At 41.6% G+C, this 410,393-nt stretch overlaps 1 protein-coding gene across 5 annotated transcripts; it reads right to left on the bottom strand.

Moving 5' to 3' along the window:
• Positions 1 to 32,831: 32,831 nt before the first annotated feature.
• RAPGEF4 (Rap guanine nucleotide exchange factor 4) lies at positions 32,832 to 353,367 on the bottom strand. 5 transcript variants are annotated; one of them, XM_004267312.4, is made up of 31 exons: positions 353,177 to 353,367; positions 295,845 to 295,987; positions 293,108 to 293,196; positions 277,121 to 277,267; positions 170,939 to 171,011; positions 166,955 to 166,974; positions 120,017 to 120,070; positions 119,599 to 119,705; positions 115,441 to 115,562; positions 113,687 to 113,870; positions 98,586 to 98,670; positions 96,168 to 96,228; positions 93,897 to 93,973; positions 93,338 to 93,484; positions 91,342 to 91,457; positions 85,523 to 85,611; positions 81,200 to 81,278; positions 68,372 to 68,522; positions 66,542 to 66,630; positions 65,761 to 65,791; positions 65,469 to 65,547; positions 64,161 to 64,307; positions 62,137 to 62,234; positions 57,068 to 57,193; positions 56,474 to 56,652; positions 53,523 to 53,613; positions 49,667 to 49,717; positions 48,800 to 48,887; positions 48,320 to 48,384; positions 36,565 to 36,619; positions 32,832 to 33,679 (listed from the first exon to the last, which is right to left on the bottom strand). In XM_004267312.4, the coding sequence occupies exons 1-31, from the start codon at positions 353,239 to 353,241 to the stop codon at positions 33,552 to 33,554; spliced, it is 3,036 nt and encodes a 1,011-aa protein (XP_004267360.1). In that variant the 5' UTR covers positions 353,242 to 353,367; the 3' UTR covers positions 32,832 to 33,551. The 5 variants fall into 5 exon arrangements, with proteins under 5 accessions (XP_004267360.1, XP_049568209.1, XP_004267361.1 ...); XM_049712252.1 differs by having other exon boundaries at positions 170,939 to 171,008; positions 353,177 to 353,360; XM_004267313.4 differs by lacking the exon at positions 120,017 to 120,070.
• Between the last annotated feature and the right edge of the window lie 57,026 nt (positions 353,368 to 410,393).

The raw sequence follows: 410,393 nt of genomic DNA, 5'->3' as shown, positions 1-410,393 counted from the left end.
CCCTCATCCCTTTTTCCTGCTGAGGAGACCAAACCATCAATGCACCTCCATTCCTTCTAGGTCCCTGTTGTTATCACACTAGAGACTCTTGCCACCTGCCTATGGCTAAAGTAGTGGATGGGGGACCTCATGAGGGTCTTCTTGCAGCACCTGAGAATAGAAGAGGACTACAGCCTCTTCTGAAAAATTTTATGCCAACTTTTGTTCCAGTTATTTTCTTGTGTTGGTCCTCATGTTGCAGAATTCCACTCTCCTCAACTCTCCCTGCCTAGGAAGAGTCTGAACCCTCCCCTGCTGAGTGGAGGAGACTATTGCAGAATTGGGCTGTGCTCATGTGCCCTGACCCCAACCTCTCTAGACTCTTCCCTAAGTCTGGAGGTTCTCCCATGCCAATCAATACCCACAAATTCACAATACCTTGTGCTCACTTCCCTTTAGAGCAGGGCTTTGGTCTTAATTTTTCCAAATTTTAATTGCCTCAGGAACAACAATCCTAGCTTCCTGTAATCTTGACCTACCCTAGCTGCTGGGTAAGCACATGCAAAGAGCTGAAGCAAGGCAGGCACTTTTCCTATTCCCAAGCTGTTCCTATTCCCAAGCTGTTGTTCTCTTGGGATTAGTAACATTTCCTCTAGTTCTCCCATCCTTTAGTGTCAAGCAGCAGGCAATGGTAGTCTAATAAATTAGCCAACAGAGCAGCAAGGACAGACCAAGGTTCTGGAGCTGTGACTGCCTTTAGACCATCATGGCTTAAAGGAGGGCACAGTAACAAATGGAGGCTTCCTTCTCCATGCTTGGACACCCACATACTGAGCCCGGGGTCCTCGAGCCATTGCTTTTCCTAGCAGCCATGCCATACATTGTCAGCTTCCATCTCCAAGATGATGTAGAAAATCATGGACTGTGTCAAATGTAGCCCGTAAAATGGTGCAGCAACTGTGGAAGACAGTATGACAGTTCCTCAAAAAATTAAACATAGAATTACCATACAGTTCAGCAATTCCACTTCTAGGTATGTATCAAAAAAATTGAAAGCTGGGACTTGATATTTGAATACCCATGTACACAGCAGCATTATTCACAATGCCAAAAGATGGAAACAAACGAAATGTCCGTTGATGAATGAATGGATAAACAAAATGTGGTATATACATGAAATGCAATATTTTTCAGCCTTAAAAAGGAAGGAAATTCTGATACATGCTACAACGTGCCTAAACCTTGATAACATAATGCTAAGTGAAACAAGCCAGACGCAATGTGTGTGTGTGTGTGTGTGTGTGTGTATGTGTGTGTATATGTATTCTTTTTCAAATTCTTCCAGATCATATTTTATTACAAAATACTGAATAAAGTTGCCTGTGCTATGTAATGGGACCTTGTTGTTTATTTCATATATAGTCGTTTGTATCTGCTAATCCCAACTCATTTATCCACCCCCCCTTTTCCCTTTGGTAACTATAAGTTTGTTGTCTATCTGTGAGTCTGTTTCTGTTTTGTAAATAAGTTCATTTGTATCATCTTTTTAGATTCCACATGTAAGTGATATGATATTTGTCTTTCTCTGTATGACTTACTTCACTTAGTATGATAATCTCTAGGCCCATCCATGTTGCTGCAAATGGCATTTTTTCATTCTTTTTTATGGCTGAGTAATATTCCATTGTATGTATATGTGTGTGTATGTATGTAGGTGTGTGTATATGGATGTGTGTGTATATGGATGTTTGTATATTTATCACATCTTTTTTATTCATTCATCTGTTGATGGACATTTAAGTTGATTACATGTCTTGTTTATTGTAAATAGTGCTGCTGTAAACACTGGGGTGCATGTCAGAATGGGGTTTTTATCTCCTTCCTCCCCTTGCTGAAGCCTTTTGCCAGCTCTTTCAGAGACTAGCTTTGTACCTGTTTGCTCCCTGGAAAAAAAAACACATAACAGGTCTTCTGCCCATTTTTTGATTGGGTTGTTTGTTTTTTTGATATTGAGCTGTGTGAACTGTTAGTGTATTTTAGAAATTAACCCCTTGTTGGTCACATGGTTTACAAATATTTTCTGCTAGTCCATAGGTTGTCTTTTTTTTTGTTTATGGTTTCCTTTGGTGTGTAAAAGCATTTTAAGTTTAATTAGGTCCCATTTGTTTACTATTGCTTTTGTTTCCATTACTCTAGGAGATGGATCCAAAAAAATATTGCTGTGACTTATGTCAAAGTGTGATCTGCCTATGTTTTCCTCTAGGAGTTTTATAGCATCCAGTCTTAAGTCTTTGATCCATTTTCTTTTTTGTGGTATGTGGGCCTCTCACTGTTGTGGCCTCTCCTGTTGTGGAGCACAGGCTCCAGACACGCAGGCTCAACGGCCATGGCTCACGGGCCTAGTTGCTCCACGGCATGTGGGATCTTCCCGGACGGGGGCACGAACCTGTGTCCCCTGCATCGGCAGGCGGACTCTCAACCACTGCGCCACCAGGGAAGCCCTTTGATCCATTTTGAGTTTATTTTTGTGTATGGTAATAGAGAATGTTCTAATTTCACTCCTTTACATGTAGCTGTCCACGTTTCCCAGCACCACTTATTGAAGAGACTGTCTTTTCTCCATTTTGTAGTCTTGCCTCCCTTTTTGTAGGTTAATTGACTGTAAGTACGTGGGCTTATTTCTGGTTTTCTATCCTGTTTCACTGATCAATGTGTTTTCTTTTGTGCTGGTACCCTGCTTTTGATTACTGTAGCTTTGCAGTATAGTCTGAAGTCAGGGAACATGATTCCTCCAGCTCTTCCTTTCTCAAGATTGTCTTGGGTATTCAGGGTTTTTTGTGTTTCCATACAAATTAAAAAATTTTTTGTTCTAGTTCTGTGAAAAATGCTATTGTTGATTCAATAGGGATTGCATTGAATCTGTAGATTACCTTGGGTAGTATGGTCATTTTAACAATAAGGATCCTTCTAATCCAACAACACAGTATATCTTTCCATCTGTTTGTGTCATCTTCAATTTCTTTCATGAGTCATAGTTTTTGGAGTACAGGTCTTTTGCCTCCTTAGGTAAGTTTATTCCTAGGTATTTCATTTTTTTTTAATTAAAAAAATTTTTTAAATTTATTTTTGGCTGCGTTGGGTCTTCATTGCTGTGTGTGGGCTTTTCTCTAGTTGCAGCAAGTGGGGGATACTCTTAATTGTGGTGTGCGGGCTTCTTGTGGTGGCTTCTCTTGTGGAGCACAGGCTCTAGGTGTGCGGGCTTCAGTAGTTGTGGCACGTGGGCTCAGTAGTTGTGGCTCGTGGGCTCTAGAGCGCAGGCTCAGTAGTTGTGGTGTACGGGCTTACTTTCTCCATGACATGTAGAATCTTCCCAGGCCAGGGCTTGAACCTGTGTCCCCTGCATTGGCAGGCAGATTCTTAACCACTGTGCCACCAAAGAAGTCCCTAGTTCATTCTTTTGAATGTAATGGTAAATGGGATTGCTTCCTTAATTTCTCTCTGATACTCCATTGTTAGTGTATAAAAATGCAACAGATTTCTGTATATTAGTTTTGTATCCCAAAACTTACTGAATTCATTGATGAGCTCTAGTAGTTTTCTGGTGGCATCTTTAGGATTTTTTACATACAGTATCATGTCATGTGTGAACAGTGACAGGTTTACTTCTTCTTTTCCAATTTGGATTCCTTTTATTTCTTTTTCTTCTCTGATTGCCGTGGCTAAGACTTCCAAAATTATGCTGAACAAAAGTGGTGAGACTGGGCATCCTTCTCTTGTTTCTTGTCTTAGAGGGAATGCTTTCAGGTTTTCATCATTGAGTACAATGTTAGCTCTGGGTTTGTCATATATGGCCTTTATTATGTTGAGGTATGTTCCCTCTATGCCCACTTTCTGGAGAGTTTTTTTTTAAATCATAAATCGTTGTTGAATTCTGTCAGAAGCTTTTTCTGCATCTATTGAGAGGATCGTATGGTTTTTATTCTTCAATTTGTTAATGTGATGCATTACATTGATTGAATTGCAGATACTGAAAAAATCATTGCATCCTTGCAATAAATCCCACTTGATCGTGGTGTATGATCCTGTTAATGTATTGTTGGATTCAGTTTACTAGTATTTTGTTGAGGATTTTTGCATGTATGTTGATCAGTGATATTGGCCTGTAATTTTTATTGTTGAAATCTTTGTCTGGTTTTGGTATCAGGTTGACGGTTGCCTCATAGAATGAGTTTGGGAGTGTTCCTTCCTCTGCAATTTTTTGGAATAGTTTCAGAAGGATAGGTGTTAACTTTTCTCTAAATGTTTGATAAAATTCACCTGTGAAGCCATCTGGTCCTGGACTTTTGTTTGTTGGGAGTTTAAAAATAACTGATTCAGGGCTTCCCTGGTGGCGCAGTGGTTGAGAGTCTGACTGCCGATGCAGGAAACATGGGTTCGTGCCCCGGTCCGGGAGGATCCCACGTGCCGCAGAGCGGCTAGGCTCGTGAGCCATGGCCGCTGAGCCTGTGCATCCGGAACCTATGCTCCGCAACGGGAGAGGCCACAACAGTGAGAGGCCCGCGTACCACAAAAAAAAAAATAAAAAAAATAAAATAACTGATTCAATTTCAGTACTGGTAATTGGTCTGTTCATATTTTCTATTTCTTCCTGGTTCAGTCTGGGGAGATTGTACCTTTCTAAGAATTTGTCCACTTCCTCTCGTTGTCCATTTTATTGGTGTAGAGTTGCTCATAGCAGTTTCTTATCCTTTGTATATTTGTGGTGTCCGTTGTAACTTCTCCTTTTGCATTTCTCCCTTTTTTTCTTGATGAGTCTAGCTAAAAGTTTATCAATTTTGTTTATCTTTTCAGAGAACCAGCTTTCAGTTTTATTGATCTTTTCTATTGTTTTCTTTGTTTCTATTTCATTTATTTCTGCTCTGATCTTTATGATTTCTTTCCTTCTACTAACTTTGGGTTTTGTTTGTCCTTTTTCTAGTTGCTTTAGGTATAAAGTTATGTGTTTCTTTTTTAAGATTAGGTTGTTTATTTCAGATTTTTCTTGTTTCCTTAGGTAAGCTTGTATTGCTAAAAACTTCCCTTTCAGAACTGCTATTCCTTATTTCAGTGCTTCTGAGATAAAAGAATGGGCTAGATGGCAGGGGAAGGCATCAATGGACACTCTAAAGGGAAAAAATATTTTTATTCAGACATAAATAAAACTTATATTTCAAAAAACCCCCTGCTTTTCTTGAGACCATAGGTTGTGTATCATCGTGTTTTTATTTTCATTTGTCTCTAGGTATTTTTTGATTTCCTCTTTGATTTCTTCAGTGATCCATTGGTTGGTTAGTAGCATATTGTTTAGCCTCCACATGTTTGTGTTTTTTGCAGTTTTTTCCTTGCAGTTTATTTCTAGTCCCATAGCATTGTTGTTGGACAAGATGCTTGATATGATTTCAATTTTCTTAAATTTACTGAGTCCTGTTTTGTGGCCTAGCACGTGATCTATCCTGGAGAATGTTCCATGTGTACTTGAAAAGAATGTATATTCTGCTGCTTTCAGATGGAATACTCTTTAAATATCAATGGTCCATTTGGTCCAATGTGTTATTTAAGACCTGTGTTTCCTATTTGATTTTCTGTCTGGTTGGTCTGTCCATTGATAAAAGCGGGGTGTTAAAGTCCCTACTGTTTATTGTGTTATTGTTGATATCTCCTTTTACATCTGTTAATATTGCCTTATATTTTGAGGTACTCCTATGTTGGGTGCATATATATTTACAATTGTTACATCTTCTTCTTGGTTTAATCCCTTGGTCATTATGTAGTGTCCTTCATTGTCTCTAATAACAGTCTTTTTTTTTTCTGTGGGGCAGTGGGGAACAGTCTTTATTTTAAAATCTAAGTATTGCTACTCCAGCTTTCTTTTGATTTTCATTTGCATGGAATACCTTTTTCCATCCCATCACTTATTCTGATTTTGGGCTGTGCCATGCTGCTTGCTGGATCTTAGTTCCCTGACCAGAGATTGAACCTGGGCCCCAGCAGTGAAAGTGCTGAGTCCTAACCACTGGACCTCCAGGGAATTCCCCCCCTTTTTTTCATGACTAGCTTCTAGTGTCTTTAAATTTTTATTTATTTATTTATTGGCCACACCCTGTGGCTTGTGGGATCTTACTTCCCTGACCATTTATTGAACCCGTGCCCTAGCAATGAAAGGGCCAAGTCCTAACCACTGGACTGCCAGGAAATTCCATCCTCCCCTCACTTTCAGTCTGCATGTGTCTCTAGATCTGAAGTGCATCTCTTGTAGGCAGGATATATTTGGGTCTTGTTTTTGTATCCATTCAGCCAACCTATGACTTTTGGTTGGAGCATTTAGTCCCTTTAAATTTAAGGTAATTATTAATATGTATGTTCTTATTGCCATTTTGTTAAGTGCTTTGGATTTGTTTTCATAGGTCTTTTCCCCCCATCTTATTTTGTTCTCCTCTTGTGTGATTTGATGACTGTCATTAGTGTTATGTTTGGATTCCTTTTTCTTTTCTGTGTATGTCTATTACAGATTTTAGGTTTGTGGTTACCATGAGCTTTTTGTGTAGCAGTCTGTATATAAACATGATTTTTTAAATGTGTTGATCTCTTGATTTCAAATGCACTTTATTTTTATTTTTTTTAACATTTTTATTGGAGTATAATTGCTTTACAGTGGTGTGTTAGTTTCTGCTTTATAACAAAGTAAATCAGTTATTCATATACATATATCCCCATATCTCTTACCTCTTGTGTCTCCTTCCCTCCCACCCTCCCTTTCCCACCCTTCTAGCTACTCACAAAGCACTGAGCTGATCTCCCTGTGCTACGCGACTGCTTCCCACTAGCTATCTATTTTACGTTTGGTAGTGTATATATGTCCATGCCACTCTCTCACTTCATCCCAGCTTACCCTTCCCCCTCCCCATGTCCTCAAGTCCATTCTCTAGTAGGTCTGTGTCTTTATTCCCATCTAGCCCCTAGGTTCTTCATGACTTTTTTTTTTTAGATTCCATATATATGTGTTAGCACACAGTATTTTTTTTTTCTCTTTCTGACTTACTTCACTCTGTATGAAAGACTCTAGGTCCATCCACCTCACTACAAATAACTCAATTTCGTTTCTTTTTATGGCTGAGTAATATTCCATTGTATATATGTGCCACATCTTCTTTATCCATTCCTCTGATGATGGACACTTAGGTTGTTTCCATCTCTGGGCTATTGTAAATAGAGCTGCAATGAACATTTTGGTACATGACTCTTTTTGAATTATGGTTTTCTCAGGGTATATGCCCAGTAGTGGGATTGCTGGGTCATATGGTAGTTCTATTTGCAGTTTGTTAAGGAACCTCCATACTGTTCTCCACAGTGGCTGTATCAATTTACATTCCCACCAACAGTGCAAGAGGGTTCCCTTTTCTCCACTCCCTCTCCAGCATTTATTGTTTCCAGATTTTTTGATGATGGCCATTCTGACTGGTGTGAGATGATATCTCATTGTAGTTTTGATTTGCAATTCTCTAATGATTAATGATGTTGAGCAATCTTTCATGTGTTTATTGGCAGACTGTATATCTTCTTTGGAGAAACGTCTGTTTAGCTCTTCTGCCCATTTTTGGATTGGGTTGTTTGTTGTTTTGTTAGTAAGCTGCCTGAGCTGCCTATAAATTTTGGAGATTAATCCTTTGTCAGTTGCTTCATTGGCAAATATTTTCTCCCATTCTGAGGGTTGTCTTTTCGTCTTGTTTGTGGTTTCCTTTGCTGTGCAAAAGCTTTGAAGTTTCATTAGGTCCCATTTGTTTATTTTTGTTTTTTATTTCCATTTCTCTAGGAGCTGGGTCCAAAAGGATCTTGCTGTGATTTATGTTATATAGTGTCCTGCCTATATTTTCCTCTAAGAGTTTGATAGTGTCTGGCATTACATTTACGTCTTTAATCCGTTTTGAGTTTATTTTTGTGTATGGTGTTAGGGAGTGATCTAATCTCATACTTTTACATGTACCTGTCCAGTTTTCCCAGCACCACTTATTGAAGAGGCTGTCCTTTCTCCACTGTACATTGCTGCCTCCTTTATCAAAGATAAGGTGACCATATGTGCGTGGGTTTATCTCTGGGCTTTCTATCCTGTTCCATTGATCTATCTTTCTGTTTTTGTGCCAGTACCATACTGTCTTGATTACTGTAGCTTTGTAGTATAGTCTGAAGTCAGGGATCCTGATTCCTCCAGCTCCGTTTTTTGTTCTCAAGATTGCTTTGGCTATTCGGAGGTCTTTTGTGTTTCCATACAAATTGTTAAATTTTTTGTTCTAGTTCTGTTAAAAATGCCAGTGGTAGTTTGATAGGGATTGCATTGAATCTGTAGATTGCTTTGGGTAGTAGAGTCATTTTCACAATGTTGATTCTTCCAATCCAAGAACATGGTATACCTCTCCATCTATTTGTATCATCTTTAATTTCTTTCATCAGTGTCTTATAATTTTCTGTATACAGGTCTTTTGTCTCCTTAGGTAGGTTTATTCCTAGTTATTTTATTCTTTTTGTTGCAGTGGTAAATGGGAGTGTTTTCTTGATTTCATTTTCAGATTTTTTATCATTAGTGTATAGGAATGCCGGAGATTTCTGTGCATTAATTTTGTATCCTGCTACTTTACCAAATTCATTGATTAACTCTAGTAGTTTTCTGGTAGCATATTTAGGATCCTCTATGTATAGTATCATGTCATCTGCAAACAGTGACAGCTTTACTTCTTCTTTTCCAATCTGAATTCCTTTTATTTCCTTTTCTCCTCTGATTGCTGTGGCTAAAACTTCCAAAACTATGTTGAATAAGAGTGGTGAGAGTGGGCAACCTTGTCTTGTTCCTGATCTTAGTGGAAATGCTTTCAGTTTTTCACCATTGAGGACGATGTTGGCTGTGTGTTTGTTATATATGGCCTTTATTATGTTGAGGAAAGTTCCCTCTATGCCTACTTTCAGCAGGGTTTTTATCAGAAATGGGTGTTGAATTTTGTTTAAAGCTTTCTTTGCATCTATTGAGATGATCATATGGTTTTTCTCCTTCAATTTGTTAATATGGTGTATCACGTTGATTGATTTGCGTGTATTGAAGAATCCTTGCATTCCTGGGGTAAACCCCACTTTATCATGGTGTATGATCCTTTTAATGTGCTGTTGGATTCTGTTTGCTAGTATGTTGTTGAGGATTTTTGCATCTATGTTCATCAGTGATATTGGCCTGTAGTTTTCTTTCTTTGTGACATCCTTGTCTGGTTTTGGTATCAGGTTGATGGCCTCGTAGAATGAGTTTGGGAGTGTTCCTCCCTCTGCTATGTTTTTGAAGAGTTTGAGAAGGGTAGGTGTTAGCTCTTTCCTAAATGTTTGATAGAATTCGCCTGTGAAGCCATCTGGTCCTGGGCTTTTGTTTGTTGGAAGATTTTTAATCACAGTTTCAATTTCAGTGCTTGTGATTGGTCTGTTCATATTTTCTATTTCTTCCTGATTCAGTCTTGGCAGGTTGTGCATTTCTGAGAATTTGTCCATTTCTTCCAGATTGTCCATTTTATTGGCATAGGGTTGCTTGTAGTAATCTCTCATGATCTTTTGTATTTCTGCAGTGTCACTTCTCCTTTTTCATTTCTAATTCTATTGATTTGAGTCTTCTCCCTTTTTTGTCGATGAGTCTGGCTAATGGTTTATCAATTTTGTTTATTTTCTCAAAGAAGCAGCTTTTAGTTTTATTGATCTTTGCTATCGTTTCCTTCATTTCTTTTTCATTTATTTCTGATCTGATGTTTTGATTTCTTTCCTTCTGCGAAGTTTGGGGTTTTTTTTGTTCTTTCTCTAATTGCTTTAGGTACAAGTTTAGGTTGTTTATTCGAGATGTTTGCTGTTTCTTAAGGTAGTGTTGTATTGCTATAAACTTCCCTCTTAGAACTGCTTTTGTTGCATCCCATAGATTTTGGGTCGTTGTATCTCCATTGTCATTTGTTTCTAGGTATTTTTTGATTTCCTCTTTGATTTCTTCAGTGATCACTTCGTTATTAAGTAGTGTATTGTTTAGCCTCCATGTGTTTGTATTTTTTACAGATCTTTTCCTGTAATTAATATCTAGTCTCATAGTGTTGTGGTCGGAGAAGATACTTGATACAATTTCAATTTTCTTAAATTTACCAAGGCTTGATTTGTGACCCAAGATATGATCTATCCTGGAGAATGTTCCATGAGCACTTGAGAAAAATGTGTATTCTGTTGTTTTTGGATGGAATGTCCTATAAATATCAATTAAGTCCATTTTGTTTAATGTATCTTTTAAAACTTGTGTTTCCTTATTTATTTTCATTTTGGATGATCTGTCCATTGGTGAATGTGGGGTGTTAAAGTCCCCTACTATGAATGTGTTACTCTCGATTTCCCCTTTTATGGCTGTTTGTATTTGCCTTATGTATTGAGGTGCTCCTGTGTTGGGTGCATAAATATTTACAATTGTTACATCTTCTTCTTGTATCGATCCCTTGATCATTATGTAGTGTCATTCTTTGTCTCTTCTAATAGTCTTTATTTTTAAGTTTATTTTGTGTGATATGAGAATTGCTACTCCAGCTTTGTTTTGGTTTCCATTTGCATGAAATATCTTTTTCCGTCCGCTTACTTTCAGTCTGTATGTGTCTCTAGGTCTGAAGTGGGTCTCTTGTAGACAGCAAATATATGGCTCTTGTTTTTGTATCCATTCAGCCAATCTGTGTCTTTTGGTGGGAGCATTTAGTCCATTTACATTTAAGGTAATTATTGATATGTATGATCCTATTCCCATTTTCTTAATTGTTTTGGGTTCGTTATTTTAGGTCTTTTCCTTCTCTTGTGTTTCTTGCCTAGAGAAGTTCCTTTAGCAGTTGTTGTAGAGCTGGTTTGGTGGTGCTGAACTCTCTCCACTTTTGCTTGTCTGTAAAGGTTACAATTTCTCCATCAAATCTGAATGAGATCCTTGCTGGGTAGAGTACTCTTGGTTGCAGGTTTTTCTCCTTCATCACTTTAAATATGTCCTGCCACTCTCTTCTGGTTTGCAGAGTTTCTGCTGAAAGATCAGCTGTTAACCTTATGGGGATTCCCTTGTGTGTTATTTGTTGTTTTTCCCTTGCTGCTTTTAATATGTTTTCTTTGTATTTAATTTTTGGCAGTTTGATTAGTATGTGTCTTGGCATATTTCTCCTTGGATTTATCCTGTATGGGACTGTCTGTGCTTCCTGGACTTGACTAACTATTTCCTTTCCCATATTAGGGAAGTTTTCAACTGTAATCTCTTCAAATATTTTCTCAGTCCCTTTCTTTTTCTCTTCTTCTGGAACCCCTATAATTCGAATGTTGGTGTGTTTAATGTTGTCCCAGAGGTCTCTGAGACTGTCCTCAGTTCTTTTCATTCTTTTTTCTTTATTCTGCTCTGCAGTAGTTATTTCCACTATTTTATCTTCCAGGTCACTTATCCGTTCTTCTGCCTCAGTTATTCTGCTATTGATCCCATCTAGAGTATTTTTCATTTCATTTATTGTGTTCTTCATGGTTGTTTGTTTTATCTTCAGTTCTTCTAGGTCCTTTTTAAATGTTTCTTGCATTTTGTCTATTCTGTTTCCAAGATTTTGGATCATCTTTACTATCATTATTCTGAATTCTTTTTCAGGTAGACTGCCTATTTCCTCTTCATTTGTTAGGTCTGGTGGGTTTTTATCTTGCTCCTTCATCTGCTGTGTGTTTTTCTGTCTTCTCATTTTGCTTATCTTAATGTGTTTGGGGTCTCCTTTTTGCAGGCTGCAGGTTCGTATTTCCCATTGTTTTTGGTGTCTGTCCCCAGTGGCTAAGGTTGGTTCGGTGGGTTGTGTAGGCTTCCTGGTGGAGGGGACTAGTGCCTGTGTTTGGTGGATGAGGCTGGATCTTGTCTTACTGGTGGGCAGGTCCACGTCTGGTGGTGTGTTTTGGGGTGTCTGTGGACTTATTATGATTTTAGGCAGCCTCTCTGCTAATGGGTGGGGTTGTGTTCCTGTCTTGCTAGTTGTTTGATGTAGGGTGTCCAGCACTGTAGCTTGCTGGTCGTTGAGTGAAGCTGGCTGCTGGTGTTGAGATGGAGATGTCTGGGAGATTTTCGCCATTTGATATTATGTGGAGCTGGGAGGTCTCTTGTGGCCCAGTGTCCTGAAGTTGGCTCTCCCACCTCAGAGGCACAGCACTGACTCCTGGCTGCAGCACCAAGAGCCTTTCATCCACACGGCTCATAGAGCTGTCTGGTGGATGGATCTTCCGAGGTAATACACATCAAGCACTTGGCATAGTACCTTTGTTTCCTCTGTGCTTAGTCTAGTTTCACCTGGTCATAGAGGGCCGCGTGCAGAGGACTTGCACTCCACACTTCAGACCAGAGTTCCTGGTGCAAAATGGCTGTGCTGGCACCTCAGCTGGGCGGGCCGTGTGCAGAAGCCATGCTCCACACCTGAGTTCAAGATGGCAGCGGCCTATTTTACAGATTTTTTCCTGTAATTGATATCTAGTCTCATAGCATTGTGGTCAGAAAAGATACTTGATACGATTTCAATTTTCTTAAATTTACCAAGGCTTGATATGTGACCCATGATATGATCTATCCTGGAGAACGTTCCATGAGCACTTAAGAAAGTGTATTCTGTTGTTTTTGGATGGAATGTCCTATAAATATCAGTTAAGTCCATCTTGTTTAATGTATCATTTAAAGCTGTGTTTCCTTATTTATTTTCATTTTGGATCATCTGTCCATTGGTGAAAGTGGGGTGTTAAAGTTCACTACTATGATTGTGTTACTGTCGATTTCCTGTTTTATGGCTGTTAGTAATTGCCTTATGTATTGAGGTGCTCCTATGTTGGGTGCATAAATATTTATAATTGTTATATCTTCTTCTTGGGTTGATCCCTTTATCATTATGTAGCGTCCTTCCTTGTCTCTTGTAGGATTCTTTATTTTAAAGTCTATTTTATCTGAGTATTGCTATTCCAGCTTTCTTTTGATTTCCATTTGCATGGAATATGTTTTTCCATCCCCTCACTTTCTGTCTGTATGTGTCCCTAGATCTAAAGCGGGTCTCTTGTAGACAATGTATGTACGCGTCTTGTTTTTGTATGCATTCAGTGAGCCTGTGTCTTTTGGTTGGAGCTTTTAATCCATTCACATTTAAGGTAAGTATTGATATGTATGTTCCTATTACCATTTTCTTAATTGTTTTGGGTTTGTCTTTGTAGGTCCTTTTCTTCTCTTATGTTTCCCACTTAGAGAAGTTCCTTTAGCATTTGTTGTAGAGCTGGTTTGGTGGTGCTGAATTCTCTTAGTTTTTGCTTGTCTGTAAAGGTTTTAATTTCTCCAACAAATCTGAAAGAGATCCTTGATGGTAGAGTAATCTTGGTTGTAGGTTTTTCCCTTTCATCACTTTAAATATGTCCTGCCACTCCCTCTGGCTTGCAGAGTTTCTGCTGAAACATCAGCTGTTAACCTTATGGGGTTTCCCTTGTATTTATTTGTTGTTTTTCCCTTGCTGCTTTTCATATATATTTTTTGTATTTAATTTTTGATAGTGTGATTAATATGTGTCTTGGCATGTTTCTCTTTGGATTTATCCTGTATGGGACTCTCTGTGCTTCGTGGACTTGATTAACTATTTCCTTTCCCATATTAGGGACGTTTTCAACTATAATCTCTTCAAATATTTTCTCAGTTCCTTTCTTTTCCTTTTCTTCTTCCATAATTCGAATGTTGGTGTGTTTAATATTGTCCCAGAGGTCTCTGAGGATGTCCTCCATTCTTTTCATTCTTTTTTCTTTACTCTGCTTTGCAGTAGTTATTTCCACTATGTTATCTTCCAGGTCACTTATCCATTCTTCTGCCTCAGTTATTCTGCTATTGATCCCATCTAGAGTATTTTTCATTTCATTTATTGTGTTGTTCATGATTGTTTGTTTGCTCTCTAGTTCTTCTAAGTCCTTGTTAAATGTTTCTTGTACTTTCTCCATTCTATATCCAAGATTTTGGATCATCTTTCCTATCATTATTCTGAATTCTTTTTCAGGTAGACTGCCTATTTCCTCTTCATTTGTTAGGTCTGGTGGGTTTTTACCTTGCTCCTTCATCTGCTATGTGTTTCTTTGTCTTCTTATTTTGCTTAACTTACTGTGTTTGGGGTCTCCTTTATGCAGGCTGCAGGTTCGTATTTCCCATTGTTTTTGGTGTCTGCCCCCAGTGGCTAAGGTTGGTTCAGTGGGTTGTGTAGGCCTCCTGGTGGAGGGGACTAGTGCCTATTTTCTGGTGGATGAGGCTGGATCTTGTGTTTCTGGTCAGCAGGTCCACATCTGGTTGTTTGTTTTGGGGTGTCTGTGACCTTATTATGATTTTAGGCAGCCTCTCTGCTAATGGGTGGGGTTGTGATCCTGTCTTGCTAGTTGTTTGGCGTAGGGTATCCAGCACTGTAACTTGCTGGTCGGTGAGTGGAGCTGGGTCTTGGCATTGAGATGGAGATCTCTGGGCAAATTTTCGCCCTTTGATATTACGTGGAGCTGGGAGGTCTCTGTTAGACCAATGTCCTGAACTTGCCTCTCCCACCTCAGAGGCACAGCGCTGACGCCTGGTTGGAGCACCAAGAGCCTGTCCTCCACATGGCTCAGAATAAAAGGGAGAAAAAAAAAAGATAGGAAAAAAAAGATAAAATGTTTTAAAAATAAAAACCAAAAAATAATTTTTAAAGTTTTTTTTAAGTAATTAAAAGAAAAAGTAAGAAAGATGAGAAGAATGAGACCAAAAAACTAATCCACCAATGATAACAAGTGCTGAAAAGTATACTAAAAAAAAGCAAAAAAACAAAAATACGGACAGACAGAACCCTAGGACAAATGGTAAAAGCAAACAAAGCTATACAGACAAAATCACACACAGAAGCATATGCATACACACTCACAAAAAGAGAAAAAGGGGAAAAAAATATATCATTGCTCCCCAAAATCCACCTCCTCAATTTGGGATGATTTGTTGTCTCTTCAGGTATTCCAGAGATGCAGGGTACCTCACGTTGATTGTGGAGCTTTAATCCGCTGCTTCTGAGGCTGCTGGGAGAGATTTCCCTTTCTCTTCTTTGTTTGCACAGCTCCTGGGATTCAGCTTTGGATTTGGCCCTGCCTCTGCATGTAGGTCGCTTGAGGTTGTCTGTTCTTCGCTCACACAGGACTGGGTTAAAGGAGCAGCTGATTTGGGGGCTCTGGCTCACTCAGGCCCAGGGGAGGGAGGGGTACGGAATGCGGGGCGAGCCTGTGGCGGCAGAGGCCGGTGTAATGTTGCAACAGCCTGAGGCATGCCATGTGTTCTCCTGGGAAAGTTGTCCATGGATCACGGGACCCTGACAGTGGTGGGCTGCACAGGCTCTCCGGAAGGGAGGTGTGGATAGTGACCTGTGCTTGCACAGAGGCTTCTTGGTGGCTGTAGCAGCAGCCTTAGCGTCTCATGCCCGTCTCTGGGGTCTGCACTGGTAGCCGCGGCTTGCGCCCGTCTCTGGAGCTCCTTTAAGCAGCGCTCTTAATCCCGTCTCCTCACGCACCCCGAAACAAAGAGGCAAGGAAAAGTCTCTTGCCTCTTCGGCAGTTCCAGACTTTTTCCCGGACTCCCTCCCGCCTAGCTGTGACGCACTAGCCCCCTTCAGGCTGTGTTCACACAGCCAACCCCAGTCCTCTCCCTGGGATCAGACCTCCGAAGCCCGAGCCTCAGCTCCCAGCCCCCTCATGGGCTGGTGAGTGCTGGTCGGCACCGATCATCTGTGCGGGAATCTCTCCGCTTTGCCCTCCGCACCCCTGTTGCTGTGCTCTCCTCCATGGCTCTGAAGCTTCCCCCCTCCGCCACCCGCAGTCTCCGCCCGCGAAGGGGCTTCCTAGTGTATGGAAACCTTTCCTCCTTCACAGCTCCCTCCCACTGGTGCAGGTCCTGTCCCTATTCTTTTATCTCTTTTTTTCCCCTCTCTCCAGGTACACGGGGAGTTTCTTGCCTTTTGGGAAGTCTGAGGTCTTCCGCCAGCGTTCAGTAGGTGTTCTGTAGGAGTTGTTCCACATGTAGATATATTTCTGATGTATTTGTGGGGAGGAAGGTGATCTCCACGTGTTACTCTTCTGCCATCTTGAAGCTCCCTCAAATGCACTTTAAATAACCTGCATTTTTACTCTGCTCCACTCATGATTACTGTTTTTGATATCATATTTTACATCTCATTGTTTTGTGTATCCCTTAACTTCTTATTGTGGATACAGGTAATTTTACTACTTTTGTCTTTAAACCTCCCTGCTAGTTTTGCATATGGATGATTTCCTATATTTACTGTGTGTTGCCTTTACTGGTGAGATTTTCATTTTGTAATTTTCTTGTTTCTGGTTGTGGCCTTTTGTTTTTTGCCTAGAGAAATTCCTTTAACATTCGTTGTAAAGCTGGTTTGGTGGTGCTGAATTCTTTTAGCTTTTGCTTGTCTGTAAAGCTTTTGATTTCTCAATCAAATCTTTTTTTTTTTTTGCTGTACGCGGGCCTCTCACTGTTGTGGCCTCTCCTGTTGCGGAGCACAGGCTCCGGACGCGCAGGCTTAGCAGCCATGGCTCACGGACCCAGCCGCTCCGCGGCATGTGGGATCTTCCCGGACCAGGGCACGAACCCGTGTCCCCTGCATTGGCAGGCGGACTCTCAACCACTGTGCCACCAGGGAAGCCCTCTCAATCAAATCTTAATGAGAGCCTTGCTGGGTAGAGTATTCTTGGTTGTAGGGTTTTTCCCTTTCATCAGTTTAAATATATCATGCCACTCCCTTTTGGCCTGCAGAGTTTCTCCTGAAATGTCAGCTGATTTAGATTTTTGGAGTTCCCTTGTATGTTATATGTTGCTTTTCCCTTACTGCTTTTGATATTTTCTCTTTATCTTTAATTTTTGTCATTTTGATTACACACACAGTTTTTGTCTTGGTGTGTTCCTCTTTGAGTTAATTTTATATGGGACTCTCTGCACTTCCTGGACTTGGGTGCCTATTTTCTTTCCCAGATTAAGGATGTTTTCAGCTATTATCTCCAAGTACATTCTCAGCCCTGGTCTCTCTCTCTTTTCCTTCTGGAACCCCTATAATGCAAATATCAGTGTGCTTCTTGTTGTCCCAGAGGTGTCTCAGACTGTCCTCATTTCTTTTCATTTTTCTATTCAGTGTCAGATATTTCCACTACTCTGTGTTCCAGCTCATTCATCTGTTCTTCTGTATCATCCAGTGCACTATTGATTCCTTCTACTGTATTTTTTTATTTCAGTTATTGTATTCTTCACATCTGTCTGGTTCTTTATATTTTCTAACTTTTGGTTTAAAACTTCTGACTTCTCACACTGTGCATCCATTCTCCTCCCGAGTTCTTCGATCATCTTTACGATCATTACTCTGAACCCTTTCTCAGGTAGATTGCCTATCTCCACTTCACTTAGTTCTTTTTCTAGGGTTTTATCTTGTTCCTTCGTCTGGAACATATTCCTCTGCTACCTCATTTTGTCTAAGTTGCTATTTGTATTTTTACATCTGTGGTAGGTTAGTTAAGTTTCTTGACCTTGGAGAAGTGGCCCTCTGTAGATGTCCTGTGTGTCCCAGCAGTGCACTCCCCTCTCATCACTCAAGCTGTATTCTTTAGGGATTCCCCCTAAGATGACTGTGTGGGTCCTTCTGTTGTGGTGGGCTGATGATGTGTGCAGTCTGGTAGGCTTGGTTGGCTCCTAGTCTGGTTGGTATCCAGCCCTGTCTTGAGTGGATCCTGCTGTTGCTGTTTAGTGGGGCCTTGTCATGAGGTGGCTGGATGCCGAACCCTAGGGGGCCCTGGGCCTAGTGCTCATTCACCAGTGGCTGGAGTCAGGGTCCCAAAGACACCGAGGCTGTTGCCCACCCACAAGCAGGTGAAGCCACATCCTGGGGTTGGTGCCAGACTGCTGGCAGGCAGAGCTGGTACCTGGAGTTTGGCTGCAGGGCCCAGGGATCCCAATGTTTGTTTCAGATCATTGGTGGTGGTGGGGCGTCCAGTTCCTGACACAGTTGGGTATGATGTCTGGGGTGTTCTGAAGGTTGTGTTGGCCTGCTAGTGGTCAGGGCCAGGGCCCACCTGGTCCCAGGGTAAGGTCTGACATGCATTGCAGGACCATAGTTTTCTTGCTTTTGGTGTCTGCCCCCTGGTGTAGAGGCTTGTGCAGAATTCCTGGCTGCTGGGGGTGGGAGGCGGTGCATGCCCACTGGTGGGTGGAGCCGGGACTTAGCCCTTAGGTGGGCAGGACCATGTTTAGGGACATGCTGAGAGGTGGCTGTGGGCTCAGCAACTCTTTAGGCAGCCTGTCTGCTGACAGGTGAGGCGTCCTAGCACTGGAGCCTACAGGCTGTTGGGTGGAGCCAGCTCCTGGTGCCAGTGATCCAATGTGTCAGCCACGAGGAGTGTTCAAGAGGCCAAATGCTCCTCACTGTGTCTGCCACCAGTGTCCATGTCCCCTGGGTAAGCCACATCTGCCCACCCCCACTGCCTCCACAGGAGAGTCCCCAAGACCAGCAGATAGGTCTGGCCCAGGCTTCTATCAAATTACTGCTTTTCCCTGGCTCCCAATGAACATGAGTCTTTGTGTGTGCACTTTTAGAGTGAACTCTATTTCCTCCAGTCCCATGGGGCTCCTGCAATAAAGCCCCGCTGGCCTTCAAAGCCAAATACTCTGGGGGTGTGTCTTCCTGGTGCTGGACTCCTGGGCTGGGGAGCCTGACGTGGGGCTCAGAACTCTCACTCCTGTGGGAGAACATCTGCAATATAATTATTCTCCAGTTTGTGGGTCCCCTGCCTGGGGGTGTATGGGATTTAATTATATCACAAGTTCACCCCTCCTACCCATCTCATTGTGGTTCCTTCTTTATGTCTTTAGTTGTAGAAAATCTTTTATGGTAGGTTCCAGGCTTTTTCATCAATGGTTGTTCTGAAGATACTTATGACTTTGGTGTCCTCCTGGGAGGAGCTGAGCTCAGGGTCTTTCTACTCTACCATCTTGGCTGCTCTTCCCCTGGTTTTCTTTTATATTATGCTTGAATTCTCTTCTCTTTGGTTTTGTGAATGAATTGCATATTTTTGATTTGTTGTTACCGTGGTTTTCAAGTATGTTAACCCCTTACTATATCTACTTCTTCAGCCTGGTAATCATGTATGCTCAAACACATTCTAAAAAAAATCTACATTTTCTTACTCACTTCCCCTCCCACACATTTTAGGATTTTGATGTCCTCTTTTATATTTTTTACATATACGTGAACCTATATGTATAGTTCATATATGTATAATAATATATATTATTCTTTTCCCATTTATATTATTACAGAGTATTGAGCAGAGTTCCCTGTGCTATATAGTAGGTCCTTGTTGGTTATCTATTTTAAATATAGTAGTGTGTACATGTCAATCTCAAACTTCCAGTCTGTCCCCCCACCCTTCCCCTTGGTAACCATAAGTTTGTTCTCTGAGTCTGTTTCTGTTTTGTGAATAAGTTCATTTGTATCATTTTTTTTAGATTCCATGTATAACAATATCATATGATATTTGTCTTTCTTTGTCTGACTGACTTCATTTAGTAGGATAATCTCCAGGTCCATCCATGTTGCTTCAAATGGTGTTATTTCATTCTTTTTAATGGCTGAGTAATATTTCATTGTAAAAATGTACCACATCTTCTTTATCCATTCACCTGTTGATGGACATTATGTTGCTCCCATGTCTTGGATATTGTAAACAGCACTGCAATGAACACTGGGGTGCATGTATCCCTTTGAACCATGGTTTACTCCAGATATATGCCCAGGAGTGAGATTGCTGCATCATATAGTAGCTCTATTTTTAGTTTTTTAAGGAACCTCAGTACTGTTCTCCATAGTGGCTGTACCAATTTACATTCCCACCAGCAGTGCAAGAGGGTTCCCTTTTATCCACACCATCTCCAGCATCTGTTGTTTGTAGATTTTTGGATTATGGCCATTCTGACTGGTGTGAGGTAATATCTCATTGTAGTTTCGATTTGCATTTCTCTAATGCTTAGCAATGTTGACCATCTTTTCATGTGCTTCTTGGACATCTGTATGTCTTCTTTGGAGAAATGTCTATTTAGGTCTTCTGCCCATTTTTTTTTTTTTTGATTTTTGATATTGAGCTGCATGAGCTGTTTGTATATTTTGGAAATTAAGCCCTTGTCATTTGCATTGTTTGCACATATTTTCTCCCATTCTGTGGGTTGTCTTTTCGTTTTGTTTATGGTTTCCTTTGCTGTGCAAAAGCTTTTGACTTTAATTAGGTCCCATTTGTTTATTTTTGTTTTTATTTTCATTACTGTAGGAGATGGATCAAAAAAAAATATTGCTGTGATTTATGTCAAAGAGTGTGCTGCTTATGTTTTCCTCTGAGAGTTTTATAGTATCCAGTCCTACACTTAGATCTTTAATCCATTTTGAGTTTATTTTTGTGTATGGTGTTAAAGAATGTTCTAATTTCATTTTTTTACATGTAGCTGTCCAGTTTTCCCAGCACCATTTATTGAAGAGACTGTCTCTTCTCCATTGTATAGTCTTGCCTCCTTTGTTGTAGATTAATTGACCATAGGTGTGTGGGTTTATTTCTGGGCTTTCTATCCTGTTGCATTGACCTATATGTCTGTTTTTGTGTCAGTACCATGCTGTTTTGAAGACTGTAACTTTGTAGTATTGTCTTCAGGGAGCCTGATTCCTCCAGCTCCATTTTTCTTTCTTAAGAATGCTTTGGCTATTTGGGGTCTTTTGTGTCTCCATACAAATTTTAAGATATTTTTGTCCAGTTCTGTGAAAAATGCATTGGTGATTTGATAGGGTTTGCATGAAATCTGTAGATTGCCTTGGGTAGTATAGTCATTTTGACAATATTGATCCATGTAATCTAAGAACATGGTATATCTTTCCATGTGTTTGTATCATCTTCAATTTCTTTCATCAGCATCTTATAGTTTTTGGAGTTACAGGTCTTTTGCCTCCTTAGGTAGATTCATTCCTAGGTATTCTTTTTTAAAATACTTATTTATTTATTTATTCATTTATTTATTTAGATGTGCTGGGTCTTAGTTGTGGCACACGGGATCTTCGCTGCTGCATCTGGGATCTTTTAGTTGCAGCATGTGGAATCTTTAGTTGTGGCATGTGAACTCTTAGTTGCAGCATGTGGGATCTATTTCCCTGACCAGGGATCAAACCTGGGCCCCCTGCATTGGGAGTGTGGAGTCTTAGCCACTGGACCACGAGGGAAGTCCCCCTCAGTATTCTTTTTGATGCTATGGTAAATGGGATTGTAATATCTCTTTCTGATCTTTTGTTGTTTGTGTATAGAAATGCAGCAGATTTCTGGGTATGAATTTTGTATCCTGCAACTTTACCAAATTCATTGATGAGCTCTATTAGTTTTCTGGTAGTATATTTAGGATCTTCTACGTATAGTATCATGTCATCTGCAAACAGTAACAGTTTTACTTCTTTTCTAATTTGGATTCCTTTTATTTGTTTTTCTTCTCTGCCATGGCTAGGACTTCCAAAACTATGTTGAATAAAGGTGGCGAGGGTGGGGCTTCCCTGGTGGAGCAGTGGTTAAGAATCCGCCTGCTGATGCAGCGGACACAGGTTCGAGCCCTAGTCTGGGAAGATCCCACATGCTGTAGAGCAACTAAGCCCATGCACCACAACTACTGAGCCTGAGCCCTAGAACCCACGAGTCACAACTACTGAGCCCATGTGCCACAACTCCTGAAGCCCGCGTGCCTAGAGACCGTGCTCCCCAACGAGAGAAGCCACTGCAATGACAAGCCTGTGCACTGAAACAAAGAGTAGTTCCCGCTCACCGCAACTAGAGAAAGCCTGCAACAAAGACCCAACGCAGCCAAAAATAAAAAAAAATAATAATAAATAAAAGTGGTGAGGGGGGACAGCCTTGTCTTGTTCCTGATCTTAGAGGGAATGCTTTCAGGTTTTCATCATTGAGTATGATGTTAGCTCTGGGTTTGTCATATATGGCCTTTATTATGTTAAGGTATGTTCTCTCTATGCCTACTTTCTGGAGAGTTTGTATCATAAATTGATGTTGAATTCTGTCGAAAGCTTTTTCTGCATCTATTGAGATAGATCATGTAGTTTTTATTCTCCAATTTGTTGATGTGGTGTATCACACAGGTTGAACCATGGATATTGAAAAATCCTTCCATCCCTGGGGTAAATCCCACTTGATCTCGGTGTATGATCCTTTTAATGTGTTGTTGGATTTGGTTTGCTGGTATTTTGTTGAAGATTTTTGCACCTATGTTCATCAGTGGTGTTGGCCTATGATTTTCTTTTTTTGTGATATCTTTGTCTGGTTTTGGTATCAGGTTGATGGTGGCCTCATAGAATGAGCTTGGGAGTGTTCCTTCCTTTGCAGTTTTTTGGAATACTTTCAGACAGATAGCTGTTAACTTTTCTCTAAATGTTTGATAGAATTAGCTTGTGAAGCCACCTGGTCCTGGACTTTTGTTTGTTGGGAGTTTTTAAATCTCAGTTTAAATTTCATTACTTGTGATTGGTCTGTTCACATTTTCTATTTCTTCCTGGCTCCGTCTTGGGATATTGTACCTTTCTAAGAATTTGCCCATTTCTTCCAGGATGTCCATTTTATTGGCATATAGTTGCTTGCGGTAGTTTCTTATGATCCTTTGTATTTCTGTGGAGTCCAGTGTAACTTCCTTTTCATTTCTGATTTTATTGATTTGAGCCCTCTGTCTTCTTTTCTTGATGAGTCTGTCGATTTTGTTTGTCTTTTCAGAGAACCAGTTTACAGTTTCATTGATCTTTTCTGTTAAGTCTCTGTTTCATTTATTTCTGCTCTGATCTTTACGATTTCTTTCTTCTGTTAACTTTCAGTTTTGTTTGTTCTTATTTCTCTAGTTGCTGTAGGTGTAAGGTTAGGTTGTTTCTTTGAGATTTTTCTTGTTTCCTGAGGTAAGATTGTATTGCTATAATCTTCCCTCTTAGAACTGCTTTTGCTGGGTCCCATAGGTTTTGGATTGTCGTGCTTTCATTTGTCTCTGGGTAATTTTTGATTTTGTCTTTGATTTCTTCAGTGATCCATTGGTTGTTTAGTCACATATTGTTTAGCCTCCACGTGTTTGTGTTTTGTTTTTTTTTTTTTACATTTTTTTCTTGTAGTTGATTTCTAATCTCATAGCGTTGTGGTCAGAAAAGATGATTGATATGATTTCAATTTTCTTAAATTTACTGAGGCTTGTTTTGTAGCCCAGTATGTGATCAATCCTGGAGAATGTTCCATGTGCACTTGAGAAGAATGTGTATTCTGCTGCTTTCAAGTGGAATGTTCTATAAATATCAATTAACTTCGTCTCGTCTAATGTGTCATTTAAGGCCTGTGTTTCCTTATTTGCTTTCTGCCTGGCTATCTGTCCATTGATGAAAGTGAGGTTTTAAAGTCCCCCACTATTATTGTGTTACTGTCAATTTCTCCTTTTATGGCTGTTAGCATTTTCCTTATAATTTAGGTGCTCCTATGTTGGGTGCATACATATTTACAATTGTTATATCTTCTTGAATTGGTCCCTTGATCATTATGTTGTGTCCTTCTTTGTCTCTTGTACCAGTCTTTATTTTAAAGTCTATTTTGTCTGATGCGAGTATTGCTACTCCAGCTTTCTTTTGATTTCCAGTTGCATGGAATACCTTTTTCCATTCTCTCACTTTCAGTTTGTATGTGTCCCTATATCTGAAGTGGGTCCCTTGTAGACAACATATAACAACATATAAAGACAAGACAAAGGGTTTTGTTTTTGTATCCATTCAGCCAGTCAGTGTCTTTTTTTTTTTTTTTTTGCGGTACGTGGGCCTCTCACCGCTGTGGGCTCTCCTGCTGCGGAGCACAGGCTGTGGACGCGCAGGCTCAGTGGCCATGGTTCACGGGCCCAGCCGCTCCGTGGCATGTGGGATCTCCCCGGACCGGGGCATGAACCCATGTCCCCTGCATCGGCAGGCGGACTCTCAACCACTGCGCCACCAGGGAAGCCCCAGTCAGTGTCTTTTCGTTAGAGCATTTAATCTGTTTATGTTTAAAGTCATTATTGATATGTATGTTCTAATTATTGCCCTTTTGTTAATTGTTTTGGATTTGTTTTTGTAGGTGTTTTTTTCTTCCTTTCCTTTTTTCTTTTGTGATTTGTTGGCTAACTTTAATGTTGTGTTTGGATTCTTTTTTTGTGTGTATCTGTTGTATTTTTTTGGTTTGTGGTTACCATCAGGTTTTGATATAGCAGTCTATATGTAAACAAGATTGTTTTAAGTTTCTGGTCTGTTAATTTCCAATATCCTGCACTTGTGCTCTCCTCTTCTCACAATTGCTGGTTTTGATATCACATTTGTGTGCAGATGATTTCCTACATTTACTATATGTTTGCCTTTACTGGTGAGCTTTTCCATTCATAATTTTCTTGTTTCTAGTTGTGGCCTTTTCTTTTCTGCCCAGAGAATTTCCTTTAGCATTTGTTGCAAACTGGCCTGGTGGTGCTTGTCTAGCTTTTGCTTATCTGTAAAGCATTTGATTTCTCCATTAAATCTGAACAAGAGCCTTGCTGGGTAGAGTGTTCTTGGTGGTAGGTTCCCTTTCATCACTTTAAATATGTCCTGCCACTGCCATCTGGCCTGCAGAGTTTCTGCCTAGAAATCAGCTGATAACCTTATGGGAATTCCCTTGTATGTTATTTGTTGCTTTTCCTTTGTTGCTTTTTTTTGCGGTACACGGGCCTCTCACTTTTGTGGCCTCTCCCGTTGTGGAGCACAGGCTCTAGACACACAGGCTCAGCGGCCATGGCTCATGGGCCCAGCCGCTCCGCGGCATGTGGGATCCTCCCGGACCGGGGCATGAATCCGTGTCCCCTGCATCGGCAGGCGGACTCTCAACCACTGTGCCGCCACGGAAGCCCGTCCTTTGTTGCTTTTAATATTTTTTCTTTGTCTTTAATTTTTGTCAGTTTGATTAGTATGTGTCTCCACGTGTTCCTCTTTGGGTATATCCTGCCTCGGACTCTCTGCACTTCCTGGGCTTGGGTGACTGTTTCCTTTCCCATATTAAGGAAGTTTTCAGCTACTTTCCCTTCAAATATTTTCTCAGGTCCTCTCTTTCTCTCTTCTCCTTCTTGGACCCCTATAATGCAAATGTTGGTGCATTTAGTGTTGTCCCAGAAGTCTCTTAGACTTTCCTCATTTCTTTCCATTCTTTTTTCTTTATTCTGTTCCATGGAAGTGATTGCTACCATCTGTCTTCCAGTTTACTAATCCATTCTTCTGCCTCAGTTATTCTGCTATTGATTCCTTCTAGTGTATTTTTCATTTCAGTTATTGTATTGTTCATCTCTGTTTGTTCTTTAGTTCTTCTAGGTCTTTGTCAAACATTTCTTGTATCTCAGTCTGTGCCTCCATCCTTTTTCCAAGGTCTTGGATCATCTTTACTATCATTACTCTGAATTCTTTTTCAGGCAGATTGCCTATCTCTGTCTGCACTTCACTTAGTTGTTCTTTTGGGGTTCTATCTTGTTCCTTCATCTGGGACATATTCCTCTGGTGCCTCATTTCGTCTAACTTTCTGAGTGTTCTGCAGGCTGCAGGTTGTAATTCTTCTTGCTTCTGCCGTCTGCCCCCTGGTGGATGAGACTAAGAGGCTTGTGCAGGCTCTCTGGTGGGAGGGACCAGTTCCTGCCCACTGGTGGCCAGGAGCTGGGTCTTGTCCCTCTGAGCAGGGCCGTGTCAAGGGGTATGTTTAGCAGGCTGCTGTGTCCTCAGGAAGACTTTTAAGCAGCCTATCTGCTGATGGGTGGGGCTGTGTTCCTGCCCTGTTGGTTGTTTGACCTGAGGTGTCTCACCACTGGAGCCTATAGGCTGTGGGGGTGGGGCCAGGTCTTGGTGGCCTCCAGGAGGGCTCACACCAGTGAGTACTCCCCAGAGCTACTGCCGCCAGTGTCTTTGTCCCTGCAGTGAGCCACAGCTGCCCCCCCACCTCTGCAGGTAGACCTGGCCCAATCTCTCATGAGGTCACTGCTTTTTTCCCTGGGTCCTGATGTGCACGAGACCTGTGTGCGCCCTCCAAGAGTGGAGTTTCTCTTTCCCACAGTCCTGTGGAATTCCTGCGATCAAACCCTGCTGGCCTCCAAAGGCAGATTCTCTAGGGGGGCTTCTCCTCCCATTGACAGACCCCCAGGCTGGGGAGCCTGACGTTGGGCCCAGAACTTTCACTCCTGTGGGAGATCCTCTGTGGTATAATTATTTTCCAGTTTGTGGGTCGCCCACCTGGCAGGTGTGCGATTTGATTTTATCGTGGGTGCTCCTCTCTTACCATCTTGTTGTGGCTTCTTTGTCTTTGGATGTAGGTTTTCTTTCTTGGTAGGTTCCAGCATTTTTTGTTCGTTGGTTGTTCAGCAGTTGTGATTTTGGTGTTTTCATAAGAAGAGGTGAGCTCATGTCCTTCTACTATGCCATCTTGTCTCCATCTTTTGATGTCCTCTTTTACATCATCATGTTCATCCTTTTGCTGTTCATTGTAGTTATAATTGCTTTCACAATTAAATTTTTTTTGTTTTTCTTAGAAATCTACTGACTTATTTAAGTGATATACTTTCCTATTTAAGTGTTCTTGCTCTAAATTATCCCATAGGTCTTGCATATTGCTTTTTTTTTTCCCACTTGCTTTTCTGTCTGTTGTTTTGATTGGGTAATTTCCATTAATCTATTTTCCAGATCATCTGTTCTTCCTCCTGTGTTATTTAGTTTGCTATTTATTGCCTTCAGTTTTTGTTTTGGCAAATGAATTTTCATTGGCTCCTCTTTATAGTCTCTAGTTCCCTGTCACAGTGATTTGCATTTCTTTTTCCTTTGCTTTTTTTTTTGGGCCACAACATGCATCTTGTGGGATCTCAGTTCCCTGACCAGGGATTGAACCCAGGCCACAGCAGTGAAAGTGCCGAATCATAATCACTAGACCACCAGGGAACTCCCTGAATTTCTATTGATAGCCTTTTAAATTCCTTTAGTATTTTTATTACTTCCTTTTTAAACCTGGGGTCTCGTAGACTGGAGAGGTCTGTTTCATTGTTTGTTCTTTCAGGGGAATTCTTTTGTTCTTTAATAAGAGTAATTGGGAGTAATTCCTCTGCTCTTTCATTTTACTTGGCTTTCTCTGAACTTAGGAGAAACAGTTATCTGCTGTGGTCTTGAAGTACCGTTTTTATGTGGGAGTGCCCATGTGTAGCCTATGTCAGTCTAATATTGTTGGTGTGAGGATTGTTTTTGGTATGGATGTCTGCCATGTCTTTCCTCAGTGTGTGCTGGCTGTTATCCCCTCGTTAGGGTGTGTGATTGCTGTTGTGGTGACCAGAGCCTGCTCTGGCTGTTGAATGGGGCCTGCTCTTTGCTCTGGGGTTGTCACATCCCTGTGGGCGTCAGAGTCTGCTCCCCAGTTGTTGGAGTAGAAGCCCTGAGATCCGTTTCAGAGCTGTGGTGTGAGGTAGGCATTACTGGAGAACTCCTGCTGGGAGAGGAGGCCCTGAGTATTCCTCCACAGGAGCTGTCCACGTGGAAGTGCACTCTGTGGTGTCATTTGTCATGTGTTGTGTGGGCTCACGAAGTACACTATTGTTGGCACTGCCCTCAGCATTGCCTCAACCCTGGGAATGCAGGAAATAAGTCTGGGTATCCCTCAGGCACTGTGCTCACAAAGCCTCCGGCCCAGATCCACTGAAGTCTGGTACCCAGACCTGCTGTAGTCATGCACCTGGACACACAGTGGGAGCTACAGTAATCAGCTCACATGCCAGCCCTGTCTCCTCGTGAGTGAACCCACAAAGCCCGCTGCTGTTAATGCTGGACCCACCACCACCATGGGAGCACCAGCAATCTGCTTGGATATCCTGCAAGCGCTGAGCCTACAGAGCTACTGGAGGCGTAAATCCCAGGAATTCGCACAGTTGTGGGGAATTGGCTCAGATTTCAGACCCACCTCCGTGTGTGCGCAATCCACAGGTGCTTGCATGCTCCCAGGGCTCAGAGGCAGAGCCGCGCCAGCTGTGAGCATGCTGAGAATGGGGCTGCTGTGGTGGGACCCCACCCCTCCTTTCATATGCAGCTTAACAATGGGGTTTTTATGGCAGACCTGGGCTCCATCCTGTGCAAACCCCTCGTTGTGGCCTGGACCACACTCCAGTCCCTTTGGGCTGTCTCTGTGCAGCCAACCCTAGTCCTCTCCCCGGGTCTGCACAAGGACAACATTGTATGGTTCCACTTAGATGACGTAACTTCCAAATCCATAAGAGTGAAGCAGTAGTTTGCAGGGGCTGGGGGGAGGGGGAAGTCGAGAGTTATTATGTAATAGGTAGCTTCAGTTTAGGTTGATGAAAAGTTTTGGAGATGGATAGCAGTGATGGTTGCACAACAGTGTGAATGTACTTCATGCCACTGAACTGTGTACTCAGAAATGCTTAGAATGGTATATTTTATGTTATGTGTATTTTACCACAACAAAAAATTAAAAAGTGGCCCAGTGTAGACCAAGTAAGGAGGAAGAAGGATGTTTGACTCTGTGTGGGTTCTGGGTCTGCCACTGCTCTTTAATATTTGCCATTATGCACAATTCCCTCTGCCCTACGTTTTAAGCCTGCATCATAAGTAGTTAAGGAATTAGATTTGACACATGTGGCATCCACAGTGAGGTATCATAAAGCAATGGCCCTGCCCCGTAAGGGCTGCCATTAGAAATGCAACCCCTGCCTTTAGCACTTCGGGCTTCCTACTGCTCTGGGGTAAAAGATGAAGCTCCTTAGAAAGGCCTTGCAAGGCTGTGCACACGCTGAGCCCAACTTAGGTCTCCAGCACACCTTGAAGCCTGCTCACCCTTGCTCTCTCTGCTCTTCCACGGTGAGCTTTCCACCATCAGTTCTTCGTGCTGCCAAGGTTGTTTCCTCCTTAGAACGTATTCTCTCCTCTCTCTGCTTAGTTAGCATTTTCCTCCTTCAGTGTTCAGGTCAACTGTTCCTGCACAGAAAACATTTCCTCACCTCAGATCAGGTTAAATCCTCTTACTACATGTTCTGGCAACCCCACATCCTTTCTTGGAAGTGATTTTATATTTGTTTGTTTCTTTATTTGATTACTCTTCTGTCTTTCCCAATAGGTGATAAGCTCTAGGAGAACAGGGATCCTCTAGCTTTTCTCACATTGAATCCTGAGCTCCTAGAGGGCCTGGCACTCACTCATAAGCCCCTCAATCATTATTGGCTAGTGAATGAATGAATAGAAAGATAACTAACAATATCAAACTAAGTCAAAGATTCTTCTCCAGTTTATAAGTCATTGATGCTGTGACCTGCCCATCGAATACATTCTTCTCCATGTAAGACACATAGAGAAAGTTAAGATTATTTCACAGCAAGAGATGTAATAAATTTTATTTTTATTTATTTATTTATTTATTTTGCGGTACATGGGCCTCTCACTGTTGTGGCCTCTCCCGTCGCGGAGCACAGGCTCCGGACGTGCAGGCTCAGCGGCCATGGCTCACGGGCCCAGCCGCTCCGCGGCACATGGGATCCTCCCGGACTGGGGCACGACCCTGTGTCCCCTGCATCGGCAGGCGGACTCTCAACCACTGCGCCACCAGGGAAGCCCAAGAGATGTAATACATTTTAGATTGACAGCAAAAAGAAAGCTATTCAAGGTAGGGGTTCATTTTTACAACACTGCATATTCTATGTTGATTTTTCAAAAAAAAATTATAAGTACAACTTGAAACCAGAATGACACTTAAGTTTCTCCCACTGGTAGTTATTGAACCTCATTCATATTTCAGAGGAAATACCATTGAATTCAGGAGAAATCTATTTAACCTGCATGACATTCAAAAATTGCTGGAAAAGCTTAGCTCCTGTACACTGTGCCAGTGACCTTGCTAAGCAGGTATGTGAAACACTTAAATGTATAATTTTGTACAGGTGCTTTTGGTAAAAACATTCTTTCTTCTTTCTTATATCTTCCAGCTAACCTCATTATCCTCCTTGCGACCCTGTAGGCATCTCATTTTCTCTTGGCTTGTTTGCAAATTTTAAAATATCAACTGCATCTCCTGCTTCAGGAAGAGTTGTTTGGCTCCTACTCTCCATTTTTACTGTGTGAATTCTTTTACTTCGCCATCAGTACCTTGAATAATGGAGTTTAATGCATTTTCAAAGAAGCCAGACATAATTAAAAATCTCTTATCTTTATTAAGTAAAGCAATACTTATTCTCATTTGGAAGACCAAGGGGAATATACATGGGAGAATATGTATTAATTTTGAATAATGTGGAAACTATATTAAAATAAGGTCATAAGGGGTCAGTCACCATGGAGTTGGGGAAAAGAAGCTGTCATGTAGGATACCAGCTTTTAAGTAAGATAGGAGTAAGGAAGAGTAAACAAGAGCAAGGATGCCCAAGGGATAGGCTGTCAGCTTAATTTGTCAGCTTTTAAAATTTTCTAAGGAAAGGAAAACTACATAATGGTGGAAAATCATTATATATTATATAAGGGAAACTTCGCAGCTGATACTGAAGTCTATGAGATAGTAAAATGCTGAAAAATAATGACTTCAATAAAATTTATTCAGTGACTTTTTTTTATTCTCTAGTAAATCCTAGGCTTTGTGTCTGACTCTGGATAGGAGGCGTAACATTGCATAAAACACCACCCTGTACCTGGGGACCTTGAATGATTACATAAATGAACACAGAAAGGCATTTGGCTGCCTTAGTGTTTCTCAAAGAGGCCTTTAACTGTGGATGTTAAAAGGGACTACAGGAACTTCTCTGGTTGCGCAGTGGTTAAGAATCCACCTGCCAATGCAGGGGACACGGGTTTGAGCCCTGGTCCGGGAAGATCCCACATGCCGCGGAGCAACTAAGGCCAAGTGCCGCAACTACTGAGCCCGCACGCCTAGAGCCTGCGCTCCGCGGCAGGAGAAGCCACCGCAATGAGAAGCCCATGCACTGCAACGAAGAGTAGCCCCCGCTCACCGCAACTAGAGAAAGCCCGTGCAGAGCAACAAAGACCCAACACAGCCAAAAATAAATAAATTTATAAAAGGGATTACAGCAGGACTTCTCAGAGCCTTGAATATGTTAATGAACATTGGGAATCATTTCTAAGGGGGTATATTATATTATCGTTCCCAAATTTTTGAAGATGTCATCTTGGTTTTGTGTTTTGCTCTGCAATTGTGCGTGTTTTGGGAGGAACAGCTTATGAACTTGTGAGGTTTTTTTTTAACATCTTTATTGGAGTATAATTGCTTTACAATGTTGTGTTAGTTTCTGCTGTACAACAAAGTGAATCAGCTATATTATAGTATACGTATATCCCCATATCTCCTCCCTCCCACCCTCCCTATGCCACCCCTCTTGGTTGTCACAAAGCACCAAGCTGTTCTCCTTGGGCTATGCGGCTGCTTCCCACTCGCTATCTATTTTACATTTGGTAGTGTATATATGTCCATGCCACTCTCTTGCTTCGTCCCAGCTTACCCTTCCCCCTCCCCGTGTCCTCAAGTCCATTCTCTACTGAACTTGTGAGATTATAGCCTGGAATACACTCTGGAAAATGCTGACGTTAAAAAACAGACATGGGTCCGGAAATTAAATAATTTTGGAAAATTTTTCATCAAATAGTATACCAATTGCTTAAATCACTGAGAAATTGTGTAGGACCCATAACAGGCAGCTCTAAAATCTCGTGCCTCTTCATAGCAGCAGTATTCCTAATAGCTGAAAAGTGGCAACCACCCAAATGTCCATGAATTGATAAATGGGCAAACAACATGTTGTATATCCATATCATGGAATATTATTCAGCTGTAAAAAGGAATGGAGTACTGATACCTGCTACAATGTGGATGGACCTTGAAAACATTACGCTAAGTGAAATAAACCAGACACAAAAGTCTCCATATTATATGATTCCATTTAAACAAAATGTCCGGAATAGGTAAATCCACAGAGACAGAAAGCAGATTAATGGTTTCCAAGGACTGGTGGGAGATGAAAATGAGGAGTGGCTGCTAATGGGTATGGGGTTTATTTAAGGGATAAGGAGAACATTCTGGAATTATATAGTGATGATGGTTGAACAATCTTATGAATATATTAAAAACCACCAAATTGTACACTTTAAAAAGGTGACTTTTAGAGTATGTGAATTTTATTTCAATGAAAAGAAATCCAGGATCCCATCATACCAGATGGTTATCTCTCCCATATTATAGGAATTGAGAACAACACACCTTTTCTTGTCACAATTATATTTAATGAAGATAGTAGCTGTTATTTACAGAAGATATACATACATACAATTCCTACACATTAAATGTAGCCTAATTGTGAAAACAGGAAAAAATGTACTCCAAAATTACATACTAAATAAATAAAAAGTAATTATTTGGCACAATATCTATCATGTAGCAAATAAATAACTCTATACCATTGATTGAATGAACTATTTACAATATTTGAAAGTGCAAAACAATTGCTGAAAATTAAGATATCTGTGATAACATTTAAGTCCAGAAAATATGTGGGTTTTTTAATCAGTAACAATAATTAGCCAATAGTAAAGGTTTTTTTTAATGCCCAGGAAAATAATTTTGAAAAATGTTTTCTGAATATTGTGCTCTTTTGAAGTGTCTTTTTTTTTTTTAATCTTAACGCTAGCAATTTTAAGAACCTTGGAGTTTCTCAGTGGAATTCTTATATATGTACTCCTGATTTGTAAGTTTAAAAAAGTTACATTGTAAACATAAATATTATTCTATATGTCATTCAGAAATTACAGACCAGTCCTCCCTAAATTACATAAGCAGCCAGAATGTTTTGTAGTAACGTGGTCGGGTACAGTTCCTTCAGAGGTAAAACTATGAAGATGGAAGAATACAGTCTCTAATTTGGAGTTACACGGATTCCTCAACCCCTTCCAAAACCTCCATGCTCAAATCAAAATGTTGAGTTAGAAATTATGAAACTATACCACCAACGATGCAGGCAAATAAATACCATTTGTAGCACATCTCATCCTGTAAACACTCCTAGAAAAAAATATCAGCTTGATACTTCTCTTGACAATGATATTTCTACCATACTCTTCATGTGGGTCTTATTTTATGTTTCAGCAAAGAAGATGGCACAACTGGAAATAAAATACGGTGACTACAAACGGGGGATTCCTAAGCTAGTGTGTGCAAGCTGTGTGCAAGTCAAAGAATTTCTTCTTTTGTCATGACGCTGGTAAGCTGAATGCAGCACTGAGATGTCTCAGGATGGGTTTTTGCTTGTTTTATAGAGTTCTCTAGTGACAATACAGTGAGTACTAGCATAAATGGCATTTTTGAAAGATTGTGGACTGGACGCAAACCGTTGTTCTGAGCACTTCAAATGTCTATGGTCGACGAGGCTCTAATCTGTGTGACATCTGTGATAAAGTTCTCTGGTTGTCAATCACATTTAATTGTCGTACATAACTCCGGACATCCTGATGGTTTTTATTAGCCTGAGCTGCATCAGGATCTGTTGAAGGAGAAAAGAGCAGGATTAGCGTTGCATAATATATGGATATAAGATACAGCCTAATTTACTCCAGCTTTTACATTTATCATAAATTCCTGGGTCCCATCAAGACCTTTCAACATGTTATATTCATTGAAATGTTTCTACTTGGATGTTCCATCTCCTCCCTCCCACCCTATTCTTCCCCGGAATCACATATTTTGATCATTTTCCTTTGCATTACATATTGTAAAAAAAAAAAAAAAAAAAAGGCACCAAATAAAAGTGAAAGCATCGCCTGACAGCCCTGGTTATACATTAAAATTGTTTGCCCTTGCCATCCCACCTGTGTCTCACACTCCCTTTGATCCAGATGAGGACTAATGGCATAGTTTTCATTAGCTCCTAACAAAAGCACTTAACACCTGGGCTGAACTGAAGCAAGCAAGTGTGAGACTAGTAAGTCCGACTCCCCTCATTACTTGCATACAATATACAGCATTATTGCATAGATTGTGTGTTCTTAGAGACTGTCCATACTCAGAAAAAAAAAAGAAAAATCAACTCGGGCTGAAGGCATGACTTGTGCCCGGCCTTCAATTCTCCGATGCTATTTGTTCTGAAATCCCAATTACCATTCTAGTCTCATCCACTCCCCAAAGCACTCGAGCAGCAGAGCTATCTGAAGTTAACCAATTTCCCTAAAACTAGGCTGAAAGAAGAATCAAAGGCTCAGATCCCTACACAGCGAACAGACATGAATGAGGAAGGCCATTTGACAGTGGTGAACTGGAAACACAGTTCCCTTCAGAAGTGACTACGCTGCTCTTGCATGCTGATGCCACGTGGGGATCTGCACCCTGAGTTGCCGGATCTTCCTTTTTTTCTAGAGAAATGAGAAATCTGGATTTCTTCTCTGGGAATTCTTCCATTTTTGAATGGTGACATTATTTCACAATAAAAGGGAAAAAAAGCTCTGTTTAGATCCAACACCTTGGCCATGGTCCCTGGGTGGCCTCTGCCCTGCGGATCCCTGGTGTGGGACACTGGGAGTGGCCAAGCCAGCCTGGACTCTGGACCAGTGTTCTTTCCGCCATAGCACACTGCCTTCTGCAGTCCATCTGTTCTCTTTAGATCCACACACCACTCCCAAAGACAATTAGAATGCCATCTGCATGAGGGGCGAAGGGGAGTGCTGCAGGTCTGAACGCAGAAAAGCAGAGAAAAGATACAAAGGCCCCCACTTGCTCTAAGAAGAAACTCATCAGTGTAATTATCACATATAAATAATGCCACAGTGTTTAATTTCCTCGCTTGTCACTGGCAGTGTACTCTACATTTACAATATAGTGTAATTACATTGTACATATTCCCACAATGTTTATGAATCTATTCTTATAGCTTTATCTATAGATTTTTGACTTCGGGGCTAAGCAGCTGTTGTTTACCAGCAGTTACTGATAACTTCAACAAATGCAGTGGAGATTTGTATATATAAAATTTCCCCCCATGTCTCTAGGAGATATAGGAGAACGTAGGAGTTACTTCCAAAGAAGTTTATAGAACAAAATATATTCTATCTTGGTTCTTCTCTGGTTCTTGGACCTCATGGAGAACCTTCTCAAGGCTTTGAACCCTCTTAGGCACACAGCATTTGTGTTTAATTTCAGGAATTTCCTAGAACCCCCTGAAGGGCCATGGATTCTAGGTTATAAACCTTTGTTGTGTAGACTGGCGTCACTTATATATTCTCATACTCACTTGTATAACTGCCTTATGATCGTGTCTTTATACATATAGTAAATCACTAGATGAAGAGATATGAGAGACTGTAATTCTGGCAGAATCCACATAAGATCAGTTGATGAGGTGCAAGCCTGCACCTTTTGGAAGGAAGAGGAGGCATAATCATTTGAATCAAGTTTTTAAAGACCTTGCTCCCCAAGTCAAGACTATTTTTCCTAGATTTCCCCCCCGGGCATTAAAAAATGAATGTTTAGCAGTTCTGGTATCCTGTGTTAGCAGACCCTCGCTTTGGGCCAGTCCTGTGCTAGGAAGAGCAAAGATAGCTCTGATGAATAAAACAAGAAGCTTTTAGTCTCTGAGCACTAGGTTTATTGGAGGGGATGGTACTGGTAGCCTCGAAGTCATGTCAAATTATCATGTTAAGTTAATGAGCCCAATGACTTCAATGACTCATACAATGAAGTTATTAGCACAAAACTTTCTAGGGGCTACCTTCTCACTCCCAGACCGGCTGCAGGGAGCCAAAGCTCCAGCCCCTACCCAAAGTCCTAGTCCAGAGGAGACAGTAGCACTGGCCTGGCAGGGTGATCTGCTGCGATGATGCAACTTAACTCCCAACAGTTTAAACTTGCTATTTATTATTAGTGACGCTTTTCTATTAAAGCATTGTATTATACCAGTTTCTGTACAGATTTAAGAAAAACACCTTAATTCACCTAGACATTCTAGAAATATAATATGAATTCCTGCTGTGGGACCTTTTACACATGTACTTACAGACATTGATGCCTTCTCGCAACACCCCAAGAGACAATATTGTCTTTCCCAGTTTATAAACGACAGAATGAGTCATTACGAGTTGATGTGAGTTTCTCAACGTGAAGCAGTGAGTCATAAAGAGAGTTGGTTAGAGTCAGGATTTGTTGGCAATCATGCCTTAGTTGTCTATCCACTCTGTTAAGAGCAGATGAATTCTCTAAGTTCATTCATAAAATAATATTCTTATGGTTATTTTAAATGCAAGGCCCCTATCCCATGGGATTCGTGGTCCAAAGGGTCTCTGACACCATCAAATATTGTCCAGACTTCTAGAATGTCTCAGTAGCCTCACTGAAAAGGACTTAGCCACCAAGATCCATATTGCAGCGGCATTAACTTACTGAAGGGTTGGCTCCTGCAGTATCTCACCGTTCTGGCAGTATTTGCAATCATGCGCTAAAAAGAATAAAAAGAAGAACTGAAATGCAGGTAAACTTAGTGTAGAATCCAAAAAAGAAAACAAACCGTTATTTATTTCAGCAATACCTGGGAGCACAAGAAACAGCAGGTTCTGAGATGTGGATTATCTGGAGGCAACTGGTTGACGTCTAACCTGTTTAATCACTTGAAAGAGGCACCCACCCCCGCATGCCCCCCTCCCACGCATACAAGGTATTTGTCAGGTGAGGAATACTAGTGGCATAACTCTCCTCTAATTGCTTGTTCCTCAAGATGTAAAAAGCAGGCTGTCGTTCCTGAGAAATGGACCTTACTCCTCAGGACTCGTTTTTACCATCCTTTCTTGAGGTCACTGTGAATTTGCAAGAGAACCTGTAACTATTCTAGATCTGGAGAATGGTTAGCTTGTCAAGTTCCTCACAGTAAACAGGACTCAATAATGAGGTGTTTGATGATATTCATGGAACAATCATAGACATTCTATGGCCACATTTTTCCTATACACTATGCATTATTAACCTTTCTCATCTTCCAGCAAAAGTGTGTGTTTTAATGTTCACCTTAATTATGTGATTCCCTCCCTCCTTCCTTCTTCATCCTTCCTGATTATAACACTAACATGCATATTTTAGAATATCGTTTCAGACAGTAACTTCAGTTATATTTTGGTACATTTCCTTCTAATACTTTAAAAAATACATAAGCATGTTTTTCAAAAAACGGAAGTCATAACGTACATGTTTGTTTTGATCTGAATCTTTTCATATGGCATTATGACTTTTCCATGCCATTTGCATTTTAAAATCCTTTTTAAATAAGCAGGTATTCAGTCATGTGGATGGATCATAATTTATTTAACCTTTTAATTTTGTCATTAAGCGATCTCAATTTCTAAGTTTTGGTTGCCATAAAAACTTATAAGGAAACCTTTTGAACTGTGCTCAACTTAGTTAAAAACAAGAAAAGAAAGAAAGAAAGAAATGAAGGACAAGAAACGTAAGGAAAAATATCAGTGAGACTGAAGGGCTGTTTCTGAGTCACCATGTACATTTCTTTTTTTTTTTTTTTTTTTTTTTGGCGGTGCGTGGGCCTCTCACTGCTGTGGCCTCTCCCGTTGCGGAGCACAGGCTCTGGACGCGCAGGCTCAGCGGCCATGGCTCATGGGCCCAGCCGCTCCGCGGCATGTGGGATCTTCCCGGACCGGGGCACGAACCCGTGTCCCCTGCAACGGCAGGCGGACTCTCAACCACTGTGCCACCAGGGAAGCCCTACATTTCTTGCTCGTGGTATTTTAAGGGTAACTGTGTAACCTCTCGGGACACGGGGACCCCCAGTCTCTGTGTAACATCTCAGGACACCTTTGCTCTCAAGGCGGTCCGCAGAGATGGTGGATTAATTCTAACACTAGCAGAAAATCTGTTAAGGCTCCAGCCGGGAAAGGAGACTTTCTAATCTCTGAGTGGCTGTTTACTTCCAGTCCTTGCTTTTTTCTCTCCTGGAACCTTGGCTTTGCCAAAATATAGAAAATGGCTCTGAGAAAACTGATGTAGTGTTAAAAAAAAAAATCAACTTATTTGGCAGGGAAGTTTTTTCATAGAGAGTTGGAACTTTACAAATATGTACAGGTGAACATTCATAATACCTCACTAAATACTGCTCTGAGGCCTGTGGCATGCACCAAGTGACATCTGTCTGCACTGGGTAATTTCTCATACACAAAGAGGCACTTGGAAAAGTTAGAACTTCACGTTCGTAAAGGTTCCTGCAAACCAGGACGTCCGTTGATCAGCATGAGAAATATATTACAAATACCTCCAAGAAAATGTAACATACAATGTATAATTAGCCTCTGATATATGGAGCCCTGAAATAAACAGTAACTACGATAATTTTCCTGCTAATTTACTTTAAGTTGTTTTTTCGCTTCTCCAAGGGCTTTGCACTTGAAGGGCACAAGTATATTCCATGTAGAATTATTGTAATTCTTCAGATATTGAATGGAGTGTAATTACTGAAAACCCTGGGAAATGCTGCCAGTGTGCCCCTCCGAAGAATAATAAAACAATTAGCAGGGGTCAGAAACCTCTTCCTATACCATTTTGTAGGGAGTAATTGTTCTGCTTTTCAGTTTTGAAAGCTAAAACATTTCATTCTGACTTTGGTTTTGGACTGCTCTTTACAGCTATACTCAGAGGCTTCATAATTTTTAGCTCATTATGTAGTTTAAAACGTGAGAACAATTGTTTAAATCAGTAATTTCCAGCTCTGGAGTTCATTCTACCTTTCTAAATCTTTGATTAATTTTAATAATGGTTTTAATTTTGACGTATCCCTTTTAATTGTACTCAGAGATAACTTCAGTTTAACTTTGCAATCCACATCTGGCTTTGCAATGAGGCCCATTCTTTCCCTTTGAGGTGGCTGCACAATAATGTAATATGTAAACCCTTAGTAACAGCACCCGGACTCTACTAGCACTGCTGGTCAATGCAGTTACAGAATGCTTTCACAAGGCCAAAGAAGGGTTAACTTGTTATTTCTAACCCCACCCTCTTTTGCACCCACTGACACATGCAATATTTAATATGCTGCTAACAGCTACAAGGTGCTTTCCTGGGGCTGCAGAAGGAGACTTCAGAAGGCCCCTTCTTCGTTTGTCTCCAGGGGCCTAAGGCCATCAAAGCCTGCCTACAAATAATGGCTCCCCACTGTTTAAAGGCATCAGCAACGAGGAGCTCATCACCTCCAAGGACAGCCCCTTGCAGTTTTAGACATGTATGACTACTGGACATTTCTTTATCATTTTGAGTCCAAGTCCCTTTTTTTTTCCACATCATTATTGAAGTATAATTGCTTTACAATGTTGTGTTAGTTTCTGCTGTGTAACAAAGTGAATCAGCTATATGTATACATATATCCCCATATCTCCTCCCTCTTGCGCCTCCCTCCCACCCTCCCTATACCCCTTTGCTTTTCACCCCACTAATCCTAGTTCTGAGCTCTGGAGGCACAACACATGTGTTTAGTTCCGCTTTAAGGGGACAGTTCTTTAAATACTTGAAGGCAGCTATCACGGACATCTCTTCACCCCCAAGTCTTTTCTGGTTCAGCCTAAATTTTCCCACTTTCTTCACCAGTTTCTCAGAAGTTTCAGGTATCTTGTGGATAGTGTCTAGCGCGGTGCCCTACCCTAAGCAAATCACAGAGTGCAGAAGAAACACGATTTTCCTTCCTCGATCTGGATGATGCCACACATTGAAGTCCACGATTTAAAAAAAGCCACACTGCTGACATCTGAACTTATAGTGAATTAAACCTCTCAGCCCTCTTCACTGAGCTTCCTTCTCTATAGACGTGCAGATGGTTTCTTGGACCAAAGTGGAGGGTTTTGCATTTATCTCCACTAAAAGCCATCCAGTTAGTCTTTCTATTCTTCCGCAGGCTTAAGCCTCACATGTCATTTCTGACGGCAGATGACTGTTCATTCATTGCTGTTCCCAGTGAAGGTTGGCAGAAACTAAGGTTAAAAGACATAGGCTTTATTATCCAACTGCCACAGCAGGGATGAAGCCAAAAGTTATACCCTAGGCTTTGTGGCGCTGCCAGAGCACGCTGGCCTGCCTGGAGCAGTCCAGGCAACTTTCCTACCAAGCCAGGCCAGTGGGAAAATACCTGATCACTCCAAAGCAGAGCTTCTCATCTTTTTTCTTTTCCCATCCCAGCAAACCTGAGGTTATGGCACGCTCCTGTTAGTAACTGGCTTGTTAAAACAGTGATTTGTAATTCAGGGGCAAGGTGAGGGGAATGTGTTCCTTGAGAAGGCGCCTGAATCAGTGCAGGTGGGCAGTGTGAGCCCCTCTTGACACCTGACCTGACTCTGATACAGCCCCACCCCCTGCTGGGAAGCCCCACCTTAGGGTCTGCTCGTCAGCCTGGCCTGGAGGATGCTAGCCAAGAAAGTGGTCCACAGTCAGAATGCCAGGCTTCCCCTTGGGAATCCACATTCCAAATTTCCCACAGCCACCACTTGCCTTGGGACTAATGCAAAGTACAAGTTTTCAGAGCTTCTTTGCAAGAATTAATATGCTCATACAGTTTTTCGTCTACAGGGCTGAGAAGTGGACCCAACTGAAAGCTGATGAACCTCCCTCTGGACGTGAACTCACACAGGGAAGCTCAGAAGGGAAAAATAAGGTGGCAAGAGAAGGCTTCTGTAACTACCCTCAGGTATTATTTATTTCTTCTTTTTCTTCAGTGTTTATGTATTTATTTGGAAGTAATTTCAAACTTCCAGAAAATTTGCAAGAGGAGTCCAGAGAACTCGCATACAACCTGGTGAATGACTCTTAACAAGAACAACCATCTTAAGGGCACTTCCCAGGCGTCGGGCCTGTCCTGTTCGGCAGCTCACCGGGACAGCTGACCAATGGTGAGAGTCTGATCTGGACGAAGGCGTAGACAGCGCATGCCCAGTGACACTGTGTCAGGTATTTATTTCTTTATCAAGCTGAAAACAGAGCGACTCAGAAGCAGATGTCCTGCCTGGGGCCTGAGTTGCACAGTGACCGGCACAAAGATGCTGTCCAGAGAGGGAGTGGCCAGCTGTACGCACTTGAGCCCGGCCCAGGAGCGAGGCCCTGAGGCTGTGGTCCCAAACACAAATCTCTCTCAAGCTCAGATGCAAGTAATTCCTTCTCCTTGAATCCAGTGAGGGGTCAGAGGGGGCTCTTCTCAGATGGGGTCCTCGGGGCCCAGGCCTCCCCATTTACCTTCTGTGGCACCCTCCCCTCGGGGGCAGGCTGGCCACCTTACACCTTCACTCCTATCCAGATGGTCGATGACCCACCAGGCCTCCCCAGCCGTCTCTGGCTTTTCTGGCCAGCTCTGTATAGACTCTTGTGCCCCGTCTAAGCTCTCCTGTCCCTGAAGGGGAGTGGACTTTCACGTCTGTTTTTCAAGTTCAGGCCAGCAGGCCCTCCAGGCAACACCACCGTGCACTGTTCCTCTCCCAACCTCCTACGCACAGCCAGCTGCCAGACGAGCCTGCCTCTTCTTAGGCCACGCTCGCTCTCTGCTCCAAGTCCCTTGAGAAGGTGCTCCCAGATGTCAGGCGTCTTCTAAATGCCTGCCCTCAGACGTTTTTGTCTTTCCTTCTGTTGCCCCTTGAGATCTTTGCCCTCCTTGTTCTTAATGTTTGTAAATTGCTTTTTCTTTTCTTCTTTCTGCCCCTACTCATTGGACTCTGCCCCCGTCCATATGCCTGTCAAATCTAGGATCTCAGTCAACTACTCCTTGCTTACCACGTGTAAAACCACATTCACACCATTCTGTTTATTTCACTCAGACCCTCATATATTTGGGACAAGAATGTTTTTCCACATGTATATCCAGAAATATATTTGTCTCTCACCTGCAAAGACTGTGCCCATGACAGCAACCAAGTGGAATTAAAGGCAAGGTGAGGACCAGAGATAAAAGATAAAAGGGCCCAGGAGCTGAGCCAGTCTTCACCGTATCCCTGAGGAAGAACCCCGGCCCCTCTTCTGGCCTACGGATCTTTAATCCAGGAGGTGAGTGACACACAGATACAAGCATGTAACAGGCATGATGCTCATGGTATATTGTACATACAATGGCCATGGGGACATGGCAGCTCAGGTGTCTGCAGGTGCTTGCAGAATATTGTGCATCTCTCAACGCAGGGAAGGACACTGAAGGACTGACACAATTAGCACTACAGGGAGGAGGGTGGACAGAATAGTGTCGAGTGAGGAACAGAAAGCTAAGGGAGCCATTTTGCGTAAGGTATCGGTAACATAAAATGCTTGGGACATTCTGCTTAATCAGCTTTTCTGATAAAATAGAAAATGCTTTTGGATTAAATCTTTGTTACATAAATTCCTTTATAAATGCTTTAGTGTACTGTCCTATCTCACTAAGTCCAACCCTGGAATATAATTGGGTTATTCTTTTACTCAACAAACACTTTTACTCAAGTATTTCTTGCATACTTCTGATATGCCAGACACCTTTTTGGGTGCTAGAGAAACCAAACGGATAAGATACTTGGTCTAGGACATTTACATTCTAGTGGAGAAGACAGGCAATGAAGAGGCAATAAAGATCATCTTAGAATGTGAAACCAGCTGTCAAAGCAAGGTTATCTGTTGAGATCCAGCTGTCTGGCGAGGTGTGGATGGTAGAAGAATATTTGAAGGATGGTCAGGGAAGACCACTCGGAGGAGGGACACATGAGCTGAGACCTGAATGATGTGAAAGTGTCAGAGTGGTGAAGACTGAAGGAAGACAATTTTGGGCAAAGGTAACAGCTAGTGCAAAGGCCCTGAGGCAGAAAGGAAAAGAAAGAAGGTTGGTCTCACCAACTTGGACTGAATACAGTGTAGATGAAGTGTGAGATGAGGCTGGATGGGGACTCAGGGTAACAAGTCTGGATTTGATTATATTTAACATGGTTTTATTTTCCTCCGATACAGGAAGTTACCTCTCTTTGCGTTTTGCTTTTTCACATTTTTTTTTTAAATTGAAGTATAGTTGATTTACAATATTGCGTTTGTTTCAGGTGTACAGCAAAGTGATTCGGTTATGCATATATATGTAAATATATATTTTTTTCAACTATAGTTTATTACAAGATATTGAATATAGTTCCCTGTGCTATACAGTAAATCTTTGTTGTTTATCTTTTTTATATACAGTAGTGTGCATCTGTTAATCCCAAACTCCCAATTTATCCCTCCCTCAACCCTGCTTCCCCATTGGTAACCCTAAGTTTGTTTTCTACGTCTGTGAGTCTGTTTCTGTTTTGTAAATAAGTTCATTTGTATCATTTTTTTAGATTCCACATATAAGTGATATCATATGACATTTGTCTTTGTCTGGCTTACTTAGTATGATAATCTCTAGGTCCATCCATGTTGCTGCAAATGGCATTAATTTATTCTTTTTTATGGCTGAGTAATATTCTATTCTATATATATATATATATATATATATATATACACACACACACACACACACACATATATATAATATTTTACATATCTATATACACCACATCTGCTTTATCCATTTATCTGTCAGTGGACATTTAGGTTGCCTCCATGTTTTCGCTATTGTAAATAGTGCTGCTATGAACACTGGGGTGCGTGTATCTCTTCTAATTAGTGTTTATCTTTTCTGGATATATGCCCAGAAGTGGGATTGCTGGATCATATGGTAGCTCTATTAGTTTTTTAAGGAACCTCCATACTCTTCTCCATAGTGGTTGTACAAATTTACATTCCCACCAACAGTGTAGGAGGATTCCCTCTTCTCCACACCCTCTCCAGCATTTGTAGACTTTTTGATGATGGCCATTCTGACCAGTGTGAGGTGGTACCTCATTGTAGTTTTGATTTGCATTTCTCTAATAATTAGCAATGTTGAGCATCTTTTCATGTGTTTGTTAGCCATCTGTATGTCTTTCTTGGAGAAACATCTATTTAGGTCTTCTGCCCGTGTTTTGATCAGGTTGTTTTTCGGTTATTGAGTTGTATGAGTGGTTTATATATTTTGGAAATTAAGCCCTTGTCGTTTGCATTGTTTGCAAGTATTTTCTCCCATTCCATAAGTTGTCTTTTCATTTTGTTTATGGTTTCCTTTGCTGGGCAAAAGGTTATAAGTTTATGTCCCATTTGTTTATTTTTGCTTTTTCTATTGCCTTGGGAGACTGACCTAAGAAAATATTGCTACGATTTATGTCAGAGAATGTTTTGCCTATGCTCTCTTGTAGGAATTTTATGGTGTCATGCCTTATATTTAAGTCTTTAAGCCATTTTGAATTTACTTTTCTGTATGGTGTAAGGGAGTGTTCTAACCTCATTGATCTATATGTGGCTGTCCCACTTTCCTAACACAACTTGCTGTAGAGACTGTCTTTTCTCTATTTTGACATCTCTTTTATTACTGTTTTGAACTAGTTTATACCCTTTATTGATTTTTAATACTTCATGTGTTTATGTTTTATTTTCTTAACTGCATATAATCTCCTAAAAGCTAAGGACTACTTTTTGGATTTCTTTATATTTCCTAGCAAAATTCTTTGCCTAGACACTCTACACATATTTAATTGCTTTGAAAAAACATAGCCTTTGGAACATCTGCATTTAGCCCAGTTCATGTATTCTATATAAAGAAGTAAACTTTCAAAGTCCTTTGGTAGATTTCTATTGTGTTGGAAAGGTCTGGGAATTGGGTGGATTTGAACACTTAAAGATTTTTATTTGGAGATTCTTTTTTCCATAGCTTGATATAAGTCCAGTGCTCTAACCGTGAATCTTGTAATAATGTTATTGATGATAGAAGACAAATTGTTGCTAATAATGTAACGGCATGATTAGTGATACAGAAATATAAGGGTTCAAAACATTTCTCTTCCTTTATGAATTAATTAGCTTCTATTACTGTTTCCAGAAGTATAGAAGTTTGCCTTAGGCTTCTCTTTCCAAATAAAATGACTATCTTAAAATAATATTCATAAATAAATCCACCTAAATATGGGTGTGTCTGAAATAGAACCAACCTCCTAATACAGCAGCAACTGTGGCTATCAGCATGCTTCATGCAGCCTGGGGTAGTGGCAGCCAGCCAGCATATTATCCTCTGATCCATTGCTAGTCTACTTCCTAAATGTTATAAATATTCATGTATGCCATAGAAAGCTACAAAGGGCTTTATTCAAACATTTTTTTGAATATTCCTTTATGTTCCCCCCAAAGGAAAGAATGTCTGCTTTTTTTTTTTTTTTTTTTGGCATAAGGATCGGAGTGTGAATTCCCTTTTGTTCATACTCATAAATCCTGAAAACCAATATGCAACAAATTCTCTAATCCTCATTTCATACCTCAAGGGTGAAGAGGTTCAAAATAAAAATACTTCGGGTTGGCATGGTAGTTCACCGTGACTGTGCAATGTTGCCACCAAGAAAAGACATCTGTGCTCCCGACTACCCTGGTGACTTCTGCCCCTGGCAGGGGCTCCCTCAGGGGATACAGCCTATCAGCCCCACAAAGGCTGCCAGCTCTGCTTACCACCTTGGTGAGCACGATGAATGACTGGGAAGCTGCACGGACATGAACCTGAAAAGGGAGACAGACACATCCTTCCCCAGGAATGCAGTAATAACACCAGCCACTAGTGGGAGTTGTAAGTGGTGGTGGTATGGGGGCAGGGGTGGGCTAATTTATGGGGAGAAAAGGCTGGAAAGTTGGCAACAAGTGCCAGGTGGTCTAAGCCCGGTTTAAAGAACATAATCAAATCTTTTTGAAACTCCAGTTCGTTTTTCAGTAACACCTAACTCATGGAAGGGTAACTGTAAAATCCCACTTTCTCATGGTATGATTTATCAAATGAAGTAAAATTGATCACTGCTGGAACAGAGAACTTAACAGTATCCTTTCAGTATCCTTCCTCTCCTTTTCTTTCATAGTGATAGAACCCCTTAATTTTGAGTGGGGCGCATAGATACCCAAAATAAGGACTACATATTCTAACTTTTCATGGGACTGTTTCTTCTGGCCAATAAAATGTGAGGCAAGGGGTGAGTGCGATTCCAGGTCACATCCTTACACGGAAGAAGCAGGTCTTCACGTTTTTCCTTTTCCCTTCCCTCTAGCTGAAACGGGGGTGGTGGTGGTCCACCACCTTGGACCATGTGGATGGTGAAATGGCAAGACAGGAGAAGGCTGGACCCTGACTGCTTCGTGGAGCAGAGCTTCCATACTTGGACATTTAAGTGCGAAAGGAATAATGGCTAACTTAGGTTTCCATTACTGCAGCTGAACTGCTGTCTTAGCTCTGCAGTTGCTTTCAATCGAAAGTGGACTTTCTCAGAGCAGGATGTGAAGGACCTCTCTCCTCACTGACAGGTATGTCAGAATCTACTGCTGTGGGCACGAAGTACAGAAACAGGGAAGGGGAACTCCCTTAACATCCACTGAATACGATCCTGACTCTTCCTTCCCAGGTTATGGATGAGACACACCAAGATCTAAAAACCCAGATAAAACAGCTTTCGTCCTCCTTGACAGATATTTTTGCTGTTCTTGTTTGTTCTGTTAACTTTAACAATCAAAAGTTCTAAAGCCCAGTCAACTCTTTAGGAAACTCTGACTTCTATGCCTCTGTGCACACGTATATTTTACAGTCAGATGGGTTGGCTTAGCTACCCCTGAGTGACGCGGGAGGTTCTTTACCTATTTGCTAAATCTTTCATTTCTGGACAACAAGTTTTCTTTTGAGAAATCAGGGAAATATGTTTAAGTCTCCATACTAATAAGTGAGCAAAGAATGTTTTTACTTTGATCGCAGAATGATTAAACCAACACAGTAATAGAGATGTTCCTACCCTACCCTTGGTATGCGCGGTAGAGGAGAAGACTGCTGAGAAATATTTGCCCTCTAGTACAGGGTGTCTTTGAGGAGTGTGGACTCATGTGCTATTTCCTAAGAAGTTTAAGGCACGGGCCACAGTGCCCAGCACTTGCTGCAGTTCTTTACCAGGCTGGGCTTTGCAACGTGCTCATCCCCAAAGTTGAATGGTAGGATCCTTACGGGATGACTGCAGGATGTTGCGAATTCTGGAGTCACACACAGTGGCTGGATTTCGGGAAACAATTAGAACAGTTTGCTGAGAAGAATGCTTACAACGCTGTATGGCTTACCGGAAGCCTTACATACTCTGGACCCACCAGTAATCCCCAGGGGTAGATGGTGTGCCAAGAATCCCCATTTTCTGTTGGGGAAATTGACCCACGGGGAACTTAAGGGACACCTACAAAGTGATGAAGCTGAGAACGGACCCTCGTGTCTCCTGAACTCCGAGCTCTGAGCTTTTCCTGTAGCGCCACGTCCATCACTGCAAAGCGAACCACGGGCACGTTCTCACCCACACAGAGATAAAACCCTACCACCCCATCCATGCGGGCTGCAGCCAAAGGACTTAGAAGACAATGGAGCATTCCTGAACATGCACTATGTCGCTAAAGAAAGGCTTTGGCAAGACCTGCCTTATTGCTTCACAGAAGATAAGAAACGGCAAAGTAACTAATGCTTTTCTTGGGGGGTCGGGGGGAGGAGGCTGGAAAATAATGACTATGTGCCAGTTCCACACAACTGTTAACTTAAAAAAGTTTGTTTTTGGTTATGAAGATTTTCAAGTTCCCACTCTGAACTTGGGTGAACTTTACTGGCATAAGCAATACACGCTCAGATGACGACTGTATAATAAAGATCCTCTGTAGGTTGCCTTTACCTCCATGCACTAAAGTCAGCTTCAGCAGATAAGCATTTCAAAGGCATCCTGGGGCAGTCTAGCTCCACCAACCTTACGACAAAACAACAACATGGAAGTCACTCTGGAACATTCGTGCATTTTAGCAACAGGCAGCTAAGGACGAAGCACACAGCATAAAAGCTAGCCGCTGCTGTGAGCTGCGGCACAAATACTATTCAATTTCACAAAAGAGAACTGACAGACTAAAAGAGGTAGCCAATTTGAACTGAATATTTCACAGCTCCTTTATGTGTAACTAGCTTTTTAACATGGCAGCATCTATGGAAATTATTTCCTTTATTAGTACAAATGCAAATTTTATTTTTTAAAAACCATCATGGTTAAGGTTATAATACCATACGTACCATTTTTTCAAAGTTTACTAGATTGTCAATGAATGTCTTGTTCCCCTCGTGAGTAAATGTCATATCTGCAAAGAAATAAAAGTCACATTCGAATCACTAACAGAAATATGTCATACCAAGAAACCAGAATAGCACCATTAGATTATGCTGGAGGATTTGCATGACACTGCAATTGAAAAAAGCCGATAATAGTTCCTTTTATGTTAGGTGTTTACGTTTCTGAAGCACTTTCCCTGAGCTTAGTAAAATTTCCAAACTGACCCTCTGTTGCACTATCAAGTCTTTCAAACCATGCACAGATCCCTGCTCCTCCAATAATCTTTCCAACCCTTTCAGAAAAGTCAGGGCTGAGAGGAGATGATGAGGAAGGTGGAAAGATGGGATCATTCTTCCCAAGGAGGTCAATCTGATTAGGCTCCTGTTCATTTTCTTCCCCACACACTCACCACTGACTCGGCCTGTGCATTTCCTTGGAATTACCTTTAATGAGCAAAGGCATGAAGGGGATGAGAGGAGGGTCCAGCTTGGCTACCGTCAGCCTGTAGGCCCTGTGGTTTCTTGAAGGATCCTTTAGAGAAACAAAGAGATCCTGGTTAATGACTAGTGACACGTGCACCACCCCCTCTACCTCCCAACACACCCAGCCTTGTCATTTCCCAGTCGGGGAGTTTTGAATCGAGTGTAGCTACAAAAGAAAGGTGGCTTCAGTTAAACTGATTTTTGTTTTAAAACAACTTCCTGTATCACATGAAAATAATTTACTTTTTGTTTCCTTTTTTCGTTGAACGGGAGATATGCCTCTAGGGATCCAGGGGAGAGATTCCCGTTGAGAGCCCATTTGAAATGTAAAACAACCCCCCAGCTGCGAGATTCCCCTTCTCCTGAAGCACAGCCTCCTTCCTGGGAGCCCAGCTCACCCTCCTACCTGCCTTGCATAGCCAGTCCCGACTTGCCTTCTCTGAAACCCTCCATCACTCCTGCCAAGTCCCACTCACTCCATTTCTGTCCCTTAACACCTCCCAGCCAATGGGGAAAAATAATTTTGGCAAGCCGAGGAAAATGCAGCTTCCAATCCTTAGCCAGCCTGTGCTAGGTGGAAAGGATCCCATTACACTGCTTTTCTTAGTTACACAAATTGACCTTATGTGGGACATAAGTCCTGTTTCAGTTAGTACCTGAGGTGCCGTTCATTAGTCGGACATGCTTGTTTTAGCAGCACTAAAATGGGATCATAAACTTCTTAAAGTCAGACAAGGACAGATAAAATTTCTGAAATGAGAACTTCAGCTAATCGGAAATTGGATTAATGCAGACCGTGAACAGAATAAAGGAGCCACTGTCACTCACCATTAAACTTTCAAACTCCGCATAGAACTTCTTGAACTTGCTTGGCAGTTTCTGTCAAGGAAATGAAAATGCCACACTCATAAGTCACATTCAACATCTAGCTACGTATCGTGTTACCATTTCTAGGGGAAGTTATTACTTTTGGCTCTTAAACATCTCTAAGACAGGCCAGACTGTAATCTGTCTTGTCATTTGAGGATAATCTTAGAGAACTCGTCTTTCCAAAGTCTTAACCTAGTTGAACCAAAACTAACTATGGGTGCTTTGGTCTTAACTGCTTTTATAATGTTTTCTGAAATGGGTTATTCATAGAGAGGGCTGCATTCCCAGACTACAAGTGGTTTGGCATTAACCCTCCACTGTTTTAAACTCTCGCATTCCCACAATTAGGAATTTAGACCAGGGAATATTAGGATTAACAGTTTTGGAAACTACCTAGGTTCAACCCTCCTCCTCCTCTACGACGTAAAGCTACAAGAGAACAGGGATTTTTATCAGTTTTGTTTATTGCTGTATACTGAGGGCCTAAAAGAGTGTCAGGTACAGAGTAAGTGCTCAATACATGTTTAATTGACTAGATTAAACCTGTGTTTTATAGATGGAAGAAATTAAACCTCATAGATTAAATGACATGCCAAAGTCACACAGCTGATGATGGTCAGAGCCTCTGTAACTCACATCTCCTGCCTCCTTTCCTATCGCCTCTATCATATGTGCTATGCTTTCCTACACAAGCATTTCTCCCACAGGATTTCTCTGCCTTGCTATAATACAAAAATAGATAGTTCTATCAATTTAGTCATTTCTCATGGTTATATTTTGGCATATGATTCAATACCACACACTCACACCGTAGGTCAATGATGAATCATCTTTCAATCTGTTGCTTAGGTCCTGAGCTTACAGTAAAGCTGAACTTTTCTAACAGGGTCACACCAAGACATAGCAGCGTGATGTTCCCCATCCCGAGACCGTGGCAGTGCTGACCAAGTCCTGGGCCATGAATGCCCCGCTCAGCTCTGCTTCACACAGTGAAGTCTACCATCAACAACTGACTCACCCCATCAGGCCTCTGCAATCCACCCAAAAGCTCCTCTCTCTTCTTTTTCTCTCTTCTCTGAATGGGTTTGTCACATTCCCATTTAAACACTGTAAACCATCTTATTTTGTTTCTAGGAACTAGTCTCCTTATAATGTCTAAACTCATTGTCCTAGTGCCTCTTTTCAAGTTGGGTTTCAGGGAAACCTGATATCCTCGTTTAGGGGGAAAGGTTCAAAGTGATGAAGGCTGGGATGGGCATCAAGGGATACAAGGGTCTCATGCTCCACGGAGTGTCCAAATCATCATGCTAGGCGATAACTTTCCGTGAACACAGACAATTTACAAAATTAGGAGCGAATGACTTTTTTTTTTTTTTTTTTGCGGTACGTGGGCCTCTCACTGCTGTGGCCTCTCCCGTTGCGGAGCACAGGCTCCGGACGCGCAGGCTCAGCGGCCATGGCTCACGGGCCCAGCCGCTCCGCAGCATGTGGGATCTTCCCGGACCGGGGCACAAACCCGTGTCCCCTGCATCGGCAGGCAGACTCTCAACCACTGCGCCACCAGGGAAGCCCCGCGAACGACATTTTTGGTTAGATCTATCACTCTAGTTCTCTTTCTGTGCTTAGCTGACTTTTGGGTCAAAAGCCGGAGTGCATGTGGTAATAAAACATGTGGGTCTTAATACTATTACCTATCCACATCCCATGCTTTCGGAGCAGGGGTTCTCAACTGGGGGCAATTTTGTACCCACACCCAGGGATATTTGGTGATGTCTACAGACCTTTCCTGTTGTCACAGCTGGGGTGGATGGAGGGAGAGGCGCTACTGGTATACAGTAGATTGAGGCCAGGGGTGCTGCTAAGCCTCCTCCACGGCCAGGACATCACCCCCACCACCCCCCGCCCCATACAACAAAGAAGAATGATCCTGCCTGAAGTGTCAAGACCACTGAGGCCGAGAAACTCGGCTCTGGGTTCTTACTCCCACTGGCTTTATCTCAGAGGCGTCTTTCCCCTCTATGCTGGACCATTCCCTTTGCCGCGTGGCTTCACTCTGTTTTCTGTTTTGTTCATCGACTCTCTCACGCGTGTTTTCTAGTTCCCAGAGGGCAGGCACTATTTCCCACTTTGCTCCTGCTGCCATCGTGCTGTTGTCATGTGGGAAGCATGTGGGAGGGTCTTGGCAGGTCCAGGCAGATAAACCCAAATCAAAGACGCTCAAGAATGAAAGCTCTTCCTACAGAATGATCCAATTACATCTCAACTTAAGAGATAAAGGCTTACGAATGATGAAAGGTGACTCTCCTCTTTCCAGCAATACGCAAGGATGGAAACACAAGCTCACAGGCTGCTGTGCTCCTTCCTCTCCCCGTGGAATGAAGGACTGGCCAATAAACTCTCTCCCTTTGCTGTCTGTCCCCCCCGCCGCCCCCCAAGCAGCCTATTTGTCTCTTTAGACCAGGAAAGGGGATGCTGAGAGTGTTTCCCCCACGCTACGGCCTTAATGTCTAGCTGCTGTTATGTGCACCTATATCTGGCCTTCCCGGACCCCATGAGGCTTCTTTGATTTTTCCCAGCCAAATCATCTGGACTCTGTGAGTGTGAAAAGCTGGAAACAAGTGGGGGAAAGCAGACTCTCTGAGAGGGAACCCTAGATCTCCAAAGAGCTGTGGGCTACAAGAAGGGGAGGCGTGCACCCTGGCTTCATTGCTTACATTTATTGGCAGCACTAACTTTTTTTTACTAGCCGGAAGATGACCCAGCCAAATGGCGTGCAGGCCTTACCAATTCCCTCATTCCTATATTCAGGGGATGAGCTGCTGAGTGCAGCATCTGCTGGGAATTTTCAGAGAAACCCAAGACAGAAGGACCTGTGAGGACCTGTCCTATAAACAGTGGAAACATTGAGGAGGAACAGAGAAAGGAAACAGTTTCAAGAGGGAAGTAGGGAAGAAAATGTTTCAAGGAAAACATTTAGAGATGCAAACAGCTGCCTCTGGTGCCTTTTTACAGCAGCATTGCAAATTAAGATCTGTGTTACCTACTCCTTGCTCTCTTTTCGTGTCCCACTTACACATGCCTTTTTATTTTTAGAAAGAGTCTATTTTCGTGTGTATGTTCCATTAGAGATTAATATTTCTTTGACTACATACCACATGTAAGGGGTCAGGCATATTTTGAGTACTTAGCTAATGAAAAATGAAGCTGTTCTCTAGCACACATAACCAACTATCAACAAACCATTAATCGTATTTGCTACAGAAATTCACAACACACCTGCATAACTTTTGCACCAAACCGAATTCTAGCCAACTGTTGCTCCTCCGTACACAGAGAGGTCTGCTAGTAGTTAGGAGATGCTTGGTACTCAGCTGGGCCAAACAGTTGGCCTTCTGGTTAATTCTCCCAGGAGCAAAATGACTACTGGGATAAAAATGGATCTTCTGTCCTCTCTTAATTACAGATAAGGCTTATTTAAAAAGCAAGAAGCAGACATTTCAGAGAACAATAGGATCTATGAACAAGATGAAGTAATCCAAGCAATGCTATACCTAGGAACTAGACTTATTATTATTTACATTGTATAGTCCAGGAAGCCGAGACCCCCCTCACCCCCTCCCCCCTCTACAAAAGGACAATGCCTTTTAAAATTCACACTCTGAGGCAAAAGGAGACAGGTCACCTCCCTCAAAGTGCCCCACCCTTCCCACTGTTATACAAGCATGAGTGATATTTCTATAAAAAAAGACTCACTGGTGAGCCTGTGTTTTGACTCTTCAGGCAAATTCGCAGCTGGATCTCAGCTGAAGCTTACCTCCCATGTTAGTGCCAAGCGGCTCACAGCAACATTACTTAGTCCCATGACGATGGCAAAAAAGGAATTCAGATTCTTGTACTCCTTACAGCTGAAACACAAGAGGCACATACTGGAGTAAAATGCCACTTTTGAGTGAGATTAAAAAAAATTAGAGTTCTATTTTCTGATGGTCATTAATGTTCGGCAGGACTCCTTTATGAGAGCAGGCAATGACAGATTTAATGCTCTGTGTAAGTTCCACTTGGGTGACCGTGTTCTGCTGTTTGATTTCTCACTGTAATTTTAGGAAGGTGATGGTTTGGGCCATCTAGGTTCAGGTTTTGAGGAGGAAGTTCAAGACACCTGCCCTAGGGATTGCTATTGTAATCCCAGAGCTTGCTAAAAGCCTTGTTGGACCTGGAGCGAAACATCTCACGGGCTAGGAAGAGAGAAAGCAAAATGTCCTTGGAGACTTCCAGACTTTCAGGCTGAAGCCGGACACCTCAGGCTCTGGCAGCATGCGAGGGAACGAAGGAAAATCACACTGCTGCAGCCGCCAGGGCTTCTACCTGCCATGCAAATGCTTCCAATTTGTTGAAAAATGTCAGCTTACAAATCATGATCCCTATATAGCTAATAACCTAAACAACTGACCAAAAAATGACCTTACTTTGTTTTACCAATGTCGATGAAGCTGATCATTTTGAATCTGTACTTATGCCATTATTAGCTTTTATCAATATATATTTGGGAAGAAGAATATTGTGGAACAACACCAAAGGTTCTCATTAGAGTGCAATATTTAGCCCAGGTACTTGGTTTAACTTAAGAAAAAAAAAAAAAAAAAAGGAATCTTCGACTTCTTCATACCAGCTCCTTGCAAAGGGAAAGAAGGATTCATTTTGCAAGGAGCACAAATCCTTTACCACAAATCAATATGGTTATCTAAGTTGACTACATCATAATTAAATCTTCTTTGGATTAGCATTTTCGCAAAAGGCTAATTGTTGCATGTGCTGCCTGTGTACTCCTTGCAGAGTGATTCATAAGTGGTCTGTGTGGAAATGGGAAAACAGATGTAGAGAAGATATGGCGTGTCTCATGCACCGCTAAGGAAGCAGGCGGGGCCTTCGATGGGCCGGGGCGGTGACTCTCAGGTCAGGGGCTGAGAGCAACTTCAGAGTCCCTGGACTGCAGGCAGCGAGGCTGGTCATGGACATGTTTGCCTTTGTCCTATCTGTGTGATCATGAAAGCACACGCAGGACTGCAGGGCTGCCTTTCTGCTCACTGCTCTGGTTACCAACTAACTTTATCACCTTAGGTAAGTCACGAAATTTCTCTCTGCCTCAGTCTCCTCACCTGTAAAAGGCGAGGGTAACATTTGGACCCCCAACTTCACAAAGTTCTGGGCAGGTCAAAGAGCTTCAATAGCATATATTGACGTTCTCTAAAAATATCACGTAAAACATGCCAACTGCCACTAGGTTTAAGATCTCATTCGTGTAGATCTTGGTTTCTGAGTCTGCAATCTTCTCCAGCTGGGTTGTGTGAAGAGTTCTACTGTGTAGGACGGCGCAGGTTAAATGACATAAACCAATTTATTCCGAAGACCAAATCCACCCATAATCAGAAGGAAGAGAGATAAGAAAGGCAAAGACATTAAAAAAAAAAAAATTCCTGAGTTTCTGAAAGGCTCTCCTGTGTTGCCCTGTGAAATAGCAGGATAAGGCCCCCAAAGGGTTTCTGGTCTCCACGTCTGTGTGCAGACCTCCCCTCTCCTCCCTTGCTGCACTCAGCACTGCCAGGCTAAGGTGAGGAGAGAATGTGCTCCTGCTAGCAGGGAAGCACATGCTGTCACAGTTTCCAGTCATCTCCTTCCAAGTAAACGGAGGCATTTGTTCCCCGCGATAAGCCTGTTCAGGCTCCGGGGGAAAGTGGCTACACTCTGAACCAGAGATTCATAAGCAACATTCTACCAAATCTTTCTTTCAAAAGGCAGTTTTTCCAAATTAAGAGACACCAGCACTTGAATCCAAGAGATCTGGATATCCTGTTGAACTCCCAAAATTTGGCAAAATAATTCAAGGCATTTGGCAAGCTGACATGTGTAAAACGTCGAGCAGCGTTTGCTTCTTTGTTTAGCTCTGGAAATCAGACTCTGTATGGGATCTAAACTCTTTGGCTCAAGAAAACTGCCCAGCTGGGGTCACTTGTGCTCCCCACCTTCCCGTGCTAGAGCTCCCTGGGCTGAGAAAAGAAAGAAGTCTCCCAGCCACAGCCACAGCCGCATTTAGCATTTTATTTTTAGCACTGTGGTGATACCAAAAACAAGGAAGTAAACAGGAGGCTGTCAGGCATATCTAAATAGCAGGAGAAGATTAAATTCATTTCAGGGAGAAATCTAACTGGCCCCTGCAGTAAATAAATTGTTTCCCATGAAGTGCTGTTAAATAGAATATTTATAAGATGCTTGCTTTTTCTGATGTTTATGGAGATGATTTTCATGGACCAGGTTAGCTCGCCTTTATGCATTTTATGGATTTTATCCCGGCTGAGTCGGATGCACGGCTGTACGTGCATGTCCCCACTGCCCTCTACTGGCAAGAACGTGTCGAGTTAGACCTGGACTCGCCCAGCCTTTCCAACAGAATTTTGTGCAGAACTTTGCTGAAGGAGTCGTTTATGCGGAAGGAGGCACGAAGTCTGAGTAGTTCAGAGCAAAAAGAGGTCACGATTTTAACTCGAGCATCAGTGCTGCAGGATGTTAATTTATATATCGGTGTCGAGTATTACAAAAGCTAGACAAAACACATCTTTCGCAAGAGTTCAGTGATTCTTACGCCCCTCTGGTTGGTCCTGGTACATAAGGAGATTTCATATCTCACTTTTCTTTTTAAGGTGTAATCTAAGGGGACAAAATGAAAACACAGCGCAAACGTTTTTCTCTCTCCAAGTGGATGATACTTACTGGGCCGCGATCTTAATGAATTTTTTTAAGAGCTGAACACGCTTGCTAGGCTGGGAGCAAAGGCAAATCTCAGTGACAACCCAAAACTGAATTTCATTAAACCTCCTGAGGAACAAATCCAAGTTTGCTGTGGTCTTTTTAAAATGATGCCTTCCAAATGTGTGATAGATTAGCTCCAGCTAGAAGAAAGGAAAACAATGTCATGTCTTTGTTTTTAAATCAAAACACCAACTTGGCTCCTCCATTTGACGTGACAAACTGATACTGGTCAGCAAATGTGAATACAGTCACTGACCAGGATTCAACTTGAACTTCAACTTGAAGATCTTAATGGCTCAATGAGGCTTGTTCAATCTGTTAACTATAAACTAGGTGCCACTGGCTTAATATACACAGGAAGACAGAGCTCACTGTAAATCATAAAGATTTTTCTTTAACACTGAAAGGCTTTATAACAGCCTTTATTAATGTACTCAATGATTTTAAAAAACCCTCGCGTGGCTTCCACACATTGCAGCACGTATTAACGTTTACAGGCTGCATCCCGAATTGCCACGATACCTACGAATGAATGCTCTAAACGGAGCACCTTACCTCATGCACACAGCTGAAGAGGTCCCAATCGTAAACTGTCATCTGGTATGCCAAATCTTTGGAGCTCATCAATTCAAAGGTTCCCATTGTTCCAACAGTTGGGCCCTCCTGCTCTGGCAAGGGCGTCTATGAATAATAATGCAAAAATGTATCGGAATCTCACAACAGACACGCTGAGTGCTGTCAGGGCTTTGAGGGAAGAGGATTCTGGAGAGGCTTCAGGAATATCTTGAATCTGATTCTACCCCGAGGAGAAAAATGCCTTTGCTCTTAATGCTCACTTGCTTCTGTGCCATTTTTATAGTAATCATCATCACTCTCATCAATTCCACTGACTGAAAAATGTGGACCATGGCAAATAAGATTCAGTGAAGACTGACCCATGGAAGTTCTCTTCTGCATGGGCCTGGGAGCTCCCAGGGAATGATTCCTTTTCCCTGGCAAACATGTAAGCAGTTCTTAAGGACTTTCTTCTCCTATTTCCCACTGAAGCCATTCCAAAGCAGGTACTGGCATGGTGGTTTTGGATGTTTAGCTACAGTGCTCCTTACTATTGCAGGGGCTGGTAACAGTGGTAAAGTTGCTGCATCTCCGTTTCTCGTAACACACTGCCTGGGGTACTAGGTGACAGAGGGCTATGTGATTACATGTGATTATATATGATGTCCCATTGCTCCACTTTCTGAGAGATGCTGAGCTAGGAATGACAGTCACATGGTCATGGTGTTTTGGGCTAGGCATCAGAAAACTAAACTCTGCTACTTTCTGGAAGACCATTGGTCAAGACTTTCCATCCAACTTATCTCATTTTTATTTTACGGGAAATGAGTTATAGTGCTTTTCCTTAATAAGATGAATGGTTTGTATATATTAGAAACTTACGTATAATATATTAATACCTATTGATCTATAATAATATGTTTAAAGTTACAAAAGTCACACGAATTAAAAGATAATTTCCCCAATATGATGCTAAACATATTTGGATATGCAATATTTATGTTGGAAGTACTCATATCGTTCACATTCTATCATCATCATCATTATAATCATCACCTATAACCGTGACAGTCTGTGAATGGCCACTGCATTCCGGGCATTTGCAAGTTTGCAGTTTAAAAAAGGAGTCAGCCCTGACCAGCAAGCACAGCACTGCACGCCAGTAAAGAGTCAGCTGCTGGCATTCGTTTGCACGTATAAAGGGATGGACAGAAGCATCAAAAGACACCTGACTCCCAGATACACGGAGAAACAGGTGAGGAAACATGAATGGGCTTTTTGAGAGTTAGCAGGCGTTTGGAATGAATGTGTGGCCTGAAGAGATTCTTGGAGAAAGAGATGGGCTTCAAAAGATGAAACAGACAAAACTGGGTGGGTTTAGAATGGCAAAGTTTTCCCTGAGTATCCAGGATGGTCTGTCATAGGTTGAAGGATGGCGTGAGAGGCATGAAGGTGAGGAAGCCGTCATGAAACTTAGTTGGCAGGAACAGAGAGCTCAGGGGAACCAAAGGGACAGCTTGAACAGCTTTAGAAAGTCTTTGAGTACCAGATGGGAGTTAGGGTTTTGAAACAGACCAGGTTAGTGCCAGTTTTAGAGAGCAGCAGATTCTAAATGTAAACCCCACTCTAATTACATAGACTTGAATGATTCCCTATCTCTTGACTGTCTCTAGCTCTGATGAGTTGGGGCCCCAGTACCTAGTACCTAGGCTTGTTAAGGGAATTGGATGGGAATAATTTAAGTGTAGCACGTGAGCACAGTGCCTAGCACAGAGGAGGTCCCCACCGTCCCCTCCAAATTAGTTCCCTTCCCAGCTCTGCTGCACCAATGCAGAGGTACGGGGAAGTGTGATGAGTACAGGACCCGGATGTATGAGCCAAATACTGTTGTTCCTGATTCACTTTATGCAGGGCACAGACAGCATGGAAGAAAAACCATTATTCCAAAGTTTTAAAACTTAGGGAACCGACCTGAAGCTGATGGGCAAGTAGCTTATGGAAGCAAATAAGGAGAATGGTTTCAAGCGGGGTAGGTCTCAGGTAGAAATGTCGGGGAAGCTTTTAAATACTTGGTGCGAGAACTCTGTCTCAGGCTCAGACCGGCTCTCCACATTCTGCCCTCCCTCTCGCCCATGTGCTCTGCTGTGGACCTGCCCTCTATTCCTTAGGTTTGCTCTCTCCTCAGTCTAACTGACTCCTTATCTCTTTCCCTTGAGGTCTTATGGCTTTTCACAGAGGGGATAAGTTAACCCAACAAATACAGGGAAGATGCCATTAAATTCTTTTAGTCCTGGAGGCTGGTATATCATCCTGAATCCCTTTTGAGAGAAAAACAGAACCCCCTGTTGAATCTCTACTTTTTTTGAGTGAACAGGGCTCACCAAGCGAAGGGCAGGCCGATCCCTTCCCTCCGTGAACCACCAGAGAGGCAATCTGAGCAGCACAGAGGGCTCCTCTAACTGAAGTGGGGAATTAACATGCTGGCCCCATAGGAAGCAATTCCTTGGACCATTTTCTCATAGAGACCCCTGTGGAAATTTCCTTACAGATGAAGTGTAGCAGAGCCTATGTAAGGTCTGCATTACACAGACAGATCTGCAAAGTGCCCACACAGAGGCAAAGAACTCCTATAGACTGATTCTCTCTCTCTGCTCTTTTTGAGAGCTGATTTCTCTGTTAAGCCTGGATGGTGGTGATTGGGAGAATAGCACTGTTACCCTCCCATTGTCCAGATGAGGAAACTAAGACATTAAAAGGATGTGCTGATTGTCAGTGACAAAGAGATGGCTAAAGCCAGCTGCCATCTCAGCATCCTCTTTCCTCGTGCTCCCGCACCTCTGTGCCTAGCTCTGCAATGGCATTTGTCACATTGGATACTCATTACACTCTGGCGTCCCACGCTATACTGTGAGCTCCCTGAGGCACAAGGACCATGATGCATTCATCTTCAAGACCATCCTAGAGCCGAATCATCCTCCTGGAATGATAATAGTATAGGCCCTACATAAAAACCTAAGGAGCTAGTGAATGGATAGAAGTATTTAGAACGAAATTACAGTGCCATGGGGTTTTATTGTAAGTTGCTCTGTACTGACATTTATGTTTAAAATGTCAAGAAAGTAAAACTCTAGAATCCAAGCCCTTAGGCAGCTAGGATAAATTACTGGCACTCTACTAATTCTAGACAACACTTCAGCACTACAATTTGTTCTGTTCCAGGCTGTCTGTGCTAGTTTCATCTCCCAATCTGACCATAATTGTCTTAAGGGCAGAGGCTCTGGGACACTGGTTTAGTGTCACACAGAAGCTAGCACTTCATAAGTACGTGTTGATGGATCAAAGGTTTGGCCAACATTCTGTACTGCAGGGGCATCCTGTATACGACTCTTCCTAGATGGACTGTCCTCAAAGAAATCTTTAGAAAGCCAGAAAAGGAGCTCCGTGCCTACAGTTTTGTGAGGCAGGGACAGCTCGACCACTCCTTAGAAACAACAGCATAGCTGGCAGCCCAGTGAATGGCAGAGCACCGACAGGGAAGAAGTTAAGCAAGTTCACGTCTGGGTACTTGCTGCAAAGTAAACTCCCTGCAATTACTCCGGCCTTAAAATGGAAGACGAGCAAGGACTAAGAACTTGTAAGGCTGAAGGGCTGTGTGCAAATAAACAGGGGCTTAAAAACTTAGTATGTGCCCCACAGGGAGCTGGAGATGGTCCACACTCTCCGTCTCTACACCACATCATCGGACACCGCGGCCAAGAACCAGCCGGGAAGAGAGGCCCGAGCGCTGTGTGGCAAACACATCACGTGGCACCTTTGGCAGGGCTCTGGCTGAACTGGCTTCTGATGGCTTTCGCTTCCAGAAGAGAGCAGTGTAACTCATCCATGCCATTTTTTCCCCCAATCCCTCAATACTGGGAAATATTTATTTTTCAGGAAGCCACGAATGTAGATGATGAAAAATATACGAAAAGGACTGGGGGCAGACTCAGATCACACAACGCTGGTGGTTGGCTGAGTGAGGCGAGGGTGCTCACGGGCCAGACGGATGAGAGAGGGGCGGCAGAGCTAACGCCCCTTCCGTGAAGCTCCCCTCCAGGTACATTCAAGATGTTGCAAAATCTGCTCGGCGGTGAGACAGTGCACAAGACAGCTCTCCCCAGACTAGAAGGTCAGAATCATGATGAGGCTAAACAAGCTCTACAAAGTCCAAGGAGGGGAATCTTGATTTACCTACGATGTCTGATCTGATTAAACTGAACGTATTCACGCGTCACTTCTGTAGTTAAGTTTTCCCCCTAAAACGCAATGCAGTTTCCCTGTAGCGCCCGTGTTGCACTTCTCTTGGTAAAGAAGCCCGGTGTGTCTAAAGATGGAAAAAACTAGTCCTCTATCCCCTGAACTGGCCCCACAAGCTCTCTAAGATACCTAGTAGCTGCTCACTTCTACGCCTGTTACAGGAGAAACAGAACTGAACCCTACCCGCTGCAAAAAGAAGAGAGGGCCAGTCACTTATTAGCAAGGGCCGATTAAGCCTTTACTCACAGAGAGCTGGGTGGGGCCGCGAACACTGTTTTGGAGACTTAGGAAAGACGGCTGGCCTCTGAGATTTCCTACACAAGATGGAGAGAGCCCTTTCAGGGAACAGCATTTTCCCTGGACCGGAGAGTGGCTCTGCCGTAATGCATTTCTACATCCCCCCCCTAAGGGGCAGGATACATTGCTACGTCTTGTCTTAAAACATTATTTCTATCCTGGTGTCTAAGTATTCAGATTCTTAATAGTAATATTTAAACCGGGGGCATTTCAAGGACGTGAATTACTACAAAGAGTTCTGAAAGCTGAATTATGCGCCAGTAGCAGTGTTCCTTGGCGAATTTCCACAAAGGAAAATCTAAAGCTCAGAGCATCTCAAATGAACACCTGAGGCTTACCTGATAGACTGCAGAAAAGAAAAAGACAAGTAGCGTTCAAGATTTTTTAGCAACTAGGTTCAACGTGACTGCAAAATTAAGCTCCAGACAAGTTTTTCTGATTGCAGACGCTGCTCTGAGGTGGCCATCCACACCTACCAGTGAATCGAATTTCTCTCGCGGGCAAGCAAACAGGCGTCCATTAATAGTGAGCGTCGTAAATACTGAAACGTCATTAGGTTTGAGCACCACCTTTTCTGTGAACATAAAAAGCAAGAGATTGCCTATTAAATGCACCTGAGATTTGCTGCGCTGCCCTAATCACAGCAACAAATTACCAGCTTGGTGAATTACCGGAACACGCAGAGTGACTGCATAAAATACAGTACTGAAGGAACCCACCGAATAAAAAAGACAAGGCATTCGTGCAGGCGCACGACACTCAGGATGCCGTCAGAAATGACCGCAACACAGGAATGGAAATACCCGAGGGTCAAGTCACCTGGTTCTGCATACAGAAACCGCACCTGCTTTTTAAAAAACAAGTTACGCTTCCAGATGGTAATAACGCCCAGCACTCTGGAGATGCCAAGATAACTTTTAGAAAACTTAGGGGGTTTCTGAGATCCCACATGACTTTAGATGTAAAATTTATTACCGTGTTTTATCACTCATTCCCTGATTTGGAGGGCAACTGCATTATTAGCTTAAGTCTTCTATATTTAAAAGATAATTCAAAAAAAACAAAAACATAATTCATACAATAAATATTTAGCATTTACTGTATGCTGGACACTGCTCTAGGCACTGAGGATACAGAAGGGAACAATACAGGGGAAAAAACCCAAAACAGTCCAGAAAGAGCTTATATCATAGTGAGGGACGCAGATAGTACCAATGTACCAGAGAGTAAGCAGTGAGGAGGAGAAAACAGTATAGCAGGGAAGGAGGCTAGGAAGTATGTGTAAGGGGGAATTTTAGAAAGGGAACTGGAGAAAGGAAGGAGGGGGCCTCCATGAGACAATGACACTTGGGGGGAAACCTGAAGGAAGTGAAGGAGGCACCGGGGATAGCTATGGCGAGAGTGTGCCAGAGGGATCATCACGGCAGACAGACGTCCTGGGTCGTGTGTGCCAGGAACAGAAATGGAAGGGGATATCTTGGGAATCTGAGATGCATTTAAAAATCCTACATCAGTGGAATCATTTGTCTTCAAACACGGCAGGGATGGCTCACCCGATCCTGAAGGATCTTCCAGTAACTATCAAATCGTACTGGACCAGCTAGCCTGATGGCTCTCTCCTCCAGGCTCTCACTGCAATGCATGCAGACCCTTCCAAAACTCTTGCCGGCATGGACTATAATTATTTATTTATTGTCTCCCGCCTCACCAGCCTGTGAGCAACCTGGAGGCCCAGGCTGTGTCCAACACCTCCTCTCCTCTCACAGCCACACTAAGTGGCCAGAAACTATATGAAGAATGAATAAACGACATTTCAGGAAAGCAGAGAGCAGTCCAGTAATCCTGCCAGGGAAAAGACTTCTCGTTTTGTTTGATGAGCTGAGTTCCCGTCCTCTTTACTGGGGAAGGAGGAAAACCATCATCAACTGGAAAGAACCAGCCTATGGCCACCTCCGACTTCAGACTTGTGAAAACCTACAGCCTTTAGCTAGAAAAGCCAGGTGACCTCTTAGGGCCCACATTTCTCAGAGCTCCCAGGTCTTAAGCTTTTTTTTTTTTTTAATTGCAGTACGGTTGATTTACAGTGTTGCGTTATTTCAGGTATACAGCAAAGTGATTCAGTACTACATATATACGTATAGACACAGGTATTTACATGTATACATTGTTTTTCGATTCTTTTCCATTATATGTTATTACAGCCTTAAGCTTTTTTGTTTAGGGTTTATAGGGAAAGAACTCCAGGCTGACATCCACACCAAAGACCTCAGTTCCAACTGCCTTGGATAGATCATTTCACCCTTTTCTGCTTCAGGGTGGTTACCTACAGGATAGGGGATATTAGACACTAGCCCAGCCCGCCCCTGACCACTTGATTTCTGTTATTTTGGGGAGCATACACAGCACCTATTTGTCCCTTTGGATCAGCTTGGAAGGGCCTCGCTAACTTCTGGCAGGGTTCTGTTGGGATGGGATATTCTGCTTTGCAGAAGGCAGTTACCTCCTCCGGAACTCATCTTGATGATGATCAGGCCTTCCCCAGAGCCTAGTTTGTCGGCAACTGCGCTGAGGACTTCCTTCACCGAGGCAGCCACTGGCACCCGGATGGTCGTGTAGGTGTGGTCCATGCAATAGACTTTAAACAGAACTATTGGGAAGGCAACAACAGTAAGATAAGTTGGTCTTGTGAGTTCTTAAAAAAAACAAAAGCTATGCAAAATGTTTAGACACGCTCCGAAATTTGCATCATCTTGCCATTCTTAAGATTTGTATTTATTTGTACTCATTTATGCCTATGCCTGCCCCCTTCTAAAACTTCTTACCTTAGCATTGGTCTAAGAAAAGTCCACAACTGCCAGCTCCAGTCACAAAAACCACAACAGATATTTGTGAAAAACCCACACATAGGTCATGCGAAACAATGAGAAGTATGTTTAGGCCAATTTTCTGGGTCTGCCTTTGTCTGTGAGCCTTTCTTTTGCACAATACCGGGAGTGCTGTGTTGTAGGCAGGTTACTAGATTCCTGCAGCCCAGAGCAGTGGTGGGGAGCCAACATTAACGCCTCTGCAAACAGGAGCGCTTCCGCCTGGGGCCGTGAACATTCTCTGACATGGCTGCTCACTTGTTCCCTGGTTTGTGTACTCGGAGGCCAGGCCAGGTGGCACGGGTGGTACTCAGCTCAGCAGGCCCCTATGTGGCACCCAGACGCTCAGCTCTGAACACATAGATCTTGAAGGCAATTTCCAGCTCCTGTAATTCTGGAGTTTGGGGCACCGCTAAATTACAAGAGTCATCTGTGGCTTAAGATGAAGATTTTATCATGATCATTCATCTTATTTTGGTTGTGATTCTTTGGAGAAATCTTAACCAAGCAAACAATAACAGCCAGCATCTCTGCCTCCCTGATGGCTGCTAACGAGGTACTGCTCAGGGCCAGAGTGCTCTCCCTGGGTGGGAGCCCCGCTCTGCAGGTGCCCCTGGCGCTCCACCTCGGCGAGGCATCTGCAAAGCGCCAGCCACCCTCCTGCCACGTTGACAACGGGTGCCTGAGATAATCTTTCTCTCCTTCAAGGAGAGGTAGCAGTGGGGGAGAGGCAGAATCAGGGGAGTGTGAACAAGCACCTCAGCTCCAGGCACAGAGTTCAAGAACATAAATAATTGGAATGCAAACAGGCACCTCCAAGCAAACCATTTGGAGTACACAGGGACAGCCAAGAAAAGCTATTCTGTGGGCCCAAGGGGTGATTCCCAGGGGGCAGATTTTATTCTGACTTTAAATAATCTGCACAAGTTGGAAGACATTCTCACCTTCATCAGAGCCACGGATAGGCTGGCGCTTCTGGGCTCTGTCATCGCCTGTGTTGAACTGCTGCAAAAGAACTTTGTGCTGTAAAAAATAATAACAGCAGCAGCTGTCATAAGGAATGAATGACAAATGCACGTTTGCAACTCAGAGGACACACATCTGAGAAGCAGAGTCGAGAAATAAACGTATTTTGTCTTTACAAAGATAGCACTGTCATGTATTGCAATATTATGTTTCTGGAGAACTGTCATGCTACAGGGCACAGTTAGAGAATCCTAATCCGTTGCCACTTACCTTCTTTTGTGGAGCCTTTGCATCTTCTGAACTACGAGAAAGAGAGAAAGCACATTATTTAATACTGTTGGTACTATTATTTTAAATTGCTTCATTTGTATATAACTTTAATCTTACATTAGAAAATGAAACCACAGCATCCCTTCAGGAGGCAACACGAGCCTCCTTATTTTAATACTGAGAGGCCGAGGCCCAGAGGAGACAGCTAAGAGATCAGCTCTTGTCACAGACAGATCCCTTGTCGAACTGATGATAAAAGCCAGAATTTCTCGATCTCAAAGTCTATTTAGTAGCCAGTATTTAATCAACGGCTCAAAGAACAGCATGTGAAAACCTTCTGTGTTGCCACTGAGAGGACACAAATATTCACCACCGACCGCACTGGCAGCCCGAAGTGAATTTACCATGTAAGTAATTCTCCTCAAACTTTCTTTAGATTCCACTGACCACTTTATTACTGGATTCACTGCCTTGAACCAAAGGGACCCGAGTTTATTGAGTTAGACACTCAGAGAGGATCTCTGGCTCCCCAGGCTCTCTCCTGGCGGCCATCTGGCACAGAAGGCAGCTACGCGGAATCTCTGTCCTTTTGTTAATCTGGCCTGACTGCACCTCTTCACCCGACGCTCAGATTGCTCAAATCAGAATAGAGTGTGGTTGTTGACAAAGCATCTTTCACCTTTTGGGAGGTGGGCAAAGGACCTCCTGGAAGATGATGTGATTCAGAGGCAGCAGGCACTTACTTGATGAAAGCACACCCCAAAGCCAAGCCCTTCCTTACATTTGCTTGACAATCTTCTCCAACTCGGGCAGTTGCTCCTTGAGGGCAGCAATCATCCGGGCATCATCTGATACAGACACATAAAACTCCTGTAATTGGCAAAGGTCACAGGCTTTTAACAAGAACTGCAAAAGGTACGTAATTCTGTAAAGAGCAACAAAGACGTGTCCCTATGTCATCTGCCTCACTAGCTTCTCCAGACCATGGTTTCATGGACTGGGGACAAAAAAGTAAAAGAGAATGTTACGGCATGCCTAAATTCACAATGGCAAGTGAGAAAAAATTTTGGAAACGGATGGTGGTGATGTTTGCGTTACATTGCGAATGTAATGAATGCCACTGAATTGTATGCTTAAGAAAGATTAAAACAGCAAATTTTATGTTTGATATATTCTACCACAATAAAAAAATTACAAAAAAATTGAATTGCAAATGAATTGTTTATATGATATTTATACCAAAGGCAATGTAATGCAATGCAATGTTCTGGAATGGGTTATTTTATAGTCTATCCTTTAAGAGCACTGTTTTCACCTCAATGTTTTTTCAGGGAAATTTTAATATTTATTTTGAATATTATGTTAGTATTTGTTGTTTAATATTTACCACTGGTCGTGGTTAACTGTTGGTGGTAAAAGTACAGTCGTGGTTTTCAGCACTGAACTGAAATTCTGCTGAGTTTACGTCACCAGCTCAGGACTCTTCACTGACGTCCTGGGAATGGCCCCGCCCACTGTGCAGCAGCCGCCGTGCCCTGCTTTGTGCAGGAGCAGTGGCCTCCCCAGCAGGAGCTGAGAGCTGTGGCAGTGGCAGCGTCACACCACTTTGGCTCATCTGTAAAGTGGTCCTTTACTCGATGCAATGGGTAGGGGCCATGACCCAATGACCCAAGCTACTATTATTCCTCTACATTTTCAAAATCCTTTATCCCACAGCCGTGAGGGACTCTCATCGTCCACCTTTCCTCCCAGCCTCACTTCTCTGCCTGCCAAATGACATGAGTAAAAAGGAGAGACTGGGGACGTTTCTTCTGGATAATTCATTCTTGAACAGACAGACTGATAAGGTTTGAAACAGAAGCCACATTGCCTTTTGCCTGCACAGGAGTAAGGTCCCCATCTCAGATTCGGAGGACAGAATGAGTCATCAAGGATTAAATGCCCAGGTCAATGCTGTGACTTGGGCTGGAGCCATGGGAAGGAAAAGGGAAGCTCAGCTTAAAGCAGTGTTTACAAAGTAAATCGTTTCCCTTCAGAACTACCTCGTGGCCCCAGGAATTCCTCAGTAAAGTTATCTGCTTCACTCTACTCAAAAGTATCCACCATTTGATCTAGTAATCCCACTGCTAGGAATATAACCAAGGATAGACCTATTGGCACAAAAGTGTTCACTACGCTGTTATTCTAGGAAGGTAAAAATGGAAATGATGTAAATATACAATAATATGGGAACAAATAAATATATCTGTGGCAGGGCCGTTAGAAAGTTTTCTTAGAAAGACTCTACTGACATGGAAAACTCCTTACATCACGTGGAAAAAGCAGCCTGTAAAATGATGGGTACTATGTGATTACAACTACGGAAAATATAACAGAGAAAATAACCAAATGAAAATACATTAGAATGCTACTTCCAGTTATTGAATTAGAGGGGCAGGATAATGGATGATGCTTTTCTTTACTTTCCTTATAGTACCTTTCTGATGAACGAACATGTTAACAGAATCTAGAATCTGCAATTACAGTCCCTCCAGGGAAGCTGCCATGCCTATGGATAGTCCCTGCATTGTAGGACAAAGGTGCATTCTTGGCAGGGATGACCCCCACGTACCTCCAGGAAAGCCATTGCCACATCATCCTCTTGCAGGATGTCTCCATACATGGCGGCCCACTGCAAAACCAGGCGGATGACTCGCCTCTTATTGTTGAGGGCATAATCCATTTTCTCCTGTTCTGTACCTTGTGAAGGCTGTGCGTGGTAAGTGCCAAGGAGTCAAGGAAGACATTTAGCCATTCACTGGGCTACTTGCAAAGACAGGGTGACAGATCCCAGCTTCAGAAAGCCTGCCTCCTGGACTACTGGAAACCTTCCTCAGGCCCTCAAGAAAACCCTCACCTGCACACGGGTTCTGGACCAGATGCAGACAAACCCAGCTGGCTTTGCCTTGATCGCTGCCCAAAGAATTAGACTTGCATGGCTCCACTTGGACTTGTGTGTTGACAAGGATTCTTGTTGCGCCTGGCTCCGGCTCTCATCACATTCCCTGCCTGCCTGCTGCCCTCCTTCAACTCTAGGGTAATGCTTCCTGCTGTTGCGCCTTGCCACCTCTTGTTGGCTCCCACAATTCTGGACACATCTCTACAATCCTTCATTATGTGCGCTTCAGTTAAACACTTACGAGTGGGCATCTAGTCCTGCTGGAACCGTGACTGACACAAAAAGCACATGGGAAGGAAGTGAGGCTCAGGTAGATAAACTCACCCAGGGTTAGGACAAGGAAAGGTTCCTGCTGTATCCGTCTTCCGGTGAGGGACTCAGACACAGTTTTTTTTAGACACAGTTTTTATACCATCCTTTTTTCTCTTGCTCAGAACCATTATTTAACTCTTATTGGCTTTTTGTGCATCAGTGGTTAGTCATCTTAACTACAGATTCCTTGAGGCTTGGGGTAACACGTTATTTTTCTTGTATTCCATACCATGCCTAGCACAGTGACATTTACATAGAAATTTTATCCATTAATACAACAGATACCTGATTGAGTGTCTACTGTATGTGTCTGGTGAAGGTACCTGCTCTCAGTTTACATTCTTCTGTGGATTACAGTAGGGAAAATATAGTATGTGATCAAGAAAAATTTTAGATTAGACATACTGTTCCTTTTTCAGTGATTTATAGTACATATTATAGACGATTCGTTCATAAAACAATTTCCTTTTTATAACTTACACTGTAACTTGCACAGAGAGTACCTCAGTTAAGCCCTACTTTATAGTCTTGTGATGAAAACATCATTCTTTCTACAAGTGAGCAAGCTGACAGTAAAGGAGTGTGAATGGCCCAGATTACATAGTGAGATTGTAGAGCTGGTTTTAAATCCCAGACTCCTAATTCCAGCTGGTTTATTCTGCATTATACAATATCCCTGTGCCTCATACCTGGCTACAAGACTGGGCATGTCTTAGCTTACGACCATGATTTAAAAGGCACTGTAGAAAACTGTCTTGTGGCAGTGCTATGCTTGGGAGCTAAACCAGTCCAGGGCCTTTTCTAAAGGGACTATAAGTAATCATGATCAAGGTAAGTGACAGAACTTTAAAGCAAAGGTTTACTGCATGTAAATGGGTTGCAAAATGGCTTTCATCAACTGAGCACGGGATTCATAAAAAAGAAAATTGCTCAACCTGTATTGCTACAATTCTCTTTGAGCTTACAATAAAAAAGGGAAGAAAGATCACTTTCTGTGAAAATTATTTTTTTTCTGATTAACCCTTTGGTCTCTTGCTGGGATGCACACATAACTCAGTTTTTCTTTCCAAAGAATTGTAATGCTGGGCACTACATTTTAAGACTATCTTTTAGGGTACCTAGGAGCACGGTCAGGCACGTGGTGGGTACCAAGCGAGTAAGTCTTGACTGATTGAAAAATATGTACTTGTTCACTCATAAGTCAGTAAGAGAGTGAGAGAGAGAGAGAGAGGTTCTTTCCTACTTGTATGAGGCTGAAATGGTTTGAAATATCTAGTTGATAGTAAGTGGATATGATTCTAACTTTCCAGGTTATCCCAACTTGGACTCAAGGAAGCAATACAAATGCTTGTATGTTGCATCCAGAGGCACCAGCTGCACACCTGTGGCTAATCTATAGGGCCCTAGTGTAGGATGACTAAATTGTCATTGTCTCTGTGGGTCAGGACACAGATTCTTCTTGTCTTCTCTTCTGCTGGGGAAATCTGTCTTTTGTGTACAATAAAAACACATGACTGCAAGGATTAACGTGATTAACGCTTCAAATATGGGTCGGGCTCTACAGTTTATAATAAATATACTCGAGTGCTCACATGATCGTCTAATGCTCTCCACAAACCTGAAGGGTAAATATTTACAGATGAGGAGACCGAGGGTCAGAGAGGAGATCTGCCCAAGGTTGTTCAGTGAGTAAATGGCAGGGCTTACAAATCCAGGCAGGGCTCTTATGGCCACCCCTATGGCCCAAGCAGTGGCTATAGTGACTACACACTGGTGCTTGGGTTCATGAAGTTATTACCAGTAATTGCATCTGGGAAGCAGAGATCCTAATGGGAAAGAGTTCTCCTCCTCTCTCTCTCTCCCCCTCTCTCTCTCATCTGTCCTTCCTCCCTCCCTCCCTCCCTCCTTCCCTCCTTCTCTTCGTTCCTTCCTTTTTGCTGAAGTTCCTAGTTTCCTAGAGCTGACTCAGCCTGTCCAGTCCCGAAACCAAGGGCTGAGTGCCCCCCACTCTTCATGTATAGCTCCACAGCCTCCTGGGAGCTAGAACTGACTGAATCCAGAGGGAGTAGGAAGAGGCTTTCTCTTTTTTCTCATGAAAGTTACGAATCTTTACCTCTGGAAAAAACAAAAGGAAGCACTGATTTGTTTCACAAAGTCTTGCCTTTCCCCTTACAGGTGTTTATTCACTAAGGTGGAGTTGGGAGTCATAGTATTTTCATAGCTGAATCTAGGCACGTGCTCAAGGATTCGGCCCTTCCACAGGCGTCACACCATTCCAGTCCTCAACAGGCTGCTGAATCAGATTCTCAGGGGACACAGAGAAGACTCTACATGTAATTGATCTGCCTGAAATGGTCACAGGGGAGGTGCTGGGGCTTCTATTTATTCCCATAACAATCTCCCCAGGTTTTTAGAATATTTATGTGATTTTTAGATTTTATTTTAACTCCTACAAAAAAGAAAGGGAAAGAGAAGAAACCTATATTCCCTTCAGAAAGCAGCCAAAGAATAAAGAGCATCCCACCAGGTCCCTTGTCTCAATATGATGTCAAAAATGCAAGCTAACAAGAGTAACATTTCAAATATAGTATTTGTAAATTCACACACATCAGAAAGGTTGCAGAAACCATTACTTTCCGTGGCTAAAGCTGGGATAATAATGCATGAACCATTTGATGGAGAAAGTCCTATGTGGAATAAAAATCTAACTCTTCTCCAGCACAAATAACAGTTTAGAAAGGATCATTAATGCATACCACACACATTTTTAACATACAAAGAACACCATCTGAAATACATACTTAGCTAATGGCTGTTTCAAGAATAGGTTAGTAGAGAATATCAAACACATAATCTAATGAGTTTGTCATATGATCAGGAAATACTTGTATAGAATAAGGTCATGACTCGTGATATCATGACAGCTGGGTTCTGGTAAGAAGCAATATGGCTGCTTGAATTCATGGGAAAAAGTCACAGAAAGATAACATGGTTCTGGTATTTGATTCTGGTAGCTCATAAAGTGCTAGTTTAAAGTCTGGAAGAGAATCTGGAATTATTCCCTTAATTGTTACTTTTAACACAATTAAGAAAAGGCCATAGTAGTCCAAGTGGCCAAACTCATCAGTCATATACTGAGTTGATTTCAGCTGATTCACAGAATCATAGAATCTGAGCTTTATCTCCTTCAACTCCACCATTTTTAGAGGTAAGGGAACAGGTAGAATGAGGTGAAGTGATTTTTCTGAATTTATCAATGGAATTCTTCCAACTAGAACTCAGCTCTCTTACCTCCCGCCCCCGTACTCTGTTGACTTGTTTACGTTATTGTGTTTGTCTAATATTATTATTTCTATATCCAAACATATGCAGCAGAATTAGGTAACCTAGAAGTTTGTTGGATAACAGGGAAATCCATGTGAGATGTAGAACTGATCCTCAAAAGCCCTCAAAGAAGACAAAGCACATACAGAAAACCAAGAGTTAATTGTTGCAGCCTTGACCATCTGAGAGTCAGCGAAGCAGGATCCCTCATGTCTGAACTAGACCCTCTCTGCTATATATATTCAACCAGTTCTCTTGTCCAACGTCTGTTGATTTAGAAAGCAGTGGCTCTCCACTCCTAATCAGACCAGACATTCTTAAACTACTGATGATTCAAATCCTAATTTGAGGTTTCTCATTATGGTAATACGACTTTTCACCATCCAAGAGCATTAAATAAGAATCCTTCAGCAACATAGATGGACCTAGAGATTATCGTATTAAAATGAAGTCAGACAGAGAAAGACAAATATCATGTGATATCACTTGTATGTGTAATCTAATAAAAAGATACAAATGTACTTCTATACAAAACAGAAATATACCCACAGACATAGAAAACAAACATGGCTACCACAGGGGATGGTGGGGGGCAGGGGGAGAGATAAATTAGGAGTTTGGGATTAACATATACACACTACAATGTATAAAACAGATAATCAACAAGGACCTACTGTATAGCACAGGGAACTATACTCAGTATCTTGTAATAACCTATAATGGAAAAGGATCTGAAAAAGAACATATATATTTATAACTGAATCACTTTGCTGTACACTTGAAACTAACACAACATTGTAAATTAACTATACTTCAATAAAAAAAGAAAACAAATTCAAAAAAAGAATCCTTAACTGCAGGAACCATGTCATAAATTCAATGTGAATCTCTACATTTCCTAATCAAGGACTGGGCACGTAAACATAAAAAGCCTCAAATGTTCACCTTAAACTATTCAGTGACACTGTTTGGAGTGCTACATATAATAGAATATTCTTTAAACTGTATTTCCCCCAAAATATCACAGCTCTTTAAAACTCTTTATCTAAATTACCTGAAATTCCATTTTGTCGAGATCTCAAATGCAGATCATAGATACATTCTAAATAAGTTCATATTCAATGTTACCAGGTTGACTAAGTCTACAGTAAATACCAAAATCTGGTACATCTTTTAAACAGAACCTTTTAGTTATTGGGTATTTAGTCTATAGGACCACAGGCTTTCAGAATGACTAAATCTTTATTGAACTGGACCAGCCCCTTTGACATCATATAAACATGGATGAAGACAAATTGGATCTGTTTTCAGTGAGGTATTAGGGCTGAGAATCAGAAGAGGTGAAGGCCACAGAGTCCTTCTACCCTGCCAACAGCAGGTTTAATATTCCATTGAGGCATTTTCCTCATGCCGGCTCTGCCGTTCAAACACTGTAATTATTTCATATATTTTTACCTAGTTATTATCTTACTCACCACAGGCACCCGTAATTTTTCTGTATTTTTTTTTACTGCTCATTTACTTATTCTTAATTCAGCTAATAATGGTTCCATGTATTAAAATTATCATGGGGAAAGTAAGTGAAAACCTCCTAGGATGTAGAGGCAGCAGATTCATTACAGCCTACAACAGGGAATAAAATATTATGTATACTTTTTGCAGTAAGTACATGCTAATTATGCAGCTATTTATAAAACACTTATCAACATTCAAACTGATACTCTTCAATGTTGTTGTTTTTTAAAACCCTGCTTTGCATACAAGATCTCTGCTTGAAGCTGAAAACAAACTTTGGGGGTCATCTGCCCACTGACGAGACAAAGCTTTTGCACATTATCTTATGCCATATTCCTCTCATGATGGTACAATCATTTATTTATAGGGGGCAATATTTACACAGGGCTTTAAGGTTTATAATGTATTTCCCACACATAGCCTTATTTGATCTTCGCAAAAACCTGGTGAGGTGGGTAGGGCAGGTATAATTACCCCTATTATAGAGGTTAAGGATAATTGCCAAGTAATATAGGTTTCAAGACGCAGGTCTTAAACAAGGGTCTTTTGACTTCAGAGCTCTTGCTTTTCCTACTGTAGTATGGGCCTCTTTACTACCCTGCTTGACTTTGTGGAGCCTCCCCACATCCTGAGCACCAAGTCTACTCCTTCCTTGTTGCAGCATGTGCTTGGGAATGCAAGTTCTGGAACTAGACCATCTGGGTTCATCTCTTGGCTTCCCCACTTATCAACTGTGAGACCCCTGGTCAGTTAACTGACCATTTAGAGCCTCAGTCTCTCCATCATCAGAAAACTTCATAGGATTGCTGTTAAGAAGGAGATGAGGCAATACTGGTAAACCGTGTAGAATGGCATCGGAGACATATTAGGTACTCAGTTAAAGGTTATCGATCATCATTATCGCTGATCCACCTCTGGAAATAATACAAAACCTTTAAATGGATGGCTTTGGAATTTTTCATAAGACCAGGCATTTCTGAGTTTAACGCTGTGATGCTGTTCCTACCAACACAGCTGCTCCTGTGTTTGTGTGCACCTTCCTTATTGTCTATTGTGTGTAACCAATCCTTATTGCTTATCTATTAATTTGGAGCTCACATGAGCTCTTTCTGCCTCCCATTTTCTTGCTCAGAATATTTTTTTTCCTCACTGATTTTCAGACTTCTCTGCATTTTTAGAAGCCTTTAGTTCTTGGCTATTCTTTTTAGTTTTAGTCAGGGGTTTGTACTCATAGCAGAGCAGTTAGGACTTGGCCTAATGCAACAATTGCTTGGGTTCAAATATTGTTCCAACCCTTACTAGCTATGTAACTTGGGGCAAATTATTTATCTGCTTAGTCTCACTTCCTTAATGCAAAAAGAGGACACATCTCACAGTGTTGACATGAGGCTGAGAAAATGTATATAAAATACTTTGTAGAATATCTGATGATACAGCCATTTTCTTTGAAAGAGGATACCATGTTCCTATCATCATCAAACCAAGCCTTCCTTACTGGAAATAAACTGAACTTGCATATCTGCAGAGATAAATTGTTCTTATAGTGCCACATGGATCAAACACTTTTTGGAACCAAGTAAAGGACTAAAATGGTAAAATTTGGCTTCAACAAAATTTAAGCTGACAATCTTCCTTAGAAATGCCAAGAATATTCCTAAAAACATGGCTTTAAGAATCTGACACTCTTTTGTAAATCTTGATTTACAAATTTCGGTAATTGGTCCTCTTAGAGAACCCAAGTCAACTTATAAAGAGAATACCCCCAGGTCATTTTCACAGAGAAATAAAGGAGGGAGACTCTGCCTTTTCAGTAAGGAAAGCTATTGTGTTTACTTTGTTTCTGTATAAGAGACGTAATACATACAAAGGCAGTTTTAGCGAAAACTTAGTGGCAAATCTGTATTCCATATTTTCTTTTTAATTCAAGAAACTAAATTACTTTCATGCCAGAAGCATAAAATTCATGTTCAATACTAAGACAAAAGAAATTAGGATACTAAGAGAAAATATTTGACCAAAATTATTGCTGTATTTAAATTTTTATAAATTTAAATATAAACCATTTATCACTTAAGATTCTTTCAGCTGAAGTAACAATCTGTTCTAAACAACAGATTGTTGTTTAGAACAGATAGTATTGTTGTATTTGTTGACATAACAGAGACTCTATCGGTAGGGTAAGCTTCAGGATTGGTCCAAGTGTAATGATGTCATCATAGACTTCATTTTTTCCCTGACGCTCAACTCATCTCAGCTTTGTCATAGGGCTTTTTCCCCTAATGGTTGTAGGACGGCTGCCACAGGCAATTGGGGCAACAGGCTGCCTGTTCTTTCTTTTTTATTAAAGTATAGTCAATTTACTATATTGTGTTTGTTTCAGGTGTACAGCATAGTGATTCAGTTATTTTTTTCTGATTGTATTCCATTATATGTTATTACAAGATACTGACTATAATTCCCTGTGCCATATAGTAAATCCTTATTGCTTATCTATTTTATGTATAGTAGTTTATATCTGTTGATCCCACATTCCTAATTTGTCACCGCCCCCTTTGGTGACCATGAGTTTGTTCTCAAAGTCTGCGAGTCCGTTTCTGTTTTGTGCCTGTTCTCTTAACTGCTTTTTACTCAGAAGCCCCAGGAAGCCTCTCTTTGAATCTCACTGGCCCTGTCTACATTGGGCCTGCAATGTGAGAGCCAATCACGGTCAAAGGCAGCCAATTACCATGACCAGCTAGACTGACCACCTGACATGGCACTGATGGTGGGGACTCAAATACAATGTCCATTGCAACTGGAATTACATTAATGCTACACGGAGTTCCTCCAAACATCCGTTAGTATATGAGGAATCTTAGGTGGTTATTTGGCTTCCGAGTGCCTTGTAAAATGTAAATAAATATCATACCGGTGCCTTTTTTGCCTCACATGTGGGGGCTGGTGTTGGAAAGATAAAGTAAATGATGTGAAAATGCTCTGAATCAAAGATACGTTTATTAAAATTCAAAATAATATTAACTCAGCTGTGATCACTTAATTGAAGGCCTGCCTGCATTTGTACAGACACAAAGAAAGCAGAGTTTAACCATAAAACACAAAATTACAACAATAGGACAGCAATAAACATCAAAAGCGTTAAAATATTCCGTATTCTTTTCTTACATTTAGAAACTTAAAGTAAGGAATATATGTGGGCAAAGGTTTAGCTGGAAGGATGCTGATTCATCCCACTGTGTTTGTTATAGGAAAAAATGTGGAGATAATCTAAATATTCGATAGGAAGAGGCTAAGAAAATTAATTATGACATATCTACCATATAATATTGTGAATCAATAAAAATGATAACATGTTATTCTCATGCATCCTCGTCACCTCGTTGCCCAGCACAGTATAACATTGTAAGTGTTCAGTGTTTGTGGAATTATCTGGAAAAAATGATGTAGTTTTATTTGTATATACTGATTTGAAAAGATATCCACAACATACTAAGTGAAGAACACCATATTTTTAAAAACCATATACAACATGATCTCACTTATATAAAATTATACATGTATATAATTTCTGAAAGCTTTTTCATACTACAATGGTGAGATACCAGGTGAATTTTATTCTTTTTCTGTAAATTGAATTTTTTACAATGAGAATGTTCTATTTTTAAGGATGACAAAGCTATCTATATTTAGAAAAATGGTGTGAAAAAAATTAATGGGAGAGAAATGGCTCTGTTTGTTTAGTAGCAAACCATACACAGTTATTTAGCGTATGACCCCATTCTTATATTTCAAAGCATATATCTATATGTATAGAAAAAAGACTGGAAGGCTACGTACCAAAATGTTAACCATAGAAATACCTGGTAGGTTTATAGGGGGTTTTAATTTTCTTTTTAAAGACTAATGGAAAATTGAACTGAATTCTAAGTACAGATTTTAAAAAGATTAAAGAAACTAGAGATGAAAAGTACAGAAATTGAACAAACATAATTTTAAAAACTCATTATAAAGCACTTGTATTCATCAGGCCAAATCATGTTCCAAGCATATCTAATGAATAGAGAGTCTCTCTCATTAGCACATAAAAGGCCTGAAATATTAATGTTAAACAGAGTTTTACCATCTTCTTCTGTGCTAAAAGCAAAATTGGAGGAGACATACAATGTGGATTAAGGACAGAAATAGCCACCAGTGGCTCGGGGCTCAAATCTTTTCTGTACTAGTAATTACCTTTCTCTGAGCAAATCATAATTTTTCATTATCCTAGTTTATTGATTTGGAAAAAGAGCAGTGAAAACACTGACTTCTTCGTAGAGCTGCTATGAAAAGGCACACATATTAAGTGCTTAAAAACACTCGGCCAAATCAACTCACTCAGCATAAGTGCTTTAATGGAACGTGGTTAAGTATTATATTTTACTATCCCTAAATCCCGTAACAACATGAGTATTAGCCCACTTGCTCCGTTTTACATTCTATCTCCCTGTCACATGAGGATATGGTGCTAAGCAGTTTATATGTGTTTTTTTTTTTTTTTTTTTGACTGTTCATTGTCTATTTCTCCACTTTCTCTATTTTTCTTTACAGGTAGTCTCTATAAAACTGTCCAGTAAAGTGCTTTGCCTTTCTTTGACCAATATATCAGCAGTGCTCAAGCTACTCCCAGGGATGTGGGAATGAGGTGAGGGCCCAGGATGTTTGGAGTAGATTTACTCTAAAAGCTGTTCCTTAGTTGCTACCCCCGAGGTTCCCTTCTAAGGTCTGGACTCGTTAAGGATTCCTTCAGTTCTCTGAGTTACCCCATCCCTCTGCTGAATTCCTTTATTCCTTAAGTCACTCACAGTTGGTTTACGTTACTTATGACCAAAAAAAGGAGCTTATATAAGAAGCGTATATAACATCTCCCTGGAGGCAAAGGGACTAAAACTTGAGTCTTTAGCATGATATAAACACACTTACACATATGTGACTTTCAAGGATAGAGCCCTTTCCATTCGTTTGCCTGCAGCAGGATAAGTTTCTGGCCTCCCTGGCATGCTTTCTCGAGGCATTAGAGGACAGTAATTCTTGTTTTACTCCCAGTATCTAAGGACTGGACTTAAGCTGTCCAATATGGCAGCCACTAGCCACATCTGGCTATTTACATTTAAATTAATAGAAATTAAATAAAATTAACAATTCAGTTCCTCAGTCATACTGGCCAATTTCAAGGCTAGTGGCTACTGGACTAGCACAGATATAGAATATTTCCATCACTGCAAAAAGTTCTATTGGACACTATTTATTTGGTTTTAACAAATTAGGCCCACTTTGGTTTTTAGCCAACTGAAGCACAGATGAACATGTATCATGCATGCAATACATTACCAAGAAATGTTCTTAAACTCTACTTAAAAGATAAGCTTTTAAAGAAATAAGTTGTGAAGAAAAAAAAAGTGACACACCCCATGCTTGGAACCCTAAGACCTGGATAAATCCTAGTTCTGCCACTTGCCTTGGGTATGTTTGTTTTTGCCTCAGAATCCTCATTTGTAAAATAAAGCTGATACTAACCCACTAGAGTCCTGTAAGGATAAAGTAGTAGAATATGGGTCAGTGGTGCCTGACACATAGAGTTGATTCAAAATAGAACAATTAAGAGAATCTAAGTTCTCAAAGGGCGGGATGTGAAGGAGGTGGTCTGAGGGCACTAAGTAGTGTAGATGATACCCAACCATCCTGATTCCTTCCGTCTCTGAGAAAAGAGTTAGGATTGGATATCACAGGCCTCCGTTGATTCTACTGTCCACTCTCCTGCCTTCTCCTCCTCCCTGCAACATCATCCCCGCCACATCCCTACCGGGGCATGGCATAGACTTTCCCTCTAGGATCTTCTATTTTAAGAACAGAGGTCAGTGCTATGAATGTTCTCAATCAATTCTGAAGGAGAATAAGCTAATAAGAAATCAGAATTTGCCGGAAGAATAGAAGCTTAATGTTTGGGGCTTTGAGTTGTAAAGATATGACTTGGCCCACTACATTCTCTCACCCTTTTTTCGGTTTTGTTTGCCTTAAGCTTATCAACATGCTAACTGTTGGGGGGAAAAAAAAATCTAAACTCAATGGTGGTTTTTATTTTTCCTTCCAACAAATCTCAAAGGTCTAATAATGATTACTAAGTATGGAGTTAAAGAGCACAGAGAGATCCTGAATGTGTTAATTTTCCTTGAGAAAAACTATGTATGAGCCAGAAAGAATGTGTAATATATTTAAGTCTCATTAAGCTGTCATTACTTGGAAAGATATTTTCCAGGCAAATAAACACCCAAATCTCACTCTTGCAGCATCCTCAGAATAGCACATTCAACTCCAATCTCCTATCCTCACACATTCTGTTGACTTCAAAGAGAATTATGGGTGAACAAGAAAATGAGAATCAGGTAGGGCAATTATAATTCTGAAAAAGGAAAACAGGCCACATTGATTGGGTTGCTCAGAGAAAAGAGAGCCATTCTCCTTCACTATATTTCGCTGCTCAAGAAGGCCAAAGTATTTGGGGGCCTAATTTTTTGCTGCTTTAAAAATAAAGCAGAATTGGAAAGTATACTTTCACATCCTGCCAAAGGTGAGGGTGAATCTCATTCATAATATTCACTCCTCTTATTCAACTTCTATCTTCTGAATGTTTCCTCTGTGCCAGACACTGTGCACCCACTGGTCAACTCAATAGACTATTGAAAAGCTGCCCCCAAACAAGTTCAGTGTGAAGCTACCTAGAGGAACTGCCATTAGAATTTCAAGTTTTATATCTTTGACATAAGTCCATGGGATAATGATAAAAACAGCCACAAAGGAATACCTTTCGGTATCTAGAGAACAGGGTGAACTAGGACGAATGTGAAAGAAAAGTGACCCCCCAATGATAACTTGTATCTATCTCAGCAGGTTAGTGTTCTGATTAATACTACAGTTTAGAGGGACACAAACAGATCACCGTCCATCCTGCCAGGTATCCGGACAGAGGTACAAAGTCTGTCTCCAAGCTTAGGAAACTATCCCTAATAATATTCCCTAATAATATTGTTCACCATAGCCTTCTCTGGCCTACCTCCCAGGTATGTATATTTCTCATCAGCATTACCTTCCTTATAAGGGTAAACTGGAGGAAATCCTTAAACACGGCACAGCAAAACCATGCCAGGGAGAGCTGGAAACCTACGCGAGGGGAAAACTGCTGAGGTTTCAGAGTTCGACAAGGGCGGAAAGCACAGTTCTGCCCGAGCCATGACTTACCTTGAGAGCATGCAATGAGATAATGGCCATGTATGTGTGGGGTGTTGTCGAGGGGACAGACTTCTCACAACAAAAGGATATTGGGCCACCAGAGCTGGGCAAAGCTGGGTATTCGGCATAAAAACACAGTGCATCATGACAAAGTCATTTAAAACTGAATCTGCAGGGGGGGCAAAACAAAGCAGAAAAGGAAATTAGATTCCTGTAGAAAGGTTCAGGAAAGCAGGAGTATCTATTCATTTGTTCTTGGCCAGTGGTTCTTACACATCGGCTTGGGGTATTGTGGTTTTACTGTACAAAGAAGCACTGCGTATAAAAGTAATACGATTGACAGAGCTTGAGATCAAAACTCAATTTCTTAGGACAATGGACAAAACGTATGGTAGTTTTAAAAGAGACAGACTTGTAATAATGACACTGGTCACCTGAGCCACAATTAATTAAAAATATATATATATATAAAACTAAGGAGCCACACATGGGCAGTACCATGTGTGCAGGATTAGGACATGGTCATTTCTTTGTCTATTTCACACCACCTGTCTTTTGTCAATATCTCTTTTCCTTTATTTCTTTTTTACCTTCTATTTCCAGAAGGAGCAATAAAAGATGAAAGGGTGATAGAATCACAGAAAAAGGAGGTGGTAAGAGCAGAGAACTGGTGAGGGAAACAAAAGCAGAAAAAAAAAAAAGACAAGATAAAGGCTGTGAGCAGCAATTGAAGCAAAACAAAAGCTCTCCAGTAGATTAAAATGGTGTATGTCCTATATTTGAAGCTATTTTTAGATAGGTAAGTGGGGAAGATGGCAAAAGAAATAAGGCAAGTCCCCCCAGATAAGCTTCATCTTGAATCTGATGCTGGTTCTTCATTGCAAAGACTGTATTATCCAGGCAGCCTTAATGGGAAAGCACGTAAAGACAGACCTAAAAGCCTTAGGAGTACACAAGTTAAAGCTTTGGAATCCAGGATACTTATGGGGTTTTCAATTAAAAATGAACTACCATGGCTGAGATCCGTGAAACTCACATAACTTCTCAAATAGAAAAAGGTGAGAAATATGAAAATTGCCTAACTATAGGTATTGAATTTTCAATGTCTATGGTTTAAATTAACAAATACTATCAAAGTTGGAATCAGTGACTAAAGGTTTAACTGTTATACGTATTTTTAAAAAATTGGTATAATTGTCATAAATTATGTAAGTTTAAGATACACAAAGTGTTGATTTGATACATGTACCTACTGCAATATGATTACCACCTTAGCTTTAGTTAACATATCTATCACGTCACATAATACCATTTATGCTCATTTAAATATAGGTGATGAGTGTGATCCAAAGTTGTCATAACTAGGTGTTACTATTGATTTCAGTCCCATTATACTGAGCCAGAGACGATGCCGAGGTGTCAGACAGAAGCTGAATGGAACTTTTTTTCTTAGGTATGAAAGGACGGTCATTGGCATGTCTGAGTTGAACATCTAGTGTCATCTTTATATGTTTTAGATATAAAGGATTTTCTCTGAGGATAGGAGAGAAAGTGCTTGCTTATAAGGCTCCCCGAGGCCTGTGCTATAAAGTAATTTAAATTTTGCTAAAGCAGAGATTTGAGGAGCGTGCTCCAAGGCTGGCGAGACCGTCAATCAGCATGGTAATCACCCAGCACCCACATCTCAATGTGGCTTTCTCATTCTCTGCTCATAAGCAGTAACTCTTGAGAACTGATTAAAAAAATCATTTCCTACTAGAAAATGATTTTCCAAGTCGCTCAAGGACTAATTCTGGTCATAGAAGTAGAAAGTCTAGGAAACCAAAAGGTCTCAGGCAGAAAATACATGTTTTGGGGTAAACTAAGAGAATGTACTATCAAAGCCAGGGGTGTTCATTTCTACGATGTAAACCAGTTTCACTGGCAACTCTGACATCTCTTTCGTATTGTAAATCCAGAAATGCCAAGGGTCTCCCACCCCACTGCATCCATGAGTTTCATGGGGCTGAACTAAGATTATTTTTAGTGTCTAGGAGGACCATACAGTAATTCATATTTTTGATTATAAGAAAGACAGATTTATTCTTTCATCCAATCCATGAACATTACTTGCAAGAATAACAAAATCAGAAAAAAACTGCAGGGAATAAAGTTCAGTATTAAATTATGATGTGAACTTAGTTCTAATATAAAAAATAGAATGGTCAGGAGTCATATCCTAAGTGGCAGCCACGCTATATACACTGATTTCTGGCCTCCAAGTTTTTAAGAAGCAATAATCCAGTCCCCTCCTCTTTCGGAAGTGACTTTAAAAGGAAGAATATATTTGTTCTTCATGGGTAGTAAAGGTCTTACAGATCTTTTCTTAGATTCCATAGTCTCTAATGCACCAGAACGTTCCTCTTTGGACAATATTCACTTTAGAGAAGATGTTGTTTCTTGTATTATGCAATCACACATTCTGGGCAGCAGTTAATCGGAGGGGAAAAATCTGTATTTTTCCTGACCTCGGGTCCTAGAAATTTGGTTTGAGGTTATGTTTGCCTCTTGGAAGCAAGCAATCCTCTCATAACTGGTCCCTCAAGGATTTCCTTTTTCAAGAAGAGATCTTATCACATTCTCCTTGCTCAGACATCTTCAACCACTTCTCAAGGCTTAGCTTCACATTTAAGATGGCTCTGAGATCTGAACCCTAATTCTTAGACCCTACCTTCTTTCTGACACTTATGTATACAATAGTCTAGCAAAGCCAGACCACCTGGTCCTCCTTGTCTCTTTCTAGGTCAGCACTCATGTTGTCCCTCAGGATGGAAGACTTCATCCTTAGTCTCTAGTTACTGGTTACCTGCCTTCCTTCAGGGCCACTTCAAAGGCTGTATCCTCTGTGACACTCTGCCTGGTCCCCTCAGCCTTATGATCAAGTTGTCTGCACATTCCTTTAGGTCCTGTAGCAGGTTATAAGCTTCCTGAGGACAGGAGGGTGGTTTCTTGTTCACACTGCCTTGTCCTAAGCGTCCAGCTTAGCACCAGCCCAACAAGATCCTCAACAAATATTGAACTGAAAATAGCAGCCCTGGAGCCAGAGATCCTGGCTTCTATATCTACTACTCCCCAATTAATTCACTACATAAAAAACCTTAGATAATGTATATAAAAAAAGGAGAAACTGGAATGAGAAGATAAAATAAGAAGTAAATCAGTGGTAAAATACTTTTAGGAGGCATAATAATGTTAACTTTACCTTGAATATATTGCAAAGATGACAGAACTGGACGTTGAACTACTACTAAGTTTTTTAGATAAGTCTTTGAACTTCTTTCAGTGAGAAATCTTCTTCTATGGAGTTCAGTGTGCTTAAAAATATTAACCCATTATTCTGAGGGGCCAGTAGCAAATGAATGTGGGCTGTTCCAAAGTCACACATAAGATGGTAACCAAAGTGGAGAATGATACCAAACTCTGAACACTTAACTCATTGGTAAGATTCATCTCATTTACCCTCAAATCTCTGTGTCTTAGTTAACAAGACTGGTTCACTGGAAGGTGGTATTATGATTTTTTTCCCCCAAGAAAGATACGCTGAAGTCCAAATTCGCAGTACCTCAGAATGTGACCTTGTTTGAAATAAGGTCTTTACAGATATAGTCAAGTTAAGATAATTCATGTGGGACCTAATCCAATATGATCGATGTCCTTATAAAAAGGGGAAATTTGGACACAGAGACACATGCACAGAGGGAAAACGATGTGAAGGGACACAGGGAGAATACTGTGTAAAGATGAACATTGGAGTGACACACCTACAAGCCAAGGGATGCCAAAGATCGCCAGCAACCCCCCAGAAGCTAGGCAAGAGGCATGGAACGGATTCTCCCTCACAGCCCTCAGAAGGAACCGACCCTGCCGTCGCACGGATCTCAGACTTCTAGCCTCCTGATCTAAGAAGCAATACGTTCTGTTGCTCAAGCCACCCAGTTTGTGGCACTTCGTTCTAGCAGTCCTAGGAATCTAATACAGGTGGTGTTTCGTTACACCCTGCGGCAGCCCAAGCATCTCATCTCCAAGCATCCAGTTGGAGCACAGTTGTGCCTTTTACAGAGGTAGCTTCGAATCCTTTATGGGAATAGGTACTATTTAAATTATAGCCTAAGAGGTGCCTACGGAAGGTGGGATCTACATGAACTTAACAAACGCCTTTGGAAGGCTACTCTTAATATCTGTGAATGAGACTGAGCCATCTACGTAGCACAGCCAGGACGAGTAGGCAGAGGAGGGTCAAGACGATGCTCTTCTAGTGGTCATACACATGACCCATTTCTAAAACTGCTGTGGCTACACACACTGAGAATGAACTCAGAACTTTACAGTGCTCTGCGTGGATTTAATAGACACACAACTGTTCTAGGTGTTTACCTGTTGCTTCATTTAAAGCTGGCTCAAGGCGTATCGTTTCTAGAAAATGCTCTAAAATTTTTTCAGGTGTTCCTGACATCACAGTATACCTGGATAAGAAATAAAACCATCATTAGTTTTTCAAAAGTGGGCAAATCATTAATATATAACATTTTACATATCTGCGTTTTTGGGCTTTTTTTTTGAGATCCCAGGGAACCATATGGACTCAACTTGTGACCCATCTTCTCCGTAAGGTAAGAAGGATCATGTACCTCGTCAAAGTCACATAAGCAGACAACAGAAACATCTCAAATTGAAGTAGTTACTAAAACATTATTCTTTTTTCCCTACATGGGACTAAAGTAAACTTCTTAGAGAGTGGCTCTAGCAGGCTGGGAACTGAGGCATTTCAGCCTTGTTTCAAGGGGGAGTGAAAAGGAACATGTAAATCCTGGGGCAGCTCAGGGCAAGGGGAAGTGACAGTAAACTAGGTTATCCATATATGGGTTACTTGTTGCAAAATTTCAACCGCACACTGGATTCCCCTGCCTATTTCTGGAATGCTCTGTGTTTCCCAACTGTACACTGGTATGTGCTTTGGAAATGCAGCTAAGAATAAGAGAAAAGAAAACAAACCCCCAAAACACCAATGAGCAAACAAACCCCAGTAGCATCTGAAGAGGAAATAAATCAGTAGTGGAACATCCATGTAACTTATATCAAGGTCAAATATCAATTACTTGGCAGGGTGGGGGACGTTAGGCATCATATCAGAAGATCCAGCCATGAAGTTCTTCAATCAACATGGGAGGATGTAGTTTTTAAAATTGAAGGTGGGTTATTTCAAAGTCATATTCAAGACGGTCAAAAACAGTGGGTGAAAGCTATAGGCAAAATACATTAATGGGATCTGGGTAATCATATTCCAAAACGTAGACTTTGCTCTTCTGCTTGGCATTTCACTTAGGGCAAAATGACAGGGAATAAAAACAACAATGAAAATAAAATTCTCTTGTATTTAGAAAGCAGCGGTAGAATTCAGCTCCAGGAGAACTCAGGGCTTTTGTGCCTCCTCACCAATACTCTTTCCCTGCCTGTTTGAGACCTCAGAGGAAGTGTGTTGAGATCCCAAGAATATCTCTAATGTATTCAATCTCAGGGGCTTAACCTCCTGCCTGAGGGAGTGAAGAAGAGGCAATGCAACATACGACCCTGTGCCCGGGAACACGGAGTGAGTGAAGCAACCCGGTTTTGAAGGAGATAGCAAATGCAGTCTATTTGGAAGGTAACTGTTACTTAAACCTATTGTGTGTGTGCATGTGCGTGTGTGCCCTCAGGACCAAAAGGAAGCTGAAGAATCAATCTCTGAAAGAATCTGGCTTTGGAGCCTAGAGGAAGAGCCAGGGAATAAAAAAAAAACAAACAACTACTTTAATCCGAAAAGTATGACCCTTTTCTCAAAGTAAACAGCATAGAAGATGAGGGTTTTTCCTCATATAGGCAATGACTATTGGAGGGAAGGAGAGGGCGAATCTATAAATGACTTTCAATACTTAAATGGAGAAAATTGCTGAGTTCATTCAATAATTCCTAAAATGTATGATTCTTTGATGACCCTTCCAAGATGACCTGCAAGAGGAGCAGCATGTGGCCACACGAATAAGGAACTGGAGTTGGAGACGGCAGCCAGAAGGCTGGCTTCCCGTTCTGGTGTTCTTGGTTAGGACATTTCTTAGCTAGGGTTTTTGTCTGGCCAAAAAGAATAAGGGCTTGGGGCTTCCCTGGTGGCGCAGTGGTTGAGACTCCGCCTGCCGGTGCAGGGGACGTGGGTTCGTGACCCGGTCCGGGAAGATCCCACGTGCCGCGGAGTGGCTGGGCCCGTGAGCCATGGCTGCTGAGCCTGTGCGTCCGGAGCTGTGCTCCGCAACGGGAGAGGCCACAGCAGTGAGAGGCCCGCGTACCGTAAAAAAAAAAAAAAGAATAAAGGCTTACCTGGGTGGCAAGCCTTGCATGCTCTCGGCTCACTAGTAAGAGAAAATGGCGTCTCTACTCTCCGCCCACCTGGTCAATTGCAGACATCAGGGCACCTGTCTTTTGCTGCCAAAGTCTTCCTCTAGTGGTACAACTGCCTTACCCTACCCTATCTCTCTTCTCAGCTCCACAGAAGGCTATTCAGGGGTTGGTAATCTCTCAGGACCAGGAACTCTGAAGAGGGAGGGGCAGGGAGCTTCTGGCCTGTGATCTTGCAGCTCTGGGCTTGGCGGAAACATGTTATTACTTTCTTTCAGGCTGGACACTGCCAGGTGCCTACTGCTTGACTTCTGTTTAAATGGAGAAGACTTGAAGACCAGACAGTATGGCTCTCTTCAGTTTATCGCATGAAGAAGTTACTGTAGTCCAAGTTAAAGAGAACCCTGATTGGTTACATTATCTAAGCTGTGAGGTTCTAAACTTGAGAGAGAAAAATCTTTTTCTAACACCGAGTCCGGAAATGAGGACACGTCTATCTGTATCCAGAACAAAAAAAGAGGTGGGGAATGGTGCCTAAAAGAGACTATCTTTCTGCAAACAGGATGGAACGACTGAGTGGTTGATAGTCTAAGGAAAAAGCAACACAGTCACTAAAAACAGGAATAGTCATTTCAAATTCTCTCTTATTAAAACCACATAACCGGGGGCTTCCCTGGTGGCGCAGTGGTTGAGAGTCCGCCTGCCGATGCAGGGGACACGGGTTCGTGCCCCGGTCCGGGAGGATCCCACATGCTGTGGAGCGGCTGGGCCTGTGAGCAATGGCCGCTGAGCCTGCGTGTCCGGAGCCTGTGCTCCGCAACGGGAGAGGCCACAACAGTGAGAGGCCCGCGTAAAGCAAAAAAAAAAAAAAAAAAACCCACATAACCACAGAGCAGAAGATATCCAAAATGGTAGATATTTGAGGGCTTCATATAGTTTATCCGTCATGAGAAATACTGTCTTGCTGTTGACATTTTAATATCACACTCAGAGTTGAGTGGCTTGAGGAGAGCCAGGCAGTTTTGAACGGTTAAAATGTACAGTCATCCCTCGGTATCCGCGGGGGGTCGGTTCCAGGACCCCCGCAGATACCCAAATCCATGGATGCCCAAGTTCCTTGTATAAAATGGTGTAGTATTTGCATATAACCTACACACTTCTCATATACTTTATTTTTATTTTTTTCTTCTTATATACTTAAATCATCTCTATATTACTTATAATACCTAAGACAATGTAAATGCTATGTAAATAGTTGTAAATACAGTGTAAATGCTATTTAAACAGTTGCCAGTGTGCGGCAAATTCAAGTTTTGCTTTTGGGAACTTTCTGACAATTTTTTTTCCCCAGATATTTTCCATCTGTGGTTGGTTGAATCTGTGGGTGTGGACCCCCCAGATACGGAGGGCCAACTGTATGCATAAACTGTTCTGGATTTCTCAGGGTAAAGGTAAAGAAAAATAACGTTATCAGCACCAACATGGTGACCCTCTTTGAGCTGAAAAAAGATAATTTCTGAGGAGACAGGGGCCCTAAAGGATCCTAAATTTTAAGTCCCTCCAGAGACACGGTTGTTGCCACGTTCTTCGAGTTGTCCAGAACATCAGGTCAAAATTCACTTACACGGCGCCCCCCCGTTTCAACTCTGGTCTGGCTCGGGAAAACTCAACACGGAAAATGACCCTTTGAAAGAGTGGCTTCTTACTCTTCAGGGAATGGTTGGCACGGTGCACTTCTGTGTATGCCTGATATTTCCTAAATGGTGTGCTGTGAACACGCACGAGGCTTTGAATTATGTAAGAAATTTAGATTGGTCTACAGGACACAAATAAGGAGATATAACAGAAATCAGATCTAGGCCTAAAATAAATTGAATGCGTGTGGGCTCTCCTTTTCCCTTTAGTTTGATTTCATAAAAAAATCTATATTTGGAGAGCACTCTGAATGGAAGCTGTTGTAACATGCAAACGCTTTTGATCATCTTCCCCTGCCATAAAGAGGTGAAGGAAGGGGGCCTCCGGGGCCCTCTTGGTCAAATGTTTTAAGGTTGTGAAGAATTTAAGGCTTACTTTTTCCGGTAGCAAAATTTTCCTGAGACATCTGAGGCATTATTAAAGAATGTAGATGACCACTATAAAATGGCCTAGTTATATTTAAAAGCACTAAAGAAAATCACTGGGGGTAGTCCCAGACTTCACATAAAAAATATTTTCATTCTCATCCTCCTTTGTAGGCTGGAAGGACAACTGCTGAAAAACATGTGAACAGGAACATTTTTCAAGAATGCACAGTAGTGAAAAATAGAAATATAATAAAGAATTCTGGATGGTAATTTTATAGGTTTGTAAGTGAAGGGACAGTTTTTTAGATAGTCTATTTTATGTCAGCCCTTTTGAAATATATTGCTTTGCAACGTTTACTAGATAGTGTTGAGGAGAGAGTATCTATATACCATATTTTGCTAGAGTAAGTTGTGAGGCTAAGGGAGCATAGACTCAGAAGTCGGTCAAGCTGGACTTGAATGCAAGCTGTATTATTAAAAGTGCTGTCATCCTGGGCAAGGAACTCACTTCTCTGAGCCTAAATTTTTCCATCACCTGTTAAAAGGGGTGGTAATAAGGATGAGATAAAATATGCAAGAGGTACTATGGCTCTTCAATAACATTGTATTTCTTCCTGCCTTCTTTGCAGATATGTTGACTCATCCAGATGAAATGTCTGAGCCTTGGGCTTTCAGTCTAAACAATTAAAACTCATCATTTATGGTGAGTGTGTTGATTAATGGGAACATCCCGTTTACTTGGCAAAAAAAGAAAAATACTTGGAATGCACTCCATTTCAACATAGTCTGTGGCCGCATTTCTTTACCTACAGAATTGGTGTTTTTATTACTCTAAGATTAAAAATTAACGTTTATTTAAAAAATGAGATTCTGTCATTTTTTAATAATTTCTTAGAGCTACATTTCCTAGTTTCCCTAACTATTCAAATGTTCATACATTTGATTAAAAGAAGTCTCATGTAAGGAGTTGCAGCAAAAGATAGAACTGAACATAGACATACAGAAAGAGAGTCAAGTTAAATGGGTGACCTGAGGTTAAATGTGAAGCAAATACCCTTCAGACATTAGCAGGAATAAGTATGGATGAGGCCAAATGGATGTTCCCAGGCCACAGTCAATAGACTGTGTTGGGACTTGCCTGGTCGTCCAGTGGGTAAGACTCTGCGCTCCCAATGCAGGGGGCCTGGGTTCGATCCCTGGTCTGGGAACTAGATCCCACATGCCGCAACTAAGAAGCCTGCGTGCCACAACTAAGACCCGTTGCAGCCTAAATAAATAAATATTTTTTAAAAAATAGACTGTGTTATATTTGAAGTGTGGGTTTCCATCAAAGATGGAAACACTTTGACCGCACGATGAAAACACTTCTTGAGAAATCCTACATATGAAATTCAAATACCAAAGGTTCTCCACACCCAGGGGCCTACGTATCCCTTGAGCTGCCTGGCACTCCTATGCCCATTGTTCTCTCCAAAGCTATTGCCTTCTGCTCCAAGCAATTACAGTTGCACACAGACAGAGGGAGTGTTTTTACAGTGGGGGAATATTCTCCCCCGAATTACTCTAGGCAGCACCGAGCTCGACGCAGTGCCAGAAACGGACACATTATACTCTACACGATGTGTGATTAGTCAATAGAGAGAAAAAAAGTCACACACACTGCCGTCTTCCACAAAAGAGGAGAACGTGCTATTGTAGAGATGATGATACCATGTGAAAAGGTTAATCATAGTCTGGCATTTGCAGTGTTGGATGCAAACCTACTTTTGCTGAGGCTGTGAGTTTCCTTGATTAGAAGCCCTGTTCCCTGCTGGGACCTTCTCCAGCACCAAGACATCTTGGTCATGTTCTTTAAGTCTGACTGTATTCGCCTCAACGTCCTGCAAATACAAATTACACCACATACAGATGCTGCCGTTTTTCTCAGACAATGAAAAAAATTTCAAATGCTTCAGAAACTCATTTGGTGCTTGTGATGCTAATTGTTGCATCTACAAATTAAGTCATTTTCAAAGTCAAGGGCTGGAACGGTCAGAGAAAGGACGAGATGAGGTTGGAGGCACGTGGTTTTAAAAGTCTGCTGTTACCCGAGATGCAGAAAATCAGCTGAGGAGAGAGGAGTGTGCTCAGAGAAACCTTTGGGAGAGGGTGGTACAGCGGAAAGAGAGAGGAGCCAGTGCACTTATTCTTGATAAATATATGTGGCAAATAGCACTCAGCTTCAGCAGAGTTCTTTCATTCTGATTATCTTCTGAGGGTACTTAGTTTGCTTAGGAGTGGCATGTTTTCCCTCTAATCAAAAGACTTGTAAAAACTATCAGTTTGAAATGTGTTAAAAACACTTTTCAGTTATTTGGAATAATTTTATAAATTACATCCATGATAATGGTCCTAATCTGATTCTTTCAAAGAATAATTGTGGCTGAGTGCAAACTTCATGTGTGTCAACTTCCAAAAGAGTAAAGTTCAAATTTCAATGTCATTAAAAAATGATTTATTAAAAATCGTAATGCACGTTTCCTCCTCATTTCGTTCCTATTTTAAGAGACTGGATAAAAACCACATCAAATTCCATGTGGCATTTTTTTCTATATTAGTCAATGCTTTAATCTTTAACTTAGCTTTTTTTGCATCAAGAGAACGCATTCCTAAGACAAACTTTGTTGTCAGAAATTTTGCTGCCAAAGGCAAAAGCTTAAGGTTGTGTAGGAATAGGTGTCCACACATAAGGGATGGGAAGGAGACTGTAAATCTTCATTAAATAATGCCAAATGTACCAGAAAGCACAGAAGGTGCATTTAGGATTTCAGGGTAGGAGAGAGAAAGATGCTCAGGCTGGGAAAGGCATAGAAGGGAGTCTGCTCTGTGAGCCAGCAGGGAAGGGAAAAGAGCAAAGTGATCCTGGAGGGAACAGTGTCTCTGGGTGAGGTGGGATAGACCATGGGCCACCTGAAAGGCCAGGGGTGCTGGGACAATATCACCATGCCCAGCGGTCCACAATCAGGCTTCCACCAGCTAAAGCTGGGTTGTCCCTCGCAAGAGACCAGGAGCTGGATGGTGGGGAGAACCTAGGGACCATCTATTCTAACCATCATCCACTCTCACAAATACTTTAACAAGCTTCCATTAGGCCCCTCTGCAGAGCCATCTCTAAGTGCAATCTCATGGCTCCTCCTACAACCCCAACTATTCTTCATGTACTTGCCAGAGTCTGAAATTCCTTTAGTGTGAATCAATTTGACAAAAAGCACTTGAAATGAAAATGCTTGGTTAGAGTAACCATGGTGGACATTAATTGCAACTAAAATGTAGTCACTTAATAAATCCGGAGGGAGTGTGAGGATATGAGAAAGATTCAGATTTGGGAAGAGACAGGAGGTTTAGGATAGAGAAAGACATGGAGAGGGAGGTGGGGAAGGACACAAAAGGGGAAACCTGGGATTGCAAAGAGAAATGTCTCAGGCTTTGGCATTTGGCCAAGGCATCCCTATTTGTCTTCAGTGCTCATGGACCCGTTCAGGTGTGTGCAGGGTTATTTGGTCCAGCACAGCGCGGCACATTTGCAGCCTTACTGGAATATCACCTCTGGACCCCAGAGCCCACCCCAGCACATTGAACATGCCAGGTTTGTAAGCAAGGCCCTCTGGCCCTAGAGCATTCATTAATCACAGTGCTGGCTCAATTAACACTATACTCATTCTTCTTATCTGGCAAAAGTGAAAATGCGACGCCCCTCAGCCACACTTCACCTTGGACTCACCCTCAGGATCCGGTTAAAATCCTCCTTGTCTACTCTTAAGAAATGGCAGTTATCTTCTCGCAAGACGATGGAGGCAGCTCTCGGGGCATCATTCACTAGCGCTAACTTGCCGAAGTCATCGCCTTCGTGCAGCGTGCAGACCACACCCTGGAGAGAGCAACACATCCAGATGAAGGTGATCCCTGAAAGGGAGCAAACACCCACCTGCACCCCCCCCCCCCCCGCAAAACACTGTATATATCAATAGGCTGTACCCAGGGATGTCAAGTGTGGGGGGAATCAGATAATTATGTTATAATGTTTCATTTCTCTTTCATTGAGTAATCTGGGCTAGGGCCTAACTTAAATGTATACATTATAATCCAGGAGCCCCAGAAAATTCAGTACTACTCTGAGTATAATAACTTAGATAACTTATGATTAGAGATGCTATAATGTCTTTTCTGCATAGAGTAACAACGTTGTAGCAAGTTTAATTGTAGCATTAAGTTGTTAATACTTAGAACCACTAGTATATGGAGCATAATAAAGTTTCAGAAAGAAAAAAAGATATATATACCTTGCCATAAATGACTACATTCACTGATCCTTTTAGAATAATGTACCAGGAGGTGCCTTCTTCCCCCTGGTTAAACACTAGATACAAAAAAATGAAAAGACTTATGACAAGAGTAGAAGCACATCAGTATAAATTACAGCTTATCAAATCATCATTTTTAAGTCCCCAGAATTATGCATTTAATTCCAGAAGGGAAAAAAAAATCACTGGCAAATACGAACTTATTCATGTGGAATATTACTTCCTTTTCTTTAGAATGTGAAAGGAACAGAAATACTGCACTCCTTGCTGTGCCCTAAAGATACGTATTCACTAGATACAAATTCACCAGCTATCCATTCCTTAAAGCAATACATTTCCCCCACAATTCATCAAAACTTACTAAGCTATAGAACACAGTTTTTAAAAGTATTCTGAATGCTAAAGTGAAGTTTGAAAACATGCAAATCAGCACTACATAGTGTCGATGGATGCATACCTACATATTTTTTAAAAAATGGGTTGGAATGATAACCGCATCATATAGGGTAGGAGTTACCTTGGGGAGGGGAAGAGAAGAATGAGATAAAGGAGGGAACAAGGAGCCTTCAAATGTAGAATTTCATTTTTTAGAAAATATAAAAAATGAAAAAATATGGCATACGGTTACTATTTGATAAAAAATGTTTTTTAAAAAGGTGTTTGTGGGCTTCCCTGGTGGCGCAGTGGTTGAGAGTCCGCCTGCCAATGCAGGGGACACGGGTTCGTGCCCCGGTCCGGGAAGATCCCACATGCTGTGGAGCGGCTGGGCCCGTGAGCCATGGCCGCTGAGCCTGCGCGTCCAGAGCCTGTGCTCCGCGGCGGGAGAGGCCACAGCAGTGAGGGGCCCATATACCGCAAAAAAAAAAAAAAAAAAGGTGTTTGTAACAACCTCTAGTTTTTCGTTTGAAATATTTAAGTATTTCATGATAAAATGAAAACCATCAGTGAGTGAAAAGAATAAGAAAAGTTGCAAGTCATCAGTGATCATAAAAATTTAAAAAATATTAAAAGTGAACCTTTAAAATGTGAAGGAAAGACATTCTTACTAAAGTAAATATCAATGTTAGAAATACCACTTTTGATGACTAAAAGTAAAATATTTGAAACTCATTTTTAATTCTTTTTGCTTTTACAATTCATGGTCTCTGCTTATTTGACTAACACAACTCAGTCTGAAGAAAGAGCAAGATTTTCCAAAGAATGTCTCTTGAAAAGTTAACACGTGTCCATTATAAATGTTTTCTATGTTTCACTGGGTTTAGGAAGTGTCAGTTTACATGGTGTGAAATTTATCTTTACTGTGGAACTCCTGAGAAAGGTAGCATGCTAGTGTGTGTTACTATTCTCCAAGAGAGATCAGAGAAAGAGGCATTTCCTGATCTGAATACGCCGCTAACCATGTTTTTCAAGAAGCGTTTTGTACGACGAGTGGGAAATGCCAGCCGAAATAATTTTGCTCACTTTTTTTTTTTTTTGCGGTACGCCGGCCTCTCACTGTTGTGCCCTCTCCCGTTGCGGAGCACAGGCTCCGGACGCGCAGGCTCAGCGGCCATGGCTCACGGACCCAGCCGCTCCGCAGCATGTGGGATCTTCCCGGACCGGGGCACGAACCCGTGTCCCCTGCATCGGCAGGCGGACTCTCAACCACTGTGCCACCAGGGAAGCCCTTGCTCACTTTTATTAATATGAAATTTCAATTTCTTGCTCCCAAATATGATCACAGAACTAAACTACAATGTGCATGCTGGAGAGATACTACATATTAGTATTGCATAAATATTTGGGGCAAAGAAATTCTCTCAGGCTTGGAGCTGATAGTGAAAATGAGAGAAGAACAAGAAGGCAGGAGAGTATGCCAGTCTAACTAGCCCCTCAAGAGATAGATTAGTTTCTCTCAAGCCACAAACTGAAGTGAGGTCACTGTGAAAAGGTTTTGCCTGGGGTCCCCCCTGAAGAGCACTGACTTCATCTCACCCTCTTTAAACACTGCCTTGAGCCAGCAGGGGAGGGAGCAAGTGGAGACACAGGCTGGCAACTGCTCCCAGGCTGGCACCCAAAACCCAGCGGGCTGCAGAGTAAGGGATACGTGCTGGGAATAATCACAGGTCCAGAAAAACAAATGGTGCCACGTGACATCCTGGCAAGTCAGACCCAGGCCCAAGAAAGGGGAGCATTTGCAGTCAGGCTCCCATGGCGCATGCTCGGGAGGGGGCCAGCCAGGCACCATGCACGATTACAGTCTTCACTTACACACGGTTCCTCCTTTGGCGTGGGACTCGAAAATGAGAACACCTGCTAACTCCCGTTTCACCTAGAAGGAAAAGAGAAGGAATGTGGGGGAAAGGCCAGATTGCGGGGGGCTGGGGAGGGACTTGTTCTCTTTCTGAACAGTGCTGACTTCCACGCGGACACCTCCCACTCTGCTTTGCTGCTCCTCCTGTCTAGAACCACTTCCACTAGATGTGTCACTAGATTTTTTTTTAATTTTTTAAAAAATTGAAGTATAGTTGATTTACAATGTATAGCAAAGTGATTCAGTTATGCATATATATATTTTTTTTCAGATTCTTTTCCATTTTAGTTTATTACAAGATATTGAATATAGTTCCCTGTGCTATACATTAGGATCTTGTTGTTTATCTGTTTTATACATAGTAATGTATATCTGTTATTATCAAATTTCTAATATATCCCTCCCCTCCTTCTCCTTTGGTAGCCCTAAGTTTGTTTTCTATATCTGTGAGTCTATTTCTGTCTTGTAAATAAGTTCCTTTGTATAATTTTTTTAGGTTCCACATATAGGAGATATCATATGATATTTGTCTTTGACTGACTTACTTCACTTAGTACGATAATCTCTAGGTCCATCCATGTTGCTACAAATGGCATTATTTCATTCTTTTTATGGCTGAGTAGTATTCCATTGTATATATGTACCACATCTTCTTTATCCTTTTATCTGTTGATGGACATTTACGTTGCATCCATGTCTTGTGCCATCAGACTCTTAAAGCTTTTTACAAAAGCTGTTTTATAAGCTAAGTCGTACAAGACAACCTCCCTAGAGACTGTTTAAACTTGGCTTCACATGTATGAACTAGGCAATTTCTCTGCCTGTCTTGCATCTTGGTGAGAGGGTGAGAGCAGCCACAATATCATGACTCTTGCTCCTGGAGGCTCTTCTTTGCATCACACATCATGCATCACCGCAAACATGTTAGAAAACTCAATGTCTTGAAGTTGAATAATAAAGCTTAAATGTGTGAGCTATGTTTTTTTAATTCCAAACTATGGTCCCAAATTATGTTCTCTCTCCCTAAGAACCAAATAACCTGAGATCTTCCACAGTGCCTGGGTATCTGGGATTTGAGGTAGAAGACTCCTCCTTTCCACTACCCACAATCCTCCCAATTCCACCAAGGCTGGGGAAGTCAGAACATGCGCATGCTGGGGAACCGGACAACAGGTAGGGAAAAGGGGTCTTCCCTCACTTCCCTCTCCGGCATGAGCTCGTGGAGCCTCGGCTGCTGCCCCTACGAATGCAGGAGCTCCCCGGGTGAGGCCCCCGGGCACTAGACCTATCCCACCATGGAGAGAGTGAAGATGACAGCAGGGTGGTGGGAGGGAGGGGAGCCTGGGCTGGACCAGACCCCTGGATACTCCATGTAGGTGAGCAAGCTCCCGGATCCCCAGTGGTGCAGGGAGTGGGAGGGATGTGAAGGCAGTCCTGTCTGGGTTGAAGGGGGAAGGGTCTGGAACCCTTCTGCTTGGGGTTGTGGTGAATGCCTCACTGCTCTCAGTGGAGACCTGAACTCTACCCCCGCCCAGAGCAGGGACTACAGGCACTGCCACCATGTGACAGTGACAGCATAATATCGCCTAGTGAGCTGGGGATGAAAGACAGATTAAGCAGATGGGCATTGCTGAGGGGTCCCGCATAAAACCTGTGATCCGTGGATGCTGGGACAGCTTCTTTTATTATCATTATCATTACTGAATTATTAGCACATAGGAGACTTGTGTTGCCTGGAAATTGTGTTTCTCTCTCCCTCCTATGGCAGGAGACATTTCTGTCCACTGTTCTTCTAAACACCCTAGTCACGTAAAAGTTCAGAGTCAGATACGGCCGTTGGGCCATTGTTCACTAGCGGGTACTGCTCTTGTGTCCTAAGATATCTGAACTAATGCTCTCTTGCACCTTCTGCTTCCTTTCTCAATCTGGCAGCAAACCTGGGTGGAGCTGGCCCCTTGGGCCAGGGCTGGTCGTCTTGATTTCTTCCCCTCCCCCCACCCCGAGCCCCGCTCCCGCACGCGGCTCTATATGTCATGGAAGGGACACTCCTCTTAAGGCCTGGCTCTCTTGTCTAGGTATGCGGGTTCCAAGACTCAGGAAGTTTGAAGCGTATGTTCCAGTTCTGCTCACATCAGGCTGCCTTGGTGTTTAGGGCAGCTACTAATAACGTAGTGATACTTGATCCGTTTTTGGTGATTGCACATGGGCGTAGCTTCCTTAGCATCTCGTGAGAAACAGGAGGGGCCGTTTGTGAGGGAGAATTCAGGCGTTCCTGCCCCTCGCCCACACTCTCCAATGCTCTCCTTCAGGCCTAACAGTGCATTTAACTCAAACTGTGCGCCCCTCCCCTCCGCCTCAGCTAAGAGACAACTTACCGTGGTAGAAAGATGGGATAAGGCTTTAATGTGAAGGAGTTCTTCATAGATAATTTCTAGGTCATCCACGGTCCTCTGGCCAGGTCTACAAAGAAAAAAAAGTAACAAGGAAATAATGAGATAAAAGTCATTGCTAAGGGCTTGAAATATAGAGGTGACTTCGGGGGTCAGTAACATGTTCAGGGAATTCTTAGGAGAAATCCCGATTAAAAAAACATCGGCAGAGGGAGAGAGTATGCTATGATCATTCCTAAAGGGATTTTTGACATGAACGTGTTCCTTGATGGAAGGACATGGAAGAAATCAGAAGGGCACATAATCCCTTTCCTTTCCATCTCAGAGGGAAGAACATCTCTGTTCACACTGTAGTTGGCTAACTGACCTCTTACTTTGTAGATGATCGTTCTACAAAATTGCCTTTCATCACTACCTTAATCAGTAACAACAAACTTATCGTTTGGCATCATTAGGAACTATTGGTTCAATCAACTTGATGATCAATCCAAATTCCTTGGGATCCTGATATCTTAGCTTAAAAGAATAATAATGCTGTTGTCACTATTGTTTTGGGTTATGTAATATGCTTCCACCACAGGACTCAGATAAAGGATGCATATAGACAACATTTTCTCACCTGTCCCTGAGGAAGTGAGGGCATGAGATGGGCAGAAGGCAAACAGTAGTGTGTGGGATTAGTAAAAGAGGGAAAGAAGGGAAGAATACACCTGCATTTCCCCAACTCTGTTCCATGGAGGACTACTGTTCCATGAGATGTTAATCAGTATACTATGTACAGTTTTTTCCCTATAATTTATTATAAAACTAGTATCTAATAGTCTGCCTTTCCCTATAATTTATTATAAAACTAGTATCAATAGTCTGGGGCTTGTGGGTATTATGGACATTTTGGCATGGGAGGACTGAGTGGATTGCTGACCATCTTTCACGTCTATAATAATTCTGGAATCACTAATAGAGTTTAATTATACATCAATGGTATAAGGCATGACTGGTCAGTAATTTGGATTTTCTATTGCTCTCTCCAGTATAAGAAACCCTGACTAATATGTTTTTGAAACTAAAAAACAAACAAATGTGTTATTAATTCTGAGAGTGCTAGGAAGTCAATCTCCACATTGATGGACAGGTGACATTCACTCTCAGCTAACTGCTATAGTCATGAGTGTTACCTATTAGATAATCATCATCTGTCTTATGCATTTTGTCCTAAAATTTCAATAACTTGTGGTATTATTTAACGTTTCTGTATATTAAACATTTAAACCTCAATGAGCTGCCGATGGTGTTCCATCATTACACTGTATTTTAAAGAGTGCTCCTTGATTAGATAAATTCAGGGAGTGTTGCTGTACTGAGCAGAGCACTGGGTTTAGCGTCTGAAGATCAGGTTTTAACCTTGGTGCAACCATTCACCAGCTGTGTGACATCAGAGGCTCAGTTTCATCTGTAAACTGGGGACAATATCTTTCTGAGAGTGATGTGAGAGCTAAAGGAAGTAGCGAATGGGAAGGTATCTGCATATTCATTTGAGTGAGCGGAAAAAAAAAACCCCAGCAAAGTGGTATTCAAAACTTAAACCCTTGCACGAGAAAAACAAACTTACAAATTAAGTATGACTCTTGGTTCAGCAAATTACATCTAGAACTTAGTCAATTATTAGATAAGTACTTGGAGCTATCGAAACTGAATTGTAAATATTCTAAAAGCGTTGAGTTAGATAATTTTGCAACTATATTCCAGATCAAATGGGAGCTAACTGGAGGAAGAAAACTCTTTGCATCCCTTGGGCATTACCTTCTCAAGGACAGCTTTAACACAAACAAAAGAATATGATATCCTTCTCTTATAGAAACAACAGAGGGTCTATTTCCTAATGCCTGCCTGTACTAAATCCATGACCCAGGGAGATGCCAGCCAGGTTCACCTCCTGCCAAGGATCACCACTTAAGGATACACGGTGCCCCAATCTAGTGGAATGCAGAAAGTAGGGGACCCACCGAAGGAAAAGCTATGGCCCCAGGGACTCTGAAGGAGCCAGGCCTTCTTAGCAAGGGGCCTAATCTACTACTTGACTTAGACATGGGGATTTTGAAACTAGGACCCTTGGAGATTTAAAAGTCAATTGAGTCACCTCAGTCCATCTACTACTATAGAGGCAGCTAAGGTGAAGTCTCAAGGTGGGCATAATAGGATTATGGCTCTTCAGCACAAGGGGCAGCCCTGCTGTTCCTGCTACTTGACATCAGCCGCAAATAGCACGGACCCTCCTAGAAGCTTGGCTAAAGGAGAAAAGGGTCGCCAAGTCTCATTCTCAACTCCATGGAGTGGGCTGTTATGGAGAGAGAAGAAAAACTCAGCTGGGAAAAGAAAGGGTTAGAATTTAGCTCTAAAATCTTGACAGATTCAGAGTTGGAATTTGGGGAGCAGATATCTATGAGTTTAGGAAGAGTTTTCACATAATATCAACACGAAATCCACACTGATCAAGGTTTACAGATTAAAAAAATAAATGCTGCCTTTAGGATCTATAAATCCCATTATATTAAAGATCACTGAATTTCATCCAAGAGTTAAAACAGATGATGACGAGATCTGTCAGACCCTCAATGCAGCATACTGGAAATTTGACAGTGTGTCAAGGCTGCCCTTTGAGCCACTTAGTTAGTCTTAGGACCTGCACCAAAGTGTGGGAGAAGACAGGTAAAGACGGCAACTTTCAGGCTATTTTCGAAACCCACTCAACTTCCCACTGCCCCACACTACTGAGCACGGCCTGAAGCTCTCCTCCCCCAGGCCACTGCCCTCCTCGATCTCTCCCTGGTCTTCCAGACATTTCTTCTCAGTGTCCTTTATGAGCTGTTGTTTTTTTGTTCACCTCTTGAATTGTGCTGTGCCCCCCACGCTCTGCCACCTTCAGCTCTGTTCTCACTTGGTTCCACCTTCTCTCCGTGGGAAAAGTCCCCAACTTTCATCTATACGATGCTGAGACCTCAATCTTTATCTCCAAACAGATTTCTCTCTTGAGCTCCAACAGCTTCCTGGCCATCAATTCCCAGACAACCCACAAGTGTCACAAGCTCAGTCTGTCCAGAAGTGCTCCCTCATCATCATACAAGGCTCTCTTAAAGCAGGTCTCAACTGACTTTCCTAGACTCATCTCTCTTTCCTCTCTTCACACCTTCCCTCATGGCTGTCTACGTTCTTTGCTCCAGGGATAACCAGACATCTCCCTGGTCCTCAGACACGTGAAGCTGTTTCTCGCCTCCAAGACTCTTCACGTGCTCCTCTCTTTGCCTGGGATTTTTAATTTTTTCCTGCTTCAAGCCCAGCTCAGATGTCCTCTCGCCTAGGTAAAACTGGTTCTCCAAAACTTATTCTTCCATGGCACACGATCCAACTGCCGTGGCAATTACAACATACTGTGAACGATGTTATTTGCTTAAAAATCCGTGATTTGACACTGCTCTTCTCAAGAGAAGCAGCATCTGGTAGTGCAAAGGGTGCTAAGCTAAAAACAGAAACGGGATTTGAGGTCTAAACCAGGAACTTCCTAGGTGCCCAACTGGTCTAATGCCTTGTCCCTACATCTGTAAAGATAGGGATAATAAACCGGATTGTTGTAAAGATTAAACGAGTTAATATACACGAAGCATTCATATATTGGAAATATGGTACACATGCAGGGTGGCGTTATTAAGGGGGAGGGTGTTCAATCCATCTCATCAGATGAATGCATGCACAAGTTCTCACGACTCATGCGGAAGTCAAGGTCTGCCCAGGGGAGATGGCAGCAGTGCCAAGGACCAGTTCCTGTTCTGTGGCCTGAAGGAAACAGGGGCTTACGCTCTGTTATCCTTCCCACTGAAGGTCCATTAGGACAAGGTGTCCATGACACAACTCACTTTAGGTACAGCACACATAAGTGTCATGGTAAGTAGTTAATTATTAATGGAGGGAGGAGACAGGATGAAAATGTTGGATCTCACCTGTTACTCCAAATCCCATTCAAAGATAGAAAAGACAGATTTTTCTGTAGGATTATAAATTTGTTCATCCAGTTTTAAGAAGTTACCATTTTAGACCAGCTGAACTTATTCAGTCTAACTAAGTCCAGATCAGTGGGGGCCTGGACAGAGATGACCATGAAAGGCCAAGCAGCACCTGTTGGGTAGGACCCTTTTTATGGTCAGAATTTTGTCTGCCATGCTAAAGGTCTGACAGGAAAGATATTTAAAAATCCAAAACAGCACTGAAAATCAGTAATGTCACCACGACAAACCATAACATAGCACTCTCCGTGGACATGAGAGTTTCAGGAATTCTTGGGTGACAGGAAGCAGATAGGGATAGAATGGCTGAGGTGTGTCTGGAGGCAGACACAACTCTGGACTCACGGAAGAGACCATCACAGGAGGGAGACAGCCCTGCTGGTAAGACAAGGGCAGGAGAGGGTCCCAGGGCTCATCAAAATACTGCTCCACTCAGGACAGGGGGCCGCTGGGCCCCTCTCCCACTCTACGCGCCGAGCAGCAGCCTGCCCCAGGGTTCACTGCCAGGCTACAGCTCGAGAGCTGCTCCAGAGGAGCCTGAGAAGGAAGCAGAGGCCTGGGCCCTCCTGCCGGACACAGAGGACGGAAAGCAGTGGCAGCTCTCCCAGGAGGGACTTCCCGGGAAGGGCTCTGTTCTGGGAGAGCCTCCTTCGTTTGGCAACTAGCAGGAAGACGGTAGTGGCCTCACCCTGCCTGCCCCCCTCACGCCTCTGATAAAGCAAGGCCTGTCCGGAAGCATGGCCCCCGCTGCCTTCACAGGGGTGGGAGTGTGGGTGGCCAACCTGCAGAGACCCACGTGGAACTTATTCTACCCCTGGACCTCCATTCCTCAATAACCAAAATGAAGAAATACAGACTTCCACGGGGCTTGCTGGATGCCCTGGAGAAGCCCGGGACAGCCATTTGAAACAGAACGGAACAAAGCCTAGAAACAGTTTAGTCTGCGAGTCCTAAATAACATCCCGAACAAAAGGGAAAAAAGGAAAAAAAACAAAACAAAAACGAGCCTGTGGTCTACAGTGGTCAGTGTCATCACAGGGCAGGCCACTGTCCCTGGGCGATCCACCCAGGTCGGAACCAACTTTTTGGTCCTGTTTACAGCACATGTTTTAACAAGGTGAGAGAAGTCAGGACTGCAGGGCGTGAAGAGACTCGCTTTAGAAAATGAGCATATTCACAGTTAACAAAGCGGCAAAAGCGTTCGGGAGAGGTGCGCCACGAGGTGTTTCCATGGACGTGCTGTTAGGCCAGATGGAGCGAAAGTCGGTGTGGCCAGCCTGCGTCCACCGAATCAAATGGGAGCCCCTCCCCCATCCCAGTGGACTCTGTGGCCGCAGTGACAGAACAAGCCCAGTCAAGCCGGAGCCGCCCGCTCAGAGCCGCTGTGCCATCTAGTGTCTCAGAAGAGACTCACCTCTCTGCTCTGGAAACAGACGAAAGCTCTCTCCTCTCCATGTACCCCACCCCCCGGAAGAGCGTCCGACACCACATCTAACATGGAGCCTTCCCTACCACGATCACTGAACAAAAGCGGGCTCGTCGTGGCAAACAGTGGCATTAAGTACCTCTCATGCTTTGGTCTTTGTGGGGCGGACAGAGAAAAAACTGGAGAAGAGATCCTGCAGATCAGCCCCCAGCCTGTTCCAACAGTAATGAAAGGGGCCCAAGGACTGAAGGCAATTTGGCTTTCAAGAGTCAAGGGAACACTGTGCCCCGCGCGGGAGGAGGGAACTCCCAACGCACCTTCACAGAGGACATGCGAGGCTGGGGAAGTGAATTGACTCTCCCGGCTGCTCTGAGTGGCAGCCGGTGAATGTACCTGGTCTTTACTCGTCCTTCTCCAGATGTCACAGGGAGAGGTATTAGGCATCCCTGCTTCTTTACAAATCTGCGTGGTGCCACATTGATGTGGATGTGTTGGATCCTGCTGTGGAAAGGCCTAGTTTCTGCAGGGGATGCATTCCGGCAGCAATGCCTTAGTTACAGACAAGATAATAAACGGGGATGGAGGGAGAGGCATTTTATACATTAAAGGATGGGAGGACTCAGGTGATATTGGAAGCTGCTGGTAAATACAGTTTTATCAAGGAATTTATCAAGGTCAGAGACAGAGCAACTCAGTTACTGGAACGTGGATAAAATGAGGGATTCGTCCAGGCACGAAGCATGCACACTGGCATGGCCAGTGGTAACCTAGGCAGGTGAAAAGACCCAGTTCTTCGAGAACTGTCGCCTAGTAGACGTATTCCCTGGTGCATGGGGAAAATACCCAGAAAAGTCAATGTTATAAATATCTAAGCAAGACCTGATCACGCGTCAAAATAAAGGAAACGCTTTATTCTTTTTTTCTTGGGGGTGGAATGCTTTATTTTGGTGGCAACACTTCACCTCAACCCACCTGACTCTCCTGCTTTCAAGTCATTTCTCAAGCGTGGATCATTTCCCAACACTCTTCAGATCTTGAGATCTCACCTCACCCCCCTTCCCTTAAAGGAAAATTTGGTGTGGTTTTCCACCCCCTTGTCTAAAAAACCAGCACAACATGTTTGTTTCTTTCTCTTTTCACCTCCCAGGACCCTTGCTTCCTAAGAGTTAGCAGTTAAGGGTTTGAGTCATTCCAGGAGCTTGGTGACTTGCCATTTAAGGTGTCCTGCCCAGCTCTGTCTGCTCGCTTCCCTGCCACACCACCACCCCTCACCTTACCTTTAACCCAGAAAAGGACATCTTAAGCTTATCAGATACAATTAGGCATTTTCTAGTTCTGATAGCAAAGCCTGTGCACACGGGGATTCTTCCCTTCTTCGTGAAGTTGGAAATGAATACAGTTTACAACTGCAGTTAAGGGTAAAAGCTTCATGAATATTTGAGAGAAATGAAGTCATCCCCAACAGGACATGGGGTAAGGGTTCTGTGATTCAGGGCCTCTGAGGGCTAAGTGTTTTGGGGACAGTGTGATTTGAGGTTTTTCATGTTTAGAAACCGAGTATGCCAGAAATTCTCCCAGCAGAAGTGTTTACTATAAGGGCACGATAGAAGTGTACCATTAAACCTTTTAAAAGGTACAACTATAAATATTTCCCTTTAAAACACTTAAGCAGCAACTTGAGAAAAACAAACAAATTTGGATAGAAGCAGATAGTATAGCAACCTGCCTTTGTGTATAAGACATACATGTCAGATAGAAAATGCAAATGTTTTTTGAGCAGACGCTATGTGGATATATTATTTTTCCTTATAAAAATTAATTCTTCATCAATCAGGGACAGATAGATTATCCATATTTCTTTGGACTCCACTGCTTGTTCAGTAAATCCACCAGAGAGGAAGAAGTTTAGGCAATCTATTAGAGAGGAAAGATTATTATCCATGAAAGAAGTGAATGAAACTGGATTTGGAGTAAGCAGACTTGGGCTCAGTTCCTGGTTCAGCCACATATACTACTGTGTGATGTTAAAGAAGACACTCGCCATCTACTAAGCTCAATTTCTCCATCTGTAAATTGTGGATAATAACATTAGTCCTACTCAGTTCATAGTTATTCTGAGGTTCAAAGAGGTGATATATGTGAGGTCACTATATAAAACGTATAGCGTGACTCATTTTTAGTTGTTAAGTTTTGTTTGTGATCCTGGCTAGTGTGTTGATATAATTTTTTTCTACAGTACATTTGTACCTCATCCAGGTCTATACAGTAATAACTTAATGAGATGAGACTACTCTGCAATAATTATTTTAGAATCAGATTTCCATGACATCTTCCCTCAGTAATGCTCAAAGAACAAAGCCAAGAGACCATTTTGAAGCCTTTTTGGCCTGGGATAGGTGGTAGACCATAGAACAGAACACAGGATCCAGAGTCAGAAAGACCTGGACCAAATCCTGAGTCCACGACTTTCAGGATGAACACAGGCAAGTGACTTAACCTAAGCCCCACTTTCCTAATCCGTAAAATACAGATAATATTAATAACTACCTCAAGGTTCTGTTGAAAGAATTGAATTAGACAGCTGTTGAACACAGTGCCTAGCACACGTGTGTTCAATAAATGTTGGCTGTGATTAAATACTATTGCATTTGTTTTTCCATTCACAGTCCCTTTGTGAAACTGGGAGAGAGTAAGCAGGTATTAAATTTATAGTTTAAGAGATCTGTAATCTGGAGATGTTGGGGGACTTACTGGTAACTTGGTAATACTAGAATCCGGGGCTCTTGTGCTTAATATTACTTTCCCTTTATTTAGCAGACTCTTAGGTCAAATGCATGTATCTCAAATGCTGTCATTAAATTCTTAAAATATAATTAGTTGTAATCTCATAAAACTCAATATCTGGCGTTCTATCTTTAGTCTCAGCCCCTCCAATCCATTCTCTACAGATAGCAGAGAAACCTACCTACTGCGAAGCTGGCCATGCCACATCTCCCTTTGAACCAGTCAACGGTGCCCCAAATGGCTGTAAAATAATATCCAAGGAACACAGAAGCAGACCTTCTTCAATCTGACCTCAGCCTAACTCTCCAGCCACATTTACCAGCACTCCTGGTCTGGGCACTCCTTCGCTTCCCTGCTGGAACTTTCTGGACACTTTTCTAGCCACAACCCCACTCCTGCATCCCTGCCAGGCTAGGAATTCTTTCTTTGTTCTGGGAAGAAGAGCACTAGAATATTATTTTCTGCTGCCCTTAAGAAGAAAGGGCTTGAGAATCAACCTAAACATCCAACCATGACAAACTGCACTGAGGAACATTCAGAGGATAGACTACTATGCACCTATTAAAAATACCACCTTTAAAAGATACTTAAGGTTAAAAGAGAATGCCATGACATATTATTAAGTGTAAAAAGTTAGGGATTGAAAAATAACCAGAGGGATAGGCACTGAAACGTTAATAATAATTATCTCTGGACGATGTGATTGGCAGGTGTTATTTATTCTTCTTTGACTCTTTTCAGTAGTTTCCAAATTTTCTAAACGAGGAACAGATTGACTTTAACAGTAAAAAGTCATACAAATCTTGAGGCGATCCAATAATGATCCCTAAACTGTAAACGGCAGCTACACCCATCTTTCTGTCTCCCAGATCTGAATCCTAATGGCAGCAATCCAATGGCTGGGTTCCCGGGCATGTAAACATGAGGCATAAGTGGTAAATTGCTTTCCTAGGGGAGAGGCAAATCTAAACGCAAGAAACGAACGGCCCACTTACTGCAATCATTTCTTCTGGTAAATTCCACAAGCTTACACTTAGGGCACAGAAATCTTTCCAGGAAAAACAAAGGCAAAGTTGGTCACGCAGTGAAGAAAAAGAATCACAATAAAATCTCTCTCTTTTTTTTTTTTTTTAAATTTCATAAAGATTAGGTCTTTCAGTCATGCTTCTCTTTTCATCTGATTTGCATCTGAGGATGGACTTCATAACTCTGAACATTCTCTTGGCATATCTCAACAGAAATCAAACCCCTAGGCACCACTCATTTTAGGCTTGCTAATCTGGGTTCCCCTGAGGAAACACATTTCCCCGTAACTATCAGGATTTCAAATTTCACACCCTCCAAAACAGCTTGGACAGGTAAAGACCCTACTAAAAAGCAGGCTCGGGCTTCCCTGGTGGTGCAGTGGTTGAGAGTCCGCCTGCCGATGCAGGGGACGTGCGTTCGTGCCCCTGTCCGGGAAGAGCCCACATGCCGTGGAGCGGCTGGGCCCGTGAGCCATGGCCACTGAGCCTGCGCGTCCGGAGCCTGTGCTCTGCAACAGGAGAGGCCACAACAGCGAGAGGCCCGCGTACCGCAAAAAAAAAAAAAAAAAAAAAAAAAAAAAAGAGCCGGTTCTGCTAACGAAAACACATAGCCTCTCAAGTGCCCTCTAGAGCAAGTGTGTGGAACAGAGGGTGGAGGCTGTCTTAATGTAGCCAATTGCCTGATAAACAACCCTCCTTCCCCCTTCTGGTATTTTCTCATATCACTTGATTATCTTAAATTGTTTCCTTTCAATCTTATGCCCCATAGGATATGTTAGAAAATATTACTTGATCACATGAAATAAATGAACTCAAGCTTATGAGTTTCTGACCCATTTGGAAGACTCCATAACCTACCAACAATTCTCTTATGTGTTTATATACATATATTTTTTTAATTTCATTTTTCCCCCCCTTCTGCTCAGGCCCAACTGTCTTAAGCTTCTAGGCTTTTAGGGAATTTCAAAATTGCAGACAGACCTAGAATTAGATTTGGGAAATGGCATCTCCTTCATTTCCCTCCCGCCTTTAGGCTGGTTTCTGATAGATCATTCTAAACAGTGCAGCACTAGGTCTCACTTTACTTGGAAGGAGAAGTTGGGAGGCTTGTATGGCAAGGGCCTTCTCTGTCCCCTTGAAGTCTCTTTTTATCCAGATGGCCTCAAGTTCATAACATCCTGCTTACCTGCTCATTCAACATCTCTTTGCCCATGGCCCCTCTCCAAAGTACCTGCTCAAAGGTAGCCAGAGTCCATGTTTCTGCTGGTAAGGGTCTCCACTGTATCTATTTGCTGTAGGGTAACCTCTTGTTTTTAGACTTTTAAACAAAGCAAAATCAAAACAATAAGCTCCAAGAGCTCATTTTAGGTTTGATGGCCCTGTCTGGAAGCTGCAGCAACAGCACCATCAAACTGCCACTGTTCTATAGCACTTGCCCCCAAATGCCATCCAGGTCTGCACCTGTAAAACCAGGATGGGCATTGTGAGCCACTCTGCCTGCCACCACATAAAAAGCTAATTTCGCATTCAGAATGTATGTTTTTTTTTCAATACCAATAGCAACAAGAGTGTGCCAAAAAATTTCCCCTGAAGCTCTATTCTGTTTTTTAAACTGCAGAACATTCTTTCATAGTCTGACAGTTAAAATGCTGCAGTTAATGTAATAAACAGAGAATTTTTCTAAGTAGCCTGTCAAAACAAGTGACACTTTTTTTTTGCTAGTGAGTCTCAGATTCAGAACAATAGGAAGTACCTTTCAAAGCAACATCTTCATTATACAATCAAATTCTCAAAGTAATCTTCTCATCAAAGAATATTGTGTTATTTCTTTCTCAGTAATTATCAGAGTTCTGCAACCTCTCTGGTAGTGGTGACTATTATAAAATGCAGCTGTGCTGAGTTTCTATACTGGGGGGTCTTGCCCCGGTCAATATGGAACCAATGCATCTCACGCCTCCATATTTCTTAATGACTTGGCAGTTTGGGCAGTAAAAAGTCAACATTTACAGAACCTGTGAACATGCCCTCACGTTCCCAGGAGCAAAGTGCTCGGCCGCTTTCTTCAAGGACAGCAGTGATACCATCAATTCTTGATAATCTCAGCTTATTTTCTTTCCACTTAAGTAAAGTAGAAGCTCCAAAGGTTATTATCAGATCAAAAAAATGGTGTTTTTGTGTGTGTGTGTGTGTGTGTGTGTGTGTGTGTGTGTGTGTATAGTTTGAAAGTCTGTCTCATAGAATTAGATTCCTTCTTTTTCACTTTTCCATTTCTTAGGGGCTGTCATTCCAATAGAAAGGAAATCTAAGAGTACCAAGTCAAAAGAACTACCAGCCCAGTTCCAACATTTGAGGTTTCTTAAAACCTGAAAAGATGGGAAGATCCCAAGGGCGCCCAAAATGATGTACCTTGGGATACGGGTGAAACCTGTACTTTAGCAGCCAGTGATAGGTTAAAAAAGTCCAAACTTTGGAATGTAATTTTCTCTGAAGAATCTTTGGGCTGCCAAGGATCATGCGATTCAATGGTGTATGGAAGAAAAGAGAAGCACAAGTACAGGCTCCTATTTCTAAGGGTAACTCATGAACCCAGCTCTTAGGCTCTTGTGAGGGTGAATCAAACAATTAGCACAAATATCCCTTGCGTGGTGCTTTGCACACAACCAGCACTCAATATATGTTTGTTGCATCTGAATCTAATTTGGGAGTGCCTATCCCATTGGATTAGCAACTCTCCAAAGGCATGAACCATTTTGCTACTTTTTAAAAACATCTTTGGTAGATGCTCAAAAATGTTTGTGAATTGAATGGCATTTCTGTCTCCCTTGAAGCAAGGGAGAGCTGAGGGAACATCAGAGCTGGGGCTAAATGTTCATTTATTCATTCATTCACTAAGCAAAGGTTTACTGACGGTCAGCTTGGTGTAATGCACAGAGCTAGGGATACGGCCTTTTCTAATTTCCACAACAAGTTCAATTTCCCTTTCCATATTACATTCTATCAACATCCACTACATTTTCCTTCGTAGCATGTAGTGCAGTGGTGATTAAATGATTACTTGCATAACTAGTTGTTTACGGTCTGTCTTCCGTCCCAGACAGAAAGCTCCAGGAAGGAGGTGCAACCCTCTAGTTCAATGCTGCAGCCTTTGCAACTAACATAGTATCTAGGACAAAATAGATGTTCAATAAATATTGGTTAAATGACTAAATGAATGAATGAATGAAGTAAAATGAGCTATGTCTTTGCCTTTAAGAAACTCGCAGTTTCCAATAATGTTTCTCAACAGGGGCATTCTTTTCAGGGCAGCTTGTTTTGGAGGGTTCTAGGTACTGGTGTGTGTTCAGCATCCCACATTTCCTGATGCCCCTAGGGGCTGTCCCCATCTGATTCAGAACCACTGTGTGATGTGGGCTTGAATGAAGATGGCAGCAAGAAGAGCAAGAAGGGATGAAGCCAGCAAATGATGAGGTAAACGAAGGACAATAAGACACGGGGGTGTGGGGAAGAGAGAGGGGAAGCAGTCTGACAGGAAGGAGGACACGGTTTAGAGTGGGGGGCCTTCATCGGAGTTCCCCAAGGCCTGGGGATTCTCCCGTCGCTCCCCAACCCCTGTGGTCCTTCAGGGCAGAGAAAACATAAATTCCTGGGCAGTTTTCTTGACTACGACGCATGAAGGTCAGTGAAGCTCTGGGTTTTCTGTTTGATAGTTTGGATTTTCCAGCAACAGTTTTGTTTGAAGAAAGCGTTTTGAGGTTAAAGGAGCTAAAAACCATGGCTCTTGAGTTAAGGATGACGACGCTAACTGGGTGGAGGGAAGGCCTCTGAAACACACGGCGCAGGACATTGAGACCCGAGAGGAAGTTGTGACAAAGGGGTCACGGTGTGACCAAAAAATGAGCTATGCTGAAGAGCCTTTTTGCAGCATGGAGTAAGGGCAAGGGAAAGGGGGGAATCCTGGGGAAAGGGAAGGAGGGTGCGGTGAGAGGCTGCTGTGAGTTGGTGTGCGGGGCCCACGCCGGGAAGCTGGTCTGAGGGACACCTCGCTCTTGGAAGCGCCCAGGGGACATGCGAGACAGGCAAAGTATAAGGCTCTTGTCGAGCCCCGCTGACGAATGGAGGTCGGCCAAGCCAGTGACTCGGGGTCGACACCCACAGCTGGCGCGCACCGGTTGCCGGGTGGAGAGGGATTTCGTTGCCAGCAGAAAAACATAAGTTCTGTGTGCAGTGGTTTCAGATCCAGGGGCCAAGTCACCCCTCATTGAAAAGGTCTCCCTGAGGTTGGGACTGAGGCATATACCCTTCTTCATATGCCCTGTGGCAATTAGCTGAGTGCTCTGAACAGATGAGGGGCTCAATATACTCTTTCTGGATTGATCAGATAAAACTCATCGGAGTCCTCAACTTTAGCTGGTGGTCAGGTGGGTTTCCACTGAGCTGGAAGGGAGGGAACACCTCACTGGCTGATTGGAGGCCTTGAAGAGTTTAATGGAGCAGTGGTGCTCTCTTAAGAATGCGCCCTTAAGATAAAAACTCTAATTCGAAAAGATACATCCAGCCCTGTGTTCATAGCAGCGCTATTCCCAATAGCCAAGACATGGAAACAACCTAAATGTCCATCAACAGATAAATGGATAAAGAAGATGTGGTATAAATATATATATACACACACACACACACAATGGAATATCACTTAGGTATAAAAAAGAATGAAATAATGCCATTTGCCGCAACATGGATGGACCTAGAGTATATCATACTAAGTGAAGTAACTCAGAGAAAGACAAATATTATATGGTATCATTTATATGTGGAATCTAAAAAGTAATACAAGTGAATCTATATATAAAACAGAAAGACTCACAGACATAGAAAACAAACTTATGGTTACCAAAGGGGAAAGGGAGGGGGGAGGATAAATTAGGACTATGGGATTAATAGATACAAACCACTATACATAAAACAGATAAACAACAAGGATTTACTGTATAGCATAGGGAACTATATTCAATATCTCACAATAACCTACAGTGGAAAATAATCTGAAAAAAATATAAAACTGAATCACTTCGTTGTACACCAGGAACTAACACAATATTGTAAATCAACTATACTTCAATTAAAAAAAAATAAAAAAAGAATGTGTCTTTAAGCTAAGGAGCAGAAGCCTCCGCATGGGGTGAAAGTATGTGCTGAATGAATGAAAGGAGGCATACAAGCACAGGTATGAGGTCTAATGGTTCTGACGACCTCTGTCCTATTGCATCAGGAAGAAAGGGGCTTCCACAGTCTGGCACAGAAGCAGAGCAGTTTGTTTGTCATGGACCAAAGGTCATTTAATACGTGTACCCAGTTTTGACACCCCGAGCCAACTGCGAAAAATCTCTCTAGCTTTAACTCATGCAACAGGGAAGTGGAACTATCTGGCTCAAACACAAGAGGCAGACATATCTGTCACTCCTTCAGCATCTCTCCTTTGGCCCTGGGGGAAGGAAGGCCACATCTTTTTTTTTGTGGTACGCGGGCCTCTCACTGCTGTGGCCTCTCCCGTTGCAGAGCACAGACTCCAGACATGCAGGCTCAGCGGCCATGGCTCACAGGCCCAGCCGCTCCGCGGCATGTGGGATCTTCCTGGACCGGGGCACGAACCCACGTCCCCTGCATCAGCAGGCGGACTCTCAACCACTGCGCCGCCAGGGAAGCCCGGCCACGTCTTTTGAAGTCAGCCTTGCTTTCCTCCGCCCAGGTGTGCACCTTTGCACGGGTGACCAGCAGGGGGAGCCGCACGGTCTCACTCACGGTTTGCGGAGGATCATCCTCATGTGGGCGTCCGGGCCCATCTGCGACAGCAGCAGCATGGTGTCTTGCAGCTCCTCGTCACACTCCTTTTTCTCCTCCTCTGTAGGCAGAGGGGCATCCTCATGCTCATCATCCAGAAATCGATAAAATAAATATTTATCTTGGAAATGATGCTCCTGGTCCACTAGGGGAAACACGGAGGCAAGCGTCAGCTGCTGCACCTCTGCCTCACGGGCCCGTTTACCAGAAACGGATGGACGGTGTCGGGCAAGAGAGCCAAGTAGCAGCAAAGTGGTGAGACTCCTCACCCATCTCCCTCAGCCTCACCCAGGCGGGTGCAGCTGTAGGATGCGACCTCCGGGCTGCAGTCATGCACCTCACAGCCCTCTCTGACCCGCCCATCTCCTGAGCTGCCCTGGAACTCTCGTATGAGAACCTGCCAGCTTTCCTGAGATGAGCACTCTGACCAGCAAGAATTGCCTTGGTGACATTTTCTAGCATGTGGGATATACGTCCTAAACAGGAAAATAACCAACTACCAGATCATGCTCTATGATGTTTGTTTGTTTGTTTCAAAGTACAGACTTAGCAAAAAACAGAAAACCCGACTTCGTCAGGATCAGAATTGATGTTTTTCTTTCTATGTGTACTGCTTATAAACACGTCTGTCTGCAGTTAAAAAATTAAATTGTCTGAACAAAGCTGACAAGACCAAGCATCTAGGTCATATACCCCTAGGATATTATGGTAATTTCCTTCCAGTTCAAGTTTTAAAGAGTTTTTTTTTTTCTCTTGTTCCCTTTAAACAAGAAGATTTAGATCTCAGTAGGACAAAGTCATAAACTTGGCTTAGAATCCCTCATCTCTGTGTCTTAAAGCTCTTAAGCCCCTTTTCAGGAGGGAGCATCAACCCTATCCAAAGATAAGGAGGAGTGGGAGAATCCTTGCTGCTCAAAATATGATCCCTGGAACTGCAGCATCAGCGTCATCTGGGAGCTTTGGGAAATGCAGACTCTCTGGACCCATCCCGGCCCTGCTGAATCAGAATCCGCATTTTAACAAGAGTTCCAGGTGATCTGTATACACAGTAAAGTCTGTGAAAACACTGGCAAGAGCATCATTAGATTCCCAGGTATTTAAAAATTAAAGGAATGATTTTAATAGTTTGTCAGTTTGGAGAAGTGATCTTTAAACAAATGGCATGAGGAGTTCAATCACAGTTCCACTCCAGTCCTGAATAGCTACTCTGCTCAGCGAGAGCCCCTGTGGCTATCAGGGGCTACGCCACAGAGCACACTCCTGATATTACGTGTGGGTACAAAAAAACTGGCTCTCCCAGAACACTCAGCTTCTGAATTCAGTACTCTCTTTCATGTTATCAGCCCAGCCACACACTCTGTTGCTCTTCCGTCGGCCCCTGCATCAGGACTGCTATGCAATGCTCAGAGTATAACCATGCTATTGATGAACGTGAATGCAAACTAATAAACATAATTGGAACTGATGCACTCGGCTTTCAATTTCATTTTCCCTTCATCCGCTCTCCCAAGTTAGGAAGGTACAATGGTGGAACACCGCAATCAACGGCATCCACTTGCTGCATCTGTACTGCTGAATGAAGATGCTAGCTCTGCGGGTCCCTAAAGGGATCGTAATTCTTTCTGGCCCATGTGGGAGTTCAGCCACAACCTACCTAGGGAAGCGCACTTCCTAGCATTTCTTGAGGGTTTTCCAGGGACCGTGGCTCATCTTACCGTGGTTGAGAACACCGTCTTCTACCAGGACTTGCCACATGCCAACAGCTTGCATTCGGGAGTGAACACATGGAGTCTGCTGCAGCATCCAGTCCACCAGCTCGGTCCCCACGCAGCATTGTCTGAGGAGCGGGAGGACACAAAGGAGGGGAAGTCACCCCCTTGCAGATGAAGGACGGGAGATGGCTTCTGAGAGGAGACCCTCCCACGGGGCTCCACGCTCTTCCACCCTAAGAGGTCTCATGGCAAACAAAGCACTGCGTGATGTGGCCTCAGGTTCTCAAACTTTTGTACAAACCAATAAAACCACTCAACTCACGAGAGAACCTTCTAGGCAAGGCTGGCTAAACCAAAGAGCATTACAGGCAGCAGCCCCAGGGGAGACTAAAGGGCAGCTAGACGGGGAGCGTGACCTGGCAAGAGAATCCCAGGGCCAGAAACTCTTGAGCCGGTCCCAGAAAAATCTCAGTGTCAAATGAAGGCAAAGCATAATTCTGACTTCCTTCACCGGAGCCTTTTTTTTTTTTTTTTTTTGCGGTATGCGGGCCTCTCACTGTTGTGGCCTCTCCCGTTGCGGAGCTCAGGCTCCGGATGCACAGGCTCAGCGGCCATGGCCCACGGGCCCAGCCGCTCCACGGCATGTGGGATCCTCCCGGACCGGGGCACGAACCCGCGTCCCCTGCATCAGCAGGCGGACTCTCAACCGCTGCGCCACCAGGGAAGCCCCACCAGAGCCTTTTGAGGAGTGAGTTAAGGTTTGTGAGGCCCTAGGAGGTGCTCCGTGAAAGGCTATGTGTAAATGCAAAATTATATAGCGCTTTCTGTTTTCAAGTAATACTACTGAGCTTCCTCAGAGGGGTGCTGGGAGAAACAAGCAATTAGCGATGCAAATCTCTGAAAAAAGTGTGATGCAATGAGCATCTGCACTTCGACAGAGCCTGTCACCCGAAGAGCTCCAGATCCTTTCTGTACAGGCACGCGTTCATCCCTATGATGACCCTCTGTGGTAAGCTGGTCAGGATGGGCAAACTACGTGTGTTAGTTCGGAAACACATAACTATACACACGTATTAGGAAACCTTCAGTGGGGAGAGGGGTGTTCGTGGCATGACTGTTCAACGGAGGAAATGGGATCTTGAAGTCCGGGGGAGGAATCCCAAGGGACGGGAATAAGCAGGGAGTTTCAGAGCAGCTGGCTGCCTGCAGCTGGGTCTGAGTCACTGGTGACCTCCCCCCCTGTGCTGAGGATGCCACCATCTCTGGGGCACTAAGGCTGGTTCCAGCCCAGGGAGCTCCTCTCTAGTGTGAACTGGAGGAGATTCCCAGTGCCGGTGCACTTTAGGAAGAGCCTAGCCTGGGAGAAGTCATGAGATCCAGCACCAGGTCTACTACTTATTAGCTGTGTGACTCTGGCCATATCGTTTCAAATCTCTGGTTCTCAGTTTTTTCATGCGTAAAAGAAAAGAGGAGGAAAAGATGGCTTCAAAGGCCACGTCCAGTTCTAAGACTCCAGGAACTCTGAAATCTATCAGAACTCCTGGGATGTCCTGATTCGGGTCTGACCCAAGAATACACCACAAGGAGGATGTCCTGAGAAAGCTGTTAGATTTCTAGGACTGCTCTGATTACAGTCCATACCTACACTTTAGAGCTTCAATAGGCAAAGAGGCACCTAGTTACTATTCATTGTGAACCAAACGTATGATGTGTCATGTTCCTCATCTAATTTGAGAATTTATTAATGGGAAAAGTCATGTAAAAGTATAAAAAAAATCAATTTCATGTGGCTTTTAATTCAATGATTACTTTTACTAAAAAGAGCATATGGTGTTGAGACGATCCCAGAGCCTCTCGGCCCTGGGACAGGGTGTGAGAGTCTTGCAGTCAGAACACAGAACAAAGACACACAGCTGTGCCACTTGTGGCTGGTGGAATCACCGGGTTTCCTCTCTATTAATGATCTTTAGCTATTTTTAAATCGACAGCTGATCTCTAGTGTGGTGATCACCGGGGGTGAGGCTGCGTCTGGGGAGACTTCAATCCCTTTGCACTGCAGTAACGGTAGAAGTGGCGGCAGGTGAAAACAGGAGGGAGGGAGAGGATGGGACTGGAAACAAGATCTGGGACCAGGCACTCAAAATGTCCTGCAGGAAAAAGAAATCATGCCCCTGGCTTCCGGTTGCGTCCATGGGTCACTATCAACAGATCATTAATTTGTGTCATAGGGTGCGGAATAGACGTAACAGCTATATTTCAGGGGGTTAAAATCTTAGGGCTATGGTGCAAGAAAGAGATTATGGTTTCTGACTTGTAGCTCCCGTTATTTGTCACCAAAGATGACATCTTTAATGGAATTTCCCTAATGCAAGTCAACACTTGGGAAAGCATAATCACATCTTAAACTAAGGGAATATAAATTTAAAAAGAAAAAGGTCCTTTAGCTGTATGAGATGTCTGAGATCTACTTAATGAGTTAAAGTGTTTGAACTCTCTCTGAGGACATGGACACATGAGTTTAACCTTTACTTCCCTCAAAACTGTAACAGTGTGTAGGAACTACAGATGCCAAAAAAAGAATGAACTTCCAGAGTTGAAGAAAAAGGCTTCCAAATGTAATCAACCAAAATGGTAGCTGGTAAATATCCCCATTAAAAGGGCAAGGGGAGCAATCGGTCTTAAGAGAGGGAACATGCCCTAAGAGGAGCACGCTACTGATTAAAGTGTTTCTCAAATCCCATCTCATTTCCAGAATTCTATCAAGAAGAGGCCAATCTAAATGTAACAAGCTGCCAGTTTTGGTCTTATAAGCATATTCATGACAAATGCAAGCAGAAGAGTGTTAGTTTGCAGGGAGTGCCGAAAAAGTGATCCAAAGAGAAAGCATTTGCAACGTGTTTCCATCTCTGTCCTTGGGAAAGAGACTGGATTTGAGGTACATGTACTGGAAGGTTTGCTCTAGGGTAAACCAGGTATAATTTTACAGGTACTATCATGGTTGACGGTCACTAGAAAGATATATATATGTATCCTTTGTGGTAACTTTAAAATTTGTATTCTAGCTTTTCACTGTGTCTTATGAATTTGGTTCATGTGAGTCAAATGGGTTTTGACTCATGCTAAGTCTGATGGGTTCTGAGGTCATGTCTAAACAAGGCTAAATGAGAGAGTCCGACTGACTGCTGAAAGAGGGCTGTGAGTCTGAACCGTGGGCGCAGGGAGAGGGAGTGAAGGCTTTTGTGCCATAGACGGGACGTTCTAGTTCCTAAACCGCTGCTGAGTTGATAAAATCAAAAGTTAAAGATTAGACATGAATCCTTCATTTACCCACCATGGTTCAGTCATTCCAGAAGGTCGACTAAATCATACAGCCCCTGTCTTTATCATTTCTTAACTCCAGTGGCAGCTAGAATGGGTCTTTATTCTATATGATTACAGAGGTGAAACAGAGTTGCATATCTTATTATATGCATACTAGAATGAAATCCTACATTAGAAAGTAAATTATGTAAAGGGCATTTTATATTTCTTTCACTCCTGTATCCTTAGGGTTTGGAACACAATAATGCCTGGTGCCCAGAAGGTGCTTAATAAATGTGTGGAATGAATGAATGACAGAATGAATGAATGAAACTTGCAAATAAACCAACCTTGGTTTAAATCCTGGCACTGCCATTCACTAGATTTGTGACTTGGTCAAGGAAAACTATTTAATCTCTTCTGAGCCTCAGTTTTATCATCTGAAAAATGGCCACACACCTACCTCGCAGGTTGTGATGAGGATGAAATGAGATAATATATATATATATAAAGTGGCCTGGTACAGGGCTTCAAGTACAAATGAACACTTAGTAAATGTTAGTTGAGTCTCATCTAAATCTAGTAGTTTTCCTAAAATACACTTCAGCAAACAGAATTACAAAAGTTTTCTATGTTCATCACAGTTAAAGCAATGTCTAAGCAAATTAGTTTAGGAGTAACTCCTGGGAATATGAGGGCTAATTAGAGTTAAGTGGGGATCCAAGACAAGCTTAACTTCCAGAACCTGGAGGATTATAAAACATGCTGCCCATGGATGGAAAACAGGGAAACACAAGTTTGTTCTAACTTCACTAATCACTAATCTGAGGGGGCCATAGCCTTTAGAATTATTGCACATACCTGTATGTCTTTAGGTGGTATTTTCTATCTCTTATCATGTGAGGTGCTCGAGAGAGAATGGCATTTCGCAATATTTTTCCAGCCCTGAGGATCTTCTCTGAAGGAACCTGAATTTTAATCAGATGGGAGGAGGGGAAGAGAAAGGAGAATTTATAGATGGAAAACAAACCAGATGCATCACTAAATCACTTTCCAATCTGACTTTTACTTGAAAAATACAATCCACTTGTACATTTGCATTGTTCACTCGTGTGACATGTCACTGCTTTACACTGAGAACTGCGACACACCGATATATACTGTTTCTAGAAACTGTATCCACAGTTTCTTGATGTGATGCTCTGACATATGGACCACTTCCAGTAGTTACTTAAGAAGCTAGCTCTGCTGGCTCATCAACCCACCTACATCCCATTACCTTGGTAATGGTGTTAGCAGGACGAAGAGGAACGTGAGGTTCAATGAGAGGTGTCTGAAAAATAAAATGTTAAAGCAAAAGAAAATTAAACAAAAAGCTCACTGAAGAAAATTATGGGTCAGGGAATAACAAGAAACATCCATTTTTATAAAACTCAAAATAGGATTAAAAAAGCAAGAGAGAAAATCTGCCTAAAGAACTTGAATGCACAGGCATTCAAAGGGCAAAATTAAGACCATTCGATTTGCCAAAATTTAAACGTAAATTATTAAAAATGAAAACAACCAAACAGATAGGAATGATTAGATGTTTGCAGGCTTAATGAGAAGGGAATCAATATCTACCCACAGCATAACAAACATCAGGGCAGAGGACAAAACAAAAGATAAACATGAATACAGATTAAAATGACCTATCTCAGGGGATAGGGATAAAGGACCGATTTAGAATGGAAATGAGCGACTTCATCCTCTCTCATGTAGTTAAGATTCTCTTCCTGCAATTTGTATTGTTAGAAAGTTTTAATTTTTTTTTTTTTTTTTTTGGCGGTACGCGGGCCTCTCACTGTTGTGGCCTCTCCCGCTGCGGAGCACAGGCTCTGGACGCGCAGGCTCAGCTGCCATGGCTCAGGGGCCCAGCCGCTCCGCGGCATGTGGGATCTTCACGGACCGGGGCACGAACCCATGTCCCCTGCATCGGCAGGCGGACTCTCAACCACTGCGCCACCAGGGAAGCCCAGAGTTTTAATTTTTAAATGATGCTTCTTTGTGGTTTTACATACTCAAGTTCCTGGAACGCACCGGGGCAGCTAGTGTACCATCTCTTTCATCTGCAAAGTGGTATATGAAGTTTTCAGGATTCTGCAACTATCAGAACAGCTCTAGGATCTAGATAAAGCCCCTAGCGCTATCCACATTCTTCAGATGAAGGTGCTGAATTGGAATCCCAGGGAAATGACTTGCTACACAGCTACACAGCTGAGTCCCCTAGTCCTACTGAAACCCCTTCACTCTATTTTTCTGAAATATCTGGTAATGGCAAAGATACATTCTGTCAAAGGTGGTGATAGAACCATCAACACAACGCTGTTTATGCCACTTCCAGAAGGTAAGTAGTACATTTACCTGTTAGATTGTGGTGGGCAGAATAATGGCCCTCAAAGATGTCCATGTCCTTATCCCCAGAACCCATGAATATGTTAGATTACATGGTAAAAGGGACTCTGCAGATGTGATTTAGTTAAGGATCAAAATAAGCAGATTATTCTGATGTTTCTAGGTGGCTCCAATGTAACTGTAATTGTACGGTCCTTAAAAGACGGAAGAGGGAGGCAGAAGAGTTGGAACCAGAGAGCTAACAGTGGGAGTAGGACTCAGCCCGATTTTGCTGGCTTTGATGGTGGAGGAAGCCAAGAGCTAAGGAGTGAGGGCAGCCTCTGGAAGATGGAAAAGGCGGAACAATACATGATTTCCCCCTGGAGCCTTCAGAAGGAACGGGCCTGCTGATACCTTGATTAGAGCCCAGTGAGACCAACTTCAGACTTCTAAACTACAGCACTGTAAGGTTATTCATTTGTGTTTCTTTAAGCTTGTGGCTTACACAATTGGTTACAGCAGTCACAGAAAACTAACACAGAGATTACTATACTTTATACTAAAAACCCATACTTTTTGCAAATAGAAGCTATTGCATTGAAAATAAATTGGTAGGTTTTTCCTTTGTCTTAATATATAATCAATAGGGAAAATGAAAAGTCAATATTAATTTTAAATACTTTAGGTACCTAAATATGAATATACATGTATAAACATATGCCTTCTTCTTTTTTTTTTTTTTTTTTTGCAGTATGTGGGCCTCTCACTGCTGTGGCCTCTCCCGCCGTGGAGCACAGGCTCCGGACGCGCAGGCTCAGCGGCCATGGCTCACGGGCCCAGCTGCTCCGCAGCATGTGGGATCTTCCCAGACCGGGGCACGAACCCGTGTCCCCTGCATCGGCAGGCGGACTCTCAACCACTGCGCCACCAGGGAAGCCCTATACCTTCCTTTTTATTAACAGTAAGTTTCAGATGGGTTGCTGCTTTTAATATTATAATAGAATTAAGGAAAAAAGGGAAAAGAATCCTAAGTTTTAAGAACAGCATAGATGAGACACAGATTAATTTAGAATGAAATCGCACTGAACTGAAACATTGTCATCACCTTGCTGGCATCTAGACCTTTTCTTCCTCTCGAAATCACTAGAGCACAAATGTCAAGCAATATTATAATATTTGAGCAGCATTCTGTTTACAACTAGCATAGACCAAGGAATGTCAATCTGGTCAAATTCAATGGCAGCTTTAAACAGAGACCGACTCTGTCCTGAAGTAGCCCACGCTCTCTTATGGCAGACCTTTCATGGGAAAGGGACCATGAGCTCACAGACTCCCTGTACCACCTCCTCAAAAAAGACAGAGAATTCCGTGATGCCAAATCACCTGGAATCATGTTCAAAAGGGGGGAGGCCAGCCTGCACCAGGGCGCTGGAAATGTGTGCAGTCAAAACAGTTGATTATTTCCAGGTTGTGAGTTCCCAGTACTCATGCACCTTGTCTCTTTACATCACGCAGGTTGGTTTATAAGTCTAGGACTGTGCCTGGTTATGCATCCAAATTGTAGAAGCCTCTGGCTATTCTTGAAAATAACAGCAGAAACCCATTTCTTCTTCCTGTCTTAGAAGAAGGAAGTGTAGGTATATGTGGTCTAGAGCAGATGAATGTAGGATAAGCTTCTGAGGTAACCTTTTCTTTCCTATGGAAAAAAACACATCTGTTTCCCTTTGCAGTAGTCTTTGAGAGGCTGGCTGAGCCAGAGGTCAAGAAGATGCCCGTGCTTGAGGATAACTGATGAATGTTTACTCTTTGGTAGGCGTGATGAAACATTATTTGAAGATTTGCATCTGTTTATTTGTTTCTACAAAAATGACTATATTTAAGCAAAATGCTAACAAGTGGTCCCTAGGTAGTCAATTTGGTTGGACAGTTCCCTTTTTGCTTCCTTGGAGCCCTGAAAGGAAACTACTACCAAAGCAGGGGAAGCATCAGACTTCAACCAGTTCCTTTGATTTGCAACTTCTAAAGGAGCAAAACGTACACAGGTTGCCTTTTAGCGAGATAATCCCAGGACCAAGAGGCTGTTTAATCTGTTGAAAGGCAGCATTCTCAGAACCTTCCCTGGCTCAGAGATTTTAGGTTTGGAGGCAATATAATGAATAGATGCTTTGAGACGGGGACAGTCCCTTTATTTAAATAAAACCTCCAAGGAACACACACAGGGTGAAAGCAGGGAAAGTTTTACTTGGGGGGGAGGGGAATTAACACTTGTCTTTGAAAGGGACTCCATCCCTATTCAGTTAGGCAAGCTTCTATGATGTAAGAGCTACGTTGGTGCCTAGAAGCCATGCGCTGTGAGGCAGAGGGCTGTGACAGGTAGGCCGGGTCCCTGGGACACAAAGTCACTGCCAATGCCTGTTCAGGGGCCCCTTCCATAGGGAGTATGACTTTATTGCTTTTGTATCTGCTTATTTATTTCCTTTTTGGTTTCCCTTGGCTTTCAAGTAAAGTTTTTATCTTTGAGAATTTCACTTTAGCTGAGCTTTAGTGAAATGAGGAGAGGAATTTCATTTTATAAATTTCATTCCCTCAATAGGAGAGGGAAAGAAGCAGGATGGGGTGATTAGTGAGAGTCCAAACAAGAAAATCAGCCCTAAAAGCAAGACCAAGGACTTCCTGTGTCAGGCCTTTTACATGTGTTACCTTATTTTATTATTACTCTCATATTTTATGGAGAAAACTAAGGCCAGCAACACACAGGGACTTGAGCTCACACAGCTAATGGCTGGAAGAGCTGGGAAGTGAATCCAGGTCAGTCTTATTCCAGTGTCTACGCTGCAGGAACAGTGACCCATCGCACCTGCTCTTTTCTCCTACAGATATCATGGCTCACACTGTGGAAGAGTTAACAATCCATTTAATTAAAGTTCATTGAGAAAAATGCATCTAAGCCCTTCTCAGTTACCAGGTACCAGAGTTGATCTTATGAGTTTCCAGCAATAAATGTTCATGACATCCTACGGAGATGACACGTTAGCACCATGCATCATGCTTGGTCTGACTTAACTTTTTAAAAAGCAACTTTCTGGGGCTTCCCTGGTGGCGCAGTGGTTGGGAGTCCACCTGCTGATGCAGGGGACGCGGGTTCGTGCCCCAGTCTGGGAGGATCCCACATGCCGCGGAGCGGCTGGGCCCGTGAGCCATGGCCGCTGAGCCTGTGCATCCAGAGCCTGTGCTCCGCAACGGGAGAGGCCACAACAGTGAGAGGCCCATGTACCGCAAAAAAAAAAAAAAAAAAAAAAAAAAGCAACTTTGTGACAATAAAACCTTTGGCATTGAGGGACTGTCCTTCCAGGGCTGGGACAAATATACCAGAAAGGTAGGCAGAAGTTGAAGTCCAAGCGGGAAAATGGAAAGCACTCAGTATTTCCCATGGAGGGAATTTAATGCTGGAAACTAGCTTTACAGGTGGTGCAAGAGCTGAGAAGCCAAAGAGGTGATGAGGAGGTAACCTGGATTCTAGCCAAGCAGGAAGCCCTCAGGTGGGGGGACAGAGGAAGGAGGAGGCATTGCCAGAGCCGGAGCCAGGTGTCCTGGTGGGAGCTGGAACCCCGGAGGGCCTCCTGGTCCTAGAGGTCCAGCCGCTGCTGGAGATGCTGCCACCCTCCCACTGCTGAGGGGAGCTGGAGACCCTTCCGCATCCCATCCCTCTCCAACCATAAACCAGAGAATAAGGAAAAGAATTGCATTTTATAAATGATTAAACAGAAGAGGGAAAGAAGGAGCTTGGTGACTGATATTGGTGAGAAGATGGATCAAAGCAAGAAAACCAACCCTAAAGGCAAAACCAAGGCCCTGCGGAGGTCGGCTTCCTTGTGATGCACAGCAGAGCACAGGGAGGGCAAAATACTGCTCAGAGGACAAACAGCCCAGGACTCTCCACAGAGGGTGGTTGCTGTGACCACAGAGTGGGCACAGGGCTGCTCCATGTTCAACCCCAGCCCTCTCAGCCTCTCCTATTCCGTATCTCCCCAGCCACACTTCCTGGTGGGCTACAGGTAAGGAAGTTGGACAGTGCGTAGCATAGAGTGGGCCTTCATTAATGCCTCCTGGGCTTGGTTCCTAGGGCTGCCCTATGTCTTGATCTATAGCCAGAAAACGCATATCACAAATGAGCCCTAGAAGAAACAGACCCCCTCTCTGATTACATGTCATACCTTTCAACACATCAACCATGCACTGAGGACACAAATTCTTCCTCCCTACCTGGGCATGAAAGAATCCGAATTGGGCTGTGAAGATGTGATCCTAAAAAGCTAGGCAGAGAGGACAGATAAAGGCAGAGGTATTCAGCTTTCTCTGCTTTTCTTGGCTTTCTCCCCTGAAGACTTCCCTCAGGAGTGACCGTAATTGGTTCTTGTTTGCTTCTGGAGACGGGACGCATTCTACTGCTTTTTATTATGCTTATATTACTACTGAAAAGGAGAAACAGTAAGGGAAAATATTCCTTTTGGCACCAGAGCCAATTCAGAAATACTAATCAGGTGATGAAAAATGAGTTTAGTCTCTATTACAACACGCACAATAACTCCCCAGTAGATCATTATGAGGTATAAGGCGCTGTAATAGGCCTCGTGGAAAACCATATTCAGGCCCTTTTGAAAGGGGGTAATTCTTTTTACTGAAGTATTTGCTCATAGAAGCCTTTTGCAAGGCACAGCATTTTAAGCCAAGAGACAAGAATAACAAGGTAGATTGGGACACAAAACTCATGGCAGAACTCTGGCAACCCAGCGTAATAAAACGTCATCTAAGCCCACATCCAATTCAAGTATATAATGAAGGTGTATTATGTGCAGAGCAATGTGCTAGGCTAAAGTACAGACTCTGATAAAGAACCTGTTCTGAATGAGCTCTTGATCTTTTGGGGAAAGTAGAACTTCCATGGATTAAACAATTAGTGAGAATCTGAGTCAATGAATAAGTGCAACAATATTCTGGATTTCAAATCCCCCTTTTCTCAGTTCAGGTGAGAAAATCTTTAGGAAGTGGGAAGAATATTTAATGTTTTTAGTGAAAACGATACACTTACATTCCCTTGTTTTGGCATTTTGGAATAATACAACTAAGGTCTTAGAAGTGTGTGTCTCATTCTTGTAATAATTATCATCAATATCATCATTCTTTGGTTGACCAAATGAAATTAAAAGACAGACCTAAATCAGACTCATACAGATTTCACCACTCTGAAATAACTATGTAAGTTTTCCCGTTTGTTAACTCATGAGAAAATTCATCTATAGACCTCTTTGGCTTCCATCGGTAGGCTTTTTAAAGTTTTTCCTAGTTTAAAATTGACGTGTAGATTTCCAGTTTCAGCTTCAACCTGTAAAAGTGGTCATTCCTGCTGTTACGAGAAAAAGCTGAACAGAGTGAAAAGAATGACTTCTCTCAGGTTCGTCAAAGAACTGAGTAAGTATGTCCAGAAAACTGCCACCCCGACATCTGGCGAAACGGGGGAATCCAGTCACAGCTGACATTTGCCTAACCTGGACTGGAAGCCACAAACGGGTAGGAACGCTTAAACGGTGCTTAATTAATTAAAACCAGGAGGCCGTGAGACTGAGGTGGCTCTAATGCCCGGTGGTCTGTGTAAGCAAACCCAAAGCTAAGCCTGCAACTGCCTCAAGGTTCCGACACTGAAACCCAAGGACAACCAGTCACAGCCGGCTAGGCTTTACGCTACTGCCAGTCAACAGTTTCCTAATTTTGCCTTCACCTTTTCTCTATAAAATTACCTCCCTGAGCTCCCATGGGTGGAGTGCTCCTAAGCACTTCCGGTGTCGTGCTGCCAGGTTCGAATCGACTTTTGCTCAAACAAACTCTTAATATTTTTAATAGGACTCAACAATGGTCATTTCGATGATGTGCTGGAGGCTGAATGTGGAGTAACCCGGGAGTGAGAAACTCCTGGGGGAGATAGTCTTAGGTGGGCACCCACACTTTTGTGGGCTTTACCCCTTGGAATTCCTCCAAATTCTCATGGTGAAGAGCCACAAATGATCTCCTTGTGGCTTTGGCAGGGGGAGGGGAAGAATGAGCATTATGATATAGACCCAGAGCATTCTCCGTAGCAAAGGCCTACTCTCCAGGGAAAAGACTTTACGAGAGTCTTATCCCACCTGGGGGAAGTGCATTTCTCTGACTCTAGTCTCCTCCGGCCTTCCTGCCTCACCTAAAGAAGGAAAAAGCAGCTAAGAAACAGCAGTGGAAGTCCCATGGCAGGGACACGGGCCCACTAAATGACTGAGATTTAATCACAAGACTATATTCACTTCCCTTCTGCCCTATGCCCCCCACAAATGCCAATATAAACATAGTGGATTACAGCTGAATGAGCTGTAGATTCAGACTCTATCAAAGGAGGAGTTCTTAGGGAAGCCCAAACACAGCAGAGGAGACGAAAGCAAGGACATTGGAGGAATTTGAAACCTCTGGAATCTATAGCTACAGCAAATATTAAACACAGCCCAACTCCTAGCCAGATTAACATAAAACCTCACACTAAAGGCTTATTTATCTCAGTTCCTATTACCCAATACATCATGTCTGCTTCTCAACCAAAAATCACAAGGCATTCTAGAAGGCAAGGAGAACAGAGTCTGAAGAGACAAAGTAAGCATCAGAGCCAGACTTAGACATAACAAATTTTGGAATTATCAAACAAGAAATTCAAATTAACTGTGATTAACACATTAACTATAGAGTAGCATTCCGTTAATAATACTAAGAAAAATGTAGACAATATGCAAAAATATATTGTGTAACAAAAGCAGAGAAACTAAGAAAGAAATGTCTTCCTTTCTTCTCCTTCCTCCATAGACCAGCAAGAGAGAAGGAAGAGCAGAGAGGGAATGGGAATGGGAGAAGGCACAACACAGCCCTCTAACAAGTGCTGGAACCACCAGCCTCAGTCTCTTCAGAGATTCAACTCCACCAAAAGCTAGACGTTTAAAAAATGGATCTAGCCAGTTATTTTGTGGATATTAACAAACTTATTCTAAAGTTTATATAGAGAGGCAGAAGACCCAGAAGAACCAACACAATTTTGAAGGAGAAGAATAAAGCTGGAGAGCTGATGCTACTCCACTTTATGACTTACTATCAATATAAAGCTTCTGTAACCAAGACAGTGTAGTATTGACAGAAGAAGAGACAAATAGATCAACAGAACAGAACAGAGAGCCCAGAAATACACCCACATAAATATAGTCAACTGATCTTTGACAAAGGAGCAAAGAAAAACAATGGAGCAAAGACAGTCTTTTCAACAATGGTACTGGGACAACTGATGTCCACATGCAAAAAAATGAATCTAGACACAGACATTATACTCTTCACAAAAATTCACTCAAAATGGATCACAGGCTTAAACATAAAATGCAAAGCTATAAAACTCCTAGAAGATAAGATAGGAGAATACCTACATGACCTTGGGTATGGCAATGACCTTTTTTTTTTTTTTGAGGTTGGGTCAGCCAATCTAGAGTGTTTGATCTACTGATTATTTTCTATATACCAGACAGATCATCCAAGGATCCTACAATGTAGGAAAGTGAGACTCAGAGTAAGTGAACGTCCAAAGCCTCAGTGCTGTGAAGAGGGGAGATAGGATTGAAGCCCAAGACTGCCTGGTCTCAGAGCTCATATCTTCCCACCGTGCCCTGGGGACTCTAGGTTACCACTTTATTATGCAAGGACATAACTCAGGAACAGCCAGATGGAAGAGATGCATAGGGCAAGCTATGTGGGAAGTGGTGAAGAGCTTCTATACCCTCTCCAGGTGTACCACTGTCCTGGAATCTCTGTGTGTTCACTAACTTGGAAGCTTGGTGATGACTTTTTAAGATACAACACCAAAGGCACACAATCCATGAAATAAATAACTGATAAACGGAACTTTCATTAAAAAAAAAATCTTCTGCACTGTGAAAGACAATGTCAAGAGAGTGAGAAAACAAGCCACGGACTGGGAGAAACAATTTGCAAAAGGCACAGCTAATAAAAGACTGTCATCCAAATTATATGAAGAACTCTCAAAACTGAACAAGAAAACAAAAACCCTGTTTAAAAAAGTGGGCCACAGACCTTAACACACACCTCACGAAAGAGGATACAGAGAGGGCAAATAAGCATATGAAAAGATGTTCCATACCCCCCACATCATATGTTACCCAGGGAAATGTAAATGAAAACAACGAGACACCACTACCCACAGATATGAATGGCCAAAATCCCTAATACTGACAACCCCAAATGCTGACAGGTACCTGGAGCAACAGGAACTCTCATTCACTGCTGGTGGGAAATCAAAATGGTGCAGCCTCTTAGGAAGACAGTTTGGCAGTTCCTTACAAAACTAGACATGCTCTTATCACATCTGATTTAGCTATCGTACTCTTTGGTATTCACCCAAATCAGCTGAAAGCTTATGTGTACACAAGACCCTGCACACGGATATTTATAGCATAACTGTCAAAACTTGGAAGCAACCGAGATGTCCTTCAATAGGTGAATGGATCAATAAACTGTGGTACGTCTTTATTCAGCACAAAAGGAAGTGGGTTATCAAGCCATGAAAAGACATGGAGGAACTTTAAATGCATGTTACTAAGTGAAAGAGGTCAATCTGCAAAGGCTACATACTGTATGATTCCAACTATATGACATTTTTGAAAAGGCAAAACTGTGGAAACAATAAAAAGATCAGTAGTCGGCAGGGGTTGGGGGGCAGGGATGAACAGGCAGAGCACAGAGGATTTTTAGAGCAGTGAAAATACTCTGTATGATACCATAATGATGAATATATGTCATTATACATTCATCCAAACCCATGGAATGTATAACACCAAGAGTGAACCATAATGTGAGCTATGGACTTTGGGTGATTATGACGTGTCAATGTAGGTTCATCAGTTGTAACAAATGTATCCTCTGGTGGGAAATGTTGAAAACGGGGGAGGATATGCATGTGTATGGGCAGAGTGTATATGGAAATCTCTGTGCCTTCCCCTCAATTTTGCTGTGAACCTTGAACTGCTCTAAAAAATAAAGTCTTCCTTAAAAAATGGACATGACTATCCTTAGTAACTGAAATAATATTTTTTAGGGCCCAAAGTGACAAAAAATTTATGGACTAAGACTGAGTGTTGTTACGGTTGCTAAGTACCAGTGGGAAAGAAAGTATTCAACTCAACACAGTTAAGAGTGGTTACCAGGGAGAGATTATTTCATGTGTATATTTCACTGAGTTGAGACTCCTTAATCCACCCAAATAAATATATATGTTCATTTTTTTTTTTTTTTTTTTTATGTTCATGTTTTTTTAAATTGTGGGAACCAAAGTCCATAGTTTAGTCTCGGGGGAGTCTGACTATCTAGCCAGGCTTATAGAGCAGAACAAACTTACGTGTACTAAAGGCTGCTTGGTGAGTCCATAAAACTGGAACAAAGAAGTCCCTACAAGAAAAGTGCTGCCCAGATGCTTCTGCTGACTGGTCTGGGAGTACTGTTCTCTAGCAGGTACTAGCAAATGGTTCAAGTCCTCCCAGCATCTCCTGACACAATGCTGCAAGATGGCATGTTTTTAGAATGGTTCAAGCCCTCATCAATAGAGATTGTTTCTGACTTCTTCTAGTGGTGGGAGAGAGCCTCAGTTCGATACTACTCTTTCTTGTAATATACAGGATATTCTGAGTGTTCACTTTCTAAGGGGTGTGTCTACATGTCTATTAGATATGCCTAAGCCAGGTATTTGCTGGCAAAAAGCAAAACGCTAACTTTCTGGAGAGGCACCCATTCTTAACAGCTGGAATATTCTCTTTGAGGTCTTACACAGAGTGGTTCACGGTTTCCTTATGGACTGGCCTGATCAGGTCCAGATTTTCTTTTAATGGTAATACCAACATATTATTATTAAATTTTCATTTCAGTAATAGGAGCTAAGAGATGCAAAACAAGTAAACCATAATATTCCACAAAGATCACTGTCCACTGTGGCATATCTACCCCCATGACTATAATTTTCATGGAAATATCAACTCTGTGATAAATTATTAAAGCTCCTTTCCCTCCTCTGTTTACAAATCTAAGCCTTCGTCTCATCACTCGCCTTTTCTTCCACTACAAGAAATTCTGTGAACAAAGTGCAGAATTATACAAACAGCTCATACAACACAACAACAACAACAAAAACCAAACAACCCAATCGAAAAATGTGAAGAAGACCTTAATAGACATTTCTCCAAAGAAGGCATTCAGATGGCCAGTGGGCGCATGAAAAGATGCTCAACATCCCTAATAATTAGAGAAATAATAATTCTCAAATTATTAATTCACAAATCAAAACTACAATGAGATACTACCTCACACAGGTCCGAACTGTCATCCTCAAAAAGTTTACAAATAACAAATGCTGAAGAGGGTGTGGAGAAAAGGGAGCCCACCTACACTGTTGGTGGGAATGTAAGTTGGTGCAGCCACTATGGAAAACAGTATGAAGGTTCCTCAGAAAACTAAAAATAGAATTACCATATGATCCAGCAATCCCACTCCTGGGCATATACCTGACAAAACTGTAATTCAAAAAGATACACATGCACCCCTATGTTCACAGAAGCACTATTCACAATAGCCAAAACATGGAAACAACCTAAATGCCCATCGGCAGATGAATGGATAAAGAAGATGTGGGGTGTGTGTGTGTGTGTGTGTGTGTGTGTGTGTGTGTGTGTGTGTGTGTGTGTGTGTGTGTGTGTGTGTGTGTGTATATATGTACATATATACATATATACATACATACACACATATACAATGGAATACTACTCAGCCATAAAAAGAACAAAATAATGTCATTTGCAGCAACATGCATTCAACTAGAGATTATCATACTAAGTCAGAAAGAGAAAGACAAATACCTTATAATTTATATTGGGAATCTAAAATATGGCACAAATGAACCTATCTACAAAACAGAAACAGATTCACAGACATAGAGCACAGACTTGTGGTTGCCAAGGGGGAAGGGGAGAGGGATGGACTGGGAATTTGGGGTTGGTTGACGCAAATTACTTCATTTAGAACGGATAAACAAGGTCCTACTGTATAGCACAGGGAAGTATATCCAATCTCCTGGGATAAACCATAATGGAAAAGAATATTAAAAAAAGAATGTGTATGTGTATAAAACAGAGTCACTTTGCTGTACAGCAGAGATTGGCACAGCATTGTAAATCAACTCTACTTCAATAATAAAAAAAAAAAAAGGCCAGAATTAAGCACTGCCTCTCTTCCTTTTCCAAATTTGGGAATAGTGTGTTGAGCACTTTTGGGAAACAAAGTGAATATAAGATTCAGAGGCATGGTTCAATTCTTGAAACTTTTGTGAATTGGTGCTTATTAACATACGAGCTAACAAAAGACCACCACATTTCCTTTTATAATCTCAAATTTAAATCTGGGCATGGTGGATTCTAGAAGTTAACATTTATTTATAACGTAATTCTTTAAAATAGAATGAATATAGAAAAGCTATGGTTGAAGCTCTACTTCCCTGGAAGCCAGGGAATAGGGCTCCTGCTGGGTTGATTCCAAAGGTAGATAAATGGTTTACATAACGTGTTTCAGGAAAAGCTCTTGTACGGAAGATGCTAAATTAATCGGCATATACAAGCCAGTATAAATACATATTCTTGTATATTGGCATTACAAGCTAATATAAATACATATTCTGTCCCCTACTCCTCTCCCACACAAATGGTATGTACACTGGCCTGACCTTGCTTTTCTCACTTAATGTCTCTTAGAGATCTTTTCATATCAGAACCTAAAAAGCTACTTCATCCTTTTTTTTTTTTTTTTTTTTTTTTTACTACTTCATCCTTTTTGTTGTTCCTACATGCACTTTTGGGTAGCTGCATGGTACGCTATTATGTGGATATGCTATACTTTGCTTAACAATCATTTATTGATAGATATGTAGTATTGTTAACCTGAGGCTACTGTATGCATACTGAAGGATAAAGCAAATGAGAAATTATGGGATATCCTATTTCTATCATCTCTGTGTCCTTGGAAACCCAGGATTCTCACTGTGGAAGAAGAAAGACATATATGTAAAGCTTTGAAATAATGACCAAACCAGTAGCAATGAACATCTTGAGTTTTGAAATCAAGTCTTCTTGGGAGAAATGGCTGATTCCAGGGACAAGAAATGTAGAAGATGACCCTGGAATATCTTGTTATGAAAGCCAGGAAGGAAGCTATCAAAAACTACAAGGGTCACATCAAAAAGGACTCAGAGCTACCTTGGGTGCATAGAATCATAGATATTTTAGGACTAAAAGGGGCCAGAGAAATAATCTCATCATTAACCCACCTATTAAGCACTGCCTATCTGCCCAACACTGCACTAATTTTGCAGAGGAAAGAAAAGACACGGTGATATTATCTACGATTTCTATAACTGTGCAGTCCAATAGGTTAGCCAGTAGCCACATGTAGCCATTTACATTTAAATTAATTAAAGTGTAAAAAATTTTGCTTCTCAGTCTCATTAGCTGTGCTTCAAGTGCTCAACAGCCATATGTGCCTTGTCCCAGCCATGGTCATCTCCTGTCGAGGATCATGATAGTGTCCTGAGAAGTCTACAGGCTTCCATCCCTACCATTCTCAACTCCATATCCAACATGACCCTACATCTGATGTGGGTCCGACGTTACTCTGCCTAAACCCCTCCAACAGCTTCTCCTCCCACTCAGAGTGAAAGCCAAACTCCATACAATATACAGTCTATCTATCTGGCTCCTTGTCACCTCTCTGATCTTACGCCACTCTCTCTTCCCCTGCTCAGTCGGCTCCCCACTCTTCTCCTGCACGCTCTTGCCAGCGCCCCCATGGCTCACACTCTCACCTCCTCCAGGTCTGTACTCCAACACACCTTCTTAGGGAGGCCTGCTCTGCCCATCCGAGAGTATACTGTATCCCTGACCCAAACCTGGCATTCTTTATCCCTCTTCCTCTAGCGCTTATCATACTTGACATTTTATATATTTGTTTCTTACCTGTTTTCTCCACTGAAATGTTAGCTCTCTGAAGGCAAGAGCTCGGTTTTGCTCTCTTTTCTACCCCTCAGCTCTTGACATGCAGCAGCTACTCAAGTATTTATTGAATGAATGGAGGAATTTCTTCATGGGTTCATTCGTTATAGCAGACTTCATCAGTGGGTGAGTGAAGGGAAAACTCTTTGTGAAGAGTTGGTGAGGGGTAACTTATACGAAGGGATGTTGAAAAGGAGATGACTGGTGGTTTCCACTGCCATGAAGAAATGGGTTCAATGGCTTGCAACCGAGAGGACCATTAAGTATTAATAATGCCTCTCTTCCCGCCTTTTTAAAAAAATGTGTTTGATAAACTGAGGAATGAGTACTTCTCAAATTTTAATAACTGTATGAATGACATGAGGATTTCATTAAAATGCAGATTTTTATTCCATTGGTCTGGGGTGTGACTTGAGATTCTCCATTCCTGCCTAGTAATGTTGATGCTGCTGGTCTGTGAACCACACTTTGAGCATCAAGGAATTAGATGACTACCAGTAGCACCCTTTGGGTCCATAACTTCATAAAGTGTGAGTGTTTCCTAAAAATTGAGTCCAGTTGATACAATCATAAGGTCATCACCCTAACAAGATTTATATTACACAAATAAACCCATACGTTTTCTGGTTAAAGGAATCATTTCCCAGCTACTTACATTTTTATTTTCTGAATACTCAATCAAGTACCTCCCAGGAAAATTAAATGTTTATGATTTATTAAAGAAAATGAATTTGGCCTCTAGGAGTATTTGAATAAGATACTTAATATTCACAAATAACATACTTCAAAATTTCTGAATTATAAATAACTCATCTCAACCAAATTCATTATATAAATATGTAATAAGGTTCCCACGCATAGGTATAACACAACATAATCCTTACGTTATCCTCTTCAGGGAATAAGGTGAAAAATAATCACATTCAATATTTATGAAATTAGTATTTGAAGGTGAAGGAGGGTTTACAATGAGAATCTAAATACCCGTAGCATAAAGTATTTTCAGAATTTGCTGGGTATCTCGATCTGCATCCTTATTCTAGCTAGTGGAGGCAGAATAGGAATTTCTTCACAGATAATAAAAAGCTCTCTGGAAGAGCCATAGAGACAGGGCGAGGGATGACTCAGCCATGGACAAGGCTCAAACCACACTGCAGGTTCCCTTGGCCAAGCCTCACGGCCTCTGCCGCGGCGCATCACTGATGATCACAAAGTACATGCGACGGATCCCAGAAACTCTGCCACTGCTCACCCCAAAACCCAGCCTCTCCCCTGCTACCCTCACCAAAAGAAATGGACTCTGCAAAGAGTGGCAGTTTGGGTCACATCCTTGAGCTTTAATTGTGGGATTGGACTTCGAAAAACCCCAAAGTTCGCATTCCTGCCCTACCAAGAAAAACCTGGGAGAAATGGCTCCCAACCTGGGTTGTTAAAATCTAAGTGTAGAGAACAGATTTATAAATATAGACATGCACGTTTATATCATATAATCAAGATTACAGCTATCTTACATATCCTGAAAGAAAGGCAAAGTTCCCAGCTCTCAAAATTTGGAAGTATTTTCAAAAATAACTCTTACAAAGGCATTTGGTAGAGATGAATCCTCAAAATTGTGTAACATAATAACACACAATAACACAGTAACCTATAATATAATGAACTATCATGTTACATAATTCTAGTTTGAATAAAAACGTGTAAATATCAACTTATTCCACGGACATTTGAGAATGTCCTCTGCACTGCGCTAAGCTGATTCCTTAGAATTCAGACTGGATTATTCTGGCAAATGATGTTAAGTATGGGTGACAGTGCTAGGCTTGGGCTACAAAATGTTTAAAAATGAGACTGGCCCAATCACCCTCTGATACAATCTGAGAAGTTACAGAAATTACTTAAATCAGTCCACTACAGGTGATTTTTCTCATCCTTGGTGCTTTGAAGATTCACAATCAATGCCTTAGATGAAACAATTTAAAGAACCATTTAGGGAGATTAGTGATCATGTAAGGGTATTCCTGAATTTCTTGATTTTGAGAGATCTATGGACCGTGTTCCCTACAGACATCAATTGTGTCCTGAGTTGACCTTCGGGCCCCTCTGCATCTCCTGAATTTCCATTACTGCAAATATTTCACTGTGCCACAGTTATTTACATATCTGTTTCTCTGAGCACAAGACAAGCTCCTTAAAATCAAAAATTGTGTTCTTGTTATCTCAGAATCCCCACAGTGCTTTGTTCGTAGAGATTTTTGCATTAAATATTTATTTAATATGTGGAGAAATCTCTGAGGAGTTTTTACTTGGCCATCGTATGAAAAGAATGGAAAGAATCTTCCTCTTTTCATTTCTGAAATTTCAGTTTTGGTCGTCATGGTTAGATACAGAAAGGCTAAGTTTATCGGATGTTGTCAGACAATTTGTGGACTATTTTGCTTCTGTTTCTGCCTTCCTAGGAATAACATTTCTTTTCAGTTCATATCTGTAATATGTATTTTAAGAGTGGAAGGGAGAAACATTAAAGTTGACACCTTTGTAGTTCCTTTAGATCAAGGAAGTTCTTGAAAGCAGATTGCCCTACAGACATGAAACCATCCTTCTCTGTCATCTTGACTTCCTCTTATTTTTCTCTTGATAGACACAAGATCAGTTTTGAGTTTTCCCTGTTTTGTTAAGTACTTCTGAATGTTTTTTAGGCACTTTTAGAAAATTTCATACAAGTGATGGAACCTTCAAATGCACACACATACATCCAAAACTCTGCATATAATTTCAGGGGTTAACAGACTTCCAGAAGTCCACACACGGATCCTAAATGTATGAATGTGTTCCTAACACCCCCAAAATCCATTGCTAGACAAAGGCCCAAAAGAAATGTGTGCATACATTCACCAAGAGTCATACAATAAATGTTCAGAGCATAGCCATTCACAATAGCTCACCAACCACAGAACAGACAATATTCTGTGGTATATTCCCATAATGCAACGAGAAAAAACAATTTACAACTGCACACAATGATGTGGATAAAACTCACAAACATAATATTAAATGAAGGAAGCTAGATACAGAAGGTATTACCAGGTGATTTCATCTATCTAAAGTATAAAAACAGATTCTCTTTAGTTAAAGGAGTGGCTAGAAGCAAACACGAGCTTCCTTCTGGGATGGTGGTGAGGTTCTGTTTCTTGACTTGAGGGGCGTTTACCTGGGTGTGTTTCTGAAAATGTATTGAACTAAATGACGTGCATTTTTAAACATGTATATGCTAACCTTCAATAAAAGGTTAGAAGAAAACACCTGTTTCAGAGTAAGAAATTAAAGGAAAAAAGAGAATGCATGTATGTTTGTATGCATGGAAAGCACCTGGCCAAAACGTTACCACCATCAACCTCCACAGAGGGTGGCCTTCAGGAGTAGGACACTTGGCTAGAGAGTGAGCCTCAACCACCTAGCATCTTTAGACATATTCATTCATTTAGTGATTCTGGAAAAGTTTGGGATACTGATTGCAAATGTCAAGTATCTACTAATTAAGACACCATTAACGCCCTCAAAGGTAGGCAAATACATGAAAAATCAAAACAAAAAGTATTATAGTAAGTCAGACTATAATTAATGTTTTACAGCTATTTGTTTTAAATACTAGCTATACCTGGCGAAGCACACCTTCTAGAAGATCACTGTAAGTATTAATAAAATATCAGTGTGCTTTATTTATTCATATATTCCATTGTAAACACAATATGATCTCCTTCTTCTCAGATATAACACTTAAGAAGCCCAAAAAGCTGACGGTTAAGAGAATGACAAGTGGTTATCTATAACCAAATATAGGGTTCTGAAGGTATAAGTTGATTCTGTCAAAAGTCTCAGAAATTTTCACAAACACAAATTCTTTTAGGTAATGCATAAAATTCAAAATAACAGACACACATTTAATGTTACATGTTGTGGAAACTCTACAATGGATTTTTTTCTGGTTAGTTTTTTTAATTGAAGTATAGTTGATGTACAATATTATATAAGTTACAGCTGTACAATATAGTGATTCACAATTTTTAAAGGTTATACTTCATTTATAGTTAAAAATATTCCCTGTGTTGTACAATATATCCTTGAAGCTTATTTTTTTTAAACATCTTTATTGGAGTATAATTGGTTACAATGGTGTGTTAGTTTCTGCTTTATAAGAAAGTGAATCACTTATACATATACATATGTTCCCATATCTCTTCCCTCTTGCATTTCCCTCCCTCCCACCCTCCCTATCCCACCCCTCCAGGTGGTCACAAAGCACCGAGCTGATCTCCCTGTGCTATGCAGCTGCTTCCCACTAGCTGTAGGTTTTATATTTGGTAGTGTATATATGTCCATGCCACTCTTAACTCCATCCCAGCCTACCTCTCCCCTTCCCCATGTCCTCAAGTCCATTCTCTAGTAGGTCTGTGTCTTTATTCCCGTCCTGAACATAGGGGTGCATGTATCTTTTCAAATTAGTGTTTTTGGTTTTTTGGATATATAGCCAGGAGTGGAATTGCCGGCTCATATGGTAATTCTTTTAGTTTTTTGAGAAACCTCCATAGTGTTTTCCACAGTTGTTGCACCAATTTACATTTCCGCCAAGAGTGTTCCCTTTTCTCCACATCCTTGCCAACATTTGTCATTTGTGTTCTTTCTGATAGCTTTTGACAGGTGTGAGGTGATACCTCATTGTGGTTTTGATGTGCATTTTCCTGATGATCAGTGATGCTGAGCATCTCTTCATGTGGCTGTTGGCCATCTGCATGTCTTCTTTGGAAAAATGCCTATTCAGGTCTTCTGCTCATTTTTCAGTCGGGTTGTTTGTTTCTGAGTTGTAAGAGCTGCTTATATATATTGGATATTAACCTCTTATCGGTCATATCATTTGTAAATATTTTCTCCCATTCGGTAGGTTGTCTTTTCATTTTGTCAGTGATTTCCTTTGCTGTGCAAAGCTTTTAAGTTTAACTAGGTCCCATTTGTACAAAGGACTTTTTAAAGTTAAGGTAACAAACAGTCAAGAAATGCATATACTTTTTCAGGTCCTCATTACCCATTTGTCAGTGTCAGCGCTGATAAATGAGCAGGTAGGTTTCACGAAGTCAGACAGATGCCTGGTGCATCCATCGTCAATGGGCACAAATGGATGAAAATCATATTTAGCTGAACCCCATATACACAGGTATTTTATAGAGACAGAGGGCAAAAGTTGCTCAAGGTGACTCAAGGAAGCCTCTCCAGAGGAGGTGGGATTTGAATAAAGTCTTTAGGAGGGTTTGATGGGTAAAGAGCAAGCAGAATGGCACTCTAGGCTGGAGCCAAAACCACAGACAAAGGAGTTCAAGGTATTCTGAGTGCCCTAGGATTTTGGCAAAAAGTTCCCCTCACTCACTCATATTTGGAGTTATTTTCTTAGAACCAATTCCCAGAGGTAGAATACCTAGATCATGGTTCTTGCCACAGGTTGACAAATTATTAAGCTTGTACTGAAGGTAACTTTTTCTTTTAATTTTTTAATTTAATTTTATTTATTTTTTTATACAGCAGGTTCTTATTAGTCATCAATTTTATACACATCAGTGTATACATGTCAATCCCAATCGTCCAATTCATCACACCACCCCCACCACCCCGCCACTTTCCCCCTTTGGTGTCCATACGTTTGTCCTCTACATCTGTGTCTCAATTTCTGCCCTGCAAACTGGTTCATCTGAACCATTTTTCTAGGTTCCACATATATGCGTTAATATACAATATTTGTTTTTCTCTTTCTGACTTACTTCACTCTGTAAGACAGTCTCTAGATCCATCCATGTCTCAGCAAATGACCCAATTTCGTTCCTTTTTATGGCTGAATAATATTCCATTGTATACATGTACCACATCTTCTTTAACCATTCGTCTGTCGATGGGCATTTCGGTTGCTTCCATGACCTGGCTATTGTAAAAATGTTGCAATGAACATTGGGGTGCATGTGTCTTTTTGAATTATGGTTTTCTCTGGGTATATGCCCAGGAGTGGGATTGCTGGATTCTATGGTAATTTTATTTTTAGTTTTTTTTTTCCCCCGGTACGCGGGCCTCTCACTGTTGTGGCCTCTCCCGTTGCGGAGCACAGGCTCCGGACGCGCAGGCTCAGCGGCCATGGCTCACGGGCCCAGCCGCTCCACATCATGTGGGATCCTCCCGGACTGGGGCATGAACTCACGTCCCCTGCATCGGCAGGCAGACTCTCAACCACTGCGCCACCAGGGAAGCCCTTATTTTTAGTTTTTTAAGGAACCTCCATACTGTTCTCCACAGTGGCTGTATCAACTTACATTCCCACCAACAGTGCAAGAGGGTTCCCTTTTCTCCACACCCTCTCCAGCATTTGTTGTTTGTGGATTTTCTGATGATGCCCATTCTAACTGGTGTGAGGTGGTACCTCATTGTAGTTTTGATTTGCATTTCTCTAATAATTAGTGATGTTGAGCAGCTTTTCATGTGCTTCTTGGCCATCTGTATGTCTTCTTTGGAGCAATGTCTACTTAGGTCTTCTGCCCATTTTTGGATTGGGTTTTTTTTTTTTAATATTGAGCTGCATGAGCTGTTTATATATTTTGGAGATTAATCCTTTGTCCATTGATTTGTTTGCAAACATTTTCTCCCATTCTGAGGGTTGTCTTTTCATCGTTTATGGTTTCCTTTGCTGTGCAAAAGCTTTTAAGTTTCATTAGGTCCCATTTGTTTATTTTTGTTTTTATTTCCATTACTCTAAGAGGTGGATCAAAAAAGATCTTGCTGTGATTTATGTCAGAGAGTGTTCTTCCTATGTTTTCCTCTAAGAGTTTTATACTGTCCGGTCTTACAATTAGGTCTCTAATCCATTTTGAGTTTATTTTTTTGTATGGTGTTAGGGAGTGTTCTAATTTCATTCTTTTACATGTAGCTGTCCAGTTTTCCCAGCATCACTTATTGAAGAGACTGTCTTTTCTCCATTGTATATCCTTACCTCCTTTGTCATAGATTAGTTGACCATAGGTGCGTGGGTTTACCTCCGGGCTTTCTATCTTGTTCCATTGATCTATGTTTCTGTTTTTGTGCCAGTACCATATTGTCATGATTACTGTAGCTTTGTAGTATAGTCTGAAGACATGGAGTCCGATTTCTCCAGCTCCATTTTTTTCCCTCAAGACTGCTTTGGCTATTCGGGGTCTTTTGTGTCTCCACACAAATTTTAAGATTTTTTGTTCGAGTTCCGTAAAAAATGCCACTGGTAATTTGATAGGGATTGCACTGAATCTGTAGATTGCTTTGGGTAGTATAGTCATTTTCACAATATTGATTCTTCCAATCCAAGAACATGGTATATCTCTCCATCTGTTGGTATCATCTTTAATTTCTTTCATTAGCATCTTATAGTTTTCTGCATACAGGTCTTTTGTCTCCCTAGGTAGGTTTATTCCTAGGTATTTTATTCTTCTTTGTTGTAATGGTAAATGGGAGTGTTTCCGTAATTTCTCTTTCAGATTTTTCATCATTAGTGTATAGGAATGCAAGAGATTTCTGTGCATTAATTTTGTATCCTACAACTTTACCGAATTCATTGATTAGTTCTAGTAGTTTTCTGGTGGCATCTTTAGGATTCTCTATGTATAGTATCATGTCATCTGCAAACAGTGACAGTTTTACTTCTTCTTTTCCAATTTGTATTCCTTTTTTCTTCTCTGATTGCCATGGCTAGGACTTCCAAAACTATGTTAAATAATAGTGGTGAGAGTTGACATCCTTGTCCTGTTCCTGATCTTAGAGGAAATGCTTTCAGTTTTTCACTGTTGAGGATGATGTCTGCTGTGGGTTTGTCGTATATTGCCTTTATTATGTTGAGGTAGGTTCCCTCTACGCCCACTTTCTGGAGAGTTTTTATCATAAATGGGTGTTGAATTTTGTCAAAAGCTTTATTGAGATGATCATATGGTTTTTATTCTTCAATTTGTTAATATGGTATATCACATTGATTGATTTGCATATATTGAAGAATCCTTGCATCCCTGGGATAAATCCCACTTGATCATGGTGTATGATCCTTTTAATGTGCTATTGGATTCTGTTTGCTAGTATTCCGTTGAGGATTTTTGCATCTATATTCATCAGTGATATTGGTCTGCAATTTTCTTTTTTTGTAGTATCTTTGTCTGGTTTTGGTATCAGGGTGAAAGTGACCTCATAGAATGAGTTTGGGAGTGTTCCTTCCTCTGCAATTTTTTGGAAGAGTTTGAGAAGGATGGGTGTTAGCTCTTCTCTAAATGTTTGACAGAATTCACCAGTGAAGCCATCTGGTCCTGGACTTCTGATTGTTGGATTTTTTTTTTTTTTTTTTTTTTTTTTTTTTTTTTGCGTTATGCGTACCTCTCACTGTTGTGGCCTCTCCCACTGTGGAGCACAGGCTCCGGACGTGCAGGGGCAGCGGCCATGGCTCACGGACCCAGCCGGTCTGCAGTATGTGGGATCCTCCCGGACCGGGGCATGAACCCATGTCCTCTGCATCGGCAGGCGGACTCTCAACCACTGTGCCACCAGGGAAGCCCTGTTTGTTGGAAGATTTTTAATCACAGTTTCAATTTCATTACTTGTGATTGGTCTGTTCATATTTTCTATTTCTTCCTGGTTCAGTCTTGGGAGGTTATACCTTTCTAAGAATTTGTCCATTTCCTCCAGGTTGTCCATTTTATTGGCATAGAGTTGCTTGCAGTAGTCTCTTAGGACGCTTTGTACTTCTGTGGTGTCTGTTGTAACTTCTCCTTTTTCATTCCTAATTTTATTGATTTGATTCCTCTCCCTCCTTTTCTTGATGAGTCTGGCTAATGGTTTAACAATTTTGTTTATCTTCTCAAAAACCAGCTTTTAGTTTCATTGATCTTTGCTATCGTTTCCTTCATTTCTTTTTCATTTATTTCTGCTCTGATCTTTATGATTTCTTTCCTTCTGCTAACTTTGGGTTTTGTTTGTTCTTCTTTCTCTAGTTCCTTCAGGTGTAAGGTTAGATTGTTTGAGATTTTTCTTGTTTCTTGAGGTAGGCTTGTATATAAACTTCCCTCTTAGAACTGCTTTTGCTGCATCCCATAGGTTTTGGATCGTCGTGTTTTCATTGTCATTTGTCTCTAGGTGGTTTTTGATTTCCTCTTTGATTTCTTGGTTATTTAGTATTGTTTAGCCTCCATGTGTTTGTGTTTTTTACGTTTTTTCCCCTGTAATTCATTTCTAATCTCATAGCATTGTGGTCAGAAAAGATGCTTGATATGATTTCAATTTTATGAAATTTACTGAGGCTTGATTTGTGACCCAAGATGTGATCTATCCTGGAGAATGTTCCATGCGCACTTGAGAAGAAAGTGTAATCTGCTGTTTTTGGATGGAATGTCCTATAAATATCAATTAAATCTATCTGGTCTACTGTGTCATTTAAAGCTTCTGTTTCCTTATTTATTTTCATTTTGGATGATCTGTCCATTGGCGTAAGTGAGGTGTTAAAGTCCCCCACTATTACTGTGTTACTGTCGATTTCCTCTTTTATAGCTGTTAGCAGTTGCCTTATGTATTGAGGTGCTCCTATGTTGGGTGCATATATATTTATAATTGTTATATCTCCTTCTTGGATTGATCCCTTGATCATTATGTAGTGTCCTTCCTTGTCTCTTGTAACATTCTTTATTTTAAAGTCTATTTTATCTGATATGAGTATTGCTACTCCAGCTTTCTTTTGATTTCCATTTTCATGGAATATCTTTTTCCATCCCCTCATTTTCAGTATGTGTCCCTAGGTCTGAAGTGGGTCTCTCGTAGACAACATATATATGGGTCTTGTTTTTGTATCCATTCAGCAAGCCTGTGTCTTTTGGTTGGAGCATTTAATCCATTCACATTTAAGGTAATTATCAATATGTATGTTCCTATGACCATTTTCTTAATTGTTTTGGGTTTGTTTTTGTAGGTCTGAAGGTAATTTTGGATAGGACATTTCTGGATAAACTTCTGGATAAACTCTTAGAAAAATGGTCTATCATTGGCCTCTTGAATATAGCCGTTGGCTTTTGTACTAAGAATAACAAATATTAATGTGGAACAAATTAATCAATTAAGACAAAAATTTCCAACAGGAAAACAAATACATTTTCCTAAGTTTAAGATGCATGCTTTGCAAAATGCCCTAAGCCATAATTTTAATAACACAGTACCTCCCAGTTGGGAAATGTAAGATAATTACCATGAGAAAAAGAGTTCTTTATCCTTCACTTTGAAATGGAAATCATGCACTCAGTTGACTTTTGTAGGTCTTCTGCATGTAGGTGTATTTGTCTGGAAATTTAAAAGATACTATTTTTCTGCCTCAAACAACCTAGTAGGCTAAAGCTACAATAAATACAATCTTAGTACCAATACAGGACAAGAGCATTCAAATGATTTTGATACTCTTTAGGGCCTCAGGAACCTGAGAACAGCCATATAGTGGGTCTATGATATGCAAAATTCCTATGATAGCAAAAACCTATTAATGTTCTCAAGAATTAAGCCTTTACAAAGCTCATCAAAACAAAAATGATCAAAGGCCTAAAAGGCATATCATATAAAATATGAAAACAAGGCAGAAAAGTAGCATACTACATTAGACATCAAACTCATTTCACATCTGGCTCGTAAACCAGGTTCCCCAAACCCAGCCATCTTTTTTTTTTTAAACCAAGTTGCTCTGATGCAGATGATGTTTTCAATTAGATATGAAAAGTGCATATCCTGAAAGGCCAAAGAAATAAGTAGTGTGATATATTAAACTTTTAAAATTTGATTGCACTTATATTTTTCTTTCTTCCCCTTTCTGTATTTTTCTAATTTCCTAGAGTGTGCCTAAGAAGGAAAAAACCCAAATTTTAAGGCCTTACTATTATAAGGTATAATAAGGTATTATAAGGTATAATAAGCTGATGGAGCCTTAAGCATACTTTAGAAACGTGGCATTTCTACCTCTGGGTCGTGGTTTTTTATTCAAAGTAATTTGAAAGGCTTTAGAAATACCTGAAACATCTGCAAGTACAATGAGAAGGAATCAAATGTTATTGTGTTCTTTTATTGACTAGAAACTTAAAACTGTGGACATAATTTTGGGGGAGAAATAAGATGACGATTCTAGCTCTCCCTCAGGACAGATTTTCACAGTATCCCTTCAAGAAAGGAGAAACGTCCGGCTGCATATCACAGAGCTCCAACAGCCCCTTGATTAAAGCGTTCAGCCAGACTGGGGTTAATCATTATAAGATTTGGTGTTTATAAGATCAGGCTGTTTTCAGAGAAAGTACCAAGTATCTTGCTCCCATCTGTTTCAATTACATGAGGCTCCAGATTCTGGAAGGGTTGGGTCTGCAGCCATGAAACGGAAACAGCCTAAGTGTAGGAAGGTAGTCACTATCTGAGGTAGTGGTGCTACACCCCTCTCTGGGCACCCACCCAAGATAATAACACTCCACTGCTTACCTATTTTCTTGTGTCTACCTCTATCTGGCACTGGAAACACTACAAATCTCTGTTTTGTGCAGCTTAAAAATTAAAAAAATGACAGGCTGCATTTTAAAGTAAACCTCCTTTCCAAATAAAGAGTAAACTTTTAATATGTTAGTGTCTTACTGCTTAAAACCTGAAAAATTTTGAGAACCAAAAATTTCATTCTTTTTACACAGTGGGGTTCTCTCCAGAATGCAGATGAGGGTGTAGTACCACGAATGGGGAGGAAGGTGAAGGAGACAGCTTCAGATGTTCATGTTTTGGCTAGAAGTGAGGGAAACACTTCTCCATGCGATTTAATCTTCGTAATAAAATATCTTATTTCAAAACTTTGCAAGTAAAATGCCCTGGATGATTCACTACACCTGAAAACACCATAAATAAATGGTCTGTTATCAGTTGGTAACATCATTGCTTTTTCTGACTTATTCTATCATTAGGAGTTTACACCTCAGTGATCTTACCGTATCTTTAAAGAAGGAACATGTGGGATTCTTTATGAAGATACAGAGCAGAGAAAACTCTAAGACTACATAGTTCTTATAAAAACTGTTCTCAGAATATAAAAGCACACACAAACTGGAGTGAAGGACAAGATAGTGAAAGTGGTTTTCCTGTCTGATTTGGGTTGTCGGGTAGGGGAAGTTGTTCCCTTCTTTCCTCATCTCATATGTTTAAGGTGCTTCAGAATAGGATTCCAGAAAAGAAGAGGAAGAAGGAAGGTTTGCAAATTCATCCTATAAGGGACGATTCTGGTCTCAGGAGAGGATAAGAACAAATATTTATTAAGTGCTATATGCTAACTGGTTCACATGGTTTATCTTACTGAACACTCAAAACAACCCTTTGATGAGGTACTTGTATTATTCCCATTTCACAGATGAGGAAACTGAGACTACAGAAGGTTAAGTCTCCTATCTTGGGTCACATGGCTGGCAGGTGGCAGCTTTGGTACCTGAATCCTCTAGTTAACCCCAACGCTATTCTGCCTTCTATGGATAATGTCCTTGTCCTTCTTTCCTCTGGAGTAAGGCTCATTTTTAAAAAGAGCCAATCTGATCATGCCGTTTTTCTATTTAAAACCCTTCAGTAGTTTCCCATTCTTCTAGGAACAAATCCAAACTTCTTAACACTATTCAAAAAGCTCTTCATAATTTCACCCCTGCCTACCTCTCCAGCCTCATTTTCCATTCTCCTTCTTTTTGCTCAGAATGTTTTCCAGTCCCTCAAATATGCCAAACTCTTTTGTTTTACAGATTTTGCCCAATCAGTTCCCTCTGCTTATAACGTGTATTCCTCTCCCTTCTCCTGATGTCCTCATCCTTCAAGTCTCAGCAAAATGTACCAGGCTCTAGCATCTGCTGCTAGAGCTGCAATGTCCAATATGGTAGCCACTAGCCAGATGTGACCATGGAGCACTTAAAATGTGGCTAGTCTGAATTGAGATGTGGGAAATACATGCTGGAGTCTGAAGTACAAGAATAAAAAAAGTAAAATATATTGGTATTAATGTATTATATTGGTAATATGTTGAAATGGGAATATTTTAGATTTATTGGGCTAAATAAATTATTAAAATTAATCTTACCTTTTTCTTTTTACTTTTTAAAATGTAGAAAATTTTAGAATTACATATGTGACTCATATGTCTATGCGCAAGTGCCGCTTTAGGGCATCCTGCACTTCCTTTAGTAGCACATGGTACAGTTGTAATTACTTGTTTACTATCTGACATTTTTACCAGGCTATAAGGTCTAACAGGGAGGGCCATGTTTGTGTTTTATTCCCCCTGGTGCCCCAGTGCCAACCACAGCAGCTGGCATAGCGTACTTAAATCGAACTGTTGAAATAACGAAGGCTAAAAAAAAGGAGGGACCAGTTGGAAAAAGGAAAGTAGCAAAAATACTATCTTCTTTAGCACAAAATGTGAATGTGGTCCTTAAATCTTGATGTTAGAAAGAGAGAAAGAAGATGGTGGTTATGAGTTTGGGCTAACAGAATTAAAAAATATATTGGAGATATAAATGAGGCAAATTAACTTGTTTATGATCAAAAGAATAAAACATTTGTTGAACGCACACTGTGTGCCACGTACCGTGCTGTGAAAACTTTATATGCGTGTTCTAATTTAAACCTCACAACAAACTTACGAGGTAGGTGCTATTGTTATCAACCCATTTTTCAGATGATGAACCTGAGTCTTAGAGAGGTTAAGTAAATTGCTCAAGGCCACATAACTAGGATGTGGCACAGCCAGCATCTGAACTCAAGTGGTCTGGTTCCAGCCTCCTTGTCTGTTTACTCCTCTGGTATATTTCCATAATACAGCTTCCACAGGCATATAAAGAGAACTCTCTGCCCGTAAACACAGTTTCTACCCTAGCTCTCCTAATCCTTTATTTTTCATAAGCCTCAATAATACTTAAAACCAAAAAAAGCATTTTGTCAAGTGCTTATTTTTGTCAGACAAGGCAATAAGAACTTTCCATGGATTATTTACTTTCCACAATAACTTCATGAGGTGGACACTTTTCTTCTTTATTTTAAAGAAAACTAAAAAATAGAGAAGTTAGAAACAACCAAAATATGCAACATTATACAAATGGTTAAAAATAAGTGATGATATATCAGAATTGGGGGATATTTTGTAGCCATTACAAATAATGTTTCATGGAGGAGTTAAAATACGTGGTAAAAATGATTATACTAAAAACCTAATAGCAAGGACATCCTTTCTCACTCCTACTCAACATCATAGTGGGAATCCTAGTTAGTGCAATAAGAAAAATAAATAAAAGGTACTCAGGTTGGACAGAAAGAAATAAAACAGTCTTTATTTGCAGACAGCATGACTGTTCTATGCAGAAAATCACAAAGAATCTACAAAAGAACTCCTAGTACTAATAAGTGAGTATAGCAAGATCATAGGATATAAGGTCATAAATACATAACAATTGCCTTTCTATATACCAGTAATAAACAATTGGAATTTGAAATGTAAAAAATTACCTCTTACAATAGCAACAAAAGAAAATTGAAATACTTAGGCATAAATCTAACACGATATGTACAGGATATGTATGCAGAAAACTACAAAACATGAGCGAAAGAAATCAAAGAAGATCTAAATAAGTGGAGAAATATTCCATGTTCATGGATTGGAAGAAGAAACAGATTCTTTGAACAGACCAATCGGTAGAAGCGAAATGGAATCTGTAAAAAAAAAAACAAAACCTCCCTGCACACAAAAGTCCAGAACCAGATGGTTTCACTGGGGAATGTTACCAAACATACAAAGAAGAACTTATACCAATCCTTCTCAAACTCTTCCAAAAGACTGAAGCAGAGGGAACACTCCCAAAGTCATTCTACAAAGCCACCATTACCCTGATACCAAAACCAGACAAAGACACTACCAAAAAAAGAAAAATCCTCAAAAAAATATTGGCAAACTGAATCCAACAACACACAGAGGGATCATACACAATGATCGGTTGGATTCATCACAGGGTCACAAGGATGGTTCAACATACATAAGTCAACAAAAGAAAAGACAAAAATGACACAATCATCTCAAGAGGTGCAGAAAAACCATTTGATAAAATTCAACATCCACTTATGATAAAAACTCTCACCAAAATAGGTATAGAGGGAACATATCTCAATATAATAAAAGTTATTTATGACAAACCCATAGCCAGCCAGCATAATACTCAGTGGTGAAAAGCTGTAAGCCTTCCCACTAAAATCTGGAACAAGACAAGGATGCCTACTCTCAACACGTCTATTCAACATAGTTTTGGAAGTCCTAGCCATAGCAATCAGACAAGAAAAAGAAAGAAAAAGCATACAAATTGGAAGGGAAGAGGTAAAATTGCCATTATATGCAGATGACATGATACTCTATATAGAAAACCCTAAAAACTCTACACAAAAACTATGAGAAGTGATAAATGAATTCAGCAAGGTAGCAGGATAGAAGATTAACATACAGAAATCAGTTGCATTTCTTTACACTAATAATGAAATATCAGAAAGAGAAAGTAAAAAAAAAAATCCCTTTTAAAATCATGTCAAACAGATGTAGAGAACAAACATCTGGACACCAAGGAGGGAAAGTGGCAGGGTGGTGGTGGTGGTGGTAGTGTGATGAATTGGGAGATTGGGATTGACATGTATACACTAATATATATAAAATGGATAACTAATAAGAACCTGCTGTATAAAAAAATAAATAAAATTCAAAAATTAAAAAAAAATCACAACAAAAAAATACCTAGGAATAAACCTGACCAAGGAGGTGAAAGAATTATATGCTGAAAACTATAAAACATTGATAAAGGAAATTGAAGATGATTCGAAGAAATGGAAAGATATTCCATGCTCTTGGGTGGAAGAATTAATACTGTTAAAATGGCCATACTACCCAGAGCAATCTACAGATTTAATGCAATCCTTATCAAATTACCCATGGAATTTTTCACAAAACTAGAACAAATAATCCTAAAATTTATATGAAACCACAAAAGACCCAGAACTGCCAAAGCAATCCTGAGGAAAAAGAACCAAGCTGGAGACATAACCCTCCCAGACTTCAGATAATACTACAAAACCACAGTAATGAAAACAGCATGGTATTGGCACAAAAACAGACATATGGATCAATGGAACAGAATACAGGGCGTAGAAATAAACCCACACACCCACGGTCAATTAATCTTTGACAAAGAAGGCAAGAATATACAATGGAGAAAAGACAGTCTCTTCAGCAAGTGGTGTTGGGAAAGCTGGACAGCCACATGTAAATCAATGAAGTTAGAACACTCCCTCATACCATACACAAAAATAACCTCAAAATGGCTTAAAAACTTAAAGACATGACACCAGAAAACTCCTAGAAGAAAACATAGGAAAAACATTCTCTGACATAAATTGCAGCAATATTTTCTTAGGTCAGTCTCCCAAAGCAAAAGAAATAAAAGCAAAAATAAACAAAGAGGACCTAAATCAAATTTATAAGCTTTTGCACAGCAAAGGAAATTGTAAACAAAACGAAGACAACCTATGGACTGGGAGAAAATATTTGCTAACAATGCAACCAAGAAGGGCTTAATTTCCAAAATACACAAACAGCTCAAACAACTCAATACCAAAAACCAAATAACCCAATCAAAAAATGGGCAGAAGACCTAAATAGACATTTCTCCAAACAAGGCATACAGGTGGACAAGAGGCACATGAAAAGATGCTCATCATCACTAATTATTAGAGAAATGTAAATCAAAAACTACAATAAGGTATCACCTCACACTGGTCAGAATGGCAACAATCAAAAAGTCTACAAATAATAAATGCTGAGAGGGTATGGAGAAAAGGGAACCCTCCTACACTGTTGGTGGGAATGTAAATTGCTGCTGCCACTATGGAGAACGGTATGGAGGTTCCTTAAAAAGCTAAAAATAGAGCTACCATCTGATCCAGCAATCCCACTCTCGGGCAGGTATCTGGAAAAGACGAAAACTCTAATTAGAAAAGATATATGCATCCCAATGTTCATCAAAGCACTATTTACAATAGCCAAGACACGGAAGCAACCTAAATGTCCATCAACAGATGAATGGATAAAGCAGATGTGGTACCTATATAAAATGGATATTACTCAGCCATAAAACTGAAAGAAATAATGTCATTTGCAACAACATGGATGGACCTAGAGATTATCATACTAAGTGAAGTAAGTCATACAAAGACAAATATCATATGATATCACTTATTTGTGGAATCTAAAAAAGGATACAAATGACCTTATCTACAAAACAGAAACCGACTCTCAGACATAGAAAACAATCCTATGATTACCAAAAGGGAAGGGGGATGGGATAAGTCAGGAGTTAGGGATTAACAGATACAAACTACTATATATTTAATATATAAACAACAAGGACCTATTGTATAGCACAGAGAACTATATTCAAGAACTTGTAATAACCTATAATGGAAAAGAATATATGTGTACATATGTACATATAGATACATACATATATATCTAACTGAAGTACTTTACTGTACACTTGAAACTAACACATTATAAGTTAACTATACTTCAATCTAAAAAGCTTGAAAAAATAAAATGGGCAAAAGATCTTAACAGATGTCTCAACAAAGAAGATATACAGATGGCAAAGAGCATATGAAGAGTTGCTCAACATCATTTGTCAGTAGGAAAATGAAAATCAAAACAAGAATGAGATACCACTACATTCCTATATTAGAATGGCTAAAATACAGAAAACAGACAACACCAATTGCTGGTGAAGATGCAGAGCAAAGTAACTATCATTCATTGTTAGTGGGGATGCAAAATGGTACAGCTACTTTGGAAGACAGTTTGGCAGTTTCTTACAAAGCTAAATATAGTCTGACAGTACAATCCAGCAATTGCACTCCTCAGTATTTACCCAACTGATTTGAAAATTTATGTTCACACAAAATCTGCTCACACATGTTTATGACAGTTTTATTTATAACTGCCAAGAAATGGAAGCAACGAAGATGTCCTTCAATAGGAGAATAAACAAACTGTGGTACGTCTATACAATGGAATGCTATTCAGTGATAAAACAAATGCTCAAGCCATGCAAAACACTGAATCTTAAATGTACATTTCTAAGTGAAAGAAGCCAGTCTACATACTATCTATTTGACTTTCTGAGAAAGGCAGAATTATAGAGAGAAAAAACCAGTGGTTGCCAGGGCTTCAGATAAGGATGGATAGGTGAAACACAGACAAATTTTTAGGACAGTGAAAGTGTTCTGTGATACTGTAAAGGTGGATACATGATATTATGCATTTGTCAAAATGCATAGAACTTAGCACCCGGAGTGAAAGTTAATATATGAAGATTAAAACTACGATTTAGGAGGTTAGGGATTCCAGGATGGAATGCATACTGTGACAAAAGAATTTGATTGTATTACAAATGTATGAAATAACCTCCATGAAGGGAGTAGGGTGAGGGAGGTAGGGAAGGTGCTGACTTAGATAGTTTTAGAAATGAGCAGTCTGTAAGACTAAAGGCAAAACACTATACATAAGCACTCCATTCTAACTGATAAAGTTTGTTTCTCATAGAGGTACAGGTAATCAAAACCACGACACATATATGCTGGAATTAGACAATTAAATAGATGACAGATGGTACAAGTCAAATTTCTCAATGTTAGAGTGAGCAGCTTCAAACAAGCAAGAAGAAAAGGCTAGAATGATCCATTTGGTAATGGATTACAGTTAGAGAAATCGGTATGAACTCATACTTGGCTAAATATAGATACAGATAGATGTGTGTATATATATGTATTTATAGATATGCATTATGCACAAGTTAGTATTCCCACATGTATTTCCTTGCTCTTTTAGCTGAGAGGGCTTAGAAGCAATAACATCTCAGTAGTAACAAGCACACATACCACCCAGATCTTGGTTTCTAACACCAAGATCTTCAATAAAAGGAACCAAGGATCCTTGACAAAACGGCTACTGCTAAGATGGGGACAGGGAATATACAAGCATCTAGTTGTGTCAAAAAATGTCCAAAAATATAAACCAAAACGAAACACGATTATGGAATATGTCAATGAAACACGGGAGCCAACTTAAAGAGCTACCGGTGGCCAATGCTGGAACAACTTGACTAAGAAAATGAATAAGTAACATTGGCTTATAACCCAAAATATAAAATAAATGCCTATGAGTCTATGCTGATATGAAAAACGGTTGAATAAATAAATAAATAAATAATAAATGTGGTAGAAGAGACAATCTCCCATGAGAAGAATTTCAAATGATTTATGTAGATATCTGCTATCAAGGAGGTAGAGCATAACTCCCTTCTCAAGCGTGGGCTGTGCATAGTGACTTCCTCTCAAAGTGTTCAGTCTGGAAAGGGGATGACTTTACAGTAGAGAAACTTGGAAAATACTACCTTAACCAAATAATCAAAGTCAATGTTAACAACGATAAATCACCTTGACAGTATATATTCTTGGTATGGTGTGATGAAAATGGGACATCTGTTGTCTTTCCCAGAAAACCTATAATCTGAGTCTGATCTTGAAAAAATATCAGACAAATCACAAGTGAGGAACATTCTCCTAAATACCTGACCAGTATCCCTCAAATTGGCCAGTTCGTCAACAACAAGGAAAGTCTGAGAAACTGGAACAACCAAAGGAGTCTAAGGAGACAGGACCACTAAATATGAAGTGATATCCTGGAAGGGGTGCAGGAACAGAAAAAGGATACTACGTAAAAACAAAGGAAGTCTGAATAAACAATAGACTTTCGTTACTAATAGTGCATCAATACTGACTCATAAAAATGCTAAAAGATAAAAATTGTCAATTCATAATTCTCTATCCTTTAAAATATCCTCCAGGAATGAAGGTAAAAGAAAGACCTTCTCAAACGAAGAAAAGCGTTGGTGAATTTGTAGCCAGCAGACCTGTTTTATGAGAATTTCTAGGGGAAGTTCTTCAGTCAGAGAGGAAATGATACCAGTCAGAAACTTAGAACATCAGAAATGAAGGAAGAACAACAGCAACGTAACCAAAAATAATTCCAAAAATGGGAAGGGGATGAAGTGAAAACTGACTTTAAAAGATATAGATGGCTGTTTGAAAAAAAAAATTATTGCAGAGGAAATTCATTCTCCAATATGGTTGGGACAATATTAAAGTCCTTTCAAAAACTTCACTGAAAAAGGTAGGATATGAAACTATATATACAGTGTAAACTAAAATTTGTTTCTATGTATTAAATATAGAAACACTCAGAGCTCTGGGTGGTGGCATTTTAGGAGATTTTAAAAAACAGTTTTATGTTTCCAAATGTTCAACAGAAGTACTATTACACTTATTATCAGGGAAAGATAACCATGATTTAAAAATCCACTGTCTTGCTGGACTTCGTCTTAGACTCTTGGCGTAAACATTTCCCTTTAGGCACACAATATAAGCTTCAATGACTCATCTGAATGTAAATCTGGCTCACAGACTTTAAACCAAATAGATAAAAAAGAAGAATTCCTGTAATATCCTAGGACACACAGGCTTGCTGCTATCATCTACTGGCTCAGAACCCACATCTAAGTATCTCAAAAGACTTATTAACAAGATCAAATCTTGTTAATTTCCACATCATACGTGTTAAGAAGACAGTGAAAAAGAAATTATGACTCTGATTGAAGGGAATGCATGTAGTTTTTAAAGCACAATGCTTAGTGCAATCAAACCTGTTGCAAAATGTGATGTCAACATTATTCTCCTAACTGCTTCTGTCCTATTTCTTCATAAACAAGGGATGAAGACTAACCCCCAAATGTGATATGGATTGCATTATGCTGTTATCTGAGTACACCAGAGGAAGGAGACTGATATTTCAGAAGTCAGCTGAATGTGCGTCACCGGGGAGGAATAGTGAACAGCTACTATTTCCTGTCCTGCCTTCTTCCAGGGCCAGACCTCCCCACTGTCAGAGCTGAGCCCACAGTGGTATCTCACCCACACTGACTCAGAATTGGGGTAGAGGGATCGCAGGACCTACACTAGATCAGTCCGTGTCCTTCCCCAAGGTTTTCTAACAGTAGCTGCTGGGAAAAAAACAGGAATAGCTGGTGACCATGTTTCCAGGCTTGGGGAGAGGTGGAAGTAGAGCCCTTGGCCTCTATTAGCCCAAGGCCAGCGCCACACCAGCTCTTCCTGTGGACTTTGCCTTTGAACTGGCTTAAAATGCGTTTCTGCCACCTGTATCCTCCATAGTTTGGAGTTATATAGTAACTTAGTAACTGCATTCTTTTGAATCAGGAAAACATCGGGGGTGGTGAATAATGAAACTTTCTTTTTTCAGAAATCCTTTGGGTTCAAGTGACGTGGCTCTTACAATGTGTGAGGTATCTTGGCACTTAACTCCAGTCTCTCTCAGTACCACATTCTGATACAATTATCCGTTTAACCAGTCTCTGTCCTAGGCTGTTTAAGCTGTTAGGCTGTTTGCTCTTTGAAGTCAAGAATTCGTTTTATTGGACTTTGTAGCTCCAGAACCAAAGTTTGTATCTGCGTGGCACACAGTGGGCACTTAATACATGTCAGTTGATTTTAAAAGAATTAAATATAATCATTTTTCCCCTATTACGGAATTACTTCACTCCTTCAAACTTAATTGGAAATTTGTGGCTTGGCTGGAAAAATTAATGTATTTAAGAAAAAGGGGGTTATTAACCCATTTAGTAGCATAAGAAACTACAAAGAGAATGATTAAACTAATTAAGAAAACAAATTGTTTCAAGCAGGTCATAGCCATTTAAATCATATAGAAATAATTTGTGGGCTGAGTTACAAATAATATGCCACTACCTATTCATCCTAGGTCCCTGAGGATGTCTATTAAGTCACACTTTGTTAGCCTGATTCATTTACTATTTCTACCTGAAATATTCTATAAATCAACTTTTCATTAACCTTTTATTTGAAAGGTGATACCTGGAGTTATACACAAAATTTGCTCACAAACATAAATTCTCTTAAAATCTACAAAATATAACAGAAGGGGGGAGCCAAACCTAATAAAATTCTTGCTTATTTTTGTCTTGTATTTAACTCTTTCGGAAACATTCTAATTTTATTCATGCCCCAGGCATATACTACTCAGTATAAATACCTAAAATCAAATCTCATTACCACTCTCTAATCTAATGTTTATTATCATTAACAATTGACTGGACAGGGGTACAGTACAAAAGCCTACTCATACCTCATTCCTGGATACTGTCTAGTATAACGACCTTCAAACTAGGTGTCCAAATTCACTTCACCCTCAGTCTTCCCTTTCTTAGCTGTTGGAGCTGCATCCTTCTGCGTGATTGGGCCAAGAACCCTGAAGTCGTCCTTGACTTCTCTCCTTCTCTCTCACCTCACATTTAATTCATCAGAAGATCCTAGGACTCCATTTTCAAAATCCACCCAGAATGTAACACTTTCCACGGCCTCCAATGTGACTACAATCTCTCTCTCTCCCCATGAGGCACCACATGAGCTGCTCAGGAGTCAGAGTTTAGTGACATTGCTATGTAAAACTATTTCCATTCTCACCTGCTGATTTACGTGAACAAGCTTTTCCAGTGCTTACATATCTAAAAACCAAGAAGTGGAGGACTGATGTTAACCCCCTGCTGCCTATAGATAACAAATTCATTTTTAAAAAGCACCCAAGTCATTCAATGATGCCTTTACAGTTATAATTTAATATTTAATAATTATTTCTAAATATATATAAAATATTTATTTTGTTTTGACAATTGTATACTACATGTATACTATCATTCAACTCAGAAGAAAAATTTTAAAGGAAACTTACGGTCATTAGAAATTTTAAAACATTAAGCTTTAAATATATACTTATTTTTGATACATGGAAGTATAAGAGTGTGATCAATAAGAGACTTTCAATCGTAAAAATACATTACAACTTGGAGGTGCCACGTTAACCCTGGGCAGCTCACATTTGGACACTTAACACGAAGGAAGATTATCTTCCGTTTTATTTAAGACACTTATGTTTGGGTCTTTGTTACTGTAGCTAAATCTGTATATTGACTAATACACTGTCGTAATTTAAAAGTAATCAGGTCTGGACAAAGATTCATTACAATAGGATAAAATTCTACGTGGCAAATAGAATGGGAATATAGTTTAAAGGAGAAAAAGAAGTAATATAACATTGCCAACTGTTACAGAAGAGCTTATTCATATATTTTTTAAATGATGAGTAACAAAATATTTCCCATAATGTCCAACTCTGGGCTAATACACAGTAAGCATTCTATAAAAACTTGCTAGTTAATAGAATCACTTCTTGGGGAAAGCTGTTTGACTTACAGGATTGGGACTTAATATCTTTCTATGGACTTGCAGATCAGATGCCCCTTCATTTAGTAAAGTGAAATTATCAACAACATATTAGATTGGAAGATATATGAATGGATGAATGAATGAATGAATAAATGAGTTGGATATTTTGGCTAATTCAGAGGTTCCCAAGTACCAGTTATCTTACAAAAGAAAATAAAATTTACTATTAATATTTCCACTTTCATCCAAACATTTTGCGCCATGTAACTAAAAACTTCAGCTGTAAGGTTAGACGTGTAGAAACACCGGAATGGCCACCAGAGGGAGCCCAAGTGTTTTTCTGAACACACCAGACACCAAAAAGAAAACATAAAGCTGGGGGAACAGGGGACGGGTGCGTGTAGGGGAAGGGACCATTACCGGTTTCAGTCAAAAGAATATCTTGTTGAATGACACAGCCATTTTTGCAATATGTTACAAATTCCTTTACTAGGTAGTTGTACATTGCAATGCTTTGAAAATTTAAATAGAAGAATTTGTTAATATAATATTAAAAAAGCTCACATACCCTAAAACTAGAAGGTGCAGGGTGGACTGCCATGATGACATCCATGATTCTCTGCTGGGCCCCCAAACGAGCCAGGTGCCTTCTCCAGCTTATCTTCTTTACTCTCTTACTGCTCTTACTCTCTACCCCATCCGTCTTTGTAGTCAACTTTGGGTGTGGTTTCCTCACTTTGTTTGGGATTGGGCTATCAAATTACAGCACCAAATCAGTGCTTGGTGTGACTTGGGAATTGTTCATTCTCTTAGCTAAGTTACAAGGACATTAAGATGAATGACTTTTCATTTGGCATCTTGCCGTCTTCCCAGAATTGAGCACTGGACCAAGTCCTAATAGGACGCAAGCTTTTATAAGGTTTCCCAGACCCAATCTCCTCCTAAACCAGAACCTACTGGACAGCCTCAGAGATCCCCAGTCTAGGATAATATCCCTGGACTGAGGTTACCAACAAGGGTGTGATTTCCTTTGGAATGAACCTCCAGGGAAGCTTAATGTAGTGTTTTATGTTTGGGAGCAGTGTAAAGTTTGGGAATTTCCCCCCTGCTTTACCTTATTTGATCTCCCAACAATCCTTTTGCTGTGGTTCACTGGGGAAATCACCATTTTATCGATGAGGAAACTGAGGGTCAGAGTGCTAAGACTTGTTCAGTGTTGCTGGCTATTAAGTGTCAGGGACAGAAGCTGAGGCACCTCTGGGGACACAGACTATAACAATGAATATGTATTGAATCCAGTCATGTTAGTATATTCTGAGACAGAAATAAAATTCTCATCTTCCTTTCTGTCAAATTACAAATAGGTAGAAAGTCGGATGGAAGTGCATTTAATGGCTTAGCACCTGTTTTACGGGGTATTTTCATAGTATGTTTTCCTAAGTTTCTTTTTCATGTCCGGATGGGATAATTTTATCATGTATGCAAATAAATTAGCAGAAACCAGATTAAATTCCACAAGGTTAGGTCCTCTGCTGAATGCTGCTAGATTTAACATGTTGATTAAAGCCTTGACTATGGAATCAAAAGCATTCTTATTAAATCTGACAATGATACCCAATTGGGTGGGGTGGCTGGCACTTAGGAAAACTGGAATGAAATTTAAAATAACCTTGACAAATGGAAAAGGAAAAAGAGGTCAAAATTCAACTGAAAGCTTTGTAGAGTGATTCATTCAAGAGAAGGGGGAAAAAAACAAAGGAGAACCACAGAAATCAGAGAGCACTGACTGGGCAATTATAGCAGAAAAGGAGCTGGAGATCAGAGTGAACAATAGGCTTCAAAGGCATCAGCTCCAGATCTGTCATTTTTAAAAGGAAGGCATGCTATTGGGATGTACAAATAGGGGGAAATTCAAGCTAATTCCCCATCTGCATTCAAAACAGATCAACCTTTAGTTAACGAAAAAAAAAAAGGTGTTTTGTTGGAACCCTGAAATGCCTGATGCTTAGAAGTCAGATTTTGACTTTGCAAGGGCTCCTAGCAAGTAGAGTCCAAAATAATGAAAAGTTTTTTATTTTGAAAGGTTTTGAAAAGCTCTGGTACTCTCTTCCTTTGTTCATGCATCGTTCTCCTTTCCCTTCCACCTGGGTAACATCTACGTTCCATCAAGAGCACACGGAGGCATTTCCTCCTCTTCCGGGAGGCCTGCTCTGAGCCCCTCCCCTTCTCCTGAGAACCACACAGCCCCATGTGCCTCCTGAGAGTATGTAGGGGTGCCAGCACTGGCGCTTGGCCTGCCTCATCTCTCTAATCCTCCTGGCAGGCCCCTCGGCTTCCACCGCTATGCCACTACTCCCACACTACTGTTACTCTTACCCTGTAGCTGGGGAAACAGAGGAGTAAGAGGTTAACTAACTTGTCCACCTTCACATGGTTAGTAAGAGGCAGAGCTGGACTTAACTCAAGCCCGCAGAGCCTCTAAGGCCACGCGGTCACGCCACGGCCTCCTGACCACACGTGCCACAGCGCTGCAGCGTGCTGGCTTGTGTTCACACGTCTGCTTCCGTCCCCGGCTGCAACTCCCTGAAGGTGCTACACTATTTTCATGGCTCCACGTGGCGCCTGGGATCCATCAATACATATGCATTCGATTAAAGGTCTTCAAGCAACTAGACAGCACATTCTACGGGTACTTCTGAATCATTCTCTGACTGAAGGAAAATTGAAAATAAAACAAAAGCTGGAGAGAACTTGAACATTTATAAAAACTGGCAATAAGAATTCTGAACAAAGCCTGATCATATTACGAAAAGTTGGTGTTACGATTTTCTTTTCTGGAAATTCTAAAGAATGAAAATGGTTAAACATAAATTTATATATATATATCTGCATGTGTCCATATATGTACATATGGGTGTGTATATGTGCATCTATCTATAATGTAATTTTTACCTGAAGGTAAAGAGAACAACTATAGAATATTTTAATATCTATGGACTCAGGGCAGTCTTGACACCGAATTATTAGAAAAGAATCCAAATCCCAAATGACATGTAATCACTAGATTAATTTATCCAATCTGAGAACACTACAATTTTCTCTCCTAAACCTAAGATGTATTTTGCAAATAATTTGGTTTCAATTTGTCAAAACAAGGACAATAAACATTCAAATACATCAAACATAAAAGATACTATATATTTTATTCCCACAGTCAATCAAGATAACATGCTAGCAGCGCCAAGTGACTGGTGATGGACATAATTGCCTGCAGCACAGAACAAAATATTTCTGAAGACAGCAGTGTACTCTCCCATAACTCTGGAATCAGCAGTGTAGTGTCTTACTATCAACATGACATTATGTTCCTGGCCCTGCTGAGAGTGGAACTAATTCTCAGCAGGAATGCCAATAGTGAACAGCCTCACCTCAAGGCCGTGGCATTTGTTAAAGTGAGAGCAGGGAGAGGCTGCTGGCTAGAGAGATTGGGGAATATCATTTCTTTTATGATTATTATTTTTAACCATTAAACACTACCCAGGTTCTCTGTGATATCTTGCCCAAGTCAAATTCTGACTACAGAAAACACTGAGAACATATTCAAAGCAAGGTTATGTGGTTAACTCAGCGGCAGCCCTAGATCAGCATGGCAGCAATACTCAAAGGCTCTCCTCCTAAAAACGTAGAGACACCGACATTGGAACACTGGCTCAGTCACCAAATATAATTTGTAATATTATAAAAATAACTCTAAAATATATTTGCGAACCACCACCCCAATACACCCCGATAGGTGCTCTTTCATCAAGCAAACTCACAGCTTGCAGGTCCTGTGAACACTGCCGAAGAACATTCAGAGGCAACAAACACATGGCATAATTGACAACAGAAGATCAGATGTTCAGAGAGTTCCCTGCACTTACTATGTAGATGAAGGTCAAGTACACATCATCTTAAAAATTCAATCAGAAACAGAAACAGACTTACAGATATAAAAAACAAACTTAAGGTTACCAGAGGAGGAACGTGGAGGGGAGGGATAAATCAGGGGGTTGGGATGAACGTACACACACTACTATATATAAGACAGATAACCAACAAGGACCTACTGTATCGCACAGGGAGCTCTACTCAATATTCAGTGATAACCGATAGAATCTAAACAAGAATGGATATATGTAGATTTATAACTGAGTCACTTTGCTGTACACCTGAAACTAACACAGCTTTGTAAATCAACTACCCGCCAATAAAATTTTAAAAAGAGAGAAAAAAAAATTCAATCAGTATGCCACTGCAGAAGCTAGAGAGAGAGGGCACAGGCCAGCTTTTATATGAGGAGAGGAAGGGATGGAATGAAAAGCAGAAAGAAATTCAGCAAGGGCCTCTTGCCCCATAAAATGCATAATTCACAAACACAAAAACAAACATTTCTTCAGAGACCAAGAGCTGAGTTGTCCTTGGCACCTTCGACATTAACAGGCTGTTTTTTCCCGGGAGGTGGGGCTTGCTGAGCTACGCGTTCTAATAGGCCAGCTAAGGAATGAGTATTTACGCACTACAAACACGTAATTTCGGGCCAGCAACACTGCTAAATCTAATCTTCTCTTGGGTGATAAGCAACTTGTCCTTCAAATGAAAACGAGCCGCTCAGGGTTTTCTGCCTTCAAGCGTTTGGTTGGTTTGCTCTCCTGTGTAGAGCTTCGTACCCTCAGCCAGTCACATGTGTGTTGCTTCAGTGTGGTGACGGTGCTGGTTAAAACATTCTCACCCTAGACCAGAGGGAAGTGGCTGCTGGGGTAAAGCTGTGAACTCTGGCCAGGATGTCCCAATCAGCTCTGGACGCCTACCAGTCACGTTTTAAAGTAGGATTTTAAAAACTGTGTTCCACCATAAACTGTTGGTTTGAATTCAATTTGAAAGCTGGAGTTGAAAGGTTTTACACAGTTTTATGGGGTTTTCTAAGTTTTTTTTTTAATATTTTAAGTCTCTATAAGGATACACAACTTCCTTCTTCTTCATCTGACCCAGAATCATAGCCAATCTACAATGGTAAAATAAGACACCATCATTTAATTGGTGGAAAATATTCTAATCTGTTTTCTCTAACCTTGAAAAAGAGCAATAGAGATAAATGTTACTACAGTCCCTAAAAATTCCTAAAATTGCTAACCTATTGACCCTAGTAATGACTTACTATTGCTCTCTCCTTAATGAGAATTTTCACAAAGCATGTAAACCATGTCCTTACCATTTGCCATTTAAAACCTTATGTCTTTATAATAATTGCCAAAAATTATTCTTCATATAAATAACCCATGATTTTTTAAAAGTTTGGGAAGATTTAAGTAATCTTCTTAAAAGGAGACCAACCAAATAGCTTTACAAAACCCCCAGTCTTGCTTGTTCTTAGCATCTAGCATCAGTTCTTCCAGTGCTTGGGGAGCCTCTGGGCTCTGAGTTGACAGTGCTTTATATTGGGAATGTATCCTTGCGTATTTCCCAAGAAGCTTGCTAATCACACTGTCAACGTTATCACTGCCTAAAAAATGAAGACCTCAAATGACCCTTTTGGAAACAAGATGTTCGTAAATCAGAGAATGGGATTCTTTCGATATCTTCCTGAGTCTATTTTCTGGCTCCTTCCACACTGAGGAAGAAACGTATAAACTTCTAAAACTACAAAACTCCTTAGCAGTTGCCTCTCAAAAGAATGGAGCACAGTAAGCAACAAAGCCTATCTACGCAGCAAAATATTATAGACAAGCTCATTCCGTCAAAGGGCAACCGTCACATTCAACTAGAAAGCGTTCTTTTCATGGCGATTTTTATGTTCTGTGTTAAACATGGTCAGTCAGGTATGCCACTTATAGGAGACAGAAAAATAAAATAAAATTTAAACGGATCAAAGAGAAGAATCTATAAAACCAACAAGCCCAAACAATTGCAACCCTGACAAAATGGTCTTCTTGCTTTATTGGTTCAATGTTAATTTTTCTAACATTTTTATCAATTATTTTACAGGTTCCAGTATCCTGTGTCATCTAAAGTTGAATGATGTCCCTATGAATTATAATAAGTAGTAGACAAAATAATCCAGCAAGTTAACTGCCGACCTATTTGTTTCTATGGAAGTGCAATTTATGAAAAGAAAGCTCTTTTTATGAAAGGTAAGGCTCGGTCTGGAAATAAAATATAGCTGGCAAGGCAGCTCAAAACACCATTTACTGACGCTTGCATATTTGATTGAAAGTTAAACATGGTGATTAACAAAATCAGGAGTAGAGCTAGAAAAAAGAATTTATTCTTTCCATAAAGAATCTGTTTGGACACTGAGACAATAGTCTAAGTGCTTTTGTTTCAGTCCACAGGCATATTATTGCTATTTAGAGAAACACAAAGGGAATATAATATTGCCCAGCATGTAGTTAAAGAGGGTAACAGATGAAAGAAATCATCCTAACACAACTTGTCTCTCTTTTTCTTTTTAAAGTAAGACATTTCTGTATTGCTTGTTTTTGCTTTTGTTTTTTTTTAAATATATTTATTTATTTTACTTATTTATTTTTGGCTGTGTTGGGTCTTCATTGCTGCACACAGGCTTTCTCTAGTTGCGGCAAGTGGGGGCTACTCTTTGTTGCAGTGCGTGGCTTCTCACTGTGGTAGCTCCTCTTGTTGTAGAGCACGGGCTGTAGGCGCATGGGCTTCAGTAGTTGTGACACGCGGGCTCAGTAGTTGTGGCTCGCGGGCTCTAGAGCGCAGGCTCAGTAATTGTGACGCATGGGCTCAGCTGCTCCGCGGCATGTGGGATCGTCCTGGACCAGGGATTGTCCTGGACCAGGGCTCGAACCCATGTCCCCTGCATTGGCAGGTGGATTCTTAACCACTGCGCCACTAGGGAAGTCCCCAACTTGTCTCTTATAAAGGAAAAAATTCAATTAACATTAACACCACTTTAAGGCTCTTAGGCTTCTTTTTATCTTTCTAGAGCTTCAACTCTACTCATGAATGTCTTTCATCTCATTTGCTTTATTTTGACTGATGGCATTGGAGAGCTTTCCTAATAGCATGCGGTGATGTTGTATCCACTCTACTTGCTGACAGAGAAAAAGTATGCTTCCTCTTGCTAGTGAGTTTGATATAGAATGACCCAAACAAATACAAATAAGTATATACTATGACTAGTTATTGGGGAGACAGGTTGGCCAGCCCCCTAAATCTCTGAGGGCAAGACGCTGTTAAATTCATTGTATCTAACTTTCTGCAAAACTTCAAACTCCTCTTTTCTCATGAAGTGAGCTACATGACAGCTGGCAGGCTTTCTGCTTAGAACGTTGTATCTGTCGTTCCACTGTGGGGAGGTCCAACCTAAAGGTCACCGGGTGCCTAAGAGAGACAGAGCATCCTTTGGAAGCTTAGAACATTTGAGACCTCCTGGGGCCCGGCCATTCTGTGTGTGCTCTCCACACCACTGACAGTCCCCTGCTGAGGAAGCACCAGGCCCTTTTATCATCTTTATTTGGCTAATGATCCATGTATTATTTGTTACAGCGTGCTTTGGGACATCCATGTCCAAAATGGTGCTAAGATCAGTTACTTTAGCATCTAAAGCCTATTGTTTTAGACTCTCCATGAACCTGATCATCTACAGCTTTACTCAACATACAAAGATACATTTTTTAAATAGCAAAATAGCATTACAAAGGTTCACTGAACACAGACATTTTACGGAGGTTTAGTAGACATTTGATCATGTCCAAAACGTCCATTGGACATTTGGTCCACATCAAAAGGTCCTTGAAATTTGGTTGTATCCAAAAAGTTCCTAAGCATATTTGGTCCATGACAAATGGTTTTGGGCAGGGCAAATATCAAGGACCTTTTGGCATGGACCAAATGTCTTTATAGATGCTTTTGGACCAGATCAAATGTCCTTCAAGGTTAAGGAGAGCCATAAAATGTAAAAGGACAGTCACTTTATAAGGGGTAGGGCATTTTTCAGAGGAGAAAAGACAGCTAGAAAATGATACAAGACTTGATAAAATAATAATTATTGCAACAGTCCTCACCTCTACTGAGCTCTATTATATGACTCTATGCTTTCCACAGATTATCTCACTCAGTATTCACGATGGCCTCTTAAGGTAGTCACAACCAACACCCACATTTTCAAGATGAGGCGAGGATGTTTAGAGAAGTCAAGTGGCTTGCACAGAGTCCCACAGCTAGGAACTGAAGTCCTCTGCTGAACCAAGTCAACGAGGATTTGGTGTGACATTTGAAGTGACGTTGCTAGGTCTTGAACCCAAATTTGTAGCGGTACAGCAGTGGACCAGAATTCCCAACCAGCCCTTTAAAACCAACATTCTGAAAACAGGAGGACCTAAAGAAAGCTAGAGTCAGACCTCTGAAAAGCAATACAGAAATAGTCTGAAATTACCACAGACACCAGCCCCGAGGCAGGGAAAGGACAGAAAAGGGAGACGGTTCTGTAACACTGTCACTTGGGTACAGCAACTGCGGAACACAATGACAAGTCAATACAATTGAGAGCCACCAGGCACCACTTCGGATTAATCCCTACACACTTCCGTTTTAACCCTTCCATGTTGTTGTCTAAATTTAGATTCCAGTTAATGTCGTTATTATTTGCATGCAAAGACAATGCCGCTACACCCCTACCAGCCTTAGAAGGAGTACTTGGCACTGGTTCTTGGTGACAGGTTTATCCTAAAGCACCTACTCTCTTACCTGTTTGCCCTGACCAATTCGAGCAATTCATTATTTTCAACTTCAAAGAGAAATATTGACTCTAGTGCACTTGGATACAATTATAAAATCAACTGGCCTGAAATCTCATATTTTGTATTCCTACTAAGGAAAAACAGCTCATTTTCTATGTGCTGTTAAACTAGTGGTTCTCTCTACTGCCATGTATGCATCATGGGAAAAGGAAAACACTCATCAATTATACTGTTTGTCCCTAGAATAACCTTTCTTCGGACTAGTTAACATCAAGGACATGTGATGGCCACGTCAGAGCAATCAAACTTCTCCCCTTCGTATTTCAAAGTGACTCACCAAAGACGCCAGAATAAGATTAGAAAAATATTTACTGCTCTGTTGAATGTGGATAAAGAGCTCTCTTTGATGGTAGCGTTACCACAATTATTTTTTTACCTTACGACAGTTTTTAGAAATTAGGCAGAGACAGAGTAGCTACTCACGTTCTCCTTGTCGGGAATCCCTAGAAGAGGAAAGAGAGAGAGAAAGAGCATGAGCTGTAAGATCAACTTGCAAAATGGCAATGAAATCCCCTGCTGAATCAAACCAAGTAACATTTTGGTGTTTTCAATCTGTCTTTCCATAAAAACGTACATAATGCTGCTTAGAAACGTAGCAGCACCTACCAAAACCTGTAACATAAATAAATCAATGAATCAGGAGCAGGGCTGGGTGCCAGACAAGAAAATCTCATACTTATTTTGCTTTTCTACCATACGCTTTACTCTCCTAGAGGTGAAAATCCAGCCCTGCTTATTTTACACCATGTGAGCAACTGTCTCAGAGCAATTACTCTGTCTTGGGCACCAGAACACTCAGAATTTTAGACGAACACATCAACTCTTAAGTTGCACGGATTGTATTTTTCCAAGGCAAACCCCCTGACACCGCTCCAGGGATTTGAACCTGGGGGCAGGTCGCACATAAAGACTACTACTAGCACACAACTTTTATTTTGGGCAAAGCAAACCACTGCTGCTTCCAAGTTAGGTCCCAGCAGGCAATGGCTGTTTCCAGGGGTGTCTCAATTTTCTTAGCAAATAAGTTAATCATTCGTCCATTCACTCATTTACACACATTTCATGAGCACTCGGTCCAGGCTGGCACTGGTCCTTTGCACTTCCTTTGGGTCTGCTACTCTGCCATGGTAAGGGTGGCCGCACTGGAAGGTCACCAGCCCCAGCAGAGCTTACTGGCCCCAGGACAGTGAGAACAAGTGGCCCTATACTGAAGCGACAGAAGTCCAGGTGGTTTTGATGTGTGGCTTGCACCTAGCTTAGAACTACTGGGGTGGTGTGAGGGGGTTTGCAATGCAAAAATGTAGTACATCCAAATTCTGAGTAAGCAGGACTTTATGTGTTTAATAAGGGGCCATACAGGACTTAAAATATTGGCATTAAAAGCACCGAGTGCCCATCCTAATAGGCAGCAGTAAGCAGGAGGGGTAAGAAAAGAATAGATTATTAGGAAACATACCCTAATTAAACTTTGACCCCCAACCTGGGATAGTATCGGGACATAACAGCTCAGGCAGGAAACAAGGGGACAGAGAGGGTTGTCCTCTCGAGCAGAGTATTAATGAACATGTTTGCCATCAGTTCTCGGATCTGCCAGAAAGAGTAAGCGTGGCCCAATGTCAGCACTCTGAAATTCGTCTTGAGCTCATCCATCCATTTATCCATCCATCCAACGACCATTTGAAAGGACTAGAGTTGACTAATGAGGAGATACAGGGTTGTAACAGAAGCTTACTTTCTAGGAGGTTTAATAAGATAAACACACAGTTGTACAAATCATCGTATCAGAGTGGATAGAAATTAGGGTATCTGTAGAGAAATAATACTGAAAACGTGCTCTCAGGCCATGCAGGAACTTGCAAGTCGGGCTAAGGCATTAGAAGTCTTGGAATTTCACCTTCTATGCCTGGCCGTGGACCAGCATTAAAGGTTCTGACCAACAGAGTGGTATGATCAAGAAAAAGGAGGGAAGAGACTTTTCAAAATTAAAAGACACCTAAGACATAAAAACCAGAGGCAATGGCACAGTCCTTCATGGAAGCGCAGTTTGAACGATTAACTAACTACAAAGACATTCAGTTGGGGAAATTCGGACTTGGATTGAGTGGCGGATATTATTAAGGAAAATCATACCAGTAATTAGGTATGATAATGGTGTGGTTTTTGCATGGAAAAGTCTGTATTTTCAAAAATGCCTGCTGAAGTATTTGGGGTGAAATGTATATATATGATTAGAAGAAGGAAATATGGCAAAATCATAATATGAAAATACCTATCAAATTATTACTAATCTTATTTAAGTATTAAAGTTTAATATTAATTAAAGTCATGACAATATAGGTATTAACTGTATCATTCTGTATGCTTGAAATTTTTCATAATAAAAAGTAAATTAAAAAAGTTCTGTGTAAGTCAGGTGTAGGGTACACCAAGAGTGAAATAATGAAGGTTCAAAGCCAGTTGAGCCATCTTTGCTCTCAGGTCAAGGGTGATGAGGCCCTCAGCCAGGGGGCTGCAGAGGGGAGGGAAAAGAAAGAATATGAACACTACAGAGGAAGGAACAAGGGATGGACAAGTGATTAACTTCAGGGGGGTGGAGGTGAGAGAAAAGAGGACCCCAAAACAGTGGAGGTTTAGTACCTGGTATGGGAGGACAGTGGAGTTATGAATGGAAATACACTTTCAGGAGGAAGGATGGTTTGTGGGAATCACGATGTATTCCGTTACTGATATTTTGAGTGCAAGAGACCAGGAGGACATCTGGGTGGAAAGAGAATGAGATCAGTAGTCACTTGGAAAGTTAGGCTGCCCTTTGTAAGACTCAAACAGATTTGTATCAGTTGCAAGAAAGGATGCAACGGTGGAGGGGTCGGTATAGAGGAAAAAAGAGAAAAATAGCCAAGGCTGTCTGAACTTCCAGCTGAGGGGAAGAATACCCATGAAAGAATACAAGGGGCCAGAGAGATACAAGAAAACCAGGATAATGCAGTGGAGGCTGGGACCCAAGGGAGGATGGAGTCCGAACATGGAAAATCTTACCCAGTCATAGAGAGTGTGTAATAGTAATGACTGAGGCTGGCTATCGGTTGGACACTGGAGAATTCAGATGGCTTGAGTCAAGAAGTATACGGCAGAAGGAAGACTTTGAGGGGTTAAAGAGTAACTGGTGGTGAGGAAATAATAGGTCACATCACCTGGGTGCTTATTATACGCCCGGCACATTTGCTTCTAAACATTTGACACGTTTTGCTTCATTTAATCCTCACAACAATCCTATGAGGAAACCAAGGCACAGAGACACTAAGTGCCTTAACGGAAGTCACACAGCTAGGAGACAGCACAGCTGGGATTTCCAGTTCAGTTACTGGTCATCCCTAGATCAGCCAGGGGAAGAAAATCAAGAACAGGGGAAGAAATGAAAGGAAAGAGAGATCTGCCCTCCAACACCCACCTCTCCAAGGACAGAAGAGAAACAGAGAAAGAGAGGGCACAGGCTGCCCAGAAACTGGGAAACAGAGGGGACGGAAGCTCACTTAAGATCCTGGTCAGGCGGGAAGGAGGGTCACCTGTAGAGAGTGACAAGTCTGAGCGTGAAAATGAGAGTGGGAATTCAAGGAGGTAGGAAGAGGATGGGAAGGGTGGCTCTGGCTCTGAAGATGCTTGGAGTGGAAGTACTGCTCGATCCATCAGTGTGTCAGTGTTGAAGTGCTACAGCTTCAGAAACCCCAGGGCTCGCTGCCTCGTAACACATATACGGACAAGAGCCAAGTAAGGGGACCCAGAGCCTCAACGAGCAACTCCCAGGGATGGTATCGAGTGCTAAAAAGATGCTTCTGACATGCATGAACAGATAAACAGACTCAGGACACAGGATTTCTTCGAGTCTCGTGGGCACCCATTAGAAAAGAGCATCACAGAGAAAAACTTCCTTTCTTTTATGATCAGCCAGAGACTCATCTGGCTGATTCCAGATCTCTTACAAAAGGCCTGGAATTGGAAGAGGCCACGATTTAAGAAGAAGAAAGAATGAATCCCGCTGCTTCTCTCCTTGATCAGTAGCATCAAAGGAAGCAAGAGGTGTGGCTCTCAGGTGTCTACGACAAACACAGTTCTTGAGCCCCATTTTTAAAGAGCCCAGAAACAACACTTTAAGATGAAGGTATTTTGGGAAAGCACGCTGAAGTTCCAACTAGTACCAGAGCATACCTCCCTCTATCAGCTCAGACCACGAAATGATACTATAGGAACAATTTTTTAAAATAACTCAAGTGTGGGCTGGTGGGTCTGTTTATCCACAAGAGAGTCTGGAGACTTACTGTCAAGCTGGTGTAGGAAGTATTTTTGTGTCACATGAAAACACATGCCGCACAACAGACTTTTATATACAAAATGTTCGTGTTTTTCACTTACTGTCATTGTTAGAGCCTGTTTCCATAACACCATAAGGAGGAGCCAGAAGTCCTGCCATGTACTGTCGATACTTCTGAAAGACAAGATTGTAAACTCAGGGTACGGATATTTACTCACTTTGAACATTCACGTATTTACATGTTAAGAAGCAGAAACGCTGGGTGTCAGGAAGCATCTGAGTCTTGTATTTATAGAGCCATGGAGCGTGCTGTCTGGGCTCTGGGGCCTAAAATAAAAATGCTGTGTTCTAAAGAGGTCTTCCCGGATGAGACTGAAAGAGCCCCTGTTGGGGAGGGAGTTCTATCACAGCCCGTTCCTCCATGTATTTGCGGCTGATTAACCAAACGGTGCGGGCTCTTACCCTCCCCTCCACCTCTTGCCAAGCCTCTCGTGCTCTCAAACACAGGCTCAGGATTTTGAGGAGGGAAAAGACATTTGGTTTTTGCAGATGCAGATACGAATAAAAGTGCCGCCTTCTTAACAGGTGAATAGCACTGAATCAACTGTCTTTCAAAGCCAAAAGAAATGCATCTCTAGAAAATGTCTGTTTTGAAAGAAGCTGATTCATCGCCATTTACCAGCTTCCTTTTACACTGTACACCTGCCCGTTACGTGACCTCCCAAGAACTTTCGATTTGTTGTCAAATACAATAGTTTGGCTTCATTTAGAACTACGTGGATTCCCCTGAATTGTCTCCCCCTAACTTTTGGTCCAGGCCTGCTTTAAAACCTGGGGCTCAGCGATACACATTAGCCTTGGGAGTCTGTGCTGTTTGGAAGGGATAAGGCTTGGTGAGCATAAAGCATGCAGGTAGAGCACCCAACAAGAGAGGAGTGACATCTATGAAGAATGGAAAGTGAGTGTAAGACATCGTCTCTTCTCAGGTAATGAGTACAGCCTCCTCCCCTTTCAGAGTGAAAAGCTGGGCAATTTTATTTATTGCGTGGTGTCATGTATATTTATGGTTTATAATTATGATGACACATAAATGTTAAACAGCACCAAAGGAATCAACACTCTATAACGTGCCTGTGGGTTACACAAACGTCAGCAGAAAAGACTTCATCTGTAGCAATGGGCAGCTGGCAGCATGCGGTATTTGAGCAGCCATCTGGCCCATTTGGTAGATTTGAATGGTGTTTGTAAAGTAACATTGACGAGTTCTCAAAAGAGCCTTCTTCTAGTCAAGATGTGACTAGCTTTTTTTTTTTTTTAATCCTTTTTTCTTCTCGTTCTGAGGCAACTATACTAACACCTGCAGGCAAACATTTAAAATCATGATTTTTCTCTGCCTCTGAGTAATCACTCCAACGTACACATGGGACCCATCCATCACCCTGCATTCCTGACATTTCCTTTGATAATTCCCCAATTCTGCTTTTCCACTTTCTTATGATACTATCTACTTTTCTTCCTCATGAGAAAGCACTGATCAAAGCACACTTCTGGGCATAATATTATGCTGGACTCTGAACAAAACAGGCTCAGAGAGAGCAGATGGGCTAGGTTATGTTCTAAGAAGGTTCTATGACCCCCTACAGCCTTTTGAGGTATTCCTGTCACTGTTAGAAACTACACTAACAGGCTCCTGAAAGAAATAATTCATGTTAAATTAAAGGAGCAATTTTGCTTTGCTTAGAGATGTTGTTTTGGATGCAATTTGTCTCAGGCACCTCAATGTCAATTTCCATGAACTCCAGGGAAGCACCTTGCTGACTCCTAAATGAACAGGACTCCGCCTTCCTTCAACTCCATAGCACTAGGTCTGAGGTTGGCTCAGACCTAGTTGGAGCATGTTACCAGGGCTGCCACTCCTGGGAACAGAAAACAGAGCAGCCGTTTGGGGCGCAGAGTGCGGGCTGGGCTTCAGCGTGTGTTTGTACTGAGCATCTACTATGTGCAGACTGTGTCCTAGACACTGGGCTTACTGCAGAGAACAAGCAGACAAGGCCCCTTGCACTTGTGAAACATCGATCTCCTGCAAAACAGGGTACCCTGTCTTGCACATAATAGGATATTAACACTTATCGTTGCCTTCGGGAATGTGAATGGACATTTTCAAACATATGTAAAAATAGAAAGAATACCACACCGCATACTTAACATCCATCCTCAATAATTATGAACTCATGACTAATGTTATTTCATCTACAATCCTATCCACTTGCCCCTCTCAGTTATTTTGAAGCAAATTCCACATATCATATCATTTAATCCATAAATATTTCAGTAGGAATCTCTAAAACGTAAGGATTCTTTTCTTCCTCCAAACAAAACCATAACACCACTATCACAACTAAGAAATGTAACAACGTCTCAATAATATCCAGTCAAGTGCAAATTTCTAACTGTTTCATAAATATCATTGCTGAATTGAATTTAAAAATAATGTATTAGACACATAGATGAATGGAACAGAATACAGAGCCCAGAAATAAACCCACACGTATATGGTCACTTAATTTACAACAAAGGAGGTGCTGGGAAAACTGGACAGCCACAAGCAAAAGGATGAAACTGGACCACAATCTTACACCATACACAAAAATTAACTCAAAATGGATGAAAGTCTCGAACGTAAGACCTGAAACCATTAAACTCCTAGAAGAAATCATAGGCTGTAGGCTCCTTGATGTTGGTCTTGGCATGACTTTTTTTGGATTTGACAGCAAAAGCAAAGGCAATCAAAGCAAAAATCAGTAAGTGGGACTACATTAAACTGAAAAGTATTTGCACAGCAGAAGAAACAATCAACAAAATGAAAAAATAACCTACTAAATGGGAGAAAATGTTTACAAATCATGTATCTGATAAGGGGTTAATATCCAAAATATACAAATATAACAGACTCAGAGATACAGAGAACAGATCGGTGGTTGCCAGAGCTGGAGGGTGGGGAGTGGGTGCAATGGGTTTTTAAAACCTATTTCTGCAGAACCCTGGGCTCCTTGGAGGACCCTCAGGCAAGGGTACCATGCAAGCAGAACCTTCAAGTAGAGCGCCTTCACTTTTAGCTGATATATAATTTAGAGTTCTAAGAGCAATTTCATTTGAAAGATGACTTTTGCTTCTAAAAAAGAAAAGTTTACAAACCACAAAATTAAATAATCTCTCAACTTCCAGCCAGACAGATGTCACTCAAAGATCTCCATGAAGAATCAACAAAGACCAAATTAGGATTTGCCTATGAAGTGTCAGGGATTCTATTCTCTGTTAGAAAGACGTCTATGGTTGTAGATTGGCCAAATGACAGGCTGCTCCATACCTGAAAGGGTTATCAACAAAACCGGTAGAGGGCTTCCCTGGCGGCGCAGTGGCTGAGAGTCCGCCTGCCGAGGCAGGGGACATGGGTTCGTGTCCCGGTCCGGGAAGATCCCACATGCCGCGGAGCGGCTGGGCCCGTGAGCCATGGCTGCTGAGCCTGTGCGTCCGGAGCCTGTGCTCCGCAACGGGAGAGGCCACAACAGAGAGGCCCGCATACCACAAAAAACAAACAAACAAACAAACAAAACCGGTAGAACTAAGAATTTAACTGAGATGCATCATGGTGCAATGCTGCCCTTCTCAAACTGAGGGCAGTTTGCCTTCAGTTAACCCTTGTCACAACAAGGGCAAGAGGGTATGTGACAAGGGTTAACAGGAGCTCTTCCTAGAGCTTACCATTTTATTCTATGTCAAAGAGTTTAAAGCATTACTTTTATATTATGGAGCAGAAAACTAAATCTGCATAAATTTTAAAGATTAAAGCACATGCGACTTCAAAGGAAGTTTGAGCTTGCTTCTGGCTACTTCTAGCTACAAAGGGTCTAGACCCAAGGCGTTATGTATTGATTTCCTCTACATTCAGAGAACTTCAGTGGAAAAACCCAAGCGCCTCTGATGTAACGGAAAGCGCAGATGCTGGAATCACACAAGAAAGGGGTCTTAATTCTGATTCTGCCACGTGCCACCTGTGTGAACCTGAGTGAGTTACTTACCTCAGTTTCCTGGGATAATATCACCCATCTTTCAGGGCCATTGGGAGGATGAGAAATAAACTCTAGAGAAGTGCCCAGCACATATTAGGCACTTAATAAATGATTACTGTAGTAGTAAGAAACGATCAAGAATTGCTCAAACGAATCCCAATATATCTGACGATATTTCCCAAGCAGAGTGTCCAGCTTTAGGGAAGAACACTCTCTAAGTGACTTCTCATTACTGAGGCTGTTGATACACACAATCTAAAGACCCACGATACATCCACTGACCTGTCTGCTAAAGGGAGCTATGGAGAAATAAGAATTTAAAGAATAGATGTTCTAAAGTAATTTTATAATATACTGCCTACTTTCATACCCACATGGCAAAATAGTCCAAGGAGAAGGGAAGAGCCCAGGAGAGAAAGCCCAGAAATAACTGAACGAAAGTAAGTAAAGCCTTTCAGCCATCAGAACTGACTTGGGTTAACAAAATCTTAAAAAAAAAAACCCTCTAAATTACAATTGGCCAGTTTTCAAAGCAAAGTCAGTGCAGGGAAGAAATCCTCAGGCTAGTGAGGCCAGAAGCCTGTTCTTAAATCAAGGTGGAGATATGCCACTGGCTATCCTAATGTTTTCTGAGAAAAGACAAAAGATGACAGTCTTAGGAAGGTTAAAACCCGGTCCATGTCTCAGCCCCTTCACTGTCCCCCCAAAGCCACCGAGGAAGGCTGGCTGGGAGGCTGGCAGAGCAGCCCCCAGGCCGAGGGAGGCTGTGGGCAAATCCAGCTCTGCTGCACAGCCTTGAGCCCCAGGCTGGGGCTGCTCCCACCCAGAGCCGGGGGTACCTTTCTCTACTCCGCGCAATGGCCCCACATGGCCCAGCTGTAGCCTAGGAGCCAGATATAAAAGTTGGGTGGTGTCTGCTGGAGGAGGGGGCATAGTAGACATATGTCATATTCTAAAGGCCAGTCTCAATTTGCCAAGCAGGACACACAGAGAATAAAGGCCGGCAGCCTGAACCCTAGCTAGATCCTCTGTGACAAGAGAAGAAGGGGTCCCAGTGGGGCGGAACTCCCCACCCTGGAAGTCAAGGCTTTCCTGACACACTGAGGGCTTTCCTGGGTGTCCTCTGAGCTGCTGCCCACTGCCAAGGCACCTAGGCTGCCAGCACGCAACTGTCACCACATGCCGCAGCAGCCAGGTGCGGACCTCAGCTTTGGGTACAAGCCTTCCCAGCAACTGTCCCCTGCCTTTTGCCACCAACCCCATCCACCTAGGAGATCTTCAGGTTTCAGGAAAAACGTAAATAACATCCTTAGGCTGGGATATCAACTCTAGAAAAACATTAAAGACAGGAAGCCATGAGGATGATCGACAGGCCTTGCTGTGAACACCTGAGGGTCGGGGCGATGCACATGTGCTCGGAACAGGGACATGCTAATGACAGCTCATGGTGGGCAGTGTCCAGGGTTGGGGAAGAATAGAGGGGACTCTACCAGGGGTGTGGGGATATGTCGTGTCATCATGTCCCATTCATTACATCTGTACTAGGGTCTCCCAAAGTATTAAAGCTGAGTTCATGAAATGTAATGACAAACAGGTTGCCTGTACTTTCTCTGAAAGTATCCTGATTATGCGGTAGAGTAACTTAGAATAGGGAGGTAAAGTATAGGGCCCCCCCTTTTCTGTTTCTTGGCAGGAGTTCTTTCACCACTTCTGTATGTGTAATGGATGGTGGGAAAACGGACATGGCACATTGCTCTAAAGTCCCAGAGATCTAGAAAATTCTTAAACATGTGAAGAGGAGAAGGGGAAAAAGTAAAGCAGTTGTAGAGGGAAAGCTTCATGCAGAATTTTTCTTTTTACCCTTTTAGAGCCATATGTACTGCTTCTCTCACAGCAGATCACTGGCTGGACCGAGTTTACTTCTTACTGCCGGCTTATTCTTTTTCCTTGTTTCTTGATTTCTCTAGCATCGACCTAACAGGCACAGAGAACTTCTATTGCCTCTTCTTCAGTGATGTTTAATTCATCCTTCGGCTCTAATATAGATATACCTAAATGGAGGCAAAATCTGTTTGCCAACTCCCGGCCATTTTTAATTCATGAGTAACCTGCAAGAGCTGTAGTTTGGAGGGCAATAATCACAACTATAGCTCTAATGGAGGAAGTTTCCCAAACCTGAATCGCTTAAGAATTCTAGAATGAAGCCCGAGTAAGATGATGCTGCAAGTAAGCAAATACAGTCTCCCACAGAAACTTCCTGTTTGAAATTCTCTCTCCTCCTGGCCTGTGAAGGTGCAGAGATCCCAACCCATAGGTGGAGGGTCCCTCAGATTCCCTCAAGTGAGAGCAGGGCGGTGAGGAATACAGCTTAGGCAGCCCTCACTCAGTCACAGAGATGAGTCAGATTAGCCCGGAGGGAAAGGGAGAGAAAAATGCATTCACTAAATCAGTCAAGGGGAAAAGAGAAGCACAGTGGGGTCCTCACAGTGGGATCCCCAGGGGCTTTGCTTCTAGGGATGGGGACAGCCATTCTCACGTGATCGTACAATCATCTGCTTCTAGGGATGGGGACAGCCATTCTCACGTGATCATACAATCATCTCAGTGCAGTGGTCCCAGGGGATAGAAGTAAAAAACGTACTGAAAACGTGGCTGGGTGGTAGAGCGTGGGGCAAATTCAGATCTGGGAGTCAGGGCAAGGACGTGAAATCTGAGGCTGAGAGGGCTTGGAGGTAAGGGCCAGAGGCCCTTCCAGGTAGAGGGGGAACAGGGGTGGTGTGCAGACAAAGACGCGTCTCTGGCAGGAGAGTCAGGATGAGGGTGTCGGGAGAGGGGAAGGCAGTGGGGACAGAGCGGTGCATGGGCCAAAGAGGCAAGGCCTTGGAGGCCATGAGAGGAATTTGGAACATCATCCTACTATAATTGGAAGCGGTTTAAGTGGAGGAGTGACAAGAACAGACATGTGTTTTTAAAAGATCTTTCTGGCTGCTGTGTGGAGAACGGTTTTGATGGGAAAATAAGGAAGGCATTAAGCCCTTAAAGGGAGGGCAGGCCTGGATGTGGCCCCTCAAAGGGGCCTGAGATTAGCGGAGAGGGAAGAGAGAGAGACGGGGAGCAGGGGTGGTAAAGACCCTTCGTTCCTCAAGGCCAAACAATCTCCAAGTACTTAGACTTGATGATAAAGCCTCGGATTTCTTGCCAAAGCACACTCAACACACGTGTGCTTTTAATATGACTAAAAGGTTCGGCGATTTCAGGAGGCTCATGAATGAGCTCATGAATGATTATAATTTTAGTGCACACTGCATCTTTGAGGGACTGAAATAGCCATGAGCTTCTCTTAGAAAAACTCAAATTGAGAGGAAGACATACACACACAGTAGGTCAATGCTACTTAATTGAGTCATAAAATAATTTGTTCCGGAGCTGCTATTGCACAGGAAATCCTCCTAAACTCTCTTTTTGCTAAGCCTGAACCTACTACAGTCCATCTAATGTATAAATGAGACTATGACCATTGTCTCTAAATAACTGCTACCTCCTTGTTTATATAAAAACCTGTTGATTGACATTTTATTTAAACATATTCGTCTTCAAAGTGATGACTATTAAGTATAGTTATCCTGAATTAAAATGATGAAGCCCAGCACTTATAAAACTAACAGGAATATCGTCCTACATACCATGGGAACATGCAAATTCCAAGAAAGTGCTTAAATATTGATAATACAAAATTAGGATGCATCAATCATTTAAAAACCTAAAATAAAGGATCGTTTCGCAGAAAGTAACAGCCCTGTCATCCCATTAGAACAAGCTACCAACATTTTGACTTTGCATTCTTGCTCTACAATGTACTTATAAAGGGCAGCAGGCAGCGTAGGAGGGGGATTGGTGAGTAGTGATTCAGGAGGTGCTATAGTCTGGCTGTGTCCCCGCCAAATTCATATGCTGAAATCCTAGCACCCAAGGTAACGGTATTAGGAGGCGGGGCCTTTGGGAGGTGCTAGTAGGAGGGGGAAGCCCCCATGAATGGGGTCAGTACTCTTCCATGCAGCCTGGGAGAGGGCCCTTACCCGACCATGCTGGCACCCTGATCTCAGACTTCCAGCCTTCAGAACTGGAAAGAATAATTTTCTGTTGTTTCAAAGTCCCCTAGTCTGTGGTATTCTGTTATAGCAGTCTGAACAGACTAAGACAGTGGGGTAGGGGGGTCTTTTCGTGGCCCAAACAGGTATCTGAACTTACACTTTAGAGGCATTTCTTTAGTTTCTGGCTTTGTCCCTCAAAACGCGAAACCACTGGGGCATAAGTACTATGCATTTCCGTGGCTATTTTCTGACCGAGTTTCTCTAGAAGCATCCACAGGCTTCTCTCACCTGACCTCCTTAACCCCAATCCTACCTGAAAGCCCACTGTGCATACAGGATCCCGGTTTTTGCCACATCCACGAATGGAAACTACACAAGGGCAGTGACTTTTGCCTGTTTCATACACTGACGGAACTTGACAGCCTGGAGTCGGCTGCTTCTTACCTTCAAACATTCTTGACCTTTGAAGCCTTTCTGCTTGAATTTATTGCAAACTCCCGCAGCTTTTCTGCTCACACATATGGTGCCTGCTTTCTTCATCTCCCTTCACTGGTAACATTTCTACCAGTTCTGCTCCAAGGTGCTGTAAACCACCTTGAAACATCCTTGTCAATCCAATCCCATACATACTGACTGCCTATACCTGGGGAATCCCAGTTAACAGCTCTGTGTGGTTCTGGAAGCTTCTGTTTCTTGTGGAATACCATACTCCTTGAATTCCTTGAGTGGTTCCTGGCTCCTGTCACCTCTCTGCTCTAGATCACCTGAACTGTTTTCCTTGCAGACTGTGCTCTTAGGCGTCTCGCCCAGGCCCATACTTTCTAATCCCCTCTGTATCATCAAGTAACAGACTAGGCCTCCACTTCTCTCCTCACTAGCACTAGGAGGTGTCAATAATGAAAGCGGTGCATTCGCCATTCTGGAAAACAGTGTGGAAGAAAACACTAGAGTGGCTTGTGTCCTAGGGGGTAGGGCATGAGAAAGAGCAAGGCTGAAAGAGTTGGGGGGATATAAGCTTTAGGATCTAGGCAAACATGAATTCCCAACCCGGTCCTGCAAACCGCCACTGGTGCTAACAAGATTTTTGAGCCTTCACTGGACCTGGCCCCCAGCTGCCCCTCCAGCCTCAGTTCCTACACTCTTCCCCTTTATTCGTCTCCAATCACATTGGCACTTTGAGATCCTCCAGCACATCGAGCTTTCCCCTCCAGGCCTCCTGCTGCCTGAAGCACACTTCCCACTGCTCATCCTTGCCAATTTCCACTCACTTGCACTTACGCATGGCCTTCTCTGAGCTCCCAGTTTACAGGAGTCTCTTGTTATTTTCTCTCCCAGTGTCATACCGTTGCTGTCAGTGTGCCCAGGTACTGTGTGGTTCTGTACTGTATCTGAGTGTGTGCTGGTCCAGTGGCTCTCTCCTCTTTTCTACTATAGGCTAACGGAGGGCAGGGACCACATCTATATTCCCCCACTGCGTACCTAAGACCCAGCACAGGGCCTGGAACATAGCAGACTTTCAATGAATATTTGTTGAGCAAATGAGTAAGTGAATGAATTACTGATAGTATTTTTCAAACATTCTGAGGTTCAGGTTCCCCAGTAATAAACCAGAAATATTACCATATACCCCTCATGGTTGATGGAAGGACTGAATGAGATAACCCAGGTAAAGCACCTCACAACCCAGGCACACAATAAATACTAGTCCCCATTCCCTCTACATCATGATTTCTTATACTGATTTGGCCAAGGGCTACGTTCCCAGTTAAAAAATTAATGCCTGAAAGAGAAATAAGCCTAATGGATGAAGATCTACAAAAATAAATCTGGGGCTTCCCTGGTGGCGCAGTGGTTGAGAGTCCGCCTGCCGATGCAGGGGACATGGGTTCGTGCCCCAGTCCGGGAAGGTCCCACATGCCGCGGAGCGGCTGGGCCCGTGAGCCATGGCTGCTGAGCCTGCGCGTCTGGAGCCTGTGCTCCGCAACGGGAGAGGCCACAACAGTGAGAGGCCAGCATACCACAAAAAAAAATAAATAAATAAATCTGATAATCTGAAGATACAATGAAAGAAACCATCTGAAACCACATGATGTCCACGGTCAAATATCTCTGTGATGTTTGTTTGCTCTTTACGAATAAGCTTCTTGCTTTTAGAGAAGGGACAGGAGAAGCATGAAGATCAGTTGATGCTGATAAAACAAGACCTAAACTTAACTCATCAAAAATCTCTAAGTACTAATCAATTTTGTAATTTAAAAGAAAGTACAGAGGGATAGAGCAGCCAGTCTTCTCTACCAGAATTAGCACCAAAATGCACTCGTTAGTGAAAATTTAGTTTTAAGAGACCCATGTATGAATCTAGCTGAAAAAAACTGGCAGCCATATATAAATAGATGATGGTAGAAAATGATTCATTTTATATATCCAACTTATTTTTTTCATAATTCTGCCTATTGCTGTCGCTTTCTAAGCCACATCATTTTTAAATAAGTTTGCCTTTTTATTTTGTTCTAACTACCACTGTCCCTTTTTCTTTCCCATTCTTCCTCTCTAGTATAAAAATTTTTATTGCTATAAAATAAATAAAAGCACATGGCAAAAAATTTAAACTACATGGTTTGTAAAATGAAAAAAAAAAATTCTCCCCTCTCACTCCCCTCCCACCTACTGACCTACCCAGGCTACTGCTGAGTTCACCACTGCTGACACTCATTTCTTCTGTAAGGTCCAGAGTTTTTCTATGCTCATGCCAACATATACCTCTCCATTGGCTTTAAACAAAAGGGATCATATGGTACATGATATTTTGTCCTTTTGTTCCTAATAATACATTTTGGATAGCTTTTGCTATAAGAACACATTTCACTATCGCTTTCTTGTTAGACACCTCATTTGAGGGCTACACCTCCATTTAACTCAACTGGGGGAGATCTGGAAAATATATTGAATTTGCATTGTCAATAGATCTTTCCTGAGTTTAAGACAAAAAGATAAAGATCATATATACAGCTCTTACCAAGTGGTGATTTCAGTTTTATTCTTGAAAATCAGACAGCACTGTAAAAATTTAATTCCAAGGCAAACAAATGTGCAAGCATATCACTTGGAAACGTCTCTGATCTCTCTGGTGGCTTATCTAATTGGTATCATTATGTTGTAGCGCCATCGGCTGCCAACTGTACTTTCTGTAAACTTGAGAAAGGCTTCCATGTCATCCATTTGAAGAAAAAATATTGTGTGTGCTCCCTCCCCCAACACTGTCAGAAGAAAAAAGAAATTTAATTAAATTTCAATCTCTGACAGTTTAAAATAATAGAAGAGAAATTATAAAACATTATGGATGAGAACTACCATACGACCCAGCAATCCCACTTCTGGGCGTATACCCTGAGGAAACCATAATTCAAAAAGAGTCATGTATCACAATGTTCACTGCAGCTCTATTTACAATAGCCAGGACATGGAAGCAACCTAAGTGTCCATCAACAGATGAATGGATAAAGAAGATGTGGTACATATATACAATGGAATATTACTCAGCCATATAAAGAAACGAAATTGAGTTACTTGTAGTGAGGTGGATGGACCTAGAGTCTGTTATATAGAGTGAAGTAAGTCAGAAAGAGAAAAACAAATACTGTATGCTAACACATATATATGGAATCTGAAGAAAAAAAATGGTTCTGAAGATACTAGGGGCAGGACAGGAATAAAGACGCAGACGTAGAGAATGGACTTGAGGACATGGGGAAGGGGAGGGGCAAGCTGGGACGGAGTTAAGAGTGGCATGGACATATATACACTACCAAATGTAAAACCGATAGCTAGTGGGAAGCAGCCGCATAGCACAGGGAGATCAGCTCGGTGCTGTGTGTCCACCTAGAGGGGTGGGATAGGGAGGGTGGGAGGGAGACGCAAGAGGAAGGAGATATGGGGATATATGTATATGCATAGCTGATTCACTTTGTTATAAAGCAGAAACTAACACACCATTGTAAAGCAATTACACTCCAATAAAGATGTTAAAAACAAAGCAAAACATTATGGATGGTGTCTGAGTATTATTTTCTGATTTTGGTAACTGTGTTGTGGTAATATAAGAAAATGTCCTTGTTCTATGGAAACATACCCTGAAATATTTAATATTTAGTAATAGAGGAATACAATGTCTCAAATTACAAATGATTCAGAAACAAATGAAAAAGACAAAGAATGACAAAGAAAACGAGGCAAAATGTAAATAATTGGCAGAATTGGAGTAAAAAGCTTAGGGGAGTTCTTTATGCTATTCTTGCATTTTTTCTGAGTATATTTAAAATTATATAAAAATTAAAAGTTTCCAAGAAATGACAAGGAGTCAGAGTTGAAACTTTAAGTGATTACTCTTAGTGCATCTATTCTGTCAACATCTGCCTTCCCCAACTCGGCTCAGTTACAGGCTCTGCCCCCATTTTGTAGGTCCAGCTGCCTCTGACTCTCCAGCAAGTCCTTATCCAAGTGGAAGCTCTGTCCCCACCAGCAGGGACAGTGGTCCCTGGGTGCCATGTGTCTAGGTATCTGGCATGTGGGGAGGAGGTGTGCAGGGGTGGAAAGGGTTACAGAGCGACAGCCTTCCCCAAATCCCACCTCATGTGCTTGGCCCCATGGCTGGACTTTGACCTTGACTCCTTATGTGTCCACTCCTCGCCTGGGACTCGAGTCCGGCCCTCAATGCAGTCCACAGCCTGCTTGCCCTTGCCTGCCTCCTTCCCTAGAGGATATTTCTTGTCCCTTGTACCTCTAGTTCTAGCCTGAAATACTGCCCAACCTTGACAGATGACACAAAACTGCAATGCAGTCACCTGGTCCGGTTTTTGTTTGTTCTTTCTCTGCTGGCAACCCTTTTATCCAGGCCTCGCCCATCAGACCAGAGGACCTTCCCGGTCTCAATGCCATCCTGGATCAAGGTGGACTTTGCTAGGCTCTCCGAGCACTGTCGTTTTGATTATTGGCCACTGCCCTCAGGGGTCAGCCTTCCAGCCTTTTTGTAATCAGGTTTTCTGGGAATTGCTTTCTGGCCTCTTTGCATTCTCCACACTGGGCTGTCTTGAGGCCCGGGGACACCAGATGTCTCATCTCCACTGTAAGCAGAGCTGAGGAGTTTAACAGTCCTACACAGAGTAACCTCTGATCACACACAAAAACAGACTGATTTCTGCTGCAATCTAGAAACTCAACTTCAAATGTCAATTCTCAGAAAATAGCTACATCGGGCTTTCCTATAAATTCTCTCTCTAGTGCTAGAAGGAAAGGAACAACCTTTCCACCAGTCAACACAAAATCTAAACAATATGATATGAGTGTGCCATGCTTATGGAAACCCAAAGTATAAGACACGAATTTGTGTTTCCCAATTATTTGTAATATATAGGTATTCTTGATTTTATTGTAGGTTTAAATAAAATTCCTGATGTTTTGAAAATATCATTGCATTTTGCCCTAATAAACATGGACATGGTTTTTTTAATAACATCCATCAAATACACTGAGGTACATTTAAATTTGGGGGGAAAATTAAAGCACACTGCATCAGAGAGTTAGAACAATCTGGAAAGAAAACTTTAGGGAGTGGAGGAGTACCTTATTAAAAATTCCTATAAGCCTCACTGGGAAAGGAGATATTGCCAACTGCTTTTCCACACAGCATACAGCTAATGTGGACAAAAAGGATGCCTCTTCCTCCAGTGAAAATGTCAAGCTGAAAATGACACCTTTAAGGAGAGATGTGGCAGCCAAGTGAGGGACTCTGAATCTGGACCCCAGGACCTATGGGAATCTTATCTGAACCTTCTCTGCCCACCCTCAACACCGCCCCCCCCCCAAAACGATGACATTCTGGTTCGTCCTCCAATTAGAGGTCCAGCCTGTCTATATCCCAACAGGCTGGGACATCTGCCCAAGTGCCTCTTCATCTCACGTATGGGTGTGTAAGGGAGCTGGCCAAAGGGGAGTATATGAGTCTGAACGAAAATGCTGACCAGAGGGGCCTGTCCAAATGGGTCTAGAGGGTGCAGGGGGCCTGAGGAAAGGTACGGAGTTGGGGAGGGGGGGACGGTGGAAAGTACAAAGCACGGATCAGAGTCACTCAGAGCAAAGAGGAGGTGGTTGGGCGATGCTGACTGAGTGCAAGGGGTACGCTGTGTGGCTGGTGGATGCATTCAGGGGGTGCAGGATTTGGCAGCCACGCTGGACTTCTCCCCGGCTTTCCTGTGCTCTCCACTCCAGCTTCTCCTCCCTCAAGGGTGGCCCTCTTCCCCATCTGGTTGTCTACCATGACAGGACCTCCACCTCCCTTTCAGATCTTTGTCTCCTGTTCTGACAACCCTCCATCTCGATGTTTGAACCTGCACAAGCCCCCAGCCTCCTGTATGGAAATCCTCTGGTACCTCCATCCCTCTTCTCAGCTTGGATCCACTTCTGGCCACTGGCTCTCCTGCTGTCCCCACCCTCGACCAGACCTCACACAGCTGGGCTCAGGTTGCTCAAATGCCCAGGTTCCAGCCTGCAGGTCTACTCCTCTGATGTTGCCAAATAACACGGTTCCTCTCCTCCAGGCCAGTCACCTGGGAACTTCCCAGCCCCAAGCTCGTCATGCTGCCATTTCTGCCTCTCAGCTGCAGTTTGACAGAAAGTGCTCTGCACATTGTAAAGTACCATGCAGATGCTGTGTACGAGTATTGAATACGGCTGTTATGCCATGAAACCAAGACACAGACTGGAGCAGGCAATTCCAAAGATGCGAACTTCCGTTTAAAAGCATCCTAGAGAATGTCCACCTTCCTTTCATTAATTTACCCAAAGCTGGGTCTGCAGAGAACACTAACTGGGGTCTAGTTTGCCTTTTTGGGGTGATAAAAATTGATCGTGGAAATGGTTGTACAAAATACTAAAAGCTATTGAATTGTATACTGTAAGTGGGCAGATTGTACGGTCTGTGCGTTGTGTCACAATAATAAAGCTGCTTGAAGAAAAGAGAAAACACTGAATGGCCTTGCAGGATGTGAACCTACCTTACCCACCATATCCACCTGGCTGTCAGAGGGAGGGATCAGAAAAAGATGTCATTTTCCAGGAATCCTGGGTGGGCTCTGCTGAAGTATATACCCTGATGTTACCTGCCTGAAGCCCCAGTCTGTCCATCCCTGCTGCAGGCAGCTCCTCACACGGGAACGCTGCACAACAAGAGAATTGGCATGTGTAGGTTTCTTGGTGCCTATAGCATGCAGAGCTATGCCCACTTTTTTCAGCATTTGATTTTTCCAAACAAAAGGAGAAACCAAGCACATAAAACCCAACAGTGAACTGATGAGCAACTTTGCATATATATAGAATTTCCAGGCAATAAAGCATGCTCTCCAACAAGCTTGTTTTTGTTTGGAGGAAAATTATGCTTTGCTTTCCCACAATGCCCTCAGCCAAGCCCAGTGTGCCCTCCTAATTTAAATTAGCCTTTCAATTGTATGATCGTTCCCAAAGAAATGAATTTTCACTACACTCATTCAGGGAACTTAACCAAAACTTGCATTTTTCTTGGGGGAGGTGGCAAACCCACACAGTGAGATTTTCTGCTTTGCCACAATCTTAAGATTAATCATTTTCTGAATATCTATAAATATTATTTTGATCATGTGAATGGCTTTAAATAGCTGTTTATGAAAAACTCACAGTACTGTACGTCTGCAAAGAAATAAGCCTAATATAAAATGTGAGCAAGAGAATTATACCCAAATTGCACAATTATATTCTAATTTGTAGATTATAATTCAGTGTGTCATAATGATTTATCCTGAAAATTATGTTATCTCAAAAAGAAAGTAAAAAACTGATGAGGATAACTTTTCTCATGAATCCTGAGACGCTTCCTTCACTGGGTAATTTTGGTCTGTCCTATCTCAATAAGGACATTTCAAATCAAAGACCTCAAACGGAAGGTTAATAAATCTTGACAGTTTCAACAGGCTGTTTTCTTACTGTATGTTAAATTCTGTGTAAAGTTCATATAATCTGGCATAAAATGGAGGATTTTAAAAAAATGTTTAAAACTTGGCTTTTCAGAAAACGTCTTAATGGTATCTCTTCCTCACTGCTGGGTTATTTCCCAGAAAGAGCTCCATTTCACTGTAATTTTTCTAGATAAGGCTCTGATAGGAGAGGATACCACGGCACTGGGGAGCATGAGAAATCTGATCAACAGTGGGTTAATTTTTTTAATTGTCATAAATATACAGCTCATTCTATAAATTCATGATCTGGACAAGCCAATCATTCTAAATGCCTTTGGGGCAAATTCTGCTTTTTTTTGTTTTTTTTTGGAGAAAGTGTTATTTTTATCCCTACCCTTCCTAACTCTCTCCCTCCCATATGCAAAATGAGATATTCATCTCTGAATGCCCTTGGTAACCTGAGCATACGTATTTTGGGGACAAATTATGTCAGCATAAAATTCAGAACTGGCAGTCTCAGAGAACAGAGGCAGAAGTAGGTTTGCTATATAGAAAATCAAACCATTTTAGTAATAACTAAAAATCACAGAAAATTATGAACAATAACTCAGGAAATACGCCTCTGTTGGCAAGTTCATGTAAGTTACAAATCAACACATACAGTTTATCTCAGCTAAAGCATGCATTGTGAACTTTCACCAAAAGCAGGGAGCTGGTAGAAAGCACTCAACCCTTGGATAGGGGAGGCTGCAAAAGTGGTAAAAAGGGTCTCAGATGGCTTAAAAATATTCACTGGCTCTGTTTTCTAGCAGTTCCCAATGACAAGTTCCAAAGAGCCAAACTTTTAATTAAATACTACGGAAAAGTAGGATGCCACAACCCTTAAAAAAAAAAAAATCAGAACGGCTCACAACAGGACAGGGACTCAAGAGTAAGTACTAAAAGTAGAACCCAGCTGTTGTCTCAAAAAAGATAAAAAACAAAGAAGAACTGAAAACATTAAAGCAAAATGGTTGCAGGGATGCTGCCAAGGGGGCATTTAAAACAGACCCAGAAAGTAACAACAAATCTCTCCCCTCTCCGCCACCTTCCCTCACATACCAGAAGCCATAGGGAGCACTCTAAAGAAAATTCAAAAACTGTTCTTCTGTTTGGTATACTTTGAAGATGTTCAGAGTACAAGGCATCAATCAGCCAAGGAACACATAGAAAGTTCAAGACAGTTCAAGTTCAATTTTGCGATAATTATTATGCAATGTTCATTGCCCACTTCAAAGGCCAAAATAGAGTGTGCACATGCCTATGTAAGTATGAGCATTTTCCAAAAGGTTGGCACACACTGGAATAAGAAAACAGATGGCAAGACATCTATGCCATTATTTTTGGCTTCTCTGAAATGCTCCCTCAGAGCAAAGATTTCAGCACCCACCTCTTCCAAAGTCACAGTTGAGTTTTCTCTTCTCATTAAATTTTTTAAAAATTAATTTATTTTAATTTATTTTTGGCTGTGTTGGATCTTCGTTGCTGCGTGCAGGCTTTCTCTAGTTAGGGCGAGCAGGGGCTACTCTTCATTCCAGTGTGCGGGCTTCTCATTGTGGTGGCTTCTCTTGTTGCAGAGCACGGGCTCTAGGCACGCCGGCTTCAGTAGCTGTGGCTCATGGGCTCTAGAGCACAGGCTCAGTAGTTGTGGCACACGGGCTTAGTTGCTCCATGGCGTGTGGGATCTTCCCAAACCAGGGTTCGAACCTGCGTCCCCTGCATTAGCAGGTGGATTCTTAACCACTGTGCCACCAGGGAAGTCCTAAATTTTAATTTTTGCAGTCAATCTCAAAGCTCATGGCTAAATTCCTATTCAGATTGAAATGAATGTATCGTTTTTTTCCTACTTCTCCAGATAGTCACTTATATGCACTTCTAAAATAAATCTTCGGTTTTTTACAAAATGACTCTTCTACTCTCTCCCACTAAATCCTTTTCCCTAAAAGGAAGGGAGGGAGGGAAGGGAGGAAAGGAAGCAAAGGAAGCAAAGGAAGGCAAGGAAGAAAAATGTAAGAACTAGGATGATAACTTTTATAAAGCTTAGCCCTGATTTTCTACTGTAAGCCTTGCAGTAAAAGGTAGTTTAAAATGTGGATTCAATACCAGCAAATTAATCAATATAATACAACACATTACAAAATGAAGGATAAAAATCATCTGATCATTTCAATAGATGCAGAAAGAGCATCTGACAAAACTCAATGTCCTTTTATGATAAAAGCTCTCAACAAAGTTGGTACAAAGGGAACACACCTCAACATAATAAAGGCCATACACACAACAAGCCCACAGCTAACATCATACTCAAAAAGCTAAAATCTTTTCCTCTAAGATCAGGATGCCCATTCTCGCCATTTTTATTTAACATAGTACTGGAAGTCCTAGCCAGAGCAATTACGCAAGAAAAAGAAATAAAAAGCATTTATACCATAAAAGAAGTAAAACTGTCACTATTTGCATGAAATATTATATATATAAAACCCTAAAGACTGCATCAAAAAACTGTTAGAATAAACAAATTCAGTAAAGTTGCAGGATACAAAATCAAGATACAGAAACGTGTGGCATTTCTATACACTAATAATGAACTATTGGAAAGAGAAATTAAGAAAACAATTGCATTTACAATTGCAATTAAAATACCTAGGAATAAATTTAACCAAAGAGGTGAAAGATCTGTATGCTGAAAACTACTAGATGTTAATCAAAGAAACTGAAGAAGACACAAATAAATGGAAAGATATTCCATGCTCATGGATTGGAAGAATCGATATTGTTAATAAGAATTGATATGTCCATACTACCCTAAACGATATACAGATTCAATGCAATCCCTAACAAAATTCCAATGGCATTTTTCACAGAAATAGAACAAAGAAACCTAAAATGTGTCTGAAACCACAAAAGACCCCAAATAGCCAAAGCAATCTTGTGAAAGAACAAAGCTGGAGGTATGGGAGGGTGGGAGGGAGACGCAGGAGGGAGGGCTTATGGGGATATATGTATGCATATAGCTGATTCACTTTGTTATACAGCAGAAACTAACACAGTAATGTAAAGCAATTATACTCCAATAAAGATGTTAAAAAAAAGAAAAAAAGAAGCCATTGCTAGGAGGGAATCTAATGGGGCCCCAAAGAAAGGAGAGATACATTTCTGAGCCCAAAGAAATATGAACACTATTTTAAACCACTTAAAAATAAACACAGCATGATAAATAAGATCATTAGACAATTGTGAAATTATGTTGATTCATATACTATATATAAAATAATAAAATATTTGTTGTTCTCCTAAAAAAAAAAAGCTGGAGGTATCATGCTTCCTGATTTCAAACCATATTACAAAGCTATGGTAATTTAAACAGTATGGTGTTGGCATAAAAACAGATACAAAGATCAATGGAACAAAATAGAGAACCCAGAAATAAATGCACACATATATGGTCAATTAATTGACAACACAGGAGCCAAGAATATACAATGGAGAAAGGACAGTCTTTTCAGAAAAATGGTGTTGGGGAAATTGGACAGCCTCATGCAAAAGAATGAAATTGTATCACTATCTTATACCATACACAAAAATTAACTCAAAATGGATTAAAGACTTGAATGTAAGACTCGAAACCGTAAAACTCCTAGAAGAAAATATAGGCAGTTAGCTCCTTGACATCAGTCATGGTGATAATTTTTGGATTTAATACCCAAAGCAAAACTCAACAAGTGGGACTACATCAAACTAAAAAGCTTCTGCACAGGAAAGGAAACCATCAACAAAATGAAAAGGCAACCTACCAACTGGGAGAAAATATTCACAAATCCTGTATCTGATAGGGGGTAATATCCAAAATATATAAAGAACTCATACAACTCAATAGCAAGAAACCAAACAACCTGATAAAACATGGGCAGAGGATTTGGACATTTTCCCAAAGAAGACATTTAGGTGCCAACAGATACATGAAAAGGTGCTTAACATCACCGAGGATGTGGAAAAACCCTGTGCACTCTTGGTGGGAATGTAAATTGGTGCAGTCACTATGGAAAACAGCACAGAGGTTCCTCAAAAAAATTAAAAGTAGATTTATGGTATGATCCAGCAATTCCACTCCTTTGTATTTATCCAAAAGAGATGAAAACACTAACTCAAAAAGATATCTGCACCTCTGAGGTTCATTGCAGCATTATTTACAATAGCCAAGACATGGAAACAATAAATGCCCATCAATGGATGAATGGATAAAGAAAACATGGGGTGTGTGTGTGCGTGCACGTGCGCACACACTGGAATATTATTCAGCCATAAAAAAGAAGGGAATCCTGCCATTTGTGACAACATGAATGGACCTTGAGTGCATTCTGCTAAGTGAGATAAGTCAAACAGAGAAAGACAAATACTGTATGACCTCCCTTATATGTGGAATCTTAAAGAAACCAAACTGATAGATACAGAGAACAGATTGATGGTTGCTGGGGGGGAGGGGTGGGGAAAGGGGGACAAAATGGGTAAAGGTGGTGAAAAGGTACAAACTTCCAGTTATATAATGTACATATAGGGATGTAATGAGCAGCGTGGTGACTAGAGTTAATAATACTGTGTTGTGTATCTGAAAGGTGCTGAGAGATTAAGTGGATCTTAAAAGTTCTCATCACGGGGCTTCCCTGGTGGCGCAGTGGTTGAGAGTCTGCCTGCCGATGCAGGGGACACGGGTTCGTGCCCCGGTCCGGGAAGATCCCACATGCCGCGGAGCGGCTGGGCCCGTGAGCCATGGCCGCTGAGCCTGAGCGTCCGGAGCCTGTGCTCCGCAACGGGAGAGGCCACAGCAGTGAGAGGCCCACGTACCCCAAAAAAAAAAAAAAAAAGTTCTCATCACAAGAAAAAAAATTTTGTAACTGTGTATGGTGATGGATATTAACTAGACTTACTGTGGTGATCATTTCACAATATATACATATACTGTATTGAGTCATTCTGCTGTAATCCTGAAACCAATATATTGTTATATGTCAAATATATCTCAAGTAAATAAAGACTCTTGAAGTCATTACAGGGAAGCAATATTGTGTAGTGCAAAGAGCCTAAAACCTCTGGTCAGAGGTGTACTACTGTGAAGTGCCTGTTTTTACACGAAAGCATCCATGATGAAGTTGTGAATGAACTTGAAAAGGCCTATGCACAGATCTGTATATGCAATTCATCAGACTCTAATGTTCTCCATAGACCACTCCACACCAAACGGGCAGGAAGCACGTGCCTTGGAACAGTGGAAGAAGAAGAAAGAAGGTAGCACAGTGGTTTATGGGGACAAGGCTATGGATCACCCTAGAAGTTATATGCAACTGACAATTGTGACAAGTTTTGCCCACGACGTGTCCTTTGGATGCACAGATAAGTAGCATCCTCACCAAGCATTTGAGCAGAATTCTCTGTTGCCTTGTACCTCAAGGATCAGACTGTAACACTGCGAACAGCAATATTCCAACGAGTGGGGCTAAGACTGGAGGTGCATTTGGAAGTGAAAAGCATACTGGTAGTGTCTGGGAACCTGGCCATGATGAAAGCAACCAAGTTTCAGTAAACTTATTTTAGAGTCACGTTTCTTCAAGTCTTTGAGGCATTCCTGGAACCCATTCTTCTGAAGAACACAAGAACGTTAAGATTTGCCCTGAACAAATGCATCATATTGACTAGCACAGTGGCCAACAGGCCCCTGAGAGCCTAACTAAATCAAGAAACTCATTTTTTAAGAATAGAAATAAAGTTGTTATAACAGTAAAAAGAAAAAAAAGATCCTAGAATCTTGAGTCAAAAGTCTTGTGCTCACCTCCCCACGGTGTGGGGCAGCAATCTGCGGATCTGCTTTGGGTGCAGAGGGCTGCAGGAGTGCAGGTGCTATTGTTACAAGGTTTCAGGAACGCTTTCTTTTTTTCCCTTTTCGCGGTACACGGGCCTCTCACTGTTGTGGCCTCTCCCGCTGTGGAGCACAGGCTCCGGATGCGCAGGCTCAGAGGCCATGGCTCACGGGCCCAGCCGCTCCGCGGCATGTGGGATCTTCCCGGACCGGGGCATGAACCCGTGTCCCCTGCATCGGCAGGCGGACTCTCAACCACTGCGCCACCAGGGAAGCCCCAGGAACGCTTTCTTAGTCCCCCACCAGCTTCCACTGTCTTTAATAGGGGACATCAGGCAGGTGCTTTCATCTTCTGATACTGTGCCCCAACTGCGTGTGGCTCTCCCCCAGGACGGAGCTGCCGGTGCCTTTGCTCAGGCTTCCTCCTGCCTGGCCATGCCCTTGCTTGGTCTGCCCCACTGAGTCTTACCCATTCATCCTTCACAGCTTCTAATCACAGACGTACAACTGACTGTTGCCATTGAGTCCTACTATACTCTGGGCAGATTTCTAGCATCATCTCTCTCTGATAGACCGTACATTCCCATTAGGCAGGAACCATGCCTTATTTCTCTTTCTGACACCACCCTGTAGCATGGTGCCTGACGAAAGCTGGGACCTCAGTAAAGTTGACTGCATAGATGAATATACAATAAGATGCCATCAATATATGGGAAGATGTGCAGCATGAGAATATTTTTAAAGTTCCAATTTTCTCTTTTAGTCATCAGTTCAAAGTTTGAAGAACTGTACTCCAAAGAATGCCACAGCTGAACCAAGCCATATGGAAGGCTGCCATATATGCATGCTAGCCTGGCCAACACCGCATCCTAGTCATTCATTCTATGCATCTCTTAATTTGCATTCCTCTGAAAGAAGAGCCTGAAACTAGGACCTGGATGCAGCTCATTTGGGAGGTGATCCCAGGAAGCAAGAGGGAAGGACAGGAAAACAGACAAGGAAGGAGGAAAAGACAGTAAAGCCTGTGTGAGCTGGTTATCCCACCGGGGACCCAGGTAGAATGCATCGCAGAATTCTGCCTCCTAGAGCACAGGAGTCTGGGGAATTTATTTGCAGACTCCCATCCGCATTAATTGAGGAGTGTCCCCAGAGGCATTAACTCCCCCCAGACTTCCTGACTATCCAGAGTTTAGGTTGTACAAGCTCTTGTGGTTTAGGAAGAAGCAGAGAGGCTGGGAATAGCGGAGGTGGGGCATGGATGTGCACAGGAACTGTCCATCACAGCTGCAGCTGACGTGGAAGGTAGGCCACAGCATACGGTTAACTATAGCTAAGAAAAGGGCAGCATAAGTAAATATTGATAAAGTCTTATATCATGTATTCCTGGATTATGCAGCTAAATTAAAAACCTGATTCCAACACACAGTCCATTAATCGATGAAAAGAAAATGCTTAATGGGGCTATGAAGATGTCCTAGCTGGGCCTTGGGGACAGAGTTCCCAGGAAACCAGGTGACTCTGCCGGCTGATAATATCAGTAATAGCCAAGATTTATATCTTCCCCCACCCCCAACCAGCCCTGACTCCAACCCTCTACCTTGCCTTCTATCCCGTTCGCAGGGCAAACAAAGGGCTGAGAATTGCCCTACAACTTTCTCACTCACTGTGACTTCTTTTCACCATATAAATTGGTCTTGATGACCATTTTATAAAAATGAGTGGAGGGAGAAGCAAAGAAGAAAGGAGGAGGGACTTGCTGACCTAAGTTCAATCATTTAAAGATAGCTTCCCCTCCCCTCTCTTGGGCTCTGATAATTGATTAGAAAGAATTCCCATCTACCTTACCTGCTGGGAGAACCCACTACAAATGTGAGTAAACTTATACTATTTAGCTTTCTGCAAGTATAGCTGATAAAGCTGTTTGTACTCACCGTCACCATAATTTTCGAAGCCAACTGGAAAAAGGACAGACCAACTGCAGTGCCTTTGTTATTTTTTTACCTGAATCTCTGAACACACAGTTTCTTTATTTGGTAAGGATGATGTCAGGCACCCGCCCATCCCTCCCGAGTGCATGTGCACCCTCCATTGATGCAGCCCATCTGCTTTTGCTCCCACCACGCGGAACAACTGTCAATGAATTTGGCCCTTTGTTCCTTGCAATCAGTCTCACTTTTCCTACATGAGCCTCTTAGCTTAATACTGGCCCAGAATTTTGAGATAAACAGATGCCATGGCAGCGAGATGAGGAAAAGGGACATAAAAGCAGAAATCAGAGCTGGCTTCTAAAACAAATGTCTTTTAAGAAGCAGCAGCAGGAGAACTGCTCAGGGCAGTGAAAATACACTGTTATGTATCATAATGGTGGATACACGTTGATACATTTGTCCAAGTTCGTGGAATGGACAACACCAAGAGTAAACCATAACGTAAGCCATGGACTTTGAGTGATTATGATGTGTCAGTGAAGGTTCATCAGTTGAAACAAATGTACCACTCTGGTGCAGGATGCTGATGATGGGGAGGCCGTGTGTGTGTGTGTGTGGGGGGGGGGGCAGGGTGGATATACAGGAAATCTCTGTACCTTCTGCTCAATTTTGCTGTAAAGCTACTAAAACTGTTCTAAAAAATAGTCTATTTTACAAAAATGGATAAATGGAAAAAAAGAGGAAGAGAAGGAATAGGGAAAAAAAAGGAGACATATATCGAAACAGAGAGAAATCAGAAAAGACCAGGGACACATGCCTGAAATTTAATATCTGTCAGATGTCACAGGGCAGTATTTGTTAAGGTCAGGGAAAACCTCAGGTAAAGAAGGGAAGGAAGGACAAAAAATCAGGGCTGGTTTCTTGGATGTGCTACCCATGTGGTCACATGGGGCCCCGTGTTAAGAAAGGCTCTGCCCTTGGTTTAATGTTCTGCTGCTGCCATCCCGAAATACTTAATAATTTTTAAACAAAGGCCCCGTGTTCTCATTTTGCATGGGATCCGCACAAATTATGTATCTAGTCCTGGGTAGGATAATAGGAATTGTGAGACAAGATTTTTCCTTTGCAGGCTAAAGCACAGCACGGATGTATTTGCAGGAACATTCTCAAAGCACTCCTCCCCTTCTTACTGATCCACGTTAAACTGTTTCTCTTGGTTTAAAGACTTGAGCAGTTTCAGACCTCCTTGTGCCTTGTCCCATGCATTCAGTGGACAGGTGGGGAGATGGGAGGAGTGAATCAGTACCCTGGTTGATGAGTGCTGAAAGCAAGAGGTCTTAATGGAGAAGTTCTAAATGGATGAGATCCTAACCCCCTTCCCTGGCTTCCTTATTTGCAGACGTGGGAAAGTAATACCTCAAAAAATAACCAACGATCACTCTTCAAAATGACATTCACTCGTACACTGCCTAACTTCACTGTGAGGAAAATGCCTTAAAAAAGTCATCTGTAGTTCTGCCGGATTAGAAATCTACTTTCCTAAAAAAGAGCAGAAGAGGCAACAAAAGGTCTCCCACTAGTCCCCAGGGACAAGTGTGGAAATGGCTGTCGCCAGTCTTCCAATTCCTGACTCTGAGCCTTAACTCTTATCAGCCATCAAACTTCCTCTCCTTAAATAGAGCCACTACAAATGTCACCACCAGCCTTCCTTGGATAAATTCAGGAGTCTGGCGTCAGAACTCCAGCTGCCAAAATAAAAACCCTCTAAATGACTGTCAGTTCACATTGGACCTTCCTTCCTCACATGTTCTCAATTTACTCTTTACCACTAGGAAGCTTGTTCAAGTCTTGCTTTCAGTCCTCAGGAGTTCACCCTAGTGGCTTTTTAGCCTGACAGCTATAAAATACTGAGACACAATCCCTTTTTTCTCCTAGGGCTACAGAAAAATACCCAGTGCACCATGGGGCATTCCTCCAAACTGGTGGATATAATCCCAGATGTACAGTCTAACTTAAATGGCTTTGCATGCTGTAGGAAGCTGTCCTTCTCAAAATGTGCTAAAAGAAGACACTTATTATCTAGAAGTTTAAATACTGGCTTGGATCTGAATCTTACAAAATGTCTATCCATATTTTAAAATTTTTCCTTGCTGACATTAAAAAGTAAGGCAGGGCTTCCCTGGTGGCACAGTGGTTGAGAGTCCACCTGCCGATGCAGAGGACACGGGTTCGTGCCCCGGTCCGGGAAGATCCCACATGCCGCGGAGCGGCGAGGCCCGTGAGCCATGGCCGCTGGGCCTGCACGTCCGGTGCCTGTGCTCCGCAACGGGAGAGGCCACAACAGTGAGAGGCCTGCGTGCCGCAAAAAACAAAAACAAACCAAAAAAAAAGTAAGGCAGACAATCAGAGATGCACTGGTTAGCCTGAATATATGCATACATACATTTGATTAAAGCTCATCCTTGTGTATAGACGTGTCCTCCTGTGAAACCTTGTTCTGTCAATGGAAATTCTAAGTTGAAATGACCTCTATGGGAGAAGAGGCACTTGTTACTTGGATGCGATCCTAATTACAAAGTAGCTGGATGAACAGAGACCAAATACTGCCCATGTTTCTAGCAACAGGACACAATTTGGTCTCTCAACAATTGAAATCTGTTTGTAAGCAAACAAGACCTCTTTACTGACATTATTACTATGCGTAAGTATTATTGCCAAAGCTCGAACAGTGGAAGTCCAGTACAAATGGACTTCTTTCACTATAAAACATGCCCCAAAGATGTTAAAAGCCCATTAACTTGAACGTAGACAGTGTCATAGGATCTCTTCCGGCTAAGTGGTAAGGGAAAAAAAAAAAAAAGTGCCACAACCCTTAAAACATAACTTTATAAATATCAAAGGAGAAGTTCTAGTTTGTGAGTTCTCATTCAAATAGACCTTTGACGTGATACATATGATTTTCCTGGTATTTAAAACTAGGTCCAAATTGCCCGTCAATCTGAGAAACTGCTCATCAGCGCTCACTCTTTCCTTTCCTCTTCTCGCCTTCCCCTCAGTGAGGAGGCATCTAGGAAGTCTATGAACACGCGTCCTTCTCACACCATAAGTGGTTACCAGCCCCAGGAAGATGGACAACTGGGCTCTTTGCCAGATTGAATTTTCCCTCTCGGGCAGCTGGAGACTGCGAAGCACCCAGCAGTTAGCTGGCTCTAGTAACGTGAAATCACCAGCACTCAGATAAACATGGGAAGCTCTTGAAAAATGCTGTTTTCCACTTTTAATTTGATCGTTCATAGAAAAGGGAAAAAATATTAAGTTGATCATAACAAGCCAGATCACTGAACTGCTACTGCAAAGGCCATTATGGAATTAGAACAGCTTTAACAACATGCACATTTTACAGGTAAGGTAGAGGCAATATCAGGGACTAAGAATTATCCTTGTTTTCCAAAAGGAAAAACGGAGAGACAGAATCAACTTATTCGTCTGCAAATGAAAGATGGAGGGAATAATAAAATTCTCTAATCTGCTCCCTGCTGCTGGATGCCAGTCCACCAACAAACACCCCGCTTCCTTCACCATGGTAATAAGTATTAATGACTTTTACTAAGCATTTAACTCTCCAGTTAACACACGGTGTCTCGTCAGCCTCCACTGGAGGGTTTCTGTAAGGTGGTGCTGCACAGTTGAAGAAGCAATGGATTGAGATGTGGGAGAGCTCAGTCAACTTGGGCAAGTCCCCTCTTTGAGCCTCAGCTTTTTTTTTTTTTTTTTTTTTAGTATGCGGGCCTCTCACTGCTGTGGCCTCTCCCATTGCAGAGCACAGGCTCCGGACGCGCAGGCTCAGCGGCCATGGCTCACGGGCCCAGCCGCTCCGCGGCATGTGGGATCTTCCCGGACCGGGGCACGAACCCGTGTCCCCTGCATCGGCAGGCGGACTCTCAACCACTGCGCCACCAGGGAAGCCCGAGCCTCAGCTTTTTGTTTTTGTTTTTGTTTTCTATTTGTAAGGGCATGACTGGGGAAAAGTGGGACAAAAATAATTCCTAAGTACTTTGCAGATAAAAATTCTATAATTCCTCCAACTGCTGAATGTGTCTCTGATTAACCCCACGCCTTTCCTGTGCAAAGGTTATAACATGCAACACTCCAATATTAATCAGTCACTTCTTGAGCATCTACTTAGTGCCAGGCACCTGGGTGAGGCACTGAATAAAGATACAGAAGCCCATCCTCTACAGCTCATATTCTAGTAGGAGGTAAACATAAAACTAGGAATTATGATACAGCTAGCAATGATAAATGCTTTAATACACATCTCTACAACGTGCTGTGGGAGCTCAGAAAAGGAAAAAAAAAAAAATGGGAAAATTCAGAAGCTTTACAAAGGAGACAAAAACCAAGCAGGGCCTTGATAGCTTGTGTGAGTTTTCTAAGCAGGAAAGAGGAGAGTGGTCTTCTAGGCAGAGGGAACGGTATGTGCAAAGGCTCAGAGGCATGAAAAAATCTGATTAGCAGAAGAAATGGTGAGAGCAGACAGTCATGGTAAATATAAGAGTTTCCAAGAACAAAGACCAACAAATTTTTTTTCCTGTAAGGGGACAGAGTGTAAATATCTTAGGCTCTGCAGGCCATACACTGTCCTTTGCAATTACCCCTCTACCACTGTAACACAAAGTGGACATACACAATATGTGAATCAATGAGTGTGGCTGTGTCCCAATAAAACTTTATTTACAAAAACAGGCAGCAGTATGGCTTTGGCCCACAGGCCGTACGTAGTTTTACAACCCCTATCCTAGGGCATGACAGGAGATACGAATACAAAGTTGGAAACCAGATTGGAGAAGTTCCAATGGGCACTACAGAGATGCTTGAGAAATATTAATTTATTTTTTTTTTAGTAAAAGAATAAGATGACAACATTGGTATGCTAAAAATGATAATAGCAGCATGGCATATGGATATTTTCACATCCTGTATCATTAAAAGAAAACCTATTAACTTTCTTTACTTCACTGTACTCTGATATCCTCAAATTCAATCTAGCTAGGGCATGCTTTCCCAAGAAAATATAGAAATGGGATTCTTTTCAACCAAGTAAGCATCTGGAAAACACTTTACATAGTACATCATGTCCCACTTGGTCTGAAACACCTGGCCAAAAAAACAGTAACAGCTTTACCTCTTTAGTAAAAGCGCTGTCTATAAAACTAATAAACCTTACAGTGGAAGTAGGAATCTGACTTCTATCTGATAAAGAGCTTTAAGAAAGTGGTACTGCATACTCACAGAGGAAATGTTTCACTTGGTATGCATAGTACTGCCCTCCCCCCCCCCACAAACACACACACGCACAGGCACACAATTCACAAGACAAAGGCAAATAATTAGGAAGGAAGAATGGCAACATTTGCAGAAACTTTGTTTCGATAGCAAAGATCAATAAAACTAAAAGCTGGTTCTTTGAGAAGACAAACAAAATTGATAAACCATTAGCCAGACTCATCAAGAAAAAATGGGAGAAGACTCAAATCAATAGAATTAGAAATGAAAAAGGAGAAGTAACAACTGACACTACAGAAATACAAAAGATCATGAGAGATTACTACAAGCAACTCTATGCCAATAAAATGGACAACCTGGAAGAAATGGACAAATTCTTAGAAATGCACAACCTGCCAAGACTGAATCAGGAAGAAATAGAAAATATGAACAGACCAATCACAAGCACTGAAATTGAGACTGTGATTAAAAATCTTCCAACAAACAAAAGCCCGGGACCAGATGGCTTCACAGGCGAATTCTATCAAACATTTAGAGAAGAGCTAACACCCATACTTCTCAAACTCTTCCAAAATATAGCAGAGGGAGGAACACTCCCAAACTCATTCTATGAGGCCACCATCACCCTGATACCAAAACCAGACAAGAATGTCACAAAGGAAGAAAACTACAGGCCAATATCACTGATGAAAATAGATGAAAAAATCCTCAACAAAATACTAGCAAACAGAATCCAACAGCACATTAAAAGGATCATACACCATGATCAAGTGGGGTTTATTCCAGGAATGCAAGGATTCTTCAGTATACCCAAATCAATCAATGTGATAAACAGTATTAACAAATTGAAGGAAAAAAACCATATGATCATCTCAATAGATGCAGAGAGAGCTTTCGAAAAAATTCAACACCCATTTATGATAAAAACCCTGCAGAAAGTAGACATAGAGGGAACTTTCCTCAACATAATAAAGGCCATATATGACAAACCCACAGCCAACATCATCCTCAATGGTGAAAAACTGAAAGCATTTCCACTAAGATCAGAAACAAGACAAGGTTGCCTACTCTCACCACTCTTATTCAACATAGTTTTGGAAGTTTTAGCCACAGCAATCAGAGAAGAAAAGGAAATAAAAGGAATCCAAATCGGAAAAGAAGAAGTAAAGCTGTCACTGTTTGCAGATGACATGATACTATACATAGAGAAGCCTAAAGATGCTACCAGAAAACTACTAGAGCTAATCAATGAATTTGGTAAAGTAGCAGGATACAAAATTAATGCACAGAAATCTCTGGCATTCCTATACACTAATGATGAAAAATCTGAAAGTGAAATCAAGAAAACACTCCCATTTACCATTGCAACAAAAAGAATAAAATATCTAGGAATAAACCTACCTACGGAGACAAAAGACCTGTATGCAGAAAATTATAAGACACTGATGAAAGAAATTAAGATGATACAAATAGATGGAGAGATATACCATGTTCTTGGATTGGAAGAATCAACATTGTGAAAATGCCTCTACTACCCAATCTACAGATTCAATGCAAACCCTATCAAACTACCACTGGCATTTTTCACACAACTAGAACAAAAAATTTCACAATTTGTATGGAAACACAAAAGACCCCAAATAGCCAAAGCAATCTTGAGAACGAAAAACGGAGCTGGAGGAATCAGGCTCCCTGACTTCAGACTATACTACAAAGCTACAGTAATCAAGACAGTATGGTACTGGCAAAAAAACAGAAAGATCAATGCAACAGGATAGAAAGCCCAGAGATAAACCCATGCACATATGGTCACCTTATCTTTGATAAAGGAGGCAGGAATGTACAGTGGAGAAAGGACAGCCTCTTCAATAAGTGGTGCTGGGAAAACTGGACAGGTACATGTAAAAGTATGAGATTAGATTACTCCCTAACACCATATACAAAAATAAGCTCAAAATGGATTAAAGACCTAAATGTAAGGCCAGAAACTATCAAACTCTTAGAGGAAAACATAGGCAGAACACTCTATGACATAAATCACAGCAAGATCCTTTTTGACCCACCTCCTACAGAAATGGAAATAAAAACAAAAATAAACAAATGGGACATAATGAAACTTAAAAGCTTTTGCACAGCAAAGGAAACCATAAACAAGACCAAAAAACCCTCAGAATGGGAGAAAATATTTGCAAATGAAGCAACTGACAAAGGATTCATCTCCAAAATTTATAAGCAGCTCATGCAGCTCAATAACAAAAAAAGGAAACAACCCAGTCCAAAAATGGGCAGAAGACCTAAATAGACATTTCTCCAAAGAAGATATACAGATTTCCAACAAACACATGAAAGAATGCTCAACATCATTAATCATTAGAGAAATGCAAATCAAAACTACAATGAGATATCATCTCACACCAGTCAGAATGGCCATCATCAAAAAATCTAGAAACAATAAATGCTGGAGAGGGTGTGGAGAAAAGGGAACACTCTTGCACTGCTGGTGGGAAAGTAAATAGATACAGCCACTGTGGAGAACAGTACGGAGGTTCCTTAAAAAACTACAAATAGAACTACCATATGACCCTGGCATATACCCTGAGAAAACCATAATTCAAAAAGAGTCATGTACTAAAATGTTCATTGCAGCTCTATTTACAATAGCCCAGAGATGGAAACAACCTAAGTGTCCATCATCAGATGAATGGATAAAGAAGATGTGGCACATATATACAATGGAGTATTACTCAGCCATAAAAAGAAACAAAATTGAGCTATTTGTAATGAGGTGGATAGACCTAGAGTCTGTCATACAGAGTGAAGCAAGTCAGAAAGAGAAAGACAAATACCGTATGCTAACACATATACATGGAATTTAAGGGAAAAAAATGTCACGAAGAACCTAGGGGTAAGACAGGAATAAAGACACAGACCTACTAGAGAATGGACTTGAGGATATGGGGAGGGGGAAGGGTGAGCTGTGACAAAGCGAGAGAGAGGCATGGACAAATATACACTACCAAACCTAAGGTAGATAGCTAGTGGGAAGCAGCCGCATAGCACAGGGAGATCAGCTCGGTGCTCTGTGCCCGCCTGGAGGGGTGGGATAGGGAGGGTGGGAGGGAGGGAGATGCAAGAGGGAAGAGATATGGGAACATATGTATAACTGATTCACTTTGTTATAAAGCAGAAACTAACACACCATTGTAAAGCAATTATACTCCAATAAAGATGTAAAAAAAAAAAAAGTAAGATGACAACATTTGTATGCTGAAAATGATAATAGCAGCATGGCATATGGATATTTTCACATCCTGTATCATTAAAAGAAAACCTATTAACTTTCTTTACTTCACTGTACTCTGATATCCTCAAATTCAATCTAGCTAGGGCATGCTTTCCCAAGAAAATATAGAAATGGGATTCTTTTCAACCAAGTAAGCATCTGGAAAACACTTTACATAGTACATCATATCCCACTTGGTCTGAAACACCTGGCCAAAAAAACAGTAACAGCTTTACCTCTTTAGTAAAAGCGCTGTCTATAAAACTAATAAACCTTACAGTGGAAGTAGGAATCTGACTTCTATCTGATAAAGAGCTTTAAGAAAGTGGTACTGCATACTCACAGAGGAAATGTTTTACTTGGTATGCATAGTACTACCCTCCCCCCCCCCCCACAAACACACACACAATTCACAAGACAAAGGCAAATAATTAGGAAGGAAGAATGGCAACATTTGCAGAAAGTTTGTTTCAAGTCATCCAGTAAAAAAAAAAAAAAAAAAAAAAACCAAATTATGGCTTTTTTCTGGTCAGAGACTGTGCCGGGTGCCAGGTCACAAAAGTGAGCCAGAGACTTTGCTGTCAAAGAGTTCATAGTCTACAGTAGGGGTTAGCAAACTTTTTGTAAAGGTCTAGATAGTAAATACTTTAGACTTCGTGAGCCTTGTGGTCTCTGGCAAACACTTAACTTCACCGATGTAGCACAAAAGGAGCCGTAGGTAATATGTAAACAAATGGGTGTGGCTGTGTTCTAATAAAACTGTGATGGTTTACAGATCCCTAGCTTAGAGAAAGAGAGGTGTCTTTGAAAATAGGTTACATTGTTGCAAATACGCAAAGAGCTACAAAGAAAAGCAAAGGGTTCTCTAGAAACACATGTTAGATGGAAAGGTCCAAGAAGGCTCCTGGAAGCTGCAGGGGAGGTGGAGTGGGTAAACAAGAGAGTGGGGAAGAACAACCCAGACAGAGCAACAGCAGTGCAGGGAGGCACGGACGAAGGGGGAATGAGGACTGGAGAGAAGCCCCAGGTGGAGCATCTGGAAAACACTTTACACAGTACATCTCAGATGCAGCTGAAGTGCAGAAGCGCCAGGCTGTCAGGGATCTTGGATTCTATTCTAAGGCAAGAGGAAACCACTGAAGGTTTGGAGCTCGGGCAGAACTTGATCAATTTGCATTTCTAACAGATTTAGAGGTGTCAGCGGCAAGAGGCCATGTAGGGAGACCAGCTGGGAGCCCAAACCAGGGGAAGATTCAATCTTAGTTTGGCTTCTACCAAAAACAGACCCTGAGAAAGGTCTTGGCTTCCAGGAATGTATCTGCAAGGTGATCTCAGGAAGCACATGTCAGAGAGTGGGAAAAGCGAGGCAGAGAAAAGAGAAAAGCCAATAGTGGGTATATTGATGAGTGAATTACTGCTATGGGCAACTGGGGCTCTGTCCTGTTGAGGACGCATTGAGGAAGTGAGTCGAACACACCTCAACGTAGTCCCATGAAGGGATGTGGAAGCTGGGGTATTTCTCACCAACGCTTGCCCCTCACCTGTTGAATGCTGCCCCTGGGAGCATCAAATCCCTGACACTTTTGAGCTGGCTCGTTGGCTGTGAAGATCCCTCAGTACAGCGGAAAATCCTCAGGCAGAGAGACACAGGTGCTGGAGGTGGAAAGAAGTCCGGGCACAGGGGGACAGGCCACTACAGCTGCAGATGAATTCAGAAATGGGCCAAGGGTATATGGAGTGGGTATCAATTACCTTTGCTACAAGTAACTTTTCCATATCACCAGAGAGTAGATAATTCAAGAAAAATACAAATGATTTTCAAATTCTGTCAACATTTCTTAAATAAATCTCTCCCTTTTTATCAAAGACTGAAGGATGCTAAACTGCAGTGTGTTTCATATGCATTTTACCAGACAAAATGAATGCCCTATCATCACAGGGGCCATGTTCAAAATATTTAACGGCTAAAGAGCAAAGGCAGCATGGACCTTGACCTTAGAAGCTCTTTCAAGGCATACAGGCGTGGGCCAGCTGAACGCCAGCCCCGCCGCTCTTTCTGAAGATGCTTCCAGGGACTTCCCTGGCGGTCCAGTGCTTAAGAATCCGCGCTTCCACTGCAGGGGGGCACAGGTTTGCTCCCTGGTCGGGGAATTAAGATCGCATATTCCGCACGGTGCGGCCAAAAATAAATAAATCAATAAAGATGCTTCTGTTGTATGGTAGGAACAGAAGGAGCACGGCTCAAGGACAAGCACAGAATTTCCACGTAAGGGGGAAAGTTTCTGGATCTCCAGCTAGATAAAGCATGAATAAGAAAGTAACGCCCACAAGGGTGGCGTGAGAAAGCCAGAGGCGATCTCAAGTAAATTCGTTCAAGAAAAAGCCTATCTTATGGGCAAACTGAGCACTGACATTGCAAATGTGAACCCAAGACAGGTACGTGGGTTCCAACATCTGAACATGATCTACTGACTGCAAACATAGGTTTTCTAACCAATCTACCTCCCTGCTGTAAATGGGGACTAAAAGTACTGGTTATCCAAATTACAGTCCAAGGTCAACCTGAGATGAAGGTCTTGTATCTGAAGGTAAAATATTTCAGACCGTTTTCATTGGCTTCCAACTTGGAGACACTGCTGGTGGGGTGTCATCCCAGCAAGGAACGGCCTCATACCTTTTAACAGCTCACTGCTGGCTCCCTGGTCCTGGGGTGGAGTGACACGGGTATAGTAGAATTTAAACACTGTGATCACAGGTCACTGTTGTAGCAAAATTGCTGTGGCGGCTGTTTAGTTACTGGAAGAAGCCTAATCGATGAGGACAAAAATTGGTCTGGTACCATAGCCGCTGTCCCGACTCCAGGAGTCCAATTATTTCATGGACTATATATATCATTCCCCTTCTCTACTCAGAAATGACTCATACACGGTTTGTTCTTTTTCACTAACCTAAGTACAAGTTAAGGAAGGGCTCGATACTCTCGCCTTCTTCCACATCATATTTTGCGTCTCATTTCACACCACCTGAAGTTAGATCTAGGTTGGGTTTTCCACGGTCCTGAGAACCAAGCTCAAATTGATTCAGACATTGCTAATGCAAGCAGGCTTCCCATCAACCCCACCTTTTCTGAAGGAGAGTTCAAACATCTGGGTTTCACCAGGTATTGACCTAGCAGACTTTTTCTTAATGTCTGGCCCTATCTTCCGTCTATTATATGTTTGACCAATGAGCTCAGCTTTCCTTTAAGGGTCTTCATCCATCTCTGATACGAATGTTTTGGGCCTTTTGGGAGAGGAGGTATATCTTCAGGGTTGGGTTGGCTTCTTTTTTATACATTCTTTTTTATAAAACATGCTATTTACACATATTAAACACCCTGCTTTAAAACTGGCCTTGTCCTAGGCTCACCATATGCTTGGTCACCTGCTACCCTGCCCCGACTCCATCCTTCCACATCAGCGGATAATCAGAAGTTAACCAATTCAAGATTTAACGATATAACATGAGTAAGTACAACAATTTGACACAGGGCAGCTAAAAGCAGGAAAACAGCCTGCTGCTCCAAGTAGGCAGTGCTTCAGAATTCTTGGATCTAGCATTCCTCCTTCCTATCAGGTTACCATGACGATGATGGTGCTGGAGATGCTGAAGGTCGTGATGATGATGATGTTAACGTTTGCTAGCACCTGACAATCTGTAAAGCACCTTCACGTGTCATCTCATTTAAACTTTACTCAACCTTACAATACAGCTAGAACAGATATCCTTAGTTTTGCCCATGAAGAAATGCGTCTCAGAGAGGAAGGGACCTGCACATTGCTAAGTGACTCATACAGTTATAAATCACAGGACCAAGATATAAGCACAGACCTTGAGAGTCTAGATTCTTCCCTCATATCATGTGGCCTTTTACTTTCTCCTCCTCTGGCGATTTCTCATAGTGCATTTTTGAATTTCCTTGTGGATGAAATTAAACCTCCTTGTCTTTCAGATACATGAATTTTAGCCTTAGACATCTCTCTAAAGTTCCTGCACTGCATTAAACAGTAGAGTTAAACAGTAAAACACTGCATTAAACAGTAGGCCCTGAGAGAGGCCCATTAACTATATAAAGAAGGCAAAACTGGGTCCCAACTCAAGGCATCCATGGGTTTAGCAAGCCCCAGAGGACACTGGACTGCAAAGAGGAATTCATTTCAGGTGGATACCATAGAGGTTTAAAGAGGTTAAGAAGTGGAGAGAGAGGGAGAGGGGAGAGGGAGGAGAGGGAGGAGAGGGAGGAGAGGGAGGAGAGGGAGGAGAGGGAGGAGAGGGAGGAGAGGGAGGAGAGGGAGGAGAGGGAGGAGAGGAGGGAGAGGGAGGAGAGGAGGGAGAGGGGGGAGAGGAGGGAGAGGGAGGAGAGGAGGGAGAGGAGGGAGAGGAGGGAGAGGAGGGAGAGGAGGGAGAGGAGGGAGAGAGAAAAAAGTGTCAGCTAAAACAAATTTGAAATCAAGGAAAAAGAACATTAGCTAAACATTCTCTAAGCATTTCACACTGTGCACACCAGGGCAGAAATCAATTTAATAAATTTAATATGAGAAATTTAATATACATTTAGAAGAAAAATACTAGATCTACTTAATTATCAACAGCCCCTTGTTAAAACCCATGAACACACCACATATGTATTTTTAACGCTTTCCCATCTGTATATACCAAAGAGCTTATCAACAAAATCTACTAGGAAAAAGGATTTCTCTCCCTGTTCTCAGCTCACTGAACACCACAGGGTGGCATTTTTCATTACCCATTCCTCCACCTTTCTCCATCATCCATTAGACAGCAGCTTCACAAAGTCTTATAAAATATTTTAAATGAAGGTACTTCATTTAAAAGCCGCTGATGAATTTCTCTCATAAGCCATGCATAGTATCCTCTCTCAATCCAGATCCACGGAAGTACAGTTTAAAAAAACACCTGCAAATGTGTTGGAGTAATAGTAATGCTAATAATAAAATGTCAGCACTTTATAATAACAAAGTCCTTTCACTTATATTAACATATACTATCTCATTTAAACCCTACTGACAATTGAGAGCTCCTTGTTAGAAAAGACGAAATTCAGTAGCTGATCCAGGACTTGAACCCAGGAGCACAGGCTGCTTCCTTCTGTTTGGAGGAAGTGCTAAAAGCTCTAGCCCAGTTCAAGGGCATTATGTTAAATTTCAGCTAAAACTGTAGAATAGAATATAGAATAAAACTTTTTTGTGCATGGTAAGGACTTCATCTGTCTTAAACCTACTGACTATTGATGCCAAATAGGAGATAACCAACATGGAAGTTGCAAACATCACTCAATTTAGTCATTAAAGAGCTCAAGAAGCCCCATCACGTCACTCTTATTCACACACAATTGAAACGTGCTTGGTTGTCTGATTCCCAAGAGCACACCATATTAGGAAAGAAAATGATAAAGGTGAGAGAAGGAACTAAAGGCAGGCCATTGAGATTAGTAAGAACTGACAGCTGACCATTTAGGAAGGTCAGACAGAAGAGCTCAAAGAGCAGAGCAGCTGGGAGGCAGGACAACTACGTACACCTCTACAAGCTCGGCCGGTACTTGTGTTACGCACAGGAGAATAATGCCTGCTGAGGATAATGTTCCCGAGTTAAACATCAAGGTGCTCATCACGTTGTTTCAGGAAATAGGATCCACTTTTAAAAGATATGCTTCAAAATTAGTTAAATAAGAAACACTTGGGTGTTTAGAGGGGTATTCAGAAAACTTAACCAACTAGGATGACTCAGGTCTTAAAGGTTCTGGACAATAACAATTGCTATGAATGAACAATGAATGAATTTGTCTGTGCGCCAGACCCTGCTGTTAAAGTTCTGCATTAATTATGTCACTGAATCCTACCAACCAGAGCACAAGGTAGATAATTTTGGTCTCTGGATTTTACAGACGAGAAAATTGAGGCACAGGGAGGTTAAGGAAATTGCCCGAGTCCCCAGCTAGTTAGTGGAGGTGCCAGGATTTGAACATAGGCTGTTCGCTCCAAAGGCAAAACACGGAGCCAGTGGGCCATCTGGCTAAGATTCCACTGTACCAGTTTTTAACTGTTGTGCTTCTGGGCCTGGTATATCCAACCACAGGCAAACCTCATTTTTCCAAAGTTCATTTATAAGTCAGTCATTTGGAATTCAGACTTCCCATCATTCATTCCACAATCATTTCTGGAGCACCAGCTGTGTGTGTCAGACACTGTACAAGGTTCTGGAGGCACAGAGATGAACGAAATACAACTCCTGCACTGAAGAAGCTAACGGGGCAGGAGGGAGATAGACATATAAACAGTGAATTACCGCACAATGTGCACTTATGGAAGGAAACCCTGGTTTCAAGGAAGATGCAATGTTATGCCTGGTGGTTAGCAGCCTAGAGCAGCGCTTTTTATGGAGTGTGAGCTCTAAGGAAACTAATAATAGCCCTGACCCCTGAGCCTCCCTAAGCTTCCCTGAGCCCTAAGTCCACCAAAGCTCAGGGGGCAACAGGGAGGGAGGTGGACAGTACATGAGTAACCCTTATGTTACCCATCTTTAATGATGGAGCCTCTGGTTCCAGTCAGCAAGGGGGTATGAGATTCGTCCGCTCTCTTTAATCTGCCAGTAAGTAGCTACCTTGACCAGCTGTGTATAATGCCCACCTCATCTGCAAGCTATGCAGGTACGTTTCCCAAAAAGTCCATGGAAAAAAACTCTCTCCTGCTTCATTATATAAATAGACCAGCAACTACCAAAATAAAAAAGGAAAAACTTCCATTACACCCACCTCTGGTTTCCTGAACCATCTCTTTGGGAAGCACTTCAGTGTGCTTTTCCCAGAAAACTTAGTTGCGACCTTCTTATTTTTATATTTGTTTGATAAATTATACAAATAATACATTCTCATTGTAAAAAAAAGTCAAATGACCAGAAGTATGCGGAGTAAAGAGTTAACAGTCCCATTTCACCTCTGCACCCCAACCCGTCTGCCAGCTCCACTGTTAATAGCTTAGTATACGTTATTCCACAACTTTGTGCATTTACTTACATATCTACCTATCTAGACAGATCTATGGCTTTAGGTTCATCTTTAAAGTAAATGGAATCACCTCAATATGTATTGTCCTGTAGCTCCCTGTTTTTGAGTTAACAATATGGCCTGGAGATCCTTCCATATCATTACACACAGATCTCCTTTAGCTTCTGAAACAGCACCGCAGTATTTCAAGTTATGGATGAATTCTAATTGATTTAACCAGTCCTCTACTGATGGACATTTAGGGCTTTCCCAATGATGTGCTATGACAATACTGAAAAGAAGACTCAAACAAGTATCTTTGTGAACATGTGCAAGTATTTAAAGTTTTTTTTCAGTTTTCTTTTTCTTCTTTTACTGAAGTATAGTTGACCTACAATATCAACTTAGTTTCATGTTTACAACATAGTGATTCAATATTTTTATAGGTTATACTCCATATAAAGTTACTGTAGAATATTGGCTATGTTCCCTGTGCTGTACATTACATCCTTGTATCTTACGTTATACCTAGTAGCTTGTATCTCTCGATCGCCTACCCCATCTCACCCCTGCCCCCAAACCCCTCACCTCACTGGTAACCACTGCTTTGTTCTCTGTATCTGTGGGTCTGATTCTGTTTTGTTATTTGTCTTTTATTTTTTAGATTCCACATATATGTGAAAACATACAGTATCTGTCCTTCTCTGCGTGACTTATTTCACTAAGCGTAACGCCCTCCAAGTCCATCCATGTTGCTGCAAATGGCAACATTTCATTCTTTTTCATGGCTGAGTATCTACCCATCATGTCCAAGTATTTTTGGAGGGAAAATATCTACACCTAGAAACGATTGTCCCAAATGGTGCTATTTTAAATTTTTATAGATACTGCCAGGTTGGCTACAAATTTTAATTCATATTTGCACTCCTGCCAACAGAGTAAGAGAATACCTGTTTCTCCACAACCTCTTCAACACTGGCTATTTATCAATTATTTCCATTTTTTCGCCAATCTGATGGGTAAAGAAAGCATATCTGATTGTTGTTTTATGTTTTTCTTACTACTAGTGGTATTTACATTTTTACTGTCCATTTATATTTCTTCTTTTTGCCTGTACATACTGTTTGCCCATTTTTCTAGCTAGTTAGTGCCTTTCCTAGTTGATTGATAAGATACTTGATCTCTCTTTTTTTTTTTTTAGAGGGTAAAGTAAGGTGTAAGCCTTCTCATCTAGGTGATGCAAACTTGAATGTCAACCACAGAAATAGTCACACTGCAATCTGGAAAGTCACCATGGGTCCCAGCTGTAATTTTAGTCCTTCCTAGAAATGAACAGACTGGAAATAGGTTTCCCACAAGTCAGCACACACAGAATCCTTCTGGATACAACCTCACGTGGACATCAGAATGCCGTGAGGTCAGGGAACAGGTGAGGATGTGAATTGGGTCTGTCAGCAACCGTTTATCATCACTTTGTGAGTGAGTGGGACCAGGGAAAAGAAAATGATTGGGGGAGGAAACCTTGTCGATAACCAAAGAGGTTGGGCAGAAAGGACCCAGACAAAAATGATGGAGGCAAAACCGCCCCACTGTCACTTCCCTGTCTCTAGCTGTGTCCCACCTCTCTAACCTTACGCTTTGTTTTTCACATGAGGTGGGTGCATAATTAATTCACTGGAAGTGCCGATTTTAACGCAAAGAGCACCAACTTCAGTAATTCTAACAGATTCAAAGCCTAACTCCCACAGCAAATTAGTAATGCTGGCTGAGTCACGGAGGGGGTCACAGACAGTTTCTTCAAGACTATTCGCCTCTACCCTTAGGAATCATCTCAGAGCGAGACAACAATACATAACAAGGATCTATTCATATTGCAGACTTTTAGTATGTCTTTTGGAATCACACAGCACCATCTCTGCAAAGGTCTGAAGCTTCACTGCTCTCCCAAGGCAGAAGGTCCCTCATAGCTAATGCTCTCCAGGGCTGAAAATCAGTAATGAAGACAAGGCTTCAGACCAGCGCTTGGCTGGGTGTTTCCCGGGGTGCAGGCAGCAAGGGCAGAGGGGAGGTCTTTTATCTGAGAGTCACTCCCAGGTGGGTGAGGGGTTGTGTCTGGTCGATGCCATAGCCCAGCAAGGTGAACAAAGAAGCCTGGAAGAGGGAGGCTTGGCTGGAGCCGGGAGCCGTTCATAGTCCGGGTCTTGGGCTGAACTTTCAACTCTTTTCTTTAAACTCAACGGTAATAATAAGGACATCGTTATCTAAACCATTGCATCTGTACATCTGTTGAGTCTGTGCTAAACGATTACATGTTATTGTTGGATTAGGAAAGAGAGGGTGGCAGCCGAAGGGCCAAGGAGGAAAGACTTGCGGCTGCTCTGATGGTGGCTACGAAGTACAGTCTAACGACTATGTCAAGGTTGTAACACACGGATGACAGCTGAGATGTCTTGGCTTCCAAAGTATTCTCTAATAAACTCTCTTACGTTTTACTTGTAATCTTAAATGTACTCGTATGCACATACATAGCAACATCCCTCCGAATCGAGGTTTTAGTAAGAAAACATGAGACGATTTCAAGACAAGATGAAAAATAGGATGACTCTTAGAAAGGGTTCTTAGGAATCTCCAGACGCCTGCTTGTGAATACCAGCCATCTCTGTCTTCGTCTGGCTGTACCAAGGATGCAATCATAGACACACTGTATTCTCGTATTCAATGGTTCACACGCTGTCCTCTAAAGCAGCATCTTCAATTAAAGAGCCTGATTACCTCGCCTGAGCTGGGGGTGTGTTAGAACAATCAATTACATTTGACTAATGCACCCAAGCAATGGGCATTGAATAAATGTGCTCCAGTCTGAACTGTTGATAGACAAAGAGAACCTGGGTGAGACGCGTTTGCAACACCACTGCGGCCTGTGAAGGTGGAAGGAAAAGCAGGAATGTGCTCTGCTTTTCATGCTCTCAGACAAGATTTCAAAAACATGGCATCTAACTCACGGCAAAGGGAGGGCATGTTTGGTGAAACAATAACTTCTACCTGCTTCTGTAGGACAGCATGATGGCAAGAGAACCCCCTTTAAGTATTAAATAATATATCGTAAGTATATACAATCAGGGCTTGGCAACTAGAAGGCCATCCATTTAGCTTGAAAAATTCCTTAACTTAAAAGTTGTAAATTATTAAAATCAGCAAAACGAAGCTGCTAAGATTACTCACAAGAAGTCAGGCAGTCATACATTTTAAAAAAGAATAATATTATTGTACATATAAGCCCCTGAAGAGTTTTGTTAATAGATGCTAAAAGTACCAGTAAAAACCGTTGACAATGAACAAACGCATCTGATAGAAACAAAAAGGTTGAAACAATACGGTAATCTATACTTTAAAGAATAGTTGACTTCAGTAGAGAATGAAGCAAATTTGGAAACATATAATTTAGAAACTAAAGTACAGGTACTTCAATTATTTAGTTTTCTCAGAAATGGGATTTATTTTAGATAGAGAAGTTCTATTATCTTTTAATACCACATCAAAGACAGGGGAGGTACATGAGAAGAATGCGGGACCCAACATCAGAAGACTTGAACTTGGGCTCTGCTACTTTCCTGCTGTGTGACTCAGAACAAGTTGATTAACTTCTCTAAGCCTCAGTTTCTTTATTCATAAAAATCTCAAACAGGACAGTAACCAACTGCCACCCAGCCCTATTGGGAGGATTAAATAACCATGTAAGAGTACATTAGAAAGCGTCTGGAATACAGAAGCTTCTCAATGCATGTGTTTTGGATCCGAAGGACTTACCTTAGTTTTAATACATATTTGCCTTGGATGGTCATTTTCTTATTTCAATAATATGGTCATTTCAAAATTATGTTGCAACTCCCCTTTCTAGAATTGCCTTCAGTGCCAAAAGCAATTAGTCTCCTTTTTTTTTTTTTTTTTTTTTTGCAGTATGTGGGCCTCTCACTGTTGTGGCCTCTCCCGTTGCGGAGCACAGGCTCCAGATGCGCAGGCTCAGCGGCCATGGCTCACGGGCCCAGCCGCTCCGCGGCATGTGGGATCTTCCCGGAGCGGGGCACGAACCCGTGTCCCCTGCATCGGCAGGCGGACTCTCAACCACTGCGCCACCAGGGAAGTCCAGTCTCCTCCTTTTGTCAAAATGTATCATATCCATTTTTGTGAGGCCTTTGAAATGGGGACCTTATTGCCATTTTACAACTGAAACTGGAAGCACAGAGGGATTCAATGACTGACTGAAGGGTATAAAACAGGTCAGAATCTGAGATAAATAACCTAGATTTTTTGCCCTGCCCTTCACTCCACTCCACCTAACCCTGGACTCTGTGAGGCATTTCTCCAAGTTCTTGAAAAGAAATTTCCTATGACTGCCACATTTCACTTGAGTCAGCTCTCTCACTGGCAGACGGCACGCCAATACCCATCAAAACACTCTGCTGACAGCCTTGACACCTCAAAAATCAGGGGAAATGGAAGGCAGGTGAATTCACAAGTTTCTCTCCTGAGCAACATTCTGAATCCATTCTGAAGTCACCCAAGTAAGAAAGTCTTATTCATGCCTCTCGTTCCTTCCTGATTAGCGGCGTTTCAGATCTGATACAGCCTAGTGTGATCATGATGGAGCCCTACAGAGAGAAGTAACTGCCTCTTTTTTCCCCTAGCAAATATATGATTCTCTGTGAATTACAAGAGGTGAGCCACTAGCAGAGTCACATTTAAGTAGGTTATCTGAATCTGAAGGCAGCAAGTGATGTGTACTTTTCTTAATTCTAATAGAATTTTTTCTTAATTTGAATAATATACAAGTCTTATACCAGATGTTAAAGTTGAGTCAAAGGTGCTATAGCTCTTTTCAAAACATTTCAGCAGTTTTGATCAAAACCTAAATATTCCCAAGCTGCTGATTCCACTAGCACAATCCCTAGGCTACATTCAGTTAGATGGCATTCCATAGGATTTTTAATAAACTTAAATCTCAACCTATAGGATAAAACCATAAAGTCATTTTAGGAATAAGAAACAGGCATAAAGAGAAATAACCGCACACGGTTATATCCATGCGTATGGCAGCAGATTGCTGGTGACATTCGTGGTTATCCTAAAACATTCCACAGCAACTGAAATGAGGCATTAACACCTAGAATTAAATATATGGGTTTCAGAGCGTCGTGACTGTAGCCGTAGCCCCATCTTGGGGGCTCATATGCAAGGTTGTGGCCTCTTCAAAACAGGCAAAAGAAAACAAATCCTGACATAAACCGATACAGACCACACGGCTGTGTAAGAGGGATAAAAAGCGTAAAGACTGAGCTGGCTTTTTTTTCCCCCTCTCCCATGAGGCGTAAAAGTCTCCACAAGTTTAACTGGACTCTCATTTCCAAAAAGACAAGACTGACAGCTTCTCAAAACTGGGAACTGGCCTGGCAATATGTGTATATGATATAGATATATCTGTATGGATAGATATGTAATATGTAATAGAGTATAGTGTACAGGGTCGTAATATGAAATGTATTCCTACGACGGGTTACCATATTACGGGATATGATTTTAAAAGGCTTGAAAAGCAGTGCAGTAGGATACCCTAAATCCCTCTGTTTGGGTAAGCTGCAGGCAGAAGCATCAGTAATTGCACAGTGGTGCCAACAGCAGAGGGAAGTGAGGCCACAGGGAAGGAAATGGGACTGAGGAATGAGGTGACCCGAGGGTAATGCAGCACACTCAGGGTACCGGAGTTGCCAGGACTGCCCCTAGTTTGAGCTAAACACTCCCCTGTAGCGAAGAGTTCACCCTTAGGGGCCCCCCAGCTGTTAAGCACCTATGATTTCCTCTGCACTGTCTCCATGAGAGGTGTCAGTGATAGCATCTGCAGCTCACATGGAAAGACGTTTTCCCTGTACATTTCACACTTTACACTGCCTGAGTTCAGACTTCCAGACTTCGCTTTAGGGATCAGATACAACCCCTGCCCTCCAGATGTCTATGTCAGACCGAGCGGATAAACAAGTGAACGCCCATTCAGTAACAGAAAGAAAATTACATTAGGCTGAACTTATGAAATGACCATGTTTGGAGGTCAGAAGGGGTTGAACCCCAGCCATTTTGCATGGTTTAACTTAATAAAAATCACCAAAACGCAGTAAGGGGCCCAATAGCTTAGGGATTAGAGCTTAGCTTAGAGATTGGGCTGACAACCTGAAGACTGGGGCAAATTGTTTTGAACACACTCCCTACCCCACATTCCACCCACCGCAATGCGGGGGAAGATACCCAAACATCAGCAACCAACTTGCCGTGATTTTCAACACAAAATCTAACATTAGGTCTCTTCAAGATTCTGGACTTCCTTTGCTTTCTACTATTTTCCTCAAAATATACAAGTATATTTCCTCAAATATACAAGTATAAAAATTACCCACAGGTAAGGAACTTTTAATGAAAAGATTTCCAATATTTTCATTTTGAGGGGTTCAAAATAGTACCTGTTAGTGTTTATTTATTTATTTTTAAACTCATTGCTTTTCAACAAGAACACAATACAGAACTTATCGAGGCCTCCAGCTTGCTTTCTTTTCCATCGTAAACTTTCTATGTGAATAGAACTCGACCGTTGATGAAGAACTTGCCCTCGTTATCTTACTTAGGCCGCTAAAAACATCACGAGGTAAGGATCGGCATTCATACTTTACCGAAAAGGAAATGAATCGTTCCAGAGGCTTGCTGAGAGGGGAGGAAAGCCAGTTTTGTTTTTGAACTTAACCTTTGGTTTTCTGATTAAAATTCTGGTTGGCTTCAGATTCTGAACCACAAACACTTAATCAAGCACCTACAAGATGCAGGACCCTGATTAGAGCTTTTTCTTGTGTTACTGTTCATCTTTTGGCAAACGCTTTAGCAGGAAGTCAAGCCTTTCTGAAGAGTGCAAAACCTTAGGAGTCACAATTCAAGGTGGGTCAAAAGTAGACAGCTCGGCTCTTTAGAAAACATTGCCTGGAGAGAAGTTCTTCTCCATGTAGGCTGTTCTATGCTCTTTCAATTGTTGTTCATATTAACTACTACAAGTGATCAATGAATTTGGTAAAGTAGCAGGATACAAAATTAATGCACAGAAATCTCTTGCATTCCTATACACTAATGATGAAGAATCTGAAAGAGAAATTAAGGAAACACTCCCATTCACCATTGGAACAAAAAGAATAAAATACCTAGGAATAAACCTACTTAAGGAGACAAAAGACCTGTATGCAGACAACTATAAGACACTGATGAAAGAAATTAAAGATGATACAGATGGAGAGATACACCATGTTCCTGGATTAGAAGAATCAACACTGTGAAAATGACTGTACTACCCAAAGCAATCTACAGATTCAATGCAAACCCTATCAAACTACCACTGGCATTTTTCACAGAACTAGAACAAAAAAATTGCACAATTTGTATGGAAACACAAAAGACCCCGAATAGCCAAAGCAATCTTGAGAAAGAAAAATGGAGCTGGAGGAATCAGGCTCCCTGACTTCAGACTATACTACAAAGTTACAGTAATCAAGACAGTATGGTACTGGCAAAAAAACAGAAATATAGATCAACAGAACAGGAGAGAAAGCCCAGAGATAAACCCATGCACATATGGTCACCTTATCTTTGATAAAGGAGGCAAGAGTGTACAATGGAGAAAAGAGAGCCTCTTCTATAAGTGGTGCTGGGGAAACTAGACAGCTACATGTAAAAGAATGAAATTAGAACACTCCCTAACACCATACACAAAAATGAACTCAAAATGGATTAAGACCTAAATATAAGGCCAGACACTATAAAACTCTCAGAGGAAAACACAGGCAGAACACTCTATGACATAAATCACAGCAAAATCCTTTCTGACCCACCTCCTAGAGAAATGGAAATAAAAACAAAAATAAACAAATGGGACCTAATGAAACTTAAAAGCTTTTTGCACAGCAAAGGAAACCATAAACAAGATGAAAAGACAACCCTCAGAATGGGAGAAAATATTTTCAAACGAAGCAACTGACAAAGGATTAATCTCCAAAATTTACAAGCAGCTCATGCAGCTCAATATCAAAAAAACAAACAACCCAATCCAAAAATGGGCAGGAGAGCTAAACAGACATTTCTCCAAAGAAGATATACAGATTGCCAACGAACACATGAGAGGATGCTCAACATCACTAGTCATTGGAGAAGTGTAGATCAGACTACAGTGAGGTATCACCTCACGCCAGTCAGAATGGCCATCATCAAAAAATTCTACAAACAATAAATGCTGGAGAGGGTGTGGAGAAAAGGGAACCCTCTTGCACTACTGGTGGGAATGTAAATTGATACAGCCACTATGGAGAACAGTATGGAGGTTCCTTAAAAAACTACAGATAGAACGACCATATGACCCAGCAATCCCACTACTGGGCACATACCCTGAGAAAACCGTAATTCAAAAAGAGTCATGTACCAAAATGTTCATTGCAGCTCTATTTACAATAGCCAGGACATGGAAGCAACCTAAGTGTCCATCGACAGATGAATGGATAAAGAAGATGTGGCACATGTATACAATGGAATATCACTCAGCCATAAAAGAAATGAAATTGAGTTATTTGTAGTGAGGTGGATGGACCTAGAATCTGTCATACAGAGTGAAGTAAGTCAGAAAGAGAAAAACAAATATCGTATGCTAACATATATATATATATGGAATCTTAAAAAAAAAAAAAGGTTCTGAAGAACCTAGGGGCATGACAGGAATAAAGATGCAGATGTAGAGGATGGACTTGAGGACATGGGGAGGGGGAAGGGTAAGCTGGGACGAAGTGAGAGAGTGGCATGGACATATATACACTACCAAATGTAAGATAAGATAGCTAGTGGGAAGCAGCCGCATAGCACAGGGAGATCAGCTCGGTGCTTTGTGTCCACCTAGAGGGGTGGGATAGGGAGGGTGAGAGGGAGACGCAAGAGGGAGGGGATATGGGGATATATGTATACGTATAGCTGATTCACTGTTATAAAGCAGAAACTGACACACCATTGTAAAGCAATTATACTCCAATAAAGATGTTAAAAAAATTGTTTTTCATATTAAAGATGGAGAAACAAGAATGAGACCTAGGTTGTGTCATGTAAATGTCCTTGTATAGTCTCAAGTTGAAGAAGCATTTCTGCGATTTTATAAACAAAGGATCCCAAACCTCCTGTTCCATCTACGGTACATGACTCGGATGAAGAAAAATTTCCTTGTCCACAAATCTATGGACAATATAAAGTGAAGATATTGAGCTCTTGTGTTAATAAAAGTGCCTTCTGAAGAGGCTTTTTTGGGTCAACACTTTACCATCATCATAAATCTGTCTTACTCACTGCTCTAAAGATGTGCCCGGAATAATGCCTGGCAAACAGTAGGAGTTAATGGATGAATGGAAAAAAGCAAATGAATAACTTACAGGAACACAGGGTAACTGAGGCCAGTCCCTCCAAGACTGAGGGCCATCTCAAAGAACAAAGGTTTTATCACCTCTCCTCACACCTGAAAGAAGTCAGTTGGCTAATACTAGTTAGCTGGGGAATGCTGTGCTTGTTATGCTAAAAAAATGACCAAATGAATTATAGATCTTAGTTTTATGCTATGACCTGTGGTTTACCAGGGGCAGGAAAATGTGGCCTTTCTCTTATTCGAACTTAGGACCAGCTCTCAACTGTTGCATGGACTTGGAAAAATGCTTCTCCAGCCAGCAACCCTCCAATCTCTGAACAAATATCAGAAACTGCTGTGGAGGATCACAGTTAGGTCTAAAGGCAAAATGACACGCGTGAATGATTAGGGCATTGCTCCGAGTCTCTGGAAGAACTGCCCTCCACAGGATGGTCTGAAGACCACAGGACTCACTTTGCAACCTCGGTAAATTCTGCTGGAAACAGTAAGTAGTGGAGATCAGCTGCCCGTCTTTGTAGCTCAACACAGCACTCGGCTGCAGAGAGGGTTGAGGCTGCTGACGTCTTTGCCCTGACACTGATATTTGGGGAAAACCTTTCCTTCTGCATGGCTCCAAACGTGGCTCAACAGACCCTCATATTTTTACCACCACCGATTTTTAGATAGTCTCTTTGTTCTTGTTTTTAAGAGTCCAAAGCACTTCCTATGTTCCCCTTTTAGAACAGGAAAACTATAGAACCCCTACTTAGTCAAGATGGTACTGGAATTATCAACTTTGTCCTCTGAAGTAACAGGGAGGGTCAAAGTCTAACAGCTGCCTCCACGGTTTGGATCTCTGTGCAAGAGGTACACCTTTCAAGAAAGCAGGAGCACAATTAACAGGAGACAGTTATGCACATGACTCCTCCCCTCCCCCCAGCCTGAAGGTTCCTACCCCTCTGCCTACACCCCCTAGGTTTTCTCTTATTAAAATTTAGAATGAAAAAGCAGAGACGGTCTGTGCTATCTAAAAGCAGGTTATTATTATGCAGTCTGCTCTAATTTCGCAAAATGAAATACAGGACTCGTATTTTCCAGAAGCACTGGGATGTTAAAAGAAATTTAGAGTCTTCTGTGGATTGCAAATGAACCTTGAAGCAAAGGTCTTTCTTTCAGTTAAGTATTATCATTTAAGGACATGAGTTGTGTGAATAATATTGACCAAAAAACATTTAATTCATGCATTTATTATTTCAGAGATTGATTACTGGGATGCTTGTTTTGTTAGGTGGTCCAATAATCTGTTCATTTGATTCCAATCTGTTCACAATGCAGTTGCAAGCCTGGAGGATAAGAGCCCAACAACTGAAGCACGTCAAACCCACTCCAGTTTCTCTGTCACTGATTAACAGTTAAAATTTGGATTCACTTAGGTATGACATATGAATTTATGAAACATATTCCACTTTCTTTTTCTCATGAAGTTCAAATATATTCTAGATTCTTCAACCAACATGGCTTTAAAGATGTTTAGTACAAATGTAAAAAATTTTCTGACCCAGACTACCAGACTTCTTCCATGTCACATGAAACCTTTCCAAAATATAGTTAGAGCTCAAAGGTTCAATACAATTTCTTAAATGTTACACCCTTTACCTTTATAGATTGGCCGGGATGGACAATAGTCTGTGCCTATTTAATCAAGATGAAGCTGGACAAGGCCAATAGATTTAGTTCTCTCTCTCACCACAATTTATTAGAAGATCCAACACACAGCCATATCCTCAGCCATAAATCCATTTTATTCACAAAGTGCTGAAAAATTAGAAGCTTCCAATCATTTCTGGTTTTAAAGTGATATACGTACATGTGGATGATGAATCTGTTTAGATAAAGCAAAGGGGTCTGTTCTCGGACCTTTGTGTTTAGGTTCAAGAGTCTTTTCTCTTGGATGATTCCACGGACCACAAGTAAAACTAACTCATTTCTCTTTTACTTTCCAGTGTAGGTTAAAACACTAAAGAGTTTGTATCTCATTGACCCTGTGACATTCTGCCCCCTTCCCTCCCTGCATTGCCTCAGAATCATTCAATATTCCCCCAAGGACACAAGAAGACCTGAGGGAAACAGAAAACCAACTGAGTGTCTAAATAAATTTTTTAAAAATCGAAAGCACAGAAAGTCAAAGCATCTTTTGTCTTACTAACCATTTGGGGGACAGAAAAGGCTTTTGAGTTCCAAAACTTTGGCTTAATTAGAAGGACAAATTCTATGTGGTTTATAATATAAACAATAGAGTAGGGAAGAATGTATGATGTCAGAGTTAGTGTTTCAGCCCCCAAGGAGATCAATACAACAGAATTGATGGGGGGGGGCATGTTTGAGGGAGGTGTTTTGGGAGAGAAGAGCAACTCAGCAAATTATTGGTGTGGGTCAGGGAAAGAGGCCCACCCCCTGACTGCTCCATTCTGGGGTCAAATCCCAGTTGAGTGAGGAGGGGATCTCTAAGCACAAATCTCTATCTTGCTTCCTGAGTTGAGGGCTAGTGTGACCCAAACGTGGAAGTCATTAGCATGCAAATACTAACAGAAGGCTCATGAATGGATGGAAACCACTCCCTATTCCTCCCAAAGTCAGAAAAGAACAGTGACCCCGAATATCACCTGTATTTTAATAGCACGTAAAGAAAGATAAGCCCGCAGAGATCAAGAAATAGAAGAGCACAAAGAAGTCAATGGAAAGCTCTATTTCAAGAAGAGGATGATCTCTGATGCCAAGTGCTGTAGAAAGATTAAAAAATGACAATCTCCTTCACATTCAGAACAAGTAGGTGGTAGATGACTTTAGCTAGAGGGGTTTCCATGAAGTGGTCAGGGTAGACTTTAAATCACAGTGGGTTGAGGAGTGTTTAGAAAGGGAAGACACGGACCCAACAAATGTAGACAAGCCTTTTACGAAGTTTGGCTATAAAGGGGGAGAAAATGCTAAGAATAGATAAAAAAGTATATGGGGAAGATGAAGGTTTTGTCCTATTTTTTTTTTTTAAAGATTGGAGTGGCTGGAGCCCCTGTACACTCTGATGAGAAGGATCCCCTAGTTATGAAAAGCTCAAAGTTACAGGAAATAGAGGAAACTGTACATAGGTGGAGGAATCAGAAGAGGAAAACCTCTTCTATTCTAACCTGAGGAAAGGTAGGATGGATGAATACAAATGGACAATTATTTTATTTTATTTTATTTTGTGGTACGCGGGCCTCTCACTGTTGTGGCCTCTCCCGCTGTGGAGCACAGGCTCCAGACGCGCAGGCTCAGTGGCCATGGCTCACGGGCCCAGCCGCTCCGCGGCATGTGGGATCTTCCCGGACCAGGGCACGAACCCATGTCCCCTGCATCGGCAGGCGGACTCTCAACCACTGCGCCACCAGGGAAGCCCAAATGGACAATTTTGATTAATATATGTTAGATCACTCATATTTGTAATGCCTTCTTCCTCTCACTCAGATAAAGGAGAATTTGTTTGCTGAACTCTTTACGACTTGTGCTGACTGAGGTGCGAGGTGGGAGGAAAATGGCCGACACCAAGAGAGACTGGTTGCTCTACCTATGAGGGGATGAGAGAAGACAGACAGGAGTATGATGAGGTGAATTAGCGTGGGGCAGAGGAGGAGGACAGAGGGAAAGAATAAATTGACAGCTGCCACGAGGGGCCAGACTTTGGGGGGGAAAAGGTGTACAAACAACTGTTAAAAAATCAGGCTATGTGTTCTGAGATTAGTTCTCCTCTTGGTCTTGGTTAACTCCTTAAGAACTTTTCAGTAAAGACTCTGTCTTCCAAGGCTTTCTGGGTCAGGTTTGACTTTCACCATGTTGAACTGTCCTCAAGGCAATTGGCTTTAGTTGGGTTATGCAGGTAACAGATGTGGTGGCAGGAAGTTGACATCTTGCATGGTTAAGAGGTGAGACTATCTGCTGAAAGTGCCGCGGAGAGGCGGTTTGGTCAAAGACTGGGAGAAAGTAGAAAAGTTTTCACTGAGCTGAGGGGTCCAGTTGAGACTGGAGGTCAAAAGTTTACCATGGCATCCATCTGGACAGTGGTATGATCTTCTCTGGCAGTGCTTAGCAGTCCGGTTGGAAGCAGGAGAAAGCACACAACTGGATTAAGGGTTGGTATCCAGCCTGGTAGGTGTCAAGATCCTAACTAACTATCCAATACTAGAAAAGTTCATTTCTACATATCCAATACTATAATGACTGACAAACAGGAGTCACTCAATAGATCTTTAGTGACTGGATGAACGGGAAAACTGAAAATATTGGTAACAAGGCGGTTGAAATATTATAGTAGGCCCTGGTATCCACACTGAATAGAGAAGGAAGTGGAGACAAGAGGGGGCTAAAAGGGTAAAACTCAAGGGGACCAAAGGTTCCTAGGAGATTTCTCAGGTCTACCAGTCACATGAGCAGCATCACCCACTCAAGAAACTTCTAAGTCTTAAAGCACCCCCTAGTGGCAGATCCAGGAAGCTATTAGGCCCGATATTTGCCTTTATGTTTTAGTCCTCGAAAGCAGCAAGTACATTCTTATATACAGTCATTCCCTCAGTATCCACGGGAGATTGGTTCCAGCACACCCCAACCTCCTGCGGATACCAAACTCTGCGGATGCTTGAATCCCTTATATAAAACGGCGTAGTAGAGTCGGCCCTGTGTATCTGCGGATACGGAACCTGTATCGGAGGGCTGGCCATACTCCTCTTTTCAATGTTCAAAACGCCCTTAATTTCCCTTCATGCAATAACTTTCTCATTTATTCTTTAAACCTGCTCTTCCTCCTCTGTTTCTGAACTTTTGCCCCAGCTACCATAAGTATCTTTCTTTCTCTCCCCCTTTTCTCTCATCCTCATTCCCTTTCCTTTTTCAATTTGTGAAAACAATCCTGGTCATAGCACATATCGTTAAAGATGAAATTCATGATATGCCTGAAACTGAGGACAAGGAAATCCTTACGTTTCAAAACCGAAGAAGTCAAAGTCTCTTACAGTCAGTGAAAACGGACACAGATTTAAAAATAGCCACAGCGCAGACCATCTTGTAACCAACCTGCGTTTCCCAAGTACTCGCATTCAAAACATTTTCCATTCTTACGGTATTGCTTATATTTTAATTAGTAAGTCTTTTTGCTATTAATTTTTTATCACAAATGTACATGCTTTCTACTGTAGGATGAGTTAGGCAGACTTTTGAAAAGCAGCCCAAAGATGTTTACAGCATTGTTCTGATAAAGGATTTGCAGATGAGCTCTTGGACAACCTACTTGCCAGTTGGGGGTTTGGCACGATTTTAATTCCTGCTTGAATTTCCTGAAAAATCACATTAAGTTATTTAAGAAAAGACAGCTGCCAAACTTTGACAAGTCATAATGAATGGGTAAGTCCCGAAAGGTCAACCAGCCATCTTTTGGCTCCCATCTCCTCCTTAAAACCAAGCTATTTTGAGAATTTCCATTCCTCATGCTTTTTCTTTCCCAACCCTGACACTATTCGTATCCCCTCAGTGGCACTTTTTTTTTTTTTTTTTGACTCAGGAAAACTTAAATGAGTTCCAAGATTGCAGAAAAGCCTTATTATTTGATGATTGTGGGTCTTGTCTGGGAAAAACTCCAAACATAGATTTGCCATTTTAAGCAATTCCTTTGAATTCTCACTCTATTGTCAGCAATAGTCCTGTTATTATTAGTTTATTATTGATTTTTTTTCTTTCCCTTTACATGAGTTAACTAGGCACTCTAATTTTCTCTTCTCTTCTTATGTTCTCTTAGTTCTTAAGTCCCTGAAGGACTGTATTGTTTTAGCTTTTTGAGTTTTGGAACACACACACACACATCGTCATACACACACACACATACACATCATACCTTGCCATTATCACAAACCCATGACCTTTTCCCTCAGCACCATGACTATTTCTTCTTTATAATCTTCCTTCTTCTTTACCCCACTTTAATATAATCGGCTGCCACATTCTGTCAATTTTCCCTTTAAAACATATTTCGGATTCATCCTTTCCTCTGAGTTCCCACTGGCACCATGCCGTCTCAGGTCATATTCTCACTGAAGATTCTGTTACCCTCTCCTAGTCAGCTCTCCTGCCCCTCTTCATCCTCTCCCCACACCCCCACCCATGCCCCACCACGACTCAGTCCATACGGTCAATTATCCGGCTTTTAATATTCTGTGAGGGCAGGAAAGCACCTCCTATGCATTTAGGCACACCTCTTAATTCTCACAATCCTGCGTGATAAATGTTACCTTCCTCATGTCACAAATGAGGAAGCTGACTCTCCCAAAGGTTAAGCATCTTGTCCCAAATCACCTAACTTGTAAGTGTTCCAGTCACTGGCCCTCAAATTTGAAGAGGGAAGAGGTGCCTGTGTCGTAACAGCAAAATAAAACATTTACATAACAAAGATTTTACACTTAATCTCTTTAAAGTCAAGGAATTAGACACAGGTGCAATTAGTACCATATCAAGGGCAATGGGTTTCAAGAGACAGAATTTATGCCAGAGAAGTAGAAATCCAAGGGTCTGCTCTCAAACAGTTTATAATCTAGTTGGTCAGAGTGTGTATCTAGTACATGCTAGATACATAGCATATGCTAAATAAATACCTGCTCAAGCCAGGACCAGGGAATGGAAGGAGAGTCCTTGTTATTCTCTCCTTAGGATGCTTCTTAATATAAAATGCTCTGACACTTCCTCCTGACCTAGTCCCAAAGAATACCACAATACACTGTTAGGAAACAAAGACGTGGAGATTACTGGGCTGCCTTCCAACCACAGGCCTATTTATTTTTTCCTAACTACAAGATAATTATTGCTGGATATTATTATGGGATTTTTCCATACGTCCTTTAGTTAGGGCAGTGATGACCCAAAGCAGCCTTTTAATGTACTCTGGTCTCCTGCCAGCTTACCTCATTCTACAACTTTGTCTTTGGTTTTTATTTTTAGGATTATTCAAAATTCCCATTGCCTAATCAACCCCTCATTTAACCACTGCTGCTGTTGACTACACACCTCGACAAAGACTCCTTGGAAAAGGTCTTTTTCACTTGTGGTGGGCTCCTTTGAAACAAGTTCTTGCTACCTTCAACATTTTGGCAAACAAGGACACGTTCAAGGAAATTGGAGGCCAAACTTGACAGAGCACTGGGTGCAGCTGCTGGCCCAGCTGTGCGATGATTCTCAACTGGTCCATCACCTCCAAAACTCAACTATTCAGCACAGCCTTCCTTAGTCCAGCACTCCTGTTGGTCTAATATATTTGGCAACAGCCATTATTTCAGAAATGAATGCTCGTGTGTATTTATAGCAAGTCACGTGCCTGCTCTATCAACAATTAAAGAGATTAGGATTCAGCAGACGAACTCCTCTAATTAGGACAAGATGGAAGACACGGTATATAGAATGCTGCAGTTTGGTCAAGGTTTATTCTTTCCTAACAAGGCTGCCATACCGCCTCTCATCACTCAAACAGCCCCTCCCTCCCTAGGGCCACCCTGCTCCCTGTATCACAGTCACTTCCTGTGTCTGTCCCGTGGGATTTTCGGTCAGGGGATTCTGTCTGCAATGGACATTTCCAGTTGCCCCTTCCTCCCTCCCTCAAACCACACCAGAGACTCAGTGGACTGCTTTAAGGCTTGTTTTGATATAACATGGACAGCACCATGTGGCCACTAATTTCATTCAGTTACGCCCTTCCCCTGGAGCCTTGGTGGATGTTACATGCTCACGCTTATGTAGTCTCTCCTCCGAACAAAAGCCTGAACACAGCGTCTGGGCCATAAATTCCATCTTGCCTTGCTCTTGCCCATGCATTATTTAAGCAATCTTCTCGGTGAAGCCGGCATGAGAAGATCCCTCTGAGTAACAATCAGCGGGAGCCTTATGCGCTGTTCTAACGGGAAATGTAGGCTATCTGAGAGAGTTCCACCCATTCACAGCCTTGATAATGAAATATGATAATCTAATTTGGTAAAAATAAACTGTGAAATCAGAGATTTGAGGCAAAAACTTTAAAGATGCAATTCAGACGAGCAATCAATGCTTATTCAGTTTCTGTACCATCTCAGCTTTCTCCCTGTGCAGATGCTTAAGTGATGCTAAATTAAATAATTGACAAATTTTTAAAACTGCTGGAAATTACCATCTGTACTTAATTTTGGAATATAAAAAGGTCCATAGAAAACACCCGTTATGATTATTTTGTCTAATAACAGATATGAAACAATACAAACATCCCAGTCATAAAAATATAATGCGTTTCGAGCAGTCTGGCTTACATATTCAAACAGTTTTTCAAAACAAAAGACCACAGGAGGAGTGAAAAGCTGGGTTACCAACACGTCTTTTCAGATGAGTGGCAAAAGAACTGAGTTTTTAAGTTTAAAATCTATCCCTCTAACCCTCACCTCCCCACAAAACAAAAACCAAAAAAACAAAACTCACCCACAGGCTTCCTATAGACAGTAATGATCACATCACTTTTTCACATTTCTCTCCTGGATAAACCCTGGGCTACACTGTTCTCTGTTCAGAACTTTATTAGGTTGGTATTCCATTTATACAAAATGAAGTCTAGGACTGTAAATAAACATGCTTGAGGCTTCCATGAAAACACAGAAAGAGAAACAAGCTCCCTGCGTGGGAACACACTGGCAAATACGTGGATACAACAAGCTGAAACTTACACCAGACACTTCTCCCAGGTCCAGCTCGGCCGTTGCCCCTAAAGGTACATTCTAGGTTTTTTTAATCCATGTTCTGCTCTTCTCACTGATGGGACTGCTCAGGCACATGGTCAAGTTGCAGTCAGCTTCTCGGTGATGTATGAGAGCTGGGTTGATTTATCTCGTCTTTCTGCAGCATATTAGCACTAATGTTCCTGCGTCTGCATCCTACCTTTCTTTAGCCGTAGCCCCGGCTTTATCATTGGTAATCTAAATTAAAGAGCCAGTGAACAGAGCAGGGTTGTTGTCCCCCACCCCTCCCTGTTTTCCATGAAACAATTGCCAGGCAGTCATTCCCGGACAAGGATTCCACTGTTTATTCTATGGAGCCTCGTCTCCAATATCCCATTGAGACTGGAAGTCAGTTGCAAAAGGAGAGGTCCGGCGAGACTGCCTTAGTTCAAATGTCTATGTATGATTTATTCTCTAAAACAGTAGAGATGGCCTCAGGAATTACTAGAGAAAGCTGTCATTTGCCAGTTTTTCAGCCCAGAATACAGGATTGACACTATTTACAAAAACAGAGTAACTTGGTCCTCAACCTACTGCCCAGGGTGCAGCACACCTTTCGGTGATTTTTTCTTTCCCTAAGAAATCTCTTCCTTTCCCCACCGATGTTTATTTTACACATGCACGCTTCAATGTTTATTTTAATGTGGAATATGAGTGCCACGGTTTTAGCAAGTTGCGCACAAGAAGCATAAAATCCTATAAAAAATGGAGGAAAAAAAATCAAACAAATCATTATTAACCTTGTTGTAACCGTCTATCAACAAACTAGCTGAAGCAGGAGCAAAAGGCTCTATTTAATTCAGGAGTTGTCAGTTCTTTCAAGATACATTTAAAATTTTCTTGAGCTCCACAAATCTTTGGGAAGAGGAGATATTAGCAGTACATTTTTCATATGAAAGTTTTTAATCTCTTGAAAACACTGCTGTCTTAGCAGCATCTCAATACTTTTAGCTCGGGTTTCCAATGATTACTGAAATAATACTAGGTTTGTTTTCACATTTTAAGCAACAAAACTTTTTAACAGCTGTTAAGCAGCAGCATTTGGTGGATAACCAAGTATAATAAGTTTCATCTCTATTTTTGTGTATTTTTGTTAAACATGATTGTTTTAATAATTTTAAACATGTATATTCCATTTTTAATTTTGCTTTTGAAAATTAACAAGTTATGACATATGTATTTCCACACAGACATAATATATAGACTTGTCACTTTTCGTAGATTTAGAATATTAAAGTCTCTAATTCCTTGATATTTGCATTGCTTCAATTTTTCATTACTAAAACAATGCCTCTTGTCAGAAATTCAAAATACTCACATTCCAGGCCCTTGCACCCCCCAACTCTGGACCCAAACTACTGTGTTCAACTCACAGCTCTGCCACTTACCAGCTGTATGACTTTAGGTAAGGTACTTAAACTTATTATAGCGTGGGTGTATTCTGAATTCATCTGTAAAGTGGGATATTGAGAGTTCTGCTTCTGGTTCAATCTGGAACTTTCTGCTTCCTAGCTTTTTTCAGGATTGTAGTCAGGAGAGATAATACTCAGGAGGGCTGCTTGAAGACTAGCCAGGGTATTCTTCTAGATTGTATCCCTGGGTTAAATTTTACACATTTAGGGCTTCCCTGGTGGCGCAGTGGTTAAGAATCTGCCTGCCGATGCAGGGGACACGGGTTCGAGCCCTGGTCTGGGAAGATCCCACATGCTGTGGAGCAACTAAGCCCATGAGCCACAACCACTGAGCCTGTGAACCACAACTACCGAGCCCGTGAACCACAACTACCGAAACCCGTGTGCCTAGAGCCCGTGCTGCACAACAAGAGAAGCCACCGCAATGAGAAGCCCGTGCAGCACAACGAAGAGTAGCCCCTGCTCGCCGCAACTAGAGAAAGCCTGCGCGCAGCAACAAACACCCAACGTAGCCAAAACTAAATTAAATAAAATTAAAAACAATTTACACGTTTATATGCATTTCTACACTCTAGAACTTGTTTATATGAACTGCTCCACAAACATCCAGAGTAACGATTTAAAAGATTTAAATCTGGGCTTGTCACTCGGCTCCTTAAAACTCTGCATAGCTTCCCGTTATTCTTAGGAGGAAAGCCAAAATCTTTATCACGGCCTTCAAGGACTTAGTTTTATTTCACTCGGAAGATAAGCCCACCTTCCCAGAACTGACTGGCTGGGATTCAGAATCATCAATCAATGTAGTCTTGAACCCCTGCTCTTTACTGGCCAGTCAACTTGAGCATGGTATCCGAGCACTGGTGTGGGATGCCGAGAGAATTCCAGAAGCAAACACATAGGCCTTTTCTTTTAGTTTGAAAGTAACATACGTGAATAAGATCTCACTATTTCACAAATCAGCTTACAAACTATGACAAAATCAGTATGAAGCAAGTCAGACTCAAAATGCAAAGTGAAGATAAAATCAAGAGGTAAGAAGAATAAGATGAAATTAAATATTTGATGAATGTTAACTGAAACTGACTTAGGCTAGAGGAGAAAAAAGGAGACAAATAAGAAGAAGCAGACACTCCAAAACAAGTATTGCTCGAGCTTGGTATTCTTACGCTTCCAAGGTCTATGGCTCACATCAGCTAAATAGTCTCACACTTTTTCAAGTCAACAATCCCATGATTGCTATTGTGAGATTCTTCAATAAACAATTCCTATACTTTCATTACATTACTGTTGACATTACTCTCCTTCAAAAGTTCTCTTTATTTTAATCACTAAAACAACCATATGATAAACTTCACCAGTTTCCAAGTAAGATGACCAAGGAGCCCAACACCACAGGACCCTGAAAATATGGGATTTTTCATAACCTAAAGATCTTAAAATAATGTAAAACCCCAAAGACATATGAAGCATCCACTGAGTAATGAAATCTTGAGAGAGTCCAGTGCATAAGGAATTGACACCACAAGGCCTCATGAGTCCCAGAGTATGTCCTATGCTTCTTGCCATTGTCCTAATAATTTATGCCATTAAAACCTCCCCTTGTAAGAAATACTAAGACTCTGGAACCAAACTACTGTGTTCAACTCACAGCTCTGCCACTTACCAGCTGTATGACCTTAGGTAAGGTACTTAAACTTATTATAGTGTGGGTGTGTTTTAAATTCATCTGTAAAGTGGGATATTAGAGAGTTCTGCTTCTGATCGTGCAAGTAACACCTTCCCAGAGATAACAATTATAAACTCCAGATAAAATATTAAAACGACAACAATATCTATTTGAGGACATTGAAGAATGACCAAGAGCAGGCAGAAACTAAAGAGGGGTTGACACTTGGAAGAAGGGCTCTCCATAAGTTACCTTTTTTTTTTTTTTTTTTTTTAACAGCTTTTCAACTAAGGGCAGGCCCAGTCAATCAGTTCTGCAGGGCAGCTATACCTCAGGTAGAAACTTGCCATCTTACTGGTTGGGGAGTCGAGTTCAGAGAGAAGAGAGCAGCTGAAAAATGAGGGAGGAAATCCAGAGAGAAGAAAGTCATAGAGGGGAAGCTCCAAATTCAATACACAAAATCTGATAAAATCTCCAAATGATCCCAATACTATACATGTGTGGAGCAGACTTCAAGCAGCCCAGCTAAGGTGAAAAGAACTAAACAGATCCTGCTGCTATCTATCACAGGGAAGACAAATTTGGAATTTGAGTTCCATCAATAACAAATTACTTGCTAAAACAAAAAAATTAACACTCTTTAAAGGCCTATGACCAAATTCAGAAGCTCTATAACATTTCACTCACAATGTCCATGGTACATTCCAAAACTACTAGTTATGCAAAGAAATAAAAAAAAATGTTAACCCATCCTCAAAAGAAATGGTAATCCACTGAGACCAACTGTGAGATGATGCAGCTATTGGAATTAGCAGACAAGGATTTTAAAGCTGTTATTATAACTGTGCTAAAGGATACTTAAAGATCTCAGCAGAGAAGGGGAAACTATAAAAGAGAACCAATTGGAAATTTGATAACTAAAAGATACAATTACTGAAAAAAAATTCACTGGATAGACCTAACAACATATTGGAAGAAAACAATAAAAAGTATCAGTGAACTCGGATGTACAAAACAAACTTATGGTTACCAGCAGATAAGGGGGGTGGGTAGGGATAAAATGGGAGATTGGGACTGACATATACACACTACTATATATAAAATAGATAACTAATGATAACCTGCTCTATAGCACAGGGAACTCTACTCAATACTCTGTAATGTCCTACAGGGGAAAAGAATCTTAAAAGAAAAAAAAAAGTGCAGATATATGTGTATGTATAACTGATTCACTTTACTGTACACCTGAAAGTAACACAACATTGCAAATCAACTATACTCCAATAAAATTTTTTAAAATAGATAAAAAATGTTCATAAAAAAGGATCAGTGAACTTGAAAATAGAACAATATAAATTATCCAATCTGAAGAGAGAAAAAAACTTTAAAAATGAACAAAACCTCACATTCTAGTATGGAATAAAATAGCGTAAGGTCTAATATGTGTGTAATTGAAAGCCCAGAAAAATGGGAGAGGAAAGAATGGGCAAGAAAAGAAATTTTGAAGAAATAATCCAAATTTGCCAAAATCTGGTTTAAAAAATGACATAAATTTGCAAATTCAAAAATCCTTGCACTCTGCAAACAGGATAAATGAGAACAAAACAAAACCTCATGCCAGAGCACATCATATTCAACCTGCTAAAATTCAAAGGTAAAATCTTGAAAGCAACTAGAGGAAAATGGCATGAACAAGAGAAAACTATACTAACTTTTCATCAAAAGTAATGGAGGCTAGAAGATAACATAATGAAAACTTTAAAGTACCAATAGGAAAAACAACTGACAAGCTAGAATTCTATATTTGGCAGAAAATATTCTTAGACAATGAAGGCTAAATGAGGCCATTTTCAGAAAAAACAAAACCTAATCACCAGCAGATTTGCACTATTGGAAATGTTGAAGAAATATTCTCCAGGATAAAGGTAAATGACACGAGATAGTTATTAGGATCTACAGAAAGGAATGACGATCACTCAAAGTGTTAAATATGTGAGTAAATATAAAACACACACACACTTCACACACTTCTTTGAAACTCTTCAAAACACATACAACTATTTAAATTAAAATTATAACACTGTATTGTTGGGTTTGTAACATAAATACATAACAACAGCACAAAGGCTGGAGGGGGCAGTAAATGGAACTATCCCAGTTGCAATGTTCCAATGCTTGACATGAAGCACTACAATACTAACTCTATGTAGAATGTGAAAAATTAAAAATATATATGGTAATCCCCCAATCGACCACTAAAAATTAATACAAAGAAATTTAAAAGCCAATAGAAAAATTAAAATGGAATTCACGGCAGCCATGAATGTGCCTCGCTTAGGTCTCCCTTCCAGAAGAAACAAGCTAATGAGCTGTAAGGAGCACAGTCCGCTGACAGCATCCAAAGGCAGCACCTTTGGGATCAACTGTTTGTGAATCAAAGCCATGTTCTTCACCATTAGTCAATGACTGAACATGACAGGGATACTAGCACTTGGCCATTTCTGCCCAGTGTAAAACTGTTTACAGGCAGTCTTTGCACCAAAGCCCTCCAACAGGCTGGAAGAGACTTTCTCAAAATCACAGCACAGTTTGAGGCTCTTTCTACCCTACCCCTCCTTTCTTCCACCCTCCCTTCACAGGTGTCAGATGCCTACTCTCTCTCTTTTTTATCTTTTGTCAGCATTGCATCCAATAAATTTCTTGCACCTATAGTGCTGCCATCTTGGCATCTGCTTCCTGAAGAACCAACCTAATGCAGAATTCTAAAGAATACTCAATCCAAAATAAGGCAGGAAAGGAAGCAAGAGGAACAAAAAAGCAGATGGGACAAAGAGAAAAAGAGCAAACTGGTAAATCTAAATCCAATCATATAAACAATTATGTTAAATGTAAATGGACTAAATATTCCAATTAAAAAGAAAATTGCCAGAATGGATAAAAATTAAAACGAATCTATATGTTCTCCTTATATGTATAATACAAAGAACAGATAATCTGAAAATAAAAGCATTAAAAAAAAGAGAAAGCATAAAGAAGCTCGAGTGGCTATATTAACATCATATGAACTAGATTTCAAGGCATAGAGTATTACCAGAAATAAAGAGAGATTTTATAATGATAAAGGAGGCAATTTACCTGGAAGAAATAAAAATAATAAATGCATAAGTGCCTAATTATAGAACATTTTGAAACAAAAATTGACAAAATTATTGAATAAATAGACAAATCCACAATCACAGTTGGAGATTTTTAAGACTGTTCTCTCAATAACTGATAGGACAACAAGATAAAATTAATAGTAAGGACATGGAAAACTTGAACATCACCATCCAGTACACTGAGCTAATTCACATTTATAGAACACCTCCACTAACTACAGAATACACATTCTTTCCAACTGTACACAGCACATTCACCAAGATAGACAATTTGGTGCGCTATAAACAAGTCCCAACAAATTTCACAAGACTGATATTCTACAAAGTATGTGTTCTGACTATAATTCAATTAAACTCAAAGCAATAAGATATTTGGAAAATTCCAAGTATTTGGAAATTGACAACACATTTCTAAAGAACTCATTGACCAAAGAAGAAATCACAGGGGAAATACAAAAATATTTTAAAGTAAACCGTAAGGAAAATGCAACATATCAAAATTTGTGTGACACATTTAAAGCAGTGCTTAGAGGGAATCTTACAGCTTTAAACATTTATAGTAGGAAATAATAAAGGGATAAGAGCAATGATCCTAAGTTCCACCTAAGAAGCTAGAAAAAAGAGCCAACTAAATCCAAAGTAAGTAGAAGGAAGGAAATACTAATTTTTTTAAAAGAGCAGAAATTGATGAAATAGAAAACAGAAAAATAGAGGAAATTAAGAAAACCCAAAGTTAGTTCTTTGAAAGATTAACAAAATTGATAAATTCCTAACATGACTGATCAAGAAAAATTTTAAAAGAGAGAATACAAATTACCAGTATCAGGAATGAAAAAGAAGGCCTCTCTAGAGATCCTACTATGTTGAAAGGATAATAAGCAACTAAACAACTTTGTGTCAATAAATGTGGAAACTTAGATGAAATGGACACATTTCTTGAAGAAAGAATTTACCAAAACTGACATATGAAATTAAAAATCTAGAGAAGTATATAATAGATATACTTCTCTATATCTATTCAAGTAATTGAATATATTATCAAAATCCTTCCCATAAAGAAAACCCCAGCACAAATGATTTCATGGTGAATTCTAGAACATTTAAGGAAAAAACAATGTTACTCTAATACAAACTTTTTCAGAAAACAGAGTAGGATGCAACACTCCCCAACTCATTTTATGAGGCCAGCATAACCCTGACACCAAAATCTAACAAAGATACTATAAGAAAATTACAGCTCAATATGGACTCCAAAATCCTTAACAAATATTAGCAAATAAACTCTAGCAATAAAGAGGATAATCAACCTGTTTTACATCATGACCAAATACAGTTTATCTCAGGAATGTAATGCAGCTTTAACACTTAAAAATCGATTATTATAATTTACTGTATTACCAGAATAAAAGAGAAAAACCATGTAGAATTTTAATACATTCAGAAAAGGCATTTGATAACATTCAATACCAACTCATGATTAAAAAAAAAAACAACCCAGAAGGGGATTTCCTCAATCTGCAGTTAAAATCATATTAACGGTGGCAAGTCAAATGCTTTTCCCCTAAGGTCGGTAACAAGGAAAAGATGTCCACTCTCCCCACTTCTCTTTACCCTTGTACTACAGGTCGTAAACAGTATAATAAGGCAGGAGAAATAAATAATAGGCATAAAGATTAGAAAGGAAGAAATAAGACTCCCATTGTTTGCAGATAACACAATTGTTTCTATACAAAAATCATAAGAAATCTAAAATGGGATAATAGTACCTACCTCATATAGTTGTTATAAGAATCAAATGAATTTAAATTTGAAGTTCGGAACTGTGCCTGACACACGGTAAGCACTATATAAGCATTAAGTAAAATTTTAAAAATACGTCTAAATATAAAATCTGGGACTGACAATGAGTATAGGTTTATTTGTCAGAAGAGCTTAAAGAGAGCTACTTTAAGGAATAAGATTATGTTGGGTCGGGGGCCCAGGTTATGAAAGATTTCAGGGCAAATAACACTTGGGATGCCTGGAGAATGGCCAGTTCTGACATTTCTAAAATAGAAAGATGAAGTCTGTTACAGTGACACTGTCTACAGATTTACTACTTTAATATGGGATCTATAATGTCTATACAGTTATATAAACAAATCCAGTTGTTGTGTCTAATGAACAAATAACTTGCTTGATCTATAAGTACTCTTATGGCAGACTATCCATGAGAGACACGTACATAGGGAAAAAAAGGCAGTTGGCATAATCATATCTACAGTAGAATTTAATTTTCAGTGCAAAAAAGATATGCATATATGATAACTGCATTGACCTGTGCATAGAAAAATTTCTGGAAATACCCAAATAGAAGTGTTAATTAATAGTGGAGAGTTCTAGATAGTGGAGTAGAGAGGACTTTTATTTTTTACTTAATATCTTTGGCATATTGTTTGAATTTTTAATAATATTTTTACTTTGTAATTAAAAACATAAAAATCCCTTACTAAAGCAAAAAATATATCAACACTTAAAAGTCACAATGTTTAGAGTCTATTTGTTTTCTAACTCAAATAAGATGAAAAGGATTCTTCCTTTGTGTTCTTTAAACTAAGGTAGTTTTATTTTCGTCATCAAGAGCATATGCCAGATGTTTTTGCCCCTGAGATCCCTCCCAGCAGCCCCACCAAGTGGAAAGTGGGGAGAATTAAAAACCCAGGTCAGGTCAAAGGTTCAGTCTGTCTTCACTGGCAGGCTCATCAAAACAGAGAGCCCCGAGAAGGCCCCTGCGCCCCTGCGAGCCGGCTTCACCATAATTCATGCCTTCTGACTTCTGAATCAATCCGGGAACTGGTTTCCCCTACTTCCATCCCTGGATGCGTGGAGACCACGGAGAGGACTCTGGATCAGAGACAACCCATTACCACTGGAGGCACAGAATTTTAAGCAGAATGACCTTAGAAAATGTCGAATTCATCTACAGACAACCACTTTCCAGGTAAGGAAACAGAAGTCTAGAGATGTAATTGCCCAAGGTCACAGGGTTACTAAGTGACCACAGCAGGTCAGGATAGCATCCTTTCTGTGATGATGGAGAGAGGGTCTAAAAGGTCCTACTGATGCTGTACCAGGGGCTGTGCCTTCACGAACAGAGTATACCAGGATGCAGGCTTGACCAGGAGCGGAAGGGAGTAATCTTCCTGCCTTTATCACAGACCTTCAAACTGGAGTGCAAACATCAAAAACTGACTCTGTTGTTCATTTACTCTCATTACTAGTGTTCCATAAAATGCATATACACTTTCTCTACAAATAATCCATTAGTATAAAAGAGCGAATGTTTCCTATTTGAGATGTGCCTTCTGGGCACATCATTCAGAGATGCTTTTAGTATATAACTAACACTAATGAAGGTCTCTTGTTAGAATGTTTTCCACATTTTGGTTATAGGCAATAGAAAACCTGGAGATATTTAAATTAATGCAATGTGTACTACTATGCTCTAACATATTTTTTTTTTATAGTGGGAACTATAAATCAGTTTCTAGAGTTTAAGAGGTAAACCAACGATTAGGCTCTGGAATTACTTAGAATCCATAAATCTGAGACTGATTTAATCAAACTGCCTTGCAAACCTGTCCAGAACAGAAAGGCGCCCTTCATTCCTCTCTGCTAAGAAAAGAAAAAAAAAAAATCCCAAAGAACAGTCATGATAGCACTCCCCAAGGTAATGAGCTAAAATCCATATTGGATATGGATAGGCAAACAAGAAATCATTCTTACCTATTTATCAATATAAGTTCTCTAAAACCTCCTATAGGTGGTTATTTATTAACTCAGAATAATAAAACTGTTGCCCTGATTCAACATCACATTTTCCCACTAATAACAGACAAGCTTTCCAACAAATTACTGTAAGTTCCTCGAATGCATTAGAAATATTCCTTCACTTATACCCTCAAATCTGCAGGAATACATCTTGGGGTTAAGGAGAGGCACACCTATATTTACTGTAAGAAGCTAAAGGAGGATACATAAGTGGCAGCCCCTGGCTAGACATGGATGCTACCCACATTTATTATATTGCCTCCAGCCCCCTCTCAGACACTTCATTACTAATGATTTTCCAACACAAAAGCTTTTTAAAACTTTGATCTTTTGTGAAAAACTCAGTAGGATAATAAAAAGCTTCCAGCTGAACAAACAGACTAGGGCAGAAAGACCATCTCCTTAGCATTTGCCACGGAAAGTATCATCTGCCCTGACTCCACCCTGGTGTTTCATTAAAGTGGTGTCGTTCAAAATATGCAAATGACAGTAATAATCTGAACAAACAAATGAATTAGGTGAGCCTCTATAGGCAACTTACTCAAGGTAATTAAGAATGCTAAGTCAAATAAATTATTATTTTTAAATGGCAAGTAAGCTTTAATTAAACTTGATTTCTATACTAAAATGAAACTACTAACTCAACAGAAGGGATCCAGTGTGAATTAAAAGGCAAAGTGTGGGGCTTCCCTGGTGGCGCAGTGGTTGAGAGTCTGCCTGCCGATGCAGGGGACACGGGTTCGTGCCCCGGTCCGGGAAGATCCCACATGCCGCGGAGCGGCTGGGCCCGTGAGCCATGGCCGCTGAGCCTGCGTGTCCAGAGCCTGTGCTCCGCAATGGGAGAGGCCACAACAGAGAGAGGCCCACGTACAGCAAAAAAAAAAAAAAAAAAAGGGCAAAGTGTGTCAAGAAGGGAAAAAAAGAATGTACACTCCAACTTTTGATTCACCAGATTAGGACCAGGTATCACTGTGTTTTCACTGGAGCTAGCTCAGAGAGAGGTATTTTTGTGCATGAATTTAGAATTGATATAAAGTATTTGGGGAGGGCTTCCCTGGTGGCACAGTGGTTAAGAATCCACCTGCCAAAGCAGGGGACACGGGTTTGAGCCTGCGTCCAGGAAGATCCCACATGCCACGGAGCAACTAAGCCTGTGCGCCACAACTACTGAGCCTGTGCTCTGGAGCCTGCGAGCCACAACTACTGAGCCCGAGTGCCACAACTACTGAAGCCCACGTGCCTAGAACCCATGCTCCGCAACAAGAGAATCCACCACAATAAGAAACCCATGCACTGCAATGAAGAATAGCCCCCGCTCGCTGCAACTAAAGAAAGCCCGTGTAGCAACGAAGACCCAACACAGCCATAAATAAATAAATAAAAATAAAGTTCCCTTTTTAAAAAATTTTTTTAAAAAGTATTTGGGGTGCCTATAGCATGAGTGCATTTTTTTTTTTTTTTTTTTTTTTTGCAGTACGTGGGCCTCTCCCGTTGCAGAGCACAGGCTCCGGACGCGCAGGCCCAGTGGCCATGGCTCACGGGCCCAGCCGCTCTGCGGCATGTGGGATCCTCCTGGACCGGGGCATGAACCCGTGTCCCCTGCATCGGCAGGCGGACCCTCAACCACTGCGCCACCAGGGAAGCCCATGAACGCATTTTAAATGGTAAAGATGCTAAGCAAAATTAGAATCAACCCAAACCTAAGGTAATTTCTCTCCAACTAGCATCTCAAACTTTCTCTATCATTAAGAAAGGGAACCCAGCAGACTGTAGCCCACTAGGGATTAAGAGTCCTTCATAGGGGTTAGGGGGACACAGTGACCCACAGCAGAACCTCCACAGCTATGATAGCCACCAACCCAAAATACATGTGCATGATGGATCAAACCAATGGGCCCTAATCAATAACCATGGAAATAAAGGTGCCCATAGAGGGAGAAACATCTCCAGAGTTGTTCTGAGATGAACAAGGCTAAAACATGGTCCTATTAAAGTAGATCATACTTGCATATTTAGTCCTACAGAATAACATAATCTTAATAATTACCATCTATTTTGAAAGCGTCAAGTCTTCTCTGAGACTAGACGTATCCACGTAGCTTCCCTTTGTAATGTATTGTCCCAGTAATGTTAATGGGACTCTCACTGGACCCCACCCACCAGCCCTGGCAAGCAGCAAAGCCCTCACAGAACCACCTGTTTTCTTCTCCACATGAAGCAGCTCTCCTGTTTTAGCCTCCTGGGTCTTCCCTCTTCCACCTTCAGCCCAGCGTCCCACAGGAATACACACAACGCGTCCTGTCCCCTCCGCTCCCGGCTTTCTGGTCAGGCAGGATGACCCAGGGCAGGAGTCAAGGAGGAAGCTAAGAACAGGAGCCAGGCGGTGGCGGAACACAGCAGGGAGGGGCCTGGAGAGGCCATTCTAAGTCACTACCTCTGGCATCTAGACCCAGTCGCCCTGCCATGCAAGACCTTTTTCACACAGTTTCCCTAAATAGTCTGCCCTCAGGACGACCCTAGGGACACTATTGAAATACTAATGGCAGTGGCAAGGAGTCGGTGTCAAGCCTGTGTTCCAAGGAGCAGACAGAACTCCAGACTACTGTATTTTCTCCTCTGTACTTGTGCCTTCACTCTAGAGAGGTAATCGTGCAACTGCTGACTCTGCAACTGGGGAGGGAAGCACTCAGGAGAACTGAAGAGGCCAGTGTGTCCCTCTCCTTCTACCTGCTCCCGCCCCTGGCCAGAACTGGATTCATTCATCCAATAACCACCGGGCACTGTTGACATGTCAGGCCCTACACTGTGCTCAGGGCACATAGCAAGACACCATTCTGTTCCCAAGCTGCCCACGTTCCACAGTCAGGTGAGACACGCGGGCAAGCAATTACAAAATAACATGCTGGAAACGGATGGAACGGGAACATCGGAGGAGTGAGAAGGTCGGGGGAGGGAACAGAGGAAGCTGCCCGTGCCAGAACATCAGTCCCATTGGAATGTGTCTGCTCCTCTGACCCGCCAGAAGGGGAGCTGTGCATGACACGCCAAGAGCTTTGTCTCTCGCATTAGAGCAAAAATTCCAAGAGTGCTGGGGCTTGGTGTGCCACGAGGGCTCAAGAAATATTTGCTGAGTGAATGAAATGATCTAAGGATTCGAATCTGCCCCTGGAACTTTTTGGACAGAATCTCGGATCTGTCCAAGGAGGATCTCAGAGGTCATCTAATTGTCCAACCTTCTAGAATTTATAGACAAGAGACTTCTTTTAAAATGTTTGCACAGCACAGCAGAGTTGCCCAGAGGAAGTGTGCTGGGCCCATGAAATGTTTGCAGGTGAGTGGATAAAGTGTGCAGATCTAAGTCAACGAACAATTGTTCAGCAATAAAAAAAAAAAAAAAAGAACTACTGACACATACTATACGATGGATCAATTTGAAAAACATGATTCTCAGGGAAAGAAGCCAGACACAGAGACCACATAGCATATGGTACCACTGATATGAAGCGTCCAGAAAAGGCAAATTTATAGAGACAGAAAGTAGACCAGTGGTTGCCTGGGGCTGAGGTGGGGTAGAACAGGATTAACTGTAACTAGGCATGAGGGTTCTTACTGGGAGGGTGAAACTGTTCTACAACTGGACTATGGTGACAGCTGCGCCACCTTGTAAAGAGACTCATTGTACACGTGAGATGGGTGAATTCTATGACATACAAAATATACCTCAAAGTTGTTTAAAAAGTTTTGCAAGAGGAGTAGTAAGTTATACGTTTACCCTCATGCTGGTATGAGGGGGCTGCTATGTTGCAGACAAAAACAAAGAAGCCCAGGGCTTCCCTGGTGGCACAGTGGTTGAGAGTCCACCTGCCGATGTGGGGGACATGGGTTCGTGTCCCGGTCCGGGAAGATCCCACATGCCGCGGAGCGGCTGGGCCCGTGAGCCATGGCCGCTGAGCCTGTGCGTCCGGAGCCTGTGCTTCGCAACGGGAGAGGCCACAACAGTGAGAGGCCCGCGTACTGCAAAAAAAAAAAAAAAAAAAAAGCAGCCCAGATTTGAAAGCACCCCCCATCTCCTAACCCCACCCTCAGAGCCTGCCATTCCTCTTTCTAAAAAGTCTGCTTGTAAACAGAAAGCAGATTCTTGGTTGCCGGGGCTGCTTCACGGGGATGTGGTTTCCTTACAGGGTGTTGAAAAAGTGCTGGAACTAGATAGTGCTGACGGTTGCAAAACATTATAAATGTACTTACTGCCACTGAATGGTACCCTTCAAATGGTTAAAGTGGTAGATTTCATGGTATGTGTATTTTACCACAATTTTTTAAGTCTACTTCTTCTTTTTAAAAAGGCCATGTTTGAGGAACATTTTCACATTTCCCTTTCCTCTGCCAAATCCATTCCCCAGTAGCCACAGAGGGGCCAGCTCCTGTCCCCAGACACCTCATATCAGGATGTCTCAGTCCAGGTGACAGTGTAACTCTAAGCAATTTGTTTGCTGCATGCTCTCATCACCTTTCCCCGGCTTGGCAAACGTCAGACGTTAATGAAAAGAAATCTGGGCTTGGTTTGCGGGTTAATCCTGCCCACTTGAAACTGGCTGGCTTCGTTCAAAACAACACACAAAGGGACGTTCCCAAAGTCGTCAGGCCATCTCTTGAAGGGTTGCTACTGGGCTCCCTGGCAGCACAGAAGGGCGGCGACGCCTCCTGGCACGTATTTAGCCGCAGCGTATGATGAAACACTTGCTGCTCGGTCAGAAATTCTGCAGGTTCACAAAGCTCTAGAACTCCCTGCTTCCACAGGGTCCAAAAGCAGCGCCAGCCTGGCCTGGAGTCACTCGCATATGGTTCCTACTGCAAACGCCCTAGGTCACTGGGAGCAGTGATGATTCCTGGATTACTTCTTGCACCAACATCACTGGCTTCAGTATTCCTATCAGACAATCTGTAAGGGGGGTTAAAATAGTCTTTCCTTTTTCCCCAACAAGACAACAGCTGCTAAAGCATTTAGCCCAAGGATTTAGAGCTAGAACCAGGGTATAAATGTGCTCGGGGTTCATATGTTTGATTGGTGTACATAGGAAGTAAGAATTATCAGCTGTAAAGGATTTTCTACCTCAAAGACGACATCAAGCTGATACTCTCACTTTGGAATTGCTTAAAATATGCCTGGTATAGAATGAACTAGGAAATAAAAAAAGAACCTTCGGGTTTCCAACTGTGAAACGGTACTTGGAGAGCAAGCGCTAAATGCCAGACGTCTAAAAGCCCTCCTCCGAGGAAATACTTCCTTACTGCCAGCCAAAAATCACAGGGACACACTGGGGCTGAATTTTTAAATTGTGTTTTTTAGACACTGGATCATTTTCTGACCATTAACGACAATCACAGCCAAACCTAACAATAAAAGTAATTGAATCTCATGCTCGAGAGGCACACAGCTGATTCACGGTGAGGTGTAGGAGAGGAAGGGGGCAGGAAGTCCAGGAGCGACTTTCCCTCCGCGTAAAGCAGAGCCTGCCTTCACGGTGGAGAAGCCCGGGATGGAAGCGTGCTTTCACTTCCCGACTGCCCTGTTCTCTAGGGCCCACGCTCCCAGGTGGCACCTGAAAACCATCAACAGGTGTTAGAGGTTTAACCCGGCCTCTGACCCAGGTCTCACAGGCCCAGCTTAGGACATTGAGATGAGGTTTCCAAGAGAGGACAGGGTGAGGCCACATCCATTCTGCCCTTGGGAGACTGTGCCTGTTCCAAGTCTCCCAGGGTACTGGGCGCACACAGGGCACCCAGACATTCCCGGTGGTGCACAATGACCAACAGTAAAATACGGCCTAACTTGGGGAATGTGCAAGAAAGTTTTTGCCTTGCATTTACACCAATTGCATTCAACCTTAAAGATACCACACTGACCCGACTTCGAAGGATTTACAAGCTAATGGCAAAACTACTAGCAGCTGTTGGAGATAAGCTAGCCAACCACTTGGTGTCAGAGCAAGGTCTATTTCTGCAAACATTTCATGCGTACAGCTTTTGAGACTGAGTTGGTGGTCACAGAGAAGGTCTGCATGGACTGGCCTTTACAGAAAAGAGACCCTCGTGTGGGAGCCTTGGGTAACTTAATTTTCTGAGCATCTGTATTCTCATCTATAAAATGGGAATTCAGGGCCACAATCTCAAACACATGAGATGCCTGCAATGGAATATATTCACCATAAGTGGGATAAAGAGAGACTATAAATAGCCTCCTGTCCTTAAGAGTAGAGTCTACATTTCTTCTTAGCTCAAACGAACGACATCATCCCTGTCTTATTCTTTTTCCCTTACTCCTCTTATCCAATTATTGTTTTACATCCTATATTTCCTGACAATGCCTCTCAGACCTGTCACCTTTTCCGAGTCTATATTCACCCCAGCAAGGCCTTATCATGGCACGTGAGACCACCGTCATACATTCCTAGTTCAGGTGCAGCCTCCCCAAACAATCCTGCGCTCTTCAGTCAGGTCATTCTCATTCATAATCACTGTGCTGACATCAAAACCTAAAGACAAGGCAGTGTCCACGGGACCGAGTCCAGACTCCTGGGCTTAGATTCCTGCCCATTTTCCCACGTCCCCATCCACAGATTCTCTGCTCCACCCAAACTGATTCCTCAAATGCCTTGAACTTTACCACCTCTGCAACCTCACCCCTACAATCCCATGGCCTGGGGGCAGAGTGTGTTCTACAAAACGGTCACAACAGTATCTCCCACCCCATCTGCTCTTCCCACACTGTGACTTTAATGTGTCAAAGGTTGCGCCTAGGGCTTCCCTGGTGGCTCAGTGGTTGAGAATCTGCCTGCTAATGCAGGGGACATGGGTTCGAGCCCTGGTCTGGGAAGATCCCACATGCCGCGGAGCAACTAGGCCCATGAGCCACAACTATTGAGCCTGCGCGTCTGGAGCCTGTGCTCCGCAACAAGAGAGGCCACGACAGTGAGAGGCCCGCGCACTGCGATGAAGAGTGGCCCCCGCTTGCCACAACTAGAGAAAGCCCTCGCACAGAAACAAAGACCCAACACAGCCAAAAATAAAAATAAATAAAAAGAAGGCTCAACATAAAAACAAAACAAAAGGTTGCGTCTATATTCCCTCCCCTTGAACCTGGGTGCACTTGTTACTGTGACCAAAGTGGCAATGGATGACTCACAAGGTAGGTCATAAAACGGCAGGCACTTCTGCCTGGCTCTCTTGGGACACTAGCTCTTGTTGCCCAGCCTCCATGCTAAGAGGGAGCCAAGCAGCCACGTGGAAAGGCCGTGTGTAGGTGCTCTGGTCACTCGCTCCAGCTCATCCCAGCTGACAGCCAGCATCAGCTGACAGACATGCAGCCTTCGGTTGATTCTAGCCCCCAGCCATCCTCTGAGCTGCCCCAGATGATCCTAAGCAGAGTGGAGACAAGCTCTTCTCTCCCATCCCCCTGCCCCAATCCCCACTATGCTCGATCCAAACTGCAGATTCGTGAGCAAAAGAAAAGAGTATGATTGTTTTAAGGGACTACATTGGGGTGCTTTCTTGTGTAGCAATAGGTAACTGGAATAGACTAAAATGCCCTCCCCCCTTCTTTTTGGCTGTCTCAAATCCTCCTTGGCTTTCAAAAGCTCAGTACAGATCTCACCTCCTTCATGATGTTAAGTGATTTCTGTCCCTCTCTTGTTTGAAGCCTGAATAGCACTCCATAAAGACCTACCATAATGGACCATAATCTCCTTAAGAGAGAAGGCCATGCCGATGTTTTCTTGGGAACCATTTCCTATCATCTCTCAGAATATCTTACAATAACAGATGGTCTATATATACACTACTTGGATAATTAATTTTCTAGCCTCCAGAGTAAAATGCACACAGTAGGTACTTAATACATGATACACACTATGACAAGTGTTTAATACAAAAAGAACGGGAAAAGAAAAACAATAGTGTTTAAATGGAGGATCAGGTCGTTGTAGGAAATTCAAACCTTTCAAGTCTTCAAACTGCCTTTCTACTGAGTAAAGTAGATGCTTTATAAATGAACAGTTTTAAGTTCAGGAGCGTTTGTGTTTCCAGCCAAACACACACGTAGATTTGGATGTCTCTTTGGGAACGGTTCCTTTGTTAATAAACGCTAAATGGGCATTTTGAGAAGTGGTAGTAACCATCCATGTTCTATGGTCCTGTAATTTACTCAAGGATAATCAGAGCACGGGAGGGTTTAGAAACAGGCAGAATGTTTCCTGTCGAATAACCATCTGTATCAGGACCTCTTAACCTGGGGATCATGAACACTCGATGGTTGTCACTGGATGGGCTTCATGCCCAAAATTATACACAAAATTTTGTGTATATTTGCATTCTTCTAAGGAGAGGGTCCACAACTCTCATCAGATTCTTAATAGTTGCGGAAACGTGGTTAATTCTATGTTTTACCTTAACACATTTGCTTTTAACTCTTATTCAAAGATTCTGCTAAAGGGGGAGCCCTGGGCAAGCAATGGGGAAACACCGAGGCCGCTTTGGCTCTGCCACTGCCTCGCATGGTGGCCTTGGGGAAATCCTTATAAGCACTTTGAATCTGCTTCTGGATCTACCTCTCAACTGTAAAAACAGTTAGAAGCACTAGAGCTACCAAAACATCTCAAGAGAGTTTCCCTGAAAAGGCCTAAAGAGGAAGGAGAAGGCGGCTTCATGTGGTGTTTTTCCACTGGATTTTCTTTACTATAAAAGAACAATAATATTAATTTTGGATAAAATATACATCTGTATTTACAACTGTTTATTTAATAAATATTAAGAGCCTATGATGTGACAGCCACTGGTTATGAACTTTCCACTCAGTCCTTGAAGACTTGGCAATTACTGAGTAGACCACCCCAACACTGCACGGAAGTCTAGACGATAAAGTGGACCATAAAAATATAAAAAACTAATCGCACAGAGGACCAAAAAATCAAGGGATTCATCATTAAGTGGGTAGAACAGGGATCACGCAAGAGATGTGGTAGAGACAGAGTACTACGGACCAGGTTGATTTGGCTGGTCTGTCCTACCAGCTGGGTGTCCACTCGTTCCTCCGCCTTCCAGAACTGCATGCTCAGTTAAGAGAATAGCTTTCCTCCTTAGAGGAAACTCTTTCTTTAAAGACATAGAAGTAGCTACTCTCCTTCTCAGAACCTCTGAACCAGCTCTCATAGGAATAGAGAGTCAGAAACAAAAAGCAAGCAAACACAGACACTTAATGGAACAGAAGACATATGATGAGTCATTTGTACCCAAGGATAATCTGAACATAATTCTCCTCATGCTCAAGGGTTTCAATGCGGGAAGTAAGATTTTACAAAAGCTTTGAATTACAGATAAAACACAAGACAAAGTACTAAAAAAAAAAAAAAAAAAACCCAACAGGTTGTCAACACTTAAGAGGATGAAAAATATGACATTGATTATTCCATCGTTTCTTGGTCCCCTTAATGTATTTTTTAACTTTTACATTAATACTTATTACTAACTAACTATATATGTATGACTTAACCTCTTGAATTAGACAGTCACCTTCTTGGGCCCATTGCCCATATGTTATATGTTTTGCATGTCATTTGAATGATGATGTGCCCCTACTAAATATTCAATAACTATTCTATGAATGAGTAAATAAAGTTTCTTCCTAAAGCCTAAAATGTTGGTAAACTCAGTGACCTGGCTTTATAAGGAAGCTGAATCATTTCTTCTAACTTACCACAATAAACATCTATATTTCTTTTATTAAAAGTGAAAGTATAAATGGTGATACTCAGTTTGTTGCTGATAATTTGAGGTACGACATGGAGCTCTACACGAGAAGGGGCTTTTTTCTGCTTGGTGTGTGGGGATCAGGTTAAAGGTTAGGAGATAATCTTATTTATGGCCCACATTTGAAAACTGTGGTTAATTTGTGCTTAAGAAAAAATAAGCACAGTAAAGAACAACGTATGGTACAAGTAAATTGGGTTTGGTTTTCCTCCTGACCTCCCCCACGAGTGCGTGTTTGGTGTACTGTGTATACCATACCTTTCTGGACTTTAGATAAATTCGCACATGTGTGAACAAAACGTCTAGGGCAAAGAAAGTATTTGGGGTGCACAGTTTCTTCAAATTGTATCAAAAATGTATATATAAAGTCTTCTGGAATCACCTCCAGAACAAGGGAGACCCTACAATAAAAAAACATATCTATGGGGTAAAAAGAACTAAACATGGTACTCATCACCAGTATGCTTACAAAGATCTTAAGTTTATTTAAGATCTTCACTTGTACCACACATGAGATTCCTTAGACAAACCTGCCTCTGGATTCTTTCTTCCTCTTGGTCATAAATCAAATATCCAAAAGCTGATGTATAATAGTATATTACTTCATTTTCTCTAAGTCAATCACTTTAGAAGGAAAACAAAATGCAGGGCAAAAGAAGGCGGGAAATGGTAGATCATCTTTCACCCTAATTTCCCAGTGCATTTAGAGGTTGGATTATTTGATCATCTCGGTACCATGGACCATTCCCAGGACTTTGATCTCCCTACGAAGTGGGCGGAGAATGAAATGGGGAAGAAATTCTTGAGGAGGATGGTCTTTCACATCATGATTTATACAGAGAAATAAACACACCTCATCTCTCAGGAAACCAGAGGGAAGACCCTCCAATGATACGTATGTCGGAAATAATAGGTAATAGCATGAAAGGCTATTAAAAACAGCCATCTTGTGTGCAAAGTGTTCTCTTCTTAAGTATCCCTTGATTTTTCACCTCAGGGTCTTAGAAGAAGCCTGGCTGGCACAGTAGGCGCTTCATGTTTGTTGAATTTAACTCGCTGCTAGAGATCCCAACTTCTTCACAAATGTCAGTGAGAATGAAACACTACACCGCATTTGGGCTGCTGCCCTCCAAGTAAATACAAGTATTTTTCTCACATATATTGCATTCAAGTGGATGGAAACTGGCGGGTCTTTTGGTTGGTTCATTTGGTTATCAGTTTGTCTATCTGGTTGCTTGGCTGGGTTGTTGCTGATATTGCTTAACACAGGACAGCAAGAGAGACACCATGTGGTACAAAATCATGAGGTTTAAAGTCAGATAAAGTCAGAAAAGACTAAATGCTAACTCCTTCACTTTACTAGCCATCCAACCTTGGGCAAGTCCCTTAATCTCTCCAAGTCTCAGATTTCTTACTTATAAAATGGGTTAATAATCCTTACTGGCCAGGGTTATGAGGAGGATTAAATGAGACAATATATATATGGTGCCTACTTAGCATAATGACAAACCCACAGTAAGCATTAGGCATGCAGCTAATCTTATGTTTATTATTATCACCTCATTAAGTCATAGTTAGGATTAAACAAAATAATATATAGAAGCACTTACCATGGTTCTTGACATATAATTAATGCTAATGCTCATGTTCTAGAAGGACACAGTTTAACACACGATATGAGCCATCTTCCTTTCATACCCCATGGGGTTTTCACATGACCGTTCTCTTGGCCACGTTTTGTGCCATTGAGCACATATAGATCTATTTCGGGCATATATCAAACACTTGATGAATCTCTCACTCGGATTTAACTCTAAAAATGCTTCCCAGTTGCCAGAAATCACAAGATATAGAAAAAAAACATCAGAATGTTCAGATCAGGAATAAGAATGCTGGTAAACGTTACTACTTTGATGTGACACTTCTGGATGTTGAAAGCACTAGCATCAAAGATGCTCCCATGTAGCCATGAGCTATTTCCAGCCCTTCTCGCATTTCCTGGCTCTACCTGGATGAGATATGTGCACATGAAAGCAATCTGTCATTCATGCCACTCAAATAATTATGGCCTAAGTGATCTCCTGTGTCACATCCTCAAGTCTCTTCACATGACTCATCATTCAGCTGGAGAGCAGGAAGCGCTCCATTTGGGGGAGGAAGTCAAAAGGATGCCATGCCTCAGGACAATACCCCTCCTACCCAAGCAGTGTTATTATTCTCAACTACCAGGCAACGCCCAAACAGAGCATGTTTAATCACACCATCAGAAAGGAAGATCGGGGCTGTGAGCTTACACTAGTGTCTCACATCTGAGACATCATGTAACAAAGAGCTACAACCAAGGGCCTGTTCCACCGACCCCATAACCCAGGTGGCTTCTGGTGATTTCAAAGCACCAAAGCTCCAACCTCAAAGCACAGAGACCTAATCCCCCTTCAGCTTATTCTGGCGTATCTCTTAGGAGTGATAGTCATTGGTGTGGAACTCAGTGTAGGTGGCAGAAGTGCGTGTGTTTTGCACATATTTATGCAGACATACATGTCCACATATGAGAAGTTTGGAGGCACCCAAAGAAAGCTACTGTGAAAAGTTTTGTTGCCAAGATTGTTTGCTATTTATCAATTTGCATTTTTCAAATAAGCCGAGTCTGCCCCCAGATGGGACATCTTTCATTGCAGGGAGAGTATATTTCCATTACTATGGGTCAGGAGTTACCCCACCTTCCACTTCTATTCAGAAGGTCCGGAATGGCCAGAAAGATCACCCTCATTCAAGGTCAGAGTTTGGAAGAAAGATGCTCAATCTCATCCTCTTTCCAGCTGTGGAGCCACATTCTAATCTAAAAATGAAAACCTCAGAGCAACGAAAACCTGGCTAGCCTTAGCTCTTTCATGACCCCAACCTTCCACTGCCACTGAGAATTTGACTTTTGAACCGGAAATGGATAATGGTTAAGAGATATTATTATTAAAGAATTGTGTGGGTTTTTAAAGCAATTTATCATTGTATATTTATTTATGTATCAATAAGGGTAAGAGATCAATTTATCATAAACATTTAGAATGTATTCTAATGATTTACACTCATAAAGCGTATTTAATATCAAGTTATATATCTAAAGTTGTTATCATTTGATGAAATTCTTTCACTCCGTGTTTACCTATGGGCTAGACACTCAGACACTCTTAACAATACAAGCTATGTTTTATCTCATTATATAGGTGAGAAAACTGGGGTGCAAACCTCTGGCTCAATATCACACAGCCAGGAAGCAGTAAAATCTCATTTGACCCTAGTCTGTCTGACACCCAGGCCATGTGCTTTCCACCCGAGAAACTGCCCCCCTCTATTCATTTATGAGCTTGCATATTAGGATGGGACATGTCTGCAGCTTGAGGAACAATGTAGCAATGATATTCTATAAATCACTTCGGCAATACATCACTAATCCAGGTCTCTTGTACAGATCTCCTAATCAATCTGAACGCAATGAAGGGCTGCGCGTAAGTCACCTCAGCCACCCAAACACATGTGACGTTTATTTCATACATCACGAGTGTGCACAGCTCACTCCTTCGGGTTGATTACCCTCGCTTGAGACGCCGTGCTAAAAAGGGTGGCCCTATGGTTCCCCAACCTTTGCCAGAGAAAAAGCACCAGGGGAAGGCGAGAGGGGGTTTCAGTAACAAGGATATTGACGTCGGTAAACACTCAGAGCTAGCAATGTGGAGCAAGGGGGAAAACAGAAGAACAACAGAATTCCAGAACACACCGGTGCCATTCAGGGTGGCGGTAAAAACTCCTACTCAGCTCGGAAGCCTCTGAGGGAATAAAGTCACAAACTCCTAAGGGTGACACAGTCATTATGTTTGGTAAAATATTAAATTTTGTTTTCCTCTAAGAAAAAAATGCAAGTAGAACATAAATTTACAAGAATTACTTTCAAAGATATTTATGTTTAAAGGAAGGATATTTCCCTTTACTGAAAACCAATCTTTTGAAGAGTTTCTCAATTCCCGTAGAGGTTAAAAGCTGTTTGGATTTTTTGTTTGTTTTACAAATAAACATTTATTCACAGGGGGATTGCTGTACATTTAAAAAGGTTTCCAAGCTTTTCTGGAAGGGGATCTCAGTAACTTCTGTTGGCCTGTTTACCAGCACCCTTCACCACCACGTTAGCATTAGTCTCCAAATCAAGTGTTTAATTGAGTAGTTCTCTTCCTCCACCTTCATAATGTACACCTGTCTTTTCTTTTTTTTGGCCGCACCACGTGGCATGTGGGCTCTTAGTTCCTCAAACAGGGATCAAACCTGTGCCCCTGGCAGTGGAAGCGTGGAGTCTTAACCACTGGACCACCAGGGAAGCCCCTATACACCCTGTCTTAAACACTCCTTCCTCTGAGGTTTTTGAAGCTGCCTCTGCTGTCTTCCACACATGGTTTGATCCTGTTTTTCTAGAACCACTGATGGGCAACGCATTGAGCACCTGGAAATGATCAGGTCCAGGCACGAAAGTAGAATTACTTCAACTCTTTACCCAGGATTTTTAGCTTCAACCCTAACAAGACAATCCCACAACAAGTATCTGATCTGTAAAGAGAACAAGGGACCTTGTACAGAACGCCTATCGTTGATCTGGCCAAGAAAAACAGCATGTGATATAATTTTAAAATGCATTCTCCCCTTTAGTTTTCCCCTAATAGATAAGGATGAATTACTGCTGGGAACTGTGTTTTGCAGCCAACAGATCCAGCAACTAACTAACTCGGGATTAGCTTCCTGAAGGAGCATCTCACTGGTAGCAAAAGGATAAAAACAACACTAACCGGATGAATTAATTTCCAGAAGTGGTAGACAACAAAATGCCTTTTAAAAAGTTTTGCTTTATAGTAATATGTCTTTAGGGATGTGTAACTGGGGCATAGTTCAAGGGAAAGAGATTAGAGGAAAAAAATTAATGAATGAAATGTCTTGAGGAAGAAAAACATAAAGCAAGTCAGGAAATGTTTTTCCAGTCGTAAATGCCTGGTCACAAAATATATCTCAAACAAAAACTTGGAAAAGCTATTTTAACACATCTAGCAAAAAAGGAGACATTAATTTACAAAGAGCTCTTACAATCTTAACTGTAAATACAACCCAACAGACTACTAGACAAAGGATATGAACCAGCCACTCAGAGATTAAAAAAAAAAAAAATACAACTGCCAAGGAATATTTTAAAAGATGCTTTCTCTCACTCATGACTAAGGAAACAAAATAATAATAAGACCCCTTCTTTTTCCCCAGCAAATTTTTTAAACTTTGAAATTAGTGTTGAAGAAATGGTACACAGTATACTCATACACTGAGGAGAGTACAAACTAGTGCAGACTTTCTGGAGTGTAATGAGAAAACATTCACCAGATTTTAAATTTCACACAATGTCCATATAATTCCATAGGTAAGAATTTACTCCACAAAAGTACATCCAGATATACGTACAAGAATGTTCGTCTACACAGACATTGCTGCACTGTTTATGAGAACAAAAACCAAAATAACTGTCTGTCAATAGGGTAATAGGTTGAATAACTATAGCAATCCAGCCAATGGAAAACTCTGTAGCATAATGTGGTTCATCTGAATGGACTGAGGCAGAAGGGTCTCTCAGTGGAAAAGAGCAAGATACAACATGAATGATGTAATCCCATTTATGGATGTATACAAGTTTAAATGTTTTTAATGTATATGCCCTTATATCTTTATTGCTCATTACAAACCACGGCCAAACTTAAAATGGCTTAAAACAATGACTATTATTTCTCATAATTCTGTTGGGCTCCCTGGGCAGTTCTGTTGGCATCACCTGAGCTTACTCAAGTGGCTGCCGTCAGCGGGGCGGGGCTATGGACTCACTTCTCATTTCGGCCTCAGCTGGTGAGGCTGAGACCACTGGGATGGACCACATCGTTCTTCATCTTGGGCATCTCTGCACAGCGGAGGAAGCACTCCCAGGGCACGAGAATGAAACTACAGGGCCTCTCCAGGCCGACGCGGAAGTCACACCACTCCCATAGCTCTCACTCTCGGTCAGAGCCTGTCCCAAGGCCAGTCTGGCTTCAAGAAGAGGAAAGCAGCCTCCACCTCTTGATTGCAAAAGCTGCAAAGAACTTGCGGTCATATTTAATCTACCACTTTACGTGCATGTATCTACCTATCTATACCTATATCTACCTGTCTATAGCTATGTCCATCGTTAAGTAGCAGCTGAAATGTTAGTGAAGAAACAAGATAATTTCCTCTGGTAAGAGGAGCTGGGAGTGTGAGTGGGGACGGAAAAGGAAGAGGCTTACTTTCTGTTTCATGCATTTCTACGCTCAGGGCTGGCTCCATGGGCATGAGACCTATAGGAGGCACAGGGCCCATGCTCAGGCTCTGGAAAGCTTAGTGCTCTGCTGTCACCATCTTGTAGTTCTTAATAATTTTATCTTTGAACGTGTGTTTTGTAAGTCCAGTGGGACAGTGGTGCATGTGCATGAGAGCAAAGGAGACAGTGCAATATGCATGTCTACTGTTCCCTGAGGCCCTGTTTCACATCCAGCATTCCCCATGCCTCCTGAGGACAGAATCAGGGTGGACTCACGATGCCCGGGAGTTCAACGTGACTCAAAGCAAGTACAAGGTAAGCAAGTTACATCTTCCAATGAGTAAATCCCGGCGCTGACAGCCCAAGTTGCCATTTTCTGTTCTAACCAGAGCTTGCTCTAAACACAGTTAAGAATGCAGTGGCACTGACAAAGGAACACTATCATATCCTTTCTTATTCACGTTACTTCCCTGTATTAGCCAATCACGCTGAAAATAAGTATGAAGAGAAAGGAAAGCTAGGGCAACCCACAGTCCTCTTCCCTTTAAGTCTTTCCTTACTCATCTGTAAGCTGAAGAGGGAGAGTGTGGGTAGGTGTGTGCACCAAGAACTAAAGAAATAAAAACAGCTGAATCAGTTTTGTGCGCGGTTTCTACTCTTCTGGTAAAAAATGAAACACATATGCGTGTACAAGCTAGGAAATACAAATTATGTAATTTCAGTGATTCCACATACAAGTTAAATGACATTGCACCACAGAAAGATAAAGAGTAAACCTGTGCTAATAATTTTTAATTTTTCTTTACTTAGAACAACATTAAATAGCAAATAAGAAACATGATGAGTTCAGATAGAGAAAGAAGAAGAAAGAAAAAAGCTTTTATATTTTAGCACCATTAATGACATTTTTTTCCCTCTGGGGAAAGGAACCTTACATTTTTATTTTGCACTGGGCCCTAAAACTTATGTAGTCGGCCTTGACTGTACTGTTTGAATTTGCATACGTGTGTCCTACTTTATTTATATATTTAAAAATAGGTTGTTTTTTTTTTAACAATACCCCTCAGTTGTTTCACATTCAAATCATCATAGATCCATTAAAAAAAATAAGATCCAGGGAACTAGCAGCTGATAAAAAAACAGGTACCCGAATGAATAAACACTTTTAATAAAAACAAAGGCCATATTTCATATTATTCCTACTCTTCTTTTGTGGGCAAAACACTCCCTGATTTATAGCACTGGGACCATCGTCAGCACAATGAAATTAAGCAAGAATAATATGTCAGATTAAAAAACCCAAACCCAATTTTATGAACTCAATTCATGACAGCTGCACTGTCAACATAAATATTTATCCTCTCAAGGGCCACAGATGCAAGGTCATCTACACCACAAGGGACACTTGCCTCCACTGGTACATATACATCAACTCAGGAAATGCAGAGGATAGAGGTTATTTACAGAAATAACTGCTTATAAAATTAATGCCAAAAGAATTTCCCATGTTTTATTTACTAGCATGATATCAGTGTGGTATCCCGTAGTCATAATAACTAAACATCTCTATTCAAATTGAAAGAAGTATTTTTATACTTCTTATACTTTTAACATTACTAAGCATGTATATTAGTTTGAATTTTCAACAAACTTATCATTTCTTAATACCTAAAAATTACAATTATACCACAAAGACATGCTTGGTTAAAATTTTCTATCTGAACCATAGTTGCATTTTGCAATAATGTTCTCAAATTTAAAAGAGAAGACAATGCCATAGGAGGTTCAAGTCGTTAGAATGTAGTGAAATAGTAAAGCAAAAGGAGAAAGTAAACTGAAACCCTGGGAGGTACTTTACGGTCAATTTGTGTAAAGACTGCTATTCAAAATATCTTGATACATATAGAAATTTAAAAACTTGTTTTTCTTTCTTTCTTAAGGGCTTGAGAAGAAGAGTCAAATATCAGCTTTGGAAGTCTTGCCCAATAACCAATCAAAGAGAATACTCTGCATAAAATATTCTACAGAAGATGCCCCCAAACAGGGGGTTGCTACTGGAGAAGAGAGCTGTGGTTGGGGGCAGGGGTGGAAGAAAAATATACTTTTTATTATATATACCCTATCCTAATTTTAGAATTTTTTTTTCTTTTTACCAAATGCATGCATCACCTAGTCTCAATAAATTAAATTTCTCTAAAATAACAAAATAAGACAGTTTTTGCTTTGCATAATGGGCCATGCTATAGCTAATTTTTAAAAGTACCACTGTCTGGGGCTTCCCTGGTGGCGCAGTGGTTGAGAGTCCGCCTGCCGATGCAGGGGACATGGGTTCGTGCCCCGGTTCGGGAAGATCCCACATGCCGCGGAGCGGCTGGGCCCCTGAGCCATGGCCGCTGAGCCTGTGCGTCCGGAGCCTGTGCTCCGCAATGGGAGAGGCCACAACAGTGAGGGGCCCGCGTACCGCCAAAAAAGAAAACAAGCAAAAAGTACCACTGTCTGACCCTCAGAACGGGAGAAGATATTTGCAAATGAAGCAACTGACAAGGGATTAGTCTCCAAAATATACAAACAGCTCATGCAGCTCAATATCAAAAAACAAAAAACCCAATCCAAAAATGGGCAGAAAATCTAAATAGACATATCTCCAAAGAAGACTACAGATGGCCAAAAAGCACATGAAGAGATGCTCAGCACTAATTATCAGAGAAATGTAAATCAAAACTACAATGAAGTATCACCTCACACAGGTCAGAATGGCCATAATCAAAAAATCTACAAACAATAAACGCTGGAGAGGGTGTGGAGAAAAGGTAACCCTCCTGCACTGTTGATGGGAATGTAAATTGGTATGGTCACTATGGAGAACAGTAAGGAGGTTCCTTAAAAAACTAAAAATAGAACTACCATATGAGCCAGCAATCCCACTCCTAGGCATATATCCAGAAAAAACATAATTCCAAAAGATACATGCACCCCAATGTTCACTGCGGCACTATTTACAATAGCCAGGACATGGAAGCAACCTAAATGCCCATCAACAGAGGAATGGATAAAGAAGATGTGGTACATATATACAATGGAATATTACTCAGCCATAAAAAAGAACAAAATAATGCCATTTGCAGCAACATTGATGGACCTAGAGATTGTCATAATAAGTGAAGTAAGTCAGACATAGAAAGACAAATATCATGTGATATCACTTACATGTGGAATCTAAAAAGAAAGGGTACAAATGAACTTATTTATAAAACAGAAGTAGAGTCACAGATGCAGAAAACAAACCTATGGTTACCAGGGGATAACGGGGGTGGGGGAAGGGATAAATTGGGATTGACATATGCACACTACTATATATAAGATAGATAACTACTACGGACCTACTGTATAGCACAGGGAACTCTACTCAATACTCTGTAATGGCCTATATGGGAAAAGAATCTAAAAAACAGTGGATATATGTATAACTGATTCACTTTGCTGTGCGCCTGAAACTAACAACACAGTAAATCAACTATACCCCAATTAAAAAAAAAAAAGAATGAGGAAAAGAAAAATAAATAAAAGTACCATTGTCTGAAGTTGTTCATTAGTTTTATGGTCATTATTAAATGTGGATGGTTTGGGGAGGAGGTATGCAACAAAGAACACAAACCACACTTCCATGAAAAATTATTAAAGTTCAATCATTTTGGAACTAAATACAACATATTCATATGTGCTCTATTTAGAGGGGTGATGGATCCATAAATGAGAAATACCTATTTTAAAACAGGCTTTGGTAGAAAATCTCAAAGTAAAGCATTTCTGTTTTGAGCCTAAAACTTGGCATTCTTTTCCTATTTCTTTTTCACTACAAAGCGTTTCTGGATACCAGTGGCAAAGCCTGAGAACCACAATGAAATTTATTTTTCCATCTCCATTCCCACCATCACAAGTTCTGTAAAGATGCATGAAATTAAGTGTAAATGTTCGTATTCTCCCACATAAAGGAGGAACATGCTATATCATCTGGTCTGGATCCTTTTGATTCTATGGAAAATGGTCCTTAATCTCCCTGGAAAAACACACCCCTTTTGGATTAGGATGAAAGTATGGACCTTCTTTTCAGAAAAATACACACACAGAGAAATATCAGAGGTTGCAGGTTTCTCAGTAGCTACTCCATGAACTCCCAGGGATCACAAATCCCGGAGTAGAAGCACCTGCTCTGGACAGTTCCTCTTTCCTGACACTCTACACACAGACCTATGTGTCAATGGACTAAATAAGTTCTTCTATTACTTCAGGGCAAAACACGAACATTTGGGTCTCACTCTAATTTTTTCCTAAGCAAACGGAAAGCTCTTTTTATGCCCAAATTCCCGATAACTGAATTCAGGATACCTAAGCTATATTCTTGAGACTAAATGTAAATGTAAAATACAAATGAGCACGACGTTTTTCGATCAGATCTGGCCTTTACACAGATGTCATGGATGCCTCAAACATGATGCTCTAGAGGGCCCACCTGCCTCTTACCTGAGACTGGAGAAGAGTCCCCCAAGTCCCAGGGGAACACAGATGAGAGACTCAGTGGAACATTCTATGCCTTTGATAAAGGAAATTTTCACATATTGAGATATAGGGAAGTCACTCTGGCTTCTACACGAGGTAACTTGAATTTTATGCTAACTAACACAGCCTGTGTGAGGCCTATCACACATACATTGTACATCTGCTTTAATTATTAAAGAAAAAGGTGCATTGACCAGAAGAGAAGAATGTCCATATTAAAAATAAAGATTAAACGCCTCCCTTCCTGGGACGCCATTGCTGGTTCTCCTTCAGTGATAAGACTCCCTTCCCAGGTGCCAAGGCCACACTGACTCGCTGTATATGTGCTAGTCTGGTTTGTTTGTTTTTGAAACCTGGAAGAAACGTATCCCTGACTTGTTCAAGGTTCTTTGTTCTGACAAGATATGAAACTGTGCTGAAAACCCTGGTTCTCCGGAGCGGCTTCTCAGAGTAACCTGGGAAGCTGGCTTCTGGGCTAGTTCTCAGTTTGGCTCAGATAAAACTCTTTTCTATTCTTATTATTGATTGTTTATTGATTATCTTCATCAACACCTCCTGTGACTCAAGGACCCAGGCTTGATGGTCACTAGGAACTCATGCTGCATCAGGGTCAGCAGAGCCCCCAGTGAAAGCCCCAACTGAGGAAGCCCTGCAGGCCTCCAAACACAGCAGAAGCCAAGCGGACCCCTCAGCATGCCCAGACCAGTCCTTAGCTTCCTCTGCGTCAGTCTGGAAGCAACATGTGGCCTCTTGCTCAGGGCTCTCTCAGCCCCAGCGGCTCTCAGCTTCCAGGTTTCTTGGTCTGTTTGAAGAATGGCAGCGTTCTGGGCCTTCCTTTTCCTTTAACTTGAGCAATCCCAGATGTTGGCCTTTCTGATCCGATCTCAACCTGTCTTTCTCAGAGTCCTTTTCTTTCTGATCATCTGGATCCTCAACTCCTCAGGAGGAAACTCGGCCTCCTCCCAGCCTTCCATTCGCAGGCAGATCTGATTCAGAAAATGAACTGCCAACAGGTAACACCTAGGTGAACGGGCTGCCGTCCTTCTTTCCTGATGTTATTCACCTGATCTAGAGAAGGTGGTCTGGGAGACGTGAGAAAGGAGACAACGTCTGGGCTGGATCATGGTACAGGTGGGGAACAGAGATGACTGGAAGCAAAGGGAACACACAGCAAAGAGACTGGGAGGCAGGGTGGGAGTAATAGTTAGCAGACCTGAAGCTGGGGTCTGCTAGGGGCTGTTTCACTGAGGATGTGACCTTCAGGCTCTTAGTTAACACTTCTGGGCTTGTTATGTGGTTTTGCTCCAGGGAGCAAACGGGTACAAAGCTAGTCTCTGGAAAAACTGAAGGAGGGCTTCAGGGAGGGGAAGAAGGAGATAAAAACCCTGTTCTGACATGCACCCCCATGTTCACAGCACTATTCACAATAGCCGAGACATGGAAACAACCTAGATGTCCATCGACAGATGAATGGATAAAGAAGATGTGGTACATGTATACAGTGGAATACTACTCAGCCACAAGGAAGAGTAATGCCATTTGCAGCAACATGGATGGACCTAGAGATCATACTACGTGAAGTAAGTCAAAAAGAGAAAGACAAATGCCATATGATATCAGTTGTATGTGGAATCTAAAATATGACACAAATGAACTTATCTATGAAACAGACTCACAGACGTAGAGAACAGACTTGTGGCTGCCAAGGGGGAGGAAGAGTGGAGGAGGGATGGGTTGGGAGTTTGGGATTAGCAGATGCAAACTATTATATATATAGGTTGGATAAACAACAAGGTCCTGCTGTATAGCGCAGGGAACTATATTCAATACCCTGTGATAAACCAAAATGGAAAAGAATATGAAACAGAATGTAGATATGTAAAACTGAATCACTTTGCTGTACAGCAGAAATTAACACAATGTTGTAAATCAACCAGGCTTCGATTAAAAATGAAAACATCCCTGTTCTGTTCTCAAGAAAGGCCAGGAGGCTCCAGTGGGCTCCTGTCTCCATGAAGAACTTGAGGATGAGAGAAGCTAACCCTCGCAGTGAGAAGGCTGCTATGACCTCTCCGTGTCCCCTCAGAACACAAACGTGTTTTGTCTGCAGCACCTGTATCCTTTAACCTGCGTCCAGCTGGCATCTTTCTGTCAGTCACACTCCTATCAGCCTCATGATGACAACGCATAGAGGAGGTTTTCTCTGGAAACCCTCTGACTCTCCCTGGCAGATACTCTGTCCTCCTCCTACCTCCAGCCCCTGCGTGCACCTCTGCTGTAGCTCATGTCTATTCATATGGTAAGATTTACTTTCATATATTTCTCTTATTAGACTGTGAGCTCCTTGAGGGTCACACTCTGTTCAGGTCTGTGTCCCGGTGCCTAGAGCAGCCGCGGGCATTTAGTGGATGCCCCACATACGCCTGCTGACATGATTTACGCTGATAAAAGTATGTGTATAAATTAGTAGAGGCAATATGGCTGGGAAAGGATATAGGGACACATTTAGAGAACTTCGAATGCCACGATAGATAGTTTACACTTTCCCCCGGGCAGCAGTGAGAGCAGCACCAGGTGTGTGAGCAGGCGTGTGTGTCTGAACTCCTGCTCTGTCTGTGTGTCCATCCTTCACTGCCTCTCAAGGCATTTACTGGATGCTTCTTTGGAGCTAAGAGATTGATGACATCATATCATTTCTTCCAGCCATATGTGATAGGATTACTGTACCCCCCTTTTGACAAATGAGGAAGGAGGTTCAGGGAGACTGTGTAACGTGCCTGAGGACACAGAGCTGGTGGGAAGCAAAGCCAGGACTGTCATGATCTAGCCAATTCCAGTCCATGGCCTTTAAACACTGCACTGCCTCCCTTACTTTGGCTGAACTTGAGGCGAGACACCAGCGGTGGCGGGATGGGATTGGAAAGGAAGAGATAAATAAACAGTTGGTTGTAAAGGGAGACTGGCTAGCACAAGAAGGAGCAGGGGAACAAAGTTAAACTGAAGTACTGAAGAGTAAAGTATCATGGTATCAATAACATGTTTTCAAATGGTTTAGCAAAACAAACATATATGAGCATATGTATTCATGTCTATATATACACACAGAGAAATGTAAATATATATATGGAGAGAGAGAAAAAATTGTTTCAATTTTTCTGAGTGTTTGAAAGTTTGAATAAATAGTCAGAGGGGAGAAAAGACAAGTTTGACATTTCAGACCTAAAAGAAGTCTGGAGAAGGGGCCAGGATGAGGAAGAAGAAAATATAAAGCAACAAGCAGAAAGCAAGAAAGAGAATTTGAAGGAATTAACTGTCAACTGTGCTAAAACATCCCTAAAAGTTTATTAACAAAACCAGGACTCACTAGGATGATTATGAACATGCTTACAATTATTATTACCAGGAATTCATGTAAGGATTTTAACTTATTAATTTTCATTTACTAATGAGCACCTTGTTTAATATGCTATCTGCTATGTTTGATGAAACCTTTGGTAATTATGGAAAATTATGGTAGATTTAATGGATTTAGAATTTATGTACATTAAATATTATGAAAAATGAAAACAGACCAAGACAAGAATATTTGCAGGAATTACAAAAAAAGGTTAATGTCTTGATCAAATAAAGCATAAAGCATTCACATAAATTGGTAAGTAAATGCCAATGTATGTATGAGTAACATGTTCTGAAAGAGAAAGTATAATCAGTAAAGAAATATTTAAGGCTTTACAACAAATGCTAAAGGAACTTCTCTAGGCAAGAAACACAAGAGAAGGAAAAGACCTACAATAACAACCCAAAGACAATTAAGAAAATGGGAATAGGAACATACATATCGATAATTACCTTAAATGTAAACGGATTAAATGCTCCCACCAAAAGACACAGACTGACTGAATGGATACAAAAACAAGACCCATATATATGCTGTCTACAAGAGACCCACTTCAGACCTAAGGAAACAAACAGACTGAAAGTGATGGGATGGAAGAAGATATTCCATGCAAATGGAAACCAAAAGAAAGCTGCAGTAGCAATTCTCATATCAGACAAAATAGACTTTAAAATAAAGACTATTACAAGAGACAAAGAAGGACACTACATAATGATGAAGGGATCCATCCAAGAAGAAGATATAATAATTGTAAATATTTATGCACCCAACACAGGAGCACCTCAATACATAAGGCAAATACTAACAGCCATAAAAGGGGAAATCAACAGTAACACAATAATAGTAGGGGACTTTAACACCCCACTTTCACCAATGGACAGATCATCCAAAATGAAAATAAATAAGGAAACACAACCTTTAAATGATACATTACACAAGACGGACTTAATCGACATTTATAGGACATTCCATCCAAAAACAACAGAATACACATTTTTCTCAATTGTTAATAGAACATGCTCCAGGATAGATATCTTGGATGACAAATCGAGCCTTAGTAAATTTAAGAAAATTGAAATTGTATCAAGTATCTTTTCCGACCACAACGCTATGACACTAGATATCAATTACAGGAAAAGATCTGTAAAAAATACAAACACATGGAGGCTAAACAATACACTACTTAATAACGAAGTGATCACTGAAGAAATCAAAGAGGAAATCAAAAAATACCTAGAAACAAATGACAATGGAGACACGACGACCCAAAACCTATGGGATGCGGCAAAAGCAGTTCTAAGAGGGAAGTTTATAGCAATACAATCCTACCTTAAAAAACAGGAAACATCTCAAATAAACCACCTAACCTTGCACCTAAAGCAATTAGAGAAAGAAGAACAAAAAAACCCCAAAGTTAGCAGAAGGAAAGAAATCATAAAGATCAGATCAGAAATAAATGAAAAAGAAATGAAGGAAATGATAGCAAAGATCAATAAAACTAAAAGTTGGATCTTTGAGAAGATAAAATTGATAAACCATTAGCAAAACTCATCAAGAAAAAAGGGAGAAGACTCAAATCAATAGAATTAGAAATGAAAAAGGAGAAGTAACAACTGACACTACAGAAATACAAAAGATCATGAGAGATTACTACAAGCAACTCTATGCCAATAAAATGGACAACCTGGAAGAAATGGACAAATTCTTAGAAATGCACAACCTGCCAAGACTGAATCAGGAAGAAATAGAAAATATGAACAGACCAATCACAAGCACTGAAATTGAGACTGTGATTAAAAATCATCCAACAAACAAAAGCCCAGGACCAGATGGCTGCACAGAAGAATTCTATCAAACATTTAGAGAAGAGCTAACACCTATCCTTCTCAAACTCTTCCAAAATATAGCAGAGGGAGGAACACTCCCAAACTCATTCTACGAGGCCACCATCACCCTGATAGCAAAACCAGACAAGGATGTCACAAAGGAAGAAAACTACAGGCCAATATCACTGATGAACATAGATGCAAAAATCCTCAACAAAATACTAGCAAACAGAATCCAACAGCACATTAAAAGGATCATACACCATGATCAAGTTGGGTTTATTCCAGGAATGCAAGGATTCTTCAATATACACAAATCAATCAATGTGATACACCATATTTACAAATTGAAGGAGAAAAACCATATGATCATTTCAATAGATGCAGAGAAAGATTTCGACAAAATTCAACACCCATTTCTGATAAAAACCCTGCAGAAAGTAGGCATAGAGGGAACTTTCCTCAACATATGAAAGGCCATATATGACAAACCCACAGCCAACATTGTCCTCAATGGTGAAAAACTGAAATCATTTCCACTAAGATCAGGAACAAGACAAGGTTGCCCACTCTCACCACTCTTATTCAACATAGTTTTGGAGGTTTTTGCCACAGCAATCAGAGGAGAAAAGGAAATAAAAGGAATCCAAATTGGAAAAGAAGAAGTAAAGCTGTCACTGTTTGCAGATGACATACTATACACAGAGAATCCCAAAGATGCTACCAGAAAACTACTAGAGCTAATCAATGAATTTGGTAAAGTAGCAGGATACAAAATTAATGCACAGAGATCTCTGGCATTCCTATACACTAATGATGAAAAATCTGAAAATGAAATTAAGAAAACACTCCCATTAACCACTGCAACAAAAAGAATAAAATATCTAGGGATAAATCTACCTAAGGAGACAAAAGACCTGTATGCAGAAAATTGTAAGATAGTGATGAAAGAAATTAAAGATGATACAAATAGATGGAGAGATATACCATGTTCTTGGATTGGAAGAATCAACATTGTGAAAATGACTCTACTACCCAAAGCAATCTACAGATTCAATGAAATCCCTATCAAACTACCACTGGCATTTTTCACACAACGAGAACAAAAAATTTCATAATTTGTATGGAAACACAAAAGACCCCGAATAGCCAAAGCAATCTTGAGAATGAAAAATGGAGCTGGAGGAATCAGGCACCCTGACTTCAGACTATACTACAAAGCTACAGTAATCAAGACAGTATGGTACTGGCACAAAAACAGAACTATAGATCAATGGAACAGGATAGAAGGCCCAGAGATAAACCCACGCACATATGGTCACCTTATCTTTGATAAAGGAGGCAAGAATATATCAGTGGAGAAAAGACAGCCTCTTCAATAAGTGGTGCTGGGAAAACTGGACAGGTACATGTAAAAGTATGAGATTAGAACACTCCCTAACACCATACATAAAAATAAGCTCAAAATGGATTAAAGATCTAAATAAAAGGCCAGAAACTATCAAACTGTTAGAAGAAAACAGGCAGAACACTCTATGACATAAATCACAGCAAGATCCATTTTGACCCACCTCCTACAGAAATGGAAATAAAAACAAAAATAAACAAATGGGACATAATGAAACTTAAAAGCTTTTGCACAGCAAAGGAAACCATAAAGAAGACCAAAAGACAACCCTTAGAATGGGAGAAAATATTTTCAAATGAAGCAACTGACAAAGGATTAATCTCCAAAATTTACAAGCAGCTCATGCAGCTCAATAACAAAAAAACAAACAACCCAATCCAAAAATGGGCAGATGACCTAAATAGACATTTCTCCAAAGAAGATATACAGATTGCCAACAAACACATGAAAGAATGCTCAACATCATTAATCATTAGTGAAATGCAAATCAAAACTACAATGAGATATCATCTCAGACCAGTCAGAATGGCCATCATCAAAAAATCTACAAACAATAAATGCTGGAGAGGGTGTGGAGAAAAGGGAACACTCTTGCACTGCTGGTGGGAATGTAAATTGATACAGCCACTATGGAGAGCAGTATGGAGGTTCCTTAAAAAACTCCAAATAGAACTACCTTACGACACAGCAATTTCACTACTGGGCATATACCCTGAGAAAACCATAATTCAAAAAGAGTTATGTACCAAAATGTTCATTGCAGCTCTATTTACAATAGCCAGGACATGGAAGCAACCTAAGTGTCCATCATGGGATGAATGGATAAAGAAGATGTGGCACATATATACAATGGAATATTACTCAGCCATAAAAAGAAACAAAATTGAGCTATTTGTAATGAGATGGATAGACCTAGAGTCTGTCATACAGAGTGAAGTAAGTCAGAAAGAGAGAAACAAATACCGTATGCTAACACATATATATGGAATCTAAGAAAAAAAAAAAAGGTCATGAAGAACCTCGGGGTAAGATGGGAATAAAGACACAGACCTACTAGAGAATGGACTTGAGGATATGGGGAGGGGGAAGGGTAAGCTGGGACGAAGTGAGAGAGTGGCATGGACATATATACACTACCAAACATAAAATAGATAGCTAGTGGGAAGCAGCCGCATAGCACAGGGAGATCAGCTCGGTGCTTTGTGACCACCTAGAGGGGTGGGATAGGGAGGGTGGGAGACGCAAGAGGGAAGAGATATGGGAACATATGTATATGTATAACTGATTCACTTTGTTATAAAGCAGAAACTAACACACCATTGTAAAGCAATTATACTCCAATAAAGATGTTCAAAAAAAAGAAATACTTAAGAAAATCCCTACCATCCCAGCAGTAATCAAACAAACATGATAACAATATGATAGAAAATAAACATATAAACATATATAAGTATATATACACACACATATATATAAATGTATATAAAATGGTCATGCTAACCAAGGCTGGATGTAACAGGCATGCTCAAATACTCTGGATGGCAGGATAAAAGTCACCGAAAATAAATTTGGTCATATTTATCAAGAGCCATAAAAGTTTTCATGGGAAAACTTTTTCTGGGAATTTATCTTAAAGAAGTGATTCTCAAAGTATAGTCCAGGGATGAGGTAGATCTAGACATTCTCAGCGAGTCCATGAGTTCAAAACTCTCTTCATAATAACAGTAAGATATTACTTGCCTTTTTCACTCTTATCTCTCACAAGGGCACAGTGGAATTTTCCAGGAATTACGTGATGTATAATGACACCATTGTTCTCACAACTAAGAGAATGCGTGCTTGTAGGACTGGAATTTGGGGGTGATTTTGCACCTTATTCTCACACTTTTAATAAGCAGACCACAGAGGTCACCTCTAATCACAAAGCTTCAAATCAATGCCCCTCACTCTTGTCTCTGAAGTACTGATGGCCATTATCACTTACATCTGGCAGAAACCCCAGTTTGGAAGCAGAATGTCTGTATGAGGGAAGGAATAATTACACTCGGAAAATTTTACAAAGACTAGGAAGGAACCAACATATTATTCCATCGTAGAGCCTTAGCACTGGGCGAAGATGCCAACCAGGTACATGCAGAAGCAGCCAGTGCAGAGCGGCAGAGTGGATACCAGAGCCTGGAGCTGGAGGACAGGGGTTCTCGGCAGACTCATCTGGGGAGCTTTAAGAAGCTATGATGCCCAGGCCCCACCTTCGAGAGACTCTGGTTTCACTGGTCTGGAGAGGGCCCACGCACGGGAATTTTCTAATAACTCCCCAGGTCATTCTAACGTGGAACTAGTTTTAGGAATTACAATTATAAATGAAAGATAAAAAAACGTTTTTCTTGCCTTTCAAATAATGTATTTTGATACAATATGAACTTTTGCCTATACTTTATCCTTTTCATTCACATAATTTGTGGCTCTGGTTTCTTGAAGTTGCAAACCGAAAGGCAAGGACGAGGCACTAAAGTTTTCAGCTCATAAGGCACCTAACATTCAACATTAACTTGAACCACTGCTGTCAGCAAGGCAGGATTTCAGTAAAGGTACATTTATTTTACAGACAGGTGGCCTAGGAAGCTGGAGAGCTTTCCAAAAGGGCATTCAGCAAAGTTGGGTTAAACCAGGAATAGATCAGAATTTCAGGCCAGAACACTCGACCACATCAATAGCCTTCAGAAGGTCTGTCTTGCATTTATTGGTTTGAGTTAGACAGCTCAAAACATTGAGGTCAGTGAGATCAACCCCAGGGCAAGACTGCAGGAATTCGGAGCTGCCGACTTTGGGACAGGATTTCCTGCTGCTCCTTCCTCGGTGTCAGACACCCTGCCCCAGTGACTGTGCCCTAACCTCTCTGCAGTGGCCTGTAGACTACACAGGAGTGGAATTTGGCCTGATGAGAGGAGGAAAGTCCCATGACCAGAGGGCTCCTGACACATAAAGAGCTTAACGATATCCCCAGCGCATACCACGTGTTCCTTCTGAAAGTCTCAAATTCTTAAAAGTTTTCCCAACTAGAACTGCCTTTGCCCTGGGGACCCGTTAAACCTCAGAACAGATTTCTCCAGATGATGACTGAACAATAAACAAAACACAAAGCCAGGCATTTGGAAATACAACACATGACACCCTCAGAGGGCAGGCAGACCCCTAACCAAGCCCGCCCGGGGTGCAGGACAGGAGGAGAAGGCAGCAGGCAGCACAGCACAAGTGAGGAAGCCCTGCCTCTTCTGTGTGGTCAGTCCCTTGCGACAAGCCTGTCTCAAACACTGTAATTTGGTTAACTGACCCCAATCCTTGTGGGAGGCTGAAAAACAGCCTTGTTAGCCACACAAGAATTCACCAGATCTCTTTGTCTCTGGATGAAATGATAGCCTGGGTGGAAATGAATCTCTCCCTGCCCTCCGCCATATGTCCTTCAGCACCCTGTGTCTTATCTTATGGGACTTTTCAGTTTGTCTGATATCAGGGTGATCTGTGTTTATGCTTGTCTGTTTTCTCCACTAGATCGTAAACCAGGAAGACAGATGCGGTGCCTTGTGCGCCTCCCCGTGGTGGGAGCCAACTATGTTTGTCGAATACGACAGAAGCTTCTAGAGATGAAATGTTCAAAGTGGGATCGATTAACATTGAGTCGAACAGCGCTTTAGCAGGCATGCAGCCTAGCAGGTGAGCTGAGAGAGTGAAGAGGGCCACTGCGAGATTAGAGTGCGGGGAGAGGGTGGGGGGGAGGTGTCAACAGCGTGCAGGTAAATGCACAACCAGGGGAAGGATTTCAAAACCTCCACCAACAGCGACTCCTAAAAGGTGTGAGGGACCACTGCACACTCCCGAAATGAACACCCGAAGGAATACCAGCTCAGAAGCAATACCAGCACCTTGCCAGCAAGCCCACCCGCAACATCTGGGCATTCCTGGCACCTGCCAGCCAAGCCTTGATCTGTTCAGACCCCCTGATCATCTTCTGAGAAACAGTGAGATCACAGCTTTTGGAGCTGGCCGGACTTCAAGTCATCAATACTGTAACAGAATTGCCATAAACACTAAGGACTTCATAGAGTCTGAGAGCTGCAGGCAAGGTGCCTACCAGGGCATCCAGAGGGTGAAATACCATCACTCTCAATCTGCTTCCTTGCCCCAAATTCATTTTTAATAGATGCCATTCACCAGATAAATACATACATTTAATATTAATGTGATAAATGTAACTCTGTCTACTTATGAACAAGTATCTTTATCTCCTAGAAACATTTAAGATCATCAGGCTAAACAAACATATCCTTCACAATCAGAAAAAGATGAGCCACCCCTTCCCCCCCCACCCCATAAATAAAGATGAAATCAAATTATGTCAGTGCCGTGGTACATATTTAGGTCTGGTGGAACATACTTACAAAAGCCAGAGATGTTTTAGAGTATAATTCCTAGAACTAAACTGCCAATGGTGACATATAATATCTCCCCACTAAAGAACAGAAAAAGACCCATTCTGACCTGGTAGGGCATACGTCCTTCTTTTTCTTTTTCTCAGCGTTCTCAGACATCCAGTGAAGAGCTGTGCTTTATTTGGACGGCAAAATGCACCTTCATCGCTGATTATTTCCTGTTAGTATCTATTACTGTTAAGAGGATCTCAGTCCAGACAGAAAACCGGGGCTGGTGGTTCTTCAGGAAAGCTCAGGCCGCCAAAGGCGATAGGAAAAGACTTCCTATATATACATATATTATTTTTAACTTTACTTATCTCCTAGTAACTTCACTCCCTTCCTTTCTGGATTTGAATCGTTTCAGCATCCCATGGAAAAGCCTGAGGACAGAGGAGTGAGACCCTGGGGCAGACGTGAGGTCCGAGTCACCGGAGCAGGCTTCCGGCTCGGTTTAAAAGAAGCAGAACAGTGAGGAGAGAGGCAAGAGAACCAGCCAACAGGATGTGTGTGGCTGGAGTTCCTGGCATGAAGTCTTGGCTTTCATGTTTATTTTTGGATGTATTTTTCTTAGCCCTTTGATGCAAATTTCTGGCCTGGGAAGTAACCCTACGGTACAAGCTCCGAAGTCGCCAAAAGTTAAGTACAGGCCTCTGACTTGGGAGAAAGCAGGTCCCTTGGCTTTTAGGTTCCAGTTAAGCCTCAGATGAGGGGGTGGGCCCCTGTAACATTAACAGGCAGGCCAGGGGCTGCCCATCTGAGGATGGGTCATGCAGTCCAACCTCAATACCCAGGGCCACTAAACAGTTACTTGAAATACCGGTCTACCTTGAAAGCCTAGCATTCATGCAAAAGTGAAACAACCTGAAACTGTCTGCATGCTAACTAAAGTATTAAAACCCACCCGAAGGGCTTCTGAGATTTTTATGTTCGAAGATAGTATGTTTGAAGCACTGGGCTTTAATTTTTCTGACAGCCCAAGACAGACAGGAACACCCAATCTATTCAAGCAGGCGCAGATGCCTCTGAGAGGTATATTACTCCAATATGGTTTTTAAAGTTCATCAGCAAAGACCAAGCTGCTGTAATTTCAATAATTCCTATTCTCATAGTGGCTCGAAAGATTATTAATGGAAAAGGGCTTTTTCTCCCTGCATAGTCCAAAAGAGGCAGTAAACAGAAATAGCTACAAAGCTTTTCAGTCCAACAACTGCCAATGTATCTGGTAGAATCTAGAAATAAAACACCGAAAATTAGGGAATAGAGACAGATGTAAAAAGATTTCTTTGACAATATTCACTACTCTTAGAAATATTCTTGTTTACAAATTGTATTCTTTTCCTAAGGCAGAAACGTGCACATATTTCTTATTCTTACCAGTTTATATCCCAGAAAGCATAAAAAAATTTTTTGGTCAACAATATTTATTGAGGCCACAGACACATTTGGGGAATAAACTCTATGGGATCAATCATTACATCCGAGCAACGGTTCTCTGTGATATTGTATGTCCTGGTTAGAATAAAATCACAAGAGCTTCTGGGTAACTATTACAGCTAAGAAACCACTTTTATTGTGGCATGGGTCAGTCTACAAATTTAAAATAATTGCTTTTATTTCTAAAGACTCTAGTTTCATTGTTGTCTTTAAATTTCAAATAATTCATTCACAAGTGTGTATTATTTGGCACATGCTCAAACATAGCCCACAGTGAAGGAAAGTTTTTGGCCAGAATGACGTTCGTGCAATTGGAACACAGGTAGCAGATCACTAGTGCAAGGACCTCTCAGTGGTGTCTTTTATGAGTTTGGTGGAGAGTGACTTTCCAATCTACTTCTCTGAACACACTGGACTCATCTCCTCATACAAGTCCATGTACTTGGCATATTCCATGTAAAGATGACAAGACATGCTGCAAATCTAAAAGCATCTTCATCCACGATGTTAGACAGAAAGTCAGGGAGCAAACAAAAAACACTCCTTGTCGTTGTTCTAACCACTGGAAACATTAGACTATATTTGCTGAGAAGAAATTCATGGAATTGGACAGTAAATCAGTATTTATTTATTCCAAGAGCCACCAGCAACCATAGATACTCATTAACACTTGATCCAAGATTATCACAGCTTAAAACTCCCAAGCCCACACTTAACTACTTTGCCATTTAACTTCCTTACTGAGGGTATGCAATGCCACTAGGGTCAAAGAGTTTAAATTACAATTCTCAAGAACTAAAAATGGTACTCCAAGACTTTTAATTTTTTCTGAATGAAATTCAATAACTTTCTCCTCTCTCACTCACTCTCCCTCCTGAGATGCTATTGAAAAGTGAGATGTTTTATACCCTAGTTAATATTTTTTATTAAGTTCTAATATCAAAGAGGCATGAAAGGAGGGAAGCATTATTGACCAACTCTGAATAAATGTACTGTAATTCACTTAAGCTAAGAAAATATGACCTGACTTTGAGATGGAGATCCCAGCTCCCTCAAATATGATCATAAATTGGCAACTGAAACATGGAAAGGAAAGAGGAGAGAAAGTTTTCATTAGGAAAGATACAGGGTACAAAGAAAAGCATCAAGCTGCTTCCTCAGTTACATCTTGGGGAATATTTATTTATTTTTGATATATTTATATAGACGACTGAAATAATGCCTCTGGTCACATTTATGACAATAATTTTAAAGAATACTCTGGGTGCTACCAATTTGACTTACAACATAAGAGACAACATAAAGCAAGAGGACTGGGGATGAAATTGAATAGGATTTCAAAATCTCAGGTGTAGTTCTCTGGGTGTGTATCTGCGGAGAGCTGAGGAAACTTGCCTTTGGTCAGGAAAGGAAGCAGGGTTACCTAGCTCTCTGTTGCCATTAAAGTCTCAGGTGTAAGATTTAAAATAGCCTATTCGCTCCGCCTACTAAAGAGCTACTTGTAGACTGTGCTACCTGGTAGTGATTACACACCATCATTTTCCTGGTTAGAAGGAACTCAGATTCCTGGTCCTTGTCAACCACTTTAAGTGACATCAAAGGCATAGATAAGGAGGGAAACCTCAATCTGAGAGTGCTTGCCACACCATGGGCCCACCATGACATTCCTCAGAAGTAAGCAGGCAAATGAGATGAACATGCAAATTTAGACCCATGATTCAGATGATCTTATTTCTACCGTGTGGGAACTATGGCCTAACAGTGAGCTCCTTACCGTGCTGATGGGAGAGGCAGGACCCAGCTTAGCTTTCTGCTGCCTTCTTTCTGCCATTTCATGGTTCAGTGAGGCTTCTTCCTGAATCCTGAAGCTATGTCATCCTTCCCTTTTGATATCTGGCTACCAGATCTAAGTTAAATTTCAGCTGACAGCATGAGCTTGGGTTTTAACGTTGCTTACAGATATTACGTACCGGTGTGATGAATGGCTGAATTATAGACTCTGTTATCTGACATAATCAAGAAATAGGTGTTCTGGTTATCCAATATTTTGCTAACAGATTAGTGTTACATATGCCATCAATGGATCACCTATATTCAAAGAATAGAAATAGAATTTACTTAATGATAATGATATATTATACTCTGAAATAATATTATTGACTTGCTAGTCTATTTTCTCTCTCCTCCAAGTAGAACAGAAGCCCTGGCCCAGAGAGCAGGCGCCCTGTCAATCTTCTTCACTGCTATAGCCAGACCTGACACACAGGAGATTCTCACTAAGTATTTGCTGAATAAATGAACAGTGGAATAAACATAAGTCAATTTTCTTTGCTCGAAAGGTAATTTAGAATTCCACAATTTCTTAGGCTCATCATGTACCGTATATGCACAGGTGTGCCTATTAATAAAGTTCTGATTCACACAGGTTGCTGGATAACGGAGTTCCCTGCATTCTCACTTTAGCCAGTTAAAACGTTCACGGAGCATCTTATTTGTACTCTGTGCTCGCTTGCATGAACGGGTAAATAAAAATGAAATATCTTACTAATCTCTTGCTCACTATGAGGTTCCAAACCCCAAGCTGTAAAATAAGAGGTCTAAAAACTCTCTCCATCCTTTTCAGCTCACAGGGAAGACCAGAATCATGCTCTGAGGTTACAGATGAGGGGTTGGACCCATGGAGCTACAAAATCATGTGGCAAGGTACAGATGAGGGGTTGGACCCATGGAGCTACAAAATCATGTGGCAAGGTTTGGGGTGCCAAGGACCACCTTCAACATCAATAGCCCCATTTACTAATTTTCCTCTAAGGGAAATCTCTGTGAAAAACAGCCCTAAAATATAACTCAGATACAATCCAACCAAGGGATCAAACAAATCAAACCAATGCATCACTTATAGTGAGGCATCCAGACATTAAGAGCAACCTAACGTACTCAGTATCACCTTTGACTTCTTGCCAAAAGTGTTTGGCTTGACCTAATCAAACATTTAGCTCTAACTTCCGTTTACAGGAAACCCTGGGGTAGGGGTACAAAAAAAGATACCATGAGAAAATGATCAGACAAACCTTGAATTTGGGAGAAACTGACCTGGCCTTTTTAACAAGTCAGTGTCATAGAGAAAGAGAGACAGAGAGAGAGGGCGGGGCGGGGGGGTGGGGAGACTGACTTAGACATAACAATCAAATGTTAACACATGGTTCTTTATTTGAGTCTGGTTTGGAATAAAACAGATATAAAAATACTTATGGAATAAATGTATTTATTTCTGGATATTTATGGGGAAATTTGAACTGTGGACTGGATATAGATGACATTAGTATATTATCTTTAGTTTGGTAGGTGAAATAATGGTATTATGGGTATGTAGCAGGATATTCTGATTTTTTGGAGAAATATGCTAATATATAGGATGAAATGTCGTGATGCCTGTCATTTACATTAAAGTGGTTCAGCAAAATCAGATGAAGCAAATATGGCTATATGTTAACAACTGCTGAACTAGGTGAGAGTGTATAAGTCGTTCATTGTATTATCCTTTCTGATTTTCTGAACGTCTGAAAATTTCTTAAGTAAATTGTTTTTTTGGCCATGCCACACGGCATGCGGGATCTTAGTTCCCTGACCAGGGATCGAACCCATGCCCCCTGCAGTGGAAGCACAGAGTCTTAACCACTGGACAGCCAGGGAAGTCCCGAAATTTTTTAAAATAAATGTTTTAAAATGTTCACAGGTAGCAACTTCTCAGGAACTTTCTTCACAGCACTGAGGCCTCCTAATTAAAGTAAATTTTTAAATATTGCCACAAACCATCCTCTGCCAGCAACTTGAATAAGTCATCACAGACAAAAGCAGTCATGATGACATACATCACATCTGGAGTCATTTTTGTTCTTAACCCAGTCTTCCGAATTTTCTTTTTGGAAAAGAGTTTTCAGCTCACCTTTCAAATGAAAGATCCAAAAAGCGGCTTATTTGCCTCAAGTTTGGTCCCTTTTAATTGACAGAAAACCTCTCCGCACACACCTCATGCAAACCTACTTTAGCTCTACCTTCCTAAAACTCGCTTTTGTCTCTGAACTTTACAGAGCAGTTGGAGCTCTTTAATATTTTCTAAGAGGAACATTTCCAACAAGTAACCCTGCAATTTATTCACTACTGCCAAGAATAAAAGTAACAGGTTTCACCACCAAGGCCTTCCAAGGCTTTGCAGGACTTTCAAGGCAAAGCATCACTCACTCACCTACAGGTTTGCTCCCTTAACGCATCTGTCATTTGTTTGGCTCTGGAGGAAACTATCTGATTACACAAAATTCTTTTTAGATCAGGTTTAAAATCTCAGCCATACTGGGACAAGTGGCGAAGCCTGCCAGCTCGATGGGTTAACGCTTGGACGTACCGAGCCAAGGACAAAGATACGGAACAGCCACAGGTAAAAATCAGAAGCTTGAAGAACTGAAAAGGAATGAGCGTAAAGGACGCAAGGGCCTTTCTAAGCACTCCATTTACCATGACTGCGTGTAAGATGATTTCTTCCCCGTCCTTCTTGTAAATGAGCGTGGTACCCTAAAGGGCGCTGGTAAGCAGCGGGAAATGCACAAGCCGCCAGGACCCGCTGCCTCCATCCACGGCTGTGCTATCCGTGCATTTTGAAGTTGGCAAGTAACCAGCCATCTTTCCTTCCCTCGTTTCCCATACCTTATTACAGGGCACATCATTCTTTAAAGCATTTAAATGAAGCAGATGTTAACCCCATCCATTCCACTTTCCCAGGGAACATGTCAATGATGATTTTGAAAATGCCAAAGAAAATGTCAAAGTATTTTGTTCCCTGGTTAAGAACACATCTGTGGAATAGGAGGGGGGAAATACATAAAAACACTCTATACATAAAACACTCTATGGTCATTCAAGAAATAATTATAATGTATGTCAAACCACAGAAAATTGAGCAAGCACTACATTAAAAAAAAAAAAAAGGAAAGACGTCTTGTGTCAAAATGGCTTTTTCATTCACTCATTTCAAAAACAAGTTTTGAAAATTAAATTCCATCCACCGGCTCAGAACAGAGCACATTAAGGCTTGATTCTAATGCCATTATCCATGTGGCAGCTCTCTTTCTTTTCTGCAACCACGTTAATTGACAAAGCAGCCTTGGGGCTCACCTCCCATAGTGCCTTGAAGTCCTTCTGCTCGATGCGGAGAAGTTCACTGCTTTCCCTCGTAACAATTGTCGCATGGCGGGGAGTGTTGTCCAGAATGGACTCTCCAAAGGCTGTCCCAATCCCCAGAGTGCAGATGGTCACTGCATCCTGAGAATCCAAAAAACTGGTCATTAGAAAAACAAACATTTTGCCAGTGGATGAGTTGTCTTTTCTTTGAAGTATATAGTTGACCCTTGAACAGCGGGGGAGTTAGGGGTACCAACCCCCAGCCCTGCACACACACAGTAGAAAAGCTGAGTATATCGTGGTTCCTACACATCAGCAGATTCAACCAGCCACAGATCATGTCGTACCGTAGTATTTACTATGGAAAAAACTCCGCCATGAGTGAACCCGCACAGTCCAAACCCGTCCTGTTCAAGGGTCAACTCATTTCTATACAATATAACACTCAATTCACTTGCACAGTCCAACAAGTTTTGACAAATATATACACCGTGTAATCACCACCCAAGGCAAGACAACATTTCCATCACCCCTGAAAGTTCCCTCATGCCCCTTTCCAGTCAGGACCCTCCTTTCAGAGGCAACTGATGCTCTGATTTCTATCACCGTAAAGGAATTTTGCCAGTTTTAGGACTTCATGTAAAAGGAATCAGACAATATGCCCTCTTTGGTGTCTGGCTTCTTTTGCTTAACATAACGTCTGTAAGACGTCTGGCTTCTTTTGCTTGACATAACGTCTGTAAGATTCATCCATGTTGTTGCGTGGATCAGTAGTTTTTTCCTTTCACTGACGAATAGTTTTCCATTGCAAGGGTATGCCCCAATGTGCTTATCCATTCTCCTGTTCGTGGACATTTGGGTTGTTTCTGGTTTGGGGATATTATGAATAAGGCTGCTAGCAATCTTGTGCACGTCTTTCTGCGGACATGGTTATCTTTTTATAAGACTACTCGCTCTAAGAAAACGGGGGAAATCGTTTGAAGATGAACTCAGCTTTTTTAGTGAGAGAGTACAGTTAACGATATTCAAATAAGAAACCGGAACGGGGATACGGTTATGTCAGTCTGTCTTAAAGAGATGAGGAAACTGAGGGTCAGAACGGTGGATTCACGAGGCCCGAGTTCACACTGATAGTAAGTAATGCAGCCAGGTTCCAATTGTGACTATCTGACTACAGATTCCCAGCTTCTTGTATCACGCTGCCCCCCTCAGCCACAATAGAGTAAACGCAGCACCCAGTGAAGTGCTGTGTGGCTAGCTGATAAAATGTCCTGAATCGATGATTTCAAAGTGTAAGGTGTACTAAAAACGTAATTTCCTTTCTGCATGCAACATGGGCGACGATACTTGGATTTAATCCTAACTAGTTGCAAGTAATGCAGTCACTCAAGATCACCTGGACGTTAATTTTGCAAAAGGTACTATCAACTAAGGGAGATACACAAGGGTAATCCTGAGTTAGAAAGTACAGTTTTCCTTTCATGCACCTAATACCCGATAATAGGCAAATGTTATTAAGATCAAGTTAGTGACTTTGTAATCACATTACTAAGACATATGCCCATAAGAATCCAGTTCCCTGAACCATAGCAAGTTGCTTCTGCACAGATATTACCATTTAAGATTGTGTTCAGGAAAATAAAATCAATAATATCTCAGAAGAGAATGAAAGATCAGGGGGAAACATAAAAATGGCCTGTTAATAAATTTTCCAGAAATGCAGCTGGTAACAAACTCAGTCAGAAAAATATCCCCAGGGCTGAAATATCAATACCCAGCACGTCAGATACTTCTGAGTAATTTTCAGGTTCTAGTAAAAACACAAGATGGATTATGATAAATCAGACTTTCACAAATTCTTTAGACTACGGGTTCGCTTAAAGATCCACTAGCCTACTTCATTTTTTTTTTTTTAATCATCTGGACCCTTCAGAAAGAATCCTCTTAGCCTAATGTATACTTTCCAGCGTAAATTTCTATTTTAAAACCTGACAGGGATGAACCATATGTATTACTACTGCCACAATCCATGTAGCTCAATTATCTACGATTAGCTACAAGGTATAACGCACAAGAACTATGCAGATCTGTTTTTCGTGAGCTTGCTGTAGACTTTTACGGAATAAGTTGTCTTCTCCATCTCTCATCTCCTATCCCCGACACCTGTCACCATGTGTCACCAGAAGGTATACAAAGACACAGCCTGTGAAAGTCAGTCGCATGAGCCCATCTTCTTGCTGGTGAGCAGCTCTGGTAATGATGACAAAAGACTGAAATTATTCTTGGATTTCCCCTAGGGAGTTTAACATGACACCTGCCTGCTCACACGTAACAACATTTAGTCATGTTAGTGCTGCCAAGTGCCCTCCTCAGTGTGGCTCCATGCGTCAGGACCTCTGTGCAGAGGGACACCAGCCCCCGTCATTCCCTCCAGCACCTGGGCTCACTCCCAGTATCCCGCGCTCTCCCACCAGAGCTGAGTGTGGGATCCGACCTGTCTTCTCCTCCTTCAGACCCCATCCTCTCAAATGTAAGGACAGGGAATCACAAACACAAGATATGGTTTTGAAAGTAGGACTATAAAACCTCACCTGAAAGAAGCGTTACTTGCAACTTCAAACTTGACTTTCAGCCGACTCGGTATTTTTAGGACAAATTTACTTAGAAATCTGAATGGATTTGGGAAGTGTGGATTGGGCAACTGGGATAATTGGGCACAGGGAAGAAGAAAGTCCTAAGAAGAACATCTTCACCCTAAAGATGAATCACTCCCTTTATGGTCCCTAGGGGCGAGGCCTTGTTTGCATTTGAGTTCCATGGGGGAACTTGCAATGTGCGTAGAAAATAATTACCAAATAAAGACACTGACATTTAAATGGTCTCTCAGGTGGCAGAACCAACATGGTTGCTCAGTATGTATCAATAAGTTGAAAGGCAGGATAAACGTGAGCCCCAGGAATGTGAGTCAGAGTCGCCGACGCACTCTTATTTTAGTGCACACTCCCAGCTCGCCAGATCCCTGCAGGTCAGAGTTCCAAGCCTGCAACCCTGTGGAGATGCTTAAATGCATGCCTTTGCCTGCAGCTGCAAGTGCGCATTTCTGAAGGGAACACTACTATTCCTTTAAACTCACACATCCTCTAGAGATCTGCTCATGTCTCAATACTTACTAGACAGGGACTATTCAGACATTTATTTTCTGCTCAATTGCAGATTAATGTTCAGAAAGCTTACCTGAAAGGAAATATTTACAGTGAGGAAGACTGAAGAAATCGGCAAGGACTATGAAACATCAACAGTGAAGGAATGGCCCATTTTACATTAAGATGGTAATTTATTTGGGGGGACTTTCAAATATGAAATGACGATCTAAAAATCTGAGTGTCTTCAAGTATGAAGGTGGGTTTAGCAGATGCTGCTGGAGCCCTGCCAGATTCCCCCACCCCTTTCTCCCACCCTCGCAGGCAATTGTAGGTTTCTGGACAGTTCCCACATATACGCTCGGCTTCCCCTTTCATCTGCATTGCTCCACCTGAGGGCAGCGTGCTGGGCAATTAATGCCTGTAAGGTGTATCTTCCAAAGAGGCATGAGAGGAGCAAGATAAATACGCCGGCTTCCTACCCTACCCAGTTTCTTAGAGGGTCCCCCGGAAGGAGTGAGCCCAGGTGCCCCTAGCTGAACTCCTTACCTACACATTTTTATAGGCATTCCTCATTCCTCCTGTCAACTTCCCACTCCCTTAGGACACTTCCTGGGGTTTCCTCATAAAAAGCACTTGCAGCCAAATCCTTGTCTCCAGGTTAGCTTCTGGGCAAACAGGAGACTGGGGTAGCTAAACGTGGCCCTGAGTCCCAAGTTACACTGAGACCTCTGGGGAGGTCCTGGGCCTAACCAGTAATCCCAGAGAGATCCTACAATAGCAACAGAGACCAGCTTATCACTGACGGCTTTGCATCAGACACATCCTAAGTGCAATATCCCTTGGGTGACACCTGGGAAGACTTCCTTGTATTAGTAAAGCATCCTGGGTCTCCAAGGCCAATTCTACTGCATAACTAGCAGTGATGGGCTCTCAAAACAAAGAATTACCTATGACACATTACTGATATGATACCTGGTTTCTTCCTGCAGTCGGTTCCAGCTCTCTCTCATCTGTGAGTCCACTTGATCACACTCCTCCTACCTTCTAAAAACTTACTTACCCAGTCACCCTTAATAGTACTTATCCTCCCGTGCCTCGGTATTCACGTGGATCTCCACATGTGTGAGTGGAGTACTATAGGCCATGCCCTGGGCCAGGTGTCTTGACTATGATGTCTCATTAATTCTTCACAACAGTTAAAGGAGATAAAGTATTTAAGTGCTTTGCACCATGCCTGACTCAAGAGAAATAAAGATATTCTTCCTGGTGGTAGTATTAAAGCAATCCTGCAACACTGGGATTATTGTTATGTTATAGGTTGAGGAGAATCAGGCTCAAAGATATTCAGTAATTTGTGAAGTGTGGCTAACAGGTAGAAGAGTTGAGACTAGAAACTAGCCAATCTAATTACCTCCCATATACTTCCTAACTTATATGAAATTTAAGAACCTCTTTCTAAGGTTCAGTAGAAAGCTGATTATTAATTTAATCCATACAGGTTCTTTTCTCAATCAGCCAATTCACAGATTGAATACCTAATAATTCCAAATCACCAGGAAAATACCACACATTTGGCACTGCTCCCCCTCCAACCCTCTAATCCCAACATTGGGGCCCACATGACCCTCACCTAGAGGATCAAATCCATTCCAGGCTGGGGCTCTGATCCTCTTACTCAGGAGAAATGCAAGCAACCGAAGCCAGAAACTAAGAATCGCATCTGCATTTTTGCTTTGCCCACTCTGACCCTGTGCCCTGTTCTAATAACGGAGCTCCTGCATCAGTTGGACAAACTGGGTTTCTATCTTTCTGCGTCTCTGTCCCGATAACCTGCCGGTATCCTAATTCTTCTCAAAGTGGTAGACTGCCTCGTTGTGACAGCACTCCCCAGGCCCTGGCTCCTCTCTGGCACCGTTCTAATACCGGGCCTCGTCGTCGTCAGCCTGGCCACCCATCTCCATCACGGAGCCTGCTTCCTGCCTCCCTGCCCATCACCAGGCCCCACCCATCATGTTAGACCTTCCTCAGCCCTTCACCTGCTCACCTGGGGGCTGTGTTGCTCCCACCTCCTGCGTCCTCCCCCACCTCCTGCCCAGCAGCACCTGCACATGCCCTCTAGAAGGTGCCCATCTCCACCGTGGGCAGCCCCCAGCTTACAGGTTCTCCTCCTGCCCAGGTGGGCACCAACTGAAGTCAGGAGCAATATCTTGGTATGGTATGTGTTTCAGCAGAATAGGTGGGGTCTGGTTACTTCTGCTCCTAAAAGTTGGTGTTAGGTAAGTTAACAAAGGTGTCAACAATCTGGCCCTGCTGGAAGGCAGGGAGCGTCAGGCAAAGCACACACACCTGGAGGCACCAGAGTCGGCACACTCCACACCGAGCGGGAAGTGCCCTGGAGGCAGCATAGGGAGAAGAGGACGCGCCTTGCAGACCTAGATTCAAAGCTCATTTCTGCCAATTACTAATCCTGGGCTTTGGGAGAATGCTCCCAGGAGCCTCAGTATCCTCCCTTGCGAAATGGGCACAATCTTTCTCGTTCGATTATTAGCAGAATTCAGTATACGTGATAGATAGTCCAATACGGTTCCTGGCACACAGGTGCTCCATCAAAAATGGAAAATATTATTTCTGACTTAACCTATACATGTATATAAATATGGTTATCTACATGTCTAAAAAGCAAAGTGTATTTTTCTACTATTTAAGTAACAGAGAATCTCTTATTCATTTTGCATTCATCTCCAATTAATGATGGCTTTTTCAACACTTAAATTCCAAGTTTCTCTGTCCCCCAGTCTGGATGTCAAGTGGTTTGAATGATCTGCAAAACACTTCAGCTCTCTGGGGGAGCATGTATTCAAAGGAACCCTTCTGAAGAGTGCTGCTGTAAATCAAAGAATCCTTCTGCACTGCAACTAATCACCCCTTAATTTATCTGCTTTGAATGTCTGGATTACAGTATACTGGGTTTCCTTAAAGTAGGCATTCTCATAGGAGGCATTTTATTTGTTTGTTTCGTTATAAACATTACTACAGTATGGACATGGGAATGGTGTTAAGAAAGTCCACAGTTATGTGTCACTGATATCCAAGCTAATAAACGTGGACCTTGCACATGAGGTCTATGAGCAGCAGCTGAAATCTAATTTATACAAGTTAGACATTCTGATGAAATTTAAAACAATAAATTAGAAGAATTCTGTGTTAAGTACATCAATTTTTTGACTGCTCTGTAACTTTGAAGGGTATCCTTTTTTTTTTTTTTTTTTTTTTTTTACACGCAGGCTCAGCTGCCACGGCTCACGGACCCAGCCGCTCCGTGGCATGTGGGATCTTCCCGGACCGGGGCACGAACCCGTGTCCCCTGCATCGGCAGGCGGACTCCCAACCACTGCGCCACCAGGGAGGCCCAGAGGGGTATCCTATTTTTAATCATGCATATTTAACTCACTTCCTTATTAGTAGCTCAAGAAGTTAATTGTCTCACCGCATATTTATTGTTTTGGATACATGTTGGGTTAACATCAAGGAACAAACTGGTACTTTAAGTGTGTACACCCTGAAACAAATTTTTACAAAACAAGTAGTTTTACAATTTCTATTTTAGGCCTATAGGCAACACTTGCCATTAAGTCTGCTAGTGCCTGGGTTTATTTCATAAGCTGGAATTTAGTCCTGGAATTTACGAAGTGCTCCAAGTCCTTTTAGAAAATAAAAGTTTAATGGAACCTAATCTCTGAATTTGTCAAGACATTAGGGCGTATGTGCAGCCTTAAGGATTTACTACCAAGCAGGAAGGCAAAATACTAAGACAAATGTGTTTTTCTTCCTAACAAACAGCAAAGACAAGCTCTATTACTTTGAGAGCACTTCCTTGGAATCGGTGTTAGACACAGCACAACAAGATCAGGCAAGCTGGCTGCTGGAAGGTTCAGGGAGAATGGACTCGCATTAGCATCTGATAACTCACTCCGGGAGGCCAGCCCTGTTTCAGCAGAGAGCCAGTCTGTACTACACTGTGGCCCTGTCTTGCCTCTGCCCAAACCCAGAATTACATGCAACAAAACTAAATACAGTACTCGGATGCCCCAGGCAGGATGCTAAACAAACTCTGATCAGATCCTAACAAAGAGTGTGACCTAAGCATAGACAAGTAGTAAGAGATTACAAACAACCACTCTAGACTTGGCACCTTTCAGGTTTTATTGGCTTGATAAATGGGTTCAGAAGATGTTTCCAAATGACAGCAAGGTCTGAAAATAATGGGGTGAAATGAGAATGAACCAAAGAATCAGACAGACAAAAACAAAGACGGGGAAAGATAAAGCAACATGACAGAGAAACATGCCTATCCTCCAAATTTTACAAATATGCAACGCTTAAAAACATCTTTGTTGTATAGACAGAGGGTTTTAAAAAAAAAAAAAGCACATTTTACTTTGGGGAGAGAACCAGTAAGAGACCATTTTCCAAAAATTTGGCTAAAAATCGCCAGACAACTTTATAGAGACTGATGAAAAGATGAATAAAGTGATGACCAAGGCCAAGCTCAGCCCCATTCTCTGATCCCATGAAATGGCTGAACAGCACTGTTAAACTTGCCATTTCGAATACCAAGTGCAGTTCCTGCTTTTTCTATTCTAGCACTGCCCTCTTGTGGTAAAATGACAACATTGCAACCAACAGCATTCCACTTCAGGCAACCAACTTTTCTTTCCAAGTAGTAATAAAAAAGCACGGAAGCCCTGCTCCTTGCCAAGCTTCGTACTAAGTGCTTTATCTACATTAACTAATTTAAGGCAGGAACTAGTATCTCGAACTTACACGTGCTCTAACTTGCTCACAGTCACTCAGCAATTAAGTGGCTCTGAGGATTTCGAAAGAGGTCTGATTTAAACCATTGTGCACTGCATTAAGTAAATAGTAACACTTTAAGCATCTGTTATAGAAATATAAAAGTTTTAATGAATTAATAAAGCACCCCATTCCCTATTTTGCAGTATGAACTTCTATTTGCTCTGCAACCATCAGAAATTCTTCTTTCATATGACTGGGGAACTGTTATACTTTTTTGCTGTAAAGATTAGTTTAAAACTTTATTTTTAGGATTTAAATAGTTACCATGCCAAAGAGGCTCCTCACTTATAAAATCTGCAGAGAAAAGAAGGACCCTGTCTCTCTGGCCCCTCCCCCCCCCACGCACAGTTGGGTATTGTCTGAGATAGTGTGGTTTTTAAAACTATTTCTTGTTTTTAAGCTCCATATTTGTTTTATAACTTGTTCCAATGCTCACTCCTAACCTGAAATCCACTTAAACATGAAAAAGTCCACCCATAGTATTGATACTATTCATTCCAGTGGGAATGTAAAGCCTCTGGCTTTCAGCCCGTTAAGTTAATTAGGCCCCGGAGACAGGCAGCTTCTTGAGCACTCGAGTTCAGCTGTGGGCATCTGAAGGCCGCGCGTCCTGCTCAGGCTTAGGTAAGAAACCGAGGGTGGGGGCAGGTCTCGCTGGGAACTGGAGGATATATCCCCAGCAGCATCTGTGCTACACGAGCACGTGAGCCAGGCTGGGACACTCGGGGATAGTGAGGCGGTCCGTGGGCAGGGCCCCTTGCTGGGCATTCTCAGTTTCAGGGGGTAAGACAACGCACGGCCAGGCAGGAAAACGGCTGGGCAGCTGGGAGAGGGGCCTCTGACAGCCGCACAGGGACACAGGGGCAGGAGCACTTCCCAAGTAGGTTTTGTTTTACGGAGTAGTGGGACCAATATAAATCACAGGAAGACATTTCCAAGGACGGTCTCTAATAAAAGTTCGCCATAATAACAGGAATGGAATAATCCGTGTACTTCCCAGAGTTCTTAGCACACCCCTGGTTTCAAGGCTGTAACGCAAGAAACGAAAGCACCATGGCTCCAGCTCCTCGGGGAGGGTCTCGGGGAGGTACGGCCCACGTCCCTCTCCTCATCCGGAAGCTTTTGTCTCTCCCCTACCCCGGTTCGCGCTCGAGGCCTTGGACTGGGGAGACTACGGTGAAAAGAAAGCGGGGAAGCAGAGCGTAGGCCTAACCGCGTGAGAGGCAGAGAAGCTGGTCCCAGCCAGCGCGCGGCAGGCTCCTGTACCCCAGGGTGCCGGTCCCGAGCCAGGAGCGGACACAGGGCGGGGCAGCATCAGCGCGCCAGGTCGTGCCTCCCCGGCTGGCACACGTTGTGTTTCTAAACTGACTGGGCGGGCTGACCCCAAACAAGACCAGGAGGCGAGCCATCTGGCTGCCCGCAGCCCCATGGCTTTTCCCCTCCGCCCTCCCATGCCAGGAAAGGGCCTGAAGATTATATTACTACCTACCGGCGTGTTTCTGTTTTCCTCCTTCTCCCAAATGCGGAATCAAGGGCTTTCTTTGTTATAACGTTGGGCATCGGCGTGACCCCAGGGTATGAAGAAGGCGCCACACACCGCCGTGACCACCATGCGCGCGTACCGGCAGCGCCTGGGAGCAAGAGCCCTTTGTACCCGTAGCCTCCTCCCCAGGCAGATGGTCCCTCGTGTGGCTAACCTCAGCGTGGCTCGGGCAGAGCACCGGATTGGGTAAGGAAGTCAGGTGACTTCCAGCTCTATGGGCTACCACTGTGTCCTCCTGAGTGGGCAACTCATTCACCTGTGACCTAAGCAAGATGCAACACAGCTGGGTCGACCTAACAGCGGCTCAAACAAAAGAGTGCAAGTGAAATGCTTTGCACATGGTGAGATTTAATACTACGCTGCTCGTAGTGTATGGCCAATGAGAAATAAGGGTGACCCTCCACGGGAGGTCCAAAGAATTCGAAAAGAACCTGCCAAACCAATCATACAGAGAGCAAGAAGTGAGTTTTCTTACTCTGGTGAGCAGAAAAGTATAGAGGAATGATGGGAAGGGAGAAAAAGTAATATATCGAAACAGGTGGGAAAGTAACATGAATTTATGAGGCAAATAAGATACTTCTGCTCTGTGTATTCTTGAAGTTATAGTTATATCTTCCTATCATACATAAGAAATAGGGTGATTTTTTTTCAGAAGACATTCCCCCCAAATCAATAGTACCTAATAAATGTACGCCATAAAAATACTGTACCAGAATCTGGGAAGGGTTTTCTTCCTCACGTGTTTCTTATTTCAATCAGTGGCATCACCGCCCACCTCATCATCCAAGTCAGGCTCCTCCTTTTCTCTCAACCCCCTACACATCCCATCAACACCTCTCCCACCCTCTAACCCAGAAACCCTTTGAAGGGATGGGCCACGCTCATTTCACTGTGCGCGTCCAGGCCTGAAAGGTGGTGCAGGAGGGCCCACATGCCAGGGGCAGCCCAGCAGAGGGTGAGAAGCGGGCCTTCCCCAGCAGCACGCCTCAGGGGGGCTTGGAGGTGAGGCGTGGAGCTCTGAGTTCTGAGCTGGAATCGGAAATGCAGGAGGGTGGCTGCAGGAGCTGTAGGGGAAAAGCTGCTTCTCTGCACACTCGTCATTGCTGAACTGCTCAGCCCTCACTTTATCCCTTCCCCTTCCCACCCTCCGGATGGCACCTGTACAACCCTGAGGGTCAAGAATGTGAGCCCTAGGATCACAAAGAACTGGCTCTGACACCTAATGGCTGTGTAACCTGTAAAATGAGACTAATAATAGCACTGAATGGGGAAGGCGATGCAGGGAGTAGCCAGTGAAATAAAACTTGTAAAGTGCTTTGCACAAAGATGCCTCTAGTGGGCGCCCTGTTACCATTAGCCATTCCTGCCCTTATCTCACCATCCCGGCTCAGCTAAAACCCTACTGAGGAGCCGCAACTCAGAGATGAGGTTGGCAGTTCATCACCACCATCTCCTCTGACTTCTGACTCTCAGATGAGAAGAGAGGCATGCAGGGCAGGGTGAGACTTGAGGAAAGGAAATGGAGGGGCAGGCTAGCAAGAAACTGCCCTAACCACTTTTGAAGATTTGACTCTTTGCTGTTACCTCATTTCTTTCCTTAATTCTCTCTTAGTCTCTTTTAACTTTTCTTCTTTTTCTTTTACTGCCCCCTGCCCACCTTTTTTCGTGTGTGAACAGCAGGAAGAACATGAAATTTGGAGTGTGTCAGATGTGAATTCAATTCTTTTTTTTTTTCTTGCCTGCATTTTATAAAACTAAAATGAGTTTATTTTGCTAAGTCAAGCAGTAAAAAGAAGGAAATACTTCTCTTTTATAGCCATGTACCTCTAAAGCCACTGTCCAGGAATTTTCCAGCACTGACATTTTTGGTCCGCAGAGACCAAAAATAGGCAGATAAAGTTAGTCCCAGCAAAGATTCCACAATGTAACCAAACTTTCTTTACATACACAGGGGGAAAACAAACCCACAGATTTAATACAAATTTTTAAAAATGTGGCCTCATAAAACTGTCATTCAGTCATCAGTAAGGACTCTGCTTTACCTACTTAGTGGCGGACATTAACAACTCCTCTGGGCAGACAACGGTCAACGTAGTAATTAGCCAGAAAACTGTGACGGCTTGCAGTGGGTTCTTTTTCCTACAAAAATATTAATACTGCTGCATGAGGTTTCATATGATGCATGGCGACTTACTAAGTGAAAGAAATTGGAAAAAAACCTTGACATCAGAAAGTAAACAAAATTAGAGAGTTGCTCACATTCCAACAGGTATTTGTTAAGCATCTAGGAGGTATCCAAAATGTTTCTATAAGCCACAGAAATTTAGCTTCCTTTACCAAACACAGAATTATTGTAAAACCCAGTAAGCTTCATTTTGAAATGTCGAGTGAATTCAATTCTTAATTTAGCCACGTACATATGTGTGGCCCCAGGAAAGTTATACCTAAGGTCTCTGAGCCTTGTTTTTAAGCCCCTGTAAAATAGGACATGAATAACTAAAGATAAAGACAGTTAATATCCAAGGAACCCCTAACACAGTGTGACACGTGAAGGCACTTAGCAATGCTGTTGCTGGTCTCTAGGAATTCCAGGTCTTTTCTTGCTTCTCCTCCCATGGCCCATTGCCCAATCTCATTTTGCTCCCCACGATAGGGGTATAGGATGGTTAATTTTGTGTGTCAACTTGGCTAAACTATGGTAATCAGTTGTTCAGTCAAACACTCTATATTTTGCTATAAAAGTATTTTTTTAGATGTGATTAACATTTGCAATCAGTAGACTTTAAGTAAAGCAGATTACCTGCCATAATGTGGGTGGGCCTCATCTAATCAGTTGAAGGCCTTGAGAGCACATAGGTCTCCCTTGAGGTTTCCCAAAGAAGAAATTCTGCTTCCACAATGCAACATAGAAATTCTGCCTGAGTTTCCAGCTTTTAGACTCAAGACTGCAGCATCAACTTTCACCTGAAACTCCAGCCTGCCAGTTGCCCTGAAGATTTCAAACTTGGCAGTCCCCACAATCACATAAACCAATTCCTTAAAAGAAATATCTGTCTCTATCTATCTATCTATCCATCCATCTATCCATCTATCTATCTTCCTACCTATCTTTCTATCTATCTATCTTTCTATCTATCTATCTCCTGTTGGCATTGCTTGGCATCCTGTTGGCACCCTGTTGGCAAACCCTCACTTACATAGGATGCTACTCTGATTGGCTAACCCATAGACCTGATGTGGCCACATCACTAGTGGGCAGAGACCAGAGTCCATTACAAGGCTAGAGCAGCTAGAAATGGGTTTTTTTTGTTTCTCCCCTTTGAGCAACTTGCCACGAGAGAAGATTCAGCCATCTCACTCATCCTCCTTAGCTTCTTCCCTCCGTGTGGCTGGAACCCTGTCTTGCCCATCAGAGCTGGCTAGAAGGCTAGGATCACTGTCTGTCTCAGGCTACTCTTGGGAGGGCTGGAGGATGTAGAGGTCAATGTGTTTTCCTTGTTTCTTAGTGACTCTCCAAATCAATTCAGAAAACTCTGGTTGGACATTATGGCTGGACTCTGTGAAGTACACAGAGGAGGCAATAAGCCAGCTTTGGTATAAAACTAATTCCTAACAAAGTAAGAGAAGAGCAAGCCCAGCTCAGGAAACTTCTCTGCATTGGAGCTGAGGTCAAAACCACAGCTAAAATCTGGGGGCTTCCCTGGTGGCGCGGTGGTTGAGAGTTCGCCTGCCGATGCAGGGGACACGGGTTCGTGCCCCAGTCCGGGAAGATCCCACATGCCGCGGAGCGGCTGGGCCCGTGAGCCATGGCCGCTGAGCCTGCGCGTCCGGAGCCTGTGCTCCGCAACGGGAGAGGCCACAACAGTGAGAGGCCCGCGTACCACAAAAAAAAAAAAAAAAAAAAAAACACAGCTAAAATCTAAAGTCAAAAATTTACTAAAAGTTTTTAAAAACCCACAGCTAATAACAAAGTGTTGCTCAGCTATTCTTGGCTGGCACCCCATGGTGAGAGATAATTGGTCCAGGGTAACACTCCAGCAGCCCCTGGCCAAATACTATTCTAATACCATCAAAATCTCATGCCAGCTTTTAACATCTGAGGTGTCAGCACGTCACTGCTGATGCTATTTATCATCCCTTAGGAACATCTGCTCTGCTTTTTAAAATTCTTTCCTCATCTCTCTTGCTTATATTTCTTGCCTTCTCACCTTTCTCCTCCTTAATTTGCATCTTCCTTCCCTTTCCTCTCTTTCCTCACCTTTCTCTTTTCAACTTTCCACCCACACCATCATTACTCATTCAGGACCATGCAGAGGAGGAAGGAAAATCATCCTCTTCTAGGTCCTGTCCCCTCTGCACATCCACGGAGGTGCGACCGGGTGAAGGGAAGCATCAGGGGCAGCTGTGAGCCACGAGAGCCGGAGGGGACCCACCAGGACAGCAGTCTGCGGGGAAAAGGTGTGCAGAGATGCAGGACATGGGGTGACCTGAAAGGATGAGAAGTAGCCGAGAGAGGGGAATCACACGCTTCATCATGTTTCTTCGGAGTCAAATAGTACAGTGTTGGCTAAGAGCGTATGTTCAGGTGCCTAAGTCCTTGGGTTTTAATCTTGGTTCCCCTAATTTCTAGATATGTTACTTGGAGCAAGTGAGTTAATCCCTTGAGGCCTCAGTTTCCTCATCTGTAAAATGAAGCAGTAATGTGACCTACCTCATAGGGTTATTGTGAGGGTTAAAGGAGTAAACACCTATTAAGTGCTGAGAACACTGCCTAGCACATAACACATACCCAAGAATTGCTAGCTGTCCTCGGTCCCACTGGGAAACGGAGGCAGCTTACAAGAATCCAAACCCACCTCCCCCGTTGGGCTGCTCTGAAATCCAAGAGGAAACTGGCCCTGTGAGAGAGGGGAGAGGGACAGTACCACTGAGGCTAGCGGGCACAGATTCCGGGCAGTTTCTCATGGAACTTTTGATGCAGTGGTGCATAGAAAAGGTACACTATTGGTTACGTAGAACTTGGGCACTGGCCTGAGGTCCTAAGCCTCCATGACAATGGGTGGAACACAGGCACCCATACTCCACACTTCAAATGTCCACTTACCAACCATCCACTTGTTAGGTGGTAACTGCCCACAACTCCAACACGCACACAAGTTCCTACAAAATTTACACCTCAAGTTGAGGCCGTCATGAATGTTTCTCACATTCGAAGTGTGCCACATCTGGAGAAGGCTCGGAAGCACTGTCTTAAACATGGTACTTGGCTGGAGGTTATTTGTCCCTTTAACTGATTCTTTGATGTTTCTTGATATTTCTTTCTGATTCTGTAGTTAGCCAATTCTCTTCCTTCAGTTTTTATCTGAATCCTGAATATGTGGAACATTGGAACATTCTCATACTGAAGCTTGACCGTATCCTCTAGAGGGGTGTCCTTTTGAGATGAGAGGTTCTTGGCTCTAAGTAGGAAGGTTCTGCACATTTAGGCCACATGGAATAATGACGGAGCAAAAGTCACTGCAGATATGAAAGGAGACTCTGGGTACAATTTTCTTTTTTTTTTTTTGCAGTACGCGGGCCTCTCACTGTTGTGGCCTCTCCCATTGCGGAGCACAGGCTCCGGACGCGCAGGCTCAGCGGCCATGGCTCACGGGCCCAGCCGTTCCACAGCATGTGGGATCTTCCCGGACCGGGGCACGAACCCGTGTCCCCTGCATCGGCAGGCGGACTCTCAACCACTGCGCCACCAGGGAAGCCCAGGGTCCAATTTTAAATTCACAAATATTATGGGATGGAGGGCAAGAAGAATATGAGTTTTATCTATCAGGATGCCAAGCTCCTCAGAGGTGACTGATTAGGATAAAGGAAGCCTATGCTGCACTTTAGGAAAAAAAGTATTACTGGCCCTCCCACATTTGACAAGTTGAGGTAGAGAAAAAGTGAGGGATATTTGGGGGACTGCACCGACCACGTTTCCCCTGCATTGCTGGAGCTCTTAAAAGGCCGACAAGGGGATCACTTCTAGGACGGAGAAAAGTCAGGAAACCAGACGGAGGAGGATCTAAGGACAAACCTCGGAAGACTTGCTTCTCCTTCCCCTTTCTCACATTTCACCTTACGTAACTGAAGTTTCTCACTGCAATGGACTTGTTGCATTTTCCAAATAGAGAGCAAGCTCCTGGAGAACAGCCCATGTGCTCCTGCATTTCATGTTCCCACACCCGGCGCCACACTCAAATCACGGAAGACATTCACTATATATGTTTCTTGAGTAACTTAATAAAGGAACTCAACACATACTTGCTGAACTCCTTACTGTGGGAAAGAGGAAGTGGCTTGGAAAATGTAATTTTGATGGCATCCAAGACAGAGAGATAATGTATCGTTTAAAAGTAATAGCTCTTACTTTAAGACAAAAAAAAGAATAAGGTATCTTACCTGGTGACTGCTGGTCTCAGAAACTTTAACATCCAAAGACCCTGCCAGGACAGCATACCAGTTGGTTCCAATATCACCCTGGCGAAATACTGGAAAAGAAACAGCCATGTAAGTAGACCAAATGTAAGTTGGTTTTACCACGTAACCTGATAGTTTCTCACTGGTTATTGTGAGCCTAACTTGGACCTAGATGAGCTTATCAACCTTCCTCTATCTGTTCCCACCAGAACATGCCAAAATTTTCTTTCCCTCTTCTATCAACAAAGCTATATCCCATTTATTCAACGTTCCATGAAGTAGAACTCTATTAAACAGAACTATTTCATATTTACAGAGCAGCAATAAGGGATGATAACCCTAAATGCTATAAGATCCTTTGAATGTAAGAAGAATTGACTGGTATTCTCTGTAATTTATCTTAAATATACTTCACTGTATTGTGATTCTTGGAAAATTATTACTCTAAATGGGGTACGTGTTAATAAGACTATGGGACTCAACAAAACTAGCTCACCACCCCAATTTCCCAAATCTATTTATATTAAAAGCAACATGCTTTCTAGAATAGAATGTCTCCTTTTAAGCTAACCAATGGCTGATTAAGAAAAATAAAATCTGTTTTAAAATTTTTAACTACTGTATTTTCATTGTCCATTTTCTTGTTTATTTTATAAATTCACTGCTTTTAGGCATTACGAGTTAACTACTCTCTGGAAATGATTCTCATCAGAAATTTCTGAACTTAATTTTGCTTTACTTTTGTAATCTCAGAGAGAAAACATTTAGTTATTTAAAGAGAACCTTAGTTCTCATATCCATGTTAAGACCAGTAGTTTGGAAAGTCATTCTGAAACACCGGTTCAAAAATCTCATACAGACCCAACTATCCTTTTAAATATCCTAGCTAAATAACTAGATGGAATGATCTGATATTTTAAAATTCTTCTCACAGAGTCAGAAGTCAAGTGGCTCAATGAAAAATCACATGACAACTCAGTGGGACAGTTACGTTCTGACAAGGCTAGTGCTCAGTGCGTACGAGGAAGCTTCTGGGAGCCATAATTAATGACGACAAGCTGTTCTAAGCTCTCTGACTGAGACATGCTGTGGAAAGGCAAGAACACCAATAGCATCCTACCAGGTGCAATGATAAGCTTAAGATGGGGGATGGCTGAGTTTATAGCTGGCCTCTCGAGTTACTCTAGCCTTTGTAAGGGACTTATTTTAGAGTTAGGGCTTTGCCTTTCATGAACTTCTTGGCCCCCAAAGACATTATCATCTGCCAATCAAATTCATATTACACATCACAGAAGATTCATTTTGAAAATGACCTTAAGAAATAGAAAACAGAGTCTCAGCTCTAAAAGAAGGAAGTTCCCGCTATCAGTAAGAATAAAAATATTGGTTTGAAAACCGTATGTGTGGATGATTTTTTTTAATAGAAGTATGACTATGTTTTTGCATGTGTGCATATGGGAAAACATCTTGAAGAACACACACAAAATGTGAACATCAATCTCTGGATTTGGGGATTGTAGGTGATTTTTATTTTGTCTTCTAAATTTTCTACAGTGATGTTGTGACAGATCCTGATAGGTTCCCACTCAGAATCACGCCCTCCCTTCCTCCTATTTAACTGAACATGGATTTGATACAAGTTCCCACCCTACTCTAATGGGTCGAATTCTAAGAACGTATTTCTTCCCTAGCTCCACTGGGGTAACCATGATTGGTCTAAATCAGCCCTGGTGATTCCATGATCTCTGCCAGTGATTGGTTTAAAGATGGGCACATGATGCAATTCTGGCCAATGAAACAATACAGGAAGTCTGCTGGGGGATTCTGAAAAAGAGACAAGAAATAGTCCTTCAGCAGGAATGTTGTGTATCAGCACACAATGCCTCCAACTGCTGTAGTTAGTTGTATCAGAACCATTTGGGACAAATCTGAGCACAAATGCCAACACCTGAGGATGCAGAGCAAAAACAAATAAACCAACAAAAAAGATGGGAGGAACCTGGGACCTTAATAATGTCATTGAACCACTAAATCAACCAACCCTGAAGCCATCCTTCCTCAGGACTGCTTATACATGAGTAATTGATTTTCCCCCTTTGTATGAGCTATTACTCAAGCCAGCTGGATGGGAGCTTTCTGTTACTGCAGTATAAAGCATCCCAACAAATAGAATAGCACTACTTTCTTAATAAGAAAATACTTGGGTTTTTTTTTAATGCAGCTGTTACCCTATCATTTTACTCTCCCTACCCCTTTGGTCACATCTGGAATAGACGTTATCACTGAGGTTAATTTGAGACATTGCTATTGTAAAATCAGCTATGCTTTAAGTTTTTAAATTACTATTATCATTAGTTAAGAGACCTTTTGTCTTGTTTAATATCCTGCTGGCTCCCATATTTCTTGGGTTACAGAAAATAATTATATTTTAGAATTTCTAAGGATACTGCTGAATGTATAAATCAGTACATCCTTCCAGCTCCATCTGGAAAGTAGGCTGCCCTGGAAGAACCATTTACGTGCTGTGGATGAAGGAGTTAAGGAAATGCCTACATGGAACTGAATAAATAAAGGAGAGGGAAATGTCAACCTCATATCTTTGACTGAAGCTCACATATTTGGCACACAGATACCCCATTTGCTATCCATCCCCACAGGGTAACCACAGATGAGCACAAACATATACATGAAAACACACCACTGGAGTTGCATTTCTTACATGTTATTCCTTTTTCCAGATTCTCATAATAACCACATAAGCAAATCTGATGAAGGAGATTTGGGTGAAATTTCTCAAAAGCTTTAACTTCTTTCAGCCGCGTGAAGATTATATCCACATCTTCACTGGATCGTTCTAATGGCCTATAAAGGGGAGAAAAGGCACAAGGCTAGATCAGAAAGAACTTACTCGAGTCAACATGCATTATTCTAACTATATTTAAAATTTTGCAAATATACCAATTGCAAATATTTTACTGCAAATATTTATCCCCCTATAACCATTATAAATATTTCCAGGGCTTCGTCAACTGTTCACCTTAAATCTCAAATACTGCAGATGGTGTGATATTGTGATTTACAAGAAAAAAATATAAAATAGTAAGAAATAAGAAATTGTTCACTGTTCCTTGCACAGAGCTCCTAAAACTCTTGTAATTTCTTATATGAGAGCCACATGGGGCCTCTTCAGTTATACTATTTGGCCTCTTGTCCTCAGTTCCTGAAATGCTTAAGAGCCATAAAAGTGAAATGGGTGTCAAGCCCCCTTTCCACCACAACCAAGTTTATGTTAATGAGGGGACTTTTGGAAAACTCCTAGGTAACCTAAGGATGGAGACTGGCTGCCTGGAGAACCACTCATGTGATTAGAGGGTTGGAACTTTCAGCCGCACCCCTTGACGTGGGGGTGAAGGGGCTGGAAATTGAGTTCAGTCACCAATGGCCAATCAATTTCATCAAGCATGCCTAAGTACTGAAGACTCCATAAAAATCCCTGGACAACGGGGTTCAGAGAGCTTCTGGGTTGGTGAACACCTGGAAATGTGGGGAGAGTGGCACTGGGAGAGGGCGTGGAAGCTCCATGCCCCTTCCCATACTTCGCCTGTACACCTCTTCCACCTGGCTGTTCCCAAGCTACACCCTTTCATAGTAAATCTAGCAAGTAATTGTTTCGCTGAGTTCCGTGAACTGCTCTCTAGCAAATTCATCGAACTCGAAGAGGGGTTTGTGGAAACCTCCAATTTATAGCCAGTCAGTCAGAAGCACAGATAACAACTTGGACTTGCAGCTGACATCTGAAGTTGCACGTGTGTGGGGGCGGGGAGCAGTTTTGTGGGACCGAGCCCTTAACCTGTGGGATCTGATGTTATCTCCAGGTAGACAGTGTCAGAATTGAGTTGAATTGTAGGACAGCCAGCTGGTGTCACAGAATTGCATAATGTGTGGAAAACCCACACACCTGGTATCAGAAGTGTAGGGAGTATGGTAGTAGCATGAGGGTAAGGGAAACACAGAAGGAGGAGTTTTCCTCTACAGATGGCTATACTTACTCAAAATTGAGGTCCCAAACACAAATGCCTGCCGGGGCCTATTAGGTAGAGTAAATGATTATACAAAGAGCCAAATATAAGGAAAAAAATATCTACTATACAAAACCAGTGGTAAAAGCAAAGACAAATTGCAAACTGCAGAGGTGGGGCTGTCGACAGGGAGCAGGCCTTATTGGCTATTTTCCTTATCACTGGCTTTCTGTGGAAACATGGGGCCAGACGTCATGTGTTTCAGCTGTTCAGGGAAAGATATCTAGACGTTTGTTCACATTTCTTAAACATTGTGTGGGCCACACACAAAACATCTATGGACTAGATCCAACTTGTTGACCACCGTTTTGCACTTTCTGGATTAAGACGAACTGGAGAAGTAAACAAAAATGGGATAGCTTTACAGATTATATAAACTATTTTCTTTCTTTTCTTGGAGCCGTTTTCCAGGTCTATTTGTTCTTTGATAGATATGTCCCGTTCTACAGAAAATATTCACCTCCTAAATGCCCCCAGAACATTCTGGGATCAGAGGAAACGAGGGGGGCCAGGATGTGACCGAGACAGGTAATGCTCACCAAATTCCCACGTGTTCCCTGACATTTTTACCGGCTTCCTTTGTAGTTATATTGGAGCCACGCTCTGGCCAGTGGACTGTGAACAAATTGAGCACGCATCACTTCTGAGGTGAAACGGTTAAGGGCCAGCCTCAGCCACAACTCTGCAGTGTGTGATGGGTTACGGTGTCCCTCCCCCAAAATATGCTAAAGCCCTAATACCCGGTTCCCATGAGTGTGACCTTATTTGGAAAGAGGGTCTTTGCAGATGCAATCAAATTAGGATGAACTCACACTGGATTAGAGTGGGCCATAAGCCAAGGACTGGGGTCCTTACAAAAAGAAGGACATTTGGAAACAGACACAGGGAAGATGGCCAGGTGAAGGCGGAGGCAGAGGCAGGAGGGACGCATCTCTAAGCCAAGAAACACCAAGGATTGATGGCAGCCACGAGAAGCCGGAAGGAGGCGAGGAAGGAGATTCCCGAGAGCCTTCAGGGGGACCTGGCCCTGACGACACCTTGGTTTTGGACTTCTGGCCTCCGGAATCGTAAGAGAACACATTTCTGTTGTTTTATCCCACCCAGTTTGTGGTCTCTTGTTTCAGTAGCCCTAGGAAACTGATGAGAAGGCAGGTGCTTCAGATGCTACAGCCGCAAGATGGAGACTTTGTCGAAGTGACAAATAAACCGCCACTGTGTGAAGCCCCGAGATTTTGGTTGGGGGAGGGGGAGTGTTGTTAATACAGCATCACCTAGACTAACATAGAGGTCAGGACTACACGGGCCAGAGTCCAAGGAACTTGGGACATTATCAGAGGAAGACAGATCCCACCATGAGAGATGCACATTTTTGGAGGACATGAGCAGGTGACCTGTCACTAAGGGGAAGACCTAAGACACAGCTTTCATGAGTTTAATTGAGAGGCTCTTCCCCCACCCGTCACACTTTTAGGCCCAAGATAATTCTTCTAGATTCGAAGAATCTGCTTACAACCTCGGCGGGCCTCCCAATTAACCTCTACTCAAAGGGCCTGAGCTCTGCTTCCCAGGGAAGAGGGAGGAAAATCCTGATGCATTAGTGCCAGTTTATGAGATGACCAAGTGTCCGGAAGAGCTGAGAGCTTTGCAGGCTTACCGGGGAAGGTACAGCACACTGGGCACAGGGCCTCTTTCCACCTCTTGTCCCGTTGGAAGGGCCTTATCAACTCCCTACCAGAAGCCATGTTCTCAAAAGTCAAGGGGCTCTGAAACAGGTGCTAGAATTTCAGCAGTTAATAAAGGGGTGCAGACAACTTTCAGTGAGAGCCTTTGAGTGTCCGGTGGGAAAGCATTTCCCAAGCAGTGAAGGCGCAGTGGCTGGCAGAGCTACCCTCGACAGCTCTAGCCAGCGGAGCGCACTTCATGGGAAGCAGTGTCGGCACGAGCAGGGGTCACACCCAGCCACAGCAAGCAGCCGTGTGAACCCCACGGGGCTCCGCTACAGAAGCGCGGGCACTAGCCTGCATGCCCAAAGCAATGGCGACATTTAAGTCAACCGGAGGGGGGAATCACAAGGACCAGATGAGCTGGAAATTGGCTGGACATTGATATGGTGGATTCGACTTAGTGACACAGGAAAAGAGAGAGAGATTAGAATCCCTCTTCCATCAGGAGGGAAAGCAGCATCCCACCTTGTTTATTCTCCCCAGAGCATGTTCCATATTAGGAAGGCAGACCAGGGAGGCCTAAAAACATGTTTGGTCCAACACTCTCCGGAAGAAACTGAAAACAGCAGGAAAAAAAAGCACTTACATACTTCCATACAAACCAAAACAAGCACAAGAGAACTTCAAGATTCATAACCAGATTGTGTGAGGCCCAGTGACAAAAGACACTTGGAAAGACAGAGCTAACGTGAGATAAGCGGGACGAGCATGAAAGCTCTCTTCCTGAGATTTTCTGTGGGCACCCCAAAATTAGGTCCTAATAATGTCTCCCCCATTGTTTAAACATTTAAGCCACAGAAACTATGAAAAGCAATGTTTTCTCTGACATTCATGGAGTGGGGAAAATTCCATTCAGCTATTAACGGACATCTTTACCAACCTACCTCTGCAACCTACCACAGGTGATAATCCTTCCATTGCCCCACTTCTCTTGGGAATCTATGATTTCCTAATGCCACATACATTCTCCTCTCTGCAGAGGTCATGCCTGGTACTTCCTTCATAGATCCCATGGTATTCAGTAGAGGGCCAAGCACACAAGAAGTCCTTGGATGCGACGTTCCACAGCGACCTCAAACTGGACTCACCTTCTCTCCGACATCTGCCACTGCACCTGCACTCCTTATTGCCATGCATGGAGCAGGCTCGTCCTCTCTCACCATGTCCAGCTAATTCTACCAACTCAGTGTCTCTCAAATCCATCTCCACTTCTTTTTTTTTTTTTTTTTTAACATCTTTATTGGGGTATAATTGCTTTACAATGGTGTGTTAGTTTCTGCTTTATAACAAAGTGAATCAGTCATACATAAACATATGTTCCCATATGTCTTCCCTGTTGCATCTCCCTCCCTCCCACCCTCCCCATCCCACCCCTCCAGGCTGTCACAAAGCACCGAGCCAATATCCCTGTGCCATGCGGCTGCTTCCAACTAGCTATCTACCTTACATCTCCACTTCTTAACCCCTCCGGCCACGGCCTCATTTGAGTGTGAATGAAGGGCACGTGAAACACGTACAGGGCTAGCAAGCTGAACGGCATGGCAGTCCTGGCCTAGGCAGCTGGAGAACCTGGGTTTCATCTAATAGTCAGCAGAAGTATTCGAAGCAGGAAGGTGGCATGACTGGATGTACATTTTGGAAAGATCACCTTGACTGCAAGTAAAGGCAGGTGGGAGCGTGTAAAGACCAACAGCTAAGAGACCAGTCAGGAAGCTCTTGCAGTATTTCAAAATGATGATGCAGGTTTCTCTAATTATAGCTCACTCTACACTCCTTTCCTTAAGCGTACATCTGGTCCCCTAAGTAAAAGTTCCAAGTTCAGAGAAGTTATTTTCCTTAGCCAACCCTCTGACACCCAGGACCCGTGTTTTAAATCACTTTTTCTAAAAACTTCACATTTAAAACATGTTCAAACAGCAGTAGAAAGAATCATTTACAAAAGAAGACACTGTGGTAGGCAGGATCCTAGGGTGACCCCAGTGACCCACATCCTTATATAATCCCCTTAAGGGTAGGCAGAAGCTCTAATTTACTTCTGGTCAATAGAATATGGCAAAAGTGTAGAGATAGCACTCCCACGATACGTTACAATATAAAGCAAAGGTAAAGAGATTTTGCAGATATAATTAAGGTCCCTAACCAATTGACTTTAAGTTAATCACAAGGAAGATTTTTCCCAAGTGGGCCTGACCTAATCAAGCAAGTCCTTTAAAGGAGGGTAGAAGAAGTAGGAGATTCTTTCTTTTTTTTTCAATTAAAAAAAAAAATTACTTATTTTTGGTTGCATTGGGTCTTTGCTGCTGCGTGCAGGCTTTCTCTAGTTACATTGAATAGGGGCTACTCTTCATTACGGTGTGCAGTCTTCTCATCGCAGTGGCTTCTCTTGTTGTGGAGCACAGGCTCTAGGCACGCGGGCTTCAGTAGCTGTGGCACGCAGGCTCAGTAGTTGTGGCTCGAGGGCTCTAGAGAGCAGGCTCAGTAGTTGTGGCACACGGGCTTAGTTGCTCCGTGGCATGTGGGATCTTCCCAGACCAGGGAATCGAACCCATGTCCCCTGCATTGGCAGGCGGATTCTTAACCACTGCGCCACCAAGGAAGTCCCAAAGTAGGAGATTCTTTTGCTGGCCTTGAAGAAGGAAGCTGCTATGTAGCAAAAGGGCTACGTGGCAAGGAACATATGAGGCCCCTGGCTGACAGCCAGCAAGAAAACAGGGACTTCAGTCCTACAACTGCAAGGAACTGAATTCTACCAACAACCAAGTGAGCTCAAAAGAGGTCCCCAAGTCCAGATAGGGACACAGCCCAGTCAGCACCTTGATTTCAGCAGAAAATGCAGACAAGCCTGCCTAGGCTCCTGCCCCACAGAACTGATTAGGTAATAAAGGTGTGATGCTCTGGGCCACTAGGTTGTGGTGATTTGTTACCCAGCAATAGAAAACGAATACAGACACAAAGTCTTTTCTCACCCTGACTCAGTTCCTTATGACCAGCTTAGGTTCACTTCCCTCACAGAGCTTTTCCTAACAACGTTCTCATCCTTCTCTGAAGTCCAATTGATATCATTTCTTTTTGGAATCTTATCACATTATTTTACTCTTTCACATGTCATGCATGCAGCTTCTGTCTTCTTGCAGATACCATCATTCTTCTATGCATTCATTTGGTGAATACTATTTGGATCTTATTTTTTATTAACTACTGCATCACTGTTTTCCTGTTTCGTTTTGGTTTTTTTCTTCTCATGGTTCTTTAGCTCTTCAGGATGAATGTTACTGTCCGTCACTGAAAACTGTCTAAATCAGACAGCAAGGTCAGACAGAGGTTAACCCATCTAAGTTAAAAAGGCACAAACTAAAACCACTGTCGATAAAATAAAATCCTTTTAAATATTATATAAATTGTAATGGTAAATAATGCCTTAAATTAGCATTACAAAAAAGATAATTTTATTAGAATGTGTTTATGATTTTGAAAGGCGTGGTTTTAACAACTTATTTATAACTTTTTATCACATCTACCTTTCAAATTAATGGCACTCAAATAAATAAGACTTAACTTTGCAATATGAATTATCAAAATCTATGGAATTATAAATGACTCTCTGCCAAACACATCCTTTCATGAATACACATTCATTTTATTTATCCATTCGGTAAACTGTATTGCTTTCCTACCTTACCTTAGCTACCTTTCCCTGGAAGAACAGAGGTGAGCAACACGCCAACCCTACCCACCAGGAGCTCACAATCCAGTGGGGAAGGGAGCCACAAAACCAAAATTAGAATACTGTATGGTAAGTACTGTAACATGGGTACCCACGATGTTCTGGGCTGCACCTTGTTTTACTACAAAGAAGGCAAACATGGAAACTACCAAAGTCAGGTGTACGAGGGATAGCAAAGGTTCTGGATTCCAGGTGCTGCCCACGTGTTATAATGCAATGTGAAAATTTAATGTGCTCTTAAATCTTAATTCAGTCAGCTCAGGATTATCTAGGGACTAATTAACCAGTTTCTGGATTAGTCAGAGCACGAAATAATAACACACAGGCATCTGTGGGGAAAAGTGTACAATAACCATAAAATCAGCAAAACATCTCCTCTTAGATGACTTCTGTTGTTTGACTATATGATAATCAATATGCAAATCCTCTGCCGTGAGGTGGGCCCCACCCTGACCAATCTGCTGAGTAAGCCCCCCCCTCCTCCCCTCACCTCCCACAGAATCTCTGGGGGACCTTTCAGGACAGTGGATCCCAACACCCAGCAGTCAGACCTGTGGGAGGCGTGCAGGAAGTAGATGAAGAGGGAAAGGAAAGGAGGGAAGGGAGGCAAAGTGCTCTCTGCCCAGCTGCCTTCCCATAGTCGTGAACAGAAGGCTCACCCAAGAAATGGATAATAACGGTTGTAACAGTACATTGTATAGTGTATCTTGTACACCATATACACTATATATAGTGTATCTTGTACACTATACAGTGTATCTTGTGGGAATGTATATAATGCTTAATTTCCTCCACTACTTCACTTGTATTTTTTCTAAATTTCCAGATGTCTTCTGAAGATCAGTAAATGTATTTCAGAACATTGGGTGTAATGCTAAATAAATACATTTGCATTAAAATGACTTTGCGGTTCGTTTTGTCTCCTTGTGCTTTAACAGTAATTTAGGATTATAAAGAGCTAGCCCCCACTCCTAATGAACTGTTAAGTCCGAGAAAATACATGGGAGCTTTATAAATTATAAAGGGCTACAGAAGCTATTCTTATTATGAGTATCATCAGCTTCATCATGATCATTAGCCACAAAGACCTTTTAATGATGAAAGCAACGAATAAAGTGCTTAAAAACATATATTAGAATTCTCTTGTAGTTTTGGAAGGGTTTATAGATAGGTGTGCATGTATATTTTTCTCTCTATTGTAACAACAGTAAGATCTCAAACAATACGTGCTTGATAATCTCGTCCTTTTCATAACACTATTAACTTTTTAAAAGGCTTTGAAATGTTCATCAAAAACATTTTACACAGAGGCTAGGTAAGTATTAGTATGCTAAAATCATGTGTGTATAATGCCAGTGATGACGTGGATATATCAAAAGTCTTTGAAACTCAAGATGTTTACCACTTATCATGTTATTTTAATTATATGGTTATTAACCACTTAGAATACTGAAATGTTGACTCTTTACTAATTACAAGTTTTCCCAACAACGTCAACAAAATTCAGAAAGAAGGTGTTGAAAATGCATTCATTCAATCTGCGTGTCTGTATGAGAGAAGAAAGCACTCGGGTGATACAAAGAGCATGGTTCCTGCGCTGAGGAAGTTCAAACTGAGTTAGGGAGAATTGTACACATACAGCAATTATCAAGGTGAAATGTAGTAAGAAGTGCAATTAAAATAGGAAAGAAGGAAATATGAATTCAGAAGAAGAACAGATATCACTGATGGATGCAAGTTCTACAAAGACTTCATGAAGGCACTATTGTAAATTCTTCCTAAAATCAGTTCTTTCTTGTTTCTCTTTTCACGTCTATAGAACCACCACTGTTGCGTCATTTATTCCTAAAAAATGTGGTGTCAGTAGGGCTCCTCTCCCTAGAGACCTGTTCTATTGACTTTTCTCCCTATGAGTTTCTTACCTACCAACCTCCTAACACACACACACAGATATACACATGCATATCCATATGTACAGAGATGTATACACACAGATGCATACACACATATGTACAAACACATATACAAACACACACATACACACGGATAAAGATTCTTTGTTGACCAAAGTGTGGTCAGACTCCCGAACCTTTTCCTAGACCCATCTGTGTACTTCTTTGTAAAATGCAGTTTTAGCAAGAACCTTGCTAAAAAGTCAGTTTAACCAGAACCTCCCCACTCCTGATACCTGACCACCCTCCATATCTGATTGGGTTTCTCATCCTCCGCTATCCCCCAGACGATATAGGATCACCCTTGTCTTCAGCAAGAATCCCGTCGGGTCAATTTAGCCAGAATCCTCCTTACCCTTGATGTTTCCTCTCAGTAATTTTCCAGCCACTGACTTCCTCCCACCCCCGACACCTTGCTCCTTGGCTGTAAATTGCCACTTGTCCATGCTGTGTTCGGAGTTGAGCCCAATCTCTCTCCCCTGCTGCAAACTCCTATGGTGCTAGTCCCTATGCCTGACTCAATGGCCCTGAATAAAGTCTGCTTACTACCTTTAATAGTTTTTTTTTTTTTTCCTCCTTTGCGGCACGCGGGCCTGCCACTGCCGCGGCCTCTCCCGCTGCAGATCACAGGCCCCGGACGGCGCAGGCTCAGCGGCCATGGCTCACGGGCCCAGCCGCCCCGCGGCATGTGGGATCCTCCCAGACCGGGGCCCGAACCCGCATCCCCTGCATCGGCAAGCGGACTCCCAACCACTGAGCCACTAGGGAAGACCCGCTTACTACCTTTAACAAGACTCAGTGTCTTTTTTTCTTTAATATAAATTTATTTATTTATTTTTGGCTGCGTTGGATCTTCGTTGCTGCTCGGGGTCTTGCTCTAGTTGCGGCGAGCGGGGGTTACTGTTCGTCGCGGTGTGCGAGCTTCTCATTGCGGTGGCTTCTCATTGCGGTGGCTTCTCATTGCGGAGCACGGACTCTAGGCATGCGGGTTTCAGAGCTGCAGCACGCAGGCTCAGTAGTTGTGGCATGCGGGCTCCATAGTTGTGGCTCACGGGCTCTAGAGCGCAGGCTCAGTAGTTGTGGCGCACGGGCTTAGCTCCTCTGCAGCATGTAGGATCTTCCCAGACCAGGGCTCGAACCCGTGTCCCCTGCACTGGCAGGCGGATTCTCAACCACAGCATCAGCATCTTTTCCTTTAACGTCACACACACACCCAGCCACTCCCACCCGCACATGAGCGCACCCCTCAACTCAACCAACTGCCAAAATTCTCCCTTGTCTATTGATTCTGCCCATGTTCAGGGTGACTCTCAGAAAAAAATCCCATTGATGGACCCCAGGTGCAACTGCAGTTTTTGTTTGTTTGTTTGTTTGTTTTTTGTGGTACGCAGGCATCTCACTGTTGTGGCCTCTCCCGTTGCGGAGCACAGGCTCTGGACGTGCAGGCTCAGCAGCCATGGCTCATGGGCCCAGCCGCTCCGCGGCATGTGGGATCCTCCCGGACCGGGGCACGAACCCGCGTCCCCTGCATCGGCAGGCGGACTCTCCACCACTGCATCACCAGGGAAGCCCGCAACTGCAGCTTTTTATCCTCACAGCTGAGACTGTCACAAGGCACACCATGACCTCTGTGACTCTTCCAAAATATGGCCTGCATGTCAGCCACCAGGGAGCAGAACGTGTTAAGTCTGCACATTCCTGGCCTGATGTCTCCCTATTTAGAAATCATGCCCACTTGCTTTTATGTCCCTATAAAAGAATGAAGAGAAAACGGCCCCCCAGGGTCCCAAATGAGATAAGAGAGTTGTGACTGGAGGTCACCAGGGGCCACCATTTTGGCCCTGAGCAGAGCAACAGGAGGAGTCAGAATACTTCCACCTCTCTTTTGCAGGTGACCAGTGTGTCATCTGTCCTACCGAGAGAGCTACGCCAGCTCTGGGGCCCAGGGCTCTTTGGACTGTTGAAAAAGCCTGTCTTCAGGCCGAGACCAGGACCAGCCTTGCTAATATCTAAATAAGGCTGATCCTGGGGCTTCCCTGACGGCGCAGTGGTTAAGAATCCACCTGCCAATGCAAGGGACACGGGTTCGAGCCCTGGTCCGGGAAGATCGCATATGCCACGGAGCAACTAAGCCCGTGCACCACAACTACTAAGCCTGCACTCTAGAGCCTGTGCGCCACAACTACTGAAGTCTGCGTGCCTAGAGCCTGTGCTCCGCAACAAGAGACGCCACCACAACGAGACGCCCACGCACCACAACAAAGAGTAGCCCCCACCCACTGCAACTAGAGAAAGCACGCGTGCAGCAACAAAGACCCAGTGCAGCCAAAAATAAATAAATAAATGAAATTTATTTAAAAAAAAAAAAAAAAAGGCTGATCCTGCATTTATTAGTGAAGAGGGAGAGGGAAACCTTTTGACCAGACTCAGGGTGCTGTAATTTGTCTTGTTACAAATACAAAATCAAAGTATGGGCTTGCCCAGTTTTAGCAGACCCTTTTCAAAAATCTTCTCTGACTGTACATGAGTGTCTAAACTCAGCACAGTATCATCAGGTTGGGCACACATCTCTCCACCACACACTGTAGTCAGAGGTCCCCAAAGCCCAGCCAAACTGGATGCTTACTGGACCCCAAGCAGCACATAAAGAAGACAGCTATCATAATTTTCCCCAGCTAATAATACACTTGCCCTATTAGCATTAAGTTAAAAATAATTTCTTTTGGCTCCTTAAACTTTTAGAATGGCTTCTGGGATGACTCAGATAACTGATGCTTCTTTAAAAACGTTTTGCTGATAAGTTTGAAATGATGGCTTTTTTTCCCCATGTAATTTTCACCATAGCATGCAGACACTCTCGAAAATCATTCCACACTACTTAGTGCTACATTCAAATTTGAGATAACTCTGTTCAAAAAATTGCCATTGCTACAACTAAACATTTGAAAGGCCCTAAGACCCTTAGGTTGTGAGGATTAGAGAACAGGAAATGGGAACCTCTAGAGTCAGATCTTTCTGATAACCATTTCTCAGCACTCTCTATTCCTGGGCAACAAGGAGACCCTTGACGGTGAAACAAAGTGAGAAAAGGAAGGCTGAGGATGGGGGAGAGGAGGGGAGGACATTATTCTCAATCTTTTATCCATTCCAACACATGAGCAGCAGCAGAGGGAAGTGCATTTTGAGCAGGGAGTTTGAAAATGCCTTTACCTCCCTGGATCAGCTGGCTGAAAATCTCTGGCTCTGAAAGGGAAGCGGGTATGCTACGATGATGGTGGATAATCTGGTCCCCATGCCTCACCCCCGTCACCTATTTCCTTTGGAACCTCCTCATCTATTCTCCTCTTACTCGCTCTTATCCAGACACACAGGTGTCTCTGCTGTCCCTTGAAGGCCTCTGCCCCACCTGAGAGCTTTGCAATAGCTATTCCTCCTGCCAGGGATGCTCTTTCCCAGATACCTGCAAGACTCCCTCCCTCACCTACTGCAAGTTTGAGCACAAATTCTCTTCTCGGCGAAGCTGATCTTGACACCTATTTAAAATCCCAGGCCTCTCAGCAGCACCCAACCTATTTTTATCCAGAATTCTCTTTTTCCATAGCACTTAATATTTCCTAACATAATATTTATAATAACAAATAAGTTATTTATTTTGTTGATTGCCTCCACTAGAATGTAAGCTCCGTGAAGGCAGGGATTTTCTGTCTGTTTGGATTCTGCTATACTTCCAGTACCCTGAACAGTGCCTGGCATATAGCAGATGCCCAATGAACACTGTTGAAAGAATAAATATACTTTTGTGCCTTTTGTATTTGTACACGTGAATGTATTATTATTATTAAAAGTGAATAACATTTCAAGGAAAATTATATTACTTTTTGCTTAAGAAGCTATCTGTCTATAAACTTTTTTTTTTTTTTGCAGTACGCAGGTCTCTCACTGTTGTGGCCTCTCCCGTTGTGGAGCACAGGCTCCAGACGCGCAGGCTCAGCGGCCATGGCTCACGGGCCCAGCCGCTCCGCGGCATGTGGGATCTTCCCGGACTGGGGCACAAACCTGTGTCCCCTGCATCGGCAGGAGGACTCTCAACCACCGCGCCACCAGGGAAGCCCCGTCTATAAACTTTTTGCTCTTCGTGACCACACTTACCAACTTAGAGTAATAATAAATCCTCGGACTCCCAGTGTTCTCAGTGAAAGAATGAACTAAGAATCGTTTCATTTTTAACAGCAGCTTAATTATTCACCAAGATTTCTTGTAGGATCCATTTACATTTTTTTCATGTGAGCCCATGATAATTTTCATGACTAATTTAGTAAACCTAAATATGCAAAAATGTGATATTACTCAGCCTTTTCTGAAGGTAAAAACCATATGGGAAATGGAAATAATGTAGTTCTAAAGCTGCATCCCAGAAACAAAGACGACCAGTAACATTTTTGAAGATATGCACTCCAATAAATCCATTAAACTAGGCACAAATTGAAAATGGTTCTAAACTAGAATATATAATATAGGACCAACAACTACAAGGGCGTTTATCATTCCTGTGCGGAGATAAATAGGCTGTTCTTGTGGTAACTAATCTGTCCTGCCCCACAATACTTGTAATGGATATAAATATATTTAAATTGGAGGAGGTAGGCCTAAATTCTACCTTATTTGATAAATAACAGATAGGAGTAGAAAATTTGGTATGTAGACACACTGGCTGAAGACACATCTCTAGATTAATGATGAGTTATGGAAGCTTGAGTGTTCAAGCCTCATAAAGAACTAGAACTCAGGCAGTAGGACTAAATTACAAGAATTCCAGCACTTCCAGCAAGGAACCCAAGAGAGGACAGAAAAAAAGAACTTAATGTGTCAAGGGGGGCATCATTTTGACTTAGAACCAAAGGTTTTCAACCAGCATTAATTTCATCAACTCATCAACCTCTTATTGAAGTACACATATTAGCCAACAGTCAAAGAAAGCCTTATAGGTGTCTTTAGTTCACTAACAAAACCATCTCTATAACTGATGCTGCAGATTAACCACTTAAGCAATATGTAGAATGGCAATTAATTTTTTTAAATAAGGAATTTTCTATTTATTAAGAAAATCTATTGTTTCAATACAAAAAGAAGAGAACTTCTACTCCTGCTATGATGGAATAACTGGTGCCACAGTAAACAATTTAAAAGTTGAACAAAATACAGGAAGCAACTGCTCTCAGACATTAGATAACAGGCAATGCAGGACTATGATTCTAGGAAGAACAGAAACACAAGAGGTGATCCACACAATAACCTTGATGCCTTGCCTGGAGATACTTTCTGGAACACAGGCAGAGAGGGAGAGCCCAAGTAGAGCATGGCAGTCTCATGGGGCTAGTGGGGCAGAAGTTAGAATTCAGGAATGCTGAAGTAGATGAAATCTGCAGTGAAGTGAACCAGAGAGAGGGAAGCTGTTCATAGAAAGGGCTCCAAAATTTAGCAGCGGGGTCTTCTTCACTCATTAGCTGCAAATGTGCAGACCAATACTCATGGAGAAGCCTGGGAGGCAATGGCTCCTGGGGAGTAGAAGCTGCATGGAGATTCTGTAAGTCATACAGTGCTGAGAGATATAGCAGCCCTGACCAGCCAGAGTAGACAGACCCCACCCATCACCCTGGACATTCAACTGAGACTCAAAGAAGATCATTCTAGCCTCAAACCTAGAACTACCCTAGCAAGGCTTAAAAATAAATCTCAATAGAAACAAGACTCAATAGAAACTTACTGATCGGTCAATAAGTTACCTGCCTATGAAAACAGAAGATGACTTGCTTTAAAGAAAGTAACAAACTCCAGACTCTCAATATGAGAGGATCATAATGTCTAGCATACGATCAGAAATTACCATGTATGTGAGGGAACAGGGAAATGTGACTCATAATCAGGAAAAAGTCAATAGAAACAGACCTGTTTCTATTGAGATGATAGGGATGGTGGAAATACCAAACAAAGACTTTAAAACAGCTATTATAAATATGTTTAAGGACTTAGAAGAAAAGATCAGCACTAGGAGGGAAGAGATAGGGAATATCAGTAGAGAAACAGATACTCTCAAAAAAGAAGCAAATGAAGATTCTAAAACTGAAAAATACAAAATATGAAAAGAAAAACTATTCATTGGATGGGATTAAGAGTAGATTGGGAGGGCGGAGTCAAGATGGCGTACTAGGAGGACGAGGAATTTGCATCTCCTCACAACTAGGGCACATACCAGGCACCGGTGGGGGACCAACAGACACCTAAGGGGACAGGAGGAAACCCCATCAACTGGGTAGGACGTGGGGTGTGGGGGAGTGAAGGGGGAGGAGAAGTGGAGGCAGGATGGGACTGGCGCCCCCAAGGGGTGGCTGGGGGAGGGGAAGGGATCCCATGCCCGAAGGGGGAAATTGGGGAACCACAGGGAGGGCAGAGGATCAAAAGGGAGTGTGGCCAGGTTTTCCCTGCCCACTTGGGCTCCCAGGAACCTGCTGAGACCCGGGCCTGATCCTCTGCCCAACTAGGCCATCCCCAGCTGTGCAGGTCCTGAGGGAGTAGGAGGGAGGGAAGGAGGAGCAAAAGTAAAGCACAGACTGCTGGGACGGCACCCCTGAGGGGGGGCTGGGGGAGGGGAGGAGTTCCTACACCCAGTGGGACCCACCAACAGTTAGGGTCCAGTGGTGATGGGGGAGATCCTGGGGAAGATGGTGGGGGAGGGGTGCAGAGGAACGGAAGGGAAGGGCCAGTGCTTTCCCTCTCCACTTGGGCCAGGGGAGATTGTTGGGCTCCTGGGCATAATCCTGCCCTTGGAGCCTCCCTCCTGCCGAGCAGAGCCCAAGCCCCGCCCCTACACCCCCACCCAGGGCCCAACCTCTACACTTGGAGACCCCCACCGAGACCCCCTCCAACGAGCTGGGCCTAAACCCCACCCACACACCCTCACTCAGGGCCCTACACCCAAACTCCAGAACTCCACACTCCAGAGGCCCTCATTTCCACATGCTGCCTCTCCCCTTCTGTGCAGGTCCTAAGCAGAGGCCCCACCCCATGCTCAAACATCACCACCCCACCCGCCTAGGTCCTGCCCCACTCTAAACCCCACCCCTGCCTAAACACCGCCCCCAAAGCCAAGGCTTTTTTTTTTTTCTTTTCTCCTCTTTTAGATTGGGGTTCTGTTTTACCTTGTAGATTCATTGTGGTTGACGCTTTCATATTTTTATTTGTCCAAATAAATCTTTTATTTTTCTAATTTTACTTTATTCTTTATACTTTGTTATTGTTCCCTCCTTTTGGTTTGTTCCCCCCTCCTTTTTTTTTCTTTCCTTTCTCTGTTGTTCTTTTATTTTACCTTGTTGCAGGTGTTTCAATTATAGTTTTATTTTTCCTAATATGCTTTTTAATCTTTCTAATTTAATTTTGATTTTTATTCTTTGATACTGCACTGCTCCTTTTTATCTTTCTTTCTTTATTTTTTATTTTCTTAACTGGGCCACAAAGCTTGTGGGATCTTGTTTCCCAGGCTGGAGGTTGGGCCCCAGCTCCTGTGGTGGGAGCTCTGGGTCCAAACCTCTGGACTAACAGAGAACCTCAGACCCAAGGGAATATCAATTGGAGTGAGGCCTCCCAGAGGTCCTCATCTCAGCACCAAGATCCAGATCTATCCAACTGCCTGCAAACTCCAGTGCTGGAGGTTATCAGGGCAAACAACCAGTAAGACAGGAATACAGCACCACCCATCAAAAACAAAACAAAAAAAAAAAACAACCAAAAAAAAACGACAAAAAAATATGTTATAGATGAAGGAGCAAGGTAAAAACCTACAAGACCAAATAAATGAAGATGAAATAGGCAACCTACCTTAAAAAGAATGAAGAGTAATGATAGTAAAGATGATCCAAAATCTCGCAGACAGAATGGAGAAAATACAAGAAACATTTAACAAGGATCTAGGAGAACTAAAGAGCAAACAAACAGTGATGAACAACACACTTACTGAAATTAAAAATACTCTAGAAGGAACCAATAGCAGTATAACTAAGGAGGAGATCAGGTAAGTGAGCTGGAAGATAAAATGGTGGAAATCACTGACAGGGAGCAGAATAAAGGAAAAAGAATCACAAGAATTGAGGACAGTCTCAGAGACCTCTGAGACAACATTAAATGCACCAACATTCAAATTATAGGGGTCCCAGAAGAAGAAGAGAAAAAGAAAGGGTCTGAGAAAATATTTGTAGAGATTATAGTCGAAAACTTCCCTAACATGGGAAAGGAAATAGTCAATCAAGTCTAGGAAGCACAGAGAGTCCCATACAGAATAAATCCAATGAAAAACATGCTGAGACACATATTAATCAAACTATAAAAAATTAATTACAAAGAAAAAATGTTAAAAGCAGCAAGGGAAAAGCAACAAATAACATACAAGGGAATTCCCATAAGGTTAACAGCTGATCTTTCAGCAGAAACTCTGCAAGCCAGAAGGGAGTGGCAGGACATATTTAAAGTGATGAAGGGGAAAACCTACAACCACGATTACTCTACCCAGCAAGGATCCCATTCAGATTCGATGGAGAAATTAAAACCTTTACAGATAAGCAAAGGTTAAGAGAATTTAGCACCACCAAACCAGCCTTACAACAAATGCTAAAGGAACTCCTCTCGGCAGGAAACACAAGAGAAGGAAAACAGCTACAAAAACAAACCCAAAACAATTAAGAAAATGGTAATAGGAACATACACATCGATAATTACCTTAAATGTAAATGGATTAAATGCTCCAACCAAAAGATATAGACTGGCTGAATGGATACAAAAACAAGACCCATATATAGGCTGTCTACAAGAGACCCACTTCAGACCTAGGGACACATAAAGACTGAAAGTGAGGGCATGGAAAAAGATATTCCATGCAAATGGAAATCAAAAGAAAGCTGGAGTAGCAATTCTCATATCAGACAAAATAGACTTTGAAATAAAGACTATTACAAGAGACAAAGGACACTACGTAATGATCAAGGGATCAATCCAAGAAGAAGATATAACAATTGTAAATATTTATGCACCCAACATAGGAGCACCTCAATACATAAGGCAAATACTAACAGCCATAAAAGGGGAAATCAACAGTAACACAATAATAGTAGGGGACTTTACACCCCACTTTCACCAATGGACAGATCACCCAAAATGAAAATAAATAAGGAAACACAAGCTTTAAATGACACATTAAACAAGATGGACTTAATTGATATTTACAGGACATTCCATCCAAAAACAACAGAATACACTTTCTTCTCAAGTGTTCATGGAACATTCTCCAGGATAGACCATATCTTGGGTCACAAATCAAGCCTTGGTAAATTTAAGAAAATTGAAATCATATCAAGTATCTTTTCCAACCACAACGCTATGAGACTAGATATCAATTACAGGAAAAAAAACTGTAAAAAATACAAACACATGAAGGCTAAACAATACGTTACTAAATAACCAAGAGATCATTGAAGAAATCAAAGAGGAAATTAAAAAATACATAGAAACAAATGACAACGAAAACACAATGGCCCAAAACCTATGGGATGCAGCAAAAGCAGTCCTAAGAGGGAAGATTACAGCAATACAATCCTACCTCAAGAAACAAGAAACATCTCAAATAAACAACCTAATCTCACACCTAAAGCAATTAGAGAAAAAAGAACAAAAAAAACCCAAAGTTAGCAGAAGGAAAGAAATCATAAAGATCAGATCAGAAATAAATGAAAAAGAAATTAAGGAAATGATAGCAAAGAACAATAAAACTAAAAGGTGGTTCTTTGAGAAGATAAACAAAATTGATAAGCCATTAGCCAGACTCATCAAGAAAAAAAGGGAGAAGACTCAAATCAATAGAATTAGAAATGAAGAAAGGAGAAGTAACAACTGACACTGCAGAAATACAAAGGATCATGAGAGATTACTACAAGCAACTCTATGCCAATAAAATGGACAACCTGGAAGAAATGGACAAATTCTTAGAAAAGCACAACCTTCCAAGACTGAACCAGGAAGAAACAGAAAATATAAACAGACCAATCACAAGCACTGAAATTGAGACTGTGATTAAAAATCTTCCAACAAACAAAAGCCCAGGACCAGATGGCTTCACAGAAAAATTCAATCAAACATTTAGAGAAGAGCTAACACCTATCCTTCTCAAACTCTTCCAAAATATAGCAGAGGGAAGAACACTCCCAAACTCATTCTACGAGGTCACCATCACCCTGATACCAAAACCAGACAAAGATACTACAAAAAAAGAAAACTACAGGCCAATATCTCTGATGAACATAGATGCAAAAATCCTCAACAAAATACTAGCAAACAGAATCCAACAGCATACTGAAAGGATCACATAACATGATCAAGTGAGGTTTATCCCAGGAATGCAAGGATTCTTCAATATATGCAAATCAATCAATGTGATACACCATATTAACAAATTGAAGGATAAAAACCGTATGATAATCTCAATAGATGCAAAAACAGCTTTTGACAAAATTCAACACCAATTTATAATAAAAACTCTCCAGACAGTAGGCATAGAGGGAACCTACTTCAACATAATAAAGGCCATATATGACAAACCCATGGCCAACATCATCCTCAATGGTGAAAAACTGAAACTATTTCCTCTAAGATCAGGAACTAGACAAGGTTGTCCACTCTCACCACTTATTCAACATGAGTTTTAGAAGTTTTAGCCACACCAATCAGAGAAGAAAAAGAAATAAAAGGAATCCAAATTGGAAAAGGAGAAGTAAAACTGTCACTGTTTGCAGATAACATGATATTATACATAGAGAATCCTAAAGATGATACCAGAAAACCACTAGAGCTAGTGAATGAATATGGTAGAGTAGCAGGATACAAAATTAATGCACAGAAATCTCTTGAATTCCTATACACTAATGATGAAAAATCTGAAAGAGAATTTAAGGAAACACTGCCATTTACCACTGCAACAAAAAGAATAAAATACCTAGGGATAAACCTCCCTAAGAAGACAAAAGACCTGTATGCAGAAAACTATAAGACACTGATGAAAGAAATTAAAGGTGACACAAACAGATGGAGAGATATACCACGTTCTTGGATTGGAAGAATCAACATTGTGAAAATGACTATACTACCCAAAGCAATCTACAGATTCAATGCAATTCCTACCAAACTACCAACGGCATGTTTCACAGAACTAGTACAAAAACTTTCACAATTTTTATGGAAACAGAGAAAACCCCGAATAGCCAAAGCAATCTTGAGAAAGAAAAGTGGAGCTGGAGGAATCAGGCACCCAGACTTCAGACTATACTACAAAGCTACTGTAATCAAGACAGTATGGTACTGGCAGAAAAACAGAAATACAGATCAGTGGAACAGGATAGAAAGCCCAGAGATAAACCCATGCACATGGTCACGTTATCTTTGATAAAGGAGGCAAGGATATACAATGGAGAAAAGACAGCCTCTTCAGTAAGTGGTGCTGGGAAAATTGGACAGCTACAAGTAAAAGAATGAAATTAGAACACTCCCTAACACCATACACAAAAATAAACTCAAAATGGATTAAAGACTTAAATGTAAGGCCAGACACTGTAATACTCGTAGAGAAAAACATAGGCAGAACACTGTATGACATACATCACAGCAAGATCCTTTCTGACCCACCTCCTAGAGAAGTGGAAATAAAAACAAAAACAAACAACTGGGACCTAATGAAACTTAAAAGCTTTTGCACAGCAAAGGAAACCATAAACAAGACAAAAAGACAACCCTCAGAATGAGAGAAAATATTTTCAAACGAAACAACTGACAAAGGATTAATCTCCAAAATATACAAGCAGCTCATGCAGCTCAATATCAAAAAAACAAACAACCGAATCCAAAAATGGGCAGATGACCTAAATAGACATTTTTCCAAAGAAGATATACGGATTGCCAACAAACACATGAAAAGATGCTCAACATCACTAATCATTAGAGAAATGCAAATCAAAACTACAATGAGGTATCACCTCACACCAGTCAGAATGGCCATCATCAAAAAATCTACAAACAATAAATGCTGGAGAGGGTGTGGAGAAAAGGGATCCCTCTTGCTCTTGGTGGGAATGTAAATTGATACAACCACTATGGAGAACAGTATGGAGGTGCCTTAAAAAACTAAAAATAGAACTACCATATGACCCAGTAATCCCACTATTGGGCATATACCCTGAGAAAACCATAATTCAAAAAGAGTCATGTCCTACAATGTTCATCACAGCACTAATTACAATAGCCAGGACATGGAAGCAACCTGCGTCCATCGACAAATGAATGAATAAAGAAGATGTGGCACATATATACAATGGAATATTACTCAGCCTTAAAAGAAACGAAATTGAGTTATTTTTAGTGAGGTGGATGGACCTAGGGTCTGTCATACAGAGTGAAGTAAGTCGGAAAGAGAAAAACAAATACCGTATGCTAACACATATATATGGAATCTAAATATAAAAATGGTTCTAATGAACCTAGGCGCAGGACAGGAATAAAGACGCAGACGTAGAGAATGGACTTGAGGACATGGAGAGGGGGAAGGGTAAGCTAGGATGAAGTAAGAGAGTAACATTAACATGTATACACTGCCAAATGTAAAATAGATAGTTAGTTGGAAGCAGTTACATAGCACAGGGAGATCAGCTCAGTGCTCTGCGACCACCTAGAGGGGTGGGATAAGGAGGGCGGGAGGGAGATGCAAGAGGGAGGGGATATGGGGATATACATATGCATATAGCTGATTCACTTTGTTATACAGCAGAAACTAACACAGCATTGTAAAGCAATTATACTCCAATAAAGATGGTAAAAAAAAAGAGGAGATTGGGCCCTGTGGAAAAACAAATCAGTGAACCTTAAGGCAAAGAGTAGAAATTATCCAAAACTGAAACATGGAGAGAAAAAAAGGATTAAAAAAAAATGAACAGAGACTTGATGACCTGTTGGATAATAACAAGAGTTTAATGTATATGTAATTGAAGTCTCAGAAGAAAAAAAGAGAAAAAATAGGGAAAAAAATATTTGAGGAAAGAATGGCTCAAATTTTTCCAATTAAAATGGCAGTACATACCTCCAGAGAGTCTAAAATGTTATGCAACAAAATTTCTACTTTATGAGTATGGTGTATTAAAGATAGCAACAAATGCTTTGTCATTATCTCCATCAAGAAGTGGGACTTGGGCTTCCCTAGTGGCACAGTGGTTGAGAGTCCGCCTGCCGATGCAGGGGACATGGGTTCGTGCCCCGGTCTGGGAAGATCCCACATGCCGCAGAGCGGCTACGCCCATGAGCCATGGCCACTGAGCCTGCGCTCCGCAACGGGACAGGCCACAACAGTGAGAGGCCCGCGTACCGCAAAAAAAAAAAAAAAAAAAAAAAAGAAGTGGGACTTATTTCCCCTCCTAATGAATCTAGGCTGACCCTGTGACCAACAGAATGTGGTAGAAGTGATACTACGTCACTTAACATTATCACTACCACTAACAAGCTGTACTACCTTGAGCAAATTGCTTAACCTCCCTGGGCCTTGGCTTCCTCATATCCAAAAGGGAGCTGTGGACCTAAATTATCTCTGAGATTCTGTTCATCTTTAGAAAAGCCTAGGTTCTAAGAGGAGTTATTTACTGAGCTAATAAATAAATAATAAGTAAAAATAAATCAGGGTCCTATGTCAAGTGCTGCCGTATCATTACTTTGCAGCTCAGAATCTAAATATCTTAACCAAAATGAGACTGGGCCTTCCAGAGCTGTTGCTAAGGCAAAATACACTCAGGAATTTGGTTGGAATGATGTTCTTTGTATGGTTTAGCTGTCCATGGCCTATAAACTAAAGATTATACAGTATAGGGTCCCATCAGCTAAAGTTATTAGTAAACCAAACAACTTCTTAATGCATGGTAGGATGCAGTTCTTACAGATATAGTCAGACTTTCCTTTCACAGTGCTCAGGCTTTAATAGTGAGTAGACTGTTAAATAAGTCTAGAGTTGGATAGCAGAGAAACTATTAATATAATTTCTTGACAAATGTTTGTTAGACTAAAACCTTTTGTCATACCCACCAAGTCTAAGACACCTCATTTCCATAGTTTCAACACTACAAATGCCAGGGAAAACAGATGCCTTGAATTTCATTCGTCTGGGAAACTGCTTCTGGTACCCCTTCGGAGTGTAAAATGGCAAGAGCAGTCCTCACCAACACAAATCCCCAGCATGCCTCACTGCAGAGAATGAAACGCCCCAGGCAGCAACATGATTGTGCCAAGGACATATGGCAGGGATTATGATTAGTTCGGGATGAAGATTCAATTTGACATTCTTTCTTTTTGCTGTTAGTCATTTTGGTTTTCAAAGTGATCAGAATTAATAGTCCAGGCTAGGTAGCCTGGTATCTAGAATGCTGATTCAATAAAAAGAAAGCCGGCCTTGCACATAATTTCAGGCAAGATTTGAATTATTGCATCCAGCAGTTATGACTACTCAGGCAATAAGATGCCTAGAGAATGAGTTCCCAAAGGACAAGGAGCCGGCCAACACCAATATCAGAAAGGGGTCTTATTATAGTCATGTATGGTCCGTTTAGTAATAGGATATTGTGACTCCCTGTCTACACCAAAGACACAAGCTCTAGCTTGAGAGGTCATAACAGACTTCCCAAATGCCAGATGCTGGTCCACCTCCTACAGTCCTCCTGTGAGGAACAGGGAGCCAGTCCTCAGGGCCAGCAAGAATCAGATGTTCACACCCATCCCAGCCCCAAGTGTCTGAGCAAGCAAAACAGGAAGTACCTTTGTCCTACAGTTTTTCTTCACCCAAGCAGAGATAAAGGGCATCAGAATTCTGAATTTCAGGCTCTAATCTCTTTCATTCAACAAGTCTGCTGCATGTACCAAGTGCAAAGTACAATGTAAAGTTTTCTGAGAATTACAGGAAGAATAAGACTTTGATCCTACCCTAAAACAACTTCTGATCTCTAAGAGGATCTAAGACCTCTATCTAAGTGATGAAAATGCAAGGATGAATGCAGTCATATGGGTCCACATAGAGGTGCACAGAGGTCTATATAGAGACTCCTAGGGGTTCAGAGCTAGATGAGAAAGAGTGAGTAGATAAGGCTTCACAGAGAACTTTTTTCTTCCAGTTGTCAGCTTCCCACAGCATTTTAGCTGAAATTTGAGCTGGGTCATGGAGAATGGGCAGAAACTGTATAAGCACAAACAGAGGGTAGAAGGTTTCCAGGCAACAGGATGCTAAAGCACGAGCAAAGCCATGGAGGTAAGAAATGATAGGCCAAGAGTAGCCAGTAGATCCAATGGTTTGAAGTTCCAATGGCTTCTCAAAGAGTAAAACTAAGCAATAAGATTGGACCCCTATTAAGGGCAGGGCTGGAATGCCAGCCAGTGAGAGTACAGACTTTATCCTGCTAACCATGGGGGACCAGCAGAGATTTTAAGGAGACTGAAAATATCAGAGCCATCATTTTGGAAAATTAGTCTGCTAGCAGGGAATGAACTGGAGGAGAAAGGAATAAAAGGTAGGGAGACTAATTAAATAGAGCTTTAGGGCTCCACTTGTCATGTTCATTCAGGTGTGACGACAGCCATAACTCTCTTCCCCTTCTCCCTGCAATGCCCACTTAGAAGTAAGGCGACACTAAGTCCAGTTTTTCCTGGGACTTATAAGTCATGGCTTATACGTATAGTCCCCGTGAAACTGTTAATAGTGTCCCTATTCACTCTCAAAAGTATCCTGGTTTGGACAATACATTATACACGTCCCTTAGCCTTCCTCATTCTACCTTTCTGCAGGTGCCCTCCTAGACATCAGGGATGCAAAGCCGATTCCTATAGTCACTGAACAGTGATTATGTGATCAGTTTGTCTCCCTCCCGATGTCACTAGGTAATCCCCATTCTTCTGGCTTTAGAGTTTCTGCGGCCTTGTTCCCCAGCTCCAGGACAGCAGGACCAGAGCAGGACACAGCTCTGATTGAAAAGGTGTTGGTGTTGGAGTGTGGGTGTTGGGACGGCAGGGGATGCACAGGAAGAGGATACAGGGACCCTCAAGGCTGGAGCAGGGAGAGATGGAGAAAAAAGGCCCTCCAGCTGTTGATGAGTAAGGTTCCGGACTGTCTTTTCTCATCTGCAAGCGTCAGTGGGTGTGCGAAGATGATGAAAGGGTACATTGAATAAGGAAAACTAAAAATGTGGCTTGACTGCATGAAAGTAATCCTAATTATAGTCATGTATTTGAACATCATATGAACCATTTGTCCCTAATTACAATGCTGTCCAAGAACAAATATGTAAATCATGAAAGGCGCCAGATCATTTTTATTGCAGCTTTATTTAATTAATACAGTAAGTTCTCTACATGTGTTTATAATTATGGTTTGTTATCGTGTGGCATGATCACTTGCTTACAATATTGGGTCCTTCTAATACTAATACACCATCTTATACAGAAAAGGATCCGGATTTTTCAGATACCTGTGAACTTTTGTGGGAAAGAAAGCGCCAAGCCAACAGAAATGATCTTTAAAACCGATGTCCCATTTCCCACAGCCATTTCAGAGTGCTCTCCCGGGTCCACTGTGCGCCTGAACCATCACAGCTCAGATGACAGAAACACAGAAAAGGCAGGCTCCGAACCATACAACTGTCCTGTTTGTTGTAAGGGTTTCTGCAAACCAAACCTTCTACCCAAATATAAAGTGATCTATCCACATTACAAGCCATACAAGTGCCAAGAATACGGTATGGCCTTTGTCCAGCTGGTCTGGTTCAAAAGACACCGACAAACACACTGTGGAGGGCACCCCTTCTACTGTGCTGAACATGGAGGGACCTTCACCCGGCTGGAATCCCTGCAAGGCCATCAGGGCAGCCACACTGGAGAGAAACCACACTCCTGTGCTTCCTGTGGTCGTTCCTTCACTGAGTCAGGTGCTCTGAGGAGGCACGATGGACTCATAGAGCAGAGAAACCCTAGTGGCTGGGACTCTTATCATCACCTTTTGGTTTTGTTTCCGTTAAGATCTAATATTGCAGGCTTTCTGATATAGCCATTAACTTGTGCAGGTTTTTTTTCCCCCAGATCCTACCTCCTCATGGATGGCTTAAAATAAATCTAAGAATGTGTTTTTTCCCCCTTAGAAATGTTATGGTCATTTCTAGCAGGAGTAAAGGAAGTATTTACAGGTGTAGATAACACTGTTATTAATGACAGAATTAAATGAATTTTTCTGTTGGCAGACTCCTTATCAGGAAGCCTCTGGCTCTTTTCATAATTTGGTGGCCTGCTTGGTCCCTTAAGGACTAGTCTTGATTGGAGTGTTCCACAGTTGTAACCCTTGTGCAGGTGCGCATGCAGTTCAGGATGCAAATGTAGCCTCTTTACTAGAGTACGTTAGTAATTTGACTTATCCTTGTCATTAATTGTTGCATTTTTTCAAAAGAAATATTTGTTTTTCTTAAAAGTTGTGACAATACTTTACTTAGATGAATTGCACCTTTTTTAAACTACATATACTATTTTATATATTACAAGAATAATTGTTACCTTTATAAGAGAGAACATGGCTAATTATTGAAACAGTGTATAAGCCCCTGTGCCCTGTCTTTTGAAGTAAAAGGCTGACTCAACAAGAGAAGCCACCGCAGTGAGAAGCCCGAGCACCACAATGAAGAGCAGCCCCCGCTCCCCACAACTTAGAGAAAGCCTGCACGCAGCAACCAAGACCCAACGTGGCCAAAGATAAAATGAATAAAATAAATATTTTTTTTAAAAAAAGTGTTAATGATTAGGAAATACGAAGATGTAGAAACAAAGAACAGCTGCTGGGCCGGGAAATTGGTAACAATTTAGACTGTAAATCCGCCACATAGCAGAATCACCAAACTCCCATTTCCCTGAAAGGTACGGACAAAGGCCTGACACACATTCCTAAGCTGTTTTTACAGGAAGCAGAGCCCCACCAGATGAAAACTGCTGACCACAAGAACATAGACCCTGGACCGGTTGAAACCAGAGGATGGTGATGCTTGAAACTTCACCTTGATGCGAACCAATCTGAGAACTGTGCACGAGCTGATCACGCACCCTGCAGCTCCCTCCCTCACACTGCCTTTAAAACCCCTTCCCTGAAAGCCATCAGGGAGTTCAGGTCTTTTGAGCATGAGCTGCCTGTTCTCCTTGCTTGGTGCCCTGAAATAAATGCTGTACTTTCCTTCACCACAACCAGTGTCAGTAGATTGGCTTTACAGCACAGGCAAGTGGACCCAAGTTTGGTTCGATAACATTATCGTATCAATAATAAATGCATTTCAGCGCTTGAAAAAAACCAATGTAAATGTGCAAAAAGTTGCACTGCATTTCTGGGTGGGCCAAGATTACTAAATGAAAGGGAGAACAATCCAGCCATTCCAATGGAAGTCAACCTAATGAGTTTAATCCAAGAAGGAGATCAAAGAGTGGTTACTGACATTTCCTGGAAGACGTGGGTGCTGAGCAGATTTAGAAAGAAGGTCCTTGCAATTCACTACAAGTAATCCTGGGTTTAGAACACAACCAGTACAAGTGAATAAAGAACACAAAATGTTAAGGAAACAAAGTTGACTCTTCCCCCAGACCCTGGGCAACTTTAGCATAGGACCACATATGACTAGTGCAGTGCCTGACACATAGTACGTGCTTGGTTATTCACTTATTCATTCAACAAATGAATTAAGTATTTAATGAATTATTGATTCATTAAAGTCATTTTGTAATGAATTTTAAAATAAACTTTTATTCTATTTTAAACGTTTATTTTTATTCTCTGAACTCAAAAACTCTCTTTGCATTAGTGTCTGAGTTTCAACAATTATTACTTTCCACTGGATGAACAGCTTTTTATTTTTCCTTAAGAAAGAGACATTTTTCTTCATGAATTAAATGTGTAAAATTACTTAACCTCCACCGAAGGCTGCTATGTTGTTTACAATATAACAACTGTATCTACCTTACATCATTGTTAGGCCTTTCCATTTACTTACCTGTAGGTGCATGTAAATGAATATTTTTTAAATGTTTTCAAAATAACATTTATGAGGGTTTATCCTCTCTTAATTACTGAAATGCATTTGGAGAAAACATTAGGGGAAAAAATCACCCACAGTTATAATCTCCCCAAACAACCTCAATCCACTGTATATCTTTCCAATCTTTATCTAGCACGCTTTATCTAGCATGCTAGCTAGCTAAAATATAAACTGTTTTATTTTTTTAAAATTGGACCAAACTACATGTATTATTTCGTAACAATTGAATGTTCTACAGCCTAGAACAGTGCCTCCCAACCTTTTTTAAATTCATGGCCCTCACAGAAAATTACTGGGATAAACTGATACATGGCTCCAGGCCATCTGCTGAAGTTCAGGCCACCCCAAAGGCTGAGGGAATCAGTCTCTGAGACATAAAAAAGACTGTAACTTCTTAGGAAGTTCTGACCTAGAGAACTGCTTCTGTAAGTATGACTGCTAAGGAACCAATAGGAGGGGAGGGGTGTTATTTCCTAAATCCACGGGGACAACAGATGTCAACTTTCTTCAACTTAACATTCACCCAGTGCCCACTGCATGTCACCATGTCATTATGCTGTGGATACACATGAACAGAACATATTCCCTCTCCTCAAACTGTGAACATTCAAATAAGAAAGACCCTTTGGTAAACAACTATAATATAACCTTGCATATGCACTGTGTTTTGGGAAATAGCAGTAAAATTAGCAACTGACATTTATTTGTCCTTATTAGGGTCCAATCAATGTACTTGCTTTATATATATTAACTCATGTAATCCTCCCATTAGCCTTATAAGGTAGGTATTATTATCTTGCAGGTGGGGAAAACTGAGCTTGGAAGTACTCAGTAACTTCCCCCAAATCTCAGCTGGTGGGGGTAGCCCAGAACTGGAACCCGGTCTATTGATTGCACTCTTCACCACCATGTTTTCAATCAGGCCCATCCAGAGATGTGTGACTGCCCCAGGCTGGCTGATAATTGGGAGACACTACATACTTTCTCCGACTATTGGTTTACTGTTTACTTAGTAGAGAGGCTGAGCACAGCTTCAAGGAAGGCAGGGGAAGAGGACAAGCCAGTGGCAGCCCTCAAGCAGCTCAGCCATGGCCCAGATTTGTTGAGATATCCTGCTCCACGAACAAAAGTGGCTGTGCACACACACAGCACCAAGAACAGTGCCAATAAAAACTAAACTTCCATTCAATTGGTGCCACTCTCTTTAGAAGGAAGTTAAACTATCTGTGGTCGGTCATGAGCCGCTTATTAATCCACTCTCCGAGCACCTTGTGGAAGTGGATCTCCCACCCCTAAACAGCATCCTTTGTGTGAAGAGTGTGGTAAGCCTAGAGTTACCAGATTCTGCAAATACAAACACAGGACACCCACTTATAGTTGAATTTCAAATAAACAATGAATACGTTTTTAGTATACATACTGATATGTCCTGTTGCAATAATCAAGACATACTTAATACTTTAAAATGTGCTGTCCTTTATCTGAAATTCAAATTTAACTGGGTGTCTTGTATTTTATCAGGAAAACCTTGTGACTTGTGGTTGCCAAGGGGAGGGAAGGATTGGGAGTTTGGGATTAGCAGATGCAAACTATTATATATGGGATGGATAAACAATGAGGTCCTGCTTTATAGAACACGGAACTGTATTCAATACCCTGTGATAAACCATAATGGAAAAGAATATGAAAAAGAATATAGATATATGTATGTCTGTATAACTGAATCACTTTGCTGAATAGCAGAAATTAACACAACATTGTAAATCAACTATACTTCAATAAAATTTTTTTAAAAAGATTTGTTCTACATTTACATACAGGAAATGGAAATGGTGATCCCAAGCCTGTGTCCCTTACTGCTATGTCTGTGCTTCTCCGGGCAGCGTTCATCGTCCCGGGTGGCATTCAGTGCTGTGTGAGGATGCACAGAGAGCTGCAGGATAAAGAGGATGCTTCTACCCTAAGCATCAATTTTACCGAAAGATTTCTGAGAAGAAACGTTTTGCGTTTTTGAATTTTTAAAAGGATTTATCACATGAATATGTAGTAGATTTCTGGCTTTCCATATTGGCCAATGTCACATTTTCTCATGAAAACCAGGAGGCCATAAATATTTTTATGTGCAGCAAAAATACTGCACAGTTGGTACTTTAGAGTTAGACGGGAATCCCCAGCGGCAGCACTGCGGTGCAGGAACAGTGAGCAACGTCTTTGGCGAGAACGGATTATGCTAACGTCACCAGCTCGTACAGCTGGCGCTCTTCCGCCCGAGTGTTCATGCCGGCAAGGGTGATTTCTTGATGAATCCATAGAAGCTTTTTTTCCCCCTTTTGGCTGCAAAAAAAACCTACTGGCTCCCACAGATTAGTGCAACTTCCTACCGGAATTGCTCAAAAATGTGGTAAGTCAAATATTTTGTTTATAAACACAAAACTAAACGTAGCTGCATTTTCTGTTTAGAGAGTATCCCAATAACATAACTCCAATCAAAACTGAGAGTTTTTTAAATGATAGATGTATTTTTTCTTTACATTTTAAAATGGATTCAATGTGTTTTTTGGTAGGAATGACTGCCTGCTGGTGCATTCATTCTTTCAATAACCCTGAGCTCCCTGACTTTAATAGCTCCCCAGATTTCACGGGGTAGAGAACTGGACCTGTCTGTGCACACACAATGCGTACATTTTGTCCTAGCCCATAAAAAAAAACACATGCATCAAAACATCATGAATCACTGAAGACCGTGGCACCGCATGTCACCCTGTAAGCTTTCCACGATGCGCTCAGCAGTGAAGATGCTGGCAGATCCAGACCAGTCATTTCGTGCTACACACAAAAGCAGATCCAAAAAACATAGGATGTATTTATATGTTTATTTCCGAGAGAGGTTTTATCTTTGTGGAGATACAAATGAGCCCAAACCTTTTTATATCTTGGGTGGGAAAATTGTGAGCTATAACTACACAAAACTACGACTTTTATAACAACATCCAAAAGCCAATTATGCACACTTTGAAGGAAAGTTGCCAGAATTTTTGCAGCTCAAGACAGCAGACTTGGCTAAAAGCAGGACAATCAAAAACTAAACCAAACAAGAAAATGCAGAAATTTGCTTGTAGCTTTCCTTGTGGATGGTTTCAGAATTATCCTGGAAGGTGAAACTCACAGGATAGAAGAAAATGTGGTAAAAAAAAAAAAACCAAAAAACTGCCCAACAGCTATGTTCAAGTCTCTTTTTGGCCAAAAAAGAGGCAGACAAGCTGAAAAGATGTTCCTATCAAACAACTCCATCAAAAAACAGATAGTACTGCGCTCAAAAAGCATGGCTGAACTGGCTGAAAGACAGAGGTTAACGCGATTAAGCAGCTCTATAAAAGTAGGAAAGTAAGTGATTTCCCCCAAATCCTTACAATGGTATAGACTAAACAAATATTCACATGGACACTGACTGAGGGTTAAAAACAAACACATGAACAAACAAATAAAACTTGGTTATGAATTTTCAACAGCAAGGGACAACAGAACTATCAGGAAGCCTGAAGCCAGCAGAGCTGGGCTAGAGATTCAGCCTTGGGAGTCATCAGCAGATACGTCAGTCAAATCCACGAGGGAAACAAGATTGTTCAGAGAGAGAAAACGGTCTAATAAGAAAAATAAGCTGAAAATGGAACCCCATGGAACACTTTTTTAATTTTTTTGCTTTCTCAGAAAACAAAGACAAGTGATCATGTTGCCAACTTCCTTTTTAAAGAATTTTCAACACCTCAGAAGTAAGTGTCCATAGACATGAAAGGTGCAAGAATTTTAAAAATTTTATCTCTAAGTCAGCTATCAATGAATTTCAAACACAAACTGGGAAAAGGAGAAAGAGAAAACAATAATCAGTAACAAGAAGTTTGAAACACTAAAGAAGAAAATGACAAAAAAAAGGAACACACACATGTAGGCACTATAACAAAGACAGGGAACGAGTTAGTGTTGGCTAGGGAAGAGTTAGAAGAAACAAAGTGATGGAAGCTAAGGGTGGAGGAGTCGGCAGGAGGGGATGGTCAAGAAGTCTTATGCTACAGAAGTAATATAATATAAGGACCTAAAAATGTTACCCGGTTTTAGCAATAACTAGCTCCCAGGGAACCTTTGCGGAACAGCTTCTCTGGAGAAATGGGAATAGCATGGGTTCTTTGGTATACATATTTTATTTTTACACTTCTCTATGGTAAGTTGTCTGCCATATTTTTTACATGAATGTTCATAGTAGTTTCACTTGTATCAGCCCCCAAACTGGAAATAATCCAAATGTCCATCAACAGATGTTTGGAGAACCAATTCTGTATATCCATGCAATGGAGTACTACTCAGAAATGAAAAGATATGAGCTGCTGATACATACAGCAACATTGCTAAATCTCAAAACAGTTATGCTGAGTGAAAAGAGCCACACACAAAAGACTACTTATTGAATGATTCCACTTATATAAATCTCTAGAAAATGCAAACTAATCTCTAGTGACAAAAGAAAATCAGTTGTTGCTTGGGGATGAGAGGGGGTGGGGAGGGGCTGAAAGCGGAGAATATTAGGGGCATGGGAGAATTTAGGGTGCTGAGTTTGTTCACTATCTTGATCGTGGTGATGGCTTCATAAATGTATACATAAGCCACAACATACCAAATTGTATATAATTTAGATATGTGTACTTTATTGTATGACCTTCTATCTCAACAAAGCTGTTTTTGATCAACATATAAATAAAAGTGAAAATGCAGTTCCTCAACTGAACTAAAAATATTCTAGCATATAACAAACTTGCAAAATAGCTTGTTTAATTAGAAATGACAAGCCCACTGCAAAGGGACAAAAACTCTAATTCACATGAGGCACTAAAGAACAAAATAGCTTTCAGATCACAGTCCAGGAAAATACCCACCTTCTGCAAGTCTGGCTACACCCAGGGTTCAGAACCAACAGCTACTTCATGTCCTCCCCTTCAGCTCACAACCCAGAACCCAAGGTCTGAAGATACAGGGAAAGTTCCTTAACAATATGTAGATTCCCTGCAGACACCCACAACCCATTCAGCTGTCTCTCCCACCTCTACCTCCTAACAGTGGCAGCCAGAAGAGAAGGGAACCCGGTCCACAAGCGGTAGAGATGAATATCTCCAGGTTCTGTGGTCACCTCTGCTGGACATACCCACATCTGATGCCCCTCATATCATCAGAAGATATGAGGAAGTCACTGGCCATGGCTGGACCCAGAATCATATACACATAGCACTTCAGCACTGCATACTCAACATGGGCTAAACATTTTCATCTCACTACCAGCCTCCCCGGGGCCATGTTGATCTGTTGATCTGGATCCTCTGTATCTGAGAGATGGCAAGGCACTGGGCACAAAAAGATCACCTTGGTTCTCTCTCTCCTTATACAAGTGAAACAGACGTTAGATTTATAGAATATTAAACAGAGGTCTTCAAAATAGTTCAGGCAAATGGAACAGGTCACTTCTTTCCTGAGTTTTTCTATCACTGTCTATACCAGGTTGAAGAGTGTATCTCAAAAATTCACATCCATCAGAACTCAGACTGTGACTTTTTTTGGAAATAGTATCTTTGGAGATGGAATTAGTTAAGATGAGGTCATACTGAACTAGGGTGGGCCCCAAATCCAATGTTATTGGTGAACTTATAAGAAGAGGAAAGGATGCACAGAGACAGACACAGAGGAAAGACCATGTTCTGATGGAGGCAGAGGACTGCTGGCAACCATTAGAAAGAAGCAAGGAAGGAACATCCCCCAGAGCCTTTAGAGGGAGCGCGGCCATGCTGACACCTGATTTTGGACTACTAACCTCCAGAATTGTAAGATGATAAATGTCTACTGTTTTAAGACACCCAGTTTGCTTTAATTTGCTACAGCAGCTGGAGGAAATGAATATGTGGTCACAAAGAAATTCCCCATTAGGGCAAAGTCACAGGCCATTGTGCAGTGCTAGCTCCAACTCTTTGCCTGGTGCCAATTTGCTTCTTCCACCAAACTGAAAACACTCTAGACAGATAATAAGCCTTTTGTTGGCCTCCATGACCAAGGAAGAGGCACCTTAGACAGATCCCGTGTCCACGCATCACAGAGCATGACTCTCCAAAAGAGTCCCCACAAAAAGGTCAGGTCAATACCTTCCTACGTTCAGCCAGGGATGCTCTTAAATTAAGGTCCTTTCCTCAGGAATCCAAAGTGAAGACTTCCAGCTGTATCTCACAGGATCTGTACTCACTCTTGCCCTTTTATTGGACAGATAAGATCACATCTACTATTTGACTGAATTTCCACTGAAATACCAAACAAAATAAAAGCAGGGAATTCACCAACCTATGTAGGAATGTAGGATTTTTGGAATGTACTTCTGCAGGTTGCATGTTTATTCAACCACCAAATAAAATTTTACTTGGCACAAGTAAAATCTTGTGGAGTAAGTATGTAAGGAGAGAAAGTGTGCTTAAGGGTGAATAAGAAAAGACCTGAACCATGTAATGGTAGTTACTATTGCTTTTTACAATTTGAGTGGTATTTCCATTAATTTGTGTACAGAGTTTCTTTCTTAGCATGATCAAAAAACACCAAAAAAAGACATGAATGTATACACTTAAAATTTTGTAACATATACCAACAACAAAAAAAAAGGTTTAAGAAAAAGGACAAACTAGATAATATTTTCATTACATAAAACTGGGATAGTCAACATTAATTATTTATTACAAATTCCTTCAAAAGATCTGCCTGTATTATCTAGCCATAGAAATTTATGGGTCATTTTTTCCTAATCTATATGTCACTGAGTCAAAATAATCAATTCTCAATTTATGTATTCCTGGATAAATGGGGGCTTCTCAAGAGCAGGGAATACATCACCTGGATGAGAAGATACTCAAATGTATTGAATACATATGACCCTCTGCTGTTCTCTCATCTACTCCTGCTTGTCTTTACTACTTTCATGCCACCTACTCTGGGGAAATCTGATCTGATTTCCCAGACTCAGGACCCCCGTTTATGTTCTCAGAGCCTGATGTAGCCCTTCATACCACGTATGACAATATGCTAAACACTTCTCTGACTACACGTTCCGTGTCTGGGTCCCAAGCATGTTCTCTGTTCCCTTTGCAAGCATGAACCCCGGGCATTAGGGTCACACATAGTGCATTACTCGACATAAGGTGAATGGATTCGTATGCATAGCACAAAGGTTTTATAAAGAACCCTTTCAAAAATTATTTTCTTTCTCTCCTCTGGGAGATCTTGGTTTCAAAAAAATAAGTTAAAGCATTTCCTTCTTTACTAACTAGAAGGAAACACTGACATTCAGCACACTGGCCTCCATGGTCTCACAGGCACACTGTTATCTCGCTGTGTATCCCTCAGTCACTCACAGCACAGGCCTCCCGGGTGCAGAGCCAAGGTTTTGTCACTGGTCCACTTGTCCTTTCTCTGCACATCAACTAAGACAGTGGACCAATGCACAGGCAAAGATGTCCACTGCCCAGTTTACATCAAGAGATTCCCATCTATGATCTTGTGTTAGATGGTGATATGGTCCAAATACAAGGTAGGGATGTTGGAAGCCTGAAGCCAGGGGGAGACGGAGGTGTCGCTCGCCAGCTGGGAGTGTCCATTATTGGCCACCTCTTCTTCTGTCTACTGTTTCTAATGGGGGACAAGTGGAGACCCCGTCCCAGAGAGAAGGCCTCTTTCTACAGACAAATTCAGCCTCCGGAATTCCAAAAATCCCAGCTCGTTAATAATTAATAATTATCAGCTGAAGTGACAGAGTGAGAATGAGGGCTGAGTGGAAGGGAGGTCCCTTGACCAAAGCACATTTTTTAACCACTTTCGGGACTCCGTAAAGAGTGTGGTTGTCAGTGATTAAGGTACCACCCACCCCACAGTCTGGAAGAAGAAACAGGGGAAGCCAAGGTGAGGGTAGTCTATACCTCAGTAGGTGAGTCTGCATGTGGGGCGGCTGAAAAAGGAGGAGTCCTACTCCTCCCTTATATTCCTGCTGGATATAAGACAGGAAACAGAAGAGACCGTACACACTCATCATTTAACCTCACTCTTATACCCTAAGTGGGTAGTGCAAGAGTATTTTTGGATGGCTTCTGTAAAAGATGAGATTCCGGTACATAGGAAAAAGCAGCATGTTCTGTATAGACAGTGGAAACAGCAGGGCACTTGCATTGAGAGTTATCATCCTAGTATCCACTGATCTCCTCGTGCATTTCTGTTTTCAGGTTATGCAGCTTTAACTCAATCACTTTTCTCCTGGGCCTAATATTTTTACTCTTTCCATTGTTCCTTCTTCCCTCCTGAGATTCCAAGATTCCTTTTTTTCTCAACTTCCTTTAGCCACTTTTTCAGAGTAGGTCTGCTGTTGACAATCCTAGTTTTCCTTTTTCTGAGAATGTCTGGATTTCCCCTTCATTCCTGAAGGTTATTTTCACTGAATATAGAATCTGGGTTGACAGTTCTTTTCTTTCAGCACTCGAAAAATGTTGTTCCACTTCATTCTGGGCTCCATGAGAAATCCATTGTCATTCTAACTGTTTTCCCCCTATAGGTAAGGTATCCTTTCCCTCTTGCTGCTTCTAAGTAATTTTTTTTTTCTTTGTCTTTAGTTTTCAGAAGTTTGATTAACTTGGCATGGATTTCTTTGGGTTTACCCTGGTTGGGGTTCACTCAGCTTCTTGAATTGGTAGGTTTATTTCTTTGGCCAAATTTGGTAAATATTCAGCCATTATTTCTTCTAGCAATTTTTCAGCACCATTCTCTTTCTACTCTCCTTCCAATAGTCTAAGGGACACGAATGTTAGATCTTCTGTTATCCTGCCACAGACCCCTGAGTCTCTGGGTTTTTTTCAGTCTATTTTCTCTCTGTTGTTCAAATTGGGTAATTTATATTGTTCTATCTCTAAGTTCACTGATTCTTTCCTCTGTCTTACCCACTCTGTTGTCAAGCCATCCACTGAGTTTTTAATTTCAGTTAGTATATTTTTCAGTTCTCAGATTTCCATTTGGGTCTTCTTTATTTCTTATATTTCTCTGCTAAGACTTTCTATTTCTTTGCTTAGATATTCTGTTTTTACCAGTATGTTCATAATTGCTCACGGAAGCATTTTTAGGATAACTACTTCAAAATCTAGGTGGGAAGAGCCGCTTCATCACAGTCAGGCACGAGTGAAAGTGCAGACTCCACACTTGATCTTTGCTGATAGGAGTGGGACTAAGCCCGCAGTTTTTTCTGTGGTGTTTGTTTAAAGTAGAGCAGTTATTATCTAAAAGTTTTCTGTCTTACTGAGCTACCCCCTTTCTTACCCTGGAGACAGCAGGCGTTTCTTGCGGCATAATTTTTGTCTGTGCTGACTGGCATTTCTGGAACACTGTCTCCTCCAGCACCCAGTCTGGGATACACGAGGCAAAAAGAAAACTCAAGGAACACACCACTATGTGATTCTTCAGACAGAGAGACCCCAAGCCAATCTGCCTTCTCTCCACCATGCAGAGTCTTTTCCTGTTTTTTTTTTATATATAATGTCCAGGGTTTATAGTTGCACGTAGTGGGAGAAATAAGGAGAATTGAGTCCATTTGTCCAGAACCAGAACTTTATAGTTGTCTTTTTAGCAGCATTTGTAACGGGGTAGTTACAATTTCACAAAAGCCATAGGTATCAAAAGCAAATGTGCGCCAACCAGAAACTCATTTACAGAGGCACACCATCTCCAGAGAGGAGATGTTTCCAGGGACATGGCAACCAATGTGCCATACGTTGTTTATTTGTTAATCACTTCCCAACTCTGGCTTTATTGATAACATCACTTCTGGGTTTCACAGCAGCCCGCATGCCTCAGCTGTGATAGTTTGCTCCCTTGCTGTTCAGTATTTATCATGGTGACGTTGACTCCCTGCCCTTTTCTCCAACTGTTTCTGAAAAATAACACCCTGTGTTTTCATAATTGCATTCATGTTATCCTACCACTTGTCCTCCACACCTCTATACCATGATTTTTCATCTTTCCTTACCTGGACTTTGCCATTCGCCTATATTTTAGGTGGATGATCTCATACTAGTTTAAGCCACAGGCTATGCATTTGCCCTGCACCTTGTGTGTGAGATATTTTATTTTTGTTTTCAGTCCTGCTGTCTTACTCAAAACAACATTCCAAGAACTGGCTGGCACAGAGTGTGCAACTCACTCAACTGCTAACCAGGCTGGAAAAGTAGACCTATTAGCCATGTCATCTATAAAATATAAAACTTCAAATGCAAACCCAGATTGTGGTCTTTCTTTTTCCCAATGTTTTTTCATGATCTACAGGAATATTTGGAAACGTCTCCACTTGCTTTTCAAGACACATTCCACGTTCCCTTGTTTTCCTCCTACCTCATTAGTCACTCCTACACAGCTTCTTTTGACGGCCCCTCCCCTTGAACTCTTGTTGGAAGACGGCAGGACTTAATTGTTGGTCCTCTTCTCTTTAACAGTCACTTCCTTGATGTTCTCCAATCTCATGGCTTTAAGTACCATCTATGTATTAATGATTCCCAAATTTCTGTCTCCAGCTCAGACCACTCTTCCAAACTCGAGTCACATATCCAATTTCCTACTCAACATCTCCAACTGAATGTCTAATAGACTTCTCAAACTCCAAATGTCCAAAACTGCACTCCTCTTTCCCTTCAAACTTGCCCTACCTATAGCCTTCCCCATCACAACAGATGGCCCCACCACCCTTCCAATCGCCCAAACCTTAGATTTATCCCTTACTCCTCTTTCTCGCACATTCCCACATTCAATTCATGAGCAAGTTCTATTGGTTCTACCTCCAAAATGTATCCTGCCTCTTCTCATCATTTCCACTGCTGTCACTCTAATCCAAACCACCATCATCTTTCACCTGGATTACTGCAAGAGCTTCCTAGTGAAAGTCTCCCTTCTTCTATCATTGCCCCATCCCCCAGAGCATCTTCTTAACATTGCTATCACAGTGATCTTGTGAAAATGCAAATAGGGTTGTGTCATTCCTCTGCTCTAAACCCTTCAGTGGCTCCCTATTTGCTTCAGAGTAAAAGCCAAGCCCTTTATAATAGCTGCCCAGTTCCTACATAATCTACCCTCATTCTCTGACTTCCCTACTCTTTCCTTGGCTCACTTCATTTTACCCACAATAGCCTCCTTACTGTTCCTGGAGCAATGCACGTGCTCCCCACCAGGACCTTTGCGCTGGCTGCTCCCATTGCTGGGATGTTCTTACCCTAAACATATGCTTGGTTAACTCCCTTACCTCTTTGCTAAAATCACACTTTTCCAGTAAACCATATTCTAACCAACCTATGAACTACTACAATCTACACCACCCCCACTAGCACACTTGATCTCTCACTGGGCTCTATTTTTTTTTTTTGCTGTTATTGTTTTTTTCCACAACATATTACCTCCAAACATAACATCTAATTTATTTCATGTTTACAGTTTTTTTTTTTTTTTTACCTATTTCCACTGTTAGAATATAAGCTATATGAGAGCGGGGCTCTTCTGTTTTGCTCACTGAAGAATCCCAGGCACCTAGAAAGTGTTTCCTAAGGATTCAATAAATATGTGTTGATTAAAGGAATTACTTCATTACCTTAATTCCTCAACTATTCAGAGGATATTTATCTGGAAATCGCAGTTTAAAACAAAATCATAGACGTGAGATCATGTAGCACCTAAGTTTAAAAGGCTTTGTATAACCAAAATGGGGGCCTAAAAATACTAAAACTCTGAAATTCGTACACTTTACTCAGAAGAGAAAACCTTGGGAGCAAAATGTATGCACTCATATTATACATACAGCTCCAATAAACCTGGTTAACCTGGATTCTAAGTCCAAAGGATCAGAAGCAGGATACTATGTTTGTGCAAGGGAAGGAGACGGGACAGACACCTAGAGGGCAGCAAGCAAGGAGTGACAGCTTCTGGGCGGTAGGGAAGAGTCAGGCAACTAAAACATAAAAAGGCAGAACTTTAAAAAAAAAACAACAAAGCAACACTGGGGCATTTGGTATTGAAGCATAATCCACGTACTTCAAAATCGCCATATTATAATACAGGATGCTAACGTGTTCAATACATTGAGCCTCAATCGTTAAGTAAAAGGAAAATGATACTCAGCATACTTTAGAAAAGGAGTTATATTAAATACCACTTATAAATACCATTAAATACCATTTCCAGCAGAATTACTAAATTACGCCAAGTTTGGAGGATTCATTGGGATAAACTTGAGATTTATTCCAATTCAATTTGAAATTAACTTCTCTATGATGCTGAGTAACTGAAGACTCACTGCAAATAACTATCCTGTTTGGCTTTCAGCCATTTGTTTATTGTTGTATATCCAGAAATTAATCTTGTGTTCTAAAACAGAGCAGCCTGATCAACTTTGTTTCAGCAGGTTTTCAGAACTCTGGGTAATTTGAGGTTATTATAATTTAGAAAACATGTAATTGGCCAAAATATTTGGGAAATGGTATGCCCTGAGGAGGTGTGCTGGGATTAGGGCTCAGTTAGAAGACACAAATACACAGGGAGATCAGTTTGGTGCTTTGTGACCACTTAGAGGGGTGGGAGAGGGAGGGTGGGAGGGAGATGCAAGAGGGAGGGGATATGGGGATATATGTATACATATGGCTGATTCATTTTGTTGTACAGCAGAAACTAACACAACATTGTAAAGCAATTATACTCCAATAAAGATGGTTAAAAAAAAAAAAAGAAGACAGAAATAACATTTCCCACATTTTCTATCATGAGCCTTTTTTTTCCTTGCGCTGTCTATGAACATTACAAGGAACATACTTGAAACACCGTTATAGTGGAAAGGCAATGGGGTTTCATCCCAACTTGGTCCCTGGCACTTACCAGCCTTGTGACCCTGGACGGATAATTTAACTTTTCTAAACCTCAGTTTCCTTATTTGTAAAATACAGATAATAGCAGCTATCTTACCGTCTTCATGAAAAGTAATTTGAAGATATGTATCAAAGCTCTTAAACCTCTTCACACACATTAACTAATTTTAGTACTATGGATATCTCTATCCTAAGGAAGTAATCTAAGACAAAGGAAAAACTGAATATAAAAGGTGATGGCATCACTGATAACAGCAACGATCATTTTTATGTGTCTTAATAGTCCAACAATAAGAAAAAACGTATGCCGTATGATTTCAGCCAATAAAAATTACATTTACAAAGAATTTTTAATAATCTAGGAAAATGATCATCCTATAAGGTTAATTTTAAGAGGCATGAAATCTTAAAGTATGAGCTCAGACAGGTTTAAAAAATAGTCATACCAAAAATACTGTAGGGAAAACACGCTAAAATTTTATGACCATTTATTCCTGGTGATAGGGTTTGCAGAAATAAATTAATAATTATAAGCCAGAAATGCTTTGATTTGCCCCCAATTAAAATGTACTTCAAATCACAGTTCATTACCTTTCATAAGCTCCTGTCATTCCCTCTGGGAAGGAGAAAGACGTGTTAATACGTGTCAACTTGTAACACTCTCAAAAAGAAGCAGGGTGTGTGTGCCTACTGTCAGCTCTCAGCTGCAAGTCAGCAACTGCTCTCACAAACCAAAGGAGAGAAAAGGACGTGGTGAGAGCAACTGCTCACGTGTCACACCAAGGAGTCGTGCTGCTGTCTCCGATGTCTGCTTTAGCATCTAAACAACAGTGGGACTTTTTCATGTTTTTCTTTTCTCCGATAATTTCCTTTATTACTCACCCTTCACTTTTTAAAATCTCTTTTAATTCATTCAATAGAAGTCCTACAAGATAAAACTCCTGTTGATGAACCTTCTGCTATATAATTGTAAGTAGAGGTCAGCGCATAAAATCAATTTTATGCCTGTGCTGCTTGTCCCGATTCAAAAGAAAGAAATTCAAATGCTATTCTATTTGCAGAGGCATTCTTCGGTGGCAGAATTTGGCTGCAAAATTCTTTACAGGCAGGTAAAAATCAATAGTAAGTAAATAAATAAAAGAAAACCAAGGTTAGCCAAAATAAAATGGAAAGAAGAGACGTTCCCTTTAGATAATTTCCCAGCATTTAAAAAATCATTCCATCCTATTGTTTTACTTTATTACTGTTCACTCTCACGTCTCCCTAATACCTATACTCTTTCCCTAAAAGTGATGAATAAGATATACAAATTTTTAAATTATTTCCATTTTGCAATTTGACTACTTTATGATTCTCTTTCAGGTAACCCCAAACAACATCAGGCTTAAGTAATGTCCACTTTTGATTTCTGTAAGCTTCTCTGAGGGGCAGTGTCATTGTTTGTTTCTCCTGTGGCTATTTTAGCTACTTCTAATGATAGAGGCCAAAAACATACTAACCACCTAAATACAACAGGTGTTGGTTTTTTTTGTTTGTTTGTTTTTTTGCAGTACACGGGCCTCTCACTGCTGTGGCCTCTCCCGTTGCGGAGCACAGGCTCCGGACGCGCAGGCTCAGCGGCCATGGCTCACGGGCCCAGCCGCTCCGCGGCACGTGGGATCCTCCCGGACCGGGGCACGAACCCGCGTCCCCTGCATCGGCAGGCGGACTCCCAACCACTGCGCCACCAGGGAAGCCCCAACAGGTGTTTTTTAAATGAACTTTAATATCCATAATCTGTTGAATGTTGAATTCTAAAATGAGCCTCTAAAGTTGTTAAGATAAATATCCCATGAAGTGCTGAAAAGGTATAAAGCAAAACAATAAAGATAATGGAAAATTCAACTGAGGAAAAGATAAGGTGCATTCACAAGCTGATAACGTACAGAAGATGAAAGAGCACAATAAGACTGTCCTCTATTCCCAGTCAACCCGTTGGCCTCTAAGTCTGGCCATGCTTCAGAGATCTGCCCTATAGATGAAGCCGCCTTATCATATGGTCCCGTCAGTATTCTCTGTAATTGCACATTTTTGTATCAATAGGGGGCTTCCCATTTATGCTCTGATGACCTGGATAATTAAATAGGGATTCCTAGTCTAAGTATTTCAATTATTTTCCGTAAATAAAATGTAAAACTTGGTTACTGATTAGAAAGCTCTAACTCTCACAAATCAGACCTTCAAGTACCACCAAGGAAGATTTTACAATGAGTCTGCTGCATGCAACTACCTTAACATCAACACAGACACTTAACTACTCTCAAGCTGTCTTCAGTTTTTGACATGAAAAAATTTATATTGCCATATCATCTAATTAGTTGATGAGGAAAATATAAGAATTCAATACAAAACATTATCAAAAGGCAGATGGTAGTATAATGATAGAAAAGTTGTTTAAGAGAGTGAACAAATCCTCAACATGAAAAATTGCTAGAGTTTATAGGTTTTCAGGACCATTTTCTTGCTCTGGTGTATTTGTCTGAGAGGCTTGTCTTAAGAGAACACTGACCCCACAGAGGTACCAGACAAATTCATCACTGATAAAACTAAACTGGCTAACTATGGAACCAAAAAGTGCATCAGTAGGATGGGGATGTTGACATCACTCTCAGTCAGCCATCAGCATCCATGGGCAAAACCATATACACAGTATCTTTCGAAACTCATTTAAATGATAGTACATTTCCTGATCTGTATGGTGCTCATCAATTCTCTAGAGACAGCTTTCTTTTTTCTCAAAAATTAGTATAATGAGGGCTTCCCTGGTGGCGCAGTGGTTGAGAGTCCGCCTGCCAATGCAGGGGACACGGGTTCGTGCCCCAGTCCGGGAAGATCCCACATGCCGTGGAGCGGCTGGGCCCGTGAGCCATGGCCACTGAGCCTGCGCATCCGGAGCCTGTGCTCCGCAACGGGAGAGGCCACAACAGTGAGAGGCCCGCGTACCGCAAAAAAAAAAAAATTAGTATAATGAGGACCTAAATGAACAGCATTTTAAATATTTTTAAGTAACAATATTTGGAGGATAAACCAAAATTTCAGAATTTATCCTTTTCACCATTTTCTGAAATTACCTTTGTCTATTACATCCACAAAAGCAATAATATGCTCTAGGTACTATAAATGAAAAACTCAGCTTTCTTCCTTCTTCCCTACCGTGTTTCTCTCCTCTGAGTCTCCTTTACTACTCACACAGAACGCTTCACTTCTGACAGTTCTGCTCACCAAATGTGGTAGGGGAGTTCACCAAAACAGCAAGCAAGTCTCTGATACCAGCTGGGTGTCCTACAATTTAACTCCGTTCCAACACTATCTACCCAGAGATAGCATCAGATCTCACAGGTAAAGGGCTCAGTCCCCCAAGGCTGCACCCCTCACCCCTATTCCAGATTCCAGTGGCAAACTCAGGTTATCACTTGTGTTTTTAACCAATCAAGCTATAGATCAGAGGTTCCAACTACCCTCTCCTCAGGTTCGATTAGTTAGCTAGATGAACTCACAGAACTCAGGGAAACACTTACATTTATCAGTTTATTAAAGAATATGATAAAGGATATAGATGAACAGACAGATGAAGAGATACAGAGGGTGAGGTCTGGAAGGTCCCGAGTACAGAAGCTTCTGTCCCTATGGAGTTGGGGTGTGTCATGCTCCCGGCTGTGGATGTGTTCATCAACTTGGAAGCTCTTTGAATCCCCTATTATTGCGATTTTGTGGAGGCTTCCTAACATAGCCATGATCAATTATTAAATCCATTTCCAGCCCCTCTCCCCTCCCTGGAGGATGCGGGTGGGTAGGGCTGAAAATTCTAAACTTCTAATCATGGCTTGGTCTTTCTGGTGACCAGACCCCATCCAGGAGCCATCTAGAAGCCCACCCAGAGTTGCATCAGTAGAACAAAAGACGTTCTTAGTACTTTGATCACTTAGAAATTTACTAGGGTTTCAGGAGCCCTGCATCAGGAACAGGGTCAGAGACAAACATTAGGACAATAGATGCTCCTGGTGGTTTTATCACTTAGGAAATGACAAGAGTTTTAGGAGCTCAGTGCCAGGAACAGGGAACAGAAATTAATATACATATATATTTTTTCTATTATCTTACAGGTATTTTCTCAAAATAAGGCCTTGTAACCAAACAAAAGGGCACTACCACACGTATTCAGCCTCTGTCCTCATCACAGGCACTACCTGACCCACGTTCTCTAAAATACCTCAACCACCTATTTAGTAAAGCATGGATTACACTGATGTAAATGCATACTGGATGGTCTCTCAGTTCATTCAAGGTCTTTGATCATATTTGACTTCTGCAGAAACCTGCCTACCCTCCCTAAAACACCACCACCCCTCAATTTCTTCCCCTGTTCTCTACTTTGTTTTCCTTCATTAGTCTTATCACTACCTGACACTGTAGTATAGATGTGTCTGTTCCCTGACTCCATCACTCCATATCCTCTTACCTTTGGCCTCATAGTCTTTTTTACCACCTAACTTCTCCTGTTTCGTTCACCACTGTATTCCTTATCACCTGGAACAGTATCCAGCACACAGTAGGTACTCAACAAATAGTTTTTTGAAGGACTGACCAAATTAATTAATGTCTTCCCAACTAATGTGTAAATTCATGAGGTCGGGATCCACGTCAGTTTTTCTTAATAACCTATCCCCAGCAAGAATGTCTGGCACATGGAAAGTGAAGAGTAAAATCTCTGAACGAATGAATGAACAGTAGGAAAGGAGAGGACTCAGATCATATCCTTTTCTTACAGCACATTTGGGTTGAGGAAGGAGGAAAGGGGTGTGACACAGGGAGAAAGAGAAAGGTAGAGGAGTGACAAAAGTAGTCTCGGCAAGGGACCCGAGAGACAGAACTTTCTTATATCTCAGGTTTGTTTAAAGAGTTTATAAAGAAAACATAGAAGATTTAAGAACTCAACTTTTCTGTAACATGTTCAATAAGTAGCCAATCAATAAGTAGAAGAATAAGGCTGCCAGAGCCCGAACACGAGGCAAGACATTAATGCCTTCATCTGAGGTTTAAACAGAATTGAAATGTCATATACAGTATCAAGAATCAAATTATCAAGTTCCAAGCGATGTCTACTTCCTATCAAAGGTCTCTTCTATTTGTTTTCAGCATCTCTAACAATTAAGCCTTTTCTAAGGGCCTTTAAAAAGTACTTCCCCATTTAATTAAAAGAGAGGTTCTTGAACTTTCAACGAATTTATAGGTAATAATCCTATTGAGCAAGTCATTCTATTTAATATGACTAGATCTTACAAGTTTATTCCATAAAAGGGTTTTCAGAAAATTATACTACTCATTTTAAGAATGCTTCAGTGCAATAAAAAATTAAAAATTAAAAAAAATTTAAAAAAAGAATGCTTCAGTGCAATTAACACATGTTCCTTAGTTTCTATGGCAACAATTATAGGGGCCAGGCTCTTGACCACCATCTGTGTGTGGAGAGGCACCAACATTCCTCCTTGAGAATACACCCTTGCCCCCACAATTTCACAGGCAAGGGCTGGACCACCATTAAGACATATAGTCTTGCTTGGCTATCAAATGAGGATGGAATTTCCCTCCACGTTTGGCTAAGTCCAAAGTCATATAACTCTTCATCTACCCAACAATACAGAACAGTAGCACTCCAGGTATCTATCGAAAAATATGACTTCAAGTCATTGCTACCCAATTTTATTAATTATCAGCAGCTTAGATGTGAAAAAACAGTATTTATGGAAAATTTTCTGAAAGAGAAGTAATCCATCTGTTTCTAAAACAGTCTAAAATCTATCTCAGGATTAAATTAAACAATGAAAAAATCTGTATATTATATTGGCCCCCAGGAGAAATACTCTCTTTCAGTGTCCCTTTGGCATTATGCTGTCAAGATATATTGAGAGCCCTATGAAACCCATTGCTGAATTCACTGTTGGGATATTGTTCATCATGCTGCACAGTATCTTCTCCATGAGGTTGAAGAAGTCAACAGGTCCCAGTATCATCCTATTTAATATGCTTACTTAGCATACTAATAGCTTGATTAATTGTTCTTCTCTGGCAGAAATAATTTTTTTTTCATAAATACTGAATAATGAAATAACTGTGCTTCCTTTTTTGAGCTGACCATGAAAAAATCATAGCTTTAATGCTCATGTTAGAAAAGAAGAAAAGTTTAAAATTAATTATCTAAGTTTCCTTTTTAAGAAGCCAGAAAAAGAGAGCAAGTTAAACCCAAAGCTAGTAGGATAAATGGGGTAAAAAAAAGCACAAATCATTGAATTTCTCAAACAATAGAGAAAATCAACTAAAAATTGGTTCTTTTAAAAGATTAACAAATTCAGAAGCTCCTAGCAAGCCCAGTCAAGAAAAAAGAGAGCAGACAAAAATTACTAATATAAGATATGAAGGAGGAAACATCACTATATATCCTAAGGACATTAAAAGGATAATAAAAGAATACTAGGGACAATTCTATGCCAATAAATTTGATAACTTAGATGAATGGACAAATTCCTTGAAACAACTTATTAGAACTGACACAGAAGAAACAGAAAACCTGAGTGGTCTTCCATGTATTAAAGAGATTGAATTTGTCACCAAAAAACTTCCCACAAAGACTACTCCTGGTCAGAAGATATCTATAAAACATTATAAGAGGAAATAACACCAATATTACACCACTCTTTTAAAAATAGGGGGAATAGAGAAAAAAGAAATGTTTCCTGGTTCAAGGAAGTCCATTCTCACCCATTGTGTTCAACTTTGTCCTGGCAATCCTAGCCAAGGCAGTAAAGCAAGAAAAATACATAATACAAGACATAAAGATCAGAAAGAATAAGTAAAACTGCCAGTATTCACAGACAATAAGATTGTCTAGATAAACAATCCTCAGGAATCTACAAAACAACTACTAAAACTCAATAACTTTCCCAAAGTTACACCATTAATAAAATCAAAACTGGAATTTGGAGCTTCCCTGGTGGCGCAGTGGTTGAGAGTCCGCCTGCCGATGCAGGGGACACAGGTTCGTGCCCTGGTCCAGGAAGATCCCACATGCTGTGGAGCAGCTAGGCCCGTGAGCCATGGCCGCTGGGCCTGCGCGTCCAGAGCCTGTGCTCCGCAACAGGAGAGGCCACAACAGTGAGAGGCCCGCGTACAGCAAAAAAAACCACTGGAATTTGGAACAAAACGGTCTGGCTCCCAAACTCTTAACGCCTACACTATGCTTTCTACCTAGAGAAGAGCATGCAGCTACACTTGTATTAGCCCACAAATCTCAACACAGCCCCTACAGTATGTATTTGTAGTCTCATTTGATGCTTTGGAAACAGAGGTTCAGAAAGATTAATAACTTCACCAAGATCACATGGCTAAAGGGTTGGAAGTGGCAGAATTTGAATCCAGGTCTGGCAGATGCTACAACAAAGTTGATTTGAAAATATCATGCTTTCCAGATTGGATAAGGAAACAATGAAAAGATCCAGATCCAGATGATAAGGCCCTAAAACAAAGCAGCAGGATACAAAGGCCAAGAGAAGAACTGGTGACTGGTTGGGTACAACAAGGGACATAGGAAAGGGAAGACAAAGGTGATGCGTAGTTTTGAGAATAAGAGTGGTAGTGTCATTAATAAAACAGCAAAGTAAGGAGGAGGAACTAATGGAAAAGGACGTTAAGGAGGATGAAGTCAGTTTTAGACAAGCTGAGTATCAACTTGTTAGGTTAAGGATAGTTTTGACAGCAAATGATAGAAAACTTAACAAAGAGTGGTTTCTAGAAATAGGGTGTGTTTTTCTTGACAACAAAAAAGCTGAAGGTAGGCAACTATTGATCTGTTCAGAAGCTGAACGAAGTCAGAACCGGAGTCTGTACTTCTCCTGGCCCTTCCTTCTGGGATTACAATATGGTTGCCACAGGCCCAGCCTTTAGGTAGTAACTCCACGCAGAAGGAAGAGAACAGAGGAGTGTCAAGTACATCTGTATCTTTCGTCAGTAAGGCAAAAACTATCCTAGAAGCCTCTAGCAGACTTTTGCTGTGTCTTATTGGCCGGAAGTGTATCACGTGGGTACCTAACCTCTAGGGAGGCTGGGAAGATAAGTATTTTGTTTTTCTTACCTCTCTAGCAAAGGGAGATGAAGGAAAACCATGTCTGCGCCCAATATTAATGGAATATTTGACGTGGGAATATCCAACAGAGAGACAGAAATGCATCTGGTCTAGAAGATAAACCAAGGACACTGAGTGTAAGTAACCTGCTCAGCTAAAGCACAGGAAATGGACTGGCGCTCCAAGGAAGAGTGTGCACAAAGAGAAAAGAGGGTGGTAATCGGGCTTCATTTTTCTGTTCACACAGGGGAAGCAAGCAATGCACATGGATGCAGCTGAGTAAACACGGTACCCCGGTGCCTCCACTCCAGCCAGTCAGATTGTTTGCTTTCGTATGTTTGGCTGGGTCTTTCCCTGTCACCCTCCCCACCCAATTAGTTCCATCCTCTTTCTCTTCCCTCAGTCTCTCAGTATTCCCAAGACGGTCTCTCCTCTCCCATTCCCTCAACTGTGAATTGAAGGTACTAGAGGGAAAATTCACTCTTCGTTGCCACTGTTCAAGTGCATAAGAATGGATCTAAATCTGACTAAAGAAAAACTAGCTACCTTGGGGTTGGGGAGCTGGAACGAGATAAGAAGCAGCTACACTGGAAGGGCTATGAAATCTTATAAACTCATAGGAAATTCAAACTAAAAGGGATCTTCCAATCCTGCCCTCATTGGAGGAGACTGAAGTCCATTTTGGGGAACCCAAACTAACACAGTGAGGCAGAATTTGCTTTGCTGAGCACCACTCTTCCTCTGATGACTCTTTTGGGCTCCCAGGCTGTGTCCAGGAGACTAGGCTGCAGGATCAAGAGTGTGACGGACCAAGTACCTTTCTCTCAGGCCCGTTGCTCTGCGAGCACACCATCCCCCATGTGCCTCTCATCTGAGGGAGTCCAGCTCTGGCTGAACCTTTCCTTTCCTAAAATCCTGAAAGGACCGGTAGAACCCGCACCACAGAATTTAACCCTGGTTACATATCAGGGTGTGTTGTCCTCTAATTGCTCCACACATATGTCGCACTCCCATGTTTTGGAGCTACAATGAGATGTCCCTCGAGAAGTTGTAGATAAGATAGTGGCAAGTATCTTTACTTTTAAACTTGAAAGTATTAAAGTTTAAAAACAGTATATTGCTAACATCACAAAAAGAGACCACTTGACATTCTGTAACTCATAATGCAAGTAACACTTCTGAGAAGGATTGTTGCCAAAAAATCGTATCTAAATCCAATCAAGCTCTAGATCTAAATACCAATTTACAGGAAATACAGGGGACAGGGACTTCCCTGGTGGCACAGTGGTTAAGAATCTGCCTGCCAATGCAGGGGACACGGGTTCGAACCCTGGTCCCGGAAGATCCCACATGCCGCGGAGCAACTAAGCCCATGTGCTGCAACTACTGAGCCTGTGTTCTAGAGCCTGTGAGCCACAACTACTGAGCCCACGTGCCACAACTACTGAAGCCCATGCACATAGAGCCCGTGCTCCACGAGCCCATGCTCCACAACAAGAGAAGCCACCGCAATAAGAAGCTCGAGCACGGCAACAAAGAGTAGCCCCCGCTCACCGCAACTAGAGAAAGCCCGCGCCCAGCAATGAAGACCCAACGCAGCCAAAAATAAAAATAAATTAATTTTAAAAAAAGGAGGACTTCCCTGGTGGCGCAGTGGTTAAGAGTCCACCTGCCGATGCAGGGGACACAGGTTCGTGCTCCAGTCTGGGAAGATCCCACATGCTGTGGAGCGGCTGGGTCCGTGAGGCATGGCCGCTGAGCCTGCGTGTCCGGAGCCTGTGCTCCGCAACGGGAGAGGCCACAACAGTGAGAGGCCCGCCTACCGCAAAAAAAAAAAAAAAAAAAAAAAAGGAAATACAGGGGACAAAGGGACATATTAAAAGACACTAAAATTCAGACAGTAAAAGTATACCTGTTTTGGGAGTTCCCTGGTAGCACAGTGTTTAATAATCCACCTGCCAACGCAGGGGACACGGGTTCGATCCCTGGTCAGGGAAGATCCCACATGTCACGGAGCAACTGAGCCCGTGTGCCACAAGTATTGAGCCTGAGCTCTAGAGCCTGCGAGCCACAACTACTGAGTCCGCGTGCCACAGCTACTGAAGCCTGCGCACCTAGACCCCGTGCTCCGCAACAAGAGAAGCCACGGCAATGAGAAGCCCGTGCACCACAACTAGGAGTAGCCCCCGCTCGCCGCAATTAGAGAAAAGCCTGCACAGCAACAAAGACCCAACGCAACCAAAAAAAAAAAACCAAACCTGTTTCTTCAACAAATTTATTACAAGGAAGAAAAAGAGAGAGCTAGAGGGAGAATCCAGAGATTTAAAAAAGACCTAGAGATATATCAACTAAATACAACTTATTTGGATCCTAATACAAACAGACTGCAAAAAGAAAAGAAGAAAAGTTATGAGATAAATGGGGAAATTTGAACTCTAGATATTTGATCATATTAGGGAATTAATGTCACATTTTTAAATGTATGACAATGGTATTTTTTATTGAGTCCTAGCTTTTAGAGATATATATGGAAATATTTACAGAGAAAATAATACTAAAAGGGACTTGCAACAAAATAGTCCTGGGAGTGGTGGGGGACAAGTGGGGGTATGAATAAAACAAGATTGGATGTGAGGTGATGACTCTTGGAGGGGGAGGGGGTGGGACAAGAGAATTATTATACTCTTCTCTCTTCTCTTTGTGTATTTTGAAATTTTCCATAATAAACTTTTAGAAATAAAAATTAGAATAGAGCTATGCCATGTCATTTCTTAGAAAGTATTCACATCAGCCATGAAAATGAAGAAGGAACAGCAGAGGCAGACGCTGGTGCCCACTCAAGCCCTTTCCAAGGCAAAGGGGGCCAGTGCGAGGACTTGCCCTCATGGTGGCAGACGCTACTCCATCCTTGAGGAGGAGGATGCCTCTGGCCATCTCACCCTGATCCCATAAGCACTTTCTACAATCAGGGAGCTGCACTGAAGCTGGAGATAAAATGATGACTACAATACAACACAGCAATACAACAAGTGACACACAAAATGGAGTCAATAGGCAATTGCGATGAAGTCTGACTTGTGCTATTACATTGTTGGACAAAGCGTGCTATGAGAGCACATGGAATGGTCCTCTAACCGGAAGAGGTGACGGCCAAACTGTCCTGAAGGATTCCCTGAATTATCTTCTGATTACAATTCAGTTCCCGGGCTCTGTCACTCTAGGAAGAGAATGAGCTGGCCAGAAGTTATCAGTGTCCTGATCTCCTGGCAGCTTTGCTTCTCATTGTACATGCATAACATGGCCTTCTAATAACAATTGGATTTCCATACAGCTTGCCCAGAGAAGGAATACATTAGCCAAAGGATGTCAGTATCCACTTCTCTGATGTTATTTTCAAACTACTGAACTGTCTTTCTGGTTTTTACAGGCTCTGAGAGTTCGGTGCCTATGTATCTGTCCCTGAAAAAATGTATTAATTCTTGATGTGCTGACAAGTCAGCATTCCAAGATTGTAAGACCAGTCCTGAACCCTGGGTAATGTCATCCCTTGGGACCTGCCTGGGTAGGTAGACATCAGCCTTCCCCAGTGATAGCCTTCTGCTCTGCGTGCTTCTTTGATCTTCTATATTCCTCAAGGCTGGGACCACATCTGATGCTTCTTTGATATCTGAGTCATCCTCTCTCACCACGTCTGCTATGAAGCATTCTGGTTTTTAACAAGTTTGTTCCTTGATTTCTTTCACTCTCATTCAACCCAGTCAAAAATAGCTAACTCAATATCTATTTGGGGATCAAATCAGATGCAAAGACACTATGTAAGAGGCATTTTTAGAAACATTAATAATTTTTAAATCCCTCGGCTGTTTTTAAAGATGACAACTTTTCTACACATCCGTATCATGTTAACTTCATTTTCTGCTTGGGTCTATCATCACCAGTGGTCCCCAGACAACCCAGTCAGCCAAGGACCTCCCTTGACACTATCCTTCTAACTGAAGAACAAGAAACCAAACACTGTGAGCTCCTTCCCAGACAAAGACAACTTTCAACTCCAGTGGTTTCTCTGTCAATGGCTTACGTAGACTCTTTCACCTGTAAAAGGGGATGGCAAACTTTTTCTTCAAAGATCCACATAGTAAATACTTTAAACCCTGTGGGCCACACAGTCTCCTGCCATTGTAGTGTGAAAGCAGCCGTAGACAGTACTTAAGCAGATGAGGATGGCTGTGTTCCAATAAAACTGTGCTTATGGACATTGACATTTGAATTTCATATAAATTTCATGGGTCACAAAAGATTAATCTTCTTGGGGTTTATTTCCAACCATTCAGAAATGTAAAAACCATTCTTAGCTCAGGAGACACACAGGCAGCGGCTTGATCTGGCCCATTGGCCACAGTTTGCCAACTCCTGCCCCATAGTGATGAATATTGGCAACAATTCACTATATGTATTGTGAATATGAGTGGTCCCTTCATAACACTCCCTTACCAACCATGAGAATTATGACCTATAATGGTTCTTAAATTCACAAGTGGCAAAACTTAAAATCTTATGGAAAAAATCTTTTCACTAATGTTAAAAAAAAATGGTCAACACATTTTTTAAAAAGGCATTTTACATCCCAAATAGTGGGGTACTATGTAATACATTTCTAGTTACCATCCCTGCTCAGAAAAAAATTGTAAGATCAATGAGGTAGTACTAAGTTTGGGGTTTTTTGGGGTTTTTTTTTGCGATACGCGGGCCTCTCACTGTGGTGGCCTCTCCCGTTGCGGAGCACAGGCTCTGGACGCGCAGGCTCGGCAGCCATGGCTCATGGGCCCAGCCGCTCCGCAGCATGTGGGATCTTCCCGGACCGGGGCACGAACCCGTGTCCCCTGCATCGGCAGGGGGACTCTCAACCACTGCGTCACCAGGGAAGCCCAGCTTGTTTTACTTTAACAATATTGTCTGTTGAGACTTTTTTTAATATATTTTTATCCATCCGAATGTTCAATGTCTTTCTGATTTTATAATTAGTATTTGTACACTGTCACCTTCTGGGTTCCACCATAGTCCAAGAACTTGGATGCTTGATACATAAAAAGCTTTGGGTTTTCTTTCTTCACCCTAATCCACATATCTGCATACTTTTAACCCACCTCCCCACATGCAAGCTTATATAGCATTGCCTGTCTATGACAACTTCCTAGGCACACTTAACGAACATTTCTATGGGATTATTTTCCTTATTTTTTTAAATTTGTTTCAACGTTCATTACATACATCTTTACTCCTGCAGACTTTCTACTTTAACTCCCCTTTTTATTTTCAACCCCTCAGTTGCTCTTTTTCTAGTTGTCCATGACACAAATATCTAAACTACATTTCCCAGCTGTGGAAAAGGTCCCAGCATCATTTCTCCAAATAGGACATCAAGGATCACTGTACCATTTCCTTTGTTTATGTGTGTGCTTAAAAATGTCCATAATCAGGAGTTTTAGAAAAATAGAGTATATGTTCCTATGTTCTTGATTTGATTACAAGAGGAATTTGTGGTTGAGAAGAAATGAGCATATTTATGTGCCACAGCTGTGTGTCTTTGTTCACATTGCTCCCAGAATTCTCTGCCTGATAAAGTTCCCCTCGACCTCCACGGACCAGGCAGGAACCTGTGGGAAGCATACCTGGCAGAGCTGAAGACTCTCTCCTCTGCATTCCCGAAGCATCTCCTACATCTCCATTAAAGCACTTATCGTTGCATTGTGGTTAGTTGTTTATGTAGCTGTCCCACCCCTACCCGCCCACCCCCTCATTCAATAAGCAACGCTCATCTTTCTTTTCCTGCTTCCCCAGTGCCCAACACAGTGCCTGGGAACAGAGCATCAAGACTACATTTCTCAGAAATATCGAGGGCAGTGTCCCAAAAGGAATGACTTCAGCGGCCTTCCCCAGCCAACTTCCACCAGCACCCTTCATCTTCCTCCTCCCCTAAAAAGTTAACAATCTAAGTAAAAATGCAACTTCAAAACAAGTACCTCAAGGCCCTCTTACAATGAGACTGCCACTCCTAAACTCTCCTTCAAAGGAATTCTAGCACCGACACTGTGGAAAATGCAAGGTTCTCTTAAAACCACAAAATAATATGCTCACGTGGCACTCCACAGTTTTCAAATTACTTTCATGATAATTTTTTTTTTCATTTGGCCCACTAATCCTTGGTAAGACAGTGTTATCCTCATTTTTCAGACACTCAAGGACATAAAAGTGACATGTCCAAGATCAGAACTTGTGACTGGTGACAGCTCTGGGCTTAAAACCCTTAATTTATTGATCTGTCTACTCTCCTGAACTCCAGGAATGCTAGGTTCAGTATCTATGGAGGAGTCCACCCCCAACTCCACCCCCGGAGGTTTCTCCCCATTATGAATTATAGTATTAGATTAGATTGTGGCACTACGTTCTAAAAATCCATTCCAAACAAAAACGTTTGGGCAAATACACATTATGAAAAGAAATGTGTTAGTTACCTTGTGTTAGCTTGTGTTAGCGTTAGTACTGCTTTAAGATTTTTGCTGTAAGTATTTATTGACTAAAGGGCTGCCTGTGAATTACTAACTGTTCAAAAAATGGCATGCCAAGAATTTCTGCAAATAGAAATATGCAGCCTATTATCTGAAAAATTCACTCATGAGGATAGCATTACTATTTATAAGTACAAGAACTTGATTTCCTCTTCTTTGATAATTCATCTTTCCTAAACTTTTTTTTTGCGGTACGCGGGCCTCTCACTGTTGTGGCCTCTCCCGTTGCGGAGCACAGGCTCTGGATGCGCAGCCTCAGCGGCCACGGCTCACGGGCCCAGCCGCTCCGCGGCATATGGGATCTTCCCGGACCAGGGCACGAACCCGTGTCCCCTGCATCAGCAGGCAGACTCTCAACCACTGCGCCACCAGGGAAGCCCTCTCCTAAACTATTAAATTTAGATTACTTATCACATTAGCAGGCTCTTCACTTATTCATGCTCTTAGTTCCTCTACATAATTCTGTATGAGGAATAACATCCTCATAATAACCATCACTTCAATTCTCTTACTATTTATTGCATGCGACTCTTCTAGTATTAGCACTATCATCTTAGACGTAAACAGGGCACTGCCTGCCAAAAATCTTGCTACTGTGTGGTAATTGAAAGTAAAAATTATTTCTCAGATATATTAAGCTATTCAAATGAGCCACGTTTAGCTTTTCTCAAATTACTTATTTTTTTTCAACAAAGGCCTATAATAGTAAATTATGTAGAGCAGGTCACGCTTAAGATTTTCAAGTTTGATCTGGTTACGAATCTGCTAAGTGTAAAAATTTCAATATGGCAGAGCGTAAAATATTTCACACAAATGCAAATAGAGATGTCATGCAGATAGCTGCAGGACATGAATCACTGCCCTGCTGCATCAAACTCGAAAATCAGAGGCAGTTCACTCTGCAAGATTTCTTACCCAGTTCTTAAAAGTTCAGATGCATCACCTTTTAATCAGGGTAATAAACTATAATTGCTAACATACTGTGTAATGTTTACTGCTAAACCCACAATCTGGACAAACAGAAAATTATGCTATCAGAGCCTGGAAACAACTGCAGTCCGCTGTTACACGCAGCACCCTCCTTAACACAGGGCTGTCGTCGGGAGTTACAACGCTTTATGTTTTTAAATTTTTAGAGTAAGGGTCTCTTCCCGAGAGGCAGGGTATTAAGACGAAAGCAGTCTCCCGCGTGACCTTCCTAACACAGACCTTGGGCAAGCGACTGCGGGGGCAGAAGCTGAAATTTTCAGAAGGCACTTGACATCTCCACTGGGTCCTTCACCCTTGGCTTTCAGGAACAAAAAAAAGCACGTTACTCTGCACCTGCCTTTCCTCCCACCCTCCTTAAAACTTATTTACCCCTGAGGGTCTGAACAGCCAGATGAAGGTAGGAATCTATTCTTCTGCCCTGTGATGCCAAGGAAAATAAACCCCGACCCGAGCGCGGAGCCGGGAGTCGCGGGGGGCGAGGAGACCGTGAAGGAGGGCAGGGGGGGACTGGCGGGGCTGGGGCTTCCCCCACTGCGCCGCAATTTCTCCACCACGTGTGAAAATCTCGTGCACGGGGAGCCCCATGAGAGACCGGGATCTGCGTCCCCTGGTCCCGGGTGCGGACCCTCCGCTCCCTCCCCGCTCGGGGACCCTCGTCCCGCGGCCCCGGCGGGCGTCCCTGCAGCCGTCTCCGGGCAGGGGCAGCGCGCAGAGCCCGGCCCGGCGGGGGCCCTTCCCCGGCTACCTTTTATCCAGGCAGGCGATCCACTCGGCGGAGGAGGAAGAATGGGCAGCGTGCGCAGCGACCATGATGGGCAGCGGCGCGCGGCGTCCCCCGGCTGCGGCGACCTCCCGCGCTCGCTCTGCCGCCGCCTCGTCTCCGCCTCGCCCGCCGCGCGGACCCGCTCCTCCTGGCCCGTCTCGCGCCCAGCGGCCTGCCGGGCTGGGGGCCGGCGAGGGCGGGGGACCCGAGGGGCGGGACGCAGGGACCGCGCTGCACTGCGGCGCCCGGGGGTGGGGAGTCCCGCGGTCCCGCCCGCTTCAGGGAGGGGGCTTGGGGGCGACCCCGGGTGGCAGGCCACCTGCGACTGGTGGCTGATGCGTCTCGGGGAGACCTGAGCCCCACCCCTCACCTCGGGGCCTCTGAAGCGTGGAGGGGGGAAGGCGCCGCGGGTGGGGGTGGGGGGACGGGTGTCAGTGTCTATGTATTTTTCATACAGCAAATGCCACTAAAATGGCTGCTGCCTCTCTGTTTCCTTAGAAACCCATTAGTTTCCCTCTGCAGCTGTCAAAACCTGCTGGCGGTTTCTTGCTCACCTTTGCTGTTTCTCCATTCCAAAGGGATGGAGAGGAGGGCTATCTTGGCTTGGGCTGGGGACGCCCACAGTGGTCTCTGAGTTGTGGAATTAGTTTCCCCCTGAAGGGTGAGGAAGGGCTGGGATGGAACGGAGGCGCAGTGCAGGCATGGTTGGAAGCCCAAAGGGGAGGCCAATGAGCCAGAATGGTGACCAGTGGTGACTGAGGGTTTGACAGACCGAAGTCGCTGGCCTTGAACCTTGAACTTGCTTGGGCTCCCATCACCTGCTTGATCAAACACACACACACACACACACACACACACACACACTTAAGAATGGGGAGTAGTGGGGCCACAGCAGAACTGAGGTTTGGATTGGGGGCCAAGATCCCACCGCTTGGTGTGACCTGAATGGCTGGCTGCACACGCCCTTCTTTCCGTGGCTGGAGTGTGGAATGGGTGGCTGGTCACTCCACCTGTCCCTGGGAGATGTACAAAACAAATGACATGCCTAGAAGTTCAGTTACGTTCTGCCAAAAATCAAATTACACACCGATGGTTGCTTAGGAATTTGGGGACAAGTCAAATCTTTTAGACTACTACCAAGCAGTGTTTTGATGTTCATGTTCACTTGGGAACAGACAATGGGGAAAGAGACATAGCATTGCTAACCTCGCTTTGTTTTTTTTCTCTCCTACCCTCCCCTCACTCCCCTGCTCAGAGGGTGTTCAAGGAGACTGGAGAGAATGAAACAGCAGGTGCATTCTGGCATCTTTTCATCCTAATAAAACTCCTCCAAAGAATCTGCCGTTTCCCCTCTGCTCCATAGCCAGGATCTGGTTTCAGACCTGCCGCAGTTCCCTCAGCAACACCTCCCTGCTCAGTGTTTGTCCCCCAGGTGACCTCCATCCTGTTGATTTCTACCGTGTTTAAGGGAAATAACATTTAAAATGCTGTACTATACAAAGATTGCCAAAGGTATTTATGTTGCTTTTTTATGCTAGAGGTATTAAGAAGGAAATGAGTCTCCTATATTTATTAAGATTCATTTATAAAGGTATCAGAGAACTCTTGAGAACATTTCAAGGTCACCAAATGCTTTCCCCAAGATGCCTTTAATCAGAGAATGTTTATAGGTAAGGAGCTAGAGGCTAGAGGAGAAAAGGACTGCGCATGACCTGTCATTACCGGAGGCTTGGAGTTGCCATAGTTTTTAGCTATGATACTAATAATAGTCATCATTTATTGAACTTCTGCTGAGTGTCAGATGCTGTGCAGAGTTCTCTACATGTGTTATTTAATCTTCAGAACATTTTATGAAGCAGAGCCAGAAGGACAGATGTCCAGGGTTACTCCACAAGAAGGGACAAATATTTTTGAAAATGTAATGAACTAGAGAAAATAATGTTTATCAGTACTTCCGGGGAGAGTGTTGGTTGGGTTGGAAGGAAGATGCCGATGACCTGCTTGGAGTGGGAGTGAGAGCCCAAGGCCTCTATCGTCCATTTTAAGGATTGTAGGTCTAATGAGCTGCAAGGCTTTTGTTTTGCCCTATGGGGACCCTGCCTTTCCTCCAAATAGAAATTAAAGTATTATTTAAAGAATATCCTTTCGAAGAAGCACGAAGAATCATTGTCTTTCCCAGAGCACACACATGTCCCTATCCAGCCCTGGATGTAGGTTCCAGTAACTCCAATATACTCACTGGGACACTGAACCTCCAGAGAGGTCCATACCCTCAGCTACTGGAGCAGGGGACCCTGAACCAGATTCGGGTCTGTCTGATTCCAAAGCCCTTGCACTGAGTGATGGTGTCACTGGCTGTCTATAATATGAGGGTAAAAGGCATGTCAGAAATGACTGCCCACATGATAAGAATAAAATGGTTATAAATTGGTTTTTTATAATAATTTTCAAAATAATAAACCTGTCTAGTAGGGGAAAGCAAAAAAGAACATGTATTGATCTTTAGGGGGAAAATAAATAAAAGTGTAGAATAAGAAGTAAATATTACCGATAATTCCACCACCTAGAGATAACATTGCTAATATTTTAGCACATTTCATTCTATATTTTCTATTTTTAAAAGATACAATCACAAATACACCCATAAACACATGCATATAACTTGCTGTTTACATTCAATTATGTATATATGTGTATAGATACATGTATTCATACAGACTTGAAAGCATTAATATTTTATAGGCTACTTTTTCTACTTGGAATGGAAAAATGCTTTGTGTGTTTAAATGAAATCCTCATTAAAATTTTTTACTGGCTACAAAATATTCCAACGTATGGATATAATTTACCTAAACTTTTTTTAAAATTGAGATATAATTGACATATAATATTATATTAGTTTCAGGTATACAACATAATGATTCAATATTTGTATTCATTGCAAAATGATCACCATAATGTCTAGTTAACATCCATCACCACACATAGCTAGTTTGTTTTCTTGTGATGAGAACTGTTAAGATCTACTCTCTTAGTAACTTTCAAATATACAATATAGTGTAATTAACTGTAGTAAACTTTTTTTTGAGGCCTATTATTTTGATTGGCAAAAATGTTTCTGCTTAATCTCCTTCCTATAGCTTTGCTCTGTGAGACAGCTAAACATCTCCACTGATGATCTCCAATGAGATGAGGACCAAAAATCACAAGACCCAAGTGTGTTAATGCTAATTACTACTAGTTGTAGAACCTTGAATGGGTTTCTTAATGTTAGAGTTCCATTTTGTTCATCTGAGCAGAGGTTCAAAGTTAGGAATTTGAGGACAGACAGCTGAGTTCAAATTCCAGCTTCATCTTCTACTAAGTGTTTGACCTTAACTGAATTGCTTAGCCTAAGACCCTGTTTCATCACCTGTAAAGTGGATAAATTAACAGCATTATACATGAATAGGATGCTTATAGGACATTTAGCATAAGTGCCAACCACATGATATGTGCTCAATAACTCTTAGCTGTTATTGTTGTTATTAGTCTCTGTACAATGAAGATAAACAGTATCTGCCCTGTGCATTTCAGAGGGACCTGGTTTCAATTATTTGAGATCACTTATACTAAAGGGCCATGACATTTGTAAATTGCAAGTTTTGACTATGTAGGATACAAGGGAAACAGAGAAACAGTAAAGCGTTTTTAGACTGAGTCTCAAAACCTTCTCCTCATTCAGTCTATGCCTAGCTCTGTCATTCTTCATAGGACAGCTACAGGGACATACCACTGGAGAGTTATTGCAATATGTAAGTCAACAGCGTAGTAACAGAAATAGGATAGGGCCCTACATTCTTCCATTCTGAGAATTCTACTGAAGATTAGGCATTCACTCATATCCAGTGTAAGGGGAGGATCTGATTCACCATGTTTTAGGTACCGCATGGAAGGTGGGTTATAAAAACACATCCATCACTCCTGCTGGTGCTATAACCTATTCATTGAAGAAGCAGTACTTCCCAGGTGAAGTTATAACAGCAATTTAATGTTTTCTCTCACTGTCCCTTTAAACTTGCTCAGTGAGGGTAATTCTACCCCTGCCACTGGATATAGCTTTTTTGGTCACTTTTAGGTAATAGAAAGCATTAGTCTTTCTGTTAGAATGTCCAAACCAATATATTACTAAATACTTCAATCTTTATTCAAAGATAAGAATTCTCTCTTCCTCCACCATCTAGAGCTGGTCACAGGCAGGTGTCCAGCTTTTAGGAAAGAGGAGGTGGTCAGCTTCTCCTTTCCTTGCTTATCTCTGCCCTACTTAATACCTGCTGTTTTTTACCCTTCCAGAAACAGAGGAGTAAGGAAGAGAGGAGGAAAAAGGAGGGCGGGAACAGTTACTTGGCTGGAACAGTTGTAACATGGCATCATATTTTCTGGGTCTGGCAAAGGTGTCTTTTGGGTGCTTTCATGTATTCTTGGGTGGCCTCCCTGCTGGTCCTTCCAACATGAGCAGGTGTTGCTTGTTTAGCACCAGCTCCCTATTCAGACCTGGCTTTCCTGAGGGCCTCTCCGAACCACCTCCCTCTGCAGGAGAGTCCCAAGTTATCCTCCACTCACATCCCAGGGGTCTTCTTGAGCAGGGCTCAAAGGGGCTGCAGAATGGTTCTCTCCTGTGTGGCCCACAGCTGGTCCGTAGAAACACTCGTGCCTACTTTGCTCCAATAAACTGAGTGCAGACCAGTCCTAGTGATAGCACTTCTCACCCTTGCCAAAGAAGCTCACCAGTCCCTCTCTTCTGATCTTTAGATTTCCAGGGCTGGAGTCAAGTCGGACGTCAGCCCCCTGTCCCCACCAACTGTAAGGAACTGTTCTCTGGGTGGTCCATTGAAGCCCTCCCTTCCCTACCCTTGGTGGTGGGAATCACAGCACAGCTTTCACCAAGAAAATACTCCTCATGGAATCCTCCCTCTGTTCCTTCTTCCTAGACACTTTTATTCACTGCTTTGGGTGAGGTGTTATAGACTCATGAAACTGGTCTTCAGTATTTTGATTGAAAGTCTGCATCTTGCCACCTTACTTTGGAATTTCATATCTGTTCCATTTTGGTGCCTCAGGTGAAATTTGAATTTAGCCTCTGTGACAAGCCAGTGAAAACTGAATCAAGTCAGCTTTCTTTTCCATACCTTTGACATTAATGCCTGCTCAACCAAGACAACTGCCTTTTCCAGGCAGGGCTATCCACCTGGGAGTTGTAAGGAATACCACATTCATTGGGAAAGTACTGCTCACTGGTCCCCTGAGCTTTCCAAAGAAGAAATGCGTAATTTAAGATATCTGATCAGGAAAGCCCCAGTTTGTGGGTTATAATAAAAAACTTTGTGGTTTTGATTTAAAACTTGGAAGATTTGTCAATTTGGGGGGAGTATATTTGGATTAAAATCTTAAAACAGTAGGGTTTCCCTGATGGCGCAGCGGTTGAGTCCGCCTGCAGATGCAGGGGACACGGGTTCACACTCCGGTCCGAGAAGATCCCACATGCTGCAGAGCGGCTGGGGCCATGAGCCATGGCCGCTGAGCCTGCATGTCCGGAGGCTGTGCTCCGCAACGGGAGAGGCCACAACTGTGAGAGGCCCGCGTACCACAAAAAAAAACCCAAAAACAAACAAACAAACAAAAACAGTAATAAGCGGGGATATGAAAATGACAAAAGTTTTGTTTACAGTAACATAAATATTAATTTTTAAAACTTTTATCCATAAGGCAAAGTCAAATGACCCATAATATTTACATTAGTAAGTTATGTATTACTACATTTCTTTGTGAGTTTTGGGGGCACTGGAATTAGAGCAAACAATAAAACATTACAAAATCAAGAAAAAAATAGGTTTGGGATTATCTAGTGACTGCCTTCCAATTTCCAGATTCATAAAGGATTAATGTAAAAGTTTAAGTCAGCAGTGTTTACACTCCCTGTAAAGAGTCTATATGTGGTTATAGGCCCTTGTTTCGCAGAAAAAGTGTACAGTCAAGAGGCATAGTTAAAAAGAACCGTCCGTCCCCAAAATTATTCAGTTAAAATTTGTGACTTAATTATGGAAGCAAGTCGTAAAAGAAGAAAACTCTTTTGCTCCAGAAGTAAAATTGTATCCTAGAGAAACATGCTGACTTCTATATAGAAAACTGATATTATTGTGTTAGTTCATTTAACATAAGAACTCCCTGCATAGAGGGAGTGAGCTGGGAAAGAGCATGAATGCTCCAACTGGCCACCTTTCCAGAAGAGCCTATTCCTCTGGAACCAAGACTGGTGAAAATCATTGACATGCAGATCACTCAGATCCGAACTAGGCATAAATACTAACCAGGTGCAATACTCCACCTGTGCCAAAGGAAGACCTCTCTACATGTGAAAGTGTTCTGTACGCCACATCCTCAAGGTGAGTGGTACAGAGGCAGTAATGGACTTGGGTAAATAATTTGGGGTGAGGAAAATGTCACCATATCACCACATTCATCTTAGGCCTCTTTTCTAGTGGAATATATTTATTTGGGTGAATTAACAAGCTTCTATTGCTTTTTGATATTGTGTGAGAGAAGCGTAGTACATTATTCAACTGAGAAAATCTCTACCTGTGTTATTATACACATTTTTCATATTAATAGAGAAAATTACTATTAAAACCAACTTTGAATGAATTGCAGTCACCTAGCTTTTGTTACAATTTCTTTTTCATCTGTAATCCAGTGTGGGCTCCTACATATTTCAAAACCAGATTACTGTATATAGGGGATTTCACAGAGAAAATAAGAACAGAAAAGAGAGAATGTGACTAAAAATCTTATTGGTTGTATGAAACCAAGAGCACGCAGAACTTGACGGAAATAAAACAGAATTGTCATTTAGAGCAAGATATATGTCATGTGTTGACTGGGCAATAACCTGGTGATGAGTTGAGCTCTTTTGCTTAGATGGCACCAATATTCATGTAAAAGACATGGTAGTGTTGCACAACTAAAGATATTTACTGGCTTTTCTGGATTAAAAGCGTAATTGGTTCCAGAAGCAGAAAATAACTCAGAAGACTTAGGAAGATGCCAAGAAGCAAAGACAGGGTTCTTTACCCACTGTGACCGGCAGGGCAAGGGCACCACATACCTTCTGCCCTCCATATTCACTTGAGGGAGATTCCAATTCTGTCAGCTCTCCCTGCCTGATGATCTAGAGGCCCTGATTCCCACAGCTCTTCACCTTGTCCAGGAGCTGCACAGTTTAAACCCTGGAAGTGGAGCCTTCCCTTCAGGTGAGCCTAGGCCTACTCATGACAGGCCTGTCTGTGTCTAAGATAACCCCACTGGCACCCTCTCAGCTACCCCCCAACCGACTGGAGAGACAGGGCCTTTTTCATTTTTTACACCCATCAATTCACCTAGTCATTCAATTCAATAAATATGTATTGAGTTCCTGCCATGTGCCAGGCACTGTGCTCGGCACCGAGGGGAGAGCAGAGAACAGACAAATGTCCTGCTTTCACGATCCCTGTTGCAGTGGGTAAAATGAGAGAGAATCAGCTAAGCACATGAATATATCATAGGGCCAGTGGGGATAAATGCTATGAAGAGCAATTAAGTAAAATGAAGAGATGGAGAGTGGACTTCTATTTGGTATAAGGTAGTCAGAGAGGACCTCCCTGGTAAGGTGACTTTTTTTTGGCTTTTTTGTTTTCTTAATGAATTTTATTGGAGTATAGTTGCTTTACAATGTTGTGTTAGTTTCTACTGTACAGCAAAACAAATCAGCCATACATATACATATATCGCCTCCCTCCCTTTTGGACTTCCTTCCCATTCAGGTCACCACAGTGCATTAAGTAGAGTTCCCCGTGCTATACAGTATGTTCTCATTAGTTATCTATTTTATACATAGTATCAACAGCGTATATGTATCAATCCCAGTCTCCCAGTAAGGTGACTTGTGAGCAGAGCATGGGACCCGTCTACACACCACCTGTCTCATCTTCAGCCACTTGCTTCTCCTCAGCTGCCTCAGCAGCTAACCGACCCCATGGCTCCCCACACCCCATGGTTTCCCTGCCTGAGGCTCACCAGCCACAGGCCTAGAATATCTGGCTTCTCTCGCCAAACTCAGCTGAAAAGCCGAACGGCAGGGCCTTGTTTCCTGAGCAACTGCCAATGGGGCTGATGGATGCGATCCAGAAATGCAGAGGCTTAATCCCTCCTGAATGAACTTTGACCAGTGGGAGACAGGAGATTGGAGGATACCAGGCAGATAAAACCTCTCCCTTGCTCCCTCCGATGGACTGTTTGGGTGCACGGTTTCTCCATACAGCCTGACTGAAGTCAATCTGTGTGACCAAGCCTGTGTGTTTATTGAGTGCTATGGGTTGGATCGTGTCCCCCAGAAAGATATGGTGAAGTCTTAACCCCTGGGAATGTGACCTTATTTGGAAATAGGGTTTTGCAGATGTAATCAAGTTAAGATGAGGTTATGAGGGTGGTTCCCACTCCAACACAACTGATGTCTTTGTAAGAAAAAGAAAAGACAGAGATACCCAGAGAGATTACGGCCATGTGACAATGGAGGTGGACGCTGGAATGATGCGTGTACAAGCCAGGGACACCAAGGATTACCAGCAAACCCCAGAAGCTAGAAGAGGCAGGCAAAGGTCTCCCTTACAGGTTTCAGACGGCAGGTGGCCCTGCCAACATTCTTGATTTTGGACGACTAGCCTCCAGAACTGCGAGACAATACATTTCTGCTGTTTTAAGGAATCCAGTTTGTGGTACTTTGTTACAGCAGCTGTAGGAAGCTAATATACTGAGTGACCGGCTGTGTTGGATTGTACCTCCTAAATACAGCCCTAACAGTCCTTGCCTGAGACTCTGTTTTCCAGAGAAGCATGACTATGATGACCAGGGACCTGAATAAATTAAGGATAATATTTGAGGGGTTATTTGAGGACAGAGATTACAGACAGAGGGAAGACTTGATGCAAAGGCCCTGAGGTGCCAACATGCTTGATTAGACGAAGAGGAAGGAAGCCAGCAGATTTGGGGAGTGAATAAGGGGAAGAGTGTCAAGAGATGAACTCAAAGAGGGAGCCGAAGACACCATCCCTAGGGCCTTAGAGGCCACAGAAAGGACTTTAGGTTTTGTTTTGTTTTGTTTTTTTTGCGGTACGCGGGCCTCTCACTGTTGTGGCCTCTCCCGTTGCGGAGCACAGGCTCCGGACGCGCAGGCTCAGCGGCCATGGCTCACGGGCGCAGCCGCTCCGCGGCATGTGGGATCTTCCCAGACCAGGGCACGAACCCGTGTCCCCTGCATCGGCAGGCGGACTCTCAACCACTGCGCCACCAGGGAAGCCCCTAGGTGTTTTTTTTTTTTTTTTTTTAACAATATGTAACTGAGCTGTAATTTACATGGAGTAGTAAAATGAACTAATCCTAAGGGTATGATTTTATGAAATTTTTTAACATATTGCTATGGTCTGTGTCTCCCCCCAAAATTCATGGGTTAAAACATAATCCCCGGGCTTCCCTGGTGGTGCAGTGGTTGGGAGTCCGCCTGCCGACGCAGGGGACGCGGGTTCGTGCCCCGGTCTGGGAGGATCCCACATGCCACGGAGCAAATGGGCCCGTGGGCCATGGCCGCTGGGCCTGCGCGTCCGGAGCCTGTGCTCCGCAGCGGGAGAGGCCACAGCAGTGAGAGGCCCGCATACAGCAAAAAAAAAAAAAAAAAAACATAATCCCCAAGGTGATAGTATTAGGAGGTATTGCCTTTGGGGGGTGATTAAGTCATGAGGGCAGATATTTCATGATTTGGGCCTTTCTAAAAGAGGTCCAAAACAGCTCCCCCTTGCCACCTTCTGCCATGTGAGGATAACACCAAGAAGTCTGGGATCCAGAAGAGGACCCTCACCATGCTGGTGCTCTGATCTCAGACTTCTAGCCCCCAGAACTGTGAGAAATAAATTCCAGGTATTTATAAGTTACCCAGTCTCTGGTGCTTCGTTATAGTAGCCCAGATGGACTAAGACACATATGTATAGCTTAGTGTGACCCTTCAGATCAAAATATGGAATATTTCTATCACCCCAGAAAATTCCCTCCTATCTTCCAGTCAGTACAACTTACCAGTTCTGAGGTAATGACTGCTCTCATTTTTATCGCTATAGACTTGTTTTATCTGCTTTGGAATATTATATAAATGGAACCATATAGTATGTACTACTTTTGCTTGAAATAATGCTTTTGAGATTCACCCAAGTTGCTGTATATACTATACTTCACGTATTGTTATTGCTGTATATCATTGCCTGAGTATAACACAATTTGTTATACATTCTCCTGCTGATGAATATTTGGGTTATTTGCAGTTTAGGTCTATAATGGATGAAGCTGCTAAGGACATTTATGTACTCTTTTTTTGGATGTATCCAGTAATTTCTCTTGGTATATATCTCGGTGTGTACTTTCTGGGTCAATAGGGGTAGGTTTGTGTTAACTTTACTAGTTTTACAAAGTGATTGCACCATTTCATATCCCTGCCAGCAATGTGTGAGAGTCCCAGTTCCTCTGCATCCTCACCAACCCTCAGATTGTCAATCTTTTTCATTTTAGCCTTTCTGGTGTGTGTTTAATGGTATTTCATACTGGTTTTAGTATGCTTTTTCCTGACGACTAATGATGAGCTTCTTTACATCTACTCATTGATCACTTAGATATCTTCTTTCATGTCTTTTGCCCACATTTTATGTCTCTGGTAAGGCCACATCCCATTTCCGAAATCTGTATCAGTTATCTATTGCAGCATAACAAACTACTCTAACACTTGACAGCCGAAACAACAAACATTTATTATCTCCTGACAATCTCTGAGGGTCAGGAACCTGACAGCAGCTCAGTTGGGTTCTGGCTCAGGGTCTCAGGTGGCCGATGGACTGTTGGCTGGGTTGTAGTCATCAGGCCAGGCTTGACTGGGGCCAGAGACTGCACTTCTAAGCTCACTGAGTTTTCATTGTGAGTATATGTATGATTTTTGTTAGGCTGGTGAAATATTGAAAAGCTTAAAGACACCCTGTCACTCCCACTGACTTCTGGGTGCCCAGGATCTTAGGTTGAAAAAACTCATCTAAAGGAGTAGATAGTAGGAAAGAGAGACCCAAGGTCCCACAATTAGTTGTGGGAGAGGGGGGCAAGGGAGGGGTGTTAACAAGCTGAAAATACTCCAGCTCAAGGAAATGTAACTGTTTGAAATGGCTCACTTTTATTAAGCTCCCACTGTCTCACTGGCAGTTTAAAAGAATCAGGGCAAAGTGTTTCTAGTCTTCCATAAATGGTCATTTGATCCAGCAATTTCCCCTGTGGAAATTTATAGCAAAACTAGAATCCACAATATAGAAAACGCTACATACAAAGATGCCCATTGAAACACTATTTGTTAGAAATCTAAATTGTGGAACTGTTAAAGAAAATACATATTCCCTCAAAAGAATTCCCTCAAATGAATCATTAAAAGTAGTCATTATAAGTGTTTAAGTTATAATGTTATAGGAAATGCTGAAAATATAATATTAAATGGAAAACTAGATGAAAATTATTATAATGTGATGTCACTTATGCACAGAGGAACAGATTGGAAAGGAAAAGTTTAATGCCTGTGTTAGAAATGATAGGGTAATTCCCCCCACTTCCCAACTTTCCTGCTTATTTTTATAATTGAAAACATCTAAAATTACCAATTGCCATCCCTACCTTAGACATTAAACTTGATGAAATAAAAACAAAACATAAATTACCTTATTTTTCTCAATTTAATTATTTTCCTCAACTTTTTAATTTGAAAATTTTCAAACCTACAGAAAAGTTGGGATACTAGAACCATAAATTCCTGCATATTCCTCGCCTGGATTCACCAACTGTTGCCACATTTGTTTGCTCTCTCCTTGTATAATACACACACATTTCTTTTAACCATTTGAGAGTAAGTGGCAGGTATTTTAACACTATGGTCTTAAATACTACCACAAGCATCTTCTAAGAGCAAGGGCATTATTCTACCTTCTCCTGCAGTTATCAACTCAAGAAATTTGACATTGATATATCCTATTATCTAATATAAAGTTTATATTCAAATTTCCCCAACAGACCAAAATATCATTTTTGTCTTTTGCTTGTATGCATATGTTTTAGGCAAGATTCAAACAAGGATCATACGTTGCATTTAGTTGTTATGCATTTATCTGTAGTCTCTGGATCTAAAACCACCCCTCAACGGTGTTCTTTTGGTGGGTTTTTTTTTTTTTTTTTTTTTGGCTGTGTTGGGTCTTCATTTCTGTGCTAGGGCTTTCTCTAGTTGTGGCAAGCGGGGTGGGGGGGACACCCTTCATCGCAGTGCGCGGGCCTCTCACTATCGCGGCCTCTCTTGTTGCGGAGCACAGGCTCCAGATGCGCAGGCTCAGTAGTTGTGGCTCACGGGCCCAGCCGCTCTGCGGCATGTGGGATCTTCCCAGACCAGGGCTCGAACCTGTGTCCCCTGAATTAGCAGGCAGATTCTCAACCACTGCGCCGCCAGGGAAGACCCAACGGTGTTCTTTTTTAATTCTTTCATGACATTGGCTTTTTAAAAGACTGAGCCAGTTATTTTGCAGAATATCCTTCACTTTAGATGTGTCCAACTCTTCCCTCATGATTAGAAATGACCTGAATTTCTTGGCTAATTCATCGATCTTATTTTGTGTGCAAAGATTTTACTCTTTCTTATGTCCTGTGAAACTAGAAAATCTTTAATGTGTTTGTTAGAAAGATTAAGCTGAGATTTTGTTTGGGTGAAGTATTAGTTGGACTTGGGTATGTGTATCTGAACTTCATCATTTTGTCATCTAGAAAATAGTAACTAAGAACAAGTAGCATGAGAAATCCAAGCACTTGAGAGCCACTATGAGTAAACTCTAATTCCCACAGCAGAAAGGAGGGGGTCTGTCTACTTTTTAACCACCCATGGCTTATTTATATCAAAGGAATGTTTTCTATTCTTTATTTCCTTTTATTTGTCAGGCTGGTCTGTAAACCAAACAGGGAGTCAGTTGGTCATAGATTTAAAGGTACCAGGTTGCAGCCTAGAGGATAAAATCATCTGCTTAGCCACTGTTCAGGGGAGGAACAGTATGTGTGTTTTCAAATTGTTTTACTAGAACTTTTGAGTCCCGAAAATACCTGACTTCTGAACTAAACAAGCAGAATCTAGGCAGAGGGAAATCTATATTTCATTTATAACTTGGCCTGTTATAGCTGCCAATAAATCACACCAATTCCTATAAATAAGAGCCATGGCAAAGATATTGCCTTCATGGTAAGTTCCTCTTACTTGAGACTTACAAATCTGGGGTGTATTGCTAGGAAAGGCCTGCTGAATGCATCCAAGGCATTGGCTTAACCCCAGGGATGATGAAATTTTTTGAACCCATGCCACCACTCTTACCTCACTTGCTCATGACAGCTACTGCTAATTAATCACAGTATTCTTTCCTATTAGCCTGGACACTGCCCCAGAAAATTTCCCAGCATAGCACTGCAGGTGAATTAGTAATAATTTGGAGTCAATACATTAGATAAACTCTTTATAACACTTAATAAGACAAAGAATATTTTTCTAAATCTCATCTAGTTTTTAGCTTCTCAACTTCATCTGCACATGAATGGCAAAGGCCTGGAAAAATGTTTCTTATGAGTGACCTACAGATAACTGACCAACTGGGTCAAAGACTTGTCATCAGAGCATGTTGACAAGGTGATTTGACAAGGGAAAAAAAAGGAGAGTGTATTTAGTCAGGGCTTACTATTTGCTGTGACATATTGGCCTCAATCTATATAATAGCTGAACCAAAATAGAAGTTTATTTCTTGTTCATGAAATAATCCAAATTGGTTCTAGGTTGGGGGGATGGGAATGTGTGAGCTTCATTCTACAGTATGATTCCATTTATAGGAGATTCTGGGAAAGGTCAAACTATAAAGACAGAAAACAGATCCAAGATTGCTAAGAGCTGGGAACAGGTGGATGTCTTGACTACAAAAGGAATTTTTGAGGTGATGGACCTGTTCTATATCTTGACTATGATAGTAGTCATACAACTTTATGCTGCTGTCCCAATTCATAGAACTGAACACTAAAAAAAAGGTGATTTTAAAATTTTCTGGAAACATATACTTGGCTTAAAAAATAATAAGCTACTACATAAAAAGATACAACAGACAAGGGCAGGCACTCCGCCTTACTTTTTCAGTCCTATAGTATACTGCCCTGCAAGAAGATGGCATTTACGGTCAATTGGAATTTGGTCCAGAAAATCCCTTGCCCTTCCCTGTCGCACCTCCCACTGTGGGAACTTGCCTTATCAACCCAAATGGGATCACTCCAAGTACTAATTCATTTGACATGTTCTAAGAGTTTGCTAAAAATCCTATAAGCTGGGCTTCCCTGGTGGCGCAGTGGTTGAGAGTCCGCCTGCCGATGCAGGGGACGCGGGTTCGTGCCCCGGTCCGGGAGGATCCCACGTGCCGCGGGGCGGCTGGGCCCGTGAGCCATGGCCGCTGAGCCTGCGCGTCCGGAGCCTGTGCTCTGCAGCGGGGGAGGCCACAGCAGTGAGAGGCCCGTGTACAACAACAACAACAACAAAAAAAAATCCTATAAGCCTAGAGTATTACAACATATTTGATTGAAAATGCATTTAACATCAAAGAAAAAATTACTCTGAATGCTGTAAAGGCCTAGATTTTTCTAAACCGTATCTTATAGATTCCAGTTATTTTGTGAGCCATGTCAAATCAATCTTTGATCAGTTCAGTAATATGCATTTTGTAAGGTCCCCATGAAAATGAAAATTGTACCAAATAAGGTATCATCAAGGTACGGCAATTTTTTGCCTTGTCCTATCACAATTTTGGATTTGCCCAAGTTAGGATGCTACTGGGCAGTGAGACTGTAAGTGACATTTCTCTGCTTCACTAGACCCATATTCCTTCCATTAGTGTGTAATTCTACCTGTCACAAACTATCCAGTTACCTAAAACTAAAGACTACCTTCTCTTAAAAAATACATACCGTTTCAAATGTCATTTTTATGATTACAAATTTTATATTCTTATATTCAATTTTTGAGCAAATTATATTCCACATGACAGATTCCTGGCTTCTTTTTACCTTTCCATTATGGACCATTTCAAAAAAAAAAAGATCAGCAGATTTCATTTACCCTTCCCCATGAAAAATAGGACATTCCTCTCTTTAAGCTAGTAGTTCTGAACTCTATTAGAACAATATCCCCTTTTTATAACAAATACTGATATTTTATACTGTTTCCTTTACTATCTTGAAATGAAGTGTCTCGCACATTGCAGATGTCTAACACCCCTAGCTCCCATTCACCAGAAGCGAGTAAGTTCCACCAATCATGGTGACAACTAAAGTTCTAGGTTGTCCCCCAGGGTGGAAGGAGGGTGGAAGCACCGCTATCAAGAATGACTAATTTGGGGCATATTTCCTTAATGGCAAATAATGGTCTACTTAAAAATGATAGACGCAGAGTAAAGAATCATTAAGTAACAAGTTCAATAGGTAGCACTACTCGGTAGCTTTTTAGTTACCTACTGTGCCACAACCAATCACCCCGAAAGTTAGCAGCTTAAAACAACACACATTTATTCTCTCACAGTTTCTGAGGGTCAGAGTCTGAGAGCAGGTTAGCTGGGTGACCCCGGCTCAGGGTTGCCCGTGAGGTTGCAGTCAAGCCAGGCTACAGCCATCTGGAGGCCTGATGTGGTCTTGAGGATCTGCTTCCCAAGTCGCTCACTAGAGCACAGGCTTGGTTTAGCAACACAGAGCCCTCCCGCATCACTGCTTCCCCTAGAGCAAGTGATGAGAGAGAGAGAGCGCAGTGCTGTTTATAGTAGTCTCAGAAGTAACATACCATTGTTTCCGCCAGGTTCTATTGACCAGCCCTGGTACAGTGTGGGAGGCGACACCACAGGCTGTGAGTACCAGGAGGGATCTCTGCATTTGTAAATAAAAGCCAGTACTCCAACCCATATTCAGGTTACAATTTTACTGAGTTGTAAAGGATTGCTTCATAGGACTGAGAGGAACAGAAAATATTAGGGAAGTTTTGTTCCAACTAAATAGAAACTGTTCCTTAGCAACATGAAAATATCGTTTTAGTTATCTGGACTCAGAATCACAGTTTATCCAATGTCAATTTTTACCTCTGTATTTTAGACTTATTCAATCGCTGAATGTGAATAAAAAGCCCATTTAACATTATCTCAGGGATAGATAAGACTGGAAAACACACTCTTTGAATACATATATATATATACAGTTGACCTTTGAACAACACGAGTTTGAACTGCATGGGTCCACTCGTACGTGGACTTTTTTCAATAACAAAAAAATCCAAGGGATTCAGAACTATATATGGAGAGCCGACTGTAAAGTTATATTCAGATTTTGATTGTGCGGGGGTGGGTGCCCCGACCCCTGCATTGTTTAATTGTCAGCTTTACATTAATTCTAGAAAATAAGAAAATAAATTTATTGAATTGGAATTTTAGGACAACCTAATCAGCTATTTTAGTAATAAGTGTATATTTGAGCCAAGCATATGGAAATGGTGTAGACTGAGAAAAATGAAGGTGAATGTATGGGCAAAGTAAACACTTAAAAAAAAAATCAAAGCCTTGTTTCTTTTTTTAAAAAAATTTTATTGAGGCATAGTTGATTTACAATATTATATCAGTTTCAGATGTGCTGCACAGTGATTCAAAATTTTTATAGACTATACTCCATTTATAGTTATTATACAATATTGACTATATTCTCTGTGCTGTATATCTTTGTAGCTTATTTATTTTATACACGGTAGTTTGTACCTCTCAAACCCCTACTCCTATCTTGCCCCTCTTCCCTTCTCTCTCCCCACTGGTAACCACTGGTTAGTTTCCTATATCTGTGAGTCTGCTTCTTTTCTATAATATTCACTGGTTTGCTTTATTTTTTAGATTCCACATATAAGTGACATCATACAGTATTTGTCTCTCTCTGTCTGACTTATTTCACTGAGCATAATACCCTCCAGGTCCATCAGTGTTGTTGCAAATGGCAGGATTTCATTCTTTTTTATGGCTGAGTAGTATTCCATTGTAAATACCACATCTTCTTTATCCGTTCATCTATTGAGGGGCACTTAGGTTGCTTCCATGTCTTGGCTACTGTATCTAATGCTACTACGAACATTGGGGTGCCTGTATCTTTTCAAATTCGTTTTCATTTCTTTGGATATATACCTAGGAGTGAAATTGCTGGATCATATGGCAGTTCTATTTTTAGTTTTTTGAGGAACCTCCATACTGTTTTCCACAGTGGCTGCACCAGTTTACATTCCCACCAACAATGTAGAGGGGTTTCCTTTTCTCTGCATCCTCACTAACATTGGTTATTTGTGGTCTTTTTGATGATAGCCATTCTGACAGGTGTGAAGTGATATCTCATTGTGGTTTTGATTTGCATTTCCCTGATGATTAGTGGTATTGAGCATCTTTTCATGTGTCTGGGGCTATCGGTATGTCACCTTTGGAAAAAATGTCTGTTCAGGTCCTCTGCCCATTGTATAATCAGGTTGTTTGTTTTTTTACTACTGAGTTGTATGAGCTGTTTATATAGTTTGGATATGAACCCGTTGTTGGTTGCATCATTTGCAAATATTTTCTCCCATTCAATAGACTGTCTTTTTGTTTTATCAATGGTTTCTTTTGCTGTGCAAAAGCTTTTAAGTTTAATTAGGTCCCATTTGTTTAATTTGCTTTTGTTTCCTTTGTCTTAGGAGACAGATCCAAAAAACTGTCACTATAATTTATGTCAAGGAGTGTTCTGCCTATGTGTCCGTCCAGGACTTTTATGATTTCCAATCTTACATTTAAATCTTTAATCGATTTTTAGTTTATTTTTGTAAATGGTATGAAAATAAATTCCAATTTCATTCTTTTACATGTAGCTGTCCAGATTTCCCAGCACCATTTATTGAAGAGACTGTCTTTTCTCCATTGTATATTCTTGCCTCCTTTGTCATAGATTAGTTGACCATAAGCACATGGGTCTATTTCTGGGCTCTTTATTCTTTTATATTTCTCGACCTTGGAGAAGTAGTCTTTTTTTTTTTTTTTTTTTGTAGTACGCGGGCCTCTCACTGCTGTGGCCTCTCCCGTTGCGGAGCACAGGCTCCGGACGCGCAGGCTCAGCGGCCAAGGCTCACGGGCCCAGCTGCCCCGCGGCATGTGGGATCTTCCCGGACTGGGGCACGAACCCGTGTCCCCTGCATCGGCAGGCAGACTCTCAACCACTGCGCCACCAGGGAAGCCCAGAAGTAGTCTTTTGTATGAGATGTCTTAGATGTCCCAGCAGTGTACCCCCCCTGGTCACCAGAGCTAAATCTTCTAGGGGTGTCCCCTATGTGGCCTGCATGGGTCCTTCTGTTACAGCAGGCTGACTGCTGTGGGCGGTCTGGGAGGTGTGGCTGGCCCCTGGTCCAGTTGGTTGCCAGTTGGTTGCCAGGCCCTGCTGGCTGCTGGTTGGTAGGGCTGGGTCACGAGGCAGCTGGCTGCAGAACCCTAGAGGACCCTGGGCTAGTTCTGACTCACTGGTCGGTAGAGTCTGAGCCCAGGAGATCCCAGGGCTGGTGCCCTCCCACTAGTGGGTAAAGCCAGTTCTTGGGGCAGTGCTGGGTGTGTGGGTCTTCCTGCAGGGCTCAGTGGTCCCATAGCTGGTGGCAGACTGCTGGTGGGGGGTAGGGCAGTTCCTGACACAGCTGGCTGCAGAGTCCAGGGTGTCCCGAAGCTTGTCTTGGCCCACTGGTGAGTGGAGCCAGATCCTGGGGCAGCTGGCTGGAGGGCCCAAGGTGTCTCAGAGCTGGTATTGGCTTGCTGGTGAGCAGGCTAGGGCCCAGCCCGTCCCAGGGCAGGGGCTGGACTACCGGCAGGCTGTGGGGCTGTGGTTGTCCTGGGGCTGGTGTCTGACTCTGGGGGTTGAGGCTGGTCCCGAGGCTAGAGCAGGCTTGCTGGTGGGTGGGGCCAGGACCCAGGGGATTTGGGGGCTGACGTCTACCCACTTGTGGGCAGAGCTGCTTCCCAGGGTCTCTGGCTGCAGGGCCCTGGGGGTCCTGGGTTTAGTGCCCGCAGGCTGGTGTGTGGGGCTGGGTCCTGTGTCCTTTGGTGGGCAGGGCCGTGTCCAGGGGTGGCCGTGGCCTCAGGAGGTCTTAAGGTAGCCTGTCTGCCGGTAGATGGAGCTGTCTCCTCGCCTAGTTAGTTGCTTGGCCTGAGGAGTCTCAGGATTGGTGCCCATAGGCTGGTGGGTGGCAGGGCTAGTTCCTGAGCCTAGTAAGCTAGAGGGAGGATTCTAAAATGATACTCTCCAGCAGCAGTGTCCATGTGGTAGAACAAGCTCCCCGAAAAGGCTGTCTGTCTCCAAGGTGAGCTCCAGTTGCCTCCTTCCTCTCTGGGAGACTCTCCAAGATCAGCAGGGAGGTCTGTCCCAGGCTCCTTTCAAATCACTGCTTCTCCCCTGGGACCCAGAGCATGTTAGAGTTTGTGTGCACCCTTTAAGAATGGAGTGTCTATTTCCCACAGCCCTCTGGGTTTCCCGAAAGTAAGCCCCACTGGCCTTCAAATCCAAACATTCTGAGGACTCGTCTTCCCAGTGCAGGATCCCTGGGCTGGGGGGCCTGACATGGGGCTCAGACCCCTAGCTCCTTGGGGAGAACTCTGCAATTGTAATTATTCTCCGTAATTGTAATTGTTTGTGGACCGTCCACCTTGGGGTATGAATTGACTTATACCACAACTCCATCCCTCCTACCCATCTCATTGTGGTTCCTTCTTTATATCTTTTGTTGTAGAAGATCTTTTCTGGTAGGTTCCAGTCTTTTTAATCAAGAGTTGTTCTGTAAATAGTTGTAATTCTGGTGTGCCCATGAGAGGGGGTGAGCTCAGGGTCTTTGTACTCTGCCATCTTGGGAACTCTCCAAAGTCTTATTTCCAACATAATTCCACCTTCTTATTAATGAGTATGCCATCTACACATCCATCTGTTTACATTTCCTAAATCTCAAGGGCAGGTTGTCCATTTTGTTCCTTTTGCACTGGATTGAATTTTTTCAAAAAATTTTATAAACGCCTTATAAATTGTGCCAATTTAAAAATAGAGGCTAAGGGGGAAGGGTAAGCTGTGACAAAGCAAGAGAGTAGCATGGACATATATACACTACCAAACGTAAAATAGATAGCTAGTGGGAAGCAGCAGCATAGCACAGGGAGATCAGCTCGGTGCTTTGTGTCCACCTAGAGGGGTGGGATAGGGAGGGTGGGAGGGAGAGAGACGCAAGAGGGAAGAGATATGGGAACATATGTATATGTATAACTGATTCACTTTGTTATAAAGCAGAAACTAACACACCATTGTAAAGCAATTATACTCCAATAAAGATGTAAAAAATAAATAAATAAAATAGAATAAAATAAAAATAGAGGCTAGGGGAATTCCCTGGTGGTCCAGTGGTTAGGACTCCCCACTTTCACTGCCAAGGGCACGGGTTCAATCCCTAGTCGGGGAAGTAAGATCCCGTAAGACGAATGGTGCAGCCAAAAAAAAAATTTTCTTTTAATAAAATAATAAAAATAGGGGCTAAAAATCATTATAATGAAATGTTCTCTAATGACCTAGAATGATTAATCACAATTATGATACTCTAGATTATAATATATACATTTATTAAATACCTTAGAAAAATGGCATAATAGTTTTATTTCATCTCTGCATTGATAAAAGAATGCTCATTTAGCAATTGAATTCCAGCCCTTCAAGGGATCTTAAAATAAATATATACTTAAGATGACTATGACCTTGTCTGAATTTTTCCATTACGTTCTGGTTTTTATTATACTCCTTGGGCAGCCAGTTCACATGTAACAGGTTTTGTTTTTTTTTTTCCTTATGGAAATAAACGTTCACTCAAAGATGGAAAGCTATTAAAAGCACTGTATAGTCATCCATTGGGCTTTGTTCGCCCCGTGTCCTACCCTACTGGTTCAGTATCCTGTCAGAAAGGTTGCAGTTCCCTCAGGAAGGCCATTGTCACATAATGATTCAAGCTTATATGAAGGTCTCTCACAGGACAGCCTGGTGAGCTTCCTAGCCAGGCTTTGTGTCTCTGGGCTTTCTAAAAAGTTTAAACTTAAAATACACTGTGGATTTCAGAGGTCTCTACTGTGGACTTCAAACTAGGGTTGGTGCAGGAGTTGTGGGAGTTGAGTATGTTGGACAGTTTTAAAGGGAGCGATTTCCAGGCCCTCAAATTCCATCTTACTCATGCTTAAATCTGATCTGCCTGAGAACTCGTGCTTGATGGAGGGATTGTGCCCAGTCTTTCCCAGCTCCTCCCTCCCAGTCACCTTTACCCTACTTCATAAAATAAGGCAAACCTCTCAGCCATCTGGAGTCCTGCCAGGGGGCCTGATTCCAGGGTGTGAGTGTCTACAGGGACACGGCCTTGATCAAAGCACTTGTTTGTGTCTCAGCTGCATGATTTCAAGAAACAATAGATAAAAATTCCCATGATTATCTGCTGACAGGATTACATTTTTAAGTATCCAAAACATATATTAGAAGTGAGTGAATGTTTTATATTTTCTTGTATATTCATCCAGACTCATAAGAGAAAAATTGTAATAAACTACTGCAGAAACATAATTAGACACTTGCTATTCATTTTTTACTTGGATGCATTTCCTGCTTGTTCTTCTTGCTTAACCACTTTCTACCAGTTTATTCTATCCTATGATGTACTTATTAGATATATATTAGCTTAACAAGAATACTTGTGGCTTCTACTGTAAACAGTCATGAATACAATTTTTGGTAAATTCTACATGTAAAAATATCCAGTAATTTGTTTTTGCTGTCAATTTTTATTGACATAGTCTACATATCTATGGATATATGGACTAATTAAAAGGAAAAAGGCTCCATCCATCTCATTAAGAGACATAGTTCCAATAACATCTTACTTACTATGTTTCATAATTATCCATTTTAATAATGCAGGTATGTTGCTATGTTTAACTGCATACTAATAACAGTGATGATAACTTAATCCAGAAGAAAAATTTAACACTCAGCTTTACCAATACAGGAAGCAAATCTCTTAAATTTCAACATATACGTAATTTTTCTTGCAGAAAAGTATGATGATTAATTTTTTAAACTTTCAAATATAAACAATAAAATTCAGTGGGTAAAGTGAAATAGAAATACAAGTTCAAGGGGAAATAGGTAATGTAAATTTTCCTAATGTTGAAAAAGAGACTTTATATTGTGATTGAGATATAATTGACATATAACATTATATTAGGTTCAGGTGTACAACATAATGATTTGATATCTGTATATATTGTGGAATGATCACCACAATGAATCTAGTTAACATCAACATACATAGTTAGAAATTTTTTTTTTTTTTTTTTTGCGGTACGCGGGCCTCTCACTGGTGTGGCCTCTCCCGTTGCGGAGCATAGGCTCCGGACGCGCAGGCTCAACGGCCATGGCTCACGGGCCCAGCCGCTCTGCAGCATGTGGGATCTTCCCGGACCGGGGCACGAACCCGCGTCCCCTGCATCGGCAGGTGGACTCTCAACCACTGTGCCACCAGGGAAGCCCTGTTGAGAATTTTTAAGATCTACTCTTTTAGCAACTTCCAAATATGCAGCACAGTACCATTAAATATAGTCACCATGCTGTACATTATATTCCCATGACTTATTTATTTCATAACTGGAAGTTTTTACCTTTTGATCAACTTCACCCATCTTGTCCTACCCCGCTCCCCACCTCTGGCAATCACCAGTCTGTTCTCTGTTATCTATGAGATTTCACATATAAGTGAGATTATACAGTATTTGTCTTTCTCTCTGAGTTATCTCACTTAGCATAATGCCCTCAGGGTCCATCCATGTTGCCATAAATCCTATGTTTTAAAAAGTAAGCATATGAAATTGCTTTGGTATTCAGATTATATTGTATACATTAAAAAGAGCTGTTGGGTCTCAGGACAGGCCATCCCCAAAGATGCCATGATGGCATATTGATTATTTTGAATTAATGTTGTTTGAGAAACAGCCGGTGCAAGAACACTCAGACCCTCCTCCTCTCTGTCTCCCTGAAAGCAGGAAATAAATCTCCCCTGGGAAAGGGGCCCTCCCTGCCTCTGCGGGTAGAGAGACAGCCTCACTGCTGGAGATGCGGAATTCAGGGCTGAGAAGCCTGTACAAACAAAGCTTGTTGCTCCTTTGCTAATTTACTACCCAAACCCAACCTCTGCTTGGATTCCTCACTAATTAAGCATCCAAGCCTAAGTTCCTTTGTTCTGTCAATTCCTCACAAATTTGTTGTTTCCTTGTCTCAGAAGTATAAAAGCTGCCTCCTTTGGCCACTTCTTAGCTCCTATTTCTATAAGACCTCCATATATATGAATTAAATTTGTTTTTTTCTCCTGTTCATCTGTCTTGGATCAATTTAGTTACTAGAACAGCCAAAAAAACTCAAGAGGGGTAGGAGGGAAATCTCCCCCTCCCGGACAGAGTGGTACACTAGGTTTTTGTTAAAAGTGTCAGTATCATAATAGGGCTATATTCTTTGCAACTATTTAAATTTATGAGGAAAAATTTCAGATGTTAACAAAAAATGTGTGAGAAGGCACATTGTTTTTCAAAACTATTTTAGGGAGGATATAAGCAAAAAAAAAAAAAAAAAAATCACTACTCTAACGAAGTAAAATCAGTGGCCCCGCTGTTCTGTTCCCAGATCTACTGTAAAATTAAGCATTTCTTTCAATTTCTTCATTTGCCTTATTTCTCTAAATATAAAATGGGAATAATAATAACTTCTTTATGGTCAGAGATGTCTGCAGAATTCTTGCAAAAACATCCCCTGGACGAAGTGAGAGAGTGGCATGGACATACATACACTACCAAACGTAAAATAGATAGCTAGTGGGAAGCAGCCGCATAGCACAGGGAGATCAGCTCGATGCTTTGTGACCACCTAGAGGGGTGGGATAGGGAGGGTGGGAGGGAGACGCAAGAGCAAGGGGATATATATATATATGTATAGCTGATTCACTTTGTTATAAAGCAGAAACTAACACACCATTGTAAAGCAATTATACTCCAATAAAGATGTTAAAAACAAAAAACAAACAAAAAAATCCCCTGTGTAATAGGAAGCCACACTGCGTGTTAATTTACTTACAAACTACTGACATGTTGGAAATAAAAACATTCACTACCTTGTTCTTTTTATATTTGTTAGAAGTTATTTCAGAATCTGAAAATAAATGACCATCCACTGTCCAAGAGTTCTAACAAAAAAGATAATTCAGAATCTCAGAGCTTTAAGACAACTTCTAATTTTATCTTTTAAACCTATTCCCTTTATTGTCTTAACATGACTGTTTTACATAAATAAACACATATGTCCTTTTGAAAACAACAAAGATATGAGATAAGCAGATAAGAGAATTTTAGAAGTTCATATTTCTAAATCTTCTATAACCTGCTCCTCTTTTGAGCAAACAGAGCTCTTAATAGTCTCCTGTAAGTTTACAGATACATCATTTGCCTATCTGTATATCTGTATATATCATTTGCCTAATGAGAATTCTAATTCTCATTACTGAGTGATACTAACCTTGATTCCTTCACTAAAGAAAAGAAATATATTATTTCATTCACACATTTAACAAAAGATTTATTCAGCATTTCCAGTGGATTTAGCCTGTGCTAAATCACCGGGCAGGGAAGTGATATTGCTGTATGTGGGAATGTAAACTGGAGGTGGGTGCAGGATTGGGGGTGAAAGAGGAGATTAATATAATATCTTGGAACTCAGTCTGGAAGCAGATCTGGAAGTTCTGGAAAGAAACTGAAAGGCTATATCGTTCTTCATATCAGTCACAAGAGACATCTCTAAGTAGCTATTAATGCTAAACATCTCTGAGAGTAATTGCCCAGGCAGCGAAGACAATCATAGAAATTGAACAGGAGAAGAAAATGTCAAGTGAAATTTGGCATAAGTCAAAAATCCAGTCTCTGCTGGAAGATGATGGTCTCTGAGCTCCCATTTACAACACAGGAGAATATTTTAATTATTCAGTAAAAGTCATGCAGTAAAAGTAAAAATGTTAGTTTATGCTGGAATCGGCCAGCATTGGACTAAATAACTTCTAACATCTCTTCCAACAAGAAGCTTGCATCAGAAGGCTACAATCTGAGCACAGAACTAAGAGAATTCAGTTATGTAACTGGTGATCATTTATAGGCATCAGAGTCTTCCTCACGTGTGGATAAAATGACTAATCCAACTGAGAATTAGAACATCCTTGCTTGTGCTGGGGATGCTTTCCATGCCTTAAGGGTGGCAGTGAAGGGTAGGGCAGGGCAGAATAAAAGGTTGCTAACCACCTGGGTGTAGCTTGACAGTCCTTGGACAATTTCACTAATCTTTGGCACCTCCAGCAGAGGGCAGGCAGGTATAGGGAAGAGAGAGGAAACAGGCCTTTCTCAGTTTCGTTTACAGGCTGTCCTAGCCTTGCAGGGGAGTGTGGGACCATAAAAATAGCCATGTGAGCTGAAACTGTGCAAAGCAATCTTCATAACTGATAAGTTTATATTCATAACATTGTTCCATGACATTTAAAATTTTTGTCAAAACGTTTAAACTGTCTATCAGTTATAAATGTATGGGGAAATGAAATAATAGTAAATTTAGTACATTATAATGTAAAACATTAGCTACATTGAGAGTTAGTGTTTTATTTCTATGTAAAAAAAAAAAAATTATCAAGGTACAGCGCTTACCTTCTCGTTGTAGAACTTACAATAGGAAACACGCATCTTTTCTATGCCTTGGCTCATTTCTAAGCTTGGATCAGCCTCCAGCATCTTATCCTTTGCACTTTCAGTGTCAGTATCACCAAGAGTTCGTTTAACAGCAGCTCTTTGGTACTCCTGTGCTCTGGAAGGATACGTTACACACCATTTCAACAACTAGCCTCGCCTCAGGCATCAAACCAATTACCTCGAATATGCGTGGGTTTACAAATGTCCACCAATCCCTGCCTAGAGGCCACCTGCTAATTCCCACCTCAACCACGCCATGGCTAACTCCTTTGCAACTGACCTCATACAACCCAAGGGCTCAAGCCCTTGGGAAACTCATTTGACTGGATTCACTTAGGCAGTTACTACCTGCCTGTCAAATTTCTATTGAACTCAGCTCTTTTCTTTTTTTAAATCAAAATAGATTATAAGTTTTCTATCGAGACAGTTTTTTGCGGGGACTTTGACACACAAATATGGATAGAAATGTCAGAAGAAGTAGCTGGCCAAGCAGAAAATGCCTGTTTCTGGAGGGCAGAATTTGGGGGGTAACAAGGTAGAACAAGCTGGTGAATTTTTTGTTATAAGCCATGACTTTTTGTTTTTGTTTTTTTTTTTTTGCGGTATGTGGGCCTCTCACTGTTGTGGCCTCTCCTGTTGCGGAGCACAGGCTCCAGACGCACCTCCAGACGCACAGGCTCAACGGCCATGGCTCACGGGCCCAGCCGCTCCGCGGCACGTGGGATCTTCCTGGACCGGGGCACGAACCCGTGTCCCCTGCATCGGCAGGCGGACTCTCAACCACTGCGCCACCAGGGAAGCCCAGCCATGACTTTTTAATTATGTGCATCTATTACTCTGTTACAAACAAAAATTAGAAAGGAAAAGCAAAAGGCAGATTTATTTCCTCTGAAATAGGGTGACAATATTTGGTTAAATTAGGTCAGTATTTGTAGAGCATCTGTTATATGCCAAATGTTGTACTGGGCACCAGGAAAACAAATCAGAAAAGAATGAAGTCCTGCCTGGAAACCGGCCACCGTCACCTGAATCCTTCCCACAGAATCTTAGTGGTCTTGTGGAATGAAATCCAGTGTACTGCTTCTAACGTTTACAATCAGTGTAAAAAAAAGTCAGGCAAGGTCTGTATGCAAAGTCAAGTGTCTCAGAAAAAAACGTGAAAGATTCAGTTGACTATTTGCAGGAATTGAGGGATGCATTTCCAAGCCCAAATTTATTTATAGCTCAGGTTCACTAAGAAGTTCTAGTTTTACTCAGTTGAGTCTCCTGATAATTACTCTCTTGATGAATAAGTTTTCCATGCCATTTAATAAGTTCTTGCTGTGCTTATATCCTGCTGATTTTTATTCTCTCATAGAAAATGCATTTTTCTTGCCATAAAAAATGCATAATTGAATGTCTGACCACCCATTGCAGCAAACAGAAATGAAAGGCTTATGTTATTATGACAACCTACTATAATTCTTTGGTATTTGAATGCCAACAAATTCCGGGAACATGAGTCATATACTAATGTGTAATGGCTTTTGAAATATTTTAAACGTTCCTAAAATATTAAAATATGTGTTTCTCGCATAGAAGACAAAATCTCTAGAGGAGGTTTTGAGTCAAGGCATTCTCTTCAAATCTCACCCCAACTTTCATCTCTGTCATCAGCTCCTCTTGTTGCAGCCCTTCTCACCTGGTCCCACATTAGCATCAGCTGGGAGCTTCTAAAATAAACCAGCACCCCAGACCCACCCCATGAGATTCTGATTTACTCAGTCACAGGAGGAGCCTGGTCGCGTGAATTTGTTTCATATGTCAACAGGTGGTTCTAATTTGTAATCAGAGTTGAGTGCCAGCGCCTAAAACAGTGTTTCTCAAAGCGTGGTCCTTGGACTACAGCAGCATCAGCATCATCTAGGAATTTGTTACGAATGCAAATCCTCAGGCCCACTCTACCCCAATGAATCCAAAATTCTGGGGGTGGAGCCCCGTAATCTGCATTTTAACAAGGCTTCCGTGTGACTCATGCACAGTCAAGTTTGAACCATTAGACTTAAAAGAATATAAAAACCAGAACTGCCAGGAGAATGGAGTTAAGGAACGAAGGAGAATCGAGCCAGGTGGGCTCTCTTCCCGGGGTATAGGAAGCTCTGTCACAATGCGGGTGCAACAGCAGGCCTTATCCAGCATGATCATACCTTGGTGAAGTGAGTTCACACTGGCAAGCTAGCCTGAACCTGCATTATATTTTTTTGCATGAGATGAGGGAGATGCTTGGGAGAAAGAAAAGGAAGGAGCAGAAAAATGATCAGAAGTCTGGTGAGTATGAAAATTAGGAGATCTAAATGTTTAGTGGAACAAAATGAGGGTGCATCCAGGCATACCTGCACATAGGTACACATAAAGAGAAGGCAAAGTTGACTGGTTTTAGGAAATATTTTATCTAGTCCTCTAGGGGAGACCTTGATGACTGTTTTCTCTACTAGAAAAATTACCCAGTAGACTGGAAGTCCTTTGAGGCAAAGATAGGAACGTTCAGCTCATCCCTGGATTGTACTTGCAGAATGAACAAGTGCTGAGATTCTGATCGTTTTATAGGGCTTTCAGCTTTCCAGTGAGGTGCTCTGATAGTTGCCACGGTTAAGTCCCTTTTGGACAGTATTTTAAATTCTCCTCATTAGCAAGGAGCACATGGTGAGGTTCCACTGTGTAGTTTTTGCTAAAATAATAACTGTGGTAACAGGCAATATGAATGAGGTACAGGCAGTTCGACTCCTGCTGTGTGAGTGAGCCAGTACCTTAGAAATGGGGAAGTTTCTTCCATCATGTAGTCTCAAGACAAGGATTACACATATTTATTGGAAGATTAAGGTCACACTAATTATTTTTAAGTGGATCTCCAATCTTGGGGAGAACCTAATTTAATTGTTGGGGTTAATTAACGTCTCTAACCATCTCAGAAGATTGTATTAGCCGAGACATTTGGGGCTGAGTTTGGAATCTCGGGCATCAGTGCTCAGGTATTCTAAAGATAAGGAGGACGGTTGCTCAGTCCATCACGATGAATATGGTGAGTGCTGTACTTGGTATAAGCAAAATCTACAGAAGAAATAGTCTTCTGGAAATGTCAGAGGCTCATTAAAGCTGGATATTAGCAGGAGAAAGTAGGAGCAGGAATCTACCTGGAGAGTTTGCCAACAAATTTAAAACTAAATGCAGTATTTAATCCTGTAGTGTTTCTCTGGGACGGTGCAGATAGGGCCAATCACAGATCTGGGGAACAGAATCTGGCCACAGAATTATTTGTTGCCTGGATTTTAGCCCAGTGGGTTTTCCCAGCTGGAGTTGGCAAATGGAGAACTAGATTTCCTGAAGGCAGAAAATGAGTAACATTTAACACAAAGAAGCCTCTCTGTTCAGAGTAATAGCATAGTCATGATAAACTGGGAAATATGCTCTTAAGCATCTCTAACAAGTTTACCAATTTTACAAGTATAGGATATGTGAATTTATATTAATACGTAAGTGCTTTTAGTAGAGGAAGTTAGAAAAATACTAATTGGGGTAGAGGTATAGGGATAAATTAGGATATATTACATAACATGAATTTTTCATTGATTGGTACAAATGTCACCACTCTTTTCCTCTTCTTTATACATTATTTATATTTGAAGGTGTGTAATACTGTAAAAAGATTTCATACATACAAGGATATTTAACGCTCATGAATGTATCATCTTGTGGATATTGAGAAACTCCATAGGACTCCTTATGAAAGATACTGACCAGAAGAATTTTAAGAATACAAAAAATAAATAAATAAAATAAAATAGAATCGACTCTTTATATAGAAACAGAAGGAATGTTATACATAGTCGAGATGTATAAATGGGAAGAAATAAATCGATAATGATATTAAGTCCTAATATGTCTATCATCCTATGTGATCATATGAAAGCATATTATGATTATTACATACTTTCCTCAACAATCAACCTCTCAAGCAGATTGTTAGAGCAACTAAATCAAAATGTACCATAGTCAATGATATTCCATAATAATGCCTTTTATCAACACTGTAGGCTATTATGTAGAATTTTATATCACTGAAAAATGAAAATTAGAATGTGCTAGAAATCTGTTTGGGATGGGTAATATATTAGTTATCTATTAATGCATAACAAATTACCACAAAATTAGCAGCCTAAAACAGTATATTGCCTCCCAATTTCTTGGGTCAGGAGTCCAGACTAACTGCATTCTCTATTTAGGGTCTTAGAAGTACGCCACCAAGATGGCAGCCAAAGTGTGCTCTCTTCTGGACGCATAACTGGTGAAGAATACTCTTCTAAGCTTGCTCAGGTTGTTGGCAGAATTCATGTCCTTGCAGCTGTAGGACTGAGAGCCCTGGCTTCTTGCTGGCTTTTGGCTGTCAGCTTTCGTCATCAGCTAGAGGCTTCCCAGAGGTCCTGCCAGCTACCTGCAACTCCTGGACACTGCCTGCAGTTCAGTGCCACCTGGGCTTTCCCATTATGGCTGCCCACTTCATTGAGCCCGAAAAGAGAGTCTCTAGACCAGGTCGGCTACAAGATGAAGTCTCACTTAACATCGCATAATAACAGGAGTGGTATCCATCACTTCCGCCATATTCTGTTGGTTAGAAGAAAACCGTAGGTCCTGTCCACACTCAAGGAGAGAGGATTATACAAAAGCTTGAACACCAGGAAGCAGGATCGTGGTGGGGGGAAGGAGAGGCACCTTAGAGATTGTCCACCCCAGGTAACTTATAAAATCTGCCAGCATTTCATTTCCTCCACCTGCGAAGCAGGAGCTCATGGAGCCCATAAACCCCAGCTGATGGGTTGCTGTGTGAATCTAAATGAATATAACACAGAGTCTGACAAATAATAGGCCCTCAATACACAACAGTTAACGCCTCTGTCCCCCCCTTTCCCTCCCTTTCCTCCACAGTGTGATAGAGTATTTATTTCCTAGCTTTGCCTTTTTGTTGTTGCTGTTCCTTGATGAAACGAGATCCTGTTGATGTCTGTCAAAAAAAACAAATCAGGATGCTAAATTCTTGACTACTTGGAGGCAGGAGCGTGGGGTGTCTCTTTCGTCTCTGAGAATACTGGTTTAGGTTAGCAAAGGATACATACCTAAAGGTAGTGCAGAGTATAATTTTCTTAAATTAGCGCTATGGATCAAGACTAGTTTTTACTCTGGAGACTGGAGAATTCATTTCCTAGAGTTGAGGCTAAAAAGAGTTAAGCAAAGAGAAACAGCAGCTAGCTAGATCCCTTGCCTTCCCCCGTCTCCTGGACTCACAGTTCTCTGCTGTGGTCACCCCTCAGAGATGAGATGAGCCCCTGCCCACCCGAAGTTGGTTCAGAAGTCCCAGCCTGGTGACGTTGCACACGCACCAAGAGGGTATAAAAAGGTTTCGTTCTCACATAATGAGGCTTTCTAGGGAGAGCAGGGGAGGCTCCCCAGCAGTTCAAAAAATGGCTTGAGAGCAAGAAGATCGGCTTTGGCTTTTACTGAGGTAGGGCGTGGTGCTGGGCTAAGGGTAAGCACTCTTAGAGAGAAGGGGCTTGTGTGCATTGACTTCCTGTGGGCACCAAAAGAGGGACTGTGTGTGCTTCTGAATCGGCTTGCCCAGATGTGGGTGCAAAAAGGAAGAGGGAGGGATGAGGCTTGACAGCTGTTGGCAGTCCGAAGGGAGTCAGACTCTATCACCTTCATCAAGATGCAGAAAAGGAGAGACAGCTCTGTCCTCTCCCAGCCCTGACCCCATCCCATTTGGGCTTACATGGGACGTCAGTGGGAGGAGCTGCTGTCTTGCTCTAGAAACAAAAGATCTAACACTCACACAGCAGCATGAGCCAGGTACCCTCTAAGCATTTTGCGTATCCTGACTCGTTTAATTCTCACACCAACCCTATGAGAGAGGTGTACTAATTACTCCAATTTATAGAGAAGAAAACTGAGGCACAGTGAAGGATCTTGCCCAAGGTCACCCAGTCAGTAAATGGCAAAGCCAGATTTTAAACTCAGGTAGCACCATTCAGAGCAGGTGTTACTAAGCAGTCTACTCCACGGCCTTTCCTGCACAGATGCTGCTGCAATGACTCATGAGACAATGGCTTCCAGCCGGTGTGTCATCCATTCTTCCCAGGTGTATCCACATTGTGACTCATGTGTAGAATGTATTTTTTCCTGCCACCACAGTGATGTGTCAGATGGGGCTGAAGGAGGGCAGAGTAGAGCTTGGTGGAGGGTAAGAGGCTCACTGTGGGGTAAGGCTGATCCTCAAGGAAAGTCGTGGGCTGCAGAGGCAGGAATCCAGTCGGGAGAGTGAACAGCTCCGTCAAACACCATCCAGTGCACGTGGAAGGCTGAGCTGGAGGATAGGGTGATAACTGTGGGTGCTTCTGTAGATTCTGTGAGCCTGTCACACTTAGGCTGATTGTCTTGCAGACTTGTTTAGTGTCTTTGGATCAACCTTGCAGTGGACAGCAAAAATTTCTAAATTTTGAAAGTGTGTGACAGATGTGAAGAGGTTATGGATTAATATTGTAAAATTCCAGGGTCATCAGTTCCTTGTAGTTGAGTCTTTTTCAAAATTTGTTTTTATGATATATTTCTTTACAAATACAAAAATATCTCACTTATATAAGGCATAAAGAATAATATAACCAATTTGCATCTCTCTCCATGCAGATTAAGACAGAATATTTCCTATGCCTCCATGTGCTTATTCACAGGGACATCTCTTTCCACCCAGTCGGAGGTCACATAATTCTGAAATCTGTTTCGGTTTACCTCCGAGCATGAACTCCCTTCAGTGCTCCAGTGTAGAATTCTTGCCAAAGTGTGTGTGTGCGCGTGTGCGTGTGCGTGTGCGTGTGTGTGTGTGTGTGTTTTGTTGCAGGGGAGAGGAGGATTAAGGGAAGAACTCTAGCTATCCCTTTAAAAATAACCCAAGGGGTAAATTCACCAATGTCTTTTGATCTAAATCCTTCCCGCTCTGTCTCATGATCCAAGTAAGATAATCAGACAGCTAAAATAGACATTATAATCACATAGTATCCATCTTGGATCTCATCTTTAAAATCAGAGACTTTGAAAATTCAGAGGTTTTTAAATCAAAGCTAATTTTTCAGGAGGAGAATAATGTATGCACTACTGTTCTATAGCAATTTGTGTAAGTATGTGCACATTTTTGTACTATTGAGCTCATTCATAAGAAGTCTTTAAACTTGTTATGGAAATAACACACCAATGTGGACTATAGCAGTGTAGTAATGTTACCCAAAAAAAAACCTGAACGAACTTTTTGGCCAACCCAATATTTAGCATACAGTATGTATTTGAAGCTGTAAAGAGAAAATATGACTCAATGTCTGTTTCCTGCCTCCCCTCAAATATATTTTATTTTGTTTTAATTGGAATTACCCCCAATTACTAATGAAATTAAGCAGCTTTTCTTATGTTTATTTCCTATGTTGTTTCTTCTGTGAAATATCAGGTCCTGTCTTTTCCATTTTTCTATTAGGTTGCTTATTTCCCCTCCACCCCAGCTTTACTGAGGTATAACTGACAAATAAAGTTGGATATATTTAAAGTGTACAACATGATGACTTGATACATGTATACGTTGTGAAATGATTACCACAATCAAGTTAATTAAAATGTAATTAATATATCCATTATCTCACATAGTTACCTTTTGGGGGGTGAGAACACTTTAAAAATACTCTCTTTTGCAAATTTCAGGTACACAATACAGTATTATTAACTGCAGTCACCATGCTGCACATTAGATCCCAGGAACGTTAGCTCTTGTAAGTGAAAGTTTGTACACTTTTTCTTATTGATTTAAGGAGGTTTTTTTGGGTTTTGTTTTGAATATTCTGGGCTCTATTAAGGAGACACAAAGGTGTCGGGACAGATGCTTCTCTGAATATGTGTCCTTTGTTTTTGCATTTCCTGGGCCCTGCCAAGTTTTCCCGAGGGGGAATGTAAAGGAGGAATTCCCTGCAGTTGGTCTCAGGGCCCCACCTGATATGCATCCTCTTTGTCCCCCATTATCCATTCTAAGTGCCCTCACCCTCAGCTTTAGCTGCCAACAAGGCAGTGGATTTCACGGTGGTTTCCTAAGCCTTCATTCCTGAGGAGTCCCGGCCCTCGGTTTAGCGTATCCTTCTCAGGCTGGGTTTGCTATGAACATCCACAAGCAGTTAGCACTGGGCGAGAGCATAGCAGGAGGTGCCCAGGTGGGTGACCTGGGTTCTGCATATATTCTATTCTGCCTGCACTGTGTAGGAGCAGCCCTACCTTCTCCTGAGGATTGGGGAAACTGCCCCTGACAAGATGGTGACTTCTCTTCTTCCCCGCTGGCCCTGAACACAGAGTTCAAAGTTCACTGGCAGCAACCAGAGCTTGTAGCTCATCGGGAAGCTTACCAGGTCGCCTTGCACATTCACCTCCTTTGGGAACTAGAATCTCCAACCCTGCAGAGCCCAGAATTGTGGGGATATAAAGCACATACTCCCACCGCGGGTCATTAAGAACCATGGTAAGTGGGGCTACTTTTCCTTTCACTCTTGGTTCCCAGACACACCGATTTTTCCTTTTGAGACCACAGTGCCACGTAAAATTCTCTGATTTAAAAGTCTTATCTTACAATACAAAGGAACTTATTTACAAAACAGGAACAGACTCACAGACATAAAAACAAACTTATGGTTACCAAAGGGGAAAGGGGGGGGTAGATAAATCAGGAGTTTGGGATTAGCAGATACAAGCTATCACATATAAAACAGATAACAAGGTCCTACAGTACAGCACAGGGAACTCTACTCAATATCTTGTAATAACCCGTAATGGAAAAGAATCTGAAAAAGGATATATATATATAGAATATATATAACTGAAGCACTGTGCTAGACACATGAAACTAACACGATATTATAAATCAACTATGCTTCAATTTTAAAAAGGAGTACATAAAAAAATGTAAAAATTAAAGTCTCATCTTACAGATTGTTGTCTTGGACCACGCCTGGTACCACCTGTGTTAGTCTGGGTTCGCTAAGAAGCGGATGCTGAGATGGGATTAGATATGCCAAAGACTTGCTGGGGGAAGTGTCTGTGAAGCACAAAGGAGGGGAGAAAAAAGGAGACAGAGGGCCTTCAGACCCTGATCATGAGGTGGGGCTGACTTCGAGAAAGGAAAGAAGCTTGGGAGAAGAGCCTTGGCCCTCAGTGTACCGCTCTAGTACCCCTACCTGGTCATTTACTGGCTACGAGGCCTCAGCGTGAACATCGTGCAGAATCCAAAGCTATTTCAGCTGGAGCCTGTCCGTCAACTCTGCTCCCCACAGCAGGTTCTGTTAAAGGGAGAGCGGAGCAGTGCACCTACGTGGCTGCCGCAGGTGATGGGATGTGTTTCCAGGGTCAGGATTCCTGTCCACACCCTTGGAGAGACTTGTGTAAAATCCCTTTCAAATGATATTTTGGCCAATTAGGACTCTGCTTCTTTAAATGCAACAGCACTTGGACATTCTACATCACACAAGGCTTCAACAGTTAAATATCTAGCACCTAACAGCTCTGGGAATAGTGTAGAAACTCAATACATTTTGTGTGAGAGAAAATTTTCAGGAGCATAGATTTACATACTGGAAATGTGAAGACCAAGAGTAGGAATTTGAACTTGATTTCATAGTCACTGGAGACAATGAAGATTTTTTGAGAGTCAGTATGATGCTGCAAGTAACCACATACAGCTGTCTGTTCAGCATCAAATGGAGTTTTGTAGGTACTTGTATAGAAATAAAAATCACCCAAGATCATTACAACCCCAAAGCACTGATTTATCAAACAAATATGCATTGGGCGTATGTATCAGGTTCTGTGCGAAGTGCTGATTTGGCTCACTCAGCGATAATCAGATGTATCCTGCAATGCTAAACGCTTACATGTTATTCATGTGATATCTTATTGTTTAAATTAGCAACACTCCTGTGAGGGAAATATTATTATTCTCATTTTACAGATGAGGAAACTGAAGTTTAGAATATTTAAGTAACTTACCCAAAGCGAGGCTTTGTTCATGCATTCACTCAGCAAACGTTTCTTTGGGCACAGCTGGCAGAAATCAGACCATGTAGCGCCCTGAAGGTCAGCCTCAGGATTTTAACCCAGGAGGAAGGGAAGCAGGGAAGTGCTGTGAAAAGGTTTGAAGTTTTAAAAGCTCCCCACTGCCCCTGGTGTGCTCTACAAACAGAGGAAACCCTCAGGGACTGTTTTGAAGAGGAAGCTATTGGAGTGGTTCAGGTGAAAGAAGATGGTGGTGGTAAATGGAGGGGAGGAGACGAATTTGAGAGATATTTAGGAGGCCAAATATTCAGCAATTGGTAAGTGACTGGACATGGGGTGAGGGAGCAGGAGGTATTAAAAATAACTAACAGGGCTTCCCTGGTGGCGCAGTGGTTGAGAGAACCGGGACACGGGTTCGTGCCCCGGTCCGGGAAGATCCCACATGCCGCGGAGCGGCTGGGCCCGTGAGCCGTGGCCGCTGAGCCTGCGCGTCCGGAGCCTGTGCTCCGCGGCGGGAGAGGCCACAGCGGTGAGAGGCCCGTACCGCAAAAAACTATAAATATAAATAAAAAAATAACTAACAGGGGGCTTCCCTGGTGGCGCAGTAGTTGAGAGTCCGCCTGCTGATTCAGGGGACACAGGCTTGTGCCCGGTCCGGGAAGATCCCACATGCCGCGGAGTGGCTAGGCCCCTGAGCCATGGCCGCTGAGCCTGCGCGTCTGGAGCCTGTGCTCCGCAATGGGAGAGGCCACAGCTGTGAGACGCCCGCGTACGGCAAAAAAAAAAAAAAAAACTAACAGGATCTGGCATGAGCCACTGAGTACATAATGATGCCACTTGCTGAGATCAAGGGCACAGGTAAAGAAGGACTAGGTCTGGAGGGGAAGATGGCATTCACAATGAACCCCTTAATCCCAGTTCGATTAAAGTTGCTGGGGTGTCAATCCCAAAGCCACTTGAGGTGACTGAGTCATCTTCAGCTTAGTTTACTGATCTCAGAAACACCTACAAATTTTTCTTCTCCCGAAAATACACCTTTCTCCCTGCCATCAGTTCTCTCTTAAAACATAGAGCTAATTGATTATCACTATTGCTCAAAAAAATATATATATATATTTTTATATATATATATATATATATTTAGACTATGAATAGAATAAACATTTAAGCCAAACACAAATTTAGTTCGTAAGGAGTGGAGGAAAGAAGGTATGTCATCCATAGAGAAGCTATTTTGTCATTCGTGGATAAGAATATAACCTGAACACACAAAGTAACTTAGCAAGAGATTTTGTTCTGATGTAATGATGCTGATTTTAAACATCTTGAAAAGGCAGGAGAATGTCTGAAATGAAAGTCGCTGCTGATTCAGAGATGAAGAATATAAAATCAATAGTTTGGGGAAGGTTCCACATTTGTCTTCCTCTCTGCAGACCAAGAATAGCATTCGTCTCTTTCAAAGTGAGGTAAGCTCTCTTTATCAGTACTCCTGCCTCAACCAACTCATTATGCTTATCTCAATCCCAAGGTTTTCCATAGAAATAGTAAAAGAAAAAAAGCTGAATTTCTGCTACTCTATCCAATTAATTTGTTCATTCATGTGATAAATGTTTATTGAGAATCTGTCTTTCTCCAACTTTACATTTATCTTTTTCCCTCCTCCTCTTAAATATATTTAAGTTTTTACTGTGTCTTCACTTGCCTTTTAACTTTCTGGGGATCTCCTGAGGGTGACAATAGAATTTTCTTCTAAGGCAGAAACATTGACTCTTCTCTCTCTCTTCTGTAGTTATGTTTATCACAGACACAGGGAGATGTAATTACCCCTTGCTGTTTATTTGTGTCCAGATTTATTGGTTTAATTACATCATCAGTATGCACTATATCAAGAATAGCCTTCATATCAAACATAATAATGTGGACAGTAGTCTACAAAAGGCTTTTAACAGCCACTAATTTAAGTTATAAATTTTTATAATGACCCCCTAAAACAAATGGAAAAAATATTATTATCCTCTGAGGAAGTGACTGAGGCCTAACAATATTGAATTTGAAAAAAATCAAAGGACCTTGTCTTATGGATATATCCCAATCTTTTTTGGCTATTTTGGTTTGCAAAATTCCTAAAGAGCAGAAACTATCATTGCAATTATCTATCTAGTATCTATTCATGTCAGTGATCAAATATCAACTATTTATAATTTATAATTAAATGTATAATATTGCTATCTAAAGATGAAAAATCACAATGGTTAGTGAGAAAGAAAACAAAGTTGTCCAAAGGTTTTAGATTTAACTGAAGAAGATTTGAATGACTAAAAACAAGTAGTTGAGAAATAGACTTCTCCTACATTGTATTATTTTAAAAAAAAGATACTCAGAACAACAGTTGTGAAGAAGACATATAAAACTGTATTAAAAAAAAATACAGAGAGGACCGCGTAACGCAAAAAAAAAAAGAATACTCAAAACAGCATGGGGAAATATATTTTATTACCTGCACTATGAAGATGAGTCATTTGGGAGGAAAGATTAGGTCACAAAAAAATCAAAATATATCTGATGGATCAAAATCAATCATGTCAGCAATTTGTAGCTCCTGAGGCAATGGATAAGTCCAACTACACAAAGAGCTTATCCAGGTAGATGATGGACTCAGATAAGTCACCTTAGCACATACATCTCAAGCCCTGAATGAAGGGCTGTCAACCCATTCCATAACCTTAGAGAGGTATAGTGGTAAACCTGAAAAAGAATAAGAACAAAAATAAAGACAATTTAAAAATCTAAATATACTGTACAAGCACTTCTTTTTCCTTTTTGTATTTTATTTTTTTAACATCTTTATTGGAGTATAATTGCTTTACAATGTTGTGTTAGTTTGTGTTGTATACCAAAGTGAATCAGCTATATATATACATATATCCCCATATCTCCTCCCTCTGTGTCTCCCTCCCACCCTCCCTATCCCACCCCTGTAGGTGGTCACAAAACACCGAGCTGATCTCCCTGTGCTATGTGGTTGCTTCCCACTATCTATCTATTTTACATTTTGTAGTGTATATATGTCCATGCCACTCTCTCACCTAGTCCCAGCTTACCCTTCCCCCTCCCCATATCCTCAAGTCCATTTTCTAGTAGGTCTGTGTCTTTATTCCTGTCCTGCCCCTAGTTTCTTCATGAACTTTTTTTTTTCTTTTTAGATTCCATATATACGTGTTAGCATACGGTATTTGTTTTTCTCCTTCTGACTTACTTCACTCTGTATGACACACTCTAGGTCCATCCACCTTACTACAAATAACGCAATTTCGTTTCTTTTTATGGTTGAGTAATATTCCATTGTGTATATGTGCCACATCTTCTTTATTCATCTGTCGATGGACACTTAGATTGCTTCCATGTCCTGGCTATTGTAAATAGAGCTGCAATGAATATTCTGGTACATGACTCTTTTTGAATTACGGTTATCTCAGGGTATGTGCCCAGTAGTGGGATTGCTGGGACATATGGTAGTTCCATTTTTAGATTTTTAAGAAATCTCCATACTGTTCTCCACAGTGGCTGTATCAATTTACATTGCCACCAGCAGTTCAAGAGTGTTCCCTTTTCTCCACACCCTCTCCAGCATTTATTGTTTGTAGATTTTTTGATGATGGCCATTCTGAGTGGTGTGAGGTAATACCTCATTGTAGTTTTGATTTGCATTTCTGTAATGATTAGTGATGTTGAGCATCCTTTTATGTGTTTGTTGGCAATCTGTATATCTTCTTTGGAGAAATGTCTGTTTAGGTCTTTGGCCCATTTTTAGATTGGGTTGTTTGTTTTTTTGATATTGAGCTGCATGAACTGCTTGTATATTTTGGAGATTAATCCTTTGCCAGTTGCTTCATTTACAAATATTTTCTCCCATTCTGAGGGTCATCTTTTCATCTTGTTTATGAAAAACATAACTGTGCAAAAGCTGTGCAAAAGCTTTTAAGTTTCATTAAGTCCCATTTGTTTATTTTTGTTTTTATTTCCATTTCTCTAGGAGGTGGGTCAGAAAGGATCTTGCTGTGATTTATGTCATAGAGTGTTCTGCCTATGTTTTCCTCTATGAGTTTTATAGTGTCTGGCCTTACATTTAGGTCTTTAATCCATTTTGAGTTTATTTTTGTGTATGGTGTTAGGAGTGTTCTATTTTCATTCTTTTACATGGAACTGTCCAGTTTTCCCAGCACCACTTATTGAAGAGACTGTCTTTTCTCCATTGTATATTCTTCCCTCCTTTATCAAAGATAAGGTGACCATATGTGCATGGGTTTATCTCTGGTCTTTCTATCCTGTTCCATTGATCTATATTTCTGTTTTTGTACCAGTACCATACTGTCTTGATTATGGTAGCTTTGTAGTATAGTCTGAAGTCAAGGAGCCTGATTCCTCCAGCTCCGTTTTTGTTTCTCAAGATTGCTTTGGGCATTTGGGGTCTTTTGTGTTTCCATAGAAATTGTGCAATTTTTTGTTCTAGTTCTGTGAAAAATGCCATTGGTGCTTTGGTAAGGATTGCATTGAATCTGTAGATTGCTTTGGGTAGTATTGTCATTTCCACAATGTTGATTCTTTCACCCAAGAACATGGTATAGCTCTCCATCTGTTTGTGTCATCTTTAATTTCTTTCATCAGTGTCTTACAGTTTTCTGCATACAGGTCTTTTGTCTCCTTAGGGAGGTTTATTCCTAGGTATTTTATTCTTTTTGTTGCAGTGGTAAGTGGGAGTGTTTCCTTAATTTCTCTTTCAGATTTTTCATCATTAGTGTATAGGAATACAAGAGATTTCTGTGCATTAATTTTGTATTCTGCTACACTACCATATTCATTGACTAGCTCTAGTGGTTTTCTGGTAGCATCTTTAGGATTCTCTATGTATAGTATCATGTTATCTGCAAACAGTGACAGTTTTACTTCTTCTTTTCCGATTTGGATCCCTTTTATTTTTTCTCCTCTGATTGCTGTGGCTAAAACTTCCAAAACTATGTTGAATAATAGTGATGAGAGTGGGCAACCTTGTTTTCTTCCTGATCTTAGAGGAAATGGTTTCAGTTTTTCACCATTGAGAATGATGCTGGCTGTAGTTTTGGCATATATGGCCTTTATTATGTTGAGGTAAGTTCCCTCTGTGCCTACTTTCTTGAGAGTTTTTATCATAAATTGGTGTTTAATTTTGTCAAAACCTTTTTCTACATCTATTGAGATTATCATATGGTTTTTATCTTTCAGTTTGTTAATATGGTGTATCACACTGATTCATTTGTGTATATTGAAGAATCCTTGCATTCCTGGGATAAACCCTACTTCATCATGGTGTATGATCCTTTTCATGTGCTGTTGGATTCTGTTTGCTAGTATTTTGTTGAGGATTTTTGCATCTATTTTCATCAGTGATAGTGGCCTGTAGTTTTCTTTATTGTAGTATCTTTGTGTGCTTTTGATATCAGGGTGATGGTGGCCTCATAGAATGAGTTTGCGAGTGTTCCTCCTTCTGCTATATGTTGGAAGAGTTTGAGAAGGATAGGTATTACCACTTCTCTAAATGTTTGATAGAATTCTCCTGTGAAGCCATCTGGTCCTGGGCTTTTGTTTGTTGGAAGATTTTTAATCACAGTCTCAATTTCAGTGCTTGTGATTGGTCTGTTTATATTTTCTGTTTCTTCCTGGTTCAGTCTTGGAAGGTTGTGCTTCTCTAAGAATTTGTCCATTTCTTCCAGGTTGTCCATTTTATTGGCATATAGTCGCTTGTAGTAATCTCTCATGATCCCTTGTATTTCTGCAGTGTCAGTTGTTACTTCTCTTTTTCATTTCTAATTCTGTTGATTTGAGTCTTCTCCCTTTTTTTCTTGATGAGTCTGTCTAATGGTTTACCAATTTTGTTTATCTTCTCCAAGAACCAGCTTTTAGTTTTATTGATCTTTGCTATCGTTTCCTTCATCTCTTTTTCATTTATTTCTGATCTGATCTTTATGATTTCTTTCCTTCTGCTATTTTGGTGTTTTTTGTTCTTCTTTCTCTAATTGCTTTAGGTGTGAGGTTAAGTTGTTTATTTGAGATGTTTCTTGTTTCTTGAGGTAGGATTGTATTGCTGTAAACTTCCCTCTTAGGACGGCTTTGCTGCATCCCATAGGTTTTGGGCCATTGTGTTTTCGTTGTCATTTGTTTCTATGTACTTTTAATTACTCTTTGATTTCTTCAATGATCTCTTGGTTATTTAGTGACGTATTGTTTAGCCTCCATGCATTTGTATTTTTTACAGTTTTTTTCCTGTAATTGATATCTAGTCTCATAGCGTTGTGGTCAGAAAAGATATTTGATATGATTTCAATTTTCTTAAATTTACCAAGGCTTGATTTCTGACCCAAGATATGGTCTATCCTGGAGAATGTTCTATGAACAATTGAGAAGAAAGTGTATTCTGTTGTTTTTGGATGGAATGTCCTGTAAATATCAATTAAGTCCATCTTGTTTAATGTGTCATTTAAAGCTTGTGTTTCCTTATTTATTTTCATTTTGGATGATCTGTCCATTGGTGAAAGTGGGGTGTTAAAGTCCCCTACTATTTTTGTGTTACTGTTGATTTCCCCTTTTATGGCTGTTAGTATTTGCCTTATGTATTGAGGTGCTCCTATGTTGGGTGCATAAATATTTACAATTGTTATATCTTCTTCTTGAACTGATCCCTTGATCAATACATAGTGTCCTTCTTTGTCTCTTGAAATAGTCTTTATTTTAAAGTCTATTTTGTCTTACGTGAGAATTGCTACTCCAGCTTTCTTCTGATTTCCATTTGCATGGAATATCTTTTCCATGCCCTCACTTTCAGTCTGTATGTGTCCCTGGGTCTGAAGTGGTTCTCTTGTAGACAGCATATATACGGGTGTTGTTTTTGTATCCATTCAGCCAGTCTATGTTTTTTGGTTGGAGCATTTAATCCATTTACATTTAAGGTAATTATCAATGTGTATGTTCCTGTTACCATTTTCTTAATTGTTTTGGGTTTGTTTTTGTAGGTCTTTTCTTTCTCTTGTGTTTCCTGCCTAGAGAAGTTCCTTTAGCATTTGTTGTAAAGCTGGTTTGGTGATGCTGAATTCTCTTAACTTTTGTTTATCTGTAAAGGTTTTAATTTCTCTATCAAATCTGAATGAGATCCTTGCTAGGTAGAGTAATGTTGCTTGTAGATTTTTCCCTTTCATCACTTTCAATAGATCCTGCCACTCTCTTCTGGCTTGCAGAGTTTCTGCTGAAAGATCAGCTGTTAACCTTATGGGGATTCCCTTGTATATTATTTGTTGTTTTTCCCTTGCTGCTTTTCATATTTTTTCTTTGTATTTAATTTTTGATAGTTTCATTAATATGTGTCTTGGTGTGTTTCTCCTTGGATTTATCCTGTATGGGACTCTGTGCTTCCTGGACTTGATTGACTATTTCCTTTTCCATATTAGGGAAGTTTTCAACTATAATCTCTTCAAATATTTTCTCAGTCCCTTTCTTTTTCTCTTCTTCTTCTGGGACCCCTATAATTCGAATGTTGGTGTGTTTAATGTTGTCCCAGAGGTCTCTTAGACTGTCCTCAATTCTTTTCATTCTTTTTTCTTTATTCTGCTCTGTGGTAGTTATTTCCAGTATTTTATCTTCCAGGTCACTTATCTGTTCTTCTGTCTCAGTTATTCTACTATTGATCCCTCCTAGAGAATTTTTAATTTCATTTATTGTGTTTTTCATCACTTTTTTTTTCTCTTTTGTTCTTCTACATCCTTGTTAAATGTTTCTTGTATTTTCTTCTATTTCCAAGATTTTGGATCATCTTTACTATCATTACTCTGATGCAACATTTACAATAGCCAGGACATGGAAGCAACCTAAGTGTCCATTGACAGATGAATGGATAAAGAAGATGTGGCACATATATACAATGGAATATTACTCAGCCATAAAAAGAAACAAAATTGAGTTATTTGTAGTGAGGTAGATGGACCTAGAGTCTGTCACACAGAGTGAGGTAAGTCAGAAAGAGAAAAACAAATACCATATGCTAACACATATATATGGAATCTAAAAAAAAAAAAAAAAAAAGGTTCTGAAGAACCTAGGGGCGGGACAGCAATAAAGATACAGACTTAGAGAATGGACTTGAGGACACAGGGAGGGGGAAGGGTAAGCTGAGACGAAGTGAGAGAGTGGCATGGACATATATACACTACCAAACGTAAAATAGCTAGCTAGTGGGAAGCAGCCACATAGCATTGGGATATCAACTTGTGCTTTGTGACCACCTAGCGGGTGGGATAGTGAGGGTGGGAGGCAGACGCAAGAGGGAGGAGATATGGGGATATATGTGTATGTATAGCTGATTCACTTTGTTATACAGCAGCAACTAACACAACAGTGTAAAGCAATTATACTCCAATAAAGATGTTAAAAAAAAAAGTCAAAGATAAAACTTAAAAAATAATTATTTCCAATAGAATAAAGAAAGTTGACATTCTGATAAGAGCTCTTTCATGGAATGTAATTACAACTACCATCTTTTCATTGTAACATTCTAACACACAGCAGTTATTTCATACAAAGAGGGGAAAAGACATTCTTAAAGATTTTATCAATTATATTTACTTTTGAAAAGGATGAAGTAACTTATCTATTTTTTTCTTTTAAAGAAAAGATTGCCTTTATTGAGGAAATAGATGTGGTTAAGGAATTCTGTGCACCTGAACATGAACAAGAAAATATGTTTAAAGTTCATTGCAGCACTGATTGTAATAATGGATTAATGGGAACAACCCAAATGTCTCTCATAAAGGAATTTATAAAATGAAACACTATCTAGAGGTTAAAATAAATGGATTAAATCCATATGTACTAACACAGCAAGAACTAAAAAACAATGTTGGATGAAAATTATACCATGTACCATGGATGTCATACAGGTAAAATTTTTAAATCTGTAAAATAATACTTTGTGTTACTTGTGGCTCGAATTGTATGTACGAAAGCAGACAAAATGTGGACTGGCTACACTCTAATTAAAGAGTTGTTGCCTTAGAGAAGGGTGAGAAATGAGCGTGGAAAGGGAAAAACAGGGAATTTTAACTTTGTGATGATAATTTTTTTAAAGGAAATAAATTAATAAATTTTATTATTAAAAGGAAAAGAAATTTAATTGAAGCAATTATAAAATGTCAGTATTTGTTAATTTAGGAGGCTGGCTTATGGAAGTTTGTTATATTATCTATTGTTATTTTCAAAATTTTTTCATTAACAAAACTACAAGCAAAACAAGAAAATAGATTGGCTCTCTACAAAAATGTAGAAATGCCCTTAGTGTTATAAATTATTGGAATAAATGGTACATATAATAATTTGGAAAGTTAGTGAATATTTCTAAACTGTGGTCAGTTTTGATTTTGATCACTTGGAAGTTCCAAGGGAATGGTCCAAAGAAACCAAAGGGAAAGAAAAACAACAAATAGAAAATATTAAATAAAAATGTATACTATATTTCTTTGAATGATAAACCATGTATGGTCTGATGTACCAATTTTTTTTTTTTTTTTTTTGCGGTTCACGGGCCCCTCACTGTTGTGACCTCTCTCGCTGTGGAGCACAGGCTCTGGACGCGCAGGCTCAGCGACCATGGCTCATGGGCCTAGCTGCTCTGCGGCATGTGGGATCTTCCCGGACCGGGGCACGAACCCGTGTCCCCTGCATCGGCAGGCGGACTCTCAACCACTGCGCCACCAGGGAAGCCCTGATGTGCCAATTTTTTATGCATCAATAAGGGGACAAGGTGGATGGGAACATTGCCAATTTTGGCTGTTAGATGTCATCAATCTAAAGATGAGTCTAGATTGCAAAGATATTCAAATGTAAAGCAAAACCAAACAAAGTACATCTTAGAATTGGCAAAATGCAATAAGCTGGTGTTCTGGATCTTCATCACAAATTAACCCAGCAAAGAATGCACGTGACTTTTACTGGGAAAACTGGCTAAAAGTTTTTCATGAAAGAAGACTTAAATAAACCGAGAGATACACCATTTTTGTGGTTGGGATGACTTAATATTGTAAAGATTCCACTTCTCCCCATATTACTCTACAAGTTCCATGCAATTCCAGTCAAAATCCAGGGAAAGTTTTTAAGGAACTTGAAAAATGTATTCTGAAGTCTATATGAAAAAAAGAAAGTGTAAGTAAAATTTGGAAAAAGGAGGGGAAATGAAGGCTGTATCAGTAAGAAAGAGATTCAGAAATATATTTACAAATATCAGAAAACCCTACTACAGGGGCTTATACAGACAGAGGATGATTAGACTCATGCATCAAGCCCAGAGGCAGGCCATGGTTGATACTGACACCTAAACAATGCTATTAGTGACTGACGCTCTTTGTTTTCCTGTCCTGCCATTCTTAATGTGTAGACGTTTCTCCCCATCCTTGTCACCTCAGAGTATTGTACCTCTAGGTAAGAAAAAGGGGAGAAGAGATAATGGCTTTCTCATGGAAATCCTTTTTACTTGCAAAAAGAAACTGTCCTTAGGGAACTTTGCCTCCATCTCGTTATTCATAACTATACTGCATGGCCAATGCTTGCTGCAAGAGAGGCTGAGAAAATGAATATTTGGGGCTAGGAGTATTGCTGTCCCCCCAAAATTGGAGTTCTGTTTGTAAAAAAGAAAGGGAGAATGGATATTGAGTACACAATTAGGAGAGTCTGCTTTAAGGAGGACGTATTCTTCTAGTGATAAAGAAACAACCAAACAAACCATCAGTGTACTCTGGCACACGTCAGATGAACTGACCATGGAACAGACCAGGATAAGATAAAATAAGATGAGATGGGATAGATGGAATGGAGTGGAACAGAATGGGTAGAATAGACTAGACTAGAATAGAATAGAATAGAATACTCTAAAGAGACCTGTGTATATATGGGAACTTATTAGATAGAGGTGGCCCCACCAGTCAGCATGAAAGGGATGGATTATGTAATGGTGTTTGGAAAACTGGTCCATTGGATAGAGAAAAATAAAGTTGAAACTTTGTCACCCGCATATAAAGATGACTTTCAAATGGATAAGAGACCTACATGTGCGTGGTAAAGTCATAGTAGATATGACTACGTAAATATTCAGGAGTTTTATTCAGTGAAGGACAGAATAGATAAGATTCACACCTGGTGACCATTTAGGGGAACATATTCACAATGTTAAAAAATCACCAGGGGAATTATACTGCAATAACGATGTAAAAAAAAAAAAATTAAGTAAAAAAAAAAAAAAAAATGACCAGGGGGTCTTCCCTGGTGGCGCAGTGGTTGAGAGTCCTCCTGCCGATGCAGGGGACACGGGTTTGTGCCCCAGTCCGGGAAGATCCCACATGCCGCGGAGCGGCTGGGCCCGTGAGCCATGGCCGCTGAGCCTGCGCGTCCGGAGCCTGTGCTCCGCAACGGGAGAGGCCACAACAGTGAGAGGCCCGTGTACCGCAAAAAAAAAAAAAAAAAAAAAAAAAGACCAGGGACTAATATTTAACAGTGCTGTCCAATAGAACTTTTTGTGATGATGAAAATGTTCTGTGTCTGTGCTCTCCGATATGGTAGCCACTACCCACATCAGGTTGCTGAACACTTGAAATGGGCCAGTGTAACTGAGAACTAGGTTTTTAATTTTAGTTAATTTAAATTTAAATAGTCACATGTGGCTAGTGTCTACCTTATTGGACAGTGAAGTACTAGAGTAGTCAAAGAATTCTAGCAAATCACCAAGAAAAATGCAAGGTTTTCCGATAGAAAGATATGAATAGATTGATAGATCAGGAAGCCTAAACAGCTAGCAATGATATGAAGAGACCCGAAATCACAAGTAATTAAAGAAATGCAAATTAAAATCATAAGATAGTATTGCTAAAATTTAGAAGGTCATATAATACACGTTGGTGAGAAGGTGGGGAAAACACCCTCATTTACTGTTGAAGGTGGAGTGTAGACTTGTGTGGCTATTTTGGAAAACGATCTAGTGAAATTAAGTATGTGTATCCAATAGACGACCAATCCATTTCACTTGCCCCAGAACAACTCACACACAGGTCATCAGGAAGGTGTATACGCAAAGCTGTCCATCATACGTTGTTTATGATGGTAGAGGTTAGAGACAACATCAGTTCATCGTGATAGAAATGGAGAAGTAAAGTGCAGTGGAGGCGTACTATGGAATACTCTGCTCCAGTTGGAGATAATGAACCAGAACGGCATACAGCAACAAGGACTTAAAATGCTTAAAAACCTAGCATTTGGTGAAACAGATTGAGATGTGTAGTGTAATCCTATTAATGTATGTTTTCAACAGCAACTCACACAGAAACAGTGCTATTTTTTTCAAAGATGCTTACATATCTAAGGACAAATACCGAGCCTATTATTCTTGAGCTATGAGGAGGAGGCTGGAAGGAAAGCAGAGAGCAGGGATAAAGGAAGAAAGAGAGAGAGGGCTGCTGCAAAGAAGAGTGATGATAATATGCCATAAATGGAAGAATATGATTATCTTAACCCTCTGTACCAAAGAAGGGGGAGCAAAATATGGCCTATTACCTGGATTTCCTGGATCTTCTAATCACTGTCTCTAGTTTTCTTGATACTGTGCATATTTGATAAGCTAAATAGAAGCATGTTTTGTGTTCTGTTGCCTCTTTTATGTCAGCACTTGCTTTAAACACAAACATGCTTATCATTCATTATATTGGGCTCTGCTTGTTTCTGCTGTCGCTTTGGCACAACAGACTATTTTACGTTCCACTCCAATATTTCCCTAAAGAATATAGTGCTTTGTGAGACCTGTACTACAGACAATATCTGAATAGTGAATTAAATCTGTAATAACAGAGCGAAAGGGCAGAGAAGAACAGAGCCGGTTGCGGTTCACAGGTGCGCAAGGAGGATGCTCTGAGTGCAGGTTTAGATACTCTTCTTTCAGACAAGCTTCTCAGCCAAGTGTGTCACTTAATCCTCTGCACCTGAGATGATCTGCATACTCATGTGGCCACGCCTGGGATTTGATTCCTAGGGCAACTTGGAAGCGTTTTCAGATTCTCTCTCTCTCCTCTTTCTCTTTTCCTCTTTTAGAATTTTGCAGGAATCGATTTGTGGAATTTCTTTTTCTTGATATAGAAGCTGATCTTGCAAGTCTTTCATAAGTTGAAAAGTGTTCTTTTTCAATGTACTGCAAAAGAAAGTAATCGGACACTCGGATTTTACTGCACCTTCCCTAAGACACGATGATGATCTTTTTGTAAGTTTGTTTACCTTCTAGGTACTTTTAAAATTTCATAAATAAATTAATGACCTCCTCAAAAATCAGAAGTGACACTTCAATTTCAAAACGGTATCTTTAAAATAATGGAAATTAATGTCTATATGGATTTCCAAACTACAGCCAGAAGAGCAGTTACTTCATTTCATTCTTTCACAGCTTTCCCCTTCTGCAAAATAGGCATATGCCTCTTGAATACTGACAATAATATGTTAGGAGAAATTTTAGGTATGCAAATTTATTGCATTCATCACCCCCATTATTACCAATTATCAGTCTACCTCCAAATAAAAATCAAACTGAAATTTAGCATGTATCTGGCTATTGAAGTCTTTTATGTACTTACATTTCAGAGAATAGAGCCTGAGCAATTAATCAAATTCAGAATTAAAAAAAAAAAACCAAAAAACCTTAGTTTCTTAACTGACATAACTGTTTTGCTTCTCCCAGGCCAGGGAAAGAAAAAATGTTGGAGCAAATTCAGTACATGACTGAGATTTGAGAGATTTTAGGAAATCTTTTTACCTGCTGCGGCCTCACTAACTAGTTGACATCTGTTACTGCAGCTTGCGTGGGAGGAAGATCTCTGTGGGTTTTGTACTTGTTTTTGTTTCTTTGGGTTTTTTTGTCGCTGATTTATTCATGCCATTTAAGCACATATATATGACGTATATCTATATATCTCCTACTACGTGCCACACATTGTTCCAGGCCCTGGGTATGCAATACCCATGAGCCATTATTGCACTTATAATCCAGAAAGGGAAACAAACAACTAAACAATTTAAATAAGGTGTCATAAGTGCTCCTCTAAGATAAAGAGCACCGTGAGAGCTCATAGCAGAAGCAACCAGAGTAGGCCAGACTAGTGATTCGAGTCAGGCTTTCCAAATAAAGGGATATTTAAGCAGAGTCCTGGAAGATGAGCCAGACCCAATCCTGTGGAAATAAGAACGTGAAAGGAATGTGTTTCAGGCACAGGGAGGTATAGCAGGGGCTAGCAGGAGGTGAAGCTGGACGGAGAAAATCACAAACGGAAGCATGATATGATTAGATGAACATTTCAGAAACATTGTTCTACCTGTAGGGTGAGCATAGAGAACAATTAAATCTGTCACGAATCCAAACAAAAGCCCATCTACAGTAATGCAGTAAGGATAGAGAAAGAGGATTTATGGAAAAGGTAAATCCCCAAGATGGCTGATTGATTAGCTCTTGGGGTAGGGTGGGGAGAAAGCAGTTGACCCCAGCCCTTACTTAACTTTTAGCCACAGTGGTGAGCAATTAGTCATTCAATTACCCCCATCCAGCTGCAGGGGAGGCTGGGAAATGAGGATGGGCTATGTGCCCATGAATAAAATGAAATGGGCTTGAAGAGCACATTGCATCGTCTCTGCTTTAGTTGCCAGCCAAAATTGACTCAGTTTTCAGAAGCTGAGCTACAAATTGGTAGGCGCAATTGAATACTGATGTGTTTGTTTTCACCATTGTTCTAGGTTGTAGAGATTCAAAGATTGAACAATCCCTTGGAGATTCCATGTTTTCTCTTCTACCTGAGAAGGTCTAGCCCTACTATGAAGACTCTGCAATCAGCAATGTTAAACCTCCATATAATTCTTCCATCACTTTCATTTTCTGAGAAAATAGATGTTTAACCATACATATATACTTCCATGTTTTCTCTTTCAGCAAAATAGCATCTCAGCCAAGATGACCATATTAGTTGTCTATTACTAGTTTGGGGTGGGGGGTTGGTCAGGAACTTAAACAGGGCACAGTGGGAAGCACGATGGCTGTGTCTGGGGCCTCAGCTGAAAAACTCCAGGCCTTGGGAGTGGAGTCGTGTAAAGGCTTGCTCATTCATGCATCTGAAAACTGATGCTGGCTGTCAGCTGGGGCCCTTCATTCCTCTTTACTTGAGCCTCCCCATGTGGGCTGGTTTGACTTTCCACACAGCATGGAACCTGGGTTTCAAGGGCAGGTGTCCTGAGAGAGCCAGGCAGAGCCGTATCTTTCTTATGGCCCAGCCTCAGAAGCCACATTGCACCACTCCCATCATTCCCCACTGACCAGGATTGTCACAGGCCCTGTCTGGGTTCAAAGAAAGAGTACCTAGATCCCCTCTCTTGTGGGCAGGGGTGTTAGCCATATCTCACAAAGAGCATGTGAGATGGGATAAATATATTGGTGCAGCCATTTTGGGAAAATACTTTATGTCACAATGAGCAATTCATTATAATTTGGGAAAGGAGTTCAAATCTCAGCACAGCTTTGGTGCTCAATGTTATTCCTTCTTTACTAGTGTGTCTTTACTTTTCCAAAATAAGTAAATGAAATGAGTGACTAAATCTTCAGTCCTCTCTAAGCTGTCAATGAAAAGATCTCTTCTTACTCAAGGTTACTAGCTCTTTGAAGATAATTATCAGAAAATGTACCAGGGATAAGCCAGTAACATAAAAGTAACTCTGCTATGTCTAATTTTTCGGGACCCTTTGAGTTGCAAAGTGACAAAATTGAATTCAAACTAGTTTAAGTAGGTAAGAATTCTTTTTTTTTTTTTTTTTTTTTTTTTGCGGTACGCGGGCCCCTCACTGCTGTGGCCTCTCCCGTTGCAGAGCACAGGCTCCGGACGCGCAGGCTCAGTGGCCATGGCTCACGGGCCCAGCTGCTCCGCAGCATGTGGGATCTTCCCGGACCGGGGCACAAACCCGTGTCCCCTGCATTAGCAGGCAGACTCTCAACCACTGCGCCACCAGGGAAGCCCAGTAAGAATTCTTTATCTCATGAATCTGAACAGTCCAGAGGTTCAGATGGATTCAATCATAGCTGTATTCAGGGACTCAAAGGATGTTATCAGGCCTCTGTCTTTCCATGTCTCAGCTCTTTGCTCCTCTGCCCTGCTTAACTCCCAGAGAGGCTCTTTCCTTGTGGTGACCCAGATGGGTAGCCAGCATCTCCAGACCCAAACCGTCTCTAGTGCTTGTGATCTCAGGAGATAAGCTTCCCCTAAGCCTCCTCTTAGCATCCCTAATAATCCCTGGAAAAGGATTCTGGACCTGTTTGGGTCAGATGGGGGGAGTCACTGGGTAAGTCGCTGTCCTGGTGTGTATTAGTCAGGGTTCTCCAGAGAAACAGAACCAGTAAGATACATAGAGACCTAAGAGGAGATTTATAATAGGAGTTGGCTCCTGTGTTATGAGGCCAAGAAGTCCCACCATCTGCCATCTGCTGGAGAATCAGGAAAGCTGTGGTATCATTCACTCTGAGTCCAAAGATCTGAGAATTGAGGGGATGATGATGTAAGTCCCTGTCTGAGTCCAACAGCCCAAGAACCAGAAGCACTGAAGTCCATGAGCAGGAGAAGATGGGTGTCTCAGCTCAGGGAGAGCTAATTTGCCCTTCCTCTGCCTCTTTGATCTGTTTTGTTCCTAACAGATTGGATGGTGCCCGCCTGCATTGGTGAAGGCAATCTTCTTCACTCAGTCTCCCAATTTAAATGCTGATCGCTTCTGAAGATGTGCACAGACTCACCTAGAAATAATTTTTCACCAGCAACCTGGGCATCCCTTAGCCCAGTCAGGTGGGCATACAAATTTAATGGTCAGAAGGTGGATGGGAACTTTGGCCAGCCTGAGTCACCCCCTAGTGGCAGGGATCCAGGATCTTATGATTTGCAACCCCGTCAGGTGTCAGAGGGGTAGTTACTGAGTGAAACAGAACAGCAATGATACCAGATGGCAGGTGTAAGTAGTTGAGCTCCAAATTCAACCTCTGTGACCAAAGCAAGTATAAGTTTTAATTCCTCATTAAATTTTGGTGTAGAACCTTGGTAGAGCTGAAGGGGAGAAAGTCAACCTATCAAACTCAAGTTAGGAGAACCCAATGAGCAACCTCCTGTGCTCTTAATCTGTCACGTGGGGTGACTAAACCATTTCCACTTTGTAAGTATAGAATGTCAGATTTTTCTCATATCCATATGTTCATTGCTATTTTATCTTTGAAATGGCATAGCTGGACCTTGATCTTAACCTACACTGAGTTTTATAGGTCTCCTGTGGAAAGCTGAGTTTGAAATCTACTCTGCACTAAATCACAAAGGAAAAATGACCTGCCTTATCCTGTTGGAGTATGATTTATGGGTTCATGCTTAGGTGTTTTATGACTACCTATCGTAACTTATTAGTGCTTCCATTAATATTGCCAGTCATGAGCCATAAAATCAACTCTGAGAGTATCCACAGGTTTTTATAAAACTCTGACTCACTAGTTTTTCTGTAAATCATATAAAGTATTTTTGTTAAAAATGGCAATTTCGGGGCTTCCCTGGTGGCGCAGTGGTTGAGAGTCTGCCTGCCGATGCAGGGGACACGGGTTCGTGCCCCGGTCTGGGAAGATCCCACATGCCGCGGAGCGGCTGGGTCCGTGAGCCACGGTCGCTGAGCCTGCACGTCCGGAGCCTGTGCTCCGCAACGGGAGAGGCCACAACAGTGAGAGGCCCACGTACCAAAAAAAAAAAGGCAATTTCACATGGTTTTGGTTTAGCATTCACATTTTCTAAGAGTAGAACCAGAGCTGCTCAGAACTGTGGAAGCACTTAGAAGCCATCAGGTCCCATTCTATTTCTCTCTGAGTGGAGTGCAGGCAATCAGTACCTTTAGTGGAATGAATGAATCTCCTCCATGACGTCATGCTGCTGATAAACATATTACCTCACAACATCCTACTTTTTTTTTTTTTGCGGTACACGGCCTCTCACTGTTGTGGCCTCTCCCGTTGCGGAGCACAGGTTCCGGATGCGCAGGCCCAGCAGCCATGGCTCACGGGCCCAGCCGCCCCACGGCATGTGGGATCTTCCCGGACCGGGGCACGAAGCCGTGTCCCCTGCATTGCCAGGCGGACTCTCAACCACCGCGCCACCAGGGAAGCCCATCCTACGTTTTTTTGGTTTGTTCGCTTTTAAGAAGAATTCTAATTATCAGAAATTTGCCCTAGTTGTTTTTCTTTTGAGTCCTACAGAATTAGCCTCCACATGTCGGGTGCTGCACTTCTCATTTCCAGATAACTATGGCTTCCCCAGGGCTCCTCTTCCTCAGGCGTCATGTCCTCTGTTCTGTCCAACTTTCTGCATGTGTCATAGTTGCCATAGCTACCTGTATCTTGACCATCTGACTTTGGCCATGTTCCTATTCTCACTGGCAATAGTTGTTCATTGTATTTAAATCTGCCAGCCCCTCTGTTTTCTGGTCCCCATTTTTTGCATCTTATTCATAGTGATACCTCAGGAGACTGTCAAATTATTTCCTGGAGTCCAGATACCTTATTTCAAGGCCTTTGCATGAAAACAAACAATCTAAAAAGATGAGATGTGTTTTGTCTGGCATTTTCCCTATGTGGGACATTAAGGTTATCAGTCTACGGTTTGCAGCATCTTCTTTCTGCCTACTTAAAAAAAAATGGAGACTTTTCCCTGACTTTGATCATTGGATCCTTTTTCTTCTCCCTGAAGCATCAAAGACTATTAGAAAGTTTCATTGATCTCATCCACAGGTCCTGTTAGGATCCTTGAATGTAATTGTGGCAGGATAATATTTTGAGATGTTACCCAAGATTTTCTTTTCTGAATTTCTTTTACTCTTCACCCTTTATTCATTTAGTCAATGCATTCATTGCCTCCGGGAAAGGTTTTTAGAGCAGAAAAGCAAAGAAAAGTCTTTTTAAATCACGGAAGCTTGTGCCATTGGACATTACAAAAAAAAAGAAAAAACAAAACAAAACCCTTGGCCCAGGGGGAACTCATGTCATAAAAATTAGGTGGGGAAAAATTGTGTTATCTGCAGTCAGACTCTGCTTTTCTCGCTGTCACACCCCCTGCTTCTCTTCATCTCCACCTGTGGTCTATTGAGCTACGTGAATTTGTACAGACTGGAGAAAGAGACAGGAGAAACCCTCTGTACGTTTGGAAATCCAAGACCAGAAGAGAACGTGGGCACCCCTGAACAAGTGGCAAAGGGTGAGGGTTTTCTCCTACCCAGAAGGAGCAGAATGAGTGGAAGTGTCTAAATGAGGTATCCAGGCAACCAAAGACAACCTCACAAATTCCTCCTCTTTCCAATGCAACTTGGGACATGATTCTTTTGCATGATTGATTTTTTATTTTAAAAAGTGTTCATATAATTATCTTAAAGATGATTTTGCATATTAGTTATCTTTGGGGAAGCAGTACCCTGCTTCTATTATTTAGTTTTAATGGCAACAGAGGAGTTCTAAATTTTGTTCTAGCAGCTAAACCATGCAAAGAGTGCCTGTGCTCTCAAAATATTAAGCATTTTTCAGAAAAACATGAAATATTGGATCTAATTCCAACAAATTAGCAGTATTTTTTTCTAACAGAAAATGACTACTTTAAGTAAATAGTATAAAATCACATCCACAAAAGTCTGTTCAAGAAAAATACAAACAGCTATTCCTGTCACTGTTGTGTACTTGTAAATGGATAAGTCATGAGGCACCAAATTTATGAAAAACTGATAGAAGAAAACAATATTGAGAAAATTATGTCTATCCATTACCTTAATTTTTATGAAAATTTTTTCTAAATGTTTTCAAATTAGAAATAGGTGATTATTTGTTTAAAAAAAAAGAAAAAAAATAGGTGATTATTACATGGTTCTGGCTGATAGGTGTTCCACAGAAGCATGATTTAAAAACCACCTTTCTCAAAGGAGTCCAATTAAGTAAGGAAGGGGTTTGGCAGCAAAAAAAAAAAAAAGTTTAAGTAGGAATTTTACTTCTATACATCTTCTACAGCATTTCTTCTGAGGAAGTTATGGGGGTGTGCTGGTCAGCTCTCCTTTCAAAAAAGAACTTACCATTTAGCTGGGTCGATGAAAATAATCAATAAACAATCTGTAATAGGAATAGAAAAGAGTTTTGAGCCAAACTGAGGACTATAGCCCAGGAGACAGCCTCTTAGATAACTCTGAAGAACTGCTCCGGAGAAGCATGGTTTTCAGCACAGTTTTATATCTGTCAGAACAAAGAACATCAAAGGAGTGAGGGTACGTTCCTTCAAGGTTTAAAAAAAACCGATGAGCACATGCACAGCGAGTCAGTGTGACCTTGGCACCTGGGAAGGGAGTCTTATCACTGAAGGAGAACCAGCAATGGCGTCCCAGGAAGGGAGGCATTTAATCTTTATTTTTAGCATGGACATTCTTCTCTTCTGGTCAATGCACCTTTTTCTTTAATATAGTAGATGTACAATGTATGTTTGATAGGCCACAAACAAGCTGTTTTAGTTAGCATAAAATTCAAGTTAACTCGTGTATAAGTCAGAATGACTTCTCCATACCTCAATATGTAAAAACTTCTTTCATCAGCTATAAAGAGTGCAATTAGCCAACAAGCTCCATCTGTTGGCACCTTCAGACTCTGCTTCAGCCTTCAAGCCAAGGCCACTCTTCCAGGGTAGACCCCAGCCAATGGCTGGGCATGGTGAGTGTACCGGCCATTTCTGCCCTAGGTGGGGGTCCTCATGGGCAAGCTTTGCTCCTGAGCTCCCCATTATGGTAGCCAAGACTGTCAGTCCTGCATCATGGTCTAAGGCTCTCCCTACCCAATACTGTTTCCTCCCCAATTCATCTCTAAACTTTGTTCCCATTACCCCTCAATAAGCCTTCTGCCCTCCTAACTTTGTCTCAGTGTCTGCTTCCCCGGTACCCAACTGACACAGCTTTCTGTAGCATGGGCTTTAAGTAAAACACTAGCTGGT

The sequence above is a fragment of the Orcinus orca genome, chromosome 7, assembly GCF_937001465.1.
Source record: "Orcinus orca chromosome 7, mOrcOrc1.1, whole genome shotgun sequence".
In the NCBI taxonomy this organism is placed as follows: domain Eukaryota; kingdom Metazoa; phylum Chordata; class Mammalia; order Artiodactyla; family Delphinidae; genus Orcinus; species Orcinus orca.
The sequence above is the reverse complement of the archived record's forward strand: the minus strand, read 5'-3'. Positions and strand labels throughout refer to the sequence as shown.

Excerpts from the sequence above, each read along its gene's own strand:
- RAPGEF4 (XM_004267312.4), bottom strand. The coding sequence starts at position 353,241 with ATGGTCGCTGCGCACGCTGCCCATTCTTCCTCCTCCGCCGAGTGGATC. Across the intron at positions 81,279-85,522 it reads AGCTTTAAATGAAGCAACAG|ATTCAGTTTTAAATGACTTT; the intron begins GTAAACACCTAG and ends CCCCCCCTGCAG. Across the intron at positions 48,385-48,799 it reads CATGCCTTTGCTCATTAAAG|ATATGACATTTACTCACGAG; the intron begins GTAATTCCAAGG and ends ATTTCTTTGCAG.